The following is a 569,871-nucleotide window of genomic DNA, read 5'->3' on the forward strand; positions in this document are numbered from 1 at the left end:
TTGGCTTTGATAAATCCTTTCCCTGACACATTCCTCAGACTTTGTCTCAGCAAAGGATAATGGTATAGAGAGAGAGACGGTGTCCTTTTTTCTGGTGATTTAAATACAGTGAAACAATGACATGATAGCAACATAAAGCTGTTAGAAGAATAACCTGACTGCACACCTTAGTTCTAGAGTCTCCAGGGTGGAATCAGTTTAGATTGATGCATGATAAAGGAATGAACCTGTTGCCTGAATGGGACGGCTCTTGGTGCAATAGGCAGAGCTGTTATCAGACCTGTTAAACAAATAAAGCTGTGAAGTGCAGACATATTGTCTGAAGCACACGCACAGCTTTCCAGGCAGCCGAGATCTTCTCAAGGAATCCTTGATAAAGGAACAAGCCTGTTCAAGTTAATGGATATCCCCGGGTGATGCTTGGAGAGGATGCGTGAAGCGAATGGGGATCTTTGCTGCGGCTGCTGATGCACATCCCTCCCTGCACAAACACGCCCTTGTTCACGGGAGTGCTGCCTTTGCTGGAGCAAGAGGAAGAAGAAGGGGACATTACTGCACACACAGGGCAGAAGGTAGTGATGGATGAGCCAAGCTAACAGGAGTAGCCCCAGCCCTGCTCAGTGGTGGTAGCAAAGGAGCATGTGGGTTGTCAGGGGTGTTGGACCTACAGCTGGGCCTTTGGACAAGGACTGCTTTTCTGAAAGAGCTCACAGAGCAAGGAGGAATACAGAGGGGTCGTGGCTCAGGGCTGCTTTGCCCAGTGTCCCACCTCCAGTGACCAAGTTCCTTGGAGAAGGGAAAAGAGGAGTGATACAGGATTTGTCCCCAGCACATGTCCTCCAGGTGAGCATCTTTCAGGAACCTCTTCAGTCAGAGGCTATACAGAATGTCCCACTGAACAGCTCCATCCTTAGCCCATGCTGTAGTATCCACAAAGCAGGGCCCTGACCTTGAGATCTTCCATCTGGTAACAAGAATCAGATGCCAAAGTTACCTTTCAAACCAGCTTCATGCCTCCTTCATGTCACAAGCATCTTTGGACCTTGTCCTGATTTGCCCCAGCTTGAGCGAGAAGAAAGCAGGGCTCCCTTCAACTGGGTTTCTAGCAACAACAAGAGAACAGTAATTTCACAGCAATGTTTTTCCTAAGGAAAAAAAAACCCACAATTTGTTTGTCTGCCTGTGACAGGGAGAATTTTTCATGTTACGATCAGCCCTGGAGTTCATTCACCTATTGGAAAGATGTCCGGCTTCAAAAGATGTTTAATCTTATTTGAAAAGAGATAATTAGGAAAACACACACAAACACATGTGCCACATGCTCACAATCTCATTAGAGACTGCTTTCTCCTTCAGCTGAGGAAAAGGTTTTATTTTAATGGTGGGGATGAACGTTTTTGTGCTTGGTTAAGGTGTGTGTGTGCATATGTGTGTATCCATGTGCATATGTAGGTGCACATTTGTGTCTCTGAAGGGGAGAGGTTTTTAACTTGTTGAAACCTGTGAAATTCCTCATCCTGGTTCCATTTTTGGAAGCAGATTTTGATGAGATCTCTCCCGTCACTGCACAGAGAGCATCTAATCACGCCGTACAAAGACAGCCACACTGACAATGCGTCTCCCTCTTCCAGGAGAAAGGAAGAGGGGGACAAAATGAATAATTCAAATGGTAATTAGCAGTGTAATTATTCCTGTTTTTAGAGTAACCTACAGGACAGAACATCAACGTATGAGTCACTGGCAAAGCATAAACAGAAATAATTTGGAAGATGCTGTCCTGATGCTTTAGAAAGGGACTTGTCAGACACTTTCTCTTCTGATCTCACATTGGCATCAGGAATCCCCTCCAACCGCCCCCTGTAAGGTCAAACCTGGCATCAGTCATCCGGAGCTCAGCTAAGGTAGAAGGGGAGCTTCAAAAGCAGTGACAGGCAGTGAGGGCACACCAGGAGGACACAGGCTGGTAGAGCAATCAGAGCAGGGAGCAGAGATGAGGCCCGTCAGCTGAACACCCATAACATCAGGCAGTGGTTTGGGCTTGATTCAGGCCAGGGAACAGCCTTTTGCTATGTGTCTACGCAGCCTGGTGTAGCAGATCCCAGCTGCAGGTCTGGCTTTGATGTGCTCCAGTCCTGCAAATAATGATGCCCAGAGCTGAGATCTCCTGCATGCACCAGGGGTTGAGATCTGCAGGTGCTGAACCATGGGGAAGGAAGGGGGGGGGGGGTTTATCCCTGCATTTTAGGCTGAATTGGGAGGGGAGGAGGTAAAAGCTCAGTCTCAAGGTGTCCACACTGTGCTTGGGAAGAGCCAAACCTTCTGTACAGGACAGAGTTGTCACATGCCTGATGCTGCTCTAATCCTTTCTGATAGGGATACATGCAATAAGTCTGGACTTCAGCTACAGCTCAGACCTCTACTTAACCAACAGCCTTAACAATCTTCCAAGCTTGCAATCACTTTTGCTTTTTTAAAACCTGGAGCATCTCTCTTTAACAGGAAACATGAAACCTCCGTGGCCGGAGCAGCTCCCATCCAAGGAGACACTGAGGCAGCAGCAGCAGCCTGTAAAAGTGAACAGCGGGATGCCTCTTGGTACTGTAACACAAGAAGAAGAGAAGAAAGATGTCTTTAATTTGCCTGGTAATGATCAATATAGAATCAAATCCGACCTTGAATTTTAATGGCTCTGTACTAATAGAAAGCCACTTGCAGATGGATGGAGGAGGATCAGAATAGCCTGGGGGAGGGAGGGCTGGGTGGTCCAAGGCGCAGCAGGCTCAGCACCCTGTGTGGCCACCCCCTGCTGCCACAGATATGCTTTTCTGGGGCTGGCAGAGGGAAAATTGCTCTGGGGTGGCAGCGGCTGGGGATGGGCCATTGTGGGCACAGGAGGCAGCATGACCCAAGGCTTCCTGGGTTCCCCCAAACGCTGTTTCATCTAGCAATTTCAAAGCACCGTTTTAAAAGCAAAGGCATTTACAGACAGGAAAACTGAGTCAAGAAACAGGTAAGTCCTTGGCCCGGGTCATGTGGCGGCACCCAGAGCAGAAGCAGGTCTCCCAGGCCCCTGTGGCACCCTCCCCATGACACTGGGGCCTCTTCATTGCTCCCTGTCTTTGACATGTATCAGATGCTGTACAGACAAGATGACTCAACTCCTGACCCAAGGCACCAACAGCATTTGCAATTGGCAGAGGCTCCTTAAAAAGAGGAAAAAAAAAAGAATGCATATATACATTTATATATATAAATAAACAGAGATGAGATTGACCAGTTGAAATTATATAGCAGCTGTTAACATTGGCATCTTTATTTGCTGCATCAATTGTATTTGGTTTAATCTTGTTCCCACAACGCTGAAAATATTTGACTCATCTTCTGGGTTTTTTGTTGATATAGAATCATTTTGACAGTTATCCTGTTGGCTGTTAATAAATATCTGCACTTTCTATAATCAATCATAAAACAAATCCAATCGCCTTTTCACTTTTTATTTGACCTTAATCCTAACAAATCTCCCACTGTTTTATTGAATTTACTCATGAGCCAGCAGAAGAAGAAAGAAAAAGAGAGAGTATCCATTGATACCTGTCCATCTGTCTCAGGTAAAGATAGTGTAGAGGAGCTGAGATGGAAACCAGGAAAATATTCATCTGTAGTCTGACACTGTCTGTTGAATCACCTCAGCCAGATCCCTTTGCCTTTCATGTCTTGCTTCCCTTCCCAGAGGACAGAGTAAAACTGCAGGGAGCTGAGCACCGCATTTTTCTCTCCCCTCAACCAAGGATTCACAGGACCAGCTGCCTTCTGTCGACCACACAAGAAAAGGGAGTTTTCTTGCTTCTCCAGGAGCTGTGGAAAAGACTTGTCCTTAGTGATCTCATCTGGACTTTTAATGTTCACCAGTTTTACAGGTTTCCTCCTTCCTTTGCCCCTCACATTCAGGCGGAGTAGAGTGGTACAGCTGTGGTGTGGGGGATCTGGTTCTTGTAATGCAGCTGAAACAAAGTGGAGGGAGCTGGAGGGCAAAATATTCTCCATCCGGCGCATTCCCCACCACGTGGCCATTCTCGCTTGTGTGACGTCTGTGTTTTCTTCCCTCTCTCCCCTCCCAGACTTCTGCCTGCAAAAACAACCCACTGAGCGCTTCAAAACTACCAGTGAGATGAGGCTTGCCTCTCGGCACAAATTCTGTATCACATGGTGGAGAGGAAGGATGCAACAGCACTCTTCTGCTCTTAAATCAGGCCTGGATCTGCCCTTGCCTACCACCAACCCAGGAGGCACGAGGATGCTTTATGAGCAGTTCTGGTACGGTTTCACCTTTGCAAATGTTTCCCTGCCTCCATCCCTGACAGAACAGAATTCAAAGTTTTTATGTAAAAATAAATAAATAAAAACAATCCTGCAGTTAAAGGAGAGGGGAAAAAAAAGATAAAAGCAGGAGAAGCAACTTTGTCCTTTGGTGCCAGCGGCGCCAGGCTCCTGTGGTTGGAACCCCAATGAGAACCAAAGTATCTTCATCATTATCTAGCTGCAAATGGCAGCTGCTTTGCCAGCCGCTGCTCGGGTGGGACGGTCTCTTTTACGAGAGCAGGAAGGGAACAGTGGGGCAGGGAATTAAAATATGGGCTACAAATTGGAAACGGCAGGGGGTGGAGGGGGATTCAGCTTAGCCGGCAGACACCCAGCGTGCTCCCTATTTATGCTATGCCAATGACTTTGCTCTCAAGCAGCTTGCAGGAGAGAGAGAGAGAGAAATATATATATATATCTTGCAGCTTGCCTTGGCCCAGGAAATTCCTGCAGAAGCTGATGGCAGGAGAGACTGCAGTGCAGAGGTCAGACAGTGATGCAACAGCCCATCTGCAGCCATGAACTACCTGCCCTTGTGCAGGTTGCTCTGTCTAGACAATAATCTCATGGATGAGGAATTGGCTGGGGAGGAAGGGTAGATGCAGCGGTGGCTGCATCCCCTTATGGTATTGCAAACCCCATGTGAGGTTGAGCCCAGGCTGAAGACAGGATTTGACCTGTCAAAGCTCATCCCCAGGCTTATCTCACACTCAGGGGAACCTGAACTTAAATTTACACTCCTGCGTGACCTTGACACCTCTGTGTCGCAGTTTTCCTGCCTTTAAAATGGGAATCGGTGCCCAGCACTCAGAGCACCAAGATGATGAACATGCGGAGAGGTGCACAGTGCTTGGACAGGTCTGTGGTGGGGCCACACAGCCCTCCCTGGAGCTGCAGCCCCTCTGCATCTGGATGTCCTTTTCCAGCAGGACTCTGTCCTTCTCTCTGGTCCTGTGGCCCCATATCACCCCAAACCTGACCAACAGGTCTGCACTTGGCACGCACTGCCAGGAGAGAAGCACGCAAAGGAGAAGGAAAATAGTGCCTGAGAGGTGCCTCCCTAGTACAGCGAGGCCCGAGAGCAACCAGAAATAGAAACACGGGGCCATGAATTAAACACGCTGCAATCTCTCATCTGTCTGCAGCGGGGAGTTCAGCTCGGGGCAGATCACTCCTCTGCTTTAATGGACTCAGGGGTGCTTCCCTGGGAAGGCAGGGCATGGGTCAGCAAGTGCCCTACCCCTCTGGTTTGAACAGAAGCAGTTCCTGCGAGTGTCCCCTTCCCATGCCATCCTCACCTTCCTGGCACTGCTGGGCTCTTTGGGACAATGCTGACCAGTCCCAGGCACTTCCCAGCTCCTTGGTGCCCTGAAGCATCCCCCAAAGAGATCTGCTGCCCAAGGGCCAGAGCCACTGGCTTCCTCTGCATGTCCCAACTGGAAGACCACCATGCCTGACCACGCAGAAGCGAGTGTGCTGCAAAAGGGGACTGGGGAGGCACAAAATGCTTGCGGCTCAGCTGGGCACAGTCCCCAAGGCTTCAGCAAAGGGAGGCTGTCCCTGGGGAGCATCCTGCCCGACCAAACCGATGTGTAATAATGTGACAGGCAGCTCAATATGAAAATAGCCAGAACTTCAATCTACACTTTCTCCTATGGCAGGGGACAGTATCGCCCTGTTATTTATGGTGCTCCCAGCCTTGGAGGGGAGAACAGGGCTGCGCTTAACATCTTAAACTGACATTGTTTGTGATTATTGCTCCTGTGGACACGAATCTCTGCTGGCTTCTGTGCCTGGGTGTGATACACAGGCAGGGGCTCGCCCCGCTAGCAAATACCCCAGTTCCTGGAGGTACAGCAGCAGGGAGCTGTGGTCCTGCCAACTGCTGCTTGGGTGCGAGGGTGGCACAGGCAGGAGGAAGGGCTCAGCCCTGGGGCCAGGCCACCCGGCTCCGCTCCTCCCGCCAGGCTCCCTCCGCTCTCAGCAATTGTCTCGATTCCCTTCGGTGGCACTGAAGAAGGACCAGCCTTTCCCAGAGGCAGGCAGACGTCGGGGGAACATCACTTGGGCGGCGGATGATTAGCTTTGCTGACAGCTGTCTCAAGTGGATGTGATGGATGGTGCCTCAGTCTGCCTGAGCACCGGAGTCTATCACGTGTCTCTGAAGTCCACCAGACAGCAGAGCTCGCAAAGGATTAGCCCCACGCATGCCTGCAGCCCTGGAGCTTGAGACAACTCCAGGAGTGACAGGGGAAAATGAAGGAAGTAATTTAGAGCCTAACGAGGGGAAATCCACAAAGCTCTGGCTCAGCCTAAAAGCTGGTTTCTTGAGAAGGGGCTTGATTTTCATCTGGCTTTGCAGATGCTCTGAGCAAGTTTTCCTAACTCACAAAGGGAAACACATGGGGATTCGGCATCGGGATGGCTTCTCCCTCCCATGTCTAGCATCGCTTCATTAACCGACCTCACAGAAGATGCACAGCATTTTCAGTTCACGGATAAAACACATTTACTACATGGCTCACACATGCGCATGCCAGATGGCATGTGGGGACACAGTCAGTCGTGTGGATTGGCTACACGCAATTAGGCTACAAATGCAGCTTGCACGCAGACCAGCTGCAATGAGCTTATATATTGCTGTTAGTCCGCTCAGCCCTGCACACACTCGAGCACTTACCTTGGTCCTCGGGGATGACCACACTCCCGTTCCCTGCTGCTCTTCTCCTTTTGCTGCCTGCAGACAGCACGTGTGCCCCTCTACAAGTACCCAGGTCACCTACGATGCTTGTGCAGATGACTGCCACGTCCATCACACGCAAGTACGTGCAAAATGCGAGCACAAACACGGATATACTACCGATCCTGCATACACAGTGATGTTTTTAGGTGGATCAAACAGCCACTGGATCCCTGGTCTGCAAATCGCAGCTGGGGTATGCACATGCCTCTTGGGGAAGGGACAGGATAACCAGGAACAGAAAATCCAAGGACAGGAGTACCACATACTGCTCTCCGTAGGGATACCTGGGGAAAAGGGTCCTATTAACAACCAGTCCAGACAAAGCAGGGATTTGGAGACCCCCAAATTCTCTGTATCTCTCTGTCTGTTCCTCTCCCTCACTTGAAAAGGCCTTGCCTGCCCTTGCAGAAGCCTTGTCTGCTCCATCTCCCTCCTTTTCATCGGGTTAATTGGCCGCTGCCTTACCGGGGGAAATCTCACCCTGGCTGTCAGCCCCGAGCCGTGCTTAGCAGGCTCCAAAAGCTACCGGAAAAGCACTGACGCGGGGAAGGGTTTTTAACCTGTCACAGAGGCAGCTGGGGAAAGGAGCAGGACTTGGCTGCCTCTAATTGCTCTTTGCGCAGAGGTGCCTTGTTTATTCGATTAATTTGGAGCCATCAAATGCCAGAGCTCAACAAGCAGCTGCTGAGTGGGGGGATTTTTCCCTCTCCAGAAGGGTGGGGTATGCAAAGCCCTTCTTTCCTTTAAACAATCTCCACCTCTTGGTCTTTATAGGCATTAACGCTCATTGTGCCCTTAGCGGGAACTGTATTGAAATGTGTCTGTAATGGTTTTTTCCCCCCAAAGTCACCCAGAAGGTTAGTGTCAGAGCAGGATGGAAAATGCTAGTCCAGACCCAGGAGTTAAATCCTTGAGGCTGTGGTATTTGGCCAAAGGAAGTGCCTATTTCCATTGATAAATGAACAGATATTTACAAAGTAGCAGATATTCCCTCTTCCCCAAGGCTGCAAATCCCAGACCGAAATTGTCCTCCTTGTTAGCAAGCAAAATCCCCTCCACTCCCGTTCTCTAAATATCATGCACCGGCCCTAGGAAACACGCAGCAACCACCACAGCCTGGAAGGGGGAGAAGGACTCCTTGCTCTGAGACGTAAAACCGTAAATCAGAGCAGAATGTATTTCCTCTGCCTGGATTTCACAGCTCTCTGTATGTTAATTTGGCCGGTTGCACTCTCTGCATGCATCGTGCCGGAACCCCCTTTCAGCAAGGTCTAGAATTTAGCTTTTTAGAGTGAAATAAAACAAAATAATACAAAAACCTTGTTTCAGCTTGCCTGTTCACAATCAAATTTCCCCCAAGCATGGGCAGCAGCCTTACGAGCCATTGCTGTTTGATAGCTTGGGTTTTATTCACGTAGATAATGAGTTTGGCAGGAGGTTAATAAGTGTCAACTGAAAGATAATTTAAGAGTTGTAAAGATAAATTTGTTGTGCGCTCTTTTTCTGTGGTGTGTGTGGCTAATATCTCAGTGCCCATACACAGGCACACACACTCGTGCACAGGCTGGTTTCTAAGCCCATAATCTATATGGTTTTCTTTATTCCTTGAGGTATTGTAAATATTTAAAAGTCCCAGCAAAAATCCTGCTGCATGTAAATTCCCATCTGCCCTTTTTTTTTTTCCTTTCCTGAGCAAAGTGATTAGATTAACACAAGGGAAAGAGGGGAAAAAGGAAAAGAAAAGGAATAGAGCTTTAGAAAAGTGGCTTTTCCTCCCCAACACAATGCTCAAACTGAGGATTTCCTTGTGGGCTGGACAGAGATGTGGCCCTTATGCAGAGTTTTGAGATAGAAAGGGAGTCTTTGGAAAGGTTCATCTGGGTTCAGGCAGCTGTTTTTAATTCTCCTTCTCTTTTTTTTTTTTTTTAACTTTAAAATGTTTTTTTTTCTTAAAAATACCCTGAGTTCTGCCCCACTGTAGCCAAACTAATGCATGCTTCCAGTGCAGATGGTGCTTGGCTGGAGCTTGGAGCAAACCAGGGCTCAGGACACTTGTGCCCAGGGACAGCAGGAGTCAAAATCCCCTGTGGGGACGTGGCCCAGGATCCCTCCTACCCGAATACCCCACAGAGCAGCACGGAGGTCTGGCATGTCCCTTCTCACCAGGCTCAGGCTACTTGGAAGTGATTTTCCCTGCTAACTCATGCTTTCTGCCTCTCTGAAAGCTCTATTAGAGCTTGAGCCTCCATGTTTTAAACATCAGGATCAATGCAATACTTAGCAAAAGATATAACGCTCCCGGCACCTCACACAGGTACAAAACACCCCGGACAAAGTAAGCCATCAGTGCTCAAGGGGACTTCACCTGCCCCAGCCATCGCCGGGGCGAAGGGCCCTTCCCGGCTCAGCAGGCATTTTGGCTGCACCCCACGAGCAGCTAATCAGCACCGAAACACTACGCTGGCCCTTGCCTTCCTCCTCTGCTCTGCTCCATCCCACCCTCTTCCTAATCCCTTTGAAGCGGAATGGTTTAAGAAGGATTCGGTGGTGGATGCTGTGCGGCGGGGGCGAGAGAGAGGACAGCAGGGCTTTGTCGCAAGTATCAATACGATACTGTTCCATAAAACAAACCCCCTGAAGTTAAAGATTATTTACATTTTAGATACGGGTAACAACCATAATCTATTTGATTAGGCGAGGCTTGAATTAAGTACCAAATTTATCTCTTTACATTGTCAAACTTAATAGTAGTTTAAAGATAAACCTCATTGAAACTCTGCCTTCCCTGCTGGGCTAATTAACACCCATTTAGGCTCTTAAACCTTTGATGGGTGTTTCTGTTCCAGTGCTTTGGTAATAGGGGAAGCTGCTTTAATAAATCAGAGAAAAATCTCGGCCGAGCAGCGCGAACCAAAAGGCTCTCTGACCAGGTGTGATGGGTTGCCAATGCAGTAAGGGAGATAAAAGCACTTTCTTGATTAAATACTGCCACCAGATTGAACTCTGAGTTTTCAGGTGCTGGTACTGCTACCACTGCTAATGTGTGCTGAGTGTTTTATTTCAAGGTTGGTCCTGTAAAACGGGCCGGATCAATGGAGAAACTCAGTCAAAGTGTGCTGAACTCGACGGGTGGCTGCCTGTGCAGTTGGTGGCTTTGGATTTGGGTAAATGGACATAGTCCACAGAAGACCATGAGGACTTCAGACTCTCCTTGATGGGAAGATATTCTGGTAAAGCGGTGCCTAAATAAGGGAAAGTGTGAATTTAACAAGCTGGTGCAAAGAAATCCCGAGTGAGCTGTGACTGCTGGAGTCATGTCAGCACTGCCATGGGATCAACCCCAATTTTGCCCTACCAGAATCAGGACTGGTGGATCCAGCTGGGGGTTACAGCCATGAGCTTCTCCCACATCCCTTTGATACAGCTCGTGGTCTGTATTTGGCTTTTTGAGGAAATGCCCAGTTACTCTTTTGAGTGACTCAGTCTGGATTCCTTTTGAGACAGGAAAGAAACCTGCTCCTGGCTCCTCCACCCACATGTGAGCTTAACCCTGTGCAATTCCTGGTGCCCCAACCCCTCCTCAAGCAGCAAGTGTCTGAGAGCACCCGTGGGGGCATTTGCCCTGGGCTGCAGCCACAACCATTGCAAACTGGAGACGGAGCCAGAGAAAGAGGGCAGGGAAATGTCTAAGCCCTCAAATACCCCCAAATACTTTGGCAACTTCTGCTGCAACACCAAAGTTGTGGGGGGCTGAAGCCCCCCTCTGCTGCCCCGGGGCAGCGTCCAGGGTGGCTCCTCGCTGTTGCCCAGGGAGAGCAGGTCCCGGAGCCCCAGTCTGCTTTAAGGAGCGAGAGCAGAGCAAGGAGAGATGGTGCCACATTTAATTAGCTCTCAGCAAAACCAGATTATTCTTAACATTAAACTAATCTTCAAAAAGGGAACCCTTTAAACGAAAAGAGAAAGTGCAAGGCTAGGAAACCATTAATTGATTCCTTATTCATTAACCTTTGCAAACCACTCAAAAGAGCTGAAAAACGACTTCCTTTGGAGCAAGGGCTTATGCAGGGGCTTGAAGGAGCCTCTCATAACCTACAATGCACAGGGCAAGAGAAGGGACGATCCCAAACCGCTCCTTGTTTTGCTAATCAGAGAGCAATTCCTCACACCGAGTCCCTGCTGTAAACACCACTGATCTTGAACACACTCATCTGAAACCACCCTGGAGCCACGACAGCTTCTCTGATATTTAATCTGTAAACCTCAAACTTCTCACGCCCATCACTGAGCCTAGCAGCTCAAGTCTCATGATAGTTATTTTTCCTTTTTCAATCCAGAGCTTCTGGAGTCAAGGGATTTGCATTAAAAAAAGTCCTCGCTAGACGAGATCGTGAAAAGCAGTTTGCAAACGGCTTTTGGGTTTAAAAAACCCTAACCACCCAGAGCCAAATAAGGCTGACAACAGTATACTAAAATCCAGATATAAAATCTCCAGTCTAGTCACTAAAATGAATCAAATGGGAAAGGGAGATGAGCTGCCCGGGGAGCACCGGCACCACCAGCACCCAGGCTGGGAGCACCTTTTTGTGGTCACCCAGAGAGTCAGCAGGAAGACGGAGCAGTTCCCACCCACCCACTGTCCCTGAGCATCGGAGTGCGTGGCCGCAGATCTCTGTCCTGCTCCCCTGCCCGGCCACCTCGCAGCTCCCAGCCCCTTATGCCCCTGAAAGCAAAGGTCTGGTGTTGGCTTATTTTGCTTTGCGAAGGCTTTTCGCTGGGGAGCTCCACATGCCCTCCGTGCCCACCTTCCTCGGGAAGGCGGACAAACAACGACAGTTTCCATAGCCACTGGGGAAGAGAAGAAAGAAAAAGCCTGCCCGGTCAACGGCTGCCAAATTGCCTTTTGTTTGTGCCTAGCAGCATTTGGATTTTCCCTGATCTGAAATGACACTTTTCTCCCTTTCTGGGGTCTTGTTTTCTGGGTATTTGATTCTTGTGCCAGGGCTTGGACAGAAACCAATGGCTAAAAGCTTCCTCCTATAAACTCTGGAATTAACAACCCTCTTTCCCTGACCTCATCGGCACAGCAGGGCAAAAAACTAGAAGCATTTTCTCTCTTCACACAGTTTAGGCAGAAGGGAACCAAGCCCTTCATGGGAATGCCTGATCCAGCCTCTCTCAGAGGGCATAGACCAAACCTGGAGATACGGTACCTGCAAAACTGAGATGAAGTTTGGATGTTCCCATCGGGGTAACTATGGACTCACCTGATATGCCACGAACCCAGTGCTTTGGGGACATAGCAGACCAATGAAATGCTGCATCGACTGAATTGCTCCTATTTGCAGGAGGGGCTGGATTTTCTGCAGAAGGATCGGAGGAACTTGTGTCCCCCAGAGCCCCAGATCATGCTGCCCCTTGGGCTGAGCATACACAGCTCTGTAGCTGGAAGCATTAAAAGATTTGTGCCCTCCGTGAACATGGGACACGCAGCGCACACTCGTCAGCGTGTCTGTACTGCACCGGCCTCTCAGCATGGGGATGAATTACAGCCTTAGCACATGTTCAGCATCTTTCCCAAATATCCCCCCGGCAGAGATCAGGTGCTTGGAAAGTCACAGGTCCCGATCTTAAACAAAACCGCCACAAACCACATTCTCCTCCTGAGCATCCCCTGTGTAGCACAAGGGCCATTTCCCCGTCGCTGTTCAGCATCCTCCCTCCGCTCCTGGGCTCTGTCCTCGCTCCCCTGATTCCTCCTGCTTCGCTCAGCGTTTGAAGCTGGGTGCTCTTTAAAGCAGTCACTAATGATACTCCATTGATCTCAATTATCCAGAGACAACTCTCAGTTATCCTGAGGCCGATTAAGCAGGTTGCAGATTAATCATAGCCTGCTAAGTGCCCCCTTCATCCTCCTCACTGGTTCCTCACATCTTGATTTTGTTCTTTGAAAGAAAACACACAAGACACCGTGTGCTCTTGTTTCCTGTAATGTAAGTCATAACGGTGCCTTTGCTGTATCTGGCTTCTTCAACCTGATTATTAACCTGGACATGTAAGACTCAGCTGGTATTTTTGTTGCTATTTCTTATTTCCATCACTGAAAGCTGTGCACCCAGGAAAGCAGGAAAAAAAAAAAGGCTCCAAAGAGATTCTTTTCTCCAAATTCAGCAAGTGTTTCTCTGTTGAAATGGAAACCCCTCATCAAAGACCCCCGGGGAATGTTTCACCTGTGTTTCAATGTTCAGATCTGGCCCGTCCCAAACTTGCATGGTTGGTGGTACCCAGGAGGAAACCTCAGTACTTGACTAAGGGACTGAGGTGCTTTGCGATGCTCCTGTAGGGAGAAGCTTGGAAGGGACAGGAGCTTTCTGGACACCTGGAAAGCACAAAGTGCAAGGATTTCCCCTCCACGCCGGGCAGTCCCCGGCTCAGAGGCAGCTCAGATCAACCCCAGGCTGCGTGCGGGCACGCCAGGCTGAGGGCACAGGCCTGGCCATGAACCTGCACCCCAGGGGACACACGTGTCCCATCAGTGCCAGGCAGGGCTGCTCAGGGACGAGCGCAGGGCTGGGTGGCCTCTACATCTCCATCCCACCACCCTCCTACTGCCAACCCGTGATGCTCCTAGGGCATGGCTGCACAAGGGGATTGCTCTCCCCTCTTCTTCTCAATTATTTTGGCTTTCTCCCAGAGTTCACAGCTTTGCAAGATGCTTCTATCACAAGAAAGAATGCATGGAGGAGGAAGGTTATGCCGTGTCTAGGAATTGGGAATATTAGAGCAAAATACACTGAAAGAAAGAAGGAAAAAAATTTACCAGTAGCACACAAGCTTTGAAAGCTTGCTGTTTTTCTGTTTGTTTTTTTTTTTTTTTTTCTTCTTTAAGCTTTTGGCTCCAGTTTACCCAAAAGGAAGAAGGGGAAAAAAAAAAAGGCGAAATAAAAGCAGCGAGAGCAGCGAGCCCCGCACTGCTGCCCTGCTCGGGCTGGCTGGCTGCGAGGCGCAGCCTGGGCGAGGCGGTGTTAATGTCCCTGCGCTTTCCAGATTAAGCACAAGTGCTTTGTGCAGATAAATTGAAAACCCTCAGCCCTGGAATACAGACTCATGTAGCGGCGCTGTCAGGTTAGAGAGGGAGAGAGGGAGCAGCTGCCTATGGAAGAAGAGATAAAAAGCTGAGAGAGAGACTGGTGTGCCTTTATGTCTTGAGCTGTAAGCCGGAGAGGGCTTTCAGATGGGAAAACGCAGAACTTTGAAACATATGTATTTATTTATATATTATACACCCACACATACAGCTCCACGTATACTAAATACAATTATACAGGCATGCACACAAGTATGTATATACACAGACACAAGTGCTAGGAAGATCCTACAACCTCAGATGCTTGTGCCTCCCTACGGCACGTGTCCGAGCGCCAGCCCGAGCAGCGCAGCACCGAGGTCAGACCACACGGACACAGCAGCCACGGCACGACCGCGGCCACGGCTGCTCCCGCAAACTTGGCGGCAGCAGCAAAAAGCAGAGGAGGAGACGGGGCCGGGGGCAGGCTGGCGGCGGCGCCGGGGACGAGCCGGATGGCAGCAAGGCATGCGTGGGGGCGAGCACGCTCCAGTACCCTGGCTGGCCCAGCTGCCTGCAGCAGGGACACCCTGCTCCTCCATTGACTGCCATTTAATTAATTATCCTTTTCAATTAACTCCTTTACTTCCCTCCTTTCACATTTAGCAAGCAACGGTCCCCAAGCCCTCTTTAGCATCCCTTGGCAGAGAGTGGAGGCGAGGGTGGTGGGGACACGGAGAACAGGACCAGCTTCTGGGGGACAGTCACATCTGCTGGATGGGTTGGGAAGAAGGGAAGGAGGAGGACTTCTGGCTCTGTTTCTACTTTGAGAGTTGAATCACGACAGGGAAAGGCTAACAGCAGAAGTTAAATTATTTCCCATCTTCCCCAAGCCTGGCTCGCTCTCTCACACACCCCCACAATCTAGCCCATGATCTTTAAGTGAAACTGGCTTTTATCATTACTTGTTCAATCTAGTCAATCAAAATTTCAATTAATGGCAGGGAATTATCATTCCATTCAGCAGAGAGAGAAGGTTCTTCTTTAAAAAAAAAAAGAAAAAAGAAAGAAGTGGCTGTCACGTTGCTGATTCAAGCACTGGGCAGCCTCTGCCAGCACCCCGCTATCAGCTAAGCAGCGATGCTGGGGGCTTCCCGGCCTCCCTGGCACCGCAGGTTAAACCCGCCGCTGCTTTTTATAGACAGAAAACACCGACCCTGCTGATAAGTTTTTTTTCCCCTCCTTCCCTAAATTCCCTGCATGGGATTTCTCAGTGCTTGCCGAGGATGAAAGGCGGCAGCTCACCTTGTGACGGTGAGGGAGGGGAGGGTGAGCGCAGGAGGGAAGGATGGAGGGAGAGGGGGGTTAGAAGAAGAATCCATTTGTAATTACTGAAATAAACACAAGTCGGGGAGAAATGCAAATGCCTCGTGTTGTGAATTACTTGACAGAAGAAGTGACAGCTTTTTATTAGGGTGATAACAGCAAGGAGTTTTAAAATAGAATAATCGGTGCAACAAAAGCAATTTTCATTCTGAATTTTCATTTTAAATGGATGATCTCATTTTAATCAAGCAAGTCATCACAAAATGCTTTTAATTACCAAAAGTCAAGAGCTATATTGTAATTTTAATGTCTACTTTCAGGCTGATGATTAGATTTATACAAAATGTGTGTGTTGTTGCCCCATTCCTGCTTTCTGTCATTTCCCCCTCAAGCGAGCACAAGATCTGAATTTACCATTCAAAAAAACTAGAAGGCTTTTTGGAAAGTGCACTCACCTTGCCAACAAATACAGAATGGGCTTGAAGCAGAAGATATTTGTTAAAATCTGGGTTTGTTTATTTTCTTCCCCTCTCTCCTTCTGTGTTATTTGAAGCAGCTGAGCTGCTAACACGAAGTTTGACTTTTTGTGCTTTTGAAGGCATTCTGGGATGCTGCCGTAAGCCGAGAGATTGGACCACTTCCCGCAGACTCAGAGAAAGATCCACATCCACCATCTACCATCATGCCAGTGAAAAGGCTAATTTCAGGCTCAATTCCAAGCACAAAACCCACCTCTTTAGAAGAAAAATGGCTGAGGCTGTGTGCTTTGTGATTAGAGCTGAGACTACACAGCCAGGTCCTTCCTGGCTCTGTGAGGGATTCCTCAGCCACCTACCTTGGGATTCAATAGAGTCCTTTATAGCATGCAAAATGGGTGAAAATCGGGAAGGGGAGAAGCTGGCCTTTTTGTTCCCTGCTGCCTGCTAAGGTACCTTCTTCCTCATGTTTAAATATGGAAGGTTTAAGATTGAAGAGTGTTCATTTGAACGAGCATGGCTACAAAAAATGGAAGCATTTTTTGGCCCCGAAGTGGCCATGCTCAGCGGGGCTCGCTCAGTGCGTGGGCGTCCTTGCTGTTGCTTGGGGAGTTCAGCTGAGATCTCCTGGACCCACTGGAGAAATCTCTCACTCTGTTTAAATAACCTTGACCTGGCTTGCAGCCACGTCCAAGCGGTGGGAAGGGCTCCAAACCCGCAAGCAAGAGGAAGGCGCAGCATCGTGGCTGGCACGTCCTACCCAGCTCCAGGCTTCCCTGCCCCGGCTAAAGAGGGGAGAAGGAGGGATGAGCCCAAGCTGCAGCTGGGGTATACGTGGCCACGGAATGTTGCTTTTCAGTGCACAGCGAGAAGGAAACTCAGCAGCTTTCAGCTGTTGGGAGCTCATCTGTCCCCATTCAGCAAGAGCAAAGAGTGTTTTTGCTGAATTCGTGCTGTGTAACCTTCCCCCATCAAGTCCTACCCTAAAGGCAGAGGGAAACGGTGTTGGCTGCCATAGGAGGAACTGTTCACTCACCCCAAGATCCCACCAGAGACAATCTTCTTGGTTCAGAAGATGACTCGAACTTCACGAGCAGCCCAGGGTCTGGAGAACATCCCCCAGCTCTGCCATTGACTTCCTGCATCTCCCCTTCAAGTCCTTTCAAACTCCGAGCATACTGCACCAGCCCCGAAACAAGGAAAGCAGGAAAGCTACTCAGAACACTTTTTTTTTTTTTTTTAAACTGTAAGAATTGGAGGCACTGGCTTTGGAAAGTCAGTGTGACAAGGCTCCTTCACATCCTTTGGCTTTGTGTGTCTTTTCCTCCCATGCTGCACACTTTGCTCCTTTCATGCTGCTGTTCAGACCCAGCACGGTGAGAGGGGACAAAAGCCATTTGCAAATATGTTCTCCGAAGAAAATCTGCTTTCCCTCCCTCCTTTAAAAAGTGATTCCTGTTGCTGCTCATTGTTTGCGTGCGGGGATTAAAAATGCTTGAAAGCCCAAATCAGAAACGAGATGTCGCATTTCCAAATTCTCCATGAAGGCGTGAACAAAGACACAATACGGAGCCAGTGCTGACATGCACAAAACAGCTCATTATATGGGAGAAAACCCCGCACCTTTCACCTCCAACTAGCTGGAAAAGAGAAAATCTCTGCCAGATAACCTGACCAAAAGCCTCATGGGAGAGGTGTGAGCGTGCTGGAGTGCTAGGAGCTAATTGGGAGAGCCTCCACCATCTCAGAGCAGCGGCAGGCGAGAAAAAACATCCTTTTCCAGTTGAATAAATAAAATATGCCAGCAAGAGACTCCTTCCCCATCCTCCTTAATTCCTGCAGCCCCAAACTGAGCCGAAACCGTGCCCTCCCTTGGCATCATGCTGCACGGCTCAGCAGACCTTGTGTTTAGCAGAGCTGTCAGGCTCGTGCCCATGCCATCCCTTTGGAAATCTGGGACAAGGGCTTTGGTGAGGTAGGTTTGAAGCCGTATCTGCGATGCTCACACCATGGGGGCTTGGAAGGGATGAACTTCAGGGCTGTTTTAATTAGTCCTGCTCAGGATCCACCAGCCCCAACGGGGCACGTTGTCGAGGGCTTCCTTGGCCAACAGGTCGCTTTGGCAGCCATCTCCAAACACCTCAAACTAAAATTACTCGTGTTTTTAAACAGGTCCTCTGCCATATTTGAATAGCTGGTTTATTTTCCCAGGCAGGATTGGCCCAGAAGAGATCCTCTTCCCCTTGTCCTGCCACTGCCTGCATTTTTTGACTGAGAGCTAAGACCATCTTGATGTCTCTATTTTTTTAAGAATTTAATAAAGATCCTCAAGTATTCAAACAACGCAAGCATCAGACATGGAAATTAGCTGAGCCTTCAGAGGCCAGCTTTCTCCCTTCATTAATATCACTAACAACCGTGGAGCTTAATTGAGCCACTTTGGAAGCTGCCTTTGGAAAGCGCATGGCAGTGAGAGAAAACCGGGCTCGCCATCACGCCTGCCTCCCCTGCCCTGCCTCCTCCTGCAAGCTCCTACCCGAAATCTGCTGGCTGCAGATCTGCAGGAGACTTGTACCTGGGGAAGATGGGGAAAGCTTCCCAGCTCGTGCGATGCAGAAAGCCGAGCAAGATGCGAGTGAAATGGATCCTTTGCAAATCTTTGCATCGTTTCCACCGTGAGAACCACATTTGCTCATCCTGGGGATGAGCACTGGGGGCGAAGCAGGGTGGGAGGTGGGTGCTGTTGCCCACGGCAGCGTGCGTATCCCTGCCTGTACCTGTGTCTTAGCGTCTTTCTTTCTTACCTAGAGCTGTTCCAGCTCTGCTGCTCACCGCTTTCCCCGTTTCATGCCGGGAATTTAAAAGATCTGTGTATTTATCTGCTGCTCTGTTCAAATTACCGACTGGGCTGTGCTCTCCACGGTCTCTCTGGGAACAGGCAAGATGCTACATGGCTTTTTGATCGAAGCAATCTTTCTAGCGAGGTGTTTTTTTTCTTTGCACAGGGAAAAAAAAAATGCAGATTTTTTTTTTTATATCTTTTTTTCCCTTTCTTATTTTTGCCAAAGAGCATCAACTTGAGGTGAAATATTTCCCAGTGCTGACAAAAGCTTTGATATTGTAATGCCAAATCCGTCAAGCCACAGCTTTTAACTCTGCATTGTTCTTTTTATAAAATATTGGATTTGTGACGTTTGCTCTCCTTCCTCTTGCCCACGATTGATCCGCCTGTCCTATTTATCTATATCTCCTCCATCTCACCGGGCCGTGGCCTCGAGCCCACTGGAGACTTTGCATTGATTGCCTGGGATTTTGGATGAAGCCAGCCAGTTATTTTCCCTTCCCCTCTTCACCTCCGTTACCTGTTGTTTATCCTCTAACCAGGCCTGGCTGAGGTTTTTTTCCTGAATCCAATTGATCAGAAAATGCACGTCCCAGCTTTGTGAATCGGGGTCAAGTTTGGTTAAAAAATAATTTTAATATTTAAAAAGTTCTTTCATGAGGCAAAATTCTTCCCCAGCATTTCCAAAACCAAACATTTCCAATGTGAGGACATGAAAAGTTTCATCTAGAAATTAATTACATCCAGTTGTGAAGTGGCTTCAAAAGATGATGGAAATTCTTACACATGGAGAACAAACCATTTTGGTTTTCTCCAACTCACCGAAAAAATAAATCTCAGGTCAGTTTTAAATGATGTTTTCCTCCACACCAGTACAACCTATGCATGTTGTAGGGAATGTCAGCATCTATTTCGTGGTCCGACTCTGATCTGAAGGCTCAGCCTGTCCCTCCAGACCTGCCACCACCATCCCTCTCCCCAGGCATTAGTCTAAACCTCTCCCAGCACTGGGTCTTTGGTGTTTCTAAATTAACTAGTTATTTTCACTACTTTTCCCTTCTGTCAACAGAGAGAGACTATCTTCTCCGGAAAGCAATTGCAAACACCGAAGCTAGACTTGCTGTGACAGATTAAAACAGGCTCCGTTTAGAGAAAGAAGGAAAAACACCGCTGCAAAGGTGGTCGCTGCAGCGTTCAGCTCGAAGCAAATCCAGTAAACCAGGCAGGACGTCAGCTCTGTAACTCCAAATGGGCGCTGGGATTACTGGGAGACTGGCAACATCATGGATGCAAAGAGTTAGTGTAGAAGATTAAACTTTACTGAGGGCTTTTAGCATTGAAGGTATTGAAAACACAGGGAGAAAGGAGAGAAAAAGGTTTCAGGGTCCTTTCCCCCATTCACACACACACACACGGCATCTCTCGAGGCGTTTGCACCCGTCAGCTATTGAGGGTCATTTTGAGATGAAGAATTACATGCTGGAAACGTTGTTTTCCAGCCTGGAGTCCCTGCACGTGCTTCGATGCTACCACGGGGCAGATTTCCCCTTATAAGAGCACTTTGCCCGCTCTCACCGGTACCAGATAGCGCAGCCAGAGCCGTTTGAGCGCTTTAACTCACAAGTTTTTGCCCTCCAACCCTCCTCCAGGATTTAATAAAAACCCCAAACCTCCCAAAACAAGCAGGAAAAAACCCATTCAATTGTTTAAAATGGGGAGAAATAGCAATAAAGTTCCCCCAAGCCAGCAATTATGGATTACACAGGCTATAGGGATGAGCGACTCCAAACTCCAGCATCATTAAACAAATTTGATCCTTACAAAACGCTGCAAAACCTGCCCTCGAAAATGCTTTGAAGACAGGAAGCAAAGTACTCGCAACGCTGACCGAGGAACCTGTGATATAAGTCTCCCTGAGCTCGTTTCTGCCTACTTTAAGACTTAATTAGTATTAAAGGCCGTAGGAAGTCTGAAGATTATTTATGGAGAACGTAGTGGTGGATATGGCCTAAGGAAAAAAGGAGGTAAGGCTGAACCACAGAGCCTGTCCAGGTGACTAAATCTACATTTTTACTACTTCATTGCTTACGGGAAAATCTAGGTGCAAATTTAGGTTTTTTTCCCCCGCTCCTCTCCTGCCCAAAATGTCAAGATATTGCAAAGCTTTTCAAACCTGGAACTGGGAGGACAAAGAAAAAAGGTCAAAGCCCTCAAAACAATTTGGAGAAATCTTGGCCAAGGTGTTTCATTTTTACTCCGACAGGTTTTTTTATTAACTTGCACAATCATTGAAAGCAAAAATTGATCTGCCAAAAGACACTGAGAAGCTGTGAGCCCAACGCAGGAACGGCCTTACAGGTGGGAGATGGTGGGCTCCCCAGCTCTGAAGGACCTTCTGTGATCTCTGCCTTTGCTGGCAGTAATTAACTCAGAATTTCTTAGTAATTAACAGAGAATAATAATTAATTCTTAGTAATTCTTAAAAATTAATACTAAGAACTTTCTTAGTAATTAGCTCAGAATTTCTAGAAATTCTTAGTAATATAAAGTCACCGAATCCCAACCCTTTCCAGATAAAACGAGGCACGTGGGCGGGTGCTTTCTGTTAATCTGCCTAAAGTAAAAGTTGGAGACACGGATGACTATTTACAGAAACAAGAAAATAAATAAAAATATTCCCCTCTGGTCCCCGCTCGGCTGGAACATGCCCGTTCCCTTCCCGTCTCCAAAGCCGCCCTGGGCTCAGCGCATCCCCAATGGTTTGAGGCAGCTCATCATCGCTCAGGGCTGGACCGTGCCCCCTCCCTGAGGGCAGGATGCGGCCCTGGGCAGAGCCATCCCTCGCTCACAGCTCTGCAGCCGACGTAGCAGGTTTTGCCTTCAGTGATCACTTCTAAAATATTCCTCTGGGGTTTGCATTATAATTTTTGTTTGACCTTTAAAGAAAAGCTCTAATCGACAACCAATTGCTGTCTCATTTTGTGACAGCTTGCTTTGTGCTGTCAATCACAGGTAAGCTGTTAAGGAGAAAATCAGGTGGGCAGCCTCCCCCTACGAGGGCCTCCACAAAGAAAAGCCTATAATGAAACCAGGAATTCCTCTAGTCGCTCTTTTCCAGCTGCTGAAAACACTACAAAGGGTTTTCATCGAGGTGAAACTTTTCTAAAGGTCCATAGACAATGTCTCATCGGGAGGCAGGAGAAAACCCACAGCAAGCTGCTACTTTGGTGCGGTGCTTCCCGACACACTGGTAGTGATCGATTCCGCCTGAGTCCCCCAGACCGCAGCCGGGATGGACCCCGTGGATGGGATGGATGCAGCAACAGGAGATGGTTCAATGTGGAGGCTCCTGCCTCGGGGAAATGGTACGAAATGATGGAAAAGAGGAAAGAGGTGGAGAGGCACATGTGGGAGAGCACAGAGCTTTGAGAAATCACGTTGGGATGCTTTTAGAGGTGGGAGAGAGGCAAAATCCCATTTTGATCCCCATTTTGGCTTGCAGAGCCGCAGTCCTTGCTCAGGCACCTCCCCTAGCACAAGCATGCTGGTGCATCACTCACGTTTGGACAACACACCACCACCACAGAGCCTTCGCCTGTCCCATGAGAAAGAAATCCCATCCATGGAAAGGATGGGCAGACGCTGATGGCCCCTCTGCCGGGGACTGGCTCAGCTCCAGACAGACACCGAAGCACTGACAACACATCACCCCTCTGCTTTCGAGTCCCTTTTCACCCCAAAGTGAAGCTGTTCGATATGCTTCATGCCAAAGAAGAAATGAACTTTGCTCCCTAACTCCACTCCCAAACAGCTGCTCCGCGCTCGCTCCGGCAGCCGTATTTCACAATTAGTATCGACTCTATGGTTGGCTCTAATTAGCTTCTCATCACCTCCAAAAAGCACAGGCAGAGGAGTCACATCCAGGCACGGCAATGAGCGGAGGCTGTCGGAGAAGCAGCCTCATCGTCTGCCGCAGCCGACGGCGCTGTCACCGTCCTATGAAGCTCCTCGCTGCTCCGGGGTTTAAGCGCTGCTCCAGGCAGGGATTGCTCTTCGAAAGCAAGTGTCGCCCCTCCGACGCGTGAACGTGCCTCCCATTTGCACCCACGGAAGCGGGTGAGACAAGCCTGAACGCCAACGGCACGCAGCGATTGCAACAGCTCCTGCTACAACGCCTTGAGCGAAATCGGGAGGGCTGTGGGCTCGAGGTGGTCCATGAGAGGCCAGGGGAGCTCCTGTCCCGCACAGCCCTGCGGGATTTCCCTGCAGCAGGGCCGGCACATCACAGCAGCTTGTATTTTTGGGCAATAGCAGCTCCGTGTCCCTTCCCCGCAAGTGTAGACTGGTGTTTCACTTGAAGTCACTCAATGAAGATTAACCACCATGAAAACAGCATTGGTTTTGATCTGATAAAGCCTTGGAAAGGCTGAAACAGGCACCTAATTAGCTGGAGATTACAGGTATTAAGCAGGTATTAGATCCTGCTGAACAGGGGCTGAGTCCTGCCTCTGTGCTGGGCCACCCTGGTCCCCGTGTCCCTCCGTCACCATCTGCATGGGGTGATGCAGGAGGGCTGCCCAGGGCTCAGCCGCCAGCAGACTTCTTTGCTTACAATATTGTACAGACAGCTGAAGACACGAAGTCTGCTTCACCCAAAACTCAGGCAACCAACAGCAGAGGCATTTGTCACTCTTCCCCCCTCTGAAACCGGGAAGCTTAAACAATATGCATCATTTATGCACCTCGAGAAGCAGAGAAAATCAGAATTGAAAACAGACTGGTGCCTCTGTCTGCATGTGTCTGCATGAAATATTCAGCACAAACTCCCAAGTCCTGCTGCGTGTCAGGGCTCAGGAGCGCCGCATCTCCTCGTTCTGCAATCAGAAACCATGACAGCTCACAAAAAAATAACAGCTGCGCGATGCAACAGATACCATTTCAGGTCAACTGCTAGGATGAAGAGGTGTTTCGAAGCCTCTTCAATATTTAAACCGAGAATGAGACACGTCGAGACCCAATCACTAATGGCTTCTTGCCTTGCACTGCCACAGTAACACCAGGAAATTGGATGACTTGCTGGGATCGCTGGAGATAGTCAGGAAGGGTGAGGAAAGAAGTGCTGTCTGTTGTAATTGCTAGATGTCCAAGTCTGCTCTGCCTGGCATTGCAGCCAGGCATGAACAAGGAGGAAGATGTAGGCTGACTCCTGAGAAACCCAGGCAGCAAATGAACCCTACCTGGGTGGACGAGATCCTGCTTTAGGAACTGCTTGCAAAGTCTTGTCTCTCTGGATAACAGTGAGCAAGATCTAGTCTTTCAAACACAGAGATGACAAACCAAATCCTCAAACCCTCCCTGGCTGCTTAAGAAAGCTTTGAGGCTTCCCCTCGGTGCCTCGCCGGGGACCTGCTGCTGGCACGAAGCCATCACGGGCAGCTTTGCAAAATCTCCTCCTGCAGCGCCACGGGCTGGGATGTTCCTGCTTGGCAGTGCTTAGCATGGGCCACCTTCGAGGGCGGCAGCGGTGGATGGAACATCGAGCACCCCCCCAAATTTTGCCATTATTGAGAGGATGATGTAGCTGCTAACTCACCCCAGGAAAAACCAGACTAGCCTTCTTATTTCTAGTTTCCAGCAGCAGACGGACACTAAGATGGATAGAAAAATCACTGACCCCCAGGGTTCCTGTTGGATTCCAACGAGCTGAATATGGATCAAACATCTGCCCTCCAGTGCTGGCGTAGCCTCCGGTATTTACGGATCACAAAATAGCTGGGAGTGGCGAGCAGGTGCAAGGCATCCGCGGCACAAACCGTCGCGGCACAAACCGTCACGGCACAAACCGTCACCGCTGGCACGTCGTGCTGGGGAGCCCCTGCTCCAACCGTGGTTGCAATCTCTGCATTCAAATTAGCAGCCGTCGAGCATCCCCTGCCTGTGAGCTGCTTCCCACCCCAGCGGTGCTCCCAGTCGAAGCTAAACAAGGGCCAGATCTCCTCCGGAGCAAGGAAAGGGAGGTGGTTTCCCAAGGGCAACTGAGATTGGGTTTTGGGTTGAAATTTGTGGCTGCCTTCTTTTAATCCCCTCCTCATTAGCTCTATATCCCCTCCCTGGGACTCTGAGCATGGTTTTTATTGCCCTTGTCTCCTCTCTGCGTTTGGAGTCCTTCAGAGCGGACAAGAGCACTAAAAATAAAATCACCTGTCAGGTTTCCTAGTTATTACAAACAAAATGTCCTTTACAAAAACATAACAAGTAAAACCTTCATATTGTGTGTGCTTATTCACATAAAATATTTAGAAAGCTCCTAATGTTTTTATGGCTGTAATTAATCTTGTGTCGTGTTGGGGGAGAACAGAACGTAAAAAATGACTCTGGCATCAAGCAGGAGCTTGGGCTTCCCAAGGCAAACCTGCGGCGTGTCCACGCTCCCGAGGGTCGAGGGGACCCATGCGTGTGCTTTGTGGGGTCCCCGCTCCACCAGGAGAGCCTGAGGGGGATGGGGGGGGGGCTGAGCCACATACTCATTTATATCCTGTTGCCTTTGTGACATGGATGCTCACGCCGTTTCTAGCAGCTTCGTAGCCGTGTGTGTATTGAGCAAGGGGTGACACCATGATTTACACCAGCTCTGCTCCCCAGGGCTGTGCCTCACCCGCCCGTGCTGTCGGTACAGCTCGGCTGGGACTGGGGCTCCATGTGTGTCTCCCAATGGGGAAAGTTGACCCCACAAGATACGTGCTCTTTTTAATGTCTAAAATCATGGGGATTTTAAGAAAAAGCTCCCTGCACATTCACTGCAATCTTCTGGAGGACTCCGGCTAGCACGGGAGTCTGAACACAAATGAATTGTCACCGATCAGAGACTTCTGGCCCAGCTTACCTTGCCAATAACTTATTTGATGATGGGAATATTCCCAGAAATATGATACTTTAAAATCAGGTCCAGCCCTTGCTATCTACAGCTTCTCAAAGATGAAATTTTGGCCAAGATGCAAGAGGTAACAGCTTCCTGCAGCTCCCCATGCCACAGATGGAGAATAACCAGCCATGGGGAGAAAAACCAGACGGCTGCTGGCCGAGGCACCGCTTGCTGCGGGAGGACAGCTCAGCCATGGCCGAAATGGGTGCAGATCCAACATTTCTGGTCACTCGAATTGTTTTATCATAAAAGCATAGGAGAACCTGGCCCATCACATGGGGGCTGGGCATAGACGAGTTTGCAATCGAAGCCCGAGACGAGAGATAGATTGGCCTCAGCGGAGTAAAGCATTTAACCGGTGTAACAAAGAAGAATGTATTTGACATTTTAATCTTGATCCTTGCACTTTTAAATTGCCCTTTGGAGGAGGAAGATAATGTGTGAAGTACAGGGCTGCTCCTGGGGACCCACCGGCCCATGAAACACCGGCATCCTGATGAAGCCGAGTGCCATAGACCTCGTACAGCTCAGGGATTTGGATCACCCAACGGAGACATCGGGCTGATGGAGGACCTAGCCAAGGGATGGAGCTGAGCAGAGGTAACTGGGCATCTTGGTTTTGTTCCCTGGGGGGAACAGGCTGTTTATCCAGGCTAGGAATTAAGATCCAACAAGATCCATCTCTGGCGCTCGCTCCTAAACCCTGCTCGGCTGGTGGGGCACCATGGAAGGGGAGGGTGGTCCCATTAATGGCACATTGGTGAGGTGTCCTGCCAAGCAGTGCTTTATGAGTGTGTCTATACCACAAACACCATGTGGATTTATAGCCCTGTTTATTATTCAAAGCCATCTGGGCTTTAACCTTCCTCCTGCATGGAACAAGAAGGGTTCAGGTAACAGCACACACGTCCCGGATGCAAAGCTGTTCTGCACGTCCAGAGGTACAGATGGACAGCAAGAAAATAGAAAGGCTAAAGGAACAAGAGGTGATGCATAACATGGCCCAGCACACGGCTGGGCTGGGACTGCAGGGGAAGGGACAGGTTTCTGCATGGGTTGCATGAAGCTCACGAGTGGGGTTCAGCTGGACCCCCAGATCCACCAGTTCCCTTCTGCAGCCACCTCCTCAACTGCCATGTATTTCTGCACAAGCTTTTTTATTTTTTTCATTTAGTTGACTTTCAAAGTAGCCAAACTGCCAAAGCTGCCCATTTTGCCTGCAGATGCTCTGCATTGGCTGCCTCTAAACCCCTTTAAATAGCCACAGCTAAATCACAGCTCTGTCAGGCGATGCTCTATTTAACAGAAGCTGCCCGTCTCGCGCAGCAGCCGTGGCCCAGGAATCTCCTCCCGAGTCCATTTTCGCAGCGAGTGGCAGCAATAAATAAAATCCAGCCAGTTGGTCCTTGAAACGCTACCACGGCTTGATTACTTCTGCCCAGGATTTTGCCAACTGTGCTGCAACCTCCTGCAGATGCTGCCTCCCTCTGCCTGCCGCCTCCCCGGGCTGGATGGGGGGAAGAGGCAGAGATGGGATCACATACGGAATGGGATCCGAGTGCAGGTGCAGGGCAGCAAAGGGGCCCGGAGGAGGCATTTCCAGAAGGATGTGCCCCTGTCAAAGCCTCTTGCCCTTGAGCTGTGCAGCAAAAGCAAGGTCCTGCCCGGGAAAGCTCCCGGGTTGTTTCTTGCCGGAGTGAGAAATGCTCCCCCTGCCTTGGCTGGGCTCCAGGGTGGTTAATTGCATTCCGCCTGCCCAACATTAATTAATTTGGTGTCGTGCAGAGACTGCTGCGCTGGGTGCATCCGGGAAAAAAAAAAAAAATCCACCACCTCCCACACCCAATAAATAAGAGAGGGGGAGGGAGCCAGGCTGGCAGTTGGCTCCGAGACTCGGCAGCCTGGACACGGGGTCCCACTCCCAGCGGGAAGCATCTTGTCAGGATTCGGCCATCTCCTTGCAATGCTGGACCCAGCTCGGTTAGCTCTGACACTAATTTGCTTTCACCTACGAGTGAACGGATCCAAGTCACACACAGCGGTCACCTCCAGTTTCCTCCCTGCATCCGTTCCCAGGGCGGAGGATGCTGGTGTCAGCCAGGAAAAGTGCTCCAAAGACCAACCGATGGACAGAGAGAGTCGGGTACTGGCTGGCCACCTTGGCAGTGCCAGACCGGGCTTGCAAGAAGGTCCATGAGATTCAGCGTGGCTGCAGGACTTGTACGGATCTGGGGGTGCCTTGGGTTTCGTGAGCACCAAGCGTGGTTGTGCTGTGTAAGGAAATCCTCTCTGTCGACTCGTGCAATCGCTGGGTGGGCAGGTGGGCATTGCTACGCTCCACCCTGCGCCCCCAAATCAAAGGACACGCACATCAGGGCTGGGGAGGTACGAGAGGTCTCCTGTGGATCTCTGGAAGCTCACGGGCAGAGGGGTCAAAACTGCAGGTGGAAAACAAGCCCCAGGTATGTGTTTCTAGCAAGGTGCTCTCAAGGCGATCGAAGCTGCACCAGCAAAGTCCAGGATAATCCCTGCCCCCTGCAAAGACCCTTGCTGCAGAGACGTGTTTGCCCCTGGCTAAGGACTTCTCCAAGCAATGCTTGCGGAAGGAGCTGCCAAGGGAAACTCATCCCATCCAGGCAGCAAAGCTGCGAGGGATGAGGCATCCGTAGGGAGTGGGCCCTGAGCACGCGCCTCCCTTGCAAGGTTGTTTTTGGAAGGCAGAGCTGTGGTAGGAGAGCCCCTGCTCACACAAAGAACAGATGCCGGTTATTTTAAACCCTACTTTTAACTCATTAAAGCAGCTGTCTGCCATCCCCCAAAGACAGACAAATTAGGATTCAACTCAACCAAGAGCACAACAGACAAAAAAAAAATATGACCACATGAAACACTAACAAGCCTGCTCCCACCATGCCGGGCCTGGGAGCCGCTGGACCGGGGGGCTCGGGGAAAGAGGTGAAAGGAGGCAAAGCAGCAGATTTGTTTCTCATTGTCAAGTTAGAGCACAGTCCAGCTGTTTCCCCAAACAAGCTAAAGTCATGAGCCGTGTCTAGTTTGATTGTTTTTTTTTTAAAATTCTTGCAACAATGATTTTTCAGATTCACAGCTGGGATCTCAACTGCTGGAGAAGTAGCGATGCGAAGAGCCGGGTGTCCTCTCCTCCTGGCCCTGAGAGTTAATTCCCTGACCTTGCAATTCTCTCCCTGATCGGGATGATCAGAGAGGAGGGAAGACCCTTAACCACAGGCAGGGTGCACAACCGGACCCAGCACCCATGGCCACGATGTGTGGCTGTGCCAGAGATTCACACAGAAGACATGCAGCACATCAGACAGGCCATGTGTCCAACGTGCACCGCACACCTCGTCCCCGCACGATGACGGGATGCTGAAGCACACGGGCAGAGCCTTCAGGGTCACACAGCAACATTTCAGCACCTGAAGAGCCCTCAAATCCCTTTGCAAATCTTGGCATAAGCGCCCCATTCCCTGCAAGGGTCTCAGCCTTGATGCCCTGTCTGCAAACGAGGGCAGCAGCACTGGGAAATTTAGCGCAGCAAAACCTGCGTCGCTCAGATGCTCAGGCGAGTCAAACGATCGTTCCCTCGATAGCCAGAGGTAGCAGCACCGACACAGCATCTTCCCGTCGCTGGAAGCTCGTCTCGTTCAGGCTCAGTTAATAGTTAAAAGATCCAGGTGATTATTTCCGACCTCCTGCGAGTGACAGCAGACCGCTTCGGAGAGATTTGTAATCTAACAGAGACATTAACCTTTTAAAGCATCTCCCGGTCTCCCTGGGGCTGTTGAGGGACGCTGTATTGTGCAGGGGAACAAAGAGCCCTGGTTATTACTCAGGAGTGAATGGCAGGGATAAGCTTTACATAAAAGAGATCAATAAAAATGTATCAACAGCCACACAGGGCATTGGGAAGAGATGGAGGGGAGAGGGCTGGGAGGAGATGCAGCGCCGACCGGCCAGGTCACGGCATCGCGGCAGTCATCGAGGAGTAGATGAAAAGATGCTGATTGGGCTTTTAATCTCTCTGCTCGACACACAGGTCCCCAGGGCCGAATACGCACTTTGCTTCACTGCTGGCAGGGCCGGGGCGGGCGTGTGGGCAGGGGCTGCCTGCCCCAGAGGCTGCCCTGTTCCCGCTGGGTTTCTCCAGCCCCATCCCTTCCCCGTGACACGGCTGGGGGATCGAGCGCTCCCACAACAGCTCCGGCAGCGCGTGGACTGCAGCTGCATCCCGCAAAGCTCTCCTCCCAGCGTGAGAAATCAGAACTGTACTGCTCACACATGCAATGAGTTTGACGGGTCTCAGTTTTGCTCCCATGCACGCTGGTATCCCACAAACCCAGCGCTGATGGGCTTAACAAAAAGGAGTGGAAGAACAAAGGGAAAAAAGCCTGAATTTCTGCAAGGATCCTCCCAACACACAGGGATTGACGCTCTCCGTGTCGATGAGATGGCCCCGCGAGCAGGGAGCCTCAGGGAAAGGCTGTTCTATTTCTGGCTGAGACTTTCCCATCAGGGAAGCGTGTAGCACCAAATGCAACACATCAAGCCTGGAAAGCAGATGGTCCGTGGAGGTGAGTCCCACTGTGGTTGTACAGTGAGTCTGACACCCTGGGGAAGAAATCCCACAGCCAGGCGAGGTCCCCAAACTCTTCCCCGACAAAGCTTATGGCTGGGGGGACAAGACAACCTGTTCAAGAAAGCCCAGATACACCCTAGCAAAGGCATGGAGTAACCAGGATTAGGATGCTCCAGCCCTTGGAGCAGCAGTGAGCGGTGGGTGCCTTTGCCATACAAAATAATGCGTATTTACTGGCTGCATGCAGGGAGCGTTAACAGTCTGTTGCTATTGCCAGTCCTCCTGCCAGCCCTGATTTCTCTTTCACTACGCAGAGCATTGAAAAAAACGCCTTGAAGAGGCTTGGAGCCGACCTCACCTGCCTCGGTACACGTGGGAGAGGAGGATCTGGCCCTTTCCACCAGCAGCCAAGCTCTGCTATCGGAGAGCAGATCTGGAGCAGGCGAATCAACGCACGAGGCACAGCGGCTCGTCTGCACTGATTTCACCGAGTGGGGTTATTATCTAAATCAGATTAGAGATGTGAAAAAGCCAGAGCGGCAGGTACAGCAAATGGAGGAGGCCACCAGACCAGAGCGGGAACGTGATAACAGCAGGGGCTCGAACGCAGGGAGGAACGTTTCTTCAAATCTCTTTGTAAAGCATCGTCCTCCAGCCGCAGCTGGATGTTGTTTTCCGAAGGGACTCTCTTCCCTGCCAGCTCCATCGAGCTCTCCTGCAAAGCAGGAGCAGGGCTCAGAAGCAGATTTCCAATACTACGGGCAAATCCCTTCCTTGGGGATCCACCATCGCATGTTGGTGGTGGAGCATCCAGCAGCCTTCCCTGCTCCACAGCCGGCTCCCGCGGGAGCCTTGCAAGAGCCCACGCCGCACCTCTCACCCCCAGGGCTCTGTGCCGGCATGGCACAAACTGTGAGCAACTGGAAATCGTTCCAGCCTCACCCCTTTGACTTGCAGGGGAAATGATTATCTAAGCAGCAGGTTTCCTGCAGATGGGGTCCACGATACAAGCTTTGCCCTAGCCAGGATCAAGCGAGAAACCAGGGATGGAGCTAAGGCTGCTCCGATTTCTGCTCTGGCAGTACAGCAGGATACCCGGCGGGAGTGGAGGAGGGAGCTCAGCTCTCCAAGATGTTTGGTGCCGGCTGCAACAAGCCTTAACAGCAAAAACAGGGTTGTTTTATTACTGGGCTTTGCCGAGCAGAAAGTGGCATTTTGCTTTCCAGGGAGGGTGCAGAAAACGACCCCGTGGGAAAGAGCCTCCTCGGAAATCTGACCCAAGAACAGCACAAACGTGGCATCTGCCTTTGGCCCTCGACCGTCGGGGCAGCTCAAGGGAACAAGGCTGGTTCCCAGAACCTCTCAGCATTGCAATATTGGTTTCCTTCTGCAGACCAAACCCAAAACCTTTTAAAAGCTCATGTGACACAGGATCGTGTTAAAACATCCATTTTAGGCTCAGCCCCTCAGGCTTTTCACTGGGGGCTCTTCCCCCTCCCCCCCCCCATGCCTCCTGGTCGGGATGTGAAAAAAGACCCACCGAAACACAAAAGCAATACCATGAAAACCAAACACTTTGCGAACACCGTCAAAACCAAAATGTCTTCACAAAACAGACACCTTGGCTGCAGCAAAACCCCCCATCTGACAAAGTTTCCCTGTTGGTGGGAAGGTCCCAACCAGCTGCAGAAGAGGGTAACAGGAATTCATGACGCCTTTACGAGGTGAACATCACTTTCTTTCCCATTGGTAGAGCACAGAAGCAAAGATCCCAGTTTTCTTCCATAAATTCCCTATCAAAGCAGCACTTAACTAAACCAGGCTGCAAAACTCCTGATCAACGAGCAGATTGCACCCTCCTCACTACCACTACCGGCCACTCACACCGATAATACCACCAAAATCAGCACAGCCCTACGAGGGAACCTGATTTTAGTACAAGCTGTTACAATCCTTGGGAGTAACATTAATTTTATTCAAATACCTAAGAAACACTGGAGGTAACGGCTGAAGTCTTGGTTCCTGCCTGACCCTTAGGGCAGGAAAATATTCAGTTAACATCTTAGACATCCAGCCAGATCACATGTTGCTGGGGCTCCTATTCCTCATTTTATATAGTGAAAAATACTAAGTATAGTTCAAAATAAGAAATAAATCTTAAAATATGGCATGCCAGGGCTTCTTCACTGACAGATACTTAGTGTACTTTGATTTGCTTTTCCTTGCAAGCTCTCTCTCAACTATTATTTTCTTTCCCAGTGGTGTCATTCTAATTTTCAAACTCAAGCAAAGAAACGGCTCATTCCTCACCTCGGGTCAGGAGCCATCCCGGGGGGGTTTCTTCAGCTTCTCAGCAAACACCCACTCAACCAGTGCCTGCAAACTTCTCCCAGTCCTGGGGAAGTTATAGCCGCTGAGCAGATGTTAGTTATCAGCATCAACAACTCGGGCGCACTATAATGAAGCAACTTTCCTTCATCAGAGACCTTCCCCCCCTCTCTCACCTTGCGTAGGAGGGTCTCCCAGGGTATGAACCTGCAGAAGGAGGGGGAAAAGAAAAGATTTGTGGGTTTTTTCCCTCCAGATGTGAAGTCTGGTTTGTGGCAATGGCCACGGGGGAGCATGGCTGCCTCGGGATGGAGCTGCGTGCTTGTTACTGAGCTCCTCGGTGTCCTGACTGCCATCCAAGACAGGCCATTGTCGTCTCTCTGATGCCCTCTCTCTTCAAGGGAATGACATCAGCCTTTTGGGTCTTTTCCGAGTCTTTTTCTCCTTTCCTTTTTGCTCATCACCCTGAAAATTTTAAGAGAAGCTGCCATTTCCAAATCATCGCGTGGTGGGTCTCCCCGTGGTGGCACGCATCATGCTGAGATGTGATGTGACTGCAGCCATAAAGTGCTTTTTTGTAGCTGTCACTGTGGATAAGAGCACACAGAAGAAGGATTTATGTATATTTTCTGTCCTCTTTCACCCCACTAACTCCTCCAAGCTCTAACTGCTCAAACCAGAGCTTTGACTTAATTACACCCTGCCGAGCAAAGAGACTGGTTTAGAAATCAAGCACGAAGGGACGTGTTTTGGGGCTCTGCCAGCATTAAGAGAGGGGAGGGGGATAACCCGGCTTCACGGGAGGAAGAGAGGGTGAAACGGTGGCCGTCAGTGCTCCTTTGGGCACGTTACAGTGGTGGAGAGCTGTCAAGGCCCACGGGGCTTTTCAGAGAATCACCCTAATAAGGGGTGTTTGGCTTATGGTTGAACGCTCCAAGCCCTCTGTGTCCTCCCTGTTACTGGGAGGTGCTTTGCTTTCCCCTGCTTGGACAGACCCAGCCCAGGGGCCCAGCCTGGGCTTCAGCATCTCCCACAGACATTGGAGTCCTGAGTGGGGACATCACACCAGGGAAACTTCAGCCTCCAGCTCGGAGGAGCACGTATGGTGGACCGTGAACCACCATAGCTGACCTTCAGGGTTTGCTCCAGCCCCGTCCCTTAATGAATACTGTATAAACATTAAGAAGCCCATATGCATAAAAAATATAAACATATATAATATACTTGGGGAACAAATCCAACACCAGCTACAGCTTCCCATCTGGCAGTTTAGGTCACTCAACTCTTCATCATCATAGTTGGATGAGATGTTTGCTGCCCCTCCATCAGCAGGACAGCACATAGCTCCCTATCAGTGGGCATAGACGGGGCTCGGGGTGTGTGGCTGAGCCCTTGGATGCCTTCCAGGAAAGGGTGGAAACCTCACAGGCATCATGAAACCAAGATGGGGAAACTGAGGCACACAATTAATTCCTCCCAAAGCCCCAGAAGGATTAATTGCTGAAGCTGAGCTTTCAGCCTCAAAACGCAGTTGGCTTCCTGCACTCGCATGGTGGTGCTGCCCCTTCTCTCGTCTCCTTCTCTGCATGAATCTGCCCAACATGATTATGGTCTCTGGTGTAACACTGCTGGGGAAGATCCTGCCTGCACAGCAGGCGGGAATAATCTGACAAATCATTTCCAGACCAGAGCAAGCTGCTCCCCAGCAGGGATGTCAACAGGGAGAGGTTAATCCTCCCAGGCCCAGCGCTGTATGATCTGGTGACACCAAGTTTTACGGGCTACATCCAACGCCTGCCCATCCGTACCAAGTGCTGGCACGGCGTCCGGCAGGCTGGGAGCTGGCAGGAGACCCCGCGCTGCCCTCCTTGCTCTCCGATTAACCCCGAGGGACTCCTTGCAAGGCATCTTGCCGCTTTGTGCTTCCATTTCCCCATCTGCAATACAACTTGCCGCTGTAAAGCAGAGAGAGATGTAAAAATACCGAGTCCATTAAATATTTTTATTTATTTCTCTGCTGCTGACATCTAGTTACCTCTGATTAAATCCAACCAAGATCCTAACTGGACCAATTCAGGCTTCCAGAGGAAGCAAGCTCTGGTGAAAGGTGATCTTTGAAATAGCTCACAAGCAAAAGATCCGAAGAGGTGTAATCCAACCTGATCCAGCCTGCCAAAGCCATCTCCTACTTGCATAGATTTAAAAGAATTCAAAGCCGGAAGGGTCCATTATAATCTCCTAAAGCTGTGTTTCTGCACGGAGGGATGGAGGGAGGGAGGGAAGGTGGCTGAGGGTCCTCCAGCCTGGAAGGGTTGCGTGAGAGCAAGCAGAGACAAAAGATAAAGGCAGCACGGACGGCAATTTGTGGGATTTGGAAATGGTAAGGAGATGGGGAGATCTGGCCAAGCCCTGACCTCTGCATTGGGTCCTACCACACATCACCTTGCTTCCGCCCAACAACTGGTCCCAGTTATCAGTACAAACTGGGACCAAACACCATGGTGGCCGGACCGCAGCCAGCGCCGCAGCCGTATGGCAGCATCTCCAAACCAGCCCCACCAGCCAACACACGCACTCGAGGCTCTGCGTGAGCAGCAAGGCAACCTTCAACCTCCTTTCTCCTACAAATATAAAGGGGGCTTACATCTTCTTCCACCCAAATATTTTCCTTCCTTTTCCCCTCCTTGTCTCCTGCAAAGAATGAACCTGAAGACATCACCTCGTGTCCCACGCTGAGCCTGGAGCCTGCGGTGCGCTCGGTGCCATTCGCAGGTTTGGCTTTCGTCTGCTCTGACGAAGCTGAACAAAAACGAGCTCAGGAGGTTTTTAATTTTCCAAGCTTTAGACGAAAAGGATTCATTTAAAGCCTTTAAAAGATTTAGCCCACTTCGCAGCTCCTTTCAGAGATCGCTGTTGTGCTCTTTAAATAGGAGACATGTTTTAAAGCTCCTGCCATCATTTATTAAATTAGCCTCAGACTTGCAAATGCAGCTCCCTCTTATTGAATCTTGTAATATTTATTTGCCAAGTTGTGATATTTGAAACTGCGCACGTTACACGTATTGGGGAAAGAGGGAGGTGATGGGGAAGGCGTGAGGGGACGGGGGAAGGAAACCACTTCTACTGTAAATTGTATAAATACATTTGAACATCCCAAGAGGGGGAGGGAAAAGGTATTGTAATTAAAATGACTGCCAGGGTATTTTAAACAAGGGAGAATAAATAGACTTTTCTCTGCATGGCACAGGCTCCTTTAACTTGGAAACTTCGTGACAGAAGATGATTAAAAATATCTTATGGCGTGTCTGAAATCTGCAAGCTTTGATGAGAAAAATGTTCTTGGGAATGAAAGGAGATCAAGTGAAGGAGGAACAGTCTCCTACACAGTGTTTTATAGGCCCAATTCATGACTGCAGATGTCGCAGAAAATAATACTAAAAAAGCCTTTTTTTTATCCTTTTTTTTTTTTTTTGCTACCTAACAGAACAGGAGAAAAATACCCACAGGGGCTCCTGTAGCGAGAAGATCCCTTTACTCTGGCTCTCGGAGCAGCGGCGTTTAATACCGGCGAGAGGATGCTCCAGGAAACCATGGCAATGGCTGAGGAGCTGCCGAGCTCTCGCCTAGAGATGTCACTCCCGAGTCGGCGAGGGCGCGGGGCTCACCCTGGTACCCCGCATCCCGCTCCGGCCTGCCTTGGCAGGGCCCAGGGCCACAGGACAGCCTCTCCCTGCATCCTGCCTGCTAAAGTAAAGCTCTTTTATCTCTGCCAGGTTCAGCCCTGGAGAGCTGCTTTTCCCTTACCACAGCCCCGAGCCGCTCCTGGCAGAAGCAGCAGCAGCAGCTTCTTCAAGGGCTCGCTGGAGAAGGGCTGATCTCTGGAAGCGAAGGGGCTGGCAGCTTTTCCCCGCACCCAGCCAGCTTCTTATCCGAGTGACTGGGCTTTAGCAAAGCTGCGGGGTCTAAACCTGGCCCACATCGCTCGCCTCTCCCCCAAATCCCCCCCCCAAACCCTTGGGTGGGCAGGGGATGCTGTCCTCAGCCCCACGCTCCCCTTTGCCGGAGGGCAAGGTGGCGGCTGGCCCACTGGGGTCACCATGGAGGGGACTTACTCATGCCTTCCCCGGCAGGAGCCGAGCGGTGTCAGCTGCAACCCCACTGCACCCCAAGCTCTGCTCCAGCTTGCTGCCAGCGCCCCATCTTTCCTCCCATGCATGTGAGAGTGGGAGCCTTCCCTCCTTCCCCTGTGCCACGCAGACGTGGGGCGAGGAGGAGTACGGCCAAGCACAGCCACCTGCATCTCCCCCCAAACACGAGATGAAGGAATTGGGGCCCATTGCGGGGGGGGAGATTTGGGGTTTGCTGCAGTTTGGAGGTTTGGACGGGGGATTTTGCAAAGCATGCTGCGCGAGGGACTCCCTCAGAGGATAAAACTGCTCCCGCAAGGGCAACTGAGCTTTGAAGGGTTAAAGCAATGACTGGGGAGAGGCAGCAGGATCCAGCTCAGCAAGGGAGACAGCTGGGATGGAGGGATCTGGACGTGCCTGGGACTTCAGGGACCATTCCAGGAGCCGGAGCCGTGCCGTGAGCTGTGTTAATCGGGCACCACTGCCCATGTCCCACTCCACCGGCCACCGCTCATCTGGACAGGCTGGAAATGCTCCAAACACGCTTTCCTTCTTTTTGTTTCAGTTTTGCAAAATTTACTACAAAGTAGCTTTCCCTTAAGAAGGAGATCGATTTAAAAAAAAAAAAAAAAAAAAAGAGATTGAAAAACTCCCTTGATCAGAAACCTTGCAACACATATACTCGCCCTGAGCTGGCAACATCATCGCAGCTTCGGTGCTGAATAAAATTCCCCGTAACCTCGGCCCTGCCCCGAGGTGAGCTGGGATAACACCTCGCCAACAGGTTTTCTGAAGACCTTAAAACTGGGAGTGCCTGATTTGCAAAATGAGCTATTTCAGATCATTTTCATCAGGCTTTTTTTCTTTTTTCTTTTTTAATGATTCTAATTTTTCTACTGCTCAGAGCCCTGGACCCGGTAACCACGGAAACTCAGCTTCACAGGCAGAGGGAGTCAAAAAATACAGGAGCACCACCACCAAATACAGAATGTAATCGTCTCCCCTAACTGTGACATTAAAAGAGCCATGTGATGATGCATAGCTGAAAGAGAGGATTTTATTAGTGTTTGCTTCATAAAACACTCTCCTTTGTACTAGGGTGTGCTTAAATTGGGGCCTCACGATGCAAGTTACAATCCCCATCTGAGAGGGTTGATGAGTCCAGCGAGACACGGCAGACCTGGAGGAAGGAGAGGAAGGTTGTGTCAAGGCACACTGGGGAGAAGCATCCCTGCAAATCCCCGACATGCTCTCTTCCTGCTCAAGACAGGAGAACAAGGTGAAAAAAAGGAAAAATCGGGAAAAAAATGCACCAGGGAAGGTTCTTATTGTGCAAATGTTGAATAAAGAGCCTGTGCCTCAGTTTCCCCATTTGCATTAATTATCTAAAAGGCAGTAAAAAGCAGCTGTCTCTTGCTGGGAGATGCAAGCCGTTGCAAACCTCTTCCAGAGGGGCCCAGAGCTGCACCGACAAGCGACCCCATCGCTGCTGGCAGCTGAGGAATCAAAATGGACAGCATCTGGCCTTGCTGACTGCTGGCACAGTTGCCCATTGCTCCCCAGCTTCAAAAACCTCAGGATAAACCTCCCTCCTCACCAGCACAGCTGTTAATCCCTGTTTTTCTCCAGCAAATTAACCTGCCCCCCCCCCCATCCTTGTATCCCCATCATCTGCTGACGGGTCAGCCACGGTGCCTTGGCCGGGCTATCGCCGGACTCACTCAAGCATGCAGCGTTCACAAACTATTACAAATAGAGAGGTTCTGTCAAAGCCTCCGCCCCCAGGGAAATCGATTCCTGCTTCCCAATTTAATTATGATGAGAGGGCAATCTAACTCTCGAGGAAAAAGCCACGTGGCTCGTTGGGTACCTGCCCTCTGCACGCACACGCTGCCCTTCAGCCTGGCGCGCGGTCCGGCTGAGGGCAAAGCAGGAGAAACCCAGGGGGAAGAGGAGGCAGGAGAGGAAAGAGGGAGCATGCAGAGCCCAAGCCTGAAGCTATGCGGCCGGAGGGACTGGAGGGTTGGCAGGCTCCTGAGGCCGAGCCCAGGTGCCATCCCGCTGGCCCCCTCCGCCTGGCACATGCCGGAGCATCGCTCTAACAAAGACAGCCTTGGCACAGGCGCTGGCCAAGTTTTCTCGCAGGCCAGTGGATCCTGCTCCTTATCCAATTCCTACACATGCTCCTCCTGGACTCGGCTCAGCTCTGCTAACAGCCCCAGAGCTGGAAAGGAGAAGAGAAAGTAAAGATAAAGGGACGGAGAGCAGCAGGGAGGGAAGGTGAGGGAATGCTCTCCGGTGAGACAGCCTGGGAGAGGGTGGCCGCGGTGGGCTGCCGTGAGTGGCAGGACTGGGCAGGAGGAAGGAAGGAGGTGACTTCATCTCATACCAGAGAGCTGACAGCCAGCAGAGGATAAAAGCCTGGGAATCCCTCGGCTCCAGCAAGGAGACCTCTCAGCTGCCAAGAGCAGAGAGGGAGATGGGAAGCCGGGGTTTGAATTGCAAGCTCAGCCTCCTGCCCTTGGTCTTTCCCACGCCAGCAAAAAAAAAAATAAAAAAAAAATCAGAAGAGTGGCACAAGTGACAGGCGGGCCGCCTGGGAAGGGAGCCGGCTGCCGACAGCGACACCGGCCCCGCTGCCTCTCTCCTCGCCGGCTGCCGGGAGGCTGCGGGGCACTGGGGAGGAGGATGGAGGGAACATCTGCGGCTGCCGAACCGCACCATCCATCACGCACGGCTGCTGCCGGAGACAGCGTCGGGGCCCACCTCTGAGCGCCTGGTGCAGGCAGCGGCTGCAGAGCCTCCTGCGCCTCTGCCCGCTCCCTGGCTGCCCTCCCCTCCGGCCTCCCCAGGGCACGGTCCTCACTTCAGGCCTGGGGGAGTCCCCTTCTGCTTGGAGGGGAGCCCTGCAGAGTCACCCCAGCCTGGCCGCACATCCCCTCGCTCTTTAATGCATGTGAACGAAGTAGCTAACGGGTGGTATGCACCCTGCCAGCCCGGTGTGGGAGAGGACGGCTGTCACACTGCACGTTCGGTGGCATTTAGCACTGCAGGAGATGTGCAGGGAGCCTGAGCAGCTTCCCTGGTCGGTGCCCAAATCGAATCTCGCCGGCTGCACGATTCCTCTCCGGGCTGTTGCAGTCCCCACCGAAGGTACCAAGTTATCTCGCAGGAGGCTTTTGCCCCACTGGGTTTAAACTCCTAAAAGAAACTTCACTTTTTCCCCATCTCATTTTTTTTTTAGCTGCTACTCCAAACCCCAAGCCCAACCTCCAGCTACCATTTGGAAAAAAAACCAAACCATAATCAAAGTAATTACCACCTCCACTTCAAACATTACATTATCAAGCTAACCAGCTACCCATTGAAGACAATTAATCTGCACATAGGCACCAAAAGAAACTGTCAGCAATTAAAAGTGGAAGCACGCCTTTGTAGTTAAATGGGAATATTGCACCTTTGTTACATGTTTAATTAGCTGATGGAGTGTGCCCCTTCTCAGACATCTTTCTTTTCAAATTATACCTGAAATTCATTTTCTTTCCCACAAACTTCTTTTTACTGTGCAAAAAAATAAAGGAAATAAAGTGTGAGTAATCTGAAACCTGATTCTGATTCTTCCTTAGGTTGCAGCTTATAGTGTGTACACAGGAGTTTATAGACCTCCAAGAGATAAGGAGGAAAAGTTCTTTTCTTTCAGAGCTTCTCTTTTTTTTTGTTCTTAATCTGATTTTAAGACCTTGCCTCTGCGTTTTCACACTTCTCCCATAAATCTCATTTTCTTCCCGTTTCCCTTGGGATTATCAGGTGATCGAACGGGAGGGCCCAAGAGCTGAGCAGAGCCGGGCACACGCTGCCATACATTCATTTTAACACTTATTTTACAAAGGTTCTAATTTTTATCTTTGCATAATGATGCTGCTTTGCATATCTATAGCTGCTTTCATCCGATCATCTCAGTACATTCTGCCGACTGTTAATTAATTCTCAAAACACCCTGGCGAAGTCAATAGGAATGCTTTATTGGGGTAGTTTTTATCTAATTTGTAGGAGGGAAGGGTAAACTGAGGCAGGAGGAGACTGATGAGGACATGAGACAGCACGACAAAGCCATATTATAGAAGCCTTGTCTTTGCAAACCCTGTAGACGGAGACACATCACAGTCAACACGTCACTTGGTCCAAAAACTGCACGTCCCTGGTTACCAAATAACCGAGATTTAGCCTCAGCATGGTGTTAAACGGGATGCACCCCAACCCACGAAGCTGTGCTCAGCTGTGCTCTGGTACCCACAGCTCCTCCAGACCACGTTCCCCCATGGTTTCATGCCAACACACACCTCTCGGCACAGCCTGGGTCTCAAATGCTCTGAAGATGCACATACAGCGCGTTTCTTTGCTTAGGGGGGGTCTTTGCTTTTGTCATCCTTGGCACTGCTTTCCAAACACTCTAAAATGAAAACATTTTTATACCCAGAAGGGCCTATTTTTCATCATCTCAGAGCAGCATAGACCAAGAATAACTTTGCTGAAAGCTAACAAATACACACGCTGGCTCAAGGCAAGAATCAGGCTGGCAATATACGCCTGCTTGCCACGAACAGGAAAACATCGCAGGGCCCATCTCTAACCCCGGCCGTGACGAGCATCGCTCCCACACCATTGAAATCGCAGCATGGGTGGCACACGTGGTCCTGTCTGCCAACACCAGCTAGCCTTGCTCCAGCTCCAAAAGAAAACACTCTGCCAAAATCCCATCACTTCAAGCAGAAAGATCCAGCCTGCAGGAATTCAACGTGCCTGGAGGACTGCTGGAACAAACCGCAACAACAAACCTGCGGAGAACTGAGCTGGCAAAGCCAAGAACACCAACGCAGCTGCCGTCCTTACTGCCGCCCTTCAGAAAAATCTTTCCTACGTTATCGAACGTCATCGACTCGTTTGGAGCATTGTTGCAAGAAGCGGACACCCTGGCTGCAAATCAGCTGCTTTGTTTTGTTATTTGCTGGACCAAAACCATCCAAGTTACAACTCAGGTTTGGAGAAGGGAGGAAACATTTCCAACAGTTGAGCTGGTGGGGAAAAAAAAAAAAAAAAAAAAAATCAGTTTTCAAGTTGCCTGAGGACAGCTGCACGCTTTAAAGGGTAAGAATTTGTGCGGCTGAGTCTGTATTGCTCTCCATCCTTGGGCAGGAGGCATTTCAGCAGCTCAGGAGGACCCTGTTGGGGTTATGTCTGTGTTTGCCTCTTCTCCCATCTCCAGGTAGTAGGTACAGCTCATCAAACACGCTGCCTTCAAGGGATGGAAGCAAATGAGACAGATCACAGAAACTACCAGTACCATTAGGTCATCGCAATTTCAAGCCGGCAGCAGCACAAGCTATTCAGTGTAGCGGTGATATCATTTAGTACTGTCGGCCGAAATTCAAACTGTGTTGAAGTCAAAGGGAATGTATCCACCGGGCTTTGGATCAGCCTGCAAAGCACATGGAGCGCGTGGGCGCTTTCTCTTTTTGCCAGGGACAATCCAAGCAAAACTCAACCTCCTTCTTCCTTCAGCTGAAAGAAAGCATCAACAGAAGACTGAAATTTTGGCCTGAAAAGGAGCCAAGTGCTGCTGAAAGCTGGCCTGTGGTCCTTGCACTGAGGATAATGAGAATTACTGAAGTACCTTTGAAAAGTGCCTTGAGATTGTGCTCTCTTATGTCCTGCTGTAACACAGGGACGCAGGAACAGTCAGACTCGGAGCAGGGCAAGTCTCCCACGCTGACCACGAGGTTGCAGTCTCGTCCTCCCCGCTGGCCGGGCACCTTGGGCCGTTGCAGTGCAGCACCAGGCTTTTTCCCTCGCCCTGAGCCTCTGCAGCAGATGCAGGCAGTCAGGCTGCTCTGGGAGCTGGGCTGGGTACCTGGGGCTAGGGAGCAGGAGAGATGTAGTAGTGGGATGGAGAGGGGGGGTCCCCCGGCTCATAAAAACCATCCTCAAAAGGACCTCCACTATGTATTACATCCCCACCTGCACCCTGACACACCATCCCTGATGAATGAATTGCATGCACCCCGTTTCTTCCCGTCACACATCTCTTGTATGCAGCAGAAAGCGGATATTTGAGACGTCCCTTGGCCAGCCCATCTCCCATAGCCCATGGTATCGGCTGTTGCAGGCAAAGATGCAAAACCCCACCTATCAAATCAAACCCCTTTTTGGAAGTTATAGCATAATCCACTCAAAGGAAAAGTTCTGTCTTGTCCCCTCCTTCAGAGTTTAGCGCGCGCCCTAAAGCAGGAGGACCTAATCTCAAGTCCAACACTCATAGATCCTTTTAAATCCTTGCTTTGTAGCTCTAGCCACTCTAGTAACTTCCGATGATAAAGGGAAATCTCTTCGCTGGAGAACTGCGCAAAACAGCTTGCCTGAAAGGCAGCCACGCGTTTGCGTGCTTGACCTGCTTTTCTCACAACCTGAAAAGACCCACGCTAGTAGCAAACCCAGCACATGGTGACGGTCCCCTCAGCAGCGTGCCGGCTATGCACCGGCAACTGCCTCGGCACAATTCGGCTGCGGAGAGATGATAGGGGCGAGAGCCCACCGTGCCAAAGGGGGTGCAGGGGGAGGGAAAAAAAAAAAGCTTTTCATATTCTGCTACCAATTTTGTTTTTCTCGCAGGCTGGATTCTCCTCCCAGCCCACCCACAGCAGGCAGCTCGACCCCGCCGTGTGCTGTTTTCAGGCCAGCAGCTGGGGAACGTGTGCAGCCGGGCAGGTTTTATGTACCGGCATAGTTGGGGGGTTGCCAGCCACTGACTGCATCCTTGTTTCTCCCCTCCTCGAAGGAGAGGTTTTCCATGGCACAGAAGTGAGAGCAAGGAGACCAGATGCTCAGGGACATCCTGAAAGGCTCCGGGGCCAGGTTTCACTTGTTGCTTCAGGCACCTGTCGTACAGGGAGGATATTTTTGGCTGCAGCGTGCTGAGGGCTGTTGCCTGGGGGTGCTGAGCACTTTTAAAACCCAGAAAAGTGCGTGGCCCACGCAGCCTGGGGAAATGAAGGTGGGGACCAGAGGAGATCCCCCTGTCCACATTCATCAGTGAACGCTGCAGGAGGTGAGGGTGGTAAAAGGTGTTACCTGGATGCGAATAAATGCAGGCTGGGAATGCAAAGGCATCCCTACCTCGGAGCACAGTCCAAGTGCTCTGGACCAGGGTCCCCATGGGAATAAAATGCGACCAAAATCTTAAGTACTGTAGGATGGAGCATGGTTTCTGAAAGAGGATTATGAGGCCAGAAGCTCATGACCGCAGGGGCTGTGTTCGATGACTCAGTCCCTTCTGTCCTGCATCATCTAACAGCAGCATCTGTTTGTGTCCTGCAGCCTGAGTAAAGAATTCCCTTTTTTATATGTTAGCACAGCCATGTCCTGCCTTACACGCCAGTGCTGGTACAGCCACAGGGCAGAGTATTAATTCTCTCTTAAGCTGGTGTGACGTTCTCATTATAGCAACCCGCTGTCAGCTCCTCCAGCGCTCGCCTTCACTGCTGCAGAGCGGATGGCACCGGGTGACTCCTTGTCCCATCACGGGGAGCCGAGAGCTGCCCATGACAATTTTCCACCACCTCCTGCCTCTCGCGATCTGGTCACAGGCAGAGAATTGGCAAGGGACAGAGCGGAGAGACACAACACTGCTTATGGAGGTCTACCAAGTGGGTAGAGAAATGGAGACCACCAAAAGCCCAAAGGGTTTGTTACTCTGGATGTGTCTAGGATTGCTTTGCTGCATGATGGTGTTTGCCGTGTGGACGTACCTTCACCACGATGGCACATGCTGCGGTCTGCTGGGCCCAGGAGCTTCTCTGTACTCTGCAATACCCATGGTAGGAGTTCTTCCACCACACCGTGGGGACTGGAGAGCCGAGGAAGGGCCCGTTCCATTTGTAGAGTTCTGCGCCGGGAAAATGCCGGCTTGGCCCCATCTGGAAGGAATTATCAGAAGAGCTGTTTGTCAGCTGCTTCCACACAGAGGAAGGGCTGCGATTTTACACCACGAGCCTCCCCCAGAATAAAAACCAGACAGGCGAGGAGATTTATTACACGCAAACCTCACAGGATTACAAATGCCCCATGGAAGGAGACCTGCCTGAGAGAGTGTTTTTTAACTGGCATGCAAGAACAGAGCAGCCTCGCCAAAATTACCTTGGAGCATGGAAAATGGAGCAGATCCCTGGCTGGATTAAACAATGGCATCAGCAAATGCCTAGTTTGAGAAAGGAGGGGGAAAGAGGAGATGAGGGCTCTGACTTGAGGACCACCCAGGAGATGAAAGATGCTTACTGGAACTGCTGCTGAGCCCTGCAGCTTCGGCTGGTGCCTACATCAAATTCAGAGACCGTGATGATCCCCCAGACTGATCTAGTTGCAAGTGACTTCAGTGGGATTTGAGATCCTCCCTTCACCAAGGATGAGTTTGCATGTGAGAAATCATCCCTAGAGATGACTGTATAGTATTTTCATGGATTTTTATGCGTCTTGTTTACCTGTTCCCAAATCGCAGGAGTCATTTTTGTTTCTTTGTTGCTAAGTTTTCCACAAAAGCTTTGCTAAAAATCAAAATTGTGTTTGAAACAGATATCGAGCATGTTTTGTTTCCTGACAACCACACGTAGAGATTCAATTTGTATATGCTTCTCGGTGAATATGTCATACTGTGATTGCTCACACATTAACTGACACAGCAGAGCTGGATGGGAAATGTTTTTTCTATTCCATGAGAATTTCAGAGACTAATAAAAACACCAATGGGTTTGAAAGAGACCTTGATGTTTTGTAAAGTGTAAGACAAAAGGGTTTACTATTTAATTAGCCAAAATGTTAGAGCAAAAAGGATGCTTTAGGTTTTGAAACAAGTCAGTATGGAAACTTATAACTATTTTCTTCTTCTCCCAAATTAAAAGGATTTCAAATTGGGAAAATGAAAAGGAAAACTTTGGGAAAATGAAAGGACGACTGTCTCACAAGTAGTCTCAGTTAAACTAAAACGGACATTTTCTGCTGAAGCCCAAATCAAAGCTGCGAATCCGATCCAGCCGCTCTCGCAGACGGCATGACCTCGACAAATGCTCTTCTCTCGACAGTATTGGCTCACACGTTTCCTCTAGAAAAACAAAGATAACTACTAACTTCCACACACTGTGTACAGACATAGAGTAAACTTGCACTGCTTATTATCCTACATGCAGGGACATAACTCTCCCCTTGATCTTCATTAAAGAGAGAAGGGAAATTCCAACATTTCAGAGGCTTTGTTATTATCTTGAGTACTGCAGCAGCAACTAGAGAAAGCATCTAGCAAGACAAGAGAGAGGATGGGTTTTGGAGACCAGGCACAGCAGCTCAGGCATGTGTTGGGTCTGTGAAGCTGAGCTGGAGAATTCCCAGCAGTCAACTTTTCATCTGCCCATCAGCATTCCTGCAGTGGGGAATTGCAGAGTCAGAAAAACCAACGGAAAAGGAAAAGAGGGAAAAAAAAAAATCAAAACCCACACTCATTTTTGTGGTATAAACAGAAGATTTGCCTCAAACGCAGATCTGTGAACAGCTATTTTCGCAGCAAGGCAACAGGAGTCAAATTTGCTCCAGCAGTCGCCAGCTGCACCAGGGCCACACGGTGCTCCGTGGTGGAGCGGGCAGCATGCCCGACCCCCTGCCCTTGCTGCACCATGCTGCTTGCACACACGTGGAGGGACCCCGCCATGCCTATTTACACACCAACACCTCCACTCCTTGAATTTTACACTTATCAGGCCCTACTCACCCAGGCGCTACTGTTATCCCCCCCTTAGATCTGCCTGAGCTCAGCACATGCATTTTTGACATGCGTTGCACCGTCCCTGCCGCACGTGTGCGTGCCCACGCACCCGCCTGCTCCTTATTGCACTCTCCCTGCTGTCGCTTGTGCACACACGTATGCGTCTGTGGTTCACAAACACATTTCTGCTGTCTGCTACAGTGCTTTCCCCCTTGCGTTCGTCAACAGAGAAACCTTTCTGCTCCTTGCACTCATCCATCTGATTTCACTTTCCATGCTCACGTCACCAGTGGGCAGCCACACACATGAGCAAACCCCAGATGCTCACCAGCACCTCTCTCTCCTCTCTGCATCCAGCGGGATGGCTTACGCAGCAGCCACGGGAACCAGGGATGCTGACGGCTGGTGGTGGCAGGCAGGTGCAGAGAGGGAGAGAAAGGAGAGGAAAATACGTATTTTTGAAGCGAAGTTGAGCTGCAGGGTTAACTGGATGATGAATGATGGCGGGTGCGTGCTTAGTCGCATCCCGCTAGCGCAGCCCTCTTGCCTCTCTGCCCACTGCAGTGTCAACGTAGCGGCTCCATCGCAACGAATGCTGTTTCAAGGTTACTTAAGCAATAAATTATGTTGTATGTTTAACATCCCCAGCAATAACACCCACCCATGACTTGCTCGTCCTCCCCATTTATTTTCCCTTTGCAGATGCATGGCTGGAAAACTGCTCCAGCTTTTACCTCTTTACAGGGAAGGAGGGGCCATCTCCATTCAACAAGCTGCAGAAACAGCTACAGCTCAATAAAGAAAACAACAGGGGCCAGATCCTCCACCAGCACAACCTCTCTTTGCTCCAACAACATTTTGGGAGCTGTGCTGATTTACGCCAGCCATGGATCTACTTTCTGCAATGTATCATGCAAACCATCAGGAAAAAAATCTGTAGTGGGTTCAGACATGAGGTAAAAAACAGAAGGGACAGTGGCAGAGCTGCTGACGGGGAATCGTTGCAGAGTAATGCCCCCATGTGCACTGCAAACTGCAGATGAAAAGGAAAAGAAACTCAGAGGGCCTGACTCTCCCTCCAGTTCTAACCATGTATCAAGAGGACTGACCCCAGAGAACTCAATCACCCCTCTTCCCCAGTGATTCCAGGTATAAACAGCAAGTTTCAGTCCTGGAGATGTCCTTTCATGCCCAGAGACGGACATTTTCTTCTTAGCAATAAGACAAGGAGCTGACCCAGTCTCATACCTCACCTCAGCCTCCACCCAGCTGCACCGTGGTTAGATGCATCTGAAAGGGCAATACATCTGCTCCTCCATCCTGCCCGGCACTGAGCATCCCCCGGGGAGAGCAGCACGGAGGGCCGGTCCCTCCGTCCTTCCTCATGATGCCGTCTGGCTCCGTCAGCAGCAGTGCCCGACATGCTCTGCTGTCAGACCTTTGCGTGCCAGACGCCCTTGTAGGCAGCTGCAGGCAGGATTACGAGCAACGTGTTCAAACCATGTACAATTATGTGCAACTGTTTCTCCACTGCAAATAGATAGAGTAGCAATGGAGCAGCAGTTATGGTCTCGCATTAGTAATTTCCAAAGGACAGTTGTGTGGCCACTGTCCATTACAGCCAGGGCAAATGAAGATGAATGAAAGTGAGTTTGGATGCTCCATATGCCTCTGTTCATTTACTGCAGGGAGGCCTGGATTATGGGAAACATCACAAGGGAAAATTTGCAAAGGGGCAAACAGTTACAATTTCTACCTGAATCCCAGAAAACAATGCATTTAGCTGCAGATGCAAAAAAAAAAAATCAAGTCACCTGAGATTTGAGTCTTACCTAGTCCTACCTCTCTATCGCTTTGCTGCAGTGAATCTCGGAGCACTTATCAGCCATGATCTCCAGCAGCCCTGGATGGGAGATGAGCACTGGCATTCCCACACTGCAGGGGAACCACCAAGAAATAAAACCATGATGAAAAAAATGAACGTGGGAAGACCATTAGGTGCTGTCTCAGAGGAGTGGAGTACCACCAGGTCCCAGCAACTTCACCTGGTACAGGGGGAGGAGGGCAGAACATGGAGCTACTAAGCATCTACCTCAGCATCTCAAATAAAACTCCAGGAGACAGGAGGCAAAAGAAATGTCATGGACATACCTGAAAGTTTGCCCTGAATGTCAAGGTCATGTAGTAAATGAGCAAGAAGAGGACCCAGGTGTCCTGAGCATGATCCCTTTCTACCCTAATCAGCATGGCCTCACATAACCATTTGTGCAATTGGCTTATTTCACAGAGTGACTTATAGATGCTATTGTAAGCAGATCCGGTCAATATATTTATTTTTCTTTTGATATACAGCTACAATAGGAAGCCATGCATGAAGTTTATTAAACCTGGCTAATTTTCTATCAGTTCTGCAAAAATATCGATTCTATGCATTCAGTTATCTGGCTCAGCCTCAACCTGGAAAGAGAATCATTTAAAAGCAACAAAAAAAAAAAGCGCATCCAGTTCCTCTGAAACAAAGCTAATCTGAGACTGCAAAGTGTCACTGTTCTCATGGGCAGAGCCCTTTGATCAATTGAGCCAAAGACAACTGTGTTATTTAGGAGCCATTTGCAAGCTGGCAAATTAAACAAGGCTTTTTTTTTTTTCCCCTAAAGGGCGGGTGGGGGGAAGAAGTAACAGCTTTACAGTAGCAGTAAAACATTCTAATCTTTTTTTTTTTTTTTCCCCTCCTTCTGACAGAGCCAGATTCTGCAGGTTATAGGGGCAGGAAAGCAGCACAGCAAGATCTGCCATTCTTCGTCTCCCCAGGACCACTGCAGGGGCTGAATCCCTTTGCTGCACCAATATTTTGATGTCTCCCTGGTGAGTCAAGAACACAGTTGGCCTCTATAGGGGTACAGGGCAGGATCCTGACACGCAGTGAAAGCGTGGAGGAGGTACTCCAGTGATGCATTACTAGGGTCCAAGCCTCACAGGAGGGTGAGTATCTCTGTAGGACTTGCACTGCTCCTGAGCACACGCTGGGCAGACACCACTTCTGAAGCCATGAGTTTTTGCAGGTGTCTGGTTCTTGAGAGCACAACTGCAAGTCCTGTCCGGCAGGCAAGTCTCAAGCGTAACCCCTGACTCTCTGCCTTTCTCAGAGCATTTGCATAGTAAAACCAGAGGCAGGGAGTTTTCCATCTTTAAATCTTAAAGCTTAACTGATATTCTGCACAAGCAAACCATTATTGTGTCCATATTGTGATGGAAACCAGCAATAAGTATAAAGATGCTATCTAAACCAATATGGCAACGTGTTTTACCACATCAATCTCAGGGTGCCTGCACTTGGATTAGCATGTCAGGCCGGCTTTCAGCGACTTCCTTTGGTTTAAACTTAACCTGCTGCTTCTCCTGTGCCGTAGGCTGCTCGAGACCAGCTGCGAAGCATCATTGTACAAGACAGAACATATGCACAAGTAAACAAATTAAGGCTATCTCCAAAACAACAGGCCCCTGGCTTCCTGGAAGAGCTGCAAAGAGAAACTTAATCAACAGCAGCGGGTGAAACGGTAAAGGGGAGGAGATGGACCTCTGCTAATGAAGGCGATGCTTTCAGATTGCAAATGCTTGCTCGCAGCACGCGAGGAGGCAACGGCGGGGTCAGCGCCAGCGACACAAGCAGCGCACGGAGCCGGCAATCACGCTGGCTCCAAGGAAACTCTGGTTTTCACAGCACAGAGCAGCCAGTTTAAGCCGATGCAGAAAGAAAAACAAGGAGCTGAGCGGAGGCGCAGGCTCAGCCTTGCCCCTGCCTGTTACAGCGGGTGAGAGCTCAGCTGTCGAGGCCAGATTAGGGCTGGTATCACGGCCTCTCCAGGCCTCCCTGGCTCCCTCCCCAGGGGCTCATTAACGGTCTGAAGTTGCAGCAGTTAAATCAGTTGAATACCAAGACAGTTAAATCTCTGCACACCTCTGCGCAGATGCTTAACGTCAGTTTAAGCCTGCCTGCCACTGGCTTCACCTTGTGTCTTTAAAGGAGGGAGTGCCAATGTGGGAAAAGAAAATAGCAGAAACCTTTCCCTTCACTTCCCAACAGCAGGCAGGTCGCTCTCCAGCTTCACCTGGAGCTGAGGATCCTTCTCTGCTAAAAACCTCTGCCTTGACCCTACGGGCCCAACCAGGGTGCGCTTGCTTACAGTGTATCCTCTTAGGAGCTCATGACCAGCAAAATTAAACCGTGACAAACTTTATTGCAAAGTGTGATAATTTAGCATTGAAGAAAATCCATTTGTCTAAAAAACCACATGCATGCACCTGGCTGTTTGCTCCTCTCTAACCTTACATTTTTATGACCAGCTAAATCTCCCTGGTTTTCCTTTTACCCTTGAAGAGCAAGACAGTCAGCATATGTTCTCTTAGCAAACCTGGAAACCCTCTGAGATATCCCAGGGTCTCTGATGCCAGTTCTTGCAGCCTGCCTCCTCGCTCTGCATGCCAGACTCACCTCGCGTTGCCAAAGCAAGCTGCTAGAGACGCAACTGGGAGCCCCAGCTCCTCCTTACCTCAGGTCCCAGTCTCAGAGCAGAGTCTGGCACTGAAGTCTAACACAAATCCCCTGGTGTGATAACAAGCAGTCAGAGCATCTGAAAGCATGAGCAAACTGTCCACGATTTATTTGGGGTTACGTATACCATCACTGGGTCAGAGCTATTTTGCCTCAAGAGGATGCAACATCTGCTCACAGCTATAAAAACAAAATTCGGACAGTCTGACTTGCAATGGGTCAGTTTATTCACATGCTCACAGCCCGGTGCAGGACACAAACATCCTGCAAGCAACCCAGCTAGGGGAGAGCGCTCTCACCCATCACGTACGTGGTTAGACCTGGGCAAGCCTGAATTTGAAGTAGGGGCTGTTCAAATTTAAGTCAGGTAAAATACAGGTTGCACCTAGTCAAAGGCTGAAAGGTATGAGCTCCTTCATTATGGTGTGCACTCTTGCTCATGAACACAGGCTAAACGGAGAGGGAAGTTTTCTGACAGATGGATGCCTACAGACAGAGCTACCACAGCTTGTCATCACACCTCCAGGTCAAACAGATGTTTCCTTCCAGATACAGATGTGCCAATGGAAGAGATCACTGCCCCAAGATGCTCTTTGCTCCCTCCCCGCCAGATGTTCCTAGGCCTACAGTCCTGACAGCTAACAGAAAAGTATTTAAAATAACTGGCTGATTTAAGACAAGTGTCTCCTTAATCCTAAGCAGTTAGAGGTTGTTTTATGCCCTAGATGACAAAGGTTTGTCTAGCTAGTTTATTATATTTTTACAGCTGCCTTAATGTAACAGTAGAGGATCTGCTATTCATCTTAGGCAAAGCAGGAGGAAAGCTAGGCTCACACTAAAGTTGGAAGAAATAAGAAACATGTGATAACCTAGAGATTATTGCACAACGTAAAATCCCCTACAAGCGCATGAGAAGACATCAGTGCCTTCACTACTGTAAAACGGGTAGAAGTTCATTGCTTTTTCCTCTTTGCAGTTTCCCTCTCTAGCTGGAAGGGCCCATATCTGGGACTGAAACGTGGAGAAGTCTGACTGCACAAAGGATCAGCACCTCCATTTGTAAAAAAACAGCATAGCTCTAATCCTCTTGTTCTCCCTGGTAACCAGGAAAGCTGCAATTCTTTATTTCTGAGCAACTTTTCTCTGTCGACACATGCACAGGCACACCAGACTGAGCAAACATGGAACCAAAAGCAACAGAGGAACTCATTCAGCTGAGCACCTGCATTGGTCTGGATGGGTTCCCAATTCACCGTGTCAGCAGAGGACACCAACGCCAATGACTGGCACTGTTGGGGAATAATTCAGGGAAATTATTCCTCGACAGCTGTTTCTGGGTGGCAATATCTGTGCAGATCCCTGAGCATCATTGCCGAGCACAGCCAGCACCCCTTCTCTCTCTTAGCACCCTCTTTCCTTTTACCCTAGCACCATCTCATTTATAGCCTCCTGATTTAAAATCCCAACTCTTTTCTGAAGTAGCAAGTTCTCCAATCCAAGAAGAGACCTCTTTAGGCCGTTCCCATCTCAACAGAAGGGGAAATCCCAGCCCATGCTGTGTTGCAGGAAGCCCACAATACCTACAGCATTTCTGCTGGCTCTTGGAGTCTGAATGAGCTGTGTCTTATTGCTTTTCCAACCTATGCCGATTTTTCCAAGTCCTCTTCCAAGACAAACCGGCATCAAGAACGAGCAAGGCAGCTTGAGCCATACAGACCTGCACAGCACTTACAAAAGGAGCTCTGCATCACTTAATTATTAAATCCTGACACATGGATGTGCCAGCTGTGGTCCGGCATGTAGTTCCAAAGGTGGTGAGAGGCTCCATCCGCAGGTCCTCCAGCAGCCTGGAAACCCCGTACCTGCCCTGGTGGGATCACTGCAGGAGGCTGTCAGTGCCCTATGGTGTAGCTGTCATGAAGAAGGGGGTCTCTGAAGTGCGCTGGCACTAATCACACCTGAGCAGCGTAAGATGTCAGGATCCCCTCCATGACTACTGGGAAAAGAGCTGCACACGTAAAGAGTTGCCTTCACACGACAGATCTGGCATGCCACCGTGCCAAGCTGAGATCCAGGTCTGATTTTGGCTCCAGCTGCACAACCCCATCTTGCTCCCCAAATCCAGTAATTTTCAAATCTGGGCTTTTGCTCAGGTCTCATCACTCATCAGCAGTGGATTGCGGGAGCTAAACTCCTTGTTGTAAAGCAGCGATTCCATTTTCCTCCAACTTTAAGCAGCTTCAATCCATCTTACTGCATTACAGAGCCCGCGCTGATTGTTCTGCTGTAGTGAGTAATAACAACTTGTACTTTGCAGATTACCCCAGGGAACCACGCTCCTGGCTCTGCCGTACCACCGGCTCTGCGGGGCGGGCACACATCTGCCTGCAGCACCCCCAGAGATTGGGATAGGGCTGCAGGAACAAACACCCAGAGAAATTTGGGTGGGAAGATGTGGAAGAGCGAAGGGAGGCGGCATGTGGCTGGTGGCCATGGGGAAATTGAGGTGCCCAGTCCTGCGAGGGGTGAACATCATGGGATGGTGGAGAGGGAGAGAGTATTGGGGAGGGAAAGCAGTGAGAAAAAAATGGGACAAAAGAGAAAGGGAAGATCAGAAACATCTAGAAGAGCATGCACTTATGCCATCGTGGTGTAACCTCGCGTGGAGAGCAGGATGGAAAGCTGCTGTGACTGGGCTTCACTGGCACAGCATGGAGGAAAGGCAAAGTGTGTTTTTAGCCATGAGACAGGGGCAGAAGCAGGTTTTGCCCAAATCTCCTCCTTTTTTGCACACCCAAATTCCCCAGGGCACTCCAAGGGGAGGAAAACAAGGTCCTCTGTGAAACAACCCCCTCAGAGCTGCTGTTGCTCACCACAAGGCCCTGTCAGGGCTGCCACTGTGATGGACCACAGGAGGAAAGAAATAAAGATGGGAGAGAAATGGACATGAGGGGGAGAAGATGAGGAGCTGTGGAAGAGGTGCGAGGGGAAGGCAGAGGTGCCCCATGAGGCAGCAGCCCTTGCGGAAGGACACAGAAGCTTCTGGAAGGAGGCAGCAGACCTGGGCTGCCTCAGGAGCCTGCCAAGAGCCTCCCTCTTGGGGCTGAGGCACCCCAGCCCCCTGTACCCGCTGCCACCGGCATGTGGCACCCACTCCTGTCCCCTTTCTGCACGGCCACCATGATCCTGTGCCTCCAGTGGGCTGCCAGCAGCCATGCCAACAGCACTGGGCCGGGTGGCCTAGCTCTTGCTGCATGCTGGGGGCTGCCCCTCACCGAGGGCAAGATGGCGGGCAGCCCCGCTCTTGGCCATGCCCACACAGCTTCCTTGGCCCTTGGCCCCCAGTGCCGCAGGGCTGAGGCCCCTCCTGCTCAGCAAGGTGGACACAAGATCACCACCAACTCACCAGGCTTTGGGGATGTGGCACCAGGTAATGGGGAGATCAAAGGAGGGCCCATGGTGGCCTTCATCATGGAGGTGAACGTGAGGCTTCGGAGGAAGACCTGCTGGGCTGAGCAAGGGACCATCGTCCTCCTGGATGAGTGCTGCTTCTGGAACGGCATTATGTGGAGCTTCAGCCACCATGCCTGCAGCCTTTTTCATGGTCTGATTCTGCCAGTCTGCAGGGTCACCAGCATCCTGGTCACCATAATAACAGGCATCCAGTTTCTTGCAAGATGCGTGAAGAGTTACCAAAGCTGGAGGGAGAGCAAACAGCAGAGCAAGGAATGGTGGCCAGGGTCTCCCCACAGCATGGCTTGGGGGACTGGGGGGACTGCCAGCTACCCCGAGTGTGCCATCTGCCTGCAGGCATACGAGCCCGGCGAGGCGCTGAAGTTGCTGTCCTGCTCCCATGCCTACCACAGCAAGTGCATCGACCTGTGGCACTGTGCTCAGCCTGGGAGCAAGACCTGCCCGCTCTGCCTGCACAGCGTGACTGCGGTAGCATTGATCCCCCTTGGTGCACACAATGGCAAGCAGAAGTAACCTGGGAAGGCTCCCCCAAACTCCCTCCTGGAAAAATCAAGACCACCCCATACGCGCTCTCGTCAGCTCTGTCTTCCACTCTCCCTACAAAGTCAAGCTCCAGCCAATACCTCTTGGGAAGCATGAGCACAGCACAGGATTGAAAAAACATATGGAAATGTAGGAGTAGGGAATACAGACTGGAAGGACAAATGGAATACTGAAGACATATCCTTGGCTTTGCCCAGTTTGGGCAGCTGATCACATACAGGTCTGCTTCACACTAGAAGATTTGAGAGCCACAACCACAGAACAGAAGCAGCAGCTAGTCTTGCCAAGCCCCTGGACGGCTCGTCCTGAGGTTCCTCCTATTACTCTGTTTCTTAAGCTCTCCCTCCCAAAAGCATGTACAGACAGGTTTATTCCAAAGGGGCCAATTACTACAGTTACCAGTTAATTTTTTACCACAAAACCTAGGTTGACGAAACAAGCACAGTTCTCTACATTCTTTTTGCATGCAGATAGTTAAAAAGAACAAAAAGCCTGCTAAATTGAAAGGATGTTTTTGCTTTATGTCCAAGGTTTGCAGGGCATTTTGCCAAAACTAGAAAAGGCAAGATATTATTTCCAACACCAATATCTAATAAAGAAGATGTCTCCCTCCGTTGCAAGGCAAACAGCTGGAACTGGAATCCATTTCCAAACACGGATACTAAGTTGTAATGGCCTAGATTTGCTCAACTGCCTTTTTAATTGTGGGCATTAGCAGATTATAGGTACTTCTGTAGCAGGTCCATAAAGCACTGCTTTATAATCTTCTGTATGCATTCGGGCCCAGATTATCATGCTTGTACTTGGTAATAACAGAGGAGAGATTGCCTGGACCCCTGGGAAATCCAAGGGAGGCACCTGGTAGAGCACAGGAGCACACGGTGCCGAGACACGTGTAGGGATGGTGCACACAGCAGGGCTTGCAAAGCTCCCACAAACCTGCTCTTCATCCCTCTCCCATGGCGGCAAACAGTGAGGCACAAAATCTCTCCACACACACGACTCCATTTCTCGTCTACCCAGCTTGCATTTTGGGTAGTGGCTCCGACTGTTTCAGCTATCTATTCTGTGAAGACATGGGTCATCCTTTCCTTTCATCCTAGATGAAAGGAGGTGGTTACATGCACCAGTTTCTAAATCAGCTCCCAGCAAAAAAAAAAAATAAAAAAGAATCATTAACAATAGGGTGGAGGTCTGCCTTCCAGCCGGCTCGCTGTGGAGCTGGGGACTTGCTCAGTCAGCAGGAGAGAGGAAGCGTGTCCCACATAGCTTTCTTTTAAGAGCAACTGGGAGCACTGGAAGCAGAAAGGTTTTCACTGGAAGGTCACTAGATGGCCCCAGATCTTCCTTCACAGCAAATCACTAGTATTTCAGCTCCGGGAGCCTAGTCTTCCCTAATCCTATAGCATGACCCCAAAGGAGCACCATGCCCTGATAAGAAGGGCACCGAGCTAGAACCGGGGATACCTGCCAAGATGTCTTGAGCAAAGCATTTAGCCCCCGATGGCTTTTTCTGGCTTCTGGCCTTTGGCTGTTGAGGGCAGGGAGAGTCTGTTGTGTGTCTGTGCAATGCCACTATCTGTGGACCCGAGACACCAACCTAATACAGATAAAGGACAAGAAGTCTGATTATGTACAAACTCACATCATCCCACTGCCAGGCTGCTCTTTTCATGCTGCAAAAACCTCAGAGGGGAAAAAGCCATCTAGACTTATTCCCCAAGTTAAATCAATGCTGGATCTGGAGCCTGTAATGCGTGTTTTGTTGGAGTTGTAATGATGTCCACATAAGTCAGTCTCCTCTGCATCTCTGTAACAGTTTAAGCTGTTTGGGCAGGACCAGAGTTAGATTCTGCTAGCAGTTACGTGGGTCTAAATCAGCATTAAATTCCTCTGGATTGAGCAGACACTTCTGTGGAGTACAAGCAAAAGGAAGAGCTAGTTTTATAACCCCGCTCCTGCACTAAGTGATAGCCCCAAACTATAAAGGAACATGGGGACTTTGGAGCGGTGGGGTAAGTGATCAGTTAATAGAGGTAAATGGTCTTTTCCTTTCCTCTAGCTTGGATCTTTGTTCAAGTGGTAAAATGGGACCCGTTCCCTGTAATTGCTCCGCTCTTGCACACAACTGCTGTCTCCCACGTGTGGCTTGTTGACATTTAAATAAATTGCAATTATTCCGACAAAGTAGATTGCAGGGACTCCACAGAAAATGGGTCAAGAATACGTCCAGGAGCATCTGCAATGTATTTAACACATGAATGTAACAGGGGTAGGGCAGGATGAGAAGGAGAGTACGGTGCTGGCTATAACGAATGCAGCATGGGGCTGGAGACAGCCTGGCACAGCCCCACACCGCGGTGGGATGCTTGGCTTAACCTCAGCCAGCCAGGAGCCAAATCCTCCAGGGCACCGAGGACGGAGGAGGCAGACAGCAGTGATGCAAATAGAAAGCACGGAGGGAACCAGAGCAGACAGGGCACCACTTTGGCTCTTTGAGTGAAGACCATCTTGGCTAAAGTCCTTCTTCAGCCCTCCTCTCCTTCCTTCTACAAAAGCATTCAGGGATTTCAAAGGAGGCTAAGGGCCAGGGTTTCCTATCTCACACTGCCTGTGGGTGGGATATGGGTATCCTGCTCCCCATCCAGACTTCAGCTTTTCCTCTTTCCTCACTCCCTAGAGCCTTCTCTGTACCCCATTCCCCTCTTCCTTGCCCTCCAACCTCTCAAAGAGGATTTGTCCTTTTGCCCACATCTCTCTGGGTTACTGCTAAGAGTTACTGAGATCCAGGTTGGAGACTGCAAACACCCAATTCCTCCTTTTATCCAGGGGTTTTGGTGAGCAAGCCAGGATGGCTGCTCACTCCTGCCTTGCCGATTCTAGGATATAAGAGGTAGTGCTGGAGCAGTCAGGAGATAACAGCACATAGAATACAAAGGGGGTTGTTCCTACGTCTGTCATAGCTCACGCAGACACATGGCTCTTTGTCCAGCCCCAAAGACAGACCTACCTCTTATGCAAGCAGCAGGTCACTGGCAGTATATAAAGCTTGAATCTGGAGGCAGAAATAGAGCATTGAGTGCAAGTAAAGAGGCAAAAATTTTAAACAAACACTACGATGATGGATGCCATCACAAGAAACATAGACCAAGCCAAAAATACACCCTCAAAAAGGTCTCCCAGTGTACCTCCATTTTCTTCTTCATCTCTCATTCTACTAGAAAGCATTTGGCTTCTCCTCCCTCCCCAAACCTTTTCCTTGTTTTGTTTTTAAATGCATCAAAATGTCTCCCTGCAAGTGTAAAACTCTTTAGATGAGGGGAAAATAAAATCGATTTGAAATCACAGCTGCTGGGAGTCTCTGGCGCACACACACACTGTCTGCTGACATTTTCTGTAGCTCTTTTCCCAGTGAAATCTGTCTCCAGCAGAGCCCAAGGGGGCTAGCAACAAATCAGTTGCCTAGTACACGAGTGATTTTTTTTTTTTAACTACAGGTCCAACACAACTGCACTGGAAACCACGGGGCTGCTCTCAAGTGGATCATTAAACAAAAAGGGCTGTTTGTTAAAAGGTACAGGTTTTTAGGGATTTGTGGTTCCAAGCTGACCTGGGTTCATTGCATATTCAGACCTAGTTTGTTCTGACAACCAGGAGAACTATTGCATTCCCACCAGGCTGGCATTCCTCTGGGCACCGAGCAGTCTCCGTATGAGTTGGGAATTGCCTGAAAAATGGGAGCTTCTGCTGTCAAACACTCTGGGAGAGAGGGACAACACTTCTGCCTTATGCTTTCCACTCCCTTTTCAGCTTTTTCACCATAACCAAAGTTTCAAAATCAGTTTTTATAGCTAGAAGCTAAAGTCTTTTTTCAGCCATTTGATTTCCAGCAGCTGAGGTTTTAAAGTAAATAAGGTGAAAAGCCCCAATAGAAAAGTTGATGGTAGCCCTCCCAAGCTCATCCACCACCCACTCTCACCGTGGCAGGACAGGAGTCCAACAAGCTCAGCCCCAGCAAGACCCAAGTGTATCGGCCCCTTCAGCAAATCTAGCTGCTCACTCAGGGGCCTTGAAGGTGGATCTGCTCTCTTGGAAGTTTAGGTAACGGCAGAGTGAGGCCACACAGGCAAAGAGAGACTTTCAACTTCTGCTCGCTGCCGTTTTGACTGACAGTTACTGATTGACTTATTTCAAATGGGAGAAACCCCTTCTACCCTAAGCAATTTATTTGGCTTGGTATCAGTTCAAAGATCACAGTTTTAAGGAAAAAGCGCATGTTCACCAACCCAATCGGAGCTGCCACCCCCCCCCCCAGCAGCACAGAGGCTAACAGCTCGCTCCCACTCTGCCACATTTGCCAGCAATTGCTATGGCCACCAGCATGAAGCATTCCAGTCTGCAATGGGCACGTAGCTGATGGGGAGGCTCATTTATCCTGCCTGCACTTCATCAGCAAAATGAGAGAAGCTGGCTTTCTCTTGGTACCCAGAGGGAGATGAAACTAGAAGCTATGTGCATGGAGCAGACCACAAAGGAAGGGGAATACAGGTTTAAGCAGGTTGGCAGTAACGTTACATGACCCAGCCTTGGGAGACAGTCACTGGGTGATGTCACAGACCTGCAGAGATGATGTAAGGGTGTTGCTTAGCAGCTGGAGACAACAAGAGAGATGAGTTCTATCCTGGGAACCTCCGAACCTATAGAAAACCTGCAGAAACGGTTTTGATCTCCATCCTGCTGTGGCTCCAAGTCATGGCGTGGTGATAAAACCCAGGTGGGATAACGCCTCTGTGACTGTCTCTTACACTTTTCCTTTGGGACCAGCCTGGAAATTTGTATTCAGAGCTACCCAGCTGCATTCAGCATGCATCTTCAGATCCAACTTCTTCACTTTGTGGTTGCCGCTGCCTTCTACAACGCTGCTCTTGTGGAAGCCTTTGGTTACGTGGCTTACAATGACAGCTCCAAGTGCGTTGTTTATAAAGCCCTGCCTGCATGCTTTGGGCCACGACTCCCAGCAGAAGGGCTGACAGGGTATTTGATGAGGGTGATACCACCAAATGCTTGCCACGCAATAGAGAATCCTCCAGCACCAAGAAAGGCCTCTGAGACGTATATTGCACTCATACAGGGGTATGACTGCTCTTTTGTCGAGAAGGTCCTTCATGCCCAGCAGGCTGGATACCAAACCGCTGTTGTGTACAATGTGGATTCAGAGCAACTGATTACCATGATGGCTGATGACAAAGAAATCCAGCAGCTGATTAAGATACCATCACTCTTCACTGGACAATCGGTCTCCCTCCACTTGCAAAGGACTTTGCAATGCGAGAAAGGGGCATACATCAGACTTCTGCCACCCAAACGCTATTTGGGTCCTTGCCAAGACAATGCTAAGATGCTGCAGGAAGCTTTCATAACGCAGGATTTCAGGGACATATTCTACGTCATTATTGCCACTATCTCAATTATGGTTGGCTTAAGCTGGTACAAGAGGGTTTGCAACACAAAGCTACACACATACAAGCAGGGAGACAAATACGAGACCTGTGTGATCTGCATGGCAGAGTACAAGGAAGGGGACCACCTGAAGATCCTATCCTGTTCCCATGCTTACCACAGTGCCTGCATTGACACCTGGTTCCACACCCAGCCCGGGAAGAAGACATGTCCCTTCTGCAAGCAGGTCGTGAACACCTATGGGCGAGGTGACCTCCTGCCAGAGCATGCTGGTGAAGATGCGAGTGAGGAGGAACAGGACCACGAGGACAATGCATTCAGAGAAGGGCATGAAGATGAATATGTTGAAGAGGAGAAAGATGACGCAAATACGGTGGAAGGGGAAGGGTTTGACGCACTGGGGAACAGCATCATTTGAGCTGTGACAGGGATAAGTTATCATTAAACCAAGGGAAATCTTCCCTGTACTTTGCTTCAGCTCTTGCTTCCCAATAAAAGCTAGCCTGGAGCAATTAACACTGCAGCTTTGGCTCCCCTCTCCTGGTCCCCACAATGGAAAAAAGGCATGAAATCTCATCTGGAAATATAAAAACTCCTTGAGCCAGAGCAACAGGGGAGAAGCAAAAAGGAGGAGGGAAGCAGGGATTTAAGAACATTTGGTATGGGAGCTGGTTTACATCTGCTAGGATGCTTCCTCAATTCCCTCCCAAAATACACATGCATGGACACACTGGCACACGCACAAACACACAGAATCTTGCTTTTCAGTGTTACCTAAAGGGAGTGCCCAGAAATCCCAGGTGAGAACTGTCCCCCAGGTATTGCAGCCAGCAGGAGCCGTTCCCTAGCCTGACAAGTAGAGGGGGAAAAAAAAAAAGGTGTACTAACATGTAAACATGAAGCAACTTCTCCCTCCCATCAGCAGTGAAAACAGAGCCCACAAGCCCCCAGCACCCCCTCATCACCCAGTACACTGACACACGCTGTCCCTGAGCATCAGGGTGGCTCAGTACAGTCCTCTGCAGAGGACAGCGTAGCCTTTAACTACACCAGCAGAAAAACTGTGCTGGAAATGTTGAGGGCACTTTAAACACTATCTCCTCAGACAGGAGGTGATGCCAGCGGGAGGTAGAGGTCTTTACAGCAGGATTTGCTTTGTGGAGCTGGGTAGACAGAAAAAAAGAATGAAACGCTTCCGAGCATGGTGTAATTGGCTGGTTTTGCCTCCTGGCTGGCAATCTCGCACGCTCACAGAGGCTGACGTGACAGGTACATGTAACCTCCTGCTACCTAGGTTGTTCCAGGTCATTATCCAAATGTGCCTAAGCACCTTAAGGGGAACTGGATTTATGTACTAACATGATGCAAACAGATCTTCATCTCTTCTCTAGATACACCAGGTGTAGACATATCATTTGGGCAGCCTCTGAATACCTTTCCAATCCTGCTTAAAGCGAGAGCACGAGCAGAAAGCAGCGCTAGCTCCCCAGGCTGGTACGGGTGGCTCTAACACCCACTGTGGATGGGGCAGCCAGCCAAGTCCCAAACTGCATATGGGGATACAGAGCTGGAAACACTCACAAAACCACTATTAGCGTTTAATCTCGTATAAAAGAAAGGCATAAAACCTCTTTAGTAAATGCCAAAAATTAAGGAAGTGAACAGCTCTAACATACTGTGACCAAGACATCAAACCTGCACAGCTGTACACAGGCTAAACTCCCAAATCAAAGGCTCTCTCCTGAACAGAAAAGGTCCTATTTCTTATGGGCAGTATCCAAGAAGTGGGCTGTCATCAGATCACTCTGTTAGGACTATGCAACAAGATGACACAACTATGGTCAGCAAATAAGACTAGTGCCTTGGAGTATTTTCTTTTCAAGCGGTAACATTAAGACTGAAAAGGCCAGGAGTTTAGAAAAATGTTGTCTGAAAACATCATGCTGCAGAACTGAGAAGCATGATCTCTGCAACACAGAAACCTTGGTGACTTTTGAAAATAACAGCACCTAGATTACTCTGCTATCTTTAAGGTATTCGTATCTTAGGAAGGGTTGGGAAAAGATACATGAATACATGCAATGGCCATCGACAAGGTGGACCTGAATCCATCACTCCTGCCCCAGGGAAACCCAGACAGCTTCAGGTGGGAGGAAGACAAGAAACTACAGTTTCAGAATTTTTTTTGGCAGTGGAGAAGTTTCAAACCAGTTTCTCCTGGAATGAAACATGACAGCATTTCCAAGGACTTGATGGAAACAAGTATTTCTGCAAGTCCTCAGACTGAGCTGTTTCATTTCATTTGTGGAACAAATGGGGAAAAATGATTTAAGTCAGTTCACAAGAGAACTGCCCTCCTCTGCAAGGTGTGCAGCCTCCTGGGAGCCATAAATCCCTTCCATTGCAGAACAAGGCCCCTCAGGGTGCCTGAGAAGGCAAAGGCAGTTGTCTCCACCTGAGGAAGGAGACAGGTCCTTCGGATGGTGATTAGCAGCAGGAAGTTCATTTAGGTGCCTTTAATTGCCTTGTGGAGGTAACTCTCCTGTCAGGAACTTGGAAGGAGACAGGACTGGCTTAGCTAAGCTACACAAATGTCTTCTCCTTCATCCACTGCTGAGCATCTGGAGCTGACCTGAAAGCTCCCCTGGGTCCATTGCCCCCACTGAGATTGGTGATGCCAGCTCCTCAAAGGGAAGGAAGAAAGGAAAGATGTTGGTAGCACTCCCAGCTGTCTCAGCACACTCTCACTGCCCTCATTCTCCCTCAACCAAGGTCTGAAAAAGCACAGACGCTGCAAGCACGCAGGGAGCATCCTGAAGAGCCAGTATTTTCTGCATGCTGGTGGCACAATGGGCCAAAACAGGCTGCTGTCTCCCACAGCAAGTGTCTTACATCCTACTGATGGAGAAGTGATTGAACAAGACCCCTGAGCCAGACCTTGAGATGGTTCTGGATCAGCACACAAAAAGCCACGGTGTCATCCAGCTGCAGTATGCTGGGCTTGAGAGGAGAGTCCCAGGGGGAATTCTCCGGGCTGTATTATGCATGAGGTGAGATGAGCTGATCATAGTGCCCTTAATATCTATGAATTTCTTTCCGTCTTCAAAAGCAGCACATGCTCTAGATGGGCTGAATTTTTACTGAAACGGGTCAGTAGAAAAATAGATCCTTCTTACAGTGCAACACTGCATTGCCTTAATTTAAAAAGGAGAGAAAAAAAGGACCAGAATCTGGGTAAGAGAGAAGCTCTTCACTCCATTTATGTTATCAAAGCCTATTGCACTGCAAATCTGAAATGTGTGCCACAGCAAACCTGACCTCCAGCCCTACAGCTGTCAGATCCCCTGCCCTCCATCAGCATTAATGGCACTCCTAACATAGCAAGGTTAGCTTATTGCCAGGGTGGGACATGCAGCCCTTGTAGCCTGAATGAGGATTATTAACTTCTCTGGAGGTAGCACTATCCCAGCATTTAAAATAAACTACAACAGACAATACATGAGAGGGAAAAGGAGAGCGAGGGGTCTGGGTCCCGCTGGGGCAGAGCTGTTGACTGTGGGGACGGTGATGGAGCTGTATATCCTACAGCAGCTCAGGGACGCGGCTGTCCCAGTTCAACAGCGCTGCAGTTTGGTTGTGAACCAGGAGAGAAGTTAAGGGAAGCACAGGTAGATGAGGTCTGGAAAAGGCCACGCTGGGAGGTGGTACGGGCAAATCTTACAGGAGGATTCACGGCTTCTGCAGAGATGCTGTAATGACAGTGAATTTAGTTGTCACCAAACCGCACAGAGGAGGCAAGAGATGAGAAGACAGCAACTACTGGGAAAGGAGCCCCGATTTCTCTATGTCCCAGGGCTCAAGCAGAAGGGAAACAGTATTTGTAGAGTTTCAAATTCATGCCAGAAAAAGGATAACTAGAAATGTTTTAGACAAATGCTGTGCAGAAAAAGATTAACTGGGGGTGAGGGGGAAGGCAAATGCAGTCTGATGGGTCCAGCCAGGAACAGCTTGGAGGAACAGCCAGAGCCCTAATGAACCCATCAGAAAGCCCTAATGAGGGAAGAGCCAAGGATGATCCAACATGTACATTTTTGATCAGAGCACCAGCGCTGGCTGGAAGCACCAGTACAACCCACATTGAACCTCCACTGATAACTCTGCCTTGGGGGAGCACCCAAACGTTGTGCTTAAATGAGCTACCAGGAGCCCTCCTCCTTTTAGCGTGCTCCTGCCCCATAAACCAAGCTCCAGTGCACATACTCTATTAAGCAATAACCGGGTTCCCGCACAGCCTCAAAGAATGACTTACAGATCTCATTTATCAGGGGGTTCTCTGCAGTTCCTTGCACATTTTATTGCAGGCTTTTTCTGCACAAACATGGTTCAGTATATTGCTGGGAGAGTTGCCAGACTGTGACCCAGAGGGAAGCAGCTGATGATCCAGCACTGGGAACTATTGACTTCACCACCAGAACGTCAATGCTACAGATCACCAGGAGCAATTAGGGTGGCTGATTACCCCACGTGCAGCCTATGGGCAACCATCCAGCAGAGACATTTTCCCCATGCAGAGCGCCAGCACTAAGCCTTGACGACAACATTTAAAGAACTACTTTGAGGGTTTAAGTGAGATTTGAGTGATCTATAGATCCCGCACAGTCCAAAGGTAGGAATTTCAACCTTGAAGACTCAAGTTTAATACCTACTGTAATTAAAAGGAGAGCACCAACTTCCCCGCGGCACAATCCAATTGACATCAATAGCATTACAGCAGAGAGCCTTACCTTTGATCTCCAAAATCCATCTGGGATGGAGCTGAAGGACAGAATGTGCCTGCGCACAGGGCTAGGAGTCTCTGCTACCCAAAGGCTGCAACACCCACGGAAACCTTCCTTCCTCGGGCCATACTGCCTACTTCCCACACCATCGTATTGCAGGAGTTTGGGTTTTTTCTTGCAAGGTAGGCATTCCTCAGTGCCTCCGTTTCACCAAAAGGACCTTCCTTACAGATGTCCATGCCCGCCAGCACTTCAAGCCTGGTGTAGAGGCTGCCCATGCCCCTTGCAGCAGGGATGGGGGCTGGCTCTGGCAGCTGTCCTCCATCTCACTCTCAGGGCTCACGCAGGAGCAGCGGGCTTCGGGGAGCTTGAGGAACAAGCAGCTTCACTACCAACTCCCTGTTCTTCCCCAAACATCTTGAGTATGTGAGGACATACAGTCAGCCCTTCATAGCTCTTAGGACCTAACTCTTCCTTCCTTCACCCAGTCTATTTCTCAGCCTCCTCCTTTTCCAGGTCAGGTTTTCCCACCCCAGGTTCTGAGGCCCAGTTTTCCCTCCCACCAACTCATCTCATTTTCCCCTTCTGCCTCTTGTCCACACCCCATGATGCTCCCCTTTCTCTCCTGCTCATGGAAAGCTTCATGTGTGCCTTAACAAATCAGGTTATCCCGAGGTGCCTTTGCACACAGGAAGCCTGGTACAGCTAAGCCAGGAATCCAGCTCTCTGGGGTAATCTGCAGAGTATGGCTGGTTATTAGTCACTACAGTAGAACAATCAACACAGTTTCTGTAATGCAGTAAGATGGATTGAAGCTACTTAAGAATACAAGGAAATGGGATCAGTGCTTTGAAAAAAGTAGCTTGACTCACCAAATCCGCTTCTACTATAGCAGCTCCGAGCTCACGCACAGCCTTTGATTCCGCACACTAATGCTGCGGCACAGATGCTTACAGCTGGCAACGCCAGGCCTGAACAGCCAGTGGGCAAGCCTATACTGGGAACACCAACACCTTACCCTGATGGAAATACATGACAGTCCCATGCTGAGGCAGCAAGGAGCAAGATACAGCTCTGCTGTGTTGCTCCTGTTCCTTTCTTGTTATCAGAAGAGATCACACTTTCACTCCTTGTTCTTTTTTGCAGCAGAACAATTCTGCTTTTTGGTACTTTTCCCTCTCAAACATACTTGGAAAATAAAGACCCAGCTCTTCCCATTGCATCTGCACCAAGACCTGAGCAGACTGCAAAGTCTCAGAGGCTTCAAGCTACCTGCACTCTCGCTTAATCACAAAGATTGATTCCACACCTCCCTTAAAGAGGTGGGGCATGATCAGGTACAAGACTCCTTCCCTGACCCAAAACCATTATTTCTTCACAAGTCTCTCCCCTCTCTTGGAATCAGCAGAGATGCTGCTCCAGAAATTTAAGAAATGATATATCAACAGGGTAAAAAGTCACCCCAGTGCCAGATCCCACTAGCCACAGTAGCACCGGTAAGGAGAGAACATATGTATCGCTGGCCTGGCATCGTAGGTGTTGGGAAGCATCCTCCGTAGAGGCATCTCCTGAAGAGCCAAGACCAGTACGTGACAGTGTTCCTAAAGAAAAAGTTAAAATGTTGTCTTCTGCTGACTCAGACAAGTGTCTTTTTATCTCCCAGAAATCAGGGGGTGTGAATGACTCTAAAGAAGTCAGAGAGTCTGGAGGAAGGAACTGAGAAACAGCCAGGGAGATGGAACCAGGCTTTGAAAAGCCTCTGCAGAGAAGCAGCAGCAACATTACCTCTTGGAAGACTACTCTGTGCTTTCACTGCCCATGCCCTGTCTGCAGGAGAGCTACCCTGCCCTCCCATGCCCAGAGAGGGCAGCTAGCCCCACTGCCAGCACTGAGCTTGGCCAATACAAGGAGGGCAGAAAAGGACCAGGAACTTGGAAAAATGTGTCTGAGGCAACTAATTTCTGTGTGAATGAAACCCAAAAGTCTCCTGAGAGAGAAAGCAGGGGGGTATGGATGAGAAATCACCACTTTCTAGGGAGGGAACAGAAGTGCTTGGAGAATGGGGGCACATCCAAGACTCCCTATTTACCTATTCCACAAAGCATCTCCTTATTACTCCTTTTTATTGACTAAGTGTAAACTACTGTAGTAGTCTAAGGATGGAGATCCGAGCCAATTTTTTTCTTCTGACCTTTGTGCCCCTCTGCCACAAGGCTGGGGGAAAGAGGGAAAAAACTGACCTGGCCCCGACTGCCCTAATTAACTGGAGTCCTGATTGATTTTGATAAGTAGCTCTGGCCTCATTCATCAGCACAGCATTTACCCAGATAAGCAGAGGAGCAGTGCATCAATCCAGACCACCCCGAGCAGCACAGAGCTGGTCTAACAGGAACAGCGTCTTTTATACACCTCTTCATATGATGAAACCTCAGCATCTTTCCGATTCTCCCCCCTGACACTTTTTAAGACCTTCTAAGGAAAATCATCCACCCTCTTCAGATGGACAGCAAAGATTATCCCCAAGGGCTCAACCTTGTTAAACTTCAAGTCTGGGGCTGCAGGAAGCCCGGGCTCCATCAGAACAAGTGACAGCACCCATGATTACGGGGGCCAAACGCTCTCAGCCCATCTATGTTACAGGACTGGGTGTGCAGCTCCCGTGCATCGCTGTAAGGAGATGCACCACAGGCCAGCACAGAGCTAAATTGAAGGTCAATAGGTAGAAAGCAAACAGGGAGACTGGAGGCAGGCTAACACAAGGCTTAAGATGGAGATTTTGATTAAGAGGAGAAGAGGGGAAGAAAGTGTGCGTAGAGCAGCATCTGTCTCTGGCACCAAGAGCCTCACCAGAGCCCTGCAGTCCAAAGGGAGATGCTCCAAGCATTTTGCCCATTGGATTTGAAAACCCTTTCTGCCGTCAGCTTGGTTTTGCTCTCCTTCAAGCATGTGATGGAGAGAGAAAATGAATGCAGGAAGAGATACTGTTGATTTAATTGGCCATATTCATCACTGGAGCAAGAAAAATAACCCTAGCAATAGCACTGGCTGAGTGACATGCATTTAATTAGTATATGAGACGCATTTGCTTTGGTCAATGAAATATATATATAAATCTTCATCTTAACCTGACCTTTCCACAAAAGCTCTGGTCTAGATAACACTGCCCAATGCTGCTGTGACAGCTGGGCACTCCCCTGCCACTCCAGCAAGCCCAGAGCAGCACCCCTGCACCACCAAAGCCTCCCTGCTCGCCTCTGCTCGGGCTGTGCACAGCCCGGCTCTGAGCTATGGCTTGCTTTGCACTGTTTTCTCCACCCATGTACCTCCTGGCATCTTTACACTGCTTTTCCCAGGCTTGAACTAACTGCCTTCCCCCATGGAGACAGTGCACCCAGTGTCATCCAGCAGCCCTGCCAGGGGCTGAGCATCCTCAGGTCCCAGTGAAATCAGTAATTTTGCCCTGGCAAATTCACTGCCTGGTGATGAGCAGGATGCCAGGACACGGGACCTAGAGACTGACAGAGGCAGATCTGCCCCTCCCGCTGCCCCAATTTTTCTTTAGCTGTGAAAGGTAACAAAAACAAGCTGTTCATTCAGCCTTGACTCCTCTGGTCAGAGGTTTACAGCCAAACTGTTTTACTGAACCTCCCCAAAGTCCTTCCTGGTGTGGCCCAAAGGATTATTTAGGGCAGTGTCCTGGGAGCACTTGGGCTTGAGCCAGTAGTGCAAAGACAGAACCAGACAGATTTGGTGGGGTCTGGTGTCTGCACCCACAGTTGGGATTCCCACTGCAGGAGTAAGAGCTCCATGAAACGAATGACATCTGATTAGAGCAGGTGCATGGTGCCCAGGGAGCATCCCGTGCAAATATTTATTCAAGTCTTTAAAAAGGCCTTTGCAAGATGCAAAGCAAATGGTGTTTCTGTAGCCACGGATGGTCCTTCCAGCCAGGCGGGACTGCAGCATTACAAAGCCATCCATCAACACCCGAGCTCACCCTCCGACACAAGCCATACATTTTCCATGCCTCTTTGGGGCAGGATTTGTGAGGCTTTGATGATAGCGCGTTCCTTTGTGGCACGAGGTCAAGCCAACCATTTCCTCCTTCCCAAGGCCTCAGATTTACCCCAGGCATAACTCCCTCGACTTCACCAGATAGATTTTGGCACTGTGGCCTCTCTTTTCTTTTTCTAAGTCCCTTGCTACAGTGTGAGGAGACACCTGGCAGAACCCTTCCGCCTGGAACTCCATCCTTGAATTGTTTTATCTCTATTAGCCCTCACAAGCAGATGACAAGGGACCATGAACATAGACAGTGTGGGATGAGACATTCACCCAGCTGCTAGTTCAAAGGCACGTCGTCATTTATAACACTCTCAGCTATTCCAACTCTCCCTACTTGTTCTCAGTTAAAAGAAAAAGAAAAAGCAAGCCATTTCTAGTTCTGTATATTTAGTGTTCAGGGAGATGCTGTTTATATTGGTGCCTTTGTTCTTGAGGTAGCACAGCTTCCCCAGCTCCACGCGGCATTTCTCTTCCAGAGCAGCGCTGCCAAGTTGTGCCGTAACCCCTCAGCATCCTGCCAGTGACAGTGCAGGAGCAGCCAGCAAAGGGAGAGACGGAGAGAAGGGGACCTCTTTAGGTACCAGCTTGGCCTTGCCTGCACCTTGCACGTGCTGTCTGGCAGCCGTTTAGCCCTGCCACACTCCACATGTGGGGCCCTGTCATTGACAAGTGAGCCACCACTTCCCCGCACTGGGAACGAGTTCAAAAACAATATCGAATCAATCTGCTAAAAAGGCTTTTACCTCCATTGGGCCGGCGTTCCCGCAGGGCCAGCCCACGGGCACCTCACTGAAATGGGCTGCCACAGGCTTGAGAAAAACCCCCACGTCCGAGCCTCGGCCAGCCCAGGGACACTGCAGCACCCGGCAGCCACGGCACAAGCGGAGGGGAACCCGCTCTGCTGAATGTCTCCATCAATGACACAGCCTGCAGGTGACATCCAACCTGAGCCTCGGTCCCCCCAGAAACAACTCCACCATCCCCAGGTTTAAGCCAAACCCACCCTGCGCTCACTCCCAGCATCTGCGGCGGGGAGCAAGAGCCCAGCCCAAAGCAGGTCAGTGAAGAAATGAAAGCAGTGCCTGCACATTTCCCATCCATCTGAGCCCCTGCAGCAATCCTGGTGGGTCCGTACAGCCTGGGGAACCCTGCCAGGACTCCTGGCTTTGCTGCAGCCCCCACCAGCAGACATAGGATGCTCAAAGGAGCATCTTACATTAGGTATTGCCACCCCAAAGCACCTCTTCTGCTCTGAAAAAGGGCAGCAGAGGGGAGTTGAGTCCCTTCAAGTTACAAGCCTCTCTGCAAATAACTTGGGCACATTTCCAGCCCGTCACTAAGACGACGCAGAACCGACTTATCCCCAGAGACTGCAAATGGTCTGATCCAAATTCCACTGAACTCCACGGCAAGGCTCATTACCTCCGTCTGGCATTAGCTCTGGCTCTTTGCTCACAATAGCTCTGGGCAAGAACTCCCTCTCCAAGGAGCCCCAATGCAATTAACTGGGGAAGCATCCCTCCCATCTCAAAGCTGGGGAAAAGCCCCAGACCCTTCCCCACCTAACATGGACACATCAGCACCGACCGAGCCGTTCAGGCTGGGTCCAATAGAGGGCAACAATATCACATGAACCACTTCATTAAACTAATTACGAACAGCCAAGGTGAGAGTCATTGCCCACACTCCTCCAGGGCTGGATTTATCCCTTCCCTCCCTCCCCATTTCACTGGGAGGTGAGCGGATGCACAGGCAGCCTGAGGCTGCAGAGATGGCGGCATGGTCAGGATGGACGGCTCCAACGCATTTGAGTTTTGAGTGCCTCTCAGCCAGCCGTGCTGATTTTCCCCTTGATGTGGGACCCTGCAAAACTACTGAACCACCCATCTTCTCCCAGGACCCACCAGGCCACAGCCCCCACTGAGAACTCTGCCTCCCCCTTCCCGCCTGCAGCGGTAACAAGATGCACTCCATGTAGAACCACAACCTTCTGCAAGGCTGTTTTGCATCAAGACACCTTATACACTAGCAAACATTTGTTTAATTAACACTCTTGCTTGCCAGAGGTCTGCCCACAACCCCCATCGCTGCACAGGGAGAGAGATTTTTTCCCCACTGCAATCCAGTTCTGACCCCTCCAGGCAGGGGAGTCCTTAGGAGCAAAGCTGGGGATGCACCATCCCCTTCACCCTGGGGAATCACCCTGTGCTGTACTCACTGCAGCCTCCCCAGCGCCGCTCTGTATGCAGGCACATCAGCCTAACAAGCCTCTGCAATCGTATTGCTCAAGGGGAGCGTATCCCAGGCTCGCAAGCAAGGAGTGCCCAGGGGATGCTGGCAGCAGGCATCAACGCAAAACAGCTTGGCTAGCACGGCTGCACGCTAGCGAGGTCTGGATTGCAGCAGGCCTGGCAAAACAGGGACTTTTTGGGGGGAAAGCGGTACAAAAAGCAGAGCTCCGAGTTGTCTCTTGTCAGCTGAGCTGCAGGAATCACCAGTGCACTTGTATGGTGAAATTAATTAGCGTAACAACTGTTGTGGGAAGTTCAGCTAGTATTTTACTCTGCATCCACAGCAGGCAGGGAGCTTGCAGGCAGCCAGGCACTGTAACTGCCCATCCTGGGCTAACCTGACTGCGTGCAACCATGATTTAAGCTCTTACGGTGGAAGTAGAGCTGTAGACAGCTTCTAGGAGGTGGGATTTCACCCTCACTCCCACCTGGGAGTCCATGGAGGATTCCCACCGACATCAAAGTCAAGGTTTTACCCTTTCCCATCCCCAGGATTAGCTCATCCCTCCTTGCATTTGGTTACGGCGTGGGTGGCAACCACGTCTGTCCACGTCTGTCAGTGTGTTACATGCCACATGTCTCCTGTCATCGAAAACAAACTGTGCCCAAGGAATTCGGTAGAAGTAGCAGAGATGAAGAAGCTGGGACTTCACTTGGGTTGGCAGCAGAGCCTCTGTCCCAGCATCCCCCATGGGTTCCATTCGAGCAGGCTCAGACAGGCAGCTCACGTCAGAGTGGGGATGAAAGCCTGAATCGCCCAAATCCCAGGCTCCTGCTGTATCCCAAGCCATCCCCCCTACCCACGGCACACAGGCCTCCTCTGGCACACCAGCTCCCTGCCGAAACCTGCTCGCCAGCTTTGAACATCCTTGCAAGGGGCCACCAGAGAGGCTCCGTCCCCAGCACTAAGCGAGCCCTGTTCAATCCATGAGCCAGCACAAAGGCAGAACTCAGCAGCTCCAGAGAGAAAAGGCTGGACCCAAGCCACAGGGTTGAGCTCAGGGACTAAGTTACCTCCACATTTGGGGGACTGAGAGGAAAGGCTCCATTCGACCCTGAAACCAGCAGCTGAGACAAGCTGGGAGCTGCAGTTTGACCAAAGAAATTCCTCCCACCAGCAGCTGCCGAGCCCTGTTCAAAGCCCTCAAGCCGAAGGCTTGGCCGGGAGCCTGGAGGACAAGCTCATCTCTCAGTGGATATGTATTTGTTTTCATCTAGATTTACACGATGAGATCAAAGCAGCTGCACTGAGGTTACATGGGATTTACTGAGGGCCGAGCTCTGGGGCATTTGGTTGCATCGTTTTGCCCCATCTCCATTTCATCCGGGGGGTTTCCAAGCTGTTTGTAGGATGAGCTGGACTGATTTGCTGTAGCCCACTGCAACCTGTGTGTACCCAGTGCTCAGTGCCACTCGCCTCCTGGCACTAAATATGCCTCCAGACAGCAGCCTCTGGCAGAATATGCCAAAACGAGCTCCCAGCGCTCATTTTTTTGCTGGCTACATGCTAAGGCCATTAACGTCTCTGCACAGGGGATAGACAGACTGAAGCCAGGAACAACTGCAAACCCACCTTAGGGGACACAACCAGGGGACCTGGGCACTCGTACGCAGACACTCAAGTCCTCCTTTCAGGCTGGAGAAGTTACCAGCTTTGCTTTTACAGAAGCGAGGATGTTGGTGCACCTTCAGCAGTGCTGGCACAGATCTGTCCTGCAGCGGGGCAGCAAACCGCTGCTTTGGAGCCTTTCTCCCAACCCTCATCTCTCTCACAGCCACACATTCCCCTACACAGTAAAAGCAAAATGCTCCCACGCAGCACGCAGGACACTGGCACACGCCAAAATGACTGAACCCCCTTCTGCAGCGACACTGCAGGGAGGTGAGAGCTGACCCTCCACTTAAATACATGATACCGGAGGTGACATTGCAGGGAAGCACACGGGCTCCAAAGCCACGTTCGCCAAAGCTGATCCCTGTGTAGCAGCAGCACTCGAAGCCGCGATTCACCCCGCAGCGCTTGGTGCTCCATCACCAGCGGTGGGTGACACCCTCCCACAACGGCTGCGGTTACACCAGGTCCGCCGGAGCAACCTCCTCGGCACCGAAATTATTAGGGCTGAAATTTGGGGGAGGCAGTTTAAAGAACAGATGGTCGTGCTTTAGTATCGCAACACACTGCCAGTTAATTAATGCTAGCTGTAATTAAACTTTACACAAATTAGCTGTCAGCTATGCTAAAGGGAATCATTTCTCTCAAATGCCACCTTGAATCGCTGAGTTGTGAGACTTTTCTACAACGTAATTAAAAGCAGGAGGCTGGCATGGAAGGGGGTGGGTGGCAGGGGAGGGAATAGCCAAAGCTGCAGGCTGGGAAGCAGCTGGAGATCCCCACCCGGCATGAGCAGCTCTTCTCCTTTGGTCTGGGAGACCCTGGGGGCTCTGCTTGGCTTTTATCCCCACCAGCATATGAAGGAGGTTCCTCCCCATGAGTCAAAGTTTTAGTCTGAAGTTGAAGTTTTGGCTCTTGGAAGGAGAAAGGTTTGAGCTCAGGAGGCCCAAGAAGAGGTGGTAGGACCTTGGCAGGACAAGGAGAAAGTTGGGTCAGGAGTTATCGCAATGAAGCCCTTCTGTTTGGACAAGCAGAAAACAAGATGCACTCGCAGGAAGAGGGCTGGTTTTGACAAGTCATCTGCTTAAAAAAAAAGAAGAGTCTGTCAAAACAGCCATGTTGACATTTTCCAACAAGTTGCATTTTATTCCGAGTGATGCTTTGGAAATTTTAGCTCATTCCTTGCTTTGCATGTTTGCCAGTGCTCATTGAGCTATGAGATGACTAACGCAAGAGCACCACAACCAAGCAGGCAAGTGCTCACTTGGGCTGGGGGGGAACTGGGAATATTAAGGCTAATTTATCCCAAATTAGCACAGGTTTTGGCTGGAAATCAAATTGGGGAAACAGACAACAAATATCTTAGCATCAGATATATTGATGGTGACTGGTAGAGGTTTTCAAACATGCCCCTGTTTGCACACAAACATACAGGACACATCATGGGGTACCTGAGCATGGTGATAGCCATCTCTAGAAGAAGCTCCAGGGTCTGGACAGGCAGGAGATGAGGCTGGAAACAAGGCAACATAGGCTCCATGGAGAAAGCAGGGCTGGAGGGGAACACACTCCCACCATAGCCCATCCTGGGCTTAAATAACATTCCTGGGTGAGTGGGTGGGGGTCCAAGGTGAGGCTGCTCAGCGCAATTAAAGCCAATTAGTGCACTCAGGATCTGTGAAGTCAAACCACAGCCTTAAGGAAGAGCCCAGTAATCCCAGCTAGACTTAACGACTTCAGTCCTCGGGGTTATTTATTTCCCCACTTTCCGGTTCTGTGAGCCACCTGCAACCCTGTCCAGGTTCTGTGGATGGTGCATTGTGACCCCAGCCCCGCATGGGGCCGGGACGACGGGCCCCAAAGTCAGCTCAGGGGCTGTGCACGTCCCCTGGGGAGCCGTCGCAGGCAGCCCAAGGCGTTACTGATGCTCATGTCTCATGCAGTCGTGGGTGATTGATACGCCCAGATGTTTTCCACTCCATGATACAGAGGAAAGCAAAAATCTCCGTGGTTCCTGCCAGACTGACATGTGGAAAATTCCTTCCTGATCCCAAATCTGCTAACCAGATCAAGCACTTCAGGGAGACTTGGCGGGCGAGCATGTCTCAGGAAGGAGCCCCTACACCCCCATCACCGCGCTTGCTGCCCGTCCAGCATCCCACCTCCTACCCCGCCGCGATTCGGAGCACCTGGGAGCACAGCTGGCCAGATGTGCGCCTGAGAAACCATTTCTCCTCGACTCCTGCAGACAACTGGATGAGGCTCAGGATAAGTTACAGTCATGGCCTTGCCGCAGAGCTCCAAGTGTTACGAACATCTTGAGGGCAGAGTGGGACGGCCTTCTCCCTGAGGGCAGGAGCGGGAGGGATTTATGAATTAAGGTCAGGAAGGGCCACCGTGACTCTCTCCCCTGCTCCTCCCAAATGCATACGCCGCAGCTATTTTTCTCCTCCAGCAGCTGAATTAAAGCCTCTGGTTTGTAGCAATACCAAATCTCATTTTGGAGGCTCTGAGCAACAGTAAATCCCTGGTCCCTTGCTCTCCGTCAGCCCTCGCCGCCCTGCAGCGTGTCCTCCTCCAAGGTTGCCTTCAGCTTCCAGCAATTAGGGCTTCTCTGGCATTTTGCTTGACAGGCTATAGGCTCCATTTCCAGCCCGATATGCCCAGAGGAGTTCAGTTCCTCTGTACCACTGCTCTCCAACGTCTCCTCAGGGACCCTGGGTCTCCCACCCCACCTTTCGCCTCCCACCACCATCGAAGCCCCTTTACTCTTTCAGGCTGGCCGGCGCGGCAAGCAGGGCTGGCCCCAACGGCCGGGCAGATCAGCTCAACCATATTCCCCCGCACACTGTGCAGACTCAAGAGCACTTCTCGGCTTTTCTTTCCTTTTCTTCTTTTTTTTTAAAGCTCAATCAAGGATCACATCAACTTCTCTTTTTCCTGCAGCTCTGCGCTGGGAGCTCATGATGAGGGAGTTATACACCCATGACCCCTAAATCCTTTTCTGAGTCATTGCCGCTGCAAGCTCTGCTCTCCCATCCTGGAGGCAAACAATCCGGCTCCTTTGTTCCCACCTAAGCTACAGTGGCCTCGTACAAAGCACCAAAGTCATTGGTATTTTACACTTCGGGAGTGCTTTTTTTTTTTTTTTCCAAAGCAGCACAAAACAGTCATAGTACAGCAGTACCTGGAATCCCCAGCGCAGGCCAAAGGGGATCAAGCTGCGTATTGCTAAGGTCTGTGTATTACTAAGGTAGGGATGAAAAGGCTGAAGATGGGCGTTGATGTGAGCCCGGGCCAAAATATTTGTCCTTTCTGGCTTTCTGAGCTCCTCAGCCTGGTGGCAAGAGGGACCCCAACCCAAAGAGCAGGAATGCGCCCAAGTCTTTTTTCAGCCAAAAGGGACCCACAGCTTTTGTACGAGGCTTCTCTGCCCCGAAGTCCTTACTCCAGGGGAGCTCTGATCCCTGGCTCTGTGTGACAGACTGTTTGCCCAGCCCGTAGCTGCCTTGTCCCCGGTTCTGGAGTGATTCAGCCCATTGCAAACCTCATGGGAACTGTTTAGTGGCCTCCCCTTTGCTTCTGCAGCAAGGCTGGGATGTGCAGAGCTTTGCACACAGCATCGCGTGTGGCCGTGGAGCTCCCCTGGGCTCAGAGAACGGCTGCACGGATCCTGTCCCGCCATCAGGGCTGGAGGAAGGGGACAGAGCTGCCGAGCACAGTGATGGCCAAGGTCTGGCACACAGACCAGGCTCTGCACCTCACCCTGCTGCCAACAGCACCCGCAGGAGCTCAGTCGTGGCTCGGAGATTCACCCAAGCTCATCTCATGCTGGACCCAGGACGTACACCCGCTTCTTGCTCCTCTAAGGAAAAGGATGGGATTCATTTTTAAAAAGAAATCAGAGCACGCTCAAGAAGTGGTGGATGGGAGAGCACTGTGCATGTGACACAGGGCTCTGCTTTTGCTCCTTCCTTCCCCTGCCAAAGGATGCCTGCCTGAAAGTCAACCAGAAACAGCCCCCAAATGCCCGCCTGAGCGGAGGGAGACAGAGCTCAGTCCCAGTGTTACAGCACCGAGAGCTGCAGGAGGTATCAGCTGCCTTCCCCCACCTCCTCCAGTTCAATCAAGGAACAACATGTTTTCCTCCTTGCTGCCATCCTTTTATCTCTGGCTCCTTCTCGTGCTGCTGTTCCGTCTCTCCCTTCGCATGACGGCAGCATCGTGGTACCCAGCTCACACAGCCCCGGGAGCACGGCTTCGTCTCGCAGCCTGCAGGCTCCCGGGCTGCAGGAGCAGGAGGCTGCAGTAACACACGCAGCTGTGCGTGTGCATGGGTGTGCAGATGTGTGTGCATGTGGGTGTGCACATCTGTGCGTGCATGTGTATGCATGTATGTGCATGTGCACGCATGTGTGTGCGTGCATGTGTGTGCACGCACGTATGCATGCACGTTATCCCCACCTCTACGGCAGCACTGGCACTGGGCAGTCACTTTGCTGGCTGCCTCTGCTGGGGTGGTTTAAGGTTAAAAAAGGTGGTTTTTGTAGCAGGAAAGGAGTGGGTGTTTGGTCAAGGAAGCGTTGCATCCAACTGCTGAGCTGTGCCTGCCCGGCCACCCCAGCAAACACCCGGCAGCGCCCCGCTTGCAGGATGCTCTTCCGTGTTTTCTGCGCCGTGCTCTAATGCGGATGCTCAGCTGGGGAGAGACGAAACACAGCCCGGGGGAAAGGTCTGAGCCGGGTTAATGAGTGGGCTGGGGGGGGCGTGGGGAGGAAGGACTGTGGGCGCAGCGGGTGTTGGTTAGGGGTGGGTGTGCATTTCCTCCTCCGGCTGCGCTGAATCACCGTTTGCATCTCACTTGCTGGAGATTTGAGGGCTTGGCTGCCCGGCTGCGGCACGCGCCCACTTTCCGATGGTAAAGGGAGCTTTCCTGGAGGAAAGCCCAAACAAAACCCACGCACAGATCTCCCTTGCTCAGGTACAAGGTGTCAGCTGTCACCGAGCATCACGAGATGCAGGGATATGGCCCCAAACTATTTGTAGACGTCACAAATAAAGTTGACAGCGTTGACAGGGAACAACTCGAGGACATCACCTGCAGGGAGACCCCACCGGAGCTACAGGCATTGGCTGCTCTGAAGTTGTTCAATAAATTCCTGGATTTAAGGCTGGGAGAGATCGTTCAATCATCCTGGCTGACCTCGTCCATCGCAGTTCCCCCCTTGCGCTGGGAATCGTGGAGACGGGGGTTATTAGAGCCATTTCGGAGCGGTACCCGGCGGTGCTGCAAACGGGAACACACCGCTCCACCACCCGCCCACCCGAAATGCATCTCCCCGCCTGAGTCAGCTCCTGTTCACACGTCTCTCACTAAATCAAAGGACCCTCATTCTCCCTGAAGGTAACACTGTGTTGTAATCTCAGCAGGGAGCTTTTCACATCCCTCACTGTCAGGGTTTTTCTCCTCGCAGTCCCTTCGCTGCGTGCCAGCCCTGGCTTCGGGGATGAGCCTGGCTTCGCGTGGGTGCAGGGAGATCTCACCCTCCGAATTACCCATCTGGGAGGCAAAGGTCTAAACCGAGCACATCCCCCTAAACATGGCCACGGTGAGCGAGCGAGATGGGCATCCCGGGGGAGACTTGACTATTTACACTGAATTACAGCAGGCAGGTTTCTGCCCCGCTGCCTCTTGCAGACACACAAGCCAAGAGCAAAGGGACAAATCCTGGGGCAGACGCAGGTCTGGTCCTGCTCGCAGAGGCTCTGCCAGCTCCATGGGCTCACCCCGACTGACGCCAGCTTAGGAGGAGAATCAGGCCCATGTCATCGCTTGAAGGGATTGATGGATTCGTCTTTCAGGTGAATAACTGGGGGTAACTGAACAACCTTTCCAAAGCGAATGGGACGTTCAGGCCCCAGTAGCTGCGTGGTACAATGGGGAATCCTGTCTGGGCACGGAACCCAGTTCTTGTTGCAGCTCCGTCATGGCGATCCTCGAGGAATTGAGCAAAAAGAACAGAGTTGCTTTGAATCTGTAGCGAGAGGATGGAAAAGCAGAGCTGGGCTATTTGGGAGCCAGAACAAAAAGAGAATAAGCCCTTATAAAGTCCCAGGCCTGGGTGACTGTTGCCACACTGAGCCCAGGTTTTGCTGTCCCAAAACGCTCCTCGGCATTTCCCAACGTGCAGTGGCAAACGCCGTGCGGGACACACGGACAGAGGGCTGTCCATCTGCGAGGTGCCGCACCATCCAGTGCTGAGGACGGAGACACCGGTCCTACTCCCAGCCCTGCCGCTGACACGCGGTGCGGGACCTGCTCTTGGGTACCACCCTACCTGCTCCTCAGCTTCCCCATCCTTAAATCAGGGACAACAAATACTTTCTCCGAGCTGTATTATTCACGCGTTAACTTTATTGATGAGCAATACAGGACATGAGGCAGGATGAGGACCCTGGTAAATGAAGCAACACAGAACTGGAGCTCAAGGCGAGTAGAAATCTGCCCATCTCTGCAGCTCTGAAGTTCAAGAAATGACTCCCTAAACCGGGCTGCAATTTCATGAGTCTCTGCTCTGCACTATTTGCTTTTGCTTTATATTGTGCTTGGAGGGCTCTGGATGACAAGGACACTATTATTATTATATACTCCTGCATGTGCGTGCCTGCACACTGGCTCAGGTGTCTATCGGTTGGAATAAATTACAGAGAGACGGCGAAAGGAAATGTTGCGTTTCATTAAAGCCCCGCTTTTCATTTGCACTGGGAGTTTCTCCGGTTAGAAGTCAAACTGCACACCCGCCACTTGCTAATTGCACTTTTCAGAATCAAAGGCTTTAGCCAAAGGGATAAATATATAAAATTGTCGGGAAGGAAACATTTTCTTCTTGAATTCCAAGTGAAAACTGAACTAATACGGACTTCTTTTGATAATAAAAACAGCCGAAGCAGATATCTGATCTCTGTGGCTAAAGGCAGCTTGAAACAGAAGTAAAAGATTCGCTTATCAGGCCAGGAGGACTGTTCTAAGTGACTGAAATTACATTAGGAAAATCACGTCCCTGTTTTTCTTCTGTAATTGTCTCTTGTTGTTTTAGCCTCTTTTCCAGGTAACTCAGTCACTGAGATATTTGTTCAATCTCTGCTTTTTTCCCTGCTTAGATCATCTTGCCAAAAGGGCCGGCAAAGAGCATCGATGAGACAAACCGTGGCGTTTGGGCATCCCAATTGCAGGACCCCCCCCACCCCAACCACCCACCTCCTTTATTTCCCCCCTATTTTTTTTTTCTCCTTCTTTTCCCAGCCAAACCGCAGCCGTTCTTCACTCCTCAGGCCCTCGGACAGGGAGATGGAGGACGGAGTCACGCGTTGTTAACCCCCACTTTCCTGTGGCTGCCGGTGATTTATTACGAGCAACGAGGCATGAGGACAGCGAGGTGAGGAACAGGGAGCATCTTCGCTCCGTCCCAGCTCAGGGCTGGTTAATAAGCCATTTTAAAGGGAAGGGGGGGGAGCAGTACTTATTGGGTGAAAAAGTAAAGGACGTGGGGTTTTATTTATTTCATGCCTTGGTTCTTAAGGAGGAAAAACGTCTCCGTTTCAGACGGGGCAGCTTGAAAGCACAACGTCTGCAACATGCCAGGAGGGTTCAGCCTTGAGCGGGGAGGTCAGATCCTGCTCTCAGTTGCAGGGTCAGACGCTTTGGTGGATTACTGGGTGAGAGTTTCCTCCGCTGCTGCAAAACCCGTGCACGTGCCCCTGTATTTATGCATTTTCAACTGGTTTCTGGCTCAGGTTTCATCATCTGGTTTCCTTTTTGCCCTAAGAATCAAGTTAGTTCACTGATTAAAAAAAAAAAGACGTGATTACTAAATAAATAAATAACAAGAATAAAAGAACTCTACTGGAAACTCTGCAGCTTTTTGCAAAAACGACTGTGAAATTTATGGAACGACAGCTAAATTGAATGAGATTAGGAAGAAAAGGGCCTGTCTATTTATGTGAAGAGTTTTCAGAGTTATCATAATTAATTATAACAAACATTTCGCAATGCACATTAAATCTCAGGCTTCGAGGCTTAGGCTGGTTCCTAACACTCCAGCTTGGGCTGAGGGGCTGAGCTGCTGGAGGCATCCTCGCTGCACCCTCGCCGGCAGGACCGCAGCAGTGGTGTAACGTGGAGCAGAGTGCGACCCTGCTCCTCCCCCTGAGCACCGAAACGAAGCCAGAAATGCAGTAAAACCCCCTCATATTGCTTAAAAACATATTAGACAGGGTTTGTTTAAAGAAGCCAAACCTGGTCCGTGCATCCCGCCAGCTCCGTGGACCAGCCGGGCTCCTCGCAGCAGGATCCGACCCAAGTGTGCACGTGGAAATGCATCATCCAGGAGGGAAATTAAACCAGGGCAAGGTCCGAAATGCCTTGCACAGGTTTGGGGGATTTGAGGAGTTAACGGTGGGCTCAGCTTTGCCTCGCTTGCCCCTTCCCACAGGTCCCAATGCCTGGCTGGGGGGGGATGGATGGGCACGAATGACTCCAGCACCACTTGTTAAGATTTAATTAGGGATTGCTGGCTGCGGATCCCATCCCACCTGCGGCTCTTGGCTCTGCACAAATGTTAACTCCCAACGTGTAGCAGCTCATAGAAGAGCTTCCGACTCTCCCTCCTGGCTGCCCAGATTGGAAATGGGTTGGGGAAAGATGTCAGGGGAGGCCGGGAGAGATCTAGAGGCAGGAAAATTGGGGAAAACAGGGTGATGGGGATGCCCGAGGATTCACGCAAGGAAAGAGGCTCCTCAGAGCTGAATGATCCCGACCCAGAATAAAGTTTAAACCTTCTTCCCTCTGTGGTTTTGGTGACAGGGCAGGAGGTTTGCAGAGACTCTTGAGCATCTCCGGCTTCGTGGCTCTCGACGGCCGAGGGCAGCAGCATGTGCGTGCTGCTCGGATAAATACAGAAATTGCCAAATCTGCCGAGAGAACTGAAGCGGGCAGAGGAAAGGCAGAGAAAAATCCCCTCTGCCAGGCTCCGCGCGTGCTCTTGGGCAAGCAAACGTCAGGCTTGATACCTCGCCTGCGGGGTGGTGCCAAGAAACGGTCCCTCTTCCACCTCTGGACGGAGGCAGGAATTTGAGGTAAATCATCCCAATTTGAGCAGAGCCCGTCCCCCGACGCAGCGGCCGGCCGGCTCCCTCCTGGCCTGTCCGCAAAGGCTTATTGCATTCACCTTTAAACCCTCCCCAGGTTTTTTAGATATATTACTTGGGGGCTTTTGTGTTTCCTGAAGTGAAGGTTAAAAAAATATAAGAACATTTGAGCTGGGTTTCCTCACTCTAGCCAGGGAGCCTGGTCCCCAGCATCCTCCCGGGACTGGCCCTGCTCAGCACTAATTAACCGTTGCCCATCCTGCCTGGCTCTCACTGGCAGCTTCTGTTCCCATCGAGCTTTTCCAGCCAAAAAGACAAGGGGGAATAAACCCGATGAGAGTCCGTGCACCTCTCCCAGGCACAACCCTCTTGCTCTACCTGGTGCATGAGGATCTCCTCCAGCAGCGTCCGACTTGGTCCTACAAGCAGGGGTGGCTCAGCACCACGATACCCAGGATTGTTTTAGGTCCCAGATGCAGCAGGGCTGATCCCGTCACATCGCATGGATGCAGTGATGTCCTTGGAGCGAGCCGGGAGCTCGGCACGCTGCTGCTCCTCGCTGCCTCCTGGCATCCCCAAAGTCTCCTTGAATATTTGGCCCAGAGACAGCAGGAGATGGTTGGTCGGGCTTATCCTGGCGCTAACCGGAGCCATTTTTTATTATTATAGCTCCATCCTGATCACCACCCCCTGCCCCAGGTTGCAATTACCCACTGGGTACAACCGAGACAGATGCAGGGACATGATCACAGCTTGCAAAAAAGGGGGTATCGGGGACCCTGTGGCACTCTGGTCACCCCACAGCACCCGGTCACCCCGTGGGAGACACGGGCCCTGGGCACAGCGTCCCTCCGCCAGCAGCGTTCTGCGGCCGTGGCCCCGCTCCAAATGGACTCTTGTCCCGCCGCTGATTTGCGGCTGCCTGCAGGCCTCGGCCCGCTGTGCCAGGAGGTAAATCATTACAAGTTTTTGTGCTTTCAGCAAAAATGAGAAAGGAAAGGAAACTGAAAAAATAAAAAAAAAATCCTCCTGCCCCCCAGCAAGGTAATAAACTGCTGTGGAGCCACGACCGCTGCTGGCTGCTGCACCAGGAGGGATGCAAAGGGCACCCAGCACCAGTTATTGATGCACTGCAACACTGAGAGCAGGGTGAGACCCCCTGGGTGGGACGTGGGACCCCCCCGGTGCCACCCCACCACCAGCAAACACAGCGCCAGAACAGCTGAAAGTGTCCCGGGTTTTAGTGCAACGGTCAACAAGAAGGCTGACGTGCCCCCCGCTTTCCCTCAACTTTGGTAGTGTGGAGTAATTTTATTTCCACAGCACTAAGTGATTCGGGTTTGGTTTCCGATGCTAAAATAAATATTTTAATTTAATATGCATAACAGGCTTGATATTATAATCCACAGAGCTCATCCATACAACGTGCTTTAACCATTCAGGGAAAACGATTGTGCAGAGCCTGGAGGGAAATCCCGAAATTCCAGCTACGTGCTCCAGCAGTGACCACTGACAAAAGTACTCATAAAGCGTCTTGCAATTTTTAGCCCCTTCTGTGAAACCCAGGGGACAGAAGGACAAACTGGGAACAGACAGACAAGGGCCAGGATGGCCCAGGGCATTTTTTCGGCATGTTTTACCATTTCCAGCGTTTCCCTGAGCTGCAGCAGCGAAGTGAACGGCTCGACGGCATCAGCGGTGCCGGTAAAAGGAGCGGAGTTATTCCTCCTACAGCCCGATGCTGGACCAAGTCCCAGGTTCGCAGATCCGAGGGGTTTGGATTTAAAAAGCTGGTTTTCGTGCACGATTTGGTTTTAAGCAAGGTTATGAATTCAGCTGCCAGCCAAGGGTGCCCAGCTGGGACCCACGGGACTGGCAGAAAAAAGAAAAGGCAAGAAATACAGAGTTAGAGTCCTCCCCAGACCAGGAACTACCTCAACATTTAAGAAAAAAAAAAAAGCCAAGTTATGCCAACGCAACTCCACTGAAAATTTTTACTTAATCTGCTACCATGATTGAGCCAGATGGATAAAATTAAACCTACTGGGGAAGAGCCACACGTGCTTTTCTTCATTTGCAACCAATATATCAACTCAGCCTTCCTGCATGGATTACGAAACACAAATCTTCATGCTTTCGGAGCCCAGAAATAAAGAAATAATGGCATAGAATTAATATAAATATTGGGGGAAATCATGTTTCCTGTCATTTAAAGAAGAAATCTTTATACAACAGAAAAGCTGGCAGGTCCATCACAGTGCTGCCGGTTAAAAAAAAAAATAATCATTAGACAGGACCCAGGAATCATGAGATTGATGCAAAATCATTACATTTTTAAAAATGGAGATTAAATCGCACCCTTTGATACACGTCCCGCACTCCCACGCTGCATGTCAGAGCAGCAGCAACAGGGTCCACAGGGATTATTGGTGGGTAAATCCAAGGCTTGTGCTTCTATCTGAAAAGCTGTGGGTTTGCATTGTCACTTCAAATGCTGGGTTAAATATATTTGTGTGTGTGTGTGTATATATATATGTGTATATATAATCTCTCTGCGAGGCCTTCCCCACTGTCCCATCCTTGTGGGGTCTGGGGAGGTTAACAGAGACATCCCTGCCTCCCCCTTCCAGGCAACAAATCCATTATGTAAATGGAACTGCCTTTGACTCATCAGCCTGTACCTTTTATGCATTTTGGCAGAGGAACATCATTGACTCATATCATAAATCAGATATTTCTCCCTGCAAAGCTCCAGCCAGGCTTTGAACGCTTTCATTAGGGTTTGGGGACACCCTGTCCCAGCCCGCCGGGCTCGGACCCAAATCCTCCCCTCCCAATTGCATTAGCAGAGGGGAAAGCAGTGGGGGCTCAAGTCAGCCCTCGGGATGGGTGAGCTGGGGACAGGGTGTTCCCCTTTCAAAGTGACCTCTGCTGCAGCGGTGCTGGGAGCAGGCAATGCGCAATGGGGGGGTCCTGCAGGTCGGGGAGCCCAGAGCCCCCCAGCTTTCTGCATGGGCACCCGGGTCTTGCTGGGGTGGCTCCCACCAACTTATTTTGTCACCCTCTGCCTCATTTTCCTCCTTTCTAAAATGCCTCTGCTGCTGTTAATATCGATAATTGATTTTTGAGGTGCTCAGATGAAAAACAAAAACTAAAAAACAGCCAAGTGCAGGAAATCACTGCAGGAGCAAAGTCAGGAGGACTCTGGAATGCCAGCCGGTCTCTCTCAGCCCACCTCGCCTTTCTGTCTGCAGCGATAGCCGTCCCTCATCCATCACCCTGACTCTACAAGAGCCTTCTCCAGCCTTCGCACCTCCTCCCGGGAGGCGCTGACCTGCCTCTTGGCCTTAAACCTGCAGGTGGCAGGGAGCTTTTCTTACAGACTGCTTTGGGGGGTTTAATTCTTCCTGGAAAACGGCCACCAGCTTGTTTCCCAGGTCCAAAGTGGCCAAAAGTGGAGAGTATGGAAGAAAAACACCAGCATGCATTGGACACCAGGCAGGGAGCAAACACCCCTGCTACACCAGCGTGGGACTGGGGACATTCCTGACCCAGCACCCCTGTTTGGAGGATCACTCCTGTTTGGAGGATCCCCATCACCTGCGTTTGCAGCAGCAGACTCCAGACATTTGCTCTTCTCCCATGCCTGCTGAAGATGGGGCGGCCAAGTCCATCGCATCGCTGTACCCAGAACTGAGCACGCACGTCCCTCCTTAAGCACTGAAGCCAACGGGTGCCTCTGCCAGGACCAAAGCAACCACCATTAGAGGCTCCTTTAGGAAAATTCCAGCCCAAGGCTCTAAAAGCAAGTTAGGGACAGGAAAAAAAACGCAAATGAATTTAGTAAGAGCTTAATTGGATTCTCCACAGCGGAGAAAGCTGCTGCTTCCCAGCAAATGCCCCCCGCAGCAGCCGATGAGTCAACCCGTTCCCCCATTCCCCCAGTTACATCAGTTCGGGGGGGTGGGGGGGAGGCAGGTCTCTCCTTGGGTGACCACAGCCCAGGACATGTCCTCGCGTCCCCACCAAGCCTGGCCCAGCCAAAATCCACAGGGTGATGGACAGGTGGGTGCTGCAATAGGAGCATCTTGTGAGCACCAAGCCAGGCAGCCCCAGGGGATGCCCAAGGAGAAAGAAAGCAACTGAAAATGGTGGGGAATAAAACCCAGAGCTGAAACCATCCCCTGCAGCCCCCTCGCCACGGGCTCAGGCACAAAAAGGGGCCATGATTGTCTTTGAATCCTTCACGCAGCTCCAAGCAGTAGCTGCTAATTGCAGCCAGGACCCGAAGCTGCCCCCACAGCAGACGTGACCCCTCGGGTGAGCGCGGGGTCCCCACAGGTAGAGACATGGCAGCGGCTGAGCCCCACCGATGTGTCCCTGCAGATGGGATTTACTGTCACGTGTGCGGCTGACAGTTCAACCAGCCCTCATCCCTGTGGCTCCTGGTCTCTCCTGGACATTGTCAGCCCCCTCCATCACTGCCCCACGCTTAGCCATGTCTGCGACCAACCTCTCCCAACCAGGATGGCTTTGCTGCCTCGTGCTTGCCCCGATTGACCCGCACCAGCTACAAATAAAAAAATCTATGGAGCAAAGCTGCATTAAATCAATGAGCCGATGTGCCTGCTGCTAAGATAAGCACAGCTACCAGGGTCTCTCGCTCCGTCTTTAGTGCTGTAGGATTCTCAGAGCCAGAAAACCCAGGGAGACTCATTAGGAGAAGCGGCACTTCTGGCTGGATTTACTGAGAGTCTCTCTCCAGCCTCCGCATGCCCCTTTTTCGCTGCAGGAAGCCCTGCCCTTGCTCTGATCTGGTATGCAGCGTGCGGAGCCCATAAGGCTTTCAAAAATAACATGCTATTAAAATAGTTTTAATCAGAATTCCTCCAGCCAAGACACAGCAGCCAGAGATCCTGCTGTCTTTGGCAGAAAGGAGCTCGGAGAAATTAAGTGATGATGGGAGGAGGTGATTTCAAAAAGCCCGACTGTATCTCGCTCCATCAAGATGGACCTGGAGTTTTTCATGAGGTTCGGACCCAGGAGGAGAAACCCAGCCTGACTGTAAGAACAGATTTAGATTAAGGGATGAAGATCCAACCGCAGTTCCTGTTTCTGCTAAAGGTTTTCTCTATGATCTTGGGCAGGTCACGTAATTTCTCCATGCTTCGAGTTCCCCAGCAATCAAATAAGCTTCTGCTTCTCTTTTCTTCTACCTTGTCTCCCTCTTCGGAGTCGAGGTTGTCCCAGGGTGTTTGCAGAGCAGCATTTTGATCTCAGCTTCAGCATTATAGTGAAAACAAGGAGGAGAAATCACCTCTGCGCATGGGCAGGATGGCAGGCAAGGAGCTGGCAGGAGCCCTTCAGAAATGAATCCTGGAGGCAGCATTTTAAGGAGCAATCCTTAGGTTTGGTGATTCCAGCTCTCCTTTGGTACCTGGGGAACTCAGCAGGACCAGGACCCGTCTCGGGGATTGGTGTCCAAGAGCAGTGGGTGCTTCAAAAACCCCGTTTCAGCCAATATGTGGCAACAGCTTCGCACACGAGGCAACGGGCTTGGCTTTTTGGGGTCTCCCCTGTGCAAAGGTGCTTTTGGCAAGATCAGCCTCCAACCGATTGACTTTGGGATGAATCCTGGACCAAAGTGTGGCCACTGGTGGTCTCTCACTGGAGAACAAGGGTCTGCCTAGGTTTTTTGTCCAGTTTTGCTTATTATGGTCTGCGTATCTACACATTTTGAGAAAAATCAGACCTGTGACATCTCCAGGAGGCCACCCCCCATCACTGCCCAAAACTTTAGGACAGCTCTAACTCAGCCCTCTACCAGCAACGCCCCGGGGATGCGTCCACTGACCGACGGAGACTTCCGATCCTGGTCTGGGTTCACAGTGGATTGACTTGGGTGTGAGAAGCTGCAAGGCCAATCTGGAGCATTTTTGCAGCCTTGGTGATTTTTTTATCATTTTTTTTTTAAAGTGTGATGGGTTGACCCTGGCTGGATGCCAGGTGCCCACCAAAGCCGCTCTATCACTCCCCTCCTCAGCTGGACAGGGGAGAGAAAATATAACAAAAGGTTTGTGGGTTGAGATAAGGACAGGGAGATCACTCAGCAATTACCGTCACGGGCAAAACAGACTCGACTTGGGAAAAAAAAAATTATTACCAGTCAAATCAGAGTTGGGTAATGAGAAACAAAACCAAATCTTAAGAACACCTTCCCCCCACCCCTCCCTTCTTCCTGGGCTTAACTTTACTCCCAATTTTCTCTACCTCCTCCCCCTGAGCGGTGCAGGGGGACAGGGAATGGGAGTTGCGGTCAGTTCATCACACGTTGTCTCTGTCGCTCCTTCCTCCTCAGGGGAGGACTCCTCACACTCTTCCCCTGCTCCAGCGTGGGCTTCCTCCCACAGGAGACAGTCCTCCATGAACTTCTCCAACGTGAGTCCTTCCCACGGGCTGCAGTTCTTCACGAACTGCTCCAGCGTGGGTCCCTTCCCCGGGGTGCAGTCCCTCAGGAACAGACTGCTCCAGCGTGGGTCCCCCGCGGGGTCACAAGCCCTGCCAGCAAACCTGCTCCAGCCTGGGCTCCTCTCTCCATGGGTCCACAGGTCCTGCCAGGAGCCTGCTTTTCCCATGGGACCACAGCCTCCTTCGGGCATCCCCCTGCTCTGGTGTGGGGTCCTCCAGGGGCTGCAGGTGGAGATCTGCTCCACCATGGACCTCCATGGGCTGCAGGGGGACAGCCTGCCTCACCATGGTCTTCCCCACGGGCTGCAGGGGAATCTCCGCTCCGGTGCCTGGAGCACCTCCTCCCCCTCCTTCTTCACTGACCTTGGTGTCTGCAGAGTTGTTTCTCTCACACATTCTCACTCCTCTCTCCGGCTGCAATTGCTGCTGTGCAATAACTTTTCCCCTTTCTTAAATCTGTTATCCCAGCGGCGCTACCACCATCGCTGATGGGCTCGGCCTTGGCCAGCGGCGGGCCCGTCTTGGAGCCGGCTGGCATTGGCTCCATCGGACTTAGGGGAAGCTTCTGGCAGCTTCTCCCAGAAGCAACCCCTGTAGCCCCCCCTACCAAAACCTTGCCACGTAAACCCCCTACATAAAGTCTCACCTGTGTCGTGTGTGGATTCTCCAGGATCTCGTAGGGTCGTTGCCGTAAAACCGGGCTCAGTTGTGGGGCCAAGAACAGCTGGGGCAGCGGCAGAAATGGCCTCTCCAGGGGAGCTGCTGCAAGTCCTCAACAGCAGCACTGAAGATTTGCGTGCTCTTCAGGCTCCCCCGACCCTGCAGGAACACAAAAACGAGTGTAAATTGAGATCAGAGCCACCGACAGACACTCGATGGTGAAGCACAGCGAGGCTCCCCGGCCCCCAGGGAATGGGGCATTTCAGGGACATTTTAAAAATTAAATTTAAAAAGTTAAATTTTTTAACTACCCTCTAGCTGAGGGTAGTTAATTTGCCAGAGCAGGCTGAGGTCTTGTTTTATTAGGGCAGGTATTAACCTTCTGCCCACAAGAGCCAAAACAACCACGCACAGAGCAACCCATCCATGGTGGCCACGGGCAGATGGAAGGAGGAGGAGGAGGGTGAGGGGTCCCCGAAAGCCGTTCACATCCCTGGAGAAATATTTGGGAGCAGAGACCTGGAGCGCACGGCAGCCTGAGCACGAGTGCGTTCACTTCAAAAATAAAACAGATGGTTTATAGCTGAGAGAAACAGGCAAACAATGAATGAACGCGTTGGAAAAAGCCAACAAAAGCCAGATGTTCAGGATTGCCTGAATACCCTTAAAATACACTTTTTTTTTTTAATTCATAAATTGCTATGAATTGGGTTTTTCTCCTCCATTTCCAGCAATCCTGAGGCATGGGATGGCTCTGCCTATTCCCATCCCAACTAGAGGAGCGGGCTTCCCCACTGTCTCCTCCTTGCTTTACAGGAAAAAATGGGGTTCTGCCTTCATTTTCCACCCACTGCAAAAATCCCTTCCCCACGCACACCTCCAGGCTGCCACGGCCCAGTCCTCCCAGTTTAGCAGCCCCAAGCCCCATTGCCAACCACCAGTGTAACGCTTTGCCGGACAGCCATCATCTCCAGGAGGTTCCTGCCCATCGCCGCATGGGAACGTACCGTCACGGCCCCAGATTTAATTAAAATAAAATATACCACGCCAACAGGAGCCTCGTTGTCTTTCAGGGTTGTCTCAATAATTATAAAATAAATTGCATTTCTATTGCGCCTTTCATCCTTGGATCTCAAAGTGTTTTACAAGCGTTAATTAAGTTAGCTTTCAAATAGCCTTTCCCTCTGATGTCGTATAACATTTAATAAACAGGTAGTGGGAGAGGCAGGGAGCTGCTCTGGAGCACGTGGCAGGTCAGCGGCAAGCGCGGAGGGAAAACCCCCAAACACCAGAGCCTGCAAGGACTGAGGGTGACAAAAAATAGGAAAAAAAAGCTGTGAAATAGAGATCTGACCATCGCCGCATCCATTCCCCCTTTGGGACCCCGGAGCTCCCCACATCCCCCATGGCTGCGTGTCGGTGCGGGAAATCGCTGCTGGGGAAGGAGGAACCCAGGCTGGGAGTGTCAGGAGCTGTTAAGGCACATGACATATTGAGGGAATTAAAACACATTTAGGGAAATCTCCAAATAGGGTTTTTTCTTTTTTTTTCTTTTTTTTTTTAGCTTTAAAGAATAACACTGACTGTCTCAAGCTGTGGTAATGTATTCAGGCAACACAACTGAGTCAGAGCTAATTGAATTTAAAAGCAGGTATTACATCTGTGCCTTCGGAGTGAGTACATCCTGAAAATCACTTCAATGATGAAGTGTTTTACCCAACTACTACTTAATCTTTTTACATAGAAAGCAGAATTAACCCTGCTGCGCAGCCTTCATTAAGGAAACCAAATGAAGTTACCTGGTGAGGTTCAAATGTGCTGCAAGTGGTAAAACTTCAGCTGAAGTTTCTTAAATCCAGAGGGACTTTTTTTTTTTTGTTAAATCCTGCAAAGTGGTTTAAACCAGGTCAGTTATCTGGGTCCTGTTTTACTTTCCTTCGCTAAATCCGAGAGGAAATAAGTACACCTGGCCCTGTGTATAAATACATATATGACTAGAGAAATAGGTCAGCTTCCCGCACCCCTCTCCCCGGCACCGTCCGTACCTGCCCTCTTTTCCCCATTCCTATCCCATTTTCTCTTTCCCTCCAGACCGTCTCCCTCTCTCCAGGAGAGATGATAAAATAAATGAAGGAGAAAACGTGCCCTGAAAAAAAACTCCAAAAATAATCCATGGTCCCCCCCGCCGCAGCGGCGCTGACCATCGTCCAGAGCCCCCCTGCTCTCCCTCGGCAGCTAAATAAGTCCCTGGGCAGGTCAGCAACCCTAAGGCTACGAGACATTAACTCTTCATGGATGGAGTAAAAGCCCATAGCTTCTTTTTATATATATTTTTTTTTCTTTTTTTTATATATATACACACTTTATATTATATTACTTCATATACTTGGTATGTTACTTTTAATATTTTTTATATTATATATAAAACATACATTATACATACTACTTTATATACTTGGTCTCTTACTTTATACCAAGTAAAAGCCCAAAGCAATTAGCTGAGCACAAGAGCTCGATGCACCCCACCAGCGCTCCCACCCTCGGGCCGATGCAGGGTCCTGGGGGAGGTGACAGACCCTCCTTCTCTCGGCGGGAAACAGAGCAGGGAAAACACCTCGAAGAACCATTTGCAAAACTATTCCAGCAAATCAACATTTTTGGCTGGCTGTACTTATCCGTCAGCTCCCAAGGCAGCCACGAGGGAGCTGGGAAAGCTGTGGGGATCCCCTCAACGCTTCATGAATTTCAAGCGCAGACAATTGATTTACATCGCCAGAAATTTGCACGGGGATAGGAAAAAAAAAATAATAAAAATGAGCTCTTCACCATTCATTAATTTTCTCTAAAATTCATTCATCCAATTAGGCAGCTGAAATGGTGCGTTGTAATTTAGATACCCTGTGACACACCATGACTATTGATGGTTCCCGATTCAAAGGGAACAGGAACAGAATAAATCCCAAGCTATGAGCTCTTCAAAACCTAATTTCCTTCTAGTTATGAACCAGGAAATCATCCGGAGAAATCAGGAGAGATTCAGACACATTTAGGTTGGGCATCAAGAAACAGAACAGGCTCTTTGCTGGCTGTGAGCAAGAGGTTGAGCCTCAGCTCTCAACTGTAAATTTGGAGGACTTTTTCCTTTACAAAATACCTCGGCATTTATCATTGATGAATCTGAAATAGGGGCACCCACCTTTGCGTGTCCACCCGGGAGAGCATCTCCCACAGCGTTGCCAGCTTTCTTAATTGGAGTTTCATTTCCAACCTCATCATCTTTATTAGCAGGGAGAGGTACCGGGCAGGAGAACTGCCAAAGTCAGTACATCAGGTTTGTGCTGCAGAGGGCAGGTTTTAAGAGTAATAAACAAGGTGATTTTACGTTGCCTCTTTGCCATTAAGAGCCACTGCAATTTGCTGACTGAGGTGGAAGTGGACGTTATCAAGGTAATAAAGCAGCGATGTGGGGGCCCTATGGATGTTGCCGCTCCACAGGGCTCAACCCATTTTGCAGAGGAGGAAAGCAAAGCACAGGGTATTTTCAAGTTTTTCAAGGTATTTTTCAAGTTGAACAGAGTTGCAATCCTAGGAAAAAAATCTCACCGACGTACTAAAACACACGGAAATCAGGTTTTCCCCAATTTCCTTTACTGACCTCACCGGGAGCAGGGGCACTCCATCCACTCGTCTGCAAGATGCATTTATGTGGCCCCATTTAACACAGCTGAAGAGGGAAATTTGGGGCCAGGCTAAGTCATTTGGAGGCTCCCACAAGTCAATCACAGGCTGTGGAAGAGAACCGAGGACTTCACATTCCCCTAATGACCATGAAACCCCACGGCTGGGCTCAGGGTCCTGCTCCATCTCAGGGCTACGGGAACACACAGCATAAATAACACAGCAATAAATATTCAAGTCAGCTGGCTTCATCCTTTAAGTGAATATGGAGATATATATAGATACATATTTAGAGACAGTTATAGGCAACTCATCATCGTAACACGTGAGCACTCACTGAGTTTTCCAGGATTGAGGGTGAGATCCAGAGATGCACTTTAGGTGCTGTAACTTAGGCAATCTGATGCCTAAAATAGACGATGGGATGCTCAAGGACACAGCTTCCAGGTGCGGTCGATGCCGAGACCTCCAAGAGGAAAGTCTCCCTTCCTGGCTCCATCAAAGGACTTTCCTGATGTCCCATAGAAATCTTGGGGCAGCACCAGGGTTTAAATCCAGATGTCCTCAGCTTCAGCCCAACACCTTGGCTCCCAAACCCACACGGTGCAAAAGAAAGTGATATAAACCCATGGTCTGGGGAGCCACAGAGGTTTTTCCCCCCCGATCACACTTCCCTCTGGATGTATTTCTTCCCTGACCCCCATGATCCCTCCTTGCAAGGAGGAGAACAACCTAAAATCTCTGCCTGGGGAGGCATTGGGAGGAGCAGGCGACCGAAACCTTCACAAGCTGGTCCATGCCCTAAGGGATGGCTCGTGCTGCTCCACTGCAGGGAAAAGCACCTGCCTTTTTTTTTTCCCCCCTCCAAAAAATTAAACTCCAGAAACACAGAGTTAAGATCTGGAGGTAAAAAAGAAACTCCTGGTGCCAGGTTCCTGTCAGCACTGGGGAAAAAGAAAGGTCCCCTTTCCCCAAAAGCCTCCCAGAAAAAAAAGGAAGAAGTAAATAAATTTCACTGAGCCTTTTGAAAATGCTGTAATTGCCTTTGTGGTCTAATTGCTCCTGGTTTTACAGCCTCATTTCTTGTCATAAAATTAGTCCCACTTTTTATGCTTTTTCCTTTGCTACTGGTCTGTGATTATTATTTTTTAATTGCTTTGGTATGTTGATCTCTCCCACATCTCCCCGGGCACGGGGGCGAGGGACCTAATTCTGCAGCTCTTGCCAGCGCGGAGGATGCCACGACTGCCAAAAGGAGACAGCTACTCCACTTTTGGGGTGAATATTAGCATTAATCTCCACAAAATTGTCTTTAATACCCAAGAGCAGGGCTGGGCACAGGGACTGTGCATCCAAGCAGAGCCCAGCTATGAGTGGAGGAAAGAGTTATTAGAAACGCAGCAATTCCTTGCAGGACTTTCTGGGGAAAGAAGAGATCTAGATACAAACCACAGCCATCAGGAATGTAATAAGAGCATAGGAGGAAACAAAACCACCTGAAAAAGATAAAAGCTGCATCATCTGTAACCCTTTTAATAACCATCTTATTTCAAACAGCACCAACTTCTCCTCGCCGGCTCTCCAGAACAGCATCTATATTTGTTTTCTTTTTGATATACAGCTGCAATAGGAAGCCATGCGTGAAGTTTATTAAGCCTGGGTAATTTTCTATCAGTTCTGCATGCTATTGATTTCATCTATACTGTTATCTTGCTCTGCCTGAACCTGAAAAGTCATTTAAAAACAAAAAAACCCCCATATAATTCTTCAAAAATGCAACTATTATGGGATGTAGGACGTTGCCATTTTGGATGCATTAACAACATGCTGAAAATGAATGTGTTGGAGATACAAATCTTATTAAGGAGACTTTGATGATACCGAGACTGAAACGGAGGGAGCAGTTTGAGCTGAACCAAAACACGGAGCCGAATCTGAACTTAACTCTGCAAATTTCTGTCTCGGGGGTGGAAGGAAAATTGGATTTGCTTTGGCTTTCAGCCAGCCTTGCTTCATCCTGAACCAGTCTCCACTGTCCAACCTCTCCCACGTCCTTGGAGTTACTCCCAGTTTATGGCATAAGCAAGAGTGAGCTCAGAGCGAGCAGCTCTACCCACCGCGCTGGCAGGGCTCAGAGCTGGCGCGGGTCCACCTCGGGCTTGCAAGTCTTGCACAGCGTCAGAAATGCAGATCCTCAATGCAGAAAAACAAACCTTGAAGCCTTCTCCAGGCCACAAAGGGTTTGCAAAGATCTTCAGCCCTACTCAGGGCTTCCCACCTGCTCCTCCATGAAATAAGAGCTCCCAGGGGCCACAGGATGGAGGAGACCATGTCCTACACGCATCCCAGCCCTATGCCCAAGAGCAGCCATCCCAAGCCAGCAAAGCTTTTTTCCACAGCTGGATCATCAGCCTCATGTTTTGGGCTCCACAAATCAAAAAGACAACGGTGACAGAGCAAGTTAGACACGGGTCCCAGCCAAATCCAAACCTTCCCGGAGCAGTGGGATGCCAGGATTTGGGTCAGGCCCATCTGTACTCAATTCATCGGCTCTCTCAGCTAACTGGCACAAACCACCCTGCAGTGACATTTAAAACATATTAATTAAGAAATCAAAATGTAGTCATCTAATTTAGCCTGTTCTCCAAGCACAACTCCTTGTCAGTCATGGAGACTGGCACAACTTGCCTGTCTCCAGGCACAGCTATCCAGCCCTGCAGCTCTCCCTGCCCTGTCATAACCAGAAATGTCCTTTTTTTCCCCCAATTTTCCACAGTTTTAGGTCACCTTCCTTTTCTTACACCAGTCAGACCAGTGTAATCCAGGGACATCAACCACCCCAGACCCACAGCACAAGGAGAATTTGTCCTGGCTGGACTTAAAAAAAAAAGCAAAGTACAGCTGAAGGCTGCAAGATGAGTTGCGGGAATGAGAGTGCTTTGTGGGACATCATCCAATTCCTACTGGACAAAATCCATCATCCCCTCGGTACTCACCTGCCTCTGTGCCAAGAGACACCAAAGATAGCCAGGAGCTTCGGAGACCTCCAAAACTTTGTCCTACCGACTCGGGGTGGAGCACCTTGGGCGGACAGGGAGGGGAAACCCCAAATGAGTTTGCTAGAGCTTAGGAGCATCCGGAAAAAACGATGGGAAGCAGCAGGATTGCTCCCCGTGGCTGCAGCCCGTAACCTCGTGCTTGTCCCAGGCATTCTCCAAACTTCCCTGGAGAACATCTCTGCAGCACAATATTGCACCTCACAGGCAGCCCGAGGGAAGAGATGTAGGATGAGCTCAGGCTCAAATCTCCTCTGCAATCCCACCTATTGCCAGCATCTGGGGGCATTTTGGGAAGGGGCTAGACGCCTTTATCACCTCCCGGCCCCTGGTCTCATAGAGATATCAAGGAAATCGCTTGTGTTGGGGTTTTTGTGCAGTGTCTTGGGGGGGAAGAGATGGGCAGAGGGGAGGAAATGACAAACTTGATCCGTAATGCTCCATCGTCATCAGCGGAAGGCAGCCAGGCACTTCCCAAAGAGCTGAGGAGCAGCCCCATGGCTGTGACATTTGCGATGCATTAAGTTTAAACATTTTCAATAAAGAAAAACAATCCATTCAGACTTGCTTTATGATTCATAGTAATTGCAAATAGAAGCAGTTAATATAATTGTCCAGCTGAGACCAGCAGGCTGGGAACATGTAGCAGTGAGATGTACAATCGGGGAAGGTTGGGAGGGAATTTAAGTGCAGGTTAAGCAAATGCATTATTTGAATAACACACAGAGACAGCCCTTGTAGTTATAAAGAGGATAAAATAAATATTGTACCAGAAATCTACAGAATGGGAGGTTTTATCACCAAGAACTGCCCACTTGCTATTTACTTTCAATTTAGATTTTACAAAAGCTGCACTTGCTGTATTTTCTATGTATGGAAGAGAATGACTTGAATTGACAAATGACCTTATTTCTCCATAAGTTTTACAAGGGAGCTGCAGTTTCTCAAAGAAAAATGATCACCTCCCAGCAGTCGTCCTGGAGAAAGAAAGATGTTTTTTTTCCTTTTTTTTTAAAAAAAAAGGAGGACTATAATTCAAAGAGGAGACGGTGCTTCTGCTCCTCTCTGCCTTGGAGGTGGGCCAGCCTCTTTGACTTCTCCAAATCGCAGAGGGAAGGGATTTGCTTCTCTGCAGTGGTTTTGCGCCTGAATTTCAGCCCTTTCCTTATTCCATCTTGGACGTGACAGTGGTGGCAGGTAATGGCCTGGGAGGAAAGTCCAGCTTTGGGGCATGGCTCTGACGTTGCGCATGACCCTACTTTAGGTTTCCCAATCCTGAAAATTAGGGTTTTCCCCCTTTTAAATAATTAACTTGAGCTGGTTCAGTGTGAAGCATGTAAAGAGGAGGGGCATAAAGAAGAAGCTATTGAAAGACATCATCATCATTTATCCAGCTTAACCAAACTCTGGCTCTCCAGAGAAGAACTATAGTGCTTTATTTATTAAAAGATATTTCTGAGGGCAACACATTAAATTAAAGTATCTTGTTCGCAGCCTCCCGACTTAACGACACATAAACAGCTAAACAAAACAGAACATCGGCTCATCACAACCATTTATAAAATATTAAGGGTCTAAAAAATTAATTATTTACAGGTACCTTCCGCTCGTTTATGGGGGGGAATGAGGATGCACAGGCTCGAGCGGGGAACCTGCAATACAGAGAAATATTGTTGTAAAACTCCCTCTGCACGTTAGCTTGTGTCCCCGGTTATTTGGGGGGGGGCGATGGATTAATGCGATGGGTTAATTCTGGAGTGGCAGTGCCTGGATGTTGTCACCTCCGCAGCAGGCTGCATCCTCCAGCATCCCCCATCCAGGTGAAGGGCTGAGAAATGCAGGATGAGAAATGCAGGATAAGAAATGCAAAAAATATCAGTACCCACCCCCCCAAAACCCCCCCCCCAAACCCAAATGAACAGCGGCTCTTGCAGGGCACCCCAGGACTAGCCGTTACGCTGCATGGTTGCAGATGTAGTAAACAAGCCTGTATCCAGAGGGCTTCATACCAGGGGAAGGAGACAGGGAATGTAATTTTAAAGTCGTAGAATTTAGCATAAGAAGGTAATGGGATTGCAGTGGCTTTCCAGTAAATGTCATTGCTGTAATTAGGAGAACAATTATTGTCAACCGGCAGAATTGTCCCCTATCTGTCATTTCAGCAGGAACAGCCAGAGCCACAATTAACACCCGCGCAGGTGGGTCGCCCAGTTCAAACCCCGCTAAATGGGATCGACAAGGGCAGAGCAGCGCCCGCCGCCGGCCGGAGGTGCTGGGGGACAGGGATTTTTGGGGGTTCATCCGTGCTGAGTCACGCCAGCCATGCACAAGGCAGTGTCGCACCTCCCATCTTGACGGAGCTATTTATTACAGCCCCAGCCTGATGCTCTGGCCTTGTACAGGAAAGTCTCGAAGCGACTGCTTAACTTGGAAAAAAATAATGTGCTGAACTGATTTACAAATTTGAGGCCTCGGAGGCCAAACTCGCCTCCACCTGCAGCAGCAGGAAGCTAGAGGAGCTCCAGGGAGGAGGAGGAGGATGCCTCAGTGATGAAGCCAGCCCAGGAACAAGTACGTTATCTCCAGCTTCACCCCCATCTACTTATTTTCTCAGTGAGAAGGTTGCTAAAAGTGCAGCTGACAGCACATCTGAAGTACGGGGCACTGATGAGTAAAAAAGAAGTTCCCGTGATGTTAGAGAAAGGAGGCGGCTGCAGCCGTAACCTGCTATTAATGGCATCCAAGTCCCCGGAGACACCTTATCTCCGGCTCGAGCCCTGCGTTTCCCGGTACGCGGCCCCAAGCTCCCAAATCCCCCTCTCCTGCTGCACAACCTGATGGGCAAGAGCTGCTGCTGTTGAGCTGCAATGCAAATTTGGGCTCAGCGGAGCACAGCCCTTCCCCTACTCTGCGGAGGTGTCACCGCCAGCAAAGCCAAAATAAAACGGCAAGCAGCAGCACGCATCCAAATTTCTCAACTTGGGTAGAGAAGAGGCTCCTGCTCAAAAGGAAAGGGGGATGCAGTGGAGGGAAGGAACGGGGGGCAATTACATCCACTGAAAGCATTTGCAGCATCTTTGCAGCTTGCCATGATTAACCGTGGCCGGAGTGCTATTAGCAGCCTGGTATGATGATTAACAAGCTCTCCTAATAGCTGTTTTTAAACCTGCTTTAAAAAAAGCCGGAGCAGAGCTGGAAGGGGGTGGGGAGACCGGGTGGTATCTCCAAGGAAACCAGAAACAAAATGGGCTTTGGCACATCGCAGAACCAGGCGGGTAATCAAAGATCACAACCAGTTTTAATTTAAGGTTAATTATTGTTTACTCTCTGGAGGCCACCCCGTCGGAAAGCAGCAGTCGATCTGACCTTCAGCAGCTCGTGGTGGGGCCCTCCGGTCCCCCCCACCCCGGAAAAGCTTGCCAGCATCTCCCGGCGGGAGCGGGGATAGAGGGGAGGAAACGGGAGCTGCGAGAGGGAGGAATCGATGGAGGAGGATGGCGAAAGGAAACAGAGATGGAGGCATCCGACGCCGAGATGGATCCTGCCCCAGCTGCAGGCTGAAAAGCTTTATTTAGCTTTATTTAAATGGTTGCCCCCACTGCAGACATGGTTAATTAATATTGGACTCCCATTGATTTCCCATTTGGTGGAATCACACTGGCATTTTCTCACAAAAGCAGCCCCATTTTTATCAATGAAAACGCTGTGTGCGGAGGCGTCTTCCCCTTACGAGACCATCTACACCCACAGAGGAGTGACGGAGGCTTTAACATGGTCAGGTCACGGATGCTCGCTCGGGGATGGGGCATCCTGCCTGGGGATGGGGCCAGGCGGGTGCGAGGATTCTGGGAGCTCCTCTTACCAAGGGCCATGACTGATCAGGCACCAACCCAGCCTCCAGCTCCTCTCGCTATCCCCCGGCATGTGGATAAGGACGGCTCCTTCCCCCCAGACCAGGCACGATGCCTATAGATAGAGGTGGGCAGGGACTGGGCTCAGCACCCCGTGCTCACATGTCTCCATCCCTTTTTCTCCTCCTTAGCGCCCAAAGGTGCCCACAAGCCCAACTCAACTTGTTGAACCCAACTTTGCAAAATACCCCTCTTGCTCTAATACCCCCTTGCTCTTCTCCAGGCTGGATCCACCCTGCTTTTAACAAAGCAGAATGCAAAGACATGGGACATTTCTCAAAGTCTATCCTGGAAGACATTTTTTTCCCCCCGAACCCCATTTTGCCGCTGCCCTGACAGCGCTGCTGAGGAATGGCAGCTGAGATTAAGAATGGTGACAACTCCCCTAAGCTCTCCTCCCTTTGCTCACAGACAGACGTATTTAATTATGATAGAAAGGCGATCCTGGTGCGCGCTGCAAATACTTAAGGTGATTTGAAGCGTGAAGCTGCATACAGTTTGTGAGATTTGAGTTCCCAATCTGTTTGGGCTTGTTTAGACAGTTTCTGCTGTTTATTCCCTCTGTATTTTTACATGCCTTCTAGCACGTGGGGACTTCAGAAAGACAAGTCTGAAAAAATCATTGCGGAAAGGTTTCGATAACTTCATTCCCCATTTGATGCCTGGGATGAAACCCGTTAGCAGCGATGGGAGCATGGGATTGGGTGAGGAGGGGACAGGTACTGGAGGAGGCATCACTTCTCTCCAGGAGCAGTTTTCAGTCTCTCTCTTTAGGATTCATCTCTCTCTCTCACTTATCACTTTGCTGATCACTCTGCTTTGGCTTCGTAGGGGTTTGCGAAGGACTTTGTAACCGAGTGTGTGCATTGGACAGAGGGGAAGAGGGAGAGAGCTTCCCCACGAGGCTGATCCCTTGGGGGTTGTCCTCTCCCTGGTACAAAATCTAGGGTAGATGCAGTGGCATCAGCAGGAGCAACAAGGACACCGATGGTCCTCCCGGTGAAACACGCTTGATGGAGAGAAACTTGGGGTGCAGCAAACCTCCCCTTCTCCTGCACTCCCAAGAGATGGAGATCCAGCAGAAAGCAGCTCTTGGAAGTCAACATGGACCTTGGTCAACTCGCTGTCCCCCAACCCAACTGGTTCACATGTGGATCCTGGAGATCGAGGACTGGTTTGGGATCTCCCTGAGCTATCAGCCAACATCATGTCCATTTCCTTTTGATCCTGGCAGGAACTGACGGATAGCAGATTCCAGACCTGGATAAGGACAGGTTTAAATCCTGCCTGGTTGGAAACACTGCAGGTATTTGGAGAAAATAAAACAAATGGCTTTCCAGTGTTAATATTTACCTGGGAGATCAAATGATTAAATTAGAATCTCCTCAGAACTTTTCTTCTATTAAGTTGCCTTCGAAAATATTTGTCACACTTCCCTTCTGCAGCATCGCTATCCCCACAGCGACCCTGATGCCCTTCCACCCCAAGGAGACCTGCCCAATGCCACCAAAGAGGCCAGCAGCAAGAACTTCAACTCAAGACAACAAAGTGCTATCCCAACACTGCCCCATTTGCCCCAGAAAGTGAGATCTTGGCTCCTTTGCTGTCAGAGGATGCTCTGGAGCAGCCCGTCTCGCCTCAAGAGAGGTATGTGGGTTGGAGAAATCACCTTCCCACTGTCAAAACGGAGATGGGATGACTCCCGGTGGCCTCATGGAGGCCTTTCCCTCAATCTGCCCCAAATCTGCAGAGTCCTTCAGCCACAAAGCATCCTCCTTCCAGGCTGATGGATGCTCTGGCTCCGGTGCTCACTTTGTTGCCGTGCCGCCTTCGTTTCCAAAGATGCACTCAATTAAATGCAAGCTCTCCACATTCACTTCACCGAACCAGGTTTTAAGGTACTCAGATATATGTAATTAAATCTTACAGATCCTCCAGCATTTCTGCACATGCCTTTGCTGTAGGAGATGTGCTGCAGTTCCCTACAGTATCATTTCTATGGACACCCATTGTTTTTTATCCCCATTAAATATTACAAGTGTCTCTTAGGATCTCTTTCACAGGGACTTGCTGTGATTCCCAAGAGAGTAGCTGTCCTGGTTTTGGCTGGGATAGACTGTAAAACATGGAGGGAAAAATTAGCTATTTTGATAAATATACTCACAACAGTACCTGCTTGAGATATGGCCTGGGAAGATGGACACGTAGGGGAATGCGGGACGCTACAGTTATTTACACCTCTGGTGCGGAGGATATCACTACGGAGCACTGGCTCCTGATCAGGTCCCGAGAGAAAAAAACAGGTTGGGGGGAACAAGGCGAGAAGGATGCTTTGGGTTTCTTGGCGTGGAGGATTTGTTTGTTTTGGGTTTTAAGTAGCAGTTTTGCATCCCTGGTTGCCATGGCAGCGCAGAGTGGACTGCACGCTGCAGAGCCGCCGCAGCTCAGCACCCCATGGAGCAGGACCAGCGATGGCCAAGCACAGCAGGGGCCCAAACAGGGTGGCAAAGGCAGCCCAAAACCTGCAGCGAGCCTCAGAGCAGAGCAAGGAGGAAGCCTGGGGCCCTGGCCCAGGGCTCGGACCCTGCCTGCAAACAGGGACACACACCATCCCCTGCCCAGGAGCTCCTTGGCCACCGCTTTCTGCAGGACCCAGCTCCCTCCTCTGCACTGCTCCACCACCCTGCAAATGCCCTTCCAGCTCTGCAGCCAGACGTAGCACTTTTAAACTCAATTAACAGCAGAAGCTATAGAAAATCAGCACCTTCCCCTTCTCACCCAGGGCTGACACACGCCGAGGAGGTGACCCTGGCATCGCCTTCTCCTTGATCTCATCTTCGCAGCAGCATTAAGGGGCCGTTCCCGTTGCTGCCCATGCAAAGGGGCATGGCAGCAAGGGATGCGGGAGCTCAAACTTTACACCTTTATCACGTTTCCCGGCTGCTCTTTCCCTCATAGTTGCTCCCAGCATCTCTGTTCCCATCTCAAATCCGTGCTGTCCTTCTCCCCGTTACCTTGAGTGCTTCTCTTTATTGTCCTGTTTGTCTCCTCTCCACAGTGTAATTTTATCTTGTTAGAGCGACGCCAGGCTGTGTTTACTTTGTTTTACTTTTGTGGTGCTTTTTATTCTAAATTCTCTTCATCTGGGCAGCACTTTATCAGCGAGGGGAAGCCGAAGGAAGCTATCTTTCATCCTTATCGAGATTCCTCTCCTTTCATTATCTCCAGTGCTGCTACAGAGCATCAAAAGGGCATCTTTGTTCTTGCAATCTAATGTAATTTCAAATATAACAATTCAAACCTTTTGAGAAAATTATGGACACAAACACACATCCATTACCACCCCTCGCTCCCCACCCTGCAACGCTCCCACGGGAGCCCCATGGCTGTTTTGGGGCTGCCTGGTTTTAAGGGGTGCGAGGTGGAGGAAAAGGACATTTTTAGGGCCGTGTCGGCTGAAGACGGAGGATGGGGTGAGCCAGTGTAGGTCTTGAGCGTCTCTGGTCCTGATGCCATCCCATGGGTGTAAGGATGGCTCTAGGGGCTGGGGGGGCAGTGGGACCAGTCAGGAGCTGGCAATGGGCAGCGTGTTCCTCCACTGATGTGCCCACGCTCGGCTGGAAGCGCTGCTCCATGCCAGATGCCAGCGGGATGGTCCAGATGTTTCCTCCTGGCTCCATCTGTGGCAGAGCCATCTGCAGTCATCGATCTCATTGTGTCTCCCACGTGAGGAACAGCGCAAGGTCCAGGATGGGCTGGAGGAGTCGTTAGCAGTGACGGACAATGCTGCTATTGATGGGGAGCCTGGCCGGGCACAGCGGAGGAGGTCACAGATCTTCCATCGCAAGATGTGCCGTGGACAGGGTGAGTGGCCAAGAGGAGATGGGGAAAGGAAAGTCATGGGGAACTTCTGCCTGGGAGCATTTCCTGGGTGAAGGGACTCGCTGGAGAGGTTTGAGGGGGGTCTGGCTTGAAATCCTCCTTGCTGGGGCAACCAGGAGCCCTGTCCGTCGTGGTCCCGCTCTCCTCTAGTCCCAGCCAAGAAGCAAACCCAGATTTTGCTCAGCCATCAAACACCGAGAGCCAACGCAGAGTTTTCACCGCACGTCAAAACCCTACGTGACTTCCTAAGCGCATTCACTAAAACCCGTCCTCTGGTTCCCCCAGCCCAGATCTCACCTCCAGCTCCTTTGCTCTCCCTCACACTCGGTCGAGCAGATACCTGGAGGCCTGGATACGGCCACGTCACAGCCCGGGCTAGCACAAGCACCCATCTCCCACCTCCGCACCCCTCCAGCCGCTCTGTCCCCATCACCGCTCCAGCCTGACCCCTCTCCCCAGCTCATCCACATTTCCAAGATAACCAGGTGTGAAGGTGGAAAAGCTTTTTAAAGCTCCTGGAATTAAGGAACACGAGGGGGCTTTGATAGGTTTTGAAATAAATTGCCCATGAAAGTGCTGGGGAAAACCTATCTAGGGAAAAAAAGAGAGAAAGAGGGTGAGACAATGATATATCTAGGAAGGAGAGAAGAGGAGAGATCGGGAAGCGACTGGCTGATAGTTCCGTAAGCACCTCTTAAAAGCAAACACAATAGACACGAGCAGTTTTTAAAATGACAGACAATACAATGGGAGAGAATATATTTAAAACCCATATCAGTTGTTAACAGACCATAAAAACGCCGGTACATTAATCTATGCTGTCTGTCATAGACTCATGAAGCAGCTGTGTTATTTTATAGTTTCATTCCTGCGGGCTTCTCTGACACTTCCACAAATACATCTCAATTTATTTGGATAAGAACAAATAGAAATATTGAGTTCTTCTTCCCCTGCTTCTGCTGCTTTTTTATTTTTTTCCCCCAGCCCCAACGATTCGCGGAAGGCACTCAGTACAGCTTTGCCGGTGTATTTTTATCTGCCAAAATGATTGTTTTAGGAGAAATGCACGATGCAGATGCATGCCTCATCCCTCACTTCGGACTTTCTGAGCTTCTTTTGTGCCTTCACAGCGAGCGGGATGAAGACCAGACTCCCGCAGCACCTTTGGGTGCCGATCCCAGCCGGGGTGGCAGTGGGGAGCAGGCTACTTGCTTGCACGGGGCAGCTCTCTCCATCCTGCATCACTTTGGGACTCTCAGCCAGACAGTTCTTAAATGCCAAAGCGGGACGTGATTTCTGCCTTAATAAACGTCCGTCTTTCACCTTTGCTTGCAGAGCTCTGTCCCCATCTCCACCTTCCTCCTCCTTCCCTGCAAGGTGGGACCAGCCCGTCCCTAAATCACATCCGAAATCCCATTGCCTTCGCTCCTTATTTGCTTTTATTTCTAAAGAGGAAGGAGGAGGAGAAATAATGTGCTCCTTTGCTCCCAGGGAAGATAAAGCATGGATGAGGTGTTTGCTCAAAGCCATAGTTTTGTTTTCCCTCTAAATTTGCACTCAACTTTTTTAAGTATCAATTTTGTTACCATAAATACACCCCCCCATGAAACGAAGCGCACAATACTGTCGATGGCAGGGACAGCGGCTGCTCCCAGCCTGCTGCTTCCCGTGCGCAGGATGGGTCCCGTGCAGCCCTTTTCCAGGGACTCAGGACCCCCCCTATGCCCCCATCCTATTAACCCCATGAGCAGTGCTGCTCCTCAGGGGCTCTGCAGACCTATGGGCGTCCCACAAATACTCCAGAGATCCTCTCACCCTCTTCCCCGCTCTCCAGCACAGCCCAGGAGCAAGGGGAGCTCTGGTTCCCGCACCGCTACAAGCAAATGTTTAACATGAATTACTCCGGGTGACGACACGTGGCAGGTTCAAAGCTCAGATACAGGCTTTGGTGTGGGCCCTTCAAAGAAGAGGCATTTCTGCTTTGGGTCCCGTGGGATGCTGGTTGGGAATAGCTTAAGAAGCTGCAAAGCGCTCGGTGCGTGTCTCTAATGAGGGTGGAAGGAGAGCAGGAGCCTGGCTGGGGAAAAGCAGGCAGGGGTCTGGGAAGGGCTTGTGATGATGGAGCCAGAGCGATTCTTTTTAATGCTGAACCAGGAGCTTCGATCCCCCTTAAGATGTGAGCTGAGGTCTGGTGGCCTCTGCAAGGGGAGCATCGTCGTGCCCCCTCCCTGCTCAGCCTGGCTGGGCCGTTGCTCTGGTTTGCAGCTGATGGCTGCTGCAGCGTGAACCCCAAAACTCAGTCCCGATGGCACTGGCGGCGTGCGGTGCTCCCGGGCAATTTGTGAGCCACTTCCAGCATCAGCAAAAGGAGGACAAACCTCTCTGCGTTGGCAGAGAGGGAAAGCAGCCACCCAACAGCTACCACGGATGAGCTGGTACCCGGGAACTCTTCACCACCCCATTGGATTTTCCCCCACTAGGAAATCACTGGTCAGATCTCCATCACTGCCCTGGGAGGGAGAAAATCATCTGCAAAGCAGATTGGATGTACAGAGATGAGAAAAAAACCACCTTTATCATCATCATCATCATCATCATCATCATCATCATCATCATCATCATCATCATCATCATCATCATCATCTTTCTTCTGCAGCTACTTATCCAAAGCAGAGCTGGACTCCGAACCTTTCGACGTACCCTGCCCCAAAGGAGGAGGCACATATTTTGAAAATGATTGCCATTCAACCTGCCGAGCCAACACAATTACTTCCCTTCAATCATAAAAGTATACAAATAAACATCTGTCATCCACACATAACCTTTTGGTTTGTCAGCTGAAATACTGCTGCTGTCCCCAGTATATTTTATGTCCCAGCCCAACCCTGTCCCTGCTATCTCCAGCTCTCGGGGCTGTCACTCAGCTGCAATTTCCCACTCCGGATCTGTGAGAAGGAGAAGCTGCGAATCCTCTGGCACTGTCAGGATATCATTAACCTTTGCTTTGGATTTAAATGGTCTCTTCTTGTCGGTTCAGAGCTGTGCAGTCATTTACTTCCAGCCTCTTTGCATCCTCCAGGTCTTGGGCAGCGCTTTGCTTGGTCTCAGCACAACCTGGAGCTCACACGTGCCCACACACACTTGCACTCAGCAGACGCGTGTGTCTCTGCCCCTCCGCTCTCCTCTCCATCTCCAAGGAGGATGCCCGCGGCAGAACTGGCACATCCACCCAGGAAACCCGGCTCTGCCGCACCACCGGATCGAAACTGAGCAACCTGATCTAGTGGAAGATGTCCCTGCTCCATTGCAGGGAGGTTGGACTAGGTGACCTTTAAAGGTCCCTTCCAATCCAAACTGTTCTACGATTCCATGATTCCATATCCACCAGCATGGCAGCAAACCTCATCCCAGCAATCCCGACCGTGCTGCCACTCCCAAAAAGATGGGAGCTCCTCCAGCTTGCTCTACGCACACGCAGGCTGCCAGGCACGCTGCTCTCGTGGCTGTTTGCAGCACAACGAGGGATGCTCAGGCCACCTCCTCCTTCACCCAAACTTGCCTCTCCTTCTCCTATGGCATGTAAAAATTAGACACTCAATGCAACCCCCAGTGCCCCTTTTTTCCCTTTCTTTTATCTTTATTTGTGCTCGTTACCGCGGGCTCCAGAGAACAAACCAAGCAGTGGAAACAACAAATTTCCACATCTTCAATTTGCTGTGTTTCCCCCAGCAGCCCCAGTTTCTCCCCTCTCCAGCCATGCAACTCTTTTAATTACAGAGGCGGCAGCGCCGGGGAGAGGCATTGACAGGGAGGGCGGCTCGATACAGAAATCGGCTGCTTCTCCCCATAAATCACTCCCCGGCCTTGGTTTGCATTTCCCAAAGCGCTGGAGGGGTGGCAGGGCTGCGGATCGTGATCCCGATGCTGCAGACTCTTCGGGGCTGATGATAGCTGTTGGTCCAGTAAGTCATTGGAGTTTTCTCCCCTCCGCATCCGAGGAGCTGCGGGAGCATCGCGAGCATGGCCAGCCCTTTTCCTGGGAATTTAGGAGGAAAAAAAGTGGTAATTTTTAGGGTGTGTGTAGATGTGAGATACAAGCCCCAGGTGCATTTATAGCAGCAGCTCCTTCCTCAATCAAACCCTGGGAGATCGCTTGGGTTCCTGGTCTCTACTCCCCGCCCCATGGTCACGTCACTGTGGGCTGCCTGGATCAAGCACATGAAAAATGATAAAAAACCAAAAATAAGTGTCTTTTCTAAATGCAAGAGGGGAATTTGCTTCTCTGATGCTTTGCACATGAGGTGCAGGCGGAAAAATGCACCCGCACCCCCAGCCGCAGCCGCTCTGCACCTCGCTCAGCACCCAGCAAAGCAGAAGAGCAAAAATTACAAATTCCAGGAGCATTTGGCCCCTGCGGTGCCCGGGTCCGCGCGTTTGCACGGGGCGGGTGGGGATGTGCATCACATCCTCCTCTGTCAGCAGCCCGGCGGGCTGTCGGCGGCTTTCTCCGCTTTTGTGTTTTGCAGTTTTTCTCTCTGCGTTTCCTGACTTGGAAACAGATAGGGCTGGAGTGATGTGGTGGGGCTGGAGCGCGGATGGATAGCAATGGATAAATTGCAGCCCGAGAGTCACTCTGTCAGGCTCTCAGAGAGACTTAACCCTCGTTTTAAAAAAAATAGAAGAAGAAAATAAAAACTTGAAAAGAAGAACGCAGCCGAGATCAGATAGCGGGTAAGCAGCACGTATCAAATCTCACTCCGGAGGGCTGAGAGCAATGAGATCTTCACGGACGACTGAAGAGACGTGGCCGGGCTGGCCCAAATCGCCTTTGCCACGGTCAGGAGAAGCCGACCACGTTTTGGGACAGAAATTGGCCGTTTGGTGATCGAGCTGCAGAGCTCCGTGCCGCCGAGGCGCTGCTCTCTGCTGAGACCCAGTCGCCGCGTGAACGTTAAATGATCATCAAATATACAAATATAATGAGGAGCGGGAGAAGGGTGAGGGGGAGCGAAGCCATCAGATCTGGGACAGGAGCCAGGCGCTTCGCGTCGGCCCCACGCCGCTCCCGGGAGGCAGCGGCAGCTCCCCGAGCTCTCACGATGGGCACGGAGACTCGGGGTTTGCCTTTTGAGCAAGGAAACAAGATTTTCTTCTTCTTTATTATATTTTTTTCCTCCCCCCAGCAAGGGAATTTTCTTCTCCCAGATCTCCCATCCCAGTCCAGAGCCAAATATTTAACATGAACTAATGGGAAATGGAGGTTTTGCAAAGGCTTGGGAGCCAGGCAGAGGGGAAAGGGCAGTGCTGGCCAAGGATTTCAGTAATATCAGATATTTCCGTCATTTTGAAATGGTTCCTGTCTTTTATGCTGCTTTGCACATGAATTTGTTCTCAACTCAAGCTGGAGGAACAGGGGACTTTTTCTTTCTAAGCACCAGAAAGGATGTTTTGATCATTTCAGGCTAGTTTTGTCCATCAAAACCAAATGTGCAATTCAGGAAACATGCAGAAATCAGGTCTGTCCAGCGGAAAATTTGAGTTTTAACATGAAAAACACTTCTGCAAATGAAAAAAATACCTGCAGGTCCCTTCCAGCTATGGGATGCCAGGAGCACCCGCTCCCTCCGGGCGCTTGTGGCAGATGCGGGTGGACCCAATCCTCTGTCCTGGTCAGGGCACAGAACGGTGGGATGGGGATGCGGAAGCCTTTGGCCCCATTTTGGCCCCATTTTGGCCCCATTTTGACCCCATTTTGGCTCCAGTCAGAGGCATGATGTTGCTCAGCAATGTGCTCCAGCCCGCCTGCACACGCGTGCAGGACACGTCTCCCCACGGTGCCATCCTCCCAGATCGTTAGAAGAAAACAATTACTATGCAAATCTTAATGAATCAAGGCCGCAACCCACAACTGGGAACATAAATATCAAAGTGCGGGCTTCAGTTGAAGGCAGAGGAAGAACTGTAATTAATTCCATCACAAACCGCTGCCTCGCTCCAACCAAGACCCGGGCTGAGACTCACCGTGGGGAGGACAGGTACGGATGCGCCCATGTCCCAGGCTGAAATTGGGGTGCCAGACCCCATCCCGTTCGGGCAGTGCCCCCCCAGAGGACACGGCTCTGTGTAGCTGGATCTTGGCTCCCAGCTCAGAATTAAAAGGTTATTTGAGACTTTGCCAATTGCTTTTAATCTGGTGATGAAAGACGATGATAAATCTTAAGAGACCCAAATTAATAGAGAGGAAATTGATTTTGTAACGTGTGGACTTGTTTTATTAGACTCCTGCAGGCTGACCGAGACTGGGAAGGCAGCAGCGTTCGGCTGGATAACGGCACCAGCACACCTCTGCGGCCCCGTTCACGCAGGCGGCATCCCATCCCACGCAGGTGCAATCCCCCACCCACCCGCCTTTACAGAGATACGGGCAAAATAAACCCATCGCCCAGTCCTGCCCCCACGGCACCCCTTGCCATGGGCTGATGGGGTGGCGGTGGGGACCGTGCAGGTGCCCAAACCCTTCCCCATCGCTGCCTCCTTCCTTGCCACGCAACAAGAAACATTTGCTTATTTAAAGGCTGCAGATCCTGCTTCTTCTCCCCCCTCCCCAAATTACCCCCCAAACCTGGAGCGTGACCTTCCAGCTGCGAAGATCTCAACTGCTGGAGTGACAGCTTTGCAAATAAGGGAGTTAGCAGCCAAAGGACCGAGCGCCCACATCTGTTTATTAATTATAATGACTTGGTATCGTTCGTTAAGAGCTGGAATTTATTTATCAGGCAGAGGTGGAGTGCCATGCAGCATTAGCGTTCGATTTTGTTCTGTGAGATGGCAGAGGAGCTCAGGAATTAGGAATGACTCTGTGCATTGAGCGGGAAAGAGATGTACGGATCAAGCTAACGACACGAGAGAGAAGCAAAATTGAGATACATAGCGCATGCCTGCTCCGCTCCAGAGGAGTAAATGGACGTACATATTATTATTGCAATATAATTTGAGCAAAGTATTTTCCTAGGATCTAGAGCGTTTGCTATAGTTAATTGAGATCCCGAAGTTCAGTGCCTTTCATTATAGCAAAGCTCTGGAGCGGAATACTCTCGGCTAATGATCAGACCAAGATGGAAAGGGCATTAACTGGAGCTGCATAATGTGTCTTGGAGGTGGGAGAGTGTCAACAAACATGCTCCAACTCCCATGCTGGGGCTGCTCCACGGCACGGTGGTGTAAATCTGGAGTGAGCTGGAAAAACCTTCCTGGGGTGCAAAAGAAAGCCAGAGCTTGGCTCGGTGGAGTCAAGGGCTTGCAGGGAGAAGTTTTACACACTGGAGTGTCTGAACTGACGGAGCGGGTGAGCACCGCAGCCTTGCGAACGGGGGGTTTTCCTCTCTGGTCTGTGTTTCTGCATAAGGATGCCGTCTCCCTATAAGCCCACCTTCCTGGGAAGGAGCGGGACCGTCCCCGCCAGCAGCCCCATGCAGCCTCGGGGGGCTGCAGGACTTTCCCTGCCTTCTCCCCCAGCTGCCCTTTCCAGCTCATAACCACGCCGTCTTCTGAGCAACAGCTTCTCTCTGCCTTTCTCCATCCCAAACTAATCTAAACTAACAACGGGAGCAGTTATCCTAATAACCTCCACCCTGCTGGAGAAATAATTACTGCAAGTCCAGAAGGAAATGTTAAAAAAGTAATAACGGGGCTCAATAACGGGCTGAACTCACGGGATGGGAGCCCGGTGAGCGTGCCGGCGGCAGCTCCGGTTCAGCCCATGCCACCGTCCCCTGCCTAAACCCCACCAGGGCCAAGCTGGATGGCTGATACACCTTTGCATCAAGGAGGAAAACCCACTTTGGGCCCCACTGGGGTGACAGCCAGGTCCTGCATCTGGCAGGAGGCACCGAGCCCCAGCCCTTGGCTCACCCTCACGCACCTTGCATGTTTTTTACCCTGATTCCCATCTTTATGCCCACGCAATCATCACGGCATGAACCGACCCCGCACCCAGGGGATCAGCAAAGCACAAAGCTTGCACCGTCGGAGCGATGCCGCCTGCCACAATCCCTCCACGCCTCACCTCTTCCAAACACAAAGGTGATATTTTATCGCCGATCAGACTGCAAAGCCACCAAACACCAGGGGCTTGGGGGGTCCTCCCCCACCCCCCCAAAAAAAGGCTCCCCTGGGAAATGTGAGCCCTCAATCATTTTGATGTGCGCACCTCGGCGCCTGTCATCCGTCCCACTCCACCTGTGCACAGCAGGCTTCGCTTTTCATTAGAAATAAAAATAACCCTTGTCAGAAGGTGGTTTTTTTTTTTCCCGTGGTTGAACGCGGAGACGGCAGATGAGTGTCGGCTGAGCCGGGGCCCCCTGGCAAGGCTGGAAGCCGGAGAATTTCTCTGGAGTTTTTCTAGGTTTAGCGAGGCGGAAAATAGACAAGGAGAACACAAAAGCAAAGGCCGTCATTCAGGGTAACTTTATCTCAAATTAATCCTGCCAAAACATGGCAGTGAGGGAAGGGCTGGGGGGAAAGGAAAAACAAAATCAAATGTAATATGGAGAAAGTTCTAATACAAGGTGGTTTTTCCCATGGCCAGGGTGTCCGGTGGCTCTGTTTCAGGGCGCAGGTATTTGGTCTCTGCCACAGCTCCCGAGGTGCAGGATTTCTCCCGCCTGCCGAGGAGGGTGCCCAGGATGGGGCCCCGGTGCTGCCCGGCACATCACGGCACCCGCCAGCAAGGGATGCACCAACACCGGCAAATTCAAAGCTTTAACCAGCAAGAAAGCAATTTCAGCTTCTTTTTGGGAGGGGGGGAGGGACAGCCCCAAAAATACAGGGGCTGTGCAAGGCTGGATGGCGCTGGGGGACGAGGGGGTGACTGCACCCATCGCCGCAGGAGGGAAAGGGGGGTGAGAAAGAGCCCGCAGGTGCCTGGAGCTGGGGTATGTGCTGGGCTACGGGGGAGTTTGGGAGCACGCAGAGGATCTGGCCCTGCTTCTTCTCCCCCATGCACCATAGCTGCTCTTTGGAAATTAAATTTAAAAGCTGCACGAGAGAAACAGCCCCCCGGATGCTTCGGCACCAGGTTCCCCACCCCGCACCCAGGGATCACCGGATCCTCTCCTCCTTTTACCATCGCTCTGCTTTCCACCGATGCTTTTATTTTATTTATTTCCCCTCTCAGCTGCTTCCAAGCACCTTCACCGGGTTGCTAGAGCACCTCCCGTGCCAGAAATGCCCTCCTTGCCCACAAATCTGCCTGATTTCAGCCCGAAAGAGGCTGGGCTGCAGCCTCTGCCCATCCCGCAGGCAGGGCAGCCTGGGGCCACCCGACCGGCGGCTTTGAGTTGCAGCTTTGTAGCTCCGGTTCCATCACCCCTCTCTCCCTGGTCCCTATTTCTAGCTGAATAGGTTCTCAGTGGAAACAAAAAACACTCCTTATTGCTGGAAAAGAAAACCTACACATCTGCCTGGGGTTAAGCACGGTGTTATTTTAAGCTAGATCTATTTTAAGATGGTGCCAGTCCTGGGGGAAGTGAAGCAGAGTAAGCGTGTTTACACGAGGAGCTGGGGAGATCTGTGGCATTAAGCCTTGTCACGCAGAAAACCCCTTGCTTCCAGCCACTTCGCCTCTCTCCTGTATTTTTTAACCCTGATGCCCCACGCCCGGTGCTTTATTGGTGTGGGAAACATGGCTGAGAGCTCTCCCGGCTACGTCCCCATGAGCAAACTGGGACCAGTGCGAGAGTCATTGCTGGGCGAGAGCTGCTGGGCAGCCGGCGCAGAGCACGGGAGGGCTCAGCCCCGAGCTGCAGCTCGCTCTGCACCTGTTTTATGCTGGTGTAAATGACTGCGTAGGTGCCAGGGAAGAATGCAGTCCTGGTTGGGGCTAGAAGAAAAGCAAGCTCAAAATGCGGTGTTTATTATTAGTTAACACCAGGGAAGGAGACTACTGCAAACAAAAAACCAACCAAACAACAACCTTCCAGATCTTATTTCCTTCTTTCTTAACCCAATTTTCCCCTGGAGGAGCGACATTCCCTTTGTGAAGGTCACCCTCCAGCCCCCTAAACCCTGCGCTCCAGCAGTTCTGCGGCTGCCCCTTTCCTCCCATTTGCTGGTCCGGAGCTTTACCCTAGGACGTTAAGACTATCCCAGGGGTGGATGGGCGATGCAGGGTGCGAGGGGCAGCACCCACGTCTCCCCTCCACCGTGGCACACCTGGTGAGAGCGGGGGGTAGAGGGGTGCAGGGACACATCTGGCAGGCGTGGGTCTGCTCAGCCCTAACACATCTGGACAGATGAGCATGCGTCTGACAGAGCTCATCAGGCAGGGAGCAGGCAGGGGCTCTGCAGCATTAACCCCGCAGGTACTGCGAGGCAAAGCTCAGCTGGGAAAAAAATAAGACAATCCCAGAGAATTGGAGGACTCCGGTCCGGCTCCCTGGTCCCGGTCCGGCTGGGTGACCCCAGAGATGAGCCGGGATGTGCACCCATCTCCCTGAGCACCCTATGCATTTGGCGGTGGGTTATAATAGCACCCTCGTTAAATACTAAAAAGCCGCCCAGGTAATACGGACAAATGGCCAACACGCCTTCGGAGTTGCTCCAAGAGCGTCTGGCACGTCCGTAGGAAAATCTGCCAAGCCATTTGGCAAGCAGCCAGGTGGCAACCCGAAGCTGGAAAGGGGCTTAAAACTTGAAAGATTTACAGTCGTCCGCCCTCTGAAACCCTTTTACATGATTAGAGCGATGACCATGGGCTGTGTGTCAGGGTGAAGTGGGACTGCTTGTACCCAGCACGAGGCGCGTGCAGCCACGATGCATCCGAGTCCCATTCGGGAGAGAGAAAAACATAGAGTGAAACCTCTATAGGTGCCTGTAGGATCGTATATGCCAGTGAAAGAACCATATATGCCTATGATGGCATATCCCTGTATTGGTGTGACCGGTACCCGAATGGATGCCATGAACACAGGCAGCACATCTCCGCGTCGGTGGGTAGGTAGGTGCTGCGCATGTTGCTGTGGCGTGCAGCTGCGTGACATCGCGTGTGCGAGCCCGGGTTGTGCACAGGGTGCCCGCGGGTCAGGGCTGGCGTGTCCCGGCGAGCCCGTGGAGATGCTTCCTCTGAGGTTATCTGCAGGTCACTTCCCAGCGCTTGCAGAGAAGAAAGACCTTTTTTTTTCCTGCCCAGTGACCAGGCTAAACTTCCCAAGCTGTTCAAGTGCCTGTGAGTGAAAACTCCAGCTCATTAATTAAGCCCAGAAAATTAGAAACTGGCCTAAATATAGCTGCCCAATGAGACTGCAAAACAAAAGGAAAACATCCTTCCAAACCGCCTTGCCCGCCCACCCACCCGCGCTGGCAGGCGAATAAAAGCCAGAAATTCCCATTTAAACTCCACTTCCCCTGTGCGTGAGTGAAGCTTCGAGGACCTGCGCGGAGGAGAAATTCAATTAGAAAAAGAGCTGTTGGCAAAGAAGTTGGTCCAGCCTCCCATCCTGCAGGTCCCTGGGATGCGGGAGCTTCCTCCAGGACAGGGAAACCTTCGCTTTGCTGCACGGTGTGAATGTGCGGTGCCCGTTTCCAGGGCTTGTGCAGGCAGCAGCCGGGTCTCTGGGGGCTTCTCTGGCTGACACGGAGCCAAATCTCCTGCAGTTTCCTACCAGCCTCTCCTTGGGGAAAGGACAACAGGAAAAGGGATGGAGGAAGGAGGGAAGGAAGGAAGGAAGGAAGGAAGGAAGGAAGGAAGGAAGGAAGGAAGGAAGGAAGGAATATAAATTTTTCTCTTCCTCCTCGAGGGCAGGCAGAGCATTAAGACCTCATTTGTTCGGCACAGAGATCACAGGAGTCCCATACGGCACATTTCATTCAGCCTTAGTAGACTGTTTTTTATTTTATATTCTGGATAATTTAACCCAGTCCAAACAAAAGCTTCTCTCCCTGCCCCAAGCACAGCAATTCCCCACCACACTCGCACACTCCAACGGGGCACAGACCTGCAAAGAGGCATCTTGGGGGACAGATCCAGATTTTTTCACCCATAGGATCATGCTGGAGGGGTCATTCCTCTGTTAGGTCCTACAGGACGTATGCACACGCACGTAGAGACACACATATATATTCCAGACTACAGAATTGCCATCATTTTGCATTTCCTTCTGATGGACTTCTCCATAAAGAGGCACCGGCTGCATCAGGGAGCTTTGCTGGACCAGGGGCACTGGAGATGGTGACGGTGAAGCGTCACTTGCTTGTGCCCATAGACAGTCTCAGCCAGCTGCCGCCTCTTGGGAGGTGACACCACTCTGGCCTCGGTGCCACGACTTTTCCTCCTGATGCCTCTTGCCACGACTCCTGAGCTCGCTCTGGTCCCCGCTATGGCGATATTAGCCCGCAGTCACTTCCCGGCATCAGTGGAAAGGGCTCTGGCCCCGGGGGGACAGCCGATGCATCGCCATCCCGTTGCCATTTTCCCGCGGTGGGGCTGATGCCGGGGCTGATGCTGGCTCAGTGGGTGCAGCACCCAACAATGGGTGCCAGCTGGCGCAGCCACGAGCAGAAAGCCAAAACAGCAGGACCTCTCCTGCCGCGCTTGCTCGCAGCAAACCGCAGGCTTTGCTTTCTGCGAGCAGCAATGCCGCGGACTTGGCGGACACCCGGAGATGGCAAAGCCAGCAAAGCAGCCAGGATGAAGGGCTGCACACAGGCACCCAGTGTGACGGCATCTCCCTCCTCCTGGGATACAGGCTCCTATGGTAATGAAGGCTGTATAAATACCAGGCATCAATCGGCCATAATTCCCTGGCCAAGGAAAGCAGGGTGGCAGGTTAATGACAGCCCTCAGGGCCGGATCCTTAGCTGCACTGGTGAGGAGAGCAGAGAGGGATTCCCTCTCCTCCCCACGCTTTCCTCCGTCTCGGCAGCCCTGGGTTGTGTCTTGCCGCACCACGATGTTCTGCCATGGTCCATCGGAATTTACAAGCCCATTTGTCTATTCCGCCTTCCCCCTCCTTTAGCTTCCAGGGCCCATGAGGACAAAACCGAAAGCAGAGACAGGCCGAGTGACACCCATAAATACGGCCCTGCCGGCACAGGGGGGTCCGAGCGCCGGGGCCGGAGTGAGTCAGCTTCCAGGTAACAGCAATGCTTGAGCGTCTCAATTAGCAGCGGCTCCCCAAGAAGGTGAAATGACTAATGACTAATCTCGCTGCACTATTCCAACCAGTTTTGTTCTCAATTCATTCGGACAAAAAGCCTCTGCTGCCCGCTCCAGCTGGGGAGGAGCGATGATAATAACAGCAATAGCAGTAATGCGGGTGGCTCCTGTTCATGCTGTGCTGCCCAAAGGGGTTTTTTTTTTGTTGGCAGCTCCGTGGGGTGACCCCGAGCACAGCGGAGGTGGGACAGGGGTGGCCGGCACTGAGCGGGAGTTTGGGGTGCAGCGAGGAAAGGGATGCAGGGCTGATTTGGGCTCAGCCCTGGCTGCAGGGATCCTTCTGCTTTGGGCTGGAGAAGGTACGTATGGCATGGGAGCAAAGCCAAGGGAAGCAAGAAGGTGAGGATAGAGCCTGGTTTAGTAGCTGGAGGTGGAAGAAGAAGAGGGGATAACTAATGGATGGAAACCCAGCCCAGAGGCAGGAGAAGACACCCCAAGGCACGCCCTGCAACACGCTCTCTGCATCCGTGCCACGCGATGTGCAATTGCTTCGCCTTCAGGAAAGTCTTGCGCCTGGCTAATAGTGATGGTGCCCAGGGTGCGTGCATGCTGGTGGCTGCGGCCAGCCCAGCCGTGACGTGCCACCTCCTCGCAGCCCCTGCGCCAGCACCCACCCACCTTTTCCACTGCAAAAGGGAAAATTCGCTTGCGGCGAGGAGGGGAAATTCCTGCCCTTGCTTCTCCCCTCCTCCCTCGTCACTCCCGCAGGGTCCGGCCGGTGTTTGGGAAGTCGCCCTGGGAGGGCACCCGCCGCGGCACGGTTTCACATCAGCTTTGGCTCATGGTGGGGAAAGCCAAACCCCAGTGCGGGTGTGAGTCTGGACCTTACATACAGAGTGGGTTACATTTGCGGCGAGGCTGTTCGCAGCATCCCACGCAGCTTTTCCTTATTTAGCCCATTCCATATTTATCCCACAGGCTCCTCTCCCCATACGAAAACCCATCTCGACTTAGGCACCGCGGAGCAGAGGGTGAATTCCAGCCCCACCGAGCAGCTGAGCTGTAAACGTAAAGCTGGAAATGAAACCGGAGGGAAATCAGCTGATGGCTTATTTCCCCAACAGCTTGCTTTCTGCATGTAACAAGTTGCTATCAGCACCGGGCACAAGGATGCTGCTGCCTTGATCCAAAGCACCCGCATTTGCACCGAGAGGGGCTGGAGCACAAAGAGCCGTTTTCAGGCTTGGAAGCTAACAAGATTCATCAAGATTTTATAGCTTTTGCTCTGCGGTTATGAAACGGTGACCACAAGCCAAATACCTCTGTCCTTTACCTTCCTGCAACACCGATGACTTTGGTGCAATGGAGAGCAAAATTCAGCCTGCCATTTTTCACTGCAAAGACAGAATTCAGCCCGTAATGTTCTTGATAAAGCAAAGTACCAATGACACAGCTGAAAAACATCAGCGGAGCAAAGAGCAGTGAAAACTTCCCTGGGCTTCCATATGGCATCGCTCCATCTTGGACCGCGTTATTATTATATTTCATCCAGCTTTAGCTGCTTTCTGTGTTATCTGACGCGGGGAAAATGTTGATGGGGAGGACTCCGGTACAGACACTTGGCTTTTCTCTCCTGCCAGTGCATGCCGCATTAGAATTCTCCCCGGTACTGCGACGTTTTCAAAATGTTTTGTTAAGTTAATTTGTATCCGCAGCCACTTGTGAATTTTTCAGATTATTTGATCTGTAACTGAACTAACATGAAGAGTAACTATTGTTCTGCAGGAGCAGACGGTGCCAAAGCGTGTCTTACGTGTTTGACGCGTGCCCGTCTTCTAACCCCAAATGAGGTCCCCAGGCACCAGCAGTGCTGCTGGAAACCAGTCTGGGGATGGCACTGGGTGCATCCCTGCACCACTCCAGCCCGAGCTGCCACCCTGCAGTCCCCAGGCGCCATCACAGCCCAAAAAAACCTCGTTGGAAGGCATTTGCCTCCATCGCAAATTACCCCAGATTGCAAATTGTGCCTCAAATGTGCTCCAGCAGCCCAGGGAGCTTTTTCATGTGTCTCATGGACGCATGCTTTTTGGGGAGCCTCTGAGCAGGGGCAGCTTTGCTCGAGCCTCGGTGGGGGGCTCAGCCTCACAGCGCATCCCCCGGCTCTGTTTGCTTAACATAGGAGAGGGTTTCATTTTTCTTTATCAACCTTGGCAGCTCCGTTGCGTTTGGGCAGCGCGGGGGCCGAGGCCGGGGCCAGCGTGCAGCCCTGCCCAGATCAGATCCACGTGAGCTCGCCCCATCGCTGTGATTATAGAGGAATTTATTCCTCATCAGTTTTCTCTGGAAAACAACATGTTAAGGACTTGGGAGCAAGGAGAGAGCACAAAGCTGGAGCAAAACCTCCCGACAGCAGTGGTGAGCTGGGTTTTACCCCTTCCCGCTGCTCCATCACAGCCTCCCTGTCCCGGCACTGCTGCTGTGCGGGAGCCAGGTTCTGGTGGGATGACAGCAATGGAGAATCACTCTTTAAGTTAGATCAGGAGATGAGTTTCTGCCTCAGGAAGACCCTGGGATGAGTTTTTTGGAGTGATTTCTCAGCTGCTGCTGAGACCTTCCCCAGAGGGGTATAAGGCAGGCTCTGGAAATCGGGGGGTTGGTCGTTCCCCATGGCTGACCTGCCCAAATCCTCCGGTGACCAGTGAAACCACTGATCTGCTCTGGTTGGAAGAAAATGGAAATGAAACAGAAAATTTGATGAAATTGCAGACTCGGTTATCCCCTAGCATGTCTACCCCAGGTGGCAGGTACGTACGCATTCAGCATCTGCCAGAAGCGATGGCAGCGACTACCGCCCTCGGCTCGGGGTCACGGCACAGGCTCCTCTCCCAGCAGATGGGCTTTATGGATCGGCACCTGCCCTTTCAACCGGCGACAAGCCGGCATCAATCATGCGCCACGCTTGTTCTTTAACTTGTTGTTTTACCAGCTTTAATTTAAGAACTGAATTCAAATGCCACCAAGGGGGAGATCAATAGCTTTTTCCACAACCCACCAGTGACCGTGTCTGGGCATGGCGGCTACAGCTGCTGGAGCACACTCACTTTCCACCCGGCTTTTAGATGAATTAAAACCCAGTGGAAATAAAAATGGGTTGGAAAAGAAGTTGGGAGCAAAGTCGGCTCCAGCACAAACCCCAGGTGTCAAGGTCAAGCCCAAACCTTTGCTTCCCTTGGGTGATGCCTTTGGATGTGGGTGTTGGGTTCACAGGGTAAAGGATGCTCCCACCTTCAAGAAGTCTTGCTACGCTTCGGAGGACCCACAAAATGTTTCTGCACAGGCCGGATCACATCGTCTTGGTACAACATGATGACAAGATGGCGTTAAGATGTGACTGTTTCACACCGCAGGAGTACCGCAGAAGCTCCTCCGCACCAGCCACTGCTGGGCTTCATACGCTTGAGCAGATCGATCGATAAAAACCAAAAATCAAGCAGGATTTGGGGGCACATCTCCGCAGGCTCCACGTGCACCTGAAAACTCACCCATTAGTCATAAGGACACCCAGCAATTGCGCATCCTTGCAGTCATTCACGGCTTTATGGCAAGTCATGAGATATTTGGTATTTTCCTTCAAGCAAACAAAAGCAGATGATTAAGGAAGAGGCGCAGCTTGCTCGCTTTCAGGAGGAAGACAGCTTGCAAAATGCAACTCTCAGAGCTTCAATAAAACTCCAGACAGCAAATAAACAGCCTGGCTGAGAGGAGAATGCTCCCAGTTTCCTGAATTTTAAGCCAACTTTGGGATTCTGGGGGGAAGGATGGGAATTACCTCCCGCAAAACTGGCACCAGAGAAAATGTCACGACAGCATGGATACTGAAATGCAAAGAGAAGTGTGTGTCGCAGCCCCAGCCTGAGTTTTCAGGCTGTATATACACCAGAAACTTCTAAAACTTTGAGTGGAAAACCATTTCCAAATGGAAAGCCAAAAAGAAAGCAGCTGAGTTTCACTCTTCTTCTAATTTTTTCTTTTTTGTTATTATTTTCATTTCCAAAGCCATTTTTGCCTAAGGCAACACGTTTATACAAAATGCTTCACTCTCAAAAGAAAAAAAAAAACCCACAAGAACTATTTGCAGATGGAAAAATATTCTGTCAGAAATTTCCTGGCCACCTCTCCATTTCATGCCAACGCTTCGCATGTTTTGAAGGGCTATAAATGACTGTACAGCAGCAAAGTTGGCCACTGAGGTTTTAAACCATGGTATAGCAGCCCTCTATGCACAGGATTTAAACCCCCCCCGACTTATTTTACACTTTCCTTCAGAACTATCTCTCAGCTATAAAATATACATGGATGCATCGATTGCTCTAGTGATCAAATCTCTCTCCCTTCAAAAATATAGCCTATCCAGAAATGTAAGCATTCTAATTAAAAATATGTTGGAGAGTTGAATTGCAAATAAATCAATTCCTTCCTAAAAAAAATAACAGTAAAAAAAAAAAATCCAGTCAAGCAAGACAAGAATGGGGTGGTTAATAATTGATATTTACATTTCTCCCATGTCTGATCAAAGGATTTGATTGCATGACAAATGAGGAAATTACTGTAAAGTATTATACATCCATTAAGAACATAGATGCAGCAGATAGGACGCGGGAGCCGCGGCGATACGGTGATTGCCACCAGGCTCCGGAGCCCTTCGGAAAGGAGTTGGGCTGATGGTGAAAGTGGATATTTTCCGGATGTGGAAGAAAATCAGCGATCGATCCCCATTTTATAGGAGAGGCTGCAGGAAAGGACGGGAAGGGGTGTCCGGGGCAGAGCCTGGGACTCTTCCAGGAGATGAGAAGGTGGGGCCGGACCCCGCAGCAGCATGGTGGGCACCTTGTAGCTGGTCCTATGGGACCCTATGGGCTCTTATGGATCCCTGTGGGGTCCTATGGGTCCCTATGGGGTCCTGCAGACTCCTATGGGCCTCTGTGGGTCCCCATGAGCTCCTATGGACACCTATGGGTCCCTCTGGGCTGCTATAGAACCCTATGCCTCTGTATTGGCTTCTACGGACCCCTACAGGTCTCTGTGGACCTCTATGGACCCCTACAGGTCTCTATGGGCTCCTATAGACCACTATGGGACCTACAGGCTTCTATGGGCTCCTACGGGTCATGCAAGTCCCCATGGGTTGCTATGGATCTCTATGGATCTCTATGTGCCCCTATGGACCCCTATGGGCTCTTATGGACCCCTATGCATCTGTATGGACTCCTATGGACTCCTACAGGTCTGTATGGACCCCTATAGACCCCTACAGGTCTCGACGGGCTCCTATGGAGCTCTACGGGTCTCTGTGGGCTCCTACCATTGGAAATGGCCCTTTCTCGCAGAGGAAAATGAATTTAAAAATCACCGCGAAGGTTCCTCGTGCTGCCCCACGCCCTCCCGGCTCATGCGGCACCTCCGCCCGCAGCTCTGACGACGGCGCTGGGTGCTGGCGGCGTTTTCCTGGTGTACCGGGGAAAATGGAGCAGGTTTAACGCCCACAACTTATTACCAAGGCCGTAGCAACGGCAACCTCTTGGCTCACCAACAAGCGGTTCTCGTCACGCAGAAAAACGGGCAAAATCCCCTACCGACGCCTGCGTCCCGAGGCTGCGCGGCGGAGCCGCTCCTCTCGGCCCCCGGAAGAGAAATAATAACCTTTTTCGGCCGGATTTCCCCAGAACAGTTAAAACTCGGCGTTGGGCTGACATTTGGTCAGTATTAGGAGGCGCACGAGGGGATCAAGGAAAGTTCACGGAGCAGCAGATGGGGGAGCGGGTGTTTGCCCTCGGAACGAGAGCGCCCGGCTGCTCCACCAGCGAGATGGATTTGGGCCCTGGCATGCTCAGGAGCTTCAGAAAAGGAAAAGGATAAAATAATGCTTCCTCCAATTCTCTTTTTTTTTTTCTTTTTTCCTTTTTTTTTCTTTTTTCCTTTTTTTCTTTTTTCTTTTTTCTTTTTTTCTTTTTTCTTTTTTTTTCCTTTTTTCTTTTTTTCCCCCTTTTTTCCTATTTTTTCCCCTTTTTTTTCTTTTTTTTTTCCTTTTTTTTTGCCTGTTCGAAAGGTGCTTCTGTCTTAGAGCATTTCCCCAGCACCACTCCTCCAGCTTTGGATGCCAAGCCCTCCCGTGATCGATGAACCGCCGGCCATCGGCCCCGCTCTCACAAAACCACCCCTTTTTTGCAAATTTTTGCAATTTTTTCGCTAATTTTTGCATTTGGTCACCTGAGGCTGGGAGCATCACCGGGCATCGCAGGCTCTGAGGAGCACCAGGGGGTTTAGGAATGGAAAGTGCTGCCGTGGTGGGGCCAAAGGGTCCCCGGCGGGGAGCTGCGGTGGGCGGGAAATAGCGAAGGGGAGGTATGGGAAAGGCGTTGAAGATGGGAAATATATTAAATGTGAGGAATATATTCAATATGGGAAATATATTGAAGATCAGGAATATATTGAATATCGGGAATATATTAAACGTGAAATAATGAATATGAGGAATATATTAAATGTGGGGAATATATTGAATATGAGGAATATACTGAAGGTGAGAAGTATCAAATATAAGAAATATACTACATGTGAGTAAGTATTCAGTATAGGAAATATATTGAATGTAGATAATCTATTGACTATTAGCAATACATTAAATATGGCAAATATATCAAATATGAGAAGTAGACTGAATGAAATATATTCACTATGGGGAATACGTTGAGTGTGAGAAGTTCAGTGAATATCGTTAATATTTGTAATGTGGAAAATAGATGCAATATCGATAATATATTAAGGGAAATACGTTGAATATGAGAAATACGTTGATGATGGCAACTCAACTGAATATTGCAAATATGCCCCAAACGGCAAATATAATGAAAACGGGAAATTTATTGACACAGCCGCAGCAGGGCGTGGGGCGGGAAGGGGCAGGAAGCGGTGGGAAGGGCCACCCAGGGCCACCCAGGGCCACCCCAGCCCCGCTGCGCTGCGCTGCGCAGCCCCGGCCGTGCGCGGCCCTCGCAGCTCCCCACCCACGTGCGCAACGCGCGCGGCGCGCGCGCGCGCGGGGCCTTTAAGGCGCGGCCACGCCCCTCGCCTCCGCGGTGACGTCGGCCGCCCCCCGCGCCCCCCTCCAGGAGGGAGGGGGGTCCGCCCCGCGGTGACGTCAGGCGGCGGCGGCTCGGGGAATGACATCACCTGTGCGAGTGGCCGGCGGCGGGCGGGAGCTCGCGCCGCAGTGTCCCCGCGCCGCGGCCCCAGCGCAGCCGCCGGGCGGAGGCGGAGGAGGCGGAGGAGGAGGCGGAGGAGGAGGAGGGCGGCCGCGGCCCTTCCGCGCCCCTCCGCCGGCCAGCATGGGAGCGGGCGGCCGCGCCGCCAGGTACGGCGGGGGGCGCGCTATAGCGGGGGGCGGGTGGGTGGGGGCGCGGTGTAGCGGGCGGGGAGGCGTCGCAGCGGGGCGGCTTTGTGGCGCGCGGGTGCAGGTGGGGTGCGCTGAGCGCGCGTTGTAGCGGGGGGCGCAGGTGGGTCGCGTGGAAGGGGGCGCGGTGGAGTGAGGGGCGCGGGGGGGGGGGGGGGTTCGTTGAGGGGCCGCGTTGTAGCGGGGGCGGGGGGAGCGCCGGTGGGTTGCAGCGGGAGGCGGCGTTGGGGGGGGGGGGGGTAGGCTGCCCTGGGGAGGGGTCGCGCTATAGCGGGGTGCGCGGTGCAGCGAGGGGGTCGCGGCGTAGCGGCGCTGGGCGAGGGAGGGGTGTAGGTGGCTCGAGGTGGGGGTCGAGGGTGGCGTTATAGCGGGGGGCGCTTGGGAGGGGTGTGGGCAGGCTGCGGGGGGGTCTCGTTGCGGGGGGTGCGGCCGGCTGGCATTGGGGGGGGTCGCGTTGTAGTGAGGCGTGCATAGGGGTCGCCAGGGGGTGCAGGTGGGTGGCACCGGAGGTGTGTTATAAGGAGGGGGCGTATGGGAGGGGTGCGGGGGGGCTGCACTGGGGGGAAGGGGGCGCGCTATAGCGGGGGGCGCAGGGAGGGGGCGCGCTGGACCACCGGCACTTGCAGCTGGGGGATATGAGGGAGAGCCAGGCTGGGGGCACCGGTACCGGGTGGGGGCACCGGGAGGCGCTGGAGGCCGGGGAGGGGGCAGCCTGCTCCGGGGAGGGGGGGTCCTGGGGTGCATCCCGCCCCACGCCCCGGAGCCGGTCCCCGGGGTGAGCCCTGCTCCGTCCCACGCCGCCGTACCGGGGCTGTGCTCCGGGCTCCATCCCACACCCCGGTGCCGGTTGACCCTCCCTGCCCACCCCCCCGCGCCCCCACCGCCTTTAGTACAAGGCAACCCCACCTCTCTCTCCGCCGTGCTCCCCCTTCGCTGACACCGCTCCCCCTGCTCTGTCCCTCTGTCACCCCAGCCACCCCTTCCCGATCGCGGTTCCACTGGGCGAGTGGGTGCTCGGTGCAGGGCGCTGACCCATGGGATGGGATTTGGGGTGTTCTGGCATCACCCCCGTGCTAAGGGCTGCGCTCCCATGGAGCAGCACTGTGGGACCACCCGTGCTGGTGAGCGGTGGCCGGGGGCCCATGTTCCCTCTCGGTGGGATCGGTGGCTTCTCCACCTCCCGGCATCCACGTGCACTGGGGATGCTCCGGTAGCAAAGCCGGTGTCGCTCCCGGAGCAGCATCGCTGGGATGCGGGTGCCGGAGGAGACATTGGAGCGTTCCCCGCAGCGCTGGCAGGGCGATGCCGCAGCCTGGGGACGCGGCTGTGTCCCCCGGGGTGCTGCCCTCGCCCCACCCCAAACACCGGTGGCCCTGTGGGTGCCTTGTTCTCCCCGCCAGCTCCGGAGCCCGTTGGGAAGTGGGTTTTGCCCCACTCCCCCCAGCTGTGTGGTGGCTTGGTGATGGTGACAGCAGCGAGGAAGGGACCCGGGTCACCCCAAAACTACCCAAGACCCCGTGTTGGAGGAGGGGGGTCCCCAACCCTGCGCTGGGGCGGCTGCACCAAACCTCCTCCTTCTGCAAGGTGCAGCTGGCTCCGGGGACCAAGGGACGCCCCTGGGGTGGGCAGCGGGCAGCCGTTTTCCATCCGCCCTCGGGGATTTCAGCTGAAATCCTGAGCCCTGGGGCCATCCTGCAGCGGGCAAGAGCTGCCCTCAGAGCCCCGATGTCCCCGAGCCAAAACTTGTCACATGGGGGGTGAACTCCCCCACACCCCAAAATAACAGTAATGTTTAATAGTGTTTGTGTTGCACCGGGAGGATCCCCTTCTAGTCCCTCCTGGGGAAGCAAATGGTGCAAATGTGGGATAAGGGGGGGGGGGGGAAAATGCTGGTGAAGAGGTGACACCCATGGGAGGGGTGTTGGGCTCTGCAGGGACGGGTGGTGCCTCCCGGCGGATGCTGCACCCTCCCAGGGCGAGGGACGTCTCCGCTCTTTAGGCATTTGCCCTCTCCGAGTCCTAGGAGGCTTCGCTTTTGCAAAGGCGCTCATTGCAATTGGGAGGAAAAAGCAGTTTTGGGTGGGGGGGTGGTTTCCAGCCCTCCCTCTGAGCTGGGAGACCCCGCGGGGGCGAGGGGATGTGCGCCTGGAGCGTCCCCTCGTCCCCCTCCCCGGACAAACCCCCTGCTAAATTTGCAGGGGACGTTCCCCATAGGCACTCGCACTTCTGCTCCTGCCCGCAGCTCCCGGGCTGTCAGCGCTGCCTCGCAGCTCTGCTCGAGCAGGGACCTGTGTCCGGAGCAGCAAAATCTTATGGATTTATATTCCGCCGCCTCCCCCCCCCCCCCCGCCCCCATAAAGCGTGTCTTGGGGGTTGTGTACCTGCGCCGGGCTGGGGGAGCCAGCGGCGTGACCTGAAGGGGGTCCCACTGCGGGGGACGAGGCTGCTCGTCCGCTCGGGCTGCGAGAGCTACTGGTGGGGGAAAATAAAGAGTCCCGTCGGGGTCCTGAGCACGAAGCCGGCTGGGTTCAGCAGGGCAGGGCGCGTGCCGATGCGGGGACCCTCCTGCCCTTCCTGGGGGGAAGGTACCCCTCCTCCTGGCAACCCGACGGTGGAAAAGCTGTTAATTGTTCCCTGCCAGATTGACTTATAAATTAACGAGTTTGCTGGCACTCTCCTCCTCCTTCCTGTGCGTGGTAAGGGCCCGTATTTCAAATGGGAAAAAGTCATAAATACTTTGAGTAATGCGAGAGGAGCTTCCAGCTGAAGCCGTGCCACCGAGTAATGCGGGGGGCTGCCCGTGGGGGGAGAGGGATCCCCCGCAGCGGAGCCGTTCGTGCGCTTGGGCATGGGGCGATGGAGGTGAGGGGGGGCAGGAGGTCCTCGAGTCCTCTTGTAGTTGTCTTCTGGCATCGGCCTCGCTGGCAGGACGGGGTCAGGTCCTTCGTGCCCCCTGGGTCTCTGTCCCCCCGGTCCCTGGTGCTCACCGGGTTTTATAAATGTGAGTTTGGTAAACGCAGCGTCTTCCTGGGGTGTCTTCTCCGTCTCGCCCCGAGGGGAGCGGGTTTGCTCTGCCTTTTGTCTGGATGCTAAAGAATAACCGGTGTGACACGTTGCCTAAGGAGAAGAGGAAAAATGTGCCTTTGCTCTTCCTCCAGCAGGGTGGGTTCTTGTTAGACCCTTAATTCTGCTGCTGCTCTGCGGGGAGAGGTGCGTATGAGGGTGAAGAGACACCTGAGGTCCAGCCCGGTGGGATGGCCGAGGAGATGATGTGGCCACACGCTGGGGAAACTGAGGCTGGAGGGGGAGGTGAAGTTTGTGGTTCTTTATAGCATAGGAACAACTCCTGCCTGCCACGCTTGCCCAAAGGGTGCGGGCCGTATTTAGAGACCTCAAAGCTGTCTTTGAGGTGGGAGACTGTCCCACCTGATGCTGCTTTGAGGTCTCTAAATACAGCCCAGCGGTGGGTCGGCTGGGCTAGCAGCGGGTCGGGATGGATGCCCTCTGCGGTGCCTGGCGTGGCTGTGCCACCCATGGTTCAATGGGCTTGAACCTGGCGTGGAGCGGGGTGAAGGTCCCATCCAGCTGCTCGCCTTGTTGCAGAATAACTCGAGGTAGTAAACACATGTTGAACTGTTTATCTGCTTTTCCACGTGGCGTATGAGGTTGCGTGGGTGGCGAGTTGCCGTGATGGATGTGAGATGTTGCCTGTGGCCTGACACTGCATATGGATTTTATTTGAACCATCTCTGTTCCCAACTAAAACAGTTTTTCTTATGCATTGCAGAGAAAACAAAATTGCGAGTATAGGATACCGGGGTAAAGTGAAGCCAGATCTAACCCGAGTCAGTGTGGGCAGTGCGAGCGTATGGTAAGGAGAGAGGTTATTCAGTTGCATTAAAAAGGTGCTGCTAAGGAGTTTAATCCACAGTTGCTGAACTTTGAGCTTTAAATTCTTCTTATATGAGTTGATAAGAACATGCATATTATTCATAACTCTCTCCTCAAAAAAGGAAAATCTGCAAATGACTTCAGTTAAATATCATTGCTTCAACAGCGTGAAAAATGCGCCTAACTTTCTACTTCAAGTAAACCCTTCCCTTGGCCCAGCTCCTTCCATCCGTGAAGCTCTTTGCTTCCTGCCGCTAGCTCAGAGGTCAGTGGGAGCGGGGTTGGGAGTCCTGGGCTTTGCTCCAGGAGGGTGACTCCAGGCAGGATCCTCAGAACTTTTTTTTTTTTAAATATTTGCAAACTGAAGAAAATAGCTAGGCTGGGCAGGCTGTGAAGCTTCTGGCTATAACAGTATTATTTTTAAAAAATTGTTGTCGATTTTAAGCTCGTGAGCCCTGAAGTAGTAAAGCTCAGGCCAGCTTCCTTTCTGCAAAGTTTATTACACAATAAGCTGGAACAATCAGAGGGCTCTGTTTGTTAGATTTTTTTTTTTCTCTTGTCCCCTTTTTCTGATTATTTGCTTTATAACTTCACTGATTTCCTCCCCCCCCCCCTTTGACATCAGCCTAGCAAACTGGAAATTGTGTCCCCCCACCCCATCCTTCAACTTGTAAACCCTCCAGACTTCTGGGTCTGATCCAACGTAAGTCTCTTGGACTTTTTTTTTTCCCTAGCTTGGGTATCATTGTCTTGGCTTAGTAATTTATCGAGCTTGGCATTCCCATTGCAATAGCTGCCTGCACTGTCGGATTATTTGCTGCTCATCTGAACGAGCCCTTGCAGAGCTGTGTCCTGCGTGCAGAGTCCTTCGCAAATGCTTGTGTCCCAGTTCAGCCCCAGCATCATCCAAAAAAGTAATTTTCAGCCTGTGTTGCCCTCTTGACATCGCTCGATAAGGAGCTGGTTGGGAGGCGTGAGTTTCTTTAAACTTTATTTTTTTTTTTTAATCCGTGAAGCCTCTTGGCTCCCATCCTCCCACCAGCTCCCGAGGGCAGGCGCGGCTGGCACGTGGCTCCCACGCACGCGTGCGAGCAGCACGCACTGGGCGCAGCCGCCAAGGGAGGAGGCGGAGGTGCTGCTGCGGCAGAGGAAGGGGACGGGTACGTGTGTCGTCCCCCCCTGGGACGTCCAGGCGTGAGGAGGGAGCACATGTGGGTGCGAGGAGAGCGGCATGGGCTGTATGCACCCTTCAGCTTTTTAAAGGAGGTGCAGATCTTCAGAGGCGTTTAGGGATGCTCTGCTCTGTTGACAAAGGGGTGGTGATGAGGGTGGTGACAGCCCAGCTCATGGGGATGGGGGACAGACCAGGACCCAGTGCAGGGATTTCTCCCCACTCCTGGGACTTGCTGGCCCCATCAGGGACTTCTGGCCCCTGCCCTGGAAAAGGGAGGCTTCACCATATCCCAGTCCAGCCAGCCTGCTGCGGCCCTGGGCTGTTTGGGAGTCACCTGGGCTTGTGCATCTTGGGTTTGGAAAGCTTTGGAGATGGCCTCTGCACAGCTCCTGGTGTAGCAGAGCAGGGTTTCGGAGCCCTGCTGCATGGACATGGCCAGCCCAGAGACAGACGTGATTTTTAGCCTTGCCCTCTTCCATACGTTATTATAGTTCAAGCCATTGCAGTTTGAGTGTTGTCATACAAATAGGATCTGTCATAACGTCCATGCTCTAGTTCCCTGGCAACATTTCCACAATTAAGAGCTGCTCTAGATTAGAAAGCAGATCTTAGTTTGTCTAAACAGGTTTAAAAACCTATCAAATTAAACTGGGCCAGGCGACTCATACGATATGCACACCTAAATTGGTTTAACATTTGCATAAATCAGATTAAACTGGGGCTGTGGGATGGTTTAGGTTAGGAAGCCTGTGGCCATTTCTGCCCAGCTCCTGGAGGTCTCCACTCCCGCCGTGGTGTTGGGGCTGTTTTCACAAAGCAGCAGCTGAATCACTTGTTTACAGCCTCGTTTCATAGGTTATTACTCTATACGGTGCTGGTTTACATCAGACCAGAGGGTTGCAGTTTGGCTGGAACCTTGCAAGCAACTGGGACGCCCCCACCTTCGCGAGGACATCCTCACGGAGGAGGAAACCCGAAGGTCGAGTGGCTTTTAATGGTGCGATGTTGGGAAGGTGGGAGGGTGGACGGCAGCATGTGGGCGGCGTGGCTGCAGGTAGGAGGTTCGGATCATGGCTGGTTCAGCTGCAGCCACCATTTGCAGTGCGTAGCGGGTCCTGCAGGTGGTTTGCGAGAAGGGTCTCTCTCTCCAGGGGGATTTTTAAGCCCGTTGGGGTTTGAGTAGCGAAGCATTTGCATGCGAGTCCGTACGCGGGGAGCACGATGCCTGGAGGACTCTGCCTCTCCTGCTGCCGTCTCTCCGCTTTGGTCTTGGGGCATCTCGGATGTGGTCCGCGGGGGCGTGAAGGTGGGAATGCATCTGGTGTCCTACTTCTGAGCGTTGAGTTTCCTCTAGTTAGCCAGTTTATGAGCACAACAGGTAAGCCGGTCTGCTCAGACTTTAAGAATGATTCACTTTCTTTGGTGCTTGCTGCTGTGTTCCTGGGAGGTGGTGGATTTACACGCCCGATCGAGGGATGATTTGAGATACACCAGATCCTAACTTCAGAAATGCCCTAACTTCAGAAATGCCTTAACTTTACATAATGCCGCTTTCAGGTTTTTTTCCCCCCTTTCACTTCTGTTTGTGGGCAGTTGACGCATGATGCGATGCAGAGTTACACGGGGTAACCACGTGCTCTGGGTGCAGAAGGCACAAGGCTGGAGGCAAAGTGCTCTCGATCTCTTGCTTGCAGTCGCCGAGCCGGGATTGCAAATAGTGGGAAGGAGAGGGAGGGCATGGTGTGCTGGTTTCTGTGTGGCTTCTCAAAATGCAATAATCCCATCTTGGGAAAATAGCAGCTTCGTCTGAAATTCAGCGTGTTGTCTCTTTGTGGTGCTTGAGTTGTATCTCACCATCTCTCCCTCTGAGCTGTTGCTTAATTGTTTTCTTCTTCGTGGTGTCCCTGTATCCAAATCAATGTTGCTAGTAATTCCACAGATGATTTAAATCTGAAAGGTTCTTTCCTTAAAAGTGTTGATCATGCTTCCCTCCATTTTGCTTTTGTGAAGACAGCAGAGGTGGACAGACTATCCGCTTGCCATGCTGCAAATGCACGTGTGTGTGCGTGCATGCAAAATCTGCAGGAACTGGGAATTTATTTTTTTAAACTAATCTTCAGCTCTGATATCATCAAATGTTTGCTCTGGTTCCCATGAAACGTAGATGGGTGCTGCTTCTGGCTTGCACCGATCAAGGTTTCCCTTCCACTGCTTCTTTCCTTTATTTACCATGTTGCTGTCGCTCGCTGGCAGCGGCTTCGACTCTTTCCCTCTGTTGGCTGCGAAGGGTAGTCGGAAGCTGAGCAGCAGTTTCCAGTCACCACGTGAAGTTTCCGTGTCACCCCTGACCAGCGCGGCTCAGGATGTGTGAAAAGCAAAGGTGACGGGCAGAGCCGTATCCCGCCGGCAGCTCCGAGGTGGAGTAGGCAGGTGGGGGCCAAACCATCCTTTCCTCCCCGCAGGAGGGGATGTGCCCGGGGCGGAGGGGTGGCCCTGGGCGGGCAGGGACGGTGATGGGGAGGATTTGGTGTCAAAGCACATCAAAGGCGTTTCTCAGGATGCTGTGGTTTCCACCAACAAATTGTTGTCCCTTTGTATTGCTCCTGGCCCCTCTGGGCGGCTGGCTGGTGCACCCAACCCTGGTGGGCACCCTGGGAGAAGGGGAAGACGGGGGCTGAGCACCGCAGCCCAGCACCCATACCTGCAGGCAGGCACCCGATGGGCCGCCTAGGAGTGGGCAGGGTGGTGGCGGTGCCGTCTCCTGGCCAGGCGTGACCTGGTTGAGCTGAACACCCTGCAAAGGGCAGAGGGATGCTCTGGAAACTGAGAGGCACCGGTGCAGGAGCGATGCAGAGGGCTGGGCATCATGGCAGCCGGTGCATGGGATTTGCCCAGTGCAAACCAGTTCATGAACCAACTGGTGTTTCTGTCCCCCAGTCCCTGGCATGGGGTGGCCGGCAGCAGCACGGACCTTGGCCCCGTGGCATTTCGTGACAGACCATCATCTGCGGAGCAGCACAGAAACCTCCCGGTCAGCTCCTTCCCTCTGAGTCGCCATTTTATTTTTCTTAAACGTTTATGTATAACCGTACACTAACCTATAAAAATTAGTTTAGGATGGCTGCCAAGAAAATCTCTGCAGTGCCTTGTGGGTAACTCCCTGTGAATTACCATAAAAGCTGTAGTGCCGAGGCTGCTGTGGCAGTTGTGAGGATGCCAGTCATAATGCTCTGTATTTAAAATTCAGATGAATGTGTAATGCATTCGTGTCTGGATTGCAGCAGCTTATAGTGTTTCTGGTGTCCCCACCCTGCGTGCCGCTGCACCCACTCTTGCTTTTTAATGACTTCTTGCGCTTTTCCAGCCTTTTGCCTGATTGCAAAATGCAACAGGTAGCAAAACGTGGGCTAGCCACGCTCGGAGGGAGAGTGGTTTCTGATAGCTTCCTCCCAGGAGGGACGAACCTCCTGCTTCCATTGAGCCGGCGGCAATATTTCGCTTAAGGGAAAAGCCGCTCCGTAACCCTTCCCCTCATCATCCTGCATGAACGACGTCCTGTTTCCGAGGGCGCTCTATTTCTGGGTGTGCTGAACGCCGGGACCCGAACTCGCTCGAGTAAATGAAACATGAGTTGTCCTGATGCTCAGCGGAGCCTGTGCAAGGGGGATATCTCGCTGCCGTGCTGGAGAAGGCTGTGGCTCTCTTGCAAGCAAGCCGGTTAGTGTTGCTGCTTCACTATGTGCCCTTGGAAATACAAAGTGCTTTTCTTTATTTGTTGCCGCTGTTTTTCCTCCGGAGCGGCGAGCCAAGGTGACTGCAGGTCTCCAAAGCGGAGCCTTGGTCGAGGAGCTGCTCTGCTCGGTGCCGGTGCTTGGCAGACGGTGTTGCTGATCTTCTGCTGGGCATGATGGATCATTTAATTTAAATTTTCCTGAAATATAATATTCATCACGGTGTCAGTGTCCCACCTTCATTATAGCTTACTGATAAACATCTCTAATCGGAGAGCGAGCTCTCCACCCTGCCAGAAACCGCCTGGGGATAATGAATAAATTTTTGGAGCCGGGAGAGGGTGTCTCGGGGATGTGTTCCTGCTCTCCCACCCCTGTCTGTGTGCAGAGAATCGCTTGCCTGACTGATAAATAAAGCAAGAAGCAAGTCTGTTTTTCCCAGGTATATTGGTGGTATTTGTATGTGGCTGTTCCTGTTCAGGGCTCTAAGATGGTGGCGGTTCGGATGTAACCTGGTGTCCCTGTTAGTACCCGTCAGTGTTTTCTTGCCCAGGGATTTCTGAAGGGACCCCTGAATGCAGCCCCTGTCCTGCCTGCTCCCTGCCTGCGGCTGGGGTTTAGGGCAGCACCCCTATGCAGCTTAAACCCCACTGTGCTGAGCAGCCAGGCTGCCTCTTCCACCCTGCGAGGGGTAAATCCATGCTGGTGTCCCAGCTGGATTTTGGCAGGAGGGGGTGCAGCTTTACGCCAGCTTTCGTGGGATGCCGGGGCGGTGATGGCCCTGCGTGCGGCAAAGCACGTGCCACGTACGGTTCAGATGAGCCGTTTTACTCTTCTCCCTGTGGTGTCCAGAGCAAGTACGGAAGCGTGCAGGATCCAGCGCAAGTCCTGGAAGCTGTTCAACCATCGGCAGACTGAGCGCGATGCCGGGGAGAGCGGGCTGATTTGGGGAGCTTGGGGGCCGAGCAGCGTGGCTCGCCTCCTTCCCGGTCCCCCGGCACGCAGCACAGCCACGATGACCGCAGCTCCCTGCCTGGAATGGTGGCCTCTGCATTCCCGCGTTGCTGGCAGCCAGGAAGCATCCATCAAAGAGCTGCTCGTCTCGTTCCTCTCTTAATTGGTTTTACCACTGAGGAAGGGCTGCTGTTTCATGGAGGGCTCTGACCACAGGAGCTCAGTGTCTGCCCTCCCCATCTGGCACGGCCGGGTGAATCGGTGCATCCTGGCTTGGCTGCTGGCCTTGGCCACCCGCTCCAAAGCGAAGGTGATGTCTGCTGTGCCTGGGATGGATTTTTTTTTTTTCATCTGTACAGCAGTGGGAGATGGTTGCTGCTGGTCCACTATCCATTGGGACTGCTCCACTTCAGAGAGTTGTTGGCTGATCATCCTCTGAGCCCCTTTTGGGAAAGATCCTGGAGGTTTTGGGGAACCAGCTCCTGATCATCTCTGGGGTTTTGAGCTTCGGCATTGGAATCGAAGTGTTGCGAGTCCCCAGAAGCCTTGTACAGACTTGACCTCTTGGGCTGCTCTTCTGGAAAGGGTTTTCCTCTCCCTGCGCCTCCGCTTGTGCCTCTGCTTCCTCCTCTGCATTTGACCCAGAACAAGCTGAATTTTCCTCTGGTTTGGGATTTCCTGTCACCTCTGTTCCTCTCCAGCGTCCAGGCCCTGAAACTCGCAGCCTGTTTCTCTCCTGTTGCAAAATTTGTCCGGAGGAGGAAAGTCCCCCTGAATTTGGAGTTGCTGGACACTGCCCGACTGCCGTGCGAGCCCTGGCCCTGCTTTGAGACCCGCGCAGGGCCCTGAGGAGGGCAGCCGAGCAAGTTCCCCGCTGACTCTTTCCTGGAAGGACTTGTTGTGCCATGCTGATAAGATTTCTTTTTTTCAGGAGCCCAAAGCACAATTTGGAACCCTCAAAGGCTGAGGATGATGATGAACCCGAGTGGAGCTGGGTGCAGGGCAGGAGATGGTGGTGAGGTCCAAGGACAAGCCACTGTCATTGCGTGTCCTTCCAGTGTTATCCCATTTCCTTGGGGAAGGATGAGGAGGAAGCTCCAGCAGCTGGCAGCCCCTGTTGCCTTTCAGCACCTCAGTTTTAGTAGCCTGACCTGCAGAAGCCTGTCTGGTGCTGCGGGGTGGGAGCACCAGTGACATTTCTGGCCCCTGGGGCCGCTCACAGACTGCATGCTCTAAAGGCTTTGCTGCTGGTCCCTGTAAGGGGATCCCGGTGAGGCCATCTGGGTTTTGAGAGCGACCACAGACCTCTCAGCATCTGCTCCCAAGCTGCAGACAGCAGGACTACAGCTTCAATGCTTTATCCGTCCATCTCTCCCTCTGCAAAGCAGCTTGAAAATTCCGGGGCTGAGCAGCTGCCCCAGCAGTGCAGAGAGCATGAGGGTCCCTTTGCTTCTCCTCATGTCGGAGGTGGTGTGGGGGACAGCACCCATCCAGCAGCCCCAAGATGTGCTGACCTAAAAATAGGTGTAAGGCTATTTTGAAAAGAGGAAGAGTAGGGAGGTGGGGAGGAACTAAAGTGTTTCTTAGAAGTAAGAGAGGAAGAGGCATAAAATATTAAATGGCCCTCGCAGCTAAGGCTTCTCATCCTGGCTGCCTTGGGGAGTGTGCCGTGCAGGTTATGGGTGTCCAGGGCCTCTGGCGTGCGCCTGGCCTGGCAAGGGGCTGGATTTTGGGCCGGGTGAGGAGTAGCGAGGAGGGGATGAAGAGAGGAGATGCAGTTTTCATGCCCAGAGGTGCATTTGCAGCTGGCAGGGGTCTTCCCGGTCTATGTGTCTGCACAGAGCTGCGCACGAGGACCCACCTGGGACGTCATCCCCAATGTCATACCTCGTCCTATGCTTTGGTTGCTGGGCTGTCCCACCTTATCGAGGACGGGTGACATGGTTTGGGTCTCTGCTCTGTGTCTAGGGGAGCTAGGGGACAGGACTGGGGAAGCGGGGGTGCAGGCAGGTCATGTCTGCGCTGTATTCGGGTGCCCCCTATAAAGGGTGAGCTTGCCGCGCACTTGAGTGCTTCGTGCTGCCGGAGTAGCCTGTGCCAAGCGCATGCTGATGGGATGGGAAGCCAGAGGAGAAGTGCTTCAGCTCTTGCCCAGAACCTTTCCGCAAAACACTTTGCAGCGGGGCAGAGGGCTGTCCCCGGAGGGGTCTGTGCCCCGGAGCCGACGTCCCCAGTGCTGGCCTGGCCAATTCAGCCCGCGGAGCACGTAGGCTTGTATTTCGCTCTTAAAAACCACCCAGAGCCAGGCTGTAATTAGGCTGCGTTGTCTTGTAACTGGATCTGCCAGCCTGATGCTTTGTTCTTGGCTTACCCTTGACTTTTTCCGATGTGTTTGAGTCGTATCCCTTATCTATGCCTCAATTTTTCATCCTCCGTCCTGACTCCTGCAGGACAGATGCTCTGTCCAGCAGTGTCTCAGGCGGTGCTCACCCTGGAGAGCCTTGCTCTCCTCCTAGCCCTCTAAACCTTCTCACGAGGAATGTTTACAGGTGACTTGATGGCAGGTTTTTCTAGGAAGTATCAGAGGAGCTTGTGATGCTGGACTCACGTCAGGCCCCCAGAACGCTCTGCGGCGTGCTTTAATATTCAGAATAAAATTAAAGCAAGACTTCCAACTTGCATTTTTCTTTGGAAGTCGCTTTATTTTAAAACCCATTTTTTTTCTCATTAGTCTTTTAGGAGGGGGAAAAAACCCTTATCCTGAAATCTTGCCTATGTAAATAATTGCCGGGCTTGGGCTTTTTTAAGTCACAAGATGGCTGTACTGCTTTCTCAGTGCCTTCCGTCAAGGCAGCACTGAAAGCAGCGGCATCAAATGGAGTCCTGTCTGTCCGTCCCTTTCTGTCTGTACGTGCATCTCTTGGCTCCTCTTGGAATTGCAGCCTCTGGATGCGGATAGCAGGAGAGTGCGGGACAGAGGTACCCTTTGGCATGCTTGCGATTGCAGTCGGCTGATGCCATGAGCACGCACTTGCTTGCCGTTGAGTCTCTTCAACTGTGCTTTGGCACAACTGGGCAAGAGCCGGGAAAATCCACGTTGCTGCCAAGCAGCACCATTCCGGGGAAGGTTTTCCTGCTCTTGGGAAGGCTCTGAGGCAGGCAGCATGGGATGAGCCGGGAGTGCTTGGTGCAGGGGTGGACGGAGCGGGTGGCAGCAGACGGGCGCGCGGGGGGTGCCGCCGGGAAGGAGGCGGTGGAAGGGACGCCGGGTGCGGGAACAGCCCGTGCGGCTCGGCGGCGGAGGGGGCGTGCAGCCCCGCTGCTCAGCTCGGTGCCAGCTGCCCCCTCTCCGGCTGCGCCGCTTTTCCCGGCGGGGCTCTGTGCCACGGCCGCCCCCTCCCAGGAGGATGCATGAAAATTTTGGCGGAGCCCCGAGCCGTGGGAGTGGAAGCTCCCTGCTGCCGCGGGAGAGTCCAGGCTTCATCTCACCCCCCTGGATGCTCACAGCATGTCTCCTGTGGGTGCTGCAGCACAGGGCAGGCGGCCGCTGCTCAGCCAAGCTTGACCAAAGTCATGTCTCCCTGTTCTCCACTCCTGGGCTCTGGCTGCCCACTGCTGCCTGGATCAGGCCCTTCTGGCAGTGCTTCTCTTGGTTTCTGTTTTTCCACGTGCCCCAGAGGCAAACTGGAGCAGCATCTCTGCTCTGCATCTTCTTGGGCAGAGAAGCTGGCAGCCCTTCCCACTGCTGGGACCAGGAATTATCTGGGGAGCATGGCAGGTCAGGGTGGGAAGCAGCTTTTGCTCTCCTACCTGGTACTTGCTGTGCTCTGGGATGGGGCTTTGGCATTTTGGGACAGGACTGTGAAATCCCAGCGCAGGCTCCCGCATTGCATCGCGTCATCGTGCTTCGGGCATTGCACAGAGCCTGAGACTTTGACCAACAGTGCAACATCCCCATAACCTCCTGCGTGCCGGCTGGCAGCATGGGAGGTGCTGCAGCTGACCTCGGCTGTTGACCCCCCATGCGTGTGTGTAAGCAGGGATGCCTTTTGGGCCAGCATCAGCCTTGCAACGTACAGGGAGGCTCCAGCCCTGAGATAAGGCTGGGGCTGACGCACAGAGACCTGCAGCAGCTCGTCTTCTCCCCAGACTCCTGCAATTAAATATGCAACTGGAGCGGTGTCTGCAGCGAAGCTGCCGATGGTGGGCTCGGTGGCTCTGGCCCTGGGGACGAACAGACACCAACCGTTTTGGTTTTCAGGCGCTTTCATAACTTGCATAGCTGGGCCTCGCACCACGGGGTGTCCTGTTATGCCTTGCCTCCGGCATCGACCGGTCTGTAACTGTATGTTCCCAGCAATAAATTCACCCGTGAGGGGAGGTCTCAGGTTCCCTCCTGGCTGGAGGGGTGCCCGGGAGCTGCAGCACTTGCTCCCTGCCCTGCAGCGTGACCCGGCGGGGAATGCAGCCCTGTCTCTGCCCGTGGCCTCTGTGACCGGCTCCTGCTGTGCTGACGCAGCTTTTGGGTCCCTCTGGTTTGGAGGCAGGGTGCCCTGAGCAACGCTTGCGGGATAATGCAGCAGAAACCCTGCTGGGCATCCCTGCTCTGAGATCCAACTTGGGGGGAGGTAGAGGTCATGGCAAAGCGCTGTTGCGTGGTTCACTGGCATGTGCCAGAGCTTTCCCTGCTCCTGGTGGGATACAGATGTGCCTCCGACACTGTCACTGTGTCCTACCCAAACGGCAGATGCCCCGAGTGGCCCTAGGAGAAACCCTTTGGCTTTGTTCATTGTTCTTTTTACTGTTTGTGGTAAAATGGAGCAGCGTCCCGGGGGCTATGAGGCACCCAAGAACCGGTCTCTGTCTCTGCCGGGGCAGAGGGAGCTGCTTGGGGTGTTGCTGGCAGGCTCTGAGCAAGCGTTGTCCCACAGCCAAACCCTTTGGGGGTGCAAACTCCTGCCGTTTTGTGGGCAGGGATTTGCAGTGGATTTTCCACCCTGTTGTGGGGCAGCCGGCAGCACGGCTCTTTCTTGGCTGTTGGGGCAGATCTGCCATTGTGCATGTTGATTCTATGTGCTTTTTGGATGCAAGGGCTTGGCTAAGCATTGTGGCTGTGGTTTTTTTTGCTTCGGGTGAGCGCAGGAACAGAACGAGCCCTCTGTTTTCTGGGGTGGTCAGAGAGAGCTGGGGAAGCTCAGGGAAATGTGATGGTTCTAGCTGGCCCCTGAGTCGAGGAGAGTGTGGTAGAGGGTTTGGGGCCAAGGAGAACAGAAGGGGCTTGTTTGCAGTCACGAGTGGGTGCTCGTGCTCTAGCACTGGTCGTTAACATCCCTCTGTGCTCTGCTGAGACCTCGTGGGACTGGGAGCACTGGGCTTGCAGCTGGGGGAGGCGTGGGCTGATGGCCCCCTTGTCCCCAGCAGTGACGGTGGCCCCGTCTGCCCCGTCCCCCTTCCCTTCAAGCTGAGCAGGGGTAGCTCTCGGAGAGCTTCTCCCGACCTTTCCAGCTCTGTGCCCTCAGCTGCCACCAAGTGACACGGTGACATTTCACGTCTTGAATGTCTGAGCAATTTCATAAAGAAAAAGCCAGCAGAAATGAAATGCTTTGGCTTTTTGTGTCTGACAAATTGGATTTGTTAACCTGAAGCTTCATCTGTCAGCTGGCAGGGCCCCTCTGCGGCCGGCGGCTGATGGGACAGGGTGGGAAGAGGAGGGAAAGCGCGGCTGGGATGCGGGGAGGAGGAGGGAGTGGTGTTACGCAGCAGTGTGTAATATTTGCTGTGTTTTCAGCAGTAAATTTCTGAAGGTCTGTTTGGAAGAGATTGGTCTTTGCATCAGGCATGGGACAGCCGAGCTACCAGTGCCGCAACCCAGCCTGGTCAAGGTGGCAATTGCTGTTTCTCTCTCCCAAGCCAGGAAAGCAGAATCTTTACCTCCCTCCATCAATTAGGTGATGCTCCCGTATGCTGATTTACCCCAGCACGCTACGGTGGCAAAGCAAGATCAATGCAAATGCCTCGGCCGCACAAACCGCAGCCCACGCCCGGGCGTGTTTGGACAGGGCAGCACCGCCTTTGCGGTCGCGCATAGCTGCCAGGCTCGGTGTGCACGGCCCTGGGCACGAGCCCGTCGTGTTTGTACAGAACACAGGACTCGTTCGCCGAGGGGGAGGCAGGCACCGGCCCGTGCCGCTGCCCGGCATGACTCGACGTGCGGCGGACAGTTGCACAGGACCTGCTTTTAAATAGCATGCTGTGTATCACGTTATTTATGGTGCGTGTGTCTGGCAGGTAGAAGATGCACTGCTGGGTCCCTTCTGCTGTCCCCGGGGAGCGGGAGGAAGCATGTGTGCAGGGGGAGGTCATTTCCTCTGCTTTTGGGCTCTGTTGGAGAGCTCTGTTCAGACTTTATGCAGTTTAACCCTGCTCTGGGGATGGGCATGAGGAGCCCTGGGTCCGTGGATAATTGCAAAGTTGCTTCCCTCCCCTTTTCCTTTTTTCTAAATTAAGAAAAAAGAAAGAAAGCAAATAAAAAAGGCTCTCCGTGAAGCAAGCGAGCGTGCGTGGGGAGAACCAGCTCCCTGCCGAACTGTTGCAGGTAGCAGCCACTGCTGCCTTGGGGCTTTGGGGACCTTGCACCAGCCCGGTGATGCTGGCAGCGCTGGAGCTGGCTGCTCTCGCTCTCTGTCCCTGCGTCCCCTCAGCTGTGGCACGTTGCTGCTGCAGCTCCCTCCGTCTGCGCTGTCTCTTTTAGCCTTGCCTTTCCCCGGCAGTGGTTTTGTCGTAAGTCCTCGGTAGATCCATTACTGCCCACGTGGTCCTCGTGGCAGCTTGCAGCCTGCGTTGGGGTTTTGCAGGTCTCACTTGGCTGCTCAGCAGGCTCCAGTGTGGGATGGCTGCAGGCTCTGGAAGACTCTCCAGTGCTGCTCATATGGAAAACACTCTCAGTAACCGCAAAGAATGGAGATGGTGCTTTAAAAAAACACAAAAAAAGGTCATCTGTAGGGGCCTACAGGATGGGGATATCGAAGCTGCCTCACATAATTTCTGCTGGGGTTGTGTGACTTAAGAAACTCCTTCCCCTGAGGGATGTCTTTACGAAGCAGAGCTGTGCAGGAGACGTCCTGTCCTGCAGATGTCATTGGACCCGATGCTCCCTCCCACCCGTGCAGCCCCGCCGGGAGATCACCCCCAAAACACCCGGCTGACAGCCCCAATGGTGTTTCCTTGGAAGGGTGATTAACCCTGTTTTTTTGGTTGCACAAGTCCTTGAGTATCAGCCGCTGCTTTGGGCATTTCCTGCGCTCCTGGAGCAATCCCATGGGAAGGCAAAACGTGAATCCTGAATCCTCCTGCACGAGCAACCGCGGCTGCTGGGGCAGGAGAGAAGCTCCAGCTCCAATGGGGACGTGGGCGCCCAAGCTGGTCCCAGCTTGCTGCTGACCTCAGAGGGCTCAGGGACGTGGCAAACTAAGGTCTTGCTTAGGTGTTGGAAGGGTGTTGGAGGACTCGGCAAGGTGCTGGAGCGCCACGAGCCTATGCCTGGTATCTCCTGTGGCTGTGCTTTTGCAGGAGAACTGTTAGAGAGAGAAGCACCTTCCAAGATTATTTGGTTCCTGATGTGCACGTTGCAGTTTTTTCTGTCCTAACATCACCCAGAAGATCCCCACCACCCTGTGCATCAGGGATGCGCAGCAAAGTCCAAGCCCAGGGGCTGTATTTGAGGCTGAGGTGCCCAAACCCTCCCTGAGCTTCATGCAGACCAAAACTCAGGCACGGTGGGCAACAAGTCCAGCGGGGTCACCAGGAACGTGGCTGCCAGAAGAAACCCAAGGGGGTGGAAAATCCCTTTATTCAGTTTTCCTGTGTCTGAAGTGTGAGTGGGAGACTTGGACCTGGCTTTTTCCCAATGTGGAGAAAGGGGCTGAAAACTTCTGCCTAGGCGCCAGTGCCATGGATGTGTGTGGCACGTCCTCCTGGCTCCGTTGCCTTGATTTGAGGATTTGATACATCCTGCTGTTTAAAAATAAATAGCTAGTTATTTTGGGCCAGGGAGGCAAACAAATCAACAGGCCAGTGATTTCTTCAATCATCCTGCATGCTGCAGAGGGGAAAAATTAATAAAGTACCTACCATCCCCAGAAGCTATTTGTTAAAGCCAACGATAACGATGGGCAAAATTGAGTTCCTGCTTATGACGGGTTCGCTCACACTCCTGCACTCCCGCTCCCTCTCTGAGGCATCGCCGTTCCTGACAGTGCCGTGGTGGGAAAGGAGATACTGATCTGCAATCCGGGTCTGAGCTTTTGCAGCGTTAGGAAGAGCGGCATGGGGCTGTCCAACCTCTCTGGGGACTTGCTTGTCTCTGGGACTTGGGTCCTCTTAGGTGTTTTGGGATTTACCAGAAATCTGGATTATCCATGGAGTTGCTGTCCTGTGGTTATTGCTCATTTCCTGGTGAGTTTGAGCCTTTAGGGGCTTTTCAGGAGAAACTGCTCCTGGTGTGTGCCTGGTGGCAACCACCACATGTGGTGGTGGCTGTTGGAGGAAGGATGATCAGGAGCAGGCTCCGTTCCCCGCTTTGCTGCAGACTGTGGGAATGTTGTTTTTCCAGTTCATACCTGAACGTTCTCATCTGTGAAATGGGCACGCGCAGAGCTATCCTTCATCAGGAGCCCAGGACTCAACTCACTGTGAATCCGTGAGGTTTTCACATGACAGCCATGAACTTGAGAAGACCGTGCTTTCCTTGGGCTACTGATAACTTGCTCAAAGAAGCAGCCAACATTACCTGGCTCCTTAGGGCTGTTGGCTACTCTGCCCTCCAAAGGTTAACCAAAAAAACATTTGGCTTCTGACATTGAGAATAAAACACCGCATCATGGAAGCATCCAGCATCTCTTGATTGCAGAGTTAATGGTGTAGGAAGGCTGAAGGAGCATTCTCGCCTCTGGGTCTCGTCACTGCAAAGCAAACCCCCATGGGCACCCGGTGTATTATCTCCCCTCCCCAGCCCTTGTGTTCAGTGGCATCCAAAATACTCCTCCTGCAGCCTTGCAGCAGGGACCTCCCACAGCTCGTTGCAGTTTTGGGGAGCTGCCATCCAGCTGCTGCCATTAGGTCTCCCTGAAACTTTCCTCCTGGCCAACTTATTTCAGGAATATTTCATGCCAAAGGTGATAATGGTGCAGGATCTCGCATCGAGAGAGATGGAGGGTTTGTCCAGCTGGGAAACGGGGCTGTTTATTTACTGGTTTAGCACTGTGTGTGTCTTGCATTGCCTCGGTGGAATATTAACTATGTAAACAGCAGGTTAAAGAGCTGTGAGTAAGGGCCAATCCCAAATATGCCGGTGTGGGGGCCAGAGGGAAAGCTGAGCAGGTGAACGCTCGTATCCCACAGCTCTAGTGGACAGAGGTCTCTTGAGAGATGACTTGAGACGAAAAACCTTTCTCCCCCCCCAGTTTGGGTAATGTCCCATCCTTAACCTTGTCCACAGGAGCCCTTTTGGCATCAGGGAGGGTGAAGGCAGTGTTTGCTGCTCCATGTTTTGGGTTTTTTTGTAATGAATATTCTCCTCCCCCACAAAATACCCCCCTTCAGGCTGCTTTCATGTTCAAAGCAAGAGGAACGTGGCTCCTCCTGCTAATGAACCTTTGCTGGTTGCCCCAGCTCATGGGTGGGTGTGAAGAGCAGATCTGGATTTAGCTCGCTGCTGGTGAGGCTTTGGGAAAAAGCAGGGGAAAGTCCCTTTTGAGTTTACTGTTGCCGTAAGAGATGCAGGCTCCGTGTCTGGCGTTAATTGGAGAACGTGGCCGTGAGGTGGTACGAAGTGGCCCTTGAGCTGAAGGTGCGCTCCATGGCGGTGGATGAAGCACCCAACCCACTTACCAGATGGCTCACGGGTCCCATCGCGGCACCAATGAATATTTAAACTGAGAGTTGATCTGTGTTCAGAGCATTTAAATTAAATAGAGTGCAAGTTGTATTTTTAAGCTGCTGGTGTTGAACTCCTGGGAGCCCGTGGATGGGACGGACTCGTGGTCGGCGGCGTCTCCTCACCATGGCGAGGCAGCGGCTGCCCCTTTCCAGCTGGGTTCGTTTTGGGGCTCCGGGTTCCCCTGTACCTGTCTCTGTGCATCCTGCACCCTCTTTGCAAGCAGAGCAATACATGGTCTTTTTAGTGAGAAAACAGGTCTGCAGTGATGGCAAGTGAACTAAAATTTCAGTGTTCTTGGAGAACAGAGAGATGATCTGGTTCGTGCTGGAGGCAAGCAATGGGTTGAATCCTAAGTCCTGTCCTTAGGTTCTAGATGTCTGTTTTCATCTGGGGGTGGTGGATCTGAGGCTGGACTATCCCAAGGGACCCTCTCTTGGGGGCTGGGAGGAGCTGACCTCCCCTTCAAGGGGTGGGTTGTGTTGGGGCTCCAAGCTGCTCCCATCCCAACGTGCGGGGACCGCACCATGAATGCTCTTGATAACGCTGTGTGGCAGCCACTGCGAGTGGCTCGGGCCTTCTCTGGCACAGAAAGGACAAATTAAATAAACATGCTTGATTGCTTAAACATTTGTTTTTTAAATTAGCAGCAGCTTTTTTATATTAAAGTATGTGGATATGCTGCTGGGGAACACTTTAGCAAGTTGTTTTTTTCTTCCTGGTGCTACTTTTCCAGAGTGATTCCTGATTTAAAAACCAAATGCAAAATGCAGGCCAAGTTTGAGGTTTAATCCTGTAAAAGATGTTGATGGGAAGAAACTGCACTGCTTGGAGCCGTGGGGCCCTGTTTGGATGCGTGATGAGACAGGCCTTGAAGGCAGCAGCATTTGCAAACCGTGCCTTGCAAGCACTGGAGAAAAAGATCTATGAACCGAAGGGTCTGTGAGCCTAAGGGGCTCCATGAAAGTCCACAGCTTCTCGGGAAAGTTTTAGTGGTCCATGAATTGTCAAAATGTTGAAATCTCCTGCAAGGAGGTGTTTGGAGATGCTGTATATAGGAACGTAGTTGTGCGCTCACAGGGATGTGGATCTGCAGCCCTTGTGCCGTGGTCTCGGTGAGCTGGGCTTGGGGACCAGCTGGGCTTGGGGACCAGCTGGGCTTGGGCTTGGCGTCTTCCCCTACACGCATGGCATGGTGGGTGACCCTGCGCTGAGCTCTCCCCCAGCTGTGCCTCTGGTTTTGTTTTTACTCTTTGGTCTCTGTCCTATTTAGATGGCAAAGAGACAGCCCGGCGTGAGGGTTACAGCTTGTTCGGCATTACAGGACAAGGGGATTTTAGACGCTGCTCTAATAGTAACCAAGATTGCTAAACAGCATCTCTGGGAAGGCAAAATGCAGCCAGAGAGATGCTAATGCTTCAGATTGACCTTGCTTGAAGCATGTGGGAGTTTTGCTGTTTCTATAGGCTTGCTATCAGTTTCTTAAAATAGCATCTGTCCAAAAAATAACACTGATAACCGAGCAAGGATCCCTGTGTGTGTACCTGTGGGAGTGCTGTCCCCGCTGGGGCTTTCCGGCTGTGGTGGCATTGCAGATTAAACTGTGCTCCTGCAATTTTAGACAAAAAAAATAGAGTTCCCACAACCCCACTGCTTTTTGTGTCATCCTCCCCGAGTTGTAGCAAAGCTCCTGGCAGCTGGCTGGGGGACCAGCCTGGCTTGGGGGAGCCCACGGGAGGGCCCTGGGCTGGCGCTGCTCCCTTTCCCTTTGCTTGCATGGACCCCAGGCCACATCCTTAATTTTTTAGTGATGCATCCTGCATGAGCGCAGCTCCAGCTTGGCTGCGAGTGTGCGTGCACGGCCGCAGGATCGGGGCCTGTCCGCAACCCGAGCGGGGAAGGGGATGGGGAAGGCAGATGCTGCTCCGTACCCTGGCTCTGCACCCTTCCTAAAGGCAACCAGCAGTGGTTTTGTTGTTGTTGTTTTGTTTTTACGTATTAAAGGTTTAATAAATGGAATTAAATACTGTGAAACTTAAGGTAATTAAATGTGGAAGCAGAAGGAAAAAAGTTGTAACGCATCCTCTCCAGGAAACTAATAGGCTCCATGCCTCCTTATCTTAATGATTTTCATAATTTAGCTGAATGCAGAGATAATGGATCTGATGAACCTTTCTGGAGCTAACTTTAGATTTAATGGGCTTCTTGCTGGGGAGTGGGGTGGGGGCAGGTGCAATCAATGCGCTTAAGGAGGGAAATAAGAGCAAGAGAAGCTGAAATAAACAGCCAGACAGGTTTTCCGAAGACTTAAAAGTTGCTGCGTGTCCACGCTGAGTGCTCCTTCCTTCCCACCTGGATTTAACCTCGGAAATCATTTTCGGAGGCCACGTGATTTCCTCCGGCTCAGCCATGCCGGTGCTGCCAGTGGGTTTTGCCTTGCTGCACAACCTCTGACCCTCCCTGGGACGAGGGAGCCGCAAAGCCGGGATCATCTGCGTTAATCTGGTCTCATTGAGGCGGGATCAGTGAAACCACCTCGCAGATTCACTGTATTATGGAGCAGATTGAGGGACTTAGAGAGCAAATTTAATAAATATCATTTCGATATTACTTGGTGGAAAAAAAAAAAATCTGCTGAGCAGCTGATGTTGAAGCACGCTGTGAAGGATGGTTAATAGGGACATGATGTGTTTGGAGAGCTGGGGGAGAGGAGATGGGGAAAATGCTGAATATTGATGTGGGGTGGTGGGGACAGGAGGAAAGGACGTCCCTCAGGGCTGGCCTGGGCCAAGAGCTAGGTCACAGTGGCATATGCAAAAGCAGGTAGGGCTGAGTGGGCTTGGGGAAAGGGGGAAACGTGGATGTTTGCTAAGGGATGGAGGTAGGACTCGCACCTTTGGTTCCTCTCTGGTGCAGCCGTGAGTCTCCTGCTGCCTCCTTGGCTCTGTCGGCAGTTTGCCCGACCGGGGCACACAGGGTGCTCTAGCTGATGTAGGAGCAGGGCTGGGTGGAGATGCTGAAGCTGACCTTGGACCCCAAGCAGCTTTGCTGTGTCAGTGCAGTGATGGCTGCCCGTGATGCAGAGCCAAACTGACCCCCGTGCGCCCGGAGCTGAGCCAGCACCCCTCCATGGGCGCTCCAGGCAGCGTAGCTCGTGGCTCTGGAGGTGCTGGCCAAAGCTGGGCTTTTTTGCAGCTGGATATTTGAAAGTGGCAGCTGCAACGTTGCTTTGTGTCTGCTTCGTGTCGGGGAGGTGGCACGGTGCGGTGCCACGTCCAGGGTGGCTCTGCCATGTCCAGGTGTGGGGCTTTGGGGGTCCTGCGGTACCTTTGAGTCTTGGGGCTCCCTGTAGTTCCCGGTGGAGTCTTTGAGCTGTGCTCTAACATGCCTGAAGCCTCTTTGGGAGCTTTCCAGTGGAAGAAGCAGAGCTGCTGTAACAGGCCAAGGGCCCGAATGGGGGACATGAGGCTGGTGCAGGCACCCAGGGTGCCCGAGTGTGACCCAGGGAGCCGGGCTGGGAGCCAGCGCTGTGCCCATGCTGCGATCCACGCTCCGTGCCAGGTCCTGCTTGCAGATGGGATCTTCTGCCCGGCCACAAGCAGAGCAGCGCAGCCAAGCAAAGTCCTGTCCACGGGGCCCAAGGAAAACTCCGGCTACGGGGCGAGAAGGAAAAGCGATTGCAATGGGAAACCCCAAACCCTTTCTTCTAGGGCTGGTTGTGGTGAGCAAGGTTTTGGCTGTGCCAGGGTGTGGGGACGGGTGCTGCTGCCCACCACCTCTCATGGGAAGCGTGCCCAGATCATGTACCTTCCCGTAACGCTCTGGCGAGGGCAGCGTGCCCGTCCCGCGCCTGTGCTGAGGACTTGCAGCGGAAGGTGCTGCGCTCGCAGCCAACAGGCAGCCGAAGGGGCTGGTTTGTCTTTGTCCCTGGCAGGACCCCCTGCCTGCTGGAAAAACACTTGGGTTAGGAGAAATGTGTGACCTCTTGCTAACCCCCTTCCCCTCTCACTCTGCAGGATGTTAAAAAGAAGGAAAAAAAAAAAAAAGAAAAAAGAAAAAAAACCCCACACTGTGGCCAGTCCAAGGAGGGCGAGAGCCGGGGACCGTATCATTAAAATGCTAAAAATGAGCATGCTGAAAACAGACACAATTGGGTATTTAAAGCTCTGAATGAAAAGAGTGTGTGTTAGCCGGCTTGCGGAGAGCCGGTCTCCCAGAGCCCCTGGAAAATATGTGGTCAAGCCCGCACCATTAACTTTTTGTTTCTGGTTTGTAAAGTAGCTGTGAAATCCCCGGGGGGGCACGGACCCCATGTCCCTGCCAGGCCGGGGAGGATGCCCGTGCTCTGCCGGAGGGGCGGCTTTGCCAGTTGCTTGATGCACGTCAGGTAGCGGTTTGTGCACACCCTGAGCCTTTTGCTGTTCTGCGGCAATCTTTATCCCAAAATCCAGCGCTCAGCAAAGGGACTGATGTGGCCCCTGTGTCACCGGGGTCCTGCCTGACACCTCTGTTGCAGACCGGGTGGGACTTGCACCAGCCGGTCCCTCTCGCACCGAAGCGTGGGGTGTACGGATGGAGGGGCAAAGCAGGAGGTGCGACCCAGAGTGGGAGCTGCTTCAGCCCTGTCCCAAACCAGCCACAAATTGACTCCTGGGTGAATCACCCCTAAGTCACTTCAGGGCTGTTGCATCATTTGTTTGCAGCTTCTTAAAACCTGGGCAGCTTGGGCTGCTGGAGGCTACCAGCTCAGGTGCCCAGGGCTGAGAGATGTGAGGTCCTCCAGTGGTTTATGGTGACTCCTTTATGTGGAAACGTGGATCTTTGCAGCCACACTCGAGCATGGGTTTGCCGCATCCCAGCTCATCCCTGGGCGGAGGTTGTGGCCGGTGTTTAGCTGCAGGTTGATGCTGGCCGCAGCGTGCCATGCGGGAGGGCGAAGGTGTGCACGGGGTTATTTCTGTGCACGTACGCGGATTTCCCTTGTGTGCATATGCAGAGGGATCTGTGTGGGCGCAAAATGCCCCTAAAATGTCTCCTAGGGCAAGTATTAACTGCCAGGCTGGGCTTAGCTCCAGCAGGCAGGAACAGATGAATCAGACACTTAATGGTAAAATCAAACCTCTCAGAGTATTAAAAACAACCCAGCTCCAGCGGGCTCCTCTCTGCTGTCCAGGGAGCCCCAGCAAGAGGGAGCGAGAAGGGATTTTAAACCAAACTGGGATTTTTTGGGGGCCCCCCCCACCATATCTCTTGGCTGCCAGCCTCTCCGAAGGGGAAGTTTTACCCCGCCTCCCGCGGTCTCGGATGTCAGGTTGGCAAGAAAAATCCCATCTGTTTTCAATCTGGATCCTCACTTCCATCCACCCAGCCTTTCCCCTCCCTGCGCTCCCCCGCTCCCAGCCCCCAGAGCTGGCGTGTGCGCCAGGCAGGCCTCGGTGACGCTTTTTTTTTTCTTTTTCTTTCCTTTTTTTTTTTTTTCCTTCTAAAAATGTATGTGGCCTCCTTTGCCCCCGTATCCCCCCCCTTCTCCCAGGCACATGCTCCAGTGCAGCCCTCTCCGCACTGGGGCCTGCCAAGAGCCTCTCTGCGCTCAGCCCTGCTACGGTCGCTGGCTCGGAGAATTCCCAAATGACCGAGGATTTTCAACCCCGAGCTTTCAAAAAAAAAAAAAGGCAAAATATTTCTGTGTGAAAAAAAATAATAGGCAAAATCAAGAGGGGAGGGGAGAGACGGAATTTTGTTGTTGTGAATTTTGTTTGGGAGTTTTGTTCAGTTCCAGCTTCTTGGTATGAGTTGGAAAAGAGCAAGTACAGAGTGTTTTGTTCCTGCCCAGAGATAACAGAGCTACTCTGAAATCCTATATAGAGTCAATGCAAAGACATATATGTAGCAATCGTGATATCCTGATCTCTCTCTGAAGAAACCCTTTTGTTGCACACCCCCTCTCGCCTTTCTCTTTGCTATCCTCTCTTGCTGCGTTTATGTCTTATTTAAACTATAAAGTCCTCAGGCTAGGAATTACCTTCTCTCTTTACAGATGGCTGCAAGAGCTTTGCACGTCTATGGAACTCTATGAAAAATAAATGAAGAAGGCTGTGGCTTTTGTTGTTGGGTTTTCTTTTTTTTTTTTTTTTTTAAAGTGTGTGGAGGTGAGAGTTTATTTGATCGTAGGTAGAGAGGTAGCAAGGACCCGATGAGTGGTGTTGGGCTTTGTATTGCCAAAAATCTCAAGGCAGGCGTTATCCCAGCTGCACCCCTTCCCTTTTGGCTCTCTGCGCCGGGCTGGCATGGGACCACTCAAAGCTGCCCTATGTCCAGGGTTTTGTGCTCTGGCTGGGGCTTGGGGGGCTCAGGGGGAGCCCCGGCTCCTGCTCGGATGGGATCTGCTGCGGGAAGAGCCCGGGTGCTACTGGCTGGAGGGGATGGGGTGTGTGCGCCAGCTGCGGTGCCTCAGTTTCCCCTTCGGGCAAGGGCTACCAGCGAGCGGCTGCCCTGTGGGGACAAGTTAATGGCAGTGTGGCCGGGGGTGCTGGGGGGAGCAGCGGTGCTCCCCTGGCATGGGAGGGTGAGGGGGGCTTTTGCTTTTTATTTTGGGGAGTGCTATGTGAGCTGTGGGGACAGGGCTGCGTGTGAGGGGACCCAAAGGGCCCGGTATGGGGGGACGGACCCCAAAGGGCCAGGCAGGGCTCCAAGGGCAGGCTCGGGGAGACCCTGAATGACCAGGCTGGGGTGATGCCAGGGCCAGGCTGGAGGGGGGGGGACCCCAAGGCCAGGCAAGGGGGCACCCCAAAGGCTCAGCTCCAGGGGCACCGGGGGAGGAATCCGGGACCAGGTAACCCGGGGCCGGGCTGTGAGGGACCCCGCGGCCGGGCGCCCTGAGGGGGCGCAGGCGAGGCCTGGCGGGCCGCGGCGCTCCCCCTCCCCGGGCCTCCCGCCCCCCTCGGGCGCGCTGCCCCCCCTGAGCCTCCCCCGCCCCGCTCCCCCGATCGGGTTGGGCCCCGCGGCCCCGCGGCCCGGCCCCGCCCCGGCTCCGCCTCCGCCTCCCTCCGCCCGGGCCGCGGCGGGCTCCTCAGCGGGGTCGCGGCGCCCCTGGGCCCGTAGGCGCCGCGGGCCGCCGTGCCGAGGGCGGCGCGGGTGGGACGGCCGGTCCCCTCCCGGTAAGTGCCTGCCCCTGCCCCGCGCCCCGGCAAGCCCCTTCGCCCCCGGCGGCGCCGAGGGGCTCCCCTCGCCCCAGCCCCTTCCCGCAGCCCCTCTGACACCGAAACGAGACCCGAGACGGTCGGTTTGATTTAAAAGTTTGGGTTTTTTACCCATTTTTTAAGAAAGGGAAACAAACCCCCCCGGTAGCGCCTTCCTCTGTGGAGCATCCAGCGCGGCCGGGTCCTCCCGGCGTCGTGTGTGGGACGGGCCCGCGGCTCGAGGGAGCAGCGAGGAGGAACCGGGGCCGCGGGGGTCTGGGGATGGCGGTGGGTGACGGCGGGCTGCCTGCCGCCGTGATGGCTCCCGCTGAGGGATAAGCGTTAAAATAGTCGTTTCTGTACAGCTTTTCTTGGCCGGGCTTTATCTGCGAGCTGCGGGGCGATGGGTAGCATTGCTTAGATGGAGGGGGAGCGCTGGCGGAGGCTGGGGTGGCGGCGTTTGGAAGTTGGGAAGGGGGACACCCCCCCCCCCCCCCTTCTCCAGCCAGTGGCTCACGGGAGCGTTTTGCTGCTAAACAAGAGACAAAGTGTAAAAAACGCATCCAGCCCCCTCCCCGTTTGTGCTGGGAGCGCTCGCCTGCCTTACAAAGGGCCGGCTCTCCAGCTCACCCTTTTCTCCAAATTACCCCTTTTACTACATGGTTTTTTTCCTTACTGGAAATGCCTTTTATTTTTTAATGAGTAAAAAGGCAGCCCAGGTCCGCAGCAGTCGCCTGCACGATGCTCTCCACAGTTCGGGGCAGGACACGGGCTTTGAGCGTTTGAGTAACGTACAAAATTTATTCACTGTAAACATTGCACAACTTCTGTGCTCTGTTCCCAGGATTAAAATACAACTCGCTTTCTCGATTTTGTATGACTTGCTTGCTAGCCATTATACTACTGCTCAAGCTCAAGATGCGGATTTGTCTAAAATGTGTAATTTTAGAAACATAAGGGGGGAAAAATGCTCCATTTTGTTACGGGAGCTGTGTAGCTGGAACTTTCCTGAGAAATGGCCATATTTTATCCCTTTATGATTTCTTTCTCACTCTGGCAAAGGCAAAATACTTTTATGTTGCAGGTAACTTTTGCATCAAGGCTCTAACTTTGAATTCGCAGCAGCTGGTCTGACTCGAGGCAGTTAAAGGAACACTTGAAATTAAATTTAAATTTATATTGTTCGTTGGCGGAGAACTCTCCTGCAGTTAAGGAAAAAAATGTAAAGATTAAGCTGATCATTACTGTATCTGAAAAGCAGTTTCAAACATTAACATTATGGTTCCTCTCTTAAAAAAAAAGAGGATTCTCTAGCCTGTGCTTTGTATAGCTGCATCTCGCTATCCTTTCATTTGCCTTTTCCTGAAAACGTCACTTAGCGGAGGAGAAATCACAAATTCAAGCGCACTGGGATCGCCACACACAGAACAGAGGAACATCTGCTGAAAAGAGACTTTCTGAGAATAACAAACCACCTGCACTGAGAAATTTTTCTTCTCTCGTAACTAGCTCAGTGTTCATCGGGTGCACGTCTGTAATCCACCGCTGGTCTGCTTCTGGCTGCAGAGGTGCTTGTCAGCCCTGGTATTTTACAAGGCTAGTATTTATTTATGGACTTACACTGTGGTTGGGGTTTGGGTTTTTTTTTCTACCAAAAAGGAGGAAGTGAAAAATCTACATTTGAGCTAATCGAGCTATTTTAACAGTTTCTTCATGATTTGTGTTTTCTCTAATGTAATGAGCGTCTGGAGTTGATTGGTGCCTTTCAGGCCGCCCTCTCACTTCTTGCGGAGGAGTGTGTTGAGATGTGGGCTCGAAGACGGTGAGTAAGGCTCGCTCAGATGGCAGCTCCGGCTAAGTGAGGTGGTCCTGCACCTGGGACTGAGCTGGAGGAGGGCTCTGCACAGAGGACGGCAGCTCCAGGGCTGCGCTTCCCTCTTTTGCTTTTCATCCCTGGAGTGAAAACCATAATGCTCACCGTCCTTTCATGTTATTGCTCCAAGAACCTGCCAAGTAGAAGGGAAGGTATCGGTATCTTTTATTGTCTTGGGAGCATGTCGTTGATCCCTAGTGCAGAAAGAGGTACATCACCTCCAGGAGAAGTGCGGACGCTTGTTCCAAATCTTTCTGCCAGTCAGAGTGGAAACGAGGGAGTGGGGGAGCGTCGGGGCTCCTGCTCTGCGGTCCGGCTGCTCTGCAACCTCCTCCTGCAGCCAGAAGGCAAAGCAGCGATTTTTCAAAGGCATTGAAACCAGAGAAGGCCCAATTATGCTTTTGACTTGGAAGGGATGCGTATCATTTTTTTGGGAGGTGAAGGTACCAAAAGAAACTGTCTGAAGGTTCAGCATGCAGACAGAGAGTGAATTTAGTATTAGGTACTAAATTCCTGCAAAGGTGACAGTTGCAGCAGGTATATGAGGAAATCCCTCATTACCCTGCAGAGCTGGAAAAGCAGGATATGGTGTTTTATTATGTTTCTTAACCTTGATCACAGCAAGTTTCAAACACCCTCTTTACCCTCGCTGTTGAATCTGGCCTGTGGGTACAGATTCTTGTACGGCAAAGCTATTTCACTAGATTTAATCTCTAAGGAGCGTGCCAGAAAAACAGCCTTGGGGAAATGGCAATCTGCTAGCTTCCTTGTCTGTAAAATGGGAATAGCGATGTGTAACTCCTTTCCGTAAAGTGTTTTAGGGTCGACCAGTGAAAAGTGCTGAAGTGCCACGGGTTGAATTGTTCGGCCAAAAAGAGACGAGGCAGAAGCAGTAGCAAGGCTTGCCCAGGCTCCCGCGGCAGGTCGGCAGCGATGCCAGGAATAGACACGGTATCTCTGATTTCTGCTTGAGCGTCCCTGTCTGCTGCATGTGGGCGCAGGCCAAAAAAGAGCAGCAGCGCCGGTGTCACCCGGCTACGTGTAAAGGAGAAAACCGACGTTGCACGATCCCGTCCTTGGTGCCTTTTTGGGGGCTGCCCCGTGGTGCCAGGTGTAGGAGTGACAAGTTGTCTGACACCAGTCCACGAAGAGCTGGATTGAAGCCACTTGCTCATTTCATGCTGGCTTCTGTGCAGCCCTTGTGTAGTCCTTCTGTAGTAACGACTTTGTAGATGCTGCTCACCTGGGCTGAATTTTTAACCAGTCACCTCGAGATGAAAGGCACTCGATCCCATTACCACTCCCCCCAAGTCATCCTCTGCCCTCTGTTTGAAGAGATTTTGAACTCCACGTATATTTTATTCCCCGTGCAAGGCTTTGCTGTCGGACTCAGTAGAGATTGCAGTGCGTCCTGTGGCACCGGGGAAGTGTAATCTTGTTACATTTGAATTTATTTCATGCTGCGTTTGCAGGTGTGAAGAATGAACTGGTAAAATTAGGGACTGTGGAAGGAGTGAGACACCGTGTTTGTTCAGATGCTGGCGGTGGGAAAACATCTGTTAGAAGCTCTCTTTGAAGGAGTAGCTGCCCTTCCAGAACTATTTTGTAGGAGTAATAACTGTTGCGGTAGGTGAAACCTTCTGAATCAGGAGGCACCTGGGAGCTGTGAACGTGCACGGGCTGATGCAGGGATGGAGATCTATCAAACTGAACCCTACAACACTTTTATTTTTCCTATGCATCTTCCGAAGTGACTGCTGCCTTAATTTTGCATGAGCTCATGTGTGCTTGGGTGAGTTTGGGTTTTTAAAGAAGCTGTTCTGCCCTTCCTTTCTATTTACGAATAACTTTTATGGGTTTGTAAGGGTGTGTTTCAATTTCTCCATGTGCTGATTAGTGCTCTCGTTAGCACTTAGTAAGAGCGTGGCAAAAATTCTTTATTAAAATCTGTGCAGAGGTAGGTTTTATTCATGTGAGGAAGCCACACGGTGCTCGGCTTCAGCGTCAGCTCCCAAGTCGCAGGATGACTTACCTGCTAATTTTGACTTGCTCTCTATTTACGATAAGGCAGGAAGCAGTGCCTTGCAGCTAAGGGAATTGAGGTTAGCCCCCTGTTTATGGTAATTCTTAAATAGTTCATTTGGGCATAATGCCTCTTTTTACAGTTGATTCTCTATTACAAACAGATTTTCTGATAATGGCACCTGTGCCATTCAGATGGGATCATTATTATAATAGCAGCAAGTATTGTTATGGAATCGGTATGTGGAATTTATGTAGGATCGTTATAATGACAGAAGTAATACCATAAATAAAATGATGCTGTAACAGCAGCACTAAACCTGGGTGTAATAGGGAAAATGACAGTTCAAATTTTCCCCAAGCCTCGGCACCTCGAGCCTGGCGAGGATTTGTCATGTACGGTGCCTGCCTGCGGAGGAGGTGGGAGCGTGGGTGGCTGGGGAGGGCAGGGACTGTCCCGGCGGCTCAGGGATGCTCAGGGTGTGGGAGGGAGGAAAGATGCTCATCGTGCGGTGCCCGTACAAATCAGGGAAACCATTAGCTGGAGCCGTTTCAAAAGCCGACCGGGGAGATTGTTGCAATTAATTAGTTATAGAAACGGGGCGTTGCTCTCGTTCGGCAGGGTGCTGGGTTTTGCTCTTGGGCTGGCTCCATTAACACAGTTTTTTTCCGGAATGGGTTTCAGGTGGGGCTTTTGCATGCACAGCCTGTCCCTCCTGCGTGGTGTTGGGACGGTCTGTGCCTGCCGGCACGTTGCTTCTCCTGTTTCTCTGCGGGAAATGTGGGAAAGCTTGAAATTGCATTTGTGAAACAAGGATGGGGGTTGAGACTGTAAACTGCCCAGCGGGACTTGACAGAGGAGGCTGATGTAAGTAGCATGCCCTAATACTGGAAGCAATAGTACCAAACCCCCACAAATAGAAGAAAAAGGGAAGAAAGGGTAAAAAAATCAGTGCATTTGAAAAGTTACTGAGGATGTGGAGTGGAGATTATCTCCCCCTCCACTTTTCTTTCTATGAACAAATCCCTGGAGATGGGTGTGTTGTCTTAAAGGCCGGTCTTGTGGTCAGGTTTAGCAAATACAGATAATCCAGATGGCTAATCTGGAGCGTGGTTTGGCTAGCAAAATCCTTCTGGCAGGCGGTGAGGAGGATGCCGGGAAGAGGTTTGCAACAGTCGTATTTAAACAAAGTCGTTGCTAATGCCACTTCAGCCGTCGTGTGGACAGAGCACAGATGTCTTGCTTGGGTTTTGATTTTTTTTTTTTTAAAATAAAATCCGTTTTATTTTCCATCAGTGACCTCTGTTTTAAATCCCTGATCCAAGAGGGGGAATTGTAACCCTTCGGTGGGCTCAGATAAGGTTTGAGTTTTGTCACCATGTCCGCAGCGAGGGATGTGGCCCCTCTCCGGCGTGCTGGTGCCCAGGGCGTGCAGCAGCAGCAGGATGCTCGGCTGCGCAGGCGAGTTGTTGCGCTTTGAACTCGCTTTTTTGCCCAGGGGCCCCATCGGGACAGGGGTGATGGGGCGATTGCTTTTTGATGCTTGGCGCTGCCTTTGTCAGTGGACATCTGGTGCCAGGATTGCTGCTGTCGGGGCTGGGGGTGGGCTGCGAGGCCAGGGAATTTGATGGATTAGTGTGGTTGGAGGGCTGGGGGAGGGCATGGGTAGGGTTTCAGCTCTTGCTGCAGGTAGAGAGAGAATTTGGGGATTAGGGGCACTTTTCTGCAAGCTGCAAAGGGGGGGGGATTCGGAGAGGGGGGAGGGTTGGGAAGAAAATAGTCTTTCCAGTTTTCCCAAAGAAATAACATTTGTTTGCTCTGTAAGGCAGCACAAGGGAAATGTGTGTGTGTCTGGAGCAGGGGATGAAAAAAATCCAGGGCAAATCTGGTGCCGGTCTGTCCCCCTAGCTTTGTAACCCTTGGGAATTCTGGTTGCTTGCGCCTGGCCTCAGGGTCACTTGGTTCATTCCCTGCTGCTTCCTATGGATTCAATAACCTTCTTCTCTCCCCAGAGATCAGCTTAATTTAAAACTTTACTTAAGGAAGCAAGCAGCAGCCTCTCCCTATGCTCTGTTACAGGATCTGGGTAGTTTGCATGTCCCCGTCCATCCATCTTTCCCCGTGGTCACCAAACGGTCTGTGCCGGGAATCAGCAACTTTTGAGCTGCTGGAGCAGGAGGAGGGGGATGTGGGATATCTTCTGCTGCTGATCTCCTTGAGTGAAGAAAATCCCGATTTTTAAAAGCTTCCCCTGAGGGCAGATATTTCAATACACTCGGGCCTGGAAAGGGGAAAATTGCTATTTTTCTTGGGGTAGGACCAGCCTCCTGGGGATATAGCTAGGATGCATCACACAGTCCTTTCCCGGAGCTCTCTGTGCCAGCGAGTGTCCGTGTGTGGGTGGAAATACCCTGTCGCTTGTCTGCCTGTAAGAGCAGGAGGGTTTGCATAGCAGCGAGGGCCACCGGGAACTGGCCAAAATGGGGACCTCGAGGAATAGCCACAGTGAAATCCAATCTCTGACCAGCGCCGTGTTTGAGGATCAAATCCACGTGTAAAAACTGCCTGGAAGATTTAATGTCTGCTGGCTTTGCCTCCTGGAAATGCTGCTGCAGGGAGGTCAGCTCTCTGGGAGGCACGTTCGGGCCTTTGATTCATGTTTTGGGGCTACATGTGCACACGCATGTGTCGTAAACGTTGGTTTTGTTCAAGACTGGATTTGTTTCGTGCGGGGAGGGACGTACAGCTGCCCCGCACACAGCTCCTTTCTGCCTGCCAGACGTGAGCCATGTGCAGCAGAGATACAGCCCCAGCCAGGCAGGGAGCTCCGTGCTTGTGTTGTAAAATAAGCCCTCATGGGTGATTCCCGTCCGTCCGTGTGTGTGTGTGTGTCCCAGCAGAAATCAAGAAAATTGGAGGTGGAGAGGAGCAGGAAATTCATGTGTAATGAAGGAAACTTTGGGACTGAGGTGAGGGAGGTACTGCAAAGCATGAGAGAGACCTGAGGGGTGTTGGAGGGTTTGGACTGGGGGATTGTGTTGCTGTAGCCGTAATGTCAAGGCTATTGAACTGCCTTTTGAATTTTGATTTCTTCTGTGTGTTGAGCAAAGTGGTGGCTAAGGGCCATGGCAATGCAGCAAGTCTTGTGTCTGCAAGGTTTCTGAAGTCGGAAAGCGTTAAAACACTGGTCTGAAAACAGGAAAATGAAAAATAAGGGATAAAGTTAGAACTACCATCCTGTAAATGCGTTTAATTGAACTTTAGGAGCAAAAGGCAGCAAAAGTTGGGGGAGGGGGAGAGGAGGGAAGAATTCACTGTAAAAACGTGTGCAGGGAAGTGAACAGCTGTGTTATTCTGTGAAATGGGAGCTGCTCGAATTCAAAGGATTATTTAACTAACCAAGACGTGGCGTTTGCGCTGGGGCTGAAGGCTGCAGCCCCAAGCATGCGGGCAGGAGGAAATCTTACAGAAGTTCAGGCTGCTCCAGGCTTCCCAGGCGGGTTAACTCCTGCTGGAGATGGGCCCCAGTAGCCAGGAAGGCTCTGGTCTCCCCAGCCACTATATTGCAGTATCGTACGGGTCTTGTTCTCCTTGGAGTGCTTTCATGCCATCCACCCCTTGTACCTAGTGCATTGAGTACGCGTCGAGGAGTGAAAACTTGGTTATTTGCCACCGTTTCTCCAGCTTTAATGGATTTGGTGTCTTGGATGCTGCAGGATGCCATAGGCAAGTGCTCCTCTGTGGTCCCTGCCCCACTGGACTGATCCAGTCCTGCCTCAGGTCCTCTGCCAAGTGGTGGTGGCTTGGAGGTAGGAAAAAACTTCAGACAGGTAATTCCTCTGAAGCGTCTGCTTTTGGGTGCTGCTGGCGATGGTGTGCTGGACTAGATGAATCACTGTTGCCTCCAGCCTGACGTGTTTGATGGTTGCAGCGCTGCCTTCCTGGAGAGGAAGGAATTGTAGCCCATTACCGGGAGTCCATTTCTCTTACCGAAGGTGGAGCGTCGCACGAAGCACCGAGTGCTACTTGCTGAGTGCGCCCGGTTCCTTGCAGCAAGCCTCGCTCGTGTGCCATGAAACACTCGCTTGACAGCGCATTCCAGAGCAATACCCTGAAATGAATGATGGGCCCGCGCTGTGCTTTATGCACTGCCCTGAGAGGTGGGAATGTGTAAATCGCACCATCCGAATGATTTAGCCCCAGGTATAGTTGTGATTCAAAATGAATTTCTATCCCTGCTTCTCCCTTGCGCCGGCGCTGGAGTAACTGCTTGCTATAAACCAGTAGAAAATTGCTACAGCCCGTGTGCCGGGGAGGTTGTACGGGGCTGGGCTGGGAGGATGTGTCCTTGTCCCCTGCATCCGTGGTCTCAACGTGCAAGCGCAGGGATGCAGGGTGTAGGTTTGATATCGGTCCCTCTCTGTCTCTGGGCGACTCGTCCAAATCTGTCTCTGTCCCTAAGCGGGGAGCCGCGCGGCACACAGTTACCGTTAGGCTTAATAGGGAAGATGAGTGACATGTTCAAAGTGGCTTTAGGTTTTATTCAAAGCCAATGATGCTTAAGCCAGCTGGTGGATTTTAGGGTGTTCAGCAAGTTTCATTGGACAAAAAATTCCTTTGGAAAGTGTCTCAGGTCCAGTGTGAAATTTTGGTGGAGATCAAGGCGATGGGCGTTGCGGATGGCTCATGTGGTGCTTCACACCTCCTTGCCCCTTTGGGGAGTTGATTGTCTTCCCTTCTGCTTTGGGGGAAAAATGGCAAAACCATGAGAAAGACCCGATTTTCTTTGTGGCGAGGAAGGAACATCAATATTAAAACATTTGGGGTTTTTTTTAAAGATTAGTTTTGTTTCTTGGCTGGTACCCTAGTTTAGATCTCCTGGAACAGCTTTGGAAATGCAAGTCTAGGCAAATACATAGAAAAGATGAAGCGTGGACTCCACTCTGCCATTTTCCTCGCGATTTGCAGAGCTCTTCTAGTGCTTCACTTCTCTCCTGGTGCTGCCTGACGTCCAGGAGTCGGTTGTGTCTCAAAATATAAAGGTCAGAGGTACTGGAGGCGGGATGAACCGCAAAGACTTGATCACTGTTTGAGGCTTCAGCTATCCTCCTAAAGCAGACATGGCATGGGTGCTTTCTTCTCAGGGAATTCTTAAATCTGCCTGTATTAATTTCACTGTTTTGAAGTCTAGAGATTAAAACATGCCTGTAATTTCTAGAGAAAAATATGCATTTGCTGTTCTCTGCCTGTTACGAAGCACGGTTTTGTGGATAGCCAAATAAAATTCTTGGTTCGAAGTGTTTCAGCAATGTATTAAAGTTTATGGAGCATTTAACAAACTTTTTTAGTGTGCAATAGTTTATAGTGCCAGCAAACAGCCAAGTGTCACATCAAAGTTGTAGTCTTTTCTCACTTAATGGCACAATGTTTAGTGCTTCTTCAGTTTATCTTGGGTGGCTTTTCAGTGCATAGCTCGGCATGGCTTTTTCTTTCCTTTTTTCCCCCCAAAACTCTAAAAGACAGATTATGAATACTGATTTAGGGCCCACAATTAAAGCAGAGTGCTTGGATTTATTTTTATCTTTAAAGAAGAAAAAAGAAAACCAAGCCAAAGGCAAATAATCACAGTGACTTCAGTGGTGTTCTCCCTGTGCACTTCCCTGCTGGGCTGGGAGAGCAGCAGTGAGGTGAAATCTGCTCTCATTGAAGGCAAGGAGAGTTTTGCCATCACCTCTTACAAATCTGTAATGATTTTTCTTTTAATGAAGGAGCTGGGCTGTGCCTCAGACACGGATGGTCTCTGCAGCTGAGATTAGCAGATACGGTCGAGCCAGAGCCCACTGACACCAGCATCAGTGAGGCTGCAAGTTTGGTGCCTTTTGCCCAGATTTTGGGATTTGCTGCTCTTCTGGACTGGAAGAGGATGAGCTTCGGGGAACTCTGCAAGGGCTCTCCTCTGCCCCAGTGCTTGGGATCGCAGTCACGTAGGAGAGGAACGAGGAGGGAATATACAGGGAGTTAAACCTCCAAAAGCAGCTGCTTCCATCGGGAATGCCCTCGAGCTTGGGGTTGTCATTTCTATTAAATTTGAGCTAAGTAGGTGTAAAAACTCGATAACAATGTCTGGATGATGCATCATAAACTGTCTTATTTACTTTATTGTAGATTTAATTATGATAATGCATATACATATAATTATGTCCGCACGCAAGATCTATTCCGTAGTAAAAGGTTTATATAACGTTATAAATAATGAAACCTGAGCTGTATCAAGGGCTCCCTGTAGCATCCTTCATCATATCCCAGCTGAAAGTGGGAAGTCTCCTCTTCCGTGTGAATTACACGCGGCTGGGATTATTGAGTGAGCTTCAGCCGTTTCTAAGGGGCTGGGTTATGTGGCACGGGGTGTGATTTCCATCACACCGCCTGCATTTCAGTCTTAGTTTGCTTTGGAAATTTCCTGTAGAGTGGAAGACAGCATAAAATGTCTTATTAATGTTGATGTGATCTGTCATCGGCAGTAACCAGTGAATTGGTATATGAGAGAGGCATGTAAACAAATTTGAAACCAAAATAATCTGACTGTGTATTATTAAAAAACAAGCCAATATGCGGCAATATAATATGAGGAAATTCCATTTTGAGTTTCTAACGACAAACCTTTTGCATGTTCCTCACATGATTTATAAAATTGCTGAATCGCTTTGATGGCTTGATAGAATTATAGCTCTGCATTATACGATGGATAATCAATCAAAATAAACTGTGTTTACCCCTTTGCTGCAGCATGTGTATGAAACAGATACATTATAGTGTGAATTATTCTTTAGTGCTGGTAATCGTACTGAGTTTCGGGTGTGATTTCAGGATCTGATATCTGCGTGAACCTGACCTCACCTTGTAGGCTTCAAAATCATGCTGGCTTAAGCAGGGGCTGTAGTAACTTGCTCTTTCTATGGTGCATGTAGGAACATTTCTGCCTAAATATGCAGTGGGCTTGTTTGTTTAAATATCATAGAAAATAAAACCGCAGCAAGGAGGTAAAAGGTGCCAACACCCGAGCTCTTTGTAAGGTCTAAGTAAGGCTTGTAGGCTGAAATTCTGCCTTTCTAGGCAAGCTTGGAGTTGGTTGCGTCTGGTATTTAATAGGCTGTTCCCCGCCTCATTTGCTGCACAAGTTATTTGAGTTTTAGTCTATGGCTTTAGAGGAATTTCTTAGCCTATTTACCAAATGTGCTGTTGTGAAATGTGGACACCCTTTTTCTGAGGGGTTGCTGGAGTAAAAATTAAAACCAGTCTTTGTAGCGAGCAATAGCTGGGATAATGTATAAGTGGTTAATATTTGTATTTAAATAGATGACTTTTGCAGGAGATGATCCTGTTTCCTATAGCATAGAGCACAGTCGTATCCTTCAGTGGGCCTTTCGCTATTGCCTACCCCTAATTTTAGTCCGTTTACCTAATGGCAGAGCTTTTTTAGGGAGGTTATGAAGCGCAGTGTTTGTTTAAATGGCTTCCATGGTATTGCAGACCCGGGGCTGTGCGTACACAGTGTCCCTTCGGTCTCTCTCCTGTGCATGCAAAACCTGCCAGATTCTGATGAAAGGGAGATAAAATGGACGGACTTGGGCAGGGCTGCAGGCACAGCGCCTCGTCGCTCACCCCGCTCTCTTACTCCTTGCCGCAGCATCTGTATCTCTGGCTGGGGTTTATTTTTGGGTCTTTCTCCTGTAGGAAGGCGGCTCTCCCCATCGCTTCTCCCTGGAGAATCCCTTCTCCTCTCCCTGCTCGCCTTGCTGTAAGGGGATCACAGCTGCTGAGTAAATGTTAAGATAATAGTGTTATTACGGAGTAATTATACTGCAAGTTATTGAATTAAAAGTGATGAGACTGCCTGTAATGCTGAATGGGGAGAGGAGGGAGAGGCTGGGTGGGAGAGCGCAGAGCAGGGAAGGTGGAGAATAGAGAAAACCTAATAAATTTCCTCTTGTCGAGAGCCCCTCGCTGCCGGGACTGGGACTGGGAATGAATGAAAGGGAAGCTCAAAGAGCTAATAAATAAACCATTTCCCTGAGAATAGAGGGTATAATTAGAAACTGTGGCCCTGTGGTTTTGTGTCTGCCCTGGGGTGGAATCTGCTCAGCGCTGTACTGTGGCGATAAAACAGGGAGACAATGCAGAGATGATGTCGCACAGTTGTTAACTTTTGAGGAAGAAGATGCTTTGTTCCTCTCTTTTTCTAGAAAAATAATAATAATAATAAATAATTTAAGCTTTATGTTGCAAAACTTCAATAACTGACTATACCCTGGAGCCTCTCCATCAGTAACTCTGGCTGATCTTGCATTTTTCTTTCTGTATATTTTCTTGGGGGGGGAGGGTGGTTTTCACTGTAGACCTTAGAAGACTTGACTCTTTTTTTCATTTTTCTTTTTCTCCCCAAAGAGGGCCAAATAAGACTGTTTCTTTTTTTTTCTTTTTCTGCTATCTCAGGCTGAGATTTACCTACAAATTGAACATCTCTCATTCCTCTCCTGCTATAGCATTGCTATTGCTGTGCTTTTCAGGATGGTTTACTCATTGATGGTACCCATTCCTCCTAGCTTTTATTTTGTCCTTACTAGCTCAGCCTGTGTCTGCCCTAGAAGATCCCACCATCTCAGCTGCAGTGTATTGGCCATGGGGCCTCCCAGCTTGCAAGTATGAACAGCTAAAACTTGTCCTAAAAGGAGGATAATAGTGTGTTAAATTCAGGTTTGCACTTGAGCCTTAATCTTCCCCTTATACCACAGGGATCCTCCATGAGCTTGTGCAAGCTGCTGCCTCCTCTGGTCCTTCCGTTCCGCATCTTTGGGATGGGGATAACGAGTGTGATGGCAGATGCACAAAACGTTCTGGAGCTGTGCAATAAATGCAGCAGTAGCGTGTACCAGGGATGCATAGGTGGAAGGCCACAGAGGCATCGGTAGCCTTACAGTTGCACGGAACAGAAGGAAAAGGGGATGTGTACCATGCTCTCTTTGGGTCTGGACAGTCTTTAATAGCCACAGGGTTTTCATAGTTTTTAAAAAAAAAAAAAAAAAAAAAAAAATTGCTGTCTCCTTCCTCTCCCGACAGAAGATGTATCACTGCCCGTGGCCGGTTCCTCTGCAGCCGTCTGCGAGGGGGTCAGGAGTCGGTACCCTGCCCGCACCGTTGGGCGAGAGGCAGCCCCTGCCCTGAGCGCTGGAGCCCATGTATCTGCAGAGCCATGGGCTGGTGGGAGGGCAGCTGCACGAGGGCCGGGGAAGCTGCTCCTTTTGTTTGTGATAATTGGTGGATCTTTAAAGAGAGGAGACAATAACTAGTAATGAAAGTCCGGGGGAGGAGGGAGGAGAGCGCATTTTGTTACTGTTCAACCTCAGAGTGTCTTGGATGGCTTTGGATGAAAAGGGGGATGATGCACTCGTATCTAAATAGGAAGGATCCCCCCACATGGGTGTTTGTGAAGCTTAAGTAATTATTTCTGAGAAGCACTTTGGTAGGTGCTAGAGAAATGTGGAGTGTTTACCTTACTTCACAATCTAAAAAGCCCTAATAAAATACACAACAGGAGTATTAACAATGAAACTATTTTGAGGATTATTAAGCTATTACAAAAGAATGGAAGAAAATCTGCCTGGCATTAGGTTCTGTGCCACTAGATATTTAAATTAATGCCTTCCCTATAGCAGCTCCTTCAGAAATCTCAAGGCACTTAAGCATCTTCAGTGAATTAGATACTTGGTATTGTTAAATAGCTCTTCAGCATCCTCTATTCATGTAGCACGGGGGAAACTGAGGCAGAATGATTTGGCCAGTGCATTCACCATGGGAAGGGTAAAGTGGGGATCTGGTTCATGTGGGTTTCCATGACCCTTTGGCATGATGAAAAATGTCCTTGTCCAGCAGCGCTTCAGACTGCCTGGGGATGCCGGACCGTATTTCTTTCCTCTTCCCCATCTCGTCCTGCTGTTGTAGAGCAGTGCTGTCTTGTGGGCACCAAGAAAATCCGTACGGTTTTGCCTTTTGCCTAATCGATGCCGTTGCAGTATTTACAGTGCTGCCTGTGCCCATCTCAGGGAAGCCCATAAACCCTGATATAATGTTATTTACTTGTAAAAGGCAATTTGTAAAGATCTGTCTGGGGGCTGCTGTCACCATATCCATGGGATTTATTTCCCGTTTATTTACAGTTTGTGCTCATGTATATGCGGTTCTTCTTTCCCGTCATAATCCGAAACTTGATTGTCCCTTGGACTCTTCTGTCACTTGCAGCGTCAGCTGCATGGGTCCCAGGACTGCCTCTCTCATGCAGGTTGATTCCCCCCCCCCTTGTTCTGAGGATGGAGAGGAAGATCTGTAGGCATTACATGAACCTTGGTCCTGAAATTTGCGTCGGGAGGAGAGAGAAGGGCATGGAGCTTCTGGTGCAGTCAGGCTGGGAGTGAGCTTCCCTGAAAACAAACCGTTTTCTTTCTTGCTTTCCTTGGTCTGGCTGCTGGGTGATTTGCCCCAGCCTCTTTTAATTTCTGTAGAGTCCCAAATGCTGAGCTTGACAAACCTTCTTTTTCCTTCCCCTTTTCAGACTTAGTTTTCTCTTGGAGGTGGAGAAATGTAGCTGAGCAAAGGATGGGAGATAGCACCTCAAGGGCAACCTGGGTCCTTCAGATCAGACACCAGATGCTTTTTTCCTTCAATTACTGCTGCCCAGAGCTGTCTGTGCTGCATAGTAGCTAGAATTATGGGCTGCTTGCTTGCTGCAAAGAGAGAGGATGGTGGTATCGACTGAGCATTGCTTAGAACAGGGGCATGTGTGCCACGGCAGCTCTTTTCCAAATGGTCTTCAACTGCGTCTGGCTGGGTTGGGTGAGGCTGCAGCTACCAGGCTGCTGCCAGTGGGACGAAGCCATTAATATGGAGCAGACTCCCCCCTGCACCACAAAGACTGTGTGTAAAATTCTTGGCTTTAGATTTGGGTTAATAAATGAAGGATTTCCTGGCTTTGATGGTGCACAAATTGTTTGGTTCAGGAGCAGATGACTGATTTTAAGGAGTGATTTCTCCCTGGTCTCTGCAGTCTGCTTGTGATGGGGTATGGGGACTCTTCTTGCTTTACCTGTCCTTACAAGCACTGAGTGTAGTAGGTCAATACCTGCAAATGATAATTTAAAAATAAGGTTATGGCATCCAGCTAAAGGCTCTGATGCCTTAAATGTCTTTAATTGCCAAAGTTCGGTATATGCTCAAGTTGTCTATTTGGATTCACTCATAATGATCCCACGCAAAAGAAAGACTCAGCTCTTCTCCATGCTGGATATCCTTGGTGGAAGACAACCTCTGCCTTGAAGGGAAACAGCCACTGCAGCTCTGCGGCTGAGCTGGGACTAACTCCTGGATCTTCAGCATCAATGTGCAATCCCTCGTCCATTGAACAAACCTTGAAATAGATCCCAGCACAACCATGGGCCTGGGCAGACATCTGAAGCGGTTGTTGTGGTAGCTGCTGACCCAGGGGTGCTTTCTTCAAGGAATGGTTCTGAAAAGGGACCTGAACTAGTGGAGTCGTTTGGTACATGGAGGAACAGGCTGTAGATATTCTGAAAAAACAAAATCAAATAGCAGAACTGGTAGTGGAGCTCTTTGAAAATTGTTCAAAGAGACCCTGTGTCAATGCGAAACTCCTATTTATGTTTTTTCTTCCTCCTCCTTTCTTTTGTTGATACAATCTTGGAAGTGGGAGGATTTACAAAAATGCATGTGTTTTTAAGCTGCTTCTTCAGACACTTTTTTTCCCTTGTAAATATTGTGTAAGAGGCCGAAATGAAAAACACAGAAAACAAACACGGAAAAGTCCTCATCAGACCCCTCCTCTAATCACTTCAGCACCCAAAAATCAGATTTGTTGTTGGATGTGTTGTAAATGTATCCCCGCAGCTTTGCAAATGCACTAAGGACAGACCTGTAAAACCCATCGCTTGGACCTACCCTTAAGCCAAATTAGTGACTCCTTTAAAGGTCTGGTCTGCCGGAGCAGGGATGCTCAGCACCGCCGGGGCTCTCAAGGGAGGCACCTCCAGACTCATCAGCCTGAGGGTCCTGCCTTCAGGAGCTTCGGTCCTTCTTCTGGTGGACCCATCCAGGCTCTGACTGGGAAGGATTACTTTGGTGTATTCAAGGGCATCTAAAATAACCCTGAAGTTGAATGAAGAGGAGCATCATTCAGCCTCCCCTGTGCTGGAGGAACTTTGAAACCTCCCTTCGTCGTGTTGGACCCCATGAGGGCATCTCCAAGGATGGCGATGAGGACTGCTCCAGCGGAGAGAGGGCTGCCAGCACTTCAAGCAATAAAAGTGAGTTTTCAGAAGGTTTTCTGCTGCTGGTTTCGGCAGCAGCAGCACTAGGCTGGCATGAGTGATGTACAGACCTGGCACACAAAGCCAAGGGGAACTCAGGAAACTGTGTATTTACTGAAGTTAGCACTGAAGGTTCTGTGGATGCTGCTTTTTTCTCCTTCAGGTGGCTTACTGGGTACTTGGAGGCTGCGTATGGGCTGAGCAATCTCAGGAGAAGGTTATATCAGAGCAGGCTTACATTTTCATGCGAATTAACAAGTGAAGGCAAAACTTGTGGGGTCCCTTGGCTTTTCACTCACTGTCTAGCTCATGGGAACTCTATATGTACTTTGGCTTCTGGGCGATGCTCTAACAAGCTTATGATAAACCATGCCAGCCCTGAGTTAGCAAGGAGCAGGTTTCTTAAATCAAAGCAAGTGTTTTTATTGGTTTGGCTGAACCGTTTGCAAAGGTGCATGTGAACGGGGGAGAGGGGATGGCAGAGCTTTCCTTCCTGGCCGGGGCCATGTGGCTTTGTGCTGGCAGGGTAGTCCGTGCGGCACACGCAGGCAGAGAACAAGAGCAGGCGATGAAGGGCATAATTACAGGGAAGGATGTGGAAACCAGTGCGCTGAAAGGCAACATGATTTGCCCAAGGACATGGGGTGATGGAGCTGGGGTTGGAGCTCAGCAGCTCAGTTTCGTGTGCTGGAGCGCTGTGTCCAGGCCGGTGCTTCTGCTGGGAAGTGGTTTTGGGGTAGATTGCCAACACCTTTACCTTGATTTTTCTGGCTGTCGAAAAAACCGTAAAGGCCTGGAGCACTTGAGTTCAGATGACTGGTCTGAATGTCTCTCCCTGGAAGCTATGGAAAGCAGTACTTGCAGTCCTGTTTGAACTTGTTAGTTGACAAGTTAAAAGGTTGTTTTGACCCTCCAGGATATTTAAAAAAAAAAATATTTCTTTCACCTTCCTTCTCCCAGTTTTATGAGAGGGCCGAGCCAAGAGCTTTGTATTCGGCAGTAGGAGTGTAATTACAGCAAGTCCGGGCGAGCTATTCTCCCCCAGGGCTGTTTCATAGTTGGTTTTTACTTCTCTTTTTTTTTTCCTCCCCCCCCCCATGTTATTGCTCTTATTCCTCCGCCTCCCCACACACGTGCGATGCCGCAGCAGCTGCGGGACCCCACTCCTTTCCCCAGAGCCCTGGTGGGAGCGGTCCGGTTTTGCTGGGGGATGCGGCCCTTGCATGCAGGAAGCAGATGAAGCAAGGAGCTGGAAAGGAGCAGAAACCAGCGGGGTCTGCCGCCAACCGACCCCGAGCCATCGCAGAGGAACGGCTGGATGGGACCCAGCGCAGCTGCTCTGGCCGGGGGAGCCGGGCCCAGCTTTCAGCCCGCGTGTCTGTGCAGACTTGAGCAGGGCAGGACCAGCGGGCAGATGGAGTGCTGCCCGCCCGGGAAGCGGCTCCCAGCTCCCCCTGCCCGTGGCACGGCTCGGTGGGGTGGGCATGCTGGGTGCGTGCCGCCGGCAAGGCTTTGCGAGCTCTTGCTTTGCTCGTTTGTGCTGTGTTTAATGAGCAGAGAGGGTTTCTTTTTGCATCTCGCCTCTTGGAAAGCACCTAACTCCTGCGGAGGCTGTGCTGCCTCGGCATCTGTTGGCCTGTGCATCCTCGGTGTCTCAGGCTCTCCCCTGGGAGCACGAGGGCAGGGGAGGCCCAAGGGGCAGCGGGTCTCATGGCATGTCTCTGTCTTCCTGCTCTGAGCAGGCATGGGTCTGGTTATACACAGCTGCTGGGCACCATGCACCCTGCTGCAATGCTGCTTGCTTTTTTTGGGGGTGGAAAGAAGCACTGACTGTTTTTGTGGGTGGGAGCAAGTGCGATCAGCTCCATCTCCTTTGCCACTCCTGCCAACGGGATCTGAGAGGGCTGGGGAAGCGGGGGGGGTGGATGCATGGCTCTGCCGCTTCCCTGCTGTGTGACCTTCGTCATGCTCAGCTGTGTATAGGATGTGAAATCATTATTCCGTGGAGGAGGTAGAGCGTGGCATACACCCTGCCGTTCACCCGTGGCACCCTGGCCCTCCAACTGCCCCGTGGGTGCTGGCTCCTACCCATGTGGCCACCTCTGGCACATGTCTGTACGGCACTCCCCTGGGGTGCACAGGCACTTTGTGGGTGCACATCCTCTGTCTGAAGGGGTTTTCTGTGTAGGTGACTGCAATTAACCCACCTGAGCATGTTTTCAACCCAAATGAGCATGTGAACAGGAGTATGGAGAGGGTTGGCGGTGCTTCTGCCTCCACAGCGTGGTCTGTCCTGGGCTTTATGAATGTGAATTGAGCTTTGTGATGCTCCATTACAGAGCAGGATATTATCCCCATGTTTAAAGATGGTGAGGGGTGAGTGTGCGAGTCCCCATGGTGCAGACGTGGGGCTGGGTGGCTGAGGGCTGCTCTCTGCTGCCGGCTGCTCGGGGGGGTCAGGCTTGGGCTGGAGCAACACTGTGGCTGCGAACAGAGGAAAATGCCAAAAGAAATCATGAGTGCTTTGCTTCTCCAGGGGAGCTTGATTGGTCTGAAATGGGTGGCTGAGAGCGCCTTGCTGTGCTCGCTGCCTTTTGCCCACTTTATTTAATTGCCAGCCTAACCGAGCCCTCTCCAGCCAAATATCAAAGCTGCTTGGGTGTCGTTGCCAGCCAGGTGCACGCAGCAATGTGTGGGCAGGTCGGAGGCGTGTGTGGGTGTGCAGAGCTGTGAGTGCATCTGTGGAGCCGAGTTCCTCCTGTTCCCCAGCCACGTCTCTCGCCCCAGGTTTCTTTCACCTCGAGAGCTGTGCTTTGAGCCCTGTTGGCTGGTGGTGGTGCTGGCTGGAGGGGCAGCAAGCCATGCCCGAGACCCGCAGTGCCAGCACCTCCTCCTGCACCTGGGAAACTCCCTGGTTGGAAAAGGTCCTAAATGCTCTGCTCCTCCTGGGGCCGGACCGCAGCCACAGCTTGATTTGTTGTCGTCCAGGGAAAAGCTGGTGTCTTTAGGGTCTGATATTCCCCTGTGCAGATGTGCCTTTGCATCTCATCTGGAAGGCTGAATTTATTCTGGAATAAACTGGATGCAACCCCAGATTGGTTCTGCTGGAAGAGCAATGATCATCAAAGTCCCTTTAATTCTCAATTAGTCTGTTTGCCCAAGGCTTTAAAATTGGTTAGATAAACCGCATTAAAAGTTAAATCTGAATTAACCTTTCTTTGCATAGGCAACCCCTTGGAGCCCTGACTGCAGCAAAGCAGGGCTGGGTGCAGAGCACAGGCTTCCCATGGGGGCAGCCCCTTTCTGAGGCCAAAGTGGGTGCTTTTGGGTGCATTCCCCTTGCAGGACACCCGTCACAGGAGAGCTGCTCCTCTTTCTGTGGCTCAACCCTGCTGCGAGCTGACCCTTGGCACAGGGCTGCCGTGCTGGGGTATTTTTAGAGAAGATAAGAGCGATGGCAGGAGAGAGGGCTCAGTTCCAGGGAGCTCCGACTCTTTAATTATGTTTTTGGTCTAGAAAATTATATGGTTCCTAGAGCGTAAATAGAGAACGTATGGAAGGTAATTGCACCTCCGGGTGCAGATTAGCTGGTAGCAGGGAGAGGCTGTGTGGAGGCCGGGATCAGAGGGAAGAGCTGGGTGGAGGGAGAGGGAGAAACCAGCTCCTTGGGGCTGCCGGGCATTGCCCTGCTGCGGGGCGGCTGCACCCTGCCTCGCCCCAGGTTCCTTGCGCCCCCATCCTCTCCACACTGCTTATGGGGGACCCTGCAGCAAGTGCCTGGGGGGGCTCCCAGCCCCATAAAGGTGAGGACCAGTCCCGTGAGCCACCCCACTGCCATTAGTCCCTGCATTTTGGGGGCAGTTTACTTCAAACCTGCCTCCAGGGGTGCCTCGTTGGGACCTCCCTGGGCACAGAGGCTGGGCCGGGTTTACTGGAGGTGGTGGAAATCTGCCCCCTGCCTCTGACTGCTGTGTGCCCTGACCTGCATTTGGCTCCATAGGGAAGAAAGACATTTAAAACGTGTTTTTATGCTTGTGCCTTCCACCCTGCTCAGGAGTGGGGTACATGCGAGGAGACCCTCAACTTTCTCTGCATTTTCTTTTTCATCAGAGCAGCCCTGATTTCAGATGTGTAATCCAGAAGTGCATGGGTGTGGGGCTCGGCGTGCATCCCTCGCCACTGCGTGCTGCCAAAAATGATGCTCTCATTCTGCAGCAGAAAGGGCAAAAGCAGGAGCTTTTTCTTTTAAGTGCCGTTTTTTATATGGACAAGCTTAATTTTTGGTGCGTCTTTTTCTTTTAAAGAAAGCATTAAATTAAAAACCACCCAAAGCTCTGCGTTGGCGGCAGTGATTTTCTGCGTGGTTCCCTCTGCCTTCCCTCCTTCCATGAAGCGCGAGCAATTTGGACGGAGGATCCTGCAAACAAAGGGAAGGGTGTGAGCTTGGGCTGCCGCCGCACGCACCCAGGAGAACGGCGAAGGCCAGCGCTTTGAATCTGTGGGGTGCTGCTGAGCGTGACTGGTCTTGCAGAGCTGAGTACCTGCAGCAACGAGAGCCGAAACCTTTGTTAGGTGCAGAAACGTGAGCAGGGACCTGCGGTAACCCTGTCCCCGCATTTGCACGATTCCCTGCTAATAGAGACGAGGAGGTTTCTCCAGGTGGGACCTCGTTGTCCAGGCGTCTCCGACCCAGTCCCCGGAGCCCTGATGTTTTTGGGATCTAGAGCCTGTATTCGGAGTGAGTCCAGCAAACTCTGCTTGAGAGGAAAATCAAAGGTCTTGATGATGGGAGGAAGCCTGACTGCTGGTGCTGGGAGATAGGAAAGGGACTCTGGAGAAAACAACTGGGATTGGATAAGGAAATTTGGGCTTCAATCTCAAATCCGTCTCCAGCTGCAGTTTGTGAAGCAGTTTTGCAGAGCCTTCCCCCAGCCTCCCTCCTCCAGTTTAACCCTCCACCTGGCCAAGTGCTGGAGATGTGGGATTTTTTCCCTCCCCCTTCTTCCTCACGGTTCCCAGTATAAATACATGGAGCGAAGCCGCCAGCTCTGTTTATTGAACACAAATAGAAGATAAAGTAGTGGAAAACTAATTTTTTCATGCTCATTGGTGGGAAAGATTAAAATTATGCAAATCCTCAGCAGCGAGCTTGGTGCAGAGATAAGGGGATGTTCAAGTCAGCTGGCTGCCTGCTAATTCACTCATTGAAAAAGAAATGAGCAGGAAAGCTGTGATCAGCGTCACCGGCCCCTCATGGCACTCACGGGGCTGGGATTTCTTTGCTGTGCTGGGAGGAAGCCGAACAAAGGAAACCTTTTTTTGGAGGCATGTAGGATCTGTGCCGAGATGCTCACCCCGAAATCACGTGTCTGCCGAGTGCCGGCTGTGATTGCTGCCTGATGAGCTTTGGGATGCGGCACCTAGACCTCGTCCGGGGTGTTTCTGCCAACCTCCAGCCAGTTTGCAATGACCTGAAAACCCCTGAAAGTGGTGGGTTTTCTTTCCCCTAGCATGATGATTCTGGGGGTGAATCAGGTGAAATCCGCCACCTTGGTCCCTCCATTGGATGCCATGAGCAGAGCAAGGCTGGGAGTTGAGTGGGAAACCACCGAAGACGAGTGATGCTGGTGCTTGGTGCTTTCTGCTGCACCGGTGTGGCTCTTGGGGGGGGCTGCAAGAGGCAAAGTGGGGTTCGGCGGGAGGTTCACTAACCCAATACACGAAGGGTTGTGCGAGGCAGGGGAAGGGCAGGTCTGTTCTGGGTCTGGACTTTACTCCAGGATCCCAGTGCTGCTATCGATGAAACGGTGCCCATCTCTCCCCCGGAGACGCCTGCTTTGTAGTGGAAAGCAAGTCTTGAAATTCCCTGTATAGGCACATTAATTAATTTTTGCAAAGCAACAGTGCTGTGGGGGTTTTCCCGGGATGAAAGGCCTGTGTGTGTGTGTCCGTGAAGGATCAGGGTATGTGCAGATGTGTTTGTGGTCAGGAAAAAGCGAGTGTGAAGCAGCATCCCATCATCCCCCTGACTCCGATCTCTGACTCAGCCCCGCGCTTCAGCTGAAGGAAAGATTTAACTCCTTTAGACCAAACCGAGTCTGTAGTGCTGGAGAGCATTAGCTGGCCACCTCTCCCCTCCCCGAGACAGATGAGGGCAAATAGCGGGTCTTTTGCTAGTTGTGTGCTTTGCCCAGCGCAGGCTCCTTGGCCATTCGGCCTGTGCATTTATTTCTTGAAATCTCTCAAGACGATGCCGGTGCGTGATGCCCGGTACAGGGGAGACCGGTACCCCCTCGAAACCGAAACCCTGCGAAGCAGCTCAAACTGCCGACCGTGCAGAGGCACCCATGAAATGACGGCTGCTCATCGTGCTAGGAGAGGGACCCGGCGCCAGCATGTGTTTTTGGAAGGGTTTGTCTGATTTCCTGTCAAATCAATATTTATTCACAAATCTATTTGTTTGCTTTTGTCACTGAAAACTCTTGTGGGGTTTTTTTTTTTGTGTGTGTTGTTTTGTTCCCCTTGTGTATTTTTGGCTGCACTGTGCTGGCGAGAGGGGCTGCTACAGCTTTTGCTGGCTCCAGTCGTTCCAGCTGCTCCTCCTAACCCATGGTTTTGAGCCTCTTTTGTAAGGAGGGACTCGGCTGGCAGCTCTTCTCCGGCTGGGCACGTCTTTCTCCCCGCTCCCCCTGTGTGCCCTTGGGCTGGAGGGGACAATGCTGCTGGGATTGGAAGGGGTTGACTTTAGCGAACGTGGACGGTGTTTTTCCACGACTGCATTATGGATCACGGTGGATGAGGGGTGTGGAAGAGATCAGCTGCCACCCAAAATGCAGTGACAGTATTGGTGCTGGCTCTGGACCTGTGTGTTTGGTTTTCTTTCATCTCCATAGCTGTAGCCAAAGCCGTTGCTGGTGTATGGGCACGATGGGAGCATGCTCTGAGTCCTGGGGGGCGTGGGACACCCCCTGCATCCGTGCAAGCCCACCGGCTGCAGGAGCTGCCTGGGTCGCAGCGTGCCGTGCCGCAACCCCTGAGCCGTCCCTCCCGGTGCGTCTGCCCTGGCAGCCTGCCTGGGACCGGGGAAGAGTGCGTGCGTGAGCGTTTCCCTCCAGGCCTGCAATCGTACTCAAGTTTCACCATCACCACTAACCTTCCCGTTCATTTATTTTTCCATTTTACTGTGAGTGAAACAAATAATGGCTTGAGCTTCGCCCGCCCTCCAGCCGCTCTCCCGCTTCTCTCTGCCTCCATCCCCTGACTCATTCCTGACAGCCTGAGCCCATCCTGCTGGTGTTTGTTTTCCTCCCTGTCCGTGCTCTCACTTTCTTGCTGGTTTATTTGCACTCCCGTAGTGCTTAGCGTACGGACGGGGACCGTGGATGTAGCACCTTTCTTTTGCTTCCAGCTGGCGCGGCTCCAGCTGTTTGCAGAGCTCTGTACACCTGCTAAAAGCTGCGTCTGATGGAGATGGTGCCGTGATGGAGGCACAGCCCGGGGTTGGGGGCTGGAGTTGCAGGTGGAATAAAAAAAGGGGGTTTTTAGCAGCCGACCGAGGACCTACGGTGCTCCAGAGCACCTTGGGCATGGGGAGAGCATTGCCTCCTCCTGGGGTTGTCTGCAGAGCCCCGTAGCTGGAATATTATTTATCTCCCCCTAGCCAAATCACGCAAAGCTAAATTGAGCTGTGGCAGGCAAATGTGTGAAGCGTATTATTAGGAACAGGGAGCTCTTGTTCCACAGCTGCTGCTGCTGCTGCTGTTGGTAATTAATGTTTGAGGAATTGCAGATCTTCATTAGGAGAACAATTAGATTAACGAGAGAACTCGAGCTGAGGCTATAGTGGGAAAGGGTTGGGGGGAGGCTTTAAAAACAAAATAAAATCCCGCCCTGGCACCCTGCCTTGCTGCTCCAGAGACGTGCCGATGCTCTGGGAGGTGTGCCGGGAGGAGACCGGTCCCTTCTGCCGGAGCAGTGACAGGCGCTAACGGACTCGCGGGGGGGGGTGCGTGCAGGGGGATCATTATGGAGAGGAAAGAAGCAATCTACGATTGTCATAAATATTTAAGGCAGCCCAGCACCCATAATTCAGCCGCAGCACCAGATTATTAGCGGAGAGAGCACTGGGTGAAGGCTGCTCAGGGCTTAGCAAGGTCCTGGGCTTGCATCGTTAAAAGCTTTTAATTGGTGTCCTTGTTGCTGGAAACACTGACCCCTCCAAGGCAAGAGCCACCCTGGCCACGAGGTATCGCCTTCAGGGTCTGGGCTTTAATTCAGGCCAACGAACAGGCCTGAAGTTGAGGGATTTAAGATGCTTCTTAACGCTTTTTTTTTCAGTAAGAGGTGTCTGGGGTTCCCCCCACCCCTTATTTTCTTCCCTGTGGGCTGCCCATGCTGGGTCCGTCCATGCTCCTGCAGTGGGTTTGCCCTCGCACCGTGTGGCCGGAATAAGGTGCCGCACAACTGGCTGATGAGCGGGATGCAGCAGGAATTCACTCAGGATAAATGAACCGTTTAGAGAGGTTGTAAAATCATAGAAAGTAACGACAGAAGGGAGGTTGGAAGGTCAATTAGTCCCTCTCACTGGCCCATGGCAGCATCGCGCGTTTGGAAGTCGTTTGAGGCAGATGCATGCCTGACCTTCTTAAAAACCTGCAGTGATGGTGTTCCCATCCCTGGGCTGTGCTCTCCGTCTGCCTGCGCTGCCTGGCTGTGGCCCCGCTGCCGGCTCAGCCCCACACGGCCTCTCCCGCAGGGCACCGGCGATGCCCTCCCCTTGGGAAATGCTCCACGTAGCCCCTCCGGACCACTCCGCTTCTGGTGAAAGGGATAGGAAGGGGGATTCTTATCTCCTCTTGTTTTAGGAAATTTAAGCACAAGAAACTGTTTTCCAGCAAGGTGGAACCCCTGAATGGTGCAGACAGGTCTGAGCTGGGATGGGGGAGGCTATGGGTCGGCTCCCAGAAGCAGAGAGTGTGGGGGCTTGGGGGGTTATAAAACCGAGTGTGTGGCAGAGGGGGCTCAGCTCTGTTTTGCGCATCTCTGCTCCCCTTGCGCGGGGAGAAAGCAGAAAGTTTTGCCTTTCAGGAGATGGCAGATTTCTCCCTTCAGTAATTGATGGGGACAAAAAAGTTGCATTTCCTGGTGACTCCAGATGGTGCAGTGAGAATAAAAGCATTTTCTGCAATATGGTGGCTTCTGCGTGTCCGAAGGAGAGATTTGTTGTTGGACCCGTTCCTGTTTGGCTCAGTGCCTCTGAAGATGGACAAGTCATTACTGAGCGCTCGTGCTGGCTGGGCGGGCAGAGGGGTCGTGGGCTCTGGAAAGCTTCCTGCAGCCGCGCTCATCAAGAGTGAAAGAATCTGCTTTTATGAGGCAGCGCTCTTCCTTGCCCTGCTGAAAATGGAGGACAAAAAGCATCTTTCTCCCTGGCCAGGCTTAGCCTGTTGCATGCTGATGGTCTTCACCTGCTGAGTAAATATTATTGCATGTTTAATTCATTGCCCACTTCTCACGGGGGGTGTGCATGCGTGTGCATATGTGCTGTTTGGCATTTCAAAAACATTGTCGTGAATTCTCAGCCAGCCTACTCAGAAAAATCTCTTTGCGTGATCTTTGTGATGATTGACTGGTAACAAAGACACCTAGATGATCTCACCAGCTTGTCAAAAAAACCCTTATGTTGGTTTAAAGTAAAATACAAGATGACGTGCCTACCAGGTGGAGTCTTTTTGAATCCTGGGTAATGGATAGGTTCTCCCAGGGTCCTCTTGCGAGCTCCTTTCCTACAGCCTGCTGTAGGAGGGATATTATCAATCTCTGAATGCTTATAAATGTTTTAAGCTGCCTCTGATGCATCCCTGGTGTGGACAGGCTGCGTATGGGTTGCTTTATCTTAACCAATGAAATGCAGCTACCTCTGGGGTGGGATGTCTGTTAGCCTGGCAGGACCGCGCTGCTACAGCTGCTCAGAGCAGAAAGGGAGGAAAATCATATTTAATAGAAATAAGCCAGCAGGGCGAGATCAGGCTGTCAGGCAGGAGCTGGAGTATCGCGAGGATGATGTTACTCCCAATTTCTGCTTATTTAGCAGCCTCTTAATTTTACATCTCACATGGAAGATGAAAATTGCAGCAAAGCCCTGCCTGGCTGAGCTGCTCAGCTCAGAAGCGTTCCTGGTTTGCACCACTCGGGCGTTGCTGCTCGCTGGTGTGTTTTGTGGGGCTTCATTCGATGCATTAAGGTAACTCCTGGAGGCACCCGCTAGAGCTGGGGCTCTCTACAATGATGTGACAAGAGCCAGAGGGTTCCCTAGACAGACAGGCCAGAATTAAATCAGAGGGAAAGCAAGCACGGAGCGTGGATGCGGATTCCTAGCCCTGTTGCTGACCTTGAGCAGTGCAGCCTAAGACTCTGTCCAGTCTGCTCTGGTGTCTGCTGGTCTGCAGGGCTCTACCAGCCCAAGCAGTGACCTAGCATCCTCCCAGCTTAGCTCTTAAATTCAGATGAGATCATGGCAGCGAGTGATGGATGGGGGTTTTTTTTCTTTCTCTCCTCCTTTCTTAATCTCCCCTGGCTGGTGGGTCTGAGACACAGGATTCCTGCCAGAGCAAGGGAAGGGATTTGCTCATCTTCTGTCTTGCAAGCTCAAAACCAAATCCTCTTTATGAAGTTTAACCCCCTGTGTTGGCTGGCAGAGCTGGAGCGCCTGGCAAGGAAATGGTGGGGGGAGAGATGCTGAAGGAAAAGGCAGGTTGAACTAGAGAGAGGGGAGAACCAGGAACGACATCCCTGTGCCCTCAGTGCCCAAGGGGTGCACTCTGCCTTTGTGTTGGTCTTGATTGCGGCATGCTTGATCCTGGGGTGGAAAAAACAGGTATGGAGGCGTTGAAGGGCTTGTGGCTGTGGGAGCCACGTTGCCCTGTGTGCTGGCCAGCGGTGGGTCCTTATGGCAGGGTGGAGCATCCCCAGTGCACAGAGGTTGGGTGAACGTCCTCCCATGCAGGGCTCCCAAGCAGGCTGCTGCAAAACCCAGGGAATACAGCACTTACTAATAACCTTGATTAGCTTTACTTGCTGGTCGCTAATCAGCAAGATGCAAGCCGTGGCAGCGAAGCCAGCTCTATGGTATGGACCAAGAAAGATGAGCCTCTCTATCCTTCTTACTGCGGCTCAGGATCCCCATCCTTGCTTGCTGCGGGATTTGCTGGTACGGTTGTGCTATGCGGAGTGCAGAGCAGCCAGACTCACCCTCCTGTTCCGAACGCTGCTTCTAACCCTTCCTAATTGAAGCACAACTGTACCTTTTTCATGGGGTATGAGGAAACAAAACAGATCATCAGCTGCACTGTTGCCACAATGATTTTCATTTACCACCAAATAGTAATTAGGCTAAATTTTGCGTGTTTGCTTCACTACTTTTATTTCCTCTCATTTGTTTTTTGCTGATAAGCGGAGTGTGTGCAGGCGGCTCCGTCCTTGCACAGGGACCGCAGCACTCCTGTGTCATCTCCCAGCCTGGCTACCCAGGATGTGCAGACAAGAGTGGCCATGTCGCATACAGGCCATAGAAGGAAATTTATTTCTTTCCTTTTTTTGTTTCCCAAGGCTTTTGGCTTGCTTGTATGTGGGCTTGAGCTGTTGCAGCCTCTGGGGTTTAATGGCCTCTTCCAGAATGAGAAAGCAAGGGCAGTCCCTCTGCATCTCCTGGCCATGGGGGACCCTAAAAATGATAAGCAGGGGGTTAAGTTTTCCTCTGTCTTAGTGTAAATCCAGACCAACTTCATGTTACTCAACAGGAGCCTGTCTGGGTTCAGTGGGGTGTGAGGGAGCAGGGTCGTTGCCTGGGTCTGTAGTGATTAGTTGAAATTCTCCAGGGTGTTGTGTTTGGAGAGACTTTTGGGTTTGGGTTTTGGCCTGAGGTGTGCATGCGTGCATGTGGTTTGGGGGTTTTTTGGCTTATTCCTATCATAGCTCATACTACTGGGGACTGTGTCTACCTGGGGAAAAAAAGGAGTCATGCAAAATCAGGATGAAGCCAGGGGTGTTAGCACTCCACTCCCTGGGGCGATGCTGGTGGCAGAGGGATGCCTGCACCGGGTGGTGAGCTCTGGTGGGAGCACCAGGAGGGTCCTGCCGCCACCCTCCCATGGGGCCCATCAAGCTGCCTGGTTGCTTGGCATCGGGTTCGATGGAGAGCTCCGAGGAGCCCGAGAGCTGATGATGATAACAAACGGAGGCAATCGATCAGCAATTGCCTGTAATGAGAAGGTCATTCTTGCGAGAGGGCTGGTGACATCCTACACTGGTCCAGCACTCTGAGCTGGAAATGATAAAGTACGCCCATGTTCCTAATTAACTTTTTTTATTTTTTTTTTCCTTTTGATTTTTCATCTCTTTTCTGTCTTCTGCTTGGGTTGAAGGCTGGTAAAAGATGGTTTGCTTGGACACAAACTCACAGCAGCAATAGGTGGGCAGGTTGCATCACTTGGCCGCAGTCCTGTGCCGGAGTGATGGACCTCTGCGAGGCAGTGACTGGCCTCCCATGCTCCTGGCCTAGCTGCTGGGGCTGGGAACCCACCAGTTATCCTCGGGGAAGGGTTTGCACAAGACTCTTCGGTTTGTTACCACCTATTTTGTGAGAAAGCAGCTTAAGTTGCCCTCAGAGGGCAGCAGAAAACTGTGTAGGAGCTGGAGGAAGGCCAGGCAGGTTCCTGTCAGCAGCTGAGCTGCTGTCAGCAAGGAGCAGCGTTGTCAGCCCCAGGAACGGGGTTTGACCCCCCCTGCTTGCACAGGGGTTTTGGGGTGAAGGAGGGGGCCGTCACTCCCTCCTGCTGCTAACGGCAAAGGGAGTCCCCGTGCAGACCTGGCGGAGGGGGCGAGCGGTTTGGAGGGTGGAGAAGGTTGCAAGATGTGGCAGCATCCAAGTTGCTATGTGAAGGGAGCAGTAAGCCAAAGCTGGAGGGATTAGCCTGCTCAGAGGGACAGATGCCATCTGGATGGGCTCTTCCCGGTACAGGTCATCTTCATGCCACGCTGCAAGTCAGAAAAGCACTGGTTCCTCATTGTTCAGTGTTTTTCTCATGTGTTCTTAGTTTGACACACAGAGATGTGAGTCCAGGAAGTCTTTCTTCCCCAGGAAGGTGGAGCATTGATCTAACCCTTCATTTGATCTGGAGTGGAAAAATGCTTTTTCTTAGCTTGGACTCCAGACATGAGAAAAGCTGTTGCAATTTTGCTGGTGGCGGGCTGTTGTTTGGTTGCGCTCTTTGTTGAGGTTTTTTTTTTTTTTCTTTTTTCCTCTGCTTTGTTTGAGTGGTGCTTGATATCTCTGATTTGGAAAAGGTCCGATGATGATTATGGCTGTGTTGCCCAGGTCGGAGAAGGGATTGCTGTGATGGGGAGAGGCATTAGTGCTCCTGCCAGTGCAAGAATTTTGGAGCAAGGACTTGTGTAACGGGACGCAGACCTGCAGGTTGCTAGCGACCAACATGACTAAATGATGTCAAGCCTCTTGCGAGGGATGGTGTATATAAGAAGGAACTGCAGCCTGGTGTATTTGCTGTAGGTCAGAAGTGGGCATGTATTCCTTTTCTTCAAACTTGTTCAGGGATCTCTACCTGCTGAAAACATTTGGGCCAAAGAAAAAAAAGATTTTGGTATTTTTTTAAATTATGTATCAACTTAGTTGGCAGCGTGCCTAGTCTCCCAAAGGCCAGAGTGGTTTGGTGCTGGGTGCGTGCTCCTTTGCTGCCCTGTGTTTGCCCACCAGTCTTGAGCACGTTGCAGTAACCCAGTGTCACCCATCTGCCCAGCTCCCAGGCTTGGGGTGCGGGTGCTTTGGGAGGGGGATGTTGGTTATTTTCTCTTTAGCATGATTTTCTCGGAGAAGATCATGTTTATTCCCCGTGTGGAGGCTGGCTGGTGCGCTGTGCTGAGGATGCTGTGAGATGAGGCTGACGGACGATTATTTACCCAGCGCTGTCGGCGTGCGCGTGGCGAGCACGGAGACGAGATGCAGTCTGTGCCCCAAGGAACTCCCAGTCTGTCAGGCAGCTAAGCTGGGGCTAATGATGAATGACTTCCTAAATAAATAAATAAATAAAGCTCAAAGGCCTGAAAAAAGAAACGCAAAGTATCACCCTAAACCACAACGAAATGTAGTTGTTGACGATCGCTGATGCTGTCAGGCGCTCAGCGGAGATCTGCGATGGTTTGTTGGTAAATGCTGAAGGATGGTGTGTTTTTGCATGTGAGCGAGGAGAAGGGAATGGGGCAGCGGGGAAGGGGATAAGGCAGAGAGGAATGTGGTCCCGGGTCAGATTCTTCCCTGCCTCGTGCCTTTGTGCATCTTGGAGGAGAGCCCAGCTTCTGCCCTGCGTGCACAGAGGCAGAGGAGAAGCCACATCTTCAGCCCAGCTCTGTGCTGGGCCCAGGAGGATGCTCCTGGGATTTCTGGTTGCTCCAGCGTTGCCTTCCTCTCGCTGGCGATGCCATGATGCTGCCACCGGCACGGGCTTTTTGCTCTTTCTTCACTGCAGCAGAAGTGGTCCTTCGGGGTCCTCCCTGGGCTGCGGCCACAGCACCCCACAGTGTGGGTGGGCTTGGGCTTAACAGGGGTGCCGCCTGGCCAGGGGAGCTGTGCTTCCTCCTCCTCCTCCTCCTCGTCCCCTTGCTGCTGGTTGCCTCTGGCTGCAGCGATGTCCCCTCTGCCCCTGTCCGTGCTGCGCTGCACCTGCTGAACGCTTCCCGGCTGCCGCAGATACATCACCGCTTGTCAGAGCTGTCACTGCGGGGAACATGGTGGGGGGAGATTAATTTCTCGTGACAATTCGAACCCAACTCACAGCTCTCCTGTCTCATTTCTCCTGCAGTGACCACGGCTTAACCCTCACCATGCCATCGTGCCCCCAGGCAGGGAGTAGCATGTCTTGCAACACCCGCACTGCTGCAGCCCAAAATGCCCCTCGTGCCTGTTGCTCGGGGACAGTGCTGGGCACTTGCCACGCATGGGAGGACCAGAAATGATGTAGGAAGAAAGAAAAAGAGTGTGTATGTGTGTGTATGCATGCAAACACGGCGAGAGGCAGTTTGATTTCATGCTCAGAGCACTGTCCTAGTGTGCAGTTTCTTCTGGTTTCCCACATTGTAAAAAGGGATAATACTGTCATATCAAAGCACTTGGAGATCTGGGGATGAAAAGCAGCGTATAGGACCGAGACAGTCCTGATCAAAGCTCTTTTTTCTCCATCTGTGTTTGTTTCCCCATGGAAGATAATACTCTGCCTCTTTCTTGTAAATATTTTTTTTAAGATCTAAGTAACTCCCTGATAGATAAACAGTCATGCTTAGCTCTGAAGGATCTCTACTGGCTGCTCTAATTGTGTTTGCCAAGACCATGGCCTGCGTTTTGAAGTGGGTTGGGGAGTTGTGTTCGAGCGTAGAGGAGGAACTGCATCCGGCATGGAGGGGAAGGGGACGACTTGGAAATAGTCCGAGACGTCATTTTTCAGGCAGGATCATGCATCTTTTGAGATCAGTCCTTTCTGCACAGCCCTTGGAGCTGGGCACCTAAAGCCACCAGTTAGTCTTGAGGTGAGCTTTGCTGGTGGACGGGGGTTGTACTTGTTTTATTAAGGTGTATTGAAGCACTGTGGGGAAGGTGGGTCCTGTGGGAGACGGGAGCACAGCAGTCCCATGTGCCCCAGCAGAGACCGGTCCTCTGAGCAGCAACAGGCTCCCACGTCTCCGGGGTGTCTTTGCCAAGATGAAGTGGCCCAGAAGGCAAAGTCATTTGGGGGGCTTTGCTGGCCTGATGAGCGTGATTCAGCAGGCGCAGGGAGGTCTGCAGAGCGTTAGGAGTCTCCCTGTTGTGGGGGAAGGATGTGCATGGTTCTGGCACTGGGTCTCGCTGGGACTTTTAGCATTTTGCTTTTGTGGCAGGCAGGTTTGTTTTGTTTTTTCTCTCCCCTGAGCTAACCCTGTGAGCAGCAGCAACGATGCTGTTGCGTGCAGACCCAGCTCTCTGGGTGAGTTTCCTTGGGGGCTCTCTGTCTAACCAAGACTTGAGGTCTGCTTTTCGAGCAGAGGCATCAGCAGCATCTCCCTCTCTGCCCCGACACTGGCTTTCAAGTGCCTGATAGGGAGCTACAATGGCTGCAGTCTCTCCCCCCCGTTAAATAGGGCTTAGCTGGTCAGCGTGTTAGTGGGCGTGGAGAGGGAAATGAGTGTCAGAAACACATACTTTGAAGCTCATGTCTTCGTGCTCTGTTTCCCCAGGAAAAGAGGCTAATACTTGCCAGCAGAGCAACCTGAGTGTGGAGTCATGGGCCACTTGGGCTTCCAGGGACAGCATTGCATGTTGGCATCTCCTTGCTCCCCAGCACCCACGGGGAAGGTCCCACAGTGGGTCCTGGGCCAGGTCCAAGCAGGCAGCTGCCCACATTGCATGAGCCACCAGCACTGGCATCCCCGTCCCAACCCTGGTGGGGCTGGGTTTGCTGAGGGCAGGGTGTTAGATAGGAGCAAGATAGAAATGTGGGGTGGTGAATTTAAATTTCATCTCTCCCCTCCCTAGAGGAGGTGACAAATGAGCTAGTGGTTGTGCTAAGAGCTCTTCTTTCTTTCTTTAAAGAGGTTGCTGGGAGGAAATGAAGTGACCCACTGACCTTTGTTAATATGCAGCACAAACTAAGCTGGTGCTGCTGGAAGGAAAAGAGACCTCAGTGCAGCCCTCTGCCTGCAAGGTGTTTGCTTCGATTGATATGTCTAATGGGAGTAATTCTCCTGCAGCAGCTACTGAAAATGAAGATGTTTAATCATCCGCTAGATCTGTGTGGAACTTTTTGCAGAGAATTTCTTTAAAATCGCCCTTCTCCTTTTCACATGCAGGTGAAACAGAATAGAAGCCCAAATGCTTTTTTGTGAAATTTTTTCAAGTTGTTAAATTCTAATGAATCTGAAATGAAGGCATGATCCTCCCTCCTGGATTTTTTTTAAATGCAGAGCAAACGTTTCGATCACTGGCTCCATGGGGACTAAGAAAAAGTAACATATGGCAAAATACCTGCATAGCTCTGACCCATCCCAATGTCTGTAACTGTGCAGACACTTGTTTTTAGCAGCATTTCCCACAGGCTCCCTCTTTAAGCAGCGGGGACCAAGCTAGCCAAACTGGACTGTAGATAAAGCCCCTTCCTCCTATATCCCCTCGGATACCCAAAGTAGCTTAAGGGAGTTAGGTGTCCAGAACCCTCTGAAATGGGAGTTGCTGGGAGGAAAATCTTCAAAAGCATCTTAGCGGCTTAGGTTAAGTCCCTTTGACTCTCAATGGAACTTAAGCTCTTAAGAAATGTAGGTGCTTCTGAGCATTTTACCCTTTGTGCCTAGCACCCTTGGGTCCCTGGAGATCCCTAGCTCAGTACTGGCTGGAGGAGCCACAGTGGGAAGCTGCTTCTTGCAAACGCTTCTCAGTTTTATTATTTTTGATAATACACTTCAAGATCCTGTGCTCAGCGCTTACAAGATGCACACATGTACATACTTAGAGCTAAAGATCAGGCAGTGCACGAGAATGAATGCCTTCCAGGAGCTCTTTTACTGTAAGAATTAATCTTATTCCTGAAATGTGACCGTATCTAGCACAAATCTGACCCCATTGGGGGCCATGGCTTCACTTAATTGCATTCTTTAGCAAGGATTGAGGTCTATTAGGTGGTGTGCTTGTGTTGCAGGAGATCCTGTGCCAGAGAATTTAGTGAGGGTTTGCAGGTCCATGGAGCAGCGCAGGAAAACTGCCATTATGTTTACTTGTTTGGTGCCAGGAGCTTGGCTGGGTGCTCAGCAGACAGGCAGGAGGAGTGATGCAAACCTGCTTCAAAGAGCATAGACAAGGTAAACTGTGCACATGCAGAGGAGGAGAAAGGATGGGTGATAGAGCCCTTGTGATTTGAACATTCATCAGAGCAATTCCCACTTGAATTCAGCACCGCCAGGAGGGCAGGAAAGCCTTGTTGCATGGTAGCTGGGTTTCCAAATGTTGCGTGTTCTGCATTGTAGGCAGGAATCATGCAGTGGATAAGAGTCTGTTTCCAGTCTCCCTATTGCCAGGGTGCTACCAAGAAAGCAGAGCAAACTCCTGTCCCAGTCTCTTCTTGATATCTGCAGGGGAACCAGGTGGGTGCACATCTAGCTGTCCTGAAAATCCCGTATCCAGGGGGAGACAGCCAGTGACGTACCTGCTCTGAAGGATGAGTTGCTGGATTGAAGTTGACATGTCCTAATATCTCTGCCAGCACTTTCTGTCTCTGTCAAGGGCTCGGGAAGCACATTAGCACTGGAGCGGAAGTGTCACCCTCTGGCATCTCCTTCTCTAATCTTGGAGCTGTTGCTATATCCCCTTTACCAGACCTTCTCTATCTGAGGCCATTATATGGCATGAAAAGCCATACTAGATGTGGGAGAGCGGAGCTGCCAGGCTCCTCTCTTCGGAGGAGGCGGAACATTTCCCTGACATGCCTGCCTTCAGCTCCATCATCTGGGGGACTTTGGGGGCATGCTGCATGGGGCAGCGCAGCCTCTTGGCTGCTCTTAGCTGTGGAAGGTCGCTGGTGCTGCATTTGGAGAGCAGACAAGGCTCAAGGAGATGTTTGATGGCATTTACTGGGACTGCGGAGGGGGCATGTTGCTCTGATAAAGAAAAACAAGAGTTTCTGAAATGCTGGCTGAGCTAGCCCTGAGTTTTGTTTTTTTTTTTTAATGTAGAGAACTAAAATGGTTGAGAGGATGTGTGTTCTCTCCAACTCCTGCCCTCTCCCCCTCCAGCCTCGCTGGTGGGAACTAGGAGCTGCATGACTGAAGCAGAGAGAAGGGAGAGCCAGCGAACAGCAACTCGGTTCCATTTGTTGTGCTGGCATTGATACCACATCCCCAGTTTAATTAACAGTTACCATCGCAGCTATTCATAATGTTCCCAGTCTCTGCTTGCCTCTGACAACAAAAGAAACCCCAATGTGTCGTTCTGCACCCTGGAACCCTGCAAACCCTGCGTTAAGTCTGGCTGAAGCCTCTGTGTGTTTCTCTAAGTGCGTCTAGAACAAACATTTGAAGAGATTCTCAGTGGTATAATCCAGGTTTTTTCTCTTTTTTGTGAGAGTATCGGTATTTATGCTCGGTTTTCACAAGCCAGCACTGAAGCACAATGGATCTAGACTAGCACAGAGCACACAGCAGATGCTTTGTAATCCTCAAAGTGCAAGTCCAAAGCTTCTCTCTGAAAAGGTGCTTTTTAGGGCCAAGTACATATGGGGACTTCTTGTTTATCCTGGCTTTTCTTTTAATTGTACAGTTCAGCCTTGGAGAGTTAATGGGACAGAAAAAGATTAAAATGCCCCTTCACACTGCCTGTTCCAATGGTCTCATACCCTCATGTGTATCAGAAAGCTTAAGCAACCTCGCTATCCCCTTAGTCCTTTTAAAGCCTTTGATTGCTGTACAGTATCTCCTACCTGGCTTTTCTCCAAAAGGTGATAAACCCTGGTTTTGATTTTTAATTGGGGTAACTGATAGTGGGAAGGAATCCGTACAGATCTGAGAGCGTCCTCCACACAACTCTGGCCCATTATTCTGGTGCTCAGAGTCTGTCTGATGGAGGAACCTCTTAGCTGCCGACCCTACAAGGAGGTTGTGCTGCAGTTTTCACTCTATTTCCAGCCCTTCTGGGGCAAAGCTCGCCTCTGTCACTGAAGGAAGCATTTACCAGTATTGACACACAGGACTGGGGTAGTTGCTAAGAATACAGCTCCCTTAATGCCATTCCAGCTTTGCAAAGGGATCAGGATAAAGCTGTAAGCAGGCAGCTCTGTTTGGAGCCAGGAGTTGTCTCCATAGAAATGTGCCGGCAGGGCAAGGGGAGCAGGCTGGTGCTGAGCTTGCTCTCCCCTGTCGCAGCCGTGCTAATATGCTGGTGCTGTCCTGCAGCCATGTTCTGCCACGTCCAGGGCAGAAGCAGGTCAGGAGAAAATCTCTCCCACGTCCTTTGGAGGTTGTGTTTGCTTGCTGTGCCTTTTGGTCCGTCAGGATCAACTATGGTACCCCCTGCTCCAGGTTTTCTCTCTTCCAGTTTTGTGTTAGCTCAGTAACGCGGTTCCTCTGTGTGTTGCAGGTGGGGAAACTGAGGCACCGAGCGGGGTAGGGACTCTCAGACATGCAGAATAGCTGCTGTAATCCCAGCCACGGTAAGAAGCCTGGGAGACTCGCCAGCATGCATTTGCCTTGCAAGAGGGGCTCTGGGACACCTACGCTGATTCCAGGGCTGAGGTTCAGGCTTGCTGTGTTGGGGTGAGTGCTGCACAACATGGAGCCTGCCTGGGCAGGAAAGAAATCCCTCCCCCAGCTGCATGGATCCTCAGCAAACAAAAAGGGACACAGGGGAGTCATCTCCTGCTTCATCTTCCCTCTTGTGGGAGATTTTTTTTTTCTTCCTTCCTGGGTTTTTCATGTGTGAGGTTTCAGTTTTTCTTTGCCTGCCCTGCGCTTTTGTGGAAAAATCGCCCTTTAAGAGGGTCCCTGGGCCCTGTCGGGTCAGATCCCTTCACACCTCATTGCTCATGTGCTGCTCGGCCAGCGCTGCCTTTCTCCCGTGTTGGGGAGGGGAGAGAAGCCGACGAGTGTTAAACTTTAAACACGGGCTCTGCGCAGTTGGAGCCTCCCAGTTACGCTTCTCTTTCTTGCGCCGTTCCCTCCCTTTGTGTGAGTGCATGCACGAAAATTCGCCATTACCTGCCGAGGCAGGGAGGCTGGAGGAGGCTGGCCTCGTGCACCCACCGGTCCACTTGGCGATGGAGCTGGCCGAGTTCTTTGTGGCATCAAGGCGAAGGGCTGCCTGGCCTCCCCGCAGGGACCGTGCATGGCAATTGCTTTCTCGAGACCCCACTGCCTCTCCGGGCTCTGTGGGGCTGCCCCCTCCCTCTCCGATGTTGGCTGCCCTCCTTCCTCTCTCTGAGTGCTCTCCCCTTTGCCTTTGTGCATCCGCAGGTGCTGACAACGCTGGGGAGACGCTGTGAGTCCTGCTGACCCGGAGCCTTCCCGGCTGGGGCTAAGGCCATTGCAGAGGATGAGGATCCTTCCCAGCCCTGGGATGTCTTCGCTGGTCTCCCTCGTGAACCTCCTCTCTGTGCTGCTGATAGGCTGCGTAGCTGAAAGTAAGTGACTCTGCTGTTCCCCTGCTGCTTTTTTTCACCCGTGCTTCACCTCCCCTGGAGAAGGACAGCAGGAGCAGGCTTTAGTGCTTAGAGCCAGCAAAGTATCCCCCTCTCCTTTTTAGCGTTAAAGAAGTGCTCAGTACCTGATCATGTGTCTTAATTTTCCAACATTTTTAGCTTTCCACCAGTACCTTCCTGTTGTTCCCAGCCCTGCCTTAGAGGGACATAGGGCAGCTAGGTCCTCACAGCTTTGAATCTCTGGTTGCCCCTAAGACTGCCAGAGAGCTGGAGAGAAGGGGAGGGAACTGCCTGACAGCTCTTGCTGGAGCCTTCCTCCCCCTTCTCCCGGCCCCATCTCCACCCAGCTCGCCCATATTGTCCTCTCCTGCTCTTGCCTTTCAGGCATCTGTCAGACACTAGTGACTGTTGTCACGTTACTTGCTGGGGCTGGATTCAAAACAGCATCCGAAGAAAGAGTATTATGTTTCTCCTTCCCCTGAGTGAACCAGTTCCAGTTTAACACAGTTTTTATCTTTGCTGCCTTTCAGTTCTTGCTTTAAAAAATGAAAAGGGGAAGAAAAAAAAAAGTGAAAATCTTCAGCGACTGGAATGTAATGTTCCTTCGACATGAAGGCTGATCGCTTGGGATCAGTGGGGAATAGACTCTTCCAAGCTGATTGAATTATGACTTTTTTTTTCCTCCCCAGCAAAGCTGCTTGAAGCTGGTGAGAGGGCTGCTCTGGTCAGCGTAGCCCTTGACAGCTTTTAACGTAATCACTTCGTTATCAGGGTTTATTAAGATGACGTGGTCACCAGGGATTGAATGGATCCTCGACCTTTTGTTGCTGGGAGATTTCTTTTGAACAGTGCTTTCTCTCTTCTCTGCAGTAGGCGAGTGGGGATATATTTGCCCTTGCCTCACTCCTGAGTTTTGTTCGGTTCACGCTTAGCCCCTCTTTGCAGGGAGAAATGTTCATGTGCAGAAAGATAATGTTTCCTTTTGTTCTTTTTCATTCAGTAAGCCCGGGAAGTAAGCTGGGCTCTGGGAAGTTCACTGTAGGGCCACTTTTTTGGTGTGTAGCTGTGGGTCAGTCTGTACCTCAGACGGTGCCGCTGATCTTCATAAAGACATACCCAAGCTTCAGTTTGAGCTGCCTGTCTTGAGTAGCAGGAACAGTGCGGTGTTTGGCAGCAAGGGACCTGGCACGAGCCTGTTGCCCAAGTATTTATCCGGGGTCCTACTTGGACGTTGCAGCTGACGCTCTTGTAGGTTCTTTATGAGCACTCAGGGTAGATGGTTAAAGCTAGCTACTGTGTTCCACCTGGGCTCAGGGTGGCCTTGTTGGCTTGTGAAAGTGGGCATTGGTGGTAGGTAGCCTGCTACCTGCATTGGCTCCTGCAGAAGCAGGAGACTGCAAGCAGAAGTCTCCATTCCTGGCTCTTTGTGCAGTAGAGTCAGGAGGGGAGGGGATGCTGATAGTGGAAAATCCAGTGTCAGAGCTCCAGGGTCCCATTCTTGCCACTGGTTTGCTGTAACACTCCTGCCCAAATCACTTTGTCCTCTTGTTTTCAAAGCAAGCAATGCAGCTTTGTGGGTGCAAATGGAGAGTTCATGTGTGTGCAAGTGCCTCTCTGTATAAGTAGAGCCTTGATTCATATACTGTGATGTCTGAGTGCCTGTGAAAACTGTGGTCCTTTTTTCTTTTAAGTGTACACCAAGCCCTGTGTGCCCACCCCTGGGAGTGGGCACTCTGCAGAATCAAGGCTTCTCGAAATCATGGCTGTTTGACTTCAGTTTTTCTGTGGTTTTGGTTTTCCTGGGAAGGAACAAGCATCCTGTCTCTCCCTGTCTTCTATGGGGTGAGATTTGCTCAGAGATTCCAGTAGAGCTGGGAGATCCCACATGCTGTCTGACAGCTACGAAGCACTTTTGGTGGAAATGTGCGTTCAGGAAGGGCTGATGCTGATCAGACACAGAAGGCACCAGTTGTGTGGCCCAAGCCCTGCTGAAATCTGTCACTGCTCAGCAGACACCTTGCTGCTAGCAGCCAAGTTTCTCTCTCCTGTAGTTCTGCAGAGTCCTTGGATCCTGAACTGTGAGGTTTTGTGCTTTGTTTCCTCTTGCTGCTCACAGGTGTACATACGGGAACTTTGCAGGGTGCAGGACTCAGTGTCCGAGGCGGGACTGCTCTTACCTGCTTGATGTGCAGATGAAGTTGGGCCAGGAGTTGTCTCTTCTCCTAACCTGTAGAGCATGTCAGCATCTCCCTGACCTGTCTGCCCTTGGGGATGCTCCCCGTTACATGCCAGTTGTTTGAATTGCTCTGTGGCTGTTGCTGTCTGCCTGGTGACCATGAGTTGATAGCTCCTGATTTTGGAGGGGCTGCTGAATTCCGCCTGGAGAGGCCTGGCCTGTGCCAGGCCAGTCAGTAGCATCCGAGCTGGTCTGCATTGCTCCCCACTGAGGCATGCAAACAGCAAACAGCTTTGTCTGTCACAACTGCAGAGACTGTGTGAGGAGCTGTCACTCTGTTCTGACAATGTCCTCTCCTATCAGATGGCCCTGGGCTCTGTCACACTGCCTCTCGCGTAATCCCTTGGCCAGCTTCCATTTGGCTGGCGCTTGCCATGACGCTGACCTGATTTCCTGCCCTAATTCACCAGAGGGGCTGCCAAGGCCTTGCAGCCCCCAGGGCGAGCGATGCCAGGCAGTGCCAGGGTGGTGCCCCTGCCGCGGTGGGAAGCCCACGTCGCAGGTAGGAAACCCCTGGGATGCTGGCTTTTGGAGGGCAACACCTTCCCAGCTTCGCAGGGGAATGGCTCCCCTTGCAGCAAAACGTGGGGCTGAAAGCTTGAACTTGCCTCCTCTTCCAGTGCAATGCTGGAGGAGCTGCGGCCTCTGCAATCAAAGGACCATTAAAATACTTCCCTTGTTTCCTAGGCTAATTGATCTCAGTCAGTGATTTAAATCTTTCTATGGCAGGAACATTCTATTTAAAGGAAATGGCTATTTAAATTAAAAAAACCAAAGCACCACACTGCTTTCTGCCTGCTGTTCTTCCTTGTGAAACTGAAGAGGATAATAATCGAAAGGTGTAAAGCGGACCTGTTTCTTCTCTTTTTCTTCGGTTGCATACGGATACTTTCTTTGTTTCTTCTGTATGGTCAAGGACAGCCATAGAACTGGAAATTGCTAACTCCATGATTATTTTCAATGGCCTCTCATTAAATGGAACGTATTATCATTTTGTTAAGGATTCAGCTGGTTGTATGAGTAACATTAATCGGCATTACTTCAGTGAGTTAGGGGAGGCCTTCCCCAAGAGCTGCGCCCTGATGTGCTGCACAGCCAAAGAGGCAGGTCTCGTGCCCCTTAGAGCTGATAGAAAACCAGACAGCACAGACAGATGAGGTCTGGACGTGGGTCCGGGGAGGGGAATAGTTTCCCAAATTGCTGACGTACCTGGGCACAGAATCAAGCCTTGCTGTTTCCCGGTCATGCACCCAGCCCGAGTCATAAAATCTCTGCAGCGAGCACCTTAAAGCATCTCATTTTGTGCATACGCAAAATGAGTCTCGTCTCGCTGGCTGTAGCTGGACAGGATGTTTTCCTGCCCGCGCTGTGCAGAGTGCAGCTGCATTTGACTGGGGCTTAGGGCAGTGGTCAGGTACTCCTGCCCTCCTGTGCTACCCGAAGGAACAACGTACCCACTTCAAGTGCTCCTCAGTTGCAGCTAAAAAGCCACTTACTGTATAGAAATGTGGTAATTTTTATAACTGAAATCAGCAAGCTCGCTGTTTTCAAGTGGATTTTTCCCATTGATTGAACCTTTGCGTTTTACAATAGTGCTTTGCTAATTGGTACTTTGCATACACAGAAGGCTGGTGTGTGGCTCTCTCCGCCCCAGCAAAGATTTAATAGCAGATGCAGTAGCGAACATTACTTATTACTTAGGTTTCCTTCCTTTTATAAATCACGTTATAGAACGCTTACTAGCACACTCTGAAGTATTACCATAAATAATTAAATCTAAATTGCAATTGACAAAATAAGAGAATAAAGCCCCTTTTATGATGCATTACCCTGGCTTTCTTCCCTTTTAATTGCCCTTGCTCCATCGTTAATTTGCAGAACACAGTAATTCATGCCGGGCGCATGTGTGTGGGGGGCTCTCGCGCTCCATGAGCTGCAGTGCATCCGTGGAGGCTGGCAGCAGATGGCAGCAAGGGTTGCACCACCCGTGCGGGGCTTGCGGAGAGGATGGCAAACATGTGCGGTGGGTTGGGAGAGGAGCTCATGTAGGTCCACGTTCAAGCTGACAAAGTGACGCTGCGTTTTGGGAGCTGGTGCAATGAAAAAAAGGTGCGTGGAATGTGTGTGCTCCATGCTGCGACATGTAGGAGCTGGTGGCTGGCTGCACGGCTTGTCTCGCTGAGATCCAGATCTCAGTGACTTACAGGTGTATCTGACTCCTCTCCTCTGAATGGTCCCTCTCGTGCTCTTATCCACAGAGGATAGGCCTCTGCAGCACAGCTCACAGCTTTTAGCTCTGGAGGTCCTAGCTTTAATGTGTTGTTGGCCAAGACAGCAGTTGTCAGATAAGACGGTAGTAAAAATCAAGGAGGCTCCATCTTAGGACTTGATAGACATGTTAAGACGACATCAGTGGGAAGTGAATCTCTCCACTGTGGGAGAAAGCTGCTCCATTTATAAGTGTTTGACTGATTTGTGACAATGCAACATCGCTGTCCTGAGAGAAGGAAGATGTCGAAATGTAGTGAGGCTGAATTGCCCCACAAGCAATTCGGGTACATGACAGTGTACCTGCTGAGGGATGAGGAGCCAGGGGATGCTGCAGAAAGGCTTTTTCCTCTTAGGGGGTGTGGGCTGGAGGGGTAGCAGAAGTTAAGGTGGGAACATATAGGAGGTTGTGTGGTCAGTTGGTAGGTGGTGGAGTTTCTGCTTGGTGTTGCACATTGTTCCCTCAGTGAGTAGAGTCTTAATGGTGTGCAAGAGGAGGCAGCATCTGAATCACATCCTCCCAGAAGGCAGAGATCCCTGCTTCCCTCCCCTGGATCCACTTGCTGCTTGTGTTCCCCACGCACCAGTTGCCTTTGTAGGCAAGGAGACACCTTGCTGTCCTTGTTTCTGAATTGCCCTTTCCTTTGCCGCCTTCTCCGTCTGCCAGCTGCGATCCAGCCTGCGGTTGCTGAGGGTTCTGGACTAGTTGTTGTCCCACTCAAGGACACCGAATTAAGCTTGTGTGTCACCTTGTTTAAGTGCCTGATTAAATTAAACCTTGACTGCCTGGATCAAGTGGTGTATCTTTTTTTCCCTTCTTTTTTTTTTTGGTCTTTTTCTTTTTTTTCTTTTTTTTTTTTTTTTTAAGATAACTCAAATTGGAAAGTTTGTGTCTTCTGTAGGACTGGAGAGGAAATAAATCATCTTTTGAAAGAGCTTCCTTGGGGGCAGGGAGGGCTGTCACCTCCCAGGTCTCAGCTGTGCCCCACACTGTGAATACGTATTAGATTGATCTCTGCTGAGGAGCACCTGGGGACAGCAGCAGCCGTGGGTGTTTGGGACCCAGTCATGGGTGTCTCCTGGTAAAGGATCTTTTCCAACCAGAGGTTCTTGCTGCTCAGCTTCATTAGATGGCTAAGTTAGGGGAAAAAGAGCATCTGTTTGTTGTGTAAACAAGTGGCTTGTGTGAAAATGTCATCGACATAGTATTAGTGATAGAGAAAATGTATGTCTGAGCCATACCTGAATGCCAAAACTAGGGCTTTTACTCTGTGTCAGGCTTTACCAGGAAGCCAACACTTACTTCTTTGTGACTTTCCCCTTTGGGTGTCCTTTTCACCCAGACAGTTCTTGCATGTGCTGCCAGGAAGGACAGGATCTTTCTGGTATCTCACCAAGACCCTGGGTCACATCAGCTTTTTCATCTGCCTGGCAGGGTCTGTGTGGTTGTGTCTTTTCAAGACCAACTAGATGTGAAACTCCTGGGTCACTAAAGGGAATCTGTGAGGGTATTCCCACCCTTTTTGTGGCCTGGCAAGCCCAATATTATTCTTAGAAGGCAAGCAGTGTTTTTCAAGGACGCCCGACCAGAAGAATGTCGTTCTTCAGTGTGCGTGGGATGGAATCTGGGCTCGAATTGGCCTGTGAGACACAATCTCTGAAGAACAGTTTTATTTACTCTGTGCCACTCTTCCCCTCCAGTCAAGGATGTTCTCTTGCAACATAATTGGTCCCAGTTCCCACCTTAGAAAGCTGTGATGTTCCCTGCACTGCAACTGCCTTTAATTTTTTGTTAAAGTTCATGAAAATAGTCACGTTTTATGCCATCTGCTGCATGTGGTGGAGCTAACCGTCATACGGGCTGTGGGCTGGGTACTGGAACAGGAGTCAGGAGCATCCTTGCTCTGTGACTGCACCTTCTGAACCCTCCTTCCCTCCTTTTGCTTGTCTAGATTGGCTTTTTTGAGCAAGGACTTCTCTTGCCATGTTGTTGTCCGGTGTAATTAGTCTCAGTCTTGGTTTGGGGTTCTCATACTGCAAACGCTAAATAGTCATGTTACGGTTTGGCAGAGGATCCGCCTGTTCCGTCCAAGGGCACAGCAGATAACAGCGTGACTATGGAAGAGATCACAGCTAACCTAGACCTGAAGATTGCCAGGAGAGAGCGTTATAAATATATTTTGGACGTCTACTGCTAAGACTTTGAAAGGGGATATTGCAATGTATGATTTAGTTGACATGAAGGAGTATGGGTTGACCTGTTTTCACAGTATCATTGCATAGAGAATTTTTAGCATGTCCCATCTTGCTTGTTGCAGACATGAAACATTGCTGTTTCATACGAGCGTGGTTAAAACAAATGCTGCTAGTTTCATCTGTAATGCATAGAATCATTTCTGTTTCCTTTTGAGGCCAAGAGGAAGAGCAAAGCTTTAAAAAAGAAAAAAATAAATAGAAGGAGCTGCAACTGGTTTAGCATTCAACAAAGTTTCTCTGAGTCCTCCAAACCTTTAATTGACTCAGGAGCATAAAATTGAGAAGGGGAGAGAGCGAGAGAGCGCACGGAGTGGCGCGAGCGATTTGAATAATTTATTGTCCTTTGAAGTTGCAAGAGAAATTTCAGCTGCCTTGGGGAGTAATTTCTCCCCATTCTGAAAGGGTTTCTCCTTATTTTAAACTCATTCAGAAGATGATAGTTTTGCATTTTCTGCATAATTAATGAGCATAAATCCCCCCCACTCTCACACAACCTCTAAAGAGTGGTGGGGTGATGAAACTTGGTGGTTTTTTTAATTAATAAAGTCAAATTAATTTGACTATGTTCTCTTCCTCCCTCATCTCCGTTAGAATTCGTGGATTTATTCATAAATCAGTCTGAGCATGCTGTTAAGAGTGCCGACACTTACAAATCTTTAGCCTGGACTTTGATTTGTTTGAATGAATTTCTAAACAGACAATGTAGGTTTTTTTCAGTTCAGCTATTAAAGATCACCTTGAAACTGGCTCTCATGTGATCACCCAGTGAGCCAGCAAGATCCTTCAGCTCTTGTGTTTCTTGTCTGTCTGCGTGGGTAGGATCTGTTTGGCTTTGAGGGCTTTCTCTGTGTGGTTTTTTCCCTCTATGAATGCTATGATATTCTCCTTTCCTTATAAGATCTGCTAATTGTGGTTAATTCCAGTAGCTGCCACTTGAGGGACTGCCTTCACCTGAAAGGGGAAGAAGGCATCTTCTGCCCTGGTGCCTGGAAGAGCAGCATTACAGCCTTCTGATAAGAAGCCATCCCTTGCATCTCTTGGCAGGTGTCAAACACGAACAGAAACCTGTTCCACTTAAAAAAAAAAGAAGCTCACCTTCCTCAATCACAGTCTTTTGATAGAAGAATTTAAGGGGTCCTTGCTGCTGCTTTTCCATGTTTCCATTTCTCTCTCCCTCACGTGTTGCACTGTTTTTCTGGCTCACTGAATCTCTAGTTATCCCAAAACTGAATTTGTTAAGTTGCCACTGCTGTCAGTTCTCAGCACTGTTGTTGGATTCTCCCTTTTTTTTCTTCTTTTGTGTTGATGTGCCCACTACGAATCTGAATGATGAGTATTGTGGTTCAGAGACAGAAATTGTAATGACTCATGTGGTAGGAGTCGAAGTTCATGATTGTTAAAGGTTGTGTTCATCCATTAGTCATGGCTTTATTAGGTTTTAGTGTCTTGTTTTCAAGATCTCACATCTTCAGCTCCCTTGACATCCCAGTTGCAATACTGATAGGCACTACAAGCTCACAATGTACTGTTAAGACCCAAGGTAAGGTGTTTCAAGCTTGTATACTCAGAATCTCCTTTTGTTCCATGGAAAATGTGGGCTGAAGTGTCTTACCACAGGTCGGATAGGGATGATGTACCAAGCTTTTGAAAATGCCCAAAATTCTGTGCTCTAGGAATTGTACCTTGCCCTTTTCCTGTAGATCAGGAGACTTCCTCTTGCCTGAAAGAAAGAAGCAGACAACAGCTAGTAAGTGGAAGTAATATAGCTTTTATTTACAGGAGTAAAAGAGCAGAGTTCTATCAGACAATATTTTATTTATCTGGTGTGCCTTTCGTCTCCAAATGATCCCTACATGCATGTATTAGCTAGCGAATCTTGATTGGGATCATTCGTCTACTGTAGTGCTGCAGCCCCTTTTGAGCTGGCAGTGCAAGGCAGGGGACCTAGCTATATGTTTACATTTTGCAAAAGTCTTTGTCATACCACTAAACCAAGGATCAAAACTGATCTCCCTGATCACATCCTTGGGGCTTCCAGCACTGCGCTTTCTCTGAAAGACCATGAGATGCAGAAGCTTGTAGCAGTTTGTTTTCCCCATTGCTGCTGACTCTGCTGTCACTTTTCAGTGGCTCAGGACCTCTGCTGGGCTATATTAAGATGGCGTGGCCCCCCGGGAGTTGGGATCCTTGCTCATTAAGCTTTTTCTACTTTCAGGCTTGTCCCATAGGAGTTTTTCATGTTCTGATATCCCCCATAGACTCTGATTCTTTAGTGACTCAAACAGAGCAACAGAAGTTGAGTAAAGAGCCAAGTCCTTTCTAGCTGTGTCTTTTCTAGGTAGGGGGTGAATCGAGCTTCTCCAGGATGCCAGTATCAATGACATGGCTGGAGTAGAAGCTGTCCTAGCAACATGGCAAGGGGAGGGAGAGCTCCCTGCCTTAAGCTTCTGATTGCAAACAATCTGGGATTGCTGTCATGACATTGATGGACAAGGGGCCCTCATTAAGTTGCCAGGATAGCTCCTTGGATTTCTTGCTCTTGCTCTGCTCTGGGTTATTATGCCTTGTTATAGGACTTGTGGACAAATACGGAATGAGATGTTGTTACAGTTGATTGAAAGCATTTGTGTACCCCCAGGGTCCTGGCCTGCCACGTTGCTGAGGCTGCATGTGCTCCTGTGCTTGCTGGCCCTTCAGCGGCTGATCCCAGGGCTGCCATCTTACATGACAGCATTGCTTGTCTGCTTCAGCTCTTGCTGGTCGCAAGGAGCAACTTTCTTCCTGGCATTGTGTTGTAGTGCCAGAAGGTGAATGACAATCCTGGCCAGAGGTCCATCTGCATTAGCACCTACTTGCTCCTTTGCCCCTCAGTTTGATTTGTACTGGGGAGGGAGGGTGGAACGGCCCTGTGCTGGGTGCAGGCAGTGAGCAGAGAGAGAAGCAGTTAGTACACCTGAAGCGCTCTCCATCTGAATTGGTTAGAGAGGGGAGATGAGGAAACTGAAGCATGGGGAGAGGATATTTGTGGAGTGAGGCCACAGAATGCATTGAAAAGCAAACTCAGTCTTTTATCTTCTAGTTCACATTCCTCATGTGCATTACTCCATATGCTGCTAAATGCTGCCTCTTTTCCATCCTTTCTTGCGTTATGTGCAAAGTCCCGTTCTGATGCTGGGCACCAGCTGCCTGACACGTCTGCTGTCCTTTACTGCCAAAATACAGATCCCTTCACCCTCAATGTTAATCCCTTATTTCTCATTCATTAAACTGAAGTCCACATGGTGCTCCGGGCTTCCACCATGCCACAGCTCTCACAGGATGGGTAGTCTCTGGTGTGTGCAGGCTATGTTGTATGAGGGATCAGATACTAGTTTTCTGTGTTAGCGAGGGAGGGAAGAAGAAGGTCAAGAATACTATCCCACTCCCTGTAGAACAGGGTCAGCTCTCTGTCCTGTCCTGTAGAGCACCTTGCATTCTGTATATGTGTATCATTACAATGTGCCCTATACGTTTGCATAAATCACAGCTGGAAAAATGTTTTCCTTGGCTATATTAGGGTGCCAGTCGCTAGGGCTGGGACTGATCTGTAGCAGTAACAAATACCCTTTGTGCTATGGAGAGAGGTGGATCTGTTCCATACATATGGATGTATGATGGTAGCCTGGAAAAGTCATGCTGAAACTGGATGACTTCAAACTAGCTGCTGTTCCCATGCGATAAGGCATGGTCCCATCCCTGAAAACTAGCAGTTTAAATAGACCAGAAGGAAGGATTATGCTTCCCCTCCAGCAGGCAGGATAACGTGGTTTTTCTCACCTAGGGTGTCAGAACTAGGAATAGATCTTTGGTAGCCTCAGTCTCATCCTGCCTCCACTGCTGCAGGCTCGTACCTCCTCTTCCAAAGGGTCTGTATTTGAGTGCATTGCAACTAGGAGCCTGAAGGCTGTATGGATGTGCCAGATCCACAGAATTACAAGCCTCACGGCAAGAACAGCTTGGCATGGTGCTAGCTATGAAGGGTCTGCTGCTTAATCCTGGCTGAGGGGAACGGTGGGAGCTGGCAGCACAGGCAGGCGTCAGAAAGGAGCGGATGTTGGGGTGGTTGGACAGCCAGTGTAGTAAAGGTGCACGAAATGAGATCTTGATCTTTCTCACCCATTCTCTGCTTATGTTAAATCCTGTGCTGGGTTGCATCCTTCACTGCTGTCCTTCCTTCTCTGGGACCTTGCAAGAAAGGAGAGGGAGTAAACTTTCAAGTGACATTCCCCCGTGTCCAACAGGGGAAAAGCCTGCATTCACCTGTGTATAGCTCAGCTTTTGAGTCGGGTACGGGCTGTGGTGGATCAGCAGCAGGGGAATAGGAAGGTGGAAGTATTTCAGTTCTAAAGAAACGCCCTCGATCTTTTTTTACCCTCCTTTCCCCAACCTTGCCAGTCCCGTCTCCCTGAAGGGAGCCAAGTAGCTGCTGACAGTAAGAGGAAGTCTCTGTCTGAAGCCTATAATTATCCTGTCTGCCTTCCCAGAAAAGGCCAGTTGGGGAGCGAGCGTGCTTCTGTTTCATGGACCAGCCCTGCGTTCTACTGCCTCCCCAATTACTGCTTAATGGACTTTTTATGATGATAAGACGACTGGGTTGGGGAGAAGTTATTGACGGGGAAATGGAATATAATTCACTCCCTGTTTGTTTGTTCTGTCAGAAAACCCTCATTTTAATCTTATTTGTAAGGCACTGAGAAACAGCCCTTGGGGGAAAAAAGTGCAAAATCTGTCAGTAAACCCCTGAATTTCAAGGGGACCAGAGTCTCTACAGGACCTCTCCAAGGGGTGTTTTTAATCTTGTTGAGTGTCTCCATAGAGACCCTCCCCGCAGCCTGCATCAGTCCTGCTCCCAGTTTGCAGCTCTCACTCCTCTCACGAAGAAAAATGTAAATTATGGAGCCATCTTTCTTGCCTCTACCCCTCTTGCAAGCTCCCCCACTCCCTAATGCCGCTGCTTTGAAATATGTACCCATTCCAAACATCGCATTCTTGCTCCCCACTCTCCATCTGTCTCAAATTTGGCTGCTCTCTCCTGTTTTCATCTGCTCCATGGTTTGTCTCCTCTGTCTAATCTTCACTTTCTTGTTCTTGCTCTGAACACCTCCCTCCTCTCCATCTTGCTCCAGTTCTCTTGCATTTTCCCTGTTGATCTCTTCTCTCCTTATCCCCACTTATTTTCCCATCCTTTCTACCCTCTGCTCCCCTCTTTAGCTCCCCCATTCATTGGTGTGACAAAGCTGTTCCTCTGCTCCTCCGGCCGTGCCTCCCAGGCTGTCCCCAGCTGCTCAGCACTCCCATCCCGATCCCTCAAATGTAGGGCATGCATCTGCTGCATGCAAGCAGACCGCAGCGGCACATGTGTGTAAAACACATTTCCTAAACCAGCAAACAAACACTCAGTGCATGGCCAGACCCGGATCTCACGTTCCTGGAGAGGTTTTTAGGAGGGGAGATGAAAGCACTACCACCCAGGGCTGTAGTTGGGGGAGTACCTTGTGCTCCTTCTCCGATTGTGAGCCTGTCAGCAGTTGTGGAAAACAGAGATGGAGTTTCACTAGCTCAGGAGAAGGTTTTAGCCCAAAAACCAAAGGGAAGGGGGAGGAGGAAGAGGGGGAGAAGAGAGGGGTTTAACCCTTCGCATGCCAGTGAGAATGCCATGGGATTCCTTCCTGGTTGCTCTTGAAGTTAGCGAGGGATGAGAAACAAGGAAGAGAGATGTCCCCGTTCAAGCTAACATGACCTGGTTGTTGGGAGATTGCAAAGCTTTTGTCTGGCTTTTGTTTTTTATCATCTTCTCCCACCAAGAAGTACATGTGGAAGAAGGTCTCCGAGTTCTGTCTCTAGTGATTTTTTTTTTTTTCCCCCGGTTATTTTCTTTTGTTTGTATTACAGTATTTAGAGGCTCTAGTTGTGTGCAATACCACCTAGGGTGTTGAGTGCTGAACAGATCTGTTCTGAGACCATCCTTCGCTCCAAATTGCTTGTAGTGTCTAGACCAAGGCAGGCAGGCAGGCAGGTGTGAGAAATGAGGATTGTCACCTCCACGCTACGTGTGGCAGACTGAGGTGTGGGGAAGGGTGAGTGCCCAAGGTCAGCTGAATTTGCATCAGAGCCAGAGATCTGAATCCTGATTACGGGAATCATCTGGAGCCTGGAAGAGCAGATTGGGGTGTGCTAATGCTAACAGCGAAATAACATGGACCATGAATGGCTTAATGGTCTCATCTTTTACCTTTGTTCTTGAAAGGTAGAGGTACATACATGTGTGTGTATATATATGCACAAAAAAGGGTGAATTTTGATCTGATCAGTATTTTTGAGCTAGGGTAAAGGTTGTCGTTGGCTAACGTGCCCTGAATCTCTCTTGTAGTGTGGGCACGCTCTCATGGTGGGCAGCTCCACAGGGAAATGTCAGGCTCAGCACCACGGGGCTGTTTGTTGAAGGTCGGCCGGGAACAGTGGGCAAAAGGACGGCTGCTGTATGCGTTTAGGAAGGCTATGATAAGCCGGCCAAATGGCGAGAAAATGGCCTGCCTGCTGTGCTCTTGCTTTTGCTTTAGTTTCTGTGGCGGGTCTCAGGTACAGCAGGTACAGTGGGTACAGCGGAGACCCCTCTCCATTCCCCAGGGTGGGGATAATGAGTGTTTATTCACCAGCGAAGACGGAGCTGTAACCCGGCGCTTTGTGTGCCGGCGCCGTGGGTCAGTGGGACCGGCGCGTGGGCCTCCACCAGAGTGCTGACAGCAGGGACCGGGGGCACAAAAAATGGAAGCAAAACCTTTTAAAATACGCGTTTTGTCGCTGGCTTTCTTTTGTCTCCATGGATTGCTGCCGCTGTGGGCGAGGGGCCCTTTCAGCTAGGCTCACGCTGCTCTCTGTGCTGGGGCCAGATGAAAGAATAAGTGGTTTGTCTTTATTTGCGGTCCATTGTCGAGGCGCTTTCCTGGGGGTGACAGGAGGGGGCTGCAGAAGGGGGGGTGTTAAGCACAGAGGTGAATTTTGCCATCTAAAATCAGCACCACATCCCCGCTGTGGGGCTGGAGATGAGGGGAGAGAGCTGGCAGGGGGGTCAGGAGGAAGCAGAGATGTGGAGGCACCTCTCTGCAGCCCCCTCAGGGAGAGCCTGCGGGGTGGAGGGACAGCTTACACACACACTGCCCATTCCGTCCCAAAGCTGGGGCAAATAATAGATAGTAATGTGGTCAGGGACCATCCTCTGGCCGTTCCCTTGGTGCCTGTGGGGCGAGACAGGCCTGTTACTATGGCGGTGGTGCCTCCAGGCCTCCCCTGTGGGGAGTGGGTGGAAGGGGACATGGTGGACATGTTGTCTCTCACCCTGTGGGAGCAGCTTTCTGCCTCAGACGTGCCCTACAGCTGGCAGGGAGGAGCAGCTTAGGTCACAGCTGGGTCTCCCAGCCATTTTGGCAGCAAAGTGTGTGGGGTCTTCTCTTCCCCTATGGCGGAGAGGTGGAGGGCTGCGTGCTGCCGGCTGGTCCCGTGCCTGTCGGGACTGAGGGTTTCACCTCAGGAGCTTCACAGGGTAGGGCAGGTTCTGGCTGTGTATGCATGGGCTCATGCAGCCCAGGCTGGAGGGGCAGGAGGCTGTCTTCAGTCTGCTTTTGTTGGCCAACACCATACATTTCCCAGATTGTCCTGTATTCCTGAGCCAGCACCAAGGCGTTTTGGCTGAGGGCGGCTGGGAGGATGTCAGGGTATTGATCTGGCAGGCTGGCACAAAATGCTTCGAGAATCAGTTTTGTCTCAGAAAGGCCCAGGGAAGTCAATATTTCCCCACCGGGACCTGCCTCTCTCCTTCCCCCTGTTCAGGCTGACTCTGATTGACCTTCCCTGAAACTACCTGGAGAGCTGGGAAGTGGGCTGGCGGCTGCCATACTGGTTTTACACAGCCCTCTGCACCGCCAGGGCTTCATTCGACTGCCTTAGCTGAGCCGCTGCAAGTTTTCCCCTCAGCTTTTCAGGCTGTCTCTCCCATTTTGTGGCTGGAGCATACTGGGGTAGAATGGAGAAAGCTGCTCCTACCCTGTGGTGTGGTCTGCGAGGCTAAATGCATCCCCAACCTCCTTGTCCCTCCATAAACCCACCTGCAGTGCTGGCAGGAGGGCAGCCGGCTCAGTCTGGAGACCAGGCTTACGGGAGGCAAGGGAGAAGGAGCCGTGGTGCACATTCATAACTGTGCTTTTTCTTTTTTCTCCCCCGCAACACCCCGCTCCCCTTCAGCTGTCAGCTCAGATATGTTAAGCCCGTTTGTGCTCCTGCCTCTCTCCCACCCCTCAAACCACCTCTGGGTTCTCCATCCCTTTCTCTGTCTTTGGCTTTTGATGTTTCAGACAAGCATATGGTGGCCGGCCTGTCTCCCTCGCTCCTCGTCCATCACCCGCTATTCACCATGGCAGCAGTTCCTGAGGGACATTTGGGTTTAAAGGGTGAGATGTCCTCTCCTTTTCCCCACTCCTACATCTTTCAAGCTTCCTTGCTGTAAAGCTTCTCAGACTGTTTTGTCATGTGTGTATCATTAACAGGGAGATGGTTTTTTTTTTACATGGCTGCATTTGAAGAACTTTTTCTGCTTTGGTGTCACATGAAAGAAGGAAGGAAGGAGAGGTGAGGCAGCAGCATTTCCCTCTTCTGTGAGGGAAGCTGCCTTGGTGTGCAGCCCTTGTACGTGGGCCAATGTCATACCGTGCTCCTCTAGCACGTGTGCCTTGGGGATGAGTAGGAGACCCCACCGTTATCACCTCGCAGCTTCTTCTCAAAGTCTGTGTTAGAATTCACAAAATCCCAGCAGCAAATGTGCGTCATGTCCCTTCTGAACAGATGCCGGCACCGCCCATGTTGCTCTAGGCCTGTGCTTTGGCGAGTGAAGCCAAGTGGAGGTTGTCTGCATAGGGGTGACTGGGAGGGTGAGCGCAGGGTCCCATCAGCTGCCCTCGACAGCACTCAGGGACACAGGGCAGGAGCAGAGCTGTCTGGAAGGGGTGGCAGAGGTTAGGTCAGAGGGCAGACAGTGTGTGTGCTGATCGTCTTTGCGGATGCAATTACAGAGCACGGGATGGATGGTAAGTATGTGTCTCTTCCTTACAGTCTGTGGCAACTATCCAGCGTGTCGCTTGCCCCAGCTGTTGCTTTTGGGAAGTGCGTAGGCGGTGGGCAGGAGTGAAAGGTTCAGTTTGACTTGATGGCTTTCCATTAAGCTGTAGAGAAGAATCACAGGTACACAGCAGCCATCCGGTCTTTTCAACCTTCTCTCCAGAGACCCAGACCCCGCAGGAAGCCTCTCGTAGTAGGAAAATTCTTTTAAGCTCCAGGTTTTTCCATTCCTGTTTTGATACTGCAAAAAAACAGGTTCTGCTACTTTGCAAGCAGAGAAAGGGGAAAAAGAAAAATCTCTTGTGACCAGTGGACCTAGGTGGAACTCAGACTGAGTCTTTCCAAGGCTGACTTGTTCTCAGCTCTCCGTGAGGGAAGATTGGTGAAGTGATATAAAATCTCCTGGATTGCAAGTATGTCATCTGGAAAATGCCTGTCTCTGATTTTTATTTAAAACTGAGGTCCTGCAATCTTAGCAAATGAGGGGAAACACATAAGCCCCTCTGAGTGGGCTGATAGTGTTTTACTTTCACATGGCACCTTGTTCCAGCTTTTGGAGGCTTTCAAAGCGATTTGCGGAGCTGAAGACTGAATTCTAACTGCATGTTTCACTGCAAGCTGGACCTGGCACGGCAGAGCTGTGGCAGTCTTACACAGCACGTAGGAATTTGTTTCAGCTTTGTATCATCACCACCTTGCCTGCGATAGCACTGGCTTTCTCTTTCCCAGAGGGGAGAGGGTTGTTCTAGGATTGCCGTGGGCTGGAGTGACAAGTGCGGCAGTGACTAGGGGTGCATAGGTGGAGAGTGCGATGGGTGATTTGACAGGGGGGGAAGAATCAAAGTCTGGAGCTCAGAGGCTTGGGCAATTTTAAGATCAACAGTTTAGCTTTGATTTTCACTGATTTTCCAAGTAAGTAGCAAAATCTAATAGATTGTTTGATAGGGATTTGTGTTTGGTTTCTTTTCTTTTGTCTCTTGCTGTCTAAGAGTGAGTTTGTCGTAAGCAGTTCGGCATTGCAGTGAGCTCAGGAAAGCAGTGTTCACAGAGTAACTCACCTTCCCCATTACCACATCCTGAGTCAATGCAGGTCCCCCAAAAGGGATGCTGAGCAATGATTCCAAGTTCACTATTTTTTGGAGCACCATCCGTTTCTTCAGGACAGAAATAGAACCTTATTTTTCTCCTCAGCTGTACTCTCATCGTACTGCTTGCACCCATTTAAATGTATATGTGACATTAAGGATTATTAGGGGCTTTTATTTTAGGAAATGAACTTGCATCAATAAAGTGTTCTTAAAAGCCTTGGATGTTTTTGGCTGTACCTTCAGAATTGACTTCTGCAAACTCTTCAGATGCTGAACTGAGGAGAAGAGAGGAAGGAAGTCAGGTTGCGGGCAGAGTGAGCATTTATATTTTAGCCTGAAGAAAATTTTGGTTTTGCCTTTCTCAGATGGAAGACAGATTCCCCAGTGCCAGTACCTCCAGTGGGACTTGCTTGATAACCTTTAGCTGTAACATTGCAAAGAAGACTCTGACCTCTAAATATAGATTTGGATATTTATAAATCTGATGCTTTGTACACACAGCATTTGGTGGGACGTAAACAGCTCCAACAAATTGTATTTACCTCCAGCATGGAAACAAATGCTTGATTGCATCACATGAGCTTGCTCAGTGGCTTTTATTTATATACTGCTGGCCACACCAGGCAGGGAAGGGGGGAATGCTTTCTTTTTTCTTTCGACCCCTAAAAGACCCTGGAGACTTGTCTCTACCTACCATTTGCTCTCTTCTTAAGCTCTTTGGTAGGCTGTTTACATCTTATTTTATAGACTCTGAGTATGTACATATAAATATACACATTTCAGAGTCATGTGGTCTGCTTTTCTCAAGAACAACAGACGGCAACTTTATGATCTGAGTGATTTTATTTGAACACAGCTGTGGCCTTGTGATTTAAATATTTCAATAAATTTTAAACTAACTAGATGGGAGGAAACTGTACAGGGAAAACAGGTTAGAGCACGGAAGGAGGATTCCCTGAGGGCAGAGGCAATATGGGCTCTGCCCAAACACTCCTGGCCTTGTCTTCCTCTCATCAGAAGGCCCTTGACACCTTCCTTGGTCAGAAAGCCCATCCCAGCATCCTCTCCCCTCCTTGCAGAGGTGCTCTTGAAGGCAGTCAGACATGGATGGAAATCAGTAGCAGGGGGTGAGGGAGAGGTGCTGCGAGCTCAAGTGTTGTTCACTTGGGTCCAGGCTGGCTGAAATGCAGCCCCAGGCTCTGAATGTGTTTGTTCAGGCATCACTACACCTTTGAGCATCTGGTTTTGAGAGGAGTTTGAGGAGCTTTTGGCTTCTTCCTTCAGCAGTGTGAATTTCTTGGTTTTCTCGGATGTCTCATGATGAGAAGGGGGAGAAGACGGGAAGGGGGAACTGCAGTAGCAGACTGCAGACTTGGCTTGCCGTGCTCTTGGTCTTGACAACTGGATTGTTTTGAAATGATCACGACTTTAGTTTGTTGGGCTGTATCCTATCAACTTGCCTGTTCCGAAGGATGGTGTGCCTGTTGCTGTATAAATGTACCAGTGAGGGCCAGAGGAAAGATTTGCAGATGAAAACAGAGGTACTACAAGCCAAGGAGGTTTCACATCCTAAAGCCACTGGCATCAGCCTGTTTCACACCATCCTCAAGATCTCTATGTGCCAAGTTCCTGCTCCATTTATTCCATGGTCTTTCTCCTACCTTTTACCCTTGCATTGGCTGTGTTCCTATAAATGTCTTCCATTCCTTTGTGTTTTGTTCATCCGCTAGGATCTGGGGAGTACAATCCAGTGTTTCTAGATGTTGTTTTCAGCTCTACCAGCTTTTGGTGATGATCATTAGATGGGCTTTGCAAGGGCAGTTTCCCCTGTGCAAAAGAGTTTAAAAGTCCACTTTTCAGAAGTAAAAGAGGCTTTGCAACATCATCACATTGAAATCTCTTTGTAGCATCAGACCCTTAATCATTTTGTGCTATAGGTTCTTCAAATGTAAAATGGAGGTAAAGACTGTTTGTTCCTAAAAGGCCAAGAGGTTTAATTTCATCTGGGATCATTAGAGAATAGCAGTGATAATGCCACTATTAATTACAAACTGTGTTTATTAGAGTTTGTCTCTCCTTGTGCCAATGATGATATTTCTTTTTTTCTTAAAGGTCCCCCTGTGTTCATTAAAAAGCCTGTGGACCAAATTGGTGTGTCAGGAGGGGTGGCCTCCTTCGTATGCCAAGCGACTGGAGACCCAAAGCCACGGGTCACCTGGAACAAGAAAGGGAAGAAAGTGAACTCTCAGAGGTTTGAGGTAAGAGATGTCCTTGAAATCTGTGTCTATGTATGTAAAAGAGAGAGAGACCGACACAAAGCAGCTAGTGCTCTTCTTTGGCCATTCTCAGACCTGATAATAAAGGGAGGTTTGGAAGGGGAGGAGTTTTAACAGCAGAAGGAGTGAAATGCAAGCACTTGGCCATGTCAACAGCTGGATTTGTTCCAAAGCAAGAGAGAACTTGGCTCACGTTATTGGAGTTTTTTCTTTTGTTTTGTTGGGTTTTTCCCCCTCCTCGGATATAATATAAAGCTGCCTTCTTCCTTCCCTAAGGAACCCAACTAAGCTGGTACTTCTGCAGCTCTGTAAATGCACCTTTCATACCCATCCATGGCTCATTATTTTAACCCTGGGACAGCCTGGAGTAAATGTTACAGTTGTTGGCACCCAGACCCAAGCAATTGGCATTGTTTAGATAGAAATGAGAGTGGAGGAACAAGGACTAGGAGGTCATCCTGTGGAATTTGCTGTGGGACTCAGCCCTGCCAGGCAGCTGTGTGCTGAGAGGAGCTTTGTGGTGTCAGCTGCCCATGCAGATGGAGGAACAAGGCGAGGGTTCGTTTTTATTTTGTTTTCACTTGGTCTGTTTCCTCCTCCTTCATCATAGTTGTACTCTGAACACCCACCCCACACACACCGTCACCATGGCTCATTCTTTCAGAGCATTTGAGATGTACATAGCAGTTTCGGTGGGTCAGTGGTCAGAGACAGGGTTTGGCATGTGACAGTTCTCTGTCACCTTGAGGTCAGTGGAGAGACAAGTTGACCATGTTGGTTATGTGTAGGGGGTTGTGGGGCAGCTGCTGAAGTATGTTTGTGAGTGTGCGTGCTTGTATATATGCTGGTGCCTCCTTTAGAAGCAGGAATGAACCCTCTACTTGCAACTGAAGGAGGCTTACTATGTGTGTCTGTCTCTCTCCCTTTATCCCCCAGACAATTGAATTTGATGAAAGTGCAGGTGCTGTTTTGAGGATCCAGCCGCTCCGGACTCCGCGGGATGAGAACATTTATGAGTGTGTTGCTCAAAACCCTCATGGGGAGGTCACCGTCCATGCCAAGCTCACCGTCCTCCGAGGTAAAGAGCATGCCTGCCTGCCATGTGTCAGTGTCACAGGGGAGAAGGGACCCTTCAGCTTCTCCCTTCCTTCAGATGAATGGGAAGGCTGTTAAAAAAATGTGTGACCAAGGCACAAAGTCATCCATTTTTTTGGTGTGTTCTGACCTGTCAGATCTGTCTGCTGTTACTACCCCAGAGAGTCATAAAATTGCAATGTAAGAAACCAAGCTAAAACTGGACCACTTTAGGACATTTGACTGGATGATGTGCTGAGGTTCCTTCCAGCCTGAATTATCCTATGACTCTATGATCTTCCCTCCCCTCCAATAAAAATTCCTTCCCCAGGTTTATGAGCAGCACCAGAAACTCCTCATCATTCTCCTCAGAAATGTGGCACCGTTCATCCAGACACCCAAGAAAACCTTCTTCACTGAGGAATCACTTAATGGGCTGAGGTTAACATGATTATGCATCTGCATGGGCTTTCACGCAGTTGGTAGCAATGCCAGCCTCTTCCCTTGTACAAGATACCTATTTTGCCCTTCTGGGCATCTTCCCTCTTTCCAGAGGTCCTGTGCTCCATGCACTCTCCAAGAAAACAGTTCCCCTCTCCATTTTGTTCTGGTTCTTTTTTTCACTTGTCCCCGCTATAGAGGATGTTTACATGGATGCCTCCTTCATGTCATCTGTTTGAAATATGCTCCCTGAACTTAATATGAAGGAGGGAACAATATGCTATTGCTGTGGATGCCTCTGGATGTTTACTGTTATTACCCCAGACATCTGTAAAATCGCTGTGTGAAACACTAAGCTGGGCTGCTTGCTAAAACTGACCCATTTTAGGGGAAAAGATGCGTGGTGTTCTCTGTTCAAACCACAGGACACCGTGCAAGTGATCCTGGCAGAAAGGGTGTGGTGGGTAACTGCCTGAGAGCTCCTGAAGGGAGTTTCGCTTGGGAGCATTGGCTATTGATGAAGCCATCAGCAGGAGGTGCTATAGAAAAGCAATGGGCTTTTGAATGGGGGTACTTGCAGTAAGAGCCATTATTTCTGCAGTGGGCATGACTAACAACAGTTTTAAGTGCTCCAAGCAGTGTGTGATCTGCATAAGGCCAAGTGGTAGCTCTGCCTGTATGCCAGTTGCTTTTTCTTCAGCAATTTCAGTGTTCTCTCCAAGAGCATCTTAAATCCTTTTGTTTGAACAGACAGTGAGCACATCCTTAATAGTGCAGAGTGAAATTTGTGTGCAAATCCTGAACGTACAGCAGTAAATAAAGACCAGACATAAAGAGCACATAGCAAAGCCCTTGACCTCCCCTTGTAGCATGGAATATCCCTTCTGCTGCCCACCTGGCAGGCACTGTGTTGTGAAGATGCTGGATGCCTTTGAGCATGCGGGCCCATGGTCCAGTCACGCCTGACAGATTTGTGTAGGTGCACTTAAATCTTTGTGTAGCTCCTTTGCCTGGCATGGCATTTAACCTTCTGTTAGCAGTATGTGGTGGGATGTATCTGTCAGGAGATTGGAACAGCGCTTTATGACAAGAGTGTGTCTAGCTGTGGTTATCCCAGAGGGCTGGGAGCCTTATTCTTCACACTTATTCCCATATATTCCTTGGAAGCTGTGACAGTTTGGGAGAAGTGCCCCTGCAATCATATTCGTAAGTTTCTACCCCTTGAATTTAGCTACGAGCAGTGGCAAGAGAGGAGGTTGTCCTCCAGCTGCTGCCCTCACAAATCCTCTGGATTCTCACAGCATTTTTAAGGCACTCTCCACCAAAAGAAAGCTGCAATGTATGGGAAATGACGAGCTGAGCTCAGTGACTGTCCTTAGGGACCAGGGTTCTTTGTAGATGTCTTTTTGCAGCTCTTCCTTCCGGTATCAGCATCATACACTTGTCAACTAGAGAGACAGATGACAGAACAGGAGCTACATCTCCCCACTGCCTGACTAATTACGCACTTTGCTGATCCCACCAGAACATTATTACTGTGTGTTTTGCTCCTGTGTTGTGCTGCTTTCACAAGCGCTCCTATTCTGTTTGCCTAATAGGACCTTGTTCGGTAGCTTTGTTAACTGACTGTGCAAGAACAGCGAGGGTACCCAGTTCATGAAATTTGGGGGAGCAGTAATTAGCTGCAGGCCTGGGCCAAGATGTTGTTGAAGAGCATCAAGGAAGCAGTTTTTATAGCATACCCTCCCCTGCCCTGCTCAGTTGGAGTTATTCCATCCTTAATCTTTCCTTGGCTTTCACACAGCAAAGATTGTCTCCTCTTTATCCGCATTTTTAAGTGCTGGGAAAGTTAAAAGGACCAAGCACAAATCCACTAATCTCCACAATGACAAAGTTAGCATGCTGGCGTCTATTCCTCTCTTTTTCCTCCCCACTTCTGCATTCACCCACTCTCCTGTTCGTCTTTTTTCTATCTTTCCTTGCAAGGCCTCCTCCTCCTTTCCATCTTTCTTCTCCCGCTTTCAGAACTAATGCTTAGCATAAAGATGGGGGCTGCTGCACAGCTTGGAGATGAATGTGAGCTGTCATTTGCAGAAGCTGTTACCTTGGCATGCTGTGGAGTGTGGAAACCTGGGCCCCAGCTGTTACAAGCTTTGTAGGATGGGCTTTGTAGTAATTCTGCAGCCTGTTGGCTGTGCTGTTGTAATCACAGTTAGACATACATGTGTGTGCCTTCACGCTATACACATGCATGAACAGTTAGAGGATTTCCTCAACACCAATGCAGACAGTCTCACGAACAGAAGAGAAAAAAATACATTCTTCCTTACGAGATGCAGCTGCTGGAGGGATTGAGAGTAAACCCCTTTTTGCTTGTGCACATGACGACTCCTGGATCAGACCCTGATAGAAATCCACATGCGTTCCCTTAAAAACAGGAAGCTGCAGAAGAGGAAACCTTTGGGAGCTTCTGAGAAGCAGAGCTTGTGATGGACACCGTTCAACTTATACAAAGTCTCTTAACACCAGCTCTGCTGGCTTGTTTGTCCTTCCTGCTCTGCTTCTCAAGGGATCTCAGTTTTGATAGGGCTGTGGAGACTTGCTGTTCTTTCCACAGCTGGCTAGACATAGTGCCTGCAAACCTGATTCCTACAGAGCCCGAAGAAAAGGAAACAAAGTGGTTTTGGGAAGAATTTTCCAGTTATTGTTGACGCAAGCTGCTGTCATTTTTCATTATAACTTAGGCAGAAAGGAAGCTAGTTGGTACAGGCACCCCAGCTCCCAGTTGGTATAGTTTCTCTAAGCTCCACACTCCCAGGAAAGATAGACATATTTTTTATCATTATTATTATTGCTTCCTGTGTACAGATTATACTTTCCCTCCACTTCTTTAGTAGCCTGAGACAGAGATTCTCATGCTGCGAAGGATTGTCCTATGCTGTCAGCAGCTGAGCGGGCTGAGAGTACAGGGGAGCCTTGCTGCAACTTTCTGCCTGCATTGCCTCCGCTGCTGGGAGGCACAAGCTGGATTTCAGGCAGGGGCCAGACTGGCTTAGTTCTTTGCTCTGTTGAAGCTGATAGAGTTCCATGGAGGTTACCCTTTGTGAGTCGTTAGTAAATGCAACATGATCCCATAAAAAGCAGTGCTTGGTCCAGTTAAATGTAATGGAACAAAATTTACTGTGCCATGATATATCACTCGCTGCATACTGGCCAATGCTGTCTTTTCCTGATGATTACTGCACTCTGTAAAATTGAAGAAAACTGGCTATTAGACATGTAAGACCTGTGGTACTTACTACTGGAGTATCATTCAGGCTGCTATGGACAGACTTTCAGAACTTCTTTTTCTAGTGATTCCCTGTTGATTTCTTTTTATGAAGCGTTCATACATTTCTCTAGCAATTCTGGCCTGAAATTTTCCTCGCACATTTCCTACCCCAAGAGGACATCTGGTGTGGGCATGTATAAAGTTCTAGCAAGATCCCTGCTGTTTTGTTGTTTTTTGTAATTGTTGGCTTTAGATCAGCGAAAGGTAAACAAAAATCGGTTCTAGAAGCTCAGCAGAAAGCATCAAGTCCCCCGGGAGCACATCTTAAAGAGAAGCTGGCCCCTCTGAAACGTTACCTTGCCACTTGAAAAACTCTTGGCACTCTTTCTTCAAACTTGACTTGTTTTGCTTTTCTTGTAGTGACCTGAAAATCAGGCAGCGTTGAAAGCAGATTAGTTCTGTAGCTCATGAATAATGTCAGGGTGATTTTTAACTCAGATGCCTTTATAAGGAGGTACATAGAGATACATTAGTGTAGGGAAGACAGTGTATTACCTGCACTGTTACAGGGTCCAACGCACAACTCTAAGTGTGTATTTATTGTCTATAGGCCTGCAAATTTTTAATAACATTGTTAGGGTATTGCTATTTTCATAGTAAAACTTTCAGATCAAAATAAACGTAATCAACAGACAGAGCATGTTACTGAGACTCCTTCATGTATTAAAATTGTCTTTGGGTGTGAAATAACGGTTAACTAAGACATCCACATTGCTGGAAATGACTTCTTGATGTAATTTCACAAGGCGCATAATGCCAGGATACCTGTTGGGGAGGGGACAGCTGTAAGTGTTCATGAACTTAATGAAAAGAACAGGGATAAGTTTCAGGAGTGCTGGATTTTGATCCTCATTCTGCTTAAAACTAGTATCACTCAGGCTGCTTCATCTCTGTGTTCTTGGTTCTTCCACCCTGAAGTGAGGATAGTTGACTGCTTAGAGACCAGCCAGCATCCATGAGCTGGGTCGCATATCTCCAGAGAAGAGCGAAAAATTACTCCTCCTCTTCACTTCAGCAGCATCCTCATTGTGGCTTTCTGCATTCAATACATAGTGCGTCTGTACGTGCTCACACCCTCCTTCTCCTCTAAATTATTAAACAACTGTGCACACCCTGCGGGAAAATGAGCAGCAGCAACACCCGCTTTATCTTTCTTTATCATCCTCATTTCCAGCACAGCTAATTATCTAAACACAGAGCTGCCACCTTCTAGAGCGACAAGGAGACAGCAAGCACCGGTGTTTCCCTTCACTGTAGCTGGCGACCCTTGCTTTTTCTGTCTGACCGTGTGTGTGTGTCAGTGCATGCGCCCACGTTGGTTCGAGGCATGTCCCCCAGCACAGAGCATGTCCTCTGGTAGAATTTATTATAAATGAACGCTGAAGTGCTCTTCTCTCCCTGCCTCCCTCCATCCTTCCTCCCCTATTCTTTCTCACCCTACTTTGTTCAATGGCCTTGAGGTAATTCACAAGCTTTTCATCGGGGGGGCCTTTAAACAACTCAGTCTAAGAGCAGGTATGAACAGGGTGTTTGGGATGCTCTGTTAATATGGCAAGTGCAACACGTGAAAACATTTGCCTGCGTAAGCTAGCATGATTTTCAACAACAGGGAGCTGCCCAGATGTGCCCTTGAAGCATCTTCAGCTTGCGTCTTGGTTCTTTTGTTCTTGCAGTTGCCTGGGCTGCTTTTAGAAAGAGAGTTCACAGTCCAAACCGTTCCTTATTTATTTATTTGGTAACAGGTTTGGGGTGGTGTTTGGGGATTGATGGGGAGGGTGGCAGGGCATGTGTGTGCATGTCTTGTGGGGATTGAGTTGAGGTTGTAATTGCATTATTACAGGGGAATCCAATTGTTAAGGGCTGAAGGCAGTTTCACTTTCCTGGCAGGAAGGAAATCTGAGCACTTGAATCAGTGCAATATGTGATGTTCAGAGATGCTTCCTCCACTGATCTGATCCTCAAATCTGATCACGCATCTAGTCGCAGTTGTTTTAATTAAACTCAGAGGAATTCTGCACATTGTGCTGCAAGATTAACATTTTTGTTTAATTAGAAACACTCAGTAATAATAGTTGTACCAGGCCTCCCCCAACACACACACGTGCACACACACACACACACACGCGTGCACCCTGCCAGTGAAGAGGGTTATTCTCTCTGTGGGTTAATTGGTTCATGAAATTAACGGACGCGGGTTTGAGCCAGGTGGAGTAGCATCACCAGGGAGCAGGATAAAAGCAGTAATCAATAATGATGTCATCTGCAGCCAATGCGGCAGCAGCTCCGCGGCTCCTTAGCAACACACCACCGCCTGGTTAAATAGTAGAAGGGAAGAGAAGACGTTAAAAGCCTGACTGAAAGCTGTGCAAAGGCAAAGCAATTCCCAGGGCCCCTCTGTCCTGAGCTCACTCTTGGGGGGGCTGGGGTTTTGCAGCACATGTGATCTGCAAGAGCACACACTGTTTGGAGACTCCTACAGTGCCCAAGCACAGCCTGGTGAACTGAGAACTCAAAGGTTTGGTTCAGTCCCTAGTTAAAGATGTTTATGTTTCTAATTTAGAATGCAATATCCTGCTTTAGAGGTGCTTCAGATGCACCGAAATGACTATGCCTTTATACAACTGTAAGTTTGTCCATACTAGGAGATCTGTATTACTTTAGCAGTTATAAAATGGTACGTGTTTTTGTTTGTGGTCAGATTCCTTTGATATATGAGGAGAGGTGTGGTTAATACATTTCACTCTCCAGTGAGTCACAATAGATCCTTTATAACTCTCCAGCAATGGTCAGAGGAAGGAAACAATGCACATTTTTAAACACACAATTGAGGCATTTAAACCCTTTTCTTCTCTGCAGTAGCTGTGCGCTGCTAATAACAGTATTAGACAAGAGTTTCTAGACCTCGGGTATCAGAGCACCGCACAAACCTTTAGCTCTGCCTTCATGATTTCATAGATTTTTAGAAGTTGATTGTGAGGCACAGCAGTGTGGAGTAGCTCTCACCCAAATCATGTGTGTCTGGAGCTTGCACAGAATAGTACTGGGATCTGGCGATTCTGCTTTGCTCTTACAGGAAAAGGCACCCACCATAGCAAGGCCACTGGGTTTCTCTCTTGTTCCACCATCTCTGGGTTCAGCCATACGTACTTTGGCTCCATTCCTCCTGATATATAATGTGCTGGCAGTAGGCAATGAGCTGCTCTTGTGTTTGCGGTTGGCAGGGATGTTTCCCAACCAAGGCAAGGGTTTCCAGCCCATCTCTGCTGCCACTGTGGGAGCTCCCATTGGTTTCAGTGCTGATTGTGATGTATGATACTTTTTTAGAAATTCCACCTTTTAAAAATCCTTTGTTATTTCCCTTCTGTTCCCTCACCTGCTTTTGGGATGGATTCAATGCCATAGATTCGCGAGGCTGTGATTCCTCAACATGCCTCATTTGAAATGATGGAGAATCCCTATAAAGTCTCACCCTGGTGCCCGCATCCTCCTTCCAGGCTGCCCTCCCCCAAAGACTGATTTTCTGGGGGGAAAAAAATGGCATGTTCCTGAGCTGTATCAGCCAGCATAAGACAGCTCTCTTCCATGTGAGTTAGGAGGTCGTGACAAAGATTATGGGGGAAGCACTGGGGTTTTGTATTAGTTATCACAAATTAGTCAGCATCGGTTAGGATTGCCCTCCTCACCCTCATTAGTGAAGGCAAAGGCAAGATTGAGAGGAAGCAGGAAGCTCAGTTGAGCCTGTCTTCTAGGTGCTGGTGCCACGTCCTTCTTCTTCTAGGGCAGCAGCACTCTGAATTAATAAATCTAAAAATCGCACCCTGTCTGACAGCACTTGGCTTAGTGTTGTTATGTGTGTCCCCTCTGGTAACTACAGCTGGATGATATTTTCCTCTCCTTTCTCTCCTAGTTTCCACTGTGTCTTTGACAGGCCTTTTCACATAGTCGCTTTCATTATTTCTCCTGCGCAGTTTGTTTCGTACTGTGGGGTTTGGAGGGGGAAGATGAACTGCTCCTTTTAAATGTGACTGTGTAGACTGTACTCTGCAGTGCAGGGATCTTTGCCATATGTGTGCACAGCTTCTGCTGTAAAAACGAGTAAGTGCGAGTCACTTACCTGACAGAGGGATTCAGTGCAAGACCTGGAGAAACTTTGAAGTGACTGCTCCCATGCCTCAAAGGGTTTTAATGGATTGCATTTAAATGTAGAATCTTCTTGTGGGACTTAGAATAGTCAAACGAAATGGACAAGCTGGTAAATTTTACTGTATAATGTGTTTTCACAAACCATCTCTGGACCATTTACTGTAGCCTTGTTTTAAATGGCATTGCAGAGAGTACTGGGCAGCCAGTCTGCCTTGGTGCTTTCTTCGGTGTAGCTGCCCCGGTGCCTAGTACGTGTTTAACCGCTCTTCCTTTGTTCTCTACCACCAGAGGACCAGTTACCTCCCGGCTTCCCAAACATTGATATGGGGCCCCAGCTGAAAGTGGTGGAGCGGACACGAACGGCCACAATGCTCTGTGCAGCCAGTGGGAACCCAGACCCAGAGATCACTTGGTTTAAAGATTTCCTGCCTGTCGACCCCAGCGCGAGCAATGGGAGAATAAAACAACTAAGATCAGGTAAGGTCTCTGTGTGAGACTAGAGGAATTGAGACCTAGATAGAGACGTGAAGAGACTGCTCAGAGGTTTCTGAAGCAGAAGAGAGGGCTGATAGACATGGGCACCACTGGTGTGGATTGGGGCATTAGCTTTTCTTTGGTTTTGGGACTCACGTTCTTACCCAGAGGGTGGTCGGAGCATTTTCCCCTCCAACTGGTCCTCCTGGCCTTCCTTACTGCCTAGTTGACATAAAGGGAATCACAGCCGGGAAGCTGGTTCCCGTCCAGGAGTCACTGTAACTAGTTCGCTGGCTAATGGTACTCTTGCAGCTCAGGGGAAACTGAGGACTGGATGGGGGCTGAGGGTTTCCTCCTCAGACCAAGAACTGGGTAAAGAAGAAAGAACCGCTATGGCAGACATGGCTTTTTAGGCCACACATACCTGGTATAGGGTCCACAGCTCAGGGACCGGACCCTCTTACTGTTGAAACATAATCCTGTTGGTGTAAACTGAGCCTCTCAAAGCTGGTGTTGAAGAACAGCTCTGGCAGGATCTCTCCAGCATCAAGTCCCTGCAGTCATTGCTGGAGGGCAGTTGTGAGCATTCTGGAGTGACCCCTGGGTGCTCAGTGGCACTGCCCGTGGCGTGGATCTCCGTGAACAGATGTACCCCAGCTCTGTGGCTCTTGTCAGTTTTCCGTCTTTCCCCATCTGCTTGTCCATCTGTCTCTTTTGTTTGTTTTATGTTTGTTGTTTTGTGTGTGTGTCAACGTGACATCTCTTAATATTCACATTTCAGGAGCTGTTTTTATACTTGTTAAATCTTCCAGTTCACTGTGTGAGAATGTGTGTATGTGTGCAAAGAGAGCACAGGTGTATTTATTTTTTAATACTACTGATAAAGCACTTCCATTGATAGCTGCAAAAAACAAGCTTTGGAAGTTTTACCTTTTGACAAAAACTAACCGGAGAAATAATCCTTTTCAAATACTGCTTGGACTGACTGCTTTGACCCAGCCTAGAGAAGACGCGTCTGTGTCGTTGGACCTAGCAAGCCCTAGCGTCACTTCAGCTACTCAGAACATTCCTTTGGCCAAGCGAGATGGAGCATTTTCAAGAGTCTTTTTTGGCAAAAGAATGGCATTGTTGTAGGCAAAGGGAAAGCAGAGGCTTCTGTGAAGCAACTGGGGTTGCTCTGTTCATATTAGATGTTTTACAAGTCAGCCAGTCAAGTGATAGCCGACTACTTCTGCCCAGACCTCTGCTGGCTCTGAACAAATCAGTTCTGACTACTGTAATGCTGGATCCCAACATCAGAGAATGTAACCGCCTGGTTTTTCTCTTGCCTTGTTTGCAAAGATTCTGTATAAAGATTTTTAGTTCTGTGGGCCACCAGTGGAAAAGGTTCAGTATAGTTCCAGTTCAGTGTAGCTTTTATACACCTGCATAAATGCATCCTTATTCAGTGAAGCAAACTTACAAGCAGATACTTAAACTGCTTTGTTGAATTAGAATGGATTGTTGAATCCCACAAACACAGATGAGATTGACCTCCCTGTTTTATCGTAACAGCTGAGGCAAATGCAAATAAAAAAAAAATCACTCAGCATAAATAATGAGAGGTAAACTAGAATTATATCATGCTCTGTGACCATGATCTGAAGTGTGAGTAATACACAGGCAGATTATTTTTAATACATTCATCATCTTGCTAGAATGCCTTTATACTCTTTAACTGGGTTTGATGTGGTGTTTTCTTTAAAGCCACCTGAGTGCTGCATTTTTATTCCAGTGAATTGGTTAGCCTCAGAGTGAACTCTGGGCCTTTCTGATAAATCAGAAGATACCTGCTGAGAATTAATCTCATTTACAGCTGCTTTGAATTAGTAAACTGATGAAACCCTGAAGCATCCCTGTTGGCCTTAGGGGCGGAAACCTGTTGCTTGTGTGAAAGGGAGTGCAGATTCCTGGACAGTCAGGACTCTGATTTCATCTACTTTTATGGCCTTTCAAAACTTGCGTGTTCTGTGATGCAAAGGCCTGTGAAAGTGCAAAATATATTAACATTAGGGTCATCTGTACTGTGTTAGTATTTTGGTCAGTGGAAAGGAGTTGTTTTAAGACCGAGGCAGAGCAGATTCAAGTGTGTATTTGTAACCTGAGTGTGATGTGCCAGGCGATGCCTGTTTGAGCGCTGATGATGCAAGTGCTGCTGAAGTCAGAACTTCATTTAATACATTTATCTTTCCAGAAAACAAACTTTGCTGCCAGAAGTGTGGCACTAGCACACTTTAGGGCATTGGATGCTTCAGGACACTGCTTGATGAGCTTCAGTGTCTTTCACCCACAGGTCATCAGTATGACTCCAGCCCAGCTTCTTGGGGATTAACAATTAGACCCAACTAATGGGTGTTTGACAAGCCCTCTGTGAATAGGAGTGCAGGGAGGAGGAGTGACCCTGGTACTAAATCACAACTTCATCGCTGCACTTCGTGGTAACAGATTTAGCATAGGAGCCAGTGACTGTGTTGTCTCTGAAGACTTATCTGTGCGTTGCTCCCTGAGGGAGACTGGGACAGGCTGAGAGAGCAGCAGGACAGGACAGTCATCCAGATTCTGCCCTGGAGATGAAGTCGTCAGGATATCAGCCATGCTGCTTTATTACGGAGAGTGTTAAGAACTGAATTTATATCAATATATGAATTAGTGGCAAACATGCAAATTAGCTCATTAAAAGGTACAAGTGAAATGTCATACACAGAGCTCTGTAAAATTGGGTAGCCGTGTCTAGATTTGGTTCTCATTTATATTAAAACCGAATGTTTCGCTGGCAATGTAAATGGACCTCCGAAACCATGGTCATTATATTCACATCATCCCCGGGACCCATTTATATTATGGGTCTTCAATATAATTGAGAAGCAGGTGGTATGTCATTAACCATAGTGGCTTTTCTCCATCCAGTATTTCCTCTTCTCTTTTCCATCTCCAGATAAACTTTCCAAGCAATTGGAAATCTTTTAATGCTTAGAGGTTTTGACTGAATGAAAAGCTGAACTGTCAGTCAAAGGAGAATGGGAAGAACCTCTGTCTAGGCTCCTGCTTCCCTTAGACGTACATGAACATGTCAGCCTTAGAGACCCAGGTTGTTTAAGAGTTTACGTGGTCTTGGTGGTGGAAGAGAAATGGATATTTCTGCTTAACCCCGACGCAAGCAGTCTCAGGACATTTAAAATAGAAGCCAATGTCCTTTGCTCAGCCGTGCCACCTAGGGGGGATAACAGGAGGCAGCCTGCAGCCACCTCCTTACATCGTAGAAACACTAAAACCTTTTGTGTCTTGTGTGTGTCTTCTGTTTTGTAAATAACTGTCTATAACAAACTTATTTTTCTTCTTTTTTTCCCCCACTTTTTTTAACATTCAGAGACCTTTGGTAAGTTTGTTCAATTAAAAAAAAAAATCAAACCAAAAAACCCCAAACCTGCTAATGTCCAGATTTGTAACCCTTGCCCTTTAAACTAATTCCTTTGTAACAGCTTCTTGAGAGGCATGCTGTGCATTTCTTCTACTAACTCTTTCAGTAGGGATATTCTGCCCTCTTAATGAATTTCTGCAGGGGTATTGCAGGCTACAAAAAGAATAATAATCATCCTAATTAATAGATCTGTATAAAGAGATAACAGCTAAATATGAACCTCCTAACATTGGATAGATTTTTTTTTTTGTATCTTAGCAACAGTTGTCCTGTAATTCCCCAATTACACAATAGCTTGTACCCTGGAACTGTGATAATTGTGTTCACACCTGCAGGAGGTCTTGGAGTTTCACATCTAACAGGGTTATTGGCATTTTCAGAAGGCAGAGGTGGGAGTGCGGCATTTTCAAATTGAAGCTGTAAATCACAGGTCATCGGCTATGGGAAAGGGTTGAGCAAAGGAAAAGCACCCCCCCACCCCCCCCCACCCCAGATCGTCTCTGTCCCTTGATGAGCCAGGAGCCTGTCTGCAGAACTCACGTCACATTTCCTCCGTGTGCCAAGTCCCCTTTTGTTATAGAGATGTAGCAATTGCAGCTGTCAGCCAGGATCTGGCATTTTAAAATTGCAGAAGACCCTTGATGATTGCTTGCTTGTTTAGAATAGAAAGCTCCCTCCAGCCCTTGGAGAGGAGCATAGCGCACACATGTTCTCACACGTGGCCTGACAGAAGGTGAGGATGTGTTTTCTGTCATTACCATGGCAATGGTGACTGTCCTCCTCTCCCTGTTTTCAAGGCTTGGAGAATCCGTAGGCAGTTTGGTGTGTGGGAAGTCAGAGGAAGGGATGGTGGAAGAGCAGATCCCATCCTCTGTGACAGAGGGGGACACCTGCACATGGTATTCTACCTGGCACCATCTTGGTCCTTTATAATCCAGAGGCAAGTCATTTAAGCTGCCTTTTGCCTCTGCTGCTAAACACGAGGCTGGCCATCTGGGCTCATGCAGCCTCAAAATTTGCCCTAAATAGGCAGATCTCCAGATCCTGGGAGGCTGTGGAAGGCAATATGAATAGTTTGCACGTGGCATCTCAAAACCAGCTTTTCAGTCGGAAAGTCAGCATCCAGTGTGAGTTCTTCCTCCTTCAGTTTTCCTGCAAAGCTGGTGCCCTTATTCTGCCCTGGACAGTGGTTAGCCTTGTGCATTTGCTCATGTACTGTTTAGGACACCAGGGAAGCCAGCTATTGAACACAGGTGCCTCCCCTCCACCACCACGACCCCATATCAAATCTCACAGGACCTGTCAGAGTTCTTCAGAATAATTAATCTATTTCATATCCTCTTCTAGCACCATCCTGCTGCCCCTGTATTGAATATGAAGCTGGTTAGATGTGAAGCTCCAATAGTGAAAATCTACCATCTGTGTCCCTGCCGCCATTCAAACTGCCTGTTTTTTCCTTGCAAGTTACTTGATCTCATTTTGATTCAAATTCTGTCCCCTCCATCCCTGGTGTGGGACGTCTTGCGAAACATGTTTTGCTCCTCACCTCTGCGTCCCGTGTGCCAGAGTTAGAACTGGAAAGACCAAGGTGGCGTTGCTTGGCTTGTCTTGCTCTCCAAGAGCACTGTCTCCAAGACAGTCTGTCTCCGAGAGCTGCTGAACAACCTATTTCCAGGGGCAGTGCTGATGCTTAGAGGCAACAGGGAATAACTAACCTGCAGTGACACAAGAAGGTAGCAGCTGCTGTTGTATCTATGCTTACATAGCTCTAACTTCCAGCATGTTTCTCCTGTCAATTAGCACGAACCTTTGCAGGAAATTGCCAGGCTTAGCCCAGGCCAAAGAAGCTTTCTAGCAGTGGGTGATGTTGGGGTCTCTTCCCCTCCTCTACCCTCTTCCCATTAGCCTTGTTCCAGATTTGTGCCACAGATGGCAGATTTTCACTCCAGTTTTGAGACAGAAGGATGTATCAGAGGCTGTTTTTATTTCCACTGAATTGAACTATAACCCTTTGCTGCTTAGTCTCTCTCTCTCGCTCGCTTTTTAAAACCTTCCTGCCGTCTCCTGTGTGGAGATCTGCCCAAGTACACGCTCCCCCCACCTCTTTCTCTTTCAAGCGCTGTCTTTCCAACCTTTGTCCTGATAGCTAACCAGCCTGCTTTATTAACCTTAGCTAGTTCCTAACCCTAACTAGATGCTAACTTTTCTCTAGCAAATAACCTAACCTCTGAACTAGAAGCTGAGTATAACTAGAATCTAATATCCTAACACTATAATACCTCTCTTCCCTCATCTCCTTTGAAAAATAAAGGTGAACTGTAATCAGTGTCTATATATTTTTACCTTCTATCCTGAAAATGGAGGATTGAACCGCAGCACAAGGATGAGCAGGGCTGAAGAATAAGGAGGGAAGGGGTTTTCTGGTGGTTAAGGCAGAAGATTGGCACGCAGGAGGCTTTGACTCCTGTTCTTGCCTCTGCCACAGAGTTCCCTCTGTGACCTTGGGCAAGTTGCTTCACCTCTACCTCGGTTTCCCCATCTGTAAAGCGGGGTTAATAGTGCTACTCTACCTCACTGGGGGAGAGGAGAGAGTGTAAGGCTGATATTTATCATTTAATGTGCTATACAAGCCCTGGCTGGGAGGTGCTGCAGAATGACAGCATTGTTACCATTGCAGAGAAGCTCTTGCGTTTCTCCCTAGTAAGAGGCAATACCTGTAATTGCGGAATCTGCCCTGTTCTCAGGATTGGGGTAAAAACCAAGCAACTAAAACCCCTCCTTTGATAAGCTGTGTGACAAGTTTGAATGCCACTGTGAGCAAAAGGACCTGCCGTGTTTTCAAAGGAAGATGGTTGCAACCTCAGGAGGTCAAACGGGGGGACAGTGATTTTACCATTGACTGTGGCATGGTTCACCAGCCACAATGTCACTTCCTCTCATCTGTGAGACCTGCCTAGGCAGAAGACTTACGTTAGGCACTTAGCGACAACTGGAGGAGGTTTGAATAAAAATAACCCAAGGGAGATGCAGTCAACAGGCAAGTGTAGCAGGACTCTTCTCTCTCCATACAACCCCTCCTGCACTGGCATTAGGCAGGCTTCCAGAGCAGTTGCGTGAGGCAGCCCTTTCACTTGTACAGTAGCATGGCCTTCTTTAGTGCAGAGCATCTGGCTTCAGTCTCTGTGTGGAGCCACTGAAGGATAACTGAAGGTCCTGATAAGGACATGCATTGAATTCCTCGCACATCTGTGCCAATAACTAAAGTTTGGAACTGGGAATTTGCTAGCAAAGGTGGGATCAAACCTGCAACTCTTAATGTGATGCAAGGTACCTGGATGTCACTTTCCCTGTCTGGGCTAACATGGCCATAATTGCCAACCCTTTTCCCCAGGAGCGATGAAGATAAATGTAGGTTCATCCTATGTTCTGCAAGTAGCAAACAGTAATGTTAGCTGAGAGCTTGAAGATTTTCTTTGCATTCTTAGCAACGAAATGGAGCCAGTCTTAAGACTTTTCAAGCCAAGTGCTATGGAGGCTCTGTAAACAGCCAGCTGAATTGGACTGCCTTGAAAAGGGCATCCTCGCCTTAAGTACCCCGAGCCCTCTTCAGTCTGTCCCTATAATTTTAGATGAGGTAGAACAGGAGGTTTCCTACTGGGAACAGTCTTCCTTGACTCAGGTCCTTTTCCCACGGGCAGTCCAGGTGGTTGGGGTTTTACAGTCTTTTCACTTATTTTCTTTGTTTTCTTTGCAGAAGGTACACCGATCCGAGGTAAGACACCCCCAACTCACTCACTCACCCACTCTCCAAACACTTCTCTCCACTCAGTTCCTGTTTCATTGACCTGTGCTCAATGCGGATTATTGCTGTTGTTGTTGTTATGTTTTCTTGTCCTGCTTCACCTCTGGATATTTCTTTTTTATACCTGTCTTTATTTTATATATGGTTATAATGTCCTTTTTTGTTTGCTGGGTGCACTTGGTAATACTGATACTGTTATTCTAATAACACCTCAGGCTGTGCTGCCTCAGATTTATGGCAGAGTTTTAAGAGCTAATCTCTCCAGGACTGTGAAGGACTGAAGTTTATCTTGAGCATTAAATGCTATCAAAGCTTGGTAAATACTTAGGACCTTCTCTTGATTGGTGCAAAGTGCTCCCGAGCCACTGATGGTGGTGAAAGTTTTCCAATCCGTTGCTCAGTCAGATCTTCAGCACTTACCATCTCAGCGTACTCATTTGTTTGGCTTCAGAGCCTTCTTTCCCATTCCTCCCCACTCTCTTACCCTTAGGTTTCTCTGGGAAAGTTACCCGTGGTAAGTAGCTTCTGCACTGTCTCTTTAACGGAGCCAAAAAGGTACTAGACCTCAAGCTGTCACTGAAAGTCGGCAGGAATTGGGTATGCACCCCTTGGAAGACCCTGCTTTGGTTTTATCTACACTGGCAAATTTAGAAGTCCGTAATTCTCTGCTGGTAAAAGCAACAGGAGGTGCTGTAGGTGAGATTTACTTTTTCACACATCATCTCTATTGGCTCCTGACAAGTGCTGAAAACTCATTGACCTCTCTACAGTATAATTTCCACCATTGCATTCACCAGCGAAGCTGCAGTGGTCAAGATGAAAGGGGTGAGTCCGTATTCCCCTGGCGAAGCTGCCTGCCTGCAGTTCATGGTTCTGTTCCTGCTCTGCAGTGTGGCTTCGTCTCCCCTTGTGTATGCTCAGACAAGCAATGCTCATGAGCCACACAAAAAATTTGTCTGGAACCAGTGGAAGCAACCCACGGATTTGTCCAAATTAACAGAATGTCGTGGTTTAACCCAGCCGGCAACTAAGCACCACGCAGGTGCTCGCTCACTCCCCCCACCCAGTGGGATGGGGGAGAGAATCGGAGGGGAAAAAAACCCCAAACCAACAACCTTGTGGGTTGAGATAAAGACAGTTTAATAGGACAGAAAGGAAGGAAAATAATGATAATGATAATAATAAAATTACAATAATAATACTAAAAGAATTAGAATATACAAAACAAGTGGTGCACAGTGCAGTTGCTCACCACTCACCAACCGATGCCCAGTCAGTTCCTGAGCAGTGATCCACCCCTCCTGGCCAACTCCCCCCAGTTTATATACTGGGTATGATGTCATATGGTATGGAATATTCCCTTGGCCAGTTTGGGTCAGCTGTCCTGGCGGTGTCCCCTCCCAGCTTCTTGTGCACCCCCAGCCTTTTTGCTGGCTGGGCACGAGAAGCTGAAAAATCCTTGACTTAGTGTAAACACTACTTAGCAACAACTAAAAACATCGGTGTGTTATCAACACTGTTCTCACATTAAATCCAAAACATAACACTATACCAGCTACTAGAAGAAAATTAACTCTGTCCTAGCTGAAACCAGGACACAGAAATTTCTAGGAAAACTCACTGACCAGCTCTCCACCAAAGTGGAGCTTTCCGATGACAGAGCATGCTTGAGCTGTAATTCAGTATGAAATATGCTCAGCTGGTGTCTCAGTGTGAAGCTTCAGTCTATTTGGTTTCTAACTCTTGTTATGCTGAAATACCCACAGATTCTTTTGAAATGAATTTAGTTTGGTTTAGTGGCTTGGGTGGGGTTTTTTTGTTTTTTAATTCTATCTGTTCTGCCTTTGAGAGCTACCAGGCACAGTGGATGCTGGCGGGAGTCGCACTATCACACCCCATCCCTGTCATAAATACTCTCACAGCCTCACGTCTTCCCACGCAAGCATCCTTTTTCACCCGTGCACACACAGAGGAACACGAGCTCCGTGTCCTCCTCATGTGAACACATTGGTTTTTCCTTCCTGAAGAGGCTGTATCTGCAACCAACAATGATATCATTTGCACTTTTCTCACTTGAGATTTTATCAATAATATTACGCTGAGCTGGAATTGTTTGGCTTTCATATTTAGGGTTTTTTCCAGAGATGCGAGTTAAGAGTCTTACCACATGTGAGCTCTGTCCATATCTGTAGTATAATCACGTACTCCTAATACATAAAACATTTGATAGCCTGTTGAATTATTTATGTAGTATGTATTTTAACTGGAGTTTTGCAGGGATGAAGCCTTCTGAGGTAAATGAGGCAATTTTCTTCCATGTAGTTACATGCTGCATATCTCTGCATGTTTGCTTACAGGAGTGTTTAGTATGGGCTCTGGGTATAATCTTATAGGGTGCAATAATGTACAGGTTTAAGAAAAACCTTAATCCTTTTGGCCCAGTTGGTGTAAACCACACAGGCAATTTTGAAGTTCCAATGCAGTATTTACAGGGTTTTCCCTTGGGAATATTCGCTATCGGTACGGTGCTTTTCACACTGAGTCTTACCTCCTGTAGGCTTCCTGTGAATCAGGTATTTAGGCACAAAACAAAGGCAGCGGTGATAAAAATGCTCCAGGGATCCTAGGCAGTGGATGAAAAAGCCTTTCACTTTTATGGTCACTGCTTCAAATCGAGCAAGGGAAAGTCAACTGCCTTCTGATAGATTTCTGGGGATCACAGTAATATGGATTACTGAAGTTGATTTCATGAGTTCTGGTGCAGAATGCCTGCATTGCAGAAGCCACAAAAGTTGGTACTTCTGCTGATCATTTCAGTACAGAGAGTAACACTTAGTATAGAGGGGGGTATTAAATTTTCTCTTCCTGTTGGTTATGTGTCCAGCCATCGTGCTGAGCACAGACATTAGCTGATGTCGGCAGAGGGCTCGGTGCTTCCAGAGCTCATAGCCCAAGACCCCCAGGCAGTGTCCCAGTGTGTATTCGCCCAAGGGGAGGAAAAAGCAAAACATTGATGCTATTGCTCTCTCTTAAAAACAAAGCAAAATGGTGACGATCGTGTCTTTGCTGCGGTCTTCTTCTCTCCTCCCAGGTGGCCTGCAGATTGAAAGCAGCGAGGAGACAGACCAGGGGAAGTATGAATGTGTCGCCAGCAACAGCGCCGGAGTGCGCTACTCCTCCCCTGCTAACCTTTACGTGAGAGGTAGGGAGCGCATCGGCTCACAACACTGGCAAATATCTCCCTCCCCATGGCCTTTCTTTGTCCCCAGCTGTTTGATTCGATCCTATCCCTGAGCGCAGGGGAAGCACTGGTGTTAATCGGTTGGATCCTTACAGTGCGCTGCTGAGCTTGCAGGGGGATCCTGGTGCACCCTGACTTCCTCACCATTGCTGGTGGCTCCAGCTACCACGCCAGAGTTGCAGAGCAGCAATACAAGGATGTGTCACCCACAGCAAAGTCAAGCGTGACCCAAAATAGTGTGCCCAAGAATCTGCCAGCATCAGCCTGCAGTGCCCAGAGGGGAATGAACAGCTTTGGCTGCAAAGAGGCCATAATCCCCTTTTCTCCTCCAGGATCCCTGCTCTCTGGAAGTGGGAAGGTTTCAGTTCTACTGGTGTGGGTGTGAGAGGAGGGGAGGACCCTCTCAGCCCCCTCCACTGAGCTCTCTGTCCCCCGGATCTCACCAGATTGCAACAGGAGGGTGCATTCTCACTTCTCGCCTAAGTCCCAGCTGGTTTTCCCTTTGCCAGCAGTAATTTGTCACTGGTTCCTTGGGCATGAACGCTGGCCGTGGGCACAGACTCACAGAAAGCTGGAGACGGCCAGCAGACATCTCTGCCGCAGTGACAGATTCCTTCACCCATGTAGCAGGGGGAACAGATGACAGGGGGATTGGCTTCTGCTTGATGCCTCCTCGATGTTCTCGCACCCAGTGGGGCAATAGCCTTTCTGCTTTCTTTGTTATTTTATTTTAATCTTTCTGACCTGTAATATTTTGTGTGTAGCTTTGGTTTAATATCTTTCCACAGCAAAACCCTTTTGGTAATGAGAAAGCAGGGCTGGTCCTTCTCGCTTTTTTAAAAAAGAAAAATACCATTGGGAGGAAAAAAGAAAAGTTACATCCCAGCAAACTGTTCCCATTTCCATCCCATCGACAGAGGAAGCGCCTCCCACCTACACTCACGTTAACTCTGCAGTCAAATGCAGAGCCATGCTCCTGTGTGCACTCCTTTCTCTCTCTCTTTCTCTCTCTCTCGTGTCTCACGCTCACTAAATCACATGCACATGGAGAGAAGGCTTTTAATAATTTAATGTTTCCAAGCTAAATTTTTAAATAGCCTTTTGTGGCCAGCTGGAAAATTGCGTTTGAAATTTGCCCTGTCACCCGGGCCCTGAAATTATTCTTTTGGGAACGTAAATCTGGATCTGATACTAATTCAGGGCTAAATCCTTCGCAGACAGCTTAGCTGGAATGTTTTGGGTTCCTTTTTTTAAAAAAAAAAAAAAAAATCAGGAAAAAAAGTGGGGATTTTTCATTATTCTTTTATTTATAAATTTCCTCTACCTTTCTGGCCACTCGGAAACTACCCAGGAGACAAAGGTTGTAACCATGGTGTTGCTTGTCTCCGCACCTGGATAAGAGTCGGCTCCAGGTGGATAGCCCTCTTTCTATCCAAGTTATCCTGTGTGTACCTGAGGCCTGCCTGAAAAACAAAGCCAGCATTAGCCGGCCGAGAGAGTGCAGAAAACACCGTGTAAGCAAGCTCGGCCTGTGGTTTGGGTGTTTTTCATGCTGTTTTAATTCCTTGTTTCTTGTGTGTTAATATCGTGGAAAGGTAACAAATTTCTGAAATGGATTTGCTTTGGTGGGAGGGAAAGTTCATGCACATTTTTCTTCCCGTTTTTTGTTTTAAAAGAGTCTCGAACACTCTTGTGTTTCCAATTGACTTGTTTCTCCCATAACATGCTTGTCTCTATAGAACACCTGGGATAGGAGTTGTAAGTTTTAACATTGCAAGGAAATGTTTTGGTTTTGTTTGGCTTTTCTTTTCTTCTTCTAATTATTTCTTTTTCCTTATTCAGTCCCATTGTGGAGTTAGTGCAAGCAGAGCCGGGTGTGGGGGCTGGTGGGACCACGGGCTGGGGGAGCGGATTTCCAGCTTGGGATCTCCTTTGTATCGGGTCTTCTCTGCCTGGTACAGGTTCCGCTCCCCCTTCTCTAAAGAGCAGATGCACTTAAAGAAGTGAGAACTCCTTTCTGGGGTTGGCACCTCTGTCGGGTGCTGATTCTGAGTTAGGATTGCTCACGGTCTGACCTCTGTACAGAGCTTGGTTGTTCTTAAAGAAAAGGTATCTAGCTGGATGGGAGGGGGAAAGTTAGGAAGGCAGGAAAGAGGGTCGTTACTATCTTCATTTTTTTTTTTCCTTTCTTTTTATTTTGGTTAAGAGAAAAAAACAATCAATTTGCAGCTGACAGCCTTGAGAAGGCCTTTTTTTACTCTCTCTGTGTTTCCCCTATTTTTCTCTTCTCCTCATGTCATTGTGTTCCGCATCAAACCCCCTTAACATCCCTCAGAGCTACGAGAAGGTTGGTGTGGTTTTTTTCTTTTTTACTTTCTTTACCCACATTTTTACATTCTTAAGAGAAAAAAATAAAAAAAATAAAAAAATAAAAAGAGAAAAAGCAAGAAATCTTTAAGATGAGCGAGACCCGCCCGTTCCTGGGTCTCGCAGAGATGAGTTGAGTTGCATTGTGGGCCTCTCTATGCATCCTTTGGTAATGTTGCTGAGTTCTTGCACTTTTTTGTCGTCATGGTTACCTTGCCGTTTGGACATTGGGCCTGATGCATGATAGGAGAATGTAACAATCTTCTTTGCATGCCACTTTTTAAATTAATTATGAATTATTTTTTCTATATATAAATATGTATAGTTTGGTTTTTTTTACAATTCTGGTTTATTTGAAGTGGATTTACTCTTACTTTCTAAATTTTTTGTTCTGTTGGGTTTTTTGCTTTCTCTTGATTTCCTATTTCAGTTTTGATTGGTTATGCTGTGCTGTAGTTTATTCCAAACGCATTGTGAGAAGCCAGTGTTCCTGCCCACCCGGTGGTAACTGAACTCCTCAATCCCTCCAGGAGGAAAGGAGTCACACAGCTCTAACGCCTGTCCATGGAAGCCCTGCTATTTGGGACAAGCCTTTGTTTTGGGGGGAGGGAGGGATCTGGGAAGTGGAAAAGATGGTGAGAAGCCAGGGTGTCGTTCCAAGAGTTAGAGCAGACCCTGGGTCACGTTATTACTTACATATTTCTTGGAGGTGTGGCTCTTGTTCCACATCCTACACACAAAGAAAAACCCTGATCCCTGCTCTGAAGGGCTTCCCCAGCGATGCAGAACTCACTCACTGGTAACTGGCCATTTCCCTCCAGTAATACCTAAGACACTGCGTACGGGAGCTAATCTGCTCTCAGCCCAGGATGGGTAGAGACAGAAAGCTTCCTGCTGTGTTACTGAATCACAGGCAGTTGTCTTTCCATTAGCACCCACGTGTGCGTGGTGGAGAGCCCCGTCATCAGGCAGTGCCTTGTCTCATCAGCAGAGCTTGGCAGATTCCCTTGTAGGAGGGTGATGCCTCGTCCTTGCAGTGTCAGAAATGAAGGGCAGCCAGCCAGCCGCCTTCTGCAGAAGGGTAGCTGGATCTCGTGGCTCCGCCTCTCCCCATTTACCCTCTTTCTTCCCTATCATTTAACCATTATTGCCTGGCTATAGTGCCTATTGCACCTTGAAAACCAGCCAGATAGAGCCCTCCTTTCTAAAGGAGCGTGGAAAGAGAAATGCAGCAGTGGTAGACACTAAAAGAGGCTGCTGGAACACATCTGGCAGCTGCATCTCTATTGTAAACAGCAACAGGAAATCTGACAAGTTACATTCTAGCTGAAAATGCCTCTTTTCCCTCTTCTCATCTCCCTGTTTATCCCCATTAAGCTTCTGTTGCCTCCCATGTGTGCATCCTGAGCAGGTGAGCCACATGGGATAGTAAACAGGTGGGTTTTTTGCAGTGTGTTAGTTGTGCCATTAGTGCTTGGTGCTTTTGCCCTGTGCAGAACTGAATGCCCTTCCTTTCCCTGTTTATGCATTTCCCTCTGCCCATCAGTCCTCACTACTCAGTAATCTACCAAAGGAGTGGCTTTCCTAGTGTACAGGTATTAAAGCTGTGTGATTTTTGAGAAATCCAGTGCAGTATTGACACAGTATCTGTCTCTCTCTTTCTCTATCTCTCTCTTTCTCTCTGTCTGTCTTTCTCTTTTTCTTAAAATGCTGAGATTTCAGTGCTCGGACCCTCAGTGCTGGTATTCCCCCCTCCCCCTTTCAAGTCTCTCCCCCTCTCCCCTTAGATACAAGGGTACCACTCCGAAATGCTGCACTGTTGATAATGTCTTTCTGAAGCGGCCAGCTGTGGCTCTTCTAACTTTGATGCCAACAATAGCCAAAAGACATCCCCCAGCCCCAATGCTCTATTTAAAGAAAAAAAAAAAAAGGGAAGAAGAAAAAAAGGCTTGTTCTATTTAAAAAGAGCAAGAGAGAAGGAATAGTATTTGAAATGAGGTGTTCCCATCCCACCTCCCTCCTGCCTAGGACTAAAAGGTGATAATCACTACTAATTACAGGATTTTCCTTCATGAATAGGAGTTTGAGTTTCAGGATTTAGGTGCAATTAAAAAGGGATTTATACACCATTGTTTTTTATTTGTTTATTTTATCTTTTATAAAGTATTTCTAACATGTCCAAACTGCACTCCTGCTGCTAGAATCTCTTGTGATCTGAGAAGGTTTTAAGATTAAATTCTTCCTTAAGAGCCAATAAAAATAATAATAATATCAACAACAATAAACTAAAGCTAAATTGGATGTAGTCATGATAGGCTGGAATGACACTGGGCGAGGAAATAGAGACTTGATACCTGGCTAAAAGAGCTCATATGGTTTGCTAGAAGTTACGGGCATGGTCTTGAAATCATTGGTTAAGGGTTTGCCTTGTGTATTATTACAGATCAGATCATGCCATGGTCCAAAATAACAGAGGCTGCTAACAGGGAATTTCCAAGGTCAAATGCAGAAGTATCTTTACGGAGACCCACAGAAGCAGATCAGAAGTAGGTGAGATGAATTCTGCCACCAGCCTAGGGTGTATGAAAGTTTCTGGTCTGAGCCAGTTGTCCAGATTTCACCTGTAGCCAGTGAAAAGAAAGACACAATTCTAGCGGGCAAGTCAGCACACCTTAAGATGGAGATGCTGATTTTTATGGGAGCTATGCAACTCACCTGGCTTTCAGAAGTCTCATTGGATGCTTCTCTGTATCCCTAGGGCCACAAATACCATCAAACTTGGGGCCCATAGTGATTGCAGGAAAGGACAGATTCAAAGTTCTGTGTATCAAGAGATGTCTGTCTCACTGCTGGTGTTTGAGAGCTTCATGCCTCTCCTTGCACAGCGACAGGGACTTGCTTAGCACAGGGGAGGCTGGTTTGAGAGCCTGGCAGTTCTCATAGCTAATCAGAAAGCGAATGTCTATGTACATGCTGCATGGCCTTCTTCCAGCTAGGATGGAAGGGAAACATTTTTGGCCTTTTTAAGAGGCTTTGAATCTCGCCCAAAAGGGCTGAGATGCTTACTCCGCTTTGGTGGATAAAACTAGGTTGAATCACTCATACCTGGCAGTATTTTTCTCCAAGCATCAGTGAGTCAACACATGCAGGGTCCAGGCTTTGCCCCAGGGAGGGCATATGTCTGCTTGTCCAGGATCTATGGCCACAGCTGTTTTACCCCCTTGAAACGGAGCACTTTGTAGCTCTCCTCTTAAGTTTGAAAGCTTCAGGCTTCCACCTCGATTGCTCTCTTTTGATCCAAATAGCCAGCTGCTTGGCTCAAGATAGAGCACTGTATGTAAGGACTGAGTGTCTCTGCATGCTCTTCCATATTACAAAGGGAAAGGAAGAATGAACAATGCACCGAGAGCTGTGTGGGCTGTGCTTTAGCAACCTCTGAGTATGCAGAGCTGCTGCTGTTGGTACAGGACAAATTGTCGTGGTTGAATTTACCAGAATTAAAAATTTTCCCCTCTTTCACACAGTGGTGCCCTTTCAGGAGTTACAAAAGGCAGCAGTTGTGGTGCTGCAGGGATAATCCTTTTTCCCCTTCGCTTGAGCTTCTTGTTCCTCTGCTCTTTTCAAGCCCAGGGAGTTTTAAATGGTTCAGCAGGCATTTAAAACAGCGCAGTGCACTCGCTGTGCCTGCTTGGGCCTTGCCTCTTCTGCTGCGGGAGTCAAGTACAGTGCTTAGTCACCCAGAATCAGGTTCTGCAGCCCAGGTCCTGCTGAGAACATTTTAAATATTTTTTTAAGGCTCTCTGGAAAACCTCAACTCATTGAGAGACCAAAGATGAAAACAGGCCAGGGCTAAACACATAATAGCAAAACTAGTTGAAATCAATTAAAATAAAAACCATAGAAAACGCAGAAATAGTGTGCCTAGGACCTCAGGAAATAAAGCTTCAAAATATATTAAAATGTGACTAATTTAACAAATAATTTAGCCTGTAGCTGCTCATGGGTTAAGTTTGGCTCATGTAATTTGGCCATCAAACCAGAGCTGCCGGTTGCTCAGCCCATCCCTCAACAGACAAGTGGAACAGTTGTAAGCTTTTCACTTTCAATGCCATTTAGAGGTTAGAAGGAAATAATTTCACTTGCACTATAGATTTAACAAATAGCCACAAGGTCAAAACAATGATATTTTAAAATGTAGGCATTTTAATACCTTTTTAGACTAGCATTGATAAATTCTTTAATGGAAAAGGAGGGAGGCAGAACCACCGCTAGTTTGTACAGCTGCCCCTGTAGTGCCATTTTCCGGGGGCTGGAGTTCAGGGAGGGAGAGTTCTGTGACAATTTTTAAGCATTACGTTAGCACTTCCATGGGTGGGGGAGCGCCCTGTCCGTGTTTGGGGTGTCCTCAGCTCTGAAATTCTAGTTTAAAACCAAACAAAGCAAACAACTTTGCTGTGTTTCTGCAGAAGGATTTCTCAAGGGTATCAGGAAATGGAAATGGATACAAAAAGCCACCCCCCAAAAAAAAAATCAAAACTATATATATGTGTATATATATGAAAATCTCTCTATAGAGAGCACTTTGCAGGAACACTGTGCTGTACTGATCTCGAAATCTCTGCCTGCCTGTGTCTCTTACACCTTTTGCATTGCTGTTCTCTTTGTTTTAGGGGAAAAAATTAGATTACACCTTGTCAAATTAAAATAACAAAAATAAAATAGTAAAGTCTGTGTTTAATGTTACAGAGCTGCTTGAAAAACAATTGGGTTCAGATTACTTTATATTCAATCCTGTAAAAAGCAACAGAAAAAAAAAAAGAGTTACAAAAGACCAGAGATGTTCAGCCAGCCTGTCACTCAACTAATGTGTATTTTTAAGTGGAAAAGTAACAATGATTGGGAAGGTAATGGATTTCCTCCAGACCAAATCCAAGCCTTGGTCTCATTCTTTATTTATCTACCTATTTACTTATTTATTTTTATTTACCGTGAAGGAAATTAGGAAGGAGATGGGCATGAGGAGGGAAGTGTCTCGTCCTCTGGAGGGACGGAGGTCGGAAATCCAAACCCGAACAGCGTCTCGCCCCAGCGGAATGAACTTGTAATTGGAATGGGAGAGGGAGAAGGCAGAGGCGGCTGCACGGACAGCACAGGGGCAGGGACGGACCACCTTTTGGGCGGGGAGGACAGGTGTAATCTAAGCTTCACTAATAACGTAGAGGCTGCACATTATTTTGGCACCCTTTCCCCTACCCCCTCCTCATTTTGGAGCAAGACGGAATGACTCCTGTCTCACCAAAATGGCCAATAATGTCCGCCTTCTCACCTCATTTGGAGCAGCAGCTTGCTGAGTGTCAAAATGTTTAATACCATTTGGTTTTGTTTGGTGCTTTCAACCAGTCACTTCACTTTTTGTTTCCTTTTTCGATTAATTTCTTCTTTAAGATATAAAATATGTTTATCTTTTAGTTGGTTTAATGTGAATCGGGGTTTGAAGTGACGGGTTCTTGTCTAGTACGTTCTCCTTTCCCCACCTTGCTCCTCCTCCAACATTTTTCTCCCTGAGCTAATCTGGAAGGGGCTTAAAAAGTGGAACTGGTGGGTTTCCTCAGCACAAACTGGTTGGTTGGTCCTCAGATTTCTCTCACTAGCAGCGTCCTGGGAACACATTTTAAGGATGGATTCTGGTGTTGCAAAAGTCAACCCTGGATCTCCCAGTGTCTCTTCCGATCAGGTCTGTAAATCTGTCCCTTTCAAAAACATCTCTCGCCTTGTGGACCCCAGCTCTCTTTGTAACTGAGTGGTGGTGGTGGGGAACCTTAGCGATGTTGATTGGTACCTTCTTGTTGGAAAATAATGCACCAAAAATGCCACTCACAGAACACAAACTGGGTTAACCTCTCTGCATCCGTGAGCAGCAACAAAACCAATTGGCTTTAAAAGGGTGTGAAAAGTTATGGATCTGTTCCGTTTCTAATGAAGGTTATGTTAAGCAGAATTTGGGGTGCAGATTTGCCTGTGTGAAATACTTATCCAACAGACAATATTAAACAGACTCATAACTAACTGCACTTAAGAAATCTTTCTGTGCCTCAGAAATGGCTTCTCTGCATCGAAGTAGTTTGACTTGCATCACAAATGTCCAGCTCCAGTTCTAAAATCTGGTTCTATCAGTAACAAGCTGTATCCTTGTTTGAAAAAAAGCTCCTGAGAGTTTTTTGGCCATTGAAAATGTGTGTTTGTGTGTGCCTGCTTGTGTGTGTATATCGGGAGATGTTGCACATGCACATGGAGCATGCACATATGTGTATGCATGCAAGGTTGGCTTCGTAAAACAGGTCTGACAAAGCTGTCATGGAAACCAAACATCCCTGAAACTCAGGGAAGGTACTTCTTGAAACCAGAAATTGGTAAAAGTATTAGACGAGTGTCTATGAAGTAGAGCCCTGACTGCCCCATCCCAACTTTCCTTTCCAGAGAGGGCAGTTCTTCTTTTCTTTCCAGTCCTTTGAATGTGTTGGATAGCAAAATAGAAGGAATCTCTTCACCACATTTTTTACATGTAAAATGTCACTCTTTCAGCTGCTATGCGTGAAACCCAGCTGGACCCAGAGCTGAAATTGTTCTTGATTCAATCTCTAGCTGCACTTCAAGCTTTCTTCTCACCACTGCTTTCCTCCTCCTAAACCCTGACCTAAACACTGACCCAGAGATTCTCAGCTTGACAAATCTCATGTCAAACAGCCAAAGCAGAGTGGTATAGCAATTAAAATAAACAGCAGCATAATGGTTCTTGGTATCCAGAGATGAGCTCTCTAAGTATTTCCTGTTACAGTAAATGCAGTTGTCACAGCCCTGAGCCATAGCAGGGATGTATCTAAGGACTCTCTGAGGTCTCCAACATTTAATGTTGGAGTTACTTTCACATCCTAGACTGGTGTGTGGATGTTTGTGTATTTGTGCACACACAGGAGTGTCTAGCTTTTTTTAAACCAGGATGCACAACCGAAGTGCTGCTGCCTGATTGGGTCTTGCCATTAGCCTGCCGCTAACCCTAATACAAATTCTCCCTTTTCACAGAATGCGCGTTGTTTTGGGCTGGCATCCAGATGTGCTGGTTGCTTCCCATTAGTTAAGTGTGATAAATGCCGTTAAAACAGCCAAAAAGTAATGCTGCCGTGAGACCCCACGAAGCTGACCTAAACCCCTGGGTGCTGCGAGGAGGGTAGGGAGAATTGCTTTGCAGTTGTTTGTGAGCGTGCTCTGCACGGCTACGGCTCCGTGGCCCTGAGCTTGTGTTTTGTGAGTGGATCTCTTCCCTTCCCTGCCCAAAACCACGCAGACAGCAGCAGTCTGTTCCCTTCAGACTCCGATTCTCAGCACTCCACCATACATCAAATGATGCTTTTCAGTTATTAAATTCTGGTTTGTTCTTCCTTTTTCTTTCTTTTTTTTTTTTCTTTTCTCTTTCAGTTTGGTTTTATTTCTTTGTGATTAGCCTCAGTTTGAATTAATTGTCTTGTTCTGTTTCCATGACAACTCAGTGTTTGCATCCCACCTGCCGTTGTTTGTTGCTGTTGATGCTGTTTGCTGACCGGATTTTGTCCGGCATGTGTCTCCCCATTTCTCCTCACCTCTTCCCACCTTGCCTCCCCTCTCCAGAAGGTTACATATCAGCCCCTCCTCAAAAGAGTCATCCCCACCCCAGATCTGTCTGCATGTTGACCCCACTTGTTTCTTTTCAAGTTCTCTCCATGTTGTCTCAGATTGTGACCGGTGTGGTCTTCACATGGCTCCATTTTCTGAAATGCGGTACCTCCTGAAGCAGACAGTGGAAAGAAGGATGGAGTAGGCAGCAGGGACGTACCCTCATGTCTAGGGCTAAAAGTCTTCCATAGCGGTGTGACAGGAGGGAGAAAGGAGCATGTTGCCTGGTCTCTTCAGCCAGTGCTGGTGCCTGAGGTTGTGCAAATACCGTGGTACTCTCCTTACACCTTTCTCTAAGCAGAAAGTCGTCATCTAGTGTTAGTGTCCAGGTGAGTTTGCAGTCTCTCCCTCCACACTCCAGTCCTTTCTCCAGCTACATGGGACGTGAGGGCATGCTATCCATTCTCTTTGCAAATCCGTGCATGCAGGAATTCTCCTTTGACATCTCTGAGCTCCTAATGCCACAAATCTGGAAGCCTTCTCTTCCTTGCCTCTCGGTGCTGGTTCCTGGGTGATGGTAACTGGGCAGAAAAGGATCTGATAGCACGATGGGAAGAGCACACCTTTCTATGAAGACATCTGCTTGTCAGCTTGGAGGAGGAGGCAGGGGCTATATTTGGCTTTTGTTTAACAAAGCCCCACTAAATGGAAAACAGCCACTACCTCTCCTGGCAGCGCCCTTCCCATCTGAAAAGATCCGTAATGTTGACCAGCAGCCGGGGAACTGGGCTGGAAGATAATTACTAGAAAAATCCAAGACACCAGTTCCAGGGGACATCTGAAGGCAATAGGACTTGGGAAGAGTGATGGCAGGCTAAGCTCTGATGTCCTTTGCATTGCTTTTGCATGGATGTAATTGCCACTGATTTTTTAGAGAGGTTGTTCAGAAAGTTTACCTGGGAGTGGGACAGCAGGGACAGATATTTTTCAGGCCCCCAGCACTCCTAACTCTCCTGCCCCCTTGCTCACCCTCCCTGAGAGGAGTTTACTGCATGGCTGTCTGTGAAGCTGGAGGAATCCCGCACTCCTTTTCTCCTTAGGCTGCTGCTGTGCCTGCATCGGGGTCTGTATCCTTTTGTCTTCGCTTGCGGGATGGGACCTTGCCCTCAGCTCCCTCCCTAGGGCCCCTCTGATCCACTTACATTTCTCCTTTATCCGTTCTCCTGCTTTCACCCCTAAGGAAGAGCACCCACCTCGGCTATCCAGCCAGCCCAGTTAGTTCAGAAAATGGAGCCAAGGAAACCGCACCCTCCCCTTTGCGTCCATGTTCTTATTGTGTAAGGTCTGGAAGCTGCATCCACCTCTCTGCTAAGGAGATGCACAGAACATGTCACTGTTTTCTCAACGTTAAAGTTTCATTACCTTGTTTTTCTTATTAATTCTATTCTATTTATTATTCCGCCAGGGCTGAGATGTGACAATGTGAGCCACCACATTGGGTCACATCAGCTAGAAAAAGTATGCAGCATTAAAGTGGGTTTCCCCCTCCCCTCCCTCTCTTTCTCTCTCTTCTTTCTCCCTTCCCCTCCTTGTTCTCCTTCTCCTTGTCTTCCTTTCTTTCTCTGTCGCTCACTTTCTATTCAGTATCCATGTGGGCATTTGCTAGCCGCCCATAAATTATATTTCTCTGCATTTTCCTCTCTTTCTCTTTCTATCTTTTTCTCTCTCTTTTTTACCTATTTTGCATGATGTTTGTGACTCTGAGAGCTGCATCTATCGATGGAACCGTGTCAGATCTTAAAGAGGCTTCGTTAGGGTTTCTATACCCGAAAACCACAAAAATTTCATTAGAGTTTCTCATCTTTTCCACACTCTTTCTCGCTCCAGGGGGACTGCCTCCCCCTGGACGGTTCTCACACGCAGACACTAACTAAATTCTGTCCCGCTCCGGGGACTCCCTCTCCTCCCTTTTCTATATTTTTGCCTCTTTACTTTTCAAGTGGTGTCTCTCTGGCATTTGGGGATGTGATACTTCTCTCTTTGTTGAATTCTCTGGGTCCAACAAGGCAAAATCTTGAGAAGTTTCCATCTCCATCTCAGCCTTCTCCTCGCCACCACCCCACCTCTGCAGCATCCCTCGGGCACAGAGCGGCCGGTGGGAGGGGGCCGCTCTCCAGAGACGGGGGAGGCACCTGGACCATTTCAGGCCGTGGTGGTGGAGGGGCTGTTTCGTTTGGATGTGGGAGAAGGTGATATGGGAGTCGGACTCCACTGGAAAAGGGGAGGAGCAGGTTTCCCGGGGCGCGGAGCGGGGAGCTGGGGGCCCCAGCGGCTGTGGAGGAGATTTTTCGACGCTCGCCATGCCAGCTCTTGCAAGTAAAGATGAGAAATTGCTAATAAATTTTTGTGTATTTATCTGTGCTGTGATGGGTCTAATCTTGATCAATGGAACCCTGTTGCTATGAAATATCGCTTTTATGTCTATATTCTATATATTGTTTGTGAAGTAAAAATTTATTTGAAGTTTAATTTTTTTGGTTTTTGGTTTTTGATTTTTTAATTTGTTCGTTTTTTGTTTTGTTTTTAATGAAGGAAGAAAATAAATGATGACAAACCCCATCTATATTTAAATTATCTTTTGCTCTTTTTTCTTTTTCTCCCTTTTCTTCTTTTTCTTTTCTTTCCTTCTTTTTTGTTTTGGTTTTTTTTTGTTTTTGTTTTTGTTTTGTTTTTTTGTTACCTCTGTGCGTCTCGTCCACAGTTCGCCGTGTGGCCCCTCGCTTCTCCATCTTACCCGTCAGCCATGAAATCATGCCCGGTGGCAACGTCAACATCACGTGCGTGGCCGTGGGTTCGCCCATGCCATACGTCAAGTGGATGCAGGGAGCAGAGGACCTGACGCCTGAAGATGACATGCCTGTGGGCCGTAATGTCTTGGAGCTCACGGATGTCAAGGACTCAGCCAACTACACGTGTGTGGCCATGTCCAGTCTGGGAGTCATAGAAGCCGTTGCTCAGATCACGGTGAAATGTAAGAGAGTGTGAGCACGCCTGCGTGAGCGAGTGCGTGGGTTCCCTGACTGCACGTTTGTAGGAGCGTGCATGCACAAGCGTGTGAGCTGCTGCATGGGTGTAGATATGTGCAAGGCACGTGTTGGGTGCACGGTCGTAACAGAGCGTCTGAGCATGTGTGCAAAGCAAATGTGGGCACGTGTCATGTTCATGCATGTGAGCATTTGTAGATACGTGGTCGTGCCTGTCAGCCTTCACCGGTGCATGAGTGGGAATGTCACTGTGCGACTGCGTGGGTACCTGTTTCTGCTTGTGTCTTTGTGTGTCTGCATGGGGTGAGCCTGTGACTGTCTGATCGGCACATGAGGAGTGTGGGGACACAATTATGCATGTAAAAAGGTAGTCGTGCATGAGCGTGTGTGTGTGCATGGGAGAAGGAGCAACGTGGCTGTATGGGCATGTGGGTGCCTGACTGCATGTATGTAAGTCCGTGTTGTTACAAGCCTGTCTGTACATGCGTACGTATGTGAGCATGAGCAGGAAGACAAACTTGTGCACCACGAGTGCCATGTGCTGGGATCTGTGCATGCGTCTTTGGGGATCCCACACACAAAGAAATCCACAGTGAAGGGGAACCTGGTGGCTTGAGATCTTTCCTCGCTTTGGGACAACTGAGCTGTTTGTTATGAAGAGAACTGTGATTCAAACCCCTGCATGCTTGTTTCTGTCCTGGGATATGAGGCTGGCCGGGCAGTTTGCAAGGAGCCTTGGATGGCTTGAAGCCTGCATGGCATCCTCTTCCAAGGTTAGAGATTCAGCCAAGGCCCTGAGGATCTCTGGCATGTGTGCCCTTGCAGTAGAGCCTAGTTCCAGCATCTTAGTGGCCGTTGTTGCCTCAGCAAGAGGGGGAATAACCCCAGCTTCCAGCTAGCAATTCCTAAGAGGAGCACGGGTGCAATCTTCAATCTATTCTGTCCTCAGCAGGGGAGTATTAAAACCCAAGCGGGATGCCCCTGTGGTTGGGTGAGTGTAGAGCTCTTTGTATGAGCTGGTGTCTGCTCTGAGTGATGGCATTGCCCACAAGGGATGTGGGGAGAGAGGAGGTGGGAAAGGATGCGGGCGGGTGGGGGAGAGGAGGAGAAGTACTTTGGAGAAGGGGAGGGCTAAAGAAAAACAATCCTGTTGTATCAGTGCATCTGACTAAGGAACAGCTGACAAAAGAAATGAGTAGGAACTGGTGAATCTTGACGTGACACTCATCCTGAGCTTTTGCACAGGGAGTGGGCTCACGTGCTAGCGGAAGGATGCCTGGGGCTGACCTGAGGTGCTCTTTATTTTCCTGAGTATTTTCTTCCTTCCCCTTTTTCCCTGTCTTATCCTATCAATTTAAAAAGCTGCTGTGTAAGATACATTGCTTTTGCCTCCCTCTATCCTGTCTCCTGAGATGGGGAATCTTGCCCTGCTGGTACCTTCTGCCTTTTGTCATTTTACTTGTATTCTATTCCCCTTTATGTTCCTGCGTGTAAGCATCTGCAATCTTTCCCAGTCAGAAAATGAAAGGAGAAGTTAGAGCTTTAGAGGTGCGCAAGTCTAGAGAAGAGGAGCTTGGAAAGGGTCTAAAGCATGGAGTGAGGAAAACATGTAAAGCTTGCTGTTAAAGGTGTCCGACATGTAGCATGCAGTCTCCAGCAAGCTCCAAAGGTAGTCTTCTGGATGAGGGACAGGGGAGATGAGTATTAACACATGTTTTTGGGTTGAGAGGAAGCACTCCAAGTATTTATAGTTTTCTAGTTCTGGAGAGCACAGCCTGCACTATACCGTTACCTGCACACTAAACAAGGAGAGATTCAGCAGTGCCGGAGCCGGGCTGCCAGCGCTGTTTCGGAAGATCTGATTACGTGCTCGGAAGGAGCTCCTGCGAAACTGCTTTTCCTTACTGCCGTGTGAGCCGGCGGATGTGCAGCTGAAGTCTGTGCTAATGATTCCAGATGTTTAGCTGAACGCTTTCCTTTTGATGGAGCAGTTTAAGGAGGATAATAGAGTGTATAACTAGGTTCATAATATTTCAGCAGCACTTTACTGAACTGCCGCACCGTGATTGGTACTGTGCCTCTGGCTCCTACAGCCCTAACTAGCCCAATTAGGCACCATTTCAGCATATGTGGTTTTTTTTTAAATGTCTGTTCTTCCTGATTCTCAGCACTCCCCAAGGCTCCTGGGACACCAGTGGTGACAGAGACGACAGCAACAAGTATCACCATCACCTGGGACTCTGGAAATCCAGACCCTGTGTCCTACTATGTCATTGAATACAAGTCTAAAAGCCAGGACGGACCATATCAGATCAAAGAGGACATCACCACCACACGCTACAGTATTGGGGGGCTCAGCCCCAACTCTGAGTACGAGATCTGGGTCTCTGCAGTCAACAGCATCGGGCAGGGGCCTCCCAGCGAGTCGGTGGTCACTCGCACTGGGGAACAAGCTCCTGCCAGTGCCCCCCGTAATGTGCAGGGACGAATGCTGAGCAGCACCACCATGATCATCCAGTGGGAGGAACCGGTGGAGCCCAATGGGCAGATCCGTGGCTACCGTGTATATTATACCATGGAGCCTGATCAACCCGTCAGCAACTGGCAGAAGCACAACGTGGATGACAGCCTCCTGACCACTGTGGGCAGCCTTCTCGAGGACGAAACCTACACAGTCCGGGTCCTGGCCTTCACGTCTGTGGGAGACGGGCCTCTTTCTGACCCCATCCAAGTTAAGACGCAGCAAGGAGGTGAGCACCTCTGTCACTCACCTTGGCTGCACTGGGCTGCAGGAGGGAGGGGTGTTGGCTTATAGCATTAACCAGCTGTGTCACCAGAGCATTTTTTTCTTTATTGGTTCAATTTGGTTAAAATAGAAATAATTGTCCGGGAGGAAGCTTGGCGCAGTGGCTGGAGCCAGAGGGCCTGGTGCATGATTTCTGATCTGTTTTTTCTCGGAAAGGTTGTTGCTTAAATGGGTGGGGCAAGCAATTATGCGAAGAGAATCCATTTCTGCTGTGCCATGTTTCAAAGTGAAGTATCTTATTGCTTCCAGTCTCTAAATGTCTTTAATACACCTAAAAACACTCACTGCCAAGGCAATGGTGAAGCTTAACTCTTCTTAAAGTACCCAGAAACTACCTTTTCAGAGGTGAGTGGGGAATGAGCCTTATTTTGCCTTTTTCTAAAAGGAGAGCAAACCAAAGCCCTCATTGTCACAACAGATGTGTTGAGCTGAGAACAAAAGGTGTTTTATCACAGGTTGCTTTCGGGTGCTCTGCTATTGGTGTGGGGTGCTGGTGAGGAAACCCTGCATCCTCAATGGGCTGCTTGTGGGCTTCCCACTTACAGAATCTTTTAATACTGGGGGTTAGTGGGAAGGGCTGTATCCTGCACTGCCAAGGAAGAGGCACATGATCCAGTAGGACTCTTCCATCTCCAGCAGCTCTGGACATGCTTGAGTCCTGCAGTGGGATTTAACCCTGCACTGCTTTAAAGGAAGGCCCTGCCCACTCTGCAGCGTGGCATTTTGCTGCTGACATGCTCTTCACACAGAGGCTTTGAAGAAAACAGGGCAGGAGTCTTGTAATTAGCCAAGTTAATGTGGTTTCTCCTGTCTCTCATCTTGCCTCCTCTGCCCCGTCGGCTCCTTCTCTGTGTCAGTTCCTGGGCAGCCGATGAACTTCCGAGCAGAAGCCAAGACGGAGACGAGCATCGTGTTGTCGTGGAGCCCTCCCCGCCAGGAGATCATAGTGAAGTATGAGCTCCTCTATAAGGAAGGAGACCACGGCAGGGAGGTGAGTCCGGAGAGCAGCAGTGCAAAGGGTTGGGGCCCCGAGGAGCATCCCAGCCCTCCGTTCCCCGAGGTGGCTGAGAGAGGGGAGTAGGGCAGGTGTCTCTGGGCAGGGCTCGCCTCTGCTCCTTTTTGTTTGTTTTTATTTTTTTCTTCCCCCTCGCCCATCTCAGGTGCCGAAGAACTTCGAGCCAACGACCTCCTTCACTGTGGAAGGCCTGAAGCCCAACACTGAGTATGTCTTCCGGCTGGCTGCCCGCTCGGCTCTGGGCCTGGGGGCCTTCACCCCGGAGGTCAGAGAGCGCACCTTGCAGTCTAGTAGGTGTCTCTCCTTTTCCCACCCTTCTCTGAGGGGAAGACAGTCAGGGAGCCAGAGATGGTGGGCACAGGGGTACGGAGCTGTGGGGCGGACGTTCGCGGTGCTGCGGCGTTTCACACGTCTGGGGTTCCTCTGCAGGGAGGGGGGACACCTCGGGGACCTGCTGCCTTCTCCCTTTTGCTGCCCCAGATAGCTGAGATGTGAATGAAGAGTGGGGCTGGTGCATGCTTTGGGGGGGGGGGGGGGTGGTGATGGGAGGCCAGTTAGCACCATCCACTTGATGGGGTGGGGAGCAGCGAAGAGCTTGTTGATGGGCCACGCTGGCCCTCGATGCTGAGCATGCTCAGGGGGGACGGCACCCCACCGTCGCGCAGCAGCTTGCCTGTCCACCAGTGGAAACTGAGCAGCAGCTGTCTGGAAGGGGGACACAAGCAATGGAGCAGGGAGACAGTGGGGGAATCGGGAGGAAGAGGAGAAGGGAAGGTGATTAATCAAAAGTCCAATGTTTTCACCAGCCTTTGGGAAAGCAGTCCTCATGCTCTTTTCCATGAGCGATTTTGTGGCCACAGGGAGGAAGGCCTGCTGGCCCAGTGAGCGCTGGGAACGGTCCCATTTGGGCTCCGGCAGAGCGGGAGAGAGAGGAGTCATGTGGAGGCTGGGGGGGGGATATTAATGACACCAGGATGGAGCGTATGCAACCAAAATGTGCTGGTTTTAGTTTAATGGATTGTCTCCCTTCACTGTTGCCCTGGGGACAATAACCCTGGATGGCAATATTTCAACCTGGGCTTTTCACAGATCTTTGCTTTTAAATGAGGTGTTTTTTCACTGCATGAGTGGCTGTGGCAGCTGTTCTTTGTGTTTTCTGTCTCCTCTCATCTCTACTAAATCACTCCGCTGCAGTTTGGAGTAGCTGGGAGCAGAACTAACTCAGAAATGGCTCTGGTCACCAGTGTGAGGAGAGAGAGCGCCTGCTCCCATCTCTCAGTGTCCTTAACAAGGGAGAGCTGCGGGCTCTCGGCTGGGCACCTGCCCCATCTTTCTGTTTTAATTGTCACGTCCTGCTGTCTCTCTCTCTTTCCCCTGTCTCTCTCCTCCTCTTTCTCTCCCCCCCAGGAGTGGGAGGAAAGAGGAGTCTGTTTCTGCATAGACAGAATTCCTTACTGGGGCTTTCTCAGGCCTCTAGTCCATTCAGAGATATTTTGTTTTCTTCTTTCTTTCAAATGTTTTTCCCCTTTTTTCCTTTTATTTTTTTTCCTTACTCTCTCTACGTATCGAAAGAAAATCCTTTCCTGACTGCTGCAAATCCGCTGATTCTGATCCCAGTATGGTACTGTCAGAGGGAGCATCACTGTGGGGTGGGGGAAAATGAACTGAAAGGACCTGAAAAATAAGTGTAAAACTTACATATACTCTGCTTCTGTTTTCCAAGGGGTTTCCCTCCTTGAGATTTGTGGGGATGGGAGGAAAAGAAGGTCTGGGATTTGTGCTTTCTGGTTCGATAAAAACAGGCTGCAAGAGGGGTGTGGGAGCTGATGGCAGAAGGGCTTAGTGACGCTGAAAATTGTTCCCTAAAGAGTGAAGAGAAGGGGATCCGGGAAAGGGGAAGGCTTTGGGGCTTTTTCTAACTTGGCACCTGCCCAGAATGAGGCCTGGTTTATTTCTGTGTAGCTCAGCTTTCATAGGGATAGTTTCATTAATTTAACGCTCTTAAGAACATCAGCTGGGAGCTGTCAGTGTCCTGTAACATGGTGAAACATTTTTTCCTGGCTGGCTGTTGGAGGAACAAGTCAATTCTCCCTGGTCCGGGTGACATCCTTCGGCTCACAGACCTTCTGGCTCGGGACAGGCTTTTGTGTCTTCCCGCTCGGGACAGGCTTTTGTGTCTTCCCTCTGCAGCTCCTTTTCCGTTCAGCTCCTCCTTGGCCCGCTCCATGGCTCTTTTCTCTTCTGCTGTCTGCTTGCCTGCCTGCATGCTCTCGCAGCCCGATGAAACCAGCTCCCTGCTCTCTGTCTGTCTGTCTCTTGCTGGGCGGTTTCACACCACAATGGCATCTTGTCTCTGCAACGGCAAAGCCTCCTTCGTCCTCCCGCAGCCTGCCGAGGCGTTCGGTGCTCTTCCCCTCCTAGCTCAGCTGGCAAGCATGTGCCTGCATGCCGCAGCCCTCCCTGCATTGCACACCTTTCTGCACAACACCCTCCACCTCCCTGTCAGGGTGGCTCCTCCTGAGCATCATAACCAAAGTAAAATCCATTAAACTAAAGGTAAAGTATCTTTTTCTTCTTGAAGTAGCTGGGTTTTAACTCTTCAAGTACCAGAGACGTAGACTGTAAAAATAACAGACTCTCATGGTTGGAGGAAGCTGTTTTGCCCTTTCTAACTAGCCATGACCTTCCCAGGGCTCCTTGGCAACTCTCCTACTCAGAAATTTCAGAGTGCGAAGCATGTGTCAACAGACAGGGGTGGCAGAGTGGGTGCTGTGAGGCTGCATGTGCAGGTGTAGAGGAACAACGGGGCTTTCTTACCCTCTGTTCCTTCCTAAGAAAGGATGTTTCCCCCACCCATTAGCTCTGCTCTCCTTCCCTTCCCTTCCCCCTTCCTCACAGTATATGAAGTGAACAAAACTTATACAAAGTCTGTGGTACCTAAAGGGTTAAAAAACATTGTATTGTACAAGGTCAGTAAGGGTCATTCTTGTGGCTTGGACAGTCAACTTTAAAGCATGTAAAAGATGCAGTTCAGGTGAGTACTGGCTGGTCTCAAGCGGATTCACAAATACAGTCCACCCTGTCGCTGCAGGCTCACACACACGTGCGTGGATCTGCACACACTCATGTATGTCCTGGAGCCCGTGGGAGGGCGGGGAGGGGTTCCCCAAGAGCTGTCTGCCTGGTAAAAACAGGGGCCAGCAGACAAAGATGATGATCCCCTGGCTGGGGGGCTCTTGCCTGTGCTGTGGCTCCTTTTCCAGCAAAGGGGCTTGAGGTGAGCTCACAGCCTCTGGTTTGGGCTGCGGTATTTTGCCTCCTGCATACAGCTCCCACCTTCTCGATGCTGTCCCCACGCACGCATGCACGTCTCCAGGGTCACGCAGGTTGGGCTGGATTGTGAAGGAAACTCACAGTGCCATGAACTCCCCAGATGCGTCTCCAGTATGGCCAGCCAGCACTTGGTGGCTGTTTTCATCCAGGTGCTGTAGTCGATGAGAGTGACGGGGAGGGGGTCCGGGTGGGATCTGGGCCTTCTCCCCCATCACCCACCCACCCCGCCTTTTTGACCAGAGAAAGTGCAAACCATCCCAAAAGGAGGCCTCGCTCCAGGGCCTCTCGGTAGGTCCCTGTGCTGGAGCATAGAGGGTGAGTGAGCGAGCGAGTGTGACCACGCGCAGCAGCTGCCAGTGCAAACAGTGAACCCAAGTGCCAGCTGGAGCTCCGGCTCTGCTTACTGGGGCTTTCATAATGAGTTTCAGGATGGAAAGGGTAGGTCAGGTCAGACCCTCTCTGCAGTGGGTTTCTCAGCCGTGGTGGCTTTGGCTGGACTGCTAAGCAGGAAGGGTGGCTTTTAATAGTACCAGCCCCTGATGGGGAGAAAAAAGAAGCGAACAGCATCATGGCAGGCACTGGAAGAGGGTTGAGTCTTTTCCTCCGTACCCTGAAAGGGACTTGAGTTGCTTCTGGGGTGTGGGAAGGGGCAGTGCACCTCCATTCTGGAGATGTCAGTGCTGCATCAGTCACAGCAGATGGAGAGAGCTATAGGGGGAAGGAAATCCGTCAGTAGGAATCTGCCGCCCTGCTCTCTGGTCTCTGTACAGGTAGCTTAGCAAAAGAGAATAGATTGGGGTCCAAAATTGCCATTACTGCAATAGCTGGGCTTCTGCTGGCAGGGGCAGGAGTAACTCAGTCGGGGGAGCTAGCAGTGGGGCAAGGTGGCATTTTAAAAGCCAGTCGTGCAGAAACCCACCAGGAGCTTGGTCTGGCCTCGTAGCTCAGTTTCTCTTGTTCTCTCGTAAGAAAGTCTTTTAAGTTAGCAGTTGAAGCGTGGAAGGTAGGTAAACAGACTGGGAATGTTCTAGAAGGAGTCACTTTTTATATCAGTATTATTTTATTATTATGATTTCCTTTCTGATGTTTTTTTGTTTCAAATTACTGGCTTGATTTATGTTTTATTTTCCAGTTTGTTCCTTTTGGTTTTGTTTGTTTGACATGTTTTGTATTATTTTGCGTGGCTAGCCATGGCTGGGGATCGTCACTCTCTGCAGTGGGATTTCTGAGAATAAGGGTTTCATTCTGCCATTTTAAATACTGCCAAAATGTAGCAATAAAGCATGAAAGTGGGAGGACAACACCCAGAATGTCCTACTGGACAGAGTGCTTAGCACTGCAGCGTAAGGACTATCTTTACCCTTTCTGCAAAACCCACTTCTGTTTAATGGAGGCATATGCAAAGCATATGGCTTTCACTCCAGTGCAAACTGGGCAAAGTGTGACTTGATTTAGCAGACTCCTCAAGGCAAGCTGGGCCTAAACAGCTGTTTGTGACTCAGGGATGGGAGTAAGAGCTTTGAAAAAATCATTCCTCAGTAAAAGCTTTTTGTTCATTAAAAGCAACAGAGAAATGAGAAATGGTGACCAGCATTTATCTACTCCTGTGCTTCTTGCAGGTGATGCTTTGGGGGCTCATAAGGACACCCCAGTTTCTGGCAGTGTCTGCAGAGAGTTGAGAGCTATTTATTGCAGTTTGACTGTATTGGGTGAGATTCGATTTGCAGGGTTGCCTTGAAAACGTATCGCTCTCCCTGCTTACCTGGGCTGATTGATTGTAATTAGTGATTGAAAGAAGTCTGGTCTAAGATTTCCCAAAGCGACTAGGTTACAGCTGGGGTACAGAAGTGGCAGACTCTTTGTCCAGACTTCACCAAGGTCTCAGACCCATGGTGTCTCCATCAGCAAACCTGTGTTTCTTACAGTTCTCCCTGTATCTCAAAGACACAGCCATGGCACGGCAGTGTGCGCCCCGGCACGTAGTGTCTGACGGAGCTGGTGTCAGCGTCCTGCTTCCTACTGAGCAGACCGCGCTAAAAATTACCTACTGCAGTTCAGTAAACACCGAAGTGAGCAGCCCTGCACTAGAAAGCTGTGGTTTACACCTTCCCCATCTCCTGAAAATCAGCCCTTAGACAGTTGACTGCTGCCACCGTGAGAACATGCGGCTGCTTAGGGCCCCATTTCCAAAGGTGTCCTCCTGGGACTTTCAGAGATACCTTGACGTAGTTTAGGCAGAGAGTGCAATGGGAGTTAGAGCTGCTGCCACTTCTGAAAACCCCACTGGGTACCTGAATACCTTGTTAAGTCCGCTGCCTCGCTCCTTTGCAGATCTTTTCTCTAAAACCCTGCTATCTAAACACATTGTGGGCTCATTGCTTGGCAATATCCTGGGCATTACCACCGTGTTTTTTCACCTCCTTCAGTCTGTGGACAACTAATAACTTCCATCTGGAGGTACAGACTCTTAAATTTAAGCCTCCTGGCAAAAGATCTGCTTTTCTTACTTTTCATAGATCCCTTCAAAGAAATTCAAGATCCCAGAGACTGCAGTTTGGAAACAAGTGTTTTACCAGCCAGGGCAGGGTTTGCCAGGCTGCTGTAAAACAGGGAGCTAAAGGAAAGGCCTTTTATAGGGTAAAGCTGGGTGCTTAGTTTTGCGCCAGCCACACTTACTAGAAGCAGCAGGACCCCTCTTGGCTAGCCCGCTTGCTGTTTTAGTCCTTTGCTTTATAACATTTCAGTTTTGATGCCCCATTTCATTTCCGTTGGCTTTTTTTTCTTTTCATTTTAAAAAAAAAAAAAGACAACAACAAAAAGCTCTCTTCTTTTTTAATTTTATCTTCCTAAACCAAATTTTTGTACGTTTTATTTTAGATTTTTTTGTTATCATTTTCCTTTTTTTTTCTTTTATCTTTCCCATCTTTTGTTTTTTCCCCCTTCTTCCCTTTCCCTCCTGAATTTTCCCCCCTCGTAGAACCGTCTGCCCCCCCTCAAGACGTAAAATGCGTCAGCACCAGATCCACCGCCATTCTGGTAAGTTGGCGGCCGCCTCCGGCTGAAAGCCAAAACGGCGTCCTGGCTGGATACAGCGTCTACTATCGAGCGCTGGACTCTGAGGACACGGAGCTTAAGGAGGTGAATGATATCCCCCCAACCACCAGTCAGATCCTACTGGAGTCCCTGGAGAAGTGGACAGAGTATCGCATCACTGTCGTGGCTCATACGGAGGTGGGGCCGGGCCCGGAGAGCTCGCCGGTTATCGTCCGGACAGATGAAGATGGTAATTGCACTTTTTCTGGTTTTCTCCTGAGTCCCCTGGTCGATACGTGTCCCTGGAGTGGGCTTTTCCCACGCTGGGGAGGACACGTCGAATCCCTTCTCATGGCTCATGTGGTGCAAGACCAAAGCCTGAATGGGCCCTCAACGCAGGCTCCGGTCCAAGACATGCAGCATCCTTGGCTGCCATCTCCCCAAGCCCCTCTGAGAACTGGGGAATGTAGGGTCGTCCTTCCCTGCTTTAGGGTTGGGGTTTTTTTGATTTCTGGGGTTTTTATAATACCAAGCCTCTGAGCCTTGACTGCACCACTTTTCCTGAAAAGATGCTCTTACTGAGCAAGGAAGCAGCTGAGGCAGCAAGGAAGTGAAATCAGAGAAGAGGAGACGATAGCTGCCAGAAACTCTTTTAAAATATTAAGAGTTCTTCCCGCACATTCCTTGTTACTAGCTCCTCTTTAAGCCAAAGTTTTGGTTAGTGGTAGAAAGAAAGAATCTCTGTTAAAGTTTCAAAAAACATTCAGTGACAAGCAGTTTAGACTCCAGTTCAGTGGCCCAGCTCAGAGACTTTTAGCACAAACACGGACAACGAGACTTGAACTTTCCTGGTATTTCTACAGTAAAATAAAATCAGGAAAAAATGTGAATGTGTGCATGAAGGGAGAGCACCCTCACTGTGAGGGTGAGGTAAGACCCTCAAATAATATAGGTCAAGTAAATAACATAAGTAAATTCCAAACTTCTCAGGCTTTCTTCCTCCATCCCAAATAAAAAGAATTTTTAAAAAAGCAACAGATTTGTTCCCAGTGTGGGTCCTGTTTCCCTGAGCATCTGCCCACATCCAAATGGATGTAATACCTTGCTCAGAGAAAGTGTGATTTTCTTGCAGATGAAGCTGTCATGCACATTATTATTATTATTATCTCCAAAAATTCAGCCCAAATTCTATCCAAGAAATCTTTTGTTTCCTGTCCTGAGATTATGCAGTGGCTGTAACCACCAACCCACCTGCCCTGCCTGAGAGACAAGGGAACTCCAAGGGCAAGTCCCCCTCCGCATCTTCTCCACCCTAACATCCCACAGGCAGGACCAGAGCTTTTCTGGCTCATTAGAAATTGGCATTGCCCTCAGAATGTGATCTGGAACTTTATGGTTTCTCCCATCTGAGCGAACTGGGGACAAAGGAGCCCGTGGGAGAATGGCTGGACTATGAGATGGACCTGTTTCCATGCATATCTCCGAGCCATGCAGATGAGATCCTCCTGCTTCCCTGTTTCACTGAATAAAGGCCGTAGCAGATGATGGGATATCTAGTTTGACTGTTAAGTCTCCCCCACCTTTCAGGGCTGTAGATTCAGTGTGCGTATGTCCCATAGGTGAAGTGATTACGTCCCATAGGTGAAGTGACAAGGCTCCAGATAGAAATCCCCAAGTGACTCTTACCCCTTTCTTCTCTTTCTCGCAGTGCCCAGTGCGCCGCCTCGGAAAGTGGAGGTGGAGGTCCTGAACTCCACTGCAATCCAAGTGTTCTGGCGCTCTCCAGTCCAGAACCGCCAGCATGGCCAGATTCGCGGCTACCAGGTCCACTATGTACGCATGGAGAACGGAGAGGCCAGGGGGCTGCCCCAGATCAAGGATATCATGCTGGCTGACGCCCAGGTAAGAACTCGCCTCCTACTCCCGTCTCCTCTCGTGGAAGGTTTGAGGGGGTGGGTGCTCCAGCTGCCTTGTCTCATCCCAAGCAACATAATGCTGGAGAAAGTAGATGAGTATCTCTATGACAAGGTATATGTTGTCTTTCTGCAGTTCATTTGCACTCCCAGACAATAACTATTGTGGAAGAGTATGAACTGCTGTCCCAGCACTGAACTAAATACCATCCATCCTCCCTGTGTCTGGGAAGTCTTTTAAGACAGGCAAAGGCCACAGTGGAATCTACTAATTTCTCCCACTCTACTTCTTCCTTCATGCTGGCCTGGTAACTTCTGACCTTGTGTGGCTGCTTGCTCAGGGACTCCTTCCTCATGCTGTGTCTCTGTCTTTCCCTTCTTTCCCCTCTTGTATTCTCATGTGCAAAACCTCTCTTGTTCTCTGCCCAGTGGGAAACAGATGACACTGCTGAATACGTAAGTAAAAAAGTAAAAATCCTCCCATCCTGGTTCTGTCCCTTCCCTTCTCCCACTTCCTATTGTGGTGTGATATTTTCCTTTTCCTTTATTTTTTTGCAGTGCCAGTGTGCCTGTTTTAAAGCGTGTTGTTGAATGTTCCCATGCATTGTCCCCACCCTGTTCACTTTGCTCTGCAACCCTGTGTGATTGTGTAGTTTGTCAGCACGCAGCAATACTGCAGGGTTTTCCGCTCGGCTGTGAAGGAAAGATGAGTCTGCTGCTCCTTCATGGGGAAGCAGATGGGACATTGAATCTGGGACTACCTTGAACATATGTTTAAAGATGGGCTGGTCTGCAAGCACCTCTGGTTTGTGTCTGAAAAACATGGTTAGGCAGAAAAGCATTGGGTATTCAAAGCCCCGTAAGTCCTAAGCTATCAAGGCAGGAACAAATGCTTTGTGCCCTTAAAGGGTCAAGATTCTTAGATACTCATTGATACAAAGCACTGACTCGCTATTGGTGCTTTTACCTTTTAAGTAGACTTTAAAATCAGGTTGGCTGTTTGGCATTTGCTACTTCTGCTAAAAGGCTAAACATTTTCCGTGATCTTACAGCTACAAAGCAGTAGGAGAAGGCGTTTCCTTCTTGGAATGGCAGGGTCCCAAGATAATGCACTACTAGATTGAATGTATTCGTGTCTCCTAGAGATTGCCAAGTGCCCTTCAAAAGTGAGGGGCCTCTCTTTTACAGATAGAGAAACTGAGTCACATGAAAGGCAAAGTCTCTTGCCTAAAATCTTAATAAAACTCAGTGGCAAGTGTGAAAGCAGAACAGGTTTCTTGACTTTTCTAGAAGACAGACCTGTCTCTGTAGCTAATGGCTTCCAAACTTGTTGATCAAAATCCCGCTATTTTGAAGTTCTGCTGTTCCACTCCCTGCTCAGCTTTGAGGGCAATACAGATATTTTCAGGACCAGCAAGTTCTTCCTAAGTGCTGCCCTGAGATTTAATATTGAAAGCACAAAGGGGCAGTGGGGGGCGAGGAAGGCCATAAAACATGCACAACGTTCACATCTCCCTCCTTTTCAGGGCCTCGGAGAAAACCCTGCTGTATATGCTCTCATCCTGTTTGATTTAGCACGGATATTCCTTTTACAACACAGTCCTTTGAAGGGCTGAATACTTCATGGGGAAGGGCTATTCTTCAGGCCAGTCTTCCAACAAAAGCTCTTGGGAGCCAGGTGTGGTGAGGCTGATAGAGGATGGAGGAGGGAAGGTGTTGGGGATTTAGCAGAGCTCTAGCGTGCAAGCAGAAAATGTTGTCTTGCACTTTGTGTTAAAGCAATCCCTTTAATATTATGAAGGCATTAAAAAAAATCTCTGAGGAGAGAAGGGAGGGGGATAATGGTGGGAAAAAAAAGTAATCTCCCTGAAACTGCTGAGACCTCCTCTGAGACTGCATAGTGAAGAGGAAAACTTGGAAGAGCGCAACAGCTTTTTGATGGCTGAAGCAGTTTGTGTTGAGATAGGGAATGTGTGAGAGGTAGATCTGAAAGAGAACGCATTGAACCAGGGCCCTGCAGAGTCGTGGTGTGTTTACAGAGGGACTGTTTGCAGCCGGGATGTGTGTGCCTCTTGCTAAGGGAACGTGGCGCTCATCCTCCTGCCAATTGCCAACTCTACCCAGTTGCCCCAGAGTGTCTCGTGGTTTCAGATTCAATGAATGCTTCTGCATGCTAGAAAAGGGCTGAGACTCCTGCAAGGAGGAGAGATCTACCCGTGTGTATGTACCTGAGTATTTACATGATTTTCCTTTGGAATCTCGCAAACAGGAAATGATCATTGCTGGGCTCCAGCCTGAGACTGCATATTCTATTACTGTAGCCGCCTACACCATGAAAGGAGATGGTGCTCGCAGCAAACCAAAAGTGGTCACCACGAAGGGTGCAGGTAAGAGTCTCTTCCTGAACCACTGAGATTCACCAGTTTCCTAAAGCCAAGAAGCTCTTTCTCCAGGCTCAGCTTCTTTCATCCCACTCCTTTCATGAAGGACAGACTTGCAACAAATGCCATGCTGCCCTGAAGACAAATTATTTCTAGTAAGGCAGAAACCCCTTCATTCCTTACATGTAGCCCTCACTAAATGACATAATTTTCTGTCCAGTGCTGCGGAAAGCCCAGACACACCCAGAAATGCAACAGAGGATAAATTCATTGCTTGTAATCTCTTGTGCTATAAATTCCAGTGCACCAAAAGTAAAAAGAATCTCTGCCTGGTCTGACACCGTGGAGAAACCGTGTAGCTTTGATGGTTGGCGCACACAGGTACCCTGGGGAACAGGAGAGCAGAGGTCTGCTCTCATGGTATTGACTTGCAAAGATCTGAAAAGGCAGACAATGGTAGCTTACACTGCCCACTCTTCTCTTCTTCTAGTATCGTGTCTGAATATACGTCCCCTCTTTGCTCAGGACTAGCAGAGGGAAAAGTACTGACAGTATTGACCTTTCCTTGCTAGCATTTCTGGGACCTGGGCTCTGTCTGCACGTACCACCCAGATTCATTTCTCCCTTTGACCTATTCTTCGTGGCAAAGTGTCTGTCAGCCTCAGTACAGAGGATGTGGTGCCAAGCTAGGATGGCAGGGCCTAAACAGAGGAATGACAAAGGGCAACAGAGTATCCCTTGCTGCTCCAAACAGTTGTGCTGCAGGCAGAAAGGAGAGGTACGCACTCCACCTGTCCTCTCAGCATCTGCATTCCTGTGGTTTCTCCTCTCACGGCTAAACCACTGCTCTGCAGTATGGGAAGGGTTTCGTGCAGTGAAGGGAGACTACGGTACCTAGCCCTGGAGTTGTCCCTCATCCAGCCATCTCTTGTTGGACTGTGGTTACCTTCTCTCACCCCATTTTGCTCGTGCTCTTTCTTTTGTCCCTGCTGTCAGATGATGGCTTTCTCCCCTTTTCATTTCTTTTCTTTGTCTACTAACTTCCCAACTCTGGCTGTTTATTTTCTTCTTAGTTTTGGGGCAGTCATCTTCACTCTGCCCGTAGCAGCTGCATAAACTGACATCATCCCTTGTTTCTGGAAGAACATTGCACTCTGCCTCTGCAGGGATCAAAGGCCTTCGGTCAGCGCCACATAATTAACCTGGAAACCTCTGCTCAGGCTCTGGAGGCAGCACAGACACTCAGCCGAGTGTACAGGACAGAGAAGGCTCAGGAGCCCTGGCCTGGAGCACAGAGGGCTGGAGCCGCGGCTGCCCTCCTTGCCCTTGCCTTTTCCCTGCCCTAACTCACATCTTCATCTCATTTTATGTTCTTGTGTTCAGACAAGTGCATGGGATTTCAGCCTTTCTCCTCTTGCCTCTCCTGCCTAGTTAAGAGAACGGTATACAAGAGAACGAGGTTGCTTTCCAGGACACCAGCTCTTGCAAATGTTACAGCAGGGTACGTTTGGATGTCAGCATCCAAGGCTCCTGTCCTCACACCTTGTAGTATCAGTGCGCTGTCAGAAGCCTTTTCCTTCACTCGCCGCCTTCTCCTTCCCACTCTGGCTTTGCCTGTGTTTCTTCTCACTAGCTCCCTGGTTCTCTCTTCTCGTTTCCTTCTTCCTGAGGCGCTCTACCCTTTTCATTTTTCTCTCCCGGAGCCTTTCTCTCTGCCTCCGTCCCTTGTCACTCTCTCTTGTCACCCTCCCTCATCTCTCCCCATTAGGATTTGCAGTGCAGGTGATCAGTCACAGAGGGATGTTTTCTCCAGCACAGCAGCTATTACCCAAAACTCAATTTCCCCCAACTTGAAATAGCTATTTTAAAAAAAATCTTTCAAATGGCTCTGTAACATTCTTATCTTCTTTGCAGTGTTGAGTCAATATACCTTCTGAGAGGAGAGATTTCTTTCTTTATCATTCAGGGCTAGGGGCTGAATTTAAATACAGTAATACATCCAATTTTCTCCTTTACTGTCCAAACCAATTGCAAAATAAAACACTTCCCCTCGCTCTGCGCTTTCTTCTCACCTTTCTTCCAAACAATATCTGTTGTGCAAATGTAATATTTTCAAGCTCAGCTGATTATAGTAACATTTGTGATAAAAACCAAAACGTAAAGGTAATGGCATTGTTTTTCTCTTTAATGTGTTTCTTAGGCATTTCCAAGGGAGGCTCTCCCAGCACTGCTCCCTAGCCATTCTTTGGTAGTTTGAAATGAATAAAGCATTTGTTTCAGAGACAACCCCTCATCCCCGTGTTCAGATGTCAGTCGATGCAGCAGGCAGAGTGGTTTCCCCAGTTTGACTCTGCCAGGATCTCTGACACAGGCAGCACCCTTCCCTGCCGGCTCCCTCCTGCTCGCTTCATTAGCCGCACTACAGCTTTCCAACCTGCCGACCCTCGGTCAGACTCGTGCTGCGAGAGTGAGCCGGGATCTCTCCTAACTCCATTCTCTCTCCTCCTCCTGTTCAACCAGAAGAAATACCAAAGCGGAGAGAAGGAAATTAGATCTCTAATAGTGGAGTTGAGTGTAAATGACGCGTGAGCTGCTGGAATTAATGCTCTGGTTTCTCCAGCTTCAGGAACCTCTGGGCCTACACATGTCATTTAACTGTGGCTGTGGGCTTGCTTAGCAGTCAGGCAGTGCCAGGGCTCATTAGACAGAGGCATGGCACTGCTGAGCTCCTGCAATATCCCCCCAAAAGTGGAGGAATGAACTGACAGGTTAAGGAGGGAGCTAACTGAAACCACACCAACACTCAGCTGTCTTTCTCCCTTCCTCCAGAGGAGAGAAGCTGCACAGAGCAAGCAGCAACTCTCCCTACCCTCTGCCTCGCACAGATTTTGGGCTCTGCTTCCACTCTCTGTGTGCTTCCTTCTTTCTGTACCCAACTGGGTGATCAGATGCCTGCCAGACTTGCTGAGCTGGCCTCGTGCCTGCTGCTCAGGACCTGGGGCTGCCCAGACTTCCTTTCCCATCCTTCATTACTTCACCCTCAGCTGCTCTGGACTTCCCAGCCTGAGCCAATCTGTTCCAGTCTCTTTCTGCATGAGTTGTGCTGTGTAATGGAGAGAGAGAGAGGATGGGAGTTTGGGGGACTCCGGCGTTCGTTCTTCCCCGCCCTGGGAAGCAATCTGCTCAGGTGGTTAGGACAGGAGGCTGGGAGTCAGGACTCCTGAATTTGTTCTTCCCAGCTGTGGGAGGGTATGTGGTCCAGTGATAGGGGAGGAGCTGTGCACACCTTTCCATCCTGAGGAAAGGGAAGAAAATAAATCCAGAAATGGGTCGGTACCTCACAGCTCACATGTTGGCAGTGCACCTCATTTCCTAAACTTGGTAAGAGACCATCCACCTGTACCACGAGTGGGTAGCAGCAGCTTGGTTTACAATGGGATACGCTAAAGTGCACAGAGTCGAGCTGAAACCTTGCCACTGATTTGAGGAACCTGTTGCTGCAGCTTAAGAGTCTCTGCATCTCCTCACCAGCCACCCTGTCCCACGTTTGACTGAAGGTGTCTCTCTTCTCTCCCAGTCCCAGGGAAGCCCATCCTGTCTGTGCACCAGACAGAGGAGAACACTCTTCTGGTGAAATGGGAGCCTCCGTTGGATGCGGAAGGCCAGGTGATGGGCTATCGGCTCCAGTTTGGCCGCAAGGATGTCGACCCCCTGGCTACCTTGGAGTTCACGGCCCTGGAGGATAAGTACACCGCTCCCAGCATCCACAAGGGCGCCACGTATGTTTTCAAGCTGGCCGTGAAAAGCCGGGCTGGCTTTGGGGAGGAAGCTGTGCAGGAACTCACCACCCCTGAAGACATCCCCAAGGGTTACCCCCAAATCCTCGAGGCGAGCAACATCACTTCCATGTCGGTCCAGTTTGGCTGGCTCCCCCCTGTGCTGGCCGAGAGGAACGGAGCCATCATCAAATACACCGTGGCCTACCGGGAAGCCGGTTCTCCGGCAACCCGCTGGAAAAAGACCTGCCCCCCTCCCCAGAGAACTCGTACACCCTCAACGGCCTCAAACCCAACACCGCCTATGACGTTAAAATCCGTGCTCACACCAGTAAAGGCCCCGGGCCATACAGCCCGACCGTCCAGTATCGGACGTTCCAGCTGGATCAAGGTAGGACTTACCGGTTTCTCCTCCCTCTCTCTCCTTGTAACCGGGGCTGGTACCGGGAGGCAGAGAGCTGGAGAGGTCAAGCCAGGCTCAGCCAGGCTCGTGAGTAAATGCAAAGCACTGTGGTTTCACACTCAGTCCCTCAGCTCCTCTCTGCCTTGTGCCAGGTAAGTCCCTTTTACCACTTTCTTCTAAGTTAAGTCCGGACACCCTTCTTTCACTGGCACCTGAAGTGGGGGGCCAGTCGCTATACAGGTGGGAAGAGCATTTTCTTCAGCTTTTGCAAACAGCCAAAAGAAAACAGAAAAATCAAAAAAACTCAAAACGTGACCTGGGATGGGTTTCCTCACCTGAGCATGCTCAGAAAGCCAGCATCTTGTTCCTGCAGCAGCCACCCAGACCCATAAGTGTGTGGGCAAAGGCACGCACCCTCCCTCACCCCTCCCTGGGGTTAGGCATAGGGACAGGGAGTGCTGGGAGATGGACCTTGGCAAAACTCAAAAGTGTGGAGGAGGGAACAAGCCCTTCCATTCCTGCAGCGGCAGCCAGACCCAGACTGGCGGAACCTTTTGCCAGTGCCTGACGTTCTTTTCCTTCTCTTTCTTGCTCTTCCTTCCCTCTGCTGCCTTTTCTTCTCCTTTCTCCCCTTCCTCCTCACTTTTCTCTCAGCAGTTTTACCCAAAAACTTCAAGGTGAAGATGGTGACAAAGACATCTGTCCTTTTGAGCTGGGAGTTTCCTGAGAATTACAACTCTCCCACCCCATACAAGGCAAGTGGAATGGAGGAGTCAGAACTGTGTTTCTTCCCAGTTTCCTGGGAGTCTTGTCTGTTGGTTTGAATAAGAGGTTGTAAGAGGCAGGAATTCTGGATTCCTGCCTCAGATATGGGCAGATAATGGTTAATCATTAGATCAAGGAGGTGGGCTGAAAATCAGGGCTGTTGGGTTGCATTCCCACCTCTGTTACCAAATCATTGCCTCCCTAGGCAAGTTACCACAATTTTTCCATTTCCGGATAAAAATTTGTCTTCCCAGAGAAGTCTCAAGGCTTTGTCCTGCATCTGCCTTATGCTTGGGGACCCTCTTGTGCAGTGGGCACAGGATATAGACAGCTTCCTACTCAGATGGCTCCTATTCCTGTGTTGGCTCCAGCTCTGGCGGAGCTGGGTGGAGCATGGCAGGGCTGAGTGCCCCGTGTTCTCTGCAACTTTGCTGCCTCTTCGCCTCCCATAGATCCAGTACAACGGGCTGAATGTCGATGTGGACGGCCGCACTACCAAGAAACTCATCACCAACCTGAAGCCCCGCACCTTTTACAACTTCGTTCTCATGAACCGTGGCAATAGCATGGGTGGCTTGCAGCAGAACGTCGCTGCCTGGACCGCTGCTGACATGTTATCAAAGAAGCCAGAGGTGACCCACAAACCTGATGCTGATGGCAACGTGGTGGTGATTCTCCCAGATGTGAAGAGCTCTGTGCCTGTCCAGTAGGTTTCTGTTAAACTGCAGATGTGGGGTGCTCAGTTTATGTTGTGGGGGTCAGCCCTGATGGCTGGAATCCACAGCACAAACCTGCAAGGGCAGTGGCAGGGGGTGTGTTCCCTGCATTTTCAGCCTTGCCTGACTGTTGTCTTTTGGAGCCGCTTCCCAGAGCTAACAGAGGATGCCAAAGAAGTGCGAAGGCAGTAAATAAGGAGACATGTCATACAGGGTTGCCACTGAATACGGGCTCGTTCCAGGAACAGCAATAACAACTGTGCTAAATTAAAAATAAGGCGTTTGCTGGGTTGGGCCAGTGGGGTTGTTTGGTCAAACCTCGCCTTCCACATTGGTGTGTGCAGTCTCTTCTGTGGCTTGTAGAAGGAGATTAATTCCTTCTATTTATTCTGATTATTCCCAACTCTTAGGGCTTACTACATTGTGGTGGTGCCTTTAAGGAAGTCCCGAGGAGGACAGTTCCTCAACCCCTTGGGCAGCCCTGAGGAGATGGACCTGGAGGAGGTAAGCACGGGTGAAACTGAAGCCAGCTGTGGGGAGAGAGCAAACAGCTGTAATGGATGGGATGGTGACCCGAGAGCCTGGGAAGGGTGGTTTTGGGGTATCTGTGCTCCACGTTCTGAGTAGCTAAGGTGTGGCCAGCCTGAGTGGGACGGTTTGGCTCTCCTTCCTTCCTGCTCCCTTGATGGTGCTGAAGGCAATAGGGCTCAGAGCATTCCTTTGCTTCCTCCAGCTCGTTCAGGACATTGCCAGGCTCCGACGCCGAAGTCTGCGTCACTCCCGACAACTGGAATTCCCCAAGCCCTACATTGCTGCTCGTTTTCGCTCCCTCCCCTCCCACTTCATCTTGGGGGACATGAAGCACTACGACAACTTTGAGAACAGAGCCCTGGAGCCAGGGCAGAAATATGTCATCTTCATCCTGGCAGTGCTCCAGGAACCCGAAGCTGTAAGTGCTGCCTGCTTTCCTTTGCCCTCTTCAGGTGCTTGTGCCCCTCTGTCCCCATTAGCGACCAGAGACAGCAGCTGCTCCCTGTGAGCTGCCAGCAGCCCTGGTGCCCTCCTGGCATTCGCCATAACTCTCTCCCACCAGATGCCAGAGCTTGAGGTTTTTTTCTTTGTAAAGACCTTCCAGTCCAGCTGTGGAACTTTTGCATGTGGCTATTGGAGCTGTTTGTGCTTGCGTCTGCATGCAGCAAATGTGCTCTTCCAAGCAGACATGCTGATGACACAAGCTTTTGTGCATTTTGCCAGTCTTCATGGGCAGGACTTGCTACACTTGTGGCTCCAGATTTGAGTCCAGAATGGGGAGCACTGAACTATCCACTCAGGACTACACTCGAGTTCAGAGATCCCTAGGTCAAACCCCTTTACAAACAGTAATTTCTTGTAAAGGCTGTCTTTTTGTTCCTTAGAGCAATGACCCTAGACATCCTGCTTTGAGAGTAGCATGTCACCCACCCTGGTCAGTGCTAAGTTCCCCGCCAAGCAGACAGGGGAGCGTTCTATGGAAAACTACATGTGCTCTCTACCACTTCAGCACCTCTGCTGATTTCATTGGTGCTGTGTTTGGCTTTATGAAAACAACTGTTTTAATATTTACCTGCCTCCTCCCTCATGCACAATAGGAAGCAGTCTAATACTTTGTTGTTTTTAAATCCCCCTATGGAGTTGTAGCAGGGAGCTATTTGAAATTAAGAGTTTTCAGAGGTTTTTTCCCAAATAAATATTTAGTTGTGTATTTGATATTAAAGGATTAGGCTGACACGCTTCTGAATGGGTTTCTCAATCGGATTACTGCAGCTTGTGGTAATTTCTGCTTTAGAACAAGGTACTGCATACTTGCTCACAACGGCCTGGATTCACAGCAGCTCCCACGTATGTAGCCGTATTGCAGTCTTGCTGAGAGCTGATAGCGTTCAAGGACCCAGAGCCCAGGTCTCCTGTTCTTGTTGTCCCAGGCTTTTCACTCAAGCCAGGCCATGCCAGTTCTCTGTGCATTTTAGTTTCTGTGTAAGATGGGCATGCATCCTTCCTGGGGTGGGGAGATTGTAGCACTCATGAGAACAAGCAAGCAATGCCCATTAGCTAGGACCCTGACGGGTTTGAATCCGCCTCTGATTCTCCTCAAGAGCCCAGCTCACTGCAGAGGTAGCAGAGGAGACATATTGCATTTTATTAATTTATATTTAATTGTAAGGGTTGCTTTTTTTTTGTCACCAGACCAGACTGTTTCTAAGCATTAATTCTTGTTTTAATCCCTTCCCTCTTTCTCTGTAATCCCATCTGACTGTCAAAATCCAGATGGCTACATGAGTGCTTGGAAAAAGTGTTTGTGTGCTTGTGGCAGTAGAGAGGGCTCAGGGATGTGGTGGAACAGAGGCATAGTCAGCTGGTTTTCTAAAAGCGCCTTCCTGGCTACAAGATTAGGTGAGCCATAGGCACAAGGCAGTCTACAACTTCATGTGAATGTGATCTTTCAGTGGTCTGTCTTGCGTGGAGCACTGGAGGAGAAAGATACCTGTCATATGGATGCTCACAGACAGGAGTTTTTTCTATAGGTTGAAGAGGGCATTTTCTCTGTTATTACTTCGTTTGTGCTGCAGAGAGCTCACATCCTCTCTAGCAATTTCTCTTGTGGAATACTATATGCTTGCCCATTGTTTTCAGTCCCCATTCCATCTCTGAACTGTGTTCCACAATCCTTCATGTCTTCCAGACTTTTGCTGCTAGTCCGTTCTCTGACCCCATCCAGCTGGACAACCCTGATCCACAGCCTATCATTGATGGAGAGGAAGGGCTGATCTGGGTCATCGGGCCCGTCCTGGCCGTGGTGTTCATCATCTGCATTGTCATTGCCATTCTACTCTACAAAAAGTAAGAGACGCTTCTTGCCCAGGTCTGTGACCATTCTGAATGTCCCCAGCTCTAGCCCCTAAAGGGAATTTCCTCCTTGGTCCTAGAGTTGTCAGCTGAGGGCAAATCCTTCCACCAGCACCAGAGAGAGGAGCCCTGAGGCACAAATGCTGAAATGGAAGGGTCTGACTGGCACAGGAGAGATTACCAGTGGGTTGCAGGGACTTGCTGCTTCAGAGTTTACCCCATGGCGCTCTCAGTAAAGCTGTGCTTGTCTGTAGACAGTCTGTTGTGGCATGTGTGCAATGAGTTTGTCAGCTCTCCTGCCTGTCTCCTCCAGAAGAGCTGCTCACAGCCACAGCCTCGGGCTCACCTTCCTGTGTTCTCTGTGTGTGTGTGTGCATAGTGGGGGTGATGCAGAGAAAGCACCTTTGTGCTGTGGATCAGCAGAGACCTCCATTGTTCCCAAAATGGTTTTCAGCTGGAGTTGGGAGATGAGCAGCAGCAGTAGGGGTGTAATGTGAGTCTGCAGGAGAGAGGAGGGAACAATCCCTGGAAATCTCTCCCTTTTCTTTGGCTTTCTGAGCAGCTCATGGTGCGTGCATGGGAACGGGGGCCCCTTGAGCACACACAGGCCATACTGTGCAGTGAAAGAGGACAGGAGAGGAAGCAGATGCTGATCAAAACAGATCAAGAAAAGGGGCAGGATGGCAGCTATGGCCAGTGCAGGCGTGTCCTTAGCTGGGACATCTAGTACCCAGGATGGAGGGAGCTCTCTTAACCCTGCTCCATCTCTCGTCTGCACAGGTGTGTTTGCTTGTGCACACGGGTGTGTCTTTTGCATCCCAGCGTGTGTGAAGCTGCTGGACACACCAGTGCTCTGGGGCCAGGGACACACCAGTGCTCTGGGGCCAGGGATTCAGGTGGTCCGTGTTGGTGTTCATTAGCACTGATGTAAATGGGTAATCTTTACTGGTCCCACCTTCCACCTGTGTTACCAGGGCTAGAGCTGAGCAAATGCTTCCCCTTTCCTCTGCAAGTCCTTTCTAACCTGAACATTTGTCTTGTCTTCTCTCCACTTACTGCTTTCCTGGACAGCAAGCCAGACAGGTAAGAGCACCAGATTTGCCATTTACTTAGGTTCTTTCTTGCTGTGTGTTAGGCAGTGTTTACTGTCTGTGGTGATGGGGCTTTGTTGGTACAGTTCCTACCGTTAGATCTGTCCTAACAGAAACCCTGTGTCAGACTAGCACGGGACCATGTTTGAATCAGGGTAGAAAAAGCAAAGGAAGCCCAGCTTTCTCCTGCTTGTCCATTCCTAAATATAATGGCCCTTTCTCAAGCTGAGCAGCAGTGACAGTAAACGGCTCATAAAATGTTAGGTTAATGGAGCAGAGAAACACCCATTTGTGTTGCAGTCAGAGGTGAAAGCGGGTTTTCTCCATGTCTGACTGCTCCATACAGGCTGTCCCTGAGCCACTGGCATACTGGAAGCAGAATCTCACCAGCTGAGCTGTCCTCGCCCCGTTGCAAAAGCTGTTCTTGCCCCATCAGCCAGGGACTTCTAACAGAGTTTGTTTATGACTGCAAAAATGAGACTTATTTCAGACCATTTCCAAGGCTAGGAGAGCTTTCATTGGAAGTAACTGATGGGTTTAGCCGATGAACTATTAACAGCAGTTTCAGAACTGTGGCAAAAATAAACTACTCCTGAACTGCAAAGTGGTGTAATTCCAAAATGCTGCCCCATACAGTGCTGGCAGGGCTCGTGCCACTTCTAGCTATTAATGTCATTAAGAGACAGCTAAAAATGTACTGAATAGCCTCCTCTCTGCCTAAGTAATTGCCATTATTGCTGCAGGCGTATTATTGGAGGCTTCTGCGCAACCCAAGCAGGAGAGGCGAGGAGCTCTACAGCCATCTTGCTAGAAGGGCTGGGACAGTATTTGCAAGCCTCAGGGTGTGGGTACACGTTCTCTGCCCGCTGGAGAAGTTCTGCTCCCACCAGCTTGTCATTGTTCCCTTGCCAGAGGTTATCACATCTTCAGATCAGCACTGGGCTTTGCTTCCAAATTCTTTTCAAGGAGAACGAGCCAGGTCAGCAAAGACTTTTCAACTGCCTCAGCTAACCTAGCCCATTTTGAGCAAAATATATTAGGAAGCACTTACACGTGCAGCTCAGCTGGCAGGTTGGAGCGGGCTTCAGCTTCTGGCAAGGAGGTGAGACAGATCTCAGCAGGCACAGCTGTGATGGGAGAGGATGTGTCTCCACTGTTTTTTGAACCCGGATTTTTCGGGTTCTGCAGATCAAAAAAGGTTGAAAACCACTGCTCTGACTTCTCTGTCTGCAGCAAGGCACTGAGAGCTCCTAAACAAGCCAACAGAGCAATATCAGTACTTTATGTCCAAGGTCATGGCCAGGAGATTCTGTACTTTTCCAAATGATTATGTTGGCTCTGGTTCTTTCAGGCTGAAAATGGCTTGGCCAGAATTGGAAGGTTTCTGTTTGCAGAGCTCTGCAGAGTTCAGGGGAGGCTTGTCTGTGCAGGGAGGCTGAGGTGTGAGTTCGCAGCACCTCAGCTGCTCCGTGCTGCCTATCTGTACTTCTGCTGTGAGAAGGGGGAACTTCCAGACTTGTCGGAAAGCTGCTGAGGGGCTGCTAGGCTGTTGTAAACCCATCAAATATAGCACGGACAAAACCTTCCAAACCTCATCCCTTTTCTGATGCATTTTATGTAACTTACATCCTTGGCTGCATCTGACCCTGATTTCGGTGGGAGCTGTACTTCAGGTCTGAACATGGCCTGAGTAGCTGAAAAGAGTAGAAGGCCCATAAGCTAAGCTGCTTTGTCTTTTTGTTTTTTCGTTTCTTTTTTTTTTTTTTTTTTTTTTTTAAAAGCAAACGGAAAGATTCAGAGCCACGGACAAAATGCCTCCTGAACAACGCTGAAATCACCCCTCACCACCCTAAGGACCCTGTGGAAATGAGGCGCATCAACTTCCAGACTCCAGGTAACCGGCTGCTAACCAGCCTTTCTCACTGGGAAGGCAGGAGTGGAGCAACTGCCCTTCCCTGAGCCCCTTCCTGCCTGCGTGAAGGCTGCTGCAGTGCTGCCTTTGAGACCCAGTGCTAACCTAGGATGCAGCCAAGGAACCTCAAGCCTTGTCTATGCTAAACAAGACTGCTGAAAGAAACCTTTGCTGGGAAACCTCAAGGACCTTGCACAGGCTCTACCCAGCGCTAGCAAGGCAGGAACAAGGGCTTTCCTGGATACCCAGCTAAATTGGTGCATTCTGGGCTAAGTACGCAGCTGCAAGTGCCGTGGCCGTGCCAAGCTTGCCAGACCAATGCTGCCGCGCAGCACCGTGCCTCGCACTGGGAGATCCCCAGGGGCGGTGGAGATGAAGTGTGGCAGGCTGTCCAGCACGCAGTGCTCTAGCTACATCTGCAACTGGTGCTTTCTGCATACATGCCAAAACGCTCCTGTTAGGAGCCAGGCCTGCCCTGTGGGTTGTGCGGAGAGAGAAGGGCAGCTGGGTGCTTCGTGCAGACGAGGCAGCGTCTCCTCGCCTAGTGCAGATGCCATCACTGCAAACAGCCGCTGAGCTAGCGTGTAACTGCACTTAACTCCTGGGCAGAGAGGCTTGATGCACCCTCCTTTCTGTACACGTGTCCCCATGTGCATGCGTGTCTAAGCTGCCTGCATGGCACCTCCGCAAGCCACCACAGACACGGCCCGGCACGGGCATGTCCTCATGCAGACGGACACTTGGCGATGCTGAACAGTGCCTGCGCACTGGTACACGCGTCTGCCTCTGAGTTCCTAGTGCTTGAGGATTTGGAAGGGAATTTATTGTGCTTTTTGGGGTCTGGCTGTTGTTTTCAGTTTGTTTGTATTTTTTTGCTGTTTTGTGCTTGTTAGTAATGTTTCTGCAGCTCCTGTTACCCCTTCCCATCCCAGTCCTGTCCTTAGCGTTGTCTGAGTTTTCTTAGGGTGAGGTTGGCAAGTCAGTAGGTACCCAGAGGGCAGGGATCTTTAGGGAACCACAAAGGCAGCACTGAGCTGAGGGTTTCATAGCAAAAAGAGTTGGGAACAACCCATTGGTATCGGCCCAAGCTTAGGAACGATTGAGTCTCAGCTGAGGGATGGAAGTGTGTTCAATCCAGCATGCAGGGACTGAATGCAGAGCAGTTCAGCAGCAGTTAGGTCCCTAAATCAGCTCTTACCTAGTGGTGCTCTTGCAGGAGAGTCTGAAGGTGTCTGAGATCTTTTGAGTGTCCCCAGCTGCAGCTCAGCAGCAGTTTGCATTTGTCTGGGCTCAGTGTTATATACTGGGTGCAAAGAGGAGCTCCCTTTGGGAGTGTTCAAGTTGACTTCTGGGTGCAGATGGTGGTGTGAGACCCAAGAGAAAGAGCTGCACTCCCCCATGTGAAACCTATGCTGAGATAAAAGTAAAGCTAAAAGGTTGTGGCCATCCAGCTTAGCCTGGGTGCTAAGAAGCAGCTGGAAGTGCTGTTTCATGTGTTTCCCTTACTGGGTATTTCTCCCTGTCCCCACAGGATAGCAGAGTCAGCTAAGGGCACTTCCGAGCTTCCGTTAACATGATCAATAGATGAGTGAGTCTGTCTTCTGTTGACCCTGCTGTTTTGGTCATGCTGTACCTCTGAATTCTTGGTCTAAGAGGCTTGTAAAAGGGACCTAAGACATACAAACCTGCCATTAAGGCTCTGCTAGGCAAAGGTCTGCACATCTCAAAAGACTGCCTGGCTTTGTCCGGTCTAGCTTTAGAAAGATGCTGCCGCCTTTTCTTTGTAAGTTTATCTAGCCAAAGAGTTTGTCTAGCTAGTTTATTCTGCTATATAGTTTGTAAAGCAGTAAAAGGTTTTAAAGGATTTGGGAGAGTTGGTCACCTGCCTCCCACAGAATTTTGCAAACAGTTGGGTGAAAATGGAAATGGATGGAAAATCAGAGCTTGGAGTGTGTTGGTGATGATGGAGAGATTGTGGTGCAGTTTGCAGGGGAAGACTCTGTAGGTGCTGTCTGAATTAAAGCCATTTGAATTAAATATATTGTGATTTAGAAGAGGGCCTGTAGGCTTTTCTCTGGCCAGGTGACCCAAGGTCCAGCAATCACGTTCCCAGCAGCATAACAGAGGGGGGATGTGGGAATGGGAGTGTGTGTGAGCATCCATGCAGCTCGGACAGGGGAAAGCATAGCACATCTTGGCTATCCTGTCCTAGCCTAATCAGCACAAAAAATAACTTTCTTTTCCTCTTCAGATTTATGTTGTTTTTTGTTTTTTTATTAGCATGAAATTTTAAAAAAAGTGTATATTTTATTTATTTATTTTTTACTGTTTTCTGCAGATTCTGGTCTCAGCAGCCCTCTCAGTGACCCTGAGTTTGACTTTGAAAGTTAGTTCCTGTGTGTTTTTGTTCCTGTTGGTTTCATTTTTTCCCCCCATTATTATTTTATTCTCTTCTGTCGCTTTCCTTTCCAATTCTGTTTCGTTCCTGTTACTATTTTTTTTTCCCCCCAATTCTCTGTATTCCTGCGGTGTTTGCCCATCTCATCCCTTTTCTGTGCCATCTGTTTGTCTGAACTGCGCTTCCAGTTTTACAGTATCAAATAACAGGCCTTTTGCAAGACAAGGGTAGTAGCAGCAGCAGCAGCAGCAGCAGCAGAATAGAGCCCCTGGTAGCAGCGTGGGACACTGTCCGTCCTTCTGTGTCTCTTTTGCTGTCCCAGGAGAAAGACCTGGGTTTCAAGGCCTTCCTTTTCTCCCCATTGTCACAGATGTTTCATTTCTGAAGCTTGGCTAAATGTCCCTTGTACTTATTCACGGGCAGAAAGCAATCTTTTGTGCACCAGTGTGTGAGCGTTGTATGTGTGCGTGCCTGTGTTTTTGTGTTCATTGCTTCGTAAGGTAGGGAAAGAGAAAACCGGAGCTGCAGCTGACAATCCCCTCTCTTTGGCAAGAGCCGCGCAGGCACCTTTTCATGTCAGACGAGGAAAAGGGACGTTTCCCATCTGTGGCAGGTGTCTGTTCCTTGGCATCAACTTGTTCCAGGAGCACAAAGACCGGCGGCCTCTCCATGGTCCTCCACACCCCTTGGGTTTCATGCAGAGTGCCATCCAGCCGTGGTGATTTTGCAAGGATAAATGGGCTCTGGCCCATGTAACAGATGTTAGGGTGACGTTTCTGGCGAGTTGGCTGGTGCACAGAGAATCAAGTCTTTTGTGATAAGATTAGAGAGATTCAAGTGATTGAAATGTTAGATGAGACTGGTTCTAAAAGACTTCATCCCCATTAGAAGCCAAGATCCCAGCTTTGCTGGATGGGTTTTGGGTTTGATTTTTTTTTTTTTTTTTATGCTGGGCAGGGAAGTAGATGTGAGGTTTGAGCTGACAAATGTGAAGAATCACAGATGCTGCTTGTGCTCAGAGATGCGAGGGCTGGGACATTTTTCTGAAGAGTTTAATCCAAATATTGGTCTCTTTGGTATTGAATACTCCTGTCAATACTGCCCCAGTCCACGTGCCACCTCCCCTCAACCCCCTAGTTGTAACAGAGGGGGTTTGTGTGGTTTTTTTCGAGCCACACTGATCCCTGGCTGAACCTCAGCCCACGGCAGTGCTCCCTCTGCCACCCTCGCCGCTGCGGGAGGTCTCCCTGGGTGGCAGCCCCACAGGTAGCCGGGAGGCCGACGAACAGAGGAACCTGCGAGCCATTTCCCTTCGTGTCTAAATAAGTTACTGAATTAAAGCAGATAAAAGAAGCTGCTGCAGCTGACGCAGCAGTGCTGGCTGGTACCAGTGAGAAGTACCACTCCTGGCTCATTTAATATCAAACTCCTCCTGGATCTTAATGGGAACCCCAATGCACTTGGCATTTTGACCAGGAAAGTGTTTATCGCTGCAGAGGTTTCCGGTCTTCTTTTATTATAAAGAGCCCTAGAAATCGATCCGACAAGGAGATTTCTGTCTTTAACAGCAGCAAAACAAGGCAAGTTCCCATGTGCTCTCAGCCAGTGTCTGTTTACAGCGGGTTGGAGGTGGGGGCAGGATGTTCCCCAGCAAAGAGACAGAGCTGGTTTTCAGGAGCCAGTCACACTGAGGATTTTTATTGGAGCTTTTATGAAGGAAACTTGTGAAATGCCTTCAAGGGGAATGTGACTTCTCATTCCAGTTTGGCACAGTGGGCCTTTCCCATGCAGCCCACTTGCTCAGAAGGAATGACACATATTGCTCCATGACTTCTAAGCCAAAGAGAATCTGGGGGTTTTTTTCTTGCTTGCTCGTTATTACTAGGTTTTCTGATTTGTTTTTTTTTCCGTTTAACCTATGTCTTCATCATTTGGGATTTCATTTACAACACTGTGTTTCTTGGCACGCTTCAGCAAATAATCTCTAGCTTTTTGCAGCGGAGTCAGGTGGTGGCAGCTGGGCCGAGAGCTGCCCGGCTGCCTCCGAGCCCAGGGGGGAAGAAGTCAGTGAGGGGGTGACCCGCAGAGATCTGGAGATGGTTTATTGAGTTGCCAGAAGTTGTTCTGAGTAGGGTTTGGCTTTGCCCTAATGCTACAGCTCAAGGTATGTTTGCTACCCTCTTCAGCCCTTGCTTTCAGAAGCAGAAGGACAGACACTGAGAAGAGTGTTTATAATATGAACTTGGTTTGGTCTCTGATCTCTGGCATCTCAGCCAGTGTGGCCTTCCCGTCCCACGCAGGCAGAGAGAGGACCAGTTCCTCCGAATGCCCCTAATCTGCATCCATTGCTGTGGTAATGGGGTGGACGGCAGCCACCTTCCAGTCCAAGGTGGGAAGCAAAGGAGAAATCCTTTTCCAGGTGCAGCGGGCTACAGGACAACAAAAGATTAACTAGGAGCTTCTCCTCCATGAGCTGGGAGAGGCTTTCTGCCCTGATCCTCAGCAGAGTAGAATGGAGCCAGCGCAGGCTCCACAATATGTCGGGGTTATTTTTGTGAGTGTTTTTGGTCTATCCCCCCCCTTTCTATTTTCAGCCAGACTTCCTTGTGCTGAAAATAGATGTCTGGTTAGCTTAGGAGAAACCCGTTTGAGTGGTGGCTCCAATCCCCACTCTGTGGCAGACTCGTCCTGTCCCCAGGCCTGGGGGAGGCAGCATCTCTCCAGAAGTCACTGTAAAACTGAGGATGTCATGCTTGCTTTGCCATCTCTGTGCTGAGTTTTCAGAGTATCTGACCATGCTGCTGCCACCGCCGCTGCTTTGTCACACACCAACACCCACGGGGCTCGAAATTCTCCCTGGCTTCCATCTCTTCTCCACTCCTGTCCTTCTCATTGGGGGCACTGCCCAGGGCTTCTCAGCATGCTGCTGTCCTTGCCTGTCCGCTGTCATTCGTAGCGGGGTCGGCTGGCAGACAGCATGGGAAGCCTTTGGAAAAACATGATCCGATGCAGATGAGCAAAGCACGGAGCGCTTTTCCACCTCGATTTGTAGCGTAGCTATTTGAGGTGATAGGACAGGAAGGATCCCTGCTCTTTCCAGAGCTCCAGCTGCCCCTCTTGGAGCGGGATGTGCAAATCACACTTCAGACTGAAAACCGAGTCTGCCTTCCCTGCTCAGCCCCCTTCGTGGCTGAGACGTGCCTTCAGTCTGACCAGTCTGGTGCAGCGTGGCCCTCCCACTACCAGCACATCTCGGAGAAGACCAAGTCTGTTCCCGGGCAGTTCTGTCTGCCTCAATACAAGTACAACTAAGTGTTGGTGAGAATTGCAAGGGCAGCAGGTAAACCAGGGTCACGAGGCATCGGTCTCCCCAGCAGATTGTTTCCCATCCTCCAGCCTGAGAAGGGGCAGGAGGATTTTTTGCCTCTCCATCACCGAAGGTAATGACCTCCCCAGCAGAGACTGCGAGGGGGTTGGTAAAGCCTGCCCCGTAGGTGGAAAAGGGAGGACGAGGACAGAGCAGCGCTGGCCGTCTGCGGGCTGTGCTGTAGAAGGAACATCATCCACCAGGCAAGAGCATGAAGAGGAGCCAGTGCTTGACATTTCCATACCTGGTTGCGCTCTTGGAGCGGTGAAGGTTAGACCGCTGCATCCATGAGCTCACCAAGAAGCTTACAGAGCCAATGTTGTGCAAAGGACAATTCCTGAAAAGCCTCCCCTGCTTCCCCCCATCTGCATTCCCTTCCCCTGCCCCACATCACCATGGTTGGCTGGATCCCTGCCCCTTCCCTTTTTTTGTGTTGCAGTTTGTTTATGATCATTGCGGGTGCTGTAACATTTGCTGCGTAGGTTCCTCTGGCAGCGTTTGCTCATTTTAAGTCCACTATTGGAATCGCTAACACGCATCTGCTCTTCGGATTTTCCTTTTTGTTTTGCTCTGATTTACACATTGAAAATGGGGCCATCATGGGAACACTCTCATTTTACTCGTTGTTTTTATTTCCTTGATTTTTATTTTTTACTTCCAAGGACACAATTTCGAGCCCTGAATTCTTCTCTTCTAACCTCCCTACTTTCATTGCAGATCTTACATTGTAATTTTTTTTCTTTTCTTGTTTCTTCTTTCTTATAAAATATGTGACGGTTGTGAATTTTAGTTATTATTAAATGAGATTCTTTTCCTGCTGTCTTGTCTTTTAGGTATGCTCAGCCACCCACCAATCCCCGTTTCCGAGCTGGCTGAACACACAGAGCATCTCAAAGCTAATGATAACCTGAAATTGTCCCAAGAGTATGAGGTATGAGCAAGAGTGAGTGCTGTGCATGGGTTTGCAGAGCCAGGGAATTAGGAAATTCAGACAGGCCCTCATCCAAATAAACATAGCTTCATTTTAAGGATCTGGTTAGTTGAAATAAGAAAGCTATTTATGTATTGAAAATTAAGTATTTGCTCAGTGCTTTGCTAGGTTCAGTTCCAGATCATAAAAAAGAGGCTTGGTCCATGAGCCGCTTCTGTCCAAAGAGTGGGCAACTTGGGCAGGGTCTGAGCTCCCTTCAGGAAGGGGAATGCATTTCTGGAAGACGACTGCCAGACAGATGGGATGGGGAGTTGTCCTTGGGGGTGCCTGTGTCTTGCTGCTGAACATGGAGAGGACCAAGCGCAGTTTTAGATAGCTGAAGTTAGACGAAATGAATAGTAAGTCCTCCACAGCCGACAGGATCAGCAGCCACGGAGCTAAAGCTGAGAAGACAGGATGATTTGTGCCTTTCTTGTCTTGCCTGGGGGTTTTGTCCCCTTTTTTCTCCTTCCTGCTAATGTTTGTACTCAAATGGGCTCCTGCAGGCGACCAGCCAAGCAGAGCTGTGGCTGCTGGACTTGCATTTCAAATGACTACCCCGGACTGTGAAATTCCCGCCTTGCCGGGGCTGATGGGTCAGGCCAGTCCCAAGGCAAACTGAGGGGGGGAAGGTGAAGAGCATCATAGCCCCCACGTTACCACTGCCGCTATATAGCATGGCATCCTTGTCACCAGACGAGGAAGGGCTGTGTGCTTGCACAGACCGGCTCGTGTCCGCTCGCGGTATTGTGGCTGCATCAGCACTGGTTAAATCCCAGTGCGAATGCCCGGTGCTGCCGGGGCCATTGGTATGCAGGTTGCTTTCATTGCAGATTGAACGTATGACTGAAGGTTTTTTTGTTGTTCAAAGACATAAAATGCCCTGATATTTTTAGACTAATAACTAGTCTAGACTGCCTAGTTCTGTTTGCAGGCAGAGAGCGAGGGGATATTTTCTGAACAAAGGACTGGTTCTGGGATGCTTTCTCCCCGGTCTGGCTTGCAAACATTGGCATGCGTGAAGCAGCTCCGTACTCGCAGCTCCTCACCCACAGAGGGGGGGAAGGTTTGCGTGTTGGAGAAGGTGCATTTGCTCTGCCGGGGTCTTTCACCCCACGTTGGGGCGCGGGGGGAGCAGCAGGCTGTTAATATGCTCTATCCAGATTTCAAAGACTGATTTGCATAATGCAATATCCCAAGTGCCCTGGCTTCGTTCCAGCACAACCTCCTCTAGTGGGAGAGCCAGAGCTAAACAAACATCGCTAATGAAATGAATGCAAGGCGAGATTAGAGGGATAGAGAGCAAACAGACACATTACAACAGTATAAATACCCATTAGTTAGAAATGCTCCGCAGCGAGAGTGCAAGAGGACGTTGGTGTCGGGTAGTTTTGTACCAGCATTGCCACGACCACTGGAGCTGAGCTGTTCCCCGGGGAGCTCTGGGGTCGGCGCAGGCAGGGGAGGGCAGCGGGAGCGGGTGCCTGGCAAGGGCTGACCTCTGCGAGCTCAAAGGGACGAATCCAGGCAGGCGTGTGTGGGACCCTGTCCCCACCGGCCAGGAGCTGCACAGGCAGCGAGAGGGAGAGCGAACAGCGGGAAACACAACTCAGCATGCTCCTGCCAAGGCTCCAATTGAGGCAAACCCCTGGGGCTCTGCAAAATGATGAAGGAATTAAGCCCTTGTTTTATTTAATTCTCTGGCTGAGGATTTAGAGGTAAACGTAATTAACCTAATTTCCATATCTGGGACAGCTGGACTTTAGGAAAAAAAAAAAAAACAGCCACCAAACCTGGCATAAATCACTAGGACAGGCAGAGAGGATTTTTCTCTCCAGTGTATTTCATTGTTTACTCCTTCATCCCTTCTAGGAAAAAGCCATGTTGATTCAGTTTCTTAGGGCCCGGGTCCTCACCCCTTCTGTGCCCGGGGAGATGCACTCCTCCCGCCCTGCTGAGCAGGCAGCTGGCTGCCCCTGCCAGACTCCCGTGGTGCTTTCTCCCCCCTTCGCCCCTGGGAGACCTTCAGCACTGAGTCTTTGTGGTCCCAAGTAATGCTGTCTCCACTGTCTCTGCTCTATATAGAGCAGCCCGGTCCCTTTCTGCTGCCCATGACAGCAAGTTTTTTCCCTAATGTTTCATATCCCGCTTGCACACATGGTTATAAACCTTGTCCTAGCTTAAATAGCTTCTTCCCCAGGTATTAGTACTCACCAAGACACTGGTATATTTATGCCCTCTTAATCGTTGTTTAGTTTAACCATGCACAGATTTAGCCTCTTCATCATTTCATAAATACATCCTGATGTGATTGTTCCTGTTGTTCTCTCCCAATTGCCGGCCGTTTATCAGTGTCAGTAACGCAGGGCTGTAACTAACCCAGTGCAGCCTCGGCAGAAGTACGATCCAAGGCCTCTGTATTGCCACCTGAAATTGCACTGATGCTTTTGCCACCGGGTTGCACTGCATCATGCCAGAGGGGGAATTATCTCAGGTATCACTCTGGATGCGCTTGGGGCCAGGGAAGATGGGACGTGAGCACGCTGTGCCACCGGGCTGGGGCTTTTCCACAGCAAAGATCGGTTCTTGAAGGAAGCAAACGGCTAGATCTTCAGAGCCATGATCTGTCCCACGCGGAACAAGGTATTCAGAGCTTGATTTGCTGCTTTTCTCCTCTCTGACTCTTCCATTTTCGTTCCCGATTCCTCCAGTCCATTGACCCTGGCCAGCAGTTCACCTGGGAGCACTCCAACCTCGAAGTGAACAAGCCCAAAAACCGTTATGCGAACGTGATTGCCTACGACCACTCGCGTGTCATCCTGCTGCCCATTGAAGGTACTGTAGCACCTCTACTCCTACGTGTTAGTGCTAGGCTGAAGTTGCTGCAGGGAAATGTATTGCACATGCTCTTCTCCCTTCCCTGTTACCCTCTATTTATATTCTTCTCTTAGCATCTCCCTGGGAGTTTAGCAAGCAGGAGATACCTCTGTAAACCAGGCATTTGTTAAATTCTGGTGACTGACATATTCCCTGGAGCTGCAATCTCTCATTTCAAGGGCTGGTTTATCAAGAAACTGTCTTCCCTTTACTTGGAGATCCCTGCTCGATACGTTTCTGACTAACAGGAAGAATTCAGATCACATAGTGCTTTAGAGAGAGCAGGAACAGGGCAGTGGGTGGCAATGGATGTGGAGTGTATCTGTACAGCAGATGAATGAGAAGTAAGCACAGGGCTAATTGTACAAATGTGAGTGTCAGCAACATAGCAAAGATGTGGCTGCTGAGTTGTACAGACATAAAGATTACTTGATAGGCAGCTCCTGCTGCCGTCCTGGCCCCTAAAAGGCTAAGAATAAGAAGGGGTTAGTGTTAGCCTGGTAGGTCATAAATTGTTTCCTGAGCTTCTTATGTGAGTGATGGAACAGTCAGAAAATTTACATTAAATTTCACAACTGGTGGCTCTTGACAGAGGTGCTCTGGTGCACACTAGGATAAGAGGGGCTTTTGGTGGAGAGGAGATGGAGTTTAACAGGGCACCTGCTTTGGTTGCTGCTGCCGAGATAATACTGAAGTTTCGTCGTCTCAGGTTGTGTGTGGCTGTGCTGTACAGATAAAGCATTTAAGGCCAGTCTTGCATTGCCAAGAGCTGATCATCTGAGCAGAGGGGATATGGGATGTCCTAATAACCCCCTGGTGAATGTAAAGGTTAATTCAGAAGCCTTCGTGATAAGGGAATTGCTAGAATAGTGTCCCTCTGCCGAGGTAACTCTGGGGGACGCAGGGAAGTGGAAGAGCTGTTCCTAAGGTAACAACAGGTCATGGTGATTTGCCAAAAAGCTGCACAAATCTGGATTGGTCTTGTCTGCCATTAGAGGATTTTAAACATTTCTCATTGTGAAGATGACTGTGTTCTGGCTTGTTTTTCTTCTGAGATTAATATTGTATGAGCCAAGGAAAGCAAAGTCTTTAAAAAGTTGCCTTGTCATTCGAGGGAAAAGAGAAGAGCACAAGTGTAGAAATGAAGGACGCTGTGGGCTGGTCTCTGCTCTCAGGAAAAGAGAAGCACAGGGCTGGATGCAGGCAGCAGGCCTAACTCTGTCCAGGTGGCATCGTGAGGGACCGATGGTGCAAGTATGACAGGCTGAGGTTTAATTTGCAAGCATCTGAGGGGTTCTGACATGTCTCGGCTGGTGTGTTCCTTCCTACCAGGCTGTATTTTATGGTGAGGGCTGGAAGATGAAAGGAGTTGGAGGAATTAGTTGTTGCTTTCTCTTTGTTTTAAATCTGGATTTGTCAAGGCTGCAGATTGTCACTGTCTGCTTGGTCAGGAAGAAGTAGTGGCTTTAATTCCGTGACTTCTCTGTAACTGGGCCTGTCACACAGCAAAACATTGCAGGAGCTCATGGCCACCATTTTAAATTACAGAGTGGACCCGAGGGGGCTGGAGAGGAGATTAATTCCAGAAGCTCAGCCTTGATCACGTTCCTCCTGCTGCTGCACAGCCGCCTTCCCTCCTGAAACTTCAGATTGGGAAGGAATGGGGGCAGGGAACCCTCCAGAAATTTAATCAAAAGGCATTTCTACCAGCAGCTGAAATTACCAAGTACCCTTGAGGACTGGCAGGCAATTCAGCGTGGATTGCACCTCGCCAACAGAAGCAGCAGTGTCTATTGCTACAGCGGGATGAGGACTAGCAACCCAATTCCATATTGGTGCTGCTCCCCACCCTTGGCTCCCCCTCGAGACAGGAGTTAAGCGTTCTGTACCGAGTTAATCATAGGTTAGCAGAAACCTGCCAACCTTGCCAGCCGCTCTGCTGTAATTAGGAATGGGCCAAATTGCCAAACAGTGCAGATCCTCCGTGCCAGTCTCAGAGGCTCTCTAAAGCTGAACCTGAACATCGGTGCTTGCCAGTGTCCATTTTAACTTCAGAGCAGTTTTCTCCTGCCATGTCCCAATCACCCTCTTCACTCTGGCAGTACCTCCTGCTGCTCATATCAAACCCCTCAAGCAAGGACACAGGCAAGCAGCTGTAACTCAATAGCATGTAACTCATGCAAATAGAAAAAAAAACCCGCTCCTAAAAATGACAGCGGACAATTTAAAGCAAGTCAAAGCCTGTAATTTCAAAGCCTTTACTGGCTGAATCAAGCCTGGTTTTATTCCTTACTTTGTCCAGCTGTAGCTTACTGCCTGGGATTAGGCTACGGACTGCGCAGTGCATCGACCAGGTGCATTTGCTGCCCAGACTCTGGGCATTCCGGGACAAGGACTTGGTTTTGTCCTATGAGACCAGTGAAGCAAGAGCCCTAGGCCAGGACTTTTGCTCCTATTAGCAACACCAGTAAGAAGACCATGGTTTCAAGGCTTGATATTTGGTCTCTTTAATATCTTTTGCAAGAAGTTATTTGCTTCCCTGCAATGCAGACCTTCAAGACAGGAGCTTCAGCTAGGAAAAACTTGCAAAGAGCTGTGATTCTAACGCACCAAGCCATGAAGGCTCTGGTGTTTTTGCAGGGGAATTATCTGTAACAACATTCCTGCAAAGATCTCCTCATGCTTCCAACTATATGAAGTCCTGTGCAATTTCACTAACTTGCTTTTGCTGATCTCCTGCAGGAATTGTGGGCAGTGATTATATTAACGCCAACTACATTGATGGCTACCGGAAGCAGAATGCCTACATTGCCACGCAGGGGCCTCTGCCAGAGACCTTTGGAGACTTTTGGAGGATGGTGTGGGAGCAGCGTTCAGCTACTATTGTTATGATGACTAAGCTGGAGGAGAAATCACGGGTAAGATGCATGAGAGGGATGACTGGTTAGTCATAATCCTGGGGGATTGGAGGGTAGGGTTGGGGAACAGCAAATCCCTTTGATCTGCAGCCCACATTTATGTCAGTGGAGGATTTCTGCCTGCTTTGCCAGCACCCTGAAAGTTCAGTGATTCATTGCTTTTAAAAAACCAAACCATTCACCCTGGAAAGCTGCAGCCTCCTTTGCGACTCCAAGAGAAGAGGACACTCAATCCCATTGCATGCTTTGTAGGTCTGTCTCGGAGTTAATCATGTGGCAAGTTTCACATTCAGTTCTCTTGTTTAACAAGCCCCAGTACATTCACTCTAATCTTCAGGATCATTCCAGTCTATTGTCTACATGATTGATGTGGTGCATCAAAGCCTGTGCTTAGTCAGTAGGAGCTTTTCACGCTGGGTCTGTCCCTGTTGTGGTGCTCTGGAAAGACGTTTCTTGCACCTTCCCTCCCCTTTGCGACCTGGCCAGCTTCACCTGTAACAACATCAGGGCAGTTCTGGAATGAACTTCCCCTGCAGCGCAGGGTTTGTTCCAGCATTGAGCAATGTCTCCTGTCTTCCAGATAAAGTGTGACCAGTACTGGCCGGGCCGAGGTACAGACACCTACGGAATGATTCAAGTGACGTTACTCGATACCATTGAATTGGCCACATTCTGTGTTCGAACATTCTCCCTTCATAAGGTAAGCTTTCTCCCGCTCCTGGTTTTTCCCCGGAGATGGGCTACAGCGCGCTCTCCGTACACAGCACCGGCAGGGTATGGCGGTGTGCTGGTACCTCACGTTACTCTCGGTGCTCTTTTGTCTTTGCAGAATGGCTCCAGTGAGAAGCGGGAGGTGCGCCAGTTCCAGTTCACAGCGTGGCCTGACCACGGCGTACCTGAGTACCCCACCCCATTCCTGGCTTTTCTGAGACGGGTGAAAACCTGCAACCCCCCTGATGCTGGTCCCATTGTGGTGCACTGCAGGTACCGATTTCCTTCACCTAACTCTTGCGTGGGGCTGTCTGCAAGGGAGGCAGAAGTTCAGAAGGATGTTGATTTGCACCTAGGAGACGTGTACAGTCTCCTAGCGAGTACCCAGCAGGCGAGACCTGTCCTGTAAAGTGGATTCCCAGACAGCATCTGAGGAGGATACTTGGGGTTTTCATTGAGCGCAGAACTTCCTGAGACGATGAGTGGTTTAGTTTGCACCAAACCACTCAGATCTTGTTAGCAACGGGAAGTGCCCCGTGCTGTACGGGTGTCTGGTTCTGTGTGTAGGGGTTGTTTCTTGTCACAGTGGGAAAGGAGGAAGATTGAGTGCGACCTAGGAAGCTGCTTGGTGTTGCTGCATCAGGTGTTTGGGAGGCAGAGCTGCCTCGGCTGTCAAAGGGAGAGCCGACAGTGATTGAAGGGGGGGGGGGGCGGTTTGAGTGCTGCAGCCATTCTGATAATGACAAACTGAAGGCCCCTATGGGCAGGTAGCGTTCCCTAATTCAATTTACAACCCAACAAGGAACGCTTGCAGCTTCAACTTAGATAAATCCCGGTGTTCCTCAGGAGGGTGTGGAGGAGCCTGCAGGTTACTCGGCACTGAGGAGAGACATCTGAATTTTACAGGCTGCTGGGGGAAGCTAATCCTGCCTCTCCTAGAGGATGCCATTTAAACAGTCTTTGTAAGTGGGCAACTTATCACTAACCTTGCAGATGGCAATTATCGTGCACCTCTCAGAAAATGAATAGAGAGAGCTGTCAGCTCACAACGTGCAGGAACTGGCTCCCAGATCAGCTGCTAAATTCTTGCCAAAGCTCCACTCACCTGCTTGGTTCGGGTGTTAGGCAGTCTAATTAACAGAGATCAAGGGGGCTTTATGAAAAAAGGGACTGCACTGGAATAGTAAAAGGAAACCTTTATTAGCAGCAGCAAATGCATAGACCCACAGAGCCCTGCTGATTCACAAATGCCATTACACACAAGTTCGATGTTACCTTGATGCACAAAAACATTTAGGGGAAGAGGTGACGCATGTTACTCATTACAACATCAGTAGTTTCTCAGCTGCTGAAAGATCTGAGTGATCAAACATGCTTTTTAAGCCCTTAGATCGTTCCAGCCTTTAGTTCAAGCCTAGAGCCCCCTACCTAGAATTGTCATAATCGTGTCTCTGCCCAGAGAGCTCCCGTCCTGGGGATGTCACAGATGAAGAGGCAGGAGAAACGGGGCAGATCAGTATCAATAGGCACGTCACCAGAGGCAACTTTTCATCTTCCATCCTGTCCTCAGGTGACGTAAGACCAAACTTGGTTTGGGAAGTTTTTGCTAAACTGAGCTGAACAAAGCAAACCTCTGCACGTTGCAAACTCTTTGGGGCTAAGCCTGAGTACCTCTGCATACAGACCGGCACAGAAGGTGAGGGGACCTTTCCATCCGCTGGCTCTGATCCAGCAGCCTCTCCCTGCTGATGTGGCAGCTCTGGCCCAGGTGGGGTTCAGAGAAACAGCTTTTTCGGCTCCAGTGCAGGCTTTACCGGCCCCAGTGCAGCACTGTGCTCATGCACTAGAGTGACTCGGAGCAGCCGTGACTTTGGCGTCACCGCTGTCCTCCACGGCATGCTGTACAACTGTCCAAACCCTCCAACACTGTGTTTTTAAACTATGTCAAGAGCAACACACTGAGGTGAGTGGGCAGCACCGGTTCCATTAGGCAAGTTCCTTTAATACAATAAAATTCATGAAACGGCTGGACCCACACATTTGGCTGGTTTGCCAAGATTTCCGTTGCCTCAGTCCATCAAAAGCTGTGTTCGCAAGGCCGTGGTTCCTTCCCAGTCACTGAGTGCATTTGTTGTTCGTGCTCTGCCTTGTGCATCTGTTTCTACCCTGTGTTTACTGCTGTTCGTGGCAGTGGAAAGATCCTCACTCGTGGGTGGCCTTCTGGCATATCTTTCCTCAGTGGTAGAATAGTCCATCGCTTCATTTTTTCCCTTTTCTTTCCAGTGCCGGCGTTGGACGGACCGGCTGCTTCATTGTGATCGACGCCATGCTAGAGAGGATAAAACATGAGAAGACAGTGGACATTTATGGGCACGTCACTCTCATGAGGTCACAGCGCAACTACATGGTACAGACAGAAGACCAGTACAGCTTTATACACGATGCCTTGCTTGAGGCTGTTGCTTGCGGCAACACGGAGGTCCCAGCTAGGAATCTCTACACCTACATCCAGAAACTGGCACAGATTGAAGTCGGAGAGCACGTGACAGGCATGGAGCTGGAGTTCAAGGTAATGGTAGATGCTTGAACGGGGACAGCAGTCACTGGGGAAGGCTCTGTATTCCTCAGGAGCTTTGTTCTGCTGGCACTCACGCATAGCAGACAGGGAGCCTTTATAAGGCTGATGGGAACTTTTTGGTTCCATGTTAGAGAAGTAATTACTTTTCTGACTTATGCTACTGCAGTTCCCAGAGGAGACCTACCTGTCGCTGCAGGAGGCTTGTCTGGTCATTTCAAATTGAGATTGAATTTGCTTCCTCCTTAGATTGGGTTTTTAAACTTTTTTTTTTTTTTCTCTCTGAAAGTTTTGCTTAGAGAAGGGTGTCAGACTCTGTCCCCACCCCCAAAAAAAAAAAAAGGAGGGCACACCAGGCAGAACAACGTGGTGGAACATGGAGGGCAAGTTAAGTGGGATGGCATAGGGCTCAAGCAAAAAAAAAAAAGCTGAACAAATGGTTGTGACTCTGCTTTTGCCTTCAGCGACTCGCCAACTCCAAAGCCCACACCTCCAGGTTCATCAGCGCCAACCTCCCATGCAACAAATTCAAGAATCGCCTTGTCAACATCATGCCATACGAGACCACGCGGGTCTGCCTTCAGCCCATCAGAGGAGTGGAAGGGTCAGACTACATCAATGCCAGCTTTATTGATGGCTACAGGTAAACGGCACCTTGCTGCCCTGCCGCCGTCAGGGAGTTTTCTGTGCGTATGTCTGAGGATGCCGAAGTACTAAGGGCTGGACTAGGTCTTAACATGGATAGTCTGTTGTTCTGTCCCGTCACCTAGCTATACCACACGCAGTGGTCCAATGCTAGAGGTAAATTCCCTCTTGCTGATGGCCAGCAACCCACACAGAGACTCAAATACAGCCTTCTCATAAGCTTTATTCTCTGTGGTCTTAAAATTACTTATCCCCTAAAGCAAACCAAACCCTTCTCCAGCTGCAGGTCCTAAACATAGAGTGTCAGTGAGGGGTGGATTTTGCCGTTGGGAGGTTTCTAAAAACAGATTAGCCTTTTTATTACTTTTGTGATTCGGGGACGTTGCAGTTCTGACAGCTTCCCACAGGCAATACATGCCACGTGCTCCAGCCGTAGGAGCTGCAGCCCTCCGCTGGTGTGCTCGGAGCCCAGCCAGCTAAAGCTGAGCCCTGACTGAGGGAACAAAGCAAGCCCATGTGCACGTTGCCTCCCCTCCAGGTGCACCGGGCTTAGGGCATCTCCATGCCTGGCAGTTGAATTCTTGGTGCTACTCAGGCCCACAAAACATGGATTCAAGTTCCAGGAATCCAGCATGCAGCACGTTACACCTTCTTCCATATAGGGCATCATGCTCGAGTAATCGAGGTTTACCCCTTGGAAACGGTATTTAGAGAAAGCTTCACCATTGGCTTTTTTTTTTTTTAGCACCAGACACCTCCCACCCCTTTAGACCTTGCACTGTTCTAGTTCTTCCCCAGCATTTCCATGTGTTCTCCTCCTCTCCAGCCTTTGTATGCACTTCCCAAAGCTTCTGCCCAAGCAATTCTCCACACCCCCTTGACCCACCCTTTGCGTTCGGGCTCTCTTTCAGACAACAGAAGGCGTACATTGCTACTCAAGGGCCGCTGGCAGAGACCACTGAAGATTTCTGGCGGATGTTATGGGAGAACAACTCCACCATTGTCGTGATGTTGACTAAGCTTCGCGAGATGGGTCGGGTAAGTGTGTGCTAAGGCGAAGCTTGGGGGGAAGCCTGCAGCGCAAGGGCTAACAGAGACCGACCTTTCCCCTCGGCAGGAAAAGTGCCATCAGTACTGGCCAGCGGAGCGCTCTGCCCGGTACCAGTACTTTGTAGTAGATCCCATGGCTGAATACAACATGCCTCAGTACATCCTGCGAGAATTCAAGGTCACTGATGCCAGGGTAAGTGCTGCACAATGTGCAGTCTCTGCTTGTGAGGGTTATGGCTGGGGCTGGGCTGGAGTGGTTCAAACCCCTGCAATAGGGAAGGTGGCTTACAGAAAAGAAGGGAGTTTGGTGTGGTTTGGCTCCCGTAAGAAAGACTGAGGTGTAAACGCTTTCTCTGTGAAAGTCTGGGATTATCATCAGTGGAGGAGAGCTTGGTTGTGATGAGGAACAGAACGCACAAACACAGATTGTACTTGAATATATCTTCTTCCAAGCTGAAAGTAGTTTTCTAACCACTGCTCACTAATCACAGTAGTGAGTCACTTCGCTAGAGATGTACCCAGCTTTTGGTTTTACTTGCAGCTTATTTGAGAGCAGAAATAGCATCTCCCCAAACAGCTAATAAAAACAGAGACTTGCAAAGGATACTCTGCACCCTACAGAAAATGCACACTTCTCCTCTGGCTTTAAGAGAAGCCGCCATTACTCATATTCAAAGGGGCACGTTCACTCAAATAATCTTAGATTCAATGGCAGATTTCTCATCCGAAGGAACATTTCAGTACCTTCTGAAATTTGTTTAGCAAATGTAACCCTCACTCTCAAAGTAGAGTCTCCTGCTTTTGAGGTTGCCGGTATTATAGAACCTGATATTTGCAAGGTTGAGAAGGAGGATGCCTCATCAGTCCTGGTAGAACAAGATTTATCTTCTTGTCAGCTGTAATTCTGACACTATGGCAACTCTTTCTCAAGATTGATAGAGAGGCCATAACCTCACCTTGAATGTTCCTTTGCTGAAGACTCCATCTGTGCAGTCTTTGCAGTGGTCAGGGCTTTCAGCACACCTGCCAGGAGCATAGATCTGTACCGACAAGCCGACTCCGGAAACGTCAACCGCAGCATGAGCAGCTTCATCATTATATATATAAAATATATCTATTTTCACTTGATTATAACACAAAGTTGGTTCCACTTTTTGTGCTCCTTAATGAACTAGCAACTAAAGGGGGGGGGGGGTTTGCCTTTTGTGTTCAGTAGCACAAATACAGGATGTTTTAAATATTGCTGTTTTCTCCCCCAGGACGGTCAGTCACGAACTGTTCGTCAGTTCCAGTTCACTGACTGGCCAGAACAAGGCGTGCCAAAATCAGGAGAAGGTTTTATCGATTTCATTGGACAGGTACATAAGACCAAGGAACAGTTTGGCCAGGATGGCCCCATCTCTGTCCACTGCAGGTAGGCATGCGCAAATGGAAACGTGTAACTCATCTGAGGATGCAAAAGAGCAGAAGGAATTAAAACCCTACGGCTATCTCCCCCTTTCCCACCCCATCTTTGCAGGCAGATTTCTTGGGGGTGTCTGGAGGCGGGTGCCAAACACTGTTGCTTCTGCCAACCAAACTCATCTCCCTTGAGACCTGGGCACTGCCCACAAGGCCCTTGACCCTTTATATCTAGGGGAGAGGTACAAAATGCCGATACTCTGAAGGAGATGGGAACCACAGTGTGAATCAATATTTGACCTGCAGAATTAGAAGTATTTTTTACCAGCCTTAGCCCAGTTCTGCACCTCTAACACTGCTGGGTTGTGCTTGCTGGTAGCAAGAATTGTACCTCCCCACCCCTGGGCAGCAGAGGATAATGCAGTCTTCAAATTATTTAATTTTAAAAGCCTAATGTTACATATGAGTAATAATTTTCACACTGAATGCTGTTTACCACTACCCAAAGCTTTTCATTTTTTTCATTTCGCTTCTCAAACATTTGTTTGGGTCACACACTCTGGCAGTTTTACTAGTTCCTACCTCCTGGAGGACTGACTGAGGCTCTCCAGTTCTAACATGTTCAAAAGACACAGCTCAACCATGCCGTAACCTCAGCATTTAGAGAAGCATTTGAACATTGTTACATACAGTTTCCTTTTTTTCTCCCATTCCCGCAGTGCTGGCGTGGGCAGGACTGGAGTGTTCATCACATTGAGTATCGTCCTGGAAAGAATGCGTTATGAGGGTGTTGTAGATATTTTCCAGACAGTAAAGATGCTGCGAACACAACGACCTGCTATGGTGCAAACAGAGGTAAGGTGGAGTGGGAAACCCGTCCTCTGTCACAGCTCGGAGGGCTGAGTAGCAAAGCAGCATGGCTGCAGCCAGTCCCTCGGCGGAGCACGCTTTTTGCCTCTCTAACCACTAGCAAAACCTTACCCGAAGATTCTCAGCAAGCCCAGGCTGCACTGCTGATTTTACCCAAGTAATAATAATAATAAAAAAAAATATCCCATTGTTATAAAGTCTCTTAAAGATTTCATCCCAGTCTGCCAGCCTCAATTCTTATCTCATCCCCGCCTCTGAGGTAAGGGGGACTCACCTGCCCCTAAACACAGCCCACGCTGGCTGCAGAGCCAGAAGGGTTAGTGGTGGGATGATTGGTATCTAGAGATGCACAAACAATAAAGGGAAGGGATTTCCTTTCCCAGTAGTTCGCAGCTCTTTTAGAAAAAATGAGTCTGTGCATGGTTCCTGCCCAAGTGCTAGCTGGAAGGCAGGGCAGGAATCCTGAAGAGCTGTTTCAAACCTCTGAAGCCGGTTCTCTTTGCTGTTCGCAGGATGAATACCAGTTCTGTTACCAGGCAGCTCTGGAGTATCTGGGAAGTTTTGATCACTATGCAACATAAAAAGCCATCCGTTGTGCAGACTCTACCAACCACTTAAGTCCTGGAAGGCCTCTTTTGACCCAGGAGGAGCGCTTGAACTTAAAAAACTGAATCAGAAGAAGTACCTTTTCATCTGGACAATGCATTGGGGAGCAGGGGGAAGGATTGAAAGGAACACCCCTTCAGGAACTCCATGTTGTAACCTGGACCGTGAAGAGGCAGCTCAGGAGATTGCTGAAGGACTGCTTTAAGTGGTGAACCGCTCTTGTTACCTCAAGTGGTGTTCGCTGTGGAGGACGTATGGACATCATGAAACAGATCCAAAAGCTAAAACACACCTTGCGAAACGTTACCGCTGGAGAAGGGAAGGAAACCGACTTTGGTTACATCATTAGAGTTCAGTTTATTTACTAATATAGTTGGCAGTCTTTAAAGGAAGTCACTTGCAGAATTGAAGGTGTTCTGTAAAAGATGAGAAAAGGAACTAAATCTCAACACTTAGGCAAACTTAGGGTCAGGAGTTCTTCTAGCTGGAGTCTTAATAATCTCAGTATCAACATTGGGATGATTCTGGGCTTACAGGCACCTTGCAAACAGCATTCACTGAATGCCCCTGCCACGCGAGAAGTTTTATAGCTCACATTTTGAATACTTGGAACATTCCTCATTTCTTCTAATTCCAAAATTTTATTTTTTAGGATATTTAAAATTCTAGAGAAAGAGAGAGATACAAACCCCAGACCTGGCTGTGTGGTGTGGCCTCCTCCCCTCGCACACCAGTGGGACAGGTAGAGGTGGCAGCTCCCCTGGGCTGGGTTCGCTGACTGCTGGTTCTGTTCCCCCTTTTCAGCACATCCAGCTAACAGAAAGGCATTAATTTGAGCGGTGGTGGGACACCCCGTCAAGAAAGGCAGCCCCTTTCCCATTCTCTTTGCACATTCACACAACCCCGCTTCTGCCGCACGCAGCTGCGCCGCCCCCGCCAGTTCCTGCCGCAGAAGGCCGGGAGCATCTCTCTGAGAGGAGCCCCAGCAGCACCCTTACGAAATTTATTTCCAATAGCCAACTGGTTCTTGCTGCCAGCCCCTCACCTCTGAACACAGCGGCTCTCCGGGAGCGAGGCAGAGATACTCTCAGGACTGTCCCGGTACCACGTCACACCAAGCTCACTGGCACAGCTACGAACATGCCCTAGCTGTATAAATAACTGGGAAAGATCAAGTAAGATGCATTCGATGGCATATACTGTGAGTGGCTTTCTTTAAAGTATCGATGTAACTGTAACAAGTGACATTACCTTTTTTTTAAATAGTGTATTTTTTCCTTTTTTTTAAAAAGAAAGACAAAGAATATCAGTCAATGAATTTAAAAGAAAAATTTGCTTATTTGTTCATATTATGTTCAAAGACAGTCTATTTTTTCACTGTAGAAATGTTACGTGTAATGGCTGTGATATATAAAAATGCAGTGCAAATTGCTACTTCTACATATTGCTTTTCTACCATTTAAAAGGTTTAACTTGCTCATGTAAGAACAAAATATCCTTTCTGGATTTTTTTTGGGTTCTTTTGTTTTAAATCGCAGACATATCACATGTCTCTGGAAGGGCGTGAGATTAGCAGGCAGGCCTAGGCGTGGTGGCAGTGCCAACCCACTCCCCTTCAGCTGTGGCCGTGTTGCCCGGTCTTAACAGGGCCAGGGGTGAACTGGGAGATGAAACAGTACCAGTGTCTTACGATGACTGAAGACAGCAAGCCAGTGATTTCGGAGCCATGGCACACATCAGCACGCACACAGGTTTTTTAACATCAGAGGTGTATTGTAGGTAACGGCCCAAGTCTGTCCGTGCGCTGGGTTGTAGATATAATGCTCTTGCAAGTGTATGTGACCAGGAGTTTTCTTGCAGAAGTGCACAGAGGACAGCATTGCTTGGAAAAGACGCACTGCCCTGAACACTGCTTGCCTGTGACTTTTCCTTTTTTTATTTTTCTAGAAGGGGTAATCATGGCCATCAAGTGCTACCCAGAAAACCCCACAACACTCTATTTCCTGTCTTTAACTGAAGGAAAAAAAAAAAAAGAAACGAACGAAAGGCTTCTTCGAGATTTTACTTCTTATTTGTGTCAAAGTTGCCCAAATTTCTAAGTATGTTGCAGCAAAATCTTACTGGACGAGTTGGGGGGAGGGGGGAGGTTTTTTTCTTTGTATGAGAGCAAAGTGCTGTTGCTTTCACACTGTTATTTCAAACTGAAACAGTAAGTGGTTTTCATACCACTGTGTATGTAGATATATTGACTTTGTATTAAAGGAAGATTGTCTGAAAGGCCTGACTGCAAACCTGTTTGTTGGTAGGAGCGGGCAATGAAGGAAGCAGTTGCTCTGTGTAACGTAGCGACTGCAGAAACCTTTTCGCTGGCGCCCACGGCCAGGTAGCAGGTTGCTCTCCCTCTGCTGTGCTTATGCTCCTTCTAAAAATAGGCCACCTTTACAAGCCAAACCTGTGGTTGCAAAGAAACAAGCTCATTTGGAGAGCTTCTGGCCAAATAGCCTCAGTGACACAGGCACGAGCTTGCTGCTGGTTTAGCTATAGCAGTGTGGACTTTGGCAGGAGCGTAGCCAGGACAATGGCTCAACCGAGAAGCCACGGGTGCATGGGTTATGCCTACCTTGAGGCTTAAAACCTGTGGTGACCTCCACGTCTGCTGACTTGTCAGTGTTTCCCTTATGTGGGGCAGTGGCTTTGAAAGGAGCAGCTCTCATCCCCGTCCCTGCTCAGTCTGGAGCCCACATCCACTGTCCCGGTGCCCTCCTGGCTCTGGATGCCGCTCCAAGCCTGCGGACAAGGAGCGAAAACAAAAACTCGGTGAAGAAAAACAGACTGACTCAAAGCAGAAGGCAGCGAAAGCCAAAGGTCCCGGTTGAAGCTCACAGCCCCGGCAGCCGGAGGTCTCCCTTGTCACGCTGCCGGAGGTTCCCGTGTCTGCATTGAGGGGAATAGTCCAGGAAGAGAAGGCAGCTCACAGCTCCTCCGCTGCCTGGAAAAGCCCGTGCCTCGCGCTGCCATAACCTACAACACAATGGGGTGGCAATGCTGAGAGCAGAGAACTTCGCTGCCTTCTCAGCGCCAACATGAGCCGCTTAAAAATCTTTGTCCAGCTGAGCGAGAGCCTAATAAGCTAAACCATAGCCTTTAGTAGGTCTGCGCTAACAGTGGCTCCTACTCACAGGTAGGCTCAGTCCAGACTGAGCTTCCCGCTTCATCCACGTTAAGACAGAAAGGAGCTAAGCAGGGAAAGGCTGGCGAGGACACAGGTTTTTTGGAAGCAGCAGCAGGAGAAGGATGGGAATATTCTGTATCAGGTATTTCTTTCCCTCCCCTTTTACAGATGGGCTGTGCCAGCACAAACCGTCTCTCCTTACTGGAATGACACCACCAGCAGCATTTTGGCTGAAGCTTAATGGGGAAAAAAATAAAAAAAAAAAATCAGCAAGTTAGCATAGAACCATGATCGAACATCAGGTGAGCTGTGAACCCAGGGAATTACATCACCTTCAAAATGTTGTTACTCCACACGATAGATGGAGCAGGTGGGGAGCCAAAGAAACATCAAACAGCAGCAACGCTGATGGCCCAGGAAAAAAGGGGAAACAAAGAAAAAAATCTCCTGGTTTATAATCGTGTCTCATGTACATGAGTACCTCCAGGCAGTTATATGAATAGTAATGATTTTTGGCTCTTCATAATCTCATGGATTCATAAAGATAATTTGTAGTACTGAACTCTACAGATCAGCAGTACAACACCGGACAGACACGTTCCACCAACCTTGCATCAATCAGTGTGTTGGTTTTGACGATCCCTTTATTTTATCATTGAAGAACAGAAAGGAAAAACTGATTTTTCGTCTAAGCTCTGTTCATCAGCCTCCCTACCTCCATCCTGTGCCGACCTGGCCTCCTGCACTCGCAGCAATACTATTCTTGTCTCCCTGTGACACTAATCACTCTCATTGCCACTCTCCAGTCTCTTATTTTTGTTCTATCCTTTTTTGAGCTGGCGTGACCATCCCCCGCGTCGAGATGCAAAACCCTTACAGAACAGAAATAAATTCCACATGGAGTACAGGAAGGTGAGTGACAAAGAGAATTGGAAGAACAGCTGGGAACTAAGTAAATCTTTCAAAAAAAAAAAACCCCAACCAATACAGTAGGAAGCCAGTTAGAAAAGCAAATACAAAATGAAAGCTTCTCGGCGCCAGAGTAAGGCTTACAAAAGCTGCAAAGACTTACAGTGACACTGAGTCCGCCTCGACACGCCAGCAGTGGTGATGGTCCTACAAGGGCTCCTCTTGGAAGGTCAAGAAACACAAGCAGCATTGCTGGGAAAATCCCATTACCATTTTGCCTTCTGATTTCCATTGCATCACTCCATGCAAAACTTAAAACACGAGAAGACATTCAAGCAGAGTCTGTAGCAGCGGTAACAAACTCGGCTCCCTCCTGCTCCTCACACCACAAGATCAGGAAGAGCACATGGGAGGAAAGAGGCAGCAGAGCCCTCCATCCTTAGCCAACGGACACACCGGGATGCTCCAGAGAACGATTCCGGCACAGAAAAACCCATCTGAGGCATCCCGATTGCCCATCCAGAGAAACCCCCGCTGACAAGGAAGGGGGCTGAGACGTCCATCGCCAGTAAATACCTCTGTGGTTCCCTGCAGCCGAACAGGCAGGGACATCTGGCTTGGATGCACCACAGGTAACCAAAACAAAGTGCTCGGCGGCCTGGGAAAAACGGTTACATCGCGCAGGGCCAGGCAGGGGCTGACTCGGACCATCAGAGCCAAACTGCACTGGTCCTTGCGCTTTTAGATACCTAAAGATCACAGGAGAAAAGCCAAAGGGACCATAAACAAAGAGCAGATACCACGTACAAGCTCCTAAGGGCAAAGAGGGATAACGGAGGACCTGCAAAGACTTGATCTCTGCTCCACAAAAACGTCCTAGCTGGAACACTTGCTACTTTGACTCAGCTCAGTGTAATTAATTCATACTGCAAAGCTTTTCACAGATACGTTTTATCACAGAAGATAACCAGCAGGTTTTATGGTCTCCATCTCTGCTTTAGACCAGGACATCCTCAGCAGAGGCACCACGAAGACATTGAAAAAATCTGCACATAATAGTCCCACTGACGCAGCCTTTTACTGATGCTCGTAAGCTGCTGAAATCGCATTCTAACTTGCGGTTTCTGAATGCGATAGAGCAACGTGCTAGTGGTGTGATTAAGCACAAATGATTCCAGGCTCCAGGATGTGCGTGGTACACCCTGGCTGCGCCGCGGCGCCGGTCCTCGCTGCAAAGCGCAAATGAAACCGGAGTTCTTGCTACAAGCTCCGTCTTTCAGGGCTTGCTCTGCCAGACAGCACCAGCCTGAAACCTGGCACACAGCTGAGTTTCCTTTTATTTTTTAATTAAACACTAAGTGATGGTCCATTAATGCCCATTTTCAGCAGGGCAGCAGGGAAGGCTCTTGTTTCTTATTGATCCAAGGGTCTTTTTTTAATCTGTCTCACTCTTCTCTTTCTTTAATATGAGCTCCGACAGACAGCTTTGACAGCAAGTTTATTAGTGATGCTAGCACACGGTGGAAGGAGTAAATCATTGCAGGTAATATTTTTACAGAAAAGGACTGTCAGTAGGGCTCTGGATCTACACTGATACGATTCCTTACAGAGGATCGGGGTTAAAGCACAGACAGTGGTTTTACAAGGGAGTCTCGGCTGCAGAGACCCTCTTTTATTAAAGGTGAGAGAGACATCAAGAACAGAGCCTAACCCATCCCTCCAGAGCAGGCTACAGCACAGGTTTTCCTTATGGAGAAAGCATCCGGGGCGTATTTCAGAGTTTGCTTTGAGGAGCAGTATCATCCCACAGCAGCAGATTCAGCCAGGAGCATCCCTGGCTCCCAGCAGCCCCAGCAGGGTTCAGAGCTGACCCCGGCCCTGGCTGACGCTGGTCCCATCCCCAGGGACCCCCAGGGCGAGCACCCGCGTTGCCTTAGACAGCGCTCAGCCCCCGGCCCCTCGCTGTAACCTTGCAGCCAGCGCCCACCCCTGCACAGCCCTCTCCAGCAGCAGGTGGATCTCAATGCATCTCTGACATAATTTATATGCAAATCCTGAACAGATTCTTTTCACAGTTTAATAAACGTCTCTCTAAGCCCTCCCTCTCTCCTCCCCCTTTAACATAACTCTCTATTTATGCTACATCCAAAGGTCAATCCTGAATTACTCTCTCTCTGCTCGAGCGCAGCTGCTGGAAGGCCACCAAGCCCCGAGCCCCCCTCGCCAGGGCCACCCGCAGACCCCAGACCACGTCCTGGCACGTGGCAACCCCACCCTGCCCGGTCCAGCCTGGCCACCTCATCCCCAGCCCCAGGCAGCGGAGCCGCTGTATGTCTGTCCCTCCGTCTGCCGTGGGACGTCCTGCCGGGGCCGTGGGGGACACCCGGACCCCCACAGCCAAGCTGGTGCTGCCGCACGAAGCTGCGGCTCCCCGCAGCGATGGGCCGGCGGGTCAGCTCAGAGCAGCAGAGACGGCGCTCGGCAGAAGAGAGCCCTTCTCGGGGGCTTGGAGGAAGCAGGCTTGTCCCAGTTCTCTTTACACCACGCTGGGCAAAACCAGCTCATGCATCAGTCTCACTTTGCAACGGCCTGGATGCCAAATCACTGAGGGATTGATTTGCAAAAGCCCCTACGCCTCTGCACAAACCTAAACCAAGAGCCCCTTCAGTCCCCTGCAGCAGAACAAAGACTTTGAAGTAGATGTAACTGTAATTTACATTCCAGAGGAAGAGGAAAAGCCTTTCTTGGTTTACAGAATTACCCAAGTGGCAAACCAGTTCCCAGGCCAGGAGAAATTCTTCATGTTGCAATATGCTTTAATTATACCAAGAGAAGCAGTATGAGAATGAGACATCAGTTCCTTCTCCTAAATAAGATGGTTGCAAATTCCAAGTCAGTAACTGAGCAGATGTAGAACTGAAATGGAAAAAGTAAATACCCTCGTAGGCACTGAGAGAATTGTCTTACTGTCTCAACAAGTTCATCCACTGGGAAAGGGATACAGGGAGACTGCTCCCAAATTTCCTAAGAAGGAAACCACAAGTTCAATCACTTTTATTGCAGTGTCACAACAGGCACCTGATCGGACACGCCACTGCCCCTTCTCTGCGCCCACGGCTGCACAGAAATCCTCTCTCCCCTTTCAGGAACAAATCCCATGTCGGAGCACGACGGAAGCTGCGGCCCAAGAACTGTCAGTACTTTCTCTCCTTGCATCCGAGCTTCAGTCACTTCTGCAGGGTCTGAAGGAAAAGCCCACCCCTGGCTACCGCTTTCTTGCCACCAACTGCTCACATCCCTCCCGCTTTGGCAACACCCTCAGCTCGTCCAACACCAACTCTCGGCACAACCGGAGCCATCCCAGATCCACATGGCAGCTGCTGCTCTTCCTACGAAGCCAAACGCCCTGCCAGCCTGGAGAGGAGCCTCGTTCACTAGTGAAACCCTACTTACACTGGCATGCTGAAAGCATGACCCCGACACCTTTGACTCCACGGACTCCCAGGACGGTCCTCGGACCCTGGTTTGCCACCCCAAGTGTGGAGAAGTGAGATGCCCTGGACGTTCCCCTCTTGGGCTGAGAGGCATCAGTGGTGCTGGGCTGGCTGAACTGGGCTGGGTTCAGTAGGGATGGATCCACTGCCCGTCCCCATGTCCCAGTCACCAAATCCATCTATATATAAGCGGAGACGATAACATTTGGCTCACTCTGCACACACTGACCTCTCGGCTAACAGCAGGATTGGGACTCAGCTCTGCCAGCAGTTGAGATCCAAAAGGCAAATCTAAGTTTGAATCCCAAGTGTTGCTTTTGCTTGGGCTGTAATTTCTTGTTAGAGATGCTACAGGAGGTATTAAACAGCCCTGGAAAGGAGACAGCTTCACCTCCCGATCAGCGCGCGAGGAAGGCCAGGGAGGAGGGGTAGGGCACAGCCCCTCTGCTTTTACTGTTGTTTGAAACATCTCGGGGGGCAAGGGGGTGCATATATTTTAAAGCCAGATTTAGGATACAGCAGATAAAGAATACAGAATTATGAAGAAGATGAAGAAAACACTGTCCTGGTGATTAACCAGGGCATAACCATGCAGCCACAAACACGAAGGTGACTGCTTTAAACTTCACCACGCATACAGCTGCGTCTGCCTCTCGCGCTTGCATTAACTATTTACAATCAAATCAAATTACTAGATTGTTTCAAACCTAGGAAGATGGCTGACACCTGAGCAGCAGCGCTACATTTCTATTTGTTAACAGTGCGCTCTCTCCAGCCATTTAACGTATTCATTCCAGTCCATCTTTAATCTGCCTATTTTTCTATTATCTACTTATCTATCCATCCATCTATACGCTAGAGTGACAACTCTAGATCCCTTTGCAATTTGTGCAGAGATCAAACCCTGATGTTGCTATCTCATCGCGTCTTTATCTCTTGAAAGACTGACACGCACAATTCCCTTCCAGTCATTAAAGAGAGAGATTCCTGATTAAGAGAGTTTGGGGCTCCATCCATCTGTGTATGTATATGGCGATGCATACATACAAGCACACACATACATGCAGATGGCAATCCCAGATTAATAGGTTACACAAGGGTTTTATCTCAGGCTTACTGAGGATAATAAAACCCTTTAAAAAAAAAAATTGTGTCCAAATGATTAAAAAAAAAAATCTCTTTTCTTTAAATACCTAACCTTCTGCCTGAGCTGCATGTAAGGTGTTGTAAAGGAAATTGGTAAACATTACTAATTCAGGTTCCGCTTCCACCGGACCCTCCTCCCATCTCTTTCTGGCTGGGAGAGCCAAGCACTTCCCAGCAAAATAACCAACGGTCCCACGGCACGCCTGGGGACGGCACACTGATATTTCTGCAAACAAAGAATGAGCCAGACTCATTCTATATATATATATTTTTTTTTTATTATTATTTTTTTTTTTTTTAGGGCAATAAATGCCCTGTTTAAGGCTCAGGAGGTGTCTACCTACGCGTTAAGGCTCAGGAGGAGGAAGGTGGGGTGGTTCTGGTGCCTTCCCGGGGGCTGTGGAGATGCCTGGAGGAGGGGGCTGCGCGGGGAGCAATGCTGACAGCTCCCGGCTGCACGGCCCGGGGACCGCAGAGCCCCCAGGCTCCACCTGAGCTTCTGCATTTCCAGCATTCACCATTAAAATAAGTGGGTGTCCCGCTTTCAGAGACAGGGGTGGGTAAAGGGGAGTTGTGAGACCTTTACTGTGTGGTTTATTTAACCCATCTCAAATGCTTTGGGTCTGGTTTTGCCGACGAGCTCCTGGTTTGGTTCCTCACCCTCGCGGCAGCACCAGGACTAGACCAGAGCAACCTCCTTCGCTTTCCTTGGCCAAACCCAGACAACAGCAAGGGGATGGACAAAGCAATCCAGTGGAAACATGCATTTGTGGCTGCATTTCTGATTCCTATTTTTAATTCAGTCCCTTACAGCAACCTAACTCATTTCTGCCAGACACCAAAGGGACTTTTCTTAATAAAACTTGACCACGGCTTTCTAACACAACTTATCATGGCACAATCATATCAAGACACCTCAACAAGGCCAGATTTTTTGAGGGCATCTCCACTATGTTCCAAACCCCACCAAGCTGTTATTCCAAACAGGACGGCACTGGCACTGCCGGTGTTCCCATCATCATCTGGGGAAACAGAAATACAAACGAGCGCTCGCCAGTGACCTGCAGCCATGAGTCTTCCAAAAGGACGTAGTGACACCACGTTAAACAGCAGCAGAGACCTTCTGCTTGGTTTGTTAATCCATACAATCATTTTAAAATAGATAAAACTGAAATAACATTTTCCATAGTGCTACATTTAACAGACAGAAGAGGACACAGCAGAGATTTATACATATTCTCCTAAAACGTGGGGGAGGAAGAGATGGTGAAATTTCAGTGTAATATGCATCCATCTTCACTTCCTCCAAAACACTACAATGAAATGAAGCTTGCGGAGCATTTGCCTTGGGGGTGAGGTGCAAATCCTTCCTACAGACTGGCCTGGAGATGACAGTCAAGGCATACGGCACCTCACTGAGTCACACAGCCATAAATACAATGCAAATGACAAAAAAAATGCAAATTATTAAAAAAACCACCATGGGCCCTGCAGATATTAACCCTTTGGATATTTTTAATGGCTGGGGAGAAGATGCTGAAGAGTTACCTTCAGAGAAGCGATGCCAGCTTTCAGTGAGCCACAAGAAGCAGGCAGGGCAAGCGGTGCCGTGCTGCTCCGTCTCCTGGCAGCTCCATTCGACTTGAGTTTGCCCTGGGGGGTGCCGGGGGGTCTCCCTGGCTGCCATGTGGCCACCACCACCTCCAGGACAGAGCTGGATCTACAGGAGCTTTTCCACACCACCGCCAAAACCCCCTTACAGCCTCCTGAAGCAACCGGTGCCCAGGCACTTCATACCAGCAAACAGCATCGATTTTGGGGGCGAGACACAGACATTTCGATCCCCAGCACTCCCACACCAGTGGGAAGGCAAAAACGTCCTGGGAGAAGACGGAGGAGGGACGAGGGAATAACATCAAAGCAGAACAAGTTGGGAGGACTGTTGCTGAGAAACCAAAGGTACCTGTAGCTGCAGATCCACCACGTCTTGCAACACAAACACGACTAACCTTCACCCGTACCAGCTAACCTCCATCCATGGGGAAAGCGAAGCCTCTCGGTGACGCTGAGCCCCTGCCCGTGGACCTGCCAGGCTGGCCCGGGACAGGCACAGGCAGGACGAAGCAGCAAGCTGGAGCGAAGCAGGGCTGGAAACGATGAGGACCCCGAGTCCTGCAAAGTGGCTTCAGGTGTGGGATTTGGGCGGCAAAGCAGCTGGGTGGCACTAACGGCCCCTTCCTGGCCACCAGTAAAAGAATTAATGTTCTTCTCCACTTCTTGATCTGAAAGAGAAGCAAAGAGAAAAATCTGCCACAGCTGCCACACAAAAGAAAGGATCTTAAAAATGTTTAGGAATACAATTCCCAGAAAACTGCACTTCCAAAATTAAAAGAAAACTGGTTGTTGACCCTCACGTTCTCAGCTTTGGAGGCTGTTATATTCAGAAGATGCTGCTCAGACTCCCAGATACTTTAACAACGCTTAGAAAACTGTTTGTCTGGCAGGTGGAGATGTTCCATGAAGAAAGGAGGGACGTCTGTTCTGTCCCGGTTCCCCCTGAAGGGTGAATAAGGTGCTGGGAGGAGGGAGGGGGGACCGTCGTGTCAGAACGGTCTGGTCAGCCAGGTTAAGCTGGAAAGGGCACGATATAACCCATCTGTGCCACTGCCAAGGAGAGCGGGATGTGGGACCTCACAACTCATCAGATCACGCAATATATGAAAAATTCCTTCTTTAAAATAGTCTTATACCAGTGACAGGCCTTTGACCAAATCCCACTCTCTGTTTCCATGATGAACGCCTCTGCCCCGATCCTGGTCCTTTCAAGCTAAATCTCTGCAAAAGCCGTGCAAAGCATAGTGTCTGGAGATTTGGTCTTAGTTATTTTATTTTATTTTTACTAATCTCAATTTAGCATTACTCTGGTGAAGCGGCAAGGTCCTGAAATCATATTCCTCTGACTAACTCGGACATTTATTCCACAGGTGAGACCTTGAGCTCTTCTCACTGTTTTCCACACAGACTCTCCCTTCAGGCACCACCCTGATCGTAAACCACCGTGCCCTTTTTTCCTGTGCCAGTGAGGTGAATTTTCCACCTTGGTTGGTACGCACAGCCTATACCACAGTGAAACGGGATTAGGTGAATTTGGGACAAAAAGATGAGCTACGGGGCAATGCTTGTCCAAGAGAGCAGAGCTTCAAAAGCTTCAAACAGGCGTTTAAACAAAGAAATTGTAAATAACTTGCTCACCTTTGGCATGCTTTCCTGCCGAGCAGAATGCCATTTCATGTACAGCTATATGCACGTTTGTAATATTTATGTAACTCCACTGAGGTAGATGTGTTCAGACTCCCCGGTGACGATTTGCAAAAGCTCACCGAGGGCTCGCTCCATCTCTTCACAGAAGACGAGAGAGGCAGGAACAAACCATCTACGGGTCTAATTCGGACGGCACATCGGCATCAGAGGGGGAAGCGTTCCACAGGTGCCATCTGGAAACACAAATTTCACCTTTTTAAGCAGGAAGAAATGCTTTCACAATTTCTTGGCCTCAAATGTCTCACTCCCCATCTGCCCCTACCATCCTGTCGTGTCCAACAACCTGCCTCCCTCTCCTTAGGGCTCTCAGACATGCAGGGAGGGTTCTGGTATTTTAGGATATCACCTCTTAGCTATGGAGGAATTTTTTAGGTTGAAACCTAAAGATAAATCAAAGCAAATTACTATTCCACCAGGAAAAGAAGATTCAAATTGCTGTGCAATTTTTTATCTAAATAATGTTTAAATTTTAAAAAGGAGGGAAAAAAACCTAATTACATCTTTGTGTGGAAGATCATAAATCACATAATTACAATGGGAACCTCTGCATCTTTCCAACAGACTAAAAGCAGACTACACAAGTTCTTATCTCATTACTGTTTAATTAAGAATTATGTTTGAGCATCTCCTTTTTAATTATCACGGAGCCCAGATGACTTCTAATCTCTTTTTTACCCAAAATGAGGGAGGGTGCGGTCCAAAATGGGCACTAATGAATTTACAATTTGCTCTTTGGGGAACTTTAATAAAATTACTCCACATAGAAGATTAACACTGATAAAGTGAACTTCCAAAGAGAACATTTGGTTCCTTTCAATTAGCATCACACAACTGTCAGGAGCTTATAAGGGGGATGCTGAAGCGTTACTTTTTGGGGCAGGGATGGGAGTTTCACGCACACCTCCACGTCTGCGGCTGTACCTACACCCCAAAACACAGCCCCACATGGGACAGCAGCGACGGAGGGGGAACGGGGGACAGCAGAAACCAACACCCATGCCTGCAAATGGTCCCAGCCCTTGTAAGACTCGAAGGCTTGTGAGTGGCTTCTCGCCCATCAGGTGAAAAAAAAAAAATCAGATCCTAACACAACGCTTCATCCCACACTGACCGCAAAAATCTTAATCAACATCGGAAGAGAAAATCTCAGGATAGCTGTATTCTATTTTTTTGCTGTCTCTGGATAAAATCCATTTATTAAGGCTGCAGGTGCTTTGTGTCCATCTACACCGGAACAGTTATTCAGCAATAACCGAGTTAGAGGCAGTGGGATTCCTCCAGCTCCTAAGATGCTCCAGTTCCCTCCACTTAACGTCCCCATCAAAACCTTTTGCCACGGAGAGCCTCTGTACTCTGTGCCACACTAAGCCCTGCTGACTATCATCACCCAAGGTCACAAGTTGCAAAGAGCACACATATATGTTTTTAAACCGAGCACACAGCAAACACCTTTTAATTCAATTGGTTGAATTGACACAGAGAGATTATTAGTTTTCAATAAGATTTGATTCAATTAATTAGCCTGAAAATATCAGCACAGTCAGGCAAGCAAAGGAAAACAGAGATAAATCCCTGCCATAGCACTGCTTCATCTTTTAAAGGCAATTAACTCTTAGTTATTAGCTTTTAATTAGGGAATAATAATGACACCATTAATACAGTTTATTATACTTGTCAGCAGACAGCTGTTCCAAACAGATTTTATTATCAGATCTTGGCGGCTTTTGTCTGCTCCCCTGTTCACAGGGGGAAGGCAGCGACTCCCCCGGCCCTGGCTGGGGGTCCACGGGTGAAGCTCCCAGGCGCACGGCTCCTGCCACAAAGAAATCACCGAGGCCCCTGCTCCGGGCTGGGTCCTCGTCCTCTCGCTGCCGTCAGCGGGAGCTGGCTCTCGCCCCCAGCTCCTTTCCAAGGAGGGATGCAGAATGAATGTCAGCTCCCTCCGAGACTTCAAAGGAGCCTTACATAATTTGCAGGGATTTTACTTTTTTTTTTTTTTTTTTAAAAAAAACCCCAACATCTAAAATGGTTTCTCTCTGGGAGAATTCTGGTGGCAGCAGGATCCAGCCTTAACTGTGCATTTGATGTCTCTCTCACGGGTAATTCTCATGCCTTTCCTAGGGGGGGATGCTGGATCTGCGCCAAAGCTGGTTTCACACCTCGGCTCATAACATCTGAGATGGCATCCAACTCGCGAAACACGTACGATGCCAAAAAAACTCACTGTTTTATTTTGTTTTCTTCTGAGCTTATCCACCTCTTTGGAAGCGCAGTGTACGTTTAGAGCACAGCAGAGATGATTTGGAAACAAATAATCACTTTAAAGAAATTAAGCATTCTGAATAAGTTTATCCATTCATAATCTCATTCCACCCTACTGCTGGGTGCATGTCCCTACGAGAAGGCAGCTGCAAAGGGTGGCAGAAATACCATGTAATACTCTTTCTTCTTGCCCCAAATTTACCCTGAAACTGTAAAACTTCAAATCCTTCTGTAAGAGTAACCGCTACCGCATTAGCAGCGGCCAACTGCCTCAAGTTTTCATTGATGCTTTGTTATTTCTTTGTCTACTGCGTCACTAAAATAAAATATCCAGAAGGCTCATAATTACACACTCTGTCGTACGCACAGCAAACCACACGTTCCCATTATTGTCACCGTCATCCTTTTTCACTGTGTCCTAGACAAAGCTGTGGTATCTCCCCAACAGAGCCTGCAAACCATTTCCAGGGCACAAGCTTGTCTTAACTGTGTTTTATTATTCCTGTATCATACAGTCTTAATCCCAATCGTGTACGCAGGATGCTACTGTAATACAAAAATGCAATGCAACACATTTCCCTCATCTACTTTGGAGCTAATAAATCACAAAAACACTGAAATAAAAAACAAGTGTAAAATATTGTACTGGATTCCACTACCTTGATTTTAACATTTTTTTTCCCTTGCTCTGGACTGGAAGAAGGCCTAAGGGAAATACCAGGAGGTTGGAGGAGCTCCTCAGCACCGAAAGCCTGCTCATGGCAGGCATTTTCCTCCTCCTCACCCAACACAGTGCAGTCAAGTCCCAAGGAAAGAAATTAACCTGGTGCAGGAATAAAGCAGCTGGAAGAACCTATTTGCAATTTTCTACAGGAAAGCAGAGAGTTGTTAAATTGAAAGCAAGGCTGTTCAAAAGAAGAAGCTTCCCCTGCTGAGAACTGACATAAAAATACGAAGGAAAAGGATAGCAGGATTATAACCATCACCGTACAGATTTAGGAACTGAGGCACAGAAGAGCGAGAAGCTGTACCTAAGGCGGAAGGCAACGGCAGGACGAACAGCGGCGTCAGGAAACTACACCGGGACCCGGCAGCTCTCGCGGCAGACAGCCCGGCTTGCTCCGCCGCTCGGCTGGGCCTCCCAGGGGCTAATTTTATTCTCGTTTTCACCCCTGCGCTGACAGGGGCTTCGGGTCCCAGGTGTGAGGCTGGAGGCGGTTTGCGCGTTTGCGTCGGCACGCAGCTCCCAAGTCGTCGAAGTTCGCTATTCCCTCACACTGGTGACTAAGCCTGAATATTTTAGGAGAAACTGTTTTAGAGATCTCGGTGCAACTATAAAAACGTCTCAGCAGAGGGGTTTTTTGTGCTCAGCTGTATCTGGGCAGAAGTTGGGAGAGGAAAACCAACAGAGAAATAGAATTTCATCAAACTTGGTCTCCCAAATACATCTGATGCCCGAGATCACAAGACATTTCAGTACTACTTTCCTCATGTAGCAATAAACAGCTTGAAATGAGGGTTGTAAGGGAACTATAATCAGTGCTCTGGTAGCACTAGCACTACCGAGAGCTTGTAGCAATTGGCCTTTAATTTAAGTGCCATCGTCTGAGATTGCACAGCCGTGCCGGGAGGGAAGAGCCTCAGTCCAGGTCCCCAGAGGAGGACGGGTTCCTGCTGTTCTTCAGCGAGGAACGTCCATCAGATGTGACCAAAAGGGATTCCCCAAGAGCTCGGTGGCAGGAGAGAATTAACTTACCTGTGACCGGAGCCGTGCAAGTGCACCTTCTCTGTGGGTCCAACTCACCTTCCCGGCGGTCCCAGGCTCAGCCTAGAAGTCGTCCCTGCCCTGTGCAGAGCCGGGGGGGGGTCCATGCACACGTGGGTGTGCCCCAACGGGAACACAACACATCCAAGGCGGGCGAATCTGCGGAGAGGAGCGAAGGACAGAATGGTTAATGCTTTGCCTTTCTTGATTTGAACAGGGGACAAGGGAAGAAGACTCGTCTGCAGCCCGGGGGCTGCGGGGAGCGGCCGTGGCTCCGCAGACCCCAGCTGAAGGCGAGGGGAGCGCAGCCCCTGCCCCGAGCTGCCCGTGCCGACCCCCTGATCCCCGTGTCATTCTTGCGCCAGGGGACTAATTTCCAATTTTACTGCTGCTCTTTATTGGAGACACAACTCTGAAAGGCACAAATTTTCTCCCCCACAATGGACCTGTCACAATGACAATTATACTTAATAGCGGCGGTTCAGCCTTCCCTTTCAGGGGCGCTGATTATGGCAGTAAATAGAAGCACGTTAGAGAGGTGACAAGACACTGACAGGCTGTATTCACATTGCATCAGGGGACTGCAAAGGCCCAATCACACCGTGGTCTTGACAAAAGAAACCCAAGGGACGTTCCCTTTTATTGGGCTTTTGGTGAGGGGGAGAGGTAGGAGCATGAGGTTAAAAATACTCTGGTCTAGAACCAGGAGGAGCTGAGAGAGCCCAGGCTGCAATGGAAACTGCGCAAGGAAAAACCCAGTGTGCCAAGGCAATAGGTTAGTGGTTTGTTCCCCCTCTTTGCAGTCAATCACCTGCTGAGAGTGAAATATTGCAGCGACTCTAGCAGAGCTATAACTAGATATGAAGTTTGGTCTTAGCGCGTTAAGAGTAAATCTTTTAAAAACATAAAATGATGTCTGAAGTCAAGGGAAGCACCTACAAGCCTAAACCGCAGTGGGGTCGGGAGGCTCGATGTCAGGGTTCCCTTCCCAGCTTTATCACATAATTGTTGGGAAATCCCTGGGCAATTTTCCAAAAAGGGAGCTTCAGTGTGGCCACTGTAACACGTCAGCGTGCTGCTGCTCATTGCAGAGCTCCACGAAGACCGTGTCATGTGCAGGTACTTAGCCACTCAGGTCTGAGCATGAACATCTCAATCTCAGCTAGAAAAAAAAAATGAGAACATCTCTTCCTACTGAGAAAAACTGCAGAGAAATTAATTTGGACAAAATGGACCAAGTCCTTGATTTGAGAATATCACAAAGTGAGAGAAATCATAGCGTTTAATAAGCAGCCAATTGTCTATATGCTGAAGTAGTACAAAATGTTATGATAAATTGTTCCTGTAAAACAGAAACATCCCTAAGCAGTGGGATCTCACAGAAATGGTTGCAGTCGGGCAGATTTTTCACTACACGCTGACAAAAATCTCGCGCTAATCACCCAAAACACGACACAAAGCTACTGGATTGCAGTGTTAATTCCATGTTATATCTGAATCCCAGATTAATCAGATGCACCACTTCTTCAGCCTAGATATTCTCTAGTGGCTCCAAGCTATTAAGATACCAAAAAGAAATAAACCTCAGCTCCAAGTGGAGACAGGAGGAAATCGGACTTGCGCAACAGCCCTTCTCCCCGTCTCATTGCTTCTCCACGTAGAAAATTGTCCAGTGACCCCTCTGTACCTACAATCAACTCAGATCTGATCTTTTTACTCAGGAAGATGAATCCCTGCTATTCTAAACAGCAGCAGCATCCTGGCTTGTATCATGGGTAAGTGACCATTCATTCCTAATCAAAGAAAATTTGCTGGGTTTTCAAGAGATGGCTCTGTTAAATGAAGCAGATGAGCAGTGGATCTGTCCATTTACTTATTTTTAAACCATGATCTGGGGCACAGGGGAGGGTATCACTCCCGTTTCAGAGGCAGCTTGGCTACGAGCTCATTTGCTGGGGGATATTAGCAGCTGGCATCTGAAATGGCAAGGCTAGGGTATGGGGTAAGCCAAAGTCAACTGTGCTGAAACACTGCCAAATTCTTATTTATTCCACAGGAAAAGTGGCTAAGCTGTGGTCGCTATGTAATTCCAAACAATATTTGCACAGTGACCTTTACGTTTCCCCTCTTGGAAACAAAAAATTTAATTGTTTTGCTCTTCTAATGCAGAATAAATAACTCGCAGTAATTTTCTATTGGTGTGCAAGTAAACCAAGTAGTTGTCTTTTTCTGCTATCAAAGCTGCCATATAATTCTAGCTCGACATCTCCAACTCATTAGAGTCTTGGTATTTTGCCAAAGTTGGTTTGCCTTTTTTTGTGTGTGTGTGTGTGCCAGTACAGTTGTTCATGGGACGAGAAGCAAGAGAGATGACCTGAACGTGGGGCTGGAAATCAGGAACCCAGAGGAACTCATTTGGAGTGTTTCTGCTGGAGTCTCAAGTAATTTGTTCAATCTTTATTCCTGTTGGCAAGCTCAAGGAGCACTGGCAGGTATCACCTGTATCAGGTGCTCTGAAGCAGACACTGTTTAAAGTTTATGGGGTTAAACGCATTCACAGGGTCTCCTCATTAACCTGTAATGAGATAAAGGGACAAATTGTCCTTCTAACCCAAGAAACATGAAACTAATGTCCCGGGAAATAACAAAGGTCACAAGAGGTGCTCCTCACGTGGCTCCTCCGTGCATCCCGCAGACAGACACGCAGGCGAGCGCCCAGGAAGCAGCGGTAACGTGTCAGACGACGGGAGAGTGTGGAAATAGCTGTACGTAGCTGTTATCACACCTACCTGGAGAGAGGGACAGCTCTGGCACTTGGCAGGTTCCACGCAGACAGTGTTGCTCCTTGCTTTAATCCGTCAAAGTACAATCACATGCCTGAAAAAGCTCTTCTACAAACCTGCACTCTTTCCAACTCGGTCTATGTGCAGGTCAGGACTTTGCAATCATTTAATTATTGCAAAAAGGGTGCAAAAAGGTTATTAGACCACCTTTAGCTATACGTAGGGCAGGGAAAAGAAGCCCAAACAAGAAAAGTAACAAGGACTTGCGTACTGCAGCACTAGCAAAGGAACCTACCGCAGGAAAGGCTTCACCTTATGCTGTGAAGAAATTCAAGCCAGAGAGAGAACTGACATAAGCAACGTGCTGATCTATCACCGTCTTCCTCTGAGCCCTCAGTGGAACGATGCCCAGCACCCCAGAACAACATGCCCTCATGAGAAATTCCACTAGTTCAACTCAAATTGCTATTAAACTAAAATAGCGTGCCCAGATTCAAAGCAAAGTTTAGTTTAAAACAGCTCCTGAGTACCTTAAGCTAAAACTCCCTGAGTAAACCACTCCAACCAAAACAAGGGCATTCTTCCAGAAGGGAATTGCACCTGTTTAATGAGTAGTTTTATTAAACTGGTACAATTCGTTCAAGTTGAAGGAGAACTACTGATGAAGAACTAATATGAACAGCAAGGGAAGAGGAACAGAGAAAAATCCCCACAGAATAACCTCAAGAAATAGAAGTTCTGCAAAACTGGCCAAAGCACAGATGTCTGCAGCATGTGACAAGGTTTTTCCATCATCTGCTCTTTCCCTAAACTGAACAGTCACAAAAGTAAAGCAAAAAGGAAAGGAGCAAGTACACCAAAGAGGGAGAGCCTGAAAGCCCGTGATGTCCTTCCACATACAAGCAGCAAAGCTGGAAGCCAGAAGGAGAGGCCGTGAATGGGAAAGCCACAAAATATGTGAACATGCTCACAGAGATCTAGCATGCTGGAGATTTGCAGTAACACATTTGCAAGAAGAATTGTTTCAACAGGACTAGAAGTTATCACAAGAAGTTGTCCAGAGTGAGAGAACCATGACACCAAAGGACAAAGTGGCAGACATCTAATCAAGCTTTATGGAAGTTGGGGCTGTCCATTCAGCCCCATCACTAAATAGCCTCACCCCAATCAACACTGCTATTTTTAGTTTTCTAAACAATCCTGTCCTTTACAAAGAAAAAAAAAAAAAGGAATTATCTCCTCCATTTCTTCTCACCAAGCTAAAGATCTTTCTCCAACCAGACAAGGAGTTAATGAATCTCCATCCGCTGTTCCACTCTCCAGGCGTACGGCAAAAGTCTCTGCTGGCCTCAGAGTAGGAATAAGCAGCCTGTTGATCCCCGTCTTCTCATTGCTGCCAGCAATTATCACAAAATGACTTTATTGTGCATGTGACAGTTGGTGACACTGACTCAGGGAGTTTTATCAGTTTCTATGCTACAGGTTTCAAAACATCTGCTTGTGTGAAGGCACCCTGCTGTTTGCCAGCCCAAGTGAGCTGGACTTCTGCAAAGCAGGAAGAAACTGCAGTCCTCTGTGCAAGACAAAGCATCGCGTATGGGCGTCTCATCCCTACCTTGGCAACCCAGGTCCGTTAACGGCCAAGTCCTAAGCAAAGCGCTCCGCGGGGCAGGACCAGAGGCGCGCGCCTGGCAGGAGGGAGCTGCGCAGCAGGTACCAGTGCATGAACATGCTGCCCGGGGCTGGAGGAGGACAGACCGGCAGGACCTCCAGAGGATGGAGCTGGCACAAATGGGGAACGTGGAAAAGCAAAAGGAGGAAACCGAAACGTGCTTTAGTAAGAGATGCAGCTCAGCTGCATAGGTTTAAAAGATACAGACAAACACGCTTTCTCCAGGGATAAGAAAGATGTAGAGGTTAGAAGAAGAGGCTAATGAGTTGTGCTCATCTACACTCCCTCATCCAGCCCCGAACGGTACTTAGACAGAGGAAAGCGTAGGAAGCAAAGCTCTCCACTACAGCAGTTGTAGTATTCACATTGTCTCCCTGAGGACTCCCTGGGCACAGCGGAATTTCCTATAACCCTACATCATCTATATTTTAGTGTAGCAATCTCGGTGAGTAACAGAAACCCACGGTGACTTAGGGGGGTTGTGTGGAAATGTCTGTTCCACCCTGCGAGGCTGTGATAGTGTGACAGAAAGGTCTGATCCTTGCCTTTTGACCACTGATCCAGGCAGTTACTTGGAAGTATGTACTACTGCTTAAGACATCTTTAAAATTATATTAGTTCTTATTACAGCAATACAGCAGACCTTAAATTCAAAGGTAACCTTTGTGGGGGTGTAAATTACAACAGACTTCCTATCAGCAGCTTCTTCCCACTAGCACGATTCCTCAGATTATCTCAAGAAAAACTATAAAGCTGCAGAAGACTGGAAGTTGGAGATTTCTTTTCTTTCACATAATGTGCAGCATTAGCCTCCTACTGCAACAGCTGGAGAGGAATTTGTAGAAAAGTATCAGGGCTCAGGATGGGAATTGAAGGTGTTTAAGTCAAGGTTCAGGAAGATGCTATTTTAAGAGGTTCAATGTCAGCACGACCTCCAAGGGATAGAAAGAAAGGCTACTGGAAGCTATGAAGCAGACTCCAAAAAGGAAGTAGCAAACAGGCGATTTAAAAGAGAAAGGATTTTCGAACCACCTCTGGCTATTTAGCAACCACGGTTCTCATGAACGAGCCAGCTAGAGAAAATCCTGGACCTTGGACAAAAATGCATTGCAAGCTTGGTTCTTAATTTTGGGAAAGGGTGCAACGACAGACCTCTTCTCCTGCACGGTTAACAGAGAGGAAGGAAAAGACCACATTCTTCTTCATCAGTCTCAGCTTCTCTTGGCTCGGTTTTATCACTCAGCTTTACCCATCAGTTCTGGGAGCCACTTTCTCCTGCAGTACAAAAGACTTTAAACTTAGAAATGAAGAGACTTCAACCCCCCAAAAAGTGTAATTCTGAAGTGCTCAACAGCCTTTAATTCATTATGAACCTAGAGGCAGAGAAAAAAAATATGCAAAAAATACATCACATCCTTAATCTAGGGGGGGAAGGGGGGGGAAGAAATCATTATTTTTATAGCACATAATCAGACACTTACAAATATATTTCACTGGAGGAAGGGGAGGGTAGGAATGTGCATTTCCTATTTCCTTTTCAATAGTCTGATGCACAGAGGCCATCAATATGGTCATTATAGATAACCTGCACAAGTCATTCCTAAACCAAAAAGAGGGATTTAAAAATAAACAAAAAGGGAGAACCCTGGCAACAAGGAAGGGCATTCTACAGTTCCAGGTTCATGTTTAAACATAACTCAGCATCTGAATATGGGGTGAGGAAACACACTTTGTTTTTACAATATAAATAGTATTTTAAAAAGGTACTACATATGAATACAGCAATGGTGCTATTTCAGTCAGGACTTCAACATGCAGAGGAAATTCCCCCATTGCTCACAACCACTCATCCCATCCCACCGTTCCCCTCCCACCTCCAAAAAAAAATCCTCTGCTGTTTAAATTCTTTTTCAATTGTTTTAAATATTTCTCTTGTGGCCTGGCAACACTCTTATTCTTTTATATAAGGAAGTTTTCTACTAACTGACAGGAGACAGCTATGTAGGAGTAACAACCGAGGCTTTTAAGAACCTTGCCAATTTTTAAAACTTTTATTAGTCTCAGTTTGTTTTTATTCTTGGAGACATCTATTGAAAACGTCAAAAACTCAGAAATAAAAAACCCTGTTTCAAACATCTTAAACACGCACGCGTGCACACGCGCACAGACACACACACACAAAGAAAATAACCCGTAGCAGAGGCAGTAAGAAATAAAGGGAACTCCAATTCTCTCAAGGGAGAACACAAAACAAAGTTAAAAAAAAAAAAATTGCTTTACTCTATCTCCACTCTTTCACTAGGACAGTTTAATACCCATCGAGTCTCTTAAGATGCTAATCTACCATCTGCTTAGCCCACAAATCCTTCCCACTTATTCCCTTAAAGATCCAGCTATAGTGTTGCTTAAAAACCTCTCCACAGACCAACGACCGCCTTGCAAAGGGGCTACAAAAAAAAAAAAAAAGTCTCTTTCTGTCCAGTAATTTTAGGGAATTAAGTGGAAAAAGATTGCTGTGCAGTGTTCTGGATAACTGCGATCTCACAGCGGCTTCTGCCAGGCCAAGGCATTGAGGTGAGTGGTACGATGCGCCCTTGCCCCCCTTCACCCAGACACTGTGGAAGCCACGTTCCCTTTCCAACTCTACTAGGGCTGCCGCCTTCTTTCCCTCTGAATTGACAGAGGTCCTCCAAAGAGAGTGGAAGACTTTCCAGTGACTTCAGCAGGGTTTTGGTTCAGGTTCTTTTACAAAACACTGCTCCATAACAGCTCTTCAACCGGAGGTGATTTTCAAGCGTTCAAGTGGGAGCTGCCCACTCAATACTTTAGGATTTGTTTTTGCCTTTAATGCTCATTCAATTCTCAGTGAACCGAGTCCAATCAAATGAAGGGCTTGCATTCCTCTTCCCCAGGAGTATCTCAAAGGCTCAGTCTTTACTTAAGTAAAGGATGTCACAACAATCAAAGATGTTTGGGGAATTTCTTCTTTAATAGGATAAAAGAAAAACATACAAACACCTCCCAGGCTTCTGTCATGGAATGATTCTCACAACTGTAAGGAGCACAACTCAAAAAAAAAAAAAAAAAAGAAGAAAAAAAAAAAAAAAGGAGACAAAGAAAAGAAAACGGTTCCTATGGGAGACATGCCTACCAGAGAGCTAGAGCAATCCCTCGATGCTCTAGTCTGCAGTGGGGAGGGGGGATGGCTCGTAAAGGAACTAACACAAGAAGCAACAACAGAACACTTGCCAAAACGGAGTGGCATATTGTAACTGAAAGCCATGCTGATTTTTTAACTAGAAAGCAACTGTGATGGCAAAGATGGGGAAGGAAGATGACAAGAATGACCAAAACCCGGCCATTTCTTCCCTAAGTCCCTTCCTGGTGACATGGCAGAAATGCACACATCTATCACATGTCTTTAAGAGAACTATCGGTAAGAAACATCCCAGCTATGAAACATTTCTTTCCCCATCTTCCCCAGCTTACAAAGAAGATAGTGTTTCTTTACAAAAAAGAACCCAGAACTTCCCAGGACATCTGCTCTTGCCCTCTCTCTCCCCGCTGTAATATTAGTCACATTTCATTTGGGGGCGAGGGGGGAGGATTTTGTTTATTTTCTGTTTTAAAGCCATAATCTAGAAAAATGTTTTGTGGAAACTTTTGTTTTCCTATTTTTGTTTGCTTTTTTTTTTTAATAATGCTTATTTATAGAAAACTTCACAAAGGTGACGCCTATGTACAGAAAACACAATACCAAAGGCTGCTTCAGTAGTCAATGTAATAGCACCTTTAAAGACAAAAGAGTTTGACATATTTTAAAAAGTCATTTTGTTAAATTTTAACCCTTTCCAAGCCTCATAAAAAAAAAGCCAGTCACAAAGCTCCATTAGTACAAACTCTTCCAAAGTCTCCGTGTGAAATGCTTTCTGAAGGTTTATTCAAGCTCTCTACTCTATTGGTCAGCAACGCCTGGCAAAGTAGAGGTAGCGTGCAGCCAGACAGGATTTTCTTGCAGTCCAAACAAGAGCAGATGAAAGAAATTCACAGCAGGCTATTGCACAAGGCTGGTCTTCTATTCCACAGTTTCCTGGTTATTTTTCCGCAGGCTTGAAAAGGGTTAATTTAATATTTTTAATTAATCCTAGTTAAAACATGTTGCTCTGAGTTCCAGACTGGTACTGTGTCTGCAACAGGCTCTCCATAAAGGCCAAGTAATCTGGGTTTTGTCCGTATTCTTCGGGATTTCTTGAATTCCCCAGCCGGGGGCGCTTGGCTGCTCTCACTTCATCTCCCGAAAATACATCTTCCTGAGGGGCCCCAGTGCTGAGGGACTGCAGGAGACACGAAAGTACAATCATTAGAGGCACAGCGGGCAAACAGGGAGAGAGACGGGTGCAAACTATGGAGCACGCCTGCGTAACAAGACAGCAGGGATAGCAAGCGAACAATTTGGTTCAGAGTATTTCTGTAGGAAAAGTGAACTCCGAAACATACAAAGCACACAGCTGAAATTAAAAATTCTGGGCTTATGAAACCAAACTGGAAAGAGAAACCCTCGAGCTGCCTTCTTTCTGTTTCAGAATATCGTTCACTTCAGCTCCTGCCTTGCCAATTCTCTGTTTACTCCTATCCTCCTCTGCCTCTTCAAGGTTATTCCTTCCTAGTAGAAGGCACAGAGGAAATGGGGGCTTCCCTCATGTCTTTAAAAAAAAGACCCAACGAAAGCATCTGGGGATCACTGTACAAATAATTGCTTCTGTTCGTCCTGCTCTTACACTCTCAAATGAGATGCGTTTCTTGGTAGAAATTATCATCTCCTGTCGCTTTGTTCTGCTGTACTACATTAAAGCACTGTGAGCATCACTTCCACAGAGTATAGCCTAACACTTCTGGCAGCAGAAAGTACATGAAAAAAGCCTTAGCTTTCAGCCAGACTTGAAACTTTCCGGCTTGCATTCCTTTCTCTGGAACTGTTATAAAGCCTGATGTCTCCACTGCAGAGAATATGTTTCTTTCCAAATCCTGTATTTCAGGGCTCCAATATGTTGTCTTTATTATTAGACAAGCTTAAACTGGAATATTGTGCACATCTTCGAATTTAATTCTAAGGTGCTTCTTTGCCACCAGAAGTCTTTCAAGGATAACAAGGTAAATTATTATTAACCTCTAAAATTTATGCCATGAGGTCTTATTGAGATAAACAACCTCAAACAAGATGGAGAAGCCATCCAGAGCTACATTACAAAAAGCATTTTACAAGTGTTTTTTTGGGTAAAACCCTTGAAGATTTCATGCATAAGCAAACAAAAGTTTCCTTCAAATTGTCATCAGTTCTTCCACAGAATTGCCTGTCACCAGGCCAGTTTTGATGATGTGCATCTCACACTTCTGCTAGTGGCCACAGATCCACAGGGTGAGTGACCCAGTGGTTTAACTTGGCACAGCAATTCATATATCCTTAAGGGAAGGCTGGACGATCCCTTTTTGTCTCGTAAGAGAGACAGAAGCTCAGAACCTTCTCACAGGTTAACTTTGTGGATCTGTCCCTGTCCTGCAGTGGCTGACATGACAGACATTCAGAATGAAGAAGAAAAAAACCTGTATAGTCTCCATTTGCATAGAAACCAGTCTCATCATTTGTTTAAAGGAGATGGCTTTAAAGGTTAAAGCACCAGGTTTGAAAACATCCAGCAAGTCTGGAACCAAAAAAGCTATGAAATAAAGCCCTCCTATTTTCTAGGCTCAATAATTCCATTGTATGCAGTTAAAGACAGCCCGATCTTTTAGATTAAGAGCTTTACAGGTAAGAGCTACATTCTAAATCTCCTATTTGGTGAGAAACGGGGGTTTGGTACCATGTCGCTAATCAGTTCTCCAGAAACCACTTAGCTGTAGACCAATTCACCTCACTTCTGATGAAAGGCAGTGTTCAGACAGAATGGCAGTTCATATAACTAAATTCATATGGTGTAAAATGATATGAACATAATCTTTTAACCAGAGAGAACAAAAATCAGATCTGAACACGTGAAAGGGAAAATCATTTAAATGCTTCTCAAGCCTTTACATCAAGGATTTCTTCTACTCTACGTATTTTGTGAATGACAAGTGGTTTTACAGCCACAGAAATTGGAGGCTGCATTCACCTAATGTCTAAACAATATGCTAAGAAAATGCAAATGAGTACCGCAAGCCACAGCCATTTTACTGTTTCTGTTACTTTGATACCCACCAGGCGAGACTTCACTCTCTTGGGAAGCTCTTCCTCCAAGGTATAAATATCACCACGCTTTACCATTAGTTGAGAACCATCTTCAAACTCGACCTGCAGAGTAGGCAGAAGATGAAATAAGAACTTGGCCTCTACATTTACAGTACTTAACAGTCCATTCCCAGACTCTGCCACATATGGTCCCTTCATGGCAATACCAAGGAAGCATGAGGGGCCAGCTCCCATGGATGATCCCCTGTTCATGGCACTCCATGTCTCTAGGATTGCTGTAGAATGAGCATCCTTAAGCTGTGTTAAGGATGCTGAACCCAAAAAGTGTTGGTTTCAGTGCTGCTCAGGCACCCCTGTCTTATCCGGCACAAGTGGTTTCATTCAGTGCTCCTGTGCATCCTAAAATGTCTATACTCCAGCTGGACCAGCAACTCTGCTCCCCCTTCCCAGTCAGAGCACTAAAGACTTCTACTGATTTTTGATTCAAATCCTGAAAAAATAAGCTTTTCACTTATAATAAAAGGCAGCCCTGTATTCAGGCGAATATGGTAATAAGAATTTCTTTCATCTTAAACAAAGCATTGTCATACGTCATAAGGAAACAACTCCAGCTACTAAAATACATTTGTATTTTAACAAGCAGAAATAGTCAGCCAGGTACAAAAACCAGTGGCAACTCCTCACGTCAAACCTTTTTTGCTAAGCACTGATTATATCATGAATTATGCATCAGATGTTACAGGCATGTTTATGCATGGAAACGTGCATATAAAAATGTTAAAACTATTAAAAGCTTTTAAGAGATTCTCATTTCCTTTGCTCAAGACTTATTACACTTTTCTGGATAATGTAGAAGGACATACACCACAGAAGGAAGAAAGCATCTGTGCTCTGAACTCCTCCTCCTGCGCTGCCCAGGTCTTGCAGCTCATCAGTTACGCGAGCTCAGCGATGCCTGCTGAGGTCCCTTAACTGAGCAGCATACATCAGCTGGAGGAACTACGCAGGTGGGAGAACAGGCTTTGAAAGATGAGCTCTGCTGAGCCCTGCTGAGGTGGTTTAAGATGCTACTGGTCCCATTTACTCTCTGGTTTTACAGAGCACCACTACCACAACGGAGTCAGAAGGGAACACAAATTACAAAGTTTTAACAGCCGAGGCACAAGCAGATTGCTGTCTGCCATTTCCACTACACGAGCTCAACTTCAGGTAGAAAGGCAGGATTTGCAACCGAGGGCAGTGCCATCTTAAACCATCACAGAGCAGTTGGAGCTTGTCTATTTAAGTTCCAAATTACTGATATGGTTAGACCCCTGTTATGAACACACATTAGAGCAAGTTACAAGGCAGTCATTTGGGCTCAATGTTTTAAAAAAAATATACACATCTAATCTTAGCACACAAAATACAGACTTAGAGATGTGAACTGGGAAGCTACTGCAAAATAAGACAAGTTTAAAATGCAAAAGCTAGTCCATGCTGTCTTCCTATGAACACATGTTATTTCATAACAAAACTGTTTCTGTGTTTTTAAACATAATCCTACTCCAAAACAGATAAAAGAGATGCACCATAAGTACTGAAAAAGTATCTACATAGGGAAGCAATGTGGAAAGCTATTCAGACTGTTTTCCCCATGCAGAAGAGCTTTACTTATAGGTAACTGCATGATTTGAAAAACACAGACTCCTCATGCATATTTTTCTGTCATCTGGCACTATCAGTGGAATAGCCTATTTCAAATTATTGTACCTTCAAGAAATCAATGACAATTTCCTATACTGTGATTAAACTGGAAAGCATGCATAACAATAGATCTTTACGGAACTATATATTGTACTTATTCATAACCAGGGTCACCTTAGATCACATCTTCTCTGAAGCAGTTAACATCCATTACACACACAAAAAAGACCGTTAACTGACAAGGTGGATTATTGTGCTCTTCGCACACAGATATGAGACACTCTGCGTAGAAAGGATAGAAACCAGAACCCCATTTCAAACAAATACGAGATATGGGACTTCCTTTGCCTTTTGTCCAGAGGCATCCATCTCTTAAAAATAACAATTATTTGCAAATTTCAGCATGTATTTTTCAAAAGGATGTGCACAAAGTATACTTTCCAAATCACTGTAATTTTCAACTTCTTGGTACCATTTAAAAAGGATTTAATCAAATGAACATACTGCATGTTATAAAACCTTCTGTGCTGAAATACTAACACTGCGTACCAGGTTAAATCTTCCTTTATTGACTATTACAACCTTCCACAAACAAAAATCCCATATGTGGAACAGACTCATAGACAACAAAACCTGGCTGCTGTTTTTCTCACCATAAAAACAGAGACGGTGAGAGTGTAAGAGACTAGAGATTGAAGGTTTCCAATTCCTCACACAACAGCAGCAGGACATTATTCCCACATGCTGCTGCTGCTGCTCCACAAAGTACCTTCCCATGACCAGAGGATTATTCCCCCCCTTGAAGTAGTCTCCTGACCCATCGTTTCCCTTACTTCCTCTCAAAGCATCGAGGAAAGTTGTAATTATGTAGGTATTGACTCAAGGGGAACTACAGACGACGAGTTCAGCTCCAGCCATCGGATAGCCATCAGAGAGCAGTTTGAGTAGGTCACTTTTGACCTGAGTCAGATCTGAGCTATAAGGAAAAGGGCAAATTTATTTTATATTTTAAAAGCACATACAGTCTAGACATATGTCTATCCATACATCCATGTTCTGCCACAAAAAACCTTTACCCTGATCCTATTTTAACACTATATTTCTCTTTAGACTACCAGCAGTATTAATTTCAGAAGGCAAATTCTCTCTTCATGGCCAGAGCAAGCATTCCACACTAGTGAGCTATACAATTCGAGCCACAGTCAGACATGTTGACAGTATGTGGGTACTCTTCCATACTCACCTGGTAAATCTGACTGATTTGGGCTGCAATAAACTTGGCCTTATAGACGATTCCATCTGTCCACTGCAGTTGAACCAACTCACCCTCTGGAGGGGGTCCCATTTGGATGCAGTCTCTGCTCTGAAGACAGAGAGTGAAAGAGGTCAGACAGCCAACACCAACAAAGCTCAAGACCTAGGTAAAGCAGTGTGTTAAAATCACTGCTGGAGGAAGTTGCTACATAACACTATAATTAAGTATAAGAAAGTTTCTGCACTTGTGATTAATTGCAGTCACCTCAAACAAAACCATTAACCAGTGAGAGACCAGAAATAAACACTTGCACCTCCTTCTGGTGACAGTACTCAGTTCTAGGAAATTTCTCATTACAAATCCCAAAACATCAGATCTCCTATATCAACAAAAACAAGCGGGGCGACCTGCTCTGTTTCACATGGTGAATCAATAGCACAATCAGGAAGAGAATGCATGAGTTGACAAGCCAGTCTCTTCTAGATTTTCCTTCTATTAAGCGAATTCCTTATTTTGAACCAGAAGTGCTTACAGACAATCTGCTTCCCCCATGAATCACACTTGTCAGTTGAAAAATAAGAGATTATTCAACCACAAAACAAATAGGATGCAACTTAAAACAAACATTGCTTTCTGTTCAGTCATCTGCATATATCAAAATCACATCCTTGTAAAGGAACAAAAAAACTGAAATGAGATAATGTCATAAACAAGAACAGTAATGAAGAGCAGTATAAGTTTTTCAACGCAAGCAGCAACTTTACTTTTTTTTTTTTTTTTTTTAAAGTTTTACTTCATTGTTCCACCCCAAAGCGCATAGAAGAGGACTGCACGCATTACACTTTGTACTCATCTATAATAGTCTCCACAGAGAGCTGCTTACAATAATGCTTTCTGGGTAAACGTTGTCACTGTATGAACCATCATCAAAGTTTACTTCATAGAAAGTCTGTGTTGTCATGCCAATCACTTTACATCTGTAGTAGAGTCCATTCCGGTTCTTTGTGATCACAGTCTGTCCAAGGGTCACCTCTCTTCGAAACTGAATCTGTGTTACAGAGAAAAGGGAATAATTTGCAATTTGCAATCATAAAAGCTGTGTCAAGAATATAGGCACAGAGAAACTGTTCTACAAAAAAAAAAAACAAAAAAAACACAAACCACAAAACCCAAAACAAACCACCACAAAACACCAAAAACCAAACCAAACCAAAACAAAAACCCATACATTCTGGTTAGCTGCTTTGTGTTTGAAGCAAGTGATGGACACAACATAGGGCCAGTCATCTGGCTCCATGGGCACGCCGGCTGCGTGTGCACAGGTCACGTGGAAGGATGTGGAGCAGTGCTCATATGAGCACTGGATGCAGGCACCAGACACTTTCTTCATCCGCTTCCGACAGTACACACATTTCTGAAACGAAACCCAGGTCAGCGTTATGCAGGCAGTCAACAGCAGCTTTAACACAACGTATGGCACCCTGTTACCTGACGTGCTGGAAGAGTCTGTATCATTAGTGTCTGGGGCCCAGAAGCCACAGCCGACAATTGTGATGTTTGCTGCTGAGAGGTCAAGTCCAATACTTCCAGAATTGCCTATATACACTTGCCTAGAATCCCTCATAAGCCAAGAAGCTACAGCAGGTACTAACTTATCATTCCCTGGAACATGACAACATCTACCAGTCACTCAGCCCTCCAGAACCATGGTGGACAGTGAAGCAGACTTAAATCCCATTTGAGACTATGCTCACTGGAGGGCTGAGAGAAAGGGAGGGCGTAACAGGCAAACACAAATCAGTGTTATTAGAGAACTGCTACAACTCAATACTCATCCTCCTTATATATATGAAATGTACCTATGTTAATTCAAACAGCAGCTGGATCTTCACAGATACACTGCTAGAAAACAATGTTTTCATTTTTTGAAAGAACAGAACACAGAATAACTGTGTAATAATCTGTTCTACTACATTTAATGGAACATTATACCTATTAGATCTAATAGAACATACCTTTATATAATGGAACAAAAATATTGCATGTTTACACACAAACATATCAACCATAAATATTTTACTGGTAACCATGTCAGATTAGCTATTGTAGATAATTCAGTCACTGTTTTGCAAACAGAAGAAATAAAAATATTGTACCAAACACCAGAATTACAGGGGGAAAAAAGGTATGAAATCTTTCAGTATTTTTTAAACTCATTTTCTACAAAGCAGATCCAGTTATTAGGCTAATCTAATAAGACAGCACTTAGGGGGGACAGGTAATCAACTTAAGATGTGTGATTACTTTAAAAAGAAAATCTAAATTTTTTCAAAGCTAAAAATCATAAGCCTTATGGCACTGTAGACCTGGCAGCAAGCGTTAGGTGTCAGTGGGAAACGAGATACATTTCCTCATTCCCTAACAGCACCAAATTCTTGTTTCCAGCCCCTCAGAAATACAGAAGACCAGGTTTTGGGAATCCCAATCTAAAGAAATTTAACTTGGACACTTGCGTAATGTTTCCAGGGAACTATTTGGAAACACCAATTCTAGCTTTAACGTTTTAAGTCTAGGGAATCTGTCACTGATCGATGGCAGCTTCTTTACCTTAGCTGAGGCTTGGATAAGGCAAATCAGGGAAAAATTAATTTCACACACGAGACGAACATGCATTTTACTTGTTAGAATGAACGGCTCGTATAAATAAAATCCTGAGAGATATTATATGTCCATGAATCTAACTATACAGCTATGTAATTTATTTATTACAAAGAAATAATTTTCACATATAAGGAGGAACAGAGGAAAGCAGTAATTTTTAGTGCCCATTTCCAGATGACCACCTCCAAAGCACACCACACTAGCTTGCTCCAGCCACTGCCCCCCAGGTTTGACCGCCTGCCTCCCCCCCAATCCATCCACTCATCTAAACATAAATGTCCTATAAACACACTGATACTATGAATGACAGACTCTTTTTCTCTCTGCAGCGTCTGATATTAAACAGAGCCTTTCTTCCCCTCTTTCACCCTTCATGGCCTCTCGTTTACCTCACTTCCATTAAAGCAGTGCTCAAGGTATGCAACATTACAGAACACATGACCTAAATTTTGAGATCCATATGAATTACTGCATCCCATGGGATTAGAAATGTAACATAAGCTGCCCGAGATCACACAATAAGCCAATACAACCCCCTGAAGTACAACTTCACTCTGCTTCTAGATCTGAGCTATCTTAAAAGTGTACCCTCAAAAATATGAAGAGTGGTATCATATTATAAACTATCCAGTAAACGCAAAATAAGAATTGCCAAATTTCAATGTTGTGTTTTATTTGTGTTATCATAGCTAAGAGCCAGGGCCCCACTGCGCTAGCTACAACGCACTGCCAAGACAAATAAAAGACCATTCCTTCTGCAAAGAGTATTTCTCTCTTCCTTGAAAGCAAAACATGCAAAAGAAAGGGAGATGCATTCTTCCCAATTTCTGTGCAACATCACTCCTCCCTGACTGGGGTCTGCCCCACATGTATATGAAATAAGTCAAATTCACTTCCTGTGAATTAACTGAAGTCAGTATGTTTACACCAAAGATTAATTTGGCCTTTTTACTTAAACTAACAAAAGCCAGGAAATTCAAAGCCAGCGCCTTAGTGTTGCCAGAATGTGCTTTTTAGTATTTAATAAGCTATGCCTTTATCGCTCTGTAAACCATGTTCAAAAGCTAGATAAGCACCACAGCAAAGTGCACAGCAGGAACACGGCACTGAAAGCAAGTCAATAGCAATGAGATCTCATTATTAAACTGTCAATACCTAATTCTCCCGCCAGCAGGGACAACTGCTGATATACAGCGTGCTCAATACTGCCTCTCAAGGGAGCATTAACCCTCCAGTATCAGGAATCTGCCTTTATTGATGCGAACAGGATTCTTCCCAGCCAGAAGGATTAGTACGCGCCTAATGACACTCCAGTGGCAAGACAAACTCCTTCTGACAGGCAAAAGAGCTACACCAATGGAATATTCAGAGCAAATACGATCAAAGGATAAAGAAAAATGTCAGCTACAGTGAGACTGAAATGTAGAAGATAGTGGAAGGGGTGAAAACACTGAAGGTCTGTAAGTGTGGGAGATGGGATGGACAGAAGCACCGGTGCCAAGTGCCATGGTAAAGCAGCACATGTAGATTTAAAGACATTTTCTGTGGGAGGGGAGGTAGCAGAAAGAGAGAAGGTCTAAAGCTCAGGAGAAAAATCTTAAGAATAAATGCACACCGGAGAGTCGGGTCATAGCTGAGAGTAAGAAATGGGCCGTCTCCTGCATGATGAACAGTGCAATTCATTTCCTCCACTGAGGAATGACAGCTAATTATTCCAAATTTCCACGTCATAAATAATTTACGCACACAGGCTCGTAATACACTATTAATCAGGAAGCATGCAAACTGCATTCTTTAAAATGATGCAATACCCACAAATGGACTGAAAAGTCTATGCTTGAAAGGGGAGGCCTGGTGCATGCTCAAAGAACAGGAGATACTCTTTAAAGAGATCACTGCAACTGCTTGTTACCTCAGCCCTCTCACAGTAACTTAAAACAACACAAACATATTAAAAAAAAAAAAAAAATCACAGATAACCCCTACCCCCTCTTTCCTTCATTACCTTTATCCATTCACTTCAACTGTCCCCAACCTTCACATCATTCCTTCTCTCCTTTTCCATCTTTTTCAGCAACACAGGCCACCTCTCCAATTTTATCTAGTACTGCATCAACTCCGTCATTGCCAAAGTCATCGGATCCAACACCACCACCCGTTAGTCACCTTCAGTTCATCTTCTTAAATGCAGCTGCACACCTCCAAAAAACAGACACCCCTCGAACTCCTCCACTGACTCCTCATGTGCTCCATGAATTACCTGCAAATTCCTATAAAGAATCCTAAAACTCTCCACAATGGCTCATGAGTGTGTTTTTCCACACAATCTTACCCAATTTAAATTTCCTTTGTACTTCTTCACACACTACACCAATGCTGCTGCTAGAAGCACCACTGCCTTTACATTCTGCCATCCAAATTAATTTTTTTTAATCTTTTCCCAGTCCATAGCTCTAAAACCCATTTCAATTTTAGCTCAAGATAATTTATTTGCTTTCTTTCCTGTAGCAAACAACACTCATAAAGCCACAATGTATGTGGTGTCAACACCAACTAACTGTTTTCAACAGACATTGATAGTGCGTGCATACATACAGTAAAGGCCTTCAGAAGTACAGACCAACAGAGCAGAAAGATTTTTGTAATCAGTCTAAATACAACAATGCTTACCTGATGACATTCTTGAACACAGAGTAATTAGGCTGAAAGTCTACTTCTTACATCCTAACAGTTGGGCTAGCCGTACAGGGGCACCAGACATCGTACAGAGGGATCACACTGGCATGCTGACAGAAACTCAAGACCAAGACCTGAACCTGTGTCCAAAGCTACCTGGACTAGCCAACATGCCCTGCTGGCAGAGTCATGACAGATCCTGGCAGAAATAAAACAGCATTACACCCCTAGAAAAGTTACTCTGATTATGATGAAGCAGTGTGCAGTGTTATCCATGCTAACACTTTCCAAGTGAAGTGCTTAAAGCCAGGCTTTGACAAGAATTGAGCTACAAGGCAGGCTCTTGCTAACTTCAACATAAGCAAGAGGTGCCTGTAAATCACACCATTAGACTGCGTAAGTCAAGGTACTTCATATAAAAATTCTCCACCTTTCCTAAGACACGAAGAAAACATGAGGTGCAAATGGAATACAACACTGAAGAAATCAACAAAACTATGAAGCTTTAATTCAGGAACGAAACAGAAAGATGTGTAGTAGGTCTGTGCAGAGTCTTTGGATGGCACGGCCAACGCTTTGGAGCAGAATGAAGCAACAGAGTTTTATGTACATTAATACTGCCCCGGCAGTCTTGTAAGGCAGCCACGGAAGAGTTAAAGAATTAAGTCATGTTTCCTTGTGAGGCTCCATTAAGCAATACAAGTGAGTCTTGTGTAAAAGGATTTTTAGTTCATCGTTACAAGTGCTGGTAATGAAGAGGATGCATGCTGGAAATGTCAGATGATCCATAAAGAACCACTGCTGCAAGATTTATCACTCTCACATCACACTGCTCCATCACTCCACCTGAATAATGAATGCTTTTTACATTCACATTTGTGTACAAAACCCATTTGCACAACAGAGAAATAACTCTGGAAGCAGACAGAGATTCTTCCTAATCTCTCATCCAGGCCCTGGCTGGGCTGCCTGCACTAAATAGCTGCGCAGTTAACAAATACATCAATGCTAACCAATGCATCACTGCTACATCACCTTCCCCCATACCACACTCCCAACTGTCGCCCAGCTGACTTCTGTACGAAAAAAGCAGCAAAAGCACAATTTATACTGCAATAACACGCTATAGTGATGGGGCATTAACTAACATGAAGATTAATTGCTCTGAGCTAATGAATCATCCATTACTAATCCCTCAGATGAGGCTACGCAACTAAATAACAAATTGTAGCCGGACTTCTACTAAATTCTTTGCAGAGTCTCGCCTTGCAGTCATGGTCACAAAGAAGTGTTTATTAATTTCTACAAGAGATTTCTTGATAAAGAGAAATATTGTAAAGAAAGATGAATCAAATTACAGATGAACAAGTCACCAATACGTCAGCTTCTTTCTAGTTACCACGTCCCTTCACACCCCTGCCATGCAGTACTTTCAGTAAATGAAGCTTTCAGGTAGTTTAGCCCTGACTGTGAGGTGGGTAAGCGTCCTAGGCTCTGCCCAGGGTAAGAGCACACTCCTAGAGAGTAAAGGCAGATCTAGTAATCACAACTTGTTTGTGCGTCAAAGCACTGAGTACCTTACAAGACATCCAAATGACACAGCTTCCTGGCGCATTTGTTGGAAATAAGAGAATACCACCTCCAATCTCAGCTACTTTACAATCCCACACAATGTTTTTCTGTCTAGTTAAAGCCTTTTTCTTTTTCCTTTTTTCGGTTCTTGTTCACAAACACTCTCTACAGGTAAAAGACACCTACCAGTTTCCATCTCTGCTCTGGAATAGCACTGATATCCACAGGATGACGCTCTATTACATTGAGAAAACGGGCCTCGGGGACAGCAATAGCACAGATTATATGGACCCACCTGGAAAAAAAAAAAAGTAGAGACAAATCAGAGCCTACCATTATTTGAAATAAATACTCAAGAGGGCAGTTAACATTTCTCTGACTCCCTCAGTATCAAGGCCTATTTATGGTGGTTGGCAGCCTTGGCAACATTACCAACTGATTGTTAATCACGGTCACACAAGGTAAATGTCTCTGGAACAACAGGGATCAACCTTCTTACGCATCTGATCTTGCATGATACTAAACGTTCTCTGAAAAGACTTTTCTCTGAGAAATAACCAAATTCAACAAGTGTTCAGAGCCACGTTACCTCTGCTATTGAGAAGCCTGGTGCAGAGTGTGAGACAGCACAGTTACTCAAGCTCATCCTGCCAAGTCAGCAAGTAGCAGTTATCTCCATAATGCCAAAACTAGCTGCTACACTGAGCATCAAGACCAAATGCACAACACTAGAAGATTAGATGCAGTATGGAAGGAAAAAATATTAAAAAACATCACTTACCGCCCATCAGTGGTCATCTGAAGAGCTCCTCCCCTGAGATTACACAGGCAACATTCCTGTAGGAACAAAACTCCTTCAGAACTGGATCAAAAAGCTCTGTTAGACTGCCTATGTTTCCCAAAAAATGACTACACCACATCTGGGATGCAAAGGCAAACTGTACCCTCCCACCACCCACCTCTGCTGAAGTATCTAATTAATTCCCACAGTAAGTTTTCTTTTGTCTCCAGAAGAGTAGATGCTTACCGCTGCCCATGCATTGGCTGAGCACCGTGAGCAAGACCAACTTTCATTCACCAAGTCTGGACGTATTCCGTAACAGCCTGAAAGAAACAAAGTTATATCCTTCAGAGTTTTGCTAACGTATCTGTAGCATTGACTTGTTCGCTTTTCAATTCAGAAGCATCTTTGAAATCAGGTGGAACATTTGAATAACTATATTCAATAGTCTAGGCTCAGACAAAAGTCATAAGGAAAAGTCATTCTTGGGAAGGGGGCGCAGAATTTGGGACCAGCAGGTCTAAAAACGAACAAACAAAAACACACACAGGTAACCCGCAACATTTTTTTTTCCCTCTTTTGCAAGAACTACAATAGCAGTACTTTGATCCTTCAGGCAAGAACTGGGCTCAAAAGCGATGCTACTACTGCTGGAATGCACTCACACATCAAAACAGTTAAGACCACTGAATTTTAGCATGACTGAATGTTGTGGTTTAACCCCAGCCGGCAGCTAAGCACCACGCAGCTGCTCGCTCACTCCCCTCCCACCCCTGGGATGGGGGAGAGAATCAGGGAAAAAACCTCGTGAGTTGAGATAAAGACAGTTTAATAGGACAGAAAGGAATGAAAAACAATGATAATGATAATAATAATATGACAATAGTAATACTAAAAGAATTAAACCACACAAAGCAAGTGGTGCACAATGCAATTGCTCACCACTCGTTGACCGATGCCCAGTTAGTTCCCGAACCGCAACCCGCCCCTCCTGGCCAGCTCCCCCAGTTTATATACTGGGCATGATGTCATATGGTACGGAATAGCAATTTGGCCGGTTTGGGTCAGCTGTCCTGGCTGTGTCCTCTCCCAGCTTCTTGTGCCCCTCCAGCCTTCTGGCTGGCTGGGCACGAGAAACTGAAAAATCCTTGACTTAGTGTAAACACTACTTAGCTACAACTAAAAACATCAGTGTGTTATCAACAGTATTTTCCTACTAAATCCAAAACACAGCACTATACCAGCTACTAGGAAGAAAATTAACTCTGTCCTAGCTGAAACCAGGACACTGAAGCAGTTATCTTTGCTAAGTGGTCTTATGAGGAAGGACAAACCCACTAATATTGCAAGGAAATTAAATACATGCATTTCACATATTTAACAGTATTTAAACTAATACTACTTTCTGGTTATATGAAGTGTTAGAAACATCTGACTTTATAGAGCGTCAATGACTGTAATATGCAAACACCAAATCCTCCTACATACTTCTCTGCAGCACCAAAAGAGTAAAGTAGTATTATACTCACTAGAAAGACAGGGAAATAAGACCAAAAAAGCCCTTAAAATTCTGTAAAAGGCACTGAGGTTTGCTGCTGAAGACAATAGCAACAAGACATACAAACACTTTTGAAAAATTGGATCTACGCGATTCCCGCAAGCTTGCAAAGAAAGCCTGTAGCAGAAAATTAAACATACCACAAATTGCTGGCCAGCATCCTAGCTAACACAAAGTTCATCCCATGGCCATTACCTATCCTAACAAAACTGTGAACATAAAATTTCAGCTGGAGAGTCTCCAATTACTGAATTAAACTTAAAAGAAGTTATTCAGAAAGCACTGAGATTGCCACAAGAACCTGATTTATAAAAATCATCCACTTAACCAGATAAACATTATGTCAAAAAAAGTCAATAATATAGATCCACAGCTGTCTTCCACATCTGAAGTCTCTTTTCATCATATGGCAAATCAAGAAAGCAGATTCAACCCAGTCCAAGACAACGGGCAGGGATGTTGAGTCTAAAAAACTGATCTGGAAACCGAGCTGAAACAGGCAGACACCCTTAACTGAAATACTGGTGGAGCTCAAAATGGTGTAGAACAGGCTGAATAATTTCAGCATTGATTTCTTGCTTCAGGACCACAGGTAGCTGGACTATGGGATCTGAGGGGAGAAACAGTCACACTGACTGAACACCAGACTGTCCCGTAAGTATGATCAAGTAATGGAACAAGAAAAGTGTGCTCTTTTTATGGATTTTGTCAACGCCTTAGAAGTCCAGAAACCTTCGCGAAAGCTTTCTTCTCTGTACGTCCTTGCTGTTGTCATAACCTAGCACAGTTGGGTGAGGGCACTTCTCAATAACAAGCAGACTGCCAACTGGTTTTACAGCATGCTGCCAGATTAACCGAAATACACCTCAACACTGCAATCCTATAATAAAAGCAAATGGATTCTCTGCAGCAAAGTCAAAGGGATATCACAGTCTAGAAGTACAAACAGCGATAAGGAAACAACAAGACACTGGAGACCACATCAGACTAGATTTAACTTCTGTCCTATCCTCAAGGGTAGAGCACAGACAAAATAGAAAGTTAAATTTCTCTACACCCTGTCTGAGACTGCAGATGAACATCATCTTGCCCACATCCCTCTGTCCCTAAATAGAACGTGGCCACTGAAACCATTTTCATAGACTGCACTATTGAAGACATATGGATGTACAAGATGCAGCATCTCTGTTCTGATCGCTACAGAGACCACAATTTGTGAAGTAAGCAAGCAGTCTTTATCCTCACGCTCACTCTGCATCACATGCTCTTATTAGCCAGAAGTGACCATAACCACAGACGCAGTACAGAAATAAAAGTTGCATTCTACTTCTCCACAAGAGACAGTCATGCTGAGCTGCACGGTGACCTGCGGACTATAAAATTGGAACAACAAAAGTAATTCCAGCTGATGCAAGTCAAATAAGACTTCCCATCTGTCAAGATCAAACAGCTGAACAGTAATTCGTCACATCTCCTAGTACGAGTGCAAATGTTAACTAGATGTCGTACAATCTACAGTGAAGGTACACTCTACCAGGATTAATCGGATCTTCTTTTAGACATAAGTATCAGGGAAACAAACAGACATATGTTCCTTTTTGTAATCAAGTGCCATTCCTACAAACAGTAACACAGACACTAATAAAATACATCTCAGAAACTACTCCATAATCTCTGACGCACGCAAGAACAATACAACCTTACCCAGCAGACCAATATTTGAACAAGCAAAAAGAGTGCAACCAGCTTTGTGATTTCTGCTTTATTACAAAAAATGAAAGATAACGAATCTTTTCTGAGACAGAGAAGAATCAACCAACAAAACAAACTAAAAAGAGTATTTGTGTGTATTTTTAAGATGGGTGACTGCCAAGATGGACTTGAATATACACACATGCTAGTATCTGAAAAGGAAAAAATGGGAGTGATAGGTATAGCAAGCATGCCCAGAAGGAATTCAAACGTAGGCAACATACAAAGAAACTCGTGAGTTTCTCAATACCCAAAACGCTTTGGTGAAGAAGGAAACACTCACTAGCATGAACCTGCAGGCAGCATTTGGCACAAGATATCAAGGGACTGGTTCCATCTTCTCCAATGTATGAATTTGAAGGAAGGGGCTCTGTGTTTTCTCCACTTGAGGTAAAGCACATCTCCGGGATCAGAGGCTTGGTCTTTTGTCCGCACTTAGAAAGGTGGACGAAAGAGGTGGTCTCCCCTACAGAGACTGGGACAGCTTCTTTATCCATCTGTAAGGACTTAAGAGAGAAAATATCATCATATGGAATCCTCTTCCCTGATCACAGTTTTAACTTTAAAGTCAGAGCACTCCCCTTGCAAAAAAAGTCATCCAACACCTGATGCTGCGCAGCACAAATAATGAACTTTAAATCCTGTCTTCTCATGCACACCCCCACCCCCGCCTTTTGCTCCTCTCTCTCTTCCTTAGGCCTGTACTGGGATCTGTAATTTATTTTGAAAGCTCAAAGAAGCATTAGAATAACGAGAAGCTTTCCCTGTTTTTCTTCTGTAAAAATCTAAATTCCTAAATTGCAGCTGAAAACACAAAGGAAGGAAAAAAAGGAAAATATTAACAAAAGCAAGACCTTCCCTCCCCCTCTCCCATCCTTTTGGCATCCTTCCCTACTCTTTCTGCAAGAATGTCTCCAGAAGGACATTTCAAGGTTTCTGGTAGCAGACCAGAGTTAAAAACAATGGATTAAAACAGCCCAGCTGTACCCAGTTTTCCTTATAACCATTATACAACAACATCCAGCAATCAAAACAGGTATTTCATTTTCGGTCTGTATAATAAATCAAGAGATTTTATTGAAGGGGGAGATGGGTTCTGCTTTTCTCAGAAAAAGCTTCCAACACATATATATGTGCCTCTAGGGCACGTATTCCTAGTGGACACACAAAGCCAGATTTGGCTCTATAAGCATGCAAGAACAAATCAATACACAACTGGGCAAATAATTAATTCATCTGATAAATTTTGCCTTTCCGCTCATAACATATCCCAAAGCATATTGGTAGCTTCCAAAAAATGATGTATGTGCTTACTCAGTAAATTTTTATTTTCTTGCTTGTTTGCATATATTCAGAAGTCCACGGCCATATCTAAACAAGAGCTATCACATGCCCAATATGGCATCGTTTCTCTGCATGAAATAGTGTTTGCAGTGCAAAGCTCTTTAAAGTTGGATTTAAAAAATGAAAGCTGAGAAAGCCGGAGAAGCCAGGAAAGATAACAAAAAAGGCTCCGTCCACTACCTCTGCCAAATCCAAACATACTACCTTGGTGTGCAAATTTGTATGAGTCTTCTTTCTTTATTATAAAGGTCTGCATCGTGACTTACACAGTAGCCCCCGTTCAGTACCCATCACGGACACATCCATCTGAGCAGTATCAGGAATTACCTGGTTATACGGGTAAAAGAGAGTACAGACAGCACAGTATGGCTCGCTCAGGGCAGCAGCTGCATTGAATTTTCTTTCAGCTGGGAAATTATGTGCTTTATTCTTCCACTGGAGGGAAAGTAAAGATTTCAAAGCCTCTGGGTCACTCATATCTTCCTCCCCAGAAAATGGAAATGTTTCTAGAAAGAAAAAAAATCCCAAAACAATGGACAGTCAGTAGAGGCAAAACAGTCTACAGAGAGTAAAGGCAAAACGCAGCAAGGTAGGGTTAAACAGCTAACATTTCAACAACACAAGAAGTTCAATAAATAAGAACATTCAACTTGTCCATGGTTCTTCATAGGTGTATGCCTCAAGTACTTCCTTTAATGGATATAATATCCACATTATGGGTAGGACAGACAAGATAGAGACACCGATGACCTGATGGAACTGGCCATGAGGAAGAAGAAAGAGAATCTAGATTTACTGCCTTTGTAACTCTTTCCACTTTCTAGCTGTGGAGACCTACAACATTCTTTCAATGAAGCCAAGTTCAAAACGCATGATGCAAGCGCAAGGAAATCTCCCTTTCCTTTCTCCAACTGGGAGCTGCATGCTCTGGAAGATGTGCGTGCAGTTCGTGCTGGTTTGGCTAGGCCAGCTCCCAATTCCCACCAGTCAGCAGCAAGTCTGTTTCAACCTTCCCAAAGTGCATCCCGTACCTGACAAATCTTGGCCATGAAATATCCTGGGTTCGAGTTTTCATTTTACTTTTCTGCAGCTGCTTCACAGCTACTTCCATCAAGTGCACACCACTAAGTCTTCAGTTTGCATTCACCACCACCTCTTCTTCTGCCACAGCTCTGATAGGTGATGCTTGCGCTAATTAGTTTGCCAATTCATTGTTTTTGCAAAACCTTTAAAAGGCCCTTTCCATTTCATGATTAAACCACCGCAGAATCCATTTGTGTCAGTCTGGGGGTCCAAGTTTCTTTACCATTCCTTATTAAGGAATTTTGAGTCACTACAAGCATTAAAGAAATTTTCCACACAAGAGTAAGTGTAAATCACTCATTGCATTGTCAATCTGCAAAGTTTCCAAAGAATAGCTTTGGCCAGGGGAACTCAAAAACATCTTAGTGGAACATTATCCCCAGAGCTCAGCACGTTAAACCAAATTGTTCACTGCTTCACTGTTAATGACTGGAAATACGCAGTTAATGTTCTGCTCTCAACAAGTCTAAGTCTCCTCCCCATTTCTACCTCCCTTTTAAGATTTTCAGACTCTTAGGTTACCAGAAAGGATAAAAGGAACTTGTAGTAAAACACTAATGGCTAAGTTTACATCTCAGATTTTAAATGCTCCCCCCAACTAATCTGATATATATTTGCCAGACAATGTGGGAAATTTTATTGTGTTTAATTAATCAATCCTTTTTTTGAGATGATGAATGCTGTCTGTGTATCTCTGTCACACTTCAAATGAGGGTTACTTCCTAAAAAGTGTCGTTTCTTACTATATTTTTATCTTGGTATCCAAAGGCTAACAATAATTGCTAATACCATAGCCTTTTCTACAACACTGCATAGGATTCTGCTGGAAAGGGAGACAAATAGGAACAGCCTTGCCAGCGGGGGAGTTAGGCTTTCCTTCCTAGAGGAAGATACTGCTCATGCCAGGAGCTGACTGCCAGTTCAGCGTGTATCAGACCAGAGCTGGCCCTCGTAACAACACAGATTTACAAGGACATGTTCTACAGTCTTAACTTCAGCTACACATGCTTACGTGTCCACACCTCGTGTAAGGCATAGACAAGATTTTAGAAGGACCAGTGACCTCGGGTATGCAGACTGGTACTTTCAAGATGTCTTACTTTCAAAGCAGAGCTCAACCCTCACCTTTTGAAGAAATCAAGCACCTTTAACAACATTTTAAGACATGAGTCAAAAACCAAACCACATGTTTCTCCATATTTTAGTCAAGGCACATCAGGAGACAGGCAAGGATTTATGATACCAGTGAAATCAATGGAACCAGCATCATAATCCAGAGTGACAGACTGAGAGAAAAAAGGAAATGACTGTTGTACATTATCATCACCTTCACTCATCCCAGGATGGATTCTAGGTGACACACAGCATTCAGGGTGGCTCCTACATTTCAAGCAAGTTATATGCAAGTAGAAAAGACTAACAGTTTGTCTCAACTGAATCTTAGAGTAGCATATGCACTCCCTTAGTTTACATGCTCACTCTTCCTCACTGCAGCCTCCAGATCATCCTTACACATTAGCCCTGAAAAAGCAAGGAGCGCAGAGAGCTGCTTCTATTCCCCAGTGGGGAAGAGAAGAATCTGTTTGACCAGATTTTGCCCAGCAGTGCTGTAAATCAGTCCCCAAGAAACACCAGCTTCCACAGAAAGTTGCTCCTGAGTCAGCCAGCGCACTCCCTGGACACCATCCAACAAGTCAAAACAGTGAAAAGAACCTGTCTAATGAGGATCCTTCAGCCCAAAGTTTGTTGCAAGGTCTCACACCAAAACAAGATAACTAGTCTCAACTGCCTTTCAACGCTTCACTCCACATTACACGTATGCAAGATATCAAATGCATCATCCTTGGTAAGGAAATGGAGCTATGTCTGTACAGAATATCCCCTTCCTAAACAAACTTTCTCTAAAATCAGTGGATATATTCTCTGAAGGAAAGTGAACAGGAAAGACGTTGTCCTTTTGAATATAAAGTTGTAAGTACCTTGAAAGCAGGGACTGCCAACTACACCTTCAGGTACCTGCCCCAGCATGCAAAAGCTTCTGTGGACTTTTCTATATTCTGAGTAATTTATAATGTGGGCAAGACCCAGAAGTGGTAAATTACACCACACAACAGAATTGAGAGATAAGAGACTTTTTTTCTTTTTTTTTTGGTCTAGACTGTTATGGCATTCACAGTGACTGGAATGTGGGAAAAGAAAAATCAGTGATGCACAGTTAAGCACCGAGAGACTTTCTAATTCTCATTTCTGGATCTGCCAAGAGAAGTTGGACCCCAACATTCACATGAATTAAAAAGCCAACCAAAAAGTTAGAATTAACTTTCCCTATACACATAACAGCAGACCTAACCTCCACCTCCCTCCGAGGTGAACAGATCTCGTTTTAATGCAATATCTAAGACAGAGCTTTTACTTTAAGATGTTATTTTCTGTGAACTCTTTTTTCCCTTTGCCCAAAATGCTGCCTCATTCTGCAGCCAGCAAAATATTTTTCTTGAGAAAAAAAAGGGTGGGAGGTGAGAAGGGACACCTCCCACGGATGAATTTTATTTCCAGCTGGGTTATCAAAATGGGAACATGCTGCATTTTCTATCAGTTAAGTGTAACACAAAAAGTTTCAGGCCATCCAGTTATGTTAATGGCTTCAGCAGTTTTTCAGATCAGACAAGACATACAAGCATTCCTAATGCTAGTGCACTCACCCTCATCACTCGAGGTCTCCTGTTTAACCACCGACAACGGGGAGCGGGTTGGTGGTTTGCCCAGTGGATGACGACGACTCTTCTTTATCTCCATCTTCATTTTTGAAAAAGCAGAAGCACTCTGTAACAAACCAGAACACGCTAGATGGGAACCCCAAAATATCTTGGCAAGCAAAGGAGAGTACAGGACAACAGAGGCAGAATCCTTGTCATAAAGAGTTCTTGAATTTACACAGCAAACTTTTCACTGCCTTTTTGCTGCAATCAAGAAAGGCTCCCAAGCCAATTATTGTAGTAGATAAAGCCAATACTATCTCTTAAGTTGTTGGGTAAAGGTAAACTACAGTGTTTTCTTAAAATCAGAAGAGCTTCAAGCCTGCCAATTCCATTAGCTGATGAAAAGTCTGGTCAATCACATAAACAGCTAGGAACTCCAGCACGAAAATTATGTACAGGGCATACAGGACCAGAAACGTTTTACTAGAACATTACAGTGCGTTTTATGACAAGCATATTTATGTTGTACTGTACCCACTGCCCCATGTACCAGGCAACATTGTAAATACTGCATGCATCCTAATCCCAGGGGCTCGCAGTCCTCTTTGGTGCAAGGCACGGAACGCATTACAGGCGAGTTACTTTGCACTAGAAATCGACAGCACCGCGTGCTTTGGTTCACAAACGCGAAGACAAGCTGCAGTGCTACAGCATTAAGAATGAAATCCAAGTACATTCCATGTTACGCAGGAGTGAGCAGAGATGAAGGTACTTACAGCAGCCCAGCATAGCATAGCATTTTTTTCCTCTCTAGTCTGCAGCCATTATGTCTTAGAAACATTTACATGAAAGGTATGCTGATTGTGCCATGCCAGTATGGCAATGCACATTTCCCCCTATCCCCACAATTTCTAATAGTGCTTTGCCATTCCCTTGGCTCTTTCAGCAGCACCATGCAGGAAAACAGAGCTACATCTTATTGCTCTGACTTGCTCCTAACTCCTAAACATCTTCCTCCTTCCTCTTTTGGAAACTGCCCTCAGGAAAGCACTCCCCAAGGAAAAGAGATGCCCGAGACAGACTACATGTCATCAACTGTATTGTCCATGAAAAAGTTTTCTGCCAACTTTTCCAATGCTAAATCTCATGATGGAAAAGATCCCTAGGCAACACTACACAGCAGGCCAACACTTGGAAGCATAAAACACATGCTGGAGAAGCATAAAGCACATCAGCTGGAGAAGTCGGAAACAAGGGAAAAGAATTATTAAAATGCTGGTGCGACCAAAGGTCCCCTGGGGATTGTTTGGTTTTACCACTCTCAGAATAGTTGCTCTGCAGCAGCCACTTGCTTGTGCTGGGTCTTCCTGCCTACTGTTTGAGATGATCATTTCAGTATTATCTGTACTATTAGTAGCAGGAAAAGAGATTCTCTCTATTTTACCTTCTGAAGACAATAACAAGTTTGATTAATCAGCTAGCATCAATGCAATGATGGACTAAACTATGGACTGAACTGTGAGAAAATAATCAATCTCTTCCTGTAAAAGCACTCTATGGCTCCCCAACATGGCACTATTCCACTGGAGGCTCAGGCACAATTGAGGACTCCTCTCATGCCAAGTTTGGTCCTCAACTTGTCGCTTAAAACTAGCAAATCTTATAGTCACCTCCTTGGTCATGCATACCTGTAAATCACTGACCTCTGTAGCAACCTCTGTATTTTCTGCTTCTGCATTCTCCTCCTCCTTCACAGGGATTTCCATAGGGACTGTCTGCTCCCGCCAACTTGGACTCTTTTGTGTGGCAAACTGCTCAAACGCCTGCTGGCAGGACATGCGCTCCTTGTCAAACACCACCTTTTTGGTCCGTGGAACCACATAAAGCATGGGAATGATTGGCCGAGGTTTAAAGTCATCCTCCTCAACTGGTGCCTCCGAGGGCTGGATAATGTTCAGAGGAGCTGGGGGCAAGCTCTTTTCTGCTGTGGATGACATGGGTACTGCTGGGGGTACTGGTGGCCGTGCTGCTGGCGCCTCGTCCTCTGCCAGCTGCTGCTGTGGTGCAGGCGGTGGTGGCAGCGGTGGCTGCTGCTGCTGCAGAGGAGGCTGAGGTGCTTGCAGATGGTGCTGGTGTTGATGGAAAAGGTGCTTCTTCTTCCTCTCACCTTTCACTTTTGGAGGACGGGCCTTCACTTTGCAGTCACCTGTTTCAAGATAATAGGCAACATTTAGCTTCATATGGCAAGATTTCTGGGCATTTAATATTTTTCTCCTTTCATCAAAAACCTCCAATGCTGGGGTAACATATTACATTATGGTATTATTCTTCCTTTCAAACAGGCAGACTGAAAGCTGTAGACACATTCAGCTGTACTTCAGCACTGACTTAGAGAAGCCCACTTCAGAAAGAAAAGACTTGTGTCATTTCTATGGACTATTTAGTTCTTGACTGGAGCAGAAAGGCTGCCAAAATGAATGTTGCCTGAAGGGAAAATATCTAAACCCTTAAGAAACTGGACAGTGTGCCAAAAAACATGTAATATATTACATTAGCCCTGACTCTGTATTTCAAGTTTTCTGTATCAACAGTCTCCAAACTGGGGTGCACAAAACCACCCACTGGGGTGCAGGAAGAAAATATTTTTGTACCATTAATAAATAAAATAAAATATATCTTTAAAATAGTGTTTATTTTATCTTTATCTCATCCTTTTTCAAATCTCTGTTTTTGTGTATGTTTTATAATGGACACAATATATTAGCACAGTAACACATGTATAGATTTTATAAATAAATATACATATATTGGGAGGTGTGCTCAAAATTTTTTTGCTGATAAGGGGGCGCAATCAAAAAAATTTGGCGACCACCGTTCTATATCACTAGTTCGCCCTAACCTCTGGATCACTCCCATTTACTGCTCCCTCTATTTGCAAGCATAGCTCTTATCTAAGTATTACTGTGTGTCAGTGCATTCAACAGCCCTAGGAAATGAAGAATTGAACAAAGATACCAGAATCATTATTACTAAAAGATTTCTACTGTAAGGTCTTTTTAAAAGATGCCTTTAAAGCATAAATCAAGTACAGCACTGAACTAAGCCTATTACAGACACCATGCCAGCACTGGTTACTGAGATATCCTTTCCTAACACTCGCTCCATTCGTCCTTGTTTCTCCTAGCTTACTGTCATTCATCTTATCTGCATAGCACTGCAGGTCTCTTACATGGCTGTGACAACAAAAACACTTCTTGAACAGACAGCTCAGTATTTTTACCAGAGGCAGTAACGACCCATAAAAGTCTTCCCCACCTATCTTCCCAATATAACTCTGTTAAAGGATCCACGTACACTGATTTTACAGCAGTAATTAAAATTCCTGCTGGCCACTGAGCGAGTGTCTCTAGGTTAAGACAGGAGATGCCTTCACATTTGCCTTATTCCATCTAAAATGATGTATGTTCCCTTTGCCCAACTCTTCCCTCACTTCATGAAGTTATCAGTTCACTCAAAGGAAGGTAAATAATAGATGCTCCACAGACAGATGCCAGTGCTCAATTTATTTCATAAGAGATTGTTTTTCACCTGCAGATGCTATAACTAGATGACACTGCTGCAAAAGGTCATTTTCCCACTAACAGGATGGGGAGGAGGGCTGATGACAACAAAAGACAGAGAAAGACTATTCACCCTAATAACGATGCTTCACCCATCCCAACCTACTCGGACTCCTCCATTATGGAGTAGACCAAAGCTGACCAGCCAAACCTAGCAAACAGAAAATCAGATAAACCTTCACACAATAACGAGGCATCTGCAGGAGGAAGGGTCTGAAAAGAGAAGGCGAATAATCCCACTATAAGATAAAGTGCTAAAATCCCTGCTGAAATCTTCTAGGGGATACCTCAACCTCGACGTTTCCCAGAAGTCTGGTCTGATTACTTTATTTACATTAATTTATAAAAATGAGAACAAGTCCAGCCCAAATAGTTATTGTTGTACTTGTGTAGGCAGTCCCTCAGATAAACTGGTTTGTTCTATCACAGAGAAAGGAATATTGAATTTCCTTAGAGAAACAAACATATTGAATGAAAGGCAAATTGGATTTTTCCCCAGTTGCACAAAACCAGATCATATTTACTCTCTACACACTCAGAGAATTCTCTACCCAACAACAAAACAAATGCCATTCACCAGCTTTATTGACTTCTAAATGGGTAATTTGACAGCAGCTGGCATGTAGAACTTTGTTTAAAAGTTTTCGCATTAAGATGAACAAACTAGTTTGCAAGTGAATCTATAAAATCAGAAGCCAGGAAAAAGTGAGGTAAAATTCAAAGTCCCCATCTGGCTATCACAAATAAGTCTAGAAAGGAAAGGGATCTTTATGCACAAATCAATACAGCAGGTTAAGAGAGGAATGTCTATCAGCTGTCCTTCCACTGAAGAAAGGCACATGTAGCAGAGCCAGTACACATGGAAAACACTAGTATGACGATGTTTTTTCATGGTGAGAAGACTTGCTTGTCTAGAGATAATCTGAAATGCTATACGGGGTTCACTAAAGTTACAGGTGTATAACACCTTTGAGGGGAAGGGGTGTTGGTGCGAAAATCAAAATCACTTGCATAGGACTGTACACAGTAGCTTTGGGCAACGAGATTATAAAAAGCTGCTACAAGAGCATGGACTTCATCTGCTAGAGCAGTATCTCCTGGTATTGGGCAAAGACAATTAGAAATGGACTTCAGCATCAGTAATTTAGCCACAACTTCAGTTAAATAATTTGTACTGTCAACAGCTCAAAAAGAAACTGTAAATTAGACTTATTAATCTAGCAGAAGCACAAGCACAGAGATAAGATGAAACTGAACATGGGAGAAAGCAGGAGAGTTTTGCCAGTACGTCCCTCTAATACAGCACTGCACCCTTCAAGAAGATGCCTGTGTTTGTGTAATAGTTGCACTCAATAGTTGCACTTGCTTCTAGGGGTTGCGTCTGCTCAGTTGTTATCAGAACTTCATACAGCACGTGCTACAAATATGTGGATGGCCACAGCAACTGCTAGCAGATTTCTGAAAAGGCTCTATTTTTTCTACGTGATGCTAGAAAAGTCCAGAAAGTCTCCAGGACAAACTCTTGTGCTATGACATCGTTTCATGATAATCCTTCCATCCCATTAAACGGTCTCATCTCTTAATGACTTTACATTGCCAGCTTAAGCAACACTGGAGAAAAATCAGCGAGAGACCAGCCACTACTCGACAGTTGGCCAATTCTTGGGATCTTGCCTGAAGTAAAACCCTCACATGGCAAATGGTCATCCAAAAATCAGTTATGCACCGATTTGCTATTACATACAGATAACAGCAGAAAAGTTTTCAGTTCTGGTTTACTGGCATCTTGATCACAGTATTACTTCATGTAATTACGTACTTAGTTTACAATTGCAACACTCAAGAGGATACGTGGGAATGCCATTTAATGAAATGTGGTAGAAAATAACATACAACTATTTTGCAGTTAGGCATCTCATTGCCTTTTCTCACATCATTTAAAAAAAAAAAAAAAAAGAATCCTGTAAGATACATGGTTTGTAGCCCAAGTCTGCGGGACTGTTAACAGGCACAGCCTCGCAGGTAACACCTACTGACTCACAGGATGAATTTATGCTGCTTAGCCCACCCAGAGAACAGCAAAGCTTAAAGACTCTCGGTTTTAATTTCAAGTCCCAAGACAACCTGCTAAGAATTCTAAATACATTAATAGCAACATAATAAATTATGAATATAAAGCTGAGTCATAAAAAACAAAAGAAAACACCTTAAGGCATCTGGATCAGAAATCCTGAAAACCTCAAGTTATTAATACTCAACTAGTCCAAATAACCAACACGAAGCATAAGACCTACTTTGAAACTACCAATGATTACTCTGAAATCTGATTCTTCCTCCTTCTCAAGGTCATCTTTTCTGGTATAAGTAGAAAATCAAGCCAAATTAAAACCAGAGGAATAGAAAAAGGAAGTGAAGGCGGGGGGGAAGCTAAATTGCCATGAGCAGGGCCATCCAAACAGATGCTATTTTCTTTTTCAAGATGAAACTGTAAGACACTCATTGGTATTAAATTGCTATATTGCATTAAGAAACTTGTATATTTGCTAACAGCCACACAGAGCACTAGACCCCTCAGAAACTGCAAAGCAAACAGTCTAGTTCTAGTGACACTTTCTGCAATGGTGCTGAAAATAAAGTTTTTCCCTCCTGTGCTAACAGTTAAAGAGCTCTTAACATGTAGTCTAAGTATATGATTTGGAACCTATTCAGCTAGAACAGTGTCTTTATTGTTCCTCTGCCATTCCAAGGATCTCGAATCTGTCCTTGTCACTTATCTCTTGTCTCCAAAGGCATATGAGCATTTTCGGGCCATTTATTACAAGCATCAACTTGTACAAGAGCTAAGAGCATACAATTTAACACACTGCTGACACTTTCAAGCTTAGGGCAATAGAAATTAACTATCTGCACTGTGCTACTCCTGCTCTGTACAACAATGATTTTCAAACTCCTTATTTCCCCTGAAAAGAGAAAATACACTGCCTAGCTACGAGACTCTGGAACTGAACAAAGACCTCAATTCTTTTCCCAGAGCTTCCACAGATTTCCTTTAAGATCATTAGCAAGGTTCTCTAAACAGTTTGCACCATCAGTATTCTCCAAATGCTAAACAAATAATGGATATATACAATATATGAAAATGAATTCACTAGTGTTTATGAAATGCTCAAGAGTGCCTCAAAGACAGAAAGTATCACAGACACGTCAACTACTTAACCACGCACATTACGGGGGGGAAAAAAAAAAAAAGCAGCTTACTCCCAGCAAGAATTGCAACCTTTCATACACAGCCAAGAAAAAAAAGGTATCACAAAAAGAGCCTCCAGCAAGATGGCTGAGGTCAGGCCTTGGGACTAACCATACGCAGAAGAAATCATAACGGACTGGGAGTTGTCACAGACTGGTATTAACTTCAGCCGTGCAAAGAAAGCTGAAAAGCTTCCCTCCTACAGCTAGACCTGAAGAAAACCCAACCTGCAACTGGGACTCATGCAGCAGCTGTGGATCCCACACAACCTAAGGCTGACTTTATTCACAGTCTCTGTAAGAAATGGGGAGGAAGGGAGGGAAAGGGGAAAGATTAATTGCACAAGGGAGTGCACAAATCATTCCTTATCAGAGTAGGACACAAAATACATTTATTTGTTTCTCTATGAAATATTTAAAAATATTCCTCCCCTAAAATATATTTTTACAAACCTGTAATAGTTTGAGCAGAATTTTCAAGCCCTGCCAAGAAAGCTATTTGGACTGAATCCTTAAAGAGAGGGAAAAATCAATTGCTGCTGTAAATGATGGTGTATTTCAGTGAGCATAGATTTAATATTGGGAAAGACTCCACTGATATTTCAACAGAAATAAACAACAGCAGACAAGTTATTTACAAATGTGTTTTAGAGAGATAGCTTGCCCCAGTTCTTCACTGAAGTGATGTGCCATCAGTGAGCAGGGCCCTCACCTTCTCCCTCAATCACTTTGCTTCTCTCCTCCTCCTCTAGATCTGGCCCTCTTTTCAGTTCCTCTTTTACTTTCACCTCTTCCAAGACAGTTTCAATAGCCATGACTTCCCCAAGAGACTTCTGATCCTCTGTTTTGTGTCTTCTGGGTTGACTTCTTTTTCTGTGAGACCTAGAAGTACAGAAATGTGATTTGACATAAAAGAACAGCCTTCAATATATAAAACGATCACTGACTTAAAAAGCTGAATACAAAACAAAAGGATCTTCCTTGGAGAGAAAATACAAGGTAGCTAACAATAGCTACAGGGCAAAACAGATATCTGAAAGGAAACAGATGAACCTTGCATAACACAACATTTAAGATCCATTCACAGCAGCCATTAATTGTCCGTGTTTCTTGAAGAGCTTTTTCCCACCATTACTAATATAAGGCTCACGAGCTGGAGTTAAAATGATTTGTGATTGTATTTTAAATCTATTTTGCTTGTATTTCAAAATATAGATGAAAATTTGTTATAAATCTTTCTTTCATCCTCTGCCTCCATTCCATCATTTCTTTTCATTCTGTACATGCTTCCCTTTGGCAAACTGCTGGAAGTCTGCAAAGCATCATCTTCCAGCTCTGAAACATTACCCAGCACTGCCAGTTTCTAAAAACACAGTATAATGAATGCTTATAGCATAATCAATAGGCAGTCTATGATTTTTCAGTAGTATAATTCACAGGGTCCAAGGCCTATGAAGAAGTCTGTCTAAAAAAAGTGCATATTAATATGATCAGACTAATACTAACAAGCCAATAGCAATGCTGTTCTTTCTAAAGAGTCAACGCCACTAAGACAAAGAGATTACAGCAGCCACAATGCAAAGACGAATGCAAATTCAGAAGGCAGGATAATGTCTTTTGGTTAGGAACCGTATGAGGAGTCAAGCACCCACGCAGACACTCACTCACTCACTCCCCACCACTCAAGTGGGACAGGGAGGGAAAACCAGAAGAACAAGAGCCAGAAAACTTGTAGGTCGAGACAAAGACAGTTTAATAGGTGAAGGAAAGAGGAAAGAATAAAAAGAGAAAGAAATAAGCAAACGAAATCCACTCACCACCTCCCACAGGCAGACCAATGCCCAGCCAGTCTCCAGACAACGGCCACCTTGGAAGCCAACCCCCCCCTTCTTTCTCTACTCCAGTTTTTATTGCTCAGCATAACGCTTTATGGTATAGAATATCCCTTTGGGCACTTTGGGTCAGCTGTCCCACCTGTGTCCCCTCCCAGTCTCTTGCCCACACCCAGCCTACTCACTGGGCAGGGGGCAAGAGTGGGGAAAAATTAAAGCCTTGACACTGTGCAGGCACCATTCAGCAACAGCCAAAACATCAGTGCCTTATCAGCATTGTTGTAGCCACAAATCCCAAACACAGCCCAGTGGGCTAGTATGAAGAAAGTTAACTCCATCCCAGCCAGACCCAGTACAATTTTTTTTACAGGAACTATCAAGTAGCTCCTTGAATGTTGGGTTTAAGTCTAACAAGCTCTCATTTTCAAAAGAGACCGATTCAGAGACCTGCGATTTTTACACCATTTTTAGCATATAGACACTTTTTTTTTTTGAAAGCAGCATCTTCCATATGGCCTTGCATCTACCATCATGTAACAAACTGTAAAACGCAACCACACTGCATTCATCAGCCCAAAACTCTAGAAAAGCTGAAATTCAGCTTCCCATCCTCAGAGCCCAGAAACTCAGCTGCGAATTAGATCTGGAGTACAATGGAGTTAAGAGCCCTTAATCAGGTAACCAACAAAGAAGGAAGAAAAAATTCAACCTGAGATGAATGATTAATAGAAAAGAAAGTTGATCCATATGTACAGTAATTTATAATTGCTAGACTCTAACCATATGGTAGCCCTCCAAGTATAGATGTTAACTTCGCACCTGCAAGACATTCATTAGCAGGAACACACAGCTGAACCCAGAAGGATCAACTTTTCTCTTCACCCATATTCTAAGTACACACCACCTTCTCTGTGGGGGAAAAGCAAGGTGGGAGGAGAAGATAAACCTGTAAGACTTTGCCATTGCAGCTGGAACTTTCCACAGTTGGTGAAGAAAGCATCGGAGTAGAATCAAGTGTTACAAGCTATTTTTAGTAAAGTGTGTGTTTTATTCCCGTGGTGTAGAAATGCCAGGCAAAAATTAAAATCACAAAGCTTTATACTCACAGTAGATAAAAAAGATCTTTTTGCAGTGCTCTTCTCACTGTGAAGTTGTAGAAAAATGAAGAGAGGCAGAAAGCACATCATTTAAAGAAACTGTGCTTCCAGAAATACAAGTTGAAGGCTGTACATTTCCAGAAGTGAAGATGTTCTGTATCTGACATAATTCGCATACCAGAAATGGGCTTTTTGTGGAGTAGACTAAAACAGTCTCTTGCTGAAGCCATAAAGTAAACAAAGTTGAGTGTTGCAAGGTAACTAAGTATGAATGACCTTAGAGAAGAAATAACATATCTCTCTCAGAGTTTAAAAGCTACATTTTCCAAGAGAGCTGGCAAAAAAGCAGCGTTTGTACTCTTTGAAGAAGAGACCACAAAGTGACTTAAATTAAGTAGATACAACTGTGAAGAGGTTTGGGCAGAGGTGAATCCCATTCTTCCAGTAAAGTCCATCCTGCTGAGAAAAGTCAGCCTTCAAGTAAAATATGTCTCTCCAAGACATAAGCATAGGAGAGAGACTACTGCTAAGCAGTATTCAACAGCTTCAAAAACTGCTTCAGGGTAATACTGAAATAATCTAGGAAACAATGAATAGATAAGGAAAAAAAGTACCTGGATCTTTTGCAATAGGCTCAGGTTAAGAGAGAGGCTTCTCTGCTAAGCAATAGGCTCAAAGAAGGAAAATAATCCTTGGTGTTCATATAGTACCTTACACTGTGCAAACATTACCTGTATCTAAGTAACCGTTAACAGCCATAGGCAGTAAAGAGATTCCCAGTTTCCAGATGTGGAAGAAAAAGATCCAGGGACCCACTGGAGTTCAGTCAGTCATTGCTCATAGAGCATAAATAGCAACTTCTGACTCTGAGACTACACTGCTCTTCCTGAAGCTCACTATAGAAGGAATAGCTGAAAACATTTTAGGAAGATAACATCTGGAGTGGAACAACATTGCAGAGGTCAGTTATCTGCCAAAATACCCTATTTATTATGTCTTTTGGGGCATGGATTTAGCAGCGAACACACTATCCCATTTCAGCATTTGTAAAATCATCATATCACGTCATATCATGTAGAAAAGGCAAGACACAGGACCACCAGTCCAAAACAACACCAGGTGACTGAAAACTCCTGGAAGACAAAAAACACCAATGCTAGAGAGACACTCTTACTAGTATGTTATCTTTTTCTTTGCTAGAATGCCTAAATAAATCAGCTATCATCAAATTATTAGGTCAATAGTTTTTAAACTGTTACTCAAAGTCCCTATCAAAGATGGCCCCAGAAACTTAAAGTCTACTTAAAGCTTTTTTCCTGGATTTCAAAGAAGTGATATTGGAACTGAAATTACAAGCAGAATAGTACATCTGGATGAAGCAGTACAATTTCCAGAGACTGCCAACACTCACACCAGAAATTCAACAAATACTAGATGAGAGCAGAAAGAAGTAAGCTTGTGTGCTACACTGCAAGCACTTTGGGTAACAGGCAGAGCAGGAATGAGAATGATGTAAAAAAGAAGGGTAAGGAAGCATATGGAAGGGCACACACTTGACACCTGAGTACATTAAAGCCCTATGATAATTCAATTTCCTAGAATACAGAGTCTCATTCTTCAAGCAACCTTGATGAGGAAGCAAAGTTCTCCCATCAGCAGCCCATGTCTAAAACACTCTAGTTCAATTCCACTTTCTGAGACAGCAGCAGCATTTTATTAACTATCTGCTTTGGTGACCAGTTAGCTTTATCCACAACCAGTTAATCATTACACATCACTACTAATTCAGTAGATTAACTGCACACTCAAGTATGGAAAACCAGAACAGGCATGAGATAGCTGAGGTTCTCTAATGATGCAAGAGGAGATCTCGGAAAACTACACAAAACCAAGACGAAGTCTGAGAAACCTCGATGGCCAAAGATTATCTGTGCCCTTTCAAGGAAGCAGACATGAAAAAACTAACTGAAAAAGGAAAACACTTTCAGAGTTACTATTTTAAGAAACTTGACAGGAAAAAGAATGAAGTCATTTAAGTTGATGAGGGAAGTCACATACCGGTGTTTGTTGTCCTCTTCCTCATCTCCTATCCTATAAAGCAAGATTCCAACAGTAAAAGGTTAGCATGCCAAATTTTCAATTCAAGCATGCTGTAACACACAAAACCCACAAACTTGTAGAAAATTAATACAGAGATCAAAGGAAGCACAGAAAGGCATGCATAAAATCCCTTTTGCAACTGATGGGGTTTTTTTCCTCCTGCTTTCTGATAAGTGAAGCTATAAATGTTTACTATATATTTTTTGTCTTCCAGGACAAGAGATGAGATGTGAAGGGGCACACAGTGTCCTACTTTCAGAAAACATGTGCTTCTATAACATTTAAAGGAAACAGAACAATGAGGGAGCACATTACCCAAGAAAAATTCCAAGAGGAATTAAAAAAAAAACAAACCAAAACAAAAGAATTCGAACTATCCCAAACTAAGAATTATAGCATTTAAAATCTTAGCAATTACAATCAAACACAGTGCTCACACACAACTTTTTTCTTTTTTCCTCTTTACCTGCGAAGCAATTTGGCCTTCAACTCCGCCTTGGTCTCATTCCAGGCATCTAGTTCTGGGCTAGTCAGAGCTGTGGGTTTCATATGGTCCAGGACAGCAATGTCTTTTCCTTGTTTCCATAAATCGTAACGTTCTGGTTGCAGAACCCTCACAAAGACATCCATGGAAATCTTCACCATGTCTTTGCGGCAAGTACACTGCAAGAGATATCCAGACACCAACACCACGTCAGATCAGAGGAACGTTTTTTCTCGTCAGCTGAGTTTGCCTTTCTCCTGAGGCAAACTAACACTCATTTTGTCTGTAAGGCCTATGGTGGGTTACTAGAGTGGGTCAATGCTAGGAATCGCATTGACATATACATGGGTATTTCAGCTTAATGGAAAGCACTGACTCTACCTGCCGTTGGCAAAACCAGAGATAGCACAAGCTGCCGCACTCTCCAAGGGTAGTTGAAGACTCTGTTCCCAAGAATCTTCTTCACCCTCTAAGCCCACCAACCAAGCTAAAACCTCCTGGTGACTGATACCCAGTATACTACTCATCTACTGTCTTACAGTCATTACACAGTAATAACTTTGGCCGATGTAGACCAGGTCTGAGTCTGATCTCAAACCTACGTTCCCTCCATTAGCCAGTCTCTTGCGGAGTTTCTCAGGCTGAAAAGAGATTATTAATATCATTTCATAACTGAAAAAAGCCTTAAAGGAACAAAAGACTAACCTAGTGAAAAAGGCAGTTAAGCTTCATAATTATACATCATGACGTTGCACATAAATCCTTCACAAGACTGTAGAGAAATAAAAAAGGCTACAACAATAACTACATTCTGCATCTAAACCACATATGCCTAAGTCAAAGAAAATGTGTATTATTCATTTCAACCAGCATATGCTCATTAAAATTAACCTCTGGAATTACACCCTTGCCATTGTATGAGCCTACACAAAGACTACGTACAGGTGTTTTTACTTGGATATCCCTTTGCTCTCATGAAGCACAGAATTAATAGACCAAGTCTAGCAAGGGGATTCTCACCCAGGACACACATACCAGACTGAATGAGCATCTAGTCTTTATAAATTTTTAACTCAAAAGAAGGTACAGGATTGAAAAGGACACAGCAACACATCAATACCCGCTTGCCTCATGGGAGGTGCAACCACAGCTTTGCTGGTGTGTGTGAAAAGTTGAGCCCCCTTTTTGTTCTGCTCTAAGATGCAAAGCTTTGCTTGGTATGCACTTGCACTAAATTGCTTTTCAACTTCAAGTTGAGGATGAGGTAATTACAGCCACTTTGTAGGACTTCTTTTTCACCCTTCCTCCACACCTTTTCAAAACTATTCTATCCTTTCCCTTAGCAGGAATGCATGAAATTAAACTTGCTTCTCCCCCTTCTTCTTTCATTTTTCACTACCATTATTAAAAGATTTATGGCTGTAGTTAAGAAGCCACTGAGAGAGAGAGAGACTCTTCTCTCTCTGTCTTTCTGTACAGTTCTCGGCTATCCCACTACCCTCCCAACTCCTGTTTTTCATTTTGCAAAGACCACTGGCTACCTTCTGTTGCTCTGACTGGGAGAGCGGTAATAACCTGGGTGTGCTGAGTGGGAAGGAGTATTTATGGACAGGCATTTTCAGGAAAACTCAATTCATTTAATGAAAAATAGCGCGGGACAGAAAGGCTGGAAATGCAATTTGGCCAAAGAATAGCAGGAACACAGATGGTACCCATGCTTCAAATTCCTGGCCAGGCAGAAGCTTCTCACCGGCACCTCCATCAATATTGGCTTAAGGGATTTGTATTGAGCAGATTTTCAATCACTTTTCCTTAAGAAATTTTAAAAGCACCTGTGCACTGCTACAAAGAGGAATACAGAAGAGCACCCCACAACACACATCATCAATGAGCCACGGAGACTGACCTCCTCTGCCTTTAAAAAGTATGAAAAATGGCTTAAAAGGGGAACAGTCCATTTTCTGATCCTAACCTGGAACCAACACGCTGCAGCACACATATGTCAATTCCTTCAAATCACGCGGAGCAAATCCCGAGTCAGATGGGTCTAAAGGTCTCAGTGTGGTCTCCAACCACTGCCAGCTTAAGAGTCTCACAAAAATGTAAAGTATACACAGATTATCGAGAAGCCACATACTGAGCTCTCTGGATGCTATTCAGAGAAATGACACTGTGGGCTGCAATCTCCAGCGTACCGCAACACCAGAAGCATGCCGTAGCCAAGTTCCTTTCTTTACACAAATCTAACATGATGGATGTTTATATTTCAATTTTAATTTAATTTTATTGCTTTCACACTAGCAAGCATGAATAATTTACAAAGCCTCTTTCCTTTGGGGCTTCTTCTGGACCATACAGCTATATTTCCTCAGCTGCTGCAGTTGTGTCACATTCACATTCCCATAATGGCCAGGGTATTTTTCCATATCCTTCTCTCAGACCCAGCAGCGAGATCCTGCTTAATACAGCAGATACCTCCCATACAACTGCAAAAGGGAATGTGCATGTGTGTGAGGGGCGGGAGATGGAGGAGAACAGGGGAGATCAGAGGAGGAGACTGTGGGCAGAGAGGGCAAGAAATTTTCTTAGCAATTTAACTACCTGCTCTATTCCATTAGAGCAGGACAAAAATAGTAAGCTTGTGGTTCCCTGTCAATGATACCCATTTCCATGTATTGCCTCCCTTCCATATACACAGAGTTATATTTCTTTCAAAGTATTTAATTGTGGTCATAAACACATGTATTTCTTAAGAGATATGATGCCTCCACCCCCCACCTGTCTCTCCCTATCCCAATTTCTGCAGAATACATCCTTCCATATTCCATTTCCCCCCCTCAACTTCTAACACTTTCATATTCCATTATTATTAAACTTTATAGACACAAGCAAACAAAAAAAGAACATGTCTACACTTAAACAACACCACTAAGGAGAGATACGAAACCTCATTTCCTTTATGTGAGCCAAGACTGAACCACAAAGCCCCAATTCAGGTATTCACAGAACTCCTACATACCAGTAGACCTGTGAAAGATTTAAGAGCGATATGGTCACCCAAAGCACAGACCATGACTAAATGGCAACATGAAGGATATGCCTGTCATGTCAAAATGACAGGTGAGAAGTTTAAGGAACGCTGAGATCTAATCAAATATCTTCCTGTCTCTCCTCTGTCGTTCCCCGTTTGGTAGCCAGACCACCACACCAAACTGCTCGGGAACAGCAAGGCTGTCAGAGCGACAGATCAAACAACAGAATATTCATAACCAGGATCTCCAAGGACTGACTGCAAGTCCTGAAAATGGGGGGGGGGGGGGGGGGGGGGGGAGAAACAACAACAAAACCCCCCACAAAAATCAAAACAGTTTTAGGGTCAGCTCTTTGCCTTTGGTTACAGGGGATCTGAGACCCAAAACAGCAACAAGACAAGAGGAGCTTCCATATTCACCAAATCTGCAGGAACTTAATTTGTTCCATCTTCTGAAGGCTTCTCCTAGCCTCATCTCTCCTTTTTCATAAGCTAATGACTTTGTTAACCATACAGGACAAGCACATGCAAAGGCAACTTGCAATCTAAGCACATGCAAAAATGCTATAAGGAAATGCACAGTGAAGCACTTTTCAAACACAGAAAACCAACATTCTTCCTCTACTTATTATTTTATTATCCACTACTCAAAGTTGGAGACTGTGGTAAAATATCTGACCACACCAGGAACCCTGTCTCATCAATTATAACTCAGAGACTGATACTGGGAAATTTGTGGCTACTGAATGTGTAACCGTTATTTTATTTGCAATTTTTTTTTTTAAATACAAACACTAGTAAGTCTACATAAAATAACAGTCAAGTAAAAAGACTGTCTCCTTGAAGCAATAAAATCAAATGATATATGGAAAAACACAGCCTCATTCAACCTCAACCTTCAGTGTCATTTTTGTAAGGATATTTCCCCCACTTCCCAGCTATTAACACTAAACTGAACCCCATCTGTTCCATAACATGTAAAAAGTTAATGTAAAATAGCCCTTCTCCTTACGTAGAAATAGTCACGAAAATGATATATTTAAATTGGCACCTCTGGTTCTCATGGAAAACCCCCTCACATTTAGATGAAATCAGGGGCCACTGCACAGTTGTTTAAGACTCAGCTAGCCTCCCACTTTGCCTTAATGGAAATTTAAATATAAGAAGACCCAACACGCTCAAAGTTGAAGTTCTTTCAGCTATTACGCCATTAAATGCCAGACCAAAATCTTTGCTTAAAGCTTTTGTATCTGCTTTTTCATAACAATGAAGCCTAAAAGCAAGTTACTGGGAAAGAAAGATGGTTACATTCAAAAGGCAGCTAAGAAATTCTTTCTGTGTATTATAGGAATACCTATTGCTAACGCAGACAACACTCTAAGCTTCTCTCCATAAATTTCCAGGACAAGGTATACAGTTTCAGCTTTTGGGAGAAACACAAAGCCCTCCCAGTATAATACTCTTAAACAGCTATCCAATTTGTTATCATATTACAGACGTGTTACTTGAGATCTAGTTAATACTCATCCAATACGACAGAATAAACCCGTTTGGGCTCCAGTTTAATTTTCCTTCCACTCAGCCCAAAGCTACATTTCTACTCAGACCCTGTACAGCAATGCTCTCACAGATAGCCAAGGTTTCAAAAGTGACAAAGGCACATAAATTGCAAGTACATGCCTGAAAGATGTGGCAGGTATTCTGCAAGTAAATGAGGAGTTAAACTTTGAGAAGAAGGAGGAAAACCTAAAATGCATAGTTTGTGTGTTTAATGGTTGGTAGTTGAAAGCTTGTGGGAAAGGAGATGAGTCTTGACCCCCTGTTTCTAGTGTAATTACCAGCATTGCCGTAAGTCTCAACAACAAACCAGTTCATTAGGAAACCCACTGGAAATCCTTTACAGAGTTTCATAAACAAAACAATTAGGCAAAGATTTCCAAGGACTCCCCCTGGTCCCTGGCTGCAGGGCATGCTTTCTCCTTGCGTGCTTCCTTAACTCGCTTCTGTAATGTTCCATGCGGACTTCTGTGGGTAGAAGAGTTGGGTAAGTGGCAAGTGGTTTTAGCTGGGGAGTCAGATCTACCCCGCTCCACTCCATTTGTGGTAAGAAGATTCTGGCTTAAGATATAATATAAAATGCTATGTGACATGCTTTATTTTAGGCAAATAATAACCCATCCCAACTGGCATCAGGCTTCTGCTAACGTGTTACATGGAGATTTCTTTTTTTTTTAGGGGCGGGCGAAGCAACCTCTGCCAGAATTCTTTTTTATCTTTTACTATTCTGTAGACTACACCTGTAAGGATGCCAGCTACTCCTGAATCTATCTCAAATAAACGCAATCCTCATTCCTGCAAGACAAACATAACCACAGTGGAGGGGCAGGGGGAAGGATCACCTCAGTGGGGTCCTGAGTTATATGGCTCAGATAAGGCTGAAAGAACACAAAAGGAAATTCAGTGCTCTCAGCAGCACTACAAGAAGGGGATTCAATGAAGTACCAGTTCCTTTCTGTTTTGACAGACTCATTCTAGTACAAGGGATAAACAAAATAAGAATTCTATCCAGTGGTTATGATGTAGTCTATAGCGAACACCATTCTGAGGTTATCTCAAGGTATTATTTCTTCCACATCATAAGACTTGCGGTTGGTGAAAGAAGTCTACCACCGACCACTCTGGTTTGCAGAAAGCATGTCATTTCAGCAGGTCAGCACCCTGCGTTCATGCATTAAGCAAGCAGCAAGCATGAACCGACGAGGCTTGGCAAAGATCTACTTCTCTGAAGTGACAGACATACTAGACAATTCTTGCTAAGCGACTAAAATTATCCTTTTATCCTCCTGTTTGATCATCTACTTTTTATTCATTTCTCTTAAAAAGAAAGCCAAATGCTGTGCTGTATTACACACCTGTAAACCAACAGATGAAGTAGTAAAATCCACCATTTTGTATCCCATGTATGACAACCAAGATCTATAGGCAGTTTGTAGAAACATGAATAATTAAGTTTGGTGGAATATGAAGCGTCGCTATCTAAAGTGACAACCCAAGATTTGCTTCTAGCACACTATGAAATTCTTTCCCCTGGCAATAATGAGTATTCTTCAGTAGCATTTTTCAAAAGGATACGAAGCTGAAAATATATTTTTTGCAACTCCAAATGCTACAACTTAAAATCAAGGGAGGGTTGATATATAAATAAGGGAGGCAAGACATTGGATATCAATCCTAAAGGAAACAGCAATCGACACCCCTCTGAAAACCGCACACCAAATGAAGGGCTTCTGTCTCTTTCCTGTAATAATCTACACACATCTGCATGTATTTTCGAAGCAGTTAGAGAGTTGGGTGAGTACAGAGCAGAAGCAAGATCTGAAGCCTGATGTCTGAGATTAGGAAGCGCCCAGCTATGAGCCACCCCACGAAAACCCTGAAAACTGCTAACTGCCACTAGGGAACCAAGCTGGAAGAAAATTAGAAGCACAACTATCAGGAAAGACAAATAATAAAGTAAAATGGAGTTAAAAAAATTAAAAGAGGATGTTCATAAGCAATCTACTCTCACTGCATTATAATAAAAAGTGGGCTTTATTTTTAAAGTGTTCTTCATGCACAAAGAGAAGAGGCAGAAGGGTAAAAAAAAAAATGTTGCCTACACTGAAGGAATTTCTGTGGAGGGCATCAAAAAGGGAAGGTACCTGATGAGAAAGTGTGATGTCAATTCACAGCTACTTTACACTTTTACACTGCCTTTCAGAGTTCTAAGGTCACCATTTCTGCAATTCTTCAACAGAATGCACTATTTAGTTATTTATTCTTAGGCAGAACGTAACACTGCTCTTCCTTCTTCATATCTATGCCCCCATGTGTCACCCCTGAAGCAATTCCAATGCAGCAACACCAGCTGCACAGGAAAGTACAATGCTAAGGCAGCTTTTAAAAGGGATTTTTGATGGCCTTGCCATACTAGCATCCCCAAAGCCAGATGACCCTTAAGCCTCTGCTCTGACACAGGAATGATTGGGGCTAGTACACTTTATCAGGGACTCCTGTGTGACAGAGAAGCTGAATGAATAAGCCGCAGGGAGGACATTCTTCACACCGCTATTTACTGCGGCCACAAAGCACACCACAACCTCCACGCTATAAATCACAGGGTTAGCGAGGCAGAGAGAGAATGGGAGACTGTGTCAACCCAGCAACATCAGGACTCCACGGGTTCAGGGCAGCTTTCCATCCCAGAGATCCAGCAGTTTCCATCACAGGCTCTTGGAGAGTCACCCTGAGCTGGCAAAGTCATTACTAAGTAGCATTCAAAAAGTCAAGATCAGCATGCCTTACACCTTGCAGTAATTAAGCTAAAGTAAATTAGGCTGAGTAGCATAAATAGGCCTAGTCTGTTTCAAAAAATCTGTTTAAAAAACCCAGATCCTTCTCAGTTCAGTGCTCTAAGGGTTACACCAAAGACTGAGCAGAGAATGAGGCAAGCTGCCTGAAGTCATCACTGCCCCCAGCTGCCTGCCCCAACGTAGAAATGTCCCATTTGTTGTGAATCAAGTCCTGAACAGTTTATAATTACATTCTGGATTTAAAACTAGTCTCTCAGATGTCCCTTCTCAAGGGCAGGACATCCAGAAGGGGCAGGCCAGGTACCTACTTAGCACCCATCCGTCCGCACGGACGCCAGTCGTTGGCTCCAGCGGCAGCCGGGCATCCCGAGGACTGAAATCTTGGAAACCTCCAGGGTGTATTTTTCCTGCTGACAGAAGTGTAAGTGTTCTTCCTTCATTAACAAAAATGATGACAAGCAACCTCCCAGTCAGTACTTCAGAAGAGGACCTTGGAAGAGAGCTGATAAAACGAAGCTCCAAGACAGTTTCAGAAAAATAACTGTCTCCTTTCCACCTTAGCATGAAAAACACTGTAAGAATTCCTCTTTATAGTGCTTTGTCAAGAGTAAGGTATTAGAGTTGCTTACAAATAATAAAAGAAAATAAGTACAAAAAAAAGGTGGAAGATTTTGTACAAGAGCAATTTTGAATCTGTCTGACATAAATAAACTATGGAAATGCTATTCCATAATAGATTTTTTTTTTTTTTTTTTTTTTTACGTATTCTAAGCTTAAAAGGTCTAGTTAAGAGTCAGTTAAGGCATACATACAAAGTAATGCAAAAATACAATTCTGATTTCCCTTATTTCGGAGACCAATTTTACAATATTACCGAACAGTTTCTGCAAAAATTTCATAAATTTTATTTTCTTGGAAAATAAGGACATCTTTTAAGAGAAAACCTACTAACATCTGAATAGTAAGAAGTAAGCTTCGATTTTACAAGGAAAATTACATGCTAGACAACTTTAAATCACAAATACTCCAAATGTAAATTTGAGATCTGTTATTCCAATATTATTAAAAAAAAAAAACCAAAACGTGAGAAGAGGGTTCAGAAGCAATAAGCTATGTAAAAGACCACAGTCCGAGATCCAAAAGGCACCTCTCTTGAAGATGCCTTTATGTATCAGTAAAATCCACGCAGAAGTGTCTTATTTGTCTTCCCCTTCTCCCCAGAGAAATGACTAAGCAGCAGAGCGGGACTGAACTGCACTAGAGCGAAGGTCTGTGTGGGAATACTGCACAGCATGAGATGAAGGCTACTTATTTTAGAACGTGAAATGTAGGATTTGGGAAGGAAGGGCAACTTGACCCCATTTTATACTGAGACAGATAATTCCAGCACTATCTCTGGAGCAAACAGGAGATAAAATGAAGGTATGAAAATGTCAACCGATAGTAACACAGACGTTATCATCCAGGAGTGTCTGCTATTAGTATAAAAGAAAGTGCAAGAAATTGTTCCCCTCCCATCCACTTACTTCCAGTCCAGTTTGCAAAAGAAATAGAAAAGCCGACCCGTGAGGCACACTTGAATTTCTTATGAAATTGTACACTTTGAAAGTGTCTTTTTGAATACCAGGAGATTTACAGGCCACCTCAACTTCAGGAAGGACACTTTACTAGAACACCTGGGTTTAAAAGGGTTGTTTAGTCAAATACACAGCTATTAACACCCTCTGTCCGTCGACGGCTGCATCCAAGAGTTTTCAGAAACAAAGAGAATCCAAACAGTAATGCAGAAAGGAACTGCAGGCTCATGTAGCAAAACAAAAAGAAAAAAACCCACAGACGGTAAGGAATGAAAATTATCATTCACTGCCCTTCATTCACCAGGCCTTCTTCAACGACCAAACAGGGGGAAAAAAAAAAAAAAAAACCAAAACCAAAAACAAACCAACATGACAGAGTTAATGGAAGACAAATGACCGAAGAATTCCAACTACAGAGTACAAAGGAAAAAACATTTCTCTCTAATTTTCTAGGCTCTGCCTATGCAGGTAAACATTAACTATAGTATATACAAATAAAACCATCCCTACTCAACTGTATTATTTAATCAGTAACGTTAAGGTCTAAAGCAGAATATTCAGATTACAGCTGACGCCTGAAATATTGTGCCAGTAGCTCCAACACTATGAAAAACTCTTTTAACTCATTTCTTCTGGATCTCTTTTTACTTTGCACACTGTGACAGATTGATACTCCTGTTAGTCAAATAGGACTGAAAGGGCATTCCCTGCCGGAGTCTGATCTGCGAAGAATGATGAATTCCCATCACGTATTTGGAAAGACCTAGTGACAGCACACCAGGATTATCTATGGGAGCCCCAAGATTAACTGAAGGTCTCTCTCCCATCCATAGACAAGTAACTGACAGATGTGCTGCTCAACCACAGCTTTTCACACACATTAGGTGGAATAGGCAACCTGTGGTTGGCCTCAAAGTCACCTTGACTGGAAAGAAGTCAGCTGCAACGCAAGGTTCCTCGAGGACAGATGGAGACAGTTACACTGACAATAAATGGGATAACAGTTAAAGAGCTGTTAATTCTTACACTTCTGGGCACAATGTCCAGCTGTAGGCAAGACATCTATTTCCCAGTGGTACTCCACCATATAATTAAAGACACGAAGTAAAGGAGAATGTTATACCCTTCCTCTGAATCTAAGGAGATTGACATTTGCTAAGAGCAGAGAGCAATCAGTCCTGAGGATTTATACACATCATGAGAAATGACATGAATTTTGTCTGTCACATACCAGCACTCAGCATTGAGGCCAGAGAAGCAATTGTTAGAAGGATCAGCAAACCAGACTTAAGAGGCAAGCACCTGCTATGACTAAAAAGCTGAAACGAGACCAGGGAAAACCTAAAGAGAGAAAGCAGAGAATTCTGCTGAACGTTTGCGGTAACCCCTGTGCCAAAAGCCATCAGCTCTCAAATTGCCCACCTGAGCTTGAGACATGCTAAACAGGTACCGCAGACATCTGATACAGATGAAGACACAAATTTATCTCTGTGTATTGGCCCTACGTTTAGTTAATAAAGGTGTTTTGGTCAGTGTGTTCTTACAGTAAGAGGCTACTTGTCAGCAATGGTTACAACTTCCATCTAAAGACATGAAACCCAGCATCACACCCTAGTTACCGTTATACATATAGCCTTCCAGTTCCTTCACATCAGCTTCTCCTAAGCAGTTCTGAAAGAGACTCCAAGATCTCTCACTAGGTTCTCAAAGAGCTTTGAACAGAACAGGACAGCTAGTTTATTCACTTGAGTATTCACCAAACCAATTTCCACTTGAATTTTTAAGCATCTGTTCATCCTGGTTACAAGCTTACACAGATACAAGCAGATCTACCCACTATTAGTTTCCTACACAACTCTCCAGCCATTGCTTGCTTTTTTTTTTTGCTAATGCTGATGCTTGTTCTACAATTAGAGCAGAACCAATATCTAAGAAGCTGATCTTTAAACTTCAGTCTGGTTATTACGTATTTTTTACAGCCTAGGCAGTTTCTGCTGTGGTTAGCAGAACATTTCATCCATCTGGCAGGCAATTAGCACGGCTCTGTCTATGTTTCTCCGAGGTGAGCCATTACCTTCCTATGTGAGCTCTCTCTTACACTATGCCAGACATATATCGCCTATATCCGCTCGGCAGAGCGGAATCCAAACTTCATCGCCAGGATCATGTCCAGGAGAACATTACAACTGGCTAGTTCTGAACCTTACCTTGTCACCAATCTCATGAGTACTGGTAGGACAAGATAGCAGTATTGCTAACCTGAGGAAAGAAGAAGAATCACCTTCCAGCCAACTGGTTTCAGTGCAGTAAGAGTATGTACCTGCAGAGTGCCGCCCAGTCGAGAACTTCCAAGAACTTTATAAAGGAGTATATGACAAGAAAAAAAAAAGCCTGCTCGGATGTGGGCAAGGATAATCTAATGGTGCCTGAGAGCACAGAAATCAATATAGCCATTTTTTAAATTTAGTAAACCTGTAGTAGTTAACCAAAAATCACACACTCCAGGATGTCTCTCTCCATGAATTCTCTCTCCACAAACGTGCAGGCAGCTCGAGTGTACACAGCCACCTGATATTTCATTAAGTCCCTGTTTAACTTAAAATGAGATTTAAACAAACCTTCTGCCCTTACAGTGTAACAGCATTCATACCTCATCTGGAACCTGATAGTAAGGTATCAAAGGGTTAATTAACATGTATGCAGTGCGTGGTTTAGGCAATATTAAATGGAAATCTCTGAACAGACAAATGTCACTGAGTGCAATGGAAATAAATTGGGCGTCTCCTTCCACACTTTAACTTTCTCTCCCTAGATTTGCTCAGAGCTCTCTATGCTGCTTGTTCAGTAATTTCACGCTACGCTGCTTAACAATGTAAGCATGGAGGCTCAATCTAAAACCGCACTTCCCAAATGTCACTTGTTTGTGAACACATGGCTGAACCCAAAATTGCTTTTAATATTAGAGTGGTGCCTGCTGGCACTGCTGTAGTTAAGGGTCTGTCAGAATTTCCATGATAAACCCCATTTTCTGGGGTGTAATACCATGACCATTTGCTACAGATAAACCTGGTATACAAGGTCACAGCAGACAAACACGATTTTTAAAATTTTCAAACCAAGTTTGCTTGGCTATTTTTGAGTTTAAGACACTTGACACTGATTTGAGGCCTCTTACGGTTCTAGGTTTTCCTTACCATCCCTTTAACTCCAGAACAAATTCGAATGTACAACTCCCACTCCAGCCTCCACCTGGCCCTGGAGCCTCGATTACTGCCACAGGGTCTGGTCTACAGCCTTGATGGGATATGAAGAGATTACAAACGCCAACGTAGGGTTCACTACTAGAACACGGGTGGGGGACAGAGAGGACAAATACATAGCTTCTCAGCACAAGGATTTTTCTGTTGTGAGAATCATTTTAGTTGCCGCTACTAGTAATTTAGAGGTGTTACACCACTGGCACAATAAGTTTGTGTATTTTTATATTTCATGGCATATTCCATTTTTATATTTCATGGCACAGCCCCTAGCACGCCTAACAGAAGATGCTTTAACACCACTGCAGTTTCAGAAATGAAATAATAAAATCTGTTTATTTTAGAAAAGGAGAGAGCTCAAATGCCAAATTTGTTGGCTAACAGTGGAGTCCTTGAAACTATGGGCTGAATATTACTGAAAAAAATAAAGACAGACACTTCACCTTTCAGGAACCTGACCAGCTGAGCTTGCTTTCCATAGGATGAGCTTCTCAGACATCAATTACTGTGCCATTGGATAGTCAAAGACTGCCTGCCTGCAGTTGCTGAGGGAGGATACAGAACACCAAAGAGGGGAAAAAGCAGGAAAAAAGGGCCTGTGGGGTGACAGCCATCTTCCTTTTCTAGTTGGGTTAATGATGTTCACTTATTAAAAAGGAAAAATAGGAAGAAACAGCATGGGGTTTTTTTGTGATTCTGCAAGATCCGTTGAAGCTTGCAGTGCCAGAAACAGCACTAGCCTCCAGAAGCAAAAAAAAGAGTGACTCACATTAGTCACAAAGCAGTCACTCAGGCTGATTAACACATAACATTGATCACTACCGAATATAATTCTGTGCAGAAAGTTTCAGCTTGGCTCAAAAACAGCTGACGGCATTACAGCAAAAAGGTGGAGGGTTAAAAAGGGCGCTGTCAAGGACCCCAGGATCCCAAAGTTGAGAAGAGAATGACGCCATTCGGCAATCATCTACCTTTTGCTACTCTCAGAATATAAACCTTTGTAAAGGAAAAATGGACATCACTACATTTTTCCACAGACTGAGACACAGATGTACTTGCAGTTCGTTTTGAACAGAGTTGGTTTTGCCCAGAACAAGGATTAGGATGCATTACAAAAGTTACAGAGTCAAGCTGAGTTGATAGAAGGAAAATAAGTGAAGGAGATATTATAAATGCTATTCTAGAGTGAAAACTAAGTCTGCCTTTCTGGAGAGGAACATCTGAGGCAATTTTCAAATGCTACCCCCTCTGTAATCATTTATCCTTTCCCCAAAGACTGTGTGGAACCGATTCCCAATTTAAAAATTCACAGATCCTATTGAATCAGTTATGCTGATCAGTTATACTTCCCACTTAAAAACAAGAGAATGCAGTATGTGTGCTGTCGTGAAAACCGTCACCGACTTCAGAACTGTCAAAAGTAACAAAACATACAAGAAATTTGCCCTAATGAGAAATAGCCACACAAAGTCATTTCAGCATGACTATCCTCTTCAAACTTAACTGAGTGCATAGATTAGAGAAATTCAGATATTTTCAGAAGGTTATCACCACAGTCTTATTAAAGCTTAAAAGTATTTCCAGCTTATTGCTTCCTCTTCAGTGTGTAGCTAATGAATTGTATTCACTTACATCAGTCACCTTATTCACTGTGAAATGCAGTTTGGATGCATCAGAAAACTAATCCTAACTTACTAGTCTCAAAACAAACTTTTCACAAGGTGTATGTAACATCTAGCATTTGAGAAGGTCATTACTATGCCCTCAAAATGACATGAATTATCAACAGGCATAAAACAGCAACATGGCACAATGAAAGAGCATATGGTCAAAACAATGGCACTTTCCATTTTGTTCTTAGGTTAAGTCTCCCATTCATTCCTTTGTATTTCATGAGCTAGTGGTTTTAAGTAACCCTTCATCCAGACAGACACCTACTTGGGTTGCCATTTTTCCATAGTCAATCCATCGCAAAGTAGCAAAGTTGGTAGACTCAGCACAGTTGAAGCCATGATTGAAGCCAGCATGGTAACCATAAGGAAACGTAATCATAAACTCTCCAGCTTCCTGGGTGATCTGAAAAACAAAAACAAAAGGAAGAGATACCCCACAGATCAGTTGACGTAGCAGCTTCAGAACAGAGATCTATTAAAAAAAAATTCACTGGTTAAATCTCCTTTCAACTGGAGGGTAGGCAGAATAGTCATTGCCAACTCTTGGCTAAACCTAGAACAGTTTCTTGTTAACTGCAGAAATACTGAAGTATTTCTATTAAGGAAAAAAGACAGTACAATGGATGGAAGGGGTCACAAGATCTGAACTATTTAGACTCACAGTCTGCAGTTACAAAAAGGGTCTCAGGCTGCAGCATTCCAAAAGATCAATAAATCTTTAGCATGAGCTAAAGTGGTCACGATCTAAGTCCAAATCTACACTCCCACCACCATGCCAGTGGAGCCAAGAAAACTGAATTTCCCTCCTAACATGCACTCTACATTGCAGGGTCCTACTGAAGTACATGCCACCTTTCACTGTATTTATTTCCCCACTCACATTTATCAGTCTTACTCCCATTTGTTCACTCATAAGTCAAACACTCTAAAAATTACAGCCCACCATTTCTCTACTTAAGTAAAATTAAAACAACAATAAGCATTATGGACATTATTAATATAAGGGTTAAAAACTCTACAGATTACAGCTGTAATCACAGGCCAATCAATTTGTGAGGCTTCTAGAAAATCCTCTTTTTACATCTTATGCAGAGAAGACACTGGGAAAAAAAGGAATTTAATTGTTGAGTATGGCACAGGTCATAAGAGCAACTGGCAGTGACATAGCGCGCTTGGAGCAATCCTTCCAGCCCAGCTCTCCAGCTTAGCAAGCATGCGACAGCACCTCCCTTCTATGGATTAGGAAAGAGGCAAAATTTGACCTTCCCTGTCTTGCCAACCCAGAGGTGCTGACAGACCTTTCATAGCAGTCACATGCCAAGCAATTCCATTTGGATTCCTTCCCACCAGCAGTAACTCACAACACAGCAGTTCAAAGCCTACAGAGATTTCAAAGAACTTACACTCATAAACACAAGGATGGGTCCAAATACAAAATGTAAACAGACAGAAGTTAAAACTTTTACTCACTTGGCTGGACTAACACCTAAACTTGCTAATGAGATCAACGTTAGCAGAATAATTTAAAAAAAAAAAAAAAAAAGAATAAAACCTGGTATGATAATACAAGAAGCTTCTGCAGTATTTCTGGATGAGAGGTGCTGAAGTCCGGTCTGTACCCAGCTTCATGGAGCATCCTCCCACCCAGCCCCCTCCATAAATCAAAACAGAGTGGTAGATTGCTAACTTCAGAAGACAGAAAGATTATGTTTCTGTCAGGAAATCTACATCCTGGTGTCTTCATTTCAAGCCCACAGTGTACGTCCTCCATGTCACTGCTGTCAACATTATCCCTACAATAAATTAGAAAGCACTCAAGATGATGGATAGGCCATGCAGAAAAGTAATAACTATTGAAGGAAAGCTAGCACAAACTGCCACTCACAAAGAAAGCCCTAAATTTACTGACTTCTGCAAGCTCTTGAGGAATAAATGGAGAAATCAATAGGAGATTACAGAAATACACATTTTTAATTATTAAAAAGCCCTAATATTGATCTGTTTCTTTTTTTCCAGAAGTAAATACCATTACAGAGATTTATAAGATGCGTGCCTATTCACTTCATCGAAATCTGCCAAGAATTTAGATGAAGGGATCCTATGTTTGTTTCTAAAGAAAAATGGCACATGTTCACTGTTTCTGAATAACAGTGACCCTCTTTCAAAAGCTACTATTTCCGGACAGGACGTATTCAGATACAGGCTGCTCAGCCTAAAGAGATCTCCTCCTCCTTTTTACATTTAAAAACATCCTTCCAGTGAGTGCTGTAGAGAAGAAAGTAGCTATCATAAAAAACACACTTCCCTCCCACATTCTGTAAATCAGGATTAGGAATTATATTTAAGTAACATGTTAATAATCCCTCTTGCTTTAAAAAAGAAAGTTTGTTTTTGACGTTAATATTGTCCTCTGTGTACACTGGTCTCTCTTTTTTTTTTTTTTTTTGGTAAAAAGTAAGAGACAAAAATCAGATTCCTAGCCTTAAGATTTCTACATATACTCAGCATGAAGGAGACACCAGACATCAATCTGCAAAAAACCTTCACGTCACAAATCAAAAGATTCACAGTTGGAAGCCTAGCTAAGCAGGTGAAGACTTTTTACCAAGCAATAAGTTAGAAACTCCCTTATTTAAACCACTTCATATCCCACCCCTATCACCATACTGCTCAGCAAAGATCACCTGGGATAAGCTTGGAAGGAAAGTTTTCCTCTATTGCCTTTTTACAAACTCCTTTGCTCCTCTTGCTTGGTTATTGATCAGAAATCACTTAGAATACAATTACCAGTCAAGGCCACTTTCCTTAGATAGATGGAAAAGCAAACATGTAACAGTGGATTATTCTAGAGAAAAATATGCCCACCTACAACATTCAAACATTTGAAGTCCTGCAAGAATTTCCTTCACTTTCTGACCTCCGGCAGACCCAAGAGCACTGCCCTGACATGCTGCTTGAATGAAATGGCAGAAATTAATTCCCATTTCCTATCCTCCTCCATTCTGCAGGACAACTGCATGTCACCAGACAATCGCATGGCAAACTTCACTTAGAACAGCTAGTGTGCACCAACAGGTACTTTTAAAACTATTATTTTCAGCTGCTTCTTTAGATAAGCAGTGCATGCTTTTTAGGCTCTGTTCAGCCAATTATTGCACCACTTATGGCTTCTGGTTAAAACAACTTCATAAGGAAAACACCACAAGCAGCAGCAAGATACAGCGTTCAACTGATACTGAAGCAGAAAGAAGCATAAGAAGAAATCCTTAAACTTTACAGTTTAGGCCAATAAATAAAAATAAGGTCAGACAGATTTTTCAGGAGCTTGCACTGGCTACAGATTTTTGTATTCTTTTCTGAATATGGTTGGGATAGAGAACATCTTTTATCCTCTATCAAAAGTCATTTCTCAGAGGGGCATCTGTGCACTAAACTAAGATGCCTCCCATATTCCAATCCACATACCCACTTCCCTGAAATTTGTAAAGTGAAAACCCTTACCAAAAAATTCAGAGCCCACAATTAGGTATTTTCATTATTATTTTCAACCATGTGTAGCAGGTACCCGTCTTTTCACACTTGGGAATTAAGTTCCACAGATAGAATGACAAGAAAAATGGTTTGTTGCTCTCTATGAACCATTTAATGCCAACCATCATGTGCAAACTAGGCCAAGTCTAGCCACTGATGTTGAACCATAAGCACCACATTGCTTCGTGCAAGTCTCCCCTGCACTGACAGCAAGCTCATCTGACAAGCCAGATGATCACACTTCAAATTTCATTCATCATAGCCTTCCACTAGGAAAAATGAAACAGTCTCTGGAGCAGTAAATTGAATGAATTCATAGTTTTTATGCTATAAAAGAGCCAAGATCTTTTACTTCCATCTCAAAGAATCACCAGGCTCATCAAATAGGTGCTACACTTTGTCTCAGGTGGACTAACTCTACAAAACCACGCTTTAAAAAAAAAAAAAAAAAAAAAAAAAAGAAAAAAAAAGATCAGAACTTGAGAGCTCTTACTTAGAAAAAGATGGCCATAATATCTACAGATGATGATGCAAAGGGGATGGGGAAGGATGAAATCAGTTTGAACCAGGCATTCTTTGACAATTCCCACTGGAGTTAAGAGTCCCGGTACCTCTAACTCAAGTCCTTTTCCAAAGGCAGGACATCCTGGCAGGACAGGCTCTGTGTGCCAGTAACACAAGCAGCAGTAGTAGCTTGACTGATTCTGCACAGATACTAAATCCGTGGTAAGCATGCTTAGCTGAGGAGATTTACTTCTTGCCAGAAGACTTTAAGAATAAGCACGTTAAAATGATCATACCAAACAAACATGACCCCTCATTTCAAATAAGAGGACTTAAGAGATTCCTGGATCCTTACCGGCTTAGCATAGAATGAACGCTTACACAACAGAGAACCAGCACATCTAACTCCTGATTTTGGCTCATACTGGATCCAGGAGAAAAAGGTCTGTGTTCAAGAATTACCAGTGAGTTATGCTGCCTATTGATAAGCCATAGCATCTGTATTACAATTTGCCCCCCTCTACCTGGAGAGGCTCCCGAATTGACAAAGTTAGTTCTAGTGAAAGCTTTTATGAAGAGAAGCACTTCACACAGGAAGTGTCTTAGCCAAATCACAAATCCTCATTTACAGGCAGCCACCTGGTTTAAACCGATAGGATACATTTAGCATAATAATGCATTTAGAAATTAAGCAAATTGCTCCCCAGTGGCTTGCGATGAATTGTTTCCTTAAAAGAGGGGTGCTGGGCTTTGTGCACCTCAACAACTTGCCACTGCCTTCAATGCATCCTTTGTACGTACCCGGTCAAAAGGAATGCCATACTTCTTCAAGATTGAGGGCGAAATGAGGGTCATCTTGTGACGGAGGAAAGCATCACATCCCTGAGAGCTTCCTGGAAAAAATCCTGTAGAAACATTAAAAAGAAGAGTATCACTGTAGGAATATTATATCCAATCAGTTATTTAAGCAGAGACAAGCTGACAAAATGAAAACCTGCCTAAATGCTGTATACCAATCAAACAGGCATACAACTGAAGATATCAGTAATTAGCACATCTCTCATTGTTTAAAATACCACGTAAATTTTGTGACAAAAACTTGCGTGTTGAGGCATGTCAGTCTAAATTCCATTCAAGTTGAGAGTTAGCATTAAGTCTTCTGTGTCTGGGAATAAGTATCTTGGCCAAAATCTCAGTAAAACCCTAGCAAATTAAGAAACGGAACCTGTCTGTCTCAAGTTTTGGCTAGTACCCTAAACCCTGAGCCACCCTTTTTCTGAATACAGACAAGGAAAAAGTAACAAGCATGTTCCATCTATTCCAAACACTGCCATGTCCTTTTTATGCCTTCTCTGATGGGCTGCTATATTATTCTTGGGAAAGTAATACAACTCATAAGATTCCCAACCGATCTGCCCTACATACAACCCCCTAAAGGAAAAAAATAAGCATGTAGATGTTAATATTCAGTCAAAAGAAAGAAAGGAAACAAAACATATCCATCACAAGGCAGTGGAAGGAGGGACGCTCATTCACTGGCCACAGTGGTCACTAACAAGCCTGGCAGAGACGGTACAATCTGACTCAGACAGCATCTCAGCACTATTAAGTGTTGAATTCTACCACAGGTACAAGATCCACGCTGAGCTATTAAAACAAATCACAAATAATTAAAAATACTAAAATTGTGGCAAAAACTGAACAAATCCCTTGATGTCAGCACTTCACTCCCAGAAATATCAGCTCAACCAATGTAACACCATTTTCTTCAAGACCATGTGTTTCACTCCAAGTGGGTGATTCAATAACAAATTATGTGTTTATAGGGATTAAAAAACATCACCATTTAGGAAAATAAATAACCCAAGCTCTGGAGCAAAACTAATTGATGAGACATAATGGAAGGAGTTTTAGAAAGTGAAAAGGATTACTGGATTCCAGGTTTTCTTGTGTTTTTGTACTAAAAGCATTTCAATTAAAATTATGACTGTCTGCTACCCAGTCTGTCGTCCCTCTCTGCAGTTCCTCTTTTTAATGCACAGTTTAAGTGGCTCTCATTAAAGCTACTAATAAAGAAGCACATTTTAAGTGATTAGCACCAATAACATGGCAACACATTAACATTCTCTCCATGGGCTCCATAGCTCTCCCAGTGAGCCCATTTACAGCTCAGCTATTCATTTTCCATATTAATTGCACACTCATTTCTCCATAGTAAACTTCTTCATAGTATAGACCACTGATGCATAGGACAGGGAGAATGCCCAAGCAGTAATACTGCTTCATTGTAGTTTCAAAACATTACCCATCCCAACTTCCAAAAGGTACTAAGCAACAGAAAACTAAAATAAAGACAAGATCATTGATAATGTGCTTCTGGTTTATACATTGCCAACCATCGATCTGTCTCAAAAGATGACCATCAGTAAAAATAAGTTACAAATGGCGAGAGACTTAGTATTACTTATGTCAGACTTTGGTGTGGTATTTCAGAGTCTACAGAACACAGATCATCCGGATTTATTGATGTTTTAATAGATGAAAAAGTAACTTTTATAAAACCTGGCAAATGACTAAACTGAACTCTAGCTTTGAAGCGCAACATTTCTGAGCAGCAATTTTCAATATTATTTGTATTCAGGGATCATGGCTCTCGTGCACAGGAAAACAATACTACCATGCCCTAGGATATTTTTACCCGTTTATTCTATCTACATTTATCCTACACAACCAGTTGCTCCCTTCAACACCCTCCTCTCTCATTCGAGTATAAAACAGTCAATAGAATGTCAGACTGTCAGCAAGAAGTGTCATTACTATGCATTTGCCTACTTGCTGGAAAAACAGTATCAGAACTTTTTTTATTTTGCATCAGAATACAGTCTTCCACATTTTCCTGCCTGGTTCTGCTGCACTAACTTCAAGAACAGATTTAAATCATTAAAGTATTCCTCACTGAAGATGAAACACGTAGATTTTGAGTTAATTATTCTGGGACAGGAGCTTTTTTTAGCTGGGCAGCGCCTAGAACGTTTGCAAGTGAACAAAAATAGCAACAAAAACCAAACACAACATCAACAAATTAAAAAAATATATTCTTCTGCAGTCAGACATCTTCCCTGAAGCTTCCAGCGTTACCAACTGGAAATCAGCAGAAATGCCAAGGACAGGACGCCGCAGCCTGCGCTCGCTGCTCGGGCTGGGGGCGGGCGGCCGCTTACAGCGTGACCTTGGCAGGTAGTCAGGCAAGAACTCATATGCAAGGTATGTTCACAGGCAGCTGAGGCTGGCGCTTTGTAAGGCCAAAAATTTACAGACAGCCTGCTGAGAGGTGGAAGTTTACCACAGCTCAAGCTAGTCTGGCCTTTTTTTTCCCCCCCCTCTTTATTTTCCTCTCTCTCTCTTTTTTTTTTTTTTTTTTTTTTTTTTTTTTTTTTAAGATGGCCTTTATTGCACTGAAAAGATAAAGGAGGATGAGGCTGGAATAAAAGGAAAGCCACCAAATACAGTGTGTATCATTATACAGGGAAGTTAGAACTCCACTAGCTATTCTCCATGAATGCTGTTGCTGAATTTGTAAGCATTTTTGTACTTAAGACTGAAAATAATCAATGCTAATACTGTATATGTAACATTTATAGCGTAGGAAGAAATAATAGTTTCTACCACCCTTTCTCCCCACAGAATGTGTGTCTGGGGGTATCAGGAAGACCCCCCAGGCTGCACTCCACACAGTTCCCACCTCACTGTAACAAACCTCTTATTACACACGAAGATGCACGATGGGTCTCTTATTAAACCCATTTCCCAGACATGGAAGTGTTTGGTCTCAACGCCTCAAAAGTCAAGGGTTTCTTCCATCAATTTTAGTTAGTCACGGTGTGTCAGAAGACCGAGGCTTTGAAAAAACAGTTGCACTAGTAGGAAAAGTCACTGACAAGAGGACAAGGTTTCTGACTGTGAAGCTATTCTACCAATGCAGGTTCATCAAGCAGTTCTTGCAAGATTAAGTTATAACAGCCAGTTCAATGTCAATTCTTTATCAATCCATTTAAAAATCAAGGGTAGGATTCTCCCCCGAGATGCTTCAGTTTTCACTGAGAACACACCCATGTGTTTGTCCAAACACAGGAGGAAGCAAAGCTTACCTTTTGCCAGGCGTTCCAATCTCTTGCCATGCTCTGGAGGTATGGCATACCTAGGAGAAAGTTAACACAGAAGAAAAATTAAAAAAAAAAAATAAAAATAAATCACTCTATAATGTAGAAACAGTGAAAGAAAAAGAAGGCTAGAAACAAGTGTGGTAATAACTTTTAGCACAGCACACTTACAATTAATGTCTGGAAATATAACCAAAATTTTATAAGTCTGGAAGCTATCAGTAACACATAATACATGGAAGAAAGGTAGAATTTTAATAAAAGTCCTTAGACATGTTATATGATGTGTGCTATTTTCCTGCAACTTTTTTAAACAGCATCACAGGACTCCACAAGGTAGAAGGAAAACCGAGAAGACATAGTGATGATACAGCACTGGAAAAAACAGAAATAAATCAGTATAGGAAACAGGAGGCATGTTTTCTGCAGGAAAGATACCAGCAAAATAAAACCATGAGGCTGTGATAAAGATCAACATGCAAGAAATTTCAGATGGGCTGAAAAGGCGTGAAGGAGGGTCTGTGTACATCGGCATATCTACAGCAAATTAAGATAAACTTTTTCAAAGAAAACTCTGTGTAAATATTTTTCATTTTATTCAAAAAAGAAAATATTCTTCAAAATGGCTGAAGCAGTCAATCCTTATATCCATGCTGGATTGTATTGTCTGATGTGAAATAACAGAATTAAACTATTTAATAATTTTCTTGGCGAGGTAAATGAAAAAGCAGGGTCTTTGAGGAAAAAGAACATTAAAGGGTATAGGGAACAACTTCTACACTTTTTAAAGACAGTTTTGTTAGATTAGGGGTAAAAAGAGTGCAAAAAAGAATTTGATTGAAATGGTTTTTTTTCCCACAAGTGCAAAGTGTTGAACATAATTCTGAAAGAACAAGCAACTGCCTAAGTCACACACAAGCCTAATTGCGATATTCTCCTGTGATCACTGGAAAACAGCAACGGAGTCCTACTTGTAAAACAGTATTGCCATGTGAAGAGATAATACGCTAGGTTATAGAAAAACTAAGACAGTTCATTTCTACCACCCAGAAGCCTTCCACTGAGCTCTTCGCTGTGTGTAACAGCTCCTGACTGGTGCATATGTGCTCAGTCTGCTTCAGAAAGTTAAGAACAAGAAATTTCTGTGTTCTTACAGGCAATTTGGACACTTCAATGTGCTTAAATGTAATGAAGACATTAAAAACAACTTGAAAAAAACTGCAAAAAAAGCTTCTAATAGTTGCAGAAACAGTGCTGTGTGTGAGGATTACTTACAAAAATCAGGAAAGTTTCAAATGGTTGTTTTTCTTCCCAAAAGTCATTAGTTACCTTACTGCTTTGAAGTTATACTACCTCAGTATTCACAGAAGCAAAAATCAGGCAACTAAGATTTTATATGTTCAGGTTATAAGAGGGGAACTAAATATCATGATACACTTAAAGATGTCTAACATGACGACACACATAATAACATCAACAGAATTTTTTAAATTATTTACATACTGCATCAAATTAAATGTGCCTCTCATACCGTTTTTTGTAACAGAGAATTTTGAAAATTTACATTTGTGAGAATGACATTTATTGTCAACTATAACTTTTGTTCAATGTGAATGATAAAAAAACGCATTATTTTTGTTATTACCAATAAAGATGTCAAAACCATCATGTCTCATCATTAACAAGCTGAAAACAGGATATTGTAGCGGGCAACCGCACGATCTCAAGAACAGGTCAACAGTATTGCTCTACTTATGATAGGATCTCTCAAAATACACCTGATCTGAGAGGACTTTCAGCCAGTCCCCTTGCTCAGCTTCTCAATTTTCAAGTCTAAAGTTTATCTACAATGTAAGGAGAAATAGATAGAAGTGATATCCTGTGTTCCTTTTGTACAAAACCAAAATTTACCTATTGTGGTCTGGCAGGTTAGAAAGGATAACAAAGGACAGAAATCATACACACGATGCTTCAAGATTTAGACATCAAGCCGATTTAAACGGATAGCTTAAAAAAATCTAAGGGAAAACACTATGTAGCACCTAATCTTGTAAAATAATAAATATAGCAATGGACTCCCAACATCCTCTGACCAAAGTTTGACAGTGCCTTAAATTGCATAATTATCAAACAATTCAATTTCATTTTGTCTGGGACAAAGCTAGCAGCTTTCATTCTACAAAGACCATTCATCACTTACATAAATGTGATAAAACTAATCCCGATCCAAAGCTCCTTTGTGGGATTAATGTCCCTTAAAACAGGGAAATGAGACATTCCATTCCTTCTGGGAAAAATGCTGAAGGATTGGGAAAGAACTAATTTATGGCTACAAGGCTGCCGATGATTAATGTAATATCCCCAGTCTACAATGCAACCTTCACTTAATTAGCGGCTGTAATTGGGAGTTGTAAAGATAAGATTAATTGAATCTTGAGGATGTTAAAAGTTTAATACATTGGAACATGGTTATTGTGTTATCTGAAACTGCAGGCTGCAAAAAGCCAAGCTGAGCTTTAGAGAACGGTCCATGGAGAGACAAAGAAAAAGGACTTACATGGATAGAAACCAGCAAGAGAGGAGGAATTTCCAGCTTATAAAAAAGAACTATATGTAATAATATACAAATCAGAATACTACCACAGAACAGCCTCTTGGTAATAGCTGACTCCAATTTTAGAAATTAACTTTTTTGTTTGGGCCAGTCTTTTAGGAAGCAGAGCCTATACATCCTTATACATTTATTCTTAGGAATTCAAAACATTAACTGCAGAAGAGACTTAAAAGTAGGTCAAATCCTGCTTTAAGTTACACTCACAAATCTGACTGATTTACATAAAGATAGGCAATAAAGAAAGAATTTGGGCTGCTATTTAAAACCAGTAAAAGAAACAGAAGGCTTCTGCAAGTATTGCACAGATTGAGCTACCTAGCTCAATCCAGACATAAAATGATTGATTACAAGGTAGAATAACAATGGAGGCAACATGGAAAGATTAGAAATTGCTGCAATCAAAGGAGTACTGTTATTGAGCATATAAACATCCACGAAGGGCTGGCTTTTGTGTACGACCTTATGGTACCATCCTCCCGCTTTCACTATGAAAAACGGCCAGGCACTTGTTGGGGACAAAAATCCTTGACAGAGGGAACTGACAAAATGCTGTCATTCAGTACAATTTGTTACCATCCCTCTTGCACCCACAGGCTGGGGCTCAGATCAACAGCAAAACATCTTTAATTCCAGAGACAACTGACAAGATTATGCATGGTAAAGCATATCCAGTAATTTCCTTTTCTAGATGCATCACTTTGAATACTTTAAGGGGTTTTTTTCACCATATAGTACTGTTATTTTCCTTTAGTACCCCAGCCCAAATACTAAAAGTAGTATGTTTCTTCTAGAAAAATACAAAAAAAAACCCCACCCTATCAAAATATTTTTTAAAAAATTAAATAAATAATCAAAACACACGTAAAACGACTTCCCTTCTCTGTTCCATTCAGATCATAGCACAAATGCTTTCCACAAAGACAAGGAAAGAGAAGGAAAAAAACCCTCAAAACAAGCAAAATACCACTTTTCTATCAATTTGCCAAAATAGACCACAGTATCCACGAATTCAGCTGTGTCAAGTCTATCAGACAGAGAACTGCCTGATGCTTCATCCCTGTCGACAGAAGCAGTTTCGTGACATCCCTCTGCCTGGGCAAGACTGAATTAGGCGCAGAGCAGGAGTCACTTTGATCCAGCCTCGAGCAGACACTTCCTTTTAACCACAGCAAAGATGGAGCGAGGATTTTCCATTGCCCCAAACAACCTGAACTAAAGAGAAGTGATGGTGGCAGCGTAACTATTTTAACAGCCCTTCTTAAGAACCATCTTTTTATAGACTACTTCTGCTTCAGAGAAAACATCTGCAACAGCCAACAGAAAACACAACAGTGCCAAAAATGCTGACCTTGAGCCACTGCTTTCAAGCGCAGAATCTGTCCCTTCTGGTTCAACCCGGTTCCCTAATAAAAGCGAAGTCTACGTAAATAGTGCTAAGCCAGCAACTGTTTTAAGATATATCAAACTTCCAAGAAACTGGGCTTGCAAACAAACCAAGAGACTAATGCCTTAAGTACGTACTTCCAAGGGTCAGCCTTGCAGTGGTTGACCAAGACAAAGGGCCAAGCTTAACCTGAAAACCTGCCACTCAGCAATTTGTTGGATTACAGTATGAATAATGTCTTGCGGCTTTGCCAGGGAACACAAGATTTACAGAACGGGGGGGGGGGGGGAAATATCTCAAGATAAAAAAAGTTATAGCTATATGACTCAAATGTCATCTTACCCCGAAGTCAACAATCTGAAAGTAATATACTGATCCTTTTAAATTACTTTTTTCTACTCTTTCTACCAAAACAAGAGAAGGTCCCTGAAATGGATTAAGTATCACCTCTACAAATACAGAACTTACTGTTCTACGTGAAAGACTTTCAGCTTCCAAACTTGTTTCACGAACCCTAATTCCAGCATTTCTGATCTCTACTTCCATGTAATTTTCTGAGTTCTTGAGTATCCTGCGAAACTGATTCTGATTGTAATTACCAGACATCAGGGTCACGGGTCCAGAAGGCATTTGCCCCCAAGTTACAAATGTGTTAGACAATCATTTCCCTATAGTGGTAACATATTATTAACTTATTAACATAAGTTTAACTGGACAGTCCCCTTTTTATCCTTAACACAAAAGAAAGATCCTTCCTATTTGCCATAAAGGATGTCATTAATAGTGTGATTTTCTTGGTGTTTTGTTTATTCCCCTGGAATGGCTTGATGGATGCAGATAATTATCAGACTATAAAAGCCAGCAAATGTGCTATTTTCTATCGCTCTAAATCATCAAACAAATAAAGTGTGAAACAGCATTTTTGAATACAATTTTCCCCTCTAATGGCTTAGAATTACTATCAGGAACAATGAAAATAAATAAACAAATGTCTTGTGAGTTAAGAATTAAACGAGTGTGTCTAAAAAAGAGCAGACAGACCATCCTGGGATAAAAGGACCGGTTTAGAAGCTGTTAAGGGATGACATAACAGCGAATTCACTACAGTAGCAACAGCTTCCAGGATCAGGTGCTCTTCAGGAACTTTCTGGTCTAGCTCAGATTCTGCCCTCACCACTGCTTCTTCAAAGTGAGCGTAATTCAATCGTGTCTTCTTCTTGGCCACTGAAAGCTATTAAAAACTTTATCCATAACAAAGGCAATCCTCAGCCTGCTCATGCCCTCTCCACTGGTTTCTCTCTGTTTAAGAGGAATTGTTCTCACCTGAAGCTATCACTAGCTTTGGCAGAGGACCAGACCATCCTGTTCCTTAGTTCAGCCTCACCCCAAAGTTTCCAAGACCTTTTCTTGCTACAGATGTCACACACACACACACACACACACACGCACACATGCGCGCCTCCCCACCTCATTACACATCAGCCTCTCCTTGCACCAACACAGAGCAATTAAGCAGTGATTAGATTACTAAATCTCATGCACCTACTCTCTACTAGAGACTGGGCACCACGGGCAGGAGGTTCAACCACAAGGCTTCGGAAATGTCACTTCAGTCCGATTCATGTGAGAAGGTAAGAAAGTTAATTTCACAGTGTCTGCACAAGGTCTGGCCAAACGGGCCCCACACAGTTTAACATGCTATAATTACTGAAATAAGGAACAGAAACAAAAAGAGAACAGCACATTTAAAATGCCTAAGACCATGTGTCAAGCTGGGGGTTAGTTATCTGTCTTCAAAGCAGATTTAGTCGTGCCAAGAATACTGACCCTTTGAAGATTCAAATGCCAACCTACTCTCAGTCATGACAGGCAGAATAAAAAGCTATTATTTCAATCTCTGTAAGACAAAGTGTGTCCATAAATGTATAATCTGAACCCTGACCTTCAACATCTTTAGGCCCCATGACAGCAGCAATGCCTCCAAAGAAAACCCCTTAGTCTATCAAGAATATTTATCACCCAACAGAAGCCATTAAGAACCACCACTACACACAGGGTAGTCCCTCATTTGCAAAGTTCATATCCTGCTTCTAAGGCCTAATTTTTCTACAAGGTAAAACACTTATAATATTACATCTCCTAGCGGTGTCAATGTAAAGCTCAGAGTAACGGAAGTAGTTTTTTTTCCACACTATTTTTAAGCTGTTTTGCAGCCTTTCTGAAAAAAAAAGGCATTTCAACAAGAAGAATGGACTGCTCATCCTTCATCGATAGCGCTGTCATCTCCCTCCTTTTCATGGTCACCTCTCTTTTCCTCACCTTTACTTTCCTCCATGTTTAAGCTCCCTTCATCCCTCTCTCCTCCCAGTTTGGTAAAAGACAGAAATCAACTCCCTTTCTTCTTCTCCTCATCAATATCTGAGGTTACCCCACAGTGAATTTGCTGTGAGTATCCAGTTTCCCTTCTCAAGATCAGTGTTTGGAAGGAAAACCTCTGGCCTCCATGTCTGTCCCCTTCTGTTGTGGCTCCTTTACATCAAGAATGCAAACACGTGCTCTGGAGATAAGATCACAGATGGATCAGAGAGCTCCTTGTTCCTAGGAAAGAACCTTTATAGAGTGTCTGCAGTTTTATCTTTAATGGATCATTTTACAGGACAATAGATGATGGAATTCAGTATCTTTAACCAGCAGCGTCAATGATTTCAAATAATGACATTTTTATTGAAATACACATAGGAAGAAAGATAAACACAGAAGCTGGGGAGTATCTGCTCAAAAAGCCATAATAAGGAGTAAATAGGTAATGACAGAACAAGATTACAACCACACAAACACACCAAATCAACCTGTCTTCTAAAGCCTGGAGAAAAATGAGCTCTGCAGACAGCTGCTCAAATACAATCCTTTGGGAACCAGCATAGGAAGAAAGTCAGGACACAACCTGCTCAGAAAGGGCCTGGGTAACAGTAAGCATTCTCAGCACTTACACCACAGGGCCTATTTCACTCGGTAAGATCTCTTTTCCATGCGCATAGCTGCCTAATTATCAACCCCACTGCCAAGCACAATATGAAGAAATAGCAAGCGATTTTGCTGCTAACAGAACAGTAAGCAAGATGAGAAACTTCCTTCCCTTAAGAAGCTAAAGCTTGTGCAATTGCAAACTCTCCATTTGTCTTCCAATAACGATGGGCAGAATATCTCAGGTCACTCTGGAGCTGGGATCAGATCCTTATGGATTGACTGTTGGAAGATGAGAGTCAAACTTAACTTGTGCCAATCGCATACTGCTAAAAGACTCTTTAACCCTTAAAGTTGCCATGAGCTAGAAATAGTATTAGAGAGCCGTTAGTTTCAAGAAGTGACATTAGGCAGCAGCTTTTTAAAATTCTGATTTTAAAGCAATATGAATTTTCAAGAGGTACACCTGAACTCATAACTACAAGATTTGCACAAAACAATTGAGCACTTGGCTACTTTCACAGTGTTTCACTAACCCAAAACTCAATGAATACAAAAAGGAGATTTTTCCAGAACTCAAATGCAATTTTTAAATACTATTTTAAAACGGAGAGTTTAATATGAACAACCATCTGCTCTTGGAAAGACTATCAATGTACCAGTCCGATTAGCTTCATAGCAACAAATGCCAGGCACAGAGCACAAAATTACAAATCACATTGGAGTGACTCTCCTTCCACACGTACAAAATAAACCCATAGTCTGCTTCTGCATGCAGTGAATGAGCAGTATGAAGGGGCTATTTTACTAAGAAAAGGTGTTTTGGGAAAAACATTATGAAATCATTTATTCATTCAGTTTGGCCAAGAAGATAATTAGTATACAATTCAACAGAGATGAATGACTACAATATTCATCCCCTTGCCATTTTCCATTATTTGTTTTGAAGAACCTGTTCACATCAGATTTATTTCCCAAAACTGGCAATCAGATTATTAATTACTGGTTGCTTTTTGTAGTGGATACTGTACGAATATAAAGAAAAGCGAAGGTTATGCTTCAAAGACCTTACATTCTAAAAAAATACCTCCTTGCAACTCCATAAACAAGGAGAAAAAAGGTAACCACAGGAGATCACAGATGTTCCTATCTTGTACCAACTGGCCTGTGAGAGCTGCCTCCTTTACTGGGCACAGGCACACGTACGCTCCTGCTCACTGCTTTTGGAAAAAATATACGGATAATTGCCTACAGCAGAACAAAAGAAATCTGCTCACTAGTAATGAAAGATATTTTTGGATTAGGAAGCCCCTTGTGCTAGAGGTGCAGTGCCTCTACACACACTCTTTTTTGAGGAAAAAAAAACATTCCAAAGGTTTAATGCTCCTCATCCATCAAGCTGCATTGTTTCAAGCTACAGCTACTACTTTGAAGCTAGCGCCTATGCTCTTGTCAGCATCAAAAAGCTAGAAGTGTTATAGCTAAGATTTGATAAAGATCAGTGACACGGTAAAGTTTCCTTTATTTCTTCTACTTGATCCCTTTTTGTCATGTTGATTAGCCAGTTAGAAATGGATAGAAACCCAGCATATATATTACTTTGAACATTAACTAGTTAACAATTGCACAGCACTCAGACGATGCAGAGTGCTATTTAAGTGTTGTCATTACTATAGGCTTCTGTTACTTTAAACTACACTTGTACTGCACTTGGCACCACCCAATGTCAATTTTCTCTGCTGAGTAAAGAAAAAAATCCCTGCTGATTTCTGCCAACGTGTTAACAAAATGTGAATAAAGACAAAGCCCTGCAGTACCACTGTTGGTTCCTTCTGGTCTTTCCAGTCTCCGCTTTCAGTGCCATGCCAAGCCAGAATTTGCAAGCTCATTCTCCCACAGGGCCCAAGTCAGATCAGGCTGAAAGAGTTATATGAAGCATGGAAGCACATCTCCCTCCCATCTTGTCTCAGTGGCAGAGTGCACTATTCAAAAGCCTCAGTTATTAAAACCAATCTGTGATCCTGTCAGACTTCCATAGATGTTCATTTCAAATCAGGCCTGAGCTTTGAGCAGACACTTTCAAAACACAAGAACGAGTTGCAGCAAGAGCCTTCTTGGATCAAAGACATGCTTCTCTCAATCCAGACTGGGACTACTGAGCTGTGATGAATTATCAGTGCTGGCGGAAACAGCAGCACACGCATTAAACACTGTGTCAGTGGAGTAGGAGTCCACTTGAAGACACTGCTGTAAAAACCAGGATGTGATCACAGATCAGCATTACCACCTTCCACGATCATTATGGAAATGTACAAAGACAAACCATAGATCGGAAGGATCTCCACTCTACTAGGTTAGCTACAACAACTCACAGATGAACCCCAACCTCTAAGAGTTTATCATTTCAACAAACTAACTAAACAGACCCAGTAAAGATGGACATGATGCACAGACTGACAACTAAAATGGCAGCAAAGTACATACTAATACCATACCTTTTGCAGTGGATTTAGACAAGAATAAGAAACAGAAACAGAAGAGGACTTTGGTGTGGGGGGGAAGCACATATACAGAACAGAGCTGAGCGAAAGGAGGAGGGAGACTGAACGGGTATGAGCAGACAGCTGGCTGGCTCACGTCATTTCATCCATTCTCTTACAGAGCAACAGTCCCTCCTCGGACAAGTTCCATAGTTGATTCCATCAGTCCAAGAGTCTGGCTTGATCTTCATGGCATTTTCTCTCAAAGTTAGATGAGGGTGAATGAAGAAAGGCAACACACGAGTCCTACCTCCCCAGAATACTGTGCCTCCTCTGCATTGGAAAAATTATCTTTTAATAATCTGTCTACAACGGCATAATAAAACACAACAAAAATCTAAGTCTATTAAAAAGAAAAATCTCCACTATTCCCATTGCAGGCACCTGATTGGGAAGATAATCCACATAACACAAGTTAGAGCTCATAACTCTTCATATAGTTTGGTTTGATGACTTAACCACATTAAAACCACTCCAGTCACCCAAGATTCAGTCTCTGCACAATATGTCGATCCCTTGGATTTTTAAAGCAGACCGTCAGCTAGCATCGTTCCCTTTCTTATGAGATTTACATCATCCTTCACCCACAGCACCACCTCCAGGACGAACAGTACCCCTCAGACCTGAGGGGAGCCTGGAGGAAGGCTTGTTTGAATATTAGTAGTATAGTGTGGTTTGCATTGATTAACTAATGACTGCGGTATATGAAGCTTGAAAGGCTGTATTAATAACTCACTGCTGCACTGCTCTCATTTATCAGTGAATTACAGGGAGATGCAACTCTGCATCTCAATGTATCACTCCTTTCACAAATCTCAGAGCAAATCAACACGCACACGGATTCTCAATGCAGGAAGCCTGTTCTAAAGCAGCTTTCACCTAACAGTCTTGGAATAGGTAGGACAGTGAAAAGCTGTTCTGCCTTGCCATACTTTATCTCACTTTCCTTTTATTTCTTTTAATGAATATCACTGTTCCTTCCTCTATCCCTTTTATCAACAGAAAAGGGTCTTGCTTTGCCAAATCTGCCTGAGAGCAAATGGTGTTGCAGTTAATCTATAAATCAACCATCACCATAAATTCTACTCTTTCTCCATCCAAAACTGCAGAGCTGTAAAACAGATTACATGGGATAGCAGAGGCAGGAAGGAAATTTGTGAGCTGCAAGGAGCCCATCACAGCCAAATGGCCTTCCCCGCCCCTCCTTTCTCCCCCACTCCACCCCAACAAGCCTATAAATCTCTACTGTCAGGAGTGGAACACACAAACAGCAAATGTGCGCACACATTTAAGACCAAGGCAACCTCACACACTTCGCATGGAAGGCTGATGCAGACCTTGGGAATCGAGGGGGGAAAGGCTGCAGAATCTTCTTCTGAATTCCCTAATGCCAAGAAACAGGAAAAGTAAAACTCATAAAAAAAAAAAAAAAAAAATTCTCTGTATGGAGCAAAATGAAAAGTCATAGTGTAACAAATGCACAGTCCTCAGTTCCCTCAAGGGCAACACACATATGTGATTCCAGCTAATCTAGCTTTAAGAAACTCACAGGATCTCCAGGGTGCAAGGGTTACTGAGATCCCAATAATCAAGACTTATAATCACATCTGATCAATTCAGCAATTCAACTGCCTTGTGCAATGGCCCCCTAAGGGAATGTAATAGTTAGAAGGCAATAAATGATGCAAGGGACAAGTGCCCTTCCCCCCTGCTGCCACACAATTCAGTATCAAACACTAAACCCAGCTGCTTTAAATGAGATTACATCAAGCTCGCAACAAACTGCAACATATGCGAGAGTGCGTTCAAGCAGAGGGATGGTGCAGAATACCACATGGGGGAAATGGGGATAAGGACCCAGCATCCTGCACTGAAAATGAAGGAGAGAAGCTGGAAGAGTTAAGCTCCATGACTGTATTAGGTCATTTTCTTTCTCCAAGATAGTTTTCCAGGGATTAACATTTTCTATCCTGGGGGGAGGATAGGACAAGAGTTCCGACTAAGACAGCTGCAATGCTCCCTAAGACAACAACGAAAAATAAAATCAGCAGTGAGATCCTCAGTACTTGCATATCTGCAGCTGCTTTAGTATATGCTTTTAGCCAAGAATAAAGAGGGCTCCTTTTACAATCCTCTCCCAGGGGAACAATCACGTCTTGCTTTAAATCTCCCCATCATAACGCTGTTAGAAAATGTGAGGTTCCTCTATTGATGGTGGCATCAGTAACAGATACTACAAATTTATTAAACTGTAGATGTTACAAGCGAGTCCTCCCGTGGACTTGTTTTCCTCGATTCCTACAGACAGACTTACCCTATGCAGGGAACCTCACTAGACACCTGGAGGAAAGAAAGCAGAAATTCTAAAATACTTTAACCAACAAAGTTTTCAGGTAACTCTATGTACTTTCAAGTAAGCAGTCTTAAGACTTTTAAAAGACAGAATTCCAGAAGTGTTTTTTTAAAATGTAATTGTATCTGTGACCACTGCTTTCAACTAATCACACTATTTTAAAATTTCTTTGGTAATTTGTCCTTAATTCCACACAAACTGCTGTTCTGGCATAAAGTGTACTTTGTGATATCAAAGTCAAACAGATTAGGCATGATCCACTTTCAGCAAGGGAATGTTTTGGAGACGAGACCATACAACTTAAAAGCTAAAGCTGGCTCCCTATTTTAATTAAAGGGGATTAAACATCCATCATGATAAGGGAACAGGGACATTTTATAAAAATCAATTACCGTCCTCAGTGTCACTCTGGTTTAACACTTGCAGTTCGGGAGAGAAAGAATACAGTATAACATCCCATTAGTACTTACAGAAGGTATATTAAATATTGTTGCTATACAGCAAGATCAGTCACAAAGTATCTGAGAAAAATAACCTTATTACCCAGTCAGGTGTTACAGTGTTGACAAAACAAGATAGAGACATTATACCTCCAAAGTGTATCCATCAAATTCACTTGATTGAGACTTAAAGTTTCCTTCGGCACTTCCCTACCACAGGAAGCCCTCAAGGTAGGTATTGCACATTTTTATAGAGATGAAACGAAGTGGTGGTGGAGTATCGCAGTGTTTAAAAATACGCTTCCGAAATTGCAAGGGCTGAGAGGCATACGTTCCTCAATAAAACGCCATAATAACCATGAAGTATGAGGCTTGGCATTCAGTTTTGTTGCTTCTGTCATTATAAAAATCAGTCTTCTGTTAGCATCGTTTGACAATATGCTCTATTTTAGATCTCAGTATATGAACGTATAAGGTAATTATACATAATATGTATAATTGATACAGTAAAAACTCCTACCACAAGTGGTTTAATATAGGGCTGCAAAATGAAACACATTCAAACTTTTGAAAAAACTGAAGACAGACTATGAAAAGGTTGCAATTAAACTACTAATGGGAGAGGGACGTTTTATTGTAATTTGACAAACAAGCAGGCAAGAGACTCAATCTGGCAGCTCTCTGCCTGAGAAGCTGAACATAAAGCTACACAACAGCTCCCAATTCCTGGTATGTTTGATGGAAAGTGCCCACACCTTCCATGCTACCTCTGCAGCCTGTCAGACTGATTTTCCAGTTAAAAACAACAACAGTGTGACTACAATGTAGACCAGATGCATACGCCTGAGAAATGGCGCATCAGAAAAGATGATCATCTTCAGTATGAGGCAAGTATAACCCAAAAGGGGCAGTGTGGATATCTTTGCAGCAGCAATCATTATGGCTAAAGACATATAACAGTGCTCATTCTTCTTGGTACAACAAGACAGAATTTAAGAAATAAATGCATTGCAATCTACAGGCATAGATAAATCATTTAATGAGACTGGAAGCAGGGAAAAAGCTGCCTTCCATTAACCCCCTTCCTGTCCCTCATCACTGGATGACCCTTTACTGCTCAAGCACTTCACTGAGCGCTGAACAATTTTTTAACCTGTATCCCCAGCGACACAACTCTGTGTAGACAACTCCTATTGCGGCAGCCTGTCTACTCTGCTTATGGAAAGAAACAGTGCAAGAAAGTGTTGGCAGCAGGACTTCTCTGCAGTGACAGAGACACGCATTAATCAAGGAGTTGTATGACCAAGCAGATGCTCATTAGGTTGTACAAAGAAGCCATCTTCAGTTGTTGAGCCACAGACATTTTTTTTAAGTGTAATCCCAACAGTCCCCAAAGCACCTGTTTTGGAAGAGGTATAACCCAAAGTTCCAAAGACAGAAATGAAGACACATACGAAATAATACTTCAGTAACTATCCTCCCTGACCCATGAGACTGATTCCTTTCTCAGCTTATCTTTGTCCACTGAGGTGGCTTCTCATGGTCTGAACATATCACCCAGACCTCCCTGAGAAAGTACTTCACCTCTTCCACAGCAAATAAACATAGAGATTTCTTCCAGAACCCACTTGAATGAGGTCTGGGAGGCAACCTCAATCGGCCCGATTCCTTTCGCACCTTGCCTTCATAAGGCAACAGAGCTGGTGGCTTCTCACCATTCCTACACACTATCCTGCAAAGCAGGGCTTTGGTTGCACAGCCTGGATTAAAGTAGCCTAAGATAATTTATGAGAGGCATGAAGAAAGAGTTATGGGTTTTAACAGACAATTTTGAAGCAGAGTACTACCAATATACAGAGTCCTTGGTTTCACTATATAAATATCTCTGACAGCCAAACAGTAACTCTGTCTCTTATTTTAGAGCTCAACCCCAAACTGGTAGACTTTGTAACTCTCCATGCTCCTGCCATTCCCCGAGGTGCTTCTAAGATGATCACTGTCAAAGAGTCTATAAAAAGGATGAAGGAAGCTGGGAAATTTCCACAGAGGTGGTGCCAAAAAAACAGAACTAACATTTTAGCCATCTTTGAGTAAAGCCAGGCTGCACCACTGGAATTTCATCTCTGAAGTCCAAGAGCTCCCCCAACTGAGCTCTGGGATGACTGCAATCGCAACCAGAAGACCAGTGATTGCTCGAGTACCTGGAAAGTTCCAGGTCTGCTCAAAGGCGTGTTCAGATTTACTCCTCGGAAGCCAATGCTTGTTCACAGAAGAGCTTGAGAACTCATTAACAGAAGCTGTCATAGTGAAGAACAAGGAAAAAATGACTTGGGCAAGTGGCATACTCTTGCCTTACGCTTAAGGGAACAGCAGGGAGGCCTGCCAAACCAGCACTGGCATCCTGTCACAACACATCTAGTTTTGTGTTACACACTGTCATCTATATAAGAAAACTCAGTTGAACAGGAAAACATTTTACCCAAAACATGGTCTGTCCTCAAAATCCTCATTCTCCCCCAACCGTGTAAGGTTATAGAACTAATTACTATAAAAGAACTATACAAACACAGAATGGCTGGATAAAAATCCTCCCTTCCTTTTTAAGGTAAAAGTACCTTTTTTAAAAAAAAAAAAAAAAAACAAACGAAACAAACAACATACAACAAACCAGCCAAAAACCAACCAGGTGCAGAGCATGTTCCTGCCTTGTTCTGTAACCAGCAACACCTGAGCTCCTTTACAAGAAGATTTTCTGATTTCTCTTCTCTATTCCAATTATAAGCAGTAGCGACTGAACTCTTCAACAACTGAAACCCCTCTTAGGGGAATATTAGGTGTTCCCCAGCATCTCCCCAAAATCCTCAGAAGATTAGACAGAAATAAAAGCTACCAAGAACTTCTAAGATCCAATATTTGCCAGATACAATTTTCCATCTACAATTTCCACTTCTTTCTGATTCTTAACCCCTTCACACAGACATGCTACACAAAGGTGTTTTGGATTTTACTGTTTGGGGGTTTATTTTGTTTGTTTCTCTACTATGCAAGCTGTATTTCCCACAGAAACAACAGCAAACATAAGAACGTAAGGAAAAACCACTGTTTAGTAAAGATGAGGCAACAGCTTCATGCAATGAGTTTATCATCCTTATGATATACATAGTATGTGGATATCCACATATTGTATCTACAATACTTAAAAAGAAAAAAACCACCCCAAACAACAAAACCCCCCACCAAACCCAACAAAAAACCCAAACAAAAAAACCCACAAAAACAAAAAAACAAAACAAAACAAACAACAGCATGAAGTTCCTAAGGTGCATGCAAGAAGAAAAACAGTATAGGTTAGACTGCAAATACTTCATATATACTTCATTTAGCATCTGTTCCCTAACTTTTGCTCACAATGTGAAAGTTTGTGGAACAGCCATTATTTTCAAGCTGCAACCAGTTTCTCTTTTCAAGGTAATCTGTTCTTATTCCTACTTTTTGAAAGCGATAACCCTCTATTCTGGGCGCAGAACAAAAAACAAGCAGAAGACAGATGAGGCAGAACTGTTAACATGCAGGCATGAAAGGAGCGGTCAGAGACAGCCACGATCGCCTGACCCTAACGCAAACCTCAGCTCAGTTGCTCGTACAACTCTTAGAGCAGCCAACTCTTGCGTGCTGACGTGCTGAAACCACCACACTAAAGCCGCCGCTGGCTTTGCTGGTGGTCACTGGGCCGTATGGGCAAAGGGGAGGAAGCGCTGCTCGTGTGCTGGTGGCACCATCTACTGGAGATGGGGACCGAATAAAAACGGGCTGGACGAACTGCTGCTGAAGATCAAGGAAAAAATTGACAGCATCTAAAATGAGAGTGTGTCACATTACGTTCCTAATCCAGAGACATGTTTCTTGAGATCAAGCTTGTTTAACAGAGGTATCATAAGAGATTCTGCAAAATCCTTGTGCATCTGCCTGAAAGAGGGAGACTAAGAACCGGGTATGCTGGGGAAACAGATTTTCTGACATGTTGGAAGGATTTTTAAAATTCACATTAAGACTATAGCTGAACGTTACAGATTCAGGCCCCTCTTTCCACTCCATTTCAAGACTGTAAAAGAACACTATATCCATTCATTACAGCCTCTTTGCTGGTGGTAGCTTTTATATGCCCACAGGCACTAACAGTCTGGAGATACTTGGTGTCACTGGGGACTCATATTGCAGAGGGATGGGAGGATCTTGTCTGCCACTGCCAGGGCACAATGACAGCAGCTTCACAGTGACATTTAAGCTCTAATTTGCACGCAAATGTCAATATTTATTAGTCACATCAAGATTTTCAGTAAAGCTCTTCTGGGTTGCCAGGTCTCTCTGGTTATACTTTTAAATAGAAGCCTTGAGAAAAAAGAAGACAGACTGGTTCTTGGTAACATATTCCAGATTTCCTAGCTTCTTAATTTCATCCTTATCTATTGATTATTTTTGTGCAAAGTTACTTCCAACCAGTCTATGCATCAACAGTGTTGAAAAATGCTTATTGTTATTCTAAGAATTGACCATGAAATAGTAACTCTTTGACCTACCTTGTCCCTGGAGTTGTAAGCATATTTACGTATTTAAATAATGGAAATTTTAAAGTAACAGATGTTTCCTGCCTACAGCACAATGCAAGAACAACACTCTTTCACTATTAAAGTGCATCTGAAGCATCCACACATTTCCATCACCATTTGCTCTCCCACATTAGTGGGAGTGCTCTCCTGTGCCTTAGTTTCCAAAAAGCCCCAAGTGCTGAAATCTGTTTTTACGTGTAATGTCAACAAGTCTTCCTAATTCTGCTGCTCTTATAGAAAGTAAGGAAATAGGCCTCCAAGCAAGTCAGCATGAAAGAAAGTAAAATTGTTTTCAAATGTAGAGTAGAAGACTGAAAAAAATAGGAAGTGAGAGACTAAATAGGCCTGATGGAATTAGGTAGACCTGAAGAAAAGGGTATTGCAGTTGTCTCTAAGTGAGGGCAAAGGTACACAGCCACAATCTATTAGTACTCTATCACTTACCAGGATTTTGGCTCCCCAAAATGCAAGTAGTTGATACTGTAGAGATCCATGTCCTCTGTATGCCAAGCAAATGTTGTCTTCCACATCCCAAAGTAGAGGTAGGGAGTGTTTACACCTTCTATGATAATGCCACACTCATGTTCCACCATGTCTAAGAGGGTGTTCAGATTGCCAATATTCCATTCTTCCACATCCTGTAATTCAAAAAGAAATGTTTTGTACTGGAACACATCAGGACTTGCTATAGCAAAATAATAGCCCACAGCTTCCTTTCAATGCCTTAAAATGTGGATATCCTAGTGTTATCTGCATTTATTTAATTCCACCTGCTTCCAGAAAGCTTACTTTTAATGTTCACCAATAACCATGAAAAGGATGCGTTACCACTACTTTGTGGCAAAGGGCTTGATTGCTAGCTTCTCACTCAATGTGTTCTCTGAAGAGGCACTTGTGCTATGTGATACCCTACCATTCAGTAACTGTTCTACTAATAAACACAAGATACACTAAGGGTAAAATATGCTTCTCTCAACGACATATTCCACCCAGATGTTCTTCACCCGATGAACATGTATCAGCTGATGAGAAACACTAGACTTCAATGTGGCCAAAGTGGCAGAGGCCTCTACATCAGCTCAGTGCTTCAGATAAATAGGGAAGACAGTTTTGTCGTTATCAATATTCAAACAGAAAGAGCAATAAGAAGTTGTTTTAAATCTGACAGTTGGTTTTCTCTACTTCAATATGAAATAGAGAAGTCACATAAACTGGTACAAATCTTTAACCTTGAGATTGCCAGAAGAGTAATACAATCTCCAAAAGGAAACGAACAGTCTCCTTCACACCCCTTTTCCCCAGTGTACTTAATATGCATGCAAGCAACTGATAGGTATGTGAGCAATCCCAGCTTCATGCTGCTTGCTGGAGTAACTGCAAGACAGTGAAACTCAAGCTGCTCAATCTTGAAACTTTCTAAATCAACCTGAAAAAAAACCAAACAGGGGCAGAGGGGAAAGGGCTGAAGAAAGGAAGTGGCTGAAAAGTGAGGTGATGCAGAGGGAGAATGTTTTTCATGACTCTCACACCTCAATGCTTTGAACAACGTCAGTAATTGGACAATAGGAAATGTTCTTTAGGTGTGACTGGTAATTCAATTATTTAATTTCTGCTTATAGGAACTTGAAAGAAACTGAAGGAAACACAATGTATATTCAGTACATTGCAGAAGGTACTTCTCCTAAAGCTTGCATTTGCACCTGGTTATGTCACCTTCCCTGATCATACCATGGACAAGAATGTGATACTCTCATCAAAGCACCAAATACTACAGATAACTTTGATGTCCATGGCTGTGAAGACCTCAGATATCTATGTTTATTCCAATCAATTCCTTATTAAACCATATTGATAATAAAAAGACACTTTTACATTAACACGCAGTTTATACTGCGGACAATCAGACAACGCTCCAAAAAAGGCCACTTTCCACTCAAAAAAAAACTACAGAGGAAGGCCACTGCTTTAGATTAGCTGCCTAAACAGAGTAAGAGGATCAGCAACCTTTATCGTTTACAGTAGAAGAAATCACAACAGAATTACTTTAAGCATAGGATCCAATTTCACCAAGGAAAAGCTTAAACAATTTGAATTGTAAAATAATTTAGCACAGAGGTGCACTGTATCCTAATGTAGCTGCCTACAAAGAAAAAATCCAAATGCAAATATTTTACTCATGTTAAGAATCAAAAAACTGCAACAAGGGATGACAAAAAGTATTTTTGATGAAGCACCCGATTCCTTGAAATGCTGCTTTTCTGGCTTTCTAAGGTGCTTTAGCAGAAATCTCTGTATTATTCCCTAAAAAACAAACAAGCAACCACAAAACCCTAGGGTGACAGAGATCAGGATCAGTAGCTTACTTTCAATTTACCTGCATACCATCACATATATTTAGGCATATAATTATGGTACCAGTCCAGTTTTCTTTAACAACCTTTTCTGCAAGCTATATACAATCTTTGGCCACACGCTTCGTAAGAACTCATTTACATCACTTTCTTCCCTCATTTTGCTAGTAAAACTAAGCTTTTCACAGTGTCTATTGACTCTATTATCCTGAATCTCTGGGGAAGGTGAGAAGTTTAGTCACATCTTTGTAATGAGGGAAAAATAACGATATTATTTGCTTTTTTTTTTTAAGGTTGCTAAATCAAATTCTGAACTACTGTTCCTTAATGAGTAAAGACCAATAAGGAAGTCAGTGTCCATATTTAAAATAAATAAATAAAAAGGGAGCATTTCACTTACTGCATCATATAGTGAGCCACTGATATCAGCCCCATAAATCGGCGAGACAAATGTGAGATTCTTCCAGTACTTGCGCTCCAAGTCTTCAAAATCCTGATGGCGCGGAGTACAATACCTGATAAGAACATGGAAAAGGTAAGGATGTACGAAGTCCTAAAGAACACTCATCACAGACAGATAAACGACTGAAAAGAAGCATGCATTTCAAAGTAGGCACGCTCAGGAGGCTACTAAAGGTGCATTTCATTTTTAATTCTACTCAGACTCATATAATTTACTGCCTTTGAAACCTTTCTACAAAACCTCTTGGTGCATACTGACAAACAGGATGTGCACTTATGCGAAGCACCAGATCCCCATCCTAAGGATGTACGAGATGAAGTTATTACACAGGGAGCTGAAGGCAGACAAAGCACTCATGTATATGCTGTATTAGCAATATTTCAAAGTAATGCTTGAGTTAAAACCCAAGGTACTCCAGAGCTCTGGGAAAGTGACTCTGGAAAAAGGATGCAACTGCAGCTTGTATCAGTTGGCTTGTCCCAGCTAACTGAAGTGCTCTGCACAGTTCCCAGTCACTTTGGAAGACACTCATCAGTATTAGGTCAGGCACTCCAAGATACTTGTATTTCTACCTCAGCAATGGAACACGTTTTCCAGGACAACCATTAATACACTGAGAGCTCGTCTTTGAGTCCCAAGCCATTCTTTTCAGGCAGATTTTTAGCCAAGTACTGACTCTGAAGAATCTTTCTATACCAACTCCCAGAAAAAGATCTAAGATACACCAAAAGCCACCAAGTTACAAACTTGTTTGAGATTCTGGATGTAAGCTTTCAAGAAAAAGCCGTTTCCTCAAAAATGCTTCCTATTTAACAAGGCTGCATTTTCTTTTCAGCTTGTTTCTAGAAAGAAAAGCTTTCTGCACAACTCCCCCATTCACAATGTAAGCGCATCACTTAACACCAACGTACTTCTCACTATTAGCCAGACGCCGGTACTCTCCCACAGTCATAGGTTTCTTCTGTATATTATATTGGGTGAATAACCCCGACTGTCCAGTAACCACCTGCTGAATAGGAGCTGGGATAACCATGTCATCTATGTCATCATAGGTTTTTCGGGGCTTCCACTCCTTGGGAGGAATCACCTGGAATTGGGAAAAAAACAGAACAAACCACTTCACGTTCACAACAGGCAAACACAACCTCTACTGAAGAAAAAAAAAACTGTTTAAGTGGAAGGTATTTCATCCTGCTGCTGCAGGTTATCAGATAACAGCAGCATCTCAAATAACCAGCACATATGACAAGACACCTGTTCTGCATCTGCTGAAGTGCAGGACTAGCTGGCATGGTTAGAGGGCTGATCGCCTGCCTGCTAGCAGTCCCGTCAGGACAGTGTCACAGAAGATGGCCAGTGATGATAAAAAGATATATAGTTATACCAAGGAAATAAGCTGCATGCCAGAAGGACTGCACATGCTTTCCCTCCAGAACAGCATTCCTCTCACCTACCATTCCACAAAGCTGCAGGAAGACTCCAGCAGCTTTATCAGTATTTTGCATCTCTACAAGTCCATAACCTTTTATAGTAGTCTAAAAAACTATTCCATCTAGAAGATCACTTACATTAGGGTTTTCCTGAGGGGGTGGGGTGGTTTTTTTGTTTTGTTTGTTTGGGTTTTTTTTAACTAGGAAGGCCCAAAATCCTGTTGCATTATTGCTGTTCATGTTTCTGTATTTGTAGGTGACACATTGGGGACCAACTCCTTAAATGAAAAGGGGTAAAGGGTAGAGAAGAACAAAAGAAAACCATGGGGAACGCGTCCAGAACTCTTTCCTCACTCTTGGAGGCTGCACAAAAAAACTGCTGCAAAGCAGTGCTGAATCTGGAAGAAAAAGCTGTAATTTTAAACAGAACTGCTGCCAACTATTCTAGGTTCAAGATCAGAGAACAATCAGTAGGACATTCAGCGGGCATACGGAATGAAAAAATAAAATATCTGCAATCTAATTTGGTATAAGGATTAACTAAAAAAAGTTACAGGAACTGGAGGACAAGTCACTGCTTTTTGTGGGCATGGTTCCTCCAGGATATGATGAGCTCTACTTCCATTATAAGGCTCTGAACTGCAGTTGCAATAGACACACCCAAAAATTAACTTGAAATGCTCAGATTTAGTCCTACAAATAAAGTAATTTCTTTACAACATCTGGAATTCACCAACAACCTTTATTAAAATAAGCTACCCTAGTGGACTCATGGAATGTAATTGCTAGTATACTTGAGTGGACAAGGAAACATTTCACAGAGAGCTTTTTATCAATACCCAGCTCCACTTAGAACTGTAATAAAAACAGTAATTGACCTATGTTTTAGAAGAAATAAGAATTATTTCATGTCTAACAACTTTATTTCTCTGCTGTGCTTTATTAAGTTCTGCTAAATACCATACATAACAACTACTTTGTCAGAACAAATGATCTCCCTCAGCCTATGGTGCAACATGACACGGCCACAGAAATACTCTTTCTAATCAGTTAGTCCTGATTTTTTCCAAGCAGTTGTATGTCAAGTACTGGAATTTAGAAGCTTCACATGAAGAGTTCTCATAATGTGTCATCAGTTTCAGCGTAAAGATGCAGATGGGAAGTAAGCAGAAAGATATTTTAGAGCTGGCTAGAGAACTGCTTCCTAAAGGCTAAAAAGGCTTTCATGTATTTTGGGAATCACACACATATACAGGACACATTTACAGGTCTAGATTCAAGTCAGCATAAGGTGGTAGCCCAGAACATAAAAAAGGCAAGAGGAAAAAGTCTGCCCCCATTCATATAGATAGGATTTAGGCCCTCTCCCCCATCAAAACCGAAGCAGACTTCAAAAGCTTGATTCTTTACCCTACACTCTGGGGGAACGGAAAACCTCGCTCCTCCAGTGCTTGAGGACCATGGCTACCACTACCTGTATCCTCAGCAATGGAATCAGGACATGGATATACCCTTAACCCATCTCTGAAAGGGCTGGAAATGTCCTTGTTTTCCAGTTAGGGATCAGGAAAAGACATCCTGCAAATAAACACTTCTTTCACTCTTACGAAAGGCCTGTAACTCCTCCGCCTTTTCTCTCTCGGTAAATCGAAACAGAGATTGCAAGTATAACTTTCAAAAAAACACTCTGCTTGACTACATGAAAGCAAACTGCTTCTGAGTGATATAGCTTCATAGATACCTTACATAAAGCAGAGCCTCGGGAAGGCAGCCTTCAGGAAGCTTTCAACTACCTAAGCTAGGGCAACTCACCTTGGCAAGCCCTGCTCGGTGAGCTCCTTGCGATTCAATGTAAGCAATGTATTTCCCAAAGTCCCGAAACTCCTCAAGGGTGGGACGGAAGGTCATGATCTTACAGCCAGGGTTCTGCGGACTTGGGTTTTCCGACCCCATATTTCTAGCACGGCGGCAGCGCCTGAAGAGGGGAAACAAAAAGGGAGAAAGAAAGAAGAGAAGCAGAAAAAAAAAATACTGGTTAAAAATGTTTCTTTTCTTTCTACCTGCTTTAATGAATTTCACAGAAAGGCATGGATAAATTTTTCATTTCTCTCCCCTATTCCCCCAAGAAAGTATTTGTAAGTACTATCCTCTAACATGGATATGAAGAGCTTCTGACCAAAAATCCACTTAGTCTATTTGCTAGCAGGGCCCTAAGAAGGGTCAAGTATCAGGGAACTCCTGATACCAGTATCATCTGAGAGATCAGATAGGGCCTAAATATAGATCATAGACTTAACATCACCCCCTCCATTCATCGTATGAAGCTGTCTCTCATCAGAATGGCAGTCATGAACAACAAACTTCTCACTACCTTCAGCATCTATTGAGTGTGTGTGTGGAACTACCTGTCCCTCAAAGTTTTCTACCAGAATGCTTCATCCTTTTCTGTATCTAGGTTCAAAAACAACAGCTTTAGCCAATGTTCTTTTTTTTTTTATGTGCTAGGCTACATTAAAAATTATAAAATCAGGTTTTTTAAAATGTAACTTCATTACACTTTGTATTTGCAATGTACATAGACAAAACAAAGTGTCAGACAATTCTTAAAAGAAACGTAGATGCACAATTTCAAAACATCGTTCAATGTGAAAAGCAAAATTGCTCAATTTACTTCAAAATTTGCAGGGAAAAAAAATTCAAAACAATTCAGGATGAAATCACAGTTTTTAAAATGGACCTTTGTAAGGTTATGCTGGAAACTTACAAAGGCAAACAAAAAGTTTTAATGGCATTTTAGTTGCAAACGTAACCACGAAACTATTCTCCATGTCAGAAAAGCAGCTACAGCACATATAATATGCTCAAGCTATCACGAGAGGGCAGTACGGGGCTTTTACGGAATAAAAGGTGCAGCAACACTATGTCAAATGTGATTTCTAAATCACAAGCAAAGTATGTTTGGATTTAAATTGATTTCAAACTAGCCGAGAAGTATTCCAGATGCTACTAAAAGTACTCTTTGTGTTAAGAAAAACAAAACAAAACAGAGAAATGCTGCTATATCAGTGTTTTAATCAGTGAGCATGGCACAAAACTCACACTTCTCCAAAGAGACAGCAGATACTCTCGCCTGCCTCCTACAATTAAAAACATCACACACTAATTTGGACAGACTCAACACCCAGCTCACCCAGGGCGCCAAGGTTTCCTTTACAATTTTAACTCGGTAAAACATTTTTTTCATTTCAAAGGCAAATGAACAGTTTTGACTTGAAATTTTAGAAAATTTTAGAATTTTTCAGAGTAACTTTTATGTAAAATTTGTTTCAGAACAATGGTCTGCAAGTCTAAGCCCTTCTCCAACGCAGTCTTTAAAGGAATTTCATGCATAAAATCGCAGCCTCCCACATGCTCGTCCTATCCTCTAGTATCTGCCTGGTGCCTCCTCAACCGCAGAGTTGCTGCACCCCTAAACTAAAGGCGATGTCAGAAGAGCTCTTCCCAAGCCAGGAGCCAGAGATGTAAGGTACACTCCATAATAAAATCAAACTAGAATCATAGAATGGTTTGGGTTGGAAGGGACCTTAAAGATCATCTAGTTCCAACCCCCCTGCCATGGGCAGGGACACCTTCCACTAGACCAGGTTGCTCAAAGCCCCATCCAACCTGGCCTTGAACACTGCCAGGGAGGGGGCATCCACAACTTCTCTGGGCAACCTGTGCCAGTGCCTCACCACCCTCACAGTGAAGAATTTCTTCCTCATATCTAATCTAAATCTACCCTCTTCCAGTTTAAAGCCATTACCCCTTGTCCTATCACCACAGGCCCTTGTAACAAGTCCCTCCCCAGCTTTCCTGTAGGCCCCCTTTAGGTACTGGAAGGCTGCTACAGGGTCTCCCTGGAGCCTTCTCTTCTCCAGGCTGAACAACCCCAACTCTCTCCACCGGTCTTCACAGGAGAGGTGCTCCAGCCCTCTGATCATCGTCGTGGCCCTCCTCTGGACTCGCTCGAACAGATCCGTGTCCTTCTTATGTTGGGGGCCCCAGAGCTGGACGCAGGACTCCAGGTGGGGTCTCATGAGAGCAGAGCAGAGGGGGAGAATCACCTCCCTCAACCCCCAATATTGCACAATATCCCAGAGCTAAACCAACTGAGGAAAAGGATACTGTTTCACTCCCTTCATCCCAACAGATACTTCTAACAACTGCATTTCCAACACAAATCGTTGCAGTCTTAAAACATAAAGGCCTTTTAACCAACTCCTCCCATCTTCAGGGTGGCCCTACTCCAAGAGATTTCCAACCTTGCCATACAGAAAAAAAATTGCTACATTTTAGGGTCAACGTTTTAAGATAAGAAGCATACTTGATCCATACGCGCAAGAACAATTTACTACACAAATGTTTTGCAGAAATACAGGAGGAAACAGCATCTCCCGTCCCCGAGACGAACCACGGGAGGTGATAAGCTCCAGGCATCCATCTGCTGGAGGTTTCCTCCAAACTACTGAAGAAAAACATTGTTCACCAGGAAAATACAACTGATCCTGGTGAAGAATCAGAAGAAAAAGTGACTGTTGGAGGGAGCAGGACGCAGACAGAAACCATCTCCAAACTTCTATTCCAATGCAATCTTACTGAGAATACTTCTGCTATTTTTAAACCGGGTCTAGAAATGCCACGAAAGTTCACCCGAGCGGGAAGCACCAAGTCAGGCTCTGCAGCAGCACTGCGCACCGGCTGATCGGGAGTATCTGGCTCAGGGAAAGGAACTTGAATTCCCTCCTGAGGAGGATTCGTGCCAGCACCATCTGCTCCAGGGATGCCTTCCCAGTATTTGCAGCTTTACCCACAACCAGGGAAAAAAAAAATAGTCAAAGCCAGGTTTTATCCCATCTTTTCCTCAAGATCATCTCCAGCAATTGCAATTTTTAGTCAATGAACTTGGAGCGAATAGTTAAAATACATGCTCCAACGGGGCGGGGGGAGATCAAAAACTACTTCATGTAAAGCTTAATCAATTAACTAAAGGGTCTACCTGCCTCAATACAAGCAATGTCGCTCGGCACACTGGAACTCTGTAGTGCAGAGGCAGCAAAGCACAACAAATTTTTCCATGTTTAATCCCATCTCTTTATTCTAAGGAACATCTTAACACCTACCCTAGACAATGTTTGCTGCAATGTATGTTCATCTAACTAAACTAATTAAGCTATTACAAAAAAATAGCCACGGATCACACGTGAAGGGAGAATCAGTTCAACTACTTCAGTCAGAGAAGCGTCCAAAGCCCCTGCCCATACGTGCTTCCCCCCACCAGCCCCAAGGAGCTCGAAACACCCAAGCCACAGAGAAAGCTTTGGGAGAAAAGAATTTCTTTCTGAACTACTTTGCACATAGCAGCACCAATGTATTTTGGATAAATAGTGGCAGTATTTACTGTTACCTCCTTCCCAGCTCCTGGTATCACGGAGGACTAAAGGCCAAGGTAGCGGGACAAGCCCAGGGCTGCGACAGGAGCTCAGCCACGCTGCCGCTTCCTCATGGGATTTTCAGGAGACAGCCTCAATAAAACAGTGCTGTAATAAGCTTGCCAGCATCACTGAGGAAGATTTCACAGCAGAATCGGACTATTCTGAGAACACTGAAAGCATTTTTCATTGACGGCTCTGCCGTGCAGTGGGGTGGATGGTGACGATGTGAACAAACTCTTCTCTCTTCACTATTAATACTGAAAAGGATGATTTTGCAGAAAGAGTCTAAGCCCCCTATTAGGTTTTGAAAAGAAGTATTAAGGTATTTTTCTCAGCTGGGTGCATTCTGTTTCTTTGCAAGAGAGAGTAACAACCTGAAATATTATGAAAACCTTCTAATTTGCAACCACGGTACGGAAACACTAAAACTTGTCTCCAGAGGGATGATCTTGGTGGACACAAAGAGCTGAGTTTTTAATTTCAATGACTTTTACATGAGACTTTTCCCTCTAAAATTGATGTGAGCCAAGACACTTTTGTGACTGAAATCCTACACCTGTTGATTGAAACCTTTGTACGGCAGAGAAAAAGCCCAAGAAACCCAGCCGAGATCAACGACTCATGCTTGCTAAAGGACTTACAGGACTGGGAATCCTTCCTCCAGGGAAAGGCTTGGGACTTTCAAGTAGTTCCCCGCTGCTTCCCCACTATTGATCTCGGAGGAGTGGATAATGCCAACTCATTCTCCTCCGCTTTTGAGTCAGGGGGTAACTTTGACTAAAGGTAGTGACTATTAGCGTAAAAAACTTTGCCCTTAGGCACCAGCACTGGAGCTAAATACTGTACCTACACCCAGGGCACACGTCCTAAAATGTAAAGCAAACCAGTTCTGCTGGTTTGCTATAAACCCTCCATTATCAATCTGGATTTGAACAGTAAAAACACAGCAGAACTTATGACAGAGGACTCGCTTTGTTTATACAGTAACACTAGAAGACTGTCTTTAATCTTGCTAAACAAACTTAATATGCTCTCTGGGATTATCAGTTTCTTAGATAAACCAGAACACATGTACATTCAGAGCCCTTTAAAGGCGGCACCAGGTCTAAAGGTAGACTTCTACCCAAGTGATGCATGCCCTGCTACCATATACATTACACTGTATACAACTGGCAAAACCACTTTTGAACAATTTGCTGTCCCTCCAAAGGTGCAGTTCTCCACCATCAATCCCCAAAAAACTCTTATTGGCTTTTTGCCAAAGGCCTTGAAACCACACAACCAAAATTCAAAAAGATGAAGGAAAAGGCCCTTTGGAACACATGCCTATAGCAAAAAAGGAGAAAGTAGGCATTCGAAATCTGGTAGACAAAACCACTGCATGCGAGCCACAAGCAGCAAAAATAACTTTGCGAGAAGAGGATACATAGCACCCACAGCGACTCCACAAGATTTCACTCGGGTTGTGTTGGAAGGGGCTGAAAAGACACACGGAAGTATCCTCCTGAGCACACCCTGCTGCCAACTCAGAGCAGAAGATACACACATTAGCCTGATTGCACTGCTGGTGGGCACACGTGCTGGCACCGGTATCACACCCTGCTGAAGGAAAAAGAACCACAGCCATGAAAATTTCACAGAATAAACAAAGCGCTGGCCACAGTTTGAAGCAAGAGGAAATTTCACAGCAGTACCAACTTGGATAGCTGCTGAGCTCCCATCCACGGCCATTTGTTCTTCTCCTGTGCCAAATATGATGATTTGTGGTGCCACAGTGCAAAATGATCAGGGAGCTGACTCTGGTTACACGGCTGTGCTTTAAAACAAGCGTGTAGTTGCAGGGGTAGGACTTCTATGGCAACAGGGCAAAGCCACCATCTCAAACCACAGCCGCCTCATGCGACAAAGAGAGTTTCAAACATCTGAAACAGTCATAGGAAAAGCCTTAGAGGATTAAACTTTTCTAGAAGCCACACTTATAACAAAATCTCCTCCTACAACATAGTCTCTCTTCCCCAAACAGGAGAGCTTGTTAGCTCCTGCATAAATTGGAGTTTGTACACACCTAAAAATGGATTGAGGGTTACTGGTGCTCTTCAATCAAATTGCCCTTTTATTACAGAACACTGAACCTACTAACTCTTAATCTAATCAATGCAGACAACAAACATCACTGCACTTGTAACACCAGTAAAACCGCTGTTAGCGGTTAAGAAAATTAAGTTCCACAGCTCATTACACTATGTAAGGACGGTGAATTATACACCCTTGCAGGAGAACATCTAAGGACAATGCACGCCAAACCAAGGCAGGAAAGTGTAATAAGTCCCAGATACTGAGGAGGAAAAAAAAGACGAGCTATAATGAGAAGATCTAAATGAGGCACATCTAAATAGCTTAGATAATTGAAGACATAAAGAAGATGTCGTTTCCAGCACAAAGCACAAAAATCATTAATATATAACAAATTATTCATTTCAATGCTGAAAACACAGCAGCTCACTCTTTGGGGAAGAAATTCTGAGTGCATTCTACTCCTGAGTGGAGGAAGTTGCTACCAGGCAAACAATTTACTTTTTTAATACTTTAGAAAGATAAAGAGACATGCTATATCTTAAGCAAGGTTTTTAAATCATAAAACCAAAATCTTAAAACTTCCCTTGCCCTCCATTTTTCATTATAACCCTCTGGATGTGTCAGAGCACAATCAAAGCCTAGCAGCACTGCATAACACAACAGGAAACTGAATATCAATGGCAACAAATTCTCTGATCTTGTTTCAACACCCAAATTGTTCAGCCTTCTGTCTTCTTGCCTTACCTGGCAATTTCCCTTGAAAACTCATGTCTATTGATCCAAACACATCTACTAAACCTCCCCTGCCCGTTCAATAATGACTAGAAAAAGTGAGGTTTGACTCATCCCAGGATTCCTCATCCTCGAGCAGGCTGGACAGCATATTAAGAATTCCTCATTACCTGGACATGGTTCCCACCAGCCAGCACGATGTGCCTTACTTCACCATCATTGAGAAGCAAGCTACCATGCATTCACCACTGTGCCCTCTCCAGAGACTCCTGCAGAATGTTCAACACACTGGCAATCCATCCTTACCTCATCGCTTACCTCACACTGCCCTGTCTCCGCAGCTGTACCTAGAGCTCCTCTTTCAAGTGAGACCCTGCTGGTAGGACATCCTTGTTTCCCCCACAGGCACGGGCAAAATGTTAAAGCAACTACTTCTGCCAGCGCCTGGAAAACTCAAAACCTGAACAAAGGACTTAAACTTGGTCATTTATCTCGTTGTCCTCAATTAAACTGTCAATCAGGTTGGGTTTATGCCCATTCTCAGGGAGATGAGGCCAAGTCGGGCACTGATGGAGTGTGGGAGGAGGCAGCGCAACCTCCCTCTCCTGCAGTAACACACACTGTTCTCAGCAAAAACAAAAACATGTCGTACAGAGTCAATCAGACAGCCAAGTAGCATCACAAGAAATCAGGATTCGCAGCCTTTTTGCAAGTTTTTACCTCCCTCTGCTCTTTGCCAGAAGGGCTCTGAGAAATGCTGAACGGGGGAACTTCTGCCTTAGGAACCTCATCCCCAGGCTCAGACCTGCAACTGGGCTTGGGCTGCAGGCTCACTTCAGGATTAATAAAGAGGAAAGCTTGCCCAAGTCTGCGTCAAGTCCCTGGCAAACTTGAAATGAAAATAAGTTTAGTTTGGGGCGGGGGGGGCGGGGAATCTGATCCTCAACTGAAAATACTGTAAAGTTACAAAATGAACAAAAAACAACAAAATACAGATTTTAAGTGTGCCTGAATTAACAACTTCTGACGCGCTTAGCATTTCTGAGGCATTTCACATACCATAAGGTAAGAAACCTGTTCATGAAAGAATTCTTTAAATTTGCTCTTAACTCATTATTTGACTACTAAGCACTGCGCACAAATATTAATGGAAACCTCATGTGTTTATTTGAAATGGCATTTTTTTGATGAATTAGGCTGGAACACAGAGGGTAGATTCTTCTGTTTCCATCTACTTCCTTTCTCAGTAAGACAACTAATTATACTCAAATTTACATCTAGATTCTCATGGATCAGGCACCATCAAAAGTTTCTTAGCAGAACAAAAGACAAACTTTTGCAAAACATCAAGACTGTATATAAAATAGGCAATTATGTATCACTAGTTTTAGAGAAGAGTTATGTTGCAAGCACAGTTGAGACAACTTTCCTTTCTTCCCCTTTATTCCCAAGAATCAGATTACACCATTTAGACAAAGAGAGTGTAAATTGGTAAGTCTGCAGTTCGTTGTGGTGTTGCTCAGCCCAGTTTTAAATGACTGTAAGATGACAGCAACAATTTTAAACTAACACCTTTTCCTCCAAATTATTTATATATTCAATTCATTACATTTTTAACCTCCGAATTGCTTTGAGTTTTGTATATCCTTCGTAAGGTCTAAGTAAACATAACAGAGGAAAGACGTGAGAAAGAGGAACAGAGAGACGACATTCCCATACAGGCACGGCGAGTACCCACCAGCCAAGCGGATGAAGATCTACAGTGCTTGGGATTTGACAAATTAGAGTATCTTCTATTAAATTTTACACTCCACAAGGCTTCTCCAGAATTCCAGATTCTGCTGTACTTGAAATCAAGCAGCATATGTAGCTCATTAAAGTAAAATAAAACTTTCCCTCAAAACATCCTCTTAGCTATATAAGTGTACAGTTACTCATACATTTCTTCAAACTGCAGCAAAATTATTTAGTCACAAATAGCATTTAAAAGCAGAAACAGTGTTTAGATTTAAGAGCAATAAATCTGTAAGAAATTAAAACAGTTCACTATTGCCTGAAGCAAGGTAGTCAACAGCCTTCTGTAATGTTTATTTCTGACTAAATTCAGAATCAGTACCCAACTGTCTCTCCCCTCAAATTCACTGTTTTACTGAATATGCAAGATAAACTCATACTAAAAACACACAAATCAGCATACCACTACTGAGACAGAATTTATACCCAGGTACCTTAAGAACTTCAGTTTACTGCATGACACAATGGTTATCTTTGCTATCTTCTATTATCTTCACCCTATTCACTGCAAGGCTATAGAAGTATTAAAAAAAAAAAAAAAAAAAAGGGCATTTAACCTGGACCGGTTCTTCTCAGCAGCCCTGCTGTGACTTTGGATCTTTGACGCCAGGTACACAAAACTACTTTGGGTTCACTTCGCTAGAATATGAAGAACAACATTTAGGAGTTCACCATTTCAAACTGCAAGAGCACAACGAAAGGAGAACCTCCTGCCCAGACCTGGAGCTACTGATGTAAAAAAAGTACCTCTTTTTTTATGTATTCCTGATCAGTCTGAACAAGAATTCAAAGTCTCAACGCACGACACTAGAATTCAACGCAGCAGTGCTGCAAACCTTAAAATATTGTAAAGTAACCTACAGTCTATTGTTCTTATCAGAAATTGTATGCATTTCAGAAAACCTGATTACTGCACCGCTTTGTACATAAACGTAATTCCTATATCAGATTAATACCTTAATGAGGATTAATTCCCAACAGTCTTCCTTCAGCAAACCTGCCAGAACCGCAAGCCTGCAGCCATGTTCTCAGTAACTTGCTCAACTTCTTCTCTAGGTTGCTTCAGATTTTTGCAAGACAGAATTTCAACAAATGTGATTGTTGTAAGCGCTTTTGACTATTTTGCCAATGTAACATCAAAATCTTGGTTGCACTTTTTGCACAAGGTGTTTTAGGTCCTGCCTAGAGTGGGTGTGACACACTGACCCAGATTCCAGGCTTAAGAGCAGCTGCACTGCCAGAAAATTATCTACTCGAGAAGAGACCGAGCAAGAGGCAAAGGCAGCAGGCGGAAGAACAGGACCAAGTAGTGTAACATAGCTCATACAGCTCCAGAAGTGCACTTCAGCAGGAATATCTATCCTCTTCTGCACCTGTAAATAACTTAAAATCCTCATCGTCACAGCGAGAAGCAGGGGGGGACCCCACAGTCTCCTGTTAGGCACTCCATATCTCATTTCATATCCTTTTCACACTTTTTAACCAAAACTGCAACTGAAAGGAGTGACAATTTAAAACCTAAACTAAAGCAAAACCTAGGAGAAAACCAAGCTAGTTTCACATCAGCTTCAAGGTAACATTAGACAATTTTAATCTCTCCCAGCTCAATTTTACGCAGTTCTCTCTGGAAGCTACAGATCCAAACCTTAATGCATACCTTACAGCCAAAGCTGCGCTGCTTGTTTTGCCAACACAGAACTGAGAAAAAATATGGCAAACTTCATACAAACTTCTTATCTACAACAACAACAACAACAAAAAAAACCCCACAGAGGCTCACCAAAATCCTCCCCACTACTCTGAATGCATATCAGAAATTGTAAAGGAATATCAGAACACCTCAGGAAATCATCTTAACACACCACCAACTTCCAATATTGTCTTCTTAGGCCATATTCAAATACAGTATTTTTATCACACGGATTTAGGAAACAAAAGAACAAGCTTATATTTTCCAAGAAACTGTGAATTGTGGGTTGTTCATGAGCCTTCTGAAACAGCAAAGGAAAAAACAAGAAGAATTAAGTTGCAGGACATTTTTGCCATGAATGAGGCACACACAGACCAAGTAAGGATCTTATACTACACAAAAATATTACAACAGAATACAAATGTGTTCTCCTGTGTCAGCAGCCATCCAGTAAGAACATAATTGAGGAACTGCTTAATTTATAAAAGAGAATAATGTACTCAATGAAAATACAAATGAAAGTAAGTACCTTAATTAAGCCATGGTAATAAGTGACTACATCCATAAGTTGTGAAAAGACAGAACATATTTGGTCCAAAACAAAGACTGAAAAAAAAAATCTTACTAAGCAATGATCAGTTTACTGAAAATGGAAAAACACCTTTCTCATCCCCCAAGGATTTTATACTGAGAACAATAACACAACATTAATATCACTAAACCTATGTAAAATGACAAGATTTCTGCCAACACTTTGCAGTACTCAGGGATTTCAGTTTGCTGCTGCATCAAACGGACAAACCATCTTTTGATTCTTAAATAGATTATTCTTAAATAAATACCTTAAATAAATAATTACTTCAAACAGTGCCCTGCACAGCCACAGAGAATCCTGATGGCATCCAAATATATTAAGCAAATCCCTCACTTGCAGTGACATATTTAGCTGTCATCCATCTTTGATATTAACAGATGCTATATTGCAAGTAATGCTGCGTATAGCACAAGCAGACAACGAACGGACAGACAGTAACAGGCGTTGCAAACCCTTTTCAACGGCACACGGTAAAACATTAAAAAGTGAGTCAGAAAGGGTGGAAATTCACCAGTCCGCAGTTCTTCTATATTGCCTAGAATTAATTAAAAGGAAATAAAAGTTTCTAATTCTTATGACTGCAAAGAGATTTTCATAACGTGTTAACTGATGCATGGTCTCAGCCTGCAGTAAGACAGAGCTATTATTTCTACTTATATGTGAACTTCCCTATTCATTGAAATTAGATGTAAACTTTGAAGGCTAATTACAGCTACCTGAATGCCAACACGTTGTTTATTGTATTACAGCTGGACATCCTAGTAGAAAATAAGAATACGTAACTCTTGATAAATGTACAAAAAAACCCCATATAGCTAACATGCTTAGCCAGCACGTCTGGACAAACTGGTTTTCCCAACTCACATAAAATTTCTTGAGACCTCTTATATGGAAATAGCTCAAAGTTTTCAGAAGTTGCCTATATTCTTGGTAATTTAAAACGCCTAGTGCCTGCAGATCTGTAAAACAATCACTCTACGTTACCTGTTAAATGACAGGAGTTGATGGTATCGCTAGAAAGAGTCCTCCCTTTATTTTGCTCCAACAATTCAGTTTAACAGACCGGTAAGTAGTTCTGAGTACCGTATTTGCCTCAGACCAATAACCAGCATTACCTAGAGGAAATAGGTGGGATTCTCCCTGAAAGTGCATTTCGTTATCAACTTCTCATCAAAAGCTGACCAAACGTCTTAGGTACGTAAGGTCTTACTTATAAAAGCCCATGTTCACCCTAAAGTCAAACTCTGAATGTCAGACCTGTGTACTCTGTTCTTTCACCCATGTGTTCTAACTTACTGAGAAAACTAACTTCTTATATATAAGACCATATATATTCTGGTCCCACCGGATTGGTGAAGGGAATCATCTCTTTTCAAGGAGCAAAAAAAGGAGAAAGAATAATCCATTACTGAGTGTTGGACAGGATTTTCCTGTCAAAAAATGTTTCAGTGAGTGCCTTATACGTGAACAGTAGCTCTGTAACAAGGAATCAAATATATCCACCTACATATACTTTGCATAGGAGTAACTCCTACCGCTTATGAGAAAGAAACAGCCATCGATTCCTTTTGGCACTGGAGGAGTCAGTCTACCTGCCTCAACTTCTTTCACTTATTACAGGGGAACCTAAGAATTAGGAACCTACTGTCAAAAAGCAATTACCCCTACATACTCCAACAGTTATTTTATGTAATTGCTGAAATGCAACTGTAAGTTTTAAATTCTAGTCTTATGATTTCTAGTGATTACGTGAATTTTAACAAAACAGGAAAAGGAAACAGAACAGAAAAAAGGAAAAGTTCATAAGAAGTGACTTTATTTGTGTGAAAAGGGAAAAAGAATCCTGCTATTAGGTTTCTGATGAACAGAGTTCCTTAACTCCTTTTGTTTAAAGGAAACTTAACTTTGGAAGGGTCAAGCTTGATATAACACGATAATGTATTTACACTGCCCCAGCACAAACACAACCGAGTCACACAGCAAAACTCCAATGTTCCAGGCCTTAACAGCAACACAAAAACAGTTTGTGCCCCTGACCAGCACCCATTCTCTACAGCAGCTTTTGTTAAAAAGTATAAAAGTTAAAGAATGTGTGTAAAACTAAATCTAATTTGTGACTTTAACCCTTTAAAACAAAGGGGTCCAAAACAGTCTTTCTGCAATATACCTAGCTCCTATGCAGCGATATATACCATCTTCAAGAACAAGAACCAAAGCCAGCTTCAAAGGAAAGCCAAGTACCACCTTTACATGAAGGGTTTCCCGAGTAGTTTCCCCTTCCACCACATACTACATCCCCAAAGAGCCTAAGACATCTTCTATTTATTTCTTTAAAAAAAGGGCAAACTGAGCAGCTAAAACCCAGGGCAAGTCACCAAAGCGTGACCTGACAAACAATTTCTGCAGACCGCAACTGTTTCAGAGCCGGTCATCTCACTTTTTCACCCAGCAACGTTTGCGCTCAAGGCTGCTTGGCAAGGGGCGAGAGGAAGGACCTCTGCGTATAACCACGAGTGTTTCTATTCACGTCAGCCTTATTTAAAAAAAAAAAAAGAAAAAGAAAAGAAAGAAAAAAGCTTAGGTTTGGCCCTAGACTTTGAAAGGGGAAAAGAAAAAAAAAAAAAAGATAAAAAAAACCCACGCCGGTGTCATATTCTTGCCACCAGGTTTTGTCACCCCCGGGCCTGCTGCACACCGCCGTGAGACTGAACACAGAATCCCGGACCTATCGGCAGCTTCGAGTCGCCAACATCTCACTTCACCCAGCCGAACCCCTGCTGTAAATCGCCGACCCGCCGATGTATTTATCCATCGGACAAACAAATCCCCTATCGCGGTCAACAACCGCCCCCGAACGCAACCGCCGCCGCCGCGCAGCCCCAGGCCGAGACGGCGCCCGCTGCCGGTACCCCTGGGGAGGGGAAGGGACCACCCGGGGCCTCTCCCCCTCCACACCAAAAATCCTGCGTTGAAACACCGTGCCCAGACGCGGAGCTTTCCGCGGACACCGGGCCGGGGCCCGAGGCATCGGGGGAGGGTATACGGCGGGGGGACACGGCGGGGTGCGGACAAGGGGGAGGCGGGGGGGCTCCCACCGCGCCGCCCCGAGACAAAGCGGGCGGCGGGGCTGGGAGGAGCGGGCCGCGACGGGCCCGGCCCGTCCCCTGGCCGCACAGGCCGGCCCCCCCCGAGGCCGGGACCCGGCGGCGGCTGAGGGCCGGGCCGCGAGGAGGAGGGCCGGCCGGCGGAGGGAGGCGCGGCGGGCCGCCGTCCGGAAGCGAGAGGCAAAGCCGGGGCCCGTCTCTTGAGGAGAAGCGGTGGGGAAGGGGCTCGGCCCGGGGAAGACCGGCGGGACGGAGCCCGGCGCCCCGGGGGGTGGGCAGCGCCGAGCTGCGGGGGGCTCCGGCGCCGCGGTCCCGGGGGTGGAGCCGCAGGCGGCGGCAGGCCCCCGCGGGGAGGGAGGGGGGGTGGAAGAGAGAGAGGCCGGCGCCGGCCGCCCCCGTACCTGAGCCCGCGGGCGGTCCCACTCGGCGGCGGCGGCCCTGGGCTGCCCGTCAGCGGAGCGCCGAGCGGCCCGGCGCGGGGGGCAGAGCGGAAGGGGGGCGGTGAGGAGAGCGCAGCACCCCGCGGCCAGCACCTGCCGCCCGCCTCCTCGCCCCGCTCGTTGGCTGCGGCCGACACCACCTTCGCAGGGATTGGGCGCATCGCGGATGAGAGGCGGCGGTTGCTGCCCATGGCGGAGCCGGTCTCCGAACAACAAGGCGAGCGCATCCGTTGATTGGCGAATTGCCCTGGGTAACGGCCCGCCCACCAACAGGCGGGGCAGCCGCTCGCTCTCACGTCGCTCAGTCGCCTTCCGCCAATAGAACACGGCCGCTGGGAGACGGCGGCTCGCCCTCAGCTGCTATTGGGCGAGAGAAGGCTAAGGCGGGCTTCGATAGGCGGTGCGAGGTGCCCGTCAGCGCCCCACGGCTCTGCGCTCCGGCGGGGGCGCGGGGCGGTGAGTACGTGAGGAGCCGCACAGCAGCGCGCGGAGGGGGGGGGGGGGGGGCTGCGGCCGCCCTGCGCCAATGGGGCGGGGAGGGACCGCCCCCCCCCCCCCCCCCCCCCCCCCCGCGGCCTGTGGCGGCCTCATGGCGGCCGGGCGGGTGGGCGCAGGGCCCGGCGAGGCCCCGGGGGGGGCCGATCAGTTAACCTTCCCCTGCTCCCCCAGCCCATCCGCTCCCCGCCGGGGCTGGCCACCAGGCCTCAGGGCCGTGGAGTCGCACCCTGAGGGGGGTTTACCCCGAGCTGCACCTTGCCCAGGGCTGTGGTCCTCGGGGGATGCTGCAGCCACTCTGCCCCCGAGGAACGCCTGGAGCAGGGGCAGCACAAAAGGTGTTAAAGATGGCATACATACATGTCACAGCAAGATAAGTCAAACCGCCATCAGCAAGCCTGCGTTTGGCAAACTTGGGGGGGTTCTCAACAAGCTCACCTCCCCTCTCGCTTGACGCCTGCACCCTGAAGGGTTGAGCAGCCCCAGAGGGACTTGAGGAATCACCGCACCTGAGGAACATAAGATGAGATTAGGTGTTCAGCTGTAACATGCTCAAGGTCTCACAACATTCAGGTGGTAGTTTCAGGCTCCTTGTAGAGCCCAGTACCTGAAGCTTTTAAAAAAAAAAAAAAAAAAAGTTAACCACCAGCTACTGACAGTGCACTGAATCTGCCTCTCCCCACCAGTTCATTCTTTAAAAGTTCTTTAAAAAGCTTCATTCCCGTTTCCCCCACAGAAGATACAGCAGTACCAAGGTATTACGGCAACCTGGTTTTGGACGGAGGGTGGGTGGAGGTGAAGCTGCAGTTTCCCCTTCTCCTGCAGCGGCTGCGGAGGTGCCGCAGGTCACGGCGAGCAGCCGTACCCCGAGCTCCCGCCATCTCCCCGCACCCCCGTCTCCAGCAGCCACCATCGCCACACAACAGCTACTCTTTTCAAACCGGCGGCAATTACGGGACCATGGAAGCCTGCCAGGATGAAGAACGATCAGGGGCATTTTTTAATTTATGCTCAATTAAACTGTGCAGACCACAGATTCTGTACACTTGCTGGGAAGCAAGATGGGAATTCCCACAAGAGAAGAAAGATCCTTGCCTTGGTTTTTTACAACATTGTTATTCTTGCTTCCCGATTCCTTATCCGCAAAACACTTCGCCAAATCACATATTGGATATTTACTCCAGAATTTCACAACACAAATGTACACAAGTACGTACGGGAAGTGAAGCATCATCCTAGTAATAATCTCTACCATTAAAACACACAATCCCTTCATACCCAAAGCCACACAGCAGCTCACATCATAGCACAGTAATTTTCCTAGTAGAGCTTTATGTAGAGATCCGCAAGCCTCAAATTACAAAGTGTCTAATTTGCAGAGAAATTCTAATTCATGCTAAATAAACACTAACACTCAGAACCGTACACTGAAACCTATGTAGGAAAACAAAGCTTGTTTTCCAAATAATAACAAAAACAGTATACTAAGGAATTCATGGCAATAGGTTCTTTCAATTTAAATACACACACACACTTCCTGATTTTCACCCACTCACCCCAAATTCTTCTCATCACAATATAGAATAAAAAGTGGAAGAACATTTTCAATGAAATTTAAATACCTGAAATTGAAAGTGTTTAATGTTAACACTAACCTTAAAATAAACTTATTTTAAAGAGGGCAGATTGTGCAACTGCTGCTTAATTTCACAGCTTTTGTTTTCAACATCTTAAATGCCTGTATGTTTTCTTCATTTGCTTCATCTGCATTTGTTTATGAAAACTTCAGTGTTTTAATTTACTTCTCTGGTTTGATAAGTTGATGGAGATGCTCACGCTACTTGCTATAAACACCTCCAATATGATGCATGACATGGCACTTCTAACAATTTTGGTTTTATTCATTAAATGTGCAGGGAATTCCAATTGCCGGTTGATACCTGGATTTTAGTACTGCAGAAATCTAACATAAGTTATGCCCCCAAAAGAGAGGGATTTTGGGAATCTTTGTTTTTAGTTGAACATAACATATGCCTTTCACTAGTGCCTAGACGCAAATATTCTGAAGACAAGATACATCAAATTATATTTTCCCAATTTCTTTGTAGTGAAAAATCATCATGAAAATAATAGGCCTTAGAAAATAAAAGGCTTCGCATAATGGAACATAAATACAAATTCCTGCACAAGCAATTAGGTCTGGAAACCTGCTTCATATAAAAAGAATTAAAAGGAAAACAGTCAACGCTTTCATCTGAAAAGATATTTATTTTGAGAACTTCAACTTGCACATTGTACAAAAAATTGACAAATTCAGCAAAAAAAACTATAAAATGTTTTTTTTTTTTTTCCCTAACATATTAACATTATAATTTTAAAAAGGGTAAGAGTTAAGAAAACCAAAAATAGGCACATTTGTTCCAGTCTGTCTGCAGTAAAGTGTGATTAAAAACATCCCTGGCTTGTTGAGGTATTAAACTGCAAACTTTGGTAATGTTAGAAAAAGACAACCCATGCACAAAAGTAAGCCTTCTCGGTGTCATGTACAATAAACAAAATGTTTCATAAAAAAAAGTCAGAATTAGTTATTCTCCATTTCCAGGTAGAAATGCAGTGAAACAAAGAAAAAAAAAAAAAAAGTCATGTTATCGTAATACACCTAGCATTAGGAGGAAACCTGAAAGTTTGCAAATCCATGCTAATCATATACAGCTACAGTGTTATGTTTTACCCAAAGAATAAAATCCGGTTGGCAAGTTTAAACAATTCAGTGCTTATGAAAAATATATATACGGTGATTCAGAGCCCAGTCTTTCAGAAAAGGACAAAAGGCACTTAAGAATGGCTTTAGTATATTCCACAATGGCATTTCTGGATAGAAGACAGCACCTGGCTGAACAAATAGTTCCCTAGTAAGAAAGAAGTCCAACTGAGGTAGTACTTCATATTGCTCCAACTACTTGGCTATACGCAAGCAGCTTTATTTTTTTTCGATATACAAAATTAGCAGGAAATGGCTTTTGATAGGTTTGTCAAATGTATAAAAACCAGTTCTTTAAAAAAAAAAAAATAGCAAATACCCACTTGTGGTAAAAAGATCATAAGCCAGGAACCATCTTGTACAAATTGAGCATCAAAATGCTGCCAAGGTGATGCACAAGTCTACCTTTATGGCCAAATCCCCAAACGCTGAAGATTGTTCTAGCAACCAAGCCATTTTTTGGAATTTAAAAAAAAAAAAGGGGGGGTGGGGCACGGGGGCACTCTGAGAACTTTCATAATCATTAGCAGCCTTACCGGAAGCACTTTGTAAGTCCATTAAAAAAATAATTCTGTGCTGATGAATGGCAGTTGGGGAGGGGGGGAATGCAAAGTTCAACATTTAGAACAAAAACAAAACCCACGAACATACAAAAGGATATTCCTTGAAGTTTATAGTTTTTTTAAAAACAAGGAAGACTTTAAACTTTTTTAGGGGTCTGGGAGAACAGAGACTACTTCTTTTTTTATTTAAATTAAGCTCATTGAAAACCCATTAATAAGTTTGAACAAAAGAAAATTAGAAGTGCTTTACAGAATCACCGTCCATTGCCATATCCAGGAAAGAGCTGCGTTAGAATGGTCTGCAGTGTTTCATTCACTTGCATGGTGTAATTTTTGCCAAGATCGTAGCGGCAGGCTGGACAACTGTACACATCAGCTTTGAAGGATCTATCCAAACAATCCTGGTGAAGGACAAAAAAAAAAAAGAATTGGTTAAGGAAGAGAGATGTGCCATTTACCTTATTCTACAAAGCCCCCACTGGAGAGCACGAGATTCCTTTTACATCCTCCTTCACCCAGGTACTGACAAGAGCTGAGCAAGGCCGAGAGCAACGCAAGGCTGGCACTTGGAGAGAAAACTTCCTTCCTTACGTGCAATAGCACGTGCACTTCAACAGAGCACGTTAGTCACGGACACAGAATTTAGGTATATGGTAGAGGTATTTCATTCAATTACATTTCTAAAGATCAAGAATTCCCCTGCAGCTGTTAAAGACTGCTGGAGCTCCTGCAAAAACACTTCACATCGTTCTTCAAAAACAAAACCAAACCCCATACGCTCTGTAACACTGTTGAATCCATCAGTGTCACCTAGCAGCATTACTGAGCCTGCAGAGAAGCCCTTGTCATCTTTTAAAAGAATCGGACAGTAGCAATACAATAGTGAAACTTTCTTCAAAGCACAGAGTTTTCTACGCCAAAGAACTTTCATCAAATCATAAAGTTTTAAAATATAAGCCTGCCCCAAACAAACCAACCCCCCCAGACACCCCCGCCGCCTGCCTCTCACCACTAAACAAGTCAGCTCAAGGCTTGGCTCAACAGAACTCGACAGAAGAGTTGTATCGATTACTCACCTTGCACACATTGTGTTGGCATACAGTTGTGACTGGCCGAAACACAACCTCCTGACAGCAAATACACAAGAAGGCCTCTTCAACTTTATTTAGAAATTTCTGTAAAGAGAACATTTCAATCAACTTACTGCTACTACCCTCTGAAAGGTACAGCCAAAAAAACCCCAACTCACCCCACATTCAATGCAAGGGATTATTTCAGACAGAAATTTTTTCTACAAAGTTCAACAAGGAAAAAAACAGTCACATTAACAAATTCTTATCCTACTTACTGACCTCAAATACAGTACTTCAAATTTATGCTGTGGATGTCTACACTGAAAAAAAAAAATGCTATAGGTCTGAGGCTGTCTCTTTATGCAGCCAAGAGGTCTGTGTCTAGGGATAGTACGCTAATTGTCACTTTATTTCTGGAAAGAAAAGCATTACATACCGGTCCATCTTTGAGAGCTTCTAGTACTTCATTCCACAGTTTTTCATTGGCTTCATCACTTTTTATAAGAGATTTTTGCTGAGATGTTAGCTTGTATGGCTCAACTTTAGTTTTCTTTGGAGTCCCTGTAGGAGAGGTAATGAGTTTTTCCTCCCCACCTGAAAGAAAACACAACGACTTTTTAAACCAACAAACAAAAAGCAACCAGAAAAGAGTAACTAGGTAAAATGCACAAAAACCTACAAGGCTTTCTATATCCACTTGCCTACTCCACAAACCTGCTGATTTCCTTTTCCTCTTTCCTTTCCCCGGGGTATCAAACTCATCATCTCCATTATTTTCTTTTTCCTTATCTTTGTTTGCAACAGCTTCCAAATACCCTTCAGGATACTACAGGAAAACACAAAGCAAAAAGCATCCAATGCAAACATGCCAGTTCATAGACTCACAGACTGTGACAGGTCGGAAGAATGACCTCTGGAGGACTGCTCCAGGGGTTCTCTATCTTAAGCAATAGATCCCTGCTCTCGCAAAGTACTTATTCAGACTACAGAATTTCTGTACAAGAATGAGTTTTGTCCATTTAGCCTCCTAATGTAAAAAGAAAACAAACAACCCACGAGACTGAAAGCACTTGTGTCCCCCTCAGTCGAAGGGGGGCTGTCTTCGTTCTTATGCAAGACGAAGCAGATCATCCTCAATAAGAACGTATAATAGAAAAATTCCTGCTATCCATTAAGTTCATTGTCCAGCAGAACCATGACAATGTTCCAAAAGCGTTACCTGCATTGTTAGGCCAAGCTTTTTCATCCTGTCCTTTCCTTCTTTGGTCCAAGGAGCAGGTTCTTCATCATCCCTCCTAAGTAAGTAACGCCACACTAAAAATCCAGATTTCCCTGTCTCAGGCCAGTATTTCACAACCTAAAAAAAGTCAGATGCAAGTCCATCAGACACTGTAAAAACCCCTTGGCCATAACCAAATTGTCTTTCCCCAATTCAGTAGGCGAATTCAAATCCTTCTTACCTTATATATTCCATCATATCTGTTCCCTTCTACAGGAGCGTATTTGCTATGTTTGCCTCCTTTTACATTCCTCACCACTCGGACTGGCTTTCCAGCTCTCCAGTCCTTGGCTTCAGCTCCGTTTTTGTCGTTGATGGGGGCACTGCAGTTCAGAGCCAGAGCTCTGTAAGAGAAAACCCAATCAGCTTCGTGTATTTACCAGGCAGAACTCTTCAGAATCAGGGGGAGGATAAAAGCAAAGCAAAGCTTGCATGGTAAACCAGCTACAAAGTAGTACTAAATTTAACTATACTATTTTACTCAGAGCAACAGATTGATACAGTTGAGTACAATACTAAGAGTAGCAGCATACTGGCATTGTGCTGAACCACAGCAATGGCTACCAAAAAACTGGAAGCTACTGCCTCTTTGCAGACACAGAAGGAGCCCCTTCTGAATCTCTTCCGAGGAAAAGGATGTAGCCAGGCTTTTGTTTCTCTTAAATAGTAAGACTTTGAAGTATCTTGTATAACACTAAGAACTCTGGGAGATGGTAATTAAGCCTCCTGACTGGAGACCACATTTTAAATACGGTGATTATTCATTACATTACCCTAATGTAACTGCACGGACCGCCTCCTCCACTCATGTCCACACTTATTTGTAAGAGTAACAGTTCAGAATTACAAATTATCTGGTCTCCCAAGGTGACCAGTGGCTGCAAAGGTCTTCAGGAGAGAGTATGAAAACTTCTACACTAATTTACTACTCTGTTCCTTAAGTTTCAGTCAATATTAAATGCGAGACTAATACCATTTACAATTCTGTTTCATTTATAGTGCACTGTAAGAAGCATTTCCATTGTGCAGCTGATCTGCAGCCTACAACACAGTCGAAACCTAATTTTGAGAGTTCTTCCACTTAGCCAGTTTCTTCTGACACAAACAGGACAAACAATTTTTCAGGTTGACAGAGTACCAGCTACTAAGGTTAGGAATGGAGCGCAAATGTCGCTGACCTGTTCATATTGGTGAGTTTTTGATCACAAGACTGTTCCGCTGTACGTTTGTTTCCAGAAAGATCACGCCCTCCGCTCCCTGTATATGTGAAGGAATTTCCATGATCCTGAAACGTATATGGATGGTTTCGACACATTCACAAAAACAATTCAATAAAAGCAGAAGAGTCTTTTAATCAAGTAGCTTTAATACAGTATCCTCAAAAGAGGAAAGATGCTTCCTCCGTTTAAGCTCCCAGACTCAGTTAGTCTGTAGTCCTCCCGTATATTGCCAAGCGAGAAGAGTCAGGGTGACAACTGTTGTCTTGTCACACACCTTAACAGTGCAAAGAGACCTCTGCCAAGAGAGCGGCACACCGCTCGCACAGGATCTGCTTGGAAGTGCAGGGACGTGTTCCAGATAAGGATAACGTAACTTGTGCCTCAGTACTTACACTGCTACGTGACCTTGCAGTCAGAATCGAGACTTAGAACAGCTACTGATTCATGGCTATCTGTTTTACACGAGTTCTAACAGACATTCGGGGTAAGGGCGTGCAGGCTAGTAATGCGCCGGTGATGTGCCAGAAGAATGAGCAGCAGAGCCTGGTACAGCCTAGGAAGGGTTAGGTTTGGCTAGCAGAACCAAACGGTATCTTCAGAAGTAGGACTTCTGTCCCTAGTTTTGTTCTGAACACTCACTCCCCTGACACATGAAGATCTGGCAGCATATACCATGAGACTCTGTTCGAACTGTGGATGCGATGGAGACCCTGAAAAGACTCTTGGATTAAAAGCTGACATATGGATATTAAACTTAATTTAGATGATCCTGTTTCTCAGGTTGGCACATATTACTGGATTGTAGTTTTCCTTTGCCTAGTTTTCTTCTGAAGAACATAAGTATCATCAAGATGGGGAAATGTCCGATATAGAGTGTAAAAAGTAACTAAGGCCAAGTCTTTGTTTTAACTACAAGGCAGATTGGTTCTCAGGCATAAATAATCAAGATTCACTTACTATGTCATCTTCATAGCCTCCTGCCAGAACCAAGGAGTAGGCGCCATCGTTACTTCTGCCATGTATACCTGCTACGTGGGGCCTGTGAACACCAGATTCGCTCACCTGAAAAAAAACAGTTTGCTAGGCAACTGCTGTCAACAGGCTACAAACAACATGACTGACTACCCATTGGTCTTGGAACTAAATTAACTAATAGTACTATTTCAGATTTGTTTTGCATATATTACAGGGTGAGACTGTGTTCTCACCACTATCCTCCAAAAAACTCCAGGTAGAGGAAAGAAAAATGCTTTTAAAAAATAAGCCATTGAATATTTCACTAAATTGAACACATGGATATTTTTTGCAATGCGAATTTAGAAATTTGGATCTTTCTCACTGAGATTGCTTATTGAAAAGCTCCAGGAATTTAAGAATAATATAGATACTAAAGTCAAATGTTTTTAATTGGTTTGGGGTTTTTGAGTTACCAAAAAAAAGCACCAAAGAAAAAACACACTTGAAATGCCTGGACAATGCAGCATTAGTTATGGAACACTTGATCTAGACAAAGCCAGAATTCTTTCCTTTCTGCACTTACATATCCAGTGACATACACTCCAAGATTAACTGTTTCAGGTTTCTCGTAAGAGCTGGATCATTCCCATTTTTCCCTACAGTGGCTCAGGCCAGGATTCAGCTTCATACCTGAACTCTGAATTTCCACATGGTGCCAACCGGAATCCCAGGAATTGGTCCATAGTGGTTCGAGGGGACAATGGTACATTCCTTTGTGCGACCAACACATGCCATGCCCTGTTTCAAAGAGCAAGGCCAATCAGCCAAGAATTACAAGGAACTAACACACACTATTCTTCAAAACAAAACGGCTTTTGAACTGACCTTGCCCCAGTCTCTCCGCGAGGATGAATTAGCAGATGCCATCTTTTGTTTCTTTTTACTTTCTTTCAGTTTCTCTCCTGCTAAAACCACCTCACTTGCATCATTTCGACATTCAGGGCAATACCTAAAGTCACCAGTCAGTGAAAGTTAACTAGTCGCAAAGCCTTCAATTAAAAGAGAATTTCCTCAAAACATACTGAGTTATGTTACAATTTCCCCATGTGAAACTAGACAGGGCACTGAAACAACTCTCCACACTGGAGTTAGACCTGTATTAGCTAGTGTCCTTGCACAATCTTCTAAGCCATTGCAGATGTGTCAGGAAATCAGCTGTATCAAAATCATTGTATAAAATGCTGAAAGAGGACACAAGGAATAAAACAGTATATTTCACTATCTATATACATATAGATAGATATTTCACTATCTAGATATACCTATCACCATATACATTTCATATATAAAACAGTATTTATCACCAGCCTAACATGGTGATGGGGCCTGTGGACTACCTGTAAGTGACCCATAAAAACCATTATACAAGTTAAGCCTCCTGGCATCAGGTTTGCATTTGGTTTATAGGTAGCTCTACTTCTCTTTGAATAGGCATATAGATCCCAAAACTAGGAAGAGAAGTTTGAAAGCCACTGGCTTAAAACATACTCCCGCTAAACTGATGCTCCAGAAAAGCTATGAAGTCCTACAAAAAACCCAAAAGCCACACAAACGTCTCTTCACCTCGTACAGTCGCCACATTGCCACCCAAGGGCAGCAGGAAGCCCTAGACCTCACTTTCTGCTCCTCATTAGATGGTAATTGCGATACCACACACGCATACTTAGAACTTACCAATCCTCATCATCTGGTATACTACTAAGGGGAGGGTTGAGGCAGTAGATGTGGAAAGCCATATCACACTCATCACACATTAGCTGTTTATCTGGATCTTGTTTACCTCCACAGATATGGCAAGCACAAATTCTGCAGGTCTTGTTCGGGTTGTCCTTACAAGCTTTACACACAGGTCCATTTTGTCCTGTTAGCAAAAAGAAACCGCAGTCTACTTCAGACTCCAGAAAGTGCCAAGATACACTGGAAATGGTCAAAGGAGTCACAACTACAAGGGTCTTGGAACTCTTAGACCTTTGATCCTCACAGAGACAATTAGCAGAATATTACAAGGTTAAGACCGAGACATGCAAGAACTATGCAACAGACTCACGTTTTAATGGACTGGCACTAATTGGACAAGCACTGCCTGGTTCTTCAATTTTATAAATTTCATCCACTAATGTAATTCTGCAGTCGTTCAAGGAATCACCAGCATCCCTATAAGGAGAAGTTTATAAAAGTCAAAGAGATCAGACTTTGAAAGTATCATACAGCACGAATTCAAAGCTGTGCGTGTACATCAGTAATGCAGACGGGTCTGGTATTAGTCCTGTATCACAAGAAATCTGTTACAGCATCACATGATGTGGGACAGTGGCATGACAGCATCACCACAAATCAAACCATTTTCATGCAATTAAAGTGTACTCCCTCTTGTCTCAATAAGAATCCAGGCACTTGTAGCATTCCAATTATCATTAGTGACTGTTCTCCCCCTAAAATATATTACAAACTCTTCTCATATTTCAGTTAAAAAGTCAAAATCACTGTGGTGAGAGGAAAAAGAGAGGAATATTCTGGCAACCCTGTGAAACTTATCTGAAACTTTAAAAAAAATATATACTTTTTTTTTTCCTAAAGTTGAGAGTCCCTTACATGTAGGCTCATCTTCTCCTTCAGGAGAGAACTGGCGTAATTTTTCATCATCTTTATAAAGTGAGGGTTCTGTCTACATTATCCTATCTAGCACAAATTACTACACTGAAGTTTCTGGAAAACCACTATGGATAGTTAACATAGTAAACAGTTCTTCGCCTCTTAGCGAATACGGGGCTTCACATCCTCCTGGCATTATGTGAATCCACAGATCGCCATGCCCTGTGATTCCTTAAAGTGTCCAATTCCTCCGGTGGAAGTTAATCAAAAGTGCAGTACGACGAAGTCAATCACCCAAAAAGGACAGTCCAGCTTCTCATCTCTCCCCAGCACTTCTGTTGCACCATTTTTGTTGCATCGTTTTTTTCAGCAGTCACTCAGACCTTGTGAAAGTTTAAGTAGAGTTAGGGAATTCAATTTATTCCACATTATGAATTTGCTTACCCAAGTAAGATCTTTGCATTTATCTCCTTGACCATTTTTGTTTCCCTTTTTTGCAGAATCTCCGCATCGTACCAAAAACCTCTCTCTTTTGGTTCATCGGGATTATAGTTGACCATCACCACCTGTCCTACTTCTAGCTGGTGCCACTTCAAAATAGTCCGTGCACGAGCCCGTACATCATTCGAACTCAATTCTACAACTCCATTCTCTGGATAACTTGAAGTAGAAGGGAGGCACAGAGGGACAGAGAAGAAGGAAAAAAAAAAAAAAAAAAAAATCAGATTCAACATCATAGTTCTTACAAGTGATAGATTTTATCCAGACAGGTTGATTTAAGAACTGATGCCACGCAACATAGAATACCACCATTAAGAATAAAATCTCTGTCTCCCACACAGACACAGACAGAATCGGGCAGTCTAACTTTGCTACTATTATATCCCATTTAAAACTTGGATAACAGCATTTCATATTTCTAAAAACATGATTCCAGCCCCCTGGAATTCCAGTCAGAATTCCAACTGTAAGACAAACTTACAGTTAACAGGGCTCAATAATGTTATTACTGAGTCAGCCCAGTTTTGTTTTACCTTGTGGATCTCTACAATAAAATTTCCCATCAACATCATGATCCAAACGACTTTATTAGCCAAGAAGGTAAGAAAACTCACTCTTCATATTTCACGTGATATATTACATCTTCTTCAGGAATGGTTGTCGGCTGATCAGGATCTGTGCAACTGTCAGCTGATTCATTTGTAGGTTTTTTTCTGGTTACATTTACAACCTGGGCTTCAAACCATGCTCCCATATTCATATCCCGAGCATCGACCAAGTCATTGATCTACACAAAGCAAAGTATACAGCTCACCAAAATGGATTTTCAAATTGAGCATTAATTTCCAAGTCTACTTGAAGATTTAACTGTCTCAAAAACTTCACCATTATCACAATATTTAACAGATCATCTTAAGAATTAAGATTTCCTTTGCCTTCCTGATCCCATTATGCACCCCTACAGTCTTCTCAGGTTGAACCTCTAAGGCTAAAAATCCATTCTACACCAACATGTGTACAAACAGATTTCTTATCTAGTACAAACCATTATTAGTTAGTCTGTAACAGACTTTCAGAACGGTCTTGCTCATAGTCTGGCAAAGACATCACCAGATCTGTAATAAATTCCATTGAAACAGACAAGTAAAATGATTCTGAACAGCTGGTTGAGATTTTCTTTTGTTCATTCAAGAAAGTTTCAGCTTTGACAAATGCAGTGACTCCAAGCAAAAATATTGGGAAAGTTTTTTAAATCAAAACAGGCACTCTGAATGCCTTTTTTTTTTTTTTTAAATCAATTAACATATTGTAGTTTTAGTTAAAAGGATGAAATGAAAAATAAAATATTTTGACGTCCAACATGTTGCATTTAATGGGTTTGTGGGTTGGTTGGTATTTTTTGTTTGTTGTTGGAGGGTTTAAGAAAAAGAGAAGAAAAAATACCCACACAATTGGGGCACGAAAGATTTTCAGAAGTTCTCAGCTACAGAGAAACAATTCCCCTCCCGAAGCGCAGTTTTAAGTAATCTTAGTTTGTTAATGACTCACCTTATAGAGGCCAAATCCCGGGTCAGTCCAGTCAGGCTGCGCCGCTGTGCTCGGCTGTCCCTCCAGTTCCATGGCACCTTCTCCATTGTGAGAGCTTTTGTCAGATTCGCTTTGGCCTGAGCCGCAGCCAGAGTCTGTGTCGGAGAGTTCAGAATCCTTTTCCTTACTAACAGCAGGAAGCACTGCTGGGCTTTGTCTGACCAAGAGTTGAACAATATCATTCAGTCCAACGCTGTAATCAAAAAGGGAGTGACCATCTTCCATCTACAGGGAAAGCATCAGAATAATCTGGTCATTTCATTCAACGGAGGTTTGCCAATTCAAAACCACCCATCATGCCGTAATTGTCTCTACGCGCCAAGAAAGACCACATCGCTTGAAAACCATTAACAATCAAGGAACTTGGCAGTTCTTCAGCATCACCGTTACTTATAGGTTGTTAGCCTTACTATTTAAAATAGCATTTAAAATGTTCTTTTTTCAACGGACTCTACAAGCTAGAAGAACAAGATTTCCATGCTGCGGTAGACTCACTACTCAGATTAAGCCACAGCATTCTAGGACATCTGAAAAGGTTTGCAATATGTTTCGTAGAAATACCAATTCTGGGAAGAAGGACTTAAAGAACTACAGATCCCCTACATTCCTATCAGGATTTGAAGATAATTCCACATTACCTACAAGCTCGAAAGTTCTTTCTTCCTTAATTCAGACACATCCCATAACACGAACATTAACACAAACTGGTCTTTATATTGTAATTGTGTATGTTCCAGATTATTGTTACAACATTGCTTTGTTTAACTCTTTGGCTTCTACTTAATGCCACATTTATCACCTACTTTTCTCTGGGCAAGCACACAATTTTTCCATTGAAAGTAAAATCAAAAAAGATTCAATTCAACTTGAAACTACCCAATCACTTTTTAGCGTAGCTAGGCATGTCCTAATTTCACACCTTCTCTAATTTTAAGAGTTTATTTTGCAAGTCTGGCATCATATGTAGTCAAATCAAGATCCTACCCCCGCAAAAAGTAAGAGAGGTACAGAGGACCAAATAGGTCTCTCAATTGCCCTTCAAGAACTCTGAGGAGCACTACCATTTTAGAGTTAAAATGTAATACTCGAGACCACAGTGCAGTTAGAAGTTTAGACAAGCTTCACCACATATTTAAGGTCTGACTAAGAAATTATACAGGAAATGATCGTCCCCTTCCAGCCCAAACCACCAGAAAAAGCAATCCCCAGAGCTTTGTTCTCCATCGGGGGAAACAGAGCAAAACCACAAAAATTTACACTTCACAGGAATCGCTATGATAACTCAGTTCTGATTTATGGCATAAAATGGCTATGGAACAATCCCTGGAAATCTGACTGTACAGGAAGTGATCTGGACTTTTTCTGGTTTAGAGATGAAAACTCATCGAGATACACAAGAACAAACCAGAAATCGGTTGTTTCTTCTTAACAAAGAGACAGCATCACAAATACGGTATCATCAGCAACCGTAGTTATCAGCAAGGAACACAAGTGACAACAGGTGCAAACGGGCAAGGAAAAGCAGAGAACACGAACAGGACATGAAACCCCAGGAGTTCAAAGGACAGTCTGAAAGAATTACCAGCATCTGAAGACGTACCTCTAACAAAGGAGGTAGGTTTTCTAATTAACAAGTGTTTTTCCAGCGTCGTTTTAAAATTTTAACTAGTAAGAATTTGAACATTTGTAATGATTCAAAAAGCCAGACAAAGCACAAATGAGCGCAGCAGGGGAACGATGACTAAGAGAGCTTAGATCACACTGGATAAGTGTTTCTGTCTAAAACCACACCTAAACTAAGGACTACTGGAATTACACAAAGAGGAATTATCTTTGTGAGGCAAGTGCATCCTTACGGAAAAAAGTTACCACTTCTACTGAAAATCTGTTTAACCTTAGTTATCTGCACAGTCTTCCGTGTAAGTAAGTGGTACGTACCCTGGACCAATCCTCCCTTATCCCTTTATCTACAACCACAAATGGGTAATTACTGCACCCAAATCTACACTAACGCAACACAAACGAGGTGACACAAGCCCTTCAGAGATGCTACCTATTCCTTTGTGCACAAGCCTCTTTTTTTACTACTACTGGTACCCGAGCTTGTTAGATTAAAGCTAGTCCAGGTGTATTTCCGTATCCTACAGTCACACTTGCTAATTGTAATGTACAGCTAGCTCTAGTCATCCCAAAATGGAGGGAAAGGTGGAAAAAAGCGACTAGAAGAAATTGCCTAACTGCACCCATCTCACAGTATTCCAAAATGCAGTCTAAAGTAGCCCACTATTTCTGAAACTAATTTCTTTGAACAACCAACCACGGCTTCAGAAGTTTCTTTAGCATGAAGGTTTAGCAGTGCAGTACTATGCAGGATATGGAAAATGTATTTGAAAACAGTTTCAGTTGTCTTTAATACTAATTTAGATACATTATTAACTCATGCGGAAGAAAATAGTTGTCGTACAACTGCGATCGTAAACATACTGTTGAGAACATAACATACTACTGAACCACTCAAGATTTTACAGCGAGTTCTGTACCTAAGGATATTGTGATGTAAGAGCAGAAGAACTTAAAAATCACGACCTGCCATCCCAATTTACAAAGAAAAATGCGAAACTGGATCTTTACGGCTTTCAGAGCGGTAAAACTTGCAAAGCTCAAAAACTTTAAGCACTTTAAGACCACAAAACCCCCGGTAATATCTGTATTTTTAGAGACTTCGCAAAGGCGGTGTCAAGACAGAAAAATCAACACACTAGACGAAAAATAATAAGGGGGAAAAAAAAAAACCCCAAACTCCAAGCAACCTTTGCAACTTAAAAAAAGCCCGCTATCTTGCTGACTCCTCTCCTTGCAGACCCACCGCCCGAGCAGCGCGGAATGGAGCCCGGGAGTCACTAGATGGCAGCAAAACACTCCACTTTCATGCAATTTAAAAAAAAAAAAAAAAAAAAAAAAATTAAAATATCCCTCCCCAGCTGGCGAAGGACAGGGGCGGGCGGGCGGGGGGGGGGGGGGGGCCGCAGCCGCCTCAGCGGCTGCGGGCCCCCCCCGCCCGCCCCCGCCCCGCCGTTGCTGAGGGGCTAGGGCTGTCAAACGTCCCCCCGCCGCGTCGGTACCTGCTTGCCGCGGTAGAAGAGACGTTGCCGGTGGGGCTCGATACCGAAAACCTCGTGTATCCGTAGACGCAGCCCCTCCACCTTGGTGAGTTTGGAGAGGGAATCCACGCGGTGGGTCTCCTTCCCGTCCATGGTACGCACCTGGATCCACATGGCGCCGGTCCTGTTCACACCGGGAGAGAGCGAACGGTGTTAAACGACGGTAACCCGCGGAGTCCGGCCCGCCGGGCACCGTATCAATGAGACCGCTCAACCTACCGCGCCGTCCCGGCCCCGCCGCCCGGCCCGCCAGCCAGCCGGCCGGCCCGCCCTCCCTTTACCCCCTCCGCTCTATTGGTCGACAACCCGGCCGGTTCTGGCACTGATTGGATTCTGGAAGCTTAATCCCACCCCTCCCGCGCTGAGCCTAACGGCTTTGGTTGCGCCCATGCGTCTCTGCCGCCTCGCGGGCGGGCGGGCGGCGCGCGCCAACTGTATCTCGCGCCACAATTGAAACGCTCCCTCCGGTCTCGCGGGGGACTCCCCCCGCCCTCCGCGGCCGAAGGCCGAAGTCTCGCGCGATCATGCAAATGAGAGCGGGAAGGGGGGGGAGCGGGCTGTCTTAAAGGGCCCGTCACCAGCCGGCGGCCCGCTGGGAGCTCCCCGCGGGGTGGCGGGGGGGACAGCGGGGCTGCCCATCGCGCTGCGGAGGGGACCGGCGGCCGCAGCTCCACAACCCGCACACTCACCCCGGCGGGGGTGGGGGGGGGGAAATCGCTTTCGTTCCGACCGTGGAAAAAACGGGGGGTGTCAGCGGCCCCCGCCGCCCCCGGACCCGGCCCGGGCGTCGCCAGCCCCGTCCGATTCAGCCCCGAAAGCCAAGCGGGGCGATGCCGAGCCGCGCCCCTCCCCGGCACCGCCGGTCACCACCCCTCCCGGTCACACCCCACCTCCCGCGGTCCCTTTTCGGGGGCGGGGGGTAGGTCCTTCTGCCACAGCCCCCGAGCGACGCGTCCCGCCAACCGGCACCGGAGTGCTCACCCCCCGGGGAGACCCGCCCCGAGTGGGGGAGCGGGGCGGGGGGGGAAGCAGCGGACCCGCGCACCGTGCCCCGGCAGCTGTCACCGGCTCGGGCGCCTCGGAGCCGCTCATCTTCGCTCCCCGCAACGCCCCCGGCACGGACACGGTGGGGAAAAACCCCTCCACCCACCAAGCCCCCCGCACCCCCCGCCATCCTCCTCCTCCCGGTGCCACCGGCCGCTCCCCGTCCCGCGGCGGGACGGGACAGGGACGGGGCTGGGCTGGGGGGGGGGCAGCCCTGCAGGACTCACCGGCGTGGCGGTGCTGGAGGCCGGTGCCGCGCTGCGCCCCGCGGCCGCCGCCCGCGCTCTCCCCGGGCTTTGGAGTTTGGCGCGGAAAAGCCCCGTGCGCGGCGGGCGCCCGCCCATTGGCCGCCGCTGGCGGGAACGAGCGGGCGGGGCGGGGCCGCCGCCACCTCCCGGGAGCGCCGCGCCGCGGGGGTCGGGAGTGGGGGGGGGGGGGACACGACACGACACACCCGCCGGAACCGGCGCTCCCCGGGGGCGGCACCGGGCATCCCCGGCGAGCAGCCCGGCCCGGCGCCCCCCCGCTCCGCTGCCCGGGGCGGGCAAAACCCCCCCCAAATTCCCGAGGCGCCCGCACCGGGCGGGCTCCGCCGCCGGGAAAGCCCCTCGCCCTCCGGGGCCGCGGTGCCGGTTATTGTTCTAAAAACCGGGCTACGGAGAGCCCTACGAGCAGCCTGCGGAAGAGGAGACCCGAACGGTTCCCCCTCTGACAGCCGCCATTCCAATGCACCCCCTCACCCGAGGGGTCCCGTCCCCCCAGGGAGCGCCGGGCCCTGCCGTGATCCGAATAATCCGAATAATCCGCAAGAGGCCTCTAACTCCCCAGGCCGTTAGCTCCGGGTCGCTTCTGGGGCTTGCGTACGGCCCCGCTCGTGAAAACGTGGCCTGGGTGACACGGCAGGGCCGTGCGCGTGGCTGCGTGAGCCGACAAAAAGGGCTGGTCCGGGAGGATGTTTTTCCCCCAAACTACTAACGCGACAAGGAAATTAAAAATGATAAAGTTTGCATAAAATGGCCATCGGATGGAGCAAACTGTAAGCAGGGGATTACCAAGAGGTTTCTGAGAAAAGTCAGCTTCAAAACAAGTACAAAAGCATGAAAATTGGTGGCTGGGGGGGAGAGATCCCGGGATGGCGGGAATGGCGGGAATGGCGGCGGGTTCGGCGCTGCCAGAATAGCTCCAGCGACACTGCAACCTGCCGAGGCCCCGCAGAGCCACGGTCCTGCCTCTACGGACAAAGAGAACACGAGGCGCAGTGAAGATAAATGCAAAACAGTATTTCCCGTGTTATATCCCCCCTGCACCCACAGAGCTAACCTCTCACATTAAAAAATAGAAAATCAGAGGGATGTAGCACCCTCCCAACCCCCCCTGACTCGCAGACTGCTGTAGAGAATGCGTACAGCACGCGAAAGCCTCCTGAGCAGCGTGCGCCTCTTCTTTATTCCCCCCCTTTCTTAGGATCTGTTGGGGATCCCACAGTTAAGCCACAGATCACAGGTTGAAAGTCACTGGCTTAGATTAGGTTAGTACCAAAGGTTAGGCATGTGTCAATGCACAAAAGCCTTGAATCTGACCTGCGACCTGCAGCAGTCAGGCTTCACTTCCTCCCAGATCCGAAGGCTTTGCCTTGCCAGAAAGTCATTTTTTCCCCTTGTAGATGCACTGGAGTCTTAACCTTGACCTACCACAGCAGCAAACCCTTCCCGCAGCCTGAGAGCGTTCTCAGACGTTACAGACCTGGCAGGGAGCAGGAGGAAAGGCTGAGCGTTGGAAAAACCATTTTCACCCTTATAAGGACAGGTTGCATGTCTAAAGCATCTCAGTTTTGGATCTCCTAGCCTAAAGTTCAAATTAGTGTTGCTTACCAGCGTACCTGGATCCATATTCTGTCACCCACATCAGTCCCATTTCCAGAGGAGTAGAGAACCCACATCCCTCATGACTTCCAGATACAGGACAGTTTAACGACAGACTTTTACTACCCTCTTTCAGACTTCTTTTCAGCATCACTTACATCTGTATAGAAGTGCCATAAGAAGGTCAAAAAAAGCCACTTTAAGATACAGACCTAACCCTTCTTTCCTTGAGTACTCTGTGTCCCACTAAGCTGACGCACAAGGATTTTTTATTTGAACAGTTAGCTATTCATGTCACACACTCTCGGATGCTAAATATGTTTCTGACAGCACCTTATTGCCTCGCATTTGACCCTACCATATGCCCCATTAGGGTCCCATCTCACGTCCATTTAAGAACCATACATACGTGTATCCAAGTATGTAATACACATATGTCCTTTTACCCTCGGCAGTTCCCATCACAGCGCAGGGAATGCAGTCTTACTGTAAGACACGGATTGTTCACGGAAAAGGCTCCGGCCAGTTGCTGCAGATGACTAGTAGCATCCCTAGAACTATGAGAGTCAGAAAACAAGAAGCCCACTTTCTAGAGAAACTTTTACTCATTCAGTGAATCCACATACTGCAAAAACTGTGCTGCAGCCTACACACTGTTCAGCTGGGTCTACAAATCACTTAAAATAAGGCTCAATTCTAGATCATTCTAGTAGTGGAACATTGATTTCATTAGAGGTTAAATTATATATGCTCTCCTTTTAAGGTCCTCTCTTCTATTAAAACAAGAACATTGCCAGAGTAACTTAGAGAGAACTTGGTGTCAGTGAGATAAAGCCCTGGGAGCTCCAGGTTTCCATCAGAAAAAAGAACATGACTTGGTTATATTGCAGTTATCTAAGAGGCTGATGAGTTTTAGTTTCCTCCCTTTCAGATTTTTTGAGGCATTTCTTTTCTTTGGAGTTACAATTCTGATTGAAAACACTGTTCTGCCATCTGGTAAATGCCCCACGCTGTGAAGAAACAATATCTTGGTTCTCCTGCCAGCAGGGATATCCAGTTCAGTTTATGAAAACTTAAAGCATTGTTGAATTCATTTGCAAAAAGATGCAGTTCGCAAGACAAAATTCTAAGTGTCCCATGGAAATATTGTTCAAAGTGAAGTTCTGGCACAATGTTTTAGGAGAAACGAAAGTCCAGGCTTCTACATAAGAACTACCAGCTGATAAACATCATTAAAACAAGCCTTGGATGAAGAAGAATTGATAGCTGGTCTTATCAATTCCAAGGGGGCCAAATTTATCCTTGGGTAGGCAGCACAGTCTCTCCGTTGGAGTTACTATGATTCATAGCCCAGCCCTTACAATGCCTTTACAGCACTTCCTGGGAAAAATAGCAGGGGGGCTGCTCCCATAAAACCACAAGAAGCATCACAAGAGGTACAAACACCCTAAATGTTTAAAAGGCTCATGGTAACAGCAAGTTGCTTAGCTTGCAGAAGGCCAGCTGGGTTCAGGAACGTGCACCTTTGACTCCTCCTTCAGCGGAGCTCCCTGGCTCCCCTCCACACTCACCAGCTAGAGGCCACATCTGCTTTGTCCGAGGGACTTGCTGTGGCTCTGAAATCATTCCAGCTATGGAGAAGATGCAGCTATAGAGAAGCTATAGAGAAGATGCAGCTATAGAGAAGCTATAGAGAAGCAGCTATATGCAGCTATAGAGAAGATCCCTTGCAAATCATGAAGGACACATGCAAGACCAGATAAGGGAAACAGACTGTTCTACCTGACACAGGTGGAAAAAATGCCAAGAACTGACCCTTTGCCCCAGCTAGCTATTTAATGGCCTCCCATCACTGATAGTTGAATGTCCTCATAAAAAATCATTGTTTGATGTGCAAATAACTTAATTCTGTCTTCCACCTTTTCTAAGAGAAATAGTTTTTCATAGAGCTTGGAAATCAATGCTCAGATGTGGAAACCACTGCAGGAAAACACGGGTCCTAAAGCAAAACTGTTTGAGCTGGGGACACACAGACTTCTCATGTTCTCATGTAGAGCCTTAACTTTCTACTACGCAACATCCACGAACTTCCATCACTTTGCTGAACCTTCTTATTCTTAGTGTTTGAAGTGACACCTTAAGTAAATTCTGCCATCTCTGTCCTGGGGTTTGCACTATGTTTCTCTTCTAGCACATGATGCATTGTACGGGCTTAATCCCCTGAGCTGTAGGAAGTGCTCTGAGAGCCAGAACTCCCTGAACCAGGACAGTTGGTCAGAGAAAATCAAGATAGCTAGAACATACTGCTTTTAACCATTTTTTCTGGCCTTCCTCGCAGGCGCTAACGTATATGCTTTTACGTGTGCAAATACGTATTCTTTGCATAGCTGTTCACAAGGACTAGTGATGATTCAGTCATGTCACATGCACCACAGCAAGAGACTTTCCCCTAGGTTAAACAGCAGGGCCCATATGTAAGGTCAAGCAGTCTCAGTACGTGTGTTCAAGTTTCCACGTGCACTGGGATGATACAGAGTCATGCTGCATCCAGCAACAGGAACTCACCAGATTTCGTTTTCCTCTCCCTTCATGCAAGGCTCTTTGGTGATGGAAGCTGAACAAGAAGCAGTTTCTCTCTGCTGCTTCAGCAAAGAGGCTCTCTGATTCTTCAGATTTCCCTAGGGAAAAACATATTTGCCCTTGGTGAAACCATTGTCTGCACGATAGATATTGATAACAGGTTAAGCAAACACATTTTAAAAGTGTTATTTGTTTTGTACGCAGTTGTCCTGTATGAGATCTTCACCACTCCTTGGAAGACCAAAATGAAGAGATGATGCTGGAGTCCAGGACAAATGCTGCCCTCCTTAATGCTCCTACAATTTCCAAAATAATTGGGGTAAAACTAGCCAAACCCCAAGACTGGGGAGTAATGTAAAGGGAGCCTGTGTTTCTGATTACTGGGAAAGCAAGAGTAGGGATCTCACCAATGGCCTGAGATGGAAAGGACACACTTAGCAGGCCCAGGTGACATCCACCCTCTCATCGATCAGAAAACAACCAGCATTATGTTAACCCACCCCACCTCTACCTAAAGGTATGAGGCAAGAGTGCAGCAGTACAGGGAGAAGCAGACGAGTGTGTAGAAAAACAGCTTGCAGTCTGAAAACCAGCAGATAGGTGAACTAGAAGACTGGGAGAGCAGCCAAGAACCCGTCAGGCTGTTCCCTGCAGCGAGGGCAAAGCCGGCTGGGGCTTAGGGCAGGAACCTGCCTGAGCTGCTGCCGCCTGCCCTTATGCTAGGGTGGGTAAGCTGCTGGAAGGGAAGCAGGGGCTGGGAAACCCTCCAGGTGAGATGGGCAGCCAAGCAGCAGGAGACAGGCAAGTCCTGTTTCTGCTGATGCAGGGTGAGGGCAGCAGAGAGCTGCAGCATGTCCTGAACTAGGAAAGCGCTTTGAAGACTTGGAGAGACCAGGGGGGTTTGTTGGGAGGCAAGAGCTGGGCTGAAGCTTTTGGTACCTTGCTGGAGAATTGTTTTCAGAAGGCCATAGCACTTTGAAAGCCGTTGCCTTCAGAGATCGTCATGCAAAGACTGGTGAAAGAGGCTAACAGATGGGTAGCATAGGACAGGATCCAGCAAGGAGTCGTCTTCTGCCACGGCCCTGCCTCCATCACTCTGCTCTGGATCCAGACACCCAGCGCTGCAGGACCATCTCAAGCACACTCAACATTCCTTCAGACTGTGGCCTTGGACAAGGCTGCTGTAATGAGCACCAACAACTGCTGCAGCTGACAGAAAGCTGGAGCGTGAGGGGGAAAGAGTGCTTTGAGTTGATGTGACCAGCTAAAACTATTTCTGCCACTGCTACCCAAGGACCACTCACTCCCAGCAAGGGCAAGTGGTGGAGGAGAGGAAGACAGGAACGTGAGAAAGCAGAGTCTCCAGGCAGTGGAGACAGATGAGGCTGTCAGCAAACATCTTGTGGACTTTGCACAGCGATGAATGGCAAAGACCACAGGCTGACTTGTCCCCTCAGTGGGCTCCAGACAACACTGCGCTGCAGCTCCTAAAAGAGGAACGCCTGATCTCAGCAGTACAGAGCTTCTCAAGCAGTTTGCTGGAAGCCCGAGGGCTTTGCTTGACTTAACCGAGGAACAGAAATCAAAGCAACACATGCCTCACCCTTGAATCATCTTTTCTCGTGTCTGTGTCTGCCCCAGGGAAGGTGACCATGGCATCGTGGCAGGTTACTAATGGAGTAAATGCCATGGAAGATCAACAAGATCATTTCCGTTGCAGTAGATGAACGCTCGGAGATGGGGCGCTTCAGTGTCACATGTGGCCTCTGGTCCCCAAAGAGATGACGCTGAGCTGTGACGCACCTCAGAGCAGGGAAAGGAATTGCGCCTAACAGTGAGGACCCAACACAAGGGCCTGATCCTCCAAATCCTCCACATACCTGCGTGTTTTCCACTCAACAGAAATCCAAACAGCACTGGAACAACTGAGAAGCACGTAGCTGGAGAGGCCTCGTCCACATGCAGACCCCAGGACGCAGCTGAAACAAGAGCTGTAAGCTAGCAGCAGGGCTGCAGAGGAGTGGGGTTTCCTGGCTGCCGACAGGCACGGGAGACGGGGTTTACGTGTAGGCATCACCAGAAGGATTCTGCCCATGTCTTGATGATGCACCATTTCCACAAAGGCCGCAGTTACTGACGCGATGCTGCCTTTTGTGGGATGCGCTGCCCAATGCCACAGGGTTCATTCACTCCAGCCAACACAACTCCCTTTCTCTTTCCAAAACATGTTTCTCTGCTTCCTCCTACACCCTTCCCACACCCACCAAACTTCTTAGAACTGTTTTTATCTTGGCTTTAAGTATGTGGTGTTTATACAGTAACAAGAATCACAGAAATGATCATGCAAACCTTTGCTCTGAATTGCAATCTCCAAATTTTCAGTGTTCTGACATTGCAGGCAGGCCTACCACTGAGCAGGAGCTCCAAGCATTGGTATTTTGATCTAGTATCTAAAGCTACACTTTAGATATTAAACACTGTCTCGTTAATTGTAATTACCGATGTTATCTCACGCAAACCACTTGCCACTTCTGCTCACATTCGTCTGTGCCACGTTACAAGCCACATGAAGGTGTATCGTGCAGATAGTGCTGTTTTACCCACTTAGGTGATGAAATGTAACCTGCCTCATAAGACTTTCACCATCGCCGCCGCAACTGGCCTACTCAGGCACTTCACGCCCATGAACTAACTGACAATTTGCACCGTTGACACTTTACCCGAGGACGCGGCCACTGTCCATATACAGGCCAACATTCAGAAAAACACAGGACTAATTTCTTGATTCCTGCTTCCTGCAAACCCCCGCCCCCCGCCATTTCATCAGATCTTCAGAGGACAGACAAGAACATCCATTCTTTCCCCCACAGACATGACAACGTACAAAAGCCACCATGTGACACCTGCTAATCAGCTTCAGACACTGAACACTTCAAAACTGCAATTTACCCTGTGAAGGAAACGAGATCAAAGGAGGGACGATGCCCTGCCACGGAGTTTGTTAGATGAAAAGTTCCCAGGTGATGCTAGAATATGAAGTTTATGTCACATGGACAAATGCGCAAAAACTCTTCTCAGCAGTGCAGGTGGTAAAAGAAGAGGCAAAAGCCACCATTTGTAGCTGGGGAAGTTCAGAGTGGACATTAGGAACTGCTTCTTCATTAGGAGCGTAATGCAATACTGGATCAAATACCCAGAGAGGCTGCGCGAAATCTCCGTCCGTGGGAGTTTTCCAAGACTCAGCTAGACAAAGCCCACAGCTGACCTGACCTGGCATTGCTAATAGTCCTGTCTCCAGCAGCAGGTTGGACTACCTGACCTCCAGAGGTCTTTTCAGCCAACGACTCCATGATAAGTCTGACTCAAGTAAGGAGGGGGATTCCTTCTAACCTCCAAGCTGAGAAGTGATAATTGTCTACATTTTTGTCAGCTTAACAGCACATTTTCAAAAACCATTGACAACCTCCTGCTCCCACTGCCTTCATGGCTTACTGTGGGCAATACAGAAATGAGACCCAAGGTCTCCTGTATTCACCGGCCAAAAACAAGGTGACTCAATCAGTTTAATAGCTTTAGAAGACTTCAGATAATTCTTACCTGTGCCTCAGTTTCCTCCCCCACTGATCTTGAAAACAGACAACAGGAAGCTTAATTGATGGTTTCAAACCAGTTTTTGAGATCTGAAGATGAAAAGGCACAAATGGAAAAGCAAAGCATTAACTAAAATTTCCATTATTTGTTACTGCAATTAAAAAGCCCAAACCTCCCCCAGCCAGGCTCAGAGTCCTGCATTGCTGAGCCCTCTGCAAGTATAAAAATAAAAGGCAATCCCTATCTTGAAAATCACAGTGAACTTGAGAAGCAGCATGTTTCACCATCACGTATTTGCTGTAGCCAGGCAAGGGCTGAGAGCAGGAGAACATGTCTTACTCCTTGGGTAGTTACAGCACCCATGCTGCAGGATAGGAGAGATTTGCCAAGAAAACATCATGGCTGAGTGATGTTTTCATATCACAGACCCCACGTCCTGCTTCTCTGGGGCTTCTTGACAACATCTGCGATGCCATGGAGCAGCCCAAGAGCAGGCATTGGCGTGCTGAGCCCCACCACCTGTGCATGGACTTTCCAACCGTGCTACTGGCTGCTAAAGCAGCCGCTCTTTGGAAAAAGCCAAGCACAAGCTGCCTCCCGGCACTGGCTGACCCTGCACATGCCCACCCGGGGAACAGGTCCTCCGACCGGGGGAACAGGGGCTGAACTCCTGCCCCAGCGCCCTCTTTCCAAGCAGCTCCAGTGCTACGGCTAAACCCAGGCTGAGGATGTGTTTCACATCCCCACTGTGGATGGCGGGCAAGGCCCACGCTTGAATCCACGTCCCTAGCAGCACAAACACACCTTCGGAGCAGGTCTTTGCTACAGTGTTTGCAGGAATAGCTCACTCTCTGGCCAGGCCTTTCTTGGCTCCCAGAAGCAAGGCAGTGTGTTTGGGCCGACATGGTGGCAAGCAGGATCGTCCAGCTCAGAGATTTAGCCAAACGGGTGTGCAAGGGTGTGGGAACAGGAGCGGTGCCTGCAGGCTGATGGGCTGAGCCCATTTTGCAACCACAGGGCAGGTCTCCATAGACTTCCAACGCCTGTGTCCCTCAGCACCCTGCCATGCTGGGGGGCGTGCATCCCTGTCCACAGCTGCTGTGGGGCAACGTGCCCCACAGCACGGCCCCAAGGCCAAAGCGCTTGGGGATGGATGCTCTCCATAAGGGCCCTCTGAGACACCCCGGCAGGTATGTCCCTCTTGGGGGGGGGACAAACAGCAGCACCCCCACCCACCCCACAGCCATCAGCTCCCTGGAGGGGCACCCAAGCCCCTCACCTGCCTCCCTCACCCCGCCCCACACACCCCTCCCACCCCTCCCTCTCCCATCCACTCCCCATTGGCCAGGCCAGCACCTGCAGCGTCCCGATTGGCTCCCCCAGCTGCTCATCGGGCCCTGGGGGTATTTATGTGGGGCGCGGCCTAGCACTCCCTGTGTTGTTGGTGCTGGGGAGCGGAGGAGGCAGGTAAGGCAGGGCTGGTGGGGAGGCGGTGATGGGGTTTGTGGCTTGGCTCGGGGCAGGGGGGACTCCTCAAGGCTGCCCCTTGCTTCCCCAGGGGCTCTGCAGCCCCTTGCCTCGGGTGGCTCTTTGCAGCCCTCCCAGGGATGGAGGGTGGAGGCTGGGTTCAGAGCTGGCTCCATCCCTAGAGCCCTTGGCTCCTGGCCCTGGGGAGTACTGAGGCTAAAATGTACCTGCTTGGGGGCTGTGTTCCCCCAGCTGTGCCCACGGGGCTTTTCCAGCTCCCTGGGAAAGCACAGAGCTGTGTGCTGTCTCTCTGCTGCTTTTCCCCATCTGTGGGTGGGGGGTGTCTTGGCTTTTTGAGGCCAAAGGTGACACCTTATAGTGTCATGCTGCATCTGCTGTGCCTTCGGGAGGGGCTGAAAGGCTTCAAATCCTTCCCTAAAGGCTTCTTCCTAGCCCAGAGATGACTTCTTGGTAACACTATGGGTCTCTGATCTGTGATTGAGCAGCTTTGGGTCTGAAAGCTTTTTTTCTGCTTGTTGTCTGCTGAAGGTCAAAGCTGCGTGAGGGGGTCCATAGGAGGTGGCTCTCCCACCCAGCCACGCAGGGACAGCGTGTGATGTTCACCCTGCACAGCACCGCTGACTTGTGTTGATGTTGGGGGAAGCAGTACGTGCTTCAGGAGGCAGATGGATCAGTTGGGCATTCCCTTCCTGTTGACAGTGCTGCCAGGCCTGCCTGTAGCTATTTCACATGATCATTTGGTGTAGGCATGATAATAGTGTTAACAAAGGGGGTGGCCTGAGTGACAAGGTAACTTCTCTCTTGCTCAAGAGCACTGTCTCTCTGCAGGCGGAGGCTGCAGCGATGCATGGCTCTGCCAGCTTGCTGGAGGGAGCCCTTGGCAAAGTCGCTTAGTGTTTCTCAAGACTAACAGGGTTCTTAAATGTGGTTGTGACTACCTCAAACTGTGTATGGCTGTGAAGGACTTCAATTACTAAAGCTGGTTCCACTGAAACTTCCAGATTAAATGCGTGTTAAAGAGCAAGCAGCATGCTGCTTGCTCTGCAACTTACAGCTTCTGTCTGAAACTGAGAGGTCTGTCCTCATGGAAAAATTGGTAAATGGAAAGTACTGGAAAGCCCAGAAGCTGTTTTAAACTCCCTCCCCTCTTTCCTAAAATATCTCCAAATGCTAGTAGCTTTGATAGCTTATACACCCACTGTTCCAAGGAGTTACTGACCTAGTAATGGCCACTGGCTGTGGTGCTTAATTTCCATTGGAAGTGTGTGTGTGTGGGAAAACTCTGCCTCCATCTGCAAAAGTGGCTTTAACCTTTGAGGTTCCCTAATGCTGATGGCTTTTCCAGAAAGGTTAGATGGGCACCTCTGCCAGCAATTCTGAAACTAATGTCCCAAGGTCAAAGCTGAAAATCGTCTGAGCCTCCTCCTAAAACTAACTCTGCCCTCGGAGCATTTGCAAATGACTCCCGTGGCTGCGGGCAGTGCCATTCCCCACTGCAGCAGACATCCTGTGACCCAGTTCTGCTGACTGCATTTATGGTAACTGGGGTATCAGTGGCAAATCTCAAAAAGAATGTAAATAAGTGCTTTAACCACAAATTAATACCTCTACCCTGATTAGCCCTCCTTGCTCATATCTAAAGCAGTAAATTTAGCTTTGTTTTCCTAAATGGTCATTAAGGAATTGCCAGTTAAGCTATTGAACCAGGCATGCTCGCTATGGCTCAGTCTGTCTTCCCAAGGCCAAACACATTTGGAAGGGAGACAAGCTTCCTGAAAAACAAGATCCTACCTCTCTGTCTGCAGGACAATGTAACAGCAGGCTATCTTCATGGGGCAGAGCTTCTTTCCACAGGAAGAATAAAAACCTTACACAAGTTAAAGAACTAGCTTTATGTATGCTGGTCATTGTCAGAGTGACAGAAATCAAGGGAGGTGCTTACCCCAGCAGGAAAGTACTTGCCCTTCTGCCAGGCTAACATGTGGCACTGGCTGTGACAGTGCGACCGAGGCAGGGAAAACAGACTGCAGCTTGGCAGTTCTGGTGCCGTTGCCCTTGCTGAGTTCAGACTTGTGCCCAATTGGGCAATGATCAGCAGTTAAGCTATTGTGCCATGCTAGAAATGTGCAGTGAAGAGTTTCAAGTTTCTGAAACTGTTTCAAGAACTTTCTCCAGCAGTGACATAATAGTTCTGATGTAGCAATGGTATGGAATCATCTGATCATCGTTTTCATACAAAGCAAACCGTGATCCTGTTTCTGCTCTTCTGCCTGGTGGTTCCCCTGCATGGGGTCTGCCTGCTGGGATTCCCACTTGCAACTACCCTGGCTTGAAGCTGTGCCTTTCTCCAAAGGATTCTGAAACAACTGACCCAGAGTAGCTAAGCACTGTGCCTTCCTGCAATCTCTGAAGTAAAACAAGGTCTGCTCAGCACTTTTGCAGGGGACAGACTACAAAGAGAAAATAAAACCGTGCTGTGGGCTTGTGAAGACTTGCCCATACCACAAATACTGGCATTGCAACACACCCCAGTTCCTCCTACACAGAGGAGAGCAAACCATGTTCTAACATGACTGTGCTGCAAGGATTGTCACTGACACAGTTGCATCCATAATTAAGATGGGCTTCTAGTACTTCAGAGGTTGATTCTAACCTTATACAAGTTTTTACATCAGCCAAGGAGTTACTTGTGACTTATGCTAGCAACTAGAGTCCTTTCCTGGTTTTTTGCCGCAATGCGTCTCTGTGCTAACCCTGACACCAAGGCCAGTAAGACACTCGGCAGTTTAAGGTTTTTCCCACCTATCTAGAAGTAAAATAACTGAGCAAAGGGGTTGTTTGTAATGGTTTTGAAATAGTTGTGCTTTGCCCTGTGACAGGGCTGCAGACTGATTCAGCCTACTTGGCTTGAAAAAAAACCCAACAAACTTGCCCTAAAGCAGAGCAAGAGGAATAACCACTAACTGAGCAAACCCTTTGGCCTTTGGGACTGAGACTTTATGTTCAAGCCTTGCTTTTATTTGGAGCAGTTTTTTAGAAGTTCTCCCAGGCTGATAAAGTTAAAGCTGTATTTTTGCTGTGCTGTTAAATTACGCAGCCCCCTGGGCAGGGTGATTACCAGGAATGTGCAGAAGAGCGCTGGCTCCGGGCTTCTCACTTGAGAGGCTGGAGGTCCCAACTTTTGTGACAACTTTTGCTGTAGACATGTAGCACTCCGCATCTTTGCCTTGGTTGAGTCTCACTAAAATGCTGACTGACTGCATGGTTAATGCAGTAATACTTGACATCCTGCCAAGTTACTTCCTGAGATGTCTCCCGTAGCTCTATCCATAGTCAGTCCAGGGCTAACAAATGCTTGTTTCACCACTACTTCCGCAGCTCTCTGTTCCTGTTTCCACAGCAAAATAAAAACCTTACACAAGTCAAAGAACACAAGAAACAAGACAATGGTCTCTGTCACAAATCAGATGGCAAGTTGTTTTGGGTAGAGTCTGCCAGTGAGCCTGGAGCAGTGCTTGGCTTGGGAATCCAGTTTGTGAGGAATTTTGGTTTGGGGGTTTTCCACTGGAAAATGCCATAGCAATTAAGAATAGGAATTAACTGGCAAGGGAGGGAAAAGCGGACACTGCGCTGAAGAGCAGATATGCTGAAATCCCTGCTGTGCCTGACTAAGGCTGAGAAGTAATCCGGGATTTATCGCATGATACTGGAGTGTCCAGATACTGACCTAGGTCTAGGCTGGGGAAGCCAATACATGTTCAAGATATTGCATAATTTTTATACTTGAATGTCTTTAATCCCATTATGTAACGAGAATACTTCTGAGAGTTGGTTTCACAGGAAGTGAGGAGAGATTGCCTGCCTAGCTGGTCAGTAGGATGGGAACACAAGTTTCAAGGTAGCCAGCCAGAATGCTGCAGCTGTGAAACCTGGCTCACTCTTCTAGAAAAACTTCGAAGGATTTTCATATCCTGCAGAGAGCTGAGAATGCCAGTATTGCTGGAGTTGGCAGTGGTGGGGAAGTTGATAAAAGTTCCCCACTATGAACACTGGCATAGTGGGATGACTCTAAAATGACTCATCTCAATGTCCTTTGCAAAGGATACTCCAGAGTGAGCCTTCAGAGGAGAGGGGCTACAAACACTGAACACCTTCTAAGAAGGTAAAATATGCCTATTGCTGTTTCAGCATCTCTGTTCAGTCTCTGGCCTTTCAGTCTACTTTCTGAAGGGGAGCTGAAGTCCTGCCGGTCTCTTTTTTTTTTTTCCCCCCAAAATGGAAAATGGATTAAGCCATTGCAAAACCCATCTCTACTTCAGACAAAATGGGGGGAATCTGAGGGCTTTCCCCCTTAAAGGATATTAAGCAAGTTCAGACAGTTTTTTCAAAATAAGTATTTCTGGTTTTAAACTCCATTATTAAACTGTTTGAGCTTGCCACATTTTGAAAATTAAATTAAGACTAAAAAATTACTTATACTACCGTTGTAACAAGCCCTGCTGCAGCTGCATTTCAGCAAGGCTTGTTAGAAGGACAGTAATCTGCCACGACTGAGTGAGACAACGTTCAGTGATTCCCACCATTAGCCCTGCTTCCGCAGGGTGCATCTTTCCTTCAAGCGTTCCGGTCCTTGGCCAGCAAAAAGCCTGTGCAGTGGGAAGCTGAACCAGAAGTATCTCTAGCAGAGAAAATGCATGACAATAAGATAGTTCTCACCCACTTCCAACCTGCAACTTTGAAGCCAGTCAAATGTTATCAGCAATAAAATAAGTAGGATGGTTATTTAAAGTATTTGGCTGTTTGGGGATTGAGGGAGGTGATTGAGTACAGTCCTTGTCCTACATAAATATTCGCACATCGTAAATCATGGAGCCTCTCAAATGTCTTCACACCCTTGCAAAAAAGATTAGTGATGCCACACTAATGTTCCTAGGACATGCCAAATGATGGATCCCAACTTTGCTCTCTGCTTTTCACCAGTTTTGCTAAGACTTTAATTCACTGGAGGAAATTAAGTTGTACTCATGCTGTTATACTCTTGTTTTTCCTTTCAGCTACAGTTGAATTCAGTATGGCATCAGAAAAGTCCACAAAAAAAGATCTGCTAAAGGCGGAGGAACAGCAGCAAGCGGTAGGTGCCAGGGCAGCTAGTCCTCTAACATGCAACAGTTAAACTACCCGATGACAGATAATGCTGGTAAACGTAACTTCTGGCAGCACCTCAAAACCAGGCTGGGAGTACCAGAAAGATTAACCATGTCAAGCTGTGGCTAAATCTAAACTCAGTTAATACAGAAGCTAACTTTTTTGCTCAAGAGAAAACTTTAGGGCTGGGTCAAGTAATGCAAGTAATTCTGAAACATGAGCTGTTATAGGTCCTATTTCCACATCTGGGTTTGCTGAAACCCAGTGTGACTTGGAATTCATGAGCCCATAGCTTGAACATTTAATCCTGGCTTGTGGCTGACTTGCTAGTGGTCTTTGGATGAGTCCCTTCAACTCTGAGTTTAAGAGGGATGAGGAGATGGACTGGATGTCCCCTTAGGACCTTTCTGGAGAGACACATGGCTTGTATTCACCCACCCGCTTGAGGCAGGCCTCTAATGTCGCTTACTTTTCTTGGGTTTTAGAGCGCTGTCAATCGAGTAACCAGCTTGCCCTTGCTCAACTCTGCGTTCAACCTGGTCTCATCTGCCTACAACTACACCAAGGAGACGCATCCTTACCTCAGTGGTGTCTGCAGTGTGGCTGAGACTGTGGCTGCCGTTGCAGTAGGTAGCGTGGTTGGTGGGGCACAGCCCATCCTGAACCAACTTGAGCCACAAAGTAAGTGAAGAGGCTGGAGTGACCCTTTCTACACAGAGGAATAGGTGGGGAGGGGAGTTTCATGTGCCTGTTGGGCAATATCCATCTCCTATAGCACATTGTTCTAGTTAATTGTAGCACTGAGTCTTCCACTCAGCAGCTCCCGGCTCCTCAATGAACCCACTGAATTTCACAGACATGAAACTGTTAGTAGGAAAAACAAAGTTTGGCCTCTTGTCTGTGGGGTCTTGAAGTCACTAAGCGAAAACTCCCTGCTTTTTCTCTATCATGCCAAGTTACGAGCATCCCAACTGGAAGTAGCAGTGTCCATCTTGGATATAGCTCAGTCTGTCTCATCCTGATGCTTTTCAACCCTTTCAACCAATCGCCCTACCCACCAGGGGCAAGTATTACACTGCAATTGGAGCAATGTGCTGCCAATAGCTAGAAAGCTGGGAAGGCAAAATGGAGACTATTGGAACCTGCCAAATTGTAAGGTTTGGTCACTTTTTAACAAGACACCCCCCACCCCAGAATGGTGATTTTTTTTTTTTTGCCTTGCTTTCATGATTGTATCCTGAATTGGCCATTGTAGGGTCAAAAACCCCTCTCCAAATTGAAGAATAAACTGGTACCTGTTGTCTTTTCTAGTTGCACTTGTAAATGAATATGCCTGTAAAGGACTGGATCAGCTGGAGGAGAACTTGCCTTTTCTTCAACAACCAGCAGATAAGGTAAAGTAAAAGCTTTTCCTGGGAAGCCATGACTTGATCTCTTGCTTGATGGAACTGTTATGGGTACAGAAGAATATGGAGAAATAAACTTCAGCAGCACTGCTTTGTCAGGTCAGTCCCTGGTATGGGCTAGTGGAGGCACTGCTAGCTGATGAAAGCTGGAGAGATGCCTCCAGCATGTGGAAGTGAACATGTCCATGTAAATACAGGTGTACTGACTTCCCCAGCTCTCCCACAAGACTGCAAGCACAACTTAGCCATGTGGAAAAGCTACTTCAGGGAGGGAAAACCTATTTCAGGAAAAAAATGTATCTTTCTCTGCCTCTCCCTGTTGTAGGTCATCTCAGACACCAAGCAGCTGGTTTCCACCAAAGTGACATCTGCTATGGATGCTGCCTGTGAGGCAAAAGAAGCAATGGCTGATAAAGTGACTGAAGCTGTGGACCTCACTAAAAATGTTGTTGGGGACAGTGTCAAGCTGACTAGGTCAATGGTCGCCTCTACTGTTAACAGCGCTGTGGAGGCTGCCCAGGGTGCCAAGGACCTTGTGACTAACAAGGTGACAGAGGCAGTGGACCGCAGTAAACACATTGTGGAGGACAGCGTTGGACTGACCAAGTCTGCAATTGCTTCTACCATTGTCAATGCTGTGGAGGCTGCCCAGGGTGCCAAGGACCTTGTGACTAACAAGGTGACCGAAGCTGTGGACCTCAGTAAACATATTGTGGAGGACAGCGTTGGACTGACCAAGTCTGCAGTTGCTTCTACCATTGTCAATGCTGTGGAGGCTGCCCAGGGTGCCAAGGACCTTGTGACTAACAAGGTGACCGAAGCTGTGGACCTCAGTAAGCACATTGTGGAGGACAGCGTTGGACTGACCAAGTCTGCAATTGCTTCTACCATTGTCAATGCTGTGGAGGCTGCCCAGGGTGCCAAGGACCTTGTGACTAACAAGGTGACCGAAGCTGTGGATCTCAGTAAGCACATTGTGGAGGACAGCGTTGGACTGACCAAGTCTGCAGTTGCTTCTACTATTACTGCTGCTGTAGGGGCTGCCCAGGGTGCCAAGGACCTTGTGACTAACAAGGTGACAGAGGCAGTGGACCTAACCAAAGGGGCTGTTCAGGATGGTGTTGAGAAGACCAAATCAGTGGTCACTTCTACAGTCAATACAGCTCTAGATGCTGCATATGGCACCATAACTAGTAAAATAAATACAGCCTTGGAGCAGAGCAGAGAGGCCATCCAGGAGGGTGTGGAGATGACTAATTCAGTGGTGACCAACAGCATAAGCAAAGCCAAGGCAGTGAGTCAAGCAGTGGCAGGTGGTGTGGAATCTGTCCTGGGTATATCAGAAGATCTGGTGGATCACTACCTCCCGATGACAGAGGAGGAACTAGGTGAGAAAAAGCTTAGCTGGCGGTTGTAAATGCAAACCCTTTCCCACATGACTAGAAAGCACCTGACACTGCAAGACTCATCTTCTGAAGTAGACTGATAGCTCTGAATTTGTCACCAAGTTGGCTGTCTGTCAACATGGACTTGCCACATAGTATGGGACAGAGTTCAAGCATTTGCTAGCTGGTCCTTGCCCATCAGCTTCAAGGCAAATAAACACATGGGTGCATGCTTCAACCTATCTGTCAAGTCTGCTTATCTGAAGAGAACATGTTGAGCAGGGACTAGCCTACCTTTAATATCTGAGCAACTACAAACCTCTACTGTTCACACAGCAACTTCAGCCTTCATGTTTTTCAATGGGTGATCTTGCCTCTTCCCCCCCTTACAGCTAGGGGAGTGGAGCACAGCTGCATCTCTGTTCTTGTTTCCTCCAGGTAAACTGGCCACCACTGTCGAGGGATTTGGTATGGCTTCTGTGGAGGAGCAGAAACAGCAACAGAGTTACTTTGTGCGCCTGGGTTCCCTCTCTAACAAAGTCCGCCACCGAGCCTACCAGCTCTCTCTGAACAAACTGCAGCGCATTAAGCAAAGCACCCAGGATACTCTCTCACGACTACAGCTGGCAATAAAACTGGTACAAACATGCTTTTTCCTTTTTCCTCCTGTCTGTAGTCTTTCTGCCATACTATCCAGATGGAAGCTCTTCCTCCACCCTGTACCAGCTGCATGTCATCTTGGATCCCTCCCTGTGAGGGAAGCACTTGTGCTTCTCTGATTGTGTGTGCTTGCAATACAGCTGTTCCTCTCATTTTTCCCATCAGATTGAATCTGTGAAACAGGAGGTTGGCCAGAAGCTTCTGGATGGGCAGGAGAAGCTCCATCAGCTGTGGGTGGACTGGAGCCTGACCCAACCCAAAGGAAACCAAGTTAAAACTGCCTCCCAAGCAGAGGTATCCCTAGAAGGGCGTATTTAATCAGGCCTCTTGTGGATGGTGTACATCTCATCTGCTCTAGTAACTGAGCTATATCTCTTTCCCAGCAGGTAGAGTCACGGACTCTAGCTATGCTGCATATCATCACCCAGCAGCTACAACCTGTTTATGAGAATCTGAAAGCCAGCATCCAAGGCCTCCCCAGCAACATCCAAGAAGCTGTGTATCAGGCCGCTCGAAATATCCACAAGCTCCATAGTTCTTTTTCCAGTGCTATGTCTTTCCAGGACCTCTCCAGAACCACCCTGACCCAGAGCCAGGACTGTGTGGTAGAAGCCCGAAGGTCCCTAGATGACCTGTTTGAGTATGTAACTCAGAACACCCCTCTAAACTGGCTTGTGGGTCCCTTTAGGGCGATAGCTAAAGTGTCACAAGATAGCAGAAAGCAGAAGAAAGGTGTGGTGACTGATACAAAGTCATGTGTGTTGGAAAAGGCTTCGTCATCAAAGGAGGTGGTTAAGACACCTGAAGAACCAAAGGGAGCAAACAGGATCCCAGGGGAAGGGTGTGAAGTGCTAGAGAAGCTGGAAGAGAAGGCAGAGAAAGACACAGAGGTGGCACTGGCTGCAAAGGAGATAAAAACTAATGCACCAGAGGAAGATCTCTGAAAAATTCCAGCTCTTCTGGCCAAGGCTCCCTGGCTAGAACAGCACTTTATCCTTTATTCGTGTGTCCAACTGCCAATCGTGCCAAGAGTGCCTCCTGCTCTCGCTGTCCCAGGCTGAGTTTACAGTAAGATGTAGTTTGCAAGGAGACTTGATAACCAAGGTGGGGTGATTCCATATCTTGATTTACTGTTTTTTAAATCATGCTGCTGCACCAAAAGGGAAGATGGGGACCTGTACTTCAGCTTTGTAAGTCAGCCCAGCTGTATGTGTGAATGGCTAATTCTTGCTGAGATGAGTTGTGGGAGAGAAGTGGTCTCAACTTATTTTTAATGTTGGAATTGTTTCTAATTAATCCAAGCTGCAGAGACTGAGAGGATGATGCGCTTGACCTTTGATACAGTTTCAGTCCTTCTACAAGTTTAAAAATGTGTTACAGACACGACTGCCTTTCTGCCTGTTGTGCTTCCGGTGAGGCTCAGCCCTGCAGCGGACCATGAACAGCTGGGGGCAGGAGGCTGCTCCTCAGAAAGAGACTTCTCTTTATGGATCAGCCACAGATCCACTTTTTCTTTCATAGAGAAACACTTAGCAAGGTGGGATTTTCTTTTAAGCATGCCAATTTGCAGTGGGATTATCTTTCCTAGTCATATAAATGACTTCAGGGATCTTCCCTTTGTATCTAACTCCATGCATGAAACCTTCTGCAGCCATTAAGAAGCTGGCAAGTGAGGCAGCTTTTGCTGGGAGTTACTCTGCCATGCTAATAGGATATCCTGTTATTAAAATAGGAGGGATAGGTGCTGGTTATTTTCCCAGCAAACAATGCTTTGTTATCATTTCTAATGTAACTTATTTTGGTAACTTATGTCCTGGCATGGTCCCTGTGCTAAGGCTGGAATAATGGCAAGCAGACTTCAGAATAAAGCATGACCTGTGTTCAAAGCAGTATCTGTTTCTTGTGTATATCTAAAGCTGCAGCATTATGTTCTTCCCTTAGCTAGTGTTTAACAAATCACTTTTCTGGACAACTTGCATGTTCCCTGATCTTGCTGGAGGAAAAAAAAAAAAATAAATGCTTTGTGCAGGTCCCATGTTCTGCCTCGGTCTTAAGCAGAAAAGTATCTTCACTATTTTGTCCCCAAGACTTCTGCCTGTGCTCCTGAGGTTCAGCTGCACCTATACCACTCCTGCTCTCCGGCTCTACCCTACACCTCTCTGAATCCTTAGGTTTCTAGCCCTTTACAGAGGCAATGGCAACAGTCTCTCACTAGAGGGAAACGTCGGTTCCCCGACCGACTCTACCCTCACCAGCTCGACTTTAATCCCTTCAGGCGCTGGTGTGGAGGACACCAGGTACCTGCAGACGGTGCCTGGCACCACGGTCGGGGCTAGTGCACTGCTGGGCTGTCCTCTACCACCGGCGGCCGGGAGGGCCCCGGCCGTGTACCGGGGAGGGAGCTGGCAGCTCACCCGGGCCGAGGCGCTCCTGCCACGGCCACCCTAGCACCGCTCCGGGCCGGCCAGCCCTGCCCCGCCGGGCGCCACCGGCCCCGGCCGGGCTCGGTCCGGGCTGCCCTGGCTCCGCTCCGCCCCGGCCGTGCCCCGCTCCGCTCCGCCCCGCCGCTGCTAGGCCCCGCCGCTTCCTCGTGTGCCAGCAGGCTCCGGCGGGTCGGGTGGGCCCCGCGGCCCCGGGCCCGCCGCATCCCGGATCGCCCTCCCCTTCTCCCGGCCGCGGCGGGAAGCGCTGCCCGGCCCGGGCACCGGGACCGAGCCGGCCCCGGCGCACCAACCCCTCCCGCGGGGAAGGCCGGGGAGCCGCGGAGCCGGACCGGCCGGAGGTAGGCTGGCCCCTTCCCCTCCCCACCGAGGGAGGGTGGAGGAGCGGGGGAAGCCGTTCCCGCGGGGCCCGGCCCCGCTCCCGGCACACGAGGTGAGGCTGAAGGGCTGCGGGCGGGCGGGCGGGCGGGCGGGCGGGGAGAGGCGGCGGCGGGAAGCGGCGTGAGGAGCGGGGCGTTGCGGTGAGTCAGCGGGCGGAAGGGCAGCAGCGAGGCGCAAAGGTCTCGGCTGCCGTTTCGAGCGCCTGCCCTCGCCTGCCCTTCCCTCCTGCCGCCGTTTCACTGAATCAGAGGTTTTCATGGAAAGAGCCAGCAACTTCCTGAGGTTCGGCTTGAGGTCGCTCATTAGGCAATTAGAGGATTTTTATGAGATAGAAAAAAGCAATTTGAAATTATAAACTTTCCCCAGTGGAGAGCTATTTTGGGGCACTCGCTGGTGCTCCCTTTAAATAGAGAAAGCTCTTCCACCAGGCTCAGTCAGTGCCTGTGAGCAGTGTCCCTCCCGGCTGCCCGTGGACCCTCTGGCCACCCGCTCCTCCACTCCGGACAAGTTCTGCTGTTTAATTTAACCCCGGTCAGAGGCCTTCGGTGAGTGCAAGGGTTTAGCAGGGCTCAGGGATTAGATGCGGATGGAGATATAATGTCCACAATTACATTAGGCAGCCTGGCAGAGGATGCATGTGGGTTATCAACCCTCCTGGCACGAGCAATTTGGAAGGTCTTCCTCTAAGCGCGCTTTGTTCCTCAACTGCCCATCGCAAGGAGCCTGCGAGGCCCCTGGAACCAGCTGCCTGGAGGAGACAGGCACTTGGATTTACCTAAATACATTATTAGTTCAGCAATTATTTTTAAACAGTTGTAATTAATGTGCGATGAATGCAAAGAACATGGTCTTTGCTTCAGAACAGAGTTGGAGTAACGCGTGGAGCGCTGGCAGACCTGCAAGCACTGAATAGATGCAAAAATACTTAAGAGCTGTGAGAGAGAACCTGGGAGCTCTGCAAGCCTTGCGAGGACCCCCCCCAGCTCCCCACATCGCTATTTCTGAACGTTGTCCTGTGTTCTTCTCGCAGATTCCTCAGTTCAGAGATATCCCGGTTCTGAGGCGAGGCCCTGAGCAGCAAAGAGCTATCGCTTGGGCGGTACGTGAAGAGCGACCAGGGCATCACAGAGCACCTCAGGGAAACAAACCTTCACTCCAAGTGCTGTAATATGCTTTTTCCATCCATGCTGCTTCAGTCCATCATCTGGGCCACCAGCTGATGAGATGGCACAGAGCGCCAAGCTCCAGCCAAGCTTTGAGGACCTTTTTAATATTCTATCCCAGATCCCACAAGATAAACTCCTTAGCCTCAAATATAAACTGAAGCACTTGATATCCGGGCCCAGCAGCAAATTACTGCAAGCCATGGTCCTGCTTACTCTGGGGCAAGAAGTGGATGCAAGAATTTGTTTGGATGCCTTGGGAGATAACCGGGCAGCCCAGTATGTCCTCCAGACCAAACTGGGCACTGCAGGAGTGCAGGAAGATGGGGAGGATTTGCAGCCTTCCCAGCTGGATGCCGGTGCCATGGCGCTTCTGGCACAGATCTACTCACTGTTGGCGGAGGAAAAACTGTGCAGTCATGAAGCCATGGACAAAGCCTGCCAGGCTGCCGCCAAAGCCTGCAACGCCAGCAAGGAAACTCAGGGGGACACACTGAACAGCATCCCACCTGAGGACCAGGAAAAACATGGCTCTGCTATCAGCATGGGCCCAGGTGACAAATTTCAGACGCTGAGATCTGATGCGGGCCTAAGATTTCTCCAGACGGCCAGCCCAAACTACGTGGTGCGAAGCTCTCCAGTGCAGATTGGAGGCAACTCAGACCTTTCAGGCCCACGGACCTTGTGCTCCTTGGGGAGTCCCTCTTTTCCCAGTCGCTTTGAGATCAGTGCGTCGCCAACAGTTGTTTTTCACACCCAGCCTTCTTCCCACGAGCGTGTCCCCCAGCCCAGCCAGCTGTGCGAAGGGAGCACCAGCGGTGCTGGACAGCCTGACGGGGACAGACAGAGCCACGGCCTGCAGGAAACAAGTTGGGCCAGCAGACCCAACTCTCATCCCGGGCAGGACACAGGTGCCCAAGTCCCCCAACCAGAGAAGGTTCTGCAGGTCAGTTCATGTCGTCCAACTCTCCCTATTCCTGAAACGCAGCTGCCCGCAGTGGGTGCTCTGAACCAACCTGTCGAAAGTAGTGATGTTTCCAGCACAGTGGCAGCAGAACCTCATGCACCAAAAGAAAACACAGACAAAAAGCAAGATGAAAAGCAGTTATCTACAGGTCTTCCTGACTCAAGAGCTACAGTGGATACTGGTCCTGCTCCCAAGTCCATGGAGGACTCCTGTGTTCCAGCAGGCATTCCTTCTAACTCCGCATCTGCTTCCATTTCAACCTGTTCCCTTCCTCCTCCTACCTATTCCTTCTCCTCAACCCTTCCCCCTCCTCTTCAGGGAGCTCCTTCCACCTTATCATATCCCCCTCCCCTCCACTCATCCCCCTCTCCAGCCTGGCCTCCTCCTCTCCAAACTGTAAAACCAGTGCCCACATCAGAGCCAGATGGTGGAGAGACAAAGTTCTTCACTTTTGTTGTCCTGCATGCTAGTGAAGATGAGATTGTTGCCCATCGGGTCAAGGACCTGCTGGAGAACATGGGGGTTCCCAACGGTGCCACACTCTGTGAGGACTTCTTCATTGCCGGACGCAGCCATCTGACTTGCTTCCAGGATGCTATGGAAAACTCCGCTTTCATCATCCTTCTGCTGACCAAGAACTTCCCATGCGACCTGTGTATGTTTCAGACAAACACTGCTCTGATGGAGTCCATCCTGAAACCATCCAAGCGCGACTCAGTCATCCCTTTTGTGCCCAAGGAGAACCCCCTGGAACGGAGTCAGATCCCCAGCACACTCGGTGGGCTGATGCCCTTGGATGAGAACTCTCTTGGGTTCTCCAGGACAGTGCAGAACACCTTTACCACCAGCAGGATCAATGAGAGGAAAGCCATGTGGGACCTGATGCAGAGAAAGAAACTACAGGTGTCTCAGGAACGGTATCGAACACTGCAGAACTTCGCTGCCCTGAGCCTTGGCTCCCTTGGCCAGATGCCTCCATCAGCAACACGGCCGCAGCTGCTGGAGCAATCGCCCCAACAGTGGTGCCCCCCCGCTTCGACTGTCCCTCCTGCCACATACCCACCTCCCCCGGCAGGTCACCCCATGCCTGCTCAGATGGGTCCCCCTCCTTTGCAACCACTTCATCTCCCATCAGGCCAGTACAACATGATGCCAGGTCCGGGAGGCATCCCGCCCCTCATCATTCAACATGCTCGAATGGTTCAGATTGGGAACCACAACATGATGCAGGTAGAAACTGTCACACCAGGTCCCCAGGACAGTGAGGAAGAAACCAGGTAGAATGCTTGATCAGAGATGCAGCAGGTCAGCCAAGGCCAGAGACACTCACACTTAGTTTCAAACCCTAGATTATAGTGATTCTACTGGGACTGGGACTGTTCTTATTTCACTGTGGGTAAAAGGTGCCACTTTCCTGGAGCACAGGAGAAAATTTCCTTCTTTTTTGTTGGACAAAAGAGACTGCAAGCTCCTGAGACTGTTTTCCTTGTGCTTATTTTCAAGTAACTGAGAAAACTCTTTTCCTGATTTTCTGAGGCTACTGGAAGGTTTTATAAATAAATTTTAATTAATTTATTTCTGTTTCTCTGGTTCTTTCCTGTAGAATTAGCAAAGGGGCAGTCAGGGATATCTGCAAAACTGTTCTGCATGTCTGTACCTCTGGGGTGGAGGGGGCTAGGAGATGGCCTGATGTTCTGTTTCATAATCTGCTGCTGACCAAATCATTTGAGGGAAAATCTTCAGGGGATGCTCTGGGGAGTTGCTGTGGCCCCCTGTCAAGGTGCTAAGCACCACGAGGTCCCACCGTTTTCTTCCAGCCGTCCTCTTTGCTTGGGGTTGCAGAGTATCCTCTCGGCCTTTCATGCCGATGCCTACTTTGTGTGCACAGTGCACTTCCCCTGCTGCAGCACACCAGCAGCACCATTTCCCCCAAGCCTCTCGCATCAGACCCAGGAAGGTTCAGGAAACCAGCTTCAGAGACTTCTGAGAGGCTGCAGACCTCTGGGCTGAGGCATCAAGAGATCATTTTTCCCAGTTCCCCTCTGAAACTACAAAGAGAGAAGTTTTTTGTTTGTGAAAGACAAAATTCCCATGTGCCCCTGGAGGCACGGCTTGAATTTTTTTTGTATTTAAGAAAACTCTGTTAAAGAACTGAGATTACACACCAGATACAAGGCTAAACAAGAATCTTTACAGATAAGCTGTGCTTGGGGAAAAAAAAAATACTTAATGAAGGTGGAATGAGAGGGGGGAAATGCAGGGAAAGCCTGAGGAAGCAGAAGCTGGGTGTCCACTCCTCCATTCTTACCTGCTTGTAAAAGGTCAGAGGTGGGACCAGGGCCCTGTTAGACTGGCTGCTGCACAGAGAAATGTTCCCTACTGAGATTACTCCACCTATTTATGTTATTGCCTTTGAGGAAAAAGTTTGACGGAAAAACAAAAGCACTGAGCAGAGCATTACAGAAGGGGTGGAGAAAGGCCAGGAACAGGGGCGGGTATTCTGCAAGACCTGGGCGAGGGATATACCAGGCCGGTATCTACTGAGCTTTTAACCCAAGGAGGGCTTCTGAAGCAAAGCCCCAGGCCCCACGCTCTTCCTCTGACGGCTTCTGCCGCAGCCGTTTGCCTGCTCTGTCAGCAGAGGTCAGCCCAAAGCCACCAGAAGACTAGAAATGGGACTGCTCCCTCTGCGGACCAGAGCCCAGCCAACAGCACTGAGCTCCAGAGTCAGCTCACCCTGCGCCGGGGCCTCTCAAGCTGCAGGGCAGCGCTCGCCCTGCTCCTCACCCTAGGAAGGAGCCGAGAGCTGCCAAATCCTCGTTAAGGTGGACCTCGAAGGCCAGTGTGATTGACATAGGGTGGGGGGACGACCCCGTTTTGGGTACTTCTGCAGATGTGCGTGAGCTCGTGTCACTCTGAATAGCTGTCCCAGTACGTTTCAAATCGAGAGGAGCCAACACTGTCTGGCAGCCAAAGCACAGGACTCCTACAGCCCATCCTGGACCTGAGACTACCCAAACTGGGTACTCACAGGGCTTAATTCCGGATTATAGTCTTTGCCCAAGAACCATCCAAGCCTTACAACAAACACTTGCATAAGAAAGATATTAATAAATCCTTGGAGAAAAGACTGTTCAGCTGACATTAATCCCTTCTCAGGGAGCACTCTGGTCACTGGGCTAAAGACTGTCCAATTCTCACTCTTCCTCTCTGGCTCAATCTACCTCAAGCTCATTCTGCACAAAGCACGCCCTCCCAAACAAGTACCAGCCTACTAAATAAAGCTCACTGCTGAGACATGAATCCCCAGCACGGAGGAGAGAACAGAATGGGAGTCTCCCCTCAGTCCTGGCTCCTCAGAGGATAGCAGGTAACGGTATAAAGGACAGTCCCCTCCACCTGCCCTGTGCTGAAAGCTGCAACTGCTGCCTTTTTATTTTCGAGCAGCTTATGCCCCTCAGGAGGGGCTGAGGATGTCTGCAGGATGATGCTGGAGAGCCTAGGAAGTGATTGAACTTCAGTACAAGCTCTGCAGCTCCTGGGTACCACCAGACGTAGGAGCCGAGGGCTGATGTGTCCCTACTCTTAAACTGCAAGAGAGCACTGGCTGTCACAGTTTTCAATTTAAATCCCACAGAATTTCCTCTTAAGAGGCCACAGGTCCTTTCTCACAGATTTGCCCATAGAAGGTCTTTTGGCCTCCCTCCCCCTCCCGCCCCAAGGATGCTTAGCTCCTCCTGGACCTCCTTGGCTGAGAACTAGCACAAGAGACCAGGCACGGACAAATCAAAGCCCTCTCTGTCCCGAGCAGAACAAGAACCACATAAAAGCATTGCTATTTAAAAGCTGCCATCAGTTGTTGGCTTCCAGCTTTGAAACAGTTCAGCTTTTAACTTCGAAGGACCCAGTGACAATATATTAACTCATTTACTCTTTATAGTCTGCTGGAATCCTCCAAGTGCTCGGATTCCTTCTATTTCCCTATTTGCTCTCCTCTACGTTACCTTTGTTCGAATAGGTGACGTGTTACTGCAATTCCTGGCACTCTGCAGTTGCTGCTGTGCAGCCACCAGGACAGCCCCTCCCCTTGGCAGAAAACATATATATCACTCTTTCCCCTGTCTTTCTATAAATAAACATCATGCAAAACTAGTCAACTGGAAGCTGGTCTAGCTTGTAAACAACCTTAACAACAGTCACATCAAGTTTGCCTGGACACGGAGAAAGGGAAAGACATGGCAGCAGACTGTAAAACATTGCAGGGTTGGGGTTTTTTTTAAGCTTACTGTGCGTGGAGGGCTGAGAGGCTCAAAGGTTATTGGGAGCAACTTCCACTTCAGAGCCATAAACCTGTTTTAACCGCAGCAGCAGGTCCGCTCTGCCCACATTGTCAGGGCCCTCTTTGCTGTTGCTCACCCTGGAAAGGAAGCTTTGCCACCAGGGCCTTGTTTTCACCAAAAGAACGCACGTGTGCCTGTGACCCCCTCGTTCTTCCCCAGTTTCTCTGGGAACCTGGGAAATGCTGACACGGTATCCCCATCTTTATGCTGTAGGCCACTTTCTTTGTAAACACTGATCTTACGGCATTAGGAGGCTCCAAAGACGTCCATAGAAGGGCACCAGTAACTGGCTCCAGGAAAACCCCAGTGAATTTCTCACCACTTTTGCATTCCTAAAGAAACCTGTTTGGGAGGCTTTACTGTCAAGAGGGCCAATTACCAGTATTAGGGAGAGAAAAGCACATCTTAGGTTTTAAGAAAGGAATAAAAGGCAGACATTTTGTTCGTGGCAGTGTACAGAAGGCCTCCTGGAGAGCAGTGTGCTACAGGAGAGTCTGTAAGCCACCCCAGTGGAAAAAAAACCTCCACTCTCTGTCCAAGATAATTACTCAGATAACAAAATCATCACTGAAACGTTTCACTGCTCCCCCCACAACTCCTTGTTTTGCCCCACATACTGGAGCTAGCCCAGACCACACCTACAATAAACAAGGACTGTTCCTTGTAATTACCCCTAAATTCATGCAGTGATTTCTCCCACCCAGTAATTGCTATCAGCATTTAATTGCTGGGTCCTTACTACGTAACTACAGATTATTTATGTGTTAAAAAGGAAAAAATGTAAAGCCCTTTTCTATCACACAAAGTATTCTCCTCCTTGAGGCTTTTGTACATGACTGGATTCCCCAGCTATCTGATCACAAGATCGCGGCTCCAGAGTTGCTTCCCCATCCCAGCTGTGGAAGAACTCCCTTCTCATCTCTCTCCTACCAGCAGCTCTGCGTACGGGATGGGACTGCACTCAGAGAGCACCACAGTCAGGAATGATCAGCCGCTGCCTCAGTCCTGAGGCTATCCGGTTCCTTGTACCTGCGGTGGCAGCTGCTCTCCTGCAGATAACCTATAGCACAGCAGTAGTGTTTCAATGGGAGAAGCATGTCGCACGGAACTGCAGACACTGCTTAAATGTCGTGTCTAGCATGAAGGCAGCAACATCAATAAAACCATCAAGAATTATTTTTGAGGATGGAGCAATCAACGAAGGGACAAACACTCAAATATTTTATCCATCTGCTCCCATCCTCCCTGGGGAAGGCCGAGCATTTTTGGAAATCCAAATCCTTGTGTGGAACTAACTCCAGTACCTTTAATTCCTCTGTCTGCTTTTGACCTCCCAGTGACAGATTTGGGGTCAAAACCCATAAATATCAATTTATGTTTCAGCCACACTGCACCCCTCTTTCTGCTTGCTTTCTGCCCACAGTCCCAACTGTATATAAGGCAGGTAATACCTGTGTCAACAGAGTAGCATACTTTCACACTGTTTCATTTACATCAAAAGATAAGGCAAAGTATATAAAGAGAGGTGTCATTTCAGTGTCAGTGTTATCCTTCTTCAGGGGAAACGTTTACAATTGCAGTACAGATCAGCTTTTCCCAGGAGTAATGACGAAATGAAACAATATCACATCTGTTGATTGCAAACGCCCAGTATTTCCATACCAAGTGTACCATCCCTAGGAAACAAGCTGAAAATAGAGGCTTACCAGCAAGAAGTCCAAGGCACTTGCATTCTAGCAGCCATTTTTTGTTTTATTATTTAAAGTTAAGAGCGCTCATCAGCTCACAAATTAACAAATTCCATTCCTGCAGTTTAGTTCAGGTTTCAGCCAAAAGGAAAAAAAAAAAAAAAAACCAGAATGTAGCTAAACTAACTCTGCACTTTACATCTCAAGAAAAGTTAAACCTCCTTGCTTTATAAATAAATGTTATAGTTAACACTGCAAAAATGTAACGGCAGATCTACAATATCTTTAAGGGGCAGAGAGCATTGGATTATTGAGGCATATGGATATGCTGGCTTATAAATACAAGTAGAGAAGCTTCAGTAGCATATAGTGCATGGTTGTTTGTCAGGGTTCTGCTCTCCCAGTCTTGACCTTTCCCAAAGCTCAGAGGCAGCTGCTTCACCCCCAACTGTGCTTTACACTCTGCCCGGGGCCAAGAAATGAGCCACAGGCTGCCAAAGCCCAGTCACTCCCCCTGCAAGAAGATAAACTGCTGGAACAGCATCATGTTTACCAACACGGACTGTTTACCACCAAGGAGGGTTCTGCTAATGGAGGCAAATACCTACCCTGAGACTATGGATTCAAAGAGAAAAAACAAGTTGTGTGCAGATCCTAATTAAAGAAAGGAGCTTGCCCAGATAGTAGCCATAGGAGATTTCAAATTCAATCTTTGAAGTAGCACCATCCTCAGTAAAGTTGCAAAAAGAATCAAAAGCCAAAACCAGATGCTAACAACCCACTCCATGTGGGTTTTCAGAATAATTAACAGAGCCCAATCGGCTGACACTAATAAATCTCAGAAGAACAAGGTGGCACCTTTAACTTTCATTTGCTTTCTTGCTGCTTCTTTCAGACCGCCCTCATGCAAACATGCCACCAACACTCACTTGCTTTAATAACCCCCCAAGCACCACCCACGCTACAAGTAGCTCCCATCCTAGAGGGCTTGCAAGAGCACATCCTCAAAGATGGTTCAAAGTGCACTGGTTTGGCTCTGAAACCTGGCCATATCCACCCTGTACAGCTCAATCCCTGCCGACCTCTGGAGCTAAAGGACCTCCGCACGGGGAAGGGAGTGAACGTGTGCAGAATGGGCAAGCTAAGGGCCTGAACGCCACATTAGTGTTTTAAGGTAGCCGTTTCTCCTCCCCATTCATAAAAACCAATATCTATCGATGAAACTATATAACCAGAACTGACCTTACTATATCTTACAGGATTGAAGAAGTCTTGCAGCATAGATAGGGCCTGGCTCTAAAAGAGAAAAAATAACCCAGCTTTATGCACAATCATTGAAATCTCAGGCCTTTAACACCACTTGCTACTTGGCCAACCAAGGGAGAAAAACAAACGTCCTCAGCACACCCAGCCCTACTGCCATGCAAGGCAACTACCTCAGCAGAGCACAAGCCACTCGGCTGTTAGACTCGTACTGTACCAAATCTGAGAAGGGGGTGGGGAAAGAATTAGTTGCAACATATTTTATTCCTCACTTGCGTTCCTATCTGTTCGGTATTTGGGATGGGAAGGGCTAGAGCACGTGTGATGTGTAGCTGCTCCAAAGCTTAACACTGAGTTAATCCAGCACTAACGGGAGAGGCAGCAGGTCCCAGGGCATCTCCATTTTCCTTCCTTCTCAGGACAAGACGGTTGGCATGGGAAAGGGCAGGGGCTGCGGCCTTCTCTGGATACAGTGCACTGGAGATATCTGGTACCTGAAGATGACAACAATGAGGGACAGCCATGAGCTCTCGAACCTCCTCCTCCCCTACCCCTGCGCACGCCAGCTTGATGGTGACAGATGAGGACAAAGCTCGCAGCCCGTCTCAGCACAGCGACAGCCTTCGGCACCTAGGCAAGGACGGCCCGAGATCTCAGGCTGCACTACCTCCGCGGGGTGAAAGAGGTGACGGGAAAGGCTGCGGACTTCAGCTCTCCCGCCCTAGTGCAGTTCAATGAAGGCTTCCAGCTCCTCGGGGATGAAACCCTTGTAGGGAATCTTGTGCTTGTCCAGGGCGCGAGCAGCAAGGCACTGGAGGGTGATGTAGTTGAAGGGCTGCATCATGCTCTTGGTGAGCAGCTTCTCATCCAGCAGCTCATAAGCAGTCTGCTTGAAGGCATTGGTGGCGTCCATATGGGCTCCAGCCTCCATCAGGGCACTCATGATCAGCGGGCAGTTGTTGCGGGCAGCAACATGCAGGGGGGTGTTGTTGTCATAGTCACGGCTATCTGGGTCAGCCCCACACTCCAGAAGCAAGTTCACAACGTGGAGCGATGGGAACTTGCCCACGGGATAACGTCCCACTGTTGTGGTATCTTTGTCCACAGCCATATGCAAAGGAGTGAAGCCATTCTTGGCCCGGGGGCTGCACTTTAGCAGGCGGTAGATAGTCTGGCGCTTCTGGTGTTCCTGCTCCGGGGTGCACTCCACCTTCTCCAGCAAGAAGACCAGGTGGAGGATAATGGCCAGTGTCTTGGTGAACTGCGCTGAGTCAACTACAGGGTCCTTGCCATGCACAAGAGCCCTCTCCACCTCCCGGACCCCTTTGCTCAGTACTCCCATGAGGTCAGAGAAGCCCAAGTGGGTAGCTAAAGTGCCTTTGGAGCGGTCCTGAAGCACGTAAGAGAAAAGCTCAGCAAAGGAAAGGAAACTGCTGGCAGTCATCGGGCTGAGAGGCTCCAGGTTGCCTTGCTGCATGTCCAGAGCATACTTCCACAGGTTAATGCAGCGCTCAAAGTTGCCAGAGTCGGCATAGACTGCTCCTCGGTAACGGATGTAATAGGAAGTGTCTGGGTGGGAAGGACCCAAGATGCGCTCTCTAATCAGCAGTGCCTGCATCCGCATCTCATCTGGATCAGTAATCAAGGCTTCCAGTTCCTCCAGCGAACTCACTTCCCGGGAATAGTCGTAGGCCAACACCAGCTGCCGGGGCTCAGGTTTAGGCAGGTATTGCCCACCCTCACACCGAAGCTCCATCGCCCTTCGCCAGTACTTGTGAGCTCCCAAAAGGTCACGTTTCTTATCCACAAACGTAGCACCCAGCAACTCCAGTGCTTCCACAGCAGCCTCTCGAGTGCAGAACACGTTAGGGACCTGCCGCTCATCCTGACTGGAAGCTGAGGCACAACATCTCTCACATCCCTCTTCATCGCAGCCCTGAGGAGCTTCCTTGCCAGCACTGCAGCACCTCTGATGGCTCCCACCTGATGCGCAGGTCCCACTTTGGTTTCCTGCAGCCTCCTCCTCCTCCTGCTGCTGCAGCCCTCCTTGGATGAGGTACTCCACAATGTTGGTGTGACCGGTGACACTGGCAGCTAGCAGAGGAGTCATGCCATAGCCGTCTTTCTCCATGCGGGCTTTGGAGCGGAGCAGTAGCTGCAGGATCTCCAGGCTGCCGGACTCAGCGCAGTCATGCAGGGCCGTATTCCCTTTCACGCTCCGGCGGTTGACATCAGCCCCTTTCTCTAGCAAGTAACGTGCAATTTCCCGGTGCCCTTTGTAGCAAGAAATCATCAAACAAGTGTGTCCGTGCCGGTTGGCTACCTCCAGGTCAGCCCCACGCTCCCCGACTAAGTAGCGCACAATCTCCAGGTGCCCATCAAAGCAAGCAGCCCGCAGCGGCGTGGAATTGGTTAGCGTGGTCTGGTTCACTGACGCGCCGTGATCCAGGAGGCTGCGCACCACCCCCAGGTGCCCGGCAGCAGATGCCGCCCAGAGCGGCGGGGCCCCCTCGATGGTCTCCCCATCGAAGTTGACCGAGCCTCCCTCCTCCACGCGGGCGCCGCAGTGATCCAGCAGGTACTCCACCACCTCCAGGTGCCCGTGCCGGGCGGCGATCAGCAGCGGGGTGCTCCCTCCCCCGGTACCGTCACCCCCGCCGGGCCCTGCCGTCAGCGCCTCCAGCTCCTCCCGGCTCCGGCTGCCCAGCAGCTTCTGCAGCAGCTTCAGCTTCCCATCGCGGGCCGCGTTGTACACAGCCGTGCGCAAGTCCATGGCGATGGGGGCCGCGGCGACCGCACCGGCCACCTCCTGGCCATGGACCGGCTGCTCCTCCACGCCCTCAGCTCGGCCCGGGGCAGGGGACGGGCGAGGGCGGCCGCCCGGCGGCAGGAGCCCTGCGGGGCCGGAGGCGCCCGGCGAGATACCCCTCACCTCAGCACAGCAACCTTCACCCTCTTCGCCCGGCCGCCATCTTAGGTTGTAACGCGAAACAAAATGGCGCCCGCACGGGCCTGGGGGCGGGGCGGGAGGAGGACGATGGGAAATGTAGTCTCTCGCCCGGCCCTGCCCGGCCGGCCCCGCGGGAGCCGCTCCCCGGAGACTCGGTTTCCCGGCAGGCAGCGGGAAAGGGGCGGTGGCCGGAGCCCGCCGGCCGTGCCGCCGTCCCGCGCGGGGCGCTCTGGGAAGTGTAGTCCCGCTGTCCCCAGAGGGCGGCCCCTCCCCGGGGATCCCGGCAGCGCCGAGCCTGCGTTTCCCAGCGCGCTCCGCGCCGCGTCACCGCAAGGGCTGCTGGGGCGAGGAGCGGGATGGCGCCTGGCGGCAGCGGCGCTGCGGGGGCGGTGGGGGGCCCGGGGCTCGCCCCGTTTTCTGCCCCGCTCGTACCCAGAGCGGCCGAGGCGAGGGCTGCCGCTGGGGGCCCCGGCTCTCGCAGCGGAGGGAACAAGACCGGCCCGGACCCGGGGCCTGGCTGCCCCCGGGCCGGCGCCGCGGACCCTGGGGGACTCGGGCCCGGGGTGAGGGAACGGAGCCAGGTGTGAGATGGGGCCCAGGGGCGGGAAGGAGAGGCTGGTCCTTGTGCCAGGGCACCCGGCAGGCCCGGGAAAGGTGACCCGGGATCTCCCTTTCTGTGCCAACCAGATGCGACCTGGGCTGTAAAAGTTTTTCTGTGACTTTACGGCGTGTGTAAATTTCATGGGAGGTTTTATTTCTGTTAAATCCCTTGAAGCGATGGAACTTCAAAATACAATAGCTACACAGCATTAGTCTGACGTGGTTTTAATTGTAGCGAATCATTTGGGTTTGGTAGAGCGTTTTAAAGTACAGCTTTTCTGCCTTGGATAAGATAGCCTGGAGGTAGCAAAGCCTCGTCCATAACAGCAAACACAGATTTATTCCCTTTGATCCCTGCCATAGGACAGTATGTACAGCTTTCTCCATTCCTGAACGATAATACATGACTGGAGTGAGGGAAAAATATTCAAGGCAATAAATAGCCTAGCTTAGATGAGCGAAGCTTTAGTTACCAGAGCCTATTTTTAGGGCATAAGTTGAATTTAAGTGGCTCTAATCTTTATATGGGGAATTGGCACAGGGTTTCTCCTGTTGTATTTTATTTATAGCTGTTTGTTCTCCTTTCCAGGGAAATAAAATTAGCCTCATTATTTCCATTATTATTATTCTGTCTGTCATTATTATTATTCAGTCCATCCATCCATCCACCCATTTAGGTCTTGTCTGGAATTACCTAGGATTATCCTGCTAATGCACGTTGCCTTCACAGAGAATATCATTTTTGTTGCTAAGAAACTGCTTTTGCATAACAGACAGCGTGGGCCTAATTTTCACTTCAGCAGCTGTTAAAGTCAACGGGAGCAGCAGGTGCTCAGCGCTCCTGAGAGCCGGAGCCAAAGTGTCCGTGGCAGAATTCCCACACAAGCTCTGACTGTGCATGCGAGCGTGTCATCTACATGTGTGATGTGCTCGGGGACACGGCGGCTTCGCGCTTGAAAAGGAGCAACGGTGTCTTGAGCCTCTCCAGCGTGTCCGTGCTGTGGGTGTGCAGTTTCGTGCACGCCGGGACAGGAGGAGCGGCTGTGTGCGCTGGAATATTTGCTAGGTGGGAACATTCCCCTGTCCCCTCCACACACAGGTGTGCGAATACACACCCGTGGTCACAAGCTAAAAATTGTGTTCTTGTAAGTAAATGGCTGTCAGCAATGAGTTTGGGCGCGTGTGGTCCATTTTAACATGAACGTGGGAGCCTTCATGTGCGTGTCTGTGCGCGCCAGCTCACTGTGTGTAAATATCTAACGGCTGAACGCGTGAGCGGGCTGTGTGCGTGCCGGGCTGTGTACCTGTACGCGTCTCTGTCCCCACTTGTGAACATCCATGTGTGAAATCCACAGCACTTAGGCTGTTTATGCTGCAGGTCAAGGCACAGACACGGTGACATTTCCTCTCCCTGCTGCCTCTTTCATGTTGCTATGGTGATCAGATGCACTCGCACTTTTATCTGAAGTATCTATTAACTAAAGCTTCCTATTAATTTCCTCTCCGCAGAATGCATATGGAATTCACCGGAACACCAGGTAGGCTTTTTAGGTCCCAAATCTACATCAGAGCCTGCCCCCAGTTCTTGGGTGGGCTGTTAGAAACGTCACGGGGTAGAAGTGCAGCTGATGAAAATGTTTTTTTCCATGAATAAAGAAATTGCTTAGTAATGAGAGAATAAAGAGCACAAGGAGTAGTGTCACAACAGCCTCTCCCCGTAGATCCGTGAATATGAAACGTCCTCGAGCCTCAATACCTCGCCCCCGACGCAGCTGTAAATGGGTTATTTGGTCTGGGAAGTCAAAAAGAGAGCCGAACGTGGGGGCGGCCACGCTGCTCGCCTGGAGCAGATGGGCTGTAACTGCATCGGCCTGAAACGTCCGGGGCAGGATTTTGACCGTGAGAGGGGCAGAAGCCAGAGGCACTCTGGTTCGTCCTGGTCAAATTCCTTTGTCACATTGGTTCTCCTGCGTCCTTTGGCTTCTCTTACTGAGGTCACCACCAAAAGAATTACTGTCCCAAACCAGGGCACCAGGGTGATGGAGACATCCCCCCAAGGTGGAGACTCTCCTGAACCAGATTGGCATCAGAGGTGCAGCTCCTACTTCCATTGACAAAACAATCAGGAATAAAAGATGGGCCGGTGTGTAACACCCCCTCTAAAAGTGTGGCTGAGTGATGCATCGCTGCGATGGGTGACGGGTACGCAGGGGTGCTTCCCGTGTCCTCCTGCAGAGCTCGAGCTACTGCTGCTCGTCAGAGAAGCTGCCGGGAAACCTTCCTATGCAAGTGACAGCTACGAGGAACGCAGGGTGGATCTGAACACCTGGGACAGAAATGAAGTGCTCAAAACCATCACGTCCCTCAGCTACAGAATACGTCCTCCACAAGGCCCTGGAGACTCCTGTGAAGGTTTTGTAGGGTAGTGCAGATAAAGCCCCAGCCAGTGTTCTGAGAATATAGAGGGAAATTAAATACCCACCAGAGGAAGAGAAGATAAAAAATGAGACGTTTTGACAGGGCTGCCAGATTGCGTGGCAGGAGGGTTAATTTTTTTTGAAACTGCCATTTCATATTCCCTTTCAGACAAGCTGAATTACACAGTACTGGCTGCTGGAGGAGTTGCATAATTTTCTTCACAGAAATAATGACAGGGTACTTAAAAAGCAAGTGAATGGATGGCTAAAGTAGTGGGCAGAGACTTAAGAAATCTAAGCTGAGACCTCACCTTTGCTAGAGACTCCTTTTGTGACCTTGGGCCGGTCATTTAATCTTTCTGTGTCTTATTTCCCTGCCAATAACATGGGAATAATAACTGTTCTTTATCTGTCTTGCTTATTTAGACTGCAAACTCAGAATTTACAGGCTGCATTCTCTGTGCTTATAGGGCAACCACAGCCAAAGAGCTTCAATCCATGCTAAGGTGTCTGGGACAACCATAATATACAAAGTAGAGAACAGCAAAAGGGCTCGGATATATAGTTTGGAACATTTTTAGCGTGAAAGGCTCAAGAGTTCCCAATCCATTGTTCCATATCTTTTCCCTCAAAACGTGGAGAAGTTTGGCTCTGTGCTAATAGTTCCAAAAGCATATAAATAATTTAGGAACTACGTCCATGCTGATTTACTGAATCCTCGAGTTACTTCTGAAACTGTGAGCGGATAATTTAGATGCCTGCAAAATTTTCTGCAAGGTCTTTGTGCTCGGTCTGTCACTGCATTAAGGGTTAGCAGCAGACTGAGTCGAGATCATAATTTTTTCAAAGTTTAAATTTAGGTTTGCAGGCAGCTGTGTACCAAGTTTTTACCAATGTCTTCAGCTTTTAGGGGTTTGTCTGATTTCCAGAAGTAAGAGGAAGATGGCTTCTTGCTACTAGGTCCAGTGAAGACAAGATCTTCTATGCAGTTAAGCAACTACATGAAAAATTTGCTGTACAAAGGGAACAATTCTAAAAACAGCGAGAAATGGCACCATGACATTAGCAGGAACAATGACCCAATACCCAACTTGCTGCAGGGGCTTTTGTCCTATAACTGCCTTCATCATTAAGGCTTGTGATGACATTATTTTCTGTGCTTATATAGGGCATGAGGCCACAGCTACCTGGAAGGAAGGATTTTGATCAGACAGCAGAAGATGAACAAGCAGGAGAGGCGTGTTGGGTAACACTAAATCAATGTAGTTTCATTTACATTAGACACCAGCCTGGCAATTTCAACATTAACGGTTGCACTGCTGCCCTCTGAATTTTTGTAGATTTAATATATCAGTGGGGGAGTAAAAGAGAGGGGGAGTGTGAGTCGTTCTTGCTTGTGATACATGGATCTTTTCTTTCATGCATCATCAAAGGACAGTGATTTGTACAGTTGTTAAATTCTTTTGGCAATAGATTTCCTGGGATAAGCATTGCTCAGCTCCTGCCTCACAGATTATCTAAGATGATAATAGCAATAGTATCTTTAGATCCCTCCCTCTCCCGAACAGAAAGGACAAAAGACTGGCTCTGAGGCAAATGGCAAGGTAGCAAGAGCATCAGATTTGGACCGAAGCCTTAGGCTCCGTTTGCTTTTCTAGAGCCACCAATTGCCTTTGTGTGTTTTGGCAAGTCATCACCTCCGTCCCCTGCCACAGTTCTCCTGGGTAAGGCATGGCTACCTCGTAGGAGTCATGATGGAATAAGGTGCTCAAATACAAAAGCGATGAGGGACATACATTCGAGACAGATAGAGAACTCAGTTAGCCGTCTTCCTAAAAGGCAAGAGTCACTATTTCCTTTTACAGAGGCACCGAATAAGGCAGAGACTGGCATAAGAAGTTGCAACGGGTCAATAGACACACAGGAAAGAGAACCTGGGAGTCCCGATTGCTGTTCAATCCCAGCTGCAAACAAAGAAGTATTAGGACCCACTAACAACCTGGATATTATGGACTGGCTTCAAGGACTGTAAAGTATGTTTGTAAACTACAAGGCACAGAGATTTGGAGGTCAGTGGACTGTCTTCATCTTGTAGACATCTGCTGTAATATGCTCTGGTGCTCTGCTGCACTAGCTCTACAGGTAATTGTCCAAGTAGGGTTCTGTTTTCAACCTAAGTGACATGGTTGAAGGTAAAGCCAAAAGGACTGAGGTTCCTAAATCACATACGCCATAATAACAATGAGGTGTGCAATGCTGAGCATATTCTATTTAGGTTAAAAAACAAAAAGAGAGAAAGAAAATGCTCGACAGCACCAACAACGCAAATTATTAAAGACATTTCAGTACTTACTTTTACCACTGGCCTCGGCAGGATTCAGGAGTTTCATTTTCACACCTAAATACCTTTGAGAATAGAGGCTCTGGGTGGTATTGACAATTTGCTTTTTTCATGTTTTAAAACCCTGTTGGAAGCAAAGGACTAGACTTTCAACACAATCCCCTCCGGGCATCAAGGTACAAGCAGGGTCTCTGAGTGCCCAGCAGACCTCCGTGCTCTCAGCAGCGCGTGTTTTGAGTCCTAACCCTGCCACAGATTTGTTGTGGGGTCTTTGAGCGAGACACTTAACTTAATGGTAGTTGATTTCTATGTGAAATTGCGCTGAAGTTAAAGCGGGTGAGTGCCGTGCTTAGGGAGGGCTGCTCAGGGCTGCAGGCTGAGCCGCACAGCTTGGTTCTTCACGGACACTTCTCCTGGTGCTTCTCTCAGAGCCCAAATTTAGTTTACCTTCAAGGGGATGGGAACTGAGGAACAGAATAAGTCACGATACAACCTCCAGCATACCAAAGCACTTAAATACAGAAGCTTTCAGGTCTGGAGTGGCTGAATTGCAGACAGGGCTCTCCGTGGGCAGCCCGTCTCCTGCCAGCGAGGGTGCAGGTCTGTGCTGTATGGCAGGCTATGATTTGTTGTCACCTTTATAAATCAGAACAACAAAATCACTAGTCTTCCACACAGAGCCAGACCACCGAGAGCAGCGCTTCCTCCTTAGGGACATCCTCCTTCATGTCTTCTTCTGTTACCCTTCCTTGGTCGTTCTCATTCTTTCAACACTTGTTTCTCATTTCAGGGATGGATGCTGCCCTTTGCAGTGCAAGGAACCCAGTGTTCTTTGTGAGACCGTGTCAAATCTCACTATAATCGTCTGTCCAATTTTGTGACTGTACCTGTGAGTTTCCGCTCCATTTTCTCACTCAGGAGACTATAGATGCCTATAAAAATTTGGATAATGTTTTTTCAGGAACATCAGGGCTCAGCAGGGTCTCCTTTTTCCTTACCCTATGATAAAATTCTCCAGGAGTGGTCTGTCAACCTGTCTATCTCTCAGTTGTATTTTGGTCTGACTAAAATAAGCAAATGCAATATATACTCGGGAATGCTAGAGAAAAGGAATCAGTTAGCAAAGAAAAAGATAATGATAGTGCTGAGTTTCCTGGAATCCTACTGAGAGACTGATTTAAGCAAGAAAAACAAAACCTTTTGCTGTTTCCTTTTCTCTGAATTTGTTGATGAGCAATCTTTATTTCACCCCAGGTTTAGCTTTGCTTCCACCACCCAGCTTTTTTCTGTTAATACCTCGCATATGGCATGAATAAGGTGTGAAAGGACAATGCTGGCTCCCATCCATGGAAAGGATCTTACTTTATTCCTTTCGACCGCCGTTGTCCGAGTGAGGCTTACTTACCTCAGCCACTGAAGTCAGACAAGGGACGGCATCCTTCCCGTCTTCAAACCAAGCCTGTTAAATGTACTTTTGTAAGCAGCTGGAAAAAAAGGGAAAGAAACAAAAGTATCCTTCAACAGCCTCGGCTCTGCAGAGCTGCTGTGGTGAAAGGCTCCTTTCACAGAAGGAGAAAGGGTGTTCGGCAAAAGGAGAGAGTTTGCTGCTGCTGACAGAGGTTGTGCCCCACGTAAGCTCACAGAGAGCAGTCCAGTCCCTCCCTCTCTCTTTTTTTTTTTTAACATATGTGCTTTCTATAGACACTTTAATCAAACTCCAGATGGGTTGTTTCAATCTGGGGATTTGTGCTGCTCAGGAGATAACAGTCCATTTTGCTAGCCTAGGTAGCGAGTGTGTTTGTGATAGCTAGGGCTGATACCAGGAGATGGCCAGGTGGTCTTATTTAACAGGGGGTATTAGTGATACCGCCATTGTCCAGGAAATCAGATAAAACTGCGGTCCAGGTGTTACCCTACACCGTGTTTGTGTAATGACATTGCCAACTGCTGATTGCTACCTACGTTAAAATAGAGACCAAACACTGCAGAAGGGTGATATTTTCTTGTCCAAGATTGCCATCATCCCCAAACTTCCCTGGGTGCACCGTTTAAAGTGCAAAATTTAATCTGAATATGAAGTGGAACAGTAGTGAGCATGCACTCGTTGCTCACGCTGAATACAGCTTTACTCTGATACCTGCCTGTGCCTGGCCTGGGCTTGGATTTCTTAAACTAAGGCATTTTCCTCTAAACTGTTGTGTATTTTCCTCTCTGCCCTACCACAGAGTGTTCTCAAAAGAAAATGCTTTGGGGGGCCAGACAGTTTTTAGAAATAAGCTGCCCAGGACAACTCAGTATTTTGCCACGGATAATAAGAAGAGAGGATGAATCGTAAAGATGAATGAACTTGAGAGAGAGAAGACAGTTTGGGAAGCGCTAACCTGGACTGTAATTTCAGGTGACAAGAACAGTTTATAGTCCTTGTTCTGGAACGACGCTGCCCAGCACAGTGATACACCAGGTCCAGGAAGGGATTTGCCACAAATTATTGCTAGAAAATCATATAATAATCAAGATAGAAGAAGTAACTGCTCAGCTTGAGCAAGGGATGAAGTCCTCTGCTGTTTTTACACACATGCATTCCCTTTTTGGAGCAGGATATTTAGTAGAAAACATAAATTCCAGGCTGAGAGGTGTGCGAGACTTTTGTCTAGACTTCAGATAGCGAGATCTGTCTCCGTAGGGCCATATTTCTCAGTGTGATATTTTTCAGGATGGGATCTGCCACTTCGAGTTTGTCCCAGAGATTTCAACGATGTGGAAGCTTACGGCTCCTTGTAACGGTGGCAGATGAACCCCATGGCGCTGAGAGGCTGCTGTAGTTTCTTCGTAATTGTTTATATAGATAGGATCTAAACTTAGCTACAGAACATGGTGAAAAAAGAGTGGGGACTCAAGAGCTTAGCCTCCAGCTATCTTAGAAGAGGCTGGCTCATCAGGGAGAGATCCCCAGCTGCACTTCCAGGCTGTAAATTAAACAAACAGTATTTCCTATATACCAGACCACAGGGATGGTAGAAAGAACAGTGTGGCCTTATTGCTGTTATTTCCTTTGGTTTCAATCTCTGTCCTCTGCCCCCCACCTCCTTCTCAGGCTGGTGTTGCCCACTTTACCCGATTTGTTATTTATTACAATGGTTTAAAGAGAGGCAGGGGGAAAAATGCTCGGTGCAAATTATATTTTGAGCTGTTGTGCTTTGCCTCTTTGGCGGATAATAAATCTCTCTGGCAATGCTCCTCTGTATAGGATTTGTCATTAAATGCAATTAAACAAACCCTGCAGGTGTCCATGATCAGGCCTGCAGCAGCCCATTCACAACTGCAATGTTATTATCATCCTGACAACAAAACACCAGATATTTCCTGAGCTCCTCTGATCGATGAGCTTGCCTGACTTGGAACTGGAGGGAGGAGAGAAGGGGGGAACGGAGTGGTTCAAATGCTCTTTAGACATATTGATGGAAGAGTCAAAAAGCTGCTCAGCAATCAGAGAGAAGGTGGGAAGAGAAAAAGGCAGAGGAACAGGAAGGCTGAAAGGACAAAATGAGAGGAGTGTTTGGGAGCAAAATGATAGAAATGAGGCAATATATCACATGGTGTCCATCTACCCAATGATTTTAAGGCACAAGACTAGAATTTAGGAGGCAAGCAAGGTATTTTAGGCATGATTCTTCTCGTGTAATTTTAGCCTATTAACAGTTAGGCTTCTAGGGTTAAGTGAGTTCCGTAGGCTCCCTTTGCGGTCAGTGCAAAAATTATTCTCACCCTGAGACAGGACTTGACTGGTAGGTTGCCTTGTTGTCCAGAGATATCTGTCTGTCTGCATTAACTGTAGCCGAATGGTTGGATCAGATACCCAACTACTGGCAAATCCCACCCATAACAGCCAAAGGAATTGGCTTTTGCTGAATGCATGTTCCTTTCTATCTTCATTCACAAGGAGGCATTTCCTGGCACGGCTATCAGGAGAGCATGCTACAGAGGCATTTGTAGAAAGCAGATGCACCAACATTTACACCAGAATTGTTGTGTGCTCTGACAATCGGGGAACAGGAAAAAAAGTCCTGTGGTTTATTTCAGCCGTCGCAGGCAGCCTGCAGAGTACGAAGGTCAGGGATTCACAGGGGACTAGCTGCCATCAGGTCCAGTGAGAGAGGAAATTTTGCAAACACCAGTCCAATTATTCTGCCTGAATCATTTGCTCAGCTCAGCCTCAGGGTGCTCTCAGGATGAACCTCTTCCCTCTTCTGTTCTCACCCCAGGAATCCTAGTTTAGTCCAGTGGATCGCTGGGGCACATATAGAATTGCAGTGACAGGGGATAGTTTATGTAACTATAGTGCATTTGCAAATGCATAGTACCACAGAAAGCAAGCCATTTTTAGGTTGGATAAAGGGAGCTAACTGAGTAGACTTCAGCAGTGCGTCTGCGTAGGTAGAGTGTAAGGGATGATTATTTACTTTTACAAAAAAAAGCTATTGTCAGGGTCTTTGACTAATTATGCAAAGGTGATGTACTAAGTTTTTATAGCCTCATCTGAAATGCCCAGTAGGGCAAACAGCACGAAACCCTGTTTACTGGCATCAGAGATGAAGTTGGGATTATGGCAGAAGGAGCCAGGATTTCTGCTACCAATCTGCGGGTCTCCGGATGACAATTTCCCTGGACCATGCACCTAGATCGCTATGCAGCACTGGTCTCTGGCTCCCGGGTTGCGAGGGCAGTCCAGATTTCTATACCAAAGAACATCCCCTTTTTCTTACTCTCCTCCTCAAACATTGGAGGATTTCCCTCTACCACTTTGTGTGTCCTTCTTTCCACGTTGTATTGCCACGTAATCTGCTGGTTTGTGCCATCAGCAAACCAATGTGCAATTATCTCGTGGCGTAAGTCAGGACTGGTCTATTGAAGCTAGCAGAAGTGTCCTGTTCCTGTGGTACCACAGAACGTGGCCCTCGACTCTGGCTGCAAAGTGTCAATTCACTGGACACACCAGTGGTTCCCCAGTTGTGGTCCTTGGGTCAGTGGTGGTCTGCAAGGGCATGGAAAAATCCACAGCTACCAGTAGTATTTATGAATAAGTCCATTTTGGATGGCTTCACCTATAGACCCCGGGCACGTTTGAGGTGACACTGGGTCAGAATATTTGAGAGCCATGCACGTATGCAAAACCAGCAGCCTTTCTGGTAACACGGCATTGCACCGCTCTAGTTTCTTCTGTTTCCCTCAGTTTCTGCCTAGACTCTGCTCTCAGACACGTCTGCCGAAATCTAGAAACATCTCTGATTTACCTCTCCCAGACGCTGTAGGATTTGCACTGGGGTGACAAAGCCGACACAAAGGGATGTGCTCTCTTCTAGGAAAAAAGACAAGAGCTGGCATGTCCCAGCTGCCAGTCTGAGGAGCCCAGTGACTGTTAATGAGTGTCACTGGGACAGATCTTCAGCTGGCGTAAATGAACACTAGCTGATTTTAAGTCCACAAGGACTTTAGTGGAACTATGTTGATTTACACCAGAAGAGCAGCTGGTCCAGGGCTCAGGCTGGCTGGGGAAAACCCCCTGGAGTTTCCATCAGTGGGTGTGAGAGTGGGGTAGAAGCCGGCTGCGTGTGTGAAGGGGCGCAGAAAGCAAATAAAGGGAAGGATGGGAAATGCACACCTGATTGGATTGACTTCTCCAACAAACACTTTTTTTTTTTCTTTCTCTTCTTTCCACTTCCCTTCTTCCCCACCTCCAGCAGCTCCTCTCTCACATGCTCCCTCTCCGTGCTGCTCATCTCCCTTTGTGCACCTCTTACCCGCACTCTCCTCTCTAAACAGGTGCAGTTGCCACTCAATAGACTTTAATTACCACTTCAAGGGCTCTCACCGGGGTCTGTTGGGAGGGTGGAGATGAATTTTCCTGAGGATTATGCGTATGTCTGAATTCTTTTTAGTCAGATGGCAATATTGCTGTCAGTCTGTACCCTCCGAGAGATTGTTTCTTCATGTTCTCTCTGCTCGTGTTAACAAAAAGCAAAACTGCCGATGAAGGGAAAAAAAAACCACCCCGGCCATTAGCTAGATTAATTATCAGGACAGCAAATTGATCTAGAGAAAAATATTATGGACAGTTTTAAAAAAAACAGGAGTCTCAGCTGGGCTTCTAAAACGTTATTTGTGCTTGCAAATAAGAGGCCCAATTTTCAGAAGCGGAGAGCTCAGCATCTCCAAAGATTTCTGTGGGAGACTGGGGTCTAAAAATACAAGTTGTTTTTAACCACTTTACCTTCTTTTTTGCTCCGTGCTCTTCCCATCAGCTCACTGGAGAAACACACTGTTAATGCATTCTGCTGGTACCCCGGGGGATTCCTCCAGAGTGAACATGTCAGTTGATTTCTGTCTTCAGCATAGTTTGCCTATGATGGAGAGTTATTCCCAATGTTTAACTAGTAACATAACATTATTTTTATTATTAAGACCCTCTTCAAAAGACAATCCTGGAGAATGCAGAGCAGAAGCTTATGCCTGTCAGATCTGCTTGAAATTGTTTGCACAGCACGTGAGCATGCACTTGTGTATAAATGGAGATGCACACAGAGATGTATATACATGCTTAAATGTGCTGATACATGCACCACCGGAAAAGATAGGAGCTGGAAATATAGCAGGATCTTTTGGGACAGGGAAGATTTCCAAATATTTACAAAATAATTTTGCTTTTGCTCAACATGAACATTTTAAATTTTTCATAAAATGAAAAGCAGGAAGGAGATAGTTTTATAGCAAATTAAGCAACATTTTCTTCTGCCAACATTAAGTTTGTTTTCCTAAAAAAGCAGTTCAGCAAACTGGGGAAATAGTGTAACCAAATCTGCATTTTTGCATACGTGTTTTCCATGAAACATTTTGCCTAGCTCCAGAACAGCTGGGCATATGCAACATCTGGGCTGCTGTTTGGCACTCGCTTCTGTCCTGGTCCCCGTGCATGCACCAGTGTCCATGCCAGAGGGCAATACAGTGCCGTGCTCTGCCTTTACCGTCCATGCGGGATACGGTCTGTGCTGAGCTCGTCTGGATTCATGCCACTGAGCCAGCTTGTATTTCTGGGTTAGTATCCAGGCTCCTCTTATCCCTTGGGCATTAGTAACCATGCAGTGAGACTCAGACGCTGGGCTGAGGTTCTTACGTGTAGTCGTGTCTCTGCACCCGAATGGCATTCATTTCCCATCCAACAGTCTGCCTCTGTGCGCTCCTGTCTGCTCTCAGCTCTGGGCTTTTGTTGGTACCTGCAGCACAAAGACAGAAGAGATGAAGGAAGGATAGATGGACAACGCTGATGGGAACATGCCGGTAAAAAAGCAGAGTGATCATAATTGCCCTTCTGTCCTAAGACATCACTTTAGTCTCTGTCTGGGAATGTTCTGTTACTCCTGCCTTAGGCTCGGAGTGCAACTGTGACCTGATACAGTAATGAGGTGCGTGACACCACGGGCTCCGTCTGGGACAGTGCTGCCCGTTGGTACAGGGTCCGTGATGGGAAAAGGAAGAGGCATGGTGATGTGCCTACAAGAGACTTCTCCCTGTGCAAGCACGACATGTCTATGCCACTTCCTCTGGACTTTCTCCTCGCTCAGGGGGATCCGTTCCCCTCTTCTTCCTGTGCTTCTCCACCAGGAATCCTGCAGTCCCTTGCTCTCCTGTTCCTGCCCTCCCCAGCCTCTGGAGATCTGCCAGCTCTCCTGACATTCCCACCCTCATTTCTCAGGTTGTGTCCTTCTACTTCTTACTGTAGCTCTTTCTTTCAGCTTCTAGGATTTTAAAATCCTTCTGTCTTCATCATCTCTTCCTCCCCCCCATCCTTTTCTTGTGCATTTTGCTTTCCAGGCCCATCTACCACATGTTCTCCTGCCATTTATGTGGGACTAGGATGAACATTGATCACAGCCATCTCAGACCCATCTCTCTCTTTTCCCAAAGAGCCAATGAAAATGTCACCCATGAGATAATCATCATGTTGCTCACGTCCCTTAATTGCTCTCAAAGTACACATCGAGGCTGCAGAGCCTCTTTGAAAGGCAGGTTCTGGCCTTTGGCACATTATTGACAGGCTGTTGATAGGCCCCTTTGTTGAGGAGCAATTTTGTCCCTTTTGCTGTACAATTTTTTGTTTTTTTTTTTTAAAGACAGCCCTTTCAGAGAGAGTAGATTTTAAAAATAGGGCTGAGCTTTGAATGAACAGGCACCAGACTTATTCCTGAGAAGCAGTGGCATACATGTGAGATGAGAGCTACCAGCATGTTTCATGCAAGACTCCATACAAGAAATCAAAGCTATGATGACTGATAGCTTCATCCTAGTTGCTTTTTATTCCTTCCCCTCTTAGACCTGGTAATTAGATGTTTACTTGCAGTGTATTACTAAACCATTAGATGCCTTGTGTGTTCCGGTGCATGGTCCCTGGTAAACGAGTAAGAGAAAGTTGACACTCAAGCTGTGCAGCAACCCATTTATATCTATTAGTGATAATTCTTTTGTTCATTTAATACCTGCTGATTAAAATGGACTAAGATTTCCTCATCACAGCAGCCCTTCACCGTCTCAAAAGCTGTACAGGTCTGGGGCAATTGCTGGTGTGCCTGCTGAAAGGGAATATTGAGGGCAGAACAAAGCACACTTGCTCTCCCATTACTGTCATGGGTAGAGATCCTCCATTAGCAGTGCGGAGTTTATGACACATAGCTGAGCAATTCTCGGATCAGCTACTGATTTCTGTAGTACACACAGGCTTTAAAGCCACCTCTTTAATACAAATTTATTTTAACGTGCCCCCCACGTAAGCTGGGGTCCCACTGTGGTAGATGCTGCGTGTACATCTCACGTTAACCCTACTGAAGCCTTCAGCATGGCTGCACAACCAAGCTCCAGTCTCCGTCTAAGTAGACTTTCGACACAATCCTTAGCAAAATCTCCAGGCTATATGCAACTAAAAACCAATCCTGACAGAAATTAAATTCTTTCCTCTCTGAAACAATGTCCCTTGGAATGATTTTGCTGTTAATGAACCCCGACTGAGCTGCTGTATTTTGGAGCCACTGGTGTGCATTTTAACAAGGAGCTCTCTATGTGTGGATGTGCATCAACATAGCCAGCCCCCATAATGGAAGTCTGTTCAGCATTGTAAGTCCCACATTAGGCTGTGCCTGTAGGAACCCTGGGACGTTCCACTGAGACTGCCTGAAGGTAATCATCTCTCCCAGCCTCCTGGCTGTCCCTAACCGAGTGCTCCGCTTGCATCTATTCCAGGAAACAGCTCTGGAGATTATAAAGTTTAGACCCTAATGCATTCACTGGCAACAAGGGGGGGAAGTGCCGTTTGATTATAGATGAAAAGGAAAAATGCAAGGGGCTTTGGTATTCAGAAAAATCTCCAGCGTGCTTGTGATTTGGTTGTTGAACCCTGGAAGGGACTGGAAGCCCTTGAACTTCATTGTTTTCTCTGAGTCAGTTCAGCCAAATTATAAGCAATACTTGAAAAACATAGTCCATCTCAAATTTGTCTTAGAATCCTGCATGATTAAAAAGATGCATCCCAGTACTTCCCATCACAGAAACCTATTATTTCATACGTTACATCCACTTAAATACATATTTTGTGTGTGTGTGCGCGTCAAACACACGTCACAGGGAGGAGAACATACCTGCATTATCTAGATCAGTGTACGTTACACAGAATGGAGTCCATTCTGTCAAAATTCAGGAAGAGGAGTTCTTTCAAACCCGTTCCCTCATTGATAGGCCAGCAGAAAAATATAATGCCTGTGTTCTAGAAAAAAAATCAGCTAATTTATTTTTAAAAGTCATGAACTCATTAGTTGGCATCTGTTGTTCGACTTACCTGTATTGCACCTTGTCAGGTTATGTAAAATCCGCACATACCTCTGTTGCCAAACACACCTTCATCAGCATGTAGTGAGAACTGTGCTAAAATAAAATGTTGGCTGAATTAGATGGAGCGGATTAGAAAGATGATAAAAGATAAGCTAGGAGAAAATAAGACGATAAATAGGTCTGGCAAGATAGATGGATAATCTTCCTCCCAGGCCAAACATGACAAGATAATAACCTTTTTCTTTTCTCTAGTTCCATTTGCTCTTGGATCTCCAGAGCTTTACGAATATCACTTAATTTGGTCTTCTGGTACCCCTGTGAAATGGGTATCAAAACGTCCGTTTTTACAGAAAAGGGATCTGAGGTGCATTACTTAGGAATAGGTTGAAGCTTAAGATTAGGATTGCAAAAATCAACCAAACTGTCCTCTTTTGTTGGTTTGGTTCTCAGCTATCCCTGTGCCTCGGGCAGTATGGTACACTGAAGACAAGCTGGTAAAATCGGAGAGCTACAGCCAGCTTTTCGCAACTCGCCTCTGCCACGCTGTTTGCGCAGCCAAGCCAGAGCGGGAGCGAGTTTTGTCCTCTCCTTCAGAGCGTGTCCCTGTTCCTGTCCCCAGTTGGGGCCAGTGACAGTCGCGAGGGCCAGGCGACGTTCAGAGCAGCTGCTGTGACGGGGCAGCTCTCCTTCTGCTCCCTTATCATGTTGTGATCTGGAGAGCAGAGGTTGCACCTGGCGATGGGATCAGGGTCGCTTTCCTTCTGTCCCCTGTGCTTTCAGAATGTAGATTATTTCTGAGCCAATCTAAACAACCTATATGAGCAACCGATAAGCACGTTAAACATTCAGGACTATGACGGCGCCTTCTGAATTCAGAGAAGGCTTGTCTGAACTGTCCTTTGCTCTCCTTGCTCAGGAGAAATTCCCATTGCTTCTGCTAGATTCAATGCAAGGCCTGAGTCTGCAGCCTGCAAAGCATTGGGCCCTTTTCTGGAGCTTTTGCCTTCCAGATGGTGACGTCTTAACCGAGCGTGTGGTCCTAAGTAAAGTTTTCTATCGGTTTGTGTCATTGATTTCTCCATGTACATTCAACTGGCAACACGGAGCAACGGAATATTTGATTAGACAGAATTACAGACCACAACATTAATAATTTTGTGAGTTTAACTGAAAAGATTTGCAATTGTTCTCCCTGGGAAGCGTGCAATTTTCTCCTTCTTCTTAAGAGAAACTCTCTACTTTAATGGCAGGGTGCATTGTCATCTTACAGTAGCAGGTACTGACTATTGCTTCTGATTTGGGGGGCTTGGATCCAGGCAATTTTCATCTGGGCTGGAATCTTGTAGGTGGACTGTTCATCATGGCTCTAGATTTTCAAAAGAAGTTAGCAATTTTGGATACCTTATATTTGTGTTTGAGACACTTTGAAAGGAGACCGATTATGAGAGAGGCAGGTGCTTAGAGGTCCCTGAAAATCAGAACTAATTGAAATATGTCATGCTGGGCACCTGAAAACACTAAATGCTTTGGAAAATCACAGGGGGGTGTTCTGTTTCTGAACGTAACTTGGGAAGACTGTACAGCCTTAAGTAACACAGGATAAAAAGAAGATCTTTGCATAACATTATGGAAACATCCTTTAATCCTCAGTTCAGCCAAGTGCTTAACTTTAGGCAGGTATTTGATTCCTGGGGGAGTTAAGTGCTGAAGTTTTCTGCAGGTGCATTTGTATTTTCCTGAAGCGGGGCCTGATATTGTGTAAGTTACTGTAGGTTTGTTTTATGAAAATTTCTGAGTCGGTTTCCAAATTAAAATAAAACAAAAGGCAAAATTCTCCCCTCTGTCCTGAAGTGTGATGCTGAGTAGGACACGCAAGGCTTTGCTGGCTTTCCGCATGTCCGTGCACTCACATGCAGAGCCACAGACTGTACCATGAAATGTCTATTCTTTGCACTTCATAAAAACCCCAAGCCTGAGTCACAGACTGTGTTAAGTGCTGAACAAACACAGAACAAAATGTCCATGCCCCAAAGAGATTACAGTCTCATGCAGCCGGGCTGCTCACCGTGGTGATGTAACTGTAGGGCTTGAATTAATGCAAGATTCTGCAGGGCTGCAAACATGCACTTGAAAAGCAAACAAGTAATCATGCAAACAAAACCCACCCAGCTCCTCCCCTCTTCAATCAGCAACCCGTCTGAAAAATCCTTGCTTGGCAACACTTGTTAGAGCCTCCCCTTACAGCTCAGAGGCTGCTGAAGGCAAAATCTTGGTATTGACCCTTAGCTGCACTACTACACACACAACTGTGCGGTCTGTTTATAAACAAGGTAAAACTAAAAACTCCATACTCATTATACGCCAGGAAGGGGGCCATATCTCACAATCGAAACTCTCAGGAGCCATCTGGTCTCTGTAAATAAGGGCTACTGGAGTCAGGGCGTGAGCGCGTAATGATTGTAGGATGTGAATAGCCCTATTCATGCAAGTAGTATAACAAGTACTAAGCTGGTAGCGTGCTCAAGGCTCTGCTGAGTCAAACAAAAATGTGGCAGTAAGGGTTTCTTTCATGTTGCAGGGTCAAACCTATGGCTACAGGACTGAGCTTCTTTTAAGGCATGGGTTGGATGCTTTCTGTGCAAACACGAGTCAGGATAATGCATGCTCAGTCCTGATTTGTCAGCGGTGAACTATGGCTAGGATTTTCAAAGCTGCTTGGAGGGCAATTCCTTTTAATCTCAGTGAGTGCTGAAGACTCCAGATATCCTGGGCAGCCTTAGGATACTCAAACACAAATATCAATATTGAATATTGTATTAACTGTTCCTTAGCTATTTTTTTTTCTTTTCCTATTTCGTCTCTAGGCTTAAATTTAGGAAATTTTATTAAATTAATATCCCAGCATCTATTTTACTAAGGACATGATTTACAAAGATATCTCAGCATCGAAAGACAGATCATTTTCATAGAATTTACCAATGAATTTGGAACCCCACTCCTACTTATTTTCAGGCGAGGTGTACGCTGACTTGTTTTACAAATCCCACCAGGACGCTAACGTTTGTTCTAAACTCATTCAGTTTTAAAGAGGTGTTAAACAGTGACGCACTTTGAGGCCACACAACGATCAGAACAGCCTTTGAGGGAAGGCCTGCTTATACAGAATGTCTACATCAATTTTATCACCTGCTTTTCATCTCTTCTGGGCTTTGGGTCCTTATCAGGACCTTCGAGTAGTTCCACGGGAGGTTTCTTTCTTTTGCTTTCCTAGTAATGGATTGCTCTGGAGGGGTCTGAATTTAGTATCTTAACGGAGACGACTCCCATTGATTTCAGCGAGCAGAAAAGCCAAATTCTTTGCTCAGAGTTGTTCCTTCAGATCTCATTCTGGCCCTGATTCAGTCGCATACCTAAATCCTGCTGAAGTGTTTGCTGAACTGGGGGTGGATGCAGGTGCTTAAATTGAAGTGTACGCTTAAATGCCTGGCCGAGCCGGACCCCTTGTCTCCTGTTGTCCGGTGGAGAGAATCGGGGTAGGTAGGACCGTGCTTGTGTCGCAGTGCAGTAGTGGACCATGGCGCACACAGACACGCACACATTTAGTGCGCATGAATGCAGGTGTTCCAAGGAGACTGAATGTAAAATTGCGTGTGAATGCAGGTGTCTGGAGCAGGCACAGTGCCTAAGTCTGCATGCCAAGTTCAGGTGTCTGGGGCGGAACAAATCTGTGCCAAAGAGAGAAGAACCTTGACGTGTTTATCCAAGCTCAAAAGCTGTTGCAGATCTTGCGTCTGAAATCCGCTCTCTTTTTCCTGCTGAGATTCCCAAGCACCTCCCAGTCTCCCAGCTACTCACAGCCTGAAACCCTACCAGATGCCATGATTGCAGTGGAAAAGCAGCTCATTACTGGAGTGGCAGGCGACGCACAGACAAATATTTGTGCAAGGCATACAGAGCCCAGAGACTGGAACACATTGTCTCTCTGATGGGAGGAGGAAAGGGGAAGGAGGATCTTGCCTTTAGCAAAATTAAATAACAAAAATCTCTACAGTGTTTATTTCTAGCAAAACTTAAAATGTTTCCTTCTAGCAGGCAATGTGGTAACCTCCTGCCAGATTGATTTCCAGTTTACGCATTTTGCTAAATACTTTAAGGCTCAGGAATTAAATTGAATTAAGTTCAGATCTCACCCTGAATCCCCTGTTCTTCAGAGAGCTCTGTGTTAGGATTTCTCAGAAAAGAGACAGGATTGTATCCTTCTACAAGATGCGTTTGTTTTGAGATCTACAGAAAATTCCCAGTAAAAAAAAGGTGACAAAATATGCCCTAAACAAATTGAAACGTGACTTTGATTAAGCAATACACTCTGCAGATACAAAATTTAGTTAGCTTTGAGGATATGATATCATCTCCCCTAATATTTTTTATATTAAATATGAAATCTGATTAGGCAATTTCCCAGAATGCGAAGATAAACCCATAAAAGCAGGAATAGGTATTTGGTGCAATATAATTTTCTGGCTTCTCCTCAAGTTCTTTTGCATGCCTATGTTGGGGCAGGAGATAAAGAACATGATTTCTTGCCCTTATTTTACAGCTGAACTTCAAAGGGAGAAGACCTTATATTGATGTTGTAAGAAAGAGGGAAGGCATTACAAATACAGAACCTCAGCATTATGTTGCACTGAAGAAAGATCACAAACTGAGTCACTGTGCGGACACAGAACTGATGGAAGATGTTAAAAGATTTACAGACAGATAACAGAAAGATATCTCTCCGTTCAAATTCCAAAGGCAAGCATTTCCACCATTAGTTTGTTCAATGTATATAATGTATATCTCTGAAGGCTGTGTGTATATTCAAGGCCTTAAAGGAAATATCAACTTTCTTTTCAAGTGTTTTTCTTTTTTTCCCAAATATTTAATTCCAAAACAGCAAATAGGAATTTCCTTAAAATGGAGAACAGCTTGTTTCCTTTTCCTCTCGGAGACCAACATTATTTAAGAAAAATACAGGTGTAAAGACAGGAGATAGGGACAGTCTGAGCCTTGGATTATGTTGCCTTGTTGAGCCTCTGTTTAGCAAAGTATTTAAACATATGTTTAACAGAGCTGGGTGAGTATTTTCAATGAATAGAGATTCATTTAGTGAATAGTCTCAGCTTCCAAAAATGGAGATAAAACAAATGCAGCAAACCACTTCAGCTGGCAATAGTGATATGAAATGCTTTATTTCCAAACTGCTCAAACACTTTATTTTCAACATTTTATCTTTTTTATTTTCTAAATTATATCCATGGTTGAATAATCTAACCAGGAAAAAATGTTTTATTTCTGCTTGTTCAAATTTCTGAATTGAGCCAGAGTGAAATACTTTGCTGTTTCAATTTTGTCAAAATTAAAAAAGAAAAACTTTGTTTAATTTGATCCCACTCGTTTTTTTTGGGGGGGGTAAGCATTTTGTGAAAAAATCCGCTATGATATAGCCATTGAGCACTTAAATATAACACAATCTGTCAATGGACCCTAAATGTACCGCTAAAGCAAGACAAATTTTGAGTACTCAGATAGAATAAACTACTGAGGAAAAATATTTTCAAATAACTGTTCATTGAAGAATTTACTCCCAACAGCATCTTGGTGAAATATCCTATTTCTCCTATAAACTAGAGAATTTTAAGAGCAACTTCATACGCGAACTACCAGTCAGCCACGTTTTCAAAACAATAATTTTGAGTTTTTCAGCATAAAGTTTTGATGTTGGAGTAGAAGGACGGTGTAGATTACATTCAGATTCATATAGCCATTCTTGGCTTCCTGAATTATTTTAGTCCCTGCCCTACCCCAAGCCTGAAGCTGTGCGTGTATCTTACCTGGGGCTGTCAGGGCTATTCGGGAAAATGCAGCTACATCTATTCCAATCTCCCTTTTCCACCTCATTCAGCCCTTGGCTCTCGGCCAGATCCCAACTTTCCTGATTGCAGCCTGCCTCCCCAATGCCCCTTCTCGGTGCAGAGAAGTCATCTCCTAGCATTTGTGTGTCCCTGCCCGGACAGCAGCTGGACCATGAAACGGCACGGCCGTTTCTGCCCCAGCACCGGGCAGCGTGCGGGCTGACCGGGGCTGTGCCCGCTCTCCTTTCCAGCTCGCCTTCCTTGTCCCCCCCCCGCCCCCGCCAGAGACCACTTGCTATTGTCCCCTCCGGGACTGGACTCACCCTGGCCCCGTCCGTCCCCGGTGAGCAGTCCAGCGGTGCTTCGCAGGCTCTGGGAGGGGGACCTGGCGGCGCTCCCCCCGGGGAGAGTCCTGCCCCGACCTGCCGGGCCAGGTGCCCGGTGCCGGTGCCCGGTGCCCGGTGCTCTGTGCCCGGTGCCCGGTGCTCGGTGCTCGGTGCCCGGTGCTCGGTGCCCGGCCCCCGGCCCCCGGTGCCCGCCCCGGCCCCGGGCGGGACGCGCCGCTCGGGCCCTGTCCGTGGTGCTGATCCTCGGCTCCGCCAGGCCGGGCAGCCCAGCCCTCCTCTCCCCGCTCCCCTTCCCCTCTGCCCCGGCTGCCCCCAGGGCAAGGGCCGGGGGAGGCCGGACCCTTCCCCTGAGCATCCCCCGGACACCGCAGCCCCCCAGGACCCTGGCCGGGGTCCCTCTGCCGAACCCGCCGCCGGAGAAGTTGTCCGGCTCCCTGGCAGAGGTGGGACCGGCTCCACAGGTGGCCAGGGTGCCCCTCGCCTTCCCCCGGGGCGCCTCCGGCATCCCCGGCTCAGCCCAGCCCTCTCCGCCCTCGGCCGAGCCTGCCTCCGCACCCTTGCTGGAGCTCACCTGTCCCTGGGTCACCTTTGCAGGCAGAGGGGCTGGGAAAGCTGCCCTGCCTCTGCCTCGGGGCTTTTATGAGGCGCCGGGGGGGGGCGGCGGGAGGAGCACCCAGGCGGGGACTCTTCGCTTCGGCCAACGGGAGGCTGCTTTTCCTTGCAAATGCAGAGATTGCACAGATTACATCATGGAGAGCTGCCTGCGCTTCAGTGTAAAAGTCTCCTCCTCGCGTAAAGGCGGGTCGGAGGAGTGATGGCAGATAGCAACAGGTCTGTCCGTTGGGGTAGCGACGCCTGGACCCCTTGGAAATAGGGCAGTGGCGGGGAATTGGGTTAAGGAGGTACCCCCTGCAAGGCACAGGCTTTGCGTATGCACAGGCGGGACAGCCTGCAGGAGAGCCTACGAGATTGTACCTGTGCTTCAGTCTGAGCAAGGACCTGCATGTTTTGCTTTTTGGATGTAAGTTGCTCAGTATCTCCCAGGACCAAACCCTAAACAGCCTTTTCTTTCCATCCTACCATAGTGTCCCTCGGCCTGTGTTGCTCGTACCCTCTGACTTCCCAGCCCAATGGATGAACTGAGTTTCACCCTAACTTCTCAGCCTTTATCATCCTGTTTTTGAAGCTTACACAAAAACCCAGCCCTCCATTTCTTCCCAGAGATACTGAGCTGAGCTGCAGACCAGATCTGCGTATCTAGCATCCATTTGGTTCTCTTACGTTCCTAGAGCAAGGAAGTCAGACAGTTATTCCCTCGAGTGTGCCGAAGAACAAATCACTCGCCAGTGAAAACAAATTTATTTCCTAACCCTTACATCCAGGAACACACATATGTTTCTGACTTTGACTGGAGGTGTCAGCTGGGATGGATTGGTGTTGCGCCTCTTAAGATTGCAAATACACAGGTTGCAGACATCAATTCTTCAAGACTGCCCTAGATTGTCCTAGATGGTCAGTGTGTTGAGGTAAAGCTTTGTCTTCTGGTATATCCTGTGCACGGGATATATTATCACATGACACCAAAGGAAAAATAATAATAGATTGTAAGATTAATTAGCGAGAAATCAAAATGGTCCAAAGTTAAAGGCTTGGTCTAGGTAATACTTGAGATCCACATTCAGATCTGATTTGGGGAAATGGCTGCCTGCTACGAACGGATCTCCTGTGGGGAAATACTGGGCTCTTAAGATCTGGATCTAAAAGCAGATGACATGAAGGGAGCCCATTTTCAAGTGGCAGCGGATGCTATTCAAATTACAGCATGATTAGAATAAAGCCAGGCGCTCTGTTTTCAACTCTTTTTTTTTTTTTTTCTGGTCTTCAGTACCATTGTGGATTATGGGCCAAATCCTTTGGCTGGCTTACATCAGCCAAGAATCTGACCGGCCACTGCGACATTTTTGTTGATGCCTCAGATAAAAGATGGTTTTAAGCAGAATGTACCTGTGTTCGACATGAATCAGGGAATACTCTGGGAGGCTCAAACACTGATCTCTTGAAGGAGGAGATGGAGATTGAGCAGTACCCAACGACCTTGCGATGCATTAGTCACAGCACAAAGAATGTAGACTGGTGTATGGGTAAAAGAAGATGTTACAGCCTTGCTAGTGCCTGGCCTTGAACGTGTGTCTGTGAGAGCTTTTCATTCAGGAGCCAAATGTGGAAGCCTTTGCTCTGGCTTTGTCCAGGCAAAGCAGGAATTTGGGGGAAATGTAGAAAATGCTGAGGGGTGCCCAAGTCCCTCCAGAACACACATCAAAAGGACAGTGAGACTTGGGTACCTAATTCCCTTAGAAGATCCTACTAGAAAGGAAAGCCAGCGTAAGGGACTGAGATCAGTGCTTACGGCTGTTACTACCCCAGCTGGATCTCTTCATCCTTAATTCTCCCTTTACCTCATTTGCTCACCAGGACTCTCCCAATTTGCTCTCAGTTCAGTCTTAATGTGGTAACTGCTGCTATCCCCTGGCCCAGAGCTGCAGCTACCAAATCATCTTTGATTTTCCTCCAGCTTCTGCCTTTGAGTCTCTGCTCCTAAGTCAAATGGAGAAAGGCCCCACTGAGCTTAAAGAAATGGGCCACGAGGAATGATGAAGAATAAACCCTCCAGCTGCATATCTACGAAGAACAGCCATTTCGCAGCCGTTCACAAGGGATGAGAACTGTACAGGCGCTGCCTGTTTTCCTGAGAGCTGTAGCATCTTCTTTTAGAGGTATCGGGCAGGACTTTGGACTCAAGTCCTCGCCGTGCCATCTAACCAGTAATTTTGGCCAGCAATTTCAGCTGAGACTTCTGAAACTTGATTTTCAAAAAGGGATCTGAGTTGTGAACATGAGGTGTACCTGTCAAGCCCAAACTGTCTGAAGCCTGAGCTACTCATTCAAAAGATGCATTTGAAAGGTAGGGCTTGTTGTGAGAAGAGACCTGGAAGCTCACTGTGTCTACGGCAGATTCATTCTCTCTGGCTTTTCCACCTTGGGAGACTCCTCTGCCTCACTCAGTTGCATTCTAGATTCGTTTCAGTGGAAGAGGGGATTGGACAGGTTTTTCTCGTGGAGAAAGTCTGGGATGAACTTAGAAATCACAACAGGAAAGGTCATTGTTTTCTTTAATTATTTCAAGTTGTTTTCCACCCCCTACTCGGCGCAGCCCTCGCGGCTCAGTAATTAGCAACGAAGTGAAGGGGGAGCGAGCTGGACTTTGGCCCCGACTGACCTGATTCATACAACATGTCTGATTAATGCACCTGGTCACATGGCAGCTGCCAGCGACTTGTTGCTGGGCATCCAGAGGTTTCCAAGGGAACCGCTCCTTCTCCTGCCGATGCTCCTCAACAAGTGCAGGAGAGCCGCAGTTCGGAGGGCCTGACGCCCAGCCAGGCAGAAGATGGGAGCAAAAGTGTGCGGAGAAACACCCAAAATAGAAAGCGCCCGCACTGAATTTAGTGATGCTCCGCAGCAGAGCGGCTCGGGCAAAGCCCTCTGAGCAGAGCCCTGCGGCGTGTGCTCGAATCCCCCAGCCACGGGACTGCCTCTGCTCTCCCCGCTGTCCTCTCCTGCACACCCTCCCTTGTGCACACAGCCGTAGCTGCTGCACACCTATCGCAGCCCACGCACGCATCGCTCACGCACAATCCTACATACGCCCCATCAAACCAAAGACACATCACAAACAAAACAACAGCTACGTGCTGTCAGAGACACGCTCCCAGCCCCCGTGTATTCTCCTCGTTTCGCAGAGGAGCTCTAGCACACATTTGAGACCCCATTCCTGAGGTGTGTTTAAAAACTCTCTTTCGTATTACAGAGACCTTTATGGACAGAGATCCAGTCCCCCAGAAAGCTTTCCACCACTGCACACACAGATCCAGCCTACCTATGCGGACTGGCACAGAGCTCCCACGTAGACCAATCTCATCTCCCTCCCCCAAATCCCTCTCCCTGCACATGCAGCCAGAATGCTGCCTACACACAGGCGTGGCGGCTTCCACATACACAGCCGATCTTCACACCTCCCCTCTAGACACACGTCCTTACACATGCACACACGCTGCACTACTTGCAGGCATCTCCCTCTGTGCACGCAGACTTACACTCACATCCTTGTTTGTAGACGTTCCTGCTTGTTTGCACACAGACGGAGACACCCTCATGCATGTGCACACACACTCACACTTTTATTCCACACTCCCCACAATCTGCACGCTCACCCTGAGCACACAGCCAGTGATGCACATCTCAGGATCGCTTGCTGTGCGTGCACCCGTAAATGTACATTCAGTGTCCACCAGCACACCCCGACACCTCTGACAAGGACTTCTGCTAGCGCGCACCCCCTCATCCCTTCTCCCCTTCCTTGTAGCTGCAGGGGTCGTATCTGCATTGTCTCACAAGCCTAGCATGTGCTATACACATGTACACAGGCCAGCAGTTCTTGGCAGTAAAAATAAAGTCCCTGAACTAGCAAACGCAGTTGACTTGGCAAGTAGCACTGTTCTGTTATACCAGTCTTCCAAATATACTAGGCAGTCTTACAACAGCCTGTCTTTCCTCTTTTCCCTTTCACTATGATGGAGGAAGATGGGGAGGGTGTGTATATCTGCACTAACAGTAACTTCCCAAGCTTGTTAACGCTGCTCCGGTTTTGTTAGTCATGGGGTAAGCATTATCTGCAACGAGGCTCTAGAGGTTGTTAGCGCTGTGCCAGGAGACCTTCCATTCAAATCTCACTTATACCTGATCCTTGGCAGCAGAAAGTCAGCTTCATTCAACTGATGTTTGTAGAGCAACACTGATTTATCCCCGCTGACACAATGGTTTGCATTGCTGAAGCACATGAACACTCAGGGAAATATGTCTCAAACATGCTCAGTTTCCTCACACCCCTTACCTTCCAAAATCCTTCTCCTTTTTCCCAGGAAGGTAATGCATCCTCGCTAACTCTCTGGATCAAACTGCTTTCAGGAGATGCTTATCCACTATCTTTTATCTTATCTTCCAGACTAGAGCATGTGCCTGCAAGAATATAAGATGGGAACAGCTTCATGTAGCAAACTGGATTTACATGATGGGAAGAGAAAGATTCAAAGGGTCTGGTTCCTCTGCCTCTTAACTCAGTTTTACCCCACATCAGAACATTCGATACAGGAGGTGTATCAGACTGAGAAGAAATGTTATTTGGACTAAGCTCAAAGGCTTAAGCAAGAGGAGGCATGTTCAAAACTGCATATAAGACAGTGTGAGTTAACAATGCAAGCAGGAAGATACAACTCCATGGAGGGCAGAAGAAGCTACGAATGAACAACTGCTTGTTAGAGACAAGGTCTCTGTACGAGCATACGTAAGGAATCAGATGTATTTGTGTCAGGGTGAGCTCTCTCTCACCGTGTTCAAATTATGTGTGTGAGCATGCATGCCTGCGAAAGTACAAGGGTATGTTTATGTGTAATGAACACATTTTTAATGAGGTGTCTGCAAAAGGCACAATCAAGTAGTGGCAGAATATGTTCATGCCTCAGGGGAGAGTGTGGAAGTCTATCTCCCTGCCTTTATCTCTGGGTTGTATTAAACCCCATGTGCATGCACTTGAACTTGTGACATTGAGACCATCACAAATATAATGAGGAGAAAGAGGTCATTCAGACAAACTTGCCTGTCCTTGGTTGAGTTTGCGTTCATGTCTCGTGCAACAGACTCTCAGCTGCTGAAGCAGTTAAAAGGAGAATATTGTAAAAATAAAGCCCATGCTAACTGAGTAAACAAGAAGCTTGAGAACTGGATCTGTCAGGGGCTACAGCAGCTTGTAAGCAGAGGTGAAGGGGAAAAATAAAATAAATAAAAACAAGCTGAAGAGCAAACAAGAGCACTGGAGGCAATATTTTCATAAGCATTAAAAGTGGAACCTATGTTCCATTTTCAGAAGTGGTTGACTTGACTCAGAAGTCAAAATCACATGGCCTTTCCATAAAATCTGGGTTTCTATGTCCCTTAGATATTTTAGATGCTGTTTCTTACAATACGAGAAGTTGGTACCCCAGTGAAATTACCAGGCAAGTTTAAAACAAACAAAAATAAGTGCTTTTTCACACAGCACATAATGAAATTTTGGAGCTCATTTGCCACAGGATATTGTGTAGACTGAAAGTATAAATAGGTTCAAAAGGTTTTAGACAAGTTTATGGAGGTTTGGTCTATCAGTGGCGATTAAACTTAATAGTCTGGATGCAATGTCCAGGCAGTCCTCGCAGATTGCTGGAAGCTACGGAACTACAGGTAGGAGAAGCCTTATTCTTTATATACCCTTGTACGCTGTCCTAAGTGTCTTCCTCTACTTAGTACCAGGGCCAGTACACTGGGATAAGGATGTGTCTGCTGTGGGTCAGTCAGACCATGTTTATATTCCTAAACATACCGTGAATCATCAATTTAGGCTTTCAGAGAGATCTTAATAATCCATCATTTAGGAACTCTGATCCTTAGTGATCCTCATCTCATTTATTCTGTTACAAATTAGGTGCTGCTGCCCCTAGATCCTAACAGAATTATACCTCTGTGGAACTCACTTCATATGGTGAATTCCAAACAGTTAATGTAGGGTCATATGACTCTGGATTTGAACCCAGCGTCCCCTCTGCAGAGAGATTCCAGAAGAAGGTGGCAAAAACAAGGCTTTACTTGGCACATGAGTACATCTTACTGCGTAACAAGACAGTCCGATTCAGATCCCACCACACTGGTTAGAAGCAAATTCAGGAAACGTGGTCATTGTGCTTCAAAGAGATTTTTCAGGCAATGCTGCTCCACATGCCCATCCCAGGAGAAAAGTAAATTGCGTACGAGGAGAGGCGTAGAGGCAAATTCTGCTCTCACATGCAGTGGTGTCAGTGTGGAGTATCGCCAACAAGCCGGCAGATGCTTAACCAGTGCAGAATTAGGCTGGCAATTAGTGAGCACAGTGCTGATTGGAGAGGCTAAGTCCTGAGAAACTCCACTGATGTGGGTAGAATTACCAAAAATTGATACTAATTCTGAACTGACTGGGACTACCAGAGGTAAATGGCAATGTTTGCTCACTGAATATCTAAAGCAGAGAATAGTGAGCACTGGCTCATTGATGTCTGTATGTTTTGTAGTCTTTCACTTCTGGCAGTGGACAATGATGCTTCCAAAGAAAGATGTGTCCCTTCCAATATACAAGACCAAATGTCTGGTAATTGTTCCCTGTGTGTATACGTACGGGTTCCTCTTATTGAGGTTCCTGGAGACCATATTGGTCCAAACCACAACGTGCCTGTTCTGCATTTATTCATGTCCCTTCTTCATTTCTCTTCCCCTTCTACTCTCATCCATATTTCTTCTCTTCTGCTCTTCTCTTCCCCTCTGCCTCCATCCTACCCTCCCTGCACCCCACTCCAACTCAAACACCCAAGCCTTTTTTTGGATGAAAATGATGAAAAATAAACCCCTTGTGAGGAGCTTCAGTGTGTGCTCTGCCAGAGAGCGGTCTTATTCATTAAGGGAATGGTCTTGTATGCATTTGGGCATGTTATCAGTAACACTCCAAAGGGAAATGGACTACTTAAACCTATTATATCACTGCTTTATTCACCATGTGCTGCCATTTACCTCCTACATGACGCTGGGCTCTAATAGCACCAGTTCTGAGAAACCCTGCACATTAGCCACAAGCAGCTCATTAATCCACTGTTTTCATTCTTGCAAAAAATGGGCTCCAACCACATGAGAGCTCAGATGCCGAGCGCTCAGCCAAAAACAAAACAGCTTTGTTGTGCCAGCAGCTCTGAGGTAGCCCCAAACAGAACAGCACTTTCTGCTGATGGGGCACAGAGGGGGTCCTTGGGCTTGGAGGACAGGGATGTGCATTGGGGAATGGGACAAAGCTGTCAGCCAGCAGCTGCTGCAGGGAGACTTGGAGAATCCGATTCCTGGAGGCTCCAAGCCAGGCCCGTGTAGCCTTCACTAGAATCAGGTCCTGCTGTTGAGGCAGCTCTGTCCCAGGATATCAATTGTCCCAGACAGAAGAAAGAAAATGGAAGGCATCTCTTGAACTCCAGCATGGGGAGTCTGTGATCAGGCCAGGGATTGGCAGAATTAATTCCAAGCAGGTACAACAAGATCTTCCTTGAGAGCCCTTGAAGAAAATGAAAGGCCCCGTGTCCCAGCCCCAAGCCACAAATCTGTGAGCCTTTTTGCTTCTTCGCAAACACACAGCAGTTGTGGCATAAAAAAGCAGTCACATCTGCTTCATCAAAGAGAAGAGCCCTGCTTTCTCTCCCTTGTCCCCTGCTTGCACCATGCTGAGGAGGCAAGCTGCTCCATCTCCTGGCTGACTGGGCTCCCTGTCCAAGCCCCTCTTTATCTCAGGGCAGAGCTCGCTGGAGAACGGTGCAGGTGTCTCCAACCAACGTGATTATTTCTGCTGAAATCTCCAAGGCTAACAAACAAACCCTTCTAACTAGAAGATGCGTGGCTCGTGGACAGGAGCTCTCATAAAAAGAACTGCTCATCCATGTGGGAATAATAGAACATCTGTGTCCACAAACTAGGCACGGGCCAGAAACAAGAGGCAACACTTTTTAATGAGCGGGACTTCAGGAATCTGGGATCTGTTCTTCTGGGACCTCTTGGTCACTTTTTCTTGCCTTATTTATGAAAATAGCTGCTGCTCCCTGGCTGCAGATCCCTGCTTTCCTACAGAACAAAGAGAAATACAAAGGCAAGAGGATCTGGCCAGGGTCACTGGTGGAAACAGGAGCAGAATCCAGGAGCTACTGCAGTATTTAACAACCCCTCTCTGAGCCCTGCCTTCTATTTCAGTAATTCTAGTTCAACTACTAGCTCAGTCACAGCTCTGCTATGTCATGGCCATCGTCAAACCTTCAGCTCTCCTTTTCAATCTCACGGAAAGCTGTTGCAGAGGCAGTGAGAACTAGGGATGGAAATGTTGGTCTTTATGACCTACAGCATCTTGTTAACACCTGTGCTCCCCTCCTAGCCAAAAAGATCCCTTTCCCAGCTGGAAAGAAGGGTAGAGATGCTGCTACCCACAGAGGAAGGGGAGCTGGATACAGGATTCAGCTCTGGAGATACTGTGGGGCAGAATTAACCACAAGAGACAGTCACCAAACAATGGATCTTCTCTGATTCAAGATCCCAGATGCTGCTTTTGGTCAGTAAGCAAACCCCCAACCACGACCTGCCTACTAGACGTGTACAGCTCTGTCCCACTCCCAAAGCCCTCCCAGAGTCACTGGGATGCATGTGTTGCTTTATTTGAGATGGCTTAATGAAAAATCTAAGCAGGGAAATAGGGCTTAGAGGTGTGCAGTTGAATTCGTTTCTGCTCTTGGGTGAGGACATGAATGAAATGGGAGGCGAGGGGTAGAGGGCTGCTACTGGCAGAAGAATTCCAGCCTGGCTGGGCTATGAGGTCTGCTCAGGAGAGCCCACAGCCACACAGTTCGAACTGCCCAGGGAGACCAAGGCTGATAAAATACCTACTGCCAAAAAGAAATGTGATTACAGGCCTGATCCTGTTCCCTGCCTGCTTCAATGTGTCTATGCAGAATGGCTCACGACGAGTGCAAAGCTGAGAGGCACTTACAGAGGCATTTAGTCTAACACAAAACATTCTCTTGGGGCACAAGGGGGATGGAGCAAGGCTGGGCGGACTCGTCTCCATTGAGCTCAGCTTCATTGAAATCAATATGTTATTATGGTAGCGACTCCAGCCCTTAATATTCTACCTCTGAACAGTATCATGTTTGTGTTGAACAAGGAAGAGTTAGGCTAGACATCAGGGAAAATTCTTTGCAGCGATAGGAACAATTTAGTCCTGGAACAGAGCACTGGGAAGGGGATACAATTTCTAGTGCACAGGGTTTTTAAAAAGAAATTCAGACAAAATTCTTCCAGAAGGGATGTGAGGCAGGGAGGGAGCCTTAGGGCAGCAGGATGGGACTTCTGCTCAAACCTATTTCTGGTCTTGTGAAACAGAGTTAGAGCAGGTTTTACAGAGCTGTATGATGTCCTGACAGCTCTTTGAACAATATGGGTGACAGGCCCTAGCTTCAGGCTGTCTGCCCCTCTTTCCTACCTCTCTTCTCCAGTCCTTAGCTGAAGCTTACCTGCTAACTGACATGTAAAACAAAGCTGCAAATCCCCTCTCCCCCACCTCTTGCATGTCTCTGCCTCTCACTGCCCCACCTGAGGCCTGTTTTCTCTTTTGATGCTTCTAATGAAACTAAGTGGCTGCAACCAGAAAGTTTCCACTTTCTGCCTCTGGGCTGATTACTGCAGAGCTGACACAGGCAGCATCCTGCGCCGGAGCCTCTATGGATGGGGACCCTCAGGGGAGGGGATAAAGTAATGCTCCGTGCCCTCTGCTCACCAAGCACCATTAGAGTACTGACTGCCTAACCTGGCAACCTAAGAGAGCAGGACCTCACCAGCCTGACTTCTGGGGCCAAGGTCTCTGGAAAACACGCGCTAGTGCACGGATGCATGATACCCTCTGCAGTCCTTGATACTGGGCTTCAATATCAGAACCTAGAAAAGAATAAGTTCTTTTATCATCAGCCATGCTGCAGCAATCTTGGCTGGTGCTGCTAAAGGAGAGCTGGTCTCACTTGCTGTTTTTGTGTGTACTTAATACTGTCTAGAGACGCTTTTCCACATCCCTGCTGGATGGAGACTGTTTATGCCCTGAGCGGGGACAGAAGGAGCAGCTCTAAGGCACTGGTCCATCTCTCCAACCCCTTCTGCCTAGCCAGCCTCATCTTTGAAAGCTGGTGAGGGAAGAGTCCAGCACGAGGGCCAGTTCAGGCCCTGGCTTTCCTGCCGACAAGGTTTTCTACTAGAGGTTTCTGAGCATTAAGGCTGAACTTTTCCAGAGCAGCCACTAGCTTTCTGCCTGGCCAGAAACACTGAGGTTGAGTAAGCTGAGCTCACTAGGATTTCCAGATGACCAAGACACCCTGAAAATCGCATTTACTTGGGTCTTAGAAGGCAGGCTGCTGCCTTGTTACTCCCCCTCCCTCAATTCAGGAACCGTGAATGCATGCTCAGAACTTGGCTCCAGGTAAGGTCAGTGCCAAAGACCTCCACCAAACACACTGTGTGTTTCTCAGCAGTCCGGGCACTACCCAGTTCATCATGGACAAGGCTCACAAGCCTATTGCTCCTGGCACCTCTCCTGCAGGCTGCTCCTTGTGAAACTTTACTCCAGATTTGTCCTTTAGCCCACGTGCTTTCTTCCTGCACGTGAATCAAGGGCTTCCCAAACAACATCCTGACCCCTTGCAACTATAGCCCTGTTCGAAGGCTGGACTCTGACTTAGATCAGGGCTGGCTGCTGCCACAGTGCCTGGCCCTCTCAAAGATGGCTCTTGGGTTACGCTCTTGCACCTTTGAGTTCCTGGCCACTCCTGGAAATCTGGGCCTGTAACAGCAGGGCTCGGCTACCCTACGTATCACCTTGCTGACATGAGGGGAAAGTAAACAAGATTCCGCTCAGCACTGCAGAGACCAACTGCTCCAGTGTTGCCTGGCAGATGGGGCCCAAGAGGGAGACCATCTGTTCCTGAGTGAGGCCCCAAATTTCTGCCTGTGAGATCCTGGGCTGAAGATATCCAACTGAGTTCAATGGGCGCAGAGGCACAGGGGAGCAGCCATGACCTTGATTGCTACTTCGGTCCTTGAACAGGCGTCTTGCAGAGCTGAGCCAGGTCTCGGACCTCGATTCCATGGGCTATTGGATTCCTGCAGCATTCCTATTCCCTACATTAATTTTTTTTTTTCTCTTTCCACATCTCCACCCTCTTTTCCTCTCTGCAGTCCTTCCCACATGTGTGCAATGCTTTGGTACAGTATGCGTTCCCGGCTGCAGAACTGGGCAGAGGCTATGTAGCTCCTTCCCCTGCAGCCCTCACAGCTGCCACCAACTCTGCTCTCTACCCACCCTGCTCTCCTTGTCCAAAAAAGTGCAACAGCCCTGTGCAAAGGCCATTTGCCTGATACCTGGCTGTTGACAGTTCATCTGGCTCCTCCAGCACATTCTGGTGACACTGGAGGGGGTTAAAAAGAGGCACACTGGGGAGGCTGCAGAAATGCTGTTAGAGCTCAGGGAAGGGGCTGGCATCTCAGAGAGAGAGGGAAGGGGGTGACATCCAGGGAAGGCTGGAGAAGGAAAGAGCAATCTGCTGATAGTCAGCATGTCTGAGAAGCTGGGAACATATTGCATTAAACCGATAATAACACCTTGAACAGCAGGGTGGTAGTTTCCATCTGGCCTCGTGCTGAGCTTGGTCTCTCTCACTTCTTCCTCCCTGCAGCCAGGGAATCTGAGGCATAGGGTTGGCCACAGGTCACCCAGCGAGGCTGTGGCAGAGCAAGGATGAAACAGAAGAGCCTTAGAGTGAGAGCAGGGTGCTGAGAAGCAGCAGCACAGCCTCTTGACTCTCCTTTCGCCCCAACTAGATCCTCCTTAGGCCTGGGAGGTGGGAAGGCACTCGAGCTCTTCGCTTAATTAGTAGCAACAGCTGAAGCACTTGAGAAACAAAAGCTCCTCTCTCTCTCTGCCCCACTTTTACTTGGGAGCCAGGGGTGGGGAGCAAATTGCTTGGAAGCCAGAAAGCGCCCTGGATCTTGTCACCATGGCTGCACAGACACAGCCTCCTGTTATCTCCAGAGGAACAAAACCCTCCTCCCACCCTCTCCTGTCTCAGCTGGAGCTGATAAAAGAAGAAATCAACAAAACAAATTATAATAATAATTGTAATAATAATAATAATAATAATAATAAAATACCCCAACCCAAACCAGCAAATAAATGTCCAGGGAATAAACCAACCTTCTGCAAAACATATTTTTTTCTGCAGTGGTTTTTGGGTTGCTGGAGAGCTGAAGGACTCACATGAGCATTTCAGGTTATAGAGTCCATCTCAGTAATACTGGGATTTACAAAATCGCAACTCAGGAACATCCCAGAACATGCCATTTGCTTGAGAGTAATGATCTCTAGCTATATATACCTAATAGTATAGTTCTGATTTATTTTTATATATATATGGATGTGTGTACTATTAACATGATTATATATCATTTTTATGTCTTCTTGTTTGGAAGCCACAGGGATCACATCTGTAAGAGCCGGAGTCTTGCCTCTTCTGTCTCTGTATTGCACCATGTGCACAGAGAGGCACCAGAGGTAGCAGCAAGCGAGCAGAGTAAAGTAACAGAACAAATCAGGTAACACGGATTTTTGTGCTACCACAGTTAAACTGCTTTTGGCATCTGGGCACCTCCAGTCTTCACTGCAGTGTGGACAGGGGCTTTAGAAAGTAAACCAAAATGAAAAACAAAGTGGGACTTTGTTGTTGTGTTGTTTTAGTTGTGTTCTCACAACTAAAAGGCTAAAAATATGCCAAATAGCATAGCAGTAAAGCAGTGAAAACTAGCAACCATGTATTTGTATTTTGAGAGAAATTAGGGCTATTATGGTTGCTCCAGACGAGCTTCCTACATAAACTGGGTAGATAATTTCACTTGGTGCTTCATGCCTCAAAGCTCTCACCATCTGGCTGAACACGAACATACCTTTTAGCAACATGTCTCATTTTGGCTTGATGCCTTCAGGGCCACCTCCCTACAACAGGCACTATTTCAGTGCTTAATTACACTTACTGTTAAAAAAGGACTACTTATTTTTAGTGTGTAGCTTTCCCATATCAGCTTCTGGCCACTGAATATTCTACTGTCTGTGTATGCATGTAGGAAGCGGTATGTTTAAATCAACCTGTGAACTGCGTAGGTCATTGGGTGTCAGAAGAAGGCCCACAGAATGACTCCAAGTTGTCTTGGGTTTTAAAAAAAGTCATTCCTATGTGAACAAACAAATGAAGGAGAATGAGAATAACTGATAATTCAAAGTTTAACCTAGTTTTCTCCTTTTGGCACCGGCTGGCACACTCATTTCTTTGGCTCACCCACTTTTTTACTATCAGTAGTTGAAATTATAATGCTTTTAATTCTAGCAAGAAAATTATGACTTTGTAATACAATAAACATTTCGCTTAAATGATAAGTATTGTCTTTGTTTACAGCTTTTTCTTGCAACTGCCAAAGAATATCAGGTTGTCCTTTGATTCAAAAAGGCTGAAGAACACCATATGAAATGGCTGATTATGTCTTTCAACTTTTCCACACCCACGTTTTCTCCCATCAGTAGTTCTTTGGCCAACTGTAGCAAAGTGTTACCTATAGCAGTCCAATCTGGGTCACAAAAGACCATTCAGCGTGAGAGGTTTCTGCCTGGGAGACTTATAGGCGTGAACTCTTGCTTTTAAACTTACCTGACCTTCCTTTGCATATGGACTTACCTGGATAAACTCATTTAGACCACGACAACAGCTTGCTCAGCCCGGCCTGAAAAGATCAGGCTCTTACTGATAGCTCTGAGCACACTGTTATTGCTAAAGAAAGCATGCTGCTCTCATGTTCTCCCATGGCCAGATAAACACGAACATCTGCATAACTATTCTAATAACAGCAATACGAATATTAATGATACTGGGGTGAGAACTGGGACTAGTTTCCAGTGCTTATATTCTCCTGGGCAACTGTCTCCAGGACCTCTCTCCGAAGGCAGACACTCAGATGTCTTTGAGAACCTGGGTTAAGAGATCACTTTGAAGGAGTTGCTGATTTTTCCCCAAACCCACCAATCGATAAAGAACTGAGCGTAGGATTTCATAGCACATCAGGTGTTCGGGCTAGGTGTGGACTTTTGACGAACTTATGAGGGGAAAGAAATTGCAAACCCTGGTCAACGCTGAGGTCTCTGGGGCTCCATCATACCTATCATACCCTGACTTGCTCTGTGCTCCAGGAAAACTACTGTCCCTTTGCAATTTATTTTTTTTTGCCCAGAGGAAGAGCAGTATCTCTGGGCCTGAGGTACAAGAAGTAAGTCCCTTAGTACAAAGGCCCCAGAGGGTCTCTGCCCCCCTTCCCCCCTATATGATCGACAGGGCTTGCGCTAGCGCTCAGGGAGGATGTTGTGGGTCAACATCATTGTCACCCCTTCGCCTCATAACCAGTTATGATTAAAGACCAGTTTCCAAGGATGCCTGGCTGTGCTCTCACACCCCTTGGTGTGGCAGAACTAGTTGATAATTTTTGTTTCTGCAAAGACAGTATGTGACCCCTCTGTCCCCTGCTGACCATGTGCCCCCTTTTACGTATTAGCATCACGCGCTGGTTGGAGTGTCTGCCCCTCTGCTATCACTCACGTACATACACCCCTCATCTCCCAGCACCCACCAACTCCTAGCATCTGTGCCACTTGCTTGGCCTCTTTTCCTTTATGCTGCTCCCCTCCACAGTCGTGTGACTGCTATTGTGTGGTCCCTGCCACACAAAAGCTAGCCTGACCTAATTTAAATCAGTGCTATTGAAGCCGTTCTTGTTTTATCTCCCAGCACAAGGGCTGTGCTCCCCATTTCAGAGGTAGCAGAAATGAATGGCTAATTGGGGGGTATTGTGCAAGGCGGCGTTGTCTTCCAGCCCTGATTGTCAGCTCTCCTGCTCGACAGTGCTCCGAGCTCCCCTCTCTTGTAACAGCCATGGAGGCTGTTTAGGGAGCGGAGGGAGGAAAAGGGGAGAATGGGACTCTGCAGCCATCGCAGCGTGTCAGGCAAACAAAGCAGAGCATGGCTGCCTTCAGCGCACTGGTGAAAAGGCTGGCTGGGGGAGGGTTCCCGTGTTCAGAAAGGGCAGATGCTGGTGATAATAGTAGAGAATATCCATCCTTCACCTCCAAATAAGCCCCCTGCTTTCTTTTTCCTGGGTATTTATGCGACAGTCCTTCCTAGCGCTCTGGAGACTGTCCTTGGGGAGGGGGGGTGAGGCAGAGGGGGCTCTCGAGCAGTGCCGCAGGGGTGGTAAGTCTTGGGAGCAGAGGAAGTGGGATAGGTCAGGGGCTGGAGGGGAGACTGAAATACTGCCAGTCTCTTTGTCCTGCGGGGCAAAGTTTGAGCAGTCACTGACAATGGATCTTTGTAAGAAAAGCAAGAACATCCTCGGGAGCCATTCCTGCAAGCGGCAACCAGCATGAAGAGGGAGCTTTGTCTGGGCTCTCAAAGCCAGAGTTGCCCATGCAGGGAGGATCTAGAGCTCACGACCCATCTACACAGTATGTCTCAAGACTACCAGAGCCCAGTGCTGCCTTAACGAGGGACCACCGCAATATCTTAACTATGTAGGTTTGAGAGTTAACACTGGCAGCGCAATGTCTTTCATCTAATTTCTGCCTCCCACAGGTACCTTCCAAGAGCTTCCTCCCTGGGGCTGTCTGGTCTGCAGCTCTCCTTTCTCCATCGATCACCAGACTGAAAGAGGTCTGTGGAAGAAAACAAAACCCGAAGCATTTGAATCTTTCCATTGATGGTCTTGGGTCACTTACAGATCCACTCCCTCCGGCTCTAGGAAGAGGACTTTGCCCCCAGCTATTGATTAGGTTTGCCCCCAGCACACTCAGCTGATGCACAGTGCAAAGGTTGCTACCAGAGTCCTCTCCTGCAGGCTCTGTCAGCTGCAGGCAAAGAGAGTGCAACACCAGGAGGTTTAACAGCAACATGAAGCAAACAAGTCCCAAGGCTTCAGGTTTGTCATGGACTTTAATGTAGTGTTCTAATCCTTATCGCAAGTCAGATCAGAATAAAGTACTGGCAAGTCCTGGAGTTAAAGGACATGTGACGACGTTCTCTCTATCCCTTTTGGCCCCAAATCAAGAGATTAGCTACAAAATTGTAAAATTAAAAGTAGATTTTATTAGAAGTAAGGTTTATTAAAAATAAGTTTTATTAAAAGTGAGGTTATTTTTGCTTTCATGTGGGTTTATGATTCATTTCTCCCTTCTAAGCTTTTCTCTGCAGCCAGCAGAGCATAAAACACACCTCAACAAACAAACCAAAACAAAACAGGAAAAATAATTCTCACATTACCACCTGATTCCAAGGGCTGAGGTTTTATGAAAAAAAGAAGGATTGCCATGGGTGTATGAGTTGTTAACACTGCATTAAGATAAAAGAAGAGGAACTAGAATATTCCTAGAACCATCTGGGATCATCAACAGGGACCTTACCCAAAACCTCAGTGATGGGAAACTCGCTACAGTGTGATGCTGGCATCACGTCACCCTGCTCTGTCCCATCCTCTTGCACAGCTCGCACTGCCTTGGAGAGACACTGGTGATGAGGACAGTCTGGCCCATTGTGCATTAGAGAAGCTTCATTTGCAGGGAGGGAAAACTTCGCCCTAGCAAAGGGGGACCGGCAAGGGTCTGTCCCTTTGCTCAGAAAACATCCAGTCCTCTTCCAGCTCCTGTCCCCTGGGCTGGATCCTCTCCCTCCTGAGCAGCTCTGCAGGGAGCTCCACTCCCTGTTGCCACTATTCTACCGACATCTGGTGGCAGCTGCCTGAGGAAGACAAGATGCTTCTTCAAAAGTGGCCCAAGCACTGGCACGTCCTGCCCTCCTAAACCTGCGCCCGGCCTCCAGGCCTGGCTTTGGGCTCGGCTGGTGGGCCCAGGCTTGGAGGGTGAGGCCAGTCCCGGGCCTCCCGGCAGCCCCCATAGCTTGGAGCAGGATGCAAGGCCAGGCCAGGCCGGTTTGGGGTGAGCCCCTCCGGCTCCCCCTCAGCGGGAAGCGGCAAGTTCCTTTTGGGGCTGTCCCCTTTCTGAGGGGAGCACCACCGAAACCCAGCCGAGCACGGCCCGGGGACACGCACCTCAGCCGCCTTGTGAGGTGAGTGGGCCTCTGGAAGCACTAATTACTCATTAACGCTAATCACCTGGAATCCCGCACGGCGTTTCTCAGTGTTTGGGGTAGGTTTTGTTTGAGGTTGCCGTGAGGTGAGGGACGCGCCGAGGGGCAGACGCGTCCCCTCAGCCGCCGCCGCGGGTTCGCGCAGGAGGGCGCGAACATCCCGCGCCGCCCGCAAACTTGGAGCAGAGCGGGTTTCCGTAGTGTAGCGGTTATCACGTTCGCCTCACACGCGAAAGGTCCCCGGTTCGATCCCGGGCGGAAACACGTGGTTTTGTTGTTTTTCTTTTTTCCTGTGGTTTTATTTATTTCCCCACCGTCTCCCGACGGTTCGGGGTCTCGCCGCTTCCCCGCAAGAGAAGTACCGGCACCATGTGGCGCACCACCGGGCAGCGCCCGCGTCCCGCCGTGCCCGGCTGGTCGATCGGCGGGGTTCAGGTGGGTTAAAACGCAGCCGGGCGGGGCGCCTGGCGTGCAGGCGCGTTCGGAGTCGGTGGGGAGCGGGGGTAAAAAAATTAAGCTGAAGAAAAGGAAGCGCTGCGTTGGCCGGGAATCGAACCCGGGTCAACTGCTTGGAAGGCAGCTATGCTAACCACTATACCACCAACGCTCGGCGGGAAAGGCTACCCCGGCCTCCCTCAGCAACCGCAGCCGCCTGGACCCAACCATCCTCCAGGGGCAGGGGGAGGCGCAGCGAGGGCCGAGAATAGCACCACAATTGCCCTACGGCGGCAGTAAATGCTGCATTAGGGGCCGGCCTCTGAGGCTGGGTGGGGGAAGAATATTCTCTTTGTGCTTTTTTTACCCTCTGTCAGCCTCAATTCTCTCTCTACCCCCCTTCACCAGGGAGAATAGTTCCGTCCTCCCGCAGGCATTCCCCCCCTCCCACGCAGTGGTTCCTCCCAGCCCCCGCTCTCCCCCGCCCCCACGAGTTGGTACTTTCCCCCCCTCCTCCGCGCGCTCCCGCCATCCCGCCCCGCGCGCTCCCGCCACTTCCGCCGCCGGGTGAAAGGTCGCGCTGTGGCAGGCCGCCGCCCCCCCCCCCCCTCCTTCCCCCCCCCCCCCTCCCCGTTTCCGGGGCTGCCCAGTGTCCGGGACATGGAGCGGGAGTGACGGAGCCGCCGCCGCCGCCGTCCCCCCCCCCCGCCCTCCCGCAGAGGAGCCGCCCCCCCGCCCCTCAGGGGGAGGTCGCCGCGCCCCGGGGTGAGTGAGGAGGGGAGGGGTGCTCCCTGGGACCGGCGGGATGGGGGCCTTCCTTCCCCTCCCTCCTCCCCCGGTACGGGCAGGGCTCGGCCGGCGGAGGTGGGGGCCTACCCCAGCGTGGGGGCGGTGACCCTGGGGAAGGAGTGTTTGCCCCCTCCCTGGGCCGTATTCCCCACCTCCCCTGGCTTGGGGGGGGTGCCTTAGGGGACGGGGGTTGTATCTTTGGCCCCCTATGATTTGTATCCTCCCCCCCCCAGGGTGCGGGGGGGCGGCCACCCCGTGCCCTGAGAGGGTGTTTGTTCTCCCACGGTTTGCCCTCCAGGCGTGGGAGGGCTGCCTGGCCCTGAGGGGGTTGTTTGCATTTCACCACCACCACCCCCCCCCAACGTGCCCCCCAGGGATGGGCTGATGGGGCGGGACGCCTTGCCCTGGGAGGCGGGGGGGTGTTTGCCCCCCCAGCCACCTCTGCCCTGCCCTCGCTCGCTCCTCGCTCCTCTTTTTCCACAGGCAAAGAGCCATCTCCAGCAGTGGAGGGAGGTGGGGGACACAGGGTGCTCCCTCCCCTGGGCTCCCCCCTCTCCTGCTAACCCATGGCCCGGCCTCCCCTCCGCAGCAAGGGCAGGAGCTCCCTGTCAGGGCTTTCAGCCCCACTCACAGTGCAGAGGTGGACATGGGCTGCTGGCAGGCTTTGCCAAAGCTCGTCCCTCTGTAGAGAAATCCCCGCCGGTTTATTCCACCCTCAGTTGCTTTTATTTTTGGAGAAGGAGATCTTAAAGCTCCCAGCCATGACAGGGACATGTTTGTAAGGGCTCCTCTAGGTGACTGTGTTGCTTTGGCTCTTCCTGAATGCACCAGCAGGCCCCTCGGGGTCTCGCTGGCAAATGAGTATCATGATTCATGCTGGGTTTCTGATCTCTCCTGTCTGTTTTGTTCCGTTTCTTTTTCTCTGGGCTCAGCATCGGAGGATGTTATTGTTCCTTTTCTCTGTGAAATGTGGGAGCTGTGGCGGGTGGGATGAGGGTGAGGTGTTCCTCTGAATCATTAAAAGCACAGAATAGCTGAGATTGGAAGGGACCTCGGGAAGTCTCTAGTCCAACCCCCTGCTCAAAGCAGGGTCAGCTGTGAGATCAGACCAGGTTACTCAGCATTCCTGAGCATCGCTCCTGTTGCCCTTCGTGCTTGCATTGAAAATTGCCCTTAAATTACTGGATGCTGCTACTTTGTCCCTCTCTGTTCTCCTCTGCAGTTTAGGAGCTTCACTGCTGGCGCTTCTTTGTGACGCTTTGTCTCTCCTGATCCTCTGTGAGTGCGATTTTGGTGGAGAAATGGCTGTTTGGGCAGACCAGGGGCCTCAGCAAAAGATAGTGGCAGGTCTCGGGTGTGTCTGTGATTCAGAGCTCTCTTGAAGAGGAGACAAAGATCTTTGTACTTCAGCATACTTGGGTAGAGAGGACGATAGTGAAGGTAGTGCCTTCATATGCTCCTGGAAAATGGGCTTGTGTGGTGAGCCAGGGTTCCTCCGTGGCATCAGGCTGAGGCAGAGGGAAGCAGCAGTCTGGCGTGGAAGACAAATGTGGTTTTTATGTCCCAGGTGGGACTGCGACACTGTTGGTAGTGGGGCTGCTGACCCTCTGCCTGGCTCTTTATGGTGTCCTTTGTTTGACTCTTGCCTGTAAGTGTATGGACCAGACCTCTGTTTTCTCAATTCTTAGTACCTGATAGTTCTCAGAACTTCAGGATTTTGAGAGGGGAATGAAAGGAAGGGTCAGTACTGAGGATTCTCAGATTTTAAGAAGAATTTTGTAGGAAAGAGAGAGGCAGGCCACAGAGTTCACTGAGTCCCATTGTTCAGGTGAAGAAGTCTCTCTCAGATTTATCTGGGCTATCTATCCAGCATGTGCTGGCAGAACAGATTTGGACTGTAAAGTGCAAACCAAGGATTTTGTCTGTGCCTCCCCACTCAGCTGGAAATGTGGCCTATGGAGGATGCTTTTATACAGCCTTATTCCTCTGATGGGAGAAACTGCAGTTATATGAAATGTGCTTTTTTCCTCTTCCTTCCTAGTTTCCTGTCCTGCCCAGCTTGCTGAGTAGTTAATGCAGAAGATAAAGAGGGTTCGTCTGGAAAACGAGACTGCAGGAAGTTGGAGAAGGTATGTGTCCCGGTTACTCCCAAGACCTTTATTGACCTTTAGGTTGTGTGGGACAGAGCAATAATCACCTCTTGGAGTGAATGAGGTTTCTGAAAAATCCCAAGTATATAATTCTGCCTGGGGAGCTCTGTGTCAGGATCTGTGGGTCAGGAAGTGACTCAGGAAGATAACTTGTTTCACTGAATTCCAATTCCAAACTTTACAATTTTTTTCCTGTGCTTGCTTGTTGTCTTCAGACTAACGCATTCCCCTTGAAGGAGGGCTCGGTGGATGTATGCCTGATCCATGTATCCTGCCCAGGCAGGGCAGAAAAAGCATGAAAAAGACCTCCAAGGGATAGCTAGATGTTTTGGGGTGTGGGGTTAGCAGTGCTTCTGCAACCACACTGAATCATCGAAATCAATGCCTCGGCATGAGGACTGTAAAGGACAGTGTTTTTCCAGTAAGGTGTAAATCTCAGATGCGCTATATTGATGCTGAAGTTTCAAGACTGTCTAAGAATAAGGTGGTTAAAATTGGTGTCTTGATCCAACTCACCTTTGAATAATTTAATCCCCAAATTCACTCTGCAATTTCAGTTGGGTAAGTTACTCCTTATACTTGTTTACTTACATATATGGTGTTGCCAAATACTTGCTACGTTTTGTCCAAGGGATGGCTGTAGCAATGGATGAAGCAACTGGATTTTCTTTTTACTCTGTATCGAGTCAGGACCTAAGTTTTGTGAGACACCAGCTATGATAGGGGTATTTCCCAACGCTTTCACATAACTTTGTGTGATGGCTGCTTTGCTTACCCACTACTCCACTCTGTTCTAGTGTCAAAATCACCAGAATGAGAACGGTACCAAGCTAAAAGTTGTGCCTTTCACTTCCCTGGTGAATCATAAAATCATGGCAATATAGTTTGGAAGGGGCTCCAGCCTCCAGTTCAATTTGGGACAGTTACCAGTATTCCATTTGTGGACTGTTTTGAGCCCTTAAAGGTGCAACTTTCCCCTGTGGGGAGTCAAGCTGGCTGAGTAAGACAGTTTCACCAGCTGGGTGAGAGTAACCTAAGGGTCAGGCATCTTGAGCCAAAGCCAGATTATTTGAATTGACTGACTTGACCTGCAGTGGGATTGGATTGAGAGAATTGTACCCAGTTTATGGGGTTTTGTGGTCTTCCTGTCATGTGTTTCTGATAGGCAACACTTCTCCCTTCAGATGTGATTTTAGTTGCTGTAATGGAGACCCTGGATGTAGGCAGTAGAGGCCACAGATGCACTCGCAGTCTTAGAATATCCCATGATGTTCTCTTTTGTGGTTTTACTTGGGCTTCCTGCCTGGCTTTGATTGGAAAATACTCTTCTTTATTCATTTTCAAGCTGTGGATTTACTGCTGGGCGGTAGGTACCAGGAGTACCTACAGATTTATTTCAGGAACTTGTTCTTATGTTATTATTTGCACATTTTGTACAATTTAGGGACTTAGCAGTTTGAAGATATCGTTATATTTACAGCCCTTGTACCGTGTGCCTGAAGTTTAAGGAAGTCCAGATGTACTTTGGTTTAGGTTTGCTCATCTCCTGCCATAATTGCATAAGATATCAAACTAGGTGAGAACTTCCTTTTAGAGAGTTTGTTAGAAGGTGCAAGCTGGTGGGGAATCCTGAAGGAACACTTGGGGTTCTCCTGAAAAATACTCATGGTAGAAAATGGGCAGAGGCGAGTGTTTTCTTGTGGTGATATAAATAACCATCCTTCTCCTTTCCCCTGATTCTTTTCGCTAGGAAAGAATTCAATGTGCATCTTACTGAGGCCGAAGTCTTCAAGATTTGGTTTATGTGTAATTCTTGCTTAATGCTTAATTGTGACAGCTACATCTCAGAAATTGTTCTGTCAGAATGCAGGTCACTGTCCCAAACAACAGGCAGCATTCAAGAAACATCTAATTTGAAAATGTAAATCTTGGGGCTGCTGAGGATAAGGCCTTTTTTGGTGTAATCCTTAGTCGCTGGTTTGCTGTCTTGACGCTGTGTCAAAGGTAGCGATTCTGTCTCCGTGGAGCAAACTTCTCCAGCCTAATTTTTTCAGTAAACTGAAGTTCTTCTGAGATTCTTTGTGGCGTTCTTCCAGGTACCCCCAAAACAACTAAAATGTCCTCATGGAGGGAAATCCAGCTCCTCAAATGAGGTGACAAAAACTGGTTTCCCTAGTCCTAGGCTCATTCCTGCTTTGCAATAGATTACATCATTGACCTTGGGCAAGTCTGTTAGTCCACCTCTCCTCAAATTAACATTTGCTGTAGTTGCATGTGGAGGCGTTTTTGTAGACTCTCATTCAATAACTGCTAGCTTGGAATGTATGAGGAATGCGTGCCACATTTTGCAGGATACGACCAGGGTCTGTTACTGCTGTCTTCTTTCTGTTAGCAAAGACAATTGCGCTGTTTTCTTCCTGTTTTGCCATCTCTCCTACTTCATTCCTGGCTGCAATAGCTCTTCAGGTAAGTGAGGTGCTGTGCTTGGGCTTAAACCTCTCTCTCTAAGTGATGAGCAGTCTTTTCCTTAGGACAGGAAGGGGACTTCACTTTTTTGGCCTTCCAGGGCAGAAGTTTATGTGCCTTTACGATAGGTCATAGCTTTGATGACTTATCCATCCAGATTCCTGGGGTGGTTTTCCTTTGAGTCAAGCTGATTGTTTTCTGCACCAGAATCTGCTGCTTGTACTTCCTTTAACAGCTTATTTCTAGAACTAGTCCTGGGAGAGTGAGTCCTCTGAGGTTGGTATCTTCATTTACAGGACTCGATATGGAATGGGAGATGGACTTTTCTTTTCAATATGTCAATGTATGTTTAAAATGTAATCTTTGAGCGCAGAGAATCCTAGGATCTGTAGTTTAAGAAGTGCCTGTTCTCTTAAGCTTGTCACATGCTTAGAGCTTTCTCTAAGCAACAAAATGTGCGTGCTTGATTTTAAGGCTAATTCTCTCCTTCAACTCCTCCCTCAGTTTTTTGTCCAGTTCTGAAGGGGAAGAGAGGATGACTGCAGTGGACGCGCTATCAGACAGCTCTGAAGTGGTCGAGATGGAGGATGTGCCTTCCCAATTCCAGGTGCAAAAGCATTCTTGGGATGGGCTGCGTGACATTATTCACAGCAGCAGGAAGTATTCGGGCATGATAGTGAACAAAGCTCCCCATGATTTCCAGTTTGTCCGGAAAACAGAAGAGTCCAGCCCTCACTCTCACCGTCTTTATTACCTGGGTAAGCCAGCATGCCAGACGCCGGGTGTGAATATGTGACAGGAGAGCTTCCAATCTAAACAGGCGAGGAAAAGGATGGGAGCCATCCCCTTTTATGAGATGGGGGAACTGAGATTAAGTAACATTGCTCAAGGTTTGCACGCTCAATCTATAGCAAAGCCTGGAACTGAGCAGAGACCTCTCCGGTCCCAGACAAGCGCTTTAACCACAGCCTTTCTGCTTAGCGACAAGGGGAAGTGTTGGCTAGCCAGACCTGCCTCGTGACGGGGGTGTGAACGCAGTGTCCTTTGGAAAGCCAGGTCAATCCAGGTGATGGGGCAAGAGAAGGGATGTTCCTCAAACTCAGGACTATCTTGTGCCTCTCTAGTTTAGGAGAAATGGGATTTACTTGATTGATTAACCAGACTGACTTTCCAAGGAATTTGCTGTCAGTAATTGCTAACTATATGTTGCAAGTTATAGGTATTAATGGCGGGGTCGTGGTGTCCCCCTGCTTTATTAAGTACCATGTATGTAGAATGCTTTCAAGGGGCCGGGGGGGGGTGTGGGAGATTAGGTGGGAATGAACTACTAATGGTATTCGCAGGGAAATATCCTCTTCCTTACAGTAGGATTGAAAGACAGCAGAATGCTGTGTTGTACAGGTCCTTCATTATAGTTGGAGCCACAATGTAATTAGTGACAGAGTGGTTGGATTTTAGTAGCTGGATAATTTTGTGGTTGCTAACATGGGAAGCTTTATAGACTATAAAGAGTTTGTTATGCTTTGGGGCATGAGCTGATCGTTACTGGGCCAGTAAAGAAATTGCCTGATGTGCAACTCCATACAGTGGCTGCTTTCCTGAAATGACCCTGCTTTTTTTTCTTGAGTTGTTGCGAGTAGGTCACTGTAGGACATAGGATGCTGGATTTGAGTGACTGATGTATTTTGTCATTAAGCAGCTCCTGTGTGCCAGCGACTTGATTTGTTATAGTTCCTTGTACATTCTTAGGACACAAGTGCTACTGTAAAGGGCAGTATCCAGAGTTAGCATATTTTTCTTGTTAAGTCTGAACAGTGAGGCTTGATTTGAAGACGAATGTATTTCAAGGCCAAGTTGACTTTGATACAGTTCTTGATCTCGATGACTAAAGAACTAAGGATCTAAGTGGCTAATTTAAAAACTTTTTAATGTTCTTCTGTTACATGAAATGGCAACCAGACCAGCTACTGGCTGGTTGGTGTTCTGCATGGGTGTGACTGTTATAGGAGCCAGATCCAGGAATGAAGATACACGAGTGTCTTTTCAGTGTTCTCTTCCTTAAGGAAATGTACGGGGCATAGAGCAGATTGATCCATCGTTTAAGATCAGTATCTGCCAGGTAATACCAGGGTACCTCTTCTCAGGCATTCCTAATAAGGGGTAAACGCTGATTCTTTCTTTTGCCATAATGAGCATCTTTTGAGTTGAATAACGTGTGCTGTTAAATACTCAGAACTCATTTCAGCAGTTCATAAGTGTTTAACATCGGTGTGCTATTACTGTCCCAACGTTAAATAACATTTTCAAGTTTTTATGTGAATACTGTTAGTGACTGTATGCTGAGGAGTAGGATTAAGTCTTCTGAAGAACTTTACTGTAGGGGTTGAATACTTTTCTTCACATGGGTGCAAAGTATAATGTCTTTTGGGGAGGAAGGCAGTATTTTTCTTGTAAATGCTGATTGACTGTAGTCAGCCTGACGTCATTGTAGAAAGTACTAATATAAGGAGAAAGGAAGCCCAGGTCACAGTCGCATGAGTGTCAAATGTGTGTCTATATAGTAATTTGTTCCTATCTACAGTTTTTTCTGTTTGGACATCTTAAATCATTCCTGGGCTGTCCCCATAGAATTTTATGTTGTGTCATAGCAGATGCTGCTTATATTAAACACCACATGCTCAGCACTTTGGTGTTTCTGTATCTCTGAGGATTATATGCTCACATATTGCTTTGCTTCCTGAGCGCTTATTAATATTTCAGTTTTAATTTTAAATGACTGTACTACTGGGTTAACTGGCTCAGAAATCTTTCTGTTCTGCCCAGAACATGTGCCGAGTAGACAATATCAGGGCACATTTCCCTGTGTGAAATTCTGATCTAGGGAGTCTCTACAGCATACGCAGAGGGCAAGTTCATGGTCTTTGATTTTGTTGAAACTGCCAAAGTTGTGTGTCAGGATATTTTATTTTTCATGGTTGTTTTGGAAATTGGATGAAGGCCAGTAGCTTATTTGATAACCACAGTCAAAGGCTTATGTAAAATAACAAGGTCTTTTGACTATGTCGTATACTGTTTCACATTTGAATGGGCTCTCTAGAGCTTCCAAGCTTTCTCTTCCCCTCTTGCAGGCTGCTGTGTTGGCCTGAATGAGGTCCCTGTAGCAAATTCCTGGCTGAGAAATGTGGAGAATAATGTTGAGTCACCCATTCAGGGAGTGGTTTTTTTAGAGTGGATCTAGGGCATGGGTTGAACAGCCCACAGAGAGGAAAGTTGGACATAACCAATTCTGAAGAGGCTGGTTAGTGTTAAATCTTGCTTAGGGAAATTTCTAAATAAATACCTAAATTTAAATAATTTAGATATTATTCTGTGATTGAACTGATTGCTGCTTAGGAATGACAGCTGGTAAAAGCCTCTGGACAGCCCCAACCCCTCTGTTATCAGACTTTTTTTTCAATTTGCTCTTGGTCCTCTTTGTCCTGGCTAACTAATCTTAAGTAGGATGATGCTTTTGTCCTTCTAATAGGAATGCCTTATGGTAGCCGAGAGAATTCCCTTCTTTACTCAGAGATTCCCAAAAAGGTACGGAAGGAGGCCTTGCTACTCTTGTCATGGAAACAGATGCTGGATCACTTTCAGGTAAGCCAAAGTGGGAAGAGCCTGGGTTGACAGTGCTTGGGAAAACTGGCTGATGTTGTGGGGCTGGTATGGTGGGTACTACTCTGCTAAAGAGTAGAGATAATAGCGTGGCAGTGTATAAGACACAGAGAATGGTATTGGTAGGAATGTTATATCGAGAATTGCTTTGCTTCATAATACAAGATAGTCACTTGTGTGTGCAACGGAGCTGGCAGTGAGCATGAAACAGCAGTTGATGTGGCAAGCAAAGGGCTGACCTAGCAAAGAGGACTCTGTAAACTCACATGCAGTCTGCCTCAGATTATAAGCTATCAGGACAGTGCACCTTTCTTCTGGGTGTCTTGTCTGGGCTCTTGCCATGCTTGTTGATGGGCTCGGTGGAATGCCTGTCTGTCATCTTCCCTGCTTTTAAGGAAGTCGGGAAAGTTGAATTTAAACTGCTGCTTCTGCCCTACACTCTATTGCAAGTGAACCAGAAAGGGGGTGAATTTTCCGCTCCCTGATTTCAGTATCTTAATGTCCTTTGTCACTAACAGCATTGATGAAGAAGATAGTGGAGGATGTTGGTCTTTCTTCCCTACTAAAAACATTCCTGGTGGAAAAGAATTTAGCTGTCTTGACCCCGTTTGGATTGCTAGTCCTCTTCAGGGTAATTCAAGATCCCCGGAAGAGCTTTTGTTTGCAGTGTCTGACATGGAAACTGTTTGTGAAGGCTGTAGATAACGTCATTAAGTTAATTGGTTACATCTGATTTGCATAAGCAGAGCAAGTGCAGCTGTCCTCAGTTCATGCTGAAGTGCCAACTGCAGAAATGACAGATTTGCAATTCATCTCTCGCGTAAAGGAAACTTTGGGGCATGCGGTTGGTTTAGTCCTCCTGGACCACACTTGTAGCCTAGAGTACAGTAGTTACGGACCTGTATGGACCTGTATTGTATTTCCTTCAATACTAGGCAACCCCTCATCATGGAATGTATTCTAGAGAAGAGGAACTCTTGAGGGAACGCAAGCGACTTGGTGTCTTTGGTATAACATCGTATGATTTCCACAGTGAGAGTGGCCTGTTCCTCTTCCAGGCTAGCAACAGCCTCTTTCATTGTCGAGATGGGGGCAAGAATGGCTTCATGGTGAGTCTGCTAATGATTTTATGAATATGATCTGAAACGGACTTAATGGTTTTGGATGGAGATGGCTGCACATCTGCAGCTGTTTGATTATGGTCATTTCTCTTGTGTCCTGTCAGGGCTATGTTCGCCCTCATTTCATGGGCAGTACTGTATCTGTGGTTTAGGCCTTTTAAATACGAAGCTGGAAGCTGATTTGGTACAGAGCTGTTTGTGTGTCTGTTGCTGTAGGTGTCTCCAATGAAGCCTCTGGAGATCAAGACTCAGTGCACAGGGCCACGAATGGATCCCAAGATCTGCCCTGCCGACCCTGCCTTCTTTTCATTCATTAATAACAATGATCTGTGGGTAGCAAATATTGAGACAGGAGAGGAGAAGCGGATGACATACTGCCATAAAGGTAACTGGTGCTTCTTGCCAGATTCAAAAGGAAATTCCTTCTGACAAATTTGGTCTGGGAAGGCTCATGTCTTCATGGCTTATTTCTCACAAGTACCCTCTTCTTTTGGATCAGCTTTTTCCAAGGAGATGTAAATGCAGTCTCCTTTGTTCCTCTCCAGGCTTATCCAATGTTCTTGATGACCCCAAGTCTGCTGGTGTAGCCACTTTTGTCATTCAGGAGGAGTTTGATCGGTTCACGGGCTATTGGTGGTGTCCCACAGCTTCCACAGAAGGTCAGTCAGTGTTCTGTTTATCAAATTCTGACGCTGTAACTGCTGCCAGCCCCTGCTATGAATGATATTTTGAGCAAGGTTTTCCTTTGGCCTGGGTTTGGTCTGTTTCTGGGGAGGCCACCTGAAGGAACAAAACACTGAGGGATTATAATCGTGCTCTGAGGAGTATTTGCAGGTGGTCACTAGGAGCTATGGCTATACAGGAGATGTACACTCTGCACCAGAGTGAACTGCCACAGTGCTCCAGACAAGTCAGAAACAGCTGGAAAACACTGTAGCAAACATGCTTACTATCTGTCCTAGGTTCAGAGGATTTAAAAACACTGCGGATCTTGTATGAGGAAGTGGATGAGTCAGAAGTGGAGATAATTCATGTTCCTTCACCTGCCTTGGAGGAGAGAAAAACAGACTCCTATCGGTACCCCAGGACAGGTAAGTGAAAGACCGCGGGACTGCTAATGCAACTCTTGACTGCTGCTGGCAGCAGCAGTGGAATTTGTGCTATAAACTTTGCATGATTAATCTAGGTACTTACTAGGATATAGAAGCCGGTTGTAAATGTTGAGGCCTAATTGAGTCTCTGAGCCCAAAATCTACTGCAAGGAATGGGATTTCAGCTTAAATGAAAGGATTGCTGAGAAAATGGCATATATCTGGTGGCATATCATGGAATACATTTTGAATCCCGTCTCTCCTCTCCCTCCTGAGAACACGCACAGCCAACTAGGCAAGGCAAAAGCAAACTTTTTGCATACCCAGAATGACTCTTGTGATTACAGTGGTGTTTGCTCACATACATAGTTTGATCTTTGTACATTCACACACAGCCATTTTAGTAGGACCAGAGTCAGTTCTTCTCTAGAAGCTATATAGAGTATAACCATGGAGTGTTCAAGTTGGTCATCTTGGTGTTCTTTCACTCCTTCTCTGCAGGCAGCAAAAACCCCAAGATTACATTAAAACTGGCAGAATTTAAAACAGACAGCAAGGGTAAGGTAAGTGATAACAACTCAGAATGGGATATTGCCCAGGAGGGTTGACTGCTTCTGAAGCTCCCTAGAATTAAGACAAGGTCACTAAGAAATCCTAGGTAGTGTTAGCCTTTGTTTTCATCCTCCTGTGACACCTGGTTCTATAATGCATTTGTCTAAGAAGCAGAAAAACTTTAAAATACTGAAAAGTATTCTGGTGGAGAGGCAGCTGGGAGAGGGAAGGGAAGTGAGAAGTAGGGTTAGCCTGGTATTGTCAATAGTAGAGCAGGAGGGTTGAAGCCCGATCTAATCCTGGGCTTCAGTCCCTGGCTGTATCCTTTTCTGTGGCTGGCTGCCAGAATCATTTTGCTTTGAAGCTTGTTTTTCCCTTCTCTTCCTGCCATTTGTAGAAAGGCTTGCTTCTCCTGGCCTGACCCTTGCTGATGCCAATAGCTAAACTTCCTTGTTCTCCCATTCCACTGAGCTTCCATAGGAGGAGGTGGGGAGGTCTGGTAGCACTCTGATTTGATATTGGACCTTCCTTTTGCTGCAGATCGTGTGTGCTCAGGACAAGGAGCTGGTGCAACCGTTTGCTGCATTGTTTCCGACTGTGGAGTACATTGCCCGTGCTGGATGGACCCGAGATGGCAAATAGTACATAAGCTTTTCTTCCAAACTATCGCTCCCAAGGGCTTCCCTGGCTGAACTATTGCAGGCCCTCGACGTGCTTTGTACTGTAGTCATGACCTGGTTTTAAAGCCATGAGTGCCAGAAATGGCACATGAGTATTTGGCTTCTTCAGTGTTATAACATCCTAAAAGTAGGAATTAATCAAACGTAGACCAGAGTGACAAGCTGTGGGGTTTAAGTCACAACCACAAAGTTAAATGACATTGATATATTAAGTGGGCAGTCCTGGGGAATTCTTTTGAGTTGAAGATGTTTAACACAAGTACAATATGCTTCCTGCTGAAATGAGAATGTACTGTAAGCAGTTTTATCATTGCTCATTGGTCCAGTTTGTGATCAATGCCAAATGTATCATGGCAAAGTGGGCACTTTGCGTGGTGCTAAGTCCTTCGTGCAGTGTGTACAAGGGGAAAGATTGCTCTGTGACCGGTGTGCTTCCATAGCTTGCTATTGCTCCAAATGTGATACACAGTCTTGTGCTGGCCAGCCTTCCCTGAAGAGTTACAGAATCCACACCAATCTGATTGGTTTGAAATTTTAAAGCTCTTAATTTTTTCCCCTCAAAAGCTTGCTTGACTGTTAACTAGTTTCTGTGCAGATCAAGTTAAGGTGACTTAGCTGTGTTTGAAGATTGCATTCTGTAACTCATCATGAAATTTCTGCTCTGGAAACTAAATTCGTACAGCTTTACAGACGGTAATCCCATAGGTGATTCTTATGTTCTGCACCAGAGCTTATCTAAATGTGCTGAATATATCAGTTCATGAAATCCACAGTCACTGAGATGCTAGGGAGAACTGGCTCTTTTGAAAGTCTGTCTTAATGATGAAACTTCCCTTGATGCACTTCCAGGCCTTGGGGTAGCCGCACTATGCAGCGGTGGCTTGCCATCTGTCATGTTGAGAGGCCTGCAGTGCAGCACCACTTCAAATGACTCTCCTTGGAGAGGAACAAGGCTGAGACTGAAGCGACTCCTTCACTTGGCAGTTGTCTTAGGTCTGTGCCTTTCCCTGCTAGTGCAGCGTGCAATGAAGAAGCTACAAATGGATCACTTTAAGAGTGATCGCTTCAGCTCGTTAGGAGCTTGCTAGAGAACAAATAATGCTTCCTGATGGAGGGGCTGTCCAAGGAAGAGTTACGTTCTGGAGACAGGGTTCTGTTAACAGTGCTCCCTTGGAATAGACACTCTGGCAAATCTGTCAGACATCTTGTCTGAACGATACCCCTGTGAAATACCAGAGATGTCTGGCAATACATGTTTGTTGGCAAAGCTTCCAGGAGATTAGAAAGCAGCAATGATGAGAAAAGCTTTGCATTCAGATGCCTAAATCCTTTCTGCCAGCGGGAGGAAAAAGGGTTGCATGTTCTGAGTGTTAGAAAGGGACATCTATTTTGTGGTACTGACAATCACCTCCAACTTCTTTCCCCAGTGCCTGGGCTATGTTCCTAGACAGACCTCAGCAGCGACTGCAGCTAATCCTTTTGCCTCCAGCACTCTTTATTCCAGTCCCAGAAAATGAGGAGCAACGCGCTGAATTTGCCAAAACTGTGCCAGAAAATGTCCAGCCATTTGTGATCTATGAAGAAACCACTGATGTGTGGATAAATGTAAGAGGCTCGGGGCTGGGAGGAGAACAGAGGCTGCCCCTTCCTCCCCCACAGTTAACCATTTTCATGTTGGCTGTGTGTCCGGTTTAGCCCACGCTCCAGCAGACTGCTTTGCTACTCAGTAGTGCCAGATTTGGTGTTAATTCAGGGGGTCTGATAAAGCCATGAGAAGGACTTTCATGCACTCAGCACTGGAAGAGATGAGGATCCTGCCATCTCCTTGCAGTTGGAGCTATTCATTTAATTCTTGCTAACATTCTTGGTGAACACAGGCATTTTGGACACTGACACTTTTGGATGTAACACTGCCATTCTTTTGGGGGTATTTTATTACAAGATTAAACGGCTTCTTGAATTATGAGCAACCCTAATCCCTGGAATTCATGCTTACTTAGATAGGTAGTGGACATAGGGGACAGGGAATAAACTTCAGCCTCTAAGATTAAGCATCTTGGTACTGAAGTGACAAAGGGGCCTGGAGGTCACACCGTGGCATTCCTAAGGTGTTGGAATAGCAACTACCTAGTGGGCCTCACGTGGCTGAAAAGCCTAGCTCAGTGGCAAGACTGGTGCTGGTTTCGGTGGCAGCCGTGGAAAGCCCAGAGGATGTGGTCTTCTGCATGGGCCCAGAGTTTCTTTGTGGTAATAGGAAAGTATGGAATGGCATTTTCCCACTAGCTGCTCATCTGAGATATTTCTCCCCCCTCTCCTTTCCTTTGAAAGCCCAGTAGTTTAGCACTGACTCCCTTGGCTATGTCTCTGCTCTCTCGTTACAAATCACTCATGGGTCTTTTGCCTTGTGTGACAGGTTCATGATATCTTCTATCCTTTCATCCAACCAGAGGGAGAGGAGGAAGAACTCTGCTTTATCCGAGCCAACGAATGCAAGACAGGTTTCTGTCACCTGTACAGAGTCACAGCGGTCCTAAAGCAAGGCAGCTATGACTGGGTGCAGCCATATGTCCATAGCGAGGGTAAGAGCTGCACTTTGTCAGCGTTTCAGCTTTGGGAGCTCCCTCTCTGATTTGCTTGTGTTGTCTTTTGGGGAAGGCAGTGATTTATTCTCATGTTATTTCTTCTAGATGATTTCAAATGTCCTATCAAAGAGGAGATTGCCTTGACTGATGGGGAATGGGAGGTGTTGGCGAGGCATGGATCGAAGGTAGTGGTTATTTTTATTCTCTCTTGCAGTGTTACAGCTCTGCATTGTCTGCCCACAGTCCTGGCCTACGCCCTCTGTTACGCCTGGGACCAGCTAGAACTACTTAAGCTTCATTTTGTTTCTCTTTTTATTGCTGCCTCTGCTTTCCCCAGAAGTGCTGTAGTCCAGTGCACATTGAACTCATTGCCTTTTTAATCAGACTTCAGATTGCTCCTTAGGTAAATCCCATGAGTGAGTCAGGCCATAAAAAAGGACACAAGTCTGACGTTCAAGAGCAACAAAGAACTATTTTGTGGAGAACCTTGGGATTGCTGCCTTTGCCGAAGCATTTTAACCCCAATGAGTACTCGTGAATTGGAAATATGTCCTAGCGCTTAGAGTGAACTCTTGGTCTCCAGCTGATCCCTCAGTAGAGCGTTTAGGAAGAAGGCAGCTAGGGAGTATAAAGCAATTTAGAATATGGAGAAACTGTATCTGTTATTGGTTGCAGAATAGCCAGAAATGAATTTTTATTAATCTTGTAGAAACCTAGTTCCATTTTTTTCTGTAGGAATTAACTCTGAGTCTGATCTTGAATGCTCCCAGGTGATTTTCATCAAAATGAAGACCTTGTCTGTTCATTTCCAATTAATCTGGATTCTCACTTCTCGCTTTTTAAAAGGCCTACAGCTCCATGTATTTGGTTTCTGCTGCTTTTCCTCAATCTGCAATTAACCTGCTGTCCCTCCCCATGTGGATTCTCACTGTACATGCTGTTGATTTTGGCCACAGCTCTTCCCCGCATGTGTTATGGCTAAAATTGTGTTAGCAGCAATTATTTTGATGCATTTGTTGCTCCACAGGGCTCTGCCCAGTTTTCCTGGCCAATTGAGTCGGATATTTTTTCCCTTTGCTGTCCACAGTGGTCTTCAGACTGTGGGTTAGCCAGAAATAGCATTTGGGCGTCAGCATTTGGAAGCTGTAAGGTGGAAAACAGTTCAGTTACTGTTGCTGGATCAATGCAGTATTTAAAAGCTGTAGTCTCTATTGCTGGCTGGCCAGGTGGTTTTTAGAAGCAGCTTTATCTGGACATTAAAAACATATTTTAATGTGGCTTGAAGTTTGGTACTGTTAGAGCTATTAGACTGATCCTTCCACAGATGGGAATTCGTTATCATGATTGCTGGAAAAAAATACACGTACCCTTATAATCCAGACATACTACAGGAAGACGCCATATTTAAGCTCAGAATCTTCCTAGTTTCACCTATGGGGAACAGAGCCCAACTTTTTCTGCTCATTAGTAAGCAAATGGTTTAAGTCTCTTAAAGCTGAGTGACTGCTTTTCGTTACTTCATTGGACTATATGCAGTTCTCCATAAGTGCTGCGTATGTGTTCTCTAGCCACAGGCGTCGTGTACGGTCCCTAATGCTGTGAGCAGTCTGTCATGGTCTATTTGTGTTTTAAGCTGACTCTGCCTGGGGACAGACTGTTTGAACTGGCAGAGGAGCAGTAGCTGTCATCCTTCTGTTGCTGAACCCTCTCTTCTCCACATAGATCTGGGTCAATGAGACTACGAAGCTGGTGTATTTCCAAGGCACAAAGGACACCCCGTTGGAGCACCACCTCTACGTAGTCAGCTATGAGTCTCCTGGAGAAATTGTGCGACTCACCACTCCGGGCTTCTCCCACAGCTGTTCAATGAGCCAGGTTTGTTGTTTCTTAGATACAAGATGCCCTCGTCTCCTAACTGACGGGGATCCTAACTAGGAATGGTAATGAATCATGACAAGTAATGAGTCCTGAGGGCTTCTTTGCCTTGGTTGCTTGAGATGTGGGAGCTCTTGTCTGAGAACTGCACGGAGAAGATTAGACGTGGGAAATTGAAGACCTTGTTCCCCTAACTCTTCTCTCTCCCATCTCTAGAACTTTGACATGTTCATCAGCCACTACAGCAGCGTGAGCACTCCACCTTGTGTGCACGTCTACAAGCTCAGTGGCTCCGATGATGACCCGCTCCACAAGCAGCCCAAGTTTTGGGCTAGCATGATGGAGGCAGCCAGTAAGTCCCGTAGAACGTGTCAATGCTAGGTTATGTCTGTGATACTCTTCCTACTAGCGGTAGCCAAAGGTGATGGAGAGGGAATTGGTCCAAGTAACTTCACTCTAAGCGAAATGAATTGTGTTATCTTGTGGGGGAGAGATCTCTAGTGGGTAGCTTATCCAGGAAATGGTATATGGGCTTTTAAGATGTTACTATTTCATGCTTTGAGCAAAAGCAGTGCTCCAGGGTGCAGGGTTTATGTGACTGTGGTTTTAGGTGTTACTTTACTCATGATTTGTCTGAAGAGGTAGGGGGCAAGTATCTGGGATGCAGTGGCTACTTCATTCTAATGCTGTAGGCTTTAAAGTTTCAGATACAGCTCACAGCAGCACCTGAACTTCTCCTGCAGATGTCTTCTCCATTTTGACCCATCCCTGTTCTTAACCTTCCACATCTTGCTGTTGTGGCGTAGAGTGCCTTGTCTGAGAATACCCAGCTGATGATGTTTTCTTGTGTGATCCCTTCACTCTTTATGTGGCCTGTTGCCCTGTGCAAGCAGAGAGAGGCTGTCTGTTTCTCAGTGAGAGGCTTCTCTGAGAGGCATTGCTAAGGCTTGGTATTGAAAGAGCCCTGCCTAGGGTCAAGTTTGAACAGAATGAGCTTGTTCAGGCAGGGTAGGAGGCAGAGCCTGCTGCCCGTTACTGCATTGCTAGTGTCTGAACTTCCTTCTGCAGGTTGTCCCCCAGATTACATCCCACCTGAGATCTTTCACTTCCGCACTCAGTCAGATGTTGAGCTCTACGGAATGGTCTACAAACCTCATGATGTCCAGCCTGGGAAGAAGCATCCTACGGTGCTCTTTGTGTACGGAGGCCCTCAGGTAATAATCCAGATTGACTGCTGGTGTCAGGCATGGGATTGCTGCCCAGGGCAGAGCTCTGTGTAGCTCGGTCATGCATCAAGATTTACACTTTGGTTAGCAACGAGCACTGGACCGCTGTTCTGACCTCCTGCTTCAAACCTCAGATGATTTTTCCAGCATTTAGTCTGATTTGTGTGGCTCTGATAGCTCGATTAGTGGCTGCTCTCCAGCTCGGGATCCTACACAGTGGGACAGACAGAGGAAGGTACTGGAAGGCAGCTGCTCAGCTCTGAAACTTTTCTTCCCTCCTCCTGCAGGTGCAGCTAGTGAATAACTCCTTCAAAGGAATCAAGTACTTACGGCTAAACACGCTAGCGTCCCTAGGCTATGCTGTGGTAGTGATTGATGGAAGGGGTTCATGCCAGCGAGGACTCAAATTTGAAGGGGCCCTGAAAAACCAAATGGTAATGTACTACTTTTGTTGATGAATCTCTGCTCGTTTGCCCTTTCAAAGGCTGCCTGGCTGCATGTTTCCTGTGCGAGTGTTGCTCTTGTCTTTTCTGTCTCAAGTTTCTGGATTTAGAAAGCCACTAACTTCAGGTTCCTTGTTGCTTTTAGGGTCAGGTGGAGATAGAGGACCAGGTGGAAGGTTTACATTATGTAGCAGAAAAATACGGGTTCATCGACTTGAGTCGGGTAGCCATACATGGCTGGTCCTATGGGGGTTTTCTCTCCCTCATGGGTCTTATCTGTAAACCCAATGTCTTCAAGGTAAGTCTGGACGTGGGGCTGTCATCTTGGGACACGTAGCTCTCTCAGCTTCTGTCACTCTTGGCATCTGGAGTCGGCTTTTTTGCTTGATGTTTCTGAGGGGGAGGTGAAAATGTCCCTCAGTCCTGCCTGTAGCTCCTGGCTACAGTCCTGCATTCTGCTTACAGATCATACCTGTCTGAGCCTTGATGGGGTCTCTGGGATGGGGTCGTTCCCCAGTGACTGCCAAGGGAGGACTTAGCCTAGCATCCAATGAGATAATTGATGCGCTATTCCTAATCCCCTCCCCAAGTCCCCGGCACAGTTTCTGGATCATTCCACAAGTCCTTCTTGAAAGGGGAAGCCTTTAGTGCTGGTATGCAGGAATTTGCCCCGTTGTGACCATAAGAGGAATAGCAGGAGGAGGAATCTGGGGTTTATGTGCGTTTGCTGTAGAAGAATCCTGGTCTGAGTGACACAACAGTCCAGAGCCTGTTTTTCCTGCCTCTTCAGGAAAAGAGGGAACACTTGAACTCTTTAGCACGTGATAATTGAGGCTGTCTCCTGCCACCTATTTGTTTGACAGATTGCTATAGCAGGTGCTCCTGTCACAGTTTGGATGGCATATGACACCGGGTATACTGAGCGGTACATGGATATCCCAGAAAACAACCAGCAAGGTTATGAGGCTGGCTCTGTGGCATTACACGTAGAAAAGCTTCCCAATGAGTGAGTACCGTGGGGTTGGGTGATCTGCTGAAAACCTGCTCCCGGGTCCTGCTTGGTGCCACCAGTTGCACCTCTGCTGAATCCCAAAAGAATGGATGGATTCTGATCCCATTTAATTTTAACTCACGTGGCTGGTTGCTGCCTTCTGCAGCAAGCTGGGGCGCTGTACCCCCAGCCCCCTTTGCCAGGGAGGGGTTGAGGACCATGTCCATGGCCTTACGCTGTTCTGACCGTCTGTCCGTTGCTCGGTTTCGGCTTGCCGACTAGCAGCTCTTTGCTCAGGCCCACTGCAGAGCTTTTTATGTGGTTTCTCATCCTATCTCTCATCCCATCTCCAGGCCAAATCGTTTGCTGATCCTCCATGGCTTTTTGGATGAAAATGTGCACTTTTTTCACACCAACTTCCTGGTATCACAGCTAATCCGGGCTGGAAAACCTTACCAGCTGCAGGTAGGAGGAACAGGAGTGAAGTGGGAAGGTCCCTTAAATCTGGAAAGAGAAAAAGTTTTCTGCTGTGTGTTCTGGGGGTGGGAGAAGGTGGAGGCAGATGGTCCCACATCTTGTTGCAATGTAGATGACAGTAAATGCCTAGTTTGACTCCAAGAGGTGGCCGGGAGGTGGCACTGTGGCTGTTTCGTTGCTGGCAGATGTGGCCTGTATCTAAAAACATTTGCAAACAGGGCTCCTGCCCTCAGGCCTGGAACTTTCCTTCTCCGCTGAACTGTTGCTGTCTCACTTGGCTGGTGGCAGCAGAGGTGGCTGACTCGCCGAGCGGACTAGCAGCACACGCCAGCGCAATGAAGGAGGGGGCCTGGTGCTCTAGACATTCCCTGGCACTTCTTTGTCCCGACGGAGACTGGGTTGAGGGAAGAGGGCTGATGTGAGGGAGGGTTGTCCGTGCTGAATGAGCTGCTCCTGGCTAACTGCCCTGTCTCTCTGCTTCTGCACAGATCTACCCCAACGAGAGACACAGTATTCGGTGCCCTGAGTCAGGAGAGCACTATGAAATCACGCTGCTGCACTTTCTACAAGAATACCTCTGAGAGCACAAGCCTCTGCAAACTGGACACTGACAGCTCGCCTTCCCCCTCCTGTGCCCTGCCACTACCGCCTCCCTCGACAGCCATCTAACCCAGAGCACAAATGGCTGAGTGCCCGCGTCCGGGCTGGGTGTGCGCCCCCGAGCGAGGGGGCAGGGTGGAGGGCCCCTTCCCTTTGGACAGTGCCACCTTCTTTCACTTTCCATGCTGGAGGTCTGCCCCTGCTCGGCTGCTCGTCCTGTTCCTCTCCTCCGGCCTGGCTGTTAATGCTTTTTTTTGCTGCTACTCCCTCTATCCTGGGGATCAATGGACAGTGGTCTGTCTCCCGAGGCTGAGGTTTGTGTCCATCTCTCTCTCCCCCCCACCCTTTTCCCCTTCCACTGCACCTCTGCAGTCCTCATACTCTTACCTGCAAGAACTCAGTGCCTGTGTTGGAAATGGAAGAGCCGAATCAGCAAGCTGCCTTAAGCCAGGAGTGGGAGGGAAGAGAGAACTACCTATTGTTAAGCCCCAGGGGAGCTGATCGCTGCTGCTGCTGTGTCCTGGCCCTGCTGCAACAATGTGGAGCCCTGGGATGCGAAGAGAGCTCTACAGAAGCATGCAACACTAGTCTTTTCTATTTTTTCAGTTTAATTTTGCAGAGCAGATGGAGGAAGTGGCTGGGGTCGGTAACAGCGTCCTCTGGTACCTTCCTCTAATGGCCGCTCACAAGCAGAGTTGTGCCAACAGGTAGCGTGGCAGCTGAAGCAGCTGGCTACAACCAGAGATCATCTCTCCAGAGATCACAGCAGCATTTGGGTTTTTGCAACACAAGGTGGATGATATTTATGCAAATCCTCCCTCCCTCCATTCTCTGTGCTGCCTCCTGATCCCACCTTCTCCTTCCCCGACACCCTGAGCTTTCAGATGTGCACTGAAATTGGCTGTGCTTCAGTTCTCTGCGGGTCAGTGACTGTTCCCCTTGCCCGTTTACTCAGCAAATGCTCTCTTCTGGTTTTTATTTACCTGGTCAACAGGAACTGCAGTTCTGGGGAGGGGGGATAGAGCAATCGCACCTCAGGGGAGCACGTACCCCCCTCAAGCCAAGGGTTCTGCCAGGGGCAAAAAGAAAAAAAAAAAAAAAAAAACCCACCCACATGAACCACGTTGACTTGCCCTGGAGTATTTTAAGTGCGTATTATGAAAAGAAAATATTTTTATGGATTCTTATTCTTTTATAATTATGAGTGTAAGATGTAGCGACTCATTAAAATATTGGAAAGAGACGTGCTGGCTGGCATTTGTGCCTGTGTTTGGAGTGCAGGAGAGGGCTCGGGAGGAAATGGCAGCTGGCTCACGATAGCCGAAGCCGTGTCTGTGGTAAAAGCAAAGCGCTCTGTTCGGTTTCTGTGCCGAGCAGTGGAGAGAATATTAAATCCCTGATGTTCCTCAGGGGAAGCGTGATCCAAGCAATTGAAGATGCAGGGTGGAGAGTTGGGAATCCTGGACCGTGTTCTTGGCTCCGCCGTTAAGGCGCTGCATGACCTTGAGCGAGTCAGACGTTTCATGCTTGCGAATACCAGCCGTGGCTCTGGAGGTCGGTACCTCGCCCGGCGCCCCGACTCCCTCCGATGACTTAGGGGGATGCAGCTGCTCTGATCCGAGCCCTTCCAAGCACTCGCAGCTCTGATCCCACGCTAGGACACATGGAGCTGCTTTTTGCAGGTGCTGGGCCTGCCTATGCTCGCCCTCTCTGGAGCTTAAAGCTTACAAAACCTGGCCTTGCTGTTTTCCTTTCTATATGGGAGTCAGGCATTAATTAAACTGCTATTAAATGCCCTGAGGATGGAAGCTGGAGGCTTCTGTTTTAGATGCAAAGCACCTTACAGCTGGAGCATTTTGCTTTCTGAGCACAGATGTGAGCATATTTGTTGCCCTCTTCTTGTCCCCGTGCCCAAATAATTGTCCCGACTATTGCAGTTGTGGTTTAGCTTCTACTACGCACCCCGTTGGGTAACCCCTGGTGCAGCTTTTGAGGTCGGAGGGGCGGAAGGGGACGTGATGGAGGAAGTTGCACATCTCTGAAGTTTCCTTGAGAGAAGTCTGCAGACAGAAAAGTTGCTCCCCTTTCTCCCTGCCGCCTTTAGAGCCGGGTGGGTGCTGGTGGATGGTAAGAAGCTTTATTTTGCAGGGTTTGTTTCTTTTCAGTCTTAACTTAAACTGCTTTTTCCTGTCCCAAAAGAGCAAGTGTTTCTTAAAACATCTGCAATGCACTCTTAAAATGCTCTTGTCTAGGAGAGTTTACAAATCTGTCAGCTCCTTTGATCCTCCAAACTTGCTTCTGAAGCTGTAGGATTATTTGATGCCATAAAAAGGGGTTGGTTTTCTTCTTTTGGGGATTGAGAATCCGGAGAGGCATTAACTGGGAAATCACCTACCGCAATCCTGAGCTTTTCAATATGTAACAGGCTCTGTTGGGGATTGAAATACAAATGATGTGGGAGGCCCCCACCCAGCTGTCCTGCGGGAAGGGTAATGGGAGTACGAAGCGTGGTGCAGCTGGGTTCACGGTATCTCTTTCAGACAGAGGATTTGCAGCTGTACTGTGAAGTTGAGTTAATTTCCTGAGCGAGCGGTAACGGCCGGAGGAAGCGGCGGGTGCTGTAACGGGCGCCGGGGAAACCGGGCAAAAATTACTCTTCCTCAAGAACTGGGACTAAGCATGAGAGTGGCTTGGGAGGCATTTCTCCCATGAAAACCCAACATGTGGGGCTTTATTTTTACGCGGAGGATGTGGAGGGAGAACAGATGTTCTTGATGACTTATTTTTAAAACAAAAACACTGCTCGAGCTACAAAATTAGCTCAGAAAAGCCACTGCTTGCCCTGGAAGATGCTTGAATGGAAAACTTCCCAGCATCTCCGTTCCCAAAGCGTGTGGAATAAAGGTGCGACGACGGCTCTCGCTCTTGGAAAGCCACGTCAGTGGAAACTCTGTGTTCGCTGATTAGGGGTGTCTCAGGCACTTATCTCTCTCCTCTGCCGAGGCCCTGCCCTGTGCTGCGTGGCTTTGCAGAGCAGCACCCCCAGAATAACTGAAGTTGCTCAGAAATACCAGGGTCCATCAAAGGAGGCGCGGGGTGTGCAGCGGCGATGTGAGGAAGACAAATGGCTGCGGTGGAGGGGGGGCTGGTGGTGGCAGGAGCCAGGCCGGGGCTGGGGGAGGGCTGTGTGTGTATGCTGGCGGGGAAAAAAAAAAAAAAAGGGTGTAAATTGATATTGGAAAATCCTCACGGAGGGATTTCGGTGAAGCACGGACGTACAGGCATCCTGCCTTCGTGCTGGGACAGATGCGAGGTTTCAGTCATCGGTGTGGAGTGGCGGCTCCTCTGCCTCCCCACCTCTGTGTGAAAAACCTCTTATCTCTGGTTCCAGCTTGAGCCCCTTGCTCGGAGCCTGGTGCACATTTCTGCTGGTGCACGTTTCTGCTGGCTTTCAAGTGAAAACAGCTTTGTCCTGGCCCAGCGGCCACGGCTCTTGCTCTGCTGGGCTCTTCTGCTTTGCCTCAAGTCCCAAAGCCACTCTGGGTTGGAGCTGGGAGGCTGAGTTGTCTCCTGTGAACAAAGCAAACCTCGCTCTGGAGGGATCCAGATATGACCCTGCCTTCCCCCCGCTCATCTTTTTGCTTGGGGCTCGATCCTGCTGGGTGCTGAGTCCCCAGGCAGGGGCGGTTAGCTGTGCTCCTTGTCGGTGGTGCAGGGAGAGCTGCTGCGGAGGGGGACGCTGCTGTGGGAAGGCAGAGAGGCACGGTCCGGTGGCAGAGAAAACCAGCGGGATTTTGCAAATAAAAAGAGCGGCGAGAGGCCGTAGGGAGCGTCGTGGGGCAGGGAGGGGGGGAAAAGCCAGCACCGTCCCTGCCACTCTCGCTGCCCTTTTGTCTGTGTTTGCCTCCTTCTGCCGTCCAGGCTCTGCTCTCTGGCGAAGCTGCTCATTCCTCTCCTAAAAAGGACAGTTAAATGCCACCCAAAGGACAGCTAAGACCTCCTAAAGCTCCTGTCAAAACAGCAGTGTGGCCACCCAAAAGCTGATCCAGCTGAAGGAACCAACGTGTCTCTTCCCTCTGGCTTGGCCGCTCTGTTTGCATTGCTCTGCTTCACCTCTAATCCGGGCTTGGAAGGCCTTGTCCTGCCCTCGGCCCATGGCCCCAGCTGCTAGCCGTGGGGCTCAGCCCAGGGACCCCCCTGACCCCCGCTCTTGCCGTTCCCCCCCAGCTGGGTGCCATGGCCGTGCCGCTGGGGCTGCTGCTGGCCCTGCTGGGCTGCACCGCAGCGCCGGATCCTGCCCTGGAGGAGACTTGGGAAGGGTGGAAGATCCTCCACGCCAAGGAGTACCCAGGGGTAGGTCCTGCTCCCCCCCAGGCCTCCTGGCACGTGCCAGGGCCGGCTCCAGGGATGGGGTCTCACCCAGAGCCACCCATGTGCACCCACCCCATCCTGAGTCCCTGTGCTCCCGGGGGACGTTTCTGATCCTGCTGCTGCTCTGCCTCCTGGCAGGAGGTCGAGGCCGCCCGCAGAGAGGTCTGGGAGAAGAACCTGCGGCGCATCCAGCAGCACAACTGGGAAGAGTCGCAGGGGCAGCACGCCTTCCGCCTGGCCATGAACCACTACGGGGACCTGGTACCTGCCGACATCCCCGGCACCTTCCCCGGGGACCCCCTCCCTGCACCTGGGGACTGCACACACCTCAGGGCACCCAGGGCCTGATCTGGGGACCGGGGACCTCTTGATGCACCCAGGGTTTGATCCGGGGACTGGCTACCCCCCGATCTGCTCCCCTGGGAGCTGCAGGTGCCCCTGGGGCTGGGCTGCTTCCCGGGGGGTCAACCAGCCGGTGGGGAGCCGCGGTGTTGCCGGCCGGGCACTCATGGCATCACACGAGTTTTCCCTTGGCAACCTGCAGACGGATGAGGAGTTTAACCAACTCCTGAACGGCTTCACCCCGGCGTGGCGGGAGGAGCCGGTGCCACTCTTCCAAGCGTCAGCAGCCCTGAAGACCCCGGCAGAGGTGGACTGGCGGGCGAAGGGCTACGTGACACCCGTGAAGAACCAGGTGGGCACAGGGTGGGGGTCTGACCAGGGCTGTGCGATGGGTGCTGGGAGTCTGGGCAGCAGAAACAAGCAGCAGCATCCTCCCAAGCACCAAAAAACCTCTGGGCATCGCAGAGAAGCAGAGCCCATAGTTTTGGCCGCTGCAGTTTTGCAGCTGAGGAGCTGGAGAGCAGCACCGCGGGGTCACGGCATCCCTCTCTGGTGGGTTTTGGGGCGATGCCGTGACCCCCTGCTGTCCCCATCTCGCCCAGGGGCACTGCGGGTCGTGCTGGGCATTCAGTGCCACGGGGGCCTTGGAGGGGCTTGTCTTCAACCGGACGGGGAAGCTGGTGGTGCTGAGCGAGCAGAACCTCATCGACTGCTCCCGAAAGCTGGGCAACAACGGCTGCCACGGCGGCTACATGACCCGCGCCTTCCAGTACGTGCATGACAACGGCGGCTTGAACTCGGAGCACGTCTACCCCTACATGGCCACGGTAAGGGACGGCAGGCAGCCCCGGGGACACGGCAGAGCGGTGCCAGTGGGTCCCAGCCCCGGTGTCACTCTCTCCCTCCTCTCAGGACACCTCCAGCTGCCGATACAACCCCCAGGACAGGGCGGCCAACTGCTCCGCCATCTGGCTGGTGGCCCAGGGCAGCGAGGCGGCGCTGGAGCAGGCGGTGGCGACCGTGGGCCCCGTGTCTGTGGCGGTGGATGCCAGCGGCTTCCACTTCCACTTCTACCAGTCGGGTACCATCTCACTCTTCATGGCATGGATGGGTAAACTGAGGCAGGGCTGCCTCGCTGCGGGAGGTGGGCTGCTGAGCCCTTGTTGAGCCCCAGAGTTTCCCCAGAGCACCCAGTCCAGGGGAATAGAGTCCACCACCCTGCTTTCAGCTGGAGAAGAAATGATCGCGGCCAGCCCCTGGCTCACCCCAGCTCTGCTCTTCCCAGGCATCTTCAGCAGCATGTTTTGCAGCCAGCGAGTGAACCACGGGATGCTGGCCGTGGGCTACGGCACGAGCCAGGAGCGCGGGCGCAACGTGAGCTACTGGATCTTAAAGAACAGGTAGGGGCTGAGGGTGTCCCCCCAAACCCGCTGCCCCTTTCACCCCCACGCGCAGCCTGTCCCCCTGCTCCTGCCAGGGTTGGAGCTGCATGGCAGGAGCATCCCTGTCCCGCAGGGTACTCTGGCTCCCGTCCCTGTCTCGCTCGCCCTCCCCGAGCGGGGCCGGTTCTCTGCGCGTGGGAAGACGGATGTGCTCATTCTCCATCTCTTCCTGCAGCTGGTCGGAGGCGTGGGGTGAGCAGGGCTACATCCGCCTGCTGAAGGGAGCCGACAACCAGTGCGGGGTGGCCAACCAGGCCAGCTTCCCCGCGCTGTGAGCCAGGACATCCCTCCCTCCCTCCCCAGGCGTCTCTCCCTGCCCTAGCTGCGGATCCACGGCTGTTTCCTTCTGGAAAAGGGCTTTTGTTGCCGCGCACGGTGAGAAGCCGTTAAAAGTGGCACGGCTAATCGCTCTGCGCCTGCAAACGGTGGCCGGGCATGGCTTGGTGGCTGAGGCAAGGCTGATGCAGCCGGTCCTTTTCCTGGTGGGAAAGGCAAAGCTCTCTCCACACGATGCTCGGCGAGCGGGCGCTTTCTCCGTGCCTTTCCTCCCAGCCTGGCCGTCTCTTTCCCCTCCTGCGGCCCCTTTTCCTTCCAGCTGAATCCCAAAGGCCACAAGCCAGGGCTGGATTTTCTGGCCGTGGCTGCAGCTCTGCCCGACTCTGCAGGGGCCGAGCCAACGACGCGGCCCCTGCACGCCCAGCTCTTTTAAAAATAGGTCTTTACCTCATTAAACCTGCGTGACAAGGCAGAAAATGAACCTTTGCTCCCCATCCTGCTTTTTATTTCCCGCCCCCCGTCCGGAATAATTTGGGGGATTTAGTGCCACGCGCACGCAGCCCAGCAACCTGGAGGGCGAGTGGGGGCCAGATTGGGGTGAGAGGGGCTGCAGGGACGCGGGGCACGGCCTGTGGCAGCCCGGTGGCAGCGTGGGCTCCCCAGAATGTCCCACGGCTGCCCCGTATCCCCCCGTGGGAGCAACCGCACAGCAGAGCGTGGCCCCAGGGGCACTGGCTGGGGGGAGACTGCTGTCTCCATGTCCCCTCGTCCCATATCCCAGTGGCTCCTTGTCCCGGTGTCCCCACGGCTCCTTGTCCCTGCGGTCCCCTGTCCCCACGGTCTCTTGTCCCCACCGCGGCCTCCAAAGGGTTAACCCGCCCGGGCTCCTTGCCCACACCCAAGATGGCCGCCGGGGCGCCCGCTGAGCGGCCGCAGCCCGCATTGACCCCTCCCGCCCGCCGTAGCCCGGGCTTCCTTTCCAAGATGGCGGCGCCCAGCGGGAGGAGCGGCCGGAGGCTGTGGGCCGCGCTGGTGCCCGCCGCCCTGCTGTGCCTGGCGGCCCGGGCCGCGGAGGAACCGAGCACGGCCGACTTCGACGTGCGGCCCGGCGGGGAGGTTCACTCCTTCTCCCGGAGCCTGGTGAGAAGCGAGGAGGGAGAGGGTGAGGAGAGGGTACGCGCCTCTCCCTGATTAGCTGCGGGGCACGTCGCTCCCGCCTCCCGCCACAGTGATTGGCTGCCAGCGAGGGAAGGCGGGACGAGCTGGTGGCGTGGCGGGGGGGGGGGTCCGGGCCGGTTGCTAGGGGGCCGGTTGCTAGGGGCGGGGGGACCCGGCCTCTGACGGGGGTAGGAGAGGGGGTCCCCAGGGGGAGAGGGGTCCCCAAGGGGGGGTCTCCAAAGGCAGGAGGGTCCCCGGGAGAAAGGGGGTCCCCAAAGAAGAAGGAAGCCGCTATGGAAGGAAGGAGCCCCCATGGAGAAGGGGGTCCCCAAGGGGGGGTCTCCAGCAGGAGGGGGTCCCCAAGGAAAATGGGTCCCCAAGGTGGGACAGTCTTCATGGTGAGGAGGGTCCCAGGGAGAAAGGGGATCCCCAAAGAGGGAAGGAGCCCCTACGGAAGGAAGGAGCCCCCATGGAGAAGGGGGTCCCCAAGGGGGGGTCTCCAGCAGGAGGGGGTCCCCAAGGAAAATGGGTCTCCAAGGTGGGACAGTATCCTTGGCGAGGAGGTCCCCAGGGAGGGAGGCTTGCCTTGGAGAATGGCCCCCAAGGAGAAGGGGATCCCCAAGGGGGGTTTCCAAAGGGAGAAGGTACCCCAAAGGGAGGGAGGGGTCGCCAGGGGGAAGGAAGTCTCAAAGAAAGAGGGTCCCCATGGGAAGGAGGCTCGCCAAGGGGAAGGGGCCCAATGGAGAAGGGGGCTGCGGGTCCCTGGGCCCCCCTGAATACGAGGCCTCACCCCAGCACCGTGGGGTCCTGCTGACACCCCACGGGGGGTGAGGGCTGCGCGGTCCCTGGCTCTGTCTGCGCTCCACCGAGGTCCGGACACAGACATGGTGCATGCTCCTCCTCTGTCACCCCCGGGGTGAGACCGCCGGGGCTGCACCATGCCGCAGCCCCGGTAATTCTCTCAGGTGTCCCCAGATCTCACGTCATCGCCGAGAAGTGGCTGACGGTGAACAAAGAGAAGGTCCTGCTCGAGCGAGGCTGCTCATCGTCTTCTTCTCTTCTTCCAGGGGGATTATACCTGCACCTTCACGTACTCAGCTCAGGGAGGAACGAACGAGGTGAGTTGGGCAAACCTTCGAGTGTTTCCCTTACGCTCGGTCTCTATGGCTGCACAGAGTGAGAAGCTGTTCAGGACAATTTTGTTTGGGATGAGCTGATTCCAGGGACCGGGAGCTGTGAGGAAGGGTGGTTGCACCGCTTCCAACGCTGTATGTTTGCAAAAGTAACTTGGATTTGCTCCCTGAACGGAAGCGTCCTTCGTGTGTTGCAGTGATGCTGTGGTTCATGAGGCTGTGACGTGTAAGGCTTAACAGATCTCTGGGCTGGATGTCTCTGGAGAACAGGGAGCGACACTTTCATACCCCAGTTGGTAGGAAGGACCTCGTAGGAGTAAATCCTGTGTTCTTTAGGAGGCTTGAAAGTTTTTTGCAGCTTGTGTTGCTGCTGCAGTAAGTGCTGTGCAGATACACAGTTTGTACTTTCTTATCTGCAAGTCCTGTTAGAATCAGGTCCTTTTAGCATAAAGGGAAATGAGACTTTTTTTCTGTAACTGTACTAATGAAATTGTGGAGAGGAGAGGGCAACCAGGCCTTGACCTTTGTGCAACACAAAGTCAAAGGGGCCATCAGCAAGTGTGGTGTAGTCATGTTGTGTTATTTTAGAATAGTTGAAACTCATCATGCCTGCAGCTGGGAGGGGAGGTGACCGGCCTCAGGGGTGAGCGGGAAGTGCGAGGCTCTTACCCACGTTAACTGTTTGGACCTTTCTCCTCTGCAGCAATGGCAGATGAACATTGGAGTCAGTGAAGACAACCTGCTCTTCTCCTGCTCCGTCTGGAGGTGTGTTCTTTAACCCCAAACTCTCTGAGGCAAAAGCAACAGTAAGGCAGGTGGGATCTGGGCCAGAGACCCTGCCAGTGGCCAGGGACCCTGCCTCCCGGCTGGGTTTGCCTCTCTGCAGGACAGCACTGGAGAGCTTTCCTCCCCCGAGAGATGCTGTGACTCTGGGTGGGCTCTTTAGCCAGGCAGCCGTTTATAAATGCTGCGTTCCCCCCTCTCCACCCACCTCACTAGATGGAGCTACAAGAGAGGCAGAGGTGGCTGTGGAGGGAGGGAGCCATGAATCCTGGCCTCTTCTGCACCTCTGCCCTCTCTGCTGATGTCAAAGACTCTGCTTTCTTGTTTCAGGCCCCAAGGGAAGTCTTATCTCTTCTTTACCCAGTTTAAAGCTGAAGTGAAAGGAGCCAAGATAGAGTATGCCATGGCTTATGTAAGTCCCAGCTGATCACTTGGAAGCAGGCATGTGGGAGGCTGCTATAGAACATGAATTGGACACGGAAAACATTTATTAGACATCTGTGCAATAAAATGTACTCCATCATGTCCCTAATTAGAGAGTGGTGGCAGTCAGGAGAGTGGCTGCAGGTAGGCTCTCCTGCACCATTTTATTTCTGCTCCCGCAATGCCATCGCTTTGCTGCTGGCTTTGCCAGCGTCGGTGAGTCCAAAAGACACCATCCTGCCAGGGTGCACTGCACAAGGGGAGTCTTGGTTTGCCTCAACAAATTGCATGTGACAAAGTAAATAAAGCCTCTGCTGGTGCTTTTGTCTGGTCCATTCTTCCATTTCCCAGTCTTCAGTGGTGAGGCTTTCAGTCACCCGGAGGACACAAGTTCGTGGTTTAATAGGAAATGGAAAAAGAGCCAGAGATTTTCCTTCAGATTCCCTTTGTGGACTTAGTTCTTTCACTCCATGTTATTAAAACACGAATTCGTTCTTTTTCAAAATGTGCTGTTTGTTTGTTTGTTTGCTTTAAACACAGCAGCTTCTTGGATTGCCTCAACTGCTTAAACCTTCTTCCTTCCCATTTCAGTCTCAAGCGGCAGTGGGTGGACAAAGCGACGTCCCCTTAAAACAGGAAGAATTTGAAATCACTGAAACAACAGGTCTGTGACCGAGAGAACTATGTGAGAAAGGGGCTGGGGTGGGAGACAAGCCTGTGTACCAGGAGACAAGTATTTAAGCTTAATGCAGATAGGTGACAACGTATAGGACAGTGCATGTTATGGAGTCGGGTATAGCGCTCTTGATCCATAGCTGGCAGCAGGATTTTGCGGGTCCCGTTCCAGCGTAAATGTTAAATTAGCATGGGGGAAGAACGGGTTTATCAGAACATGCTTGTCGCGTGCATAAGAAGGAAGTGCAATGCCCGACTTGCTGGCTTTATCGTCCTGGAAAGGAACCAGCAGGGCTGTTTTGTTCGTGCCTTACCATCTGTTTATCCTGTGCTTGTTTTCTCTCTTTCTAGTGTCTCACAGGGAAGGCAAGTTCCGTTTTGAACTGTCCAAACTCATGATTGTAGCAAAAACGCCCCGTGACGAGCTGTGACCCCGAGGCCAGTGTTGGGCCGGGTGTTTTGGCCAGAAGAGCATGGCAGATAAAGAGGATTACTTGTTAACTGCGGTTTTTTTTGGTTGGCCAAACCTTTTATGTTTTCCATATTGAAATGTGCTAGGGTCCAAGACAAGTGGGGCTTGGAGGTGTTAAGACAGATGCATTCTGTCTTGTGTCAGAGTAACAATGTGCTTTGCAGCTGGAAACCTCCTCTGAGACTCCTGATCTGCAGCCAGCCATTCTGTCGCCCGCTTTCTGCTTGGTTGATCTGCTGAATATGGTAAAGCTCCCCTCGAACCGGGGCTCCTTATCTCCCTTGCTAGGAAGAGCAACGCAGAAAGATAAGTGGCTGGATTTAAACATGGTTTGCTAAAGGGAAGTTGTTAACTCTGTAGTCTCTGGAGGGGAGACAGGATTTCTCTCTCTGCAAGCGTGACAGGAGGAAATAATTAAATTGGGTGGGAGGGGAAGGAAGGGATGGAGTTGGCCAAAGCTGTCTGAGTCCTTGTTGAGTGCGGCTACCGAAGACCATCGCTGGCTTCGCTGGGGAGGCTGTTCTGGACCTGCCCTAGTGCAGAGCGTGGGTTGGGGGAACTTGACATGGGGAAGGCAGAGCTGCTTATTCTGACACAACCCAGGAATCAATCCAAGCAACACTTTCATGTCTCAGTACAACTGCAGGACTATTTTCTACGTACAGAAGTGATTTTTTTCTTATCTAGAGTAATAACAGTGAGGGAATGTGGAATTCATTTCCTGTGTAAATACAACACAAATAAAGAAATAAAGCATCATGCTCTGGCCTGAGTTTGCTCTGCTCTGTGACTCCTGCCCTCTCCAACTGGATGCCCAGCGAGTGGCACGACCTTCGGCGTTTGCTTGGCCAGGAGGAGCCGAGATGTCACACAGGAGTTTGGAGGCTGCAGAGGGTTTATGGGGGTTCTGCCCACCCGAGAGGAGTCCCAGCACGTGAGAACAAGGCTCCAGCTGTACGTTTGCATAACCCAGCACTGTCACGACGAGTGCTTTTGATGCCCGGCGTTGGTTGTGGTCATTGGTAGCTGCTTTGCCCATTTTGGGGGGAGTTCCCTGTTTTTTTGACAGTCTGGGGGTGCTTTGCGCTGGGGATTTTACAAGCTCTGTTTCCCAGGCTGTTCCTAAATGCTTCTTTCTCTGCTGCGTGGCTCCTTCTGGATCTGCAGATAACCTGCAGGGCCCAGGAGTGTCCCCAGTGTGCTCCTACCTGAGCTCCGAGCCGCATTTAGGGCGCTGATGTTGCGGGTCTTTGACCTTTCTCCCTGTTTAACCAGTCGCTGGGAGGGAACCAGACCAAAGGGAGGCGAAGGAATTCATTTCCCAGGCTTGTACAGCCAGGGTTGGGATGGAAAACCCAGGCCATAAGACAGCTCTTCTAGCAGGGAGCGTGCTCTCCAGGGCTTCCCCGGGACAAAAAGGCAAGAGTTTGGGCACGAGGTGGGTGTTTGCCTTGGGATGGGGCGGGAGAAGTTTCAGGTTAGGCACCTGCACGCGAAGGAAAGCTGGTGCCAGGCGTTTGGTGGGTTAAGTGTGGTCCTGGGCCCTACGAAACCCTGGGGACAAAGGGCACAGCCGTGAGTTGGGGCTCATCTGAGCAGAGATGTTTCATGCAATTAAGGAGCATCTTGCAGCTGATGCCGACACGCACCTCGGGAACGGAACAGCGAAGCGTTTCTGGCTGTCAGCGCGGCAGCCGCTGCCACCGCATCCATCAGCCCCGTTCCGCTTTGCCTGCTCGCCGCATCTGCTGATAACTCCACCGAGCTGTTTCCAGCTCCGGCTCCTCTTCAGCACATACCTGACAGCTGCCGCGAGCCCGGCGGGGGACGGGAGCGTCTGTTCTCAAACGCCGTGTGCCAAAGGCCGACTTCACCCTGCCCTCCCCGAGGGACCAACACCTCGGTGGATCTTGGCCGCGTTCTCCTCCATGCACACCTGTAAATGTGCTTTACCCCCCCGCCCCGAGCCGCATCACGCAGTTAAATTAGCTGCGATAGCTGGAGCCGGGCCTATGAAATGACAGAGATAGGGGCTTGCTTTCTTTTATTTAATCTTTAAGGCTGAAAGTTACCAGTGCCTCGAGCCAGCGGTGGAAAGGGAGCAGCGAACAAGAGCCACGGAGCCGCTTTCTGCCCAGGAGCGTTGGCAGCCTCCCGTGCCTGGAGACAGCCCACGGAACAGGAGGCACAAGAAGGTCGCAGAGATAAGGCCAGCTGAGATTGTGTGGCGTCTTGTATGCTAAAAGGGCAATTTTCGGTGTTCAAAGGCGAGATCAGCGTGCTGGAAGCAGGCCACGGCCAGTGCATCCGTGCCCTCAGAGCACAGCGCTTTTACAACACGCATGTATTGAATTCTGCAAGGTTGCCCGTTGCTTTCTGCTATCAGGGTCGTGCTTTTTAGCTCCCGCTGTGCAGCGAGGGGACGTGGGGATGCAGAGGAGCACGTGTGGGTGTCTGCGTGGGAGCAGGATTTGCTCCCCCCGGGGACCCCAGACCTTTGCTATCGGTTTGTGCTGGATTTTGCACCACGTTTCCTCCCACCAGTTCATGCAAAGCCGGGAGCTGCTGTGCCACGGAGCAGGGGCAGCCTGGCCAGCAGCGATGCTGGGGGATGAAGAGTAAAAACCCCAGGTTGCAGAGAGTGATCACCATTTAAATGACAAAACCAACTGTCCCTGGCGCTCATTTTATCGCTGTCAACCGCCTTTGCAACAACCGCATGGAGCACCCAGGCCAAACAGGTGAGTTTATTTAAATAACTCATCAGGGCTACAGAGTTTGCTAAAAAATAACAACCATAACTCAGTCGAGGACACATAAAACGTATGAAATCCTAGGGAGAGCTTTGGACAACCACCGAGGAAGGCGTCGGAGCCATCACAGTGGTACTGTCGTGGGAGGCTGGTTGGGGGAGTTGGGTCTTGATGAAGGTGTACCTGGGACGCAGGGAAGGAGCAGGTCCCTCCAGCTCCCTCCCTGCCCCGAGGGACAGCCGCTCACCCAGGCGAGGTGGGATCCTTCTGGTCTCAAGGACTTGTCTTGTAGGAGGCCAAAGCCCATGCTAGCTTGCAAGGTGCAGAAGCACCTTCCTAGCCCGGGCAGCACAAGTCTGGACCATGATTTGCTCCCACCATGTCATGGAGCTGCTGAAAGAAAACCATGGGGCTCCACAACCCTCCGGTAATAGGGTCTCACAACCGTTCATCCAAGCAACTGCCCACCCGCTCAGAGACACCTTAGAGGTGTTACGCACCGCAAGTCTTTGGTTTGGTTTTCCCCCAGGAGGGTTACGATGGAGTTCAAGGTGAGAAGTCCAGTTCCTTGGACTCTGAGCTAAGAGCACTTAGTGGGCAAAGGAAATCAAACTGTACAGCAGGAGCCCAGAAGCCCAGGATCACCTGGAAAGGACTCAGCCCAGCGCAGGGAGGGGTTTGCAGACCCTGGGCCAGGGTTAGACAAAGTCACGAGGTTCAGTCTTTTGTAGAAACGAGGAGAAAATGAGTTAGCACTACAGAGGAGAAGAGGACGTCAAGGCTGGTGATGGTCAAAACAGGCGTTCGTCCTGTCTTCGGTCTCACAGGAGGCAGAGTCCGGCAGTCGCTGCCAATGGCCCATCTTGGCCAACTTCATATGTTGTCCTCCTCCAGCATCTTGTTAACCCCTTCGCAGATCCTCTTCAGGTGGGTGCGGTAGGGCTCGGATGGCCCATAGAGAGCCGAGAGGAACTCGTAGTCCGCAAAGTGATTGAAGACGTGGTTGATGCGGGAGTGGGATTTGGCCGTCAGGTGGCCGTTGACAGCCTGGTGCAGCAGGTCCCGGCACTCTGTGAGGACACCCGACATGACCCTGCGGTCGAAGGTGAAGTCTATCTGGTGGAAGCTGACAGCTGTCATGGCCAAGGTATGCACCTTCTTGCGGAAACGCTCCATCACCAGCAGCTCCTCAGGGTTGAACTGCCCATTGCGGTAGAGCACGCCCAACTTCATGACAATCTTGATGAGGTTTTTGATGATCTTCTGGGCCTCTTTGCGGTTGTGGGTGTACTCCTTGGTGGCCCGGTAGAGCTCATCCAAGATCTCACTGCTGGTGTCATCAATGAAGACGTTGGCTATGGTCTTGGTAGCCATCTTGCTCAAGAGCTTCTTCTGGGCCTGCAGGGCCAGGTTCTTGGTGCTGAAGGTGTCCATCTCTGCAGGGGGAAGAGGCACACACACAGTTCAGCCCATGCCCTGGATCAGTCCCCATCCCCTCTCCTCCCCACGCAGCCTTTTGGGAGGAGAAAGAGCATCTCTGGCCAACGGCAAGACCGAGAGGAGCTCCTGGGTGCCAGGGCAGGTGAGAGCTCAGCTCAGGCCCCGGGTTTTGTTGGTCGGATGAGTTACAGGGTGTTCCTACCTTCCTTCCCCGAACTCTGGGGAGAAGCTACAGCGCAACGGGCAGCGTCGGAGGCGAGCGAGGTCTCCCTGCCTGAGCATTGCCCACGACCCTCCATCCCCGTCTCTCTCCTGCAACGGGCGCCGCCCTCCTCCCGGTGCAGGAAAGACTCTTGCCCCATCATTTTAACATTTTTTCTTCCTTAAAACCTGACTCATTTCCTGCAGGGTGAGCTGGGGACAACCCAGGTGATGGCTGAGTCACCCACCGCAGCTGGCACAGCCACATGCCGGTGTACAGCCCAGTGCCTGCCGAGGCCGGAGCGTCACGGCTGGTTTGCAGCACCCACCAACGTGTGTCGAAGCCCTTTTCCCTGGCACTGTCCTTCCCGGTACGCCCACACCGTCAGAGCTTGGACTCGTTCTGCCACTGTCTCAGCTTCCTCCGGAGCCGGCACGAGCATCGCACGGAGGTGAATAATTTGGCAAACCAGAAACCTCACCCCTTGCTCACCTACAGCCTGACTCCCCGCACCCCGGCGGGACCAAATCAATCATCTCGGGCAGATTACGGCTTTATAAACTCCTGTGAATTAATAAAACGCCACCGACCCTGGAGATGCATCTTGCCCCGGGAAATTGCAGAGCTGCAAATCACGGGGAGGTGAGAACAGCATGATAACAACCGGCTCCCGCGCCAGGATGGATGGGCAGAGATGGGGGTTGCTTATGCAAGAGCCTGCACGCGGCACGGTCAGCCTGGCAAAGCGAGAGCGGGGAAGGGATGGTATCACGCTATAAATACATCACCAGGGAGGGGAGAAGAGCTATTGAAGCTAAAGGATGCTGCTGGTCTGAGAATGGATGGGGATAAATTGGCCATGGATACGGAGAGGAGAGGAGAGTCTCTCGTCTGCAGCCCTGCCGGTTATTCTAGCGCAGAACCGAGTCCGTCCCCATCATGGGCAGCCCTGCAGACCCCCGCGGCGGAGCTACCACGCAGTCCCGGACCCCCTCTGGGGATCCTCAATCCCTCTCCTACCACCATGGAGCACACGCCAGGCTCTCGGGAGCAAACCCTGGCTTCCCACGGGGCTTGGATAGCCTGCTATGGCCGAGGCTCCGTCTCGCTGCAGCCGGTTGTGCAAGAGCAATGGTGCAAGGGTGACGGTGCAAGGGCAATGGTGCACGGGCAATGGTGCAAGCTGAGCCCTGGCTGCCTGGGCATCATCCAGCCGCCGGCTCCCCGAGCCCGAGGGCGGCCGAGGCTCTGCAAGGGCACGAATTAAGCGAGCAGTAACGGAGCCACCGTCACCGGTGCCACGTGAGGTGCCGCATGCAGCGTTATTTACAGCCCTTAGGAAAAACACAGAGGTTTGTAAGTATTTCCTTCGATGTGAAAACATTGATTTTTGCCAGTGTGAGCTTCGAGCTGAGGCTCTCGCGCTTAATAAGACAGAAATGGTAAAGCAGAGGCTGCTCTCGCAGAGGCGTCGGCAGCTCCCAGGCGGGTCGGGCTCATTTAACGCCGACGGCCCCGTGCACGAGATGCTGTCGGAGCCGAGCCCGGAGGGACGGGCAGGATGGGCAGAGGCAGCGCGGCTCCATCTTCTCTCCCTTGGCTGTAAGGGGGACTCACGCTACCCGTGGCAGGCAGCCTCTTCCGGAAGGAGCAGGGCTTTGCCGTGGTGTTGGCACCCCGCAAGTCCGCTCCCTTGCCTCCCGCGGCAGTTGTGGGGTGCCCTGGGCTCCCTACCAGGAGCGGTGCCGGATAAATAGGAATTCCCACGCCTGAGCTCTCTGTTGGGCGACCGCAGCCATAAAGCGAGTGCAAACTCCACCTACGGAGCCCATAAAAAATAGGAAGCGCCGGCTCTCGCAAGCTGCCCCACGCGCCCACGGCTCCCAATTAGCGACTGTAATAACAGATCAACCCTCCGCTCCCGGCGCTGAATAACACCTGGCTGCCCCGCAGCCCTCTCCCGCTGGGGACCGGGGAGATGAGCATCGCTCATGGGGGGGAAACTGAGGCACGAAGTGGTGGCAGGGGGTCTTTCCTGGACCCCAAAAATGCGATCTGCTCCTTCTCCAGCCACCCATGGGCCACTTCGCAGGTCGCTCGCTGCAAACCCCAAGGAAACCCAAGCTCACCTCCCGGCACGTTCGCTCCCGCTCAGCACCGGGCCGGTTAACCTGGCACCCTCCGCACCACGCTCTGACCCACCAGGACCTGCTGACTCAGCACCAACAGGGAGATTTCACTGGAACGAGCTGTTTTCCTGCTGGGAAGGGCCCCATGACCCCATTGTTCACGGAGGGGCTGCTATCGGCGCACGGAAGAGGCAAGCCTTGCCCCAACGAGCAAACTCGAGACCGAAATAAACCACCCCATTTCCTTCCTGTCGCTGAAGTTTCCAGCCCTGCTCAGGGCTTGTTTTTTTTTTTCCTCCTTTCTTCTTTTTAATGAAAACGCCCTCGAAAAACAGCTTCTTCTACCGAAAAAGAGCAGCCGGGCGTTGCTTTCACCGAGTCCCTCCCTGCTCCGGAAGAGAGTGGCGGGGCTGTGGTCCCAACGGTGGCTTTGGGGACCGTCACAGCCCTTTTTGGGGTTTTTTTCCACCCATTTTGCAGGTTTGGGGGGGGTTTGCAGGCCTGAGCAGTGGTGTGAGGCCTCGGCCGAAGGCTGGGACATCCAGATGTCCTGCACAAGGTGGGGATGCGGTGACACAGCCCAAGTCCCTGCCCTAGGGATGGACGCCTGCCAGCGCCGGGGTACAGCAGCATCCTGGCCGTGCTGCCGCAGGGCAGGGGAGCCGAGGGCCAAATCCAGCGCTGGCAGCAGACAGGCAGCCCTGCCGGCACCTCCGCCGGCAGGTTTGGCATTCTTACCCACCGGGCCAGCGCCCACGAGCATCTTATCCAACACCCAGCTGCAACCTCAGCCCCCCATCCCATGGGGACCCCCCGTAAAACATCTCCTACACCCATGGCGGGCCCAAGCGAGAGCAGAGTCCGGCCCTCTCATTAAAAAGCATCAATTAAAGGTCCCATCTGGTGTGGGGGGGTGTGGAACACAAGACCCTGTCATCCTGCCAGCACCCGGGGCCGGTGGCACTGCAACGTGCCGTGGCAGAGCCGCATCGTGAGTGCCGACTGGCAACTCATTTACAGCAGAGCGTCCGAATCCAGCAGCGACGCCATCCCAGGGTGATTTCTACCTGCCCCAAAGATCCCTCTCCCCCGACCGGGTACCCACCAGCGGCTCTGTGTGCTCGTCCCCCCGCCCAGGACCCCCCCACCTCCCTCAGCAGCGGGCTGAATATTTCATGCAGGAAAGCAAAAGCACTTAAATAATTTATGGGGCAGCACGGAGCAAGCGTGCGGCACGAGGGGAGGGCTCTGTGAAGCTCCAGCTGAGAGCAGAGGCAGCTCTGCCTCCTCTTCCTCCTCGCCAGGGCCATATTAACTTGTAGCTATCTTGCTACAAGTTTCCTCTGACACAGAAGCATCGTCTCCCCAGCCAGGGTAAACATTTAATGGTGGAGAATCTCCCTGGTTTTCCCTCCGTCCCGCGTGCTGTTTCCTCCTGCTGCTCCGGAAAACACCCCTGCTCCACACCCCAGCATCCCCGGTCCCCCCGAATCCTCGGCCAAACGCCGGGCGGGTGGATGGGATCCCGCTGCTCCACTCTCCGTCCCCCGGCATCGCTTTCCACCGGCTCCCCGCGCCTCCAACCCCTATTAATTAATTAAACCCTGCTGCCGCGCTGGATTACAGGAGATGGGTCGGAGCGCCGGCACGGCACAGGGACGTAACCGGAGAGCATGACTGCCGTCACCAGCCTGTTCCCCACCATCCGCGACCCCTCCAGCTTCCAGACCCCATTTTACCAGCGCTGGGGCGGCGGAGGAGGAGGAGGAGGAAGGACGCACGCCACCTTTTGCAATAGCTGTGCCTCGCACGTTGCCATGGGTGCAAAGAGCACCGAGAGCCGCCGGGTCCAGCGCGTGTGTGCCGAGCGGGGTGAGGCCAGAGAGGAAGCCACTGAGTAAACACCTCACCCGAGGAAAAACTCATTTCTTGGCAAGGATGGCAAAAACCGCGGCCAGCACGGCTCTGGGAAGGACCGGGGATGCTGCAGGGAACAGCGGCATCGCCTCGGCTGGGCACTGCGCGGTGCATCTCGCTCTGCTCGCTCCTGGCACTCGTGCCAGCGGCGTTGCCAAGCGCTCGGCCGTGCCCCCATCATTGTCCCCACCATCTCTGGCACCGGGATCTGAACTCCCCTATCCCATAATCTCCTTCCCGTAGGTGCCCATGCCGGGGCTGTGAATGCAGCCCCAGCGCAGGCATCTGCAGGAAGGAGTAGAAGCTTTTTGGTTTCTCCTCTGCACCAAATCCAGCGTGCACCAATGCCTGGGAACGCCAATCTGCCCCGGCAACTCCAACGTGTCTGTGCAAGGAGCCGGGCGGCCGATCCGAGGGGGCTCCGGCGATGCCAGCCCCGGGCGTGGGTGGTGAATCCCGCCGGCGCTTCCCGTTTGCTGGCACCGCGTGGGAACGGGATCCTGGCACACGGAAGGGTGCCGACCGCGGGTGCTCTGGTGCCGGGGGTGGTGGTGGTGATACACCCGGTGCAATCCCAGGGTGCTGCCCGGTGCTGATTCGGGATGGGGGAGCTGATCCGGTTCTATATCAAGGAATCCCCCCAGGATTACCGTGCCCCGGGGGGGAGGCAGCTGCAGCACAGAGAGGAGGAGGAGGAAGAAGGGAGGGTTATTTTGGAGCATCTGTCTCGCCTTCCATTTCCTCCTTTTCTTTATCAAGCTACGATCAAGCCGCTCTCTCCGGCAGCAACTTCCTTTCTCCTTCGCTCGGAGCAGACAGAGGCTCAGGAGACTCATGGGGAAGTGGAAAACGGAGTCGGGGGGGGGGGAACAGAGGCCAAACCGCCGTCCGTCTGTCCGTCCGTCCTGCGGCGGGGGCCTTGGCGCATCACATGCTTCCTGCCCGGGGCTCGGCGAGGACAAAGCCGCTGCGGGAGGGGAGGAAAGCTCCGCGGGACAATTCGGATCCGGTGCTGGGCTTGGGGTCGGCAAAGAATATTTATGGCCCAAATCCTTCCCCACTCCGGAGCTGATAAAGGTTTGGTTGGTGGGAGTTGGGAAGTTTTACACCCAACTCTGTTGCTCCGGGCAGGATCTGGCCTTGCCAAAGGGATTCGTCTCTCCGGGAATGGAGGAATTTCATCCTTTAGAGCCCAGGGGACGGGCAGCGGCCGGGCACGGAGGAAGGACGGGGCAATGCATGAAGCCAAGTGCTGCCATGGGGCACCCGTCCCTGCCCTCGCACGTGGGCTCCCGAGAGCCTCCATGGCGGGGGGCTCCGGTGCCTCCTCCAAGTTCCCGTTAGCCGTCGCCTGCCAGACCCGGCAGCGTTTCAAGCCCCCCTCGGATTTCCCACCGGTTTTGGGGGGAGATCGCCCTTTCCCCGTGTTTTTACGCCCCTGGGGAAACTGAGGCACGGCCAGGGGCTCCCGGCAACAGCCCCGGGCTCTGCCCACCCAGCAGCTCCCGCCCCTCGGGGCTCCTCAAAACTTCGGTCCCCCCCGTGGGGTTACCAGCGGCCGTGCTGCCCCGTGGGCCGGGTAGGACCGCCGGTGCCCGGAGACACCGGGCGGGGAGAGGGGCACGGCTGATGCCCCGGGTCGGGGGAGTGCGCTCGCCTCCCGGGACAGGAGGCTTCGCCCCGCTGCCGGTCCCGGAGCGGGAAGCACGCACCGGGCCGGTACCGAGCGCCCCCGCCCCCACGGACCGGGGGAACCGGCAGGAACTGGGGAGAACCGGGAGGACCGGGGCGGGGGGGGGGGGGGGGGGGGGGGGGGGGGGGGGGGGGGGGGGGGGGGGGGGGGGGGGGGGGAAGCCCGATCCCGGCAGCGCTGCACCGGCGGGCAGCAGAGCCCGGACGGCCCTTACCTGCTGCCTGCCTCGGGGGAGCGCGGCGCCGGGACCGGGGCTGCTCCGGTGGGACGGGGCGGAACGGGGCGGGGGGGTTTCTCTTCCCCCGGTGCCTCTCCCTGCCCGGGCGCGGCGGTGCCCCCGGAGCCGGTGCCCGGTGCCCGGTGCCCGGCGGGTCCGGGCCTCCCGCCCGCGGCTGCTGCGAAGTCCCGAGCGGGGCCGGGCGCGGCGGCGGCGGGGGCGGGGCCAACGGGAGGCGCCAGCCAATGGCGGCGCGGGGCTTGCTACGAAGCAGCCAATGGGAGCGCGCGGTAGGGGGTCCCCCGGGGGTGTCAGGGGCAGCGGGGCGGCCGCCGTCCCGGCCCCGTGGGTCCCGGCGTGCGTGGGCCGGTCCCGTTAGCGCGGCGTGGATCAGGCACGGCGGTGCCGTGCACGGGGCCTCCCTCGGGTCTGTACGGAGCCGCGTGAGTGGCGGGGTCCCGCGTGGGTGAGAGGGTCACGCGTGGAAATGGCGTGGGATGCTGGCCGGGTGCCGGGGTGCTTTTGAGCGAGGACTTAGGAGAGCGCTGGTAGACCGGGCTGAGCGTGGGCAGCCCCGGGGGGGTCTCGCAAAATCCCCCCTCGCCCGCACGTGGCGGGTCCCGGATGCGCCACAGGGTTGTGACACCCGTGGGAAGGGGGGACGGCGGGGGGGTCCGCGGGACGCCGGCTCCGGTGCCAACGTCCCCGCACCGGGCCCCTTTCCGCCCTGCTCCCACCCTTCGCTGGGAGCGGCATGCTGGGATGTGCAGGCGACTGCTGCGTGGGGGGCTCTGGGTGGGGGTGGGGGGGGGGGGAGCTGCTCCCAGACCCTAAAACCCCCACCCGGCCCCAATCCACCCACCACCACCAGCACAAACCAGGGACGGGCATCTCCTCTGCTTGGCCGGGGGAGCGTGGGGCCTGGCATGGTGGGTGGTGGGTGGCGGCAGCCCCCACGGTGGGCACAGGGCTGGTTTCTCACCGGGGGGTCGCGGGGAGCCCCCCGAACCGGGCAGCCCGGGCCCCGCTGCCGGCTGATGTCAGCCACGTGGAGGAGTTTTTAGGCTGGGGTGCAGCAACCGGGGGGTTGTGGCCATCAGCTCATCCCTGTGCCGGGGACCCCACGAGCCCCGCGGTCCCGCCAAGCTGTGCCGAGGTTTGCACCCCCATCCCGAGCTCCCCAGCATTGGGACTGTTGGAGCATCCTCCTCTTCCTCCTCCTCCTCCTCCCGGCTCGGTGGGAAGGAGCCACTGCACAGGATCCTGATTCCGAAAGGTGGCATTAAACAGATTAAAGGTGGGATTTAGAGCGGATTAAAGTCTGGATTAACCAGAGCCTTGACTTGAATCTTGGTCTCACGCAGCGGCTGGGAAGCAAACCTCAGCCCCCCCCAGATCCTCCCCAGCCCCCTCCAGCCCTGTTGTCCCCCCACCCCACGGCAATGCCCGACACCCCCGGGGCATCGCCCGCCCCGAGCCCCCGCTCCTGCCACCACCGAGGATTTGCTCCTGGCCCCGCGTTGTGCCGGAGCAACCGGAGCAGCTGTTGCCGCTCTCCCGAACAGTTGCGGCGTCAACCTGCCTGGCATAAATCACCCTCCCGGGCTCATCTGTTCCTGGTGGCCACTTGCAGTGACGGGAAACAAGCCGTTAGCCGGAAACAGCGCGGCACGGGCCTGCGGGCTAAGGAGACGGTGATAGATCGGGGTGGAGGCGGTGAATGGAGCTGGGGAAGCACCGGCAGAACGTGGCAGCTTCCCGCTGGCAGGGCCAGCTTCTGCCCAGGACTGTGTCCCCATCACTGCCTGGTCCTGTGTCCCCATTGCTGTCCTGTCCCATGTCCCCATCGCTGTCCTGTCCTGTGTCCCCGTCGCTGTCCCGTGCCATGTCCCCATCGCTGGGGCACCCCTGCAGCCCCGGCCACTGTGCTCACCCCGCTCAGGCCGTTGTTGAAGGTGCTGCGGAGGGTGACGGGATGGGCTGGGCATGTGGGGGGCACCCTGCTCCCCCCAGTACACCCCCAGTGTCCCCAGCATGCAGACCCCCACTTCCTGTCTCCAGCCCCTCCCCGGGAGCATCTCAGGGACAGTCCCCTGCATCACGTAGCTCTCCACCTCACTCCCAGCCCCAGAGCCGGACCCCAAACCCTCCGGGGGTCCCAGCAGCGGCTGAGGGTGGTGCTCGGCTGGGGGCCATGCCGGGGTTCACCCCAGCAAAGCCCCATCCCTGCCGGGTGGCACGGGGCGCAGCCAGCGTGGATGGAGCAGCCGTTGCTGATCAGTGGGGGATGAGAGCTGGCGCTGCACGAAAACAGAGAATAAAAAAGAGAAGAAACAGGATCTGGGCCAGCTCGCGTGCTCTCTCTCTCCCCGCTTTCCTCCTCTCCTCCATTCAATGAAATGAAATGGTGCTTTGCAACGGCTCCTCTCCCGCACGCTGAGCATCGCCCCGTGCTCGGGGAGGTTGCACGTCTCATCCTGCTCCCTCTCACACAACGTATCCCACCTCGGTGGCCGGCACACAACCAGCGGCACCAGCCCCGGCTGCTCCCCACCTCTGCGGCGCCTGGCTGGGTGCATGGGGGCTCCGCTCCGGGCGAGGGGGAGCATCCTCAGAGAGGCAGCGCTTGAATAATTCACAAGAGCTCAGCAAGAGAAACAGGAGCTGCTGCCCGCTGGGTCGCAGAGGAGCAGTGGGAAGGGCACGGAGCTGCTCTCTGTCCTCCCCTTCGTCCCCGGTGTCACTTTGTCACGCCACGTCAAGGACCCGTCTCCATCAGCCTTGAGAGCAGGCTGCTGGTGGCACAGCCCAGGCTCCGAGGGGACCAGGTCCCCGGGAGAACCCCGGGACCCAGCACCACCACCCCGCTTTGCTGAGCGGGACCAGCCCATGGCTGTGCAGGGGGACAGGGTGGGGACAGGGTGTCCCCAGCACCCGCGTGGCCCCATTGGGACGGCACATGGCAGACCCCAGCAGCTCCGGGGACAGGGGATGGCGTCGCTCCCCATAAAGCCCCTATTGTCACCGGGGCACGTGCAGGGTGGGGAAACACCCTCGGGGGGTGGTGAATCCCCCAAGCCCTTCCCGTCGCCGGCGTTTTGCATTCCCATTGCTCCCCTCCTGCACCCCGCACAGCTGCGCCTCGCCACAATGGCCCCTTCTTGCCGTGTTACCGGCGCCGGCTGCGCTGCCTCGGCCCCTTCTCCAGCACCGACCTTCCCTGCCGGCAGCCAAGGCGGAAAAATTCATCCCTGTAAAAACAAAATCCATCCCAGCAGCCACCAGCTCCGGAGGAGAACCATGAGCGGGGGATGCTCTCCCCGGCACGCACCGGACCGGTTATCCCGGAGATGCACCAGGATATTTAGCTGGCATTGGGTGGGGAGAAAGGGAGTGCAGAGATGTCACTTAGGGGTGCTGACAGCTTTAGGTGCAGCACCCAAAGGGTGGCCGGCAAGCCCACGGGGCTGTCCTAAGGCTGTGGGGACAGGCTGTAGCTGTGGCAGGACCACCCAGCTCCTGCATGCCTGGAAAGTTGGGGTGGATGATGCTGGGACAGGGGTGATGCTCATCCCTGCCTGGCCTGGGGCACCCAGGGGAGAGAAACCACTGTGGGAAATACGGATCCCTTGGACCCACAGATGTGTTTTCTCCCTGCCGTGACCCTGCACCGGGCACCCACAGCCTCTGGAGGTGATTTTTCAGGAGGTGCTGGCTCACTTGCTCTCTCCTTGCTGCTTCCGGATGCTGCGTGCTATTGCACACAAAGCCGGGGCATCACCGGTGCAGCCCCTCCTGAAAGGCTCTGGATCCCATCTGGGGTTATTAAACCCTCCGGCGATGGAAGCAACCCAACAAGCTTCATCAAGGAGGAGATAAAAATAGGCAGAGCTCAGCACTGCCGCGAGCATCCCGGTGGCATCGGTGTCACCAGCCGCCACCCTGGCAGGACCCAGGGTGGGGTGATGTTAACACTTGGGACTGACAATTAGAGGTGTTGCTCTCACAGCACCCTGGGGATTTGCTGCTCCCCGGGCTCCCGTGAGCACTTATCGTCAGTAATTACAGCCGTATCCCAATCCCGCGTGTCCTCTCCCGGGGTTCTGGGGCCAGAGGAGCCCCTTCCTGGCCTGGGAGGGGGCACCCAGTCCCGGCGAGTCCCCCCAAAGGGCTTGTGCTTTGGTTTTGAAAGATTTAAGGAGCCACTGCTGTAAGGACCAGCTCTGCAAGGGCGGCTGCGGCTGCGGGGCCGGATCCAGCCAGCGGCAGGGGAGGGTGCAGCCCTCCAGATTTGGGGTTTAGATGGGGACCCAGGACCCGCTGAGCCAGAAGGATGACACTGAGGGTGCTCAGTCACGGGGTGGGGGGCATCTTTGAGGTGGCAAGTGCAGCCTGATGGGAGACAAAGGGTGGTGGGGCTGGGTGCTGAGGGGTGTCACTGGGGGAGGAGCAGGACACAGCCATATGAGCTGCACCCCAACATCACCCTGTCACCGTGCACTGGGGGAACACTGGGGTCTGGTCCCCAACTCAGGGATTTAACCCCTTTGCTCCTGGTGCTCCTTTTTGCTGAGAGCCCCCCTCCCCCAGAGCAAAGGGGTTTCATGGGTCCCCAGGGCCACATCCCCAAGCAGGACAGTCCCCACCGAGCAGCATCCCCTGCCACTCCTCCTGGGCGCTCCCCCCCAGCCCCACTGCACATCTGGCCCCCATGCCACAGCTGGAGCGGGCACCTTCTGCCTCTGTTCGTTCGTTCACAGTACAGCGGCTGCCAACGCCGAGACTCGTTAGATAATTAAAGCTCGGTCAAAGCTGTTGTCAGTGAGTGCCGCTCCTTGAGAGGCTGCCGAGTGTTCCCGTCCTCCCAGGAAGGGATGGAGGAGGACGCTCCCAGGGGAGACACCCTGGGGAAGGGGCTCCTGTGGTTATCCCCCCTGGGAGGAGGTGAAACACCATCCCCATCTCGGGGACACTGTGCCGCAGCCCGATGGCATGTCATCGTGTCACCGCCTCCGCCTGAGCGTGACTCGCTTACCCGGGCTCATTAGCCCCGTGAGGGGCAGCGAGGCTGAGCCCTGGCTGCTTAATTTGGGTCTGGGGGCTGCTGAGAGGCACTCCAGTGCCGGGTGGTATGCTAAGCCATGCCGAGCCGTGCTGTGCCGTGCTGTGCCGTGCCATGCTGTGCGGAGCCGAACACAGGGCCCCGGGCATGCTCCCGCTGCGCCAGCCGGACAAAAGCAAATGTAGGTTAAGCACAAAGCGATGCGGCTGCCGCACACGGAGCCCACTCGGCCGCGCCGGGGGGCCGGGGCAGGCACCCACCGCGACCTCCCGCTGCAATTAGCTAATTGCTCCGTATTCCCACACAGGGGCCGGGGAGATGCTATTAATCGCTCCCCGCTGCACTCTCCCTGTGCTAAAGCCGCCCCGGGGGACACTGTCCCCTCCCTGCCTGCCCCCCGTGCTCCGCTGCAGCGCTGGGGGGATTCGGGCTGGAAGGAGGGGGAGCACGTTGCCCCCCAAAACCTGCTGTCCCCAGCCCAGCTGGGTGCTGCATCCCTGACGTCACCTGCTGGGAATGGTGGGGACGATGCTCTTAGCACCAGGATGGACCTGGCTTTCCCCCCCATGTTTTGGGGGTGCCCTGCTGCACCCTAAGGCTTCGGGATCCTTCATGGCTGAATTCTGCCCAACCTGTGGAGTGGGAACTGGCAACATCCCACTCAGGTGGCACCTGGGGTGAATGTGGGAGCCTGTGACATCATGATGAGCCTGCGTGACAAATGACATCATCAGACAGAGGGGGCCCTTGTTATGTCACCTTGCTGGGCAGAGGGAGCCCCAGCCTTTTGGGTGATGGCAGCGAGGACAGAGGGTGTGGGGGCAGGCAGGGTGCTGATGACATCATCAGCATGATCCATGACATGAGATGGCGGCAAGCAAGAGGGGGCAGAGAGAGGGGTCCGGGCAGGCTGTGCTGGAGCGGCACAGGGGCTGGCCGGGGTGTGGAGGAGGAAGACGAGGAAGAGGATGCTGGCCCCATGGAGCGTGTCCCCAGCTCATGGCCGCAGAGCCTGTCCTTGTGCTGGTGACATATTGACTGACAATTCTTAATCAAGTGGATTATTAATTAGCAGAAGAAGCCGGCTGCTTAATCCTCCCCATCCTCGCCCGGGCTCGGAGCCGGTGTTTTATGCTAATAGAGCCTGTTATCGCGGCGCGGTCGGTAGCCGAGGCCGGGGCTGCCAGGAGAGCGCCGCGGCAGCGAGAGCTGTAATCGCAGATTTAATCAGATGGAAAGTTTGGTGAAGCTGACTGCGCCCCACGCCTCCGCCGCCCCGGTGTGCCGCCGTGCCGGGACCTGCCGCCCCGGCGTGCCAGGACCCCCACACTAGCCCAGGGCATCCTGCTGCCAGCAGAAAGGAACGGCTGCATCCATGCTGCCATCCCCGGGGCTCGGGTGATGGCCTCAGCCGTCGTGCGCGTTGGTGACCTGAAACCCATGGGATTTCACCCCAAAACTGGTGGGTGTCACCACTTGTCCTGGCATGGCAGGATGGGCAGCCGGTGGTTGGGCGCAGCCATCTGCTGAGTGCCTCCGTGCCATCCGGGCCATGCGGGTGGAGGTGACATGTGTGTCACCGGTGCCACATGTGTCCCTGGCTGGGGGGACTGTTGCACCGGTGGCCGTGCCATGCCGGATGCAGGGTGCTGGGGACCAGCCCTGCGTGGTGCATCACCCCGACCTTGCCCGCGGGGACGTTACCCCCCGGCAGAGCATCTTAGGCCACGCGCGTGGCCTTGTCCCTGCTGTCCCCAGCCCAGCCTGGGGATCCCGGTGGGGCCATCCTGGGGCCACTCGCCTGCTGGATCCGGGACAGGCAGAGGGGGCTGGGGACCAACTCCTCCATCCCCATCTGAGCTGACGCCAGAGCCGTCCTCGCCGCAGCTGCTGCCGTTTGCCGGATCCGTCCCGCGTTTCGCTGCCTTGTCTCAGCCATCTGCCGAGATCCCCATGGCGGGGGGGGGGTGTGGGTTTGCTCCCCAAATCCGTACCCACGGTGCCGGTCCCACAGCATCACCAGGATCTGGGCTGGGAGCATTTTGCTCACCATTTCGGAGCAGACGATTTAATTTTGGTCCTAATCCCTTCCAGCGCCGGGCTCACTTACCCGCGTGGCTGTCGGCGGAGATTTCCCATCCCTAATTAAAGCTCGGTGCGTGCGGCGGCGATTCCCCGGGGACGCTTCCCTTGCCTCCCCGTTTCCCGTCAAGATCAAGGGGATAAACCAATGTTACTGGGAAAGTTAACGCTGGCAGCAGCTGAGGGAAACAATGACAAGCCCCGAGCCGGCAGCAGCCGTGGCTCCGGAGGTGAATCCCCCCGCCGAGTGCTGCCTCGGGACCTGGTGGGACGGCAGCAGGGGCTTGGTGCTCGTGTCACGAGTTGGGCAGGTCTCAGCCCAGCACCGAGCCCCATCTGTGGCAGCTTCTCGTGGCCTCGCTGGGTGCATGGTGTCACCAGACAGCTGCGTCCCCCGGCCAAGTGTCCCCAGGCTCTGAATCTGGCAGGAGGGGAGGTTTTGGGGTACCACAGCCCCCGGTGGGCAGCACCCTCTGTCAGGGTGCCACTGCCGTCGTCCCCCTCCTGCTCCCCACCTGCACCCCGAAATGAACCCTTCATGGCCCAGAGCACCCCACCGACCCCCAGCGAGGGGCACCGGGGCTGGCACCTAGCCTGGCGAGCCGGGAGAGCGGAGCTGCCTCCTTGCAGGCAGCCCTGCCTGCACCCGCCAAGCAACCAAACCCCGGGGCATCTGCGCTCGCTCCCGGCTGCCAGCCAGCTGCCAGCCAGCTGCCCGATCACCGCGGCACCAGCCGGGGTTTGGCAGGGGGGAGGCACAGCACCCGAAAACCCACCCGCAGCCCCGCCGGGTTATTTCCCAGGCCTGGTGGGGGATGCATGTTGCAGGCAGGGATGCTCCCAGCTGCCTGGCACGGCTGCTGCCTGCTTAATTGCGCTGAAAGCACAACAGATGGCAGAATGGCTTCAAGATGTTCTTTTGCAACATTTCGGTGCTGCCGGGCTCCTTCGCTCGCCTTCCTCCAAAACGACTCTAAGGATGGAGGCTGGGAAGAGCCCTGTGTGCATGGGGGGGGGACAACAACGACCCCAGCAACGGCGGCCGAGCACGGGGACACTCTGCAGCCGGGGACTTAAAGGGAATTAAAACATTTGCTGGCCTCACACTGCATCGCTTTCTTCCCACTGTAATCCCTGGCTGTGCTGCCCTTCCTGCCTGTACCTCCGTCACCTGCCTGCTGGTCCCAGGGGACAAAAGCCCCTTTGCCAGCGCTGCCCGCGGTGGGGGCCATGTGCCCGTGGCAGCTGGTGGCAGCAGCCGTGTGCTGGGGGGTCACCTCTGTCCCGGCACGGGGTGGCCCCAGCCGGGGGTTTCGTGCCGTGGGGGGCTGTTAAGAGACCTCATGGCTTCTTCCAGCCAGGTCAGGGTTCTGCCACGCTCCTGCTTGTGGGAAGGATCCGGCCCCGCTCCCCTCGCTGAAGCTAATTGCTGGTCCTGGCCCCAGTGGTATTGCCACGTCTCCGGCTGTGCCGGGCTCTCTCGCCCTGGCACCGGGAGCAGTGCCAGGGCCCAGCACCCACCAACCACCCCGGGACGGTGTGTCACCCCCTCTCTGAGCCTTGCTGGTGCTGGGCCCCATCCTGCACGGCTGTGCAATGCCAGCACCCAGCAAGGCTGTGCTGCACCAGCAGCCAGCACCCAGCATGGCTGTGCTGCACTGGCACCAGTTACCAGCACCCAGCAACCAGCATGGCTGTGCTGCACTGGCACCAGTTACCAGCACCCAGCAACCAGCATGGCTGTGATGCACTGGCACCCAGCACCAGCCCCCAGCCCCCAGCCCTAGCAGTCAGCACCCAGCATGACTGTGCTGGACCAGTACTCAGCACCAGCACCCAGCATGGCTGTGATGCACTGGCACCCAGCACCAACATCCAGCACCAGCACCCAGCATGGCTGTGCTGCACTGGCATCCAGCACCAGCACCCAGCACCCAGCCCTGGCACCCAGCACCCAGCATGGATGTGCTGGACCGGTACCCAGCACCCAGCATGGCTGCAATGCACCGGCATCCAGCGCCAGCACCCAGCATGGCTGTGCTGCACCCACACCAGTTACCAGCACCCAGCATGGCTGTGATGCACTGGCACCCAGCACCAGCACCCAGCCCTGGCACCCAGCACCCAGCCCAGCTGTGCAGCTCCTCCACCTGCCCCTCCCGCGGCACACAGGGGAGAGGTGTATTAACACCCGGCTTTGATGAATTATTTATAAGGCGGGTGACCTCATTCATTCAGATTGATTTTCCTCCGTGTCACTCCAATTCCATCATGCTCCTGGAACCGGCGGGCAAGCGGCACGTCAGGTACTGTGCCGCGGGGACGGACGGGGACTGCTCCGCTCCCGGCACGAGCCAAAGGCCCTTTGCCAGCTCAAGCATCATTATTATTATTATTATTAATATTATTATTATCATCATCATCATCATCTCTAAAATACAGGATATAAAAATATACATATAAATACATAATTATTATAACATAAATACAGAATATAAATCTAAATATTATTATTAATATCATTATTATCATTATTATTAATAATATTGAAACTGTTACCTCCCTCCTGTCCCCCCGGGGACCCCACACCACCCCGGGCTGTGCCCACCCTGCCTTGCCCTGTGCAGACAGACCCGTGGGTGCCCAGGCCGGCGCTGGCACAGCTGCCAGCAGGCGGGTGGCCCGGGGCCACCAAGGGCTGTGCTGTCACCTCCACAGGGTGTCCCCAGGCGGGAGGGTGGGGGAGATGGCAGCCTGGCTGCTCTCCGTAACCCATTGCCTTAAGGACGTCGGCTACAGGGGCACCGTCGGGTTAAAACTGGAGATATATGGAGATATATTTATATTTAAAAAGAAATGTTCTTCTCTCTGTTCAATCAGATGCTTGAGTTTATTAAAAATATATATGTATATTAAAAAAATAATATATATGTGTGTGTGTACATATATATATATATATTTGGTCCTCCCAGTGCAGCCGCCACCGGGGCTGCTCCAGCCCCATCCCCACCCAGCACCCATGGGCAGAAGATGGAGGTGGGGGGCCGCATCCTGCCAGCCCGGCTGGGGGTTTCCCGGTGCGGGGCAGCTGCTGGGCCCTGGGCTGCAGGATGCGGCCACACGGGGCTGGAGCAGCTCCTGCAGACCCTTCCCAGCTACTTGCTGCCTGTCCGAGCTGCTCCGTGCCTCAGTTTCCCTCCCGAGTAGGCAGGAGGAGCATCCCCTGGGCAAGCAGGAGGGAGGCTGTGCCTTGCGGGAGGAAGGCTGGAGGACGGCTCGCTGCAGCTGGGAGATCGGTTGGTGGGGAAAGGCTGAGCTCGGGGATGTGGCAGACATCTGCACCCTGCAGAAGATGACAGATCCAGGCTGGTGGTACCCCCGGTGCTGCTGGCCTTGTGGCGTGGTGCTCCCGTGGCCCCATCGCCCTCCCCGCCACCCCCGGCATCCCACTGGCCGAGCATCCCACCGGCCGAGCATCCCTCCGGCCGAGCATCCCCCTGGCCAAGCATCCCCCTGGCCAAGCATCCCTCCGGCCGAGCATCCCTCCGGCCAAGCATCCCACCGGCCGAGCATCCCCCTGGCCGAGCATCCCTCCAGCTGAGCATCCCCCCGGCCAAGCATCCCTCCGGACGAGCACCCGGCACTGGCTGATGGCTGATTCCCTTACTGAACCTGCCAATACCCCAAATTCCCCCCCCGCGCCAGCGATGTCTAATGAAGCTGGGCCCGCCGCGGATCAGCGGGGCGGCTGCCCATCACTATTATCGCCTGACAATGGGAAGCGCCCGGCCCCGCTCCCCGAGAGCGCTATTAGCCCAAATATTTGCTTCCCGTCTCCAGGGTGACGGGGTTGCCAGCGCTCACCCACATCCCTCCTTTGATCATTTTCCTCTTGATCTTCAGCGCGCCAGTTCCTCGCACTCCTCTCCATCTCCCTCGCCTCACGGGGATGCGGGAGCTGGTGGCAGCCGCAGCATCCAGGCACAGGAATGCTGTGGTGGGGATGAAGGCAGGGCTGGGGGGGATGGAGGTGAGGGCTGGGGGATGAAGGCAGGGCTGGGGGGGATGGAGATGAGGGCTGGGGGATGAAGGAAGGGTTGGGAGTGGGGAAGATGAGGGCTGGGGGATGAAGGAAGGGTTGGGTGTGATGGAGATGAGGGCCGGGGGATGAAGGTAGGGCTGGGGGGGATGGAGATCCTCCCTGGGGAGGGCCAGTGGGGAGCACAGGGAATACCTGCGTCCGCTGGCAAAGGGACCGTGGGCAAGCAGCTTCCCTTTGCTGCACCTCCCGTTTTTCCCCTTTTCACCCTGCCTCACCTACGGAGGCTGCAAAACAGGAGATGGGGGCCGTGATCCTGCCCTCTCAGGGACAGATCGGCCGGTTGCGGACTCAGGCACCTGATGCAAACCCCATGGCCACAACCACCACCTCCCCATGGCCACAACCATCTCCCCATGGCCACAACCTGCATCTCCCCATGGCTGCAACCATCTCCCCATGGCCACAACCACCATCTCCCCATGGCCACAACCATCTCCCCGTGGCCACAACCACCATCTCCCCATGGCCACAACCACCATCTCCCCGCGTACAGGCAGGGCAGTTCAATGACCACAGATGGGAGGACACACATTTATCGGTGGGACCACGCTCCCTCCACTGTGCTGGGACAGCGATACCCGGCTCAGCATCACAGCAGAAGCTCCAGGGAGGATTGATCCAGCTTCTCCCGCTCCTTCTCCCGCTCCTACGCACCCTTCCTGGAACAGGTTTTTCCCAGCCCAGGGAGCCAAGCGGAGCCGCCAGCAGCCTGGGCTTGTTTCCATCCCTCCCAAAACTCACCCGGGTCCAACACTGGCTCTCGGGGGTGGGGGGGGATGGAGCCAGGAAATTTCCCCCAGAAAAAGGGGAATTTCAGAGCCAGACGGGATCAGCTCCAAAATCTCTGGGGATTTGGCGGTGGCAGGGGAGGTACTGACAGCGCCGAGCGATTTCTAAGCAGCGTTTTTAAAAAAACAAAGCTAAATCTTCGCCAGAAAATGTTATTTTGATCACTTCGGCAACTGCAAGTCGTTTCGAAGCGATGCTTTTTGTTCGGAAGTGGACGCAAATATAAAGGAGATGGGGAAAGAAAAAAGCCTGGCCCAGCTCCCCCCTGCTTCCCAGCCCCTCGTGCAGGATGCGGCCGGGTGGGATGGGCAGTGGCCCGAGGGTGGGGGAGAGCCATTGGGGTCCCGCGTGGGGCTGGGGCCGGTGCTGCAGGGTGGGAGCGAAGCCGCCTGGAAATCCCATGGGAGCCGGGATGGAGTCGCGGCGAGGGGTGTCGGGGTTTAGAAGCCGGTGGGGTCGGATCCACCCCTCTGCGTTATCCCCCCACTGCGGGACCGCGGTGGGTGCTCTGGGGGTGCCACCATCCCTGGTGACAAGCGGTCCCCAGTGTCCCCATCCCTGGGCAGGCGGTACGGGGAGCCATGGCCCCATGGCCTTTCCCTTGCAGACCCAAACCCAAACCCCTTTGCTTTGCAACGCCCCGGCCCTGCACCCCAAATCCCTTGGGAAAAAGGGCAGGATCCGGCCTCCCTTCCTGAAAAACTTTGGTGGTGGCCTGGCTGTGGGCTCTGGAGATGGGCTGCGAGGGGGGTTTGCCTGGAGCATCCCCTGCCTGGGAGCAGCACGGGACCAGGAGGGGACCAGGAGGGACCATCATCAGCGGGCTGGGAGGACTGGGGGGGCATCATTGCTCAGGGCCAGGAGAGACGTTGTTGTGTGGGACCAGCAGGGACGTGGCTGGAGAACCAGGAGGGACATCACCGCAGGACCAGGAGGGACGTGGTTGCAAGATCAGGAGGGATGTTGTTGCATGGAGCAGGAGGGACGCGGAGGGACCATCATCGGGGGGCTGGAAGGACCAGGGGGGCATCGTTGCTCGAGGCCAGGAGGGACATTGCTGGAGAACCAGGAGGGACATCACCGCAGGGCCAGGAGGGACCAGGAGAACCTGGAGGGACCATTAGGGACAAGGCTTCAGGACGAGGAGGGATGCTGTCACATGGGGCCAGGAGAGACATCATCAGAGGCCCAGAAGACACCAGGAGGGCCATTGTCACCGAGCCGGCTGGAACCAGGAGGGACACTGTCACCAGGTGGGAGCACCTGAGGACACCGTAGCCGTGGGGAAGCGGCAGCGCCGGTGGTGGGAACAGCCGTGGCCAGGCAGCCAGGAGAGACGTGCTCGCCCGCACTTTGCTGCGTGACGGTGATTAAGTTGCTTCCCTTCGTTATGGTCCCTCGGGGAGGTGTTAAACAGCTGCTAATAAAGACGGATGTTTCTGAAGTGGCGTCTCTGGAGCCTTTACAGCCATCGAATTTTGGGAAAAGCCACCGAGGTGCCCAGAGCCACCGGCCAGAGCAGCGGCACCGTTGTGCCGGCAGCACCGCGACGAACGCCCCGTGCTGACGGTTGTGCCTTTGGGGCGAGACCTCTATTGCGGCGGGGGGGGGGGATGCTGGGGAAGGTTTTTGGGGCGCTCGGAGGATGCCAAGGGCTGGCCGTGAGCCCGGAGATGCCCTGGGGAGGAGAAGGGTGACCCGAAGGGCTGCGGGGGCGGGGGGAAAGCGACGGGAAGAGAAGGAGAAACCCGGCAACAACTGCCCATTAAAATTCATGAAATCTGTTAAAAAGCAGAAAGCAGCGCGAGCTCCTGGCTGCTGATGACAAAGCCGGCGCAGGAGGTGTTGGGGACAGCTCCATACATCTGCAAACTCGGGGTTTAAATCCCTGTTCTCAAGCCGGGCTCCGCCTGGGTGACACGGTAACGAAGGGCGCTTCGTTAGTGCCCACCCGCTGCCGGGCAGAGGTGATGGATGGAGGTACCAAACCTCCACCTCCAGGCACATCCCCGGACCACGGCCACCCCTTCCCCTCGCAGGGGACCCCCAAACCCCCTCCGCTCCCCGGACGGTGATTTGCATCTTAGAGCTCATTTATTTTCCCTTTTCCCATATATTTTTAGCCCCCCCCACGCACGCAACCCCCCTCCCAGCTGCCTGCGAATGGGTTTAACAAGCCACAGCGCATTTCCCTCGCCGTAATTAGCAACGTTTCTGCAGGCAAATGGCAGTCAGGAGTGGAGGTGGCATTTCCTTAATTAAAACAATTAATTAGGGTGAGGTGAGAGGGAAGATAAAACATCTTCCCTATAGAAATGGCTCTCGGAGCAGTCGGTCCCCCACGGTGGTGCCAGGACTGCGGCTTCCCCAGGGTGACGATGTCACGTGTGTCCCTGTGGATGCTCACCCTAGGGTGCTGCCCGACTGCTGAGCACCCCGGGGTGCCCCTCAGACCCTGATCTCAGCTCCTTGGCCTGCAAGGACCAGCTGCTTGTCCCAAAATGTCACCGTCCCCACACTGGCCCGGCCGCAGCCGGAGCATCCCGGTGATGCCGGCAGCATGCCGGCCCCAGTTCCTTGCCGGGGTATAAATATCCGCATGTTACTTAGCGACTAATTGCACAGAGCGCAACAGCGGGGGGTGCCAGCCCCTAATGAGGATCTGGAATCACAAGCTGCTAATTACCCCTGTGCTGAGCTGCTGCGTCGCTCCTGCTGGGGTCTGGCTGTCCGGCCCAGCCGTACGGCTCCCACCCACCTCCCTTACGGCATCCCCCGGCACCGCCGGCCCGAGACCTCCTTGCCAAGGAGTTTTGGGGCAGGTGAAAGGCCAAATCCAAGAGTCTTCCCATGCGGATGCCCTCTCTGAGGGCAAGCACCTTCCTGCACCCACATCCCGGGATGCTCCTGGCTCCACCGCAGACCTGGTCGCATCCCTTTGGGTGAACAGCCACAGCCGGGATGGTGTTTAAGGACCAAAGGGTGCCCGTTGGGCAGCCTCCCAGGATGGGCTCCATCCCTACGCAGCCTTGGCACCCCAGGAGCTCATCCATGTGTCCGGCTGCAGGACCCACGGCCGGGGAGGCTGCGCTGGTCCCGCTGCTGCCCATTGCGGGGTGCTGGGGAGCAAGTGGGGTGCGGGCGCAGGGGGGACGTGAGAGTGCCCGGGTGTGAGGGTGCAGGGGTGCGTGCATGCACGGGTGCATGCAGAGGTGGGTGTGTGCATGGGTGCGTGCATGCACGGGCACGTGCAGGGGTGTCTGTGTGTACGTGGGTGTGTGCACATGCAAACACGGTGCGGGGGTGTTTTAAATCAAGGCCCTTCCACTTACTGGAGGAGCAGCCCCGGCCAGGCCGGTGGAACCCATCGGCAAAGCCGACCCTTCCCCGGCAGCGCTCGTCCCTCTTGCTGAACTCCTCCATCCCCTGGTTTGAACCGGGGCCATTTATTTAATCCCAGAAGCGCCAACACTCATTGATTCCTGCCGGCTCCCCGCAGGACGAGGCTCCGGCTCTCCCCGGCACGGGCAGCCCCGCTCACGGCACCGGATTAACCTCCAGCTGAACTGCCACACCGCCGCGGTACCTGGTGCATTCCCAGTGCCTGGTGCATTTCCCCAGAGCAAGATGCACAGAATTTGGGGTACCCAGGAGCATCCCTCCAGGCTCAGCATCTCCCCGGAGGGGGACGACTTTTATTTCTAGGCTCTGGGCACAACGTGGATGGTGGAAAGCAGGTCCCGGGTAAATATCTCCCGGCGGGTGCGTGCAGGGACGCTGCCTTCACAGGATTTGCAGCTTCAAAGCCTCGGCCTCAAAGCCTGCAGATATCTTTTCATCATTTCAGCCGCGGTCTAATTACCCAGCTGGCCGCCGGCGCTGGCCGGCTCTCCCAGGTACGGCCTCCCCTTAATAGCTGGGATTTATTATTTAAATGTCGTTTTTTGGCTTCTGTTTCCCGTTTGGGCTTCGAGGGTGCCTGTGGGGTGCAGGGAGTCTGCACCCCAAAACCTGAGCACCCTGAAACGCCGGCACACGACGTTCATGCTCTCAGCCGGCTCTCAGCCGTGCCGAGTTATTAATTAAAGGCAAGGTATCATTCCCTGCTTCATCTTGGGTGTAATTAGATCGTAGGGATGCCGGGAAGCGGCTCTGGTTAACGCTTGCCGGAGGGGGATGAAGGGAACCGGAGTCATCCCAGCCCAACCGATGCATCCCGGCGCTGCCCATCCCACTGTGGATGCTCCCCAGCGCCCTGCCAAATTTGGGGGGGGTTTCTGTTCCGCCAAGGGACCGGCTCATGCTGGGGGGCCGGCGAGCAGCGGTGATGGCCGGCATGCTTTGGCGCAGAGCCTCTGTGCCGGTGATTTACAGCAGGCACCAACCCTGCCGGCCCCGGGGCCGCGTGCCGTGATGGATGCGGGGAGCAGCCCCGGCCACTGGCGCCCGTTAATTATTTGCTTTGGATTGACGAGAAATTGCAGCTCCAGCTAACGATGGCAGCCGGCTCACCTCGATTTAGCCACAGCCGAGGGAGACGGCGGCGATGCCGGGGTCAGTGCCGGCTGTGCCGCTTCCCCAGCTTTTCGGAGGGGCTGCCTTTCCCCGCAGCCGGCTCAGCCGGGAGGATAATTTATGGTTTCGTATCAGCACTGCTGATCTTGGAGCCTTTCCAGCCTCCTCTTCCCTCTCCCCGCACCGCTGTTCCTCGAAAGCCGACTTCCCAGGACGGGATCCAGCTCCTCGCCGGGCCGTCGCCGTCCCTGGCATCCCTGGCCGTGCCGCCCCTCGGGGACCTGGATCCCGCTTGTGATGAACTCATGTGTGTGCTGAGCTGTGACAGGGCTCAGCAGGTCTCTGGCACGGGCTGAGCCCGTTCCTGCTCCCGTTTAAGGATGCTCCGGTGCTCCAGCTGCATGGATGGTGCAGGATAGCACCGTCCCCGTGGTGTGGGAGCCCTCTCCCAGCCCCCTGGACCCCACCGGGGACGTGCATGCACCCGGGAGCCCTGTGGAAGCGTGGGCACCCCAGCACCCATATACTGAGCATGATTTTAAGGTGCCAAATTGCCTTTTAGTGATTAAATTGCTCCGTGGAATGGGGTGTGGGGTCTGGCAGGGGATCTGGCAGGGGATCTGGCAGGGGAAGGTCAGTGACAGGCGGCGGTGTCCCTGCAGCTGGGGAAACGGCCCTGATGCCACCAGCAGGCTCCAGTTTTGGGGAGATTTCGGTGGATTTTGGTGTTTTCTCGGTGGCTGTCAGAGCTCTTTGCAGCTGGAGGAGAGGAGAGGCAGAGACGGGAGCAGGCGGCTAAAATAGGCAGAGCCCTGGGGATGCAGCGCCGTGGCGGTGCCCAGAGGCCATGGTGATGGGCGCCAGGAGGGTGACGCTGCCGGAGAGCCTGGTGACCGTCACGGCACAAGCAGGGTTAAGGCGAGCGGCTGCAGGCAGAGCCCTGCCAGGGGGATTAGCCATGTCCCTCCGGTGCAGGCAATTCCCTGCCTTGTCCATCGATCCCTGCGAGGTGTTAAGAGAGGCTGGAGCATCGATCGGAGCAAAGCCCTGGGCGGCTGCGAGGCCAAAGGCTTCCCCGGGCAGGAGGATGCAGGATCCAGCCTCGGGGGCTGGAGGCCAAAGCGGGGAGCGTTCCCGGTGCGATGCACCCGCAGAGGTGCTGGACACCCCCCCCGCCCCGGCACAGACACCCCTTTGGGGACAAAGCGTGCCAGGGTTGGGGACACACAATGACGTCATGCTCGGCCATGGGAAACACCGACGAAACCTCTCCGCGCCTGCCAGGTGCCCGCGGCGTGCCGGCTTGGCACTTCACCGTCACAAACCGCTCGCTGGACCGTGTCCCGGGTGCTCGCGGTGACAGACGGGGACGTTAAACAAGCCACGGGCTGATGCCCAAAGTAACCGGCCCCGCTGCTCCCATGGCACCCAGTATGGGTTTATCCCCCACCCTGGGATACGGCAGGTACCGGAGCATCACCCCATCTCCTGGCGTTGGGTACCGCACCCCCGGCGTATAGATAACACACCGATAAAAAAACAGGATTCCATTTTCCTGAAGAGAAAGGAAGGGCTAAAGACAAAAGAGGCCGTTTACCAACCAGCTGGCAGCCCAGGGGAAGCTGCTATCAAGGTAAAAAATCACAGATTAAGGAAAAGAAAGAGCTGACCTTAACTCCAATCCTCAGACAGGGAGGAAAGGCAGGATTTTCACCATTTAATTGGGGGTTTTTTTAACCATTTAGGGCAGTTTGTTTGCTCCACTTCAAAGCTGCGAGTGCATCATTTTTTACTAACTCGCTGTAATAATAGCATAAATAAACAACATTTTTCAAAAAGCAGCTTCTTCGACTCTGATTGTCCTTGAATTTAGTGAATTTGGCAGTTGTTCGAGAAACAGAGCCCCGTGCGTGTCCCCGGCTCCCAGGGTTTTATCCTCTTGGAGAGGGGACATCGGAGCTTCAGGATTGGGCTGAAAGCTGGAGAATAGCTGATGGAGGGGGAAAAAAAACCCCAAATAAATGGCAGGATGGGTTCAGCAGCCTGCTCCAAGTTTGCGCCGTTATTTTGGGTGAAATTCTTGTGATTTCTTTTCTCTCTCGGCTGTGGGAGGGGATCCTCCCCCCCCCCCCCCCCCAGGTCTTGTCTCTGCAGCGGGTGTTGCCTGAGCTACCCCGGGAGGGGGAAAAAATGCTTTGGCTTCGGCTGTGCCGCCCGGCGAGCGCCGGCGTTAGCCACGCTTGAGGGGAAAATCACAATCGCTGCCGGGGCCGGCTCTTCTCCGGCAAAAACCGTTCTGCCAAAGGGCATCCGTATGGGGGGCTGGTGGCATCTGCGCCGGCTGCCTGCCATGGGGACAGCCCGGTTGGGGGGGGTGCTGGTGCCGGTGGTTGGGTTTGGAGGGGTCCCTTGGTCACGGTGCATTGGGCTGCTGGGGAAACTGAGGCACGGGGTGGGAGCGAGGGGACACGGGGCAAGGGTCAGGGGTGTGCAATGGTGTTGGAGGGTGGACGGGGGGGGACATGTTTCATCACCCCATCCCCATGCTATCAACCCAGTGGGGAAATCCCCCCCTGCCCACCCCGAAAGCCTTCACTCTGCTCCTCTTCCTCGGCAGGATACGGAAACCCGACGGATTTTATCCTCGTGGGGAGAAAGGGGAAAACCTGGGGAGAAGCGAGGACGGGCGACAGCTCTTCCGAGGACAAGGTGAGTGTGGCAAAGCCCCTCAGCAGGGACCCGCGGAGACGGGCACCTCCTTGGGCCTCCCCGGCATCGTTTCATCGCCAGAGGGAGGGAGAACAGAAAGTCTCCGGGCTGGAAAAAGGAGGTTGTGAAAGTCACTGGCTCCGGATGGAAACGGAGCCGGAGAGAGCTGAAGGGGAGGTTAAAAATAGCCCCGGCTCGGTGGGAGGCTGGGGGGGGAACTGGGGGGACATGGGGACAGGCTGGGGTGTGGGGACGGCTGGGAGGGAAGGGGCCGTGGGCTGGGGGGAACAGCTGGACTGGGAGAGACTGGGCTCCCGGGAGCACATCTGGATGGGAGAGCCCTGGGGTGGCGGTGGGAACGGCTGGAGGGGGTTGATGGGGGGCACATCTGGATGGAAGAGCCCTGGGATCATAGGGAGAGCAGCCGGAGGGGCTGTGCAGGGCTGGCGACAGGAACGGCTGGATTTGGCCTTGGGAACAGCTGGACAGGAGAGCCCGGCGATGGCGATGGCGATGGCCATGGCTGGGTGACACTCATGGGGACAAGGGGCTGTCCTGGCCGGCACCCGGCCAAGCTGGGTCCCCACGGGGCAAGAGGGGCTCGGTCCCTTCCCAGCTACCCCCAGAGCAGCCACGGAAGGTTTTTCTCTTTCCGGGTGGACTTGATGAAGTTACCACTCATCTCCCAGAGCAGGGAGATGGCAGCGGGGTGGCAGGAATGAGGTCATTAAAGCAGAAAGAAAAATACATTAGAAATGTTCAACTGCTCAGTCTAGCCTGAAATGTGCTTAAATCAGCCCCGAGTAAACAATGAGATGGGATTAATCGCAATTAGTTTTCATTAGGAAGGTGGCATCACCCTCCCCTGCTCCCCAAGGGCTGCTCCCTGCCTTGCTGGGGATCTGGGGATCACCCGGCCGGATCCAGCCCCGGGCAGGTGGGTGGCAACATCCTTCCCGAGCTCGGTGGCTGTGGGGAACCGCTTTATCTCTGCCGAGGCAGAGATGAGGGGCCGGCAGCAGCCGGAGCTTCAAAGAGAACCTGCAAATCCGGCATATGCAAAACCCCAGCCGGCACCGCGGATAAACAGGGATGTGGCTTGTCGGCCTCTGCCAGCCCACGGCTGCTGCAGCACAGGGCAGCGCTCAGCCATGGGGTGATGCTTGGCCTCGGGGTGATGCTCGGCCTCGGGGCGATGCTCAGCCTTGGGGTGACGCTCAGCCCCGGGATGATGCTCGGCTTCAGGGCAATGTTTGGCTCCAGGATGATGCTCAGCCCCGGGGTGCTGCTCGACCCCAGGGCGATGCTCAGTCCTGGGGTGATGCCCAGGCTCGGGGTGATGCCCAGGCTCAGGGTGATGCTCAGTCCTGGGGTGATGCCCAGGCTCGGGGTGATGCCCAGGCTCAGGGTGATGCTCAGTCCTGGGTGATGCCCAGGCTCAGGGTGATGCTCAGTCCTGGGGTGATGCTCGGCCCCAGGGTAATATTTGGCCTTGGGGTGATGCTCGGCCTCAGCACACCCCGCGCAGCCCCAGTTTTTGCAGTCCCCCATCTTCAGGCAGGACTCTCGGGGCTGGGGATGAGCCGGCAGAGCTCTCAGGGATGCATCAGGAAGGGGTGAGGACGCCGTGTCCTCCATGGGCCCTTCAGTTGAAGGCGCTGACGGCTGGTGCTGGGCTCCCCAGGGAGCTGGGTGCTGCTGTGAATGCCGCCGGTGGCCCCATGGGGTGGGGACTTTCCAGTAGCCAGCGTGTCCCTCCATCCCTTGGAGGCTGGCAGCTGGCTGACACAAGTTGCCAGGTCTCAGCTCACCACCACCCACATCCCAAAACCCCTCCCTGGCAGGAGGGATGGAAAGGACCCGCGCTGCCAGCAGAATGGGGCCAATTCAGTCATTTTTGGGGCTGCCCCATGCGTACGCAGCGGCTCCCTCCCTCGCACCAGGAGCAGCCGTGCCCAGCAGCTCATCGCCTTCTCCCTGATGGCATCAGCCTCGCCGACAGGTAGTGATTTGTAAATATTTAAAACCCAACTCAAATTGCCGGTTTACGGCACGGCCCCGGCTGCTGCCACGCTGGGCGGGCGAGGGCTGCGGGGAGAAGGCAGAGCCCGGCCGGGCGCTGGGCGAGCCCCTTCTCCCGGCCTCGCTGGGCACCCACATAGCAGGGTGCACTCGTTACCGGCGGTGATTAATCTGTGGTGCATCATCAGCATCTGTGCAACCGTGGGGTCCTTCTCCCCCGCCCCCGGAGCACAGCCCCCCTCATTAGCACCCAGAAAATGTTGGGTTTCTGGCTGGGAAAACACAGCAAATATGTACATTAAACATCAAATTATAAAATTAACAGATTCAAACTGAGGATGATTTGCATGTGCAAATTAACTTAATTACCACTCTTCCTCCCCGAGCGCCACGGCGTGCTGGGGAAGGGCCGGGCACAGCCACGGCCGGCGGCAGGTGCTGGTGCTGGGGACCCGGCAGCGTATTTTGGGGGGGGCCGGTGCCAGCTGAGGAGGTTTGAGGGGCGATGGCAATGCTCCCAGCCGCGCGAATGCAGGGACACGTGTGTGCACGCGCGCACGCACGCACATGCGTGCACAGGCGTGCAAATATCTGTGCACGCCCGCCCGGCGGCACAAAGGCGGCTCTGTGGTGCGGTGCCCAGCTCCCGGCCCAGGTGGGTGGCGTTGGCATGGCGCGGGGCGCCTGAAAGGCAGGCCTGTGTGCGGGCAGCCTGCCCGCCCGGGATGCCAGCGCGGCCTCGCCGCCGGCACCCAGCGCCGCAGAGCCCGGGGGCAGCGAGCCAGCACCGGGCGCCCGCCCCAGCGGCCTCGGCTGCAGCTGGAAGGCCGGGGGAGATGCACTCCCGGCGCTGCAGGGTGTGCACACGCGTGCACACCTATGCACACACGCATGCACATGTATGCACACACACATGCACACATGCATGCGTGCACATGCATTCAGAGGCATGCACACACATCTATGTATGCCCACGGATGCATGCGCACACATGCACATATGCACACACGCGTGCACACGCATGCACAAGCACATGTAGATACACGCATGCATGCACATACGCACACACATTCACACACATGTGCACACATGCACAGGCACGCACACACACGTGCACACATGTATGTGCACACACACATGCACACCTCAGCCCTGCCCCAGTCTCCCCCCATCACCTTGCTCCTGTCACTGGGTCCCCCTGTGCCTCAGTTTCCCCACCTTCCCAGCCACGACGCCCTCAGCACGGGGACCCTCCCCACCTCACTCCGCATGCAGCACCCATGGGTCCCCATGCCGCCCCACACCCCCCCACCCAGGCACCATGCGGTGGGGTGGGGGTGAACCCCTGTCCCACACCAGCAGCACCCACAGGGTCCCCGCTCTCCGGAGGGCCCAGGCGATCGCAAGGGCAGATGGAAGCCACCCCTCCAGAGCAGCACCCATTCCACGGGCGCAGGGCTGACCCCCACCCTGCTCCCTATCTCAGCGGCCAGATGCCTATGCCGGTTCCAGGCGCAGGGAAACGCCAGGAGATCTGGGCCGGGATAAGGCGGAATTAAGGGAACAACTTGTTGGGAATTCTCTCCCCCTTCTATCTGTCTCTCTCCTATTTCTATTCCGGCTTTTATTTATTTTCCCGGTCTCCGTCATGTCACAGCCCAACCCTTGGGTGACACCATGCCCGGAGCATCCCCATGCCAGCACCCAGCGCTGGGTGCTGCAGGCACATGGCCAAGGGGAGAAGACGGGGTCAGCCTGGGAGGATGCTGTACAATTCCCAGTTTGCCCAGTTCATCCGGTTAAGAGGGCTGCTGGGCAAGGCAGGGCCTTCCCACAGTTGCAGGCAGGCAATGAGCAGCAGCTAATTAGGAGCCAGGCAATTAGCCGGGGTTAAGCTCGCTGCTCAGGGCAGGGCTGGAAGCGGGTACAGAGGAGTTTTCATGGCAGGACCAGAGCTGGGTGCCCTGCCTGGCCCCCCCCAGCCCCCCCGGGAGGGCTGCGGGTGGGGGACGTGCCTGGGGCTGGGTGCAGGGGATGTCCCCGAAGAAACGATGTTGAAGGCTGGTCCCCAGCCATGGAGGGAGCACGGGGAGGAGAGGACCCCCCAGGCTGTGGAACCTGACCCCCCCCCGAGCCGCCGGGCCCCATGCCCAGACCCCCCCGGGGCTGGTGGGACAGCCAGTGTCCCTGTCCCTGGGGACCCGCTGTGCCCCAGGTCCCTTTGGGGACCAGCCCTGCGTCCTCCTGCCCCCCAAGGCGCCCTCCCCGCTGGGAGGAAGGAGGGCAGGGTGCTGCCGGGGGTACATCGCCCTGTGGGTGGGGGGTCCCTGTCCTGGGGAGGGGACCCCATCAGGATCCTGATCCGGGGGGGGGGTCTGCCAGTGAGGATGGGGGCTGCTGTGAAGGCACTGCTCCCCAAAACCCCTGCCTGGGCCCCAGCAGGGCTCGGGGGCCCAGTGGGGAGGCTGGGCGGGGGGGGGGTGGCATGGGATCTCATGCCATGCCGTGCCGGACACGGCAGGCGTGCCGGGACAGGCCTGGGGGCCGCGGCTCACGCCCCGCGCTGCCCCGCGTGCTCGGCATGCACAAGGCCGGTGGGGCGCATGCACGCACGCACACGGGGGCCAACCTCCCTTCCTGACCCCCCCCCCCAGCTTGCACCAGAGGACGGCACCGCTCGTCACACGTGTGGCTGCAGGGTTTGCAGTGAGCCAATTAGCTCCTCTGCGACTCGCTCTATTTCCGAAAGGTCAAATAAACCCCACAGCCTGGGAATAAATCTCGACACAGAGGCTGCGGACAGGAATAGCCATCCCCGAGCGGCGGTTTTCCAGAAAAATTTCCAAAATCCCTACCCGGCGGGATTCCTGTGACCATCACGGCCGTGGGATGTCGGGGTGCCACGGGATATTAGGGTGCCGTGGGATGTTGGCGATGTTCAGCAAAAAGCATCTCGGCAATGCTTGGAGGAGGCATGAGAAATGGGGAGGAATTAATTCAGAGGAGTGTTAATTGGGCTTAATTAGCCAGAGTTCGGCCAGCGTGGGGAGCTGAGGGCCAGGGGTGTGTGAATAGGTCAAGGGGCTCAGCGGTGTCCCCCAGGGGACGGTGACTCAGGCATTGAGTCATGGCTGTGGTTTCCTTCCCCTGGAGACCCCCCATTCCGGCACAGGCCGTCCAAGTATCGTCGTCCCCCCCCGGGAGTGGCTGTCCCCTTCCCTGCCCTGGGGACCGGGAGGGACCGGCGGAAAGGCAGGAAGATGTGAATCACTGGCGGTGTGAGAAACCTCCTGCTCACCAGGGCAGGCTGAGCACTGGGCACAACTCAGTGCACCGATGACACCGAGGCAGGTAGGAGCCGTACTGCCACGGCACCGACAGCTCTGCGGGATCCGTGCTTTGCTTCTCCGGAAATCCAACCGGCTGCGGAGCCGTGACACCGATGCCGGAGGTCAGTGGCATCGCCCACGGCACACCCCGGCACCTTGGGGGGCTGAGCTGAGATTTCCCGTCCTGAGCATCTGCCCCGGGGTGGGGGGGGGGCAGGCGGTTTATTTCTGACTGCTGCGATTTGGGTTTTTTTGGGGAAAGTTCAGCTAAAACAGGCTGGGGAAGCAGATGGTGGGGGGGGAACAGTGGTAAAGCACTGAAGCAGTGAAAGCAAAGCACCTTCTCCTGCCGCGCTGGGCCCCCACCCTGTGTGTCAGCCTCAGACCCTGGTGTGCCCCCCCCGGGGCACCCACCCTGGCATCCCCTGCACCCTAGGGTGGGGAGGTTTGGCCTCCCCTCACTGCGGTCAGGCAGCAACCACAGGGCATAGAGCAGCTCTGAGCCCTCGGTGTGAGGGGAAACTGAGGCAGGAGGCTGCGGGTATCACAGCGACTGGCGGTGCCAGGGAGGGGAAGAGGATGGGGGGAAGCTCCTTGTGCGAGGGGAAACTGAGGCAGGGCGGCAGGGATGTGCTCGGCAGCAAAGGGGGGAGCCCCCTTGCCGGGGGGTGCGAGGCTGAGGTAGGGCAGGAGGACAGGGTCCTCCCGCCTCTCCGTGCCAGGGATGGGGGGAAACTGAGGCGGGGGGGGGGGGTCCGTCCCAGTGCCTCCCCGTGCCGGGGAAGGCAGGGGGGGGGATGCCCTTTTGCCCGGGGGGGGCCGAGGCAGGAGGGGACGGCTCCCCCCGCCTCTCCCCTCCTCTCCGCGCCGGGGCGGGGGGCCCCGAGGCCGGGCCGGGCCGGGCCGCCTCCCCGGGCGGGGGCAGGGCGGGGGGCGCAGCCGCTCCGGGAGCGGCGGCGGCGGCGGCGGCGGCTCCGGCTCCTCCAGCGCCGCTGGTGCCGGAGCGGCCCCGGTGCAGCCGCAGCCACCGGGCGGGCCCGGCTCCGGCTCCGGCTCCGGCCGCGGCCCCCCCCGCGCCGCCCGCGGCCCCGCCCCGCCCGGGCTCCGGTGCCCCGGCGCCTCCCGCCGCGGCGGCGCGGAGCGGGGCCGGGCCGAGCCGCGCTGCCGGCGGGCGCAGGTGCGCGGTGCCCCGGACCCCCCCACCCTCGCCGGACTCTCCCCCCCACACACATCCCCCCCCGGGACGGCGAGGTAAGAGCGCGGCCGGTGCCCCCTCCCGCCCCCCGGCGATGCGGTCCGGTCCCGTCCCCTCGGTTCATTCCCCCTCCCCCCTCCCCATCGGTTGCCCCCTCTCGGGGGACTGCGGGGGTGGGGGGGTGGGGATGGGAAGAAAGGGGGGTGCCCCCCCCCAGCCCTCCCCCTCCCGCCGCCGCCGGCTGCTGCATTGGGAAGCGGCGCTTTTGTTAGCGGCTCTCCGGGCGGAGCGGGCGGAACCTTGAAGGGTCACGGGCTGGAGGGGCCCCCCCGCCCCCCCCGGCACCCCCAGCCCGCACCCCCAGCCCGCACCCCTCTGCTCCCCTCCCTGCACCCTGCGGCCCCCCTGCACCGCGCCCCCCCCCCCAACACCTCCATCCTGCATCCCCATCCCCACCCCAGCACTCCTGCCCCCCCCCCGGCACCCCAATCCTTCCCCTCCCAGCCCCTTCGGCACCCCGGGCACCCCCCGCACCTCCAGCCCTCACCCCCAGCCCACCCCGGCACCCCGGCGAGCCTCCCGGCACGCTGAGCTTGCACCCCCATGCCCCCCCCCCCAGCAACCTGGTCCCCCCCCCAGCACCCTGGTGTGTGTCCCCCAGCACCCTGGTCCTCCCCAGCATCCTGATCCCTCACCCCCGTCTTCCCCCAGCACCCCAATTCCGCACCCCTCTCCCCAGCCCAGCACCCCGATCCCCCCACACACTCTTGAGCCCCCCCCCATCACCTCAGTCTTGCACCCAGTCCCACCCCCCATCCCCTCCCATACCCCATCCCACCCACCAGCACCCTGACCCCCCCCCCAGCCCCGGGACATGGTGAGGGATGCGAGGTGCTGAGGGGCCGGGGGGGGCCCCCCCTCGATCTGGGAGGATGGAGATGGGGGGGGTCCTCTGCTTCATCGGGCTCCGTTTTGCCTCTGCCTCTTTGGGAAGCAGCCAGGGCTTGTTGTTTTGGGGGGGGGGGGGGGCAGGAAAATGGGGAGCTGCTGTGTGCCCCCACCCCATGCAGCCTCTGCTGGGCTGGGGGGGGTGGAGGGGCTGAAATGGGGGGCCTGGCCAATGCAACCCCCAGAAGGGCAGCGGGGAGCGGCAAGAGCTCAGCCTGGGGGGTTGGTGGTAGGGCCCCCCCAAAAAACACCGCAGGGCTGGGGGGGGCAGAGCCCCCCCAAATTGCGGGGGGGGTGCCTTGTTCCGTCTCACTGGAGCTGTAACTTGGTGGGGACAAGGGATGGGGAGGGACGCCTGGCAGAAGTGGGGCGCCCCCCGTGCATGGGGGGTGGGGGGGCTGGCACCCCCCAGCATCAGGGCAGGGCTGGGAGCCCCGTGCAGGTAGCATCTGCGGGGCTGGGGGGGCCTGTCCCCCCTTTTGGGGCTCAGCACTGTCGCACCGTCTGCAGATTTGGCAGGGGGGGGGGGTAACTCTAAAATAACATGGGGTGGGGGGTGCTGAGCCCAACCCCAATTCTGCCCTGTTGCCCTCACCGTGGGGTGCCCTGGGCCCCCCCCAACCCCGGCACCCCCTCCGGGCCCCCCCAGGCCTGACCTCCATCGCTCCCACATAACCCAGAGCAATCGGGGTGCTGGGGCCCCCCCAAGCCCCTGCCTGTCCCAGCCGGCCCCTCCGGACCCCCCATGGGGTGGGAGGGAGTGGGGAGCCCCATCCCTTTGCAAGGGGCTCTGGGGGGGCCCAGCACCCCCCGGAAGGGGGAGGGGGGGGCCACGGGACTGTGCCATCGACTCGGGGTGACCTTGGGTGAGCACTGCCTCCCGCCGTGCCTCAGTTTCCCCTCCACCAAATGAGGCTGTGCGCTGTGGGGGGTGCAGAGGGGAGCCCCCCCCCCAGTGTTGGGTGCTGCACCCAACCCCTCCAACCACTGTGGGGAGCAGGGGGGCGACACACCTGCCACAAGCGACCCCCCCTTGGGGGCACCCACCTCTGCGTGTCCCCAGACATGTGGCACCCCTTGACACGTGGCACCACTGTCCCCCCTCCCCGCGTCCCCGCACCCCAATCTCTTTGGGTCCAGGTTGGCCCCAGCGGGGCCGGATCCTGCTCCGAGCGTGCACCGGGGGGGGATGGCTGAGCCCCCCCGTCCCACTGAGATGACCGTGGGGAAGAGCTGCATTGGCTTTGGGGGGGGCCCCTCTGTGTCGTCCCCCCCCGGCAATTTTAGCCACAATCTGAGGCCTGATCTGGTGACACTAGAGGGCAGCTCCCAGCTCCGCACACAGCCGGCCGGTGCAGGATCCGGCCCTGGGTGCCAGGGCCCCGGCAGCGCGGTGTCTGCCCCCCCACCCACCCCACCCCGAGCCGTGGGGTGATGTTTGCAGGTGCATGTCCCCCCGCTGGGTGCCGGGGGCCGGATCCAGGCGGGTGCTGAGGTGCTGAGCACGGGCAGCAATGCTCTGCCCGCTCCGCCGAGACGCCCCTTTTGCAGCGTCCCCGGGGTGACACGGGAATTGGGTCACCGCTGTCACCGGGGCACGTGGCTGCGGTGGGGAGGTTTTGTGCAGGGGCGGGGGGGGCTGGAGATGGTCCCTGGCGGGGCGAGATTCAGGCTCTGAGGGTGCTGGGGGGCAGCTCAGCCCCCGCCAGCGGCGACGGTGCCGCCGGTGTTTCGGCTGCGGGGGAGGCGGCTGCTTTCCCCCCCACCCCGGGAGCCGCTTCCCAAGATGTTTTCGCTGCCGTTCCCATAAACAAAGGGAAATCACCAAATTCGACTCCCGACAGCGGCAAAGCCACCGGCAAACCGGCCTGCGCTGCCCGGTGACCGCAGCTGGCTGGAGGAGGCCGTGCACGCGTGTGCATGCGTGTGCGTGTGTGTGCATGCGTGTGCGTGCGTGTGCACGCGTGTGGGTGTGCCACTCCCCGTGGCAGAGCTGCCCCCGGTGCTCTCCCTAAACCAGGAGGTTTTCGGCAGCTTTGCAGCCCTCCGAGCCCTGCCAGGAGCCCGAAGTCACGGGGCAGGGTGGTGACGCGCCGGGCTGGGTGTCACCGTCCCCCTCGCACGCCCCCTCGGCCCTCGGAGCCGGCATCCCTTGCAGCTTGCTCTGCACATGCCACGTGATGGTTTGGCTCCCAGTTAAACCAGTGGCTCCTGGGAGGGCTCTTCCCTCCCCACCAGCTCTGCTGTACCGGTGCTGGGGGGGGGGGGGGGCCTCAGCCCGGCCACGAGGCCCGTGCCGGCGCGATGCTCGCCGGGTACCGGAGCTGGATGCAGATCCCTGCTGCAGTGCCGGATGCAGTTTGTATCCTTAGACAAGCTCGAATATTTTTAATTAAACCTGCCAGTTTGGATGCGATTTAATTTTTCAGTGGGCTGAGCTGCGCCAGCCCCTCGGTGCATCTCCCGCGCCGAGGCCGCTCCAGCCGTATCTATTTCCCGGCGTTGCCTTCGGTGAGGTTTTCCTACCGGGCGCGGAGCGGTGGCTTTCCCCATGCCGGCGTCTCTTGCTGTGCTGTGCCGGGTGAGCAGATTGCCACTGGCCTGGGTTCGATGGTTTTGCGGTGGTGCCGGTGTGGTGGCATCCGGTGTTCGTTCGGCAACATAAATAGTAGTAAAGAAAACCAAGAGCAAGCCCGGCTCCATCTGGGCTGTGCCGCTGTGCCTGCTTAGCCTGTTTGTGCCCGACCGCCGCCGGCATCACCCAGCCGCTGCTGGCATCACCCTGCCGCTGCCGGCATCACGAGTGCTGCGTCCCGGAGGGCTCCGGAGTCTCTTCTTCCCATCCTTCCGTCCTCAGGATGGTGATGGAGGTGGCTGCCGGAGCGTGGTACCCAAAAGGATGCTGCTGTATCCCCGGTAGCGCCCAGCCCCACCGCAGAGGGGACCCGGTGGCCCTGGGGACCCCCCCGGCTCGTCCCCGGGGACCTCTGGGCTTCGGTTGCGTCTCCCGAAAGGGGTGATGGAGGTTTCGATTCCCTTCGCGAAGGCGGGAGGGAGAGGAAGAGCGATCGTCTGGCGCGGAGGAGATCCCAGCGGGGCTGCCTTGTGCTAACAGGATTTTACTCCCTATTTAATTACACTTTTGTCAAATTAAAAAAAAAAAAGAAAAAAAGGGGAAAAAAAGATCCCTCTCGACTCTTTGTGCCGATTCCCGGCAGCCGGTTGATTAAAGAGCGGCTGGTGAAGCCACCGGTCCCCGGAGGAGGTCCCAGGGGACCCCAGCCCCAGGGCTTGGCAGTCACACCTCGCTTCCAGTTCCTCCCAGTTCAGCCCAGTTCAGCCCGCTGGTGGCGAGGCTGGCCGCGATTGTGGCAGCGGCGTGCCGATGCGCCGTGGCTAATCCACGGCTTTTCCCTGTGTAATCCTGCCTGCCGGGATAATCTCATCAAACCCAGCAGTGCTGCAGCCAAGCTGGGTGCCGGGTTTGGTGCCGGATGGATTTTGGGGGGGCCCTGGGGGAGCGGCGGCTACGGGCGCATCCTCGTCGGGGCGATACGGGGCTGCGGATGCCCGTGGGGCGCTCGGGCCTCGGGTGGGGAAACTGAGGCACGGAGCGGGGGACAGCATGTGGCTTTGCAGTAGCTGGGGACCAGGACAGGGGGGTGGCAGCCACCCCCGTTCCCAGTGCCGAAAACAAACCCAAGGCGCTGGAGGAGCGCGGGATGGGAAGAGGCAGCGGCGGCAGCACCCACGTGCCCCCCCCGGAGAGACCGGATCCGGCCCTGCTTTGGGCGGTGGGAACATAACTGGCTTTTATTATCAGCCCCATCCATCATCTCCCATCGGGGGATGTCGAGATAAAGCGCCGGGAAATTAGGAAGTGTTAAGAAGGCAATTTGGGAGGCCGGGAGCCGGGATCCGTCCTCGCCCCGTGCGGGGCCGGATCCTGCCCAGGGCAGCAGGTAGGGAGCGCGGAGCTGCAAATAACGCCGGCAGCTGCCCCGGCACCGGCTGCGCCCTATCCTTCATGTCACCTTTCGGGGAGTGAGCTGGCGCGGCGTGAGGTCAGCGCTGGGAATAGCCCGGGAGCACGGCCCGGGGCCTGATCCTGCCCGCCTGGGCGGGGAGGGGCTGCCTGGCCTCCCCGGTACGGGGGTGCTCTGCTCACAGCACCCCGGTCAGAGCCAGGGTGCACACGCAGGGTGCATTGCACAGCCCCTGCTGCTTACACGCACCGCACGTGCACATGACAGCTCCGTGCACACGCGTGCGTGCATACAGCAGCCCTGTGAGCAGACGTGTGCGTACCCCCATGATGCGTGCGCAACAGCCCCATGCACACAGCCCGCGTGCACACACACGCACCCCCAGCCCTGTGTGCACGGACATGCACACCGCTCCTGTGCACGCCTGTCCCTGCACACCCCTCACATGCATGACAGCCAGTGCACAGGCACCTGCACACGCGTGATACCCCGTGCCCAGACACCTGCACACACGTGACAGCCGGTGCACACACCAACACCTGCACACAGATGACACCCGGTGCGCACACACCTGCACACACGCATGACACCCGGTGCACACACCAACACCTGCACACACATGACGTGGTGCGCACACACACCGGCACACACATGACAGCCAGTGCACATGCTGACACCAGCACACACATGTGCCAGACGCATATGCCAGCCGGCGCACACACCAACACCAACACACACGACACGTGGTGCACACATACCTGCACACAGATGACACCCAGTGCACACGCACCGGCACGCACACATGACACCTGGTGCCCACATGCCTGCACACGTGTGCCAGCCGGTGCATATGCTGACACCTGCACACACGTGACAGCTGGTGCACACACACTGGCACACACGTGTGACACCCGCTGCACGCACCGACACCTGCACGCACACATGACGCACGGTGCACACACCCCCCTGCACACGTGGCACCCCGTGCACGCACACCCACACACAAATGACACCCAGCACATCTGGTGGGGACACCCAGGGGCCAGGGACCTTTGTCACCGGTCCTGCCGCGAGCTTTGCAGCACCGGTGGTTGGGAGCACGCGGTGGCAGTGGCGGTGGGGAGGGGGCCGGGGCCGTGCCGGCCTGGCGGGCGCCGGCAGCCGAGCGGGCTTTGCCGGCGCTGGCAGGAGAACAAGGAGCTGTTTCGAGGGCAGCGAGGAAACACCGGACCTTCCGGCGAGGCGCTGAGCGCGGAGGCGCTGGGCGCGCGCCCGCGAACAATGGCCCTTTGTTCCGTGCTGCCGCTGGCATCCCGCATCCTAGCCTGCATCCCATCCAGCATCCCGCATCCCAGCCTGCATCCCGCATCCCAGCCTACATTCCGCATCCCAGCCCGCATCCCATCCTGCATCCTATACCCCATGCTGCATCCCAGCCC

The 569,871-nt window shown here is 49.1% G+C and overlaps 11 protein-coding genes and 2 non-coding genes across 19 annotated transcripts; 8 read left to right on the plus strand and 5 right to left on the minus strand.

Moving 5' to 3' along the window:
* The first annotated feature begins 60,018 nt into the window (after positions 1-60,018).
* LOC127025704 (E3 ubiquitin-protein ligase RNF13-like) lies at positions 60,019-61,032 on the plus strand. The gene has a single exon (XM_050910790.1). It carries the CDS (start codon positions 60,019-60,021, stop codon positions 61,030-61,032), a length of 1,014 nt encoding a protein of 337 aa, XP_050766747.1.
* A 63,652-nt stretch (positions 61,033-124,684) lies between these two features.
* Positions 124,685-289,262, plus strand: PTPRS (protein tyrosine phosphatase receptor type S). The gene is given in 35 exon segments (XM_050910677.1): positions 124,685-124,726; positions 188,931-189,097; positions 208,223-208,368; positions 209,323-209,464; positions 217,664-217,852; positions 228,200-228,310; positions 241,125-241,394; positions 243,576-244,157; positions 245,071-245,204; positions 245,374-245,518; positions 251,539-251,844; positions 253,303-253,496; positions 255,777-255,894; positions 259,466-259,885; positions 259,888-260,055; positions 260,725-260,822; positions 261,285-261,538; positions 261,959-262,052; positions 262,282-262,497; positions 264,268-264,425; positions 265,503-265,514; positions 267,304-267,416; positions 269,773-269,820; positions 274,033-274,130; positions 276,881-277,004; positions 279,789-279,964; positions 280,545-280,664; positions 280,794-280,948; positions 282,959-283,244; positions 283,715-283,893; positions 284,807-284,933; positions 285,013-285,138; positions 286,205-286,359; positions 287,066-287,201; positions 287,729-289,262. Coding segments are annotated over 34 exon segments (5,757 nt in total). The 5' UTR covers positions 124,685-124,726; positions 188,931-189,009; the 3' UTR covers positions 287,798-289,262.
* A 22,848-nt stretch (positions 289,263-312,110) lies between these two features.
* KDM4B (lysine demethylase 4B) lies at positions 312,111-405,216 on the minus strand. Of its 2 annotated transcripts, XM_050910756.1 has the most exons (23): positions 405,116-405,216; positions 391,062-391,224; positions 388,731-388,906; positions 387,757-387,871; positions 385,450-385,643; positions 368,092-368,141; positions 364,745-364,848; positions 360,174-360,311; positions 346,001-346,197; positions 345,493-345,525; positions 341,218-341,387; positions 335,328-335,845; positions 333,643-333,763; positions 330,185-330,363; positions 328,797-329,019; positions 325,450-325,526; positions 325,204-325,259; positions 324,609-324,717; positions 318,742-318,927; positions 318,397-318,561; positions 317,502-317,621; positions 314,582-314,674; positions 312,111-312,680 (listed from the first exon to the last, which is right to left on the minus strand). In XM_050910756.1, exons 2-23 carry the CDS (start codon positions 391,200-391,202, stop codon positions 312,495-312,497), a joined length of 3,351 nt encoding a protein of 1,116 aa, XP_050766713.1. In that variant the 5' UTR covers positions 391,203-391,224; positions 405,116-405,216; the 3' UTR covers positions 312,111-312,494. The 2 variants fall into 2 exon arrangements, with proteins under 2 accessions (XP_050766713.1, XP_050766714.1); XM_050910757.1 differs by lacking the exons at positions 312,111-312,680; positions 314,582-314,674; positions 317,502-317,621; ... (13 more) ...; positions 364,745-364,848; positions 368,092-368,141 and adding an exon at positions 377,846-377,878.
* A 3,686-nt stretch (positions 405,217-408,902) lies between these two features.
* Positions 408,903-426,911, minus strand: UHRF1 (ubiquitin like with PHD and ring finger domains 1). The gene is made up of 17 exons (XM_050910758.1): positions 426,875-426,911; positions 421,365-421,527; positions 418,204-418,467; positions 417,270-417,442; positions 416,599-416,814; positions 415,610-415,716; positions 415,237-415,423; positions 414,388-414,511; positions 414,193-414,300; positions 413,503-413,607; positions 412,504-412,610; positions 411,507-411,669; positions 411,266-411,403; positions 410,761-410,872; positions 410,483-410,640; positions 410,050-410,148; positions 408,903-409,374 (listed from the first exon to the last, which is right to left on the minus strand). Exons 1-17 carry the CDS (start codon positions 426,898-426,900, stop codon positions 409,228-409,230), a joined length of 2,397 nt encoding a protein of 798 aa, XP_050766715.1. The 5' UTR covers positions 426,901-426,911; the 3' UTR covers positions 408,903-409,227.
* A 10,128-nt stretch (positions 426,912-437,039) lies between these two features.
* Positions 437,040-442,757, plus strand: LOC127025621 (perilipin-3-like). Of its 2 annotated transcripts, none has more exons than XM_050910679.1 (7): positions 437,040-437,099; positions 437,599-437,794; positions 438,425-438,507; positions 438,845-439,907; positions 440,343-440,542; positions 440,730-440,858; positions 440,948-442,757. In XM_050910679.1, exons 1-7 carry the CDS (start codon positions 437,040-437,042, stop codon positions 441,506-441,508), a joined length of 2,292 nt encoding a protein of 763 aa, XP_050766636.1. In that variant the 3' UTR covers positions 441,509-442,757. The 2 variants fall into 2 exon arrangements, with proteins under 2 accessions (XP_050766636.1, XP_050766637.1); XM_050910680.1 differs by having other exon boundaries at positions 440,951-442,757.
* Positions 442,758-444,496: 1,739 nt separating this feature from the next.
* Positions 444,497-447,085, plus strand: TICAM1 (TIR domain containing adaptor molecule 1). The gene has a single exon (XM_050910564.1). It carries the CDS (start codon positions 444,611-444,613, stop codon positions 446,795-446,797), a length of 2,187 nt encoding a protein of 728 aa, XP_050766521.1. The 5' UTR covers positions 444,497-444,610; the 3' UTR covers positions 446,798-447,085.
* Positions 447,086-451,587: 4,502 nt separating this feature from the next.
* Positions 451,588-455,725, minus strand: FEM1A (fem-1 homolog A). 2 transcript variants are annotated; one of them, XM_050910580.1, is made up of 2 exons: positions 454,856-455,725; positions 451,588-454,675 (listed from the first exon to the last, which is right to left on the minus strand). In XM_050910580.1, the coding sequence occupies exons 1-2, from the start codon at positions 455,578-455,580 to the stop codon at positions 453,529-453,531; spliced, it is 1,872 nt and encodes a 623-aa protein (XP_050766537.1). In that variant the 5' UTR covers positions 455,581-455,725; the 3' UTR covers positions 451,588-453,528. The 2 variants fall into 2 exon arrangements, with proteins under 2 accessions (XP_050766537.1, XP_050766536.1); XM_050910579.1 differs by having other exon boundaries at positions 451,588-455,725.
* A 39,598-nt stretch (positions 455,726-495,323) lies between these two features.
* TRNAV-CAC (transfer RNA valine (anticodon CAC)) lies at positions 495,324-495,396 on the plus strand. Its single transcript has one exon. It is a non-coding gene; the product is annotated as a tRNA-Val (tRNA).
* Positions 495,397-495,667: 271 nt separating this feature from the next.
* Positions 495,668-495,739, minus strand: TRNAG-UCC (transfer RNA glycine (anticodon UCC)). The gene has a single exon. It is a non-coding gene; the product is annotated as a tRNA-Gly (tRNA).
* A 529-nt stretch (positions 495,740-496,268) lies between these two features.
* On the plus strand, positions 496,269-517,357 carry DPP9 (dipeptidyl peptidase 9). Of its 3 annotated transcripts, XM_050910486.1 has the most exons (22): positions 496,269-496,332; positions 498,398-498,485; positions 501,477-501,579; positions 501,676-501,730; positions 504,499-504,611; positions 505,565-505,738; positions 505,967-506,135; positions 506,296-506,409; positions 506,713-506,841; positions 507,343-507,404; positions 507,934-508,034; positions 509,501-509,678; positions 510,487-510,652; positions 510,761-510,840; positions 512,378-512,530; positions 512,747-512,882; positions 513,599-513,744; positions 514,044-514,190; positions 514,345-514,497; positions 515,063-515,205; positions 515,544-515,655; positions 516,156-517,357. In XM_050910486.1, exons 2-22 carry the CDS (start codon positions 498,430-498,432, stop codon positions 516,246-516,248), a joined length of 2,583 nt encoding a protein of 860 aa, XP_050766443.1. In that variant the 5' UTR covers positions 496,269-496,332; positions 498,398-498,429; the 3' UTR covers positions 516,249-517,357. The 3 variants fall into 3 exon arrangements, with proteins under 3 accessions (XP_050766443.1, XP_050766442.1, XP_050766444.1); XM_050910485.1 differs by having other exon boundaries at positions 501,477-501,730; XM_050910487.1 differs by lacking the exons at positions 515,063-515,205; positions 516,156-517,357 and having other exon boundaries at positions 501,477-501,730; positions 515,544-515,649.
* Positions 517,358-520,199: 2,842 nt separating this feature from the next.
* LOC127025563 (procathepsin L-like) lies at positions 520,200-523,179 on the plus strand. Its single transcript, XM_050910609.1, has 7 exons — positions 520,200-520,620; positions 520,777-520,899; positions 521,183-521,332; positions 521,583-521,807; positions 521,893-522,061; positions 522,266-522,380; positions 522,598-523,179. The coding sequence occupies exons 1-7, from the start codon at positions 520,504-520,506 to the stop codon at positions 522,695-522,697; spliced, it is 999 nt and encodes a 332-aa protein (XP_050766566.1). The 5' UTR covers positions 520,200-520,503; the 3' UTR covers positions 522,698-523,179.
* Positions 523,180-523,682: 503 nt separating this feature from the next.
* On the plus strand, positions 523,683-528,114 carry MYDGF (myeloid derived growth factor). The gene is made up of 6 exons (XM_050910565.1): positions 523,683-523,838; positions 524,924-524,974; positions 525,693-525,754; positions 526,103-526,184; positions 526,787-526,859; positions 527,222-528,114. Exons 1-6 carry the CDS (start codon positions 523,683-523,685, stop codon positions 527,299-527,301), a joined length of 504 nt encoding a protein of 167 aa, XP_050766522.1. The 3' UTR covers positions 527,302-528,114.
* Positions 528,115-530,277: 2,163 nt separating this feature from the next.
* On the minus strand, positions 530,278-537,758 carry TNFAIP8L1 (TNF alpha induced protein 8 like 1). Of its 2 annotated transcripts, none has more exons than XM_050910541.1 (2): positions 537,691-537,758; positions 530,278-531,531 (listed from the first exon to the last, which is right to left on the minus strand). In XM_050910541.1, exon 2 carries the CDS (start codon positions 531,527-531,529, stop codon positions 530,969-530,971), a length of 561 nt encoding a protein of 186 aa, XP_050766498.1. In that variant the 5' UTR covers positions 531,530-531,531; positions 537,691-537,758; the 3' UTR covers positions 530,278-530,968. The 2 variants fall into 2 exon arrangements, with proteins under 2 accessions (XP_050766498.1, XP_050766497.1); XM_050910540.1 differs by lacking the exon at positions 537,691-537,758 and adding an exon at positions 535,777-535,926.
* Positions 537,759-569,871: the final 32,113 nt, after the last annotated feature.

Source organism: Gymnogyps californianus, chromosome 24 (genome assembly GCF_018139145.2).
Source record: "Gymnogyps californianus isolate 813 chromosome 24, ASM1813914v2, whole genome shotgun sequence".
In the NCBI taxonomy this organism is placed as follows: Eukaryota; Metazoa; Chordata; class Aves; order Accipitriformes; family Cathartidae; genus Gymnogyps; species Gymnogyps californianus.

Coding starts and splice junctions, on each gene's coding strand:
- LOC127025704 (XM_050910790.1), top strand. CDS start 60,019: ATGCATCTTCAGATCCAACTTCTTCACTTTGTGGTTGCCGCTGCCTTC.
- KDM4B (XM_050910756.1), bottom strand. CDS start 391,202: ATGGGGTCGGAAAACCCAAGTCCGCAGAACCCTGGCTGTAAGATCATG. Junction 385,644..387,756: donor GTGGCTCACTATATGATGCA/GTAAGTGAAATG, acceptor TTTGAATTACAG/GATGTGGAAGAATGGAATAT. Junction 317,622..318,396: donor TTTACCCAGAAAGCATTATT/GTAAGCAGCTCT, acceptor CTCTGTCTTCAG/AGCAGAGACTGCATCCAAAT.
- UHRF1 (XM_050910758.1), bottom strand. CDS start 426,900: ATGAAGGGAGAGGAAAACGAAATCTG. Junction 417,443..418,203: donor CGGGATTTGGCCTCTATAAG/GTGAGTCATTAA, acceptor TGCTTTGTGTAG/ATCAATGACTTGGTCGATGC. Junction 413,608..414,192: donor TGTGGAAATTCAGAGTTCAG/GTATGAAGCTGA, acceptor GTTTTTTTTCAG/GTGAGCGAATCTGGTGTTCA.
- LOC127025621 (XM_050910679.1), top strand. CDS start 437,040: ATGGCATCAGAAAAGTCCACAAAAAAAGATCTGCTAAAGGCGGAGGAA. Junction 437,795..438,424: donor GAACCAACTTGAGCCACAAA/GTAAGTGAAGAG, acceptor TGTCTTTTCTAG/TTGCACTTGTAAATGAATAT. Junction 440,543..440,729: donor TACAGCTGGCAATAAAACTG/GTACAAACATGC, acceptor TTTTCCCATCAG/ATTGAATCTGTGAAACAGGA.
- TICAM1 (XM_050910564.1), top strand. CDS start 444,611: ATGGCACAGAGCGCCAAGCTCCAGCCAAGCTTTGAGGACCTTTTTAAT.
- FEM1A (XM_050910579.1), bottom strand. CDS start 455,580: ATGGACTTGCGCACGGCTGTGTACAACGCGGCCCGCGATGGGAAGCTG.
- DPP9 (XM_050910485.1), top strand. CDS start 498,430: ATGCAGAAGATAAAGAGGGTTCGTCTGGAAAACGAGACTGCAGGAAGT. Junction 501,731..504,498: donor TCACCGTCTTTATTACCTGG/GTAAGCCAGCAT, acceptor TCCTTCTAATAG/GAATGCCTTATGGTAGCCGA. Junction 505,739..505,966: donor GGGGCAAGAATGGCTTCATG/GTGAGTCTGCTA, acceptor CTGTTGCTGTAG/GTGTCTCCAATGAAGCCTCT.
- LOC127025563 (XM_050910609.1), top strand. CDS start 520,504: ATGGCCGTGCCGCTGGGGCTGCTGCTGGCCCTGCTGGGCTGCACCGCA. Junction 522,062..522,265: donor CTTCCACTTCTACCAGTCGG/GTACCATCTCAC, acceptor TGCTCTTCCCAG/GCATCTTCAGCAGCATGTTT. Junction 522,381..522,597: donor TACTGGATCTTAAAGAACAG/GTAGGGGCTGAG, acceptor CTCTTCCTGCAG/CTGGTCGGAGGCGTGGGGTG.
- MYDGF (XM_050910565.1), top strand. CDS start 523,683: ATGGCGGCGCCCAGCGGGAGGAGCGGCCGGAGGCTGTGGGCCGCGCTG. Junction 523,839..524,923: donor ACTCCTTCTCCCGGAGCCTG/GTGAGAAGCGAG, acceptor CTCTTCTTCCAG/GGGGATTATACCTGCACCTT. Junction 524,975..525,692: donor CTCAGGGAGGAACGAACGAG/GTGAGTTGGGCA, acceptor TCTCCTCTGCAG/CAATGGCAGATGAACATTGG.
- TNFAIP8L1 (XM_050910540.1), bottom strand. CDS start 535,897: ATGCACCGCGCAGTGCCCAGCCGAGGCGATGCCGCTGTTCCCTGCAGC. Junction 531,532..535,776: donor AGAAATGAGTTTTTCCTCGG/GTGAGGTGTTTA, acceptor TTCCCCCTGCAG/AGATGGACACCTTCAGCACC.